The sequence below is a fragment of the Pipistrellus kuhlii genome, unplaced genomic scaffold (assembly GCF_014108245.1).
Source record: "Pipistrellus kuhlii isolate mPipKuh1 unplaced genomic scaffold, mPipKuh1.p scaffold_m20_p_13, whole genome shotgun sequence".
In the NCBI taxonomy this organism is placed as follows: Eukaryota; Metazoa; Chordata; class Mammalia; order Chiroptera; family Vespertilionidae; genus Pipistrellus; species Pipistrellus kuhlii.
This window is the reverse complement of record NW_023425438.1, coordinates 37385750-37913252: the sequence shown is the minus strand read 5'-3', so window position 1 is coordinate 37913252 and position 527503 is coordinate 37385750. Positions and strand designations below refer to the sequence as shown.

At 38.4% G+C, this 527503-nt stretch overlaps 2 protein-coding genes, 1 long non-coding RNA gene, 2 other non-coding genes and 1 pseudogene across 12 annotated transcripts; 4 read left to right on the top strand and 2 right to left on the bottom strand.

The window, feature by feature from the left end:
• Nucleotides 1-24335: 24335 nt before the first annotated feature.
• SPR (sepiapterin reductase) lies at nucleotides 24336-28568 on the bottom strand. Its single transcript, XM_036435709.2, has 3 exons — nucleotides 28176-28568; nucleotides 27324-27614; nucleotides 24336-25111 (listed from the first exon to the last, which is right to left on the bottom strand). Exons 1-3 carry the CDS (start codon nucleotides 28495-28497, stop codon nucleotides 24921-24923), a joined length of 804 nt encoding a protein of 267 aa, XP_036291602.1. The 5' UTR covers nucleotides 28498-28568; the 3' UTR covers nucleotides 24336-24920.
• A 1795-nt stretch (nucleotides 28569-30363) lies between these two features.
• On the top strand, nucleotides 30364-30467 carry LOC118717872. Its single transcript, XR_004987632.1, has one exon. It is a non-coding gene; the product is annotated as a small nucleolar RNA U13 (small nucleolar RNA).
• Nucleotides 30468-51700: 21233 nt separating this feature from the next.
• On the top strand, nucleotides 51701-52659 carry LOC118717522 (annotated as a pseudogene).
• Nucleotides 52660-54158: 1499 nt separating this feature from the next.
• Nucleotides 54159-516210, top strand: EXOC6B (exocyst complex component 6B). 8 transcript variants are annotated; one of them, XM_045580891.1, is made up of 25 exons: nucleotides 54159-54410; nucleotides 95276-95441; nucleotides 101878-101925; nucleotides 103901-103991; nucleotides 104100-104145; nucleotides 114397-114601; nucleotides 117464-117493; nucleotides 222779-222955; nucleotides 241565-241633; nucleotides 283176-283259; nucleotides 283595-283641; nucleotides 284891-285011; nucleotides 290318-290389; nucleotides 291084-291181; nucleotides 292570-292675; nucleotides 293762-293871; nucleotides 306669-306780; nucleotides 312654-312788; nucleotides 320278-320457; nucleotides 366965-367106; nucleotides 399032-399105; nucleotides 508980-509092; nucleotides 510164-510175; nucleotides 513060-513190; nucleotides 513224-516210. In XM_045580891.1, exons 1-24 carry the CDS (start codon nucleotides 54298-54300, stop codon nucleotides 513184-513186), a joined length of 2478 nt encoding a protein of 825 aa, XP_045436847.1. In that variant the 5' UTR covers nucleotides 54159-54297; the 3' UTR covers nucleotides 513187-513190; nucleotides 513224-516210. The 8 variants fall into 8 exon arrangements, with proteins under 8 accessions (XP_045436847.1, XP_045436846.1, XP_036291590.1 ...); XM_045580890.1 differs by having other exon boundaries at nucleotides 513060-516210; XM_036435697.2 differs by lacking the exon at nucleotides 117464-117493 and having other exon boundaries at nucleotides 513060-516210.
• LOC118717899 lies at nucleotides 152291-152398 on the bottom strand. The gene has a single exon (XR_004987646.1). It is a non-coding gene; the product is annotated as a U6 spliceosomal RNA (small nuclear RNA).
• LOC118717524 lies at nucleotides 489650-501590 on the top strand. Its single transcript, XR_004987518.2, has 3 exons — nucleotides 489650-490611; nucleotides 500257-500259; nucleotides 501578-501590. It is a non-coding gene; the product is annotated as an uncharacterized LOC118717524 (long non-coding RNA).
• Nucleotides 516211-527503: the final 11293 nt, after the last annotated feature.

Here is a 527503-nt window from a genome sequence, read left to right as displayed (position 1 = left end):
GCCTGCTCTGGCCAGTTTCCATCCCGTGCAACCATTTCACCGGCGGCGGAAGAGCTGTTGGCAAGGAGAACCAGTGCTCCGCAAACTTTGTCACCCGGGCCGGCCTTCCGGGCCGAGGGAAATCCCGTGCCGAGCGAGGCCTGGGAGGACGCTGGGCGGTGGCAGGGGGCTGAGACCCGGCCGGCCGGCACCGTGCGAGATGGGGACCCCAGCGCCCTCCGCCTCCTCGCCGACGTTGGGGTCCATCAGAGCCGCCCGGCCGCCGTCCTCCGGGTGCGCAGATCCGGGCTGGGCCTCGGGGCGCCCCGGGGCCAGGGGGTCGGCGCGCCCCGGGAATCTGCAGGGACTCCAGGCCGGGTCTTGGGAGTGGCCCTCAGGAGCGCCGGGAGCCCTGGACCCGGAGAGCGAGCGCTCCGGGCGCTTCGGCCGCCACAAAGCGGGTTAAAGTCTATTTTCCACTCGACTGCTCCGAAAAGCCCCCGTTCCTGCCCCGTCGGGCGAGATGGAGGGGTGGGGAGAGCAGGGAGAGAGGGGGAGGTGAGCCACAGCACCCGGCAGCCTTTCGCGTCCCGGGAAGCCGGGACAGAGCCCGGCGGAGGCGCCCAGAAGCGACTGCGCAAGGAATCCTTGCAGAACCCTCCGTGGCGAGCGCTCGTGTCTCTTTTGCTGGCCTCTCCGGATCTCTCTGGCCCTCTGGGCAGGTCTTTCCTCTCTCGCATTTGTCTCGGGCTTTCTATGTCCCCTACCTCCTGCATCCCTGCTCCTCCACCCCGACTTTTCCTCTCTTTCTTGCCCCCTCTCCTCCGCCGCATCCTGGATCCTGGAAAAGGGGAAGCTCCAGTCTCATGGGGACGAAGACCCAAGCGGACACATCACCGAGAAGATGGCAGTGCGGGTCTGGGCAGAGGCCCTGACGAGAAGAGTTTCGTTCTATCTGGAAGGAAATGCAGGAGAGCCAGTTCCCGGCAGGGACTGGACGCGGGTTCAGCTGGATCAGCATTGCCGGGCCCACGCTCCGAGAACACACACCGAGCGCTGGGGGCTGCGAGGGAGAAGGTACAAGTTGAGTCCGCCCCTAGGACCTTGTGCCCCGAGCCAGAGATGAGCCCACCTGTCCAGCCGCAGGCCCTCGGCGCCTACCTCACCGTGAGGCTGAGCACTGGCCTCAACTCGCTCAATGGGGCAGGTAGAGGAGCTGGGAGCCTACCAGGCCGTTCCTAGACTCGCATCTACACACCGGCCACATCTCCTTCACATGGCTCTGGATAGACTTGATTGTCTTTCATTCCATAGGCCTTCAAAAACAACCCTGTACCCGTGGTGGTGCTTCCCAAATACTCTGACATCCAGCCCCCTGTCATGAACTCCGTTTTACAGGTGAAGAAACAGATTGCATGAGACCGGTGACTCCAGTGTGGTCACGGTGCGGTCACGGGGAGGACTCAGAGGTCTGGACTTAGCTCAGGTTCTACCCCCATCCCACCCCCACCTCTGAAGCTGCAGCCAACTCTCCCAAGTTGAGGCGTTCACAGGATTATGATGAAGTGTTGGGGTGTGCTGGATGTTGGGGGCTCTCTACCTTCATCCTCCCTCTCCTTTTCTGTACCTCTCACCTCTTCCTCGTGTCTTCCTGTAGTTCCCTGATTTCCTTCCTTTGCAGATATTTATCCCTAATCCGGTTTCCTCTGTTTTTGCTTTTCTTAGCCTCTTCATCTGTTGTTGCTTCCCCTGACTTTGGTTAGGAGAACTTGTCTTCCTCAGTGGGGGTCTCTAACCTGCCACTGGGTTCTGATCCACCATCAGTGCCCTAAAGGCCCCAGTGTCTGCCTGTGCCACCTCCCCTTCTCAGGGTCTCTGCATAGATCACACCTCTCCTTCTGCCCACCTCTTCCCTGCCTCCCCATGATTATGTACACACAATGCCTCCTCTCCTCATAAGACAGCCCCCCTCCCCTTCGCCTTAACCAAAGCCTGATGCTCCCTCACCCACCCCTGTTCTCCATCCCTTCCTCTCTACCTTTCCAGACCTCCCTCCCAGGTTGCCCAGGTCTGTTCCTGGCCAGAGGCTGGGCATGCCTTCCTCCTGCTGGAGTGCCTTACCCTCCCACCCACATGTGGGCGGCTTGCCTTTCCCTGGCACCTGCTCACCCCTCTGGACCACCCATCCTGACTCTGGCCCCTCATCAGCTTTTCTCCCTTCCTTCATCTCTGCAATTGTGACTCTTCCATTTCCTAATGGTGACACCTGGGGCCAATAAGCTTACACGTGTATGCAATGGCAAGCATTATATGGGAGCTCTGTAAGAATGAAATGAGATGAATATGTGGTGCACAGGACAAAGCCTGACTCCAGAGAGGCAGTAGGTAAATGTTAGTCTCTGCCTTTTGTCCATGCGGGGAAACAGAATGGTCCTCAAATCCTCACGCTTGTTCATCCTCCAAATCCAGTCCGTCACCAGGCCTTGCAGTTAAGTACTTCTCAAGTCTAATCCCCTCCCTTTTTGCTTCTTTGCTTGCTAACTTAGTTCTTTACAATTCAGTTCCACAACTTGCCAGGAAATCCCTTCCATCACCGCCAATCTCCACTCTGTAGCATTCACCTGCAGGACGGAGTTGTCTGTGTCTGCTATCTGTCTCCCTCACTAGGCTGTGATGTGCCCCTCACCCACCACTCCCCACGCTGGGAAGCTGTGGCGTATATCAGGGCACCCCCCCCCCCCCGCGCCCCCCTTATAGCCCAGGCAATGGTTGTGCAACAGCACCCCAACCATCTCCCTCTTACTTCCCATCCCCCTTTTCTCTTCAGCCTCCATTCAGCTCCATGTGTCCCTGCCCTACAGAAAGTCTTCTGTCATGTTTCCCTCCCTCTGTTAACTTTTTTTCTTCATACCCCACCTTTCTGAATACGTTTTAGTCTCTCTCCAACTCCCTCATTTCCCCTTGAGTCAATCAGCCTTTGCAACCGGCTTCCACACCGTCACATTGGGAAAATGGCTTGGAAAAACTCCCAGGCTTTTAATGTAGTGTTATTATTGTACAACAGCAACTTGTGCTTGTAGGGACAATAATAAGCACAATTTTATGAAGCTATTGTGGGATTGAATGAGTTATAATCCCCACCCAATGGGCTTAGAACATTGCCTGGCGCATAGTAAGTCCTTGATACATGTTAGCTATTATTTTACAGAATTGTGCTGTCTGATAGGGAAGCCATGTGGCCATTGTGTGCTTGAAACGTGGATGGCCCAAACTGAGATATTCTGTAAATGTTAATGTGGAAGGCTAAGTGTTAAAAACATGTAAAATGTCATTAATATTTTCTGTATTGATTACATGCTATAATGATAAATATGGGAGTGAGCCAAAGAAGATTAATAATAATAAATAATGCAATAATTAATAAGTAATATAAGAGTAAACTGTTTCATGTACTCACAACTGTAATCCTACTTTTGCCCACCTCTGTATTTGGGCTATATTGGTGTTAAGTAAAATATTTTATTAACATTATTTTTACCTCTTTTCACTTTTTAAATGTAGCTACTGGAATATTTAAAATTACATATGTGTCACACATTATATTTCTATTGGACAAAGTTATAGAAAATACAGGTAATCCAAAAGAATGAGGGAGGGTAAATGCATATGGGGAAGGGAAAACAGATATTTTATAGTTATCAAATCCTACCACCCAGAAACAGCCATCAGAAAATTCTTGTAGTATATCCTTCCATTTTTTCCCTTTATATATATACCTCCCTTAAAAGGGGGGAAGGGAATCATGCTGTATACAGTTTGTAACCTGCTTCTTTATCTTTATAACCAATCACAAGTATCTTTATGTCTCATTAAATATTCTCTATTGGATATTTATGCTGTTTAGAATTTTCAACAAAATTTTGATCAACAGACTCATAGCTATATTACTTTTTCTGTAAATGTCTATCAGTAAAATTTATAGAATAATAATTTCCAGATCTGTAATATTTTAATTAGTATGATGCATATAACCAATTTGGCTTCTGGAAATGTTGTACCCATTATTCCCTCACAAGTAGAGTCTAAGGGTTTCTCTTTATCCTCATTAAATCATGACTCCTTATTTCCAAATTCCAGATATTTTTTTTAAGTAATAATTATCTGTGGGCTCTTTAGCATTTGACCACTTTCAACTCCCTTTTCTTTTGGGAATTCTCTCTTCCCTTTATTTTCCTCACAAGGTACTTGTCTGCATGCATCTGCCACCTCTGGGAATTGCTCCTTCATGGGCTTCCCTTTCTGTTTACTTTGGGCATCCACTAGCTGTCCTTGTCTATTTTGTATCATTGTTTATTCCCATAGTTTCAACCAATACCTTAAAAAAATATTTTTTTTTTTATTGATTTCAGAGAGGAAGGAAAAGGGAGAAAGATAGAAACATCCACGATGAGAAAGAATGCTTGATCAGCTGCCTCTTGCAGGCCCCCTGCTGAGGATTGAGCCCCTATCCAGGCCTGTGCCCTGATGGGAATCGATCAATGACCTCCTGGTTCATAGGTCAATTCTCAACCACTGAGCCATGTGGGCCCGCCCAAGACCAACCAATACCTTGATGCAGACCTGTAAGGTTTGTAATGCTAACTATATTTTCCCCAGATCAAGTCACCAATTTTCAAATGTTTGTAAGATGCCTTCATGGGGGTCCCATAGGCTCCTTAGACACTCATTAATACCCCATAACCAAGCTCAACATCTCCCCCAGCAAATCTGTGCCTCTCCTTGCCTCAGTCTCTTCTGATAACCAGCTTACCTTCTGCTCCAGGACACTCAGTTTCAGCAGCTAAGAGGCATCTGTGATATCTTCCTCCCAGTCACTGCCCTGCATATTCAGACTGTCTTTTCATTCATTTCCTTCTGTTTCCCTTACCACTGGCCTACTTCGGGCTCTTCTTACCTTTCCCTGCATGCCAGAAAGCTGTGATCACCATTCTCTTGTGATCACCATTTGTGGACTCTCCTGGTTACCATTCATCTTACACATGACTGCCAGCTTTCTACAACACGACTCTACCCTGTTAAAATATTTTGACACAACTGTGGGACCCGGGGCAGTTCCTTTCTCTCTCTATGACTTGATTTTTCTGGAGATAATAACAGTACCAGAGAGTTGTAGAGAGAATTAAAAATGAGGTAATTTGTGTATAGCTCTTAGTACATAGTAAGCATTCAATAAGCATGGACCATTAGTGTTACTGTTTTCGTTAAAGTTCCAATACCTGAGCTTGGTATTAGAAGCCTTTCATGAGCAAGTCCCTACCTTTCTAGCCTCGTGTTCTCTGCCCACCAATGGGTAGCCTGCCCTGTGGCGTCCATCCACGGTGTCCTTGCTCTCTCTGCCTCTCTGTGCATGCCTTACACTTCTCCCTCCAGCCCTGCTTGAAAACTTCGCTCCCGATCATGTGTCAGTCCAACTTCTGAGAAGAAGAAAATTGTCAAAAGTACATGAAATCAACTATATATCAAGAGAATAACAACTTCATGAGAACTTCATTTATTTTGTTCGTTGCTGTGTTCTTAATACTCAGCACAGTTTTCTGGCATATAACAGGCACTTATTAAATATTTGTTGACTGAGCATATGAATTTGAGAAACATAATTTAAGACAGTGTTTAAACGTAAATTTTTATCACAATAGAACATGAAGAAGAGACTGTCTATGCCCTAGGAGATTTGCCAGGGTGAAATGTTTCTTTTCAACATATGGATCCAGGCTGCTCTATCTCTAAAGATTAAGACTCTTTCTTGGGAGTTGCAGATGTTTCTTACTCAAATGGAGAATATAGAACTAGCAAATAAAGGGCAGGGAGACCTCTATCTTACCTCCCAAGGGGTTTTGACCAGAATTGCCAGATTCCATCATGATCTGTTTTTACTGCTGAATGCTCATTCAGACTTTCATCCAGAAGGAATCCCAGGCTCTGGGAAATGTATTCATGTTAGACAATTATGTAGTGACTAGAGGCCTGGTGCATGAAATTTGTGCACTCGGGAGCAGTCCCTCAACCCAGCCTGCCCCCTCTTACATACTGGGAGCCCTCAAGGGATGTCATACTGATGGCTTAGGCCCGCTCCCCATTGGGAGCAGACCTAAGCCACGGTCTGGCCTCCCTTTGCAGGAGGCGACTGGGCTGATCAGGGGAAGGTGCCAGCCCCATCATCCCACCGCTGCAGCCACAGCCACTTACTGCAACTGCCAAGGTATTTTCATCAACACGGACTCCAATCCCTTCATCATGAAAAAATGACAACTTTCTTTAAGCATTTTCAAGATGTGTCTTTCATAGGATATGGCATTTCTTTCTTTATTTTTCTTTTATCCTCACCTGAGGATATGTTTTAATTTATTTTATCCCCTTCCCTCCAATCCCAGGCTCAGCCCCTGCCCAAGCCTAAAGCCTCCACCTGATGGCTGGCTGGGAGTGACCTGGGTGCAGAGGAGGTTCCTGGGACCCAGGTATGTATGTAAATTAACCACCATCTTTGTTGGGTTAATTTGCATGCTCACTCTGATTGGCTGTGGGTGTAGCAGAGGTACAGTCAATTTACACGTATCTCTATTATTAGATAAGATAGATTGGCCCAGTGGGACTCTAGGCAAGACCAGCCTCTGGGAGATCTTTAATGGACAGGATAACTTGCAAGCATTCTGTGAGGCAATAGAAAGGGCTAGAATGGGTATACTCACAGAGCAGGCAAGATTTAGGCTGGAGGTTGAAGACAATCTCTGCTCCCTAAAACTAGAGAGGCTGGACCCGTGAAAGAGAGAAGCTAGATCCTGTAGTCACATGGATCATGAATCATGCAATGAAAAACAAAGTTCAATGTCAAGACACTTCAGCAGCCCCATCCTTAACCTGATTTGGTGTTCCACCAACCTGCTCACCTGCCCGCCTCCCCAATTGCCCACTCACACAAATTTGTTTGTTCATATCTGGTTCTGAATAGCTTTGTATCAGTAAATACACACATTTCTCACTCTCATTTGGCCAGGCTAATTTGTGGATGTTTTTCTTAGTGCGATAGTTGAATATGATGTCACATTTGTTTATAATAATACAGTAGATTATATGTCCAGAGAGCCCTCCCAGTATAGCATCTAAGAATCCTTTTTTATTACATTTTGACTTTTTAATCATAAAAATTTCCAAACATACATAAATGTAGACAAAATACTATAACGAACAGCCATATATCCTGTTACCTAGATGTTACAATTAACTTCTAAAAAAATTTGCTTCATCCCTTATTCTCTGAAGTATTTTAAAGTAAATTACAGCCATCATGATGTTTCAACCCTAAATATTACACTAGAAATCTCCATGGGGAATTATTTTCTTAAAAAACGAAGTCTTTTTATTGTGTGAAATTTCAAACATACTTTGTAGAGAGAGTGGTATAATAAATCTCCACATGTTTATCACTTAACTTCAATTATCAATCTTGTGTCAGTCTTAAAAACATCTTTTTGAATGATGGCTGAGCTGGCAGAAGAATAGGAAAAATTCTTAATGCCCAGAAATGATAGAAAGCTTGGATTGAGACAAACAAGTGAGTTCTGAGTCTAGAGTTTGTGTTGGAACAAATCCAAATTCACTGGTGGCCCATGATTTGAACTTTATTTTTTTTCTTAAATATATTTTATTGATTTTTTCACAGAGAGGAAGGAAGAGGGATAGAGAGCTAGAAACATCAATGAGAGAGAATCATCGATCAGCTGTCTCTTGCACACCCCCTCCTGGGGATATGCCCGCAACCAGTGTACATGCCCTTGACTGGAATCGAACCTGGGACCTTTCAGTCTGCAGACCGACGCTCTACCACTGAGCCAAACCGGCTTCGGCCCATGGTTTGGACTTTAAAGGGCCACAGTGAGAGGGATGGGGAAAAGCGTGGGACAGGAAGTCAAATCAGAGGCCCCTGAAAGGTGACATCTTTACTGAGTGAATGAGAAAAAAAATCCCTATAAAAAGAGGTGATGGATGTATGTGTCTGGCTTAGCTTTGGCTAAGTAATTCCATACCCAAAATAATTGAAAGCAGAGTTTTGAAGAGATATTTCTTACACCCATACTTATTGTGCCATTAGTCATACTAGCTGAAACATGGAAGCAATCCAAGTATCCATGGTTGGGTGGATGGATAAGTAAAATGTGGCATATACACAAATGGAATATTATACAGCCTTAAAAAAAAAGAAGATTCTGTCCTGTCTGGCATGGCTCAGTGGATAGAGCATCAGCAAAAGGTTGTGGGTTCAATTCCCAGTCAACGGCACATGCCGGAGTTGTGGGCTCAATCATGCAGGAAGCAGCTGATTGAAGTTTCTCTCTCATGGATGTTTCTCTCTCCCTCTCCCTTCCTCTCTCTTCCTAAAAAAAAATCAATAAAAACAAGAGCTAAATAGTACTGATATGAGAGTTGGTGTAGTGACACTTTCCAAGCCAACGTTCTGCACATGGTTTGAAATTTATGAAAGAAAGTAATAGACCTGATCAGTCCAAACCTGCCTTCAAAGTACATAAGCTTCAAGGTGAATTTTTAAAATTATTAATATATATATATATATATATATATATATATATATATATTCTTTGTTAATCCTCACCAGAGGATATTTTTTCCCATTGACTTTTTAAAAGAGAGAGTGGAAAGGAGTGGGAGAGAAACATTGATGTGAGAGAGACACATTGACTGGTTGCCTCCTGCACACACCCAGACCTGGACTAGGGAACAAGCCTGTAACCGAAGTATAAGGTAACAGGCCTTGACTGGAATTGAACCTCTGACCCTTCAGCTCATGGGCCAATGCTCTAACTACTGAGCCAAATTGGCTAGGGCAATAAAATATATTTTTGGCAAAATTAAAACTTATCAACTCCTCGCAAATATAAATATTGATTGTGTAAAACGTTAATATTTCTGTGTAATTTGTAGGACTAAAAAATAGTAAACATTTATCAATAATAGTACATAATTTGGGGCAGAGTGGTGCCCAAAATTAAAGTATATTTGAATCATACATTTTTCTGAAGGAAGGTAAAGATAAAGTTTAGATTTTTTTTTTTAGGAGTTAAACATGCCCAATAAAACGTCTGGGGTAACCACCGAAGGAATAGAAACAGGGTATTACTTACAAATTAGTAAAAGAGAATAAAGTAGAACCTTAAAAATCTAGGCTGAATGATAATTAAATAACAATACAATAGTTTCTTTTTTGTTAATGCTCACCTGAGGACATTTTTATTTTCCATTGGTGTCTAGAGAGAGTGGGAGGGAGAGAGAAACATCCATGTGAGAAAGACACACTGATTGGTTGCTTCCAGCATGCTCCCAGGACTGGGCTGGGGACTGACCTCTCCTTGACCGGAAATCAAACCCTAACCACTGGCCCACAACAACCAGAGCTAAAATAGTTTCTTAACAAAAACTGTAGTCAGTGGGAAAATCTTAAAATCCATGGTTTCTAGGCTATAGCAGTAGTGTGCCACTAGACTGAAAGAGCCCTGCTTTGGGACATTAATCTGGTTAGAAAATAACTGAGAAAACATGGAAAGTGTCATAACAAGAAGTGTTAGAGAATCTGTCATTGGCATTCTCTTCCTGGAGAGGGAACACAATCACGGAGCAATTCTAAATAAATACTTAAGTCACAAGAATTTAAAAAGTGATGTCAAAACAAAAATTTGAGTTCTATTTTTCACTGAAATGTCCAAGAGTTTGCCATCAAATTATGATGCCAATAGTATTGTGAGGAGTAATTAAGTATTTCACCATCAAGAGTTAAACAGAACTGACATGAGGGTTGGTGTGTAACACTTTCCAAGCCAAGATTCTGCACATGGTTTGAAATTGATGAGAGAAAGTAATGGGTCTGATCAGTCCAAACCTACCTTCAAAGTACAGAAACTTCAAGGTCAATTAAAATATTCTTTTAAAACCTCTGAAAACAGATTGTTGAGGGATGAAATAGCTTTGTTAAAGATACGCTATTCTGTTACCCTACTAGTTGTTCTGCTAACAAAAATTCAGGAATGAAAAAGCAACTTACTGGAAAATTTCAGCAAAACAGAAAAAAAGTATTTATATAGTAAACATCTGCTTTTTGGTGACATTACCTTTTGTAAACCACACTGATTAATTGAAACCTATTGAGGAAAGTAAAAGTATCTAAAGTTGAAAATGTTTTATTTCTGAGAAAATTGTACCTATCAAGGGCTTAGGGGGATCTAATTTGGGAACAAAGGTAACTATTTTTTTCTAAAACGTGTAAATACTTTATTAACTAATAAACCAGCTTATCTATAAGCGTCCCAACTATAAAACAAGTTGTTGTTGTTTTTACCCATCTCCAGTTTGCTATCCTAAAAAAAGGAAGTGATATGTACAATGTATTCATGATTTTTTTCCAACTTGGTGATTAATTAGAAATTGAAGTTTTCCTCATACTCTTATACTCCTTTTTCTTCCCAAACACATTCACTGACTTTTCGTTGGTGACTTTAAGTGAAAGAAATGCAAAGGCAAATATTTTGAGTTGGAAATAAAAGAGAAATTGGAGAGAACTTACAACTAATTTAACTTGATTTCTACAAACTGTGCACATTTACCATGAGACTTGGGAACATTACTTAACCTGTTAGTGCCAGTTTCCTTTTCTGAAAAAAATGGAACTAGATCACAGAACCTGCCTTAGAGTCAGTTGGGAAGATTTAATGAGCATATGTATGTAAAGCACTAAGAATATTGTCTGGCACATAGCAAGCATTTATACGTATTGATGAAATCATTAAAATAGACATTCTTTTCATAAATTACTCATAAGTTAACAATAAGACAACTAATAGTGTAATGATGCCAAACTCAAACCTGTGCAGCGTTCCTACAGAAAATGCCCAAGACTGTCTTAACGAAGCAGACATTCATGAATGCGATGGGTGTTCTTACGCCGGAATATTATGGAAGGTGAATTTAATAAAATGCACAGCTATTTCTACATGGGAGCTGCCGACACGAGTGAAAGATTGAATGTTGTTGCTACAACGTTTAAGGAAGATGAGCCAAGAGCTTCATACACACATTGTCATGCACATCTTGGGGGTTTAATGGTGTTGAGGTTTATCGGGGTATGAAAGAACTCTGCGGTGATCTCAGCACTGTCAATTCTTCCTATGACACTAATCATGCATTTCTGAAGAGCTGGCAAATTTTCAAAACGTTTGTAAGTAGAGTGAAAGCTTAACCTACAGGGAGCTCCAAGGTTGTTGAAAAGATGTTGGATGGATGGTTGTGATGGAGGAACTTCTGCAGATGACTCAAACATGGGAAGATGTATCAAGCTATTCTTTAAAAAAAAATTTTTTTTATTCATTTCAGAGAGGAAGGGAGAGGAAGAGAGAGACAGAAACATCAATGATAAGAAAGAGTCATGACCGAAACCAGTTGGCTCAGTGGATAGAGCATCAGCCTTCGGACTGAAGGGTCCCGGGTTTGGTTCCGGTCAGGGGCATGTACATTGGCTGTGGGCATACCCCCATTGGGGGGTGTGCAGGAGGCAGCTGATCGTTGACTCTCATCTATGTTTCTGGCTCTCTGTTCTCTCTCTTCCTCTCTGTAAAAAGTCAATAAAATATTTTTTTTTAAGAAGAAAAAAAAAAGAAAGAATCATGGATCAGCTGGCTCCTGCACGCTTCTCACTGGAAATAGAGCTTGCAACCTGGGCATGTGCCCTGACTGAATTAGGAATCAATTGTGACCTCCTGGTTCATAGCTCAACCACTGAGCAACGTAGGCTGGGCTCAAACTATCCTTGAAATGCACAGGAGGCTGGTGTAGTAAGGTCTTGGCTGACTTTGCTTTCCAAATTTGAATTTACCTTTTCTTTACAAATTTTAAACAATGGGCTAAGTTTGTCAAAAAAGTTATACTCAAAGGTTTCAAAGTTTTAAAAAAAAATGTATTTTAAGGGGAAAAAATGTTCATGGTAATTCAGGTAATACATTTCCCCTATGATATCAGAAAAACCATTTGTAATATACTCTTATGTCCAATACATGATAGCCATATTATTTATTTGTCTTTTCAAAAAGCAATGACAACAAAATGAAAGAAATGTCAAATGTACTATTTTGTGCAAACCTATTTGAAATGAAGAAACAAATATATGCAATAATTTTCAGTGCGCCTGCCTGCTGTGCCTACACCTGCACACCCCCCATCCTGTCCGGGGTGAACCGCACTGCCCTCCTACGGGCCACAACTGATTGGATTGAGGTGGTCACTCTGAGTCTCCCGGGGACCTTGGTTTGGGGCTGGGCTCCAACAATGAGATTCTCTCTCAGGCACTTGCGGTAAGTGACTCGGAGGGAAATGAAATTTGGCAGTGGGCAGAAGCAGAGAGTGCAGCAAACCAGGGAGGCAGGGAGAGAGCGTGGAGACCCTGAGCTTCCGGGAGCCCAGGGCAGCAGCTCCCGCAGAAAGGCCATCCTGGCTTCCGTCCAAAGGCCTACTCTACGTAAGGTCAAAAGCACATCCTTTATCAGGGCACTGCTCTACCTATGTCTGTCTCCCCTGAGGAGCTGGTATGTCCTTGAGACTCTTAAGATTCTTATGTCTTGCTATTTCACATCCCCCTATAGATGTTCACCAGGTTCCTTGGGAAATGGATTAATTAGTGTAAGAGGACAGTTAGGAAATCCGATCAGGTAAAGGTGATGTTGAGTGTGGAAGGCACTGCAGGAGAGGACTCCTATTGGATCCCCAGAGCATGGGTGACATCAGTGTCTGGGGAGAGGCCTGAGGAAGCCATAAGACAGCCCTTGGAAGTCTCCGGAGCCTGGTGTTGAGGACAGGGGTCTGATAATGTAGACTCTCATCCCCAAGCACATAGCTCATAAGCTGCAGTGCCTCAGAGACATCTGTCATCTGGCCTCGTCCACTCCTCTCCAGTAGACCATGAGCCACCTGGCTACCTGGTGTCCTGTTCCCACACATCGTGCTATTATTTTAAGAAAAAAATAAAGTTCATGGTAATTAGCCTTAGTGCTTTTGCTCAGGAGGTTTCTGCCACCTGGCATGCTTTCCTCCTCCCCACAGATGGCAATCCTCAACCTTCAGCCTGTTCTAGTCTCACTTACTCTGGGCAACCTTCATCCATGTCCGAGTTCCTAGTACTCCTGGTCCCTGCCCAGAGAGCTCTGCTTTCAGCTGTTCTCTCTCCTTCTGCCTCTACAAAGCCATGGGCTACTTTTCCCAGGCTGCAGCCCACCACTCACCTCACCCAGCCTGGGGGACTCCTGTCTCTGCCCCAGGCTGCAGCATCAGCCCAGGCCCTCAGCCCCAGCACCTGGCAGCCAACCATCCTTCAATGGGCACATTCACGTTCAGGTGTGGCAAGCCCAGGATTCTTCATAAGCTGCGGCGAGCTTCTCCTTATCCTAATGAGCTGGCTGGCAGCTCTTCTGGAGACTCTCCTCTGCCAGGGGACCACAGACTTTGTTTCCTTTGCTGCACCTCTGAGTCTGCCTGCCCTTCCCAATCCACTTCTATTTGCAGCTCAGGCCTCAGGCTTACTGCCTCCAACCCCCATCTTCAACACCGATGCCGGAGTTGGTGGCATTTTCCGTTGCTCAGACATGAACCACAAAAAAGGCAGGGACATGCCAAGCCACGCTCTCCGTTGCTGCGGTGGAACCCAACTTGCTTCCTTCAGCTCATCCGCTCTTCCTCCAGGAGGCAACCACGCTTACTCACTTGGATCTTCTTTTCTCCAGAGATAGCTGAAGCTCACAACTGATTCTACTGGAGGTAGGGATGTTTGTCACGGTGTAAGATCTTCGGGGGACATAGGCCATACAACTGCACTCCCCACAGCATGAGTGAAACAGTGGATATGTAGTAGAAATTTAGAGCAGCAGAACTTCATTTTCTTTGAACATCTGCCAACTTTTCTTCCTTCCTTCCTTCTTCCTTCCTTCCTTCCTTCCTTCCTTCCTTCCTTCCTTCCTTCCTTCCTTCCTTCTTTCCTTCCTTCCTTCCTCCCTTCCTTCCTTCTTTCTTCTATTACATAGTCTTCTTATTTCCAAGGAAATGCATGTTCACTATGGGAATTTTTCAAAATACAGGAAAAAAGAGCCTTATAAAAATTCTCCAAAATCCTGCCACCCAGATATCATTATTTTAAAATCTTAGTTATTAATATTAACAACAGCTAATATTTATTGAGCTTTTTCTAGATATAAGGCACTATTATAAGACTTTCCATGCATTATTGTACTTAATCTTCTCGACCCTATGAGACAGATACTCTTTGTAACCCCATCTGACTGATGAGGAAACTGAGCCACAGTGTAAGCAGGTGGCAGAGCTTCAACTTGAATCCAGGCAGGCGATAACCAACTCAAACACTAGGTAGTGTTAAATTTTTGATGTACATATTTATGGTCTTTTTAAAAGTTCACAAACTAACGCAGACTCCTTTTCTGTTTCTTTGTACAAATATATTTTGAAAAATGTCAAGTAACATAGTCATGCTTTAAATTATTCAAGTAGTATATTTGTGCTAGCGAAAGTAAAACGTACAGATAATTTTATTTATTTTATTTTATAATTTTTAAAAATATGTTTTATTTATTTATTTATTTATTTATTTATTTACAGAGAGGAAGGGAGAGGAATAGAGAGTTAGAAACATCAATCAACTGCCTCTTGCACACTCCCCACTGGGGGATATGTGCCTGCAACCAAGATACATGCCCTTGACCAGAATCAAACCTGGGACCCTTGAGTCTGCAGGCCAACGCTCTGTCCACCCAGCCAAACTGGTTAGGACAGTGCAGGTGATTTTAAAGAGGAAAACAAAAATCACTTGTAATCCTCCCACCCACAAGACCACTGTTCACATTTGGGAGTCTATCCCCATCCCTGGGATGAATCTAGGATTAGGAATGGAGAGTGCTACAGTTCCTAAACAGGGCAGCCTCACCAGGGGGTCTCTCCAGGGGCCAGGAAACCACATGAACACTCGGCAGCTGGGTGCACGCTAGAGGATGTGAATTCCGTGTGAAACCTGGAAGAACACTTCTGTCTGATGCGGGAGAGTATGTCCCAGACTGTAGTGCTAAATCCTGAACTGAGTCTTCATAAACACCTGGGTTGCAGTGGAAAGAGAACGGGGCCAGGGGTCAACAAAGTCGGACTCTCCACCGGAGATGCTTGAGCTGGGAAGTCACTTCTGGCCTCAGTTTCCTCATCTGTACAATGAGCTACTACAAGTCTGCGGAGCTTCATTTCTGGGTTATCTGCTGTGTTTTGGATGATTCCTGACAAGTTCCCACCCAGCTCTGGCAGAAAACACAGGAGGATTATTGGTATTATGAAAGAAGCTGGGGTCAGGGAACACCAAAGGCTTAAGGATGCCCAAAGAGGGTGTGAGCTTTATTTTCTTGAAGGGCTGGGCCAGCCAAGCCGATTAGGGGCTGGGAGCAGCTGTGGGCTGAGGGAGGCCACTGGGAGTAAGGGGATTCAAATGGTTCTTTCCCACCCTCTCCCCCGCCAGCCAGCTCTGTGTAAAAATTCCAAACTCCCAATCAAACCCCCTTCTCTTTTCTCCTTTCATTCACCTGCCCATCTTCCTCTCCTCTTCTCTCCTTTTTCTATCCAAACTCATAATTAATCGCTCAAGGCAAAAGTAATGAATGTTAATTGGCCATCTGTAGGAAGACTAATTAAAATCTACCACGCTGGGGTTTCAAACATACCTATAGCAACGGAGTGAATCGGGAATGAGGCAGGAGGGACTGAGGTAACAGCTGAAAGACTACAAAACACCATTGGGCTTAGGTGTGAGGGAACAATGCCAGAGAGGGGCCAAGATGAGAGAGAGAGAGAGAGAGAGAGAGAGAGAGAGAGAGAGAGAGAGAGAGAGAGCGCACTTTCTTGATTTACTCTTATCTCTGTAGGACCTGGTACCTTGTCACTGTAATGTTTTATGTTTAACAAACACATTACACATTTCCTTCTCACTGGACATGGCTTACGGGGTGGCTGGAGTTTGTCAACACACAATTGTTGTCCCTCAGTCAAAGGTTTGAATACACCTATTTCCCAAAAACAGCATTTCAAAATCACACCAAGACAGACAGACACGACGAAACCGGTTTGGCTCAGTGGATAGAGCGTCGGCCTGCAGACTGAAAGGTCCCAGGTTCGATTCAAGTCAAGGGCATGTACCTTGGTTGCCGGACATCCCCAGCAGGGAGTGTGCAGGAGGCAGCTGATTGATGATTCTCTCTCATCAATGTTTCTAACTCTCTATCCCTGTCTCTTCTTCTCTGCAAAAAATCAATAAAAAATAAAAAATAAAAAAAAACAGACGCACACACACATGCTGGATAAATCTCATGCACAGCTCTGCATGGGTTCATCCTTGCAAGGCGATATCCTGTCGCATGTGTACACACACATACCCCGTTATAAACTGAGAGCAACCAAGGGACACAACATGTTATTCACAATCACACACAATCACATGTGTGCATACTGCTGCATGCTTTCATGCTTTAAACACACAAACCCAGTTATTCAAATGTAAATGTGGGTGTGCACTCGCATTCACACAATAGTCTCATGGGATGTATATGTAATTGTACACCCAAACCCACCCTTCTATACACACTGTTATCTGGCAGTTTTACATCAAAGTGCTTATATGCAGGTACACACACAATTACACAAGCTCCCTCTCCAGGCATAAGCAAAGTTAGAGCGCCTGCATGACTGCTGTTAATACTAAGGTGGCAAAGAGTTATAAACACACACACACACACACACACGTACACACACACACACGTGTACACTCTGCTGGGGCCTAGGGCAGGCCCATGTGGGGTTCATATACACCCATATGTGTGCACACAGAGACCCAGCCCCTGGAGGAAACACCCCAACAATGATGGCCCCCCGCCTTCCTGAAAGGCAGGGATCAAGTCACAGATCTAAGGGTCTAGGCCTCCTCTCCTCCCTCAGAACACCCTGCTTTGAGATCATGAGCACCCATGGCCTGCCTAGAATGTCCCGTCCAACCTCCTGGCAGAAAAGATGGTGGGTCTGAGGGGGGCAGGAAAGAAGGTGTGGGGGTTGGGATGGGCTCTGATGAGGTGAGGCCGGGCAGGGGTAAGGCTGCCAGTCTGTGGGATGGGTGGCAGGGAGGGCCTCTAAACCTTCTGTGTCTGGAAAGGGTCAGTTCTATGGGTCGGGGGAGGCTTGGCCTAGGCGGACATGGCATTGTGGGACGAGCCCTGACACAGGGTTGGGTCCCTTTGGCCAGGGTCCCTGTTTTCTCTTACTCAGAGCGACAAGCCAGGGGACTTTCTGACTAGTGCCTGGGGCCTTCCTTGTTGCTGCAAAAATCTCATCATGATTAGCTTAAATTAAAGCAAACACACGCAAGAACTTCCTGACACATGGGAGATGAAAACCTGGAAAGGGCCACCAGAGACAAAGGGCACAGCTCCCACCCAAGGTTCCTTACAAGGAAGGGTTAAGCATTCCCGTGTTCCCCAGCTTTGTGCCAAAGGTCTCTGCTCCTGGAGGCTGGGGGTCTGCGGTTCTCAGGCCTCTGCAGCGGAGTCAGTGCCCATGGCACACCCTCAGGTCCTTCAGGGAAAGCATGTGGGAGAAGAGCAGGCCGGAGGAGGGCAGGTACTCAGTGCCCTCAGGGGGACCTGGGTGCCGGGGGCATCAGGGGAGTCGGGCATCAGACACAGCAGGAATTCCCGCCTGTAATAAGCAGGTTGCTAAGAATCCCCCATGTCCCAGGAGTGGGCGACATGCATGAGGCCAGGTGCTGGTCGCCACCCCTCGGGGATGCAGGTGGCCTGGCTATACTTTCCATCCCCTCCTGCCAAGGAGGAGACTAGCTGCTCCGACTGCCCAGGGCCACCTGGCTGTACATGGCCACGCCAGGCCACAGAAGTCAAGTGCAGTGGGCTAGCCCTAGAGCTGGGCAGCCCCGGGCTTCTCCTTGTGCAGGATACGAAGGAGCAGCCCCGCCTCCCAGGCGTGGACTTCCCAGAGACCCTCCAGGCCCTTGGGGATCTCCCCCCACCCGGCCAAAGCCTCAGAATTCTCGGGGAGGAACAGGCACACACACACACACACACACACACACACACACACACTCTCTCACACACACGCTCTCACACTCACACACACAACCCTGTGACAGCTTCCACATTTGGAGCTGACAGATGTGCAAGGTAACAGCTCGGCACCGCCTGTGCAGCTGAGGCCCCGCGTCGAGAGCGGGATTGTTTCCAGCAAGGCTCGGGGAGGCTGCGTGAGCACACACCCGGGTGTGTGTGAGTGTGTGCGTGTGTGTGCGAGAAGGAGAGAGTGTATGAGTGCTTGAGAGAGTGTGTGTGGCTTCTCCCGCCATCTCTCTCCCTCCATCAAAAGATGTCTCACTAGATTTGCTAATCTTCCTGTCTGTTCTGTGTTTCTGCCCATGTTTTCTCTGTGTTTCTTCAATTTCCTCTCACTGTCCTGCTCACCCTGTCAGCCTCACTCTCCTGCTTGTTTGTGTCGTGGCCTGGATGCTCCAGAGAGGACAGGAGACTTGGCTGCTCTCAACTCCTTCACTTTGCCCCGAGGCCTCTTCCCAGTCCCACCCAGGCAAGGACAGACTCTCAGAGAAAGCCCATTTTGTCCCAAAGGTGCTGCTGGCCATTAGGGAATCTGGGGCTCTCTTAGGGCCCAGAGAGCAGCTCCCCGGCCTTGGTCACTGTCTTCAGGCCTGGCCTTTTTCTCTTAAGGGGATGCTCATCAATTAGCAATTTAAAGGCCAATAGGGCAGGGCTCTCCTGGTGCCCTCTCCATATTCCTAACCCTCACCACAGACCGAGCCCAGCCATGGCCCTGTGCTGACCAAGTCTGGCCTCACAGTGGTCCTGGCCCTGGCCATATATGGATCTTTAATTCTGATCTCAGACTAAACTCAACCCCTAACCCTGCCTCTGTCCCCTGAACTTCGCTTACCTGCGGGACTGCTTCCTTTGATCACTGCCAATACTACATGCGTTCAAAAGGCTCATTTTAAAAATTAACTAATTATTTCCACAGCTCACTTCCTAATGCTCCAGTGCAAAGTGGGGACACACCTAGATCCACTGAATTGGCATCTGGGTGAAGAAAGAGCAATGGGATAGTAAAATTTTTGTTTGGAAACTCCCCAGGTGATTCTGACACCCGTCAGTCCCACCCACTTCCACATGTGGGGTTTCCTTTAGGGATTCCAAGAGGGGTTTGAACCCCAACATTGGGATGCCTAGGCTGGGTGGGCACCCATACAGCTGGAGCTGGCCTGCACAGGCCTAACTCCTAGGCTCTAGGGATCACATCCAAACTCTTCAAATGTTTCACTCTACACCTGGCAATGGGCATTCACTCCTTCACTCGCTCATTCATTCATTCATTCATTCATCAAACACTCAACAGTGCCTCAGCGGGGAAGGTCTGGGTAAGATCTGTGGGATATACACAGCCTCTTGAGCCTGAGCCTGGAATTGCTGGAGCTTAAAAGGGCAGGGCCAGGCAGGAAATACCTCCGCAGCAGCGGACAAAACCTGAACCAGAGTAGGGCCAGACAGACTCCTTCAGCTCCAAGAGAAGGCACCAGCTGTGAGGAGTGGGCCTCTCTCTTCCCTTGCTGTGGGGAGGGGCATGGGCCTGTGGACTAAGAAACCACCAGAGAGCTTCCAGGTTAGTCAGCTAAGGAAACTTTCTGAGACTCTGGGGTCAACTGGGTGTGTGTTTGGGCGGGGGGGGGGGGGGGGGGTACTCAGGGGAAAGAGGGTTAGGCCTGAGAGGTGGAGCCCCCAAATTTAAAAAGGAACTTCAGCTGGCCATTGTTGCTCAGTGGTTGGCATCAACCTATGAACCAGGAGGCCATGGTTTGATTCCCGGTCAGGGCACTCGTCCGGGTTGTAGGTTCGATTCCCAGTAGGGAGCATGCAGGAGGCAATTGATGCTTCTCTCTCAACATTGAGGTTTCTATCTCTCTCTCCCTCTCTGAAATCAATAAGAATATATTTAAAAAAAAGAAAGAAAGAAAGAAAGAAAGAAAGAAAAGAAAAAGAAAGAAAAGAAAATAGCCCTAGCCAGTTTGGCTCAGTGGATAGAGCATCAGCCTGGGGACAGAAGGATTCTGGGTTTAATTCTGGTCAAGGGCACATGCCTGGGTTGCAGATTCAATCCCCAGTAGGGGTAGGGGGAGTACAGGAGGAAGCTGATCAATGATTCTCTCTCAACATTGATCTCTCTCTCTCCCTTCCTCTCTGAAATAAATTAAAATAGTACTAAAAAATGAAAAATAAATAAAAAATGAACTTCCTTCTCCCTCCTTTCCTCCAACCCCTCCCTGAAAAGAGAAGCCCAGGGCTCTCCTTTTCACACTAACGGATGGCGGGGCTGAGGGGAGTATAGGAGGAGGATAGGTGAAATGGGAGACAAAGAGCAAAGTAGGGGAGTCTTTGTTGCTGGGAAGCAACAATAATTCTGGGGCAGGATGGGGAGGTGAGCTCTACTTCAAAAGTTAAAGACAGCATCCAGGCGTGGCCCTGCCTCCCAGCACTGCAGGTGGAAGACCTCAGGATTGGGGTGGGGAGCAAGGACAGCTCACTCCATCCTCTCCTCAGCCACCCTTTAACCCTTCCCCGGCTGGCCCAAGGCCCAGAGTGATTCCTGTTAACTTCCCTGCAAACTACCTAGTGGTCTGGTCCATTCCCTTCCGCCCCCACACCCCAGATCACTGAGAGAGGCCTCGGGGACGGGAGAGGTGTCCCCACTCTGGCAACCACCCTGTCACCACCTGGGACCCCAAAGGTGGGGGAGCACACTGGGCAGTCCTGGGCATGTTGCACAGGGGCGTGCCCATGTGCAGTGTGATGGAATCACTGCAGACACATGTCAGCCTAGGAGGCCACGCTCTGTAGAGAGAGGCTGTGGTTCATGTGAGGGAGACCAGAAGGCAATTTCCTGGAGCCTAGCTCCTCCAAGTGCGACATGGAGAGATGCTAGGATGGAGCAGGACATGGAACTGTGGTTCTGAGGTGGGAGTCGGGGAAGCAGCAGCTGGGTACCTCCAGGCTGGGCTAACAATGGGCTCAAGCACCAGCCTGCACTGTTTTTTAGGGACAAAGGACAGGAATTGGGAGGGGGTGGGGCGCATCTGACCAGCCTGGTCCCAGCTGTCCACCCCGTGGACAGAGGTGCTGGAGGTCCCTGGAATATTACCCCTCACAGGCCAGCTGCTAGCCCCTAGCTCAGGGGTATTAAAGCACAAAACCAAAAACCTGCCCCACTCATTCATGCCAAAGACAAAGAGGAAACCTTGTTTGTCTTTTGGCTAAGCTGAGGGCCCCGCTCAACCTAGCAGCTGGGCTCCGGGCATGTGCAGGCATGTATTGTGTGTGTGCTTGCATGTGCCCCTGTGTGTATTCTGGGAACACAGACAGTTAACCCTCTGATCGGTGGCTGCTTGTGGCCCGGGGGCCGGTAAGAAAATCTCCCTGCCCTGGGGATGGAGGCCCTGGGAGGCTGAGTCCAGGCCAAGGAGTGAGGCCTGGAAATCCCCGGGGCCAGAGCCAGTGGGTCTGCCAGGCGAAGCGATCCTGGCCTTTCTGCTTCTCCAGCTCCAGGAGGGACCCCGAGAGCCCAGAACCCCATAGGGCATGAAGACAGAGAGGCAGGTCTAGGGTCATTTCCAAGGCTCTTAAACGCCTGGGCTCCTAGAGGACAAGAGTGAAGCGTGAGAGGTTCTCGCCACCTTGTGGGCACATGTGGTACTGCTAAGCCCTGAACAACCAGGCTGGTGGGGAGAGGGGGGAAAAACTGCTAGAACATCCACTAGACCAGTGCTCGGCAAACTCATTAGTCAACAGAGCCAAGTATCAACAGTACACAATTGAAATTTCTTTTGAGAGCCAAATTTTTTAAACTTGAACTTCTTCTAACGCCACTTCTTCAAAACAGACTCGCCCAGGCCGTGGTATTTTGCGGAGGAGCCACACTATAGGGGCCAAAGAGCCACATGTGGCTCGCAAGCTGCAGTTGCCGACCATGGCACTAGGGGTTGGGCTAGCGCTGACTATCCTCACACTTCCATGGGCACAAGGGGTTTGGTCGGGAAATCCACCCAGTACCCACCCAGGCTGGCTCAGCCCCACCTGCAGAGGCAAAGCTAGAGTCCTCAGAGGCAGTTGGACCATGTTTGAAACAACTTGAAGGAAGGTTTGCAGGAAGAATGTTAGCAGCTGGGTTCCGGGCATGTGCAGGCATGTATTGTGTGTGTGCTTGCATGTGCCTGTGTGTATTCTGGGAACACAGACAGTTAACCCTCTGATCGGTGGCTGCTCGTGGCCTGGGGGCTGCTCATCTGTTCTAAGGAAAGCCCAGGAAGGGGAGGGGCCCTGTCTGAGACCCCACAGCATCTCCACCACAGAGGGAAGGTAGACAGAGGGTTGTTGACTTCAAGGTTCATGCATTTCCCACAGGTCCAGTGAGTCCAAGACAAGGTGTCCAGCCTGAACCCCGGACCTACTGAGGCCCAGAACAGGAGCGGCCCAGTGAGAGTTTTTGCCTCAGTTTAGCCGGTGGGAGGGCATCTGGGACACGAGGAAGAGATGAAGCTGCAAGTGGGGCTCTGGGCTGGTCTGGGTCTTGATGTTAAAGGGCAATGAATAACAGTAGCATCTATGGGACAAATACTATGCTTAACATTACAAGCACTGGGGTATTTAATACCATGGCCCTTTAAGAAAAGCACCTGACAATCAGAGAAAATACTTGCCCTGGGTTACAGCTGGTAAGTGGCAGAGCAGGAATGTTGTGTATAGCGATTTTGACTCCAGTGAGTAAAAAGGCTCTGCTGAGTGAAAAAAAGAGCATGATTTGCTTGTTCCCTCCTAGGAAACCCAACAGGGCACAGCCAGCTCCAGCCCTGGGCCTCCCTCCAGCCAGAGGAACTGCCTTTTCTCCTGGAGGCCTGGCCTCAGTGCGCCCTCTGCTGTGCACAGGAGGAACAGAGAGAGTTCCCTCCTGCTGGGTCAGACCCAGGGCAGAGTCCTGGAGATGGCTAGCAGGGACCATGCTCCCCTCCCAAATACAGGCCAGGAAGCGGCTGGCTGACCACTGCTGCAGGGCCTCCAGCTTGTCCACATCTCACCTGCAGAAGGGTTGGCTTGGTCCTATCCTTGGTTTCTCAAGGCTTACCTCTCTTGGAATCTTGCCCACCTTCCCCTAAGCCTTGCAGGCGTCTTCAAACTACGGCCCGAGGGCCACATGCGGCCCGCAGAGGAGTCTGATCCGGCCCTCTGGTTTTTTGGGCAGTGAGCGCAGCCGAGGTGTTACAGTAGAAATTAGTAGTTCATATAGTCCGGCCCTCCAGCTCTCTGAGGGACCGTGATCTGGCTCCCACTTTAAAAAGTTTGAGGACCCTGCCTTAGGGCATGTTGATCCTAGGCCCATTCCCAGACCAGGACCACGGACCAGGTGGGTATAACCAGGAGGGCCCACAACAGGCCCCTGAGGAGGTGGGATACATTCAGAGCATTGCCATGTGGGTAAGGGGAAGACTTGGAATCCAAGAGCCAGGGAAAGGCCCTTCCCTAAAGGCTGGATCCTCATGAATCACACAGGGGTGAGGAAAGGTTAGTCAAGACTGGGGTCCCTATGGGCAACAAAGCATGAAGGAACAAGTATTTGGGAGTGCCCATCTTGGCCAGCTTTGTTTGAACCTGGGCTTGCCACTGGGTGGGACTCAGTGAGAAGAGGCGCACAGCCCACAACTCCTGTGGAAATAAGGCAGCACCCCAGGATTGGGCTAACTGCCTCAGGAATACCGCTGGGCCCGGCGAACCAGGGGGTTTGTCACGGGCCCTGAATCAGAGGCTTGACTGTACTCCAGACACTAACAACGGACAATTCACACTTTGTGGGTTTTTTATTTATTTCACTTAAACAAGCAAAACTGCTTATATTTAATTATACAAAGATATTTCTAACATAATTAGCATGGAAAATAAAAAAAAACTTAGGATAGTATAAATTAAAACGTAACAAAAAGGTATGTAAATATTCAGTTCAAAGGTACAGCATTTCAAGAATGTCTTTCCCATAATTTTCTTTCAAAAGCCCCATGATTTGGAAAAATTTTGGCATTATAATGAAAGAGTATCAAATTACGCAACAAAAAGCCCTGCTTTTATGAAATGCACGCAAGTTATAGAAGCACACTTGACTGAACACTTTATTTGTATCTGCCTTTGACTTGTACAAAAACTCTCAGCCCGCCACCCCCGATCTGGGGAACAGACAGAGGTTCTAGAGGGAAGAAGGTAGAAGAATGAGGCGTTGAAGTTCAATAGAAGGTCTTGTTACCCTGAGTAAAGGGAATCCAGGTAGGCTGGCACTCCGCTGTCCTCCCTCCCCGCAGGCCATCTGTCAATCTAATCTACTGGGCCCTCCTTTCCCCATGGACGGGCCATGGAAGGAGACCCAATCCCTTCTCTTCAGTGTTTCAGCTTCTTGTCCTACCTTGCCATCCTTAGAATTCTATTCCCGGAGAGTTCTCACCAATGCCCATTCACTTCTCTCACCTAACTCCCATAAGCCCCCCCTCCCCCGAACTCAGGGCGCTCAACTGAGCGCCCCCCCACCCCCGTGACCTCACAGCGGGCTGGGTCTGAGAGCAGGACAGTAGGCCTGAGTGCTTATCAGTGTAAAGCAGAGCTGGTGGTGCCATTGTGGCAAGATGTGAGGAGGCGCAGGGCTTCTGGGTGTGCCTGAAAGAGGGGGGAAGGGAGCCCCAGGAAGCCAAGGGTATGGGCTTATTTATCATAGAAGTCAACGTGGGCTCCAGACGTGAATGTATCTTTTTGAATCACATCTAGCAGTTTCTGGGCGGACATCCTACAATCCACCAGCTCCCCCTTTGTCTTCAGATCCTGCAGCCTTTTCCGCAACTCTGGGTCCAGAGAGTTCTCCCGGGCCGACTGCTGCATGTCTGTGTCCAGGGGCCCTGGGGGACAAAGAGCAGAAGATGAGGGGGGCTCTGCTGTGGGTGTGAAGTGGGGTGGGGTCAAGCTGGCCAGAGACAACACTTTATGTTAGCTACCATGTGTGGTCAGAGTCACCAAAGGTTCCACTTTGTCACTATTGAGCTCAAATCCCAATGCCCGCTGAACACGGTCCTGCTAGACCAGTGGTCGGCAAACCGCAGCTCGCATATGGCTCGCGAGTCGCAGTTCGCCGCTCTGTTGACGGATGAGTTTGCCGACCACTGGGATAGGGGCTTAATCACAAGGAACTACAACAGCCTGTAATTATTGGAATCGAGAGTCTAGGTCAGTGGTCGGCAAACTCATCCGTCAACAGAGCGGCAAACCGAAGTTTTCGAGCCGCAGTTTGCCGACCACTGGTCTAGACCACCCTGTGCACAACCAAACGTATTACCTCCTGTCCAACCAGCACCTCTTCCGAAAGTGACGTCAGTGAACTCTTACAGGCACTTCCCGTTTCTCACATCAGAACCAGAGCACCCCCAGAATCTGGAGTTAATGGCCTCAGGGGTGGAGTGTAAAGCAATCTCGTGGCTGGAAAAGCCAGCCTCCTGATCCCTGAATGTCTTTCAACTACCGTGTTTCCCCGAAAATAAGACATCCTCCGAAAATAAGACCTAGCGTATGGAAAGATAAGACATCCCCTGAAAATAAGATCTAGCGCAACTTTTGGGAGAAAAAATTAATATAAGACACTGTCTTATTTTCGGGGAAACGGTACCTGTGCGTTCCCGGTATGTGGGGACTTGCTCTTTGCCCAACAGTGCCCGTCCCTCTCGCCCCCACTGTGGACACCTCTTACAACCTTCTTTCAGAGACTGAAATGATACCACGACCTTCATTCCGGCCCTGGCAGCCTTGCCAAAAAAAGTTCAACTTCCTCCTAATTCCCAGAGTCCACTGGGATCTAACCCAGTCACATGTCATTCTGAAGTCTGCTCCACTCCTGGCTGTGGTTTTTATGTGCTCACAGTTGACTGAGTAAGTCCTAGGCTGAGCTCAGAGTGGGGGCTGAGCTGAATGCTGGCTGGAAGAGTAACTGAGTATGTGTTAGGGAGGACTGGGTCCTGGAGGGCATGAGGAAGCAGAAATGGCACTGATCGTGAATTTGGAGGTGAAGTTTGATCCTGGCTCTGAACTTTGGCCAGATCATTCTACCTCTTTGCCTGAAGGGCGCCAAGAGGAATAGGCTATTGGATCTCTAAGTTGCTCAGACATTAAACAATAGCTGTCACCACCTTCTAATTGCAGCAACCTCAAGCCTCGCTTTTAAGAAAGGCATCATGGGAGAGTCGTGAGAAACCAAACATCACAAGGTCCCCTGCACTTTAACTTCTGTGAAGGCCCTATCTTATTTACCGCAGAATTTCCCCACCCCCAACCAGTGTTCCAGCGCAGTTCAGGCTGATAAGCCGAGCATTCAACAATGTCTGTGTGCTCTTCATTCAACTGACATTTCCTGCAGACTGACTCAGTGGGGTGCTTTGTTATTCCCTGCCTTCAAGGCTTTCCTATCAAGATAGAGAAGTAGACAAATGAGGTTGATATCTAACAATCAGAAGTGCTAACAATTGGATGGCACTTCACAATGAGGGATTTTCACAAAAATTACCTGATTCAGTCCTCCTAACTGCCCGGAGAGACAAGTAAAATCTTGAGTTTTACATGAGGAAATGGGGTACAGGCTAGAATTCAAGCCCTGACTCTCAAACTAATAGCTCCGACTTTCTGGTCCCACTCTCCAGCTCAGGCAGCTCCCTACTCTCTCTCCCAACCCTCTAACTACGGCTCCCTGCTCCTGCCAGGTCTAACCTCACTGGGTCCTTTATTTCCCTTAAGGCAGTGTTTCCCAAACTTTTGACATATGTGTACCCCTTCTATAATTTTCGTAACGCTGAGTACCCCTCGTACTCATGAGAACGTAGAATTAGGCGCAGCTAAGCTCGGTGCAGTGCATATCCCCACCAAACTCCAGTGCAATACCCCTACCAAACTCTTCCCGTACCCCTGGGGGTACCCATACCACACTTTGGGGAACACTGCCTTAAGGAATGATGGCTCATGATTCAGGGAATACTATATTTGGAGGGACCAGACTAGGCCCCTTGCGTAGCCCCCAGAGGCAAACCAGCTGGTTCTGGGGGACAGGGATGGCAGTAACTTCCCACCTACCTGGAGCATAGCTCAGCACCCTCACACCAGGCTCCTCCGCGGCCAGGACCTTGAACATCATCTCCCGGGCGGCCTTCCCGGCGCAGTACAGCGCCCAGCCCTTGAAGGGCTGCAGGGCGCAGAGAGAAGAGACGTTCACCACAGTCCTGCTGAGGCCAGGGCTGTCTGGGAAGGCCCTCAGGACGCTGGAAGTCAGGCAGAGCATCGACGTTAAGTTCAGAGCCCAGTAGCTGTTGATCTCGGCAGCATCAGCCAGGGAGGCGAAGCCTTGGGACACATCCCCGAGCGTGCCTGAAAAACCAGACCTTCACAATCACCCAGTGCGAGCGGACTCTCTCCCCTCCCAGCCCTCTCCAAACTCCTCCGGACACTCCTTTCCCCTCCAGACCTATCGGAGTCGCCGCCCTAGAGCTCCCGAAGGCGTCTCTCCCTTGGCAGCTCTGCAGACACACACACACCGGGGGCGCCCACTCACCCCAAGCTGCAGAGGGAGAAGGTCTGGGGCCTGGGGGAGAGCTCTGGGGCCAGTTGCAGGAGCGGGAAATTGCCTTCCACGGGGAGACCCCATGCCCGGCCTCCGGCTTCCGCCAGGGGGCGCTGAGCAGGACGATCGGGAAAGTTCCACTTGGGCTCCGGGGAAACCTGGCCTTTAGCCGGGAGGGCGGAGGGCGGAAGGCGAAAGGTGGGAGGGGGGCATGGAAGGAGCACAGCTAGGGCTTTGGGGCGCCTTTCCTGACTCCCGGCGCCGGGGTCGGGGAGAGGGAGAGGGAACGGGGCGCCGGGCATTCCCAGCGCCCGCACGGGGAGGGGGGGGAAAGGCGGGGGGTCGGTGCCCCGCCGTGGGCGTCCTACCCGCGTTGTTGATCAGCAGCACCCGCTGCAGGCCCTCGGGCCGGGGCAGCCCGCGCACCGCGTCCACCAGGCGCTGCAGGCCGGCCGCGGCGCCCAGGTCGGCGGCCACCCGCACCACGCGCGGCCCGGGCCGCCCGGCGCCCAGCTCGGCCTCCAGCCGCCGCAGCGCCTCGTCGTTGCGGGCGCTCAGCACGAGCACGGAGCCCGGGGAGAGCAGCGGCGCCAGGAGCAGGGCCAGCACCCGGCCGAAGCCGCGGGAGGCCCCGGTCACCACGCACACCGCGCGCCCCAGGCCGCCCTGGGAGCCGCAGGCGCCCTCCATGGTCCGACTCCGCCGCCGGCGCGCAGGAACCGGGGCCCGGGGCGGATCGGCCGAGCAGGGGGCGACGGAGACCCCGCCCGACGGGGCGGGACCGAGGCCCGCGGGCGCCTGAAAGGGAGGACCAGCTCCCGGGGAGTCCAAGTGGGCGGCTCCAGGAAAAGGCTGAAGTTCAGCCTCCCACGGGAAATCCCAGCCCGGTGCTGAGCTGGCCCTGCTGCCCCTTCAGCTCCCCGCCGGCACGCACTCTCCTCCCAAGTCCAGACCCAACTTCCTCGTGACCAGGCCAGCTTGCACCGCGGCTAGCACCCTCTTTTTGCAAAAGCGCCTGCACTGTGGCTAGCACCCTCTTTTAGCAAAAGCCCTAAATGGCCTAAACCGGTTTGGCTCAGTGGATAGAGCATCGGCCTGCGGACTGAAAGGTCCCGGGTTCAACTCCGGTCAGGGGCATGCATCTTGGTTGCAGGCACAGGCAGCTGGTCGATGATTCTCTCTCGTCCATGTTTCTAACTCTCTATCCCTCTCCCTTCTCTGTAAAAAAATTATATATATATATTTAAGGTCACTTAAAAAAAGCCCTAAATGCAGCCCATGCCACATGCCAAGTTAAGGTTTGGGGTGTCTCCTGGGCTTGGGGAACTCACTGCCCTGTGGGTTACAGGAGGTACCTTCGGAAGATCCACAGTCGCTCCTCCAAGGGATGTAAAAACCTCTCCTTCCTTATCAGGCCCTAAGCAAGTTGGTGCCAGTGTTAGATTTCTTACTCCTCCGTTTCCTAAAGGCCTGTGTTCCCGGGATATTCTGTACCCACGCATGCTGCACTCTTCCGAATGGGCAATTGAGTAGCAATTGGAGTTACTCCCGGCTTTAAGTTTATAGAGATGGTCACCCAAGTCCTATCCAGGCCTGTGGTTCAGGAAACTCATATTTTGATGTTGTACTTTTTGTCCATCTGTAATCCTTCTTTAAAAAAATATATATATATATATTTTGCAGAAACCGGTTTGGCTCAGTGATAGAGCGTCGGTCTGTAGACTGAAAGGTCCCGGGTTCGATTCTGGTCTAGGGCATGTACATTGGTTGCGGGCACATTCCAGGTAGGAGGTGTGCAAGAGGCAGCTGGTCGATGTTTCTCTCTCATCGATGTTTCTAACTATCTCTCTCTCTTCCTCTCTGTAAAAAATCAATAAAATATTTTTTAAAAAAGAACATCTTTCTGCAATTTTACTCATTTTAGTCTCTTCCAGTAGAATTCCCACAAATAGTTCATTTGATCTCCTGGATCTACTGCTAAGTCTTTTATATTTTTATGTGCTATCATATTAATCATTTATCCTTTTCAGATGAATTGAAAGTATTTCTGAGCAGTCTTTTTATATCACTGTAGCTTTTTTTTTTATTTTTTTAGTTTGATATCACTGTAGCTTCCATCTGCAGTCATTGCCTCCATAGATTCACCTTTTTGAATAAAGGGCTGCAGATGCCCACCACGTGTAGGGATGGAGAATATGCTCCAGTCAAGTTTTATAAGGAAGAAAACCCTACAATTATTTAAAACAGCAACCATGCTGACCCAGATATACAATAACAAGAAATGTAGACTATGAATAAAAGGAGAACATGTCAGAGAAAAATTAGATATCCTACACCTGTTCATTTCTTTCTAACCAAATTTCAAAACAACAGACTTCACTTAAAAAATATTTCTACTTCTACTTTCGAGTCCAGGAGAAAATTTAAACAGAACACCTAATAAAAAGTGTTGTTCTAAATTGCTAACTATTTTTTAGTGGTAGAAGATGAAGGATTTTTGGCATTTGTTGAAGAAACAAATATTGCTTTCATAAAATGTGTACAGTTTTTTTTACGATCCTTTTGGAGTTCATAAGCGTGATGATTGGGTGTTCACGCGGCTGTGTGAGGTGTGCCGCCCATTAACCTTGTTACGCCTTTGGCACATGACCCATCTGACGTGAAAAAAAAAAAATGTGTACAGTTTTTAGCATTAAGATCTGCTGTATATAAAAAGGTTAATGATATTACTTTTTAAAAAAATATATTTTTATTGATTTCATAGAGAAAGGGGAGAGGGAGACAGAAAGATAGAAACATCAATGATGAGAGAGAATCAATGAGGATTGAGCCTGTAACCAGGGCACCTACTCTGGGAATCAAACCTGTGACCTCTTGGTTTACAGGTCAACACTCAACCATTTAACCAATGCTGGCTGGGCTAATGATATCATTAAATGTGCTATTTCTGCATCCTGTACATCAGACCCTGCATATGCAGAAACAACCAGCGCCTTAAAAAATATTAATAAGATAGCTCCATGGATTGCTGACAATAAACAGAGTAGATCTTTTCCAGCCCAAAACTATGTGATACACAAGATACTTTGGAATTGCTTTATGTAATTACACAAGACATCTTAACAGGATAAAGTATCAGTTGTTACCCATTAAGAAGGCCATTTAACCAAAGAAAGCCTTGATATTTTATTTTTCAATAGCAATAGGGCAAGACTTTCTAACAACTCAGAATAGTTCGAAGATAAATTAGTTTATTTGTTGGAAACTTCTGAAGAAGTAATCAACTCAGTTGTCTTGTGAGGGCAGTATTTCTTTCACTATGTGAAACCTGCTCTTGGAATGGGAATTTTCAAATAAGAGCAGGGGGAAGGCTAGAATGAATCGTGTGGTAACCAACTGGCATTGGAGACATCAATATGAACTCATATTTATCTTAATACAGATATAGAAGGATAAATAGACAAATAATTGTAGATATATGTATACATATATTCCTGAGCTCTGCCCTCTGAGAGGATCAAGAAACAAAGGCACGCCCTAGCCTGTTTGGCTCAGTGGATAGTGTCAGCCTGTGGCCTGAAGGGTCCCGGGTTTGATTCTGGTAGGGACACATGCCCGGATTATGGGCTCAATCCCCAGTATGGGGCTTGCAGAAGGCAGCCGAACAGTGATTCTCTCTCATCATTGATGTTTCTCTCTCTCTCTCTCTCTCTCTCTCTCTCTCTCTCTCTCTCTCTCTCCCTCCCTCCCTCTCCCTCCCTCCCTCCCTCATTATTCCTCTCTGAAATCAATAAAATAAATAAATAGATAGATAAATAAATAAATAAATAAAATAGCTAGATAAATACACAAATAAATCAGTAGCCATAAGCACACCCAGTACCCAGATCTTGGTTTCTAATACCAAGAAAAAGAACCAGGGTTTCTTGGAGAAATGGCTAATTCTAGAACCAGTACAGGAAATACCCTGAAGCATCTTGTAGTGCCAGAAGGTTTTAAGAAAAGGCTTAAAAAAACAAAAGCACCCACAATGATAGGGGTATGTCAAAGAGAGACATGGGAGACAAGGGAAAGCACTCACCATGGAGGAAAGGAACGGGGAGGAAGGGAATAGAAGAGAGAGAGAGAGAGGAAGAAAGAATTTTTCTCTCCACAAACAGAGAATACCTATTCTTTTCCTATCCAAAGAACATCTATAAAAATCCATCATGTACAGAAAGATCTCTATAAATCCACTAAATTCTGTTAATACAAAGTAACAAAATGAAAAAAATAGCAATAAGATGATTTTTTTCCAAAAATTCACTTGAACTCTGACTGGTGTTGCTTAATGATTACAGTGTTGGCCTGTGCACTGAAGGGTTGCATTCTAAGATAGAGAGTTAGAAAATCGATGAGAGAGAGTCATCAATTAGCTGCCTCTTGCAGGTTTGATCCCCAGCCCTGGTTGGGGCACAATGTGGGAGGCAACCAGTCGATGTGTCTCTCACATCAATGTTTCTCTCTCTGTCTTTCCTCCTCCCTTTCCCTCTCTTTAAAAATTAATAGAAAAAAAGGATCCTTGAGTGATGACTAACAAAATAAAATACATTTTATTTTTACAATTGAGCTATCAGCTGTTAAAGTGTGGATACTTTTTTGGAGGTCAACGTTTATGTATAATAGAAAGCAAGAAAAGAAATAAGTGAATCGATGATTTGCCTTGTTGGCAAAAAAAATTAGAAATCAACTCAGACAAAACAAAACAACAAAAAATAAGCTTTTGGCTCAGCTCATAGCACTGAAAGAGAAAGATGAAAAATCAGGTCCAAAATGGTTAGGAACTCTAGGTAGCTCTGAGGTTGGTGATTCAGCTAACAGAAAGCAGAGATTCATATATTAGATGAATCTGCTACTAAATGAATCAGCTCCTGGATGAATCAGCTACAGCTGTGTTCAGTCTTATAATTTTGGTTAAAATGTAGTTGCCATGGAGTGAGCATAAAATTAGCTTAGGTCGGGTTTCATGTCTATTTTTTAATCTAGAAAAGTTCAGTTCATCTTCATTGATGGCTTCACCAAAGGGTATCCAATAAGGAAAGGTTAGTTCCCCAAGAATAGTTGTGTCATCAGCAGGAAGGGCCATTGATGTGGGGTAACAAAAACAATAAAATGTCCATTACATATTTTTAAATTCTTGCTAGAATGTTTACCGTAGCATTTATTATAATACCAAGCAGTTATGGGTGTGTGTGTGTGTGTGTGTGTGTGTGTGTGTTTTACATCTTGACACCTGGACAAATGAATATGACCTTATTTGGCAAAAGGATCTTTGTAGATATAAATGTAATTAAATGAGTGATCTCACTGAAACTGGTTTGGCTCAGTGGATAGAGCGTCAGCCTATGGACTGAAAGGTCCCGGGTTGGATTCCGATCAAGGGCATGTACCTTGGTTGTGGGCACATCCCCAGTTGGGGGTGTGTAAGAGGCAGCTGATTGATGATTCTCTCTTATCGATGTTTCTAACTCTCTATCCCTCTCTCTTCCTCTTTGTGAAAAATCAATAAAATATACTTAAAAAAAAAAAAAGAGTGATCTTGAGATCAGCCTGGATTATCCTCATGTGCCCTAAATCTGATAACCTTACAATGGACAGAAGAGAAGACACAGACAGAAAAAGCCCTGGCCGTATGAAGTCAGACATTAGAGTAATGCAGCCACAAGCCAAGGACTGCCTGGGGCCGCCAGCAGCTGGAAGAGGCAGGAAGGACGCTCTCCTGAAGCCTTTGAAGGGAGGGAAGCCCTGCTCACACCCTGACCTCAGATTCTTGCCCACCAGCACTGCGAGAGAATGAATGTCTGTTGTCTGAAGTCACCCAGGTTGTGGTAATTTGTTATAGCTGCCCTAGGAAACGAATATGTATACACAAATAACAGTAATCTCTGTGCAGAAGATAGATGGGTAGAGAAAATATGTTTTCCCCAAATTCCCATATTCTCTCACAATATGGTATATTGTTTTAAAATGTGTGTATAAAGAAGGCTAGCAAATTTAATGGCAGCAAAAAATGTTAAGCAATATATATATATGTGCCTATATTCTCAAGGGCAATTCGGCTCCACTGAAATATGGTAGCAACCATACTTGGGTAAAAACTGCTGTTTGAATTTTGACCCTGCTATTCTGGCTTCGGCACTTGCTTACTTGCTTAAATAATAGGATAGTTGCCTCAGTTTCCAGATTGAGACCTGGAGGCGAAGGTAATTTTCCTGTGCCTGTGGACCAGGACCACAGGAGTTGGAATGCACCAAGTGTTGTGGGCGTGTCTCTGATTCCCACGGACTCAATAGCTTCAGGAGTGGAAACTGTAGATAACCTTTAGAGATTAACTTCGGAGCTCTGCTTCTGTACTATCTGCTTTCGCAAGATAGGGCCACATTGCAATGTCCTGCAGGATGTGGCTGGGAACGACCCTGCAGGCTGTTCCCAGCCTTTAGAATTTAGAACAAAGGAAAATTCTTGTGATTTAGACCTTTAAAAGGACTGCCTACACCTGCAAAGGGCGGGCGCGGTCCTGTGGACTCCACCTGTATGTGGTGCTCTCGCAGCCGTCCTGGCCAGTTCAATAAATCCTTGCCTGCTTTTTTTTTTTTTTTTTTTTTTAAATCAATTAGCAGCCTCCGGTGGTCTTATTTTTGACTCCAGGGTTCCACCCCACAACATCCACGTCCAGGTTGGCTGAGTGGACTGGCTGGAGGGTTCCCAGCACTCAGCATCCTGGATCCCCACTCTATTACCATCTTTCAAGTGCTGGGAGCACAAGTGGAAAAATAATGAGTAAAACCCAACAGAGACACGCCCATAACACTTGGTGCATTCCAATGTGGTGACTGTTAAAGGCTGAGGTGGGGATCGGAGTTGTTATCTTTGTTGGTGGGTGGGGATGGGCGTGGGGGATGGTCTGGCTGTGAAAACGCCAGCCACCTTATTTTGGAACCCGGAAGTGGGAGGTGGTGCTCTTGGTGTTCTCCGTATTCTGGCTGCGCAGTATCTATCTCCAGGCCACCCCACAGAGCATCTAACCCAGCGGATCCTGGGGAGACGGTAGCTCTTTTGGGGAGTCCCAGTCAGGTGGAGGATCACTTGCACAGCACCATCATCCCAACCGGGTTTACCCCGGGCTGTCAAACCACCACCAGGTGGTGCCCAAGAGCAGCCAAGACCTGGTGGATCCAATTCCTGCAGCCTCAGCATAGACAAGTCTGGGAAGTTCCAGTGACAGAGGCTGTGTGGGTCTCTGGAGAAGGGGCTCTGCTCTCTGCTTTCCACCCCCCAGGGTGAAACTCCCCAGAAGCAGGTATGGACCTCCTACATTCCCATCCATCAGTCAAATCGCGAAGTGGAGAACAGGGAAGAAGCAAGGCTTGCAGAAAGTCAGCCCACTGCAGCCTGTAGACATCAAGATTGTCAAAGGACTAGAGCACCAGAGTATGCAAAGCGTTCACGAGGGTGGCTATAAAAATTAACATGTATGCCTGCCTCCTTCTTTTTGGCCCTAGTTTTGACCTGAAGCAGGAGCCCCAGCTTCACCAGTCTGGAACACTGTGTTGTGGTATGCCCGCCATAAGGTGGCAGCAGAATCTAAAGCTTTTATGCTGACATGAAGTCCACACCCCTCCATGCTCCACAAGGACCTGTCCAGGTAGAGTTGGGGTGATCTGCCTCAGCAGCTGGAGACCCCCACTGTGAAGGTTGGGAGCCACCACTGTGGCAGCCCCTCCTACCACTATCTTCTCCCCGTAGCCAGTGGTCCCAGCCCCTCACAAGCCTTGGGGGGTTTTCCCCTTCTGTATTTGGCAGTTGACGGAAATGACTCCAAAGTCTTACATTCATCTAACAGACCCCTTAGTAGGTCTGAGCAATGAAGGAGAACAAGAGTCAAGAAATGGGGTTGTGCCTTGCAGGCAGGGCTCAGTGGTTGAGCATCAACCTATGAACCAGGAGGTCACGGTTCGATTTCTGGTCAAGGCACATGCCCGGGTTTTGGGCTCGAACCTCAGTGTAGGGCATGCAGGAGGCAGCTGATCAATGATTCTCTCTCATCATTGGTGTTTCTAGCTCTCTCTTTTTCTCCCTTCCTCTCTGAAATCAATAAATACATATTTAAAAAGAAGTGGGGTTGCAATGGAGGGAGGAGTACCCCAGGGTAAGGAGCCTGCTTGAGGGGCAGCTGAGGTGGCTGGATCTTGGAAAGTGAGGAAGGAGTGGTGCAAAGTAAGGTGAGGGATCTGTAGGGTCAAAATTCTCGGTCTTTATCATGATAGCAATGGGGAGCAATTCAAGGGTTTGAAACAGATTAGTGGTATAATCTGATTTGTGTTTTAAAAGATAATCTGACTGTAAAATGATTTGAGTGTAAGGTTAAGCATGTTATGGCCTAAGTGAGAGATGTGGGTGGCATGAGGGTGGTGGCAGTGGAGATGGAGAGAAGACCTGAGTAGAATCTGGGGGAGAGGGATGAGAGATGGGTTTCTTTCTTTCTTTCTTTCTTTCTTTCTTTCTTTCTTTCTTTCTTTCTTTCTTTCTTTCTTTCTTTCTTTCTTCCTTCCTTCCTTCCTTCCTTCCTTCCTTCCTTCCTTCCTTCCTTCCTTCCTTCCTTTCTTTCTTTTTTTTAAAATATATTTTATTGATTTTTTTACAGAGAGGAAGAGAGAGGGGTAAAGTTAGAAACATTGATGAGAGAGAATCATCTATCAGCTGCCTCTTGCACACCCCCTACTGGGGATGTGCCTACAACCAAGGTACATGCCCTTGTTTGGGATCGAACCCGGGACCCTTCAGTTTGCAGACCGATGCTCTATCCATTGAGCCAAACCAGTTTCGGCGAGAGATGGGTTCCTAATACAAGGATAAGTTAATTCTCCTGTGAAACATGCTCACCCTTCTGTACACACTCACACCAACATTTACACCTTTCCTCCACCTTCGCCATCCACTTGGTGCTTTGCTAGATGAATAAATGCATGGATACCAAAAGCTACCACATTCCTGCTCTTCCTCTTCCACTCCTGGGGGGTGGGGCGGGGGGGGAGTTTTCTCTGCCAATCGTCTCAGAGGAGAACCCTGGAACTGGGTGGTTTTGGGTAAGAAGATAAACATATACATTCCCCCCTTATTTGTGGTTTCCCATGGTCAAACGTAGTAAAAAAATTTTCCATTAAGTGGAAAATTTCAGGAATAAACAATTCTTGAGTTTTAAATTGTGCATTGTTCTGAGCGGCGTGATGAAATCTCTCCCTGGCCTGCTCCATCCTTCCTGGGATGTGAATCATCCCTTTGTCCTGTGTATCCGCACTGTACGTATAGGACTGAAGGGGTTCCGAACAGGCCTCCCCAGATATGCCACTTGGCATGTGAATTAGTTTGAGCTGAATGCAATTGAGACTCCGAAGGCTCACGAGAAACTTGCCCAAAGTAAGAGTTATCACCAGAAATAACATTTTGTGAGCTATCCATAGGGCAGGGCAAACTTCTAAGTACTGATATCTGTTCTTTTTACCCTGTGACCGATCTTCCTCCCCTCTGAAGCCCCAGGTTCTATACCTTATCCTTGGCTCAGAATATCATATAGATACTGTAGAGGGCCTCCTGGGAAGGCACTTGGACAATTCTTTAAATTGTCAGCTGAGCAGAGTTCCTGTTCTAGGTTACACACACCCGCCAAAGAAAGCAGGGGAGAGGTGTTATTCAGTTTCTGACTTACCTTTGTCCAGGTGTCAGCAGGGGTGGGTCTAGATATGTAAATCCAGTAATACTAGGGCCTAATTAAGAATGCAAATAAGCTCCTTTGATCCTAGGTGTTTTTTTTAAAATATATTTTATTGATTTTGTACAGAGAGGAAGGGAGAGAGATAGAGAGTTAGAAACATCGATGAGAGAGAGTCATCAATCAGCTGCCTTTTGCATACCCCCTACTGGGGATATGCCCGCAACCAAGGTTCATGTCCTTGACCAGAATTGAACCCGGGACCTTTCAGTCCCCAAGCTGACGCTCTATCCATTGAGCCAAACCGGTTTCGGCTGATCCTAGGTTTTGGTGTTACTTCCTGGTATTTTGGGGTATAAAAATAAACCTGATGCGTGGCTCGGGTGCTCGCTGCCTCTCCATCAGAGAGAATGGTGCCCACCTAGCTCCCAGCTTGATGAATGTATTTCTGCCTCTTGGTCTCTTTCTTTAATTTCTTAATCCCCAGCTCCTCCACTCAGGAACCTATTTCCCTTTCTGTGATGGAGATGTATGTGGAAAAGAGAGAAACACCCCCCACAAGATACCATTTTATTTTTCTGACTCTGATTTTCTCATAATGTGGGTTTTCATATGTACATATGTAATTAAATGTGGTTATTCTCTTGTGTTAATCTGTCTCAGGTCTATTTGAGTATTAGACCAGCCAAGAGAACCTAGAAGGGCAGAGAAAGGTTTTCTTCCTCCCTCATAGTAAAATAAGATATTTTTAGAGAGAGAGACAGAGAGAGACAGAGAGAAAACATTCATATAACCTTTATTATAACATATTATTATAATTAATTCACTTTATTAGTTACTAATGTTAATATGCCTAATTTAGAAATTAAATTTTATCGTAAGTATGTATGCATAGGAAAAATCCTAGTACATATAGAGTTTGGTACTGTCCGCAGTTTCAGGCCTCCCCTGCTGGTCCTAGAGCGTGTTCTGCATGGATAAAGGAGAACTCCTGTACAATAGATGATGTGAAATCTCAAGGTGTAGGTCTAGCTCAACAAATCTATGACTTAATCTAGCCAGGCTCTCTGTGAGAACCCTGGAGAAAAGCTGGCCAGTGTTCCCCTACAGAGCAGCTCCCTGTGTCCTGGTCCCTGGAGAAGCTGCGCTGGAGTGCCATGGCGACAGTGGTCATGTGACAGATGTAGGCCCCACCTCCAAGTCCCAGGGTCCCAGTGCTCCGCAGTTGGAGGGAGGTTTGGGAGCAAGACCCCTGGGCTTTCCTGCAGAGCCTCTTAATTGTCTTGGGGGACAGACACAACTCACGTACAAAGTTTTTTAATTATACAAAGTGGGTTTGGAAACACTGCTTGCTTGCTTGCTTGCTTATTTATTTATCGTTATCCTCACCAGAATATATTTTTCCATTTATTTCTAGAAAGAGTGGAAGGGAGGAGGACAGAGAGAGAGAAACATCAATGGGAGAGAGACACATCTATTGTCTCCCACATGTGCCCTGACCAGGGCCGGGGATCGAGCCTGCAACCCAAGTACCCTGTTTCCCCGAAAATAAGACAGTGTCTTATATTAATTTTTGCTCTCAAAGATGTGCTAGGTCTTATTTTCAGGGGATGTCTTATTTTCTCATGCGCTAGGTCTTATTTTCGGAGGATGTCTTATTTTTGGGGAAACACGGTATGTGCCCTTGATGGGAATCAAACCTGGGTCCCGTCAGTCTGAGGCTAACGTTCTATCCACTGAGCCACACCAGCTAGGGACAGTGCAATGTTTTCTGACTTTAGTCCTCCACAAAGGGATGGTCCAGCCCAGCCCAAGGGAAGGGGCAGACAGGCTAAAGGGGAGAAAAGGCCAGATCCACTGAAGAAGGAGAGAAAGACTAGTGGTAGCCTCCAGGCAACAGAATAAAAAAGCAACAGGATGGGAATATATCAGAAAGACACCTGAAGGAGCTTCCAGTGGTCAAAGCTGAGACAATTTGACCCGAAACATAAAATAAATGTACGTACATGTGTCCATAGTGACCAAAATATTGTATATGTTTGAATAAATGAGTGGCAGAGTGGAGGATTGGGTGGGGGGAGGGGTGGTCTTCCTTTCCCAAGAGTTTCACTGAACATATGTAGATATTTCCTCTTCTAGAAGGAGGAGCTTAACCCCCTTACTACACATGAAGGTGGAGTTGACTTAGTGTCTGGATTCCAAAGAGCTTGGGAAGGAAAAAATAGTGCCATTTCTGTGCAGAAGCCTGGCAGACACTGCCTTAACCATGTGAGCTGGGTGAACATCGCCAGCGATGCTCAGTGGATTTATGTGCCCCCTGCTGTGATGCAATGAGGAGCCATTTCACCTCTGCAGTATTCTTTCCTAGACATTCATATCTCTAGTCTGGTCATGAGAAGAACATCTGCCAAAATCAGATGGAGTGAGATCAAATAAAATATCTGACCTCAAAACCACCAAGATCATGATAATGAGGGAAGCTTGAAAAACTGTCACAGATGGGAGGAGACAAAGAGATATGACGGCTAAATGCAGTGTGGTATTCTAGATTGAATTCTGAAGTAGATAAAGGACATGAATGGGAAAGCCCAGTGAAATCTGAATAAAGTCTGGAGCTTAGTTAGTAGAAATGTCCCAGTAGGATATGCTATTTACATATATGAGAACACCTGTAAATTCCTAAAAGTGCAATTGTTAGATTAAAACTATTGGCACTGCCCTGGCTGGTTTAGCTCAGTGGATAGAGTGTCAGCCTGTGGACTGAAGGGTCAGGTTTGATTGTGGTCAAGGGCACATGCCCGGGTTGCTGGTTCGTTTGATCCCCTTTAGGGGGCATGCAAGAGGCAGCCAATCAATCATTCTCTCTCATCATTGATGTTTCTATCTCTCATGCCCTCTCCCTTCCTCTCTGAAATCAATAAAAACATATTTAAAAGAAAGAAATATTTTTATCATCATTAAAAAAAAGATAGTAAAGGATACATATGAACAGCCAGATGAAGAGATATAAAGGGGTTGGTCAGAAGGGTTCTAACTCTGGAGCTTCCATCCCAGTGGAGTTTGGGGTACACCACCCCTTCAGCCATAGATACATTTTAGTGTAGCTCTCCAAACCCACAGTTCAGGGTTATGGAGGCTTCATTACTAGATATGATTGACCAAATCATTGGCCATTGATGATTGAACTCAACTTCTAGCACCTCTGAAAGCTCCAACCCCCTATACATGGTAGATCCCCTGATGACCAGCTCTCACCCTTAGCTTGCCTAGAGGCTTTCCAAAAGTCACCTTATTAATACAAACTCAGGTGTAGTTGAAAGAGCTTGTTATTATAACAAGACATCTGTTTCACCTTTATGGCTCAGAAACTGAGGACAAAGGTTCAATAGTATAACAAAAAAAATGACCCCATTGTTCTAATCCCATAAAAAATTCCAAGGGTTCTGTAAATTAGGAATCATAGACAAAGACCAAAATGTGTATTATTATAAAGTACAGTGTCACAGGTTTATAATAGGATGCAGTGGACAGAATAATGGTGCCCAACGAGGTCCATGTCCTAATTCCTCTATGACCATGTTACCTAACGTGACAAAATGGACTTTGCAGGTGCGATTAGGGATCTTGATAGGGGAGAATGTTCTAGGTGGGCCCAACGTAAGGTGGCTTGAAAACAGAAGGGGAATGCAGGAGCATCAGAGTCAGAGATGTAATGACAAAAGCAGAGGTCGGAATGGTTTAATTGGCGGCTTTGAATATGGAGGGGGCCCCAGGTGAGGAGTGCAGTCAGCCTGCAGAAGCTGGCAAGGAAGGAAATAGGTTCTTCCCTAGATCCTTCGGAAGGAAGGCAGCTCTGTCAGTGAGACCCCTTTCAGGCTTCTGATATACAGAATGGTGAGATGATACATTTGTGTTGTTTCAAAGCCACTAAGGTTGTGGCAATTTGTTACAGCGGTTATAGGAAACCAACATGTGGTAGTTGTGGTGTAATTTTTATGTATATACAGGAAGAAGGCTCTGTCACCTCTCCACAACCTAAACCTCAAAACGCTTGCATCTGTACCCCACTTCCTATTATAATGGATGCATATCTTGCCCCCATCAAAAGTCAGTTCATTCCCCAACAGACCATCTGGAAAAAACCTGTTTGTCAAGTTAAGCTTTGTTAGACTCACTGCAATAGAAGAGAGTACCATTTGGGAATCTTAGTAGGGAAACGAAGACAGGCTATTTACAGTTTTAGGGCCCAGGTTAGGTGATCTTAAAGTCAGTCTTGCAAGGAGGAGAACTGGTGAGGATTGAACAGAGTGTGTAACAGCTTTGGAGTGGTGGGCATGAAGGGGCCTTTAGTAAAGGGAAAGTCTTAAAGGAGACTTTAAAACATTTTTATATTATTGATTTAAGAGAGGAAGGGAGAGGGAGAGATAGATACATCAATGATGAAAGAGAATCACTGATCGTCTGCCTCTTGCATGCTCCACACTGGGGATTGAGCCTGCAACCTGGGCATGGGCCCTGACCAGGAATTGAACTATCGATATAACCTCATGGTTCATAGGTTGACACTCAACCCCTGAGCAACACCAGCTGTGCTGGCTTATTTCTTCTCTTTTCTCGAGGTCTTTAGTCTTATAACATTGCCTCTCTCTTTGGCGTTGTCAGTTTTCCTTCTCTATTATTGGTAGATCATTCCCATCCTGGGGGGGGTGGGGGCGGAAATTCCCCACAGACATTTTTGACATCTGCCCCTTTTCTGCTTCCTTTTATTAAAAAACTCTTTACAGAGTTGCCCATGGGTATGGTGTTGACCTCTTCACCTGCCATTCCAGATGCTCTCCCTCCTTTCTTCTCTATGCTCCCACCTTCTTTAGGGTTCTGGAACACTCCTGATGTGTTATGTGTTAGGGCTTTGCACTATATGTACCTTTGGCCTGTATTGCTTCTCCCTCACTCACCATCTTTACATGGCTGGCTTCTTATCTTTCAGAGCCCAGCTTCAATGTCACTTCCTCATTGAGACCTCTAACCATCAATCTGGAACTGACCTGTGCAGGTTTCATTGTGTCACTCCACTTAAGATATTTGTTTTAATTGTGGCAAAATATACATAATACAAACTTGACCATTTTAATCTGTAGCATTCAGTGGCATGAAGCACATTCACATTATTGAGCAAACATGGCCACCATTCAGCTCCAGAACGTTTTCATCTTCCCAAACCTAAACTTTGCATCTATTAAACCATAGCTCATGATGTCCCTTGTTCCCCCCACCCCAGCCCCTGCAACCACTGTTTAATTTCTGTCTCTATGAATTTGCCTAGTCTACATACCTCATATAAATAGGATCATGCAATTATTGTTTTCTTGTGTCTAGCTTGCTTTAGTTAGCATAATGTATTCAAGCTTCAACCATGTTGTAGCATGTGTCAGAATTCCATTTTTAAAAAAATATATTTTATTGATTTTTTTACAGAGAGGAAGGGAGAGAGGTAGAGAGCTAGAATCGTTGATGAGAGAGAAACATCAACCAGCTGCCTCTTGCACACCCCCTACCGGGGATGTGCCCGCAACTAACGTACATGCCCCTGACCAGAATCGAACCCGCAACCTTTCAGTCCGCAGACCGATGCTCTACCGCTGAGCCAAACCGGTTTCGGCCAGAATTCCATTTTTAAGGTTGAATAATATTCATATATCCATACACAATATATATAGAAAAACAGATAAACAGATTGAACAAAATATTCATCTGAGGCAGGAGAGTAAGAAGCTAGGAAAATTCCTTGGCAAATGGAATGGGGAAACTAAGACAGCTGAACGAACTGATTGAGCAATTTACAGCCAGATGAAGAAAGCCCCCAGGGCCTATCAGGGGGCAAAACGGGTGCCGGATCTGCCCCCAGGGTGGCCTTTCCTTCCTTAGCATATCCCTGGTCATGAGGTTTAGATCCGATGACCTTTCCATTTTAGAAATGGCATCTAGGCCTCAGTTATATTTCAGCTCCAGGCCCAGAAAAGCAGCAAAACCAGACAGGTGACACTAGGACCAGCTGCAATGACTAATGGTCCCCTGAAAGGACACACCTGGAAAAGCTGGTGAATATTCTATTGAGGTCCTCCCCTGGGACCTCCCCTGCAGTCCCTGTCTTGGAAAGCAGATAAAACCCCTCAAGTCAAAGAAGCCAGCATGAGCTCTCTCTGGAGCATGCTCATCCCTTATGTCAGGTGTGCATTTTTTTTAAAAATGTTTTTTCTCTTAAACTCAAAAGGTCCCCATGAGACTTGCAACCAGGGGAGCAATGGGTAGCAGCAGCTTGTCCTGGGCTAACCACCTGAACCTGTCTCCAAGGCCCTCTTTTCTCTGACTTTCCAGCGAGCTGACAGCAGCCCCGGGTGGCTCACTTCTTTCCTATAACATTTCTAGTGAGCCAAAGCAGCCCACTCAGGCTCTCTCCTATTGTTTCTTATACCCTAGGTCTTTCCTTGTTTCACTGTCCTCAGCTTTTTATTTTTAAAAGTTTTTTTTGCTTCATATTTGTACTAGAGACCCGTTACACAAAATTTGTGCTCTGGTAGGGTCCCTAGACCTGGCCTGCAATCAGGGCTGATCTTCCCCAGCTGCCAACAGCCATCCCTACCCCCCACCCCTTGCCACCGACACAAGTCACCCTCTGTGTGTAGAGTGACCAGTGGAGCGAGCAGGGTCTTGGCGCCTTGGCCTGGCGCCACCCGCATTTGCTGCCACCCACCCCTAGTTCCCTATTCCCCATCGAGCAATCGGAGCCTGCTGGGCAGGGGGAGGAACCAAGAGGTTGGCTAGCGAACCCAGATCAGGGCCCTGCGAGCTGGGGGCAGCTCCTGTGTGGTCATTGCTCATCACAGCAACTGGTCATTCTTCTGTCCAGCTGATTGGCATATTATGATTTTTAAAAAGATATATTTTATTGATTTTTTACAGAGAGGAGGAGAGAGGGATAGAGAGCTAGAAACGTCGATGAGAGAGAAACATCCACCAGCTGCCTCTTGCACACCCCCTCCTGGGGATGTGCCCGCAACCAATGTACATGCCCTTGACTGGAATTGAACCTGGGATCTTTCAGTCTTCAGACCAATGCTCTACCACTGAGCCAAACTGGCTTTGGCATGATTTTATATATAGAATGATTTCAGAGAAGAAGGGAGAGAGAGAGATAGAAACATCAGGGAGAGAGAGATAGAAACATCAGTAATGAGAGAGAATCATTGACTGGTTGCCTCCTACATGCCCTCTACTGGGAGATTGAGCCTGCAATCTGATCATATGGCCTGAATGGGAATCAAACCATGACCTCCTGGTTCATAGGTTGATTCTCAACTATTGATCCACACTGGCTGGGCCTAATTAATATTTTTATTTATTAAATTGGTTGGGGCGACATTGGTCAACATGAATATATAGGTTTCAAGTGTGGGTTTCTATGTTACAGGATCTGTATATTGCACTGTGTGTCCACCACGCAGAGTCAAATCTCCTGTCACCTTGAGATGGCTTTCTTACAACTAGCAGAGTCTGGGAAGTTTAAAACCCAAAACTTCAAGATTGAAGCCATTTCAAGTTTTCAGCCATTTTGAAGTGAAACAGACCTGTGACAGTCAGATCCTGGAAAGGCTGACAAGTTGTCCTAATTTCCTATTGCTCATCTTCTCCCTTTTCCAGTCTGACAAGATCACTGGGGAGATTTTTTTTTTTTAAATTCTCTGTGTTTCCTGATTTATATGGGTGTGTCAGAGGTTCTAGGCAGTGTTTAGAGCAAAACACTGAATATAGCTTACAATCTTGGGGGATAAATAAGTTACTATGAGAGACCTGGAGAGAGATTTTTGGGCAAAGAAAAGGACCCCTAAAATCATGATGACAGAATTTGTCTCAGGCAGGGACATGTGCAAAGACTGAGTTTCTTACTAAGCTCCATGGAAACAAGGGTGATGTCAGTGTGATTGTGGTCTCAGGGGCCTGGCAGGGCAGGAGGCTGACTTCACCGCCCAAGGGACAGTGAGCTCAGACTCTTGGGAGGGTTCCTCACAGCCCCCAGAGATGCTGGAGCAGAAAACATGACCAAGAGAGTCCTAGGGGCTCAGCTGCTTTAATTTCTGTTCAATCATTGTTCTCTCACTCTCCTGCCAGCACAGAATCCTACCTCAGCACTGTGGGGAGAGACAGAAGAGAGCACTGATGCTCTGCACCCAGGAGACTTCAGGACTTCTGGGAGGCATATTCCTTCCCCTAAGAGAGCCAGCTGCTGGCACAGCCCCCAAGAAGATCATGGTGTAAGTGGAGAGACAGACTTGAAAATGAATAAAAGCAATAAAAGAAAGTGTGTGAACTCTGAGGTTAGGCCTGGTTACGAACCTCAGTCTGTCACTTAGCTCTTATCCATCTGATCATGGACACATTATTTAACCACACAGGGCCTCAGTTTTTTTCATCAATGAAATGGAGACAGCAATTTCTGTCTCACAGTAGGATGACTGTGAAGATTAAATGAGAGAAATCATATTAGGTTCCTGGAACCCAGGCATTTAATAAGTGGTAATTGTTATTATTGCTACTACTCAAGGTCACACAGTGTGATAGGGACAATGCAGAATCACGTATTAATAATACAAGATAGAGAGCTTGACAAAGGATCAATTGATTGCCTGTGTTAGGAAAGGAAGGCTTGCCTTCACAAAGGAAGGTCACACAAGCTGGATCTTGAAGAATGATTTCGCCAAGAAAGCAAGGAGTAGGAAAGAGGAAGGGTATTTATATGAAAGGAAGAGAATAGCATAACTAAAGACTGAAAAAAGGGGCAAGCAGTTAAGTTCAGATTATTTCAGCTCATGCTTTCTATTCTGAGTCCTTTGCTCAAGTGCTGGGGACCACAGGTAATACTAGAATACTAGAATAATAGTATTAACATTAACATTAAGTACTTTGAATCTATTAATTTAATTTAACCCTATGAAATAGTAGTATTATTATATTCATAATATGGATAAAGAAACTGAGACATAGAGAAATAAAACAATTTGCCAATCACCCAGCTAGGAATTGGTAGAGTCAAGATTTTAACCTATATTGTCTAACTCTAGAGCGTTCTAATTACTCTGCTGTAAGAGACAGCTATCCTGAGGGGAAGGCAGTGGTAAAATTGTGTGGTAAATCTTGGGACAGATGTGTACACAGGAGGCTGAGAGCTCAAGTGGAAGAATGAGATCATATAGCAAAGACTCCCCATGGGAGAGGGTGACTCTGGACTTAAGTTCTAAAGAACGAGTATATTGAGGCAAAGGCTGCCAGGATGGGAAAGGTCTGCAAGAGAAAGATGTCCTCTGCAGCATAAGGGAATGTCTCAGCAAGGAAACCGGGGTTTCTGCCTTCTGGCTCTAACCCCAGAGCCCCCAACCCCGATTTCTTCTCACACAGCTCCAGTCTCTCTGCTCTCCCTCTGCCAGAGCCCAAGGTCGATAACTATGGATCATTGGTTCAGAAATTTCCCCAAGGGTATGTTGTTAAAGAGTTCCAGAGCCAGGATCTGAACCAAGCAGGAGGCAGAACATTCAAACACACACGAGGGAAAACAGTGTAAAGAACAGGGTAGACATGAGTGGATAATCCATTCCTTGAAATTGGAATGATGCAGTCACAGTTAGGAAATGCTAGAAGCCACAAAAAGAATTTGGAAGAGTCAAAGCTCCCCATAGAGCTGCTGACACATTGATTTCAGCCCAGTAAAATGGATTTTGGACATCCAGAACTGTGAGTAAATGAATTTGTTGGTTTAAGCCATCATTTTTGCGGTAATTTGTTGCAACAGCCCAAGGAGGTTAATAAAACCACCATACTTAAAAAAAAAAAAGTGTGTTGTTCTAGGTGGAATGAACAACATTAGCAAGAATGGAGACAAGTAGATTGGTTATAATAGTCCTGGTATTAGGTATAAGGACCCAAATTAAGTAGGGCAGGGATAGATGGGTTAAAGAGAAATGGCCTGTTGGAATTAGGGGAAAACAAGGAATCTAGAATAATTTTTGAGTTTCTGTGAGCATCTAGTGCCATTAACTGAGATGGATCTGAGAAAGGAGAGAGTATAAAATCAATTTTTAATATAGCGAGTTTAAGGCATCTGGGAGATATTTAAGAGCAGATAGCCATTCAATAATAATAGTTGGAAAGTTCATTATCTTACTTCAGTAATGGATAGAACAACAAGGAACAAGGGAATAGAAGACTTGAACAAGAGCAAAATACACATCCCTATCAAATTCACAAGGAACACTTGAAATAGATAAGATAGACCATATCAATACATTTAAAAGGATTAAAATAAAATAAAATATGTTTTCTGTACCACAATGGAATTAAATTAGAAATCAATAGAGAAAGTTGGGAATTCACAAGTATGTGTAAATTAAACAACACAATCTTAATAATGTGTAGGTCAAAAATCAAGAAAAATTAGAAAATATTTCAAGATGAATAGAAATGAAAGCACAACTTGCTAAAACTTATGGGATGCACTAAAAGAGGGAAACTTCTAGCTACAAATGCCTGTATTAGAAGTGAAGAAAGTTTTCAAATAAATAACCAAAACTTCCATCTTAAGAAACTAGAAAAAAGCAAAAAAGCAAACTAAACCTAAAATAGATGTAAGGGGGAAATAATAAAGATTAGGGAAGAAATAAAGAAAAAAGATAATAGAGCCCAGCTAGTATGGCTCAGTGGTTGAGTGTTGACCCATGATACAGGAAGTCTAGGTTTGATACCCCTTCTGGGCATGTGCCCAGGCTGAAGGCTCCATACCCAGTGTGGAGAAGCAGGGGAGGACAATTAGGGGCGATCGGGCAGGCAGGCAGAGGGGTTAGGGGCAATCAGGCAGGCAGACAGGTGAGCAGTTAGGCAGACAGGTGAGCAGTTAGAGGCAATCAGGCAGGCAGACAGGTTGCAAGAGAAATGTCCAACTATTTAGGCCCGATTCCAGGCCTAACCCAACAGTTGGACATCCTCCAAGGGTCCTTGATTGGAAAGGGTGCAGGCTGGGCTGAGAGAACTCCCCCTCCATGAGTGAATTTTGTGCACTGGGACACTAGTTTTATATATAAAAAACCTGCAGCTTAAGGAAGCCACATAACACCCAGATTCCCTGCTGATTAATGAAAAAGCCAGAAATCAAAGTCAATCTCTCTGAATTATAAGCTTTGCTAGAAAAAAAAAATCCAACATAAAAGGGAAAAGGTGCTAATATATTACATAAAATAGGGTGTGGGCCCCAGAGAAATTAGGCGGATAAACAGGTGTATAGAAAAGGGCAGAGAGAGGAATGTCAGAGTTTGTGGTCTTCGGGGTAAGGCAGAATGGCAGGGAAAAAGTGTGGCCATGAATGAATGATTATCTGTGTGGAATGCGGAACATGGCTGGGGTAGTTGGGATACATGAGGTCAGGTGTTGGGTGGGGCATCCAGGCTGGTGTTGAAGTGCTTCAGGATGATGGTAGAGATGAAGTGGAGAGGAAATAACTGTGAGCCAACTGGCAAGTTTCTGAGGAATGTGAGCATTAGCAGGGGACCATAGCACAACCTGATGACCTAGATTTCAAAGGGGCGTTGAGAAATTAGGGTTTTGGAATAACAGTTTAGAAGTTGCAATGGTGGGAATATTGAGAATGTTGACAATGTAAATTAGGGGTGGGGAACATCCAGCCCCTGAGGGTCATATAAGGCCCACAAAGTCATTTGGTCTGGCCCTGCTAAGGCATTAGGGGTGAGTTAATTAAATGTTTGATCAAATATAGCAGGCTAATTTAAAAAAATATATTTAATTAATTTATTTATTTATTTTTACAGAGAGGAAGAGAGAGGGATAGAGAGTTAGAAACATCAATAAGAGAGAAACATTGATCAGCTGCCTCCTGCACACCCCCCACTGGGGATGTGCCCGCAACAAAGGTATATGCCCTTGATGGGAATCAAACCTGGGATCTTTCAGTCTGCAGGCCAATGCTCTATCCACTGAGCCAAACCAGTTTCCACTAGCAGGCTAATTTTTAAGTAGATAATTTTTTTTTGTGGCCCGAGAATGATGTTACAATAACTATCCAAATGGCCCTTGACAGAGAAAAGCTTCCCAACTCTGCTGTGAATCTACGGATGCAGGAAAAGAGAAAAGAACTTCAAAGTGGAAAGAGGTAGTTTTGAGAAGAGGTCTTCAGATCAATTTGGAAGGGGTCTGAGAAGTGATATAATAAATTATACTAATGTAGAAGCAGATGCTTAGAGGCAGAGTGATTAGCTGAAGCTCACACAATAAATTGGCAATGGAGGGCATGGGCGGGACAGTGTGGCCTAATGATCAGGGAATGGGCCTTGGGATCAGATGGACCTGGGTTTAAATACCAGCTTCATCATTTACTAGCTGTGAAACTTGAGGTATTACCCATTCTCTTAACATTCTCATCTGTAAAATGAGATACTTAGTATCAGTTGCCAATGATTGCTGTAAGGATTCAATGCTGCATGGAAGTGCTTACTTTGTGTACTGTGCCTGGCTCCCAGAAAGTGCTCAACATTTTATTTATTTATTTATTTATTTATTTTTAAAATATAATTTTTATTGATTTTGTACAGAGAGGAAGGGAGAGGGACAGAGAGCTAGAAACATCGATGAGAGTCATTGATCAGCTGCCTCTTGCACGCCCCCTACTGGGGATATGCCTGCAACCAAGGTAAATGCCCTTGACCGGATTCGAACCCCAGTCCCCAAGCCAACGCTCTATCCATTGAGCCATACCGGTTTCCGCAGTGCTCAACGTTTTAACTACTCATGCTGGACCAGCATCAAAGGCAGCAGGACTCCAAGTCTAGCGCTTTCTTGGTCATTCCACACTGAACTTATTTACAGCTTCTGTATTTAGAGCGCAGGCCATCTTCACCGGGGCTTTCCTATTGGAGTCACTCCAGACTCACACGCGCTTGTTGGAAACATGTGAGATCTCTGGCCTCTGTGGGGCTCAGAAGAACTGCTGAAAGTGGCAGAAGCTAGTTTAACAACTTCTATATATATCTGATCTACACAGCCGTCTGCTTCTTGCCTTGGACTAAACACTTTTTGCTGATTGAGATGCTAAAATGCATAACTGAAGGGGCCCTCTGCCGCGTATTTCAAGAGATCTTTATAAAAATGAAAGGCTCCACACTCTCTGTACCCTTCCTACATCCATCTGGAATGGTTCAAACATAAGTAATGGAATAAAATGAGGACAACCAGAGATGATCTAGACACAGACAGGTTTAGCAACTTGCTCACCACCTGGCAAACCAGGACTTGTAACCCATTCTCTTCACTATTGGTTTGTTTCTTTTTAAAATTTATTTTTAGTTAAAGCTGACTCAATACTTTTATTGAAAAAGTAATGCATGCACAAGAGAAAAAAATTCCAAAATACAGACATAATTTAAAACTACTTTTTTCCTACTTCAGGCCCCTTGCTTCTAATCCCTCTCCTTGCTGCTGCCACTACTGTTAACAGCCTCCTGGGTATCCTTTCAGAAATATTTGATGTATTTATAATATTTTATACATATGTTAGCATACAATATCTATCCTTTTAATAAAACAAATGAAGACATACTGTTTCATGCCTTGCTTTTTCACTTAATACTACACTTTGAAGATAGTTTTGTCTCTGAATATAGAGTCTTTTCTCTTTCTCTTCAATGATTACATAATAACCCATAATATGGCTATGGTACATATTATTTAGCCTTGACTTCTAGTTTAATTCTCACATGCCTTTTGTTGTTGTTGTTCTTGCTGTTGTTGATGGCAACACAATTCTCCTAGTGACTCTGCTTCAAACCTCAGAGTAATATCCAAGGTCTTCCTTTCTCATATTTAGCAACTGATGCTAATTCTGCTTTTAAATGTATTTCCTACTTGTCCATTCTTTTTCATTTTCATTGCCACTTCCCTGGTTTAGGCTTTAAATTTTTCTATAACATTTCCCTGCCTGCAGATTTTCTGTTTCTGCTCACACTGCACACTTGCTTTTGATTAAATTTCTTTTTTTAAAAAAATATATATTTGATTGATTTTTTACAGACAGGAAGGGAGAGGGATAGAAAGTTAGAAATATCCTCTTTCCCATCTTGCAAGATGGCGGGTGAAAAGAAAACCGAGAAGCCGGATACTAAGGAGAAGAAGCCAGACACTAAGGAGAAGAAACCTGAAGCCAAGAAGAAGGCTGATGCCGGCGGCAAGGTTAAGGCCCCTAAGAAGGGGAAGCCGCACTGCAGCCGAAACCCCGTCCTCGTCAGAGGAATCGGCAGATACTCCCGGTCGGCTATGTATTCTCGAAAGGCCATGTACAAGAGGAAGTATTCCGCCCCTAAATCCAGGAGTGAAAAGAAAAAGAAGGAGAAAGTCCTTGCTACTGTCACAAAACCAGTTGGTGGCGACAAGAATGGTGGTACCCGAGTGGTTAAACTCCGCAAAATGCCTAGATATTATCCTACTGAAGATGTGCCTCGAAAGCTGCTGAGCCATGGCAAGGAGCCCTTCAGCCAACATGTGAGGAGATTGCGGGCCAGCATCACTCCTGGGACCGTCCTGATCATCCTTGCTGGGCGCCACAGAGGCAAGAGGGTGGTTTTCCTGAAGCAGCTGACAGTGGCTTGCTACTTGTGACTGGCCCTCTGGCCCTCAATCCAGTTCCTCTTCGTAGAACACACCAGAAATCTGTCATCGTCACCTCCACCAAAGTTGATATCAGTGGTGTGAAAATCCCCAAACATCTCACCGATGCTTACTTCAAGAAGAAGCTGCGCAAGCCCAAACACCAGGAGGGTGAGATCTTCGACACAGAAAAGGAGAAATATGAAATTACAGAACAGCGCAAGGTTGACCAGAAAGCTGTGGACTCTCAAATTCTGCCAAAAATCAAAGCTGTCCCTCAGCTCCAGGGTTACCTCCGCTCTACGTTCGCTCTCACCAATGGGCTTTATCCTCACAAACTGGTGTTCTGAATTTCTCATAAGAACCCGATTAAATAACTGATACGTTTAAAAAAAAAAAAAAAAAAGAAAGTTAGAAATATCGACCAGCTGCCTCCTGCATAGCCCCCACCAGGGATGTGCCCACAACCAATGTACATGCCCTTGACCGGAATCTAACTTGGGACCCTTCAGTCCACAGACTGATGCTCTATCCACTGAGCTGAACCGGTTTTGGCTTGATCAAATTTCTTAATGCCAAGCTGGTGGTGGTTGTTGTTGTTGTTGTTGTTATTGTTGTTGCTCTTCTTCTTCTTCTTCTTCTTCTTCTTCTTCTTCTTCTTCTTTTGTGTGTGAGCATTTCAGTGATTTTTATTTGGAATTGAACTATGTAAGTATCCTCAATTTTCAACATCTATTTTATAAACCCAGAAATCACTGAAAATTATAGGAATAGAAAAACATTATTTTAGTATTTTTTTTAACCTCACAAGGATATCAGCTTTATTTTTTATTGGTCATTTAAATTTTCTTCTCTTTTTTTTTATTGTTTTAAGTTTTATATATGTCTCCTTTTTTCCCATTGACTTTCCCCCCCCCACCCTCCCCCCAAGCCATACCCATCCCTGAGGGCAAGCCCCCACCACCCCAGTGTCTGTGTCCATTGGTTATGCTAATATGCATGCATGCAAGTCCTTTGGTTGATCTCTAACTGCCCCCCCTCCCACCTCCCCAGCCATTTATCTCAGGATTTATTTTTGTTCAGTCACTATTCTTAAAAACCTTCAATGGATTCCCATTTGTGTTAGGTAAAAATTCAAGCATTGACCAATACATATGATTTTAAAATTCTAATCTGGGGAGTTTATGAAATGCAGATGTGTTTATGCAGAATGTCCTAATGTAGGACCTTTAATCAGCATTAAAAACAAGTTTCTAGGCACTTCTGATACAATTGATCATTGGATCAGTGGAGTCATTAGAATAACGTACACATTTCTCAGCCCAGTATTTCTCTCTAAAGTACTTTTCCAGTCCCACCTCTTACAATGACTTATCTACATAGAGCAAATAAAGTTCTTGCTGGCTTTCTGAGATCTCCTCATACCTTCCGGACACACCTTTAAACCTCTGGGCCCAGTCTATGAATCCTTCACACCTGCAACGGATCTCTGGGCTTGATTCCCTGGATTGGCTTGGTTTTTTTTTTTAGCTTTCTCTCCCTCTATCCCCAACCTTCCAGCTTGTAAGATAGCTGTCCACAGAAACCTAGTTAGTCCTTTCTTATTTTTGTTTCTTTTTATATATTAATTATTTTTAATTTAATTTAATTTTTTCTTATTTTTCGAATCTCTAGAGCCTTTTGAACTTTTGGTAAGGATCTTAAACAAGAATTTGTAGGGTTAAGGCCAGTGCCTGATTAGATCACCGTTGCATATACAGTCCTTACTTGTTGCTGCTTTAAAGCGCGGCTTTCACGCGTATTTGTGGATTTAATGTGTACAGGAGCGGAATCCTGCCCGACATCGCCCAGAGAACTACCAATCCCAGAGGGCATTGCGCGGAATGTCGGCAGACGCGGTGACGCAAGGGGGCGTGTCTCGCCTGCGGGAGGGGTCGTCCTGCGGGCAGCCGGAGACGGAGGGGGCTCGGGAACCTGGGGTGGGAGTGGGAGCGTCAGGTGAGCGGAGCTGACGCGGGGTGGGGGCACGCTGCGGGGCGCTCCGGCCTATGGAGAGGGGAAAGATGGCGGAGGCGGAGAGCCTGGAGACAGCGGCGGAACACGAGCGGATCCTGCGAGAGATCGAGAGCACCGACACGGCCTGCATCGGGCCCACGCTCAGGTATCCCGGGGCCGGGACCACCCACGGGGGCACGAGCGGGACGGGTGGGCTGGGCTCCTTCCGGGCCATGGCTCTGCCCAGCCGTCGCAGGGTCAGCGCCGGCCCCTCCCTTCGGGGAGCCGGGCGAGCCACCTCCACCCTTGGCGGGGCGGGTCTCCCTCGGGAGCCCCGACGTGGGGTCCCTTCGCGATCGCCGTCGTCCACAGCCCAGGCACCCTTTCTTCGGGCCGGGGCAACTTTCCTCCTCCCTCCGAGGCTTGCCGGGCGCCGGACAGATAGTGGCTTTGATCACCTCTCCCCCCAGGACGTCTCCCCCTCTCCCTCCGACCCGAACCCATTCCGCTTTGCAGACAAAGTAGAATTTCTCCCCACGGTCTGTTGCTGGGAAATGAAACTCCTGCCTCCTGAAAATCACAGCCACTTCTCAGAAACGAGTTCCTGAAAATCCTAGGCCAGGAAGGAAGTTTCTTCCCTAGACGACTCGTGCCCCTCTCCTGGGAGCGGGTGCCCCCTGAGCCCTGTCAGCAGGCCCACCTCTCCCCGAGGGGCAGCCTGGGGTCGTGTCATCGCCGAGAGAAACTTACCTCCCCCTCTCGCTCCGAGACCATTACTTTGCGCCCACACCTCCATTTTATTTGGAGGTGTCAAAAGAAACCCCCACTTTCCCCAGTTTATTTAACAAAAGTTAGGAATCACTTACTGTATAGAGAGCAAGGCATTGTATTAAGCAGTTTACAAATACAACTTCTTAAAACCGAAACACAGTCCCGTTAGGTACTATTAGTACCTTCATTTTACGGGTGAGGCTTTGAATGACTTCCTTGCCCAACAAGGTTATTGAGAAAATCAAGTGGGGGAGTTGAGATGCCTCGTCTCCAGCCTGGATCTGGAGTCTGCATTCTTCACCTCCGGTGTCCGGCCTCACTGGGGGATCACCCTTCGCCTGAACTTGTTAATTACTGACCCAGCCCAGTGTGGAGTTACCTTCCCTTTCCCCTCAGGATCCTGGTGCCCTAGAACAGTGGTCGGCAAACTCATTAGTCAGCAGAGCCAAATATCAACAGTACAGCAATTGAAATTTCTTTGGAGAGCCACATTTTTTAAACTTACACTTCTTCTAACGCCACTTCTTCAAAATAGACTCGCCCAGGCCGGGGTATTTTGTGGAAGAGCCACACTCAAGGGGCCAGAGAGCCACATGTGGCTCGCGAGCCGCAGTTTACTGACCACTGCCCTAGAACTAACTCATCTTCATCCTTCCTCTGGACTTTTCAGATCTCCATGTAGCTAGTATTGAGGTAATTGTCTTATCCACCTCCTACCGTCTTGGGTCACTGCTTCAACCTTCAAAAATGAGTTATGCACTGCTTTTTTTTTTTTTTTTTTTTTTTTTTTTTTTTCATGGGAATATTGCCTTTCTAAAGACTGTCTGAAGGAGGGGCAGACTGGAGACTTTAGTCATCTCCATCTGCACAGCCTCCTTCTCCAGGGCACATTGTTGGCACCGTTCTCCAAGTGCTCTTCTTGATCGTGACCATCCATCGTGATCATAATGCTTTTCTCTTTATTCATTTTCTGGAAGTCTTTGAGTAACTGATCCTCATTCATTATCGTTTATAAAAAACAAAGGTTAACTTAATAGTAGTATAAGTGCATTATTAATGGTTATTAATATTTGGTTTTCACAAAACTAGATGTTATTAGAGTTCTGAGGATGCAGATTCAGTATGCTACTAAGAAATCTGGCTGCTGAGCTGTGGTAGGCAGCCAAGCAAAGCTCCCTCTGGAGCAGTTGGGATTACCAGAGTTTTTAGGAAGAATTCTTTCTCAGACATCATCAGTGTTGTCTTGTGTTGGTTGTGGTTTTCCGCTGCTGTCGTACTTGGCTTATATGATAAATGACTTCAACTGATCAATTTAGTTTGTTGTGATTTATAATGTTAACCCTCCACTGAATAATAATGCATACTTGTATCAACTGAATATTGGCCTGTAATTTTCTAGTATCTTTTAAAATATATATTTATTGATTTCAGAGAGGAATGGAGAGGGAGAGATAGAAACATCAACAGTGATAGAGAACCATTGATCAGCTGCCTCCTACACACCTCCTGTTAGGGATCCAGCCCCCTACCTGGGCATGTGCTCTTGACCGGAACTGAACCCAGGACTCTTCAGTCCCCAGACCGACTCTATCCACTGAGTCAAATTGGTTAGAGCTTCTTGTATCTTGACATAGAATATATGCATTATGATTCGAATACAAGTTACCCATTCTTCCTAAAATTTGCTTCCTTGTGCTCAGCCAGCATGGTTCAGTGGTTGAGCCTATGAACCAGGAGGTCATGGTTTGATCCCCTTGGGGTGTGCAGGAGACAGCCAATCAGTGATTTTCTCATTGTTGATGTTTCTTTCTCTCTCTCCCTCTCCCTTCCTCTCTGAAATCAATTTAAAAAAAAAAATAACTTCATTGTTATCATTGAGTTCTTTTCTCACTGAAAGTGGGGTTTTAGGGGTTAGATGAATTAAGGGATCTTTTGCCCTAAGTGGACATGGTAAACAAAAAGGATTTGAGAACCTCGGCACTATCCTATCAGTTCTAATTGCTTTTCCTAACTCCCTGTATCATTATTAGGGGCTTTTCATTTTTGGCCTTATCTTGTCTTTGGCAGATAACCCTAAATTTTACTGTCAGACCCAAGATTCAATCACTGGACATCTAAAAATACAAGTGATATGCACTGTCTTTGTCTTTAGTCTAGCTTGCCTCTTGCCCATATTCACAGGGGCTGATCTCACCTCTTTTCGTTATCCCATTCGGAGACAGTAGCATGCACAGACTTGATGCGTGCTTTTCCTTGGATGCACCCCCGTCATCATTATATCCTGCTTTCTCATCACAATCATTACCCAGGTTTGATTAAGGCAGTAGGCTCTCTTCCCTACCTTTACCCTTAACTGTCTATCTCAAACTCCTCTACCCTTCTTCATGGTCTTTTCTCTTTCTTCTATCTTTTGACATAGCTCTTTTTAGGCACCAGATTCTTAGCTGTTCCTGAGTTAGGTATTGTAACTGAAGAGGAATGAAAGAATATATATATATATATATATATATATATATATATATATATATATTTAAAAAATATTTTATTGATTTTTTACAGAGAGGAAGAGAGAGGGATAGAGAGCTAGAAACATCGATGAGAGAGAAACATCGACCAGCTGCCTCCTGCACACCCCCCACTGGAGATGTGCCCGCAACGAAGGTACATGCCCTTGACCGGAATCAAACCTGGGACCCTTCAGTCCACAGGCTGACGCTCTATCCACTGAGCCAAACCGGTTTTGGCAAGAAACATATTTGATAGCAGACATAAGATTAGTATGTCCATCCCTAAAATTCCTGCTCCTCACAAAAATCCACCTAGCTATAATACATTTGCCTAACCAGACAGACTCTTTCTTTTGCCAACTATTACTTGTGAATCATTACTTGCTTTTTCTCCCTAGTATACCAAATTGCTCTTCCAGTCATTCCTTTTTTGTTTGAGGACTCACAGTAGCTTGACTTTTTCATTATATAACTCCTTATTTTAATATTGAACAGTCATGCAGTATTAGTCAATTTCCACATATCATAAGGGACTGCCTCTCCCTTTTTATTGTAATTCTGAAAGGCCCAAGCATATCATGCATATAGAGGCTTTTGCCTCGTTAATCCTTTTGGGAAAACAGCCATATCTTTCTTCATCTAAAATATTATTTTGTTAGTTGCAAGTTTTGATTTTGCAGATGAGGAAAGAGGCTTATAAGATATTGGGTTCTGTCTTGTTTTTAAAATAATATTGATTCCAGCTTTGTAGCACTAATGCTAAAATATTGATTACAAATCACTCATGTACAATAGCTCCATATTCCCATCTTTGTATTTCTAGTTTTCTCTCATATTTTACTTATTCAGTAGGTTATTTCCTTAGTTTGCTCTGTGGATACTAGCAGTTAACATTCATTCTTAATTTGCTATTTCAGATTTTGCTTTTAAATTAAAAAAATAAATTTATTGAGGGAACATTGGTTAATAACATATAAATTTCAGATATACAACATTATAATTTGATATCTGTATACTGTATTGTGTGCTTACCACCCAAAGCCTAGTTTCCTTCCAATACCATATAACTTTTAAGTTTAACAGTAAAATATAATACCTTTAAAAATAGCTTTGTTGCCCGCCCGCTTGCCCTCCCTCTCTCCCTCCAGGGAGGAAAAAAAAAAATTTATAATAAAAATAGCTTTGTTGATACGCAATTCATATACCATATAGTTCACCCACTTAAAGTGTACAATTCAGTGGTTTTATAGTATACTCACAGTTGTGCAAAAGTCACCATAATCTAATTTGGAACATTTCTATCACTCCAAAAAAAAAAAAATCCTTTACCTGTTAGCAGTCATTTTACATTCTGTCTCCTCGCCCTCCCCAGTCTACTCTCTGTATTTATGTGTTTGCATATTCTGGACATTGAGGATAATAAAGATAGATATTTTGTTTTTTTATATCATTACAGTTGATAGTTTGCAGAATCTGTTAACCATGTAATAATTGATTTAATCACATATCAAAATCAAGCTTTCAGCTGAATGCAACTTAGAAAGATAGAATTAGTGAGTGGCTTATCTATGAAATGTGTGAATCTGGGTTGAGAAGCTGAGCAATGAGGACATTTCAGATTTGCTTGTGGTGGCGGGGGAGTGAGGGAGCAAAAATACTGTAGGGGAGGAGTTAGTAGAAGTTGAGTTACACACACATACCTGACCTGAGTTTAAACATTTTGACCTAAGATGTCTAATAGGTCATTTTTTAAAGTGTCTGCTCTTGCTGTGGGAAAGAAGAGTAAAGCCATTTTTGCAATGTGGTAGTATCTGTTGTAGTATTTCAAAAACAAGGAAGACAGTTACTTAAAGACCAACTGATGATGCAGGGACTGTGTTCCAGTATATGAATTAAGGAACGTTCAGCTAAGAAATAAGGAACAATAATGGAATATTTAAATATTTTGGCCATTTTATTTATTGATTTTCAGAGAGAAAGAGAGAGAGAGATTTGTTCCATTTATTTATGCATTCATTGGTTGGTTCTTGTATGTGCCCTGACCTTGGTGTATGGGGATGATGCTCTAACCAACTGAGCTTTCAGGCCAAGCTATTTTGGCTCTTTATTTATTTAATATATTTTTATTGATTTCAGAGAGGAAGGGGGAGGGAGAAAGAGATAGAAACATCAATAATGAGACAGAATCATTGATTGGCTGCGTCCTGCACACTCCACAGGGTATTGATCCCATAACCCGGGCATATGCCCTGACCAAATTGAGAGTCATAGGTTGATAGTAAACCTCTAATCCATGCCGACTAGGCAAGGATACATTTTTGATGTATCAAGAGGTATTGAGTCAAAGTATAGCTTCTTTTTTTTAAAATTTAAAATAATTATTTATTGATTTGAGAGAATGAGAGATATTTGTTGTTCCACTTATTTATGCATTCATTCATTGATTGTTGCATGTGCCCTGACCAGATATTGAACCCACAACCCAGGCACATCCAGATGATGCTCCAGCCAACTGAGCTACTATGCAGCCGGGGCTCAAAGTGTAATTTCTTAGTGGAGAAGTCAGTGGATAACTTACTGACTTCCAAAAAGAAAAAGATATGAGGGAAATTAGATGCACAAAAAATTGTATTTGAAGGCCTGTACGTTTTTTAAAGGTAGGCCATCACTTTGTCTCTAGGCTTTCAACAACTAGTACAAAAAGGAGACATGCTCAGTTATTTGAGATATGGTGTTGTAAAATAAAACAGTACTTACTTAGGAGAAGTACAACTATTCTTGGTTCTGCGTAAGACCAGAGAGCTGTTTCTTCCATATGTCCTCACAAAGAAGGACCTATATAATGTAACTTTAATACCCAATATGTGACAGGCTGTTTGCTGTATTGTCCTTTAGCGAAAGCATATGGCATAACCAAAGCTCAGTTCAGTAAAAGCAAGGGAGCCAAAGGAATAAATACAGTTCTCTGCTGGTTTTGGCTTAATTAAGGCATAGATTTGATAATATTTATATTGGGAGTTGGAAAGTGCATTATTCCTCTCTTCCTTTTTTGGAACATTGATCACTTTGAGAGACTTATAAATGCTACAGACATTTTCCTAAGTAAAATGCATGTGTTCAGTCTCTATGATTTCTGGTCTGAAAGACTATGCATTGCTTATACCTTAGTTATTTCTTCATAAGTACTACTTTTAATCCTCACCCAAAGATTTAAAAAACTTTTTTTTTTTATTTGAGAGAGAGAGAGAGAGAGAGAGAGAGAGAGAGAGAGAGAGAGAGAAACGGATGTGAGAGAACCGTCGGTTGCCTTCTTGAAGCACACTACTGGGGATTGAGCCTGCGACCTTGGCATGAGCCTGACCAGGAATAGGACCGAGAATAGAAACGGCAACTTTTCTGTCCATGGGATGATGTCCAACCAATTGAGCCACACTGGCCAGGGCGAATAATCTTAATTTTTTTTAAAAATATATTTTATTGATTTTTTACAGAGAGGAAGGGAGAGAGATAGAGAGCCAGAAACGTCGATGAGAGAGAAACATCGACCAGCTGCCTCTTGCACACCCCCCACCGGAGATGCGCCCGCAACCAATGTACATGCCCTTGACCGGAATCGAACCTGGGACCCCCCAGTCTGCAGACCGACGCTCTACCACTGAGCCAAACCGGTTTCAGCTAATCTTAATTTTGATGTTAGAAAACAACACCCACTTGTCTGGTATGGCTCAGTGATTGAGTGTTGGTCAACCAATGAATTAGAAGGTCATAGTGTGATTCCTGGGCAGGGCACATACATGCCCCGGGTTGTGGGCTTGATCTCCTGCGGGGGCATGCTGGAGGCAGCTGATCAGTGATTCTGTCTCATCATTGACGTTTCTATCTCTCTCTCTCCCCCTTTCTCTCTGAAATCAATAAAAATATATAAAAAAAAGCCCAAAACAACATCAACACCCAACCCATGTTAGCCAAATAAAAATTTGCCAACAAGTAAAATAACTATAGGTGTTTTGCCTTAAGCTATATAATCTAGAATTTACTGGCTAGAAAATATGTGTCTCATTAAGAAGGTTATTTACTTGGAATGTCTAGAAATTTCTTGTTCTAGATTTAGAATTTTAAAAAGTTGAGATATCTAACTCTCAAGGGCACAATGATTGTTAAAAGAAGTTTAAGCATATAATATATGTTTGCATAATTATAATTTAGAACTTTAAAATACATTACCTAATGAAACATCTGTGAGCAAGAACTGTTACAGTGCAACCAATTAGATTACCTTAGTGTGATTTGTGGTGATACATATGGATTATGACTGTTGAAATAACCAACAACTATTCATTCTTGAAGGTATCACATTGCATTGTAGTGAATTTACCTTCAGTCACTACCATGGTTTGATAATCAGCTTGATCTTTAGATAATGGCAAAACAATGACGATAACAAAAAATTTTGTTTTTTTAAGAGCACTTCTATCATTTTTTTTTTTTGAGTTTAGATACTTCCAGTGTTTGGAATACTAGAAAAATGTTCTATTGTTAGATAAATGATGAAGGCCAGCAAAGTCACAATGATCCAAGATAAACACACAGAAGTTAATTATATTTCTACATACTAACAATACATTGACACCAAAATTAAAAGCACAATACCATTTGTAATCACTTTTTTAAAAAAAATATATTTTATTGACTTTTTACAGAGAGGAAGGGAGAGAGATAGAGAGCTAGAAATGTCAATGAGAGAGAAACATCGACCAGCTGCCTCTTGCACACCCCCTACCGGGGATGTGCCCGTAACCAAGGTACATGCCCTTGACCGGAATCGAACCCGGGACCTTTCAGTCCGCAGACCGACGCTCTACCACTGAGCCAAACCGGTCTCGGCCATTTGTAATCACTTTTAAAAAAGAAATACCTAGGTATAAATCTAACAAAATATGTACTGACTTTGTAAGTTAAAAACTACATAGCCCTTGCTGGTTAGTTTCAATGCAGAGTGTCGGCCTGAGGACTAAAGGGTCCCGGGTTCAATTCTAGTCCAGGGCACATGCCCGGGTTGTGGGCTCGGTAAGAGTCACTGCTCCGCTATACAATATTATAGAGCTAAAAGATATGTTTTTTTATCACAGAGTTTGTCATGTTTCAAGTGTAGACAAACAAGATCAAAACTGGACGACTTTTTTACCCTACAGCTTTTTAATAAAAAACCAACACAGCAAAAGAGCCTGCCTCCCTGAAATAGTCACTGTTAGTTTAGTCACTGTGTATGCATATTTCTTTTTATATATTTCTGAATTCTATTTGCCAATAGTTTCTTAGGGATATTTATGTTTATATTTGTGAGGGGTATAATATTGAATGTAATTATTGATATGCTAAGGCTCAACTCTGCCTTTTATTTGTTCTATGTATATTCTCTCCTTTTTTTGTTTTGTTTTATTTCTCTTTTTTTGCTTTGCTTTGAGTGACTTGAACATTTTGTAAAATTCCAATTTGATTTATCTATACTGGTTTTGAATGTACCTTTTTGTATAGTTTTTTTTTTTTGTGTGTGTTTTCTCTAGTTGTTAAAATTATTTAATATATAACTTATCACAGTTTACCTGTGTCATCATTTTATCAGTTTGAGTGAAGTATAGAAACTTCACTTCTTGTTAGGTTCCTTTATCCTCTCCTATTTATAACCATCTTAAATATTTTCTCTATAGACATTTAGGATTATGTCAAACTGTTTTAACTTTTGCTTCATGCAGCAAATCTAATTTAGAAAATTCAAGAGAAGTAAAACCTGTTATATTCACCCATATTTTTGCTTACTGTGTTCTTTTTTTCCTCTATGTTCCAAGATTCCTGTTAAAAAAATCATTTCCTTTCTGTTTAAAGAAGTTCCTGTATCCAGTTTTTTAAAGAGTAGGTAGCAAATTCTCTTTACATGAGATTGGCTTAATTTACGTCATCTGAAAAGGAATGAACCATTATTTCTGCTACATGTAGAATTCCGGAGTTCTTTTCCTTCAGCACTTGAAACATTTTGTGCCTCTTCTTTCTGGGCTCCATGGTTTCAGATAAGAAATTTGCTGTCATTCAAGTTACTTTTTCCCTGTAGAAAAGGTGTCATTTTTCTCTGGCTACTTTTAAGATCTTTTTTTCTCTGTCTTTAGTTTTCAGGAGTTTAATTACAATGTGTCCTGGCATGGATTTCTTTGGGTTTATCCTCTCTGGGTTTGCTGAACTTCAAGAGCCTGTAGGTTCATATGTCCCTTGCCAAATTTGGGAAATTTTAATTTATTATTTCTTCAAGTAGTTTCCCACTCCATTATTTTTCCACTCTCATTTTGGGATTCTGGTGACATAAATGTTATATCTGTTATAATTGTCCAATAGTTCCTGGGTGCTATTTATTTCTTTCATTTTATTTTCTCATATTCAGATAATGTAATTTCTATTGTTATATCTTAGAATTCACTGATTCTTGCCTTTATTCCTTAGTTACTTATCCTTGCCTCTGTTCTTTCTGAGGCTATTACTGAGGTTTTCTTTTCAGTTATTGTATTTTTCAGTTCTAAACTCTCCATTTGGTAATTCTTTGCTCTGTTTTTTCCCAAGTGTGTTCATAATTGCTTGTTGACCCATTTTTGTTATGACGACTTTAACATCATCAGAGAATTCTGACATCTCTGTCATTTTTGGCATCTACTGATTATCTTTTTTCATTACTTTGACAACTTCCTTGTTCTTGGTATGAAGAATGATTTTTAATTGAAATATGTATAAACATATTATGTTTTGAGACTCTGTTTCTCATTTATACCTACCCTTTTAGCTAGCTTTCTTCCACACGGCTCTGGCAGGAGGTGTGGATTAATGCTTTGTTATTGCTGGTGGAGGTAGATGTCCATGTTTCCCTCTTGGACTCTGTTGACCTGAGATGAGAGTCCTGGCTCTATACATGGTCTCTGCTAATGACATTGTGTGAGAGAGAATTGTAACCATCCATTGGGGGTGAGAGTCCCAGCTCTCTTCTTGGCCTTTTCTGACACCCTGGCTAGGGTATTGGGTGCTTCTAGAGGGCAGAAATCTTGGCTCCTTCTCTGCCCGTGCTTGTGTGAGTGTGGGTGGGGCCACAGTTTTTTCTGTAGTGTTTGTCTAGAATACAACAGTGATTGTGTAAATGTTTTCTATTCTGGTAGGCTACGTCTTTGTCATCCTTGGAGAGAGAGAACAGGCTTTTGTTAGGGCTTTTTTTTTGTTGCTTATTTGTTTGTACTTGTTCATGTCTCTTTAGTTCCAAGCTGGGATATGTAGCAAAAGATAATCCGGGAACACCAGTGTTGTTTCTTTGGTCCTGAGGTCCCAAGCCTATCTGCCTTCTTCTTCCACCTTTCAGTAAAAAGTCAGTTTCTATATTCATAATTAATAAAAACTCATATTCTATTTTAATTGATTTTCCACTATGGAAAAAAGAAAAGAAAAATTGATGCTTTTTCTTTTTTAAAAATAGCTTTATTGAGATATAATTTACACACTATGCAATTCATTTATTGAAAGTGAACAGTTTGATGGTTTTTAGTATATTCTCAGGCTTTATTACTTCTCCAGAGAAAGATCCCCTGATGCCTTGCTTAGGATTGGCTTTGGCTCCTTGAATATCCATGTGTGGAGTAGTATGTAGGGGTTTGCCTATTCTGTAGTCACTCTTTCAGTTAATCTGTTTGTTTTCAGTGCTTCCATTATTCTCGGCATTCTGGGTCCAGATCTCCATCGCTATGGTTGGTTCTCATACTCCCTTTCGGATTTCATTTCTTTGGGAATGACTTTTTTTTTTTTTTTTGTACTACTGTGTTTCATCCTTACTGCTGTTTATCAGCTTTTGTCTTCCAGAAATTTGTTGCTATTTCTTGTTGGCTGTAGGCTCTTTTCTTGTTTTTTGTTTGAGTAATGGGTTTATACCTTTTTCTGTAAGGGGTTTCAGGAGAAAGGAAAGTAAATGCATATGGTTGTCTCATCATATTGAAATGGAGGTCTGGAAACCAGAGTTACTCCTGCTGGCTCAAGTTGTTACCTCTAGGGTGAAGCCAGTATACATTAAATAGAAGATAGTTATGCCGGGGCCAGGTAGCTCAGTTGGTTTGAGCGTTTTCCTGTTATACCACTGGTGTGGGTTTGATCCCTGGTCAGGGCACATATAAGAATCAATCAGTGAATACATCAATTAGTGGAACAACAAATTAATATTTCTCTCTCTTTTTCTCTCCTTTCTCTTCTCTAAAATGAATCAATAAAACACACACATACAACACACACACACACACAAATGGGAATGGTGGCATGCATAAATAAATTTTACTGTGAACCCCTTCTAGAAAAAATGAGACATTCGCTAGATTTAAAAAAAATAAAGGACAACTCTAAAAATTTTCCATAGCCACTAAACTGCCCTGTCCCACCTCCACCCCTGTTCTAAAAAATAAATAAATAAATAAATAAATAAATAAAAAAATTATATATATATATATATATATATATATATATATATATATATTATTGATTTCAGAGAGGAAGGGACAGAAACATCAATGATGAGAGAGAACCGCCTCCTGCATGCCCCCCAACCAGGGTTTGAGCCTCAAACTTGGGCATGTGCCCTGACTGGGAATTGAACTGTGACCTACCATTTCATAGGTCAGCCCTCAGCTACTGAGCCACACTGGCTGGGCCTTTACCCTTAATTTTAATACTGTTTTCATAAAATGTGATGACCCTTTCCCATTTATGAAACTGTATTTTCTGTCAGTCTTTTTCTTCCTTTTTTTGTTTTGTACTTCCTTCTTTTGTCATCCAGTCTGCCTCAGTTCTCTCTATCCAAAACTATCCTGTAGAAGTTTTGCAAACTTATTTGTGTGTCCCAATATTTTCAGTACTTCTTTTCTGTTCATATTTTATAGAAAGTGTAGTAATTTACATGATTTTCCTTCAAGCTTTATTGCCATATCCATTTGTAGCAAGGGTTCAGGATCTGAAGAAGGGGCTGTGCACAAATGAAAACACTAGACAAGAAATATTAATTTAGAAGGCTTGGGGGCCAAGCGGAAACTCCCTCTAGTGGAGAAGCTCTCCAACTTCTGGATCATCTCTGCTTTTATTCATTTGAATACACATTTTCCCTTTAGGAATGCATACAGGCATATCAGTGGTAAAGTTTGGTAGACAGTAAAAGGATTATCAGGTTAGGGAATTGCCTTCAGCCATTGAGCCCACAACTGGGCAGTATTATGCTGATTTTCAGCCCTGCTGAATATCAAAGTCCATTGGCCTTCCAATGGGCCTTTTTGCATAATATGCTAATTACTGTTGGTTTTAGCCTCTGCCACTTTATTATTTTCTATGAAATAATGTCATAGCATTCCTAGATGACTCAATTAAAATTTCCTTTTGTTTATTGAGTAACTTTTATGTACCACATACTTTAAATTGTAATGGATTTTAAAATATTTTTAGGTTTTATAAATTTATTATCGAGGCCCAATGCATGAAATTTGTGCATGGGCAGGGTTCCTAGCAGCTGCTAGTTACCGACTGGGGCCTTCCTTCATTCCACACCACCCAATGGCCACATCATAGTGATCAAACTGCTAGTCAGTCGAACTTCCGAGGCAACACTTTGCATATTAGACTTTTATACACACACACACACACACACACACACACACACACACACACACACTAGAGGCCCAGGGCACGAATTTGTGCAAGGATGGAGTCTGGCCAGGCTGACCAGATTGGGGCCAGGTTGGGGAGAGGCCACAGCCGTTTGGTGGTTTGGCCCCACCCCCTGGTTGAACTCCTAGTTAAGGGGACAATTTTCATATTAGTGTTTTATTGCATAGAATTGTAAAAACAATAAACAATTTAGAAGTACATGAGTAAAATTCACTCTCTTCCCTAAACTTCCCAGTTTAAAGCATTATGATTAGTTTGATGTGTAGTTTTCTAGACTTTTTTCTTTGCTTATACAAGCATGTATACACACAGTTGTATAACTATATAGTCTTATAATTTTTCTTTTTAAGTTAGAATCACCATATACACATCTATTTTTTCTACTTAATAGTATATATGCCAGATATCTTTACAAGTCAAAACTTCTATCTCTTTCAAATAATTGCAGAATATTTTGTTGAATGGAATTACATACTCTTCTGTGGATGGACATTTAGAGACTGTCTCCTTTTCCTTCCCTACATTGTTCTAACAAACAATAATGTAGTCTTATAAATATCTCTTTACATATTGATAGTGATATTTCTATAAGATAGATTCTTAAATGTGGGATTACTAAGTTTAAGCTTTGTAAATTTAAATTTTGATAGATACAACCAATTTCTGCCCCATTCTTTTTTGTTTCCAAATTAAGTTTACTGTGGAAAATCTAAAATCCACAAAACTCAATAAAATAATATACTAAATCTTTATGTATCTTTGTTACAGTCTTAACAGTTAAAAACACAACAAATCTTGTTGCATCTGATTCTTTCACTACTTACCCTTTCCTCCACTGCCTACCTTGTCTACTAGTAATTTTGAAGTATATCCTACATATCATCTCATCTTTAAACACTTAATTATCAGTGAATTATCATGTAATTGTAATGGATCATAAATTTTTTACTGAGGACGAGCAAAATAGTGTCCTTTAAAATAATGACTCAGATGGTATTCCAGTCAGAAAAGACCATTCATGTGGAGTAGGTAAATTGGCAAAATGGTTCTTGAATAATTCTGGAGGAAGAAAATATTTTGTTTCTTTTAAAAAATATACATATTTTATTGATTTTTTTTTTTTTTTTTTTTTTTTTTTTTTTTTTTTTTTTACAGAGAGGAAAGGAGAGGGATAGAGAGAAACATTGATTCAGCTGCCTCTTGCACACTCCCTACTGGGGATGTGCCTGCAACCAAGGCACATGCCCTTGACCCTTCAGTCCGCAGACTGATGCTCTATCCACTGAGCCAAACCAGTTAGGGCTAGGAAGGAAATATTTTTAAGGGCTTTATTTAGCTTGAATTTTTAAGACATTTTGTATAGTCTGGGGGTCTTTGACCAGTATTAGATAGTGGTCTCTTTTTAATATACAACATTCTGTTAGTTTCTTAAGCTGGGAAAACAGCCTCCCCAAAGTATGCCAAATTTAAATTGTCATTGGTCTCAATTATCAAATTTGTGCAGCATAACCCAGAATTTGCCCTTGTTAACCAGACTTACTCAGAAGTTTATAATAAATTCTAAAAAAAAATTCAGGTGTCCTTTTTGCAGTGTTATTTCCCATGTTATTACACAAACTTGGTCAGGAGTTTTATTTTTGCTGCTTGGCAGTCTTTGACAAACTAGGACAAGTCCCATGTTATGTAGTATCAGTTTTAAATTGCAAGTTTGTTGATAGAAGAAGCAGATAGAAATTTCTCAATGTACTTGAGGTGGAGATGAAGAGGCTTCATTTCAGTACAGCATGCTACTAGAAAGACCTTAAGATTCCTTTGATCCTCCTTATTTTAGTCAGTTTGCTTGTCCTCTAAGGTAGTCATTCATGGGGATGGCCTCTGCAGTAGCTCTTTTGCAAGTTAAATGAAGGAGAAATGATCACCTGTGTGGTCCAGAAGTGAAGAGGGGCTGCACAATCTAGATTGCTGTATACATGAGCAGATTTATTTCTGGTGCTAACATTTTGCACTGTAGGGTTCTTTTCATCAAATAAAACATTTAAAGACTCATTCAAGTCAGTATGTTGTCGCTAAATTTTCTAGTAACTAGACCACTCATTTCTCCATGACTGTAGGATGGGCAGCATCAGACCATGGTCTCTTGTAGTATTCTTGTTCTCAGAGGTATAACAGACAAAATAGACAACGAGACCTATTAAAAACAAGGGAGTAAAATTAAATAAACTCTGAAGTAAATGAGGAGAATGAGTCTGTAGCAAAATTCTCTAACTTGTTTGCTTTCCTGTGTATTGGAATCCACAGTCAAAGCAGCAGCATCCTGTTTGATGGGAAGCAAGGGTCACAGACAGCTTACTGTTCTTTGTCTCTTTGAAGCTAGAACCCCAGAGCTGTACTGTATGGTCTAATCTAGGGGTGTCGAACTCAATCAGAGAAGGGGCCAAAATCTAAAATCCAGCCTAAATCGCGGGCCGAATGGTTTACTGAACAGTCATAAACTGTCATTGTGATGGAAACGCAGCGGAGTGCAGTGATGACAGCGCGGTACGGGCCACATTGCAAGGCCTGGCAGGACGGATTTGGCCCTCGGGCCTTGTGTTTGACACATGTGGTCTAATCATTAGTTACTTGGAAAGGTGAGGGTATAGGTTTTGTACATAGCTGGGAGGCTCCTATCAGCCTAACCTCTGTGAACTTTATAGTTAGATATCTAATTCACTGTGGAGTTCAGATATGGTCTTTTTTAGGTTAATTCTTAAGTGTGGTTGCTTTGTATAGTTGTGCAGGTTATATAGTGGATAGCTGGGCTATTTATACTAGCAGTATAGGTAATATCTACACTAATAAAAAAGAAATATGCAAGTTGACCATACCCCTGAGATGTCCATCATCCAGTCAAGAGTGAGAATGCAAATAAACCCAACAAAGATGGCAGGTTAATTTGCATATGCAGGCGTAGAGTGACTAGGTGGGGCAGGATGCCTGCTATGGGGGCAGAGGGAGCTACAGGAGCAGTGCTCTGCCGGGAGCAAGGACTTACAGGCTTCCAGGTGTCTGGGAGTGAAGCCAGGGGAAGAAAGGCCTATTCTTGAATGAATCTTCATGCAACGGCCTCAAGTCTATTATATATAATAAAAGCCTAAGAGACCATTACAGCAAAACAACCAGTCGCTATGATGTGCACTGACCACCAGGAGCCAAACGCTCAATGCAGGAGCTGCCCTCTGGTGGTCAGTGTGCTCCTGCAGGGGGAGCACCACTCAGCCAGAAGTTGGCTCACTGATGGCAAGCGCAGCAGTGGTGGTGCAAAGGAGTGCAAAGGAGCAGTGAGCTGAGCCATAAGGAGTGAGGGATTCCGAACTGTGGGGAGGGCACAGGCCAGGCGGAGGGACACCCACCTCTTCTCCCCCAGTGCACAAATTTTGTGCACCGGGTCTCTAGTTGATTTTTAAATTCATTAGGATAGGTTTCCAGCAGCTATCGGGCAAGTATCCTGAAAAGGAGAAAGATACCAAATGGGTAAGCATAGACCATATTTTTAAGTATTAACGATTTTTTACAAAACTCTGAGATCTCTCTTTAAAGTTGTATTTGTAGATGCAATAGTTTTAAATGCACTCTTCATATATTTATCTTCTCTTTCCTGTATGTATAATTTATCCCACACATTCTTTGTTTTACTACTGGCAGCATTATTTTTTCTTTTCCTGGAGAAAAGAGCTCTCAAGTGAATTTGCTATGAGGTTATTTGGCCTTTTTTTTTTTTTTTTTTTTTTTTTTTTTTTTTTTTTTTTTTTTTTTTTTTTTTTTTTTTTTTTTTAATGTGCTTAGTTTGTTCACAGTTTAGCAATTCTTAGGCTTTAATGTGCATGGTCATGCCATGTTGAATGACTTAATGTTTGTATTCTGTTAATAGATTCATAGTATATTGAATAAAGCTCACATCTTTGCAAGAGATTTGGGTATTACTCAGTTGTGATTCTATCAGTATGTGGTCAGCTGGGATTCCAAGTTCATTTGTCATTGCTCAGAGTTTCCAGAAAGTTGCCCTGGGTAGCAGCAGGCTTTTTGGTAGTATTCACCATAACGAACTGTTGTTTCTAAAGTTGGGTTTGCAAGTTTTGTTATTTTCTTTTTGAATCAAGATTAGTCACAGTTCTGGTGGAGCTGTTGCTTGATTTCTGCTATTTTGAATATTTTTGAGGTTTTTATTCCTCAAAATAAATTTCAACAAAAATTTTGATACATATTGCCAAATTGTCCTCCAGCAAGGTAAATGGTATGAATTAACACTTCCACTAAGTTCCTATGCTTTGTAAGCTGAAATGATTTAAAGATAGTAACTTTCTTTACTCCAGTCTTAGGGTAGAATTTTTTTTCTTCTAGTTGAGAACAATGACTCTCTCTGGAGCAAATAAAAATTTTAATAATTCTGGGATCAATAGAGAACCAAAGCTAAATTTATCTATCTACCTAAAGAAAAAGCATATGCTCAAATTTCATCATAGTTCTGTTAAGATTATTTAAACTTGGTGAGCTTCAAAATACTGTCCTGCACATATCCTTAAATTCATTATACAGATAAGAACTTCTCAGATGACGAATGCATTATTTATCCTTCATTCAAGTTTAGTGGAACATTTCTGAAAATGGTCTTTATTGCAGGGTACAGACAGTCAACATAGTGCTGTAGGAATTGCCTGGTAATCTGTTAACATAACTAAGAATATCCTAAAACTTTAGGGTATAAAAGTCAAGTCATTTTTTTAGTGATGTTATTGTTATTTTTGCCTATTGTCTATTTTTTGACCATGTATTACTATCAGTAAACAATGAGTATACTTAAGTTCCTTAGGTGTATTTATTTATAAATTATATGCAAGTACTAAAACTATATATTATAAAACATATGCAGAAAAATAGAAATTTAAAAGGAGGAGATTAAAATATTGATAATAGAGATACTGATGTTCTCTGTGCTTCAACAGAAACTGTTATCCTATGTAGGATTTGTTTCTGTAGCATTATCTTCTACTAACAACAAGGGGCTTTCTGATTTGAGGCATATATTACATTATTTCTAATGGGAAAAAATGATTCAGATTTTGAATGAATTACTTGGGCAGCCTTCTGGAATGAATGAAGTTCCAGAATTGAGGTCCCGATGTATCTGGACTGAACTTTTACGCCTATCACAGTCCTACCAAAGCCAAATTCCTACTTTTATGTTTGTTCCTGTAGTCTTCATTACAGAAACTGTGTTTCTTTTGCAACTTTGATAAACTGGTTACTAGAAATCACCACAGTGAGAAAGAGAAGGAAGAGGGTATGCTTTTTCTTTAGGTAGATAAATTTTATTTAACATCATTTGATTTTAGGTCTTTTCAGAACCATTGAGTTTATAAAAGGTATTATAGAGAAATTATCTTGTCTCATTCTCTTCATAACCTAAATTTTAGTATAGTGTAGTGATTAAGAGCCTTGTTTCCAGCACCCACCTATAGAAAATGAGTCATGATAGATACTCAGAGTTTATTTTTCATCATTTATCAAACAACAATCACTTAACTCTTGCAAATGCATATATTTAAGTTATAATCTATTATCACTTACTTTAGAAATTGGACAAAGGAAATAGAAGTTTATAAAGTTGACTGATTAAAGTGGTTTTTAAAATTTCTTTATTGATTTCAGAGAGGAAGAGAGAGGGAGAGAGAATTATTGTGAGAGAGAATCATTGATTAGCTGCCTCCTGCATCCCCCACACTGGGGATTGAGACTGCAATCCAGGCATGTGCCCTGACTGGGAATCAAACTGATCTCCTGGTCCATAGGTTGGTGCTTAACCACTGAACCACACTGGCTAGGCCTATTTAAAGTGTTTTTGATTATTATTGGACTTTACATGAATAACTTTTTTTTCTTTGTTGCTCCACATTTCACCAAAATATCTGGGTGGTATTTGCCAAATTTCAAGATTGCATTTAGGGTTCCTTGACATTTGTTAAAGTTCTGGAGGGACGGTAACCTCAAAGCTAGGCAGTTATCATTCCAGAGCAGCTGACACTGAGCTAGGTTAAGAGGCCCAAATGCCAGTTTGGAGAATCATGCCTTACATACTTAAGATGCCATAGATATAGAAACTGGTTTCAATTTGAGCTCTGAATCAAAAATCAAATGGCAGCTTATCTGTTTGATCAAATTTGAGGCAGATCTATCGATATAAGGAATGTTATTGGATGTTTCTATTTATATGGTGATTAATGAGTTTACTGAGCAACGTGGCAGTGGGCGGTGGGAGGACAGTTAATTGTTCATAAATTTGTATTCATCTCTTATCCCTATACTGAGGAGCAGTCTTTATCAGTGGACCCCTCCCTTTTGGGATAAGATGTAGAGCAGCTCCTACTGGCACATGTGGCTCCAGTGGAGAGATTGAGGCTGAGCTTTAGTGCCCTGAGCATTCCCTTCTCTTCCATTTTATTAATATATCTTACACAATATCTGGTAACTTTTTACCCACATCCTATTTGTTACTATAAGTACAAATTATCCTGGCATCTTCTTTTTATTTTTTTTATTTTATTACCCTATTCTTTCTAGTGCAAATCTTTACCTTTCCAGTGACAAAAGGGCTCATCTCCCACCTCAGTTATGCCCCTTTAATTGTTTTTCCTGAATCTGTATCTAGTTACATCCACTTATAGCTCTCTGACTGTTTACAAGGATTGTCCATTTATCATTTCTCATCTGACACCCATACCCACTCTTCAAGGCCCACTTTAAATATCTGCCATCTCTTTTTCCCTAACTCTTCCATGTACTTAAGTTTTTCTTTGCTTCTAAAGAACATTGTTCGTAACTCTGTTATATAATTTATCATAGTATTATAGAATTGACTTGATAATTTTTTTTAAATAGCCACATTTTATATATATTTTATTGATTTTTCACAGAGAGGAAGAGAGAGAGATAGAGAATTAGAAACATCGATGAGAGAGAATCATTGATCAGCTGCCTCTTGCACCCCCCCCACTGGGGATGTGCCCACAACCAAGGTACATGCCCTTGCCTGGAATCGAACCTGGGACCTTTCAGTCCACAGGCCGATGCTCTATCCACTGAGCCAAACCAGTCCCGGCTGACTTGATAATTTTTCCTTCCACTCAAGATGTGAGTTTTATATTTGGAACCAATGTATCATAGTAATATTTTGTTGGGGTTGAACTTCAGTGGTATGTGTCGGATGAACTCAGATCCCAGATGACCAGAGAAAGTTGCACTTAGGCCTTCTCCAAGTCGAAAACTGAAAAAAGTCACATTGGTCTTTTCTTACATAGTTGGCAGAAAATTAAGTTTGGCGCCATCAGTCACTAATTCTGATGTTTACATTATGCCTGAAAGGTAGAACATTTTGACTTCTGAGTCATGAATGAAGCAGTTTTCTTTCCGATAATGTTAATCATAATACAAACATTAACCAAGTAATCAGACCCACTTTTAGGAACTTGGTTGAGAGCTAAAATTAAATAGTAGGAGATTGATATCATTATTCACATTCACCTCCGAAGATGTTGAGGTCTTTAAGAACCCTGATGTTTGTAAGCTGTGCCCCAAAAAGCTAACCACACACATATGTCTTAGTCTCTCTCCCAAATGTTTTCATTATATATTCCTTAGAGGTGGAGATAAAGTAGGGAGAGAAAGAGTAGAAAGAAAGTAGCACTTATTTATTTATTTAAAAATATTTTTATTGATTTCAGAGAGGAAGAGAGAGGGAGAGATAGAAACATCAATGATGAGAGAGAATCATTGATTGGCTGCCTCCTGCATGCCCCACACTGGGGATCATGCCCACAACCTGGGCATATGCCCTGACTGGGAATCGAACCAGGACCTCCTGGTTCATATGGCGAGTCTAAACCACTTAGCTACACCAGCCAGGCAAGAAAGTAGCATTTATTGATTGGAGCTTCATGTGCATGTTAGCTCATTTAAGAATAATAACAATGTTATTATAGATATTAGTATACTCATTTCATAGCTGAGTTGACTGTGGTTTAGATAAGTTAAAAAATATGCCCAGCCCTTGTTGGTTTGGCTCAGTGGATAGAGCATCATCCTGCAGACCAAAGGGTCCTGGTTCGACTTCTGTCAAGGGCATATGCCTGGATTGTGGGCTTGATCCCCTTTCAGAAGGCAGCTGATCAATGATTCTTTCTCATTATTTATGCTTCTATTTTTCTGTCCCTCTCCCTTTCTCTCTGAAATTAATAACAATACATATACATAAAAATTTGCCCAGCATTACAAACGGGTAGAGGAGGAGTATTTAAAAAGTATCTGTTATCACCCAACTGGTGTGGCTCCATGGTTGAGCATTGATCCAGGAACCAAGAGGTCACTGGTTTGCTTCCTGGTCACGGTACATGTCTGGGTTGTGGGCTTGATCCCCAGAGGGGGTTGTGCAGGAGGAAGCCAATCGATGTTTTTTTCTCATTGATATCTCTCTTTATATCCCTCCCTTCCTCTCTTTCTAAAAGTCAATAAAGACATTAAAAAAAACCCTGTGTTGTCATTTTACTCTGATGACAGTATGTCAGGTACATTTGAATTAGGGATCTCAGGTGAAAAACGGTGCTTTTAACATTTTTATAATTGGATAACTTATTTAAGTCTCACATGATTGCCAGTCTGGTTGGGACTTGTCAATAATGCTTCTTAGAAGGTAGATGTCAAAGGTCTGTCTTAATTCCTTTAGGATTATAGAGAGCTTTATAGTGCTAAATACAAAATTTAAAAGCAGTTGAGTCATGTTTTGTGCTTATATCTATCTTTAAAGAAACAGTGGAAATTTACAAGGTAAATGAGCCTAAACACAGCTGAATTCCACCACATCAGCATTCTCAGAAGAGATAGTGCCAGACACGGCACTGCACCCAGAATCAGCCAGGCACAGCCCATACAAGAGGCTAAATCAGGAATTCAATGGAGAGGTGTGACTCATCCTAGGATCCTGTAGAAAAAGCTGAAGTGAAGATCTAAGAAGTAAACTCAAGTTAAGAGTGGGATCATAACTTGCTCAGCTAGTACTAGGAGTATGGGAGATTCTTGATATTCCTGGATGACATATGTTGTTAAGAATGTCCAATTTCACCCCAGTGGTCCTGGACAACAGGGGGTGGAGCATGTGTGGGGAGGGGTTTGGGATGGGAATGGGAAGATGAGGACAAATATATGATACCCTTAATCAATAAAGAAATCATTGATCTGCTGCACTGAGAGAATCATTGATCTGTTGTACTGAGCCTGGAATCCGGGCATGTACCCTTGACCAGAATCAAACCTGGGACCCTTCAATCCTCAGGCTGATGCTCTATCCACTGAGCCAAACCAGCTAGGGTTCTTTTAGTCATGTCTTGCTTATCTAGCTCAGATGGCCTGATGGGTCTTCCTTTTAGTCTTTAAATTTAATAGTTCTTTCTCAGAAATCTGTTTTTGATCTTAACTAGAATCTTTTTGAAGTTTGTGTTATAATTAAGTCTAAATTATGTCGGATCTCAGAGGGAAGGTGGCGGGGAGGGTGGAGATAAGGGGGAGAGATCAACCAAAGGACTTGTATGCATGCATATGAGCCTAACCAGTGGTCACGGAAAACAGGGGTGGGGGATGTGTGGGGAAGGGTTTGGGATGGGGATGGGGGCTTGAGGACAAATATGTGATACTTTGAACAATAAAGAATTAAAAAAAAGACTAAATTATAATCTTAAATTTTCTTAAAACTACCTCTTATGGAAAAAAACACCAACCCTGGAGATTGAGGCATACAGGCTTTTTAAAGATCTGAGAATTACTTTCTAATAATATGTAACACATTAAAGGTTGTCAGATAGTTGTTTTTAGAGATCTTTGTGTTTCTTTGTGTTTCTCTGCTCTAGTCTCTGTAGCTAAGTTCCTGTAGTTCATAAATCATAAAACTTAACATTTAAGTAAACACTTCACTCAGTGTTGATGTCATCCCCACTTCCCCCTGATAAAGGCCTAATTCAGACTGTTATGCTTAACTTGGATAACAGTTTCCTTGGTGGTGTCTCTACTTCATTCTTTTCAATTTTTGAATAAATATATAATTAAGGTTTATGTGTTCAGCACGGAGTGTATCAGCAATAAATACTACAGATACAATTTTGCTCTAGCTGAGTGTAAAGTCTACTGAACAGTTTATTTCTCACACCATTGCCATAAACTTTTCCTAAAATCCAGATCACAACTTTACTGGTTCTCTTTTGCCTACGATGGGTTCTTCATAGTCAAGTTGTAGCATACCTTACCTTTATTTCCTTGAATAAATATTTTCCGGTTGTTATTATTCTTTCAGCATCTTCTGCATGCTAGCCCTATTGTTTAGAAAAGTAATTATTGATCCCTTGTTTTAAAGAATGTATTCCTTATTTTAAAAATATCCAAATATTTTATTTAATTTTATGCCTGTGCTGAACAGCTATTTATCTTATTGATACTGTGATTGATAAAATGGCTTTCTTTCTTTCTCCTGCTGGGCTATTAAAATATTTACTGCTAAATTTGTGCCTCACCTTCAAAAAAGATACCTGCTTTCTTAATATGTACCTTGTGTATATCTTCTTCATTTCTGGTCTTAACCATTTGGGAATTTGTTAATTCCTACTTTTAATTTTATTTAATGTTATATAGTTTTATCTTTATATGCCACTTTAAATCTTTATATAAAGGAAAAGAAAAGAAAAGAAAAAAAACAGAGACACTAGCCATACTTTCATTTATTATATAAGCATTGATTGAATTCATCTTAAGGCATCGTACTGCCTTATGGAATATATAAAGTATCAATAAGACATAATATATGGTCCTTAGATTATTTACTTTATTAATGTAGGAAATACTTGATATAAGAAAGGTTACACAAAGGGCTTTGGGCGATGATGAGAGCATACATAGTCTTTGGAGACAGGGAGTTTCTGGAGAAGGTAACATTGGAACTAAATTTTGAGAGATGGCTATGGTTTGAATTTGTAGAGAAAGGAGAGATGGGCATTCCAGTAAGTGGAAACAAGTGAGCAAGAAAATACATGTTGTGGGTATTAGGATTATCCACTTAAAATTTCTCTTTGTCCTCCCAGGCACATGTTATGTCCTTACCTTTAGAAGTTAGGTGTGACCATGTGAATTGCTTTGAGCTGAAGTGATGAGTCACTTCTAAATGGAAGGTTTAAGAGTCCATGCTTTCTTTTACTCTACCAAAATGATCTGCAGTGCTCTGATTGGTATGTGGGCCAAATATGTTCTGCTGCTTATACTTATAAATAAAGTTTTACTGAAACATAGCCATATTAATTTTTTTATGTATTGTCTGCAGCTGCTTTTGTATTACATCAGCACAGTTGAATAGTTGCAACAAAGTCCATATATTTCACAAAACTGAAAATATTTACTCTTTGGCCATTTATAGAAAAATCTTTCTGACAACTGCTCTAATTGTTTGCTCTTTCTTAGAGTGAGGACATTGTAGAGGAGAGCCTCCTGCTGACCCACGATGGTCATATATCACTAGCAAGAAATAAATCTTTGTTGTTTTAGGTGGTATTTTGGGGTTGTTTTTTACAGTAGCATAATATAGTCCATCCCAATAGTCAGGCTGTTTATAGGATAAAAAACCATTTAATTTGCTTGGAGAGAAGGCAATCTTAGGTAGAGCAATACTGTGAAGGAAAAAATGAACAAGAATGTTAGGATAATATTGTGGAAGTACGAGTCTGTTAAGCTCAGGCTACAAGAAGTGTTAGACTCTTTAAAAGGAAAAAGAAAAGAAAAAACAACAGAGGAACATAGTTAAAAGGATAAAATGGCAATAAATACTTATATATTCAATATATCAATAGTCATTTTAAATGTAAACGTCTTAAATGATCCAATCAAAAGACATTTTAGTAGTGTAGCTAAATGGATAAGAAAATAAGACCCTTTTACATGTGCTGTCTACATGAGACCAACCTCAGAATGAAAGATACACACAGACTAAAAGTAACAGGATGAAAAACAATATTCATGCTAATGGAAATGAAAAAAAAAATAGCTGAGGTAGCAATACTTATATCTGACGAAATATACTTTAACATAAAGGTTATAATAAGAGACAAAGAAGGACATTACATAATGATAAAGGGAGCAATCCAACAAGAGGATATAACCCTTGTAAACATTTATGCACCCAATGCAGGTACACTTAAATATATGAAGCAAATCTTGATGACATAAGGGAGGATCCACAGTAATAGAGTCAATAGTAGGGCATTTTATCACCCCATTGATATCAATGGATAGATCTTCCAGACAGAAAATCAAGGAGATAACAGCCATAAATGACACGTTAGATTAAATGGGTTTAATTGATATATTCAGAGCATTCCACCCCAAAGTAGCAGAATATACGTTCTTTTCAAATGCACATGGAACATTTTCTAGGGTAGACCACATGTTAGGACACAAAACAAGTTTCAATATATTTAAAAACATTGAAATCATATCAAGCATCTTCTCTAACCATGATAGTATTAAACTAGAAATCAATCATAAGAACAAAAATGGAAAACGCACAAAGACATGGAGGCTAAGTAACATGCTTCTAAACAATGAATAGGTTAGCAGACCAAGGAAGAAATCAAAGATACCTTGAAACAAATGAAAATGAGAACATTATTGGTATGACAAAATTGGATTATGGACTGTGGATTATGATTATATCATTGTAAGTTTCTTGATTTTGATAAGTGTGCCTTATTGAGGTAAGAGAGGAAATACATTGCAGTTTTAAGATATAAATAATATATGCCGAAACCAGTTTGGCTCAGTGGTAGAGCGTCGGTCTGCGGACTGAAAGGTCCCAGGTTCGATTCCAGTTAGGGGCATGTACACTGGTTGCAGGCACATCCCCGGTGTGGGGTATGCAGGAGGCAGCAGGTTGATGTTTCTCTCTCATCGACGTTTCTAGCTCTCTATCTCTCTCCCTTCCTCTCTGTAAAAAATCAATAAAATATATTAAAAAAAAAGATATAATGTATACAACAAATTCCCAAATGGTTTAGAAAAATTTACATGTACGTAAATAGAAAGAGAATGATAAGGCAAACGTGGCTAAAATGTTTTAAATTGGCGAATTCTGCATGAAGGCTATACAGGAAATTTCTGTGTTTGTGCAATGTGACATTATTTCAAAATAAAAATTCTGAAGTAATATAGTGAATCTCTTAGAAGCATAGTTTGCATAGTGTTCCACTCGTTGTGTTCTGCTGCCCCCTAGTGACTTTTATGCTTATTAACAATTCATTCTGCAAGTATAATCTGGGAATTTAGAGCAGCATAATTTAAAAATAATTTAGTATCAAGTAAAATAATTTGTTTTGAAGGTGAAGAATGATACTACTATGATGCCATACCTCATGTTCTTTTTAATTTTTTTGGATGGAAAAATATGTATTTTTGTGGTACTCTTGTATTGTATCTTCAGTTCCCTTTTATTCCCATCCTTTTTTATAAAAAGATAGTATTTATTGGTTTCTCACCTGACAGCAACAGTAAAACTTATTTATACTCTTCTCCTGTCACTTTTCCTTTACCACTAAATATTAGTAAATAATATTATCTTAGTGTTTTACTTTATAATCTTTAAAAAAAAATGTTTTATTGATTTTTTACAGAGAGAAAGGGAGAGAGATAGTTAGAAACATCGATCAGCTGCCTCCTGCATACCCCCCACTGGAGATGTGCCCGTAACCAAGGTTCATACCCTTGACTGGAATCGAACCTGGGACCTTTCAGTCCTCGGGCTGACACTCCATCCACTGAGCCAAACCGGTTTCGGCTTACTTTATAGTCTTAATATGCTCAGAACCCTGCTAATCCATTATCTCTGATTTGTGATTTGAAAATCCCAAAGTCTATGAAAACTTCTTGTCAAAACCTTCCTAAATTCATTTGGCAATAAAACCCAATATGAGATGAGATGAGATATGATACTCTGCATATTTACCACTTTTGGGAATATTCCTACATTTTGCTACAGAAACACTAATGTGATTGATTGTGGTAACCCTGTATAATAAAAGCCTAAAAGGCTAAGTGTTGGACGGTTCGACCAATCACTATGACAAGCACTATGACAAGATGCTCTGACCGGCAGGTTAGCTTGCTGCTGGGGTCTGGCTGATCAGGACTGGGTGAGATGGGCCGGACATGCCCTGGAGCCAACCTCCCTGGCCTCTAAAGTATTTCTTCTAATTAATTTCCTTTCAATGTTCAGGAATCCATGCATCGGGTATATATGCATATATTTGTTTTTTTCAAATCTGAAAATTTCTGAATTATGTAACATTTCTGCTCCAGGATTTTAGAGTAGGAATTGTAAACTTGTACTTGATTTGCTTAGCTTTGACTCAAAGATATAAGGTAGGAGACATTCTACTAGCTTTTTCTACCTGCTATCTTTATTTCTCTTTTTATTAGTTGTATAATTTTATATGCTACTTTCATATTCCATATTGTGTTACTCTTAATCTGATCTTGCATCTATCTTAGAATTGCAGTTGATTATGTTCACTTGTTATTGCTGATCTTTATTGTAGAAGTTTCTCTTGTTATCTATATTAGATGGAGTTCTTTAGCATTTATTTTAAGAAGGACTTATATGAACAACAATTTTTGAGTTTTTGTACATGCAAAATGGCTGCTTTGTAAACTTTATATTCAAAGACAGCTTGGTTGAACTTCAAATTCTTGGCTTGTATTACTTTGAGTATCTTGCCTTCTAGTGTTAAGTGATATTGTGGGTAAGTGAAGCTTGCTGTTTTTTGTTTAATTAAAAAAATAGATATTTATTGATTTCAGAGAGGAAGGAAGAGGAAGAGATAGACACATCAATGACGAGAATAATTGATTGGCTGCCTCTTACATGCCCCCTGCTGGGGATTGAGCCCTCAACCAGATATATCCCCTCACTGGCAATTGAACCAATGACATCTTGGTTCATAGGTTGAGGTTCAACCACTGAGCCTTGCCAGCTGGGCTGGATTTTCTTTTTTTTTAAATTTAGTATAAGTGACTAAATAATATCATATTAGTTTCAGGTGTACAACATAATGTTTGTATATATTATGAAATGATTGCCACAATATGTCAAATCTGCTGAAGGAGTTAACATCATAGATGTTTTTACGCTTAAAAATGTCAAATTTCGTTCACTTGTGGGAAGTTTTAATTCAATACTTTATTTTGAAGAAAAGTGCTGCTGAAAGTTATTGTATACTTCGGAAAGCTTATGGTGAACATGCTCCATCTCAAGATACCTGTGAATGCTGGTTTAAATGCTTTAAAAATGATGATTTTGATGTGAAAGACAAAGAATGTCAGGTCAACCTGAAAAGTTTGAAGACCAACAATTACAAGCATTATTGGATGAAGATGCATGTCAAACTCAAAAACAACTTGCAGAAAGATTAAACGTTGCTCAGCAAACAATTTCCGATAGTTTAGAAGCAATGGGAAAGATTTCAAAGGAAGGAAAATGGTGCCACATCAACTGAATGAAAGACAAATGGAAAACCGCAAAGTCATCAGTTAAATGTTGCTTCAATGACATGAAAAAAAGTCTTTTTTTGCATCAAATTGTGACTGGTGATGAAAAGTGGATTTATTTTGAGACACCCCCCCCCCCCCCCCAAAAAAAAAGCACAAAATCATGGGTTGATCCAGGTCAATCATTAACATGGAGGTTTATCCAGCCTCCCCACCCCTTACTTTTTTGTGAGGCAGATAGCATGACAATGACTGATTTTCTTAATCCAACTAGCACAGAACTGGCTAAATTAGGGATTGGGGTTTGGTTTTGCCAGGGATGTGGTTGCCTGTGGTTTAGTACTGCTTTATGGTACAGTCCTTCACATTTTCTTTTCTTTTAAAAAAATATATATATTTTATTGATTTTTACAGAGAGGAAGGGAGAGAGATAGAGAGCTAGAAACGTCCATGAGAGAGAAACACTGACCAGCTGCCTCCTGCACACCCCCTACCGGGGATGTGCCTGCAACCAACGTACATGCCCCTGACCGGAATCGAACCTGGGACCTTTCAGTCCGCAGACCGATGCTCTACCACTGAGTCAAACCGGTTTTGGCTAGTCCTCCACATTTTCTAAAGATCCTGGAGTGATTGTTGGGGCCCCTACTCTGAGGTGGATACTGAATTCAAATGTTTATTTCCTTCATACCTCAGGACTACCTGAAAATATGCACTAGATATCTAACAAATTTTAAGTTTTAATCATAGATCCATTTCTGAAAGGAAGGCAATTAGCTTTCCTTGCAGTTACCCATTGTAATTCCTTAATTCTGTATATGGCAACAATCATGTAGTTTTAGTAATCTCTCTTTCAGAAAGATGTCTCTTAACATGTTAAGCTAGTCCCTTCCAAATTCTAATTTTATGGTTTGAGTTTTAGTATCACTTATTTTGTTAATTTTTATTTTGATTGTTTTAGGACCATTTTTTCCAAATAAATCCATATAGGTAAAGGCTGTGTCAGATTTTGTTTTTATCTTCCAGAGTATTAAAAACGAAATCACTTTGGTATCAGTTACGTAGTTGAATGAATATTTGATTTCTTGGTCTACATGTAAAGTAAAATTATTGACTAGAGAGGACGCTAAGATGACTCCATGACAGCTAATGACAGAAGTGAAGTCTTAATTTAACCAAAGACTATGACCATCAGTAAAATAATCCTGTTGTAGGAATCTCTTTCACGACCCGCGTGGAAAGAGTTCCAATTCAGGGTTCGGGTTCTGGAGAAGGGCCACACACAAACGAAGAAGAGTCTTGAAACTTGAAGAAATTCAATTTGGCGATATGGGGGGCCAGATGATAGTTTAACTCTACTGGGAGAACTACTACTGCTCTGGCCCTGCCATTCCCTTTTATTGAGGCTTTGGGGAAAACATCTAAGGCAACATAAACAAAAATTTACATGTAGCCCTTAGGCAGGAAATAACAGAAACTTACACGGGACAAACAAGGTGGAGGCTGCTTCAGCTAACAATATCTCAACTAAAGGTTAGAGCAATTAAGGTTGTTGACCAGCCTTCCTGGCTTCCTGTCAACATTTATTTTTTAGTGAAACTGATTTGTTTTCCAGCACCTGTCTTGGAACACAGAGGACTGTATAGCAGGGCTCATTGTGAAATGCCAGGTCATTGCTTTGGGATTATGATCCAGGTCATTGGTTCTAGATGCTAACATTTGAAAATGATTTCTTGATGGAGTATATGTGAGCTTGGAATTATGAATTGTCTTAGAATTTCTTTTCAAGGGAAGGAGCACTTGAGAGGAAGGGTAAACATAATATTTTTATAATTTGCTGTAAAGATGACTTATTACAGCTTAATATTAAACAGTGAGGAGGCCTAAAATTTATCTCACTTGGTCCTAACTGATGTTTCTCTCTGACACATGGTGTGAATCAACTGTCCTTCCAACTTGAAAGAGCAGAGAGCTTGCTGACGCAACTTCTTTGTTCTTGGGAATTGTTTCCACTGTGCCTTCAAAAAGGAGGGACCTTAAAAGCTTTGGCTCATGGCAAGTTCTCTCCAAGTTGGACACAGTTGGAGGGCTGAATGTTGGCTGAAGGAAGTGGGGTAGTGACTTCTATATTCTTGACTTTTTTTTTTTTTTTTAAAGACCCAACATTAACTTTTTCAAGCTCTCTACTTGATTTTATGTGATTAACAGTCCCTCTTTCCCACTTAAAATGGAACCAGGGAATCTCACAGTTTTATATGTTGGTGTTTTTCAGAAATCTTTTTCCTCAGATCCTATAGAGTTGTTTGAGTTTCTGCCCTTCCCCATAGTGAGTTTTCTTTTGTGAACATATGTATCTAATAAAGGGAAAAATGAAAATGGATGGTTGAATGACAAAGTCTTTCTCTCAAAAGATCTCAAAAGTCTGGAAAAAATGGACTATACTTGTAATAGGTAATGAGTTGTAGATTCATAATATAAACTGAATGAGTATAGCAATAAATAAATCAAAAGATTTTATGTGATTTTAAGCTCAATATACAACACAATATGACTATCAAAACTGCTAAGCCATTATTGTTAGGCTTTTTTAGTAGAAGCTGGGTAACAAAGTTAAAGGAGATGTGTATTTTCCTAGTTAGACCATCCTTGATTTTAAAATTGCTAATACTTATAGCATGCTTTTTGTGTGCTAGGCATTATTTGAATGCTAACTTATATTGTGCCATTTAATCTTTGTATAACTGTCTGAAGTGGTTGTTGTTGTTGTTATCTGCATCTTACAGATATGGAAACTGAAGTATACAGAAGTTTAATAACTCTAGGTCACACAATTAATAAGTAGCAGAACCTAGACTTGAATCTAGGAAGTCTGGCATTGAAGGCTGTGCTCTTGACCATTGTACTACACTGCCTGTCTTGTTATACTTTAGGAAGAATGTTGACTACTGGAATGTGTCCAGAGGGTAAAAACCTGGATTGAAAGGCTGTTTATATATGGAATGGTTGAATAATTTGGGATTGTTTAGTCTGGAGAAGGGAAGGAAAGGATCAAGGCCTTGTTCTCCCTGAATCTCTGAGGGCAGAAATAAGATAAATGGTGAAAATTATAGGAAGGCAAATTTCATTTTTGTATAAGAACTTTGTAACAGCTGTTGAAATGGGATTACTTGCCTTGTAATGAATTTCCTTTTACTAGAGATGTTTCAGCAGAAGCCGGCTAAATATGTGATAGTGATATCTAGAAAAAATTAAATGTATGCCTGTGATTTCTTTTTTTTGTACATTTTTATATTGAAGAGAGATCTTTAAAATGGTCTCGTTTATACTATCTATCTGTAAACAAATGTTTCTATGAAAAATAAGACATGATTTTGATTCTTAATGTAAACTTGGTATCATAATGTGAGAGGAAGGGTGTGTCCTGATTTATTTTTGCCTTAAACATGAACTTTTTTTTTTTTTTGAAAACAGCTTTATGCTATTGGTAAGGAATTCTTTGGAGTATCATGTTAATGGACTAGGAAACAACAGAAAATGAGCACCTTGTCCAGTTAACAAGTTAAGTTAATTAGTAATAGAATTGAGGTTTCATCATAATAACCATCGAGGCATCCTTTTCCCCCTCATGTTTGAAGGATAATGAAAGAATATTAATTGGCGGGTTTCAGAGTTGCAATGGAATAGCTCTAGGAAACTGCTACATCAGTTTTCAAGTTAAGAGTTTCAAATGAACACGGCAATATACAGATCATGTATCATAAAAATGTACACTTGAAACCCATATGATCTTATTAATCAATGTCGCCCCAATAAATTTAATAAACAAAAAAAGTATTTCAGGGTATCAAATATATGTATGTTTTAAATTCATTTTGAGATTATGATTAATAATAAGAGAAGGTTAGACTATTGAACAGTTAGTGAATTTTAAAAATTCAACCAGTGGTGATTATTTCTTGAGTTTGTAGGTGATAGATTGTGAGAACTTCTCATCTACTTTTTTACATTTATTTAATTTTTAAATAATTATTAAAATATTAGAGGCCTGGTGCATGAAATTTGTGCATGGGTGGGGTCTCTAGGCCTGGCCAGTGATTAGGGCCTATCAGGGCCAGGCCAGTTAGGGTCCGGGCTGGAGAGGAGGCAATGGTCACCCGGCTGGGCATAGAAAAAACAGACACCAGATGCCAATGCTGCCATTGTCAGTGCCCTGCCTCTGCATGGTTTCCCGTCTCCCTCCTCTTCCTTCCCTTGCTGCCATGCTGCCACCATGGCTGGTGGGCGAGGGGCTGATTGGGGCCTGCTGGCCAGGGGGAGGGACGGGCATGGGATATTGGCCGCTGGCCCTGAGGAGGGAGCGGGCCCTCAGCCCCCCTGGGAAAGGGGCTGCATCCACTGCCACCCACCCCTGGTTCCCTGCCCCAGCCTCTGGGCTGGGAGGAGGAACTGCGGGAGGTTGGCCAACCCGGGGGGTGGGGGGTGGGGGGGGTGGGGGTGGGGAGGTTGGCTGTCGGAGTGCCTTGATCACCAGGGGGCAGCTCCTGTGTTGAGCATCTTCTCCCTGGTAGTCAGTGCACATCATAGTGACTGGTCATTCTGGTTACTTATACCCCAAGATATCCGGAAATGTTTGTTTTTGTTTGGTTCTTTGTGCTGTGCCAGCACAGACATGGGTGAACCTGAGGCTGGGGGTGGTAAAGGATTAGAAAAGACAGGCAAGAGAATACAGCTAAGGCTAGGTAGATCCCCAGTGTCTGGATAAGGACACAGAGAGACTCAGCCTGCAAGCTGAAGCTTTATTTTATAGTTAGAGCACACAAAGCAAAACATGGTGTATGTTGTAAATTGCTGATCTAGTTTCATTTTTTTTATGTACCTGTCCAATTTTCCAACACCCTTTATTAAAGAGACTGTTTCTACTCCATTGTATGCTCTTGCCTCCTCTTTTGAATATTAATTGGCCATAAAGGTGTGGGTTGATATCTGGCCTCTCTGTTCTATTCATTGATCTATATCAGTGTTTTTCAACCTTTTTTGGGCAAAGGCACACTTGTTTCATGAAAAAAATCACGAGGCACACCACCATTAGAAAATGTTAAAAAATTTAACTCTGTGCCTATATTGACTATATATAAAGTAATTCTCTTGAATAGGAATCAAATAAACACAAAGAAAGTATTTTATAATTACTTTATTATGAAATATTAAGTAAACAAAATAGTGAAAAATTATAAAATTCTTGTCTTGTCTGCACCTACGGCACACCAGGCAACATCTCCGCGGAACAGCGGTTGAAAAACGCTGATCTATATGACTGTTCTTGTGCCAATACCAGGCTGTTTTGGTTACAACGTCTTTGTAATGTAGTTTGATATTCAGTATTGTGATCCTTCCACCTTTGTTTTATTATTATTATTATTATTATTATTATTATTATTATTATTTTGTTGTTACTTTTAATCCTCACCCCAGGATATTTTTTCCATTGACATTTTTGAGAGAGTAGAAGGTAGGGAGGGAGAGGAAGAGAGACACACATACAGAGAAACATTGGTGAGAGACAGATACATCAATTGATTGCTTCCCACCTGTGTCCCATCAACTTCTGAGTATTAATTTTGTGTCCTATTACTCTACCAAATTCATTTGTTAGATCTAATAATTTTTGGTGGAGTCTTAAGGGTTTGCTATGTACAACATCATGTCATCTGCGAATAATGACAGTTTTATATCTTCCTTTCCAGTTTGGATGCCTTTTATTTCTTCCTCTTGTCGTTCAGTGTCTAGTACTATGTTGATTAAGAGTGATGAAGTAGACCTTGATTTAAACTTGATTTCAGAAAGGAAGGGAAAAAGTGGAGAGGAAGGGAGAAAGTCGTGTTCCTGATCTTAAGGAAAACACTTTTAGTTTTTACTTCTGTTTTTCTTAGGAGTCATTACTATAAGCAGGGGTCCTCAAACTTTTTAAAGTGGGGGCCAGATCACGGTCCCTCAGAGAGCTGGAGGGCCGGACTATATGAACTACTAATTCCTACTGTAACACCTCGGCTGCGCTCACTGCCCAAAAAACCTGGCGGGCCGGATCAGACTCCTCTGTGGGCCGCATGTGGCCCGTGGGCCGTAGTTTGAAGACGCCTGCAAGTAACCCCTTCTCCCATAATTGAACCATGATTGAAAACTCTGACATACACCTCCAACTTTTTCTCAGAACAATGATCAGGGTAAATCGACTTAGCTGTCTCACATGGTGTGTGGTAGAATTTCACAGTATACTCTTATGATAACCATTTAATAGAACACTTAATCCAGGTCAAACTAATGAAAATTTGGTAAGCAATAGGACATTTAGCATTGATTGGCTCTCCATGACTGTGTATTACAGTGTCTAGTCTTAGTATATGTTTATCATTATGATACAGAGTTCTTGACTACTTTTGTGTTATACCATATACAAATCTTTAACAGACTACCCCACCTTTCCCCTTAAAAAAGAAATAAAAAACTTTGTCAATAAAATTTTTCTCTTTGAGAGTTAGGTTGGTAAGGAGCATGTAACCACGATGTTTGGGAGTTATGTTTCCTTGTTGCAGCTTGATTGTCTGTGGTTTAATCGTCAGTAGTTGAGAAGGAAAGCAAAAAATGGCTCCAGGCTTACACAGTACCATAAAAAATTTCCACCTGGAATCAATTTTTTCTAAAAGCCCTAGGGACTACTGTCACCTTCCTCCTCCTGTTGGCAGCAAAGCCCAGAGAAACCCATTCCTTCAGAGCTAGTTCTTGTTGCCGTTTAATCGTCTTCTTGTTTCTAGCTTCCAGAGGAGGTTAGATGAGAGCTAGGGAAGTAAATTATTCCCAGACACTTCTCTTCTTTTACAGTAGGTTTTCTTGAACCTTTTAAGTTCTACCTTTTATTTCTCTTATTCTCTACTTAGCATTTAGCTCAAGTACCAACTTTTTTTGCACTGCTAGAACTTAAAATTTTCTTTTGTATCTTGAAGTTTTTGGTTCTGAAAACATCTTAACAGATAAACTTGGACGTGATCCTCTTTTGCATCTGTCTCTGAGAATGGAATCAGAAGCGCACGTTAGTTAAGTCTCCTTCCCTTCCTTCTTTTTCTCCACCTTCACAACCATGGACGATCTCCTTTGTGCCAGGCTCTGTGCTAGATGCTGGAGATAAAATAGGCAAGACACAGTGTCTCCCCATAAGGAGATTACCAGAGCAAATTGGGACTCTTCCAAGAGGAAGAATAATGGAATAGCTGTTGTATAAACAGATGTAACTAAAAGGCAATTGACTCATCTTGAAGTACAAGTTCGTCTCTCTCTCTCAAACACTTAGCCTTGGGTCAGGCTTTATATTGCATTAGCTTTTCCTAGTTGTATTTTCTTTGGGAGTCATGTTCAGATGTATCAGTAACAAGCAATGTAATTTTGATTAAGAGATTTAACTTTTCTTGGCCTCAGTTTTCTGCATTGCACAATAAGAGCTTTGTATTCCATCTTCAAGACTTCTTTCAATTCTGGGGGTCCACCTGACTTTTTTGCTTTTCTTGTTCTGAAAGGAGACAGACTGATGTACTCCAGAGGACACTTTCTCGATGTGTGAATTTGGCAGTATGCTTAATCTTCTTGAGTTTCAGGTTCCTTATTTATAAAATGGGAGTAATGTCTAATTTATAAGATGCATGAGATTTAAATGAGATTCCATATGCTCATAATATTATTTATTTTTCTCTTATGACAAACATATTTGATCTGATGTAGGCTCTAGCAAGTGACATAATCTTCTAATGGGCAATGATAGATATTTGTTGAATACAATGCCTGAAATGCTATTTTATAAGTTAAAAACTCTCAATATATACATGAAGTTTTGGTGGGTTCAGAGGTATGCGTCAGATGTAGACCCTAGGATCAAACATTCACTTTACAAGGCAGCATTTATATAGCTGAGTCAAAATATAGCCCGTAATATGTCAATTTCCAAGCATTTCTTCTTGTTTATCTTTTATTAGGTACTCATATATTCTTTGGCTTATCACAAATTATTTAACCAGTGATGCCATTTATTTCATAGTCTTATTTAACTCTGGCACACCTGAACATGTCAAAAGCACATGAGCTTATTCCCAAAATTCTGTTTTCTATTGGAAATGTAAATATTAAAGTACTTTACATAAAATATAATCTAATAACTAGTTATAGTTCTTTAGCCAGACGATGTATAGAATGTAATTTTTTGATTTTTTTAGCATTCTCTTGGACTTGGCCACATCAAGTGTTTCACAGAATGTTAGAAACAGGCCATCACTAGATGGCAGTCTTTCTCCAAGTTACTGTTGGGGTGGGGGCAGGGGTTCAAGTACAGTGTTGACTACAAATATTAGGTTAAATTTTGTAGCTCTATGACCTTCCCAGAATTTAAGACTTGTTTATTTTTGTTTTTAGCATTTTATATCAGATAGTTATGCTGATTTTCACTGAGTAAAGCTATGCATATACTAGAAATGTTGATTCAAGGTGAACTATTAGGTTGATCAATAGTTGCTTTTTTCTATGGTAGGTAATTAGAAATAAGACATTTAAATCAGTGGCTTAAATAATCACCTTCAATCTTATTTAAAAAAATTTTTTAAAAAAGCTTTTATCTTTTTTTTTTTTTTAATTGATTTTAGAGGGAGAGGAAGGGAGAGGTAGAGAGAGAAATATTGATGAGAACCCAGTTGGCATGGCTCAGTTGTTGAGCATCAATCTATGAATCAGCTGGTCACAGTTAGATTCCTGGTTTTGGCACAATGCTTGGGTTGTAGGCCTGTTCCCCAGTGGGGGCGGGGAAGGGGCATACAGGAGGCAGTTGAGCATGATTCTCTCTCATCGTTGATGTTTCTATCTTTCTTTCCTCCCATCCTTTCTGAAATAAAGATATATTAAAAAAACAGATTGAGCTCTTAACTGGCTTGGCTCAGTGGATAGAGCATCGGCCTGTAGACTGAAAGGTCCCAGATTCGATTCCAGTCAAGGGCAGGTACCTTGGTTGCGGGCACATCCCCAGTAGGGGGTGTGCAGGAGGCAGCTGATTGATGTTTCTCTCTCATCGATGTTTCTAACTCTCTCCCTCGCCCTCTCTGTAAAAAAATCAATAAAATATATTAAAAAGAAACACAGATTGAAAAAAAGAAACATCAACATCGATAGGCTGCCTCCTGCCTGCCCCCAATTGGGGATCAAGCTGACAGCTGGGCCTGCTCCCTGACCAGGAATCCAACCAATGACCTCATGTATGTGCCTCTGCTTGCACACACAAAATTAACATAAAAATCTGGAAATCGTAGATTTCCTGATGTATACCCATGGCATACAAGTTTACTACACATAGTCCCAAACCCCTGTTTTAAACATGTGGGTATTACATTTTATTCTAACTTTTAAAAATTCTCATGATATTCTGTATCAAGATACACTGTAAACCTTTGTGTTATTCAACATTACTCTTAATTAAAGAGAGTATTAGAATCATAAGGCCCTAAAATAGGAGAAACAGGCAGTATATAGAAAATTTATTAAATTGCTTTGAACTACCTGTTTGGACTATTCTGAAAATGTATGATTGTTTTTTTTATTAATAATGTCTGATATACGTTATTGTTGACTGAACTTGAAAGTGGAAGTGAATTCTAGATATTTAGAGTTGTGCTGATACTTCAGAGTATATTTAATTGATTACTTCCTATTTTCTAAAAGAGTGATTAACAGAGTTGGTCGAAGACTCATGGCTAATTACATTGGTAAAACCAAGGCCTCACAGCCAGGTAGCTAAAACCCATCTTTTCTTTCTTTAATATCTTTGATATATATATTTATAGGAAGTTAAAGGAGGTAAGGAGTAATAATGCACATGTTATAAATTTCTTACCTTTGGGATTTTCTTCTTGAGATTATCTTTTGTAATACTAATATAGATTGTTGGGAGGGAAAAATGAACAGAAGTTTTACATAATAAAAGGAAATAGACGTGCTACTTAAAGGCGTTACTAGTTCAAGATGTAACTGAATTTGAAACCAGGTTATCTAATATTGAATAATGTCTGCTTATGCCATTTAGATTGATAAGTTTTTAGTGGTTTATCCTTTTCTTCAAATGCAAGGAATTTTGATATCTTTACATGGAAACCTTTCTTTACTTTTTTTTTTCCCCCCTAAAGTAGAAAGGTTATGCTTGAGGTTAGTTGGAATGTCAATGGTAGGGAGTTAGAGAGGCGAGAAATGAGGTTAGAAAGATAAAGGCTAGATAGATTCTGTGGACCATGGTAAGGGTTTAAGATTTTATTTTTATTTTTAAAAGAGAGGCCCTGGGAGAAATTTAAGCAGGGGGATAACATCTGAATTATTGTTTTAACTGCTGTGTGTAAACTGTATGCATGCAGGGAGAGAGAGGGGGGCATGAAGAATGGAGAATGGAGACTTTTAGGAGGCTATTGCATTGTTTGAGTGTGGCAATGATGCAGACATGGTCTGGGGTTTTAGTGGACATAATAGGATGTGGTCAATTTTAAGATATGTTTTGGATATTGAGTTGTTAGGACTTTAATGGATTGGGATGAGGAGTATGATGGAAAGAGATGGATTAGGTGTGATTCCTAGATTTGTATTTTTGACTTGAGTAACTGGATAGTGCCAGTAGCTGTGATGGATTGGCTGAGTGTGGGTGGGGAGACATTTGGGGAAGGAACAGCTTTGGGAATGGAGATAGTTTGGTAATAGATGCTTTTAAAAATATATATATATATTTTTATTGACTTCAGAGATGAAGGAAGAGGGAGATAGAAACATCAATGATTAGAGAGAACCATTGATTGGCTGACTCCTACACACCCTTTACTGGGAATTGTGCCTACAACCTGGGCATAAACCTGACCGGAAATCAAACCATGACCTCTTGGTTCATAGGTTGACACTCAACCACTGAGCCACACCGGCTGGGCTAATTTTTTTCCTGTGTTAAATTTGAGATTGCTTTTAAAATCCAATTGGAGTTGTTAAGTTGTGGCCAAATACTGTGTCTAATATTCAGGAAAATGCACTGAATTGTAGGTATAAAGTAGGAGTAGGAAGGAAGTCATCACTAGTATATGAATGGTATTTTAAAGCCGTGGGATTAGATGGCACTAATTGGTGATAGAGAATAGAGAGAAGAGATTTTAGGAATATTTAGAAAATAACAGAGAAGAAGGAGCCCATAAAGGAAATTGAGAAGGTATGTCAGTGAAAGGATAAAAACTGCATTAGTGTGTGTCATTGAAGTCTAGAGAAAATAGTATTTCAACAAGAAAAATGTGCTAAACCATAGCAAATGCTGCTATTAGATGGAGTAGGATGAATGCTAAATATTGAGAGTGAGGAAGTGGAAAGGAGTTTTGCTGGGAAGAGGAGCAAAGATATAAGATGGTACCTGGAGGGAAATGTGAATATAAAGACAGTTTTCGTGAAGTTATGGATATATATATCCATAAGAATGATTTACTAGAGTGGAATAAAAATATAATGCAGGGGAGGGGTAAAAGGGAATAATTGCGGGAGTCAAGGTCTTGAGGAGACAACAAGGATTGTTGAGACATCTGTAGCTAAGAGCTTGAAGAACTTTTCCATTACAGAAGGGTGGACAGAGCAGGAGTTACAGATGCAGGTAAGTTAGGTGATTTTAGTGGGAGAAGAGGAAATACTTCTCTTTTCTTTGGTTAGCAGCTGAGAGTGAGTGGTGCCTAACTTATATTTGTAGTGATATAGCCCACGTGAGTCTAGCTGGCACAGCTATGTGATTGTTCTCCAGCAGTGTCAGCTTCTTGGGTGTAGTCATGGAGTATTTCAAGTTGTTTTTATCCAAAATTTAAGTTTTTCTAGATTAATTTTTTTTAAAATATATTTTTATTGATTTTGTACAGAGAGGAAGGGAGAGAGATAGAGAGCTAGAAACATCGATGAGAGAGAGTCATCGATCAGCTGCCTCTTGCACACCCCCTACTGGGGATATGCCCGCAACCAAGGTACATGCCCTTGACCGGAATCGAACCCGGGTCCCTTCAGTCCCCAAGCCAACGCTCTATCCATTGAGCCAAACCGGTCTCGGCTCTAGATTAATTTAATTGAGGAAAAAAAGTGCAAAGGACATGTAATTCAGTTCTTTATTTTATGATGAGAATTCTATGATGAATATTTTGAAACTTTTAAATATTTTTGAATGAATAGGAAGCAAAATTTTGGATTTTCCTAAAAAATGCTCATCTAGCATTGAGACAGTATTATTATAGTTGGATTACTCTATGGTTTATGTACTTTCATATCTAATTTCCAAATAAGTTTGCCTCTATGGTTGCAATTCTTTTTCTGTTTCTTAGAGTGAGTCTGGTGTAATCTTCATGCCATTTTTTTTAAGGTCTGTCTATGATGGTGAGGAACATGGACGATTCATGGAGAAGCTTGAAACTCGCATCCGCAATCATGACCGAGAAATTGAGAAAATGTGCAACTTTCACTACCAGGGTTTTGTGGACTCTATTACTGAACTGCTGAAAGTGAGGGGAGAAGCCCAAAAACTCAAAGTAAGAACACTCTAGGAGGGACTTTTTTTCTCTGTCTTGTGCTGGGGTTTTGACTAGCATTAAAGGAATATGTTATAGGTTACATATTTACTATAAATAAGATTTTGTATAGTAAGAAAGGAATTCGTACTGACATATAGATAATTGGGATTATGCCTTTTAGTAAAAAAGAAAACTTCTTAAAGTTAAATTTATTTGGGATAATTACATGTGATGAGAACCAGTAACAGAATAAGTAATAGTTTCTTTAAAATAGAAATTCATGATACCTATCTACTTCCTTGTCAGATGAAAGTCATCCCTGAAGGATGATGGTATTGCAGAGCCTGACTATAGAAGTTGGCAGTATGGGAACCTAATCCAAAGGGAAAAAAATCAGTGATAGTTGTGGAGTGTCTTCTACCAAAGCATGAATTCTTTCTTGATATGACAAATTTAAATTCAGGAAGGAGGCTAGCCATGTTAGTCTGATACCTGGTCTAGTAATTTCACTTCTCTTGGGTAACTGACTTTGCTTATTGATTTTAAATCTAACCATTTCACCAAACTCTTCTATTATCCTCCTATATAATAAAAGCCTAATATGCTAAGTGTCTGGTCATCTGGTCATCCATTCAACCAATTAAACCATAATATGCTAATGCTGCTCAACTGCTCGCTATGACATTCATTGACCACCAGGTGGCAGATAGTCAACTGGTTGCTATGATGTGAACTGACCACCAGGGGGCAGACGCTCCAACAGGTAGGTTAGATTGCTGCTGGATTTGGCTGATTGGGACTGAGCAAGATGGGCCAGACATGTCCTGGAGGCCTCCCGCAGTCCCTCCATGGCTGGCCAAGCTCCCATGTCCATCCTCAGCCTCAATAGTGCACTGGTGGGTTCCATTGGCCTGGCCTGTGCCCTCTTGCAATCTGGGACCCATTGGGGGATGTTGGAGAGCCAGTTTTGGCCTGATTCCACAGGCCAGGCCAAGGGATCCCACTGGGGCACGAATTCATGCACTGGGCCTCTAGTTTTTAATAATTTATATGTATATTTTTTGAGTTTTCTATTAAACTAATTCATATGATCTATCGATACTAGTAATAAGAGCTTTATTTCCTTCTTTCCAGTCTTTATACTTCTAATTTCTTTATTTGGTTTTTGTTTTTATTTTGGTCTTATTAGAATTTTAATTAAAGTTCCCAAAGGATATTCCTGGATTATAGGTAACTTGACAGTGAGTGTAAAATCATCTATAATAATAAAATACTAATATTAATATTTTAATATTATAACATAATATACTAATTAGACTGGACGTCTTTCCAGATGTTCTTCTGGACAATGACACAGTGGTGGGGGCCAAGGCAGAGGCCCCTGGCTGCCGCACCGAGGCAGAGGCAGCCACGGCAGTAGTAGGGGCTGAGGCAGAGGCTCTTGCTGCCACGGCAGTGCTAAGGATGTCTGATTGTGGTGAGTGGGCCTAAGCCATTAGTCAGACATTCCCCAAGAGCCCCTGGATTGTGAGAGCGTGCAGGCTGGGCTGAGGGACACCCCCGCAGGTTCACAAATTTCATGCACTGGGCCTCTAGTCTTATATAATAATAGACAAACATGTAAATTGACCATACCTCTGCTACCCCACCAGCCAATCATGAGTGATATGCATATTAACCCAACAAAGATGGCGGCTAACTTGCATACATAGGCACCGAATAACAGGGGGTGGGACTCCCCACCCCCTGTCTCTCAGGGTCTCTGGGCAGTGTGAGAAGGTGGGGCCAGAGCAGAAAGAGGCGGCTCCTGGAGCGGGAAGAGGCGGCTCCAGGGCCTGAGTGGAAAGGGGCTGGGCCGGAGTGGATAGGCGGTGTGGGCAGCCAGGAAAGGGAAAGCCCATTCTAGCACGAATCTTCATGCATTAGGCTTCTAGTATAAAATAATACATTGGTAAGAAAAGCAAATAAACAATTTTATTGAGGAGAAAGTGGACTATTGGCTGTTTAAAATTGTATTTTAAAAGGTGCAGTGATTTAAAAGCCAATTTGACAGCAAAATCTGATGTACATGGATATGAAGCTATCAAACTCCTTACTCAGCCATCCCAGCTTCCCACCCTCACTTTGGCCTGTTCTTTTTATGCTCCTTCAACACTTGTATTCCAAACATTTCCCTCCACTCTCTGTGACCCTCATTCATGGTGGGTGCCAGGATATTTTGTCTTCAGTTACTGAAATAGTCAAGTGTAGGCAGGTAGCAACAGAATATTGCCTATAATTCTCACCAATTGCTGATAACACTTGCTGGTTGATACTCATCTTTTCCTTCAAGTTGCAAATTCCTTTAAATCACTCAGGATGTCCTTGAGGGGAGACAAGAATTGGGGACTACCAGTTCAGGTATTTTGCTGCTCAGGCTCCACTCACTCATTCTAAGAATTGGCAGTATACTTTGGAGGCTCTGCTCTAGGGGATCCATTCAACTAGGATTAAGAACCTATGAAATCTAGAGGTTCTTAAACTCTAGAAAAGAGTTTAGAAAATGAAAAAGGTTAAGCATTAACTGTTCAATATTATTTTAACATAACAATGAAAAGAAACTGTTCTCTAGAGAGCCTACTATTTCTTTTGATTCACAGCATGTGTGTCTGATTGTGTGTATTTGTGTATTATGAATCTTGAGAAGTTGCATCCTAGAGTGGCAGTAGAGTTACTTTTCATTGTTATGTTAAAACTAGAGGCCTAGTGCACCAATTTGTGCAAGGGTGGGATCTGGCCTGTTGATCATGCTGGACCGACTTAGGGGAGGGGCTGTGGGCGGTTGGTTGCCTGGCCCTGCCCCTTGGTCAAACTCCCAGTTGAGGGGACAATGTGCATATTAGCCTTTTATTATATAGGATAGTATTGAAATAGTAATTTCTTATCAGAAGCATTGTTAGGCTATTATGGATACATTTTAGTATCTGGTTTGCATGAAATCAATTAGTGATCAATATTCTTAACAAGAATTGATATGAAATAGACTACACAAGACTAGAAAATAAAGTGTATTACATGCAGTAAAGGTAGGTAAACAAAGCTTGAAAAATTTGCTTCAGTTGTATATATGTGTGTGTGTGTATTCCCTATACTGTATACTGGGCTGCAGTATAAAATGTATTTCTTATAATGAGTATAAGAAAAAAAAATCAGAAATGTTGTTTTTATATGGTAAACAAGGTATTCTAGCAGAATCAATGATGCTGTTTAGTAGTATTTATGGAAGGCTGAATTTTATGAGATGTCCAATTTAGGGTAAAAATAATCGAATTATTCTTGAATGACTGCTCTGAAGGGATAACACTGCCATTCAGAGCACCCTACCCCATTTTTATTCACATTGCGTAAAAGCTTTTTCTTGCACTGACTTAATATTTATCCTATTTTCTAGTAATATCCATTTATTGGTCTGAGTACTAAGCACTATTTTTAGGCTAACACCTTTTATCTGATGGCTCTTGAGATGTTTGAAGGACAGGTATGGAGTATACAGTATGGAGTATGGAGTATACAGTATACTACATACCTGCTGTGCTGTTCAGGTATGTACATAGTGCCCAGGTTTAGCATATAGTATCTCCAAAAGAATATTTTCCCCTCTTTGTGAGACCGGCTGAAAAGTTTGGAATTTCAATCAGTTGCTCCTCAAAATCTGTACCTAATTAGTGCTAGGTATGGCTTCCTCCAGCAGAGATTTTCTTAACCCTAATGGATATACTACAATAGTACAGTTAAGCCCCTGAACGATCCATTGCGAGACCTTACGCTCATTATAATAGTAAAAACACACACCGCTGTATGGAGATTTAATGAAACATGCATGTATGCATGAAGAAGCATGTAGTTATACTGTAAAAGTGCCAAAGAATCTTCGCCCTTATATACCGGTACTTAGATGTCATATTTAGACATTATCTTTTCTGTCTCCATTTCTTTAAAACTGTTCTCTGGCTTTTGTTTAGGGAGCAGCATTTCCTTTTCTCCCTTTATATGTTTCTTCTCTGGGTGCTTGAACTATATATGACGAGCCCTACTGATGTGGTGAACTCTCTAGATTTCTGGGTTGAAAGTTTCCAAGAACCCAGGTTGGTTAAATGGTGGAAATCTCCTCTGTCATGTAGGACACCTGGGTTTGATTCCGGCCAATGCCCTGGTCTCTGGTGATCTTTTTTTATTTCTATTCTGGGAGAACGAAAGAATCTTGGACATAGGTAACATTTCAGCTAAAAATTCCTTTCTCTATTTTTCATGTGGGTAGCTTTGACTCCCTCTTCAAACATAATCATGTCTAATCCTGCTTCAGTTTGCCAATGACTTTCCTAAAGATGGCATCTGAATCTAATTCTCATAGTGTGATTTTTAAAGACTTACGGTCTCATTATTGTATAGACCAAAGATCAGCAAACTGTATCTTGCAGGCCAAATCCAGCTTGCCTTCTATTTTTGTAATTAAAATTATTGGAACATAGCAATGCCCATTCACTTACATTTTTGACTGCACTCTTGCTACAATGGCAGAGCTGAGTTTTTGCAACAGAGACTATCTACCTGGCCCTTTACAAAAACAATTTGCTGGGGGAGTGATGGGGGATTGGAACTGGGGTTGAGGACAATATGTGATACCTTAATCAATAAAGAAATTAAAAAAAACAATTTGCTGACCCCTGTTTTAGACAACATGTTTATTAATGTAGTCTTAGAGCATTTGGATGGTTACATCCCACTCTCTTTTTAAAAAAAAATTAAATTCTTCATTGTTTAAAGTATATCTCCTTTTCCCCCATTGACCTCTCCCTAGCCATTCCCACTTCCTAACACATAACCTCACCCCATTATTGTCTGTGTCCCTGGGTTATGCTTACATGCATGCATACAAGTCCTTTAGTTGATCTCTTACCTCCCCACTCCCAACCCTCAACATCACATTCTTAATTCATGTTGAACTCACAGGCCAATAAAACTAAGTGTTTCTCATGTGGTGCTATTAAATAAATAATCAAGAGGGAACTTTAGGATTTTTTGCTTCTGTTTGATACTTTATAAAGACTTTCTGTAGGAAGTCAGAGTTCATTTTGTCTTTGAAAGGGGGTGCATATGGTAATCTGCTCTGAAAATGATAGTCCAGGTATAGCTTAGGGCAATGTTTTCCAAAGTATGTTACTGAAAAACTAGTTTCTTGATATGATCCCCAATAAATGGGTGTTATGCTAAATAACTTTGGAAAAGACTCTGTATGATATCCCCCCTTCTTGGGCATTCACAGTGCATGTACTAAATTAAAGGCTTCAAGAAATCCTTAATAAACTCATCTGTTCAGTAGTATTTCCCATACATATTGTGTATGTATGTGTATTTGTGTGTGTGTATGTGTATTTGTGCATGTGTGCACCTCTGTGTGCACATACAGAGTACCTGATAACTAACATTTCTTGGTGTTTCAAAGGAACATAATAGGAAATGCTGGATTAAGGGAATGCCTTAAAAGTATAAGTAGTGGCAGTTACTGGTAGAAGGGGAGAGAGCCTTTGTCAAAGAAAGCTTTAGAAGTTAATATTGCTCATGTTTTAATAATGTCTGAGATGGTGAGGAATTACTATTTTATGTACTTACATGTTTTTATATCACTTGAGTCTTCAAAAGTAGATATCCCCAAAAGTGGTTCCAATTCTTTTAAATTATAAACTCTAGATAATTTTAAGGCTTGTTCACATTGGGTTGACTACCTGAGGGAGAGATTAATTTAGAAAAATGGGAATATGGAAGCATTAGGGGCTGTCAACAATTAATGATACAAAAAGAATTAAGTAAAAATATTTTTTAAAGTTAGGATAATAAATAGGGTAAATTTGGCCTGAGTTAAAAAGGTCAATTTAACATCCAGGAACACATTAGTAAAGAGAAGGATATCTATGATAAAATTTGTTCTTTTTGCACAAAGTAGAGATGGTAAGATTTTGTGTGGGTTATTTTTTCTACTTTTTTTTCTTTTCTTTTTTTTTTTCTCTTCTTTTCTTTTCTTTTCTTTTCTTTTCTTTTCTTCTTTCTTTTCTTTCTTTTCTTTCTTTCTTTCTTCTCTTCTTCTTCTTCTTCTTCTTCTTCTTCTTCTTCTTCTTTTTTTTTTAAAAAATTCAAGTACAATGTTTAGTTGTTACAGTATTGTTTGGAATATTCAAAATGGAACATACCTCTTAGTAAATTTTTCTTTTCTGTTCTTTTCTTTTTTAAATTTTCTTTTCATTGTTGAAGAGGCTATGCAACATTTAGTAGAAAAGTTTATATAATTTCAATCAAGAGGATGCCATTAAACCCAAATGTGGTGGAATACTGAAGGTGGTTTTGCATTGTAAAATTTGATCTCATCCAATTGTTGCCTAAATGTTTGTTTTTATGAGTTTAAATTGTCTTCTCTCCACAGAATCAAGTGACGGACACTAATAGAAAACTACAACATGAGGGAAAGGAAGTAAGACCAGTTTACCTTTTGCAAAAAACCTTTTCTGTTCTATCATTCTCTTTTAATGATTATATTCTTGGCTTAGTCGCTTGTAAGACTGAAAGCATTATATTGGCGGAATTTGGATATTATTGTTGCTGCTCCTAATGTTTACCTAAATTAAATGAAGCAACCCCTAGAAAGCTTAATGAGAGAGGATGTAGCCTTTCTTAGCTGAGTTTTTATTATTTTTATTTTATTTTATTTTATTTTTTAAAATATATTTTATTGATTTTTTACAGAGAGGAAGAGAGAGGGATAGAGTTAAAAACATCGATGAAAGAGAATCATCGATCAGCTGCTCTTGCACACCCCCTACTGGGGATGTGCCCGCAGCCAAGGTACATGCCCTTGACCTGAATCGAACCCGGGACCTTTCAGTCCGCAGGCTGACGCTCTATCCACTGAGCCAAACCGGTCTCGGCCTTAGCTGAGTTTTTAAACCGCTTAGGTAGTCATCATAAGAACAGTGCTGTTCCCTCTGCCTGGAATGCTCTTTTCCCAATATTTACTCACTTCACACCTTTCTGTTTTGTAATGAGGCATTTTCTAGCCACCTTATTTGAAATTGCAGTTTCACTCTCAACCTCCAGTATTCCTTTTACTTTTCTTGCTTTATTTTTCTCCATTACATCTATTGTGCTCTGATGTTATATATTCTTAATTACACACACACACACACACACACACACACACACACACACACACATATATATATATATATATATATATATATATATATATATATATATATATATATATATTTTTTTTTTTTTTTTCCCCTCCAACTTTTGGGCTATCTTCTTCCATTAGAAATTAAACTCCATGAGGTCAGGAATTTTTGTTTGTTTTATATATAGCTATATCCCCTCTACCTGTCTAAATAGTGACTGGAACAAAGTGGGTGCTCCATAAACACTTGTTAAAAAGATTTAATTAATATACTCATCAATTAAATCATCACAGTTTACAAGATTATTTTATATCCATTTTCTCACTTGATCTTCATGGCAGACTTAGGACAAAGTCAGGACAGTTGTTATCACTATTTTATTGATGAGGAATAAAAGAGATGATTTGCTAAAGTTTATATAGTAAATGGGAAGGCTGGGACTAAAACTCTCAGATTTGTATGTAGTCCATTTCTTTTCTTTGTATTATGTACCTTTCTTATTGTCTAATATTTATTGTTAACTCCCAATAATGTTGAAGATTAGCTCTTGATCTTAACTTAATCAGGGCCATTTCCTCTTGCTCTTTTTTGCATGGTATCTAAGCAGATAACATTTTCAGTTATGGATATGGGTATACTACAAGGTGCTATGTAGATAGATTAGTACTTTTTGAAAGTTTGACTCATATTTTAAATTTCGCAGAGAGTAATTTCTTCTACTTTTATTGGGGTCTGACCGACATTAGACCAAAGCCTTTAAAAGAGCTTTGGATAAAAAAGTGAGTTACTCTTCACTAAACTGGAATTTTTGGAAAAGCACAACTTCTAAGTGTGTGGCTTATTTATTGAAATAGAGAATTAGTTGAGATTATTTTCAAGACTCATTTGAAGTTGTATAGGAAGGGTTACTTTTCTCTAGTACTCTAGCAATGATGGAAGAAATATAGGTCTTCTCAGAAGATGAAACCATAAACCATGAAGAATCTGAATAGGGTTTGAGAAAATCTGAACATTTTTATGTTTTTCCCTGGATAGACTCTGAATTTTAGGATTTCATTTTACCTAGCCTTTCCTTGTATCTTGAGAAGAAACTAGGAAACCACACAGGAATGTTTTACTGGTTGAGAAAGGTAGTTCCTTAGTTACTTGGCAAGTCTTACTATCAAACTGCCTGGGATTTTCTGATGAATTGAACAAAGGGTGGAAAAATGTGACTGAAAGCTTTTTATTTACAGCTATTGGCATAATTCAGTTTTTTCCCCTCTTGCCAAGCTGGTAATAGCAATGGAAGAGCTGAAGCAGTGTCGACTACAACAGAGAAATATTTCTGCCACTGTTGATAAATTAATGCTGTGTCTTCCAGGTGAGAACTAGAAATGGAGTAGGATTCTTGATGCAATTCCTTTAGCTTTAATTAGTGTTTCACTTTCTCTAAATAATGATTGTGTGCTTTCCCCCCTTCTCTTTCAAGTTCTGGAGATGTATAGCAAACTGAGGGACCAGATGAAAACTAAAAGGTAAGATTTTTTAAAATTGAATATTTTTTACCACCCAAAATTTCTGTTAATTAGAATACTTCCAAAGTATATATTTCGCATAACCTTTTAAAAATAAAGTTCATATAACATCTTTTCTAGAGCTTTGAATATCTATTGATTTATCCTAATATTTATTTACATATACTAGTGTTATGCTGATTTATTTTGTCATATATTGTGACAAAGTCTTTTATGTTTAATACATGTGTTAATACATAATAAATGTATTATGTTTAATAAGAAACACTACTCAGTTTGAGTTTAGAAGACCCAATCTTTCAGGGGAACAACCTATAACTGTTTTAGTGATAGAAACATCAATGATCCTGCATGTCCCCTACTGGGAATCGAACCCGCAACACTGGGCATGTGCCCTTGACCAGAATCGAACCTGGGACCCTTTAGTCCACAGGTCAATATCTGTCTACTGAGGCAAACCACCTAGGGCTAGTGGAGCATTTTTTAACTGTCATTTTGATATACTTGGTTGATAGTGTTGTTCAAATTTTCTATATCCTAATAATTTTGTATTTGTCAATTGTTGACAGAGGAGTATTAAAATTGCCTATTATGATTGTAGATTTGCATATATCTTCTTTTCTGATCTATGTGTACTTTGACTCTCTCTTATTGGGTGCATACACATTTAGCATTTGTTTTATCTTCCTGGTGAACTAACCTAGTTATTATTATGGAGGGTTCCTTTGTATCCGGGTAATATTTCTTTTTCTTAAATATATGTGTTAATGTAATCATTGCTGCTTTCTTTTTGTTTAATTTTTATATTGTCTCTTTAAAGTTTTTTTTTTTGTGTGTCTAAAATATCCTATCAGGTTTTTTGAGATATAATTCACATACTATTTGATTCATTCGTTTAAAATGTACAATTCAGTGGTTTTTAGTATATTCACAACGTTGTGCAAAAATCACCACTGTCAATTTTAGAATGTTCTTATTCTTTCCAAAAGAAACTTTTGAGTTTCTTAGCCGTCACTACCCAATCCTCTTCTGGTCTCTATCTTTCCTTGCAAGCTATGGGAAAACACCAATTTACTTTCTTTCTCTATAGATTTACCTATTTTGGAATTTAATATCTATATAATAAAAGCCTAAGTACCATTATGGTGGAATGATCAGAACAATTGGTCGCTATGATGCACACTGACCACCAGAGGGCAGATGCTCAATGCAGGAGGTGCCTCCTGCTGGTCAGTGCGCTCCCAATGGGGAGCGTTGCTCAGCCTGAAGTGCACTGGGCTTTTAGAAAATGGAATAATACAATATGTAGTTCTTTGTGATTAGCTTCTTTTCATTTAACATAATGTTTTCAAGATTCATTCATGTTGTACTGTATGCCAGTTCTTAATTTCTTTTTATTGCTGAATAATATTTTATTATAGGAATATATCACATTTAGTTATCATCAGTTGATGAACATTTGTGTTATTTCCATTTTTGGCTTTTCTGAGTAATGCTGCTATGAATTTTTGTTTAGAGGTTTATTTTGTGGAGAGATGCTTTCATTTCTCTTGGTTATATACCTGGGAATAGAATTGCTAAATTATGTTTTAACTCTATGTTTAACAATTTTAGGAAATTCCAGATTATTTGCCAAAGTAGCTGTGCTTTTACCTTTATACCATATACCAACAGCATGTGAAAATTTCTATTTCTGCACATCCTAGTCAATACTTATTATTGTTTGTCTTTTGATTATGGCTATCTTGATTGGTATGAAATTGTATCTTCTCTTCACTTTTGAAAACTATTTTTGCTGGGTATAGAAGTCTAAGTTTATAGATTAATTAGTTATTAAAACGTCATTTCTTTGTTTTTTGGCTTATGTAGTTTTCTAAGGGGAGGTATGTGATCCAGTCTTACATTTGTCTGTCTGTATTTAATGTGTCATTTCTCCATCTTTTGTAAAACTTTGGTCTTTATCATTTGTTTTCAGCAATTTGATTTTGATTCACATGTGTATTTATTCTACTTGTGTTTTGTTTAGCTTCTTGGATTTGTGGGTTTAATTTCCAGAAAAACTGGAAAAGGTTCAGATACTATTTTTCTCTCTCCTTTTTCCATTCTTATCCTGGGACTTAAATTACATGTATGTTAGAACAGAGGATCTATTCTGTTTTTTACTTCCCATCTTTTTTTCTCTCTGTGTTTTACATGGTATAGTTTTATTGTTGTTTTACACTGATTTCTCATTTTTCTTTTTTTGCATTATATAATCTTCTTTTATTCCTATTCTGGGGAAGTTTTTATTTCAGAAAATATATTCCTTACAATTAGGAGTTTAATTTTTTAAAATGTTTAATTTCTCTTATTTTTGTGTGTTTTCAAATACAAGTATATAGCTCTACTCTCTGTTTTCACGTACTTCTTTGCTAGTTCTGTCACTTTTGGCATTTTGGATCTCTTTCTGCAGACTGCTTTTGTTTTTCCTAATTATAGGTCTTTTTTTGTTTTTTTTTTGTTCTTATGTCTAGTAATTTTTGATTGAATAATGGACATTATATTATCTTAAAGGGTGTCTGAATTTGGGGGGCATTTTTTTTTTTTTTTTCTTAGAGAGTGTTGGTCTTTGTTTCAGCAAATGGTTTAGTTGTTTGCAGGTTTGTTTAAACTCCATTTTTAAGTTTTACTTCATTCAGGGATATTTCAGAATAGTATTCATCTTCATTGAATGACCCAGGGATCCTCAAGGACTCTTCAGCTTGGCTGTTTGAATATTTCTTGATGCCTGGAAGTGTTTACCTTATATCTCCATGGTATTTCTCTCTCTCTCTCTCTCTCTCTCTCTCTCTCTCTCTCTCTCTCTCTCTCCCTCTCTCTCTCCCTCCCTCCCTCCCTCCCTCCCTCCCTCCCTCCTCCCTCCTCCTCTCTCTCTCTCTCTCTCTCTCTCTCTCTCTCTCTCTCTCTCTCCCCTCCCATCTTCTCTTCCTTCCCCACTGTTTCTTCATTCTTTTTGCCTGTCCATGTGGAATTTCATTTTTCTTATGCCTGGCCTAGTACTTAGCAAAGACTCAAGGGAACCCCTGTGTAGATTTCTGCATTTATTTTCTGCATTCCTCCCTTTTCTTTTTGAATTCTGCTGCACAACCTCAAGGTATGTCAGCTTTCCTGAACTCTTCTGACTCCAGTGCTGCTAAGCTGCTGGATTCTGTTTGGGTTTTCTCTGACCTTGTCCATGATCTAGAAATCACCTTCAGATAGATAACTCATATAATTATTAAGTTCATCTTATTTGTTTCCATTTTTCAGAGATTATAGTTGTTACCTGAAGTCTACTATCTGAAAACAATTGTTTTATATATTTTAGCCAGTATTCTACTTTTTGGACATTCATGTTGTTTCTTATTAGTCCTTCATGGTTGGAAGCATAGTTTTTATTTTTTTTATTTTTTAAGCTGTAATTACTGATTAAACTACTAGGTTTTATGTTCCCTAAGGAAAGATATCTGACTATCTTTCTATCTTTAGCTCATAGAAGGGATTAAATAGTTGTTAATGATATTCTTTCATTAGGAAAGACACTAATTTTCTGTGGTGAACGTTTTATTTTCATACTATGAATTTAAAAAAATTGTGATCTGCTTTAAAAAATCACTGTTAGCCTGGCAAGTATGACTTGGGGGTTGAGCTTCAACCTATGGACCAAAGGTCATGGTTTGATTGCTGGTCAGGGCTCATACTCAAGTTGGGGTTGCAGGCTGGGTTCCCAGGAGGCAGAGCTGATCAATGATTCTCTCTCATCATTGATGTTTCTATTTTTCTCTCCCTTTTCCTTCCTCTCTGAAATCAATAAAATATATTTTTAAAAAGATCAGATTAGAATTTTAAAAACCATTTTTGTGAAACAGTTCTTTACCTGGCAAGGAAGTACAAAATTTATCCTAAAATCAACATTTCTCATGATAGCATTCGACCATGTCTAAATTATTCTGACTTTAGTTATTCAGTTTATAGGATTTTTTAGACCACTTTTCCTGTTACCTTTCTTTGTATCCCTCTCCCGCCTTTTAAAAAATATATATATATTTTATTGATTTTTCACAAAGAGGAAGAGAGAGGGATAGAGAGCCAGAAACATCGAAGAGTGAGAATCATCAATCAGCTGCCTCTTGTACACCCCTTACTGGGGATGTGCCCGAAACCAAGGTACATCCCCTTGACCGGAATCGAACCCGGTACTTTTCAGTCCACAGGCCGATGCTCTATCCACTGAGCCAAACCGGTTTTGGCTTTGTATTCCCTTTTTAATTTTATTTATTTTCTTTTTGCTCACATTACTATAAGGTAGCCTGCATGAGGGGGAGAGGCGGATAGCTAATACACATGCAAATAAAGCTTAGAATTTGTTCTTTTGATTCCGTTTTAATAATGTTTAGAGGTTGCCAAAGTAATGTCTAAATCTTGTTTTAGATTTCCATGGCCGTTGGGAATAGAATTTTTTTCTTTTGGTGTCTGCTATACAGGTGTTTAATTGGCTATCGTTCTTTAATCTGTCACTGATATTTGAAATACACCAGAAATTTGAATAATCTTTTTGAAGTGTTATAGTGAGAACATGAATATGATAGAGGAAAGACAATGGGGAAATAAGGTAACATTCTTTGTTGCCCGGAATCACTGGGTTTTATACTAATTAGCTTTGGTAGAGTTGACAGACCAGATGTTTTCGGCATGGAGCCATGTGTCTCATCAGTGAATGTGTCTCGCAGGCAACATTGTTAGATTTTTCTCATTCTATAAACAATGTTCCAAAATATAACTAAACCCCAGTGTGTTTATCTTTTTGGCTTAATTTCTGGCTTTCTGTCCATTCTAAAGTTTCTCTCTAGAGAAATTGCATTTTATTGCACATCGCTCTTTGTACCTAATTGTACTATAAACACCGTTCTGTTTACACAAATCATGTGAATTGCACTGTTTTTGAGTCTGTAAATTTTAATAAAACCAACCATTTCAGTTTAAACTATATTTATATTTTTATTTCTAAATTTAGAAGAAATAAACCTTTCTTTCCTCTATGTATTTGAGGAATGAACTAACTTTTTTATTTTTGGAACACACAAAGGAGAAATAATAACAAAAAATTAAAACAAAACCAATCTCTAATCTTTAGCTTGTGGTATTAAGTGCATTTGGGCAAGAAGAGAATTTTACCACTGTGAAATTCACTCTTAAAATCTAAAATAGGGCTGTAAGTCCTTTATTTATAGATTTGGAACTGAATTTTTTCTATATAAATATATTATTGGAAATTAGGAAATTAAAAACATGAAGAAAATTATCAACCATAATGTGCTATCCAAAGGGAAAAAATTATAGTTAACATTTTTGTATATTTTTATAGTCATTTTTCTATGTTCTTATGTTTGGGCATATTTAGTGATTATGTAGTTTATGCATGCATATATATTCATAATCTATTCATGTAAACATATTTCTAATGTTGAAAAATGTTATGATTATACTTGTAAGTTCTGATTTTATTAATACATCTTTATTGTTCAGATTACTACAGTTCCTCTTTTTTCTCCCCATAGCTCCCTTCCACCCAATTCCCACTCCACCCCAATCCCTTACCCCTCATGTCACTGTCCTTGTTTATAGGTGTATGATTTTTTTCCAGTCTCTTCCCTCACCCCCTATATACCTTCCCTCTGAGAACTGTCAGTCCTCTCACTTTTTATGCCCCTGATTCTATTATATTTACCAATTTATTCTGTTCATCAGATTTTTTATTTACTTGATTTTTAGATTCACTTATTGATAGATATATATTTGTTGTCACTTCATTGTTCATAAATTTTATCTTTTACTTTTTTCTTCTTGTTCCCCTTCCTAAAGAATACCCTTCAGCTTTTTATATAATACTGGTTTGGTGGTGATAAACTCCTTTAGCTTTTCCTTATCTGTGAAGCTCTTTATCTGACCTTCAATTCTAAATGATAGCTTTGCTGGGAAGAGTAATCTTGGTTGTAGGTTCTTGCTGTTCATCACTTTGAATATTTCTTGCCACTCCCTTCTGGCCTGCATGGTTTCTGTTGAGAAATCAGCTGACAGTCGGATGGGTACTCCTTGTAGGTAACTAACTGTTTTTCTCTTGCTGCTTTCAAGATTCTCTCTTTGTCTCTTGCCCTTGGCATTTTAATTATGATGTGTCTTGTTGTGGTTCTCTTTGGATTTCTCTTGTTTGGGGTTCTCTGAGCTTCCAGGACTTGTAAGTCTATTTCTTTCACCAGGTGGGGGAAATTTTCTGTCATTATTTCTTCAAATAGGATTTCAATATCTTGCTCTCTCTCTTCTTCTGGCACCCCCATAATTCTGATGTTGGTATGCTTGAAGTTGTCCCAAAGCCTCTTACACTATCTTCATATTTTTGGATTTTTTCTTCTTTTTGTTTTTCTGATTGGTTTTTTTTTTCTTTCTTTCTTTTCATATTTCAAATCTTTGACTTAACTCTTGGGGTCTAGTCTGCAGTTAGATCTCTGTATATTATTCTTTATTTCAGCCAGTGTATGCTTAATTTCTAATTGGCCCTTTTTTATATCCTTGAGGGTCTCACTAAATTTCTTGGAGGTTTCTAGAAGATTCTGGAGTAACCTTATAATGGTGGTTTTAAACTCTATATTCAATCATTTGCTTTCCTCCACTTCTTTCATTTGTGACCTGTTTCTTTGTCTCAGCATTTTGGATGCTTCCCTGTGTTGACAGAGTGGCTTTGTGTGCTAGGTGTCCTATAGGGCCTAGTGGCTCAGCTTCCCTAATTACCTGAGGTGGACACTCTTGATGTACCCCTTTGTGGGCTGTGTGCACAGCCTTTTTGTAATTAAGTCTTGATTGCTGTTGGTCTCACTGGGAGGAATTGACCACCAGGACAATTGGCTGTGAAGACTAGCTGCAACTACAGTGGGAGAGCTGCGGTGCAGGAGACACTCCCTATGGAGGAGGACTTGCTTCAGTGGGGCTTTGGTGTTCACTGAGTCTGCATCTTGAGTGTGTTGCTTATGGATGTGAAGAATTATAATTTGATATGGTCTCACTCTGACCACAGGGTACACTGGCTCTTGGATCTCCAAGGAGGTGCTAATTTAGCCTCTGTCTGAGGCCACTCAGGAGGAGCTACAGAGAGATCTGCAGATTCCTCCTCTTTGTTTGGGTTTAGGAAGTGCCCAGATGAGGCCCAGCTGTGAAGCAGTGCAGGCTGCTGTCTAGGCCTTCTTTTGGAAGCTTTGGTGCTCTTTGACCCAGCTGCAGTTTGTTAGGTTTTATATTACAAAAGAACAGGCCATTCATATGCAAAAGCCTCTGCTCACAGATTGGGTGGGGCTGTAAATTGGGTGGGGTGGGGTCTCTGGGAATTATCAGGGTGGAGCAAACCGCAATGGCTACCAATCTTCTCTGCTTTGAAGAGGTCCCAGGGTCTTTGTGTCCTGTGGCCCCACGCAGGAACAATGATCGCTGCAAGCACCTCTATGAGAAAGCTGCCCTCGCATTCCGGCTCAATGCCAGACAGTCCGGTTTCTCCTTTTATGAGTCTGGGTCCCCAGAGTCTTGCCTGGAACTGGAGTTCAGAGCAGTCAGGAGCTTGTATCTCCCTCCCGATTGAAAAAGACAACAGCATACCCAGTTGCCAGCCCATTTCCATGTGCACCTCTGTACCTCTGCACTTTCGCACCTCTGCACCTCCTACCAGTTTCAATGTGCTTTTCTCTTTCCTTCTCGTTGTAGAATTTCCACTCAGCCAGCCTTCCTGTTTTTCTGGATGATATCTGTTTTGCCTTTTAGTTGTAGTTTTGATGTGGTTGTGTGAGACAGCAAGTACAAGTATGTACCCATGCTACCATCTTGGTTCTTCTCTGTAAGTTCTGATTTTTAAAAATAATTCTCAGCTGAGGATTTTTTTTTTCATTGATTTTTGGAGAGAAAGTTGAAGGTAAAGGGGAGGGGAAGAGAGAGAGAGAAAACAACAACACATCAATGTGAGAGAGACACATTAATTGGTTGCCTCTCGCCTGCACCGTGACCAGGGCCAGGGATGGAGCCTGCAACCCAGGTGCCCTTGACCGGGAATTGAACCCAAGACCCTTTGGTGCATGGGATGATGCTCTAACCACTTAGCGTACTGGCCAAAGGTGTAAGTTCTGATTTTGAAATAATTTTCATACAAAAGTATTGTAAAAATTTTTGCTATTTTATTAGTCTTTTACTACACGGATCCTATATAATAAAAGGCTAATATGCAAATCAACTGAACAGCAGAATGACCGGTCACTATGACACTCACTGACCAATAGGGGGCAGATGCTCAATGCAGGAGCTATCCCCTGGTGGTCAGTGTGCTCCCCCTGTGGGAGCACCGCTCAGCCAGAAGCCACGCTCATGGCTGGCTAGCTCAGCAGCAGTGGTGGGAGCCTTTCTAGCCTCCACAGCAGTACTAAGCCATCAGTCAGACATTCCCTGAGGGCTCCTGGACTATGAAAGTGTGCAGTCTGTGCTGAGGGAGCCCCCTTTCCGAGCGCATGAATTTTGTGCACTGGGCCTCTAGTCTATAATAATGTGTCTAATTCCTTGTTATTTGACATCTAGAATAATATTTTTATTTGTTAATAAATATAACTAATTCAAGAAACTTATGCATCTAACTTGTGTGTGTTTGTTTATTTTTGGTAACATTCTTCATTGAAAACTTGTATCATTAGTATAAATTTGTTTACCAGCAGGCTGTGAATTATCATTTATTGAAACACTTGAAAATGTTACCTGTGATCTTTTAAGAATATTTATCAGTTTGAATGACAAATTATGTTTTTGATTTGAATTTATTATCAGTTCAATTTTTTCACATATTGGCTTTTTAAAAAATTCTTTTAAGACTTTTCTTGTTTACTGCTTTTAAAAAAAGCTCGTATATATAATATGTTACAAATAATCTTTACCAGGTTGTTGTTTTCTCTTTATTTTTATAAATTATATTATTTTTATGCATAGCTTATTTTTTTTTTACCTTGTCACCTTTATCATTTTCTTATGCATATGGAAACTTTTCTTCCTGTCAGATAAATATTGTCCCTTTATTGTTATGAAATATTTCTCTATTATAGCAATCTTTTTTGTCTTAAACTATTTTCTCTTATACTAACATAGCTATTTAAGCATTTTTTATAATGACTTTTTGCATGGTATATCTTATTTCATTTTCTACTTTATAACTTATTTGTTTCTTTGAATTTAAAGTATGTTTCTTATAGACAACATATATTCATATTATGCTTTTTAAGTCCTTTCCAACAATTCTGCCTTTTAGTTGGAGTGTATGTAATTGTTGATATGGTTGGATTTTGCTCTTTTGCTTTCTATGTTTTTCATGTCTTTTTTGTTCTGCTTTCTTCCTTTTTTGGTGTTAAATAATTTTTAGTATGCTATTTAAAGATACATTGTTAAATTTTTTAATGATTATTTTTGAGAGGCTGTTCTATGAACTATAATCTGTATCTTAATTTATCACAGTCTACTTTAGGTCATTGATGGTACAATTTTATTTTTTTAAAATAGATTTTATTCATTTTTTTACAGAGAGGAAGAGAGAGAGATAGAGTTAGAAACATCAATGAGAGAGAATCATCGATCAGCTGCCTCTTGCACTTGCACATCCCCTACGGGGGATGTGCCTGCAACCAAGGTACATACCCTTGCCCAGAATCGAACCTGGGACCTTTCAGTCCTCAGGCTGATGCTCTATCCACTGAGCCAAACCGGTTTCGGCGATGGTACAATTTTTTTTTTTTAATAATGTAGTGACTTTGCATTAACTTAGCTCCATTACTTCCTTCCTCTTTTGTACTTTTTTGACATAAGTGACATATTTTGTACTGTTTTGACATATTTTGACATACGATCATAGGAGGGATTTATTATATCTGTATATTTTATAGAGTCTATAATGCAGTGTTATAATCATTGCTTTAAAAAATCTTTTAATGAAATTGAAAGAAAAGAGAATATTTTTTATTATAATTTACTTGTCTTTTAATGCATATGTTTATTAATTATTAATAATTTGAGATTTTCCATGGATTCTTTTATTAAAAAATTAATACTGTATTTGTCTTAATGTACAATGAAAACTAATTCAGGCTAGAAATTTTGCCTGAGGAGTGAATCTGTGACCCTAAAACAGACTGAGTTGAACTAAAGATGATATAATTCCTTTTATAGGCATTACCCTGCACTGAAAACTCTGGAACATCTAGAGCATACCTATCTGCCTCAAGTGAGCCACTATCGATTCTGCAAGGTGATGGTGGATAATATCCCTAAGCTTCGCGAAGAAATTAAGGACGTCTCTATGTCTGATCTCAAAGACTTTCTGGAGAGTATCCGCAAACATTCAGACAAAATTGGAGAGACTGCCATGAAACAAGTAAGTCTGGGGTTTATGATAGATTGGCCAATGACTTTGGAAGTATTTTGTTAAATTGTTTTGCTTTGTGTCTTAATTATTTCTTGTTATTTTAGGAAAGTCCTTCATCTTTATGGGAGCACACAATTAAAAAAATGTGTTATATTTTCTTAACAGAGAAAGGAATTATTTACTAATATATACATATGTGTGTGTGTGTGTGTATATATATATATATATATATATACACACTCACACACACACATACACATATACATACATATATATTTTTGTTGTGTGCATATTCAGTAACTGCTGATTGATGGTAGATGGTAATGGTTTATATTGGGGCTTTGATGAGGTTTTTGTTTGTTTGATTGTTTGTTTTTAAATACTACCTTTGGCTATGATTTGAAGCCCAATATTTTTAAAAGTTCTCGTTCTAGTTAATGAGAAAAATTGTGTTGCACATATTTTTGGTTGATTATTTACTATATTTACTAAGCAAACTGTCATGTTATAGATTTGAATATTTCTGTAATTTTTATTTCTGACTAGAGGCCCAGTGCACAAAATTCGTGCACTGCGGGGGAGGGGGTGTCCTCTTGCAGTCTGGGACGCCTCACTCCTTAGGGCCTGCATGCCAGCTGCTCCTTACTGTTCGGCTTGCTGCTTCTTAACGCTGACCCATAAGCAGGAGAGGCTCCTGCCACTGCTGCTGCACTCGCCAGCTGTGAGCCTAGCTTCTGGATGAGGGGCATTCCTTTGTGGGAGCGCACTGACCACCAGGGGGTAGTTCCTCCATTGAGCATCTGTCCCCTGGTGGTCCGTGTGCATCATAGCGACTTGCCATTCTGGTCATTCCACCGTAATGGCCACTTAGCCTTTTATTATATAGATATCATTGGGTGTCAACGAAAAAGGCCTATGGTAAATACTGTGAATTATAATCATAGAAGGGATTTATTTACAGCTTATAAATTAATAAATCTGTTAGAAATATTTAGATTTTCCCCCCTTTAATTTCTTCATCTTTAAGTCACCAACACCACAAGCAGTGTCTGGATTTCCTTTGTCATTATGAATAAAAGAGCAGAAATGATTTGCAGTGCTACTTCCTTTTTTGAAATATAAGTCACATTGATTTTATTAAAATTTCTCAATATACCTTATGATGTAGCCTGCAACAATAAATAGAGGATTCATTTGTTTATGGGAAGTGTTTTTTATTTTTATTTTTTATTCTGCATATAACTGTGTACTTGAAAAAGTCATTTGTGGATCATATTCTGTGAGAAAGAAGGGGGCAGACCATGTTTGGGTCATGTGGTAATCTTTCAGATGTCTGTTTGAGAACCCCTTTCCTAAAGGAATGCAGATAATCATTTCCATTTCTTCTTTTTAATTTTGTCAGTATTAAATTTTATAGAATGGAAAGTTTAAAACTACAATAATTGATGGTAAACCTGGTAGAAATAATGATATCTGTTTTCAGTGATGAAGAAACAAAACTAATCATTGAAAATATACCTTTGCACTGCTGGTTGATTTTTTTTTTTTTTAATGTTTCTATTGATTTAGAGAAGGGAAGAGAGAGAGAGCTAGCAGGCTGGGCTAAGGGAACCCCCGCTCCCTGAGTGCACGAATTTTGTACATAGGGCCTCTAGTCTTTTATAATACTCAAATGCTAAGGAAAGTAGGTGGGGGAGAAACTGCCATGTACTTTGTAGATAATGCTCAATAAATTTTTGCTTGAATTCATGGAAGTTGGAAAGGAGAGTAAATGGTTTATTTATAATTTTATGTCAAGCCCAGAATGGTTTTTCTGATGGTTTTCTTTACAATGGTGACTTAATTACTCTTTTCACTAAGTTTCCTGTGCCATTTTTAATATGGCTTTGAAAATTACTGCCGAAGGGGAAAGACCAAGGAGTATTACATTTGAGAGAGATTTAAGGGCTAGGCATGGATGCAGCACATTATCACTTCTACTCACATTTCATTGGCCAGAACTTAATTCTATGGCTATACTGACCTGCAAGGGAGGCTGGAAAAGGATATCTGATTGTTTCTAAGAGGAGAAGGACACAGGTTTGGTAGATAATTGCTAGTCTCTGACAGAGTCTACCCTTCTGGTTATCAAATATCTCTTTGCTCTTCCTTGAGCTTTTTTCTAAGAGTGGCAGCCGAATATCCTACCCAGTCACTACATCCATCTCAAAGTCTAGTATCTTCCAGAAATACTCAACATTCTTCATGAGCATCATATATGTCTCTTTAAGGGCTGGTCACCAGAAACTAGGATGACGAGTTATCTGGACCTGACCTGCGTCCCCTACTATCCCCAATTTATAAGAAAAAAGCAAAAAACAGAATAACTACAACAAAAACTCATGTAGAAAAGGGAATAATGGGAGACACACAATATTACCTGCTTCATAGCAAATCATGTAATCCTTTTGGGTCAGCATTGGGAAATCATTCTACCATGTTAGTGAGGGAACTTCTTGTGTAGATGTTGACACCTTGCCCATTGCTCTCCTGGGCTCCTAGCTGCACCCTGCGTTTTCTTTTCTTCTTCTTTTTCCTATGTGCTCTTCTGAAGTCCATGCTGGGGAATGTAGCTGCCTTATAAGAAGATTTTTTTTTTCCTCTCTCTCTCTCCTTCTATATTTATATCTACAACTTAGTTCCTCCTTCTCTCCTTTTTCCGCTTCCTAATTTCTTCCTTCCTCTGCCTGCTTTCTGCTCCTCTAAGTGTAGGGGTCTGAAAGTTGTTTTAAGGCTATGAACAGTCAAAGATTTATTGTCCAGATTTATGGGATTTTGACACTATAGTTATCTCAAAACTTAGTAGGCCTTTGATCTGTTTCTGTCTAACAGGTGCTATGTGGACATCAGACCCAGTGTCAGGTACTATGTGGACATCATTTCTAAATATAATTTTCAGGAACTTTTTTCCTTATTTTTTATTTGGGGAGGTAGTAGAGGTGGGGTAGCATAGCCCTTGCCTCATGCCACCTTCTCACATTAATGGTTTAGTTTTGAGGCTCTATGAAAAAATGTGTGCAGAGACTGTACCTGAATCTGATCGTTGCCTCAGGATTAAGTCACTTTGTTCAACTAGTAGTCTTGAGGGATTTTCTTTCTCAAACATTTACCTTTTCTCTCTCTCTCTCTTACTTTTTAGGATCTTTATGTGTTTAGCTTTATAACCCTTTGAGGCCTGAGTTTCTGGACTTCTATCCCCTATAAGTTCATTTTGCAAATCAGTAAATTCTTTTCTATGCTCATCTTTTTTTTCTTTTTAAAAAATTCTTGCTCAAGGATATATATATATTTTAAAATATATTTTATTGATTTTTTTACATAGAGAGGAAGAGAGAGGGATAGAGAGTTAGAAACATCGATGAGAGACAATCACTGATCAGCTGCCTCTAGTACACCCCCTTTTGGGGAGGTGCCCGCAACAAAGGTATGTGCCCTTGACCAGAATCGAACCTGGGACCCTTCAGTCCGCAGGCTGACGCTCTATCCACTGAGCCAAACCGGTTTCGGCTCAAGGATATTTTTTCCCATTGATTTCTCGAGAGAGTGGAAGGGAGGGAGGAAAGGGAGAAAGAGAAAGAAAGAGAAACATCGCCATGAGACACATAGATCAGTTACCTCCTGCACTCATCCCTACTGGGGTTGGGGAACCTGCAACCAAAGTACTTGCCCTTGATTGGGAATTGAAACTTCAACCCTTGTGTCAGCGAGCCAGTTCTATAACCACTGAACAAAACTGGCCAGGGCTATGCTCATCTTTTTACGTAATACCTTGTTAAAAGCAGAAAGTAAATGCCAATATACATTGCATTCTGTGACTATGACTGCCCATTCACTTATAGAGCTACCGTAGGCACATGGTGTGCTTTTCATTTATCGGTATTATAGGTTTGTTTTCCCAATTGTTTTGTCACATTATTATAGGACTCTCTAGGCTTTTGACTTGTGAAATATATATTCTTGCTGCTTACTGTCTGATCTCTAAATTAATGCCTTTTATTTTATTTTATTTTATTTTATTTTAGTTTAGTTTAGTTTAGTTTAGTTTAGTTTAGTTTGTTATGGCCACATTGTTCTTCCAACACCAGTTTCTGTTTTCCTTAAATAATGTTGCCTGCTATTATAGCTAAGCTCCAAAATATCACCATAGAAGTTTTATTTTTAGCTCATGTAAAGTCTAAAGTGGACGTTCTGGTAGGGTAGCACTGTTCCAAGTGATCTTCAAGGATCTAGGATTCTTCCAACTTGTGGCTTTACCACTTCAACCTGTGGCTTTCAAGATTACAGCAGTAAGGAAAAGAGTAATAAATAATCCTTGGAGGTTTATTATGGACTAAGCTTGTAAGTGATCCATATCACTTCTGCCAACATCACATTGGCCATAGCTTGCACACTGCAAATGAGGCTTGGAAATACAGTCTATCTGTGTGACCAGGAGGTTTGGGAATAGCTAGCGAGTCTCTGTTACAACCTGCTGTTATATAGCCTAGAAAACACTTGTTTTCCATGTCTCTTGACTATTTTCTTCACAGTTTTATCTGACATATCCCCCTGTGGATAGAGCATTGGCCTGTGGACTGAAGGGTCCCAGGTTCAATTCTGGTCAAGAGCATATGCCTGGGTTGCGGGCTTGATCCCAATATGGGGCATGCAGGAGATAGCCGATCAATGATTCTCTCTTATCATTGATTTTTTTTCTCTTTCTCTCTCTCTCTCTCTCTCTCTCTCTCTCTACAAAATCAATAAAAATATATTTAAAAATTTTTAAATTTTTATTTTTTAGTTCAGCAACCAAAGTTTTGGCTTTAAAGAGGTTTTTTTTTTTTTTTTTTTTTTTTTTTTTTTTTTTTTTTTTTTTTTTTTTTGCCTTCTTTAGAATCATATGAGAAAATGTATGAAAATCTTATTTATGTTGATAGTTGGCTGGGTGCTTCTAAAAATTATGTAGGTGAATATGAGTTGCTATAGTAACTCATGGGGTGAGCTTTGTCCTTGGTTCATTGGAATGAGAGAGGCAGTTAGTAAATTGACTTGTCTCAGTGATACACCAGGCCAAAATAAACTGCTAGGAGGTTTCCACAATAATTGAGCTTTAATGAGTAAATTAGTTTTTATACTTATATCTGAGATTATAATTTATTTTTTTTATTGATTTCAGAGAGGAAGGGAGAGGGAAAGAGAGATAGAAACATCAATGATGAGAATTATTGATTGGTTATCTTCTTCATGTCCCATACTGGGGATTGAGCCTGCAACACAGGCATGTGCCTTGACTGGGAATTGAACCAATGATCTCCTGGTTCATGGTTCGATGCTCAACCCCTGGGCTACATGGCCAGGCCTAAACTGTATGGTTTTATTTTGCCTTTGGATGTAGGAAACAATGGTATAGTCCACTTTAAAACAGTATTTAGGTGAAAGTCTCTGTCTTTCAATATGCCTGGAAAGCTGCATAAAGGTAAGAACATGTTCAGTTATGATAACTAAGTTAGAAGCTCAGTCGTTTAGCAAAATCTGAGGGAAAATTTTAATATTGTTCATTCTGCTTTTTTAAAATTTTACTCACTTTTTAAAAAAATATATTTTATTGATTTTTAACAGAGAAAAAGGGAGAGATAGAGAGCTAGAAACGTCGATGAGAGTGAAACATCGACCAGCTGCCTCTTGCACACCCCCTACGAGGGATGTGCCCGCAACCAACGTACATGCCCTTGACCGGAATCGAACCTGGGACCTTTCAGTCCGCAGATCGACGCTCTACCACTGAGCCAAACCGGCTTCGGCTAAAATTTTACTCTCTTATTACCAATTGAATTTTAGGTTAAGCAGTTAGGTTTTTATTTTCAAAAAATCTTTCATGTTCTGAGATATATAAATGGTATTGGATTGAAAGCATTTAATGGACCCACCTGTGGGTTCTGCCATGGAAACAGAGCCATTTTTAAAGCAGGCAGAAAAAACCTTTTCAATGCTGACTGTCCTCCAGTGTGTTTCCAAAATAACGTGCATATCTGGTTTGGAATTATCATTTCAGCTTGAAGTGATTTTATAAAAAAAAAATGTCTAAAGAAGTTCTTTCTTAATTGTCTATTGTTTTCTAGTTCCTTTTGAAATTGATTTCCATAATTCACTTATGGAATTGATTTGTACAGGAGGGAAGTTCTATATTTCTTATTCTGATTAGTTTGCATTAAGCTTTGTGGGGCTAAATAACATTTATAATGTAAACATTCTTGCTAGGTTGATTTCTGTGTGAGGCCCTTTAATGACGGGAAGAATTTATTTACTTTAAAAATTCTAACGTGGGTTTGCCAAATTACATGAGTTATATAACTGATGGTTAGGCAAGGAACTGGTTCCATAAAAGAAATTGAAGGCTTCCAGCCATTCTTTCTTTAGTAACTGGTTTTAAAGAAACTGACCCTTGGGTGAGATTAGTTGTCACCATGGTCCTTTACACCTTATACTTTATTTGGTTAAGTGTTGATTAGAGCAAAATGTACTCTCTTATTTATTGTGTAGACTATCTTTTGACTTAGGTCTGGCACAGAATTACCAACTGAGTTCACACAGGACATGTAATGACTGCCAAGGAAAAGCAGTAATGTTGAAACCTCTTTTGTGCTGGATGTTATACAAAACTTCCACAGAATATGGCCTTCGGAGTCAAAGAAGTTTGTATTTAGTTGGTCTGGTATTCTTGGATTAACTTTATATTCACTTTTCTTTTTTATTTTGGTATTTATTTCTTCTTGCTTTTTGCTGATATGGTAGGTGTAAGGTGGAGGACTATAAGACTGTTTTATAATAAGGATTCTTGAAGTAGGCAGCAATTAGAATAGCTATGGTAGATACTACATTTTAAAAAAACTGTTAAGTAATGACAGTTAACAGAAGAAAACTCAGTCATAAACTACTAGAAAGAGTGGATAACAATTCAATTTTTAATGTTTTCCAGAACCCCCAGGTCTTAGAAATTAGCAGCATCAGGTTCTTCTGGGAAAAGAGGGTAAAATCAATGCCCAAACAGAAGGATTGATTGAATGTCTTTTTCAAAAGAAGTTAAGACAACTGATTCCTTTCCTAGCTATTCCCTAGCAGTCAACTGCCTTATCTCAGCTCTAGCAGAAGTCCAGAGGAGAACAGATGCAAGTTGAGGGTAGGGTAACCAAACTGAAAACAGTGAGAGTTTATGTGCTAAGTATTGAGGTTTATCCTCAATCTCACAGCTTTCTTCTGATTTGGTTTCCAGAACTCTGATATCCAGGCTTAAATCCTTCATGTGTGAGATTGTAAGATACTCTGAATAAAATGATTAGTCCAAGAGAAATGTCTTAAAGATGTGTTCAATGGGTAGTCCCCAACAAAATGGACAAGTCAGATCTCTCTGGAGCCCGAAGTTGACAAGACAGAAGTACATGCACAGAATTTTCAATCAGCTTTTCAGTTTCCCAATTTAAAATATAAACAGATAGTAAAGGTTACCAGACATTTAAGAAGAGCTCTAATGTGAAAGAGGTCATAACAAACACGTAGATATTTTACAAGAAGAGGAAAGCTGAAAAGGCAAACCAAAACAGTCATCAAGAGTAGCATTAAAGAAACAAGAAAGTAACTTATATGCAAAACAGAGCAGAATGCTGCATAAAAGGAAGAATATATAGAACAAAAGAATGCTTAGAAATTAAAATTATAAAGCAGAAACCACTAAATGGGGGGATTTGGAAAATAAAGTTGAAAAATATCTTCCAGAGAGAAAAGTAGAAAGAAAAAAAGATGGAATATTGGAAAAATAAAATCTATAAGAATATTAAGGAGTAATCCAGGAGATCCAGTATTTGACCCTAGGGATTCTAGGAAAAGAAAGCAAAGAAAATGAATAAAAGGAATTCAATCATAGAAATAATATGGGAAAAATTCCCAGAATTCTAAGACATGAACTAACAGGTTAAAAGACCCACGAAGTGACCGACAAAAGGGATAAAAACAGACTTACATTAAGGCATGTTCTGAAATCTCAGAAGCCAGAGGACAAAGAGAAAAGGCAGATAGTTTTCCTAAGATGATGGGCAAGGGAGGCAGTTGATTGACAGTGGAGTAGCAGGGTAAAAAGTACAACTAGCACAGCCTGGGGCATTTTAGAAATTTTAAAACATATTCCTATGAAGATGAATATATATATATATATATATATATATATATATTGCATATTAAGAGGAAATTCAGATAGTTGGGGAGAATTTGGGAACAAAGTAATGATAAGTACATAGAAAACTTAGCAAACATATACATAAGAAAATTATTAACTCCAGAGAACAAAACTGTATAAGAAAGGAAAAGTGATTGTAGTATCTTGCATGGCTTGACTGTGAATTGCATTTATATAGTTACTATTGTAGAAGCCCGGTGCATGAAATTCGTGCATGGGGGTGTGTGTCCTTCAGCCTAGCCTGCAACTCTCCAATCTGGGACCCCTCAAGGGATGTCCAACTGCCCATTTAGGCCCAATCCAGGTAGGCCGATCCCTCTCACAATCCAGGACTGCTGACTCCCAACTGCTCACCTTCCTGCCTTCCTGATTACCTCTAACCACTTCTACCTGCTAGCCTGATCACCCCTAACCACTCCCCTGCCAGCCTGATTGATGCCCAACTGCTCCCCTGCCAGCCGGTTTACCCCTAACTGCCCTCCTCTGCAGGCCTGGTCACCCCTAACTGCCCTCCCCTGCAGGCCTGGTCACCTCTAACTGCCCTCCCCTGTAGGCCTGGGTCCCTCCCAACTGCCCTTCCCTGCAGGCCCAGTTGCCCCCAACTTCCCTCCTCTGCCGGCCTGGTCCCTCCCAACAGCCCTCCCCTGCTGGCCTGATCACCCACAACTGCCCTTCCTTGCAGACCTGGTCCCTCGCAACTGCTGCCCTCCCCTGCTGACCATCTTGTGGTGACCATCTTGTGTCCACATAGGGGCAATCATCTTTGACCAAATGGGAGCAGCCATCTTGTGTGTTGGAGTGATGGTCAATTTGCATTTTATTCTTTTATTAGATAGGATTAGATAGGATAGAGGCCTGGTGTACAGGTGGGGGCCGGTTGGTTTGTCCTGAAGGATGTCCTGGATCAGGGTGGGGGTTCCCTTGGAGTGTGGGGTGGCCTGGGTGAGGGGCCTATGGTGGTTTGCAGGCCAGCCACACCCCCCTGGTGACCCAAGTGAAGGCCTTGGTATCTGGGATTTATTTATCATCTATAATTGAAACTTTGTAGCCTTGTGAGGATGCCTGGACCAGCCAGGGCAGGCGGAAAGCTTGGCATCCTCCATTGCCGTGGAAACCCAAGCCTTCTGTTTTCTCCGTGGCCCCAGCCATCTTGGTTGGGTTAATTTGCATACTTGCTCTTAATTGGCTGATGGGCGTGGCTTGTGGGTATAGCAGAGGCATGGTCAATTTACATATTACTCTATTAGATAGGACTAGAGGCCTTGATGCACAAAATTCATGCAAGATTAGGCCTTTCTTCCTCCGGCTGTCGGCACCAGCTTCCCCCTAGCACCCAGGAACCAGGCTTCCCTCTTGCTGCTATCAGGCACCTGGGACCCAGCCTTTCCTTTGGCCATTGGCAGACACCTGGGACCCAGGCTTTCCTCAGGCCGCTGGCAGACACCCAAGACCCGAGCTTCCCTCGCAGCCCTAGCTTTGTCTGGAATGTCTGGAATGATGTCCGGTCTACTTAACATATATGCTTTTATTATTATAGATAATATTTAAATACTAAAAGTTAATTATCAGAGTAATCTATTGCTTTACCTTTGTTTTTGAGAGATAGGTTAATGTACACTCTGCAGATGTGTGGTACTGGTGTGTTATGTCTGTGAATGAGACCTAAATCCTCATCTTCCCTGTTGGAAAATCAATGATTAAAGGTAATGTTTAAAAGTAAAAACAAGAAAACAAGACACAAAAACACAATAGCCACAAGGCAGAAGCAACCTGAGTGTTCACTAACAGATGAATGGATAAACAAAATGTGTTATACAAATTCAATGGAACAATTATTCAGCCTTAAAATAGAAGGGAATTTGGACACATGCTACAACATGGATGACCCTTGCAGACATTGTGCAAAGTGAAATAAACCAGGCACAAAAGGATGAATATTGTATGATTCCACTTATGTGAGGTTTCTGAAGTAGTCAGTTCATAAAGACAGAAAGTGGAATGATAGTTTCCAGGAGCTGGGGAGAGACGGGATGATAAGCTAGTGTTTAATGGGTGCAGAGTTTCAGTTGGGGAAGATAAAGTTCTGAAGATGGATGGTGATGATGGTTGTACAACAATACGAATGTGCCTAAAGCCACAGAACTGTACACTTACAAAGAATTAAAAAGGGAAAATTTATGTTATGTATACTTATTACAATCATAAAACTAAAAAAAAACCCCATCAGACAGTAGCACATATGACCATGCTGTATAGAGATAAAGAGGTAAGCATCAAAAGAGTAGCTACCTTTGGGAGTAAATAGGAGAAGAGGGAACTGTTGTTTCTCATAATAAACTCAGCAGAACTATTTGACTCTGTATGACTTAGCTATGCATGAATTTTCATGAATAATTTGGGTAAAATCTATTGATAAAAAAAAAAAAGGAGAGGAAACATAAGTCATCTGATTTGGAATATATATATCTATATCTATATCTATCTATCTATCTATCTATCTATATATTCCAAATCAGATGACTTATGTTTGTATATATATATATATATATATATATATATATATATATATTCCAAATCAGATGACTTATATATATAGTGGGAAAATTCTCTTAGTGTACAAAGGAAGAGTTGCTCTTATTTAAGAGATTATTTATATTTATCTTTGGCACTATTGATTTTCTTTTCTGTTTTATGGGGGGTAATTGAGCAGTCTTCAGTCCTCAGTTTCATAGACGTAACAAGATAGAATTAGAATTATGTATTAGATGTAAATTAAATTAAGGCCCATTCAATTCTCTGTTGTATTGTGTGCCTTTTTAAGGAAGAGAACAGATAAATTTGGTAGAATGGGCAACAAAGCAAATGTTTTCTTATAATGTAAACATTTTGAAGGTGTTGAAAATTTGTGATAATCAGAGTAATCTCTTTCCTTTGCCTTATATTCTTTTTTATTTTTAAAATACATTTTATTGATTTTGTACAGAGAGGAAAGGAGAGAGAGAGAGAGCTAGAAACATCGATGAGAGAGAGTCATCGATCAGCTGCCTCTTGCACACCCCCGTACTGGATATGCCCGCAGCCAAGGTACATGCCCTTGACCAGAATCGAACCTGGGTCCCTTCAGTCCCCAAGCCGATGCTCTATCCATTGAGCCAAACCGGTCTCGGCCCTTTGCCTTATATTCATAAGATAAATATTTACCTGTGTTCAGAAGAGAATATGAGTTCTCCAGCACCCTCTTTCAGTTGCAAAATAAATGTCACACTCTGGCACACCTGCTACTACTACAGGTCCACACCCTGATTTCATACTTGGACATGTGCTCTGAGGAGTGAGTTGTCCGTGCTGCTGCAGGAGAAGATTGGGAAAGAAGGAATTAGAAGAACAATGAAGGAAAATAGTGCTGATAGGCTAGCCTTCATAAAATTGGCTAGGCCTCAGAATTTTGTGGTAGAGAGCCTGATATTATTTCATTGGGAAACAACTTTTTGTTAAATTTAAAGTAAAGGAACATGATCCACAATGTGAAGTTTTTCTTGGGTGGTTTGTAAAATAACTGAACTTCATTCCAATACAATACTCCTAAAATTTCCTACTGCCCCCAAGTGTCATAAATAAATGCACCACACTAATGTGGAAATGAGGTTCAGTTCACCGAACACATTTTTTACTTGGATTTGAGAACAATGCTTTAGATCTAAGTTATGAGGTGGAAATGATTGATTTTATTAACATAAGTAAGATGCTATCTGGTTATGTTTTTATTATATAATTTAACCTCTGGAATATGCAAGGATATATAAGAGGTCATTTAAAATGATGCCTTAAGTATGCTAGCAAATATGTAACCTAAGTGCTATTAGACATTATTACACAGGGGGCCAAGAACACCACTTTATTATTTTTATTATCAGATAAACTTTAGATTGGTCAGACACAGCCTCTCTGCCTTTCTAAAAGATGAATGGAAGCAAGATGCATTTTTCATCTCATCAATGTAAATGGTCTATTAATGCTTTTGTTTAATAGGTAGTGATCTCTCACTGCAGGTCTATATGAGCTAGTATTCTTGTGTTGTATTTATTTATAAAGTTACTATCACACTTTGCTTATATTTCAAATCAAATATAACAACTGCATGATTAAAGTATAGAATAAATATTTTAAAACAAAGATTTGCTTCTCTTTTACTTCTCTTTACATGCTAGGTTTCTCCTCCTTTCTCCCCTTGCCCCCACACACACACCTTTTATCTCTCTTTTCCCCCTCTCTTGGTGTAGAAATCTTGCTTACAAGACCTGAGGATTCTGCTTTCTGAGCAGACCAACCCTAGTGAGAATCTTTATTTTTAAAAATATCAACCATGATGTAAGATCTAAAACCATAATAAAGTTTAGCTCAAGTTTGAAAGCTATGGTATTTGCTCTCTATTATGCATGTATTTAGTTGTGTGGATAATGGTTCTTTGGCTAAAGAACAATTCCAACTATGGCATTTTTAGAAGGTTTAAGTTCAAGGGTTAAGACTATTCAGTTCTGGTTTGTCCCAGATCCCAGATTTTCTTGATATTCTGATATAATTTTATTATTAACTAGAGACCTGGTGTACAAAATTCATGCACTCGCAGTCCAGGAGCCTTGGGGGATATCTGACTGATGGCTTAAGCCTACTCCCCATGAGGAGAGCGGGCCTAAGCCATTAGTCAGACATCCTTAGTGCTGCTGCAGAGGCAGGAATTGCTGCCACCACTGCTGCTGTGCTTGCCAGCCATGAGCCCAGCTTCTGGCTGAGTGAAGCTCCCCCTGTGGAAGCACAGTGACTATCAGGGGGCAGCTTCTGCATTGAGTGTCTGCCCCCTGGTGGTCAGTGCACATCATAGTGACCATTCAGGCAATTTCCATATTAGCCTTTTATTATATAGGATTATTATATAGGATTCTAATTAGGTTAAATAGGTTCCAATACCTCATTTGATATTAACACAGTGAAAAGTGTACAAAGCAGCCGAAACCGGTTTGGCTCAGTGGATAGAGCATTGCCCTGCAGACTGAAAGGTCCCAGGCTCGATTCTGGTCAAGGGCATGCACCTTGGTTATAGGCTCATCCCCAGTATGGGTTGTGCAAGGGGCAGCTGATAGATGATTCTCTCTCATCGATGTTTCTAACTCTCTATCCCTCTTTCTTCTTCTCTATAAAAAATCAATCAAACATATTAAAAGAAAAGTGTACAAAGCAAACAAAGACACCAAAGACATGTTTTAAAATGGTTTTAAATTTTGCCCATTTTAAAATTAAATGTGATTAATCTTTGGATCCTGCCTGCAGATAGTAATTTATTCTACTGTTTTAATTTCATCTTAAATTTAGTAAGTGCTTTCTCACATTTAGTTCTTTTCTATCCTAAGTTTAGGCCTATTTAATGTAATTCTACAAAGTAGATCTTATAGAGCATGATTAATATGTTTTGTCATTTCGATTGTTTAAAAAATGCTTTTATTGGAGTAGCAGGGATCATTAATAATCAAGAAAAATAGGTGTCTTATGTAATTGACTATAGACAGTATTGTAACATTTTATAAATAGAAGAATTATGAGTTATAAAGCAGAATAGTCAAAGAGGAATTAGCACCAAATTTACTTAAAAAAATTGAGTTTGATTATATTGATTATAAGACTTTGAGATAGTGGTCTAAGATGGTAGATAGTGGTTTAATATACTTAGGGAGAAAGGAGACTGGTTCCATTGTTGACATTCTTGAGGACTATAGCCATTTACTTATTATGAATTTGACTTGCACTAATTACAAAAGAGGAGAGCTAATGCCTTATCTTTGTCATTCCGTTATAGTGATACTAAAAAAATACCAACCATCAGCCAAACCTCTTTCTAATAATTTTAGAGAGTGTAAGCTCATATCCATTCCTAGTCTTTTTTTTTTTTTGTAGAGAAACTTTTATAATCCTATATAATAAAAGCCTACTTTGCAAATTGACCAAATGGTGGAATAACTAGTAGAACGACTAGTCACTATGATGCACACTGACCACTAGGGGGCAGACACTCATCACAGGAGTTGCCCTCAGCCAGCAAGCCCAGGCCAGCAAAGGCAGGTGCCAGCAGGGGGGGGGGAGGGGAGGGGGCAATTGCCCCACCGGTTGCCCCACAGATTGGCCCTGATTGCCGGCCAGGCCTACAGACCCTACCTATCCATGCATGAATTTCATGCATTGGACCTCTAGTATCTTAATAATCAAATAACATAGGTTTGAAATAAAAGAAGCTAGGTTAAAGCATGGCTATCTCATTTATAATGTGAGGGGATAAACATTTAATGCAAGCGTTCCTTTCCTGTTTTATTTTGTTTGTTAATCCTCAGCTGAAGATATTTTTTTCATTGCTTTTTAAAGAGAGTGCAGAAAGGAGGGAGGGAGGCATGAAGGGAAGAAGGGGGAGAGACAGAGAGGGAGACACATTGGTTGGTTGGTTGTCTCTTGCATGCTCCCTGACCAGTCTGAAGATCAAACCTGCAACCCAGGCAGGTGCCCTTGATGGAATAGAAACTGGGATGCTTTGGTGTTTAGGAGGCACTTCTCTAACCACTGAACCAAGGCCTTCCTTTCCTCTTTATTAATAAGAATCAAATAAGATTATGTAAGTAAAGTACTTAGCACTGTGTGTTGGACACAGTGCTAAGTACTTTACTTACATAATCTTATTTGGCGTAATCAAATATGGCGTTTTTGGATGATTTTTCTTTTGAGGTCAATGTGATTTTTTTCAGGCAATTAAAATCTTCACTTGGGGGTATCTTGGGTATTAATAGCCTGATACCAACTTCCCCCCTCTCCATCTCCTTATTAAATAAATGCAACTCTTTTTTTTTTCTGAGAATTAAACAAAATGATTTAGAAAAGCATGAGTCATAACTTTTGGAGGGGAACATTTTTTTAACCTTAAAAGGGATTTTCATGCTTTGGTGTTAAGAAATGCAGGATTGTTTGTTGTTGTCTATAATTGTTTTTTTTTTTTTTACTATATCTGTTATGATGGCTTTAATGTCAATGATAAACTAATCTCTAGACCTGTTTAAATTAGCAATTCAGACCATAGAAATTAATGAGACTGAAATAGATTTTGCAGAGTAGTGAAACCAAGTGTGAGGCTTGGATCTAGAGCCCTCTCCAATCCCCAAATGTTCCCTTTGACCTGGGGGACACCTCTTACTGGTCCTGGAGAAATCAGTGGATAATTCCTTGGATTGTTGTTCTCTCAGTAAGTGGTTTATTTTTTTCCTCTGTCAGATGTTTTCTTTACTGAGCACAAAAGCTCCATTAAAATAATGCTAAGGGAATTGATATGTGAGGAAATAAAAAGAAAGGGAAAAGAAAATTTAAACATATTCAGGAGAGCCAGAGATATAGACTTAAGGATGGTCTAAAAGAGTGAACTCTAGTTTAGTTGTATTTTCTCACATTCTTCTAGATCTTCTTGACAAGTATATTAGCAGGTAACCCTTAAAGTAGTTAAATTTTTTTTTTTAAATTACATACAATAAAATTCATTATTTTTTTTTGGTATACGTGGGTTTTTTAAACATACATAGTAGTTTCATGTAAGCAGCACTACAAATATGATACAGAACAATTTCATCACTTACCCATAGTGCTGCCCCTTTGTAGTCAAACCTTCTCCCTACCCAAAACCCATGGCTATTGATCATTAAATGAATAAAAAAATATAGGATGGGGGCCTTAGCCAGTGTCGCTCAGATTGTTGGGTGCACTGGAAGGTTGATAGTTTTATTCCCAGTCTGGGCACATGCCTGGGTTGCAAGCTCAATCCCTGGTAGGGGGTGTGCAGGAGGCAACTGATGTTATGTTTCTTTCTCTCCCTCTCCTTCCCCCTCTCTTTGAAAATCAATTAAAAAATGTTTTAAAAAGGATGGGAAACACATCCAACAAATAATTAGGACTACTAACTAGAACTTTAATTATTGCTACACTACTCACTGATGGGGAATGTGGCATTTTTCTTATTCTCTCTTGTTTAGGATCTTAACAGAAATGAACCCCAAGCCAAAAGCACAAACTTAAATTTTTGCAATTGAATAATGATAGATGAACATCTAAATTGTTACTTTTTCTAGGTCTATGGGATTCTAAGGTTTAGAGGTTTTATCACCTTTGAACTTGACTCTTGGGATGGATTCTTTCTATTTTCATCAGAAGGTAAATGGATAAATGACTGCTCTGAGATGACGAGGGATCAGTAAATATGGGAAATGGTCAGGTCATTAGAGTTGAATTTTTCAGTTGTGGACTTCTTTGTTCTTTGTGAGAGGCTAAGGGGCAGTGTAATGGCAAGATATTCTGTGAGCTGAAAAGTTTTCAACCGATTATGTTTTTTTTTTAATTTTTTAAATATGTATTTTATTGATTTTTTACTGAGAGGAAGAGAGAGGGACAGAGAGTTAGAAACATCGATGAGAGAGAATCATCCCCACTGGGGATGTGCCCACAACTAGGGTACATGCCCTTTGACCGGAATCGAAGCCGGGACCTTTCAGTCCGCAGGCTCACGCTCTATCCACTGAGCCAAACCGGTTTCGGCAACCGATTATGTTTTATTTGTTTTGAAAACTTGCTAAAAAAGCTGTTTTGTTGACAAGTTCAGGCTACTTTACCTTCCTGACATACTTTTCTAGTTGCACATCTATAGCAAATTTAGAACAGCTTTCAGTTTATTACTTGTGTGTGTGCATGCGGAGGAGAAAATTCTCGGCAGATTAGGGTATTTGTTTTTGGGGAAAGAAAGGCTTGGTCAGGTTGTGGTGTGTACTTGCATGTGTGTGTGTTTGCTTAAGTCTGAAGTCAGCCAACCGTGAAGGCCTCTGAATGTGGTTAGACATCAGTGCAGAACAGTAATAATGGATCTTTAGGTAAATTTTTAAGTATTTGGAAATTTTCAAAAATTGAGAAAATATCTGTTTTAGAAATGAGTGACCGGTTAGGGGAGATGATTATATCAGTGAGATGTTAATGAGATTGGGAGGGAAGTAGTGAATTGAAGAGCCCTTATTTTTAAAAAGTCTTACAGTGCCAATGATTAAGATGTATTTTGTCCCGTGGCACACCACCATGAAGAAAGTGGATTTTAAATGACACGGGATCCACTTGGAGAACACTAGGCAATAAAAGGGATCTGGGGCAGGTGTTTGGAAAAGGGGAACTTACAGGTAGGATAGAGTCCAGGAAGGGATAAGTATGTAAGATGATAATCATTTACTGGCATTTTCTTGAGGGCACGTGTCTGAATTGGTTTCATCTTTTTGTTCTCACAGAACCTAGCACACAGATTTGTGTTAACTTAGGCATTCATCAAATTTTGTTATGTTATTCATATATGTACTTTCCCCCCCCCCCCTTGGGCAGATCACTTATGCATTTAAAAATAGAGAATCTCCATGGATATCGTAAAAGTTTTAATATTTTCCTGCTCTTCTTAGGCTACTAAATTGCTAATCAAATCTATGACTGGTACATCCAACTTTATATCTCAAGATGCAATTTAGCTTTGAAAGCCCCGATGAAATTTTTTCACTTAGGTATAACTTTGTCTTGACTCTCTCCAGTGAACCTTTCTCACTGCTATATATCAGTGAAGTTTTTTGTTTTTTTTATTGTGGTAAGATGTACATAATATAAAATTTACCTTTTAAAAAATATATATCTTTATTGATTTCAGAGAGGAAGGGAGAGGGAGAGAGCGATAGAAACATCAATGGTGACAGAGAAACATTGATTGGCTGCCTCCTGCACATCGGCCACTGGGGATCGAGCCCACAATCCAGGCATGAGCCCTTGACCGGAATTGAACCTGGGACCCTTCAGTCCGCAGGCTGATACTCTATCCACTGAGCCAAACCAGCAAGGGCTAAACTTTACCTTTTTAATAGTATTTAAAGGTGCAGTTTTATGGCATTCAGTACGTGCATTGTAGATTGTAGTGATACTCATCACCACCAACCATCTCTAAAACTTTTTAATCTTCCCAGACTGAAACTTTGAAACCAGTGAGTTTTAAGCTTGTAATGTGTGTTCCAGTACTGATGAACAAATAATCTTTTACACATCTATTGAGGAACTCGTGCTCTCTTTGCAGGGAAAAAAAAGTGGCAAAGGACAAAACTGTAATTCTTTTAATTTAATAAGAAGCAGATTGTAATTATTGAATTTTATAGATTTTTTCCTGTCTTTCTCCCTTTGTAAATTGCAAGATATGTATACAGAAAGCAGATTTTTCTTTTAGATATAATCTTATTTGTTGACTTAGGCTAAAGTCTGTTGTTAATTTGTATCTTTCTCTTATTTATAAGTAAACCATATGAGAAAACAAATGCCAAAAAAGAGTACAGATTACTTCTCAACAGAACGGCTTGAGGTCTTCTCAGTCTTCCCAACACGGATCTGCTAGCTGTCCCGATGAAGAGGTTGTGGCCTAACTGGGCATGTGTTTTGTTTGTCTTTGCTGGTAGATCTTCAGTCAGAGTTGGTCTTTTAACATTGGAGGATAGAAATATGTATAGCAGTGGTTTATAAACATTGTAGAGATATAAACCTTTTGAGTGTCTAATGAAAGCCATGAACTCTCTAGAAAAATTACTAAGTGAATAGAAATTTTTCATAAAATGCCAAGGGGTTTAGGCACTCTTTGAAATACATCCAATTATGCATCCCTGGTGGGAACCTTCTGGGTGTTAAGGTCCACAGTATGTATCAGATTCAGTAGTCTACCTTGGGATTCTCCTATTCCAGTTTCATCATGATTGGTGAAGAGTACTAGAAAAGATTGAATGAAGTTGTCTCTCTCTGTTTCATTTTATACCATGAGCGAAAATGGATGCTATCTTCGTAAACATATTGACAGGTTCAAGTTGTTGGTAAGCTTTTCTGAGTAGCTGAGTTTAAATAGTATGTAGATGTCAGAGAATAAATTGACCTGTTTTGCATTTTGTTATGAAAGTTGGATAAGGTTTTATGTCCAAACTTTGGTTTGGTTTCAACTTCTCATATGTGTGTGTGTGTGTATATATATATATATATATATATATATATATATACCCCATACATGTATATTTCATTTATTTATAAATTATGGATATGTATTACTCTCATTAGCTACTATGTTAGAGCAGGATATACTGTATATTTAGGAGAGGGATCCATTGTTAATAATATAGTTAAATCTCTTTTTCAATTAGTCTTGATAATTTCAAATTTTGGGGTTTATTTTCTATCAGATTGGCTTTGATCATTTTTATATTTACTACATGATATGTTTGGCAAGGGGTTCTTACCAGGTGTATCAATTTTCCATTTCTGTTTCACAAACCACCCCATAACTTAATGGCTTAAAATAATACCAACTTATTATTTCTTATGAGTCCATGGATCATCACTTCAGGCTGTGCATAGCTAGAGAGTTTGTCTACTGACCTCACCTGTAATCACCCATGAGGCTGGCTGGCAGTTGGTGCCCACTGTAGTTTTGTTCTTTACCTGGCTTCATTCCCGAGTAGGGTTATCTTAGAGAGAAAGAAAGCTGAAGCTCTAGGCCTTTTAGGATCTAGACTCTAGAACTTGAAAATGTCCCTTACATTCTGTTATCCAAAGCAAGTCACAAAGGCAATCCAAATTTAAGGTGGTGGAGAAATGATTTAAAAAATATATATATACTTTATTGATTTTTTACAGAGAGGAAGAGAGAGGGATAGAAAGTTAGAAACATCTATGAGAGAGAAACATCGAACAACTGTCTCCTGCACACCCCCTTCTGGGGATGTGCCTACAACCAAGGTACACGCCCTTGACCATATTGAACCTGGGACCCTTCAGTCCGCAGGCTGACACTCTATTCACTGAATCAAACTGATTTCTGCAGAAATGATCTTAACCTCTTGGTAGGAGATGCAGCAGTGAGGCATAATTCATTAGGGACTAGTATTATAATGGTTTTGCAACACTAGGAGAAAGGCAAGTATTCACTCTGCTATTTTCTTATCAGTTGCATGTGCTAAAATGTTAGTATTATTTGCAGTTTCTTTCTAGGAATATGTTAAAGCCATTTGTTCATTTTCTACAAGTTTAACTAAAACTAAATAATATTATATAATCTAAATTTAATTAACCGAGCACAAGTAATCTGTAATATATTGCAATAAGATGAAAGAAGATAAACTGTAATATATTTCAATAAGATGAAAGAAGATAAACAAATGAGGTTATTATATCAACAATCAGTCTTCAATATAGTATATCTTGAGTGCCATTTGTGGTACTTACTTGACTCTCTGACATAGAGTGAGGGTGTCAGTGTTATTAAATCAAATGTTAGTAAAGCTTAGTGTTTTTATTTTTATTTTTATTTTTGAAGTGCTAATGGATTGCTTTTACTTAATTGTGGGGGTAGACACATCCACTTTGGAAACCATAAGGTCAAACTAATATGGAATAGTTATGTGACACAAGTCTGTACCACTGGTATGCCCATTAGTGTCAACTCGGCAAAAGTCAGTGATTCAGATGGCACTCTTTCTACTGCACTAGCCGAAGCCTGAGAGGCCTTCTGAATGTTGTGATCTGGGCAGGCCTTTACAAATAGATCATAGATAGTATATGAGATAAAATATGTTTGCTATTCTGGTTATAAGAGATTAATTTTAGTTGTGTAAAAGGTAGAGTGTTTATATATTTTTTAGTGGGCATTTTAGGAAAGAGCTTGTGTATGTGTGTGTGTATGTGTGTGTATGTGCGAGTGTACGCTCTTATTGGGTTTTGTATGAGGGAGTTGGGGAGATTATGGCCTTCCATTTCTCCTTTAGCAATATGTTTTTTATTTATTTTTTCATCAATGGTAACTCCGTTGGTTTCCATATGCAAAGAAAAATGTTAAGATTATTTTCATATATTTTTAACTTGTGTTTGGATGGGAGATGAAACAAGTGTTTATTTCAGATGAATGAGGTTGGTTTTAATCCTGTTCTCCACAAAAATCAGTTCACAGTTGCAGTTTCCTGGTGTATATAAGTTGCTGTTATCAGTTCTTAGCTTTCCATACATGATTTGTCTATTGTACTGCTGGAGCTTTACTAAATTGAGAAGCCGTGTTAAAATTCTAGTGTAGTCATAGCTACTTCTCTATAGCTGTGTTTTTCTCTGTCCTGGTGACTTCAAAAATGCTTCTTCCATGCAGCCAGCAGGATTAACAAATAGGCAAGCTGAACCCCAAAGTGTTCAGCCTTCTTTCTTGCCTTGACCCTATAACCTCTCCTCTGGTTGGCAGTGTGCGGGTGTTGACAGTTCTCCTGGTTCAGCCAAAGGTGAAAGATAATTGCTTGTGGAGTAGCGGCTGGGATGGTATGTGTTTTAGCAGCAAGCACCCACTCTCATCCCCAGGCTAAGTTTTGGATCTGGTACACATTTCAAAGCATGTGTTAAACTTTATGTGATACTGATTAAAATGGAGGGCTCCAGGGTGAATTGGCAGAGCCCCACAACTGCATCTGCCAGATGACATGCAGAGAAATGTCTTGCTACAAATGCAAGGGCTGAATTCTGTCTCTCCTAGCATATGCAAGGCTGCAGAAGGAAAGGTGACCCTGGGAATGTGCACATACAGATCCTTCTCTTTTAAACAACAATAAGACACATGTGGAAATAATAATTTGCCTCACCATACCTTCAGTTTGCCATTCCTCTTGAACATTTATGAAAAGCCTAACTTGGACCAAAGATATGGAGGAGGAAGAAGTGTCTGTCTTCCAAAGCTAGACTTATGTGTCACTGAGATGAGATCTATGAAGTTCATTCTTGAAGGAAGCAAGCCGTTATAAAGCAGATGAGTTTGTATCCAAGCTTTTTAGGTTCTAGGTCTCCTTAGGGCTTCTTTCTAAACAGAAATATGTATTTGTATCATATGAATAGATCATTACTTCCTCAAAGACAACAAACACATTAGTATCTCAGGCCACATTTCCATATATATCTTGCCCTGCTTTTATGACAGGGTTAGGATAGAGAGAACATCAGTTCTTTAAAGGGATTTAGGCATTTTGTTAGGAAAAGGTAAAGAATTTTGAGGAGTAACAAGGGTGAATGGCACACACGCAGGGGGGTTAAAAAAAAGAGAGAAACAGGTTGAAGACATTGCTGGAAAGAGGAGGGTGAATTTGCAACCATAATAATAATTTATATGAATATGAATAAGACTTCAATGGATGCTAAAATTATGGATGAAAGTTTGAGGAGGAATAGAATAGTCACAGTCTCAAAGTGTCTCCAGCCAAAAACCTTATTAATTATAAAAGAAAAAAATGATAACTATAGGAGAGAAATCTGACAGATCCCACCTTAGCCAAGTGGTTAAAGTTAACATCACATTGACAGGACAAACCCACCTGTGTGGATGTACCAAAGTGGCTATAGCCTGAATTTAATCATGAGAAACCAATTAGACCAAAATGTGGGACATTCTACAGAGTAACTGGCCTGACCCTCTAAATATGTCCATGTCAAGAAAGAAAAAGAAAGGAACTTAAATTAGACTACAGAGAATAACAGCTAAATGCAATATGTGATTCTGAATAGAATTCTGACTTGGGAAAACTTTGCTATAAAGGACATTATTGGGAAAGTTGGCAAAACTTGAATGTGAACCATGAACTAGATCATTGTAGATTGTTCAATGTTAATTTTTTTTATTTTAATAGTTGTACTATAATTATGTAAGAAAGTATCCTTGTTCTTGGGAAATATTTAGGGGAAAAGAAGTATTATGTCTTCAACTTACTTTCAAATGATTCAGATATGTGTGTGTATGTATATGTATATATATATATATGTGTGTGTGTGCCATATATATATATATATATATATATATATACACACACATATATATATACATATACATACACACACACATATTTGAAAGTTAGGAGGGAGGGAGAGAAAGATAATTTTATTTATTTATTCATTTATTTATTTATTTTCTTGAGTTGGCTGGTGGCATTGTGTAGTTTTCAGGTGTATAATTCTATAATCACCTGTGTATTGTATTGTTTATTCACCATCCCAAATGAGAAAAATGATTTTAAAATAACTGTGGCAAAATGTTAACAATATGTAATTCTATTGATTCTGGGTCAGGAGCATGTGGGAGTTCTTTGTTCTATTTTTGTGACTTTTTCTGTAAATTTGAAACTATTTTAGAACAAAAGTTAAAAATGTAAAAAAAAAAAAAAAAAAAAAAAAAGAGGGGGAATAATCAGCCAGACTTCTAATTCATGGATGAACCAGATGGGAACAGATACAAGAATAGGGATTACAAAATGTGGAGTAGGTATAAAATATAACTAAAAAGCCACCCCAATTATATTGATGTATGGCCTGACCAAACATTTATATATTTCATCCCATTTCTTTTCTGCTCCAGAGACTGAAGAATTGTTTGGCTCTTTGTAGTAGCCTTTGTTTTTCAGGATGGCTAAAAAGATGGCTTTGGGGACTCACTATGGGATTCGGTTATCATCTCAGTTAGAGTTGAGGTGGTGCAGATCCTGGATTACATTTTTTTCTTAAGAACTTGCTTTTATTTATTTTTTATTTTTTAATATTTTATTTATTTTTTACAGAGAGGAAGAGAGAGGGATAGAGAGTTAGAAACATCGATGAGAGAGAATCATCGATCAGCTGCCTCTTGCACACCCCCTACCGGTGATGTGCCCGCAACCAAGGTACATGCCCTTGACTGGAATCTAACCTGGGACCTTTCAGTCCGCAGGCCGACACTCCTGAGCCAAACCGGTTTCAGCAAGAACTTGCTTTTATACATTCTATGTAATAAAGAAATAAGCTTTGTATTATACGTATAGATATTCCAGTTTTTCAGGTGAGAGCATCAGATCTGTTTTGCTTTTAAGTGTTTTCTATGACATATCATATTTCTTTGTTAAATCATATTTCTCCCTTTTCTCCCTCTCCTACTCCTTCATCTTTACTTTTTTGAAACAACGTTGGAGAATTTGCAAGGAATGGAAAGAAAAAAATGATGGCTGTTTGCCTACCATTTTGGAACTTTTATTGAATTTCATGCAATTTCTTCATTTTCCTCTGGTTGTTAAAGCTCAGTTTTCAGTCGTGACGATACTTATTTCTAAAGAGTATTTTTGACCTAACTTTTGTGAAGAGTGTTTTGAGGGTAGGAGGTTGATATCTGTGGGTTTTTTCTTTTCTTTTTTCTTGGTTAGGTCAAATAGAATTTGCCCCAAGGACATTAGTATTGAATTCATGTAAAAGAATTTTGAAACACAAGATTCCACTTAATTTCCTCTTTTGGGCTTTTGTAGACTATGATAGAAAAATGCAGATAGAAAAACGCAACTGGAATGTACTGAACCACTAAATCTTAGTGACTGCCCCTTCTTTCCAAGGATAATCCTAGAGTTTCAAATGGGTCAGTTACTCAATGGAAGCTTCCCCTTAGGCAAAGCAGTCTTATCTGATAAAAAGTACTATGAAAAAAGAAGAAGATTCTACACACTTTGTGTGTGTGTGTGTGTGTGTGTGTGTGTGTGTGTGTGTGTGTATAGTGAAAGTTGTAGAAGAGAAGGAGGAATGTAGAAAAGGAATTTGCAACTTGTTAGTAATCACAGTATTTTCCTTATATTATAATATCATTTTCACCATGAATTTATTTTATGTTTGAAATATTATCTTTTAGTAATAACTCATAATTTTAATACAGTTTTTAAAAATGTCAAGATTACTATCTTGATATTTTACACTTTGTTTATTATTTCAAGCAACAAATACCTATTGAGTGTGTATTAAAATCAGTTCGTATACAACATGCCAGATGGTCATATTTGCTGTGGAGAGAAGTTAAGCAGGGCAGAGGGTAGGTTTAGCTGTTTATTTGAAGTTGGATAAAGTGTTCAGTTCTTTAGTGTTCTATAGTTAGACACTTAAAATTAATCTTGGTTATTTCAAGATTTATTGTCTCTTCACATCAGCTGAAACTCATCATTTTGTTAGAGTTTAGGCTGCCTTTGGTTGGCAGCACTTACTACTTCTGCTTCTTCACTAGGCCTGGCTCTGACTATAAACAACTATAATATTTATTAAGTAAATGGGCATAAATATTTGTTTTTTTCCTTGTTTTTCATAGTATCTTTGGCTAGTGCAAAGCCAAATATAACAGGAGGTCACCAAATCATTGTATTTGACTTTTAAAAAGTACTTGAAACTTCAAGATTAAATATGTTTTTATCTATTATAAAAATATATATACTAGAGGCCCGGTGCATGAAATTCATGCACATGGGGGGGGGGGCGGGGTCCTCTCAGCCCAGCAGGGTAAATATCTGTGTTTTCTAATGCCTCGACCCTTTAATACAGTTCCTCATGTTGTGGTGATCCTCAACCATAAATTTATTTTCGTTGCTATTTCATAACTGTAATTTTGCTACTTTTATGAATTGTAATGTAAATATCTGTGTTTTCTGATGGTCTTAGGCTCTACAGCAGCAGTTCTCAACCTGTGGGTTGAGAACAGTTAGCAGGGTCACCTAAGACCTTCGGAATACACAAATATTTACATTATGATTCATAACAGTAGCAAAAATTGCAGTTATGAAGTAGCAACAAAAATAATTTTATGGTTGAGGATCACTACAACATGAGGAACTGTATGAAAGGGTTGTGGCATTAGAAAGGTTGAGAACCACTGCTCTAGATCATCATATTTATCCCTAGGAAGCCTTGCTAGTTTATATTTTCTTTTTGCAAATGTTCCTGTTAAAATTTTGTTTTTCTTTACCCATATACAATATTTTCAAGTTTTCTGAAATATCCAGAAAGATAATTAAAAGTTATTTATAAAATAATATTATTTGAACTTTTTGGAGCCCTATAAATATAACTGCATATTCATCCTGGTTTTTCCCATAAATTCTAAACTAAGCTGTATTGTATGTTAATTTTTTTCTTTTTATTCCTGAGTTTATTGTTATATTTCTTAAAGTAGACGTATTAGTTTTATAGGGCTGCTGTAACAAAGTACTAAAAATAAGATGGCCTAAAACAACAAAAACTCATTCTCTTACAATTCTTAGAGGCTAGAAGTCTGAACTCAAGCTGTAACAGGGTTGCTTCCTTCTTAGAGTCTCAGAGAGAGGATCTGTTTTGTTTCCTTCTGGTAGTTTTCAGCAATCCTTAGTGTTCCTTGGTTTATGGCAGTAAAACTCCAATTTCTGCCCTGTGTCTGTGTCCATTTTCCTTTTCTTATGAGGATGCCAGCCAGTAATATTGAATTAAGGGTCCACCCGATGATCTCACCTTTTTTTTTAATATAGAGAGGGAGGGAAAAGGAGAGATAGAAACATCAGTGATGAGAGAGAATCATTGAGTGGCTGCCTCTTACACGCCCCCTTCCTACCTATGGAGACCGCAACCCAGGCATGTGCCATTGGCTGGAATTGAACCAGGGACCCTTCAGTCCACAGGCTGATGCTCTATCCACTGAGCCAAGCCAGCGAGGGCCTGAGGATCTCATCTTAACATGATTACACCTGCAAAGAATTTCTGAATAAGGTCACAATTTGAGGTGTTGGAAGTTAGAACCTCAGTGTATCTTTTTGGGGGACACAACTGAACCTGCAACAGTAGAATTTAAATGTTCCTGACAAGCCCTCCTTAGCAGCTTTCTCTATATTGTCATGCCAAAAGGAAAATGTTGAAACAAGCTCTAAACACCTCAGAAATCTTTAGCATAAGAAAATCTATACTTTATGAAAAATGAATTAAAACTAAATAGGTATAACAGGCGCTGTATTATACCTATTGCATAGGTATATTATATATTATATACCTATTACATATATATTATATAGGTATATACTCTGTATTGTACCTATAAAGACTAATACTATATACACAGAGTTGTTGAATTGATTCAAAAGACTGATTCATGATTATTACTAGTATTTGTCAACAATTTGTGACTAACTTCAGTTAACAAATCAATAGTGGTTAGTCAGTGATTAGTCACTTTTTATGTGATCGTTAAATACAAGAACTTATATTATCAAAGGATTCAGAAGAAAGAATCCTTGAGAATCTTTTCAGGAAAGGTTAGTTGGCATATGATAAACTGATATTATAACTATAGTGGCAGCTTGGGAATTAAAGGGATGATTAGGCTAATTTTACTAGAAAAATAAGATATTCTTTTTTGTGAGGAAATAAGATAGTCATTTTTAAAATTACTTGCCCCATGATAATGAAATGACTGGACTATGCATAGGGCCATGATGATATGAAAAAGGCTAATAGTCATTTGTTAATTATAATGTTGCTGTCCTTGGTTATCATGTACCCAGATAATGCTCAAATGATGGAAACATCATTGATGATATGAAATATCTTTCTAGAGGTTTGTAGTTATTGACATTTTTGTGAAGTAGGTGTTTTGTTCTCACTGCCTGGTATGCCCCAAGAAAAAGCAACTTCTTTGTTTATAGAAACATAATGATAAAACCTGTTTGAACTGAAGGTTTAGTTCTGGGCTGCAATAAACCATCTCTGCTCTCTTGTGAAGACTTCAAACTTGTATAACAGCTTGTCTTGGCAGAGTCAGAGCTGGAATGAGAAGTTAATTAATATTGCACTGGATATCTTACATCTGTTTTGGGCAGACAGTCACTTTAACTGTCTCAGAAATCTCAGAGACATTTAAGAACGTATGTCTTCTATTTGTCTGGTACATTATGGGCTACATGTGAAGGTAGGTAAACTGTATGCACAATTGTGCATAGATTACAAGGAGAGACAGTGGAATCCCAAGTATCAAGTAAGTAAGGATCCTGGCCCGGTGAGCTGGCCTTGCCACAGGACTCAAATGTTGGAAGGGTACATTGACCTGACCATGCTGGCCTAGTCTTCTCCCCTAACTTCACTCTGGAGTTAAGCAGTTATATACCTTAAAATACCAAGTTTTAAGAATCCCAATTCTTCTACTGCGGGGTACCCATCTTTAAACAAATTAAATATTAAAAAGGAAGGCATTTCTATAAAAACGAGAGGGACTCCAACAAAGTGCACTGTGAGTGAGAATGAGTGCGAATGAGTTCTAGCCATTTTGATAAAGGAAGTTTTTGAGCCAATGGCTTAGAGATGTAGCATTGTCAGAGTGGCCTAATAGGATATTAGGTTGATAGATTCAGGGGAATTCAGGTTGCATTTAATTTTCAGAAATTTAATGTTGTAGCCAGGTATAACTTTTTGATTACTGCTTTGGGCTAAAATTCTTACAGCTGGGAATTGGCATTATTAATATGAAAATGAAACTTAGCAAGAAGCACATTTTAAAAATTTAAAATGGGAGCCATGAGTTTAGCTTTTAATATTACTCAATTTAACTTTTGGACTTAATGCATCACATTGCTTTGGACTCATTTTCTCACTGGTAAAATAGGAGCGGTTAATGTTGATCTGCAATACAGAGTGATGAGGTTAATACCATTAGCCAAAATGATGTACAGCTTTGGATACATAACTTTTTGTTGTTTTTAATCCTCACCTTGGGGTATTGTTTTTATTGATTTTTAGAGAGAGTGGAAGGGAGTGGGGAGAGACAGATAGAGAAACATTGATGTGAAATAGACACATCGATTGATTGCCTCCCCCATGCATCCTGACCGGGGCCAAGGATCAAGCCTGCAACTGAGGTACGTGCCACCTTGACTAGAATTGAACCTGCGGCCCTTAATCTGCAGGCTGATGCTCTAACTACTGAGCAAATTAGTAGGGCAGCTAGATAACTTTTTAAACGTGCTTGATAATGTTGCGACCCCTATCATTTAGTACTATAGGATATTAGCTTTTTCAAAGAACTGGAAAGAAAAGAATTCAAGAGTGAACGTAGACGAGACAATTTTTTAATTTTTTAATTTTTTTACATTGGATGTGATAGTGACACAAATTAGCTCAGTAATCATGATGAATGTAGTAGATGCTGTTGGTGCCCTGTTTATGTCCCTTTAGCTCTAACCCTTCGGTATGTGCTGACTGAGCCTCCGATTGCTAGCACCTGTATTACTTTGCCTAAAGGCTTTCTTTGGATGCCAGAAATGGGGAATTTATGCCACTGCTCTCTCATCCCTGACCTAGTCGTTCTCAATCAATAACTGATGGAAGCTGGTATGTAAATACTTCGCCTCCTTGTCCATCAGGTGGGACGATGATATACCTAGAGGCAGGTCTTCTATGCATTACTTCTGAATTCCCATGGAATAAGTTTCAGTTGACCTAACTTGCTTGATAAGATATCCTTTATTGAGTTCTTTCTTTTTATTGTCCCTACTTGTTCTTCCTGGGGTCCTCTCCCAAGTAAATTCCTTGGACTCAAGTTCTTGTTTCAGTTTCTCCTTCAGGAACTTTAGATAACAGGCAATAGCAATGAAAAGTCTGAGCCCTATATTTATATATCCTCAGCAACAAATGTGGGTTTCTAGTAGGTTTAAGACAAAAATACTTAGCCACTTAACTTGAACTCCCATTGAAATCCCTCACCCATCCTCTCCTCCTACCTGTAGGGTAATCTGGATGGAAGATTTTCTCTGGGAGAAGCTTCCTTCACCAGGAGTGATTTTTTTGTTTATTTTGTGTATCGGTAGGTGATTTGTTGTTGTTGTTGTTATTCATTTTGTTAGTTTTGGGCTGGTCAGATGACTCCAAATAGGAGATTATAGAAATCCTTCTTTCCTGCCAACATTTAAGGAGTCCAAGTGGGAGTAAAAGATTGGGGATCTCAACATTCAGTAAGTAAACTCTCATGCTTAATCCTCATGTTTTTAGAAGGATAACGTGTCTCCCCAATTGTGACAGTCCACAGACCTTCTCAAGAGAATAAATCCCTAGCCTTTAACTATAGCCTTTACTTGATCAGGTGAAGTTAGAAAGGGGAATCTGAGGGTCTAATTGTGCACACTTTTACCTAAACCCATTCAAGCTTCATTTCCTACGTTCCCTTCCAGAGATACCTGGTGCTACCAGTGTGCTGCAAGCCATGCTGCCACTTGTTCACTTTGTCTGGTTACCATTTTCCAGCTTTCAACATTTTCTTGCTGTTGGTTCTTAGGAACTATTTGATTTTTGTGGGTTTATGCCTCTTTTTATTTTACTATTTTTTTTTAAAGGCTGTTTAGTTTTGTTTCAGTGGAGTTTTGAAGGAGTTCAGCTCAGCACACATCATGCTCAATTGCCATAGTTGATTTAAGTTCATAGAAGTTAGGTTTCACCAAACAAAACATAATAAAAGAGGCTGTACAGCCAGCAGTATTGAATAAAGGGATAGGTTATATATAGTGCCTAGTAGTTAACAATTTATGTATTTCTAAGCATCTGAGGAAAAAAATGTTCAAATTATTTTTTTCTAGACTAATCATAAAATACTATCTGGTAGTGCCCACACTAGGAGGAGGAGAAATCAAGATGGTGGCATAGGTAACCGCCTAACTGCAGCCTCACACAACAATTTCAAAAAATACAACTAAAATATAAAGTGGACATTATCCAGAACTACAGGAAAGTTGACTGTCTAGAAATTTTACAATGAGAAGGAAAGAGAAAACCAGAAGGAAAATCAGAGGAGCTGTAAAAGCCTAAGGTACGGAGACATGTTGCGTGTGTGGAGAGGACGGAGCCGGAGAGGAGGGGCAGCTGAGTGCCTGGCTGTTGTTCCCTAGTGGGAAGGAGATAAAAGCTCTGGACTGTGCTGAGCCCCAGTTCTGACAGCACTGAACCCCAGTTCTGGGCGAGACCCTCGGGCCCCAGGCTCATACAGAGGGAATCTGGGCTGTAAGGCGGAAGCTCAGGGGAGCGGTGAAAGACAGAGTCCCCGAGTTGCGCACATTTCGCGCAGAGGACAGACTGTTGATTGAGCCACTGGATTGCCCTAGCGGGAAGGAGACATAAGCTCCTGACTGCTCTTTACCCCACTTCCAACTGCACTGAACCCCAGTTGCAGGCTCATTGGAGGAGAGACTAGACTGCTTGGTAGCGGGTGAAACTCTAGGGCACTTTTCTCTCAGAGATGCTTGTAGCGAGTACCAAAGGACACTGAAGAACACTGAGACTCAGGAACCTCATAGGGCAGGGCTAACCGGAAGCCAAGGCTGTAGGCTCCACTCTGAAACTCCACCCCATCCAAGCTGAGCACAGAGGCTCTTGCAGTTTTCCTAGTCTAGTCGAATAAGGTTGTCTCCTGGCATAGATACAGCTGATCCTCCCACCCTACCAACTCAGGGAAGCAGTGAAAATGCCGAGACAAGGAGACAGATAACAAACGAAAGAAATGGAGGACAAAAAGCAACTGGATTGAGTTCAAAATCACGCTTATAAGGTTTTTCAAGAATCTCCTAGAAAAGGCCGATAAAATAAACAAGACTTATGAAGATATGAAAAGGCATCAACTAGAAATAATAAAGGATCAACTAGAAATAATAAGGGATCAACAAGAAATAATAAGGGATCAACAAGAAATAAAGAATACATTCTCTGAAATAAAAAATATTATACAGAGTCCTAAAAACAGAATGGAAGATTGCAAGAATCAAGTCAAAGACTTGAAACACAAAGAGCCAGAGGACACTCCTCTGCAGAAGCAGGAAGACAAGAGAATCCAGAAAGTTGAAGATAGTATAAGAAACCTCTGGGACAACTTCAAGCGAACCAACATCAGAATTATGGGCATCCCAGAAGATGACAGAGAGCAAGATACCAAAAACATATTGAAAGAAATAGTGACAGAAAACTTTCCCCACCTGGTGAAAGAAATAGACTTACAAGTCCAGGAAGTACACAGAACCCCAAACAAAAGGAATCCAAAGAGGACCACACCAAGACAAATCATAATTAAAATTCCAAGAACAAAAGACAAAGAGAGAATATTAAAAGCAGCAAGAGGAAAGCAGGTAGTTACCTATAAAGGAGCACCCATATGATTGTCAGCTGTTTTCTCAACAGAAACCATGCAGGCCAGACGTGAATGGCAAGAAATATTCAAGGTGATGAATAACAAGAACCTACAGCCAAAAATAATCTACCCAGCAAAGCTATCACTCAGATTCGAAGGCCAGATAAAGAGCTTCACTAATAAAAAAAAAGCTAAAGGAGTTCATCACTGCCAAACCAGAATTATATGAATTGCTAAAGGGGGTTCTTTAGGAAGAGGAAGAAAATAAAGATAAAAATTATGAACAACAAATATGTAACTATCAACAAGTGAATCCTCTAAAAACCAAGGGGATTAAAAAACCTTATGAACAATATTAACTGTTGAATATAATAGAATCAGAGGTACAGAAATGGAGCTGACTGACAATTCTCGGGGAAAAGAGGAGAGGGGGGCGCGGGAAGAGACTGAACAAAAACTGTGCACCTATGGATGAGGACAATGGGGGGTGGGGAAAGGGCAGAAGGTGGGGTGGGAACCTGTTGGAGGGGAAAAAAATGAGGAACATTTGTAATAATATGAACAATAAAGATTTATTAAAAAAAATACTATCTGGTAAGGAAAATATAGAAGAGCAAGTTGGGGAAGAAACTAAGATCTCATGATTTTAGTATGTATGGGCTGTGTTTCTCTGTGAAGTATATTTGTGTTGAATGCCATAATTTAGAGTATATTATTTATATGTATTGTGCTGGGCCTCTTTCATTATAGTGGGAAGAAGAAAGACTCTAGTAACAGTGCTGATTTACTACTGTTTACATGAGAACTTCAAAGTCTTTGAACATAAATAATTTAGAAATGGTTACTTTTATTGATGGGGTAAATGACAAATTCAGAATCTTTGCTTCAGTTTATAGAGAAGTGTTAAAGCACTAGGCCTTCATTTCTGAAACCTGGACTTTTTCAGATACTACTCTGACAAAAAATTTGTGCCTCATTTGTCAATTATTTTGCTTCAGTAGGATTATCATATCAAAATTGTATATTCTAAGATACTTATTGAAAATAGTATTTTCAGAGGTACTGTCCTCTTTTAGTCTATCTTAAAGTTTATTAACTCAGTGAATTTTGTATATGGCCTATTCGTTAAATTTCAGTATTCTGTTGGTAATTTCTCTATCATGACTTTTTTGCCTTTTGACTTAAAAGACTTGAGCCTTCCTAAAGAAACCCACTTTCAAAACTTCAGACTTCATGTGTGATGGAACTTAAAAGGAAAACTCTTGGCTGAGCTTGAATGCTGAGACCCAGCTAAGTGGTTTTCTCTGTCTGGAGAAAATTGGAAAAAAGGGAATTATTAAGCCCAGCAAATGTTGTTGTTGATGGAAATGCTGACAAGACTTGTCCTGCTTGGTGCCACTGTTGTGAGAAGTCAATCACTATTAGATGTATTGTAAGAGCTGCTGCTCATGTACAAGTTGTGTCTTATAGATCATGTCACATATAAATAAACCTGTTCAAAAAATGTTAAGTGATTTTCATAAAAAAACACTTATTCTGTTCTCTTTCTCAAGCCAAATTCTTGTTGTTTATGGCTTCCTGTACCCAACAGTTCCTTGATTGTCTCAAAAAGCAAAGCATGTTCTGCGTGGATTAAGCTGCTGAAATGCCTTTCAGGCGTTGTTTATGGGTCTGCACACTTTATTTTTAGAGAGAAAACGAATACTTTAATGTCTTCCATATTCCATAAATCTGTCCCATGCCACAATTCAAAGCTGTGTGTGTTTTTGTTAGAAGGTACTTCTGGTTGTACTTAGGGAAGAAAAGCTGCCTAAGAATGTTAGCGAATATTTGGGTGGTGGCGGCAGACTCCTCGATGGTGGATTTGTACTAGTTGAAAGTGCTGTTGGTGTTTAGCTCAAGAAAGTAGTCACCAAAGGTGCTGTTACAGTTAGTAGCAGTCTAATTGCTCTTTGATTGCTTTGCACCAGTAAGTTTCCTGTTTGGTTCATCCTTTGGGACCAGTCTTTCCTCCCGGCAAGCTTGCTGATTTACTACTTCTAGCTCCACTGCTAAGTAGCATATCGAGTGTGTCTGCTTAGTGGTCTTAATATATGTAGGGAAGTTAGACATTATGAGGCTGTCTACATCTGCCAGCTAAGCAAAAATAATTTGAGTTTCAGATTAGATGAGAATGGGCATGTTCAGGGTGGTATGGTCATAGACTTGAGTTGCAGATTAGAGTTTACTTTTTCTTCTTAACATTTTATTTTGAAAACTTTAAAACATACAAAAAAAGTTGGAAGACTTATATAATGAACAATCATATTTACCCACCACCTAGATTTTATAATTAATATTTTACAACATTTGCTTTATCATATATTTTTCCATCTATTATCTGTCAACCGATCACGTCTTTTTAATGCATTTCAAAGTAAGTGTGAGACATCAGTACACTTTAACTCTAAATACTTCAGCATAACTTTAGCTAGAGTTCAATATTTATTTTATTACTTTATTCTTTTGAGGAAATTTTAAAATACCATGATTGCACAAATCTGAAGTGAGTTTTTGATGAATGTATATACCTGTTTTACCTAAACCCCTTTCAAGAAGTAGACATTACCATACCCTAGAAAATTCTTTCATGCTCCTTGCTACCCAGTCCTCTACTCTTACCTCCATAAAAGCGACCATTCCAACATAGATTAATTGTGTTTATTGTAGAACTTCATATAAATCGAATCATACATTATGTACTCTTAAATACAGGATGGGGAAAACGTAGGTTTGCAGTTGTGAGTATGTGCATATGAACAAGGCTTCTTTCACTCAGCATAATGATTTTGAGATACATCCATATTGTTACATGTTTCAGTAGTTCATTCCTTTTCATTGCTAAATTTTGTATGAATTTAACATGCTTATTAATTCTCCTATTGATGGACACTTGAGATGTTTCAGTTTTTGGCTTTAAAGAATTAATCTACTCTGGCCTGGCCGGTGTGGTTTAATGATTGAACATGGACCTATGAACTAGGAGGTCATAGTTTGATTCCCAGTCAGGGCACATGCCTGGATTGTAGGCTCAATCCCCAGTGCAGGGCATGCAGGAGGCAGCCAATCAATGATTCTTTTCATCATTGATGTTTTTATCTCTCCCTTCCTCTCTGAAATCAATAAAAATATATTTTAATAAAGGAATTAAGCTACTTTGAACACCATTGTATAATACATGTATTATGTCTCTGGAGTAAATGTACCTGAGAGTGGAATTCTGTGTCAGAATTTTATGACAACTCACAAACTTTTTTGCAAACTGGCTGTATCATTTTATGTTCTACTATTAATATAGGAAAGTTTCAATTGCTCTCTTTGCCAACTTTTGTTATCAGTCTTTTTAATTTTAGTCATTCTATTCCGTATGTACTTTTATCTCATGCTTTTATCAGCATACATTTTTTGGTTTAGTGTGGGAAATTAGGAATAAGAGATGGAAGGGACATAAAAACAAGTTGTAATACAAAAGACTTGTATGCATGCATATGAGCATAACCAATGGACACAGACAGGGCTGAGGGAGAGATCAATGGTGGAAAAAGGAGACTTATATAATACTTTAAACAATAAAGAACTAAAAAAGAAAAAGAAAAAAGAAAAGAAAACAAAAAACAAGTTGTAATAGCCCAAATAGTGAGTTTTCTGCCCTAATGTTGCCTGTGGATGGAGCGAAGAGTGAAGAAAACCCAAAGAAAAAAGTAAGACAGATATAGTGATAAGGCAAGTGACAAAAGGAGCCAGAACCGGAGGGATATCAGGATTGAAATTACATCAGGGATTTGGGAAGAAGAATAGTAGTTGGCTTAAAGAGTTAAATTTATTTGATTTTTTTCCAACATAAATACTTTTTTATTGTTTTGATATCTATAGAAGGAAGGGATTAGTATTCATTATTTAAACATTTCACACACTAAATAAAGGTATTAATATATGTAAATAGGAATGTGAGAATCATCCCAGAATCCCATTGCCCACACATATCAATTTATGGTGAAAAGATTTTTTTTTTTTTAATGAATATATGACAGTCATTTATGTATATATGCATGTCATTATATACATATTTGCAGAAATGGGTTTGAGGTATACATATAAATTATAGCCCTTTCATTTGCAACTTAGACACAGTTAATGTCCATATGTATATATAATGTATAATAGCTTATTATATAAATATTATAATTTAACTATTCCTGTGTTTCTGGACATTGGGTTGTTTCTAATATTTTTAAAGCAGCGTGACTGGTGTGGCTCAGTGGTTGAGCATCGACCTATGAACCAGGAGGTCATGGTTCCTGGTTAGGCACATGCCCTGGTTGCAGGCTCCATCTCCAGTGGGGGAAGTACAGGAGGCAGCTGATCAATGATTTTTCTCTCATCATTGATGTTTCTGATCTTTCTCTCCCTCTCCCTTCCTCTCTGAAATCAATACTAGTGGAAGTATATTTTAAAAAAGATAATATTTTAAAAGCTCCCTATTTTTTATGTGTAAAGAAAGCTTTACGCTAGGCAATGGGTGGGCAAGGCTGAAGAAGGTAGAGAATAAAAAATGAGAAGAGTCCTGGCTCTTGTGCTCAGTGGTTAGAGTGTTGGCCTGCACACTGAAGGGTCATAGGTTTGATCCCAGGCTCAGGTGAGGCCTTTTCAGGAGATAACCAATCTATCTGTCTCTCTCATATCAATGTTTCTCTCTCTAGCTCTCCCTTTCACTCTTTTCTAAAAATCATTGGGGAAAAAATCTTTAGGTGAAGATTAATAAAAATAAAAAAAATTAAGAGATATAGTTGTCTTTTAGGAACTCATAATCCAATGAAACTGAGTCAGATGGTAAAGGCTTTCAAATATATATATTTTTCGCAGTGTTCAGTGGTTTGTACAAAAAACTTTTTTAAGTTAGAGTTAATATGACACTTGCTGTTCAGTTCTTTGTTGGTATACCTGGACAGCAAGATTGCCAAATTTAGACAGAGTTTGGTACTCTAAGAAGTATAATACATGAATTACATTTGGGAATATGGATTTCAAAGGTTGTTTGAGAAAACTCTAGAATTGCATGAGGACTTTATGGGGGTTCATTGAAAGAAAAACAATAATTATAGAGGGCATGTCTGTCTAATGTTTACATGTAATTCCCTAATAAGATTTGAAGATCCAGGTTATGAAACAGTACCATAGAATAGCTTCCTGACCTTTTACTTGTATATATATGTAAACAAGATGGGTTTCTGATTAGTTATGTTTATAAAGTCAGAACCAAATCAGTTCAAATATTAATACTTGGTAACTTTGTCACCAGAAGACTTAAATCTTTTAACTTTATTAAATGAGTGAATAGTTGGTTTTCTCCTGTCCTCTCTCCTTATCTCTCTCTCTCTTTAAAAAAAAATATGGAACATTCATGAGCCTGCATGTCATCCTTCTGCAGGGGCCATGCTAATCTTCTCTGCATCATTCCAGTATTTAGTATATGTGCTGCTAAAGTGAGCACTCTACTTATCTCTTATGGTCACCCTTGTTTTTATGAGAGCCCATCATCTCTGCTTTCAAAATTATTCTAAAATATGCTTTCTTGTAGGAAAACTCTTACTAATTTTTCTTACAGAAGGGATAGCAATTAAAGAGGTAAAGGAAGAGGTGGTATAGAATGTAATATAAAAAACAGTGAGATATGTCTAGAAGTTTGTGCACTTTTTGTCTTACTACTGTCTGATTTTATCTGGTTTAAATTGTGATCTTCAACTCTGGGGATCTTGTTTCTTGACCAGAATAAAAAATAAGTCAGTCTACCCATTTGTGAAAGAGGAATCTTAGGAAGAAAGAGCAGATGGTTGGAGCCCTTATGCTTCTTCCCCAGCTGTGAAGGATACAGTTTTCAAATGTTATTTCCATTGTGTTTAATACTGCTCAAGGGCCTGTTTCCAGCACCTTTTTTATTTGGCCATGTGTTTTTCCCAACTCACGGTGTGAAAGGGGACTCTGGTCAAAACTTTGATTATAGAAATTAACCAGGCATTGTGACTAGCAAGATTAAAAACCTTCTCAGACAGATTTTATTAGGTTTTTTAAAAAATTCAGATACTCTCATTTGAAATAACTTTATGAATTAAAATTAGGCTGTTCTATTTCATGGCTGATGGAAAGACAGGACTTAGAAGTGTTGTCATTTTATATGATATACTAGAGGCCTGGTGCACAAATTTGTGCACAGTGGGATCCCTTGGCTTGGCCGGTGATCATGTCTGATCAGGGCCGATCAGGGCCGGCTGGGGGAGGGCCTGCGGGAGGTTGGCTGGCTGCGGGAGGTTGGCTGTGGGAGCGCATTGACTACCAGGGGGCAGCTCCTGCATTGAGCATCTGCCCCTTGGTGGTCAGTGCGCATTATAGTGACTAGTCAAACAGTTGTTCGGTTGCTTAGGCTTTTACATAAAGAGGGAATATGCAAATTGACTATCACTCCACCACAAAATGGTGGTGCCCATAGCCACAAGATGGTGGTGCCCAGCCCTCTCAGCCCCGCCAGAGTCCCCCAGTCCTGGGGGGTCAGCCGCTGAGAGCTGGCAGCAGAAAGACCTGGCAGAATGCTTGCTTTGTTGCTGCGGTGACGAGGCAAGTATTCCACCCTGGCCGCAGAGGGCCTCTGGGCAGAGGGCATGGAACAGCAGGGGGATGATGGGGAGGCCGGGCATGGAATGCTTGCATCGGCACCCTGGCAATGAGGCAAGTGTTCTGTGCCTGGCCACAGATGGGCCTCTGGCTGGGGAGGGTAATTGGGGGCCATGAGGCTGGCACGGGAGGGCATTTGGAAGTGATCAGGCCAGCGGGGAGGACAATTGGGGGTGAGCAGGTTGGCAGGCAGAGTGGTTAGGGGTGATCGGGCAGGCAGACAGGAGTGGTTAGGAGCCAGTGGGTCCTGGATTGCAAGAGGGATGTCTGACTTCCAGCTTAGGCCCAATCTCACAGGGACATCCCCTGGCATTCAGACATCGACCGAGTGGTCCCAGATTGGAGAGGGTGCAGGCCAGGCTGACGGACACCCCTCCCTTCCATGCATGAATATTGTACAATGGGCTACTGATACCTATCTATCTATCTATCTATCTATCTATCTATCTATCTATCGCCTGTTGACAGCAAAAGCATTTCAGTTATTAATTTGCTTTAAACAAATTAAGGCCACAGTATTGTTGTGAGTGCTGTCTTCTAAGAAATCCATGAACAGGTGTTCAGAGAAACCCCTATCTAACCAAACTACATTGCCATCTCCTTTTTCTGAGCACTGATGCACAGAGCTATGTTTTTGTTTTTTTTTTAATCCTCACCTGAGGATACTTTTTTCATTGGTTTTCAGAGAAAGAATGGAAGGGAGGGAAGGGAAAAGTATATGTGTGTGCGTGCGTGCGTGCGTGTGTGCGTGCGTGCGTGTGTGAGAGAGAGAGAGAGAGAGAGAGAGAGAGAGAGAGAGAGAGAGACATCGATGTGAGAGAATCACATTGACTGGTTGCTACTGGCTATCTCTCACATGTGCCTTGGTCAGGGTTGGGGAGCAAATCCACAACTCAGGTACATGCCCTGGACCAGGAATTGAACCTGTGACCTTTTTGTGCCTAGGCTGATGCTCTAACTACAGAGCAACGCAGCCAGAGCATAGAGCTAATTTTTAATTATCCAAACTTATGTGGCTAACTTTTTATATATTTGGTTAAAAGTATAGATTTGCCTTAAGCACCAGCCTTCTGTGTTTGACAGATACTTTCATTTGCCACTCAATAGATTATTCTATGTGTATACACATATTGGAATTTCTTGTCAAGAGATTCATTCACTAAACCCCACTTGAAAGCCTATATTATCAGTTTTTATGCTTGTAAGTCACAGACTTATAAGACAAGCTCTTGCCTTTAGGAGCCTTAGAACCTGAAGAGCACGACAGACTAATCGGTGATTATAGTGTGACACTGTGGTGGAGGTGTGCACGTAGGGCTTTGTGTGTGCAAAGAGGCATCTGCGTCACACCGACATAAATTTTGAGGTGAATATGGGTTTGGTAAATGAGTGAAGATGAAATCATCTTCTAGGCAAAGAGGCTACTGTTTCAGGGATTGAAGATTTGTATTGAAAGAAGTACAACTAGTTCATTGAAGCCTCAGTGAAGGATATATTTGTGGAAATTCATTGAGAGATAAGAGCTAAGAGGTATGCTGTACCTAATTCATGATGGGTTTTATATAAGAAACGAAAGGAATTAGCATGTTACTCTTAAAGCTAATGTTGAAGGTTTTAAGAAAGGCTCAACTGCTCAGTGTTGTGTGTATCAAGAGTCATGGGTGCAGCCTTTCCCTGATAGCAATCAGGCAATCAGTTAAGGGACAGCCTGCCTGGAGGCAGGGAGCCCTCACTGAAGATAACAAACTTGAGGTTAAAAGCCATGACTTTTCCTTTCTTTCTCCCCACTTCCCCCCCATAATTGGCATGGTCTAAGAGAGTGGTAGGATAAAAGGGGAAGGGAATAAGGATGAAATTTGGAAAGGAATATTAATAACAATAATTTGAGTGATTCTTATTTATCAGATACTGTTCTAATAAATGCTTTACATGAATTATCTTATCATTGTTTATATCAAATTGAGGTAGTAGTATATTATTCCTATTTTACAAATAAGGAAATAAGTTTAAAAAATGTAATGTGCCCAAGGTCACATAGGCAGTGATGGGCAGGGCTAGGATTTGAACCTAGGAAGACATACTCCAGAACACATGATTTTTATTTATCTTTTTGAAAGAATTTCAGACCTAAAGAAAACTTGCAAAAATAGTACAAACAAGTCCATATATACTTTATCCAGATTGCTCAGCTATTAACATTTTACCATATTTGCTTTATTCTCTGTGCATATAATTATACATATTTTCCCCCCAAATGGTTTTAGAGTTATTTAGACATAATACCCCCTTTAAAAAAATGCACTCTCTTATATAATCACACTAGAGGCCCAGGGCACAACATTCATGCACTGGACGGGCGGGGGTGGGAGGGTGGGAGGAGAATGGGGAGTCCCTCAGCCTGGCCTGTGCCCTCTCGCAGTTCAAAACCTCTCGGGGGATCAGTTCATTTACAACTTTAGTACCATCAGTGAAGTCCTATGAATTTACTAGTTCTTTAATGTCAGAAATGTCCTTCTCTCATTGAAAATAAACTTTCCCAAACAAACAATCTTGACAGATTACATCTAAATTATTTGTTTACATAAAAAAATAATTTTGGTACTATTTAAGTACTACTTAATCTGGGTTCCATAAACTATAGGTCTTGGAGGTTCAGTAGCTGTCTAAAATTATGTGCAATATTATATGTATTTGCATGTAATTCTGGGTAGAGAGTTCATACCTTTTATTAAGGTTTATAATAGTATATAGCCCAGAATAAGTTTGAGAATTACCCTGTTAGTTTGTTAACTTCTAGAGGCAAGAGATTATATCTTGAGGTATTTCTTTGTGTCTTATGAAATCCTAGTAGCCAGTTAATCAAGTGCAGTTATTTATTATTCACATTGCACACCAATTTGATGTATGCACTTGTACATGTTAGTTCCTAATTTAAGTAGACTACTTTTATGTATGTTTCAGCTATTAGTTTGCTCCAGTTTCTTAATAAGCAACATTGTCTCCTTCTCATTGCCAGCTCTTGCAGGGAGCTAGTGCCTATCCAGCCACCCTGTTTCACTACTGGGCAGTGAAGTCAAATTGTTCACTAGTGGCAGCAGTATTTAATAGGCATTGAAACAGAAATTGGTAATTGTGTTACAAATGTTCAACAAGCCACATTTCATGACTAGCTTTGTAAAAAAAATTGAAAGTGTGAACAGCTGTTGGTGCATTGCATTTGCATTTTTGAAATTTCAAGTGAAAATAAAACATTAGCAGCTGGAGATAGATTCCTGCAGTTGACCTAGTGCCTCAGGGTATGCAATACATTGATGTCTATGGGCTGTCAGGGTCCTGGTGAGAACTGTAGGGAGAGGGAGACTCTAAGAGAGGAAAATAGAATTGTTATTCTTTTAAATTTTTGTTCTTTTTAAAATCTAGATAGTTTTACCAGAATCTAGCAATTCCTGTAGTCACTGAAGGAGCTTTTGACATAGGAATCCTAGTGGTTGGTTGTCCTTAGACTAGGGGTGTCGAACTCAATCAGAGAAGGGGCCAAAATCTAAAATCCAGCCTAAATCGCGGGCCGAATGGTTTACTGAACAGTCATAAACTGTCATTGTGATGGAAACGCAGCAGAGTGCAGTGATGACAGCGCGGTGCGGGCCACATTGCAAGGCCTGGCGGGACGGATTTGGCCCTCGGGCCTTGTGTTTGACACATGTGCCTTAGACCATGCATGCCTTGAAAAATATTAAAGTATTTCTAACATGGATTGCCCATCTTTTTTATTTTGTCTATTCTGAATTGTATGTCTTAATGAGATTTTAATTCAGCCTTTGAATGTGTTTGGGTCTCTTCCTCTGTCTTCACTTAAAGCACTATTGAGGAACTCTTTTATGAAATCCACATGCTTGGGGGCAGAATTAAACTTTATTGATAAAATTATTTTAAGCCCAGTTTTCAGAACATGTATTAGTAAAATATGTTTTTCTCTCCTGTAGTAGTTTTAAAGTAAACTGTCAAGGAAATACTAATAGTTAACTTACTGGCCCACTGAAACTCAATTTCTAATTGGGGTCTCTTAATTTCTAAGAGGGTCTAAATAAAGTATTAAACAGGATTAAAAGTGTGAAGAATAGACTTGAAGGTGTTGAGTGCATGAAGCTACAGAGTTGAGGAGGAGCTGAATATGATCAGTCTTTATGGTTTTGAGCAACTATCCTATATAATAAAAACCTAATATGCTAAGTGTCCAGTCGTCTGGTCAACCAATCAAAGCATAATATGCTAAGACCGCTCAACTGCTCGCTATGACATGCACTAACCACCAGAGGACAGATGCTCCGATTGGAATGTTTGCTTGCTGCTGGAGTCTGAGTGAGATGGGTGGGACACATCCTGGAGCCCTCTTGCAGTCTCTCCCCAGTTAGTCAACCTCCTGCATCCCTCCTCAGCCCCAATCGTGCCCTGAGGGGTCCCTCGGCCTGGCCTGCTGCCTCTCACAAACCAGGAACCCTCCATGGGTGTCAGAAAGCTGGTTTCGGCCTGACCCAAAGGCCAGGCTGAGGGACCCCACTGGTGCATGAATTTGTGCACTGGGCCTCTAGTTTTTTATAAGTTTGAAGGTACTAAATTATCTGCATTTGTTCCCACACCTGTTGTACTATAGGAAGGAAGGGTTAGGATTTATGTTTTGCCAGCTGAGAATCAAGTTAGAGATTAGGGCTGAATGGATTCTGAAACACAAATATATCCCAAGAGTTAATAGATTTTTGATCTACTCATTTAAAATAAGATAAATCTTTATTGCTGAAAGTATTACATATGTCCTCCCCCCATTGCCCTCTTTCCCCTTTCTCCCTCAAACCTTCCCTATTCACTGTCTGTGTCCTTGTGGTATACTCATCTTAATAAGAAAGGTAAATTAATGTTTGTCTGGAATGGCTTTATTTAGGAAGACCTTGAAGACCTTTTAGTTCAAGGTTCTAAGTATTTAGACATTCTGGTACTAAGACTTAGTGGAAAATACTATAAGAATGATGTCATTTCATTTTTATTTTCATTTTTTATTTTTGTATCTGGTACATTTGGTTTTCAGAGAATCAGATGTGTCATAAGGTGGGCTAACCCAGAACCACACTTAAAAAAAAAAAAATCAATTCCTTCCTGTTCTGGAACCAAGATAGTTATACAGTCAGTGGTAGTATCTTCTTTAGCTGCCTGGGAGGTAGGAAAATCTTGTGATCTGAGCCATTTCTCAAGAATACAATTGATATCTAAATAGATAGGGATGATTTTTTTTCTTGCCTTCTCTTAGAGGTATTGCCGCTGTTTTGGAAACAGTATTTGGTGACTCCCCCTCCACTTTCAACCACTAGACCTGTTAATCTTATTGAAGACTTCAGATTTTATATGCAGTCTGTGCAGGTAGCCAGATGCCATATGCTGTTAATTTCTGATTCTATGAAGGCCAGATCATACAGCTGGAAATGATTGAAAGGAAAAAGCACGTTCTTTTGTTTAACAAGACAAAGCCTATTGTGTACTCTGCTTCTGATGCTTAAAAGATGTATTTTTTTTTTAATACTTCATAGTATGTAGGGCTAAAAGTTCTGAACTCTTCACTTCAGAAATTACTTTTCCAGACAAAAGAGCAAAACAATGTTTATTTAAATTGTTCTCTGGAACATGACTGATAGTGTTTACAACATTTCTATGACATTTTGATCCAGTGGGGAGTACTTGGAGAGGTATTTAAAGTGCTTTTCACTAAATCAGTTGCTTTGTAGTGTTTGAACCTTTTTAAAAAATCATTTGAGAAGTCGAGTTGAGAGGAAGAAAATGGCCAGGGCATTTAAAGACTCGGAATGACTTGTCATAAGCAAAACAGATTTTTTCCCCCCCTCAAACAGTGAAAACCTACTTAAAAAACACACACAACTAGAATGAGTTTTATACATATTGGTTCAGAGCTTTGTCTATTCATGTCCGCTTATTTATAAGGACCGTTTTCCAGATTCTACCTTCTATTGAGTGAGAATTTCTTTGGAAAAAGCCACTGAGGGGTGTGTGTGTTTGTGTGTGTGTGTGTGTGTGTGTGTGTGTTTGTGTGTGTGTGTGTTTAAATTCTACTACATAGGAAGTTATAGCTTTATTCGGGTACTAGGGACATATTAGTAGAATAGAGGAAAACACCACATAAGTGTTTGTATTGACCCAAAGATAGAGTATTTATAGAGAAATTTGTATTTTGTGCATTGTTTTTTCTAATCCTAATGTTTGACATTTATTACAAGGCATTTAACTGCTTGAACAACCTCAGGGGATCTGATGAACCATAGGCATTTAACTCAGTTTGCAGTCAGTTAATTAAAAAAAAAAATCCTAGTTTTAATGTTGGATTTTAAAAAATCCTTTGGATACATTGCTCTCACTGCTATGTGGAATATAGACAAAGAGAGTATAAGTGTGAATAAAAAGACCAGGTAGTAGGGAATTTTAACAATATAGGCACAAGAAGATTGTGAATTAGACTAGGCATTGTGGTGGAGATGTTGAGAAGGATTATACTCTGGACTTAGTATATTTTGAGTATAGAGCCAATAGGTAGATTAATTGGATTGTAGGATAAAGAGAGATCAAGAATTACCTCTAAGGCTTTGGTTTAGAACTATTTAAATACCAAATAGTTGAAAGAATGGACTTACTCTTTACCAAGGTGAAGAATGTGGGAGGAGTGGGTTTTGGTAGAGGAGGAGAGGCTGGGAGAAGCAGTTAGGACTTTGATTTTGAGATGCCTATAGGACATCCAAGTAGAGATGTTTACTGGAATGATTGCATTTAGAATTGGGAATTCAGGGAAGAGGCCTAAACTGGTCATATAATTTTGAGACTCATCATAGAATCAGTCACCCCAGGAATAGTGTAGATAAACAAGAGGTCCAAGGAACCTTTCCAACATTTAGAGGATGAAAAAAGGAGGCGTACTCAGCAAAAACAGATTAAGAATATTCAGTCAAGAAATAGAAGCCCTCCAGTGTGGCTGAGTGGTTGAGCGTGACCTATGAACCAGGAGGTCATGGTGCGATTCCAGATTGTGGGCTCAATCTCCAGTGGTGGGCATGCAGGAGGCAGCCAATCAATGACTCTCTCTCATCATTGATGTTTCTATCTCCCTCTCTTCCTCTCTGAAATAAATAAATAAATAAATAAATAAGTAAATACATTAAAAATTACAAAAACAAAAGAAACAGGAAAGCTAAAAGAAGTGTTCCAGATTCTTCTATAACGCAGGTTTTCAGTGTGAGGGGGAGAGCAAGTTTCTGAAAAGAAAGATTGTTGGGCAAATAGTGTCATATTACAAAGGGTCTTAAATGCCATTTTGAAGAATTTGGTTTTTTCCCCCTGTCAGCTCTATGAAATATTTAGGAACAGAAGAGGGGCATGACTAGTTTGTGTTTTATGCAGACTTACTGGTAAGTAGAGTGATGATAGCCAGGTTAAACAAAAAGGGATCTCATTGAGAGACTATTGTAGAATTTCATGGGAGATTGGTATGGTTTAATATACTGGTTCTACCCTGTTGGACCTAATGCTGTTGTTTTGTAAGGAATATTTTGTAATGCCCCCTTTACAATCCTGAAATAAAATTCGTAGGTAATAAAATCTACCTACATACATAACTCAAAAACAAATATAATACCCTTAACTGTAATATATAGGAGAAATAAATTGAAAGTTATTTATAAGAAAATATTATAATGTAAAAGCTGTTTTATGAAAAAACTTATTGACTTGGAAAATATTGTGATTACAACCCGTTCTGATGCTCGTGAATAAATCGGAAACAGGCTGCAGTTTGTTTTTAAAATTATTTTTAATAGTGTCTTTTACACAGCCACAGTTTTTAATATCAATAAAATTCAGTTTTATTAGAATAAAAAAACAGGATTATGATTTTAATGTCATGTCTAAGAACTCTTTGCCTAATCCTAAGCAGGAAGAGTTTCTTCTACACATCTTTTATAGTTTTAAGTTTTGCAATTAGGACTGTGATCTATTTTCAGTTAATTTTTATATAAGGTATAAGGTTAAGTTCAAAGTCTATTGTTGTTTGTGTATGGATGTCCAGTTGTTCCAGCACTATTCGATGAAAAGTCTATCTTTTTGCCATTGAATTGTTTTTGCAACTTTAAAGTCAAATGGCCCTAATTGTGTGAGCATATTTCTGTCATTTCTGTTTAACTGATGTGTGTGTCTGTCCCTTCATAGCTCGCACTGTCTTGATTACTGTCACTTTAAAGTAAGTCTTAAAATCTGGTATTATAATTCCTTTCACCTAATTTTTCTTTTTCCAAAATTAAACAAATTTGAGTTCCTTTGCCTTTCCCTATAAATTTTAGGACCAGCTTGTCTATATCTATAAAAAATCCTGCTGAGATTTTATTTTTTCTCCCTGCTGAGACTTTAATTGTAATTCATGGAATTTGGTTCATTTTGGGGAGAATTGAATCTTTACTGTTTTGGGTTTTCTAATCCATGAATATGGTATGTCTCCATTTATTTGATTTTTTTCCATTAGCATTTTGTAGTTTTTCAGTATATGGATCTTGTATTACCAGATTTATAGCAATTATTTCAAATTTCTTTTAAACTTTATAAATGATATAGTTTTTTGTTTTACAATTGTTAATGATAAGAAATGCAGTTGATATTTGTGTGTTGACCTTATATTCTGCATGCTTGCCAAACTCACTTATTTGTTGTAGAGGTTTTTTAAAAAAATATATTTTTTATTGATTTTTTACAGAGAGGAAAGGAGAGGGATAGAGCATTAGAAACATTGATGAGAGAGAAATATTGATCAGCTGCCTCCTGCACACTTCCTAGTGGGTATGTGCCTGAAACCAAGGTACATGCCCTTGACTGGAATCGAACATGGGGCCCTTGAGTTCACAAGTCTATGCTCTTTCTACTGAGCCAAACAGGTTAGGGCTTGTTGTAGAGGTTTTTTATTGTTGTTGTTGTGCTTTTATATTCTTGGTGTGTTCTAGGTAGATAATCATGTCCATAGTGAATAGTGACAGTTTTAACTTTTTATTTCTGATCTGTATGCTTTTAATATCTCATTTTTGGCTTATTGTATTGACTAGTTACTTTTCAGCTCCCTAGGGCTTAAAAAAAAAATCCTTTGGCTAGAAAGCTGGGGCTTTTGTTACTCTACTTCGCTGTGGATTTATCCAACTGCTCCTTATCTTGAGCTGAACATGGAGGACAGAGAGAAAGAAACAAGCACTGGGGTTTGGCCCTACCCTTTTAGAACCACAGCTTCACTGTATGGAAGGAGAGGGTCCTCTCAGAGTTTCAGCTCTTATGGGCTTTCATGAATGAACAGTGCCAGTATTGCTTGGGGATTGTTTTATAGGATGTGGTGGGATGGAGAAGAGAGAGAAAAATGTGGTGGATGTTTTCATAGTCTTTGAGTATTAGATTTTCCCTTTCCTGCTCCTTAAGCCAAAACCAGAGATAGAGCTGGTATGTTGTGTTCAGGGTAGGAGATACTAAAAGAAGAAAAGAAGGTAATTTTACTATCAGTTTGGTGGTACTTCAAATTCTGGTCTTCTTTCCCAGTCAGCCTGCTGTTATTTACTTTCCAAAGTCTTCAAATAAGATAATCCATGACTTCTGTTCTGGATGTATAGATATATTCAGTGGAAGAAAGAGGTTTTAGTATACTAACTTCTTTTACCTGGAACCGGGCTTCATGAATGGAACCTTATAGAGACTGAGCTAAATCATCTCTCTTCTGTGAATTGGACAGATAAATGCAAAAATATGAAAATAGACCACCAACTTACACCATACACAAAAATAAACTCAAAATGGATAAAAAGACTAAACATAAAATGGGAAACCATAAACATTTTAGAAGAATTATATGCAGCAAAATATCAGACATATCTCGTAGCAATATCTTTACCAATACACCTCCTAGGACAATGGAAACTAAGGACAAAATAAACAAATGGGACTACATCACAGTAAAAAGCTTCTGCACTGCAAAAGAAACCATCAACAAAACAACAAGAGAACCCTCTGCATGGGAGGACATATTTGTCAATGTTACATCTGGTAAGGGTTTAATCTCCAACATTTATAGGGAACTCATACAACTTAACAGAAGTAAAATTAACAATCCAAACAAAAAATGGAACCCTTGTATACTGCTGGTGAGACTACAGTCTGGTGTAGCCACTGTGGAAAAAACAGTATGGAGTTTCCTCAAAAAATTAAAATGGAACTCACATTTGACCCATTAATCCCACTTCTAGGAATATATCCCAAGAAATAAGAAACACCAATCAGAAAGCATATATGTACACCTATATTCATAGCAGCACAATTTACAAATAGCTAAGATTTGGAAACTGTTCAAATGCCCATCAGCAGATGAGTGGATTAAAAAACTGTGGCACATCTACACAATAGAATACTACACTGCTGTAAAAAGAAAGAACTCTTACCATTTGCAACATCATGGATGGAACTGGAGAGTATTATGCTAGCGGAATTAGCCAATTGGAGGAAGATAAATATCATATGATCTCACTCATTTGTGGAATATAATGAACTACATAAACTGATGAACAAAAATAGATAAAGAGACATAGAAGCATTGAACAGACCAACAAGCCTCCGAGGGAAGGCAGGGAGAATAGAATGATGTAAGAGACCAACCGAAGAACTTGTATGCATGCGTATAAGCTTAACTAATAGACACAGATAATGGGTGGGTGAGGACAGGAGTGGGAGAGGTCAGGGGGAAAACGGAGACATATGTAACACTTTCTGAACAATAAAGAATTTAAATAAAAAAAGAATGAGTTTGTAAAGTTGCCACAGTTATAACTGAAAAATTCTGTGACAGTACAATGAATAGGCAAATGCATTGATGGAGACACAGTTGTTAGGTGGCATTGAATCATGATAACATTTGTACACTGTTCCTGAAGGGAATTCCAAGGATACTGTGTTATCAGAAAGCTTCATTTCTATAATTTTTAAATTAAAGATAATTAAAAAAATCTAGTTTTCCTAAGGCTGAGGAAGGAAAGTGTTTTCTGAATACTAGTATACAAATGTCACAGGAAATATATGCAATAACTATTTATTGTTAATTGTACTCAAGGTAATTAAATAATTACAGGCTTTATTTCTTTCAGCTTTTTTTTTTTAATTGATTATGGTCTCATTTAATTGTCCTTATTCCCCCATTCCCATCCCGAACCCCTCCCTAGATATGCCTCCCCTCCCCCATTGTCCATGGCCACTGGCTAGGCCCATATGTATGCACACAGTCCTTTGGTTGATCTCTTCCCCTTACCCCCATTCCCCTTTTATTAGGTAAATCAGAGTTTTTAAGAATTAGGATGGGCCCTCGACTAGTTAAGCAGGTTAGGGTGTTGTCCCTGTAGACCAAGGTTTGGTTTTAAACCCTGGTCAGGCCATATACAAGAAGCAACCAATGAATGCAAGAATAAGTGGAACAACAAATCAAATTACTCTCTCTCTCTCTCATCAACCAATAAAAAGAATTAGGATGGTATGTACTGCTTATCTGCAGACTGAATTTTAATAATCAATTTCATTCTTATTTTAAAAAAAGTTTACGAAAAGGAGAGAGTAAGATACACTAGTAAAAGAAACTTGTATCAATTTATGCTGTGATTCCTTATTTTGAATTTTATCCAAACTGATCAACATGGGATAGGTCTTTTGCAAAAAAAAAAAGTCTTTTTGTAAGCTAAGACTTTTTAGAATTTAACATTACAAATACCTTAGGTTCATTGGCATATGCAGAACAAATGTGAATCAAACACAAAATGATTCTGTTAAGAATTTTATTTATTGATGTGGTAGCAATATCTACACTGTTTACAATAGCAAGCTAAATGGGATTTTGGTAATGCTGAGAAGCTGTCAGCTTGTGGTCCTAAACAAAATAATGTCTTTTGTGGGATAAAAGAAGAGATGTGTTCTTGAAATGATTATTTATAAATTATTTGAAATCTTGTTCTGCTTCCAACTTAAGAAGCATTTGCCAGCACTGTGGTCACTGCAATAGTGAAATTTTGGATTCAAGAAAAACCTCACAGAAGTCTGTTTGCCTTTGAATAATAAGATAAAGAACCCAATGTAGGCTTGGGAAAAGAATATATGGTTTTGCACAATTCTTTCACTTTCCTATGGTAAAGTAATTAGTAATTGGAATAAAAAACTGTGGAAATTCAGTGAAAAGTGTGGAAAGGATTTTGCTTGTTGGTATGCAACATGTAGCAGTTCATTTGACTGAAGGACAGAGATCCCCATGTAGAGATATTTGATTTTGTGTGATTTTGTTTTCTTCAGAGGGAGGATACTATCTCATTTTAGGCTGTTTTTTGGAATTTGGGATATAGTCAAAAGACTGCATTATTTTTATACTGTATATTTTCTAGTTTGTTTATTTAATTAATTTGTTTGTTAATTAAAAGTATTTTTATTTCTTTCAAAGGGGAAGGGAGAGGGAGGGAGGGGGAGAGAGAGAGAAAAAAACATCAGTGATAAGAGAGAACCATTGATCAGCTGCTTCCTGCATGCTTCCTACTGGGGACCAAGCCTGCAACCAGGGCATGTTTCTTGACCAGGAATCAAACCTCCAACCATGACCTCCTGGATCATAGATAGATGCTTAATCACTGTGTCACACTGGCTGGGCAGTTTATTAATTTATTGTATGTTTCTGCCTACTTCCAAAAATAATTTAAAATACTTCTGGGAAGAGACATAGAACTACAAATACTAAGGATAAACCAACAGTAACATAGTAATGGTAATGATGGTGAATTGCAGACAAAACTAAAAGGAAGAGTAAATATAAATAATTGTACCAGGAAATTGATCTACAAAAAGTTATTCTATTTCTATATATAACCTTACTCTGAATTTTCTATCAGCCAAGCTTTATTTATTTATTTATTACCATTTTTAAAATTAAATTAATATCTGTGTACATATCTTACCATTGCCCCCCCATATATGCCCACCCTCCCCAGAGTTTTGTGTCCATTGGTTGTACTTATATGCATGCATACAAGTCCTTCAGTTGATCTCTTATCTCCCTCAGATCTCCCTACAATCCCTGCTGTAATTTGACAGTCTGCTTGTTGCTTTACTGTCTCTATATCTATCTTTTGGTTCATCAGTTTATAATGTTCTTTATTATCCATAAATGAGTGAGGTCATGTGGTGTTTTTCTTTCCTTGACTGGCTTATTTTATTCAGCATGATGTTCTCCAATTCCATCCAGGTTGTATCAGCCAAGCTTTAAAAAGACAAACATTGATTATATAATTTTATCATTATCTGATAAAAAGAATATTACTTTCCCCCTTGCAGTTTCTAAGAGAATGCAGAGTATAGAACTTAAAAAATAATAAAACCAATAAAACTTTCAATTATTGGAGAGAAGGTGGTTGCACAATAACTATTTTCACTAAAGGTTATCAATTTATGTCTATTAAGTTTTATAAGCCAAGATATAAAAAATAGATAAATTTCAAGTTGGGAGCCTTTGCAAAATATCTTAGACATGGTTAACTAAATTCAATATTATTAAATTAGAATAGCACTTTCTACATAATGAAATTTTCAATTTTGGACATCATGCTTTCAACAATTACTTTAATTTGTTATATATTTTAGGTTTTGGATATTGAAATTTCTCCATTTTGGGTTTTTATTTTGATTAGTTTTGTGTTTGACTGACTGGAATACATCTTTGATACCTTTTCAGTAAGTTTGCATGGGGTAGAATTTACATGGATGAAAATCTTTTGGAACTATTGTGTATCTGAAGACTTTTTTCCCTCCTGTAATAAGTAACTTTGTTGACTAGTGAATTCTTCTGTTAGATGTTTGTTCCCTCCCCACCCCCCGAATATATTTATTTTCCTCCATTATCTTCTTACATTTATGGTAAAAGGCTTTTAAATCTGCTTAATTTTTCTATTTAGATTATCTTTTAAAAATCTATAAAGAATTAAAAAACATTGATAGTTTTGAATAAGTTAGCATATAGTTATTCATAATATGTACTTGTAATTTTTGTTGACTTTGATATTTTCAAACTAATGAGCTAAGTGATCATAGTTATAATTATTTCTGCATAAATGTCTGATCCTAGCAGTGCTTTGTGTAGCATGGTTACTAAAATCTGTTTGTTTAATTGAGTCATTAATCTAATAATTCTAGACCCTTGTGTGTTGCATGTCAATAAAAAAACTAGATATGTTTTCCTGAGGAAAATTATTAGCTGAAGTATGGGTAATTTGTGAAACCTGTAGCAGTAGGATTTATTCTTAAACTTGGTTCTACATGTGCTACCAATATTCAAAAGATAAATTATTTGTAAGAAGAGCGGATTAATTTATTATTCTATTTATAGTGTTTGTTTTCAATCAACATCCCTGTCTTTTTCTTGGAAAGTGTTTATGATAGTTCATATAGAGTTAAACCTAAGAAAACAAGTTCAGCCTGTTTCTGCTTAATTAAACTATAAAAATCATACAGCCGTTAACTTGTTGAGAGAATTTTGTGGCTGGAGCATTTGTGGCAATCTTGATGTGTGGGTGATAACAGCTGTTGGGCATTATATTCAGGGGCTTTGAGTTTAAAATAATCCTGGCGTAAAGTTGTGCGGTCAAGAAAGGGAAAAAATGAGAAAGAGAAAACAAATTACCTCCCCTCTGTGTTCAGCATGTAAACATTTAATGCATTCAGAAAGGGTAAAAAGACACTTGGCTGTTTAATTTACATCTCTGGAGAAGCCTAAAAAACAAGACAAAACCAGACTTAGACTTTCTCTGTCAGTTTTATTTATTTTTTAAAATATATTTTATTGATTTTTTACAGAGAGGAAGAGAGAGGGATAGAGAGTTAGAAACATCGATGTGAGAGAAACATCAATCAGCTGCCTCTTGCACACCCCCTACTGGGGATGTGCCCGCAACCAAGGTACATGCCCTTGATCTGGATTGAACCTGGGACCTTTCAGTCCACAGGCTGATGCTCTATCCACTGAGCCAAACCTGTTTTGGTTCTCTGTCAGTTTTAAAATATAGTTTCACCCTTTTCCCAAGCTATGTGAATTTTCCATGTGTTTTTCTTGGTTAACCTAGTTAAACAGAAACGTGAGAGAAATGAGGAAACTTACCTTAGGATTCGATATATACACCTTTTGTGAATAAGGTAAAACTTGCTGGAAGACAGTTGTTAAAGACTTCTTCGTATATTGAAAGCTGTAAGAAAATCTAATGTCTAAAAGTGTCTTTTAAAATTAAATGCAGGATGTTGTGCAATGGTATGCTATCAAAGAACTATTAAGACCTTCACCCCAACCGCCTAAATTTTAAACCACTTTCTCTAGCCCCATAGCCCTTTTGATGTTATTAATACTTAAGTTTAATTTAGATCCATTTCTAGCAATGCTTTAATCATTGCTTATGGAAGCTTGGTGTATCCCATTGAAGCATATTTATGGGAGGACGTATGTTTGATAAAATCTGTGTTAAATTTTTGTTTCAAATGTTAGATACCAAATCAGTATCTTTGCTCAACCAATATTACTTCCTTCTTTGTGTATTCAGGATAAAGGAATGAAAATAGGTGATTTTTTAAAAATCTCTTTCAACTCAATGTCTGTTCAAACACATTGTACTAGCACACTGGTTCCCAGTAAAATGCAGAGTGATTATAAAAGTAATTTTTCCTTTTCTGCATAGAATTATATATATGGAATGCTTTATAACTATATATGATATATACATATGTGTCTATATATACACATGTATATATGTATTTAAGCTTTATGTATGCATGAATATATCTATATCTATCTATCTATCTATCTATCTATCTATAGATATATTAGCTTATTTTAATGGATTTTTTTTCTCAGACAGCTAAGCAATAGCGACTGTAATTACAATAGATTGTTTAGTAGCAACAAAAAGAAAATTTCCAACATTAGATCATTGTTGATAGTTGCAATGTTTTACTTGATTAATCAGGAAAAATGATAGGAAGAGTACTTTAAAAAACATTTTATTGATTTTTTACATAGAGGAAGGGAGAGAGATAGAAAGCTAGAAACATCGATGAGAGAGAAAGATCACATGGACCAGCTGCCTCTTGCACACCCCCTACTGGGGATGTGCCCACAACCAACGTACATGCCCTTGACCGGAATTGAACCTGGGACCTTTCAGTCCGCAGACCGACGCTCTATTGCTGAGCCAAACTGGTTTCAGCAAGAGTACTTTTTTTTTCTTTTAAAGAAATGGTTGGTCTGTGTTATTGGCTAGAAAAGGCAGAATTATTTTAGTGAATCATTTGAATTTTTATTGAAGCCACGATGAGACTTTTTTATGTGGTTTGCACTGTGGTAATAAAATCTGTTGAAAAGTTAAGATTTGTGAGTCTTCATTAGCTTTTCCTATCCATAAAGTGGTTGACATTTCCCTCAGTTTTCTAACTTTAATATTTTGCAGAATAAGGGTACCAAGGAGTTGGTAATGGTTTTGCAGTTGTTGGGTAGTTTTATGACTGACCTGAGTAAATGTCAGTAAGAAATTACAGTTAAGAGGCTGGGAGCTCTATCACTGATAATAGAATCTGGATTTAATATAAAGTCTAGCAAACTAGAAAGATGTAGATGAAAACTTGGTATTTATTAAAGATAACAATGTGTATAGGCCATAAGGAAGATACAAATTCATTGGTTTATTAAAAGATGATTTCATTATAACTAAGTAGGGTTTATTATGGAATACAAATCCTTAATATCATAAAACTAGAGGCCTAGTGCACAAAATTTGTGCACAGGGCCTAGGGGAGGGGGTGAGTCCCTTGGCCTACCCTGCACCCTCTCTAATCTGGGACCCCTCGAGGGATGTCCAACCACCTTGTTTAGAGGGATCAGGCCTAAACCAACAGTAAGACATACCTCTCACAATCCAGGACTACTGGCTCCCAACTGCTCGCTTTCCTGCCTTCCTGATTGCCCCTAACTGCTTTTGTCTGCCAGCCTGATCACCCCTTAACCACTTCCATACCAACCTGACTGATATGTAACTGCTCCCCTGCCAGCCTGTCTGCCCCCAACTTCCCTCATCTGCCGGCCTAGTCACCCCTAACTGCCCTCCCCTGCAGGGTTGATTGCCTCCAACTGCCCTTCCTTGCAGGCCTGGTCCCTCTCAACTGCCCTCCCTTGCAAGCCTGGTGCCTAGCAATTGCTCTTCCCTGCTGGCCATCTGTGTCCACATGGTGGCAGCCATCTTTGTGTATTAGTCTTTTATTAGATAGATTAGAGGCCTGCTGCAAGGGTGGGGGCTGGCTGTTTTGCCCTGAAGGGTGTTCTGAATCAGGGTGGGGGTTCCCTTGGAGTAGGGTGGCCTGAGCTAGGGCCTGAGGTGGTTTTCAGGCCAGCCATGACCCCTGGTGACCCAAGTGAAGGCCCTAGTATCTGGAATTTATTTACTTTCTACAATTGAAACTTTGTAGCTTGGAGCGGAGCCAAGCCTCCTGCTCAGTCTGTGGCTGCCGTAGTTTCTGTTTGGATTTGTTTACCTTCTATAATTGAAACTTTGTAGCCTTGAATGGAGGTCTAGGCCAGCAAGGGCAGGCAGAAAGCTTGGCTTCCTCAGTTGCCTGGGAAACCCAAGCCTCTCTCCTGCTCTCTGTGGCTGTAGCCATCTTGGTTGGGTTTATTTGCATACTCACTCTGATTGGATGATGGGTGTGGCTTGTGGGTATAGCAGAGTGATGATTAATTTGCATATTACTCTTTTATTAGGTAGGATAACACAATATATTCTTTATTATTATCACCATTTAACATTGAATAGAAATTCAATCAGTGGAATAAAGGAATAATGTGAAATGAATTACAGAAAAAATAAAGAGAAGCAGACTTACTTTAAGTTGCAATGTAAGCTATTTATTTGGGTAAGCCTAAGAAAATTAATTGGAAACTGACTTTAACTAATAAGAGAGATTCAGTGACTAGCTATAGATGTATAAAACAATTATTTACCATGTGGAAGAAATAACGAGTAGAAATATAAAATGGCAGAAAAGCTCCTATATACAAGAGCACTGACAACAACTTACACATACAGTAACACATGTATATTTCCTAGGAATAAATAAAATACAATTAAACAATTAAGTTAACAAACTCACAAAGAAGATGCAGCATCTATGTGAAGAAGAAAAGTAGAAAAGTAATATTAAGGGACATCAAATACAACTTTAATAAATGAAGAGACCATGTTGATAGGTAGAAAATCATAAATTTAACATAGTTTTATTGAATATCACAGTGAAATGGGATTCTTTTGGGTAAAATTGAAAAAATGATCCCAGAATTTACTTGATGTAGTAACTACAACCATATTACCATGAATAATGACGTGTGGTATGCATTTGTGATTTGTTGTGAAAATATGAAAATATATAAAGCTATAATATACAGTAATGACAGACAAGCAACAGATTAGAATAGAAAATACTTAAACCAAACATGATATAGGTATCATTTTAAATCACTTTGAAGACCAAAGAGTTTAGTGTGGCACACAAAGACTACAGGTGGGTTAAAGAGGTAAATGTAAAAAACCACCAAACTACTAGACAATATAATTAACTCTATTAATCTTTGAATTCTAAACATGATACCAGAAAAAGAATAACAATACCTGGGAAAAGTTTGATTCTTAGAAAATATTCTCCACCATTTCATGAGGAAATACAATAGAATTTGGTTGATTCTGCAGCAAAATTTAAAGTTAATATATGGGGGGAAAATATCTAATGACAGCCAATACTTACTGAGGCAATGGAAAGTGCTAATTTTTGTTCTGTTTTAATTTGTAAAAAACCTTGCAGATGGAGAAGTATTATAAAGAAAATAGGTAAAGGTGATTTCTGATGTTTATTTTGTCATTCAATAAAATACAGATAATTATAGGGCCTCAGACACTATGGGGACTTAAAACTAAAATTTCTTACCCAGCAATCCCACTTTGGGCATTTATCTGAAGAAACCCAAAGCACTAATTCAAAATATATATGGCAGCACTTTATTTACAATAAGATATAGAAACAACCTGTGTCCATTGATAGATGATTGGATAAAGATGTGGTATATTATTACAATGGAATATTACTTGGCCATAAAAGAGAATGAAAACTTGCCATTTGCAGCAATGTAGATAGACTTAGAGGGTATTTGGCTAAGTGAAATAAGTCAGAGAAAAACAATATGTGATTTCACTTATATGTGGAATCCAAAAAACAAAACAAATAACCAAAATAGAAACAAACTCATAGGTATAGAGAACAAGCTGATGGTTGCCAGATGGGAAGGGAGTTGGGTGGCTGGTAAAAAAGGATAAAGAAGTTCAAATTGGTAATTACAAAATAGTCATGGGGATGTACAGTACAGCATTTATAATATAGTCATTAATGATGTAATAACTATGCATGGTGTCAGGTAGGTACTAGACTTATCAGGGGATCATTTCATAAACTATATAAATGTCTAACCACTATGCTGTACACCTGAAATGAATATAGCATTGAATATCTATAATTAAAAGAAAATTAAAAAAATAAAATTTGTCCTCCAAAAGAGCTTTTTAGATTTGAATATTGTTGATGGTAATAATTTTCTGACTAATTTCTAGGTAACCTCACCAATTTCCTCTTAAGATTTAAGAAATGTTAGCCCTAATCAATGGAGAAAATACTAATGTCAAAATCTGAGATGTTAATAATCAATATACAAAGAACTATTTTGGGGTACCATGAACCTAGCAAGCAATGTTGACTTAAATGAGTGATGTGTATCCTGTATAATCAGTAGAATGTAAGGTTTAACTTTCTCTGCAGCTGCAGGAGACATATTTAATTAATGCTGAAGCAATTATCTTGACAAGTAAATCAAACTCAATTAAATCTCAATTAGAACACTAACATTTTCTCAAATATTGTATGGTTGCCAGATGGTTACACTTTTTTTCTTTTTTCTTTTTTTTTTTTTTTTTTTAACCCCCTTCCTTCTTTCTTTTAAAGATTGACTTTTCCCACTACTGTGTTCATTAGATGTAATCACTGGGTTTTGCTTTCTTATTGGGGGAGGAGAATTGAAATTTAACATATACCAACATTCTCATACCTGGCAATGTATGGTTTTGTTTTATAGAACTTTGGAAAAATAGTAAATGTTCTCATTTATAAAATTAATAAATTTCAAACTAGAGAGATTATGGATATTTAGGAAGAGATTTTTCAGAGGCATTTAATTCGTACCCTGCCAGAGGCAGCTCAGATCAGAACTTGATCTTTATATCATAATTATATTTTGTCTTCAAGTAGAAAGGAAACATATATCTTTCAGGATTAATAAGTTCAGACATTCCAATTAGAAACTGTTATGTAATGCCCACTAAATAAGACATTATTGTGTCATCTTCTACTGATCAGTTTGTTATACTTAGAACAATTTTATCTTTAGAGGTTTTCCTTTCAAGTGACTTTTCAAAGATCAACTAAATTTATATTATTTCAGGTGCAGCTACTTCACTTTAGTCTTAATTTCCTGCATCTTATTTGGTTGTTCACTCATAGATTAAGGTGGAGGATAATACACTGGAGGCAGTGTTGAATTGTGGATTAGAACTACAGGCTTTGTGGTCAGACTCCCTGAATTTTAAATCTTGGCTCGATTAGCTTCTATGATACACAGTTTCAGGTAACAGATCTAACTTAAAGCGTAGTTGAATATTTAAAGCAGATAATGCTTAGCTAGTGCTTAGTATATAATTCATGATACATAGTAACATTCACTAAAAATTGGCTGTTGTTTTTGTTATTTATTTACTTTATCATTGGTTTTATTCAGTGAGTACTTGGGTAATACTAGTCTTTTGAGCCAAACTTAATTCTGAAACTTAATGATTTTGGATTTTATTGTTTAGTATATGTATAAGATTTTCAGGAGAGATGAAAGAGACTTCTAAATTATTTTGATTCCATTTTTAAAGGTAATATATTTTTATTGATTTCAGAGAGGAAGGGAGAGGGAGAGAGAGAAACATCAATGATGAGAGAGAATCATTGATCTGTAGTCTCCTGCACACCCCCTACTGGGGATCAAACCTGCAACCCAGGCATGTGCCCTGACCGGCAATTGAACCATGACCTCCTGGTTCATAGGTCAATGCTCAACCAGGGAGCCATACCAGCTGGGCTTGTTTTCAATTTTTAAACTCTTTTATCCATTCTCCAAATATTCTACGTCAGGTGTAGAGGGCCAGAGAGTTAATGCAGTGTCTGATACATTTTCCCCCCTTAAGTATTTATTTTGAAATAATTATAGATTAACAGAAAGTTGCAAAGATAGTACAGAGAGGTTTCACATACCCTTCACACAGTTTCCTCAATGATTACATTTTTAGTAATTATAGTGCAATATTAAAATCAGGAAATTTACAATGATTAAATGTGTGTGCATAGTTTTATTATCGCATGTGTATATTCCTGTAACTACCACTTCAATCTACAATCAAGATATAGAACTTTCCATCAACCACAAAGAATTCCCTCATGCTGCCCCTTTATAGTCACACCCACCTTCTCATCTCAACATCCCAATTCCTGACCCATTTCTATTCTTGTCATCTTGAGAATGTTATATTAATACAGTAGGATCATGCAATATGTGACTTTTTGTGATTGGCTTTTTCACTTGTTCTTGAGATATTTTGTTCCATGTTATGAATATACACAGTTATTGCATGTACATTTTTGAGGACTTGGTCCATTTTATCTAAATTGTCAAATTTATGTTTGTAGTTTTCCCTTATTATTCTTTTCATGCCTGTATAATATGAGGTGCTATTTTCTGGTTTATTCCTAGTTTATGGTTTCTCTCTCTCTCTTTTGTTGTCAGCTTGTTTTTAAAAGAATCACTGTTTTGTTTCATTGATTTCTCTGTATAACTTTTCCTGTTTTCCATTTAATTGAATTGTGCTTTTATCCTTTCTTATTTCTGCTTGTTTTGGGTTTATTTTATCTTTCTTTTTCTAGTTTCTTGAGGTGGAAGCTTAGAATATTGATTTGAGATTTCCCCCTTCTTTTCTAGTATATACAACCAGTGCTATAAATTTCCACACTGCTTTTTTTAAAAATATATTTTATTGATCCCCCCCCTCCCTTCTATACATACCCTCCCTCCCCAGAGTTTTATGTCCATTGGTTGTACTTACATGCATGTATACAAGTCCTTCGGTTGATCCATTATCTCCCCCAGATCTCCCTCTCCTCCCTGCTGTAATTTTGACAGTCTGCTTGTTGCTTTACTGTCTCTATATCTATCTTTTGGTTCATCAGTTTATAATGTTCTTTATTATCCATAAATGAGTGAGGTCATGTGGTGTTTCTCTTTCATTGATTGGCTTTTTTCATTCAGCATAATGTTCTCCAATTCCATCCAGGTTGCTGCAAATGATGAGAATTCCTTCTTTTTTATGGCAGCATAGTATTCCATTGTGTAGATGTACCATAGTTTTTTGATCCAATCATCTGCTGATGGGCACCTAGGCTGTTTCCAAATTCTGGCTATTGTAGATTGTGCTGCTATGAACACAGGGGTGCATATATCTTTTCTGATTGGTGTTTCTAGTTTCTTGGGATATATTCCTAGGAGTGGGATTACTGGGTCAAATGGGAGTTCCATTTTCAGTTTTTTGAGGAAACTCCACACTATTCTCCACAGTGGTTGCACCAGTCTGCATTCCCACCAGCAGTGCACGAGGGTTCCTTTTTCTCCACAACCTCGCCAACACTTGTCATTTGTTGATTTGTTGATGTTGGCCGTTCTGACAGGTGTGAGATGGTACCGCATTGTTGTTTTAATTTGCATCTCTCTCCACACTGCTTTTGCACATTTTGCACATTTCCACACTGCTTTTGCACACATTTTTATGTGATTTATTAACATTTTCATTCAATTCAATCTATTTTTAAATTTCCTTTGAGAATGTCTATTGAGCCATGTATTGTTTAGAAGTGTTTTGCTTAGAATCCAAGTGTGTGGGAGATTCATTATTTTCTAAGATTGCACCCTATGGTTTCAATTTTTTTAAATTTGTTGACCTTTTTTTTTTTTTGTTTTTTAAAAAAAATATATTTTATTGATTTTTAACAGAGAGAAAGGGAGAGATAGAGAGCTAGAAACGTCGATGAGAGATAAACATCGACCAGCTGCCTCTTGCACACCCCCTACCGGGGATGTGCCCGCAACCAACGCACATGCCCTTGACCGGAATCGAACCTGGGACCTTTCAGTCCGCAGACCGATGCTCTACCACTGAGCCAAACCGGCTTCGGCTGTTGACCTGTGTTTTATGGCCCAGATTATGGTCTATCTTGGTATATGTTTGTGGATACTTAAAAAAAAAAAAAAAAAAAAAAGGGTATTCTGCTGTTATTGTGAGTAGTAGTCTATACATGTCAATTAGGTCTTGTTGGTTAATAGTATTGTTGAATTCTTCTATATCTTTTTTGATTTTCTGTGTACTTTTCCCATCAGTTGTTTAATCTCCAGATATAACTGAATTTAGCTATTTCTCTTTTCCATTCTATCACATGGTTTACATTGACACTTTGCAGGGGTTCCTTGTTACTCCTGGCCAGGATTAAAGTCCTGGCTCCTAATTCTGCATTTTCTGACAGCATCCTTAAGGTTGGGGTGGGAGTTAGAGCACTTCATTATAGCCTACAGTGGGTGTAAGTCTCAGCTCCTCACTAGGCCTTTGATGAGGTGGTGGTGAGCGGGACTTGAGTTTTTTCCTGTGGTGTTTGGCTAGAGTAGAGTAGTTACTTTGTAAAATATTTCTGTCTTGGTAGAAATATTTTACAAAGTAACTACTCTACTTTCCTGGTCCTTTGGCTAGAGACAGGGAATTTTTATATATATTTTGTCTGCTTTCATTGCCTTTTCCAGGTTTCTGCTGCCTTACTAGATAGTGTGGTATATGTGAGTCAAAATACATCCCAAGTAACTCACTATCATGTCATTTGTTGGATCCTGAGGTTCCTATATGATATATCACCTTCTCACCTCTTCTCAGATTCTTTGTGTAATATTTAGAGCTTTTAGCTATAGTTAGCAGAAAGACTAGGAAAAAAGTACATCTATTCTTTCTGGAAGTAGAGATCTGTGGGGTTTTTTTTTGTGTGTGTGTGTGTTTCATAAGTTTTATTTATTTATTTATTTATTTATTTATTTATTTATTACTAAGGCTTTATTTTTTTAGGGTAGTTTTAGGTTCACAGCAAAATTGAGAGGAAGGTAATGAGATTTCTCTATATAATCTCCTACCACACATGTATAGCTACTGCCATTGTCAGTATTCCCCAACCAAATGGTACATTTGTTGCAATTAATGAATATACACTGACATGTCATAGTCACCGCGAGTCCATAGTTTACCATTATAGTTCACTCATTTGATCTCATAGTTTACATTATGGTTTACTCTTGATATTTTACATTTAATGGATTTGGACAAATATATAATGACTTGTATCTGTCATTATAGTATTACACAGAGTGTTTTCACTCTCCTGGAACTCCTCTGTGTTTGCTTATTTACTGCCCATGCTCAGCCCTTGGCAACCACTAGTCTTTTTACTTACTCCATTGTTTTGCTTTTTTGCAGAATGTCATATTTTTGTAATCATAAAACAAGTAGGCTTTTCACATTTCTTGTAATAACAGTTTAGTGGCAGCAAACTCATTTAGCTTGTTCTTGTCTGAGAAGCTCTATATTTCTCCTTCATTTTAAATGATAGCCTTGCTGGGTAAAGTAGTCTTGGTGGTAAGATCTTTCTTTTCATTACTTTGAATATTTCATGCAGTCCCTTTTGGCTTGAAATGTTTCTATTAAGAAATCAGCTGATAGTCTTCTGGGAGCTCTTTTGTAGGTAACTCTTTCTCGCAGCTTTTGAGATTCCCTCTTTATTTTTAACTTTTGCCATTTTAATTATGATGTGTCTTGGTGTAGGCCTCTTTGGGTTCACCTGGTTTGGGAATCTGTGCTTTCTGGACTTGTATGTCTTTTCCCCCGTCAGGTTAAAGAAAATTAAAAAAAAATTTTTATTATTGATTTCACAGAGAAAGGGGGAGGGGTAGAGAGATAGAAATATCAATGATAAGAATCATTGATCAGTTGCCTCCTGCACATCCCACACTGGGTGGGGATTGAGCCTGCAACCCGGGCATGTGCCTTGACTGGGAATCGAACCATGACATCCTGGTTCATAGGTTGATGCTCAACCACTGAGTCATACTGGCGTGCAGATTAGGAAAATTTTTTGTCATTATTTTTTCAAATAGGTTCTTGAACACTTGTTCACTTTCTTATCTTTCTGGTACCTCTGTGATGTGAATGTTGCTATGATTCATGTTGTCCCAAAGGTCCCTTTATCCTTATTTTGAAAACGTCTATTTTTCCCTACCAGTTTGGCCCAGTGGATAGAGCCTTGGTTGTAGACTGAAGGATCCCAGGTTTGATTCCAGGCTGTGGGCTCGATCCTCAGAGAGAGGATCGAGGCAGTTGATCAATGATTCTTTCTCATCGTGGATGTTTCTATCTCTCTCTTCTTCACCTTTCCTCTCTGAAACAAACAAACAAACAAAACAGAATTATTTTTCTTTTTGTTGCTCTGATTGGGTGTGTTCAGCTACCTGGTCTTCTAAATCCTTGATTCAGTCCTCTGCTTTATTCAACTTATTGCTTACTCCTTCTAGTATATTCTTCATTTCAGGTATTGTTTTCTTCATTGCTAATTGGTTCTTTTTCTTTCATTTTTATTTATTTATGTATTTAAAATATTTTTTTTATTGTTGATAGCATTACAGATTAATAGGTTCTTTTTTTTTTTTTATGGGTTCTGTGTTTTTTATCATTCAGTGAGCATCCTTATAATCATTACTTTGAACTTTATAACTGATAAATTGCTTACCTCCATTTTATTGAGCCCTTTTTTCTGGAGATTTCTCCTGTTCTTTCATTTGGGTTCTCTTTATTTGTCTCTTCATTTTGGTTGCCTCTTTGTGTTTATCTTTATGTTTTAAGTAGTTCTTCTAGTTTTTGTGGGGTGGCCTTATGTAGTAGGTTTCCTGTGGGGTCCAATGGTGAAGTCTCCTAAATCACTTGAGCTTGGGTGCTCTAGGAGTGTCCCTTGTGTAGGTTATGTGTATGTTACTGACTCATCCTGAGTCTTTCTCTTGGTTGCTGAGTATTCTGTAGACAGTGGCCTTTTTTTTTTTTTTTTTTTTTAAACCTGCCAACTCTTTTTCTGTCTGTAGACTTGTATTGTATATCTTCTTTCTTTCTCCTGGACCATATTACCTATATTATCTCCTTATATATCTCCTATTTGTCCTTTAGATTTTATCTAAAATATCATCATAATAAAATGGACCTTTCTTGACCCTTAGCAATCTAAGTTAGATCCCATACACTACTTCATAAAGCAGTCAGCATTTCTTTTATAGTACTTATGACAGTATCTTATTAGAAATTTATAAGCATGACTATTTGTTTAACATTTGTTCTTATTCTTACAAAATTGTAATTCTCTAATGGAGCAGATCCCATGTTTTACTAAACAGCTACACTGGCCTAGAATAATATTTCAATATTTAACGTAATAGTTGGTATTTTAGTTTTAGTAAGGGGAAGTTGAAACTTTCATTGGAATTATCCCCAAGATATTATTCTAAGTGTTTTACCTATGTTTGTTAATATAATATTCATAGAAATCTGTAAGGCAAATATTGGTATTTCTTTTTATAGGTGAGGATGCTGAAGTTGTAAGAGCTAAAGTAATTTGTTTAAGGTTCGAGAGTTAGAAAGGACCAGAGTCAGCAGGAAGCCTGAATCCAAACTAATTTCATTTTGATTTCACTGCTGGTTCTCACTGAAGCTTCAGAATTTTGATGGTAATAAGGGGTGGGGAAGTGATATTAAAATAATAACAACAATAAAAACAAACACTTAGGATCCCACTAGTTCCTTTCCTAGTTCAGGGGCAAGAAAACAGGCTGCTAGGAATGTGCTTTTACGTTTAGAATTCCTGCACCTCCACCTGCTGGCAGGGAGCGTATTTTTTGTTAAGGGGTGTAATATTTGGTCAGAGGGACAAATTTTGTGTTTTATATTGAGTAATTTGCTATTGACTTAATATAAATATACTGAAGAGGGTACAGTTTATTCCAGCTGGTCAGTTTAAAGAAGTTTGTTCACATTTCATTTCCTTCATTGGGATTGCAGGGTGGAAATTAAGAAACTGGTGTTTAAGATTTACTTCTTGGGGGACAATTAGTTTGGTCTCTTATCAGGTGTAACATTAGGTACAAAGAAGTAGAAGGCAAACTAAATAGAAAATAAAAGACTACCACTGTTAAATTTTTGCTTATTTTTTTCTAGAAAATTTTTCTCTTTGGCTATGTTTTTTAAGATACATTTTTAATATAATTAAAATATGCTGATAGCTTTTTTCATATTAAGATATCTCTTTAAGATTGATTATGAGAAATGGAATTATTGCATTAAAGAATATAAATATCTTTAAGGCTCTTGCTACACATTAAAAAATTTTTTTTAACCAAATTTAATTTTTACATTTTATTGATACTTTCAGAGAGTTTCTGTTCATTGTACTTTTGCCAGTGCATGTATTTTTATTTTCTTCTTCAGTTTTTTTTAAAATTTAATAGGCCTTGCTTTACTCTGTCTCTGTCTAATCACTAGAAAGACTAAACATTTTAATATGTGATAATCCACTATGAATTGTGTTTATTTCCCTAGTTCATTCTTCTATTTTTTAAAATATATTTTTATTGATTTTTAGAGAGAGAGAGAAATATGGCTGAGAGAGAGACACATCTATGGGTTGCCTTTTGCATGTGCCCCAATGGAGGTTCGAACCCACAATCTGGGCATGTGCCCTGACCTGGAATTGAAACAGTGACTTTTCAGCGCATGATGGCCAGGGCAGTCTTCTCTTTTAAAGCATCGATATGTATCTACTCCCATATATTATCTTCTTTTCTTTTTTTATTTGTTATTTTTAGTTTTGGAAATTTATGTTTGATTGTATTTTAAAATACAGTTTGAGTATTTTATTCCTTTTTAATTTAACTCTTTGGCTATTTGGAATTTTGGAGTGAACGTGTATATATTGTGATGTAAAAATCTAAATTGCTTTTCCAGTTGGAGTCCATATTTATTGGCTAATCCTTGTTTTCTGTTATTAATTTGACTCCTGCATATGCCCATTTGTGCTTTATCTTTTACAGGGTTGATGTGAGAGTCAAACATTACTAGGAGTCTTATTTATAATAACAGTAAAATGGGATTATTTAAATTACAGTGCTTTTACACTTAGATACACAAATAAGTACATCTGTGTATATACACACATGCATTAGACGTATCAGGGCATCGTAGCTATGCCACATTGCCTGTTCATGTTGTGATATATTTTTCTTTATAAATAAAGAGTAATTTTTTAGGATGTTCTGATTGGTGGTGGTAATGCAAAGTCATGATGAATGTGCTGTTATGTAGTATGCTATGTTAGGACATCACTTTGGGATTATTTAGTTTAGTTTGGTGATTTGATATGATGCCAGTGTTTCTCCTTTAGGATTAACTACTGTAGCATTATTACTGAGATTGCTGCTTCCTCCTGAGATTTGTACATGAGCATTAGAATTTTTTTTCCAGTGCAAAAAGACAATTAATATGCTTTAGGATTGCCATTTCTCCTACTGTAATTGTTTAATTAGCTAGCTTGGGAGTACTTTTCTCTCTTCTTTAGCTTGAGAAGTAATCCTATATTTCAGGCAATTCGATTGCTTTCAAAAATGTAAACAGTTTTATTTTGTTTTCTGTTAGAAAAATATATACACATTTATTGTACAATACAGAAGAGTATATGTAGGAGTTTGATAATCCCAGAAAGAGATTCCAGAAGTCACAAGGGGAGAGAAGGGGGAAGAGATCATGAACATGCATAGGACTAGGGTATATTGGGATAGATGTTGCATATTTAGTAAACTCATGAGCTAAGCAGATATGTAAGTTAGCATAGTGAGAATCTAAGAGGATTAGCTGCTATTCAGTTCTAGCTGATTATTTCCATGGGGCTCAGCATTTCTAGACATTAATTCCCCTCTCCACAAAAGATATTGGAAACCTAGATTTTTGTGTGAATTCTCCTAATTTCAAAATATTGTCAGGTGACACAGTTGTGATTTCTCACTTAGGAGGCTAAAGAACATGTGGGGATGACAATCTGAAGGATAGTGGTGATTAAAGAGAATTATACTTGCCTGGCTGGTTTGGCTCCGTAGTTGAGCATAGATCCATGAACCAGGAGGTCATGGTTAAATACCTGGTCAGGGCACAAGCCCTGGTTTTGCGCACGATCCCCAGTTGGGGGCATGTAGGTGGCAGTCGATAAATGATTCTCTCTCATCATTGATGTTTCCATTTCTCTCTCCTCTCTGAAATCAATAAACACATATAAAAAAAAAAGAGAGAGAGTTATACTTCAATCACTAAGTTAAGTGGATATGAGGCATGACAGAATTAGTACCTAGGAAATGATGGTGGGTAACCAGATATCTTGCTCTGTTCCTGAATATTTCTTTCTGCATTTGTTGTCTCTTTGAGGCCTGGCCTGATGTAATGCTACCCATAGCTAATGTTGCTTCCAAAGGCTTGCAATCTGGTGAGTATTAAAGACAAGTAAAGAAGAAACTATAATAAAGTGCAGTGAGTGACATAACAGAGGAAGCATAGCACATTTCTGAATTTCAGAAGAGGGATATCTAATCCAGATTTGGATGATCACGGAAGGCCTCCCATCATAAGTGGTGTGTTAGCTGGGACAAGGAGTTTGATGAAGGTGGGATGGTGGGTGGGCAGAGAACAAAGTTTACAAAGGACTGAAGGCTGGAGAAGGTGGGGCATTTAGGAATTGTAAAGTAATTCACTTCTTGTAACATTTTATCATTTTTAACATTGTTTTATATCATTGATATCTTTGTTACTGCTTATCCGAGGGAAAGAAATGAGTAAAAAGACCAATAAATAGATAACTGGTTGAAAATAAAGTGCAGTGATAAAGAAATCTTTGAGAATAGAGGATTGTTGCTATTGCTGCTATTGTAGAGGGTCCTTTGTGTTGAGTATTGGCTCTTTTATCAGAATAACGGTATTAAGGATATGCTTGTCATATTATTGATTAGCAGCTAATGAATAGGATGACTGGCAGAATCAAGGTTTTGAAAGCTCTTTATAGGGTGATGAATCCAGCTTCATCTACTTAAAATTTTATCTTGAATACATTGCATTGCTCTTAAATCTAAAACAACTGATGTAAGTACAGGACGGGAAAAGTTTATAAGCAGTGTGTGTGTGTGTGTGTGTGTGTGTGTGTGTGTATGTGTGTAGAGGCGATGCAGTGTGGTCATTTACAAAAGCAAAGGCTACATGAATAGTGTAACACGGGATGAGGGTAATGGCAGTCCCATCCTGTTCTGTTTGGAATTCACCTGGAATGTTATATATTGCTTTTGGAGACACACTTTAATAGGCTATAGTGAAGCAGAACATCTTTAGGAGAAAGGAAATAGAATAGCTATCCAGCAAAAACACCATTGCATATGAGTGGTTAAAGGGCTAAAATATATTTTAAACCTAGAAAACAGAATTTTGGGGGGCTCTTGCTATAGCTTTATATTTTTAAATGACTAAATATGGGAACTTGATATGAACTGTAATTTTTTGGCACCAAGAGAGTAGCATTATAGCAGATGGATAGAAGTTTTGGGGTTGGGGAAAGATTAGGGTGACAGAAGAAAGCAAAGTGATAGGTCATTCCAAGCAAAGAGGTCATTCCATTATATATATATATATATATATATATATACACACACATATATATATATATGTGTAACTTTATATGCATTACCTCATATAATTCTTAATACCGAATGCATCATATATTAATTTAAAAATAATTTTCTATAAAAACATTAATTTTTTATAATATAAAATATTTTTTAAAATTTGCTAATTCCATGCTTGCTTGAAACTGCTTTTGAAAGTCAATTCTCCACTATAGATAGCTTCTACATCTTGTTTTACAAAAAAACCCACAACCTAAGAAAAACAAATGCATCTACAAGAATTCACATATAACAAACATACAACAAAAATGAGAAACAGAGGAACCTCAACCTACATTTTTGTGTTTCTTGTGAATGGATTTCCCAACGTTGGAATTTTCTGAATACTAGCAACTAAAATACCACATACATACTATATCAAATTTTCTCTAAAAAACAAAGGATTTTAAGGACTTTGCAAGTGCACGTGCTTCCAAGGTGGCCAAAATATGCAAGGCAATTGATTACTAATAACAACCAGCACTTTTCATTAATTATTCATATAAGTGTTTTGGTTAGTAATTTTACAGATTTTAAAAATAATAATATAATATTTCCTTCTTGAAGCTAACTATATCCAATAGCCTTTTCACCTCAGGATTGATTTCTGTGGAGGGAACACTGGTTGTATGAGAATGTACAGCATAGTTTGTTAAATTACAAAGGTTCTGCTCCATGAGTGGCAAGTTATTATACAATTGTGCAGGGTTCTCTGATGTGGGACCAGTAAAGGGAGCACTGTTGAAATGGAGAGTGTTTTTAATATGTACATTTGTAGGGTCTTAGACTCAATTAGAGAAAGAATTTGATTTGTAGTTTGTCCTGACTTTCAGTAACCTGAGAAGCAGAGATGAAGAAAGGAACAATTTTGGATACAGAACAGCATTCAGAATAGCTAAAGAAAAAACAATAAGACGGCATTTTCTTTTTCTTTTAAATATATATTTTATTGATTTTGTACAGAGAGGAAGGGAGAGAGATAGAGAGTTAGAAACATCGATGACAGAGAGTCATCGATCAGCTGCCTCTTGCACACCCCCTACTGGGGATATGCCCACAACCAAGGTACATGCCCTTGACCGGAATCGAACCCGGGTCCCTTCAGTCCCCAAGCTGACGCTCTGAGCCAAACCGGTTTTGGCAAGACGGCATTTTCCATTGTGTTTAATAAAAGCCTGTGCATGAATTCTGTCCCCACCGCCTATCTCCATAACAGCTCAGATACAGTCTCTCCTTACTCAACTACAAAACATGATATTCCTCTGATACTGCTTTCTTCCTTAAATCTTCAACCTTCTGCACTCAATCATCCCCATTACAAAGCAATTAACATTATTCTGAATACTATCTATCTAATAAGGCACAGATCAGTATCATCTTAAGATCATTGTCCAGCAGAGGTCAAATTTTAGCCCACTGCATAAGTTACTACACCTTAGAAAGCTAACACATATTTAAAATTAATATAAAAGCAAAAAGGGGGTTTTCTCCCATTTAAGTAGATAATGGGGTACTGGAGAGGGGAAAAGCTCCTCCTTCTCATACTTAGCAATGGTTAATAGTAGGTGTAAAGTATGGTACCAGTTAGATGCCAAAAATTATTAAAAGGTTATGATATTGTCTTTAATATCATAACAGTCTACATGAGAAAACAAAACTATAAATATATTAAGAAACCAAAATAGTAGTATATAAGTAGCAAACATTATAGGAATGTATAGTAAAGATTGTCAGAATAGGAAACAATCACTGTTGATGAACTGGCCAAGGAAAGCTAAGAAAGAATCCACAGAATCTCACAATTTGAAGGAACTCTCAAATCATCTTTTAAAAAATTAACCCATTTAAATACTGACTATTCTACAGTCAGATCCCTCTAAAAACTTGGGAATTTATATCTTTGGAAAAGGCCAAGTCATAAATTATTCCTCAATTTAGATTTGGGAGCTATTATGGTAGCTATTTATTATTTTTAGGTGAACTCTAAATATCTTTAGGAGTACTTGGTATCCTGTGTTTGATAACCATTTAGTGTTTATTCTCTTTTTTTCATATTTATTACATTTATTAGGATGACACTGGTTAACAAAATTATACAGGTTTCCCAGGTGCTCAGTTCTACAAGATACCATCTGTACACTGTATTGTGTGTTCATCAACACTCCCAAGTCAAGTGTCTGTCCATCACCATTTATCCCCACTATACCCTCTTCCATCTCCCTCTACTCCTCCACCACACTGTTGTCCATGTCTGAGTTTTTTTCTCTCTCTTCTTTCTTTTTTCTCCTCAATCCCTCCATCTTTGCTGCAGCTACCTCCCCCTATTCTCTTCTTGGTGAATACAATCAGATGAATGCTGCAAGAGCCATTATTTTTGAATGTGAATTCATCTACAAGAATGATAGATGGTTTTATATTTTGTCATTTATTATTTTTTAAGTATAAAAAACACATGTGTTTTGAAATTTTAATTATTTTTTTCTAGATTTGAGGTGTTCTGGGAAATGGAGAAAAGCATAGCTTTAAATTACTTAATTTATACAGCTATCCTGATATCGAAAAGGAAGGGCTACTATTAAATTCTGAGGATGAATTCAGAAGACAGGGGTGAATTAGTAGTAACTTAGAAGGATGGTCAGAACATACAAGTTTAGCTTCTTTGAAACCATGAAACAGTTGTAATTTTATAAAAACCACAGTAAATTCAGTTGAAAACCATTTTCAGTGTAAATAATGACCAAGTGTGAATTGGAGGTGAGGTTATTCCTGAAGTTAGGTTAGTAATGGATCAGCTGTGATGGTCTTGTAGCAATGGAAAGAGAATAGGAATACCTCTGATGTTTCTACAATTCAGTAAAAGACCAACAATCCCAGGAGAATGCGTGACATTTGGGGCTTTGAATAAGAGGGTAGGAATTTGGAGATAATTGGTATGGCCTGGAGCTTTTCTTGGCATATGCTAGCAAAATTTGGGGGGTGGTGGTGTCTCTTTCCAGATGTGCTACTTGGGAGAGTTTCTCATGAATTGCTGGAAGGAGGACAACAGGGGAAACTAGAAACCGATGTTTTCTTGCCCTTCTTGTGGACAGGAGAGGGGTCATCCCCTCAGAAGTGTCTGACAGTAAATCTTGTGTGAGAGATAACAAAGCATTGAGCCTAACAGAGCTGTGGTTAGGGTGCTGCAATGTATCTGACTATGGAGTCACAGACATATATGAAGAGAGGAGTGCTTCACTAATACTTTATGGGAGTTGAAGTCTAGGATCCCCATTTAACCTCCACTGACCATGAAGAGCGGCCTGTTACTGCCTGATGAGACAGATATCTAAGCTCTCCATTTGGCCTTTTCTGATGGACTGGGAGTCGGGGTTTACATTTACTTCCCAATGGTATTTGGTTGGGGTGGGATAGTTACTGTCTAACAGTTTGCCATCTTGCTAGTCTTGTATTAGAAAGGTTTTTATTTGATCATGTCTACTTTTGTTGGCTTTTCCTGGTTAGTTTCTATTCTGGGATACATGAGGCCAACCTCTTCGTCCCCTTATAAACAACTCAAACCAAAACATCAACGCTGAAATCCTAGGAAAATCACTATCATGATCCTCAGTTTTTGGGGTCCCTCAGCAGTCTTTCTCCTTCTCTATCTTTCAGAATTTTCTTATGTTTGTTTTATACATAATGGCCAGGATTTTTAGCTCTACTTAGTTGGAGGAATAGGAAGTGTGGTCTACTTTATCTTTCGTTAGTTTATTTTTATACATTGCTCAGAGTTGGCAAAATATTTTTATGTGCATCATCTCACTTGATTCTCACAAGAAGTTTATGTGGTATATCTAGTCATATTATTACCTACATTGAATAGATTTAGATTTGGGCTCAGAGAATTAAAAAAAAGAAAATTTAAGAGCAAAGTCAGGATCAGAAACTCAGCAATTCTGATTCTACATTTCTTTTTATCCTTCCTCTGCTAGTTTGCTTTCCAGTCACTTCAGACTATAGCAATCCTCCTTCATTTGAATTAGTATAGCAGTTACTCTCTGATCATTAATTTGGTAATCTTGATGTGATTTTTTTTATTGAACCATATTTCTTTATATATTTCTCTTGAGTCTGTAATTAGATTTATTTATTTATTTATTTATTTATTTATTTATTATTTTTAGTTTGAAGTGAAAGAGAGTTTATTAGTGAACAGAGTGGCTACTCCACAGACAGAGCAGCCCCTCCTTAGTGGGATTTACTTCTTTTGCCTGAGACTCATTTAATTAAGGGTTAGGGCATTCAATAAAGGGGAGGAATATTCATGATTTTTCTGGGAAAGAGGTGGAGGCTTCTTGGAAGACTCCTGGCAGTTTTAAATTCTTTAAATCATTTGTTTCCTCTACATCATTTTACCTTTTTTTTTTTTTTTTTTTTTTTTTTTGTACAATGCCTTGATCATAATTAGTATTTAAAAACTTTGCAATTGGTGCCCCCTTATTATTATTGCTTCAGATTGCCTATGTCTGTCTCAATGTGTTTGGAACATTTTGATTCTTATATGGGAAGAATTAGTAGCAAGATAGAAGAACTGAAAAGATGTTTTTGGTTAGGGCTTGGGCAGTTGAGTGGAAACAAGAATTATGGACAGAAGTAGCTTTTCTTCTTTTTAATGCTCCATCTTCTCCATCTCTGTCTTATTCTGGCCCTCTATCCCTCTCCCTTCTGGCTGCTATGCTTTCTCTTCCCTCTAGTTAGTGCCTTTTCCACTTTTTCATAATCATCTCCATCTCCAATCGATCACACGTATCCTTTCTCCCCCTAAGGACTCTACAACCTGCTGTGATCCACTTGTAACAATGTCCAAGTATTGTCCATGGCCATTCTTTATTTCTACTGTAAGTTTTCTAAGAAAACATGAAAATTCTCAGGACTTCAACTGTCATTGACTTTCAAATATCTGTCTACTCTGAACTCTCACCTGAATTCTACTCCTGTTTTCTGACTATTTGTAGGATAGCTTCACTGGGATAAACTCATAATGATGCCTGACACTCAAAATGTCTAAAATGAAACTCATATTCATTCACCCTGGAAGTCTGCACAAATCTTTCTTTTCCCTTTCCTTTCTCAGTGGTAGCTTGAGTAACTAGTCCTTCAAATTTGGGACCTAGACACTCATCTCTTTCCCTCCCTCTTTTCACATCCATCTCATATTGCAGCCTGCACCACATAACTGCTGCCACAGCTGCTAAACCACTTTGCAGTGTCCATGCTTTGGCAGGCACTGTTCTGAGCTCTTTACATGTGTTAACTCATTTAATTCTTACAGCACAGCTTTGAGGTGGGTACTGCTAACATCCCTAATTTACAAATGAAGACTTTGAGACATCAAGAAATTACAGTACTCAATATCATACAGCTGGAAAGTAGAGGAGCTCACCAGGTTTTGGCAGTCTGGCTGTAGAACAGCTGCTCTTGTCAAGTCTTGGTAATTTTATTTTAAAGACAGGTTTTGAATTTTTCAACCTCATATCCATCTCCACTAATGACTCAGTTCATACTCTCATCATCTTGGGTATGGGTTAACCAACCTTCCAGCCTTCCATTGTTTTCTCCCTCAGATCCATTCTCTGCATAGTCATAGGGCTGACAGCACTAAAGGGCATCTCTCCCTTTTCAAATATCAGTAGTTCATTAACACCCACAAGTAATGTTTAGGCTTCTTATTCCTGCATCCAAGGCTGTACATTATCTGGTTCCTGCCTATTTCCTGTTCTTCTTGTGCCACCTGTGTCTCTTCATTCTAGCAACTATACATTTGATGGTTTCTGAAATCATTAAAATCAGAAACCTGTTTGTGTGAGCATTTCCCCCCCAATTTCATCATGGGTTCCTTCCTCTCTGTCTTCCACTTTTGGTGTCTTTCCTTAGCCAAGAACTTTCTCATTCCATTTTCTTTCCCCTATATCTATTATCATATTTTCTCTTATGCTTTATATATATTTCCTCTTTTTTGTTGAACAACCTTATATGATTCAATTTTTGGTCACCTTGGAAGCCTTCCCCGAATTCTTTCTTTCCCCATCTGCCTTTGGCGGGCAGAGATCCATTCTTTTTGTTTCCCCCTGAACTCTGTTTTTTCTTCTTATGACTGGCTCATATCATTGTATTTCTTTAAGGAATCATTTAGCTTATATATTCTGGTGATTCTCTTTCTAAATAGGCTAATTCTTGCCCTTACCCTCATGTGTGAGTCAGTTTTCTTCCCATCATCAATGACACCAGGACTTGTCATTCCTGTAGTCTAACAACATTCCCACTCTATCCTATGAAATTGTGCTTTTCAACTCTATGAATCCAGTCAAAGAATATGTACTTTGTTGTTGTGCCCCTGTATTTTTGGACACTTGGCAAATAAAACTATGGAAAAAAAAATCCTAAACATTTGTTACGCAGCTGTAGTCTACTAGTGTTCAAAGTGCTTTGCATTGACTATTTAATCCCTGTCATATTTATGCCTTATTTTGGAGGAGATGAAAAAAATGAGAGGATTAGCCTTGTGCTCACCAAATTTGTCAGTAAGAAGAAGAAATAAAGTGCCGAGCTTTCCATTTTGTGCTTGCTCTGCCTTCTTTGAGAGTGACATTATTATATTACCATATTAATTTTTACTTGTTTTATTTAATGTTCATACTAGGATACATGTGAGTCAATATATAATAAAGATTATAGGTAAATCCTAATCAGCTTGTTCTAGCATTAGCATGTGGGGAAGAATCTGGTGGATATATTATATTCTAGTTTTGGCCTAGACTTGTCTTGTGACTTTAGCAAAGTAATGTAAACTTCTTTTTTTTTTTTTTATATTTTTTATTGATTTTTATACAGAGAGGAAGGGAGAGAGACAGAGAGTTAGAAACATCGATGAGAGAGAGTCATTGATCAGTTGCCTCTTGCACACCCCCCACTGGGGATATGCCTGCAACCAAGGTACATGCCCTTGACCGGAATCGAACCTGGGACCCTTCAGTCCCCAAGCCGACGCTCTATTCATTGAGCCAAACCGGTCCCGGCTAATGTAAACTTCTTGAATATATTTTCTCAACCATTACTAAGGTGGTATCTCCTAGAATAGATTGAAATGATATGAATTGCCAGCAGAATCAGCAATTCTGGAAACATATGCTAAATACTTTGAGAGTATGAGAAAACATTTTAGATTTAAAAACAAACAAACATATTTTATTGATTTTTTTTACAGAGAGGAAGGGAGAGGGATAGAGAGTTAGAAACATCCATGAGAGAGAATCATCCATCAGCTGCCTCTTGCACACTCCCTACTGGGGACCCGGAACTCTTCGGTCCGCAAACCCACGCTCTATCTACTGAGCCAAACCGGTTCCGGCTCATTTTAGATTTTTTTCCCCTCCAATCTTTTTTTATTAATTAATTAATTAATTAATTAATTAATTAATTAATTTCTACATATTTTATTGATCATTTTAGATTTTTAAACAATAGATTCTATTATTTATCTTTTGACTTGGTCTTCACTCACTGTTGACTTTGTATTCTGTTTGCATTTTTGCCTTCTTTTTTTTTTTTTTTTACATTTACCTGCTTTTTCTTTTTCTTTCTTTCTTTTTAAAAAAAATATATTTTATTGATTTTTTTACAGAGAGGAAAGGAGAGGGATAGAGAGTTAGAAACATCGATGAGAGAGAATCATTGATCAGCTGCCTCTTGCTTACCCCCTACTGGGGATGTGCCCGCAACCAGAATCGAACCCGGGACCTTTCAGTCCACAGGCTGACTCTCTATCCACTGAGCCAAACCGGTTTTGGCTACCTGCTTTTTCTTTCCCTGCATTTTTCTCATCCCCCTTATTGTTCATCTTACAATAACAGATACCAAAATTATGACTTTATGATTTCATTGCCTTCCATAATTGTGAATGAATAAAATACTTTAGTGAAGGAAGATGGTATGTCAACCTCTGTTTTACCTTGTATCTCTTGAGTACACTTTAGCTGAATAAGTTGCCTGTTTGTTGACTCTTGTTCATCTTGCATGGAAATGATCAGTTCTATGTAACATCTGTAGACAGTTAATTATCAATTCACACAGTATGCTTTTTGGGGTCATATGTTTTCGGTTTTATCATAAACAGAAGTCAGAGTTGAGAACATATTTTACATCCAATTTCAGTTGTGGGGATTTGGAATAGTTTGTACCCACATCTTTCAGTTTTTGATGAGGCTTTTGGCCTGAGAACACTGACCATTTCAGTATTCTACTATTTTTCTAAAGTGCCCCAAAGGCTACAACTTTGTGACTTTCCTTATGGAAAACATAAAAGCATTGTTGTTATTGTTTTAAAAATTGCATCCATATATTTTTATTAAAATCAGTTGTAATTCTAATGAACAATAAGGCAAAAATTTTCCCAAACATTTCCTTCAAGTTGTTTCTATTTTTAATTTTATTGTATCTAACTTTATTTTTCTAATTTGAAAAGAAATAAATATTTATTCTAGAGAACTTGGAAAATGTTAAGAGGTACAATGAAGGAATACATATCATTAAGGATGTATCATCCAAAAAAAAATTGCAAACATTTTAATAACTTTTAAAAGAAATATATTTATTAAAAGCATTGACATGTTTAAAAATGCATTATTGTACTTCAGTATTTATAGTTTTCATTTGTTAAAGTGACACAATTAATGCACTCAAACATATAATATCTGTAGATTATAAAACATAAAAATAAGATAAACATCTTCCTTGATAAGACTTCCCATTTTAAGACAGATGCATCAACAACTTGGAAGCGTCTGAGTTGCTTAACTTCATTGTATCCCTATTTCCTTCACCAGAGAAAGCTAGTATGCTACATTTTACATACATCATTAACTTCTGTTTTTCTAGTCATGTGGGTAACTATATGTTATATATTATTTAATTTCCTTGTTTTTGATCTTTGTAAAAAGGGTAACAAAGCTCAGACTTGCATTTTATACTCAACATAACGTTGCTACAAATCATCCATATCTTTATATAGGTCATTAATTTAAAAAATATTTTTATTGATTTCAGGTAGGAAGGGAGAGGGAGAGATAGAAAATCAATGATGAGAGAGAATTATTGATTGGCTTCCTCCTGCATGACTCACACTGGGGATTGAGTCCGAAACCTGGGCATGTGTCCTGATTAGAAATTGAACCCGTGACCTCCTGGTCCATAGGTCAACATTAAACCACTAAGCCATGCTGGTATAGCTCATTTATTTTCATTGCTCTAGAAAAATATAATGATGTACTTCACCATTCAACTAACGATGGCATTTGAAGATGACAAGTTTGATGACATGAAAATAGTTTAGTATGATCCCATCTAATAAGGGTAATATGCAAATTGACCATAACTCTGCCACACCCATAAGTCATGCCCATCAGCCAATCAGTAGCAAGTATGCAAATTAACCCAACAAAGTTGGCTGTGGCCACAGAGTGAGCAGGAGGCTTGGGTTACCCCGGCAATGGAGGAAGCCAAGCTTTCTGCCCATCCTGGCCTCTGCTCAAGGCTACAAAGTTTCAATTCTAGAAGATAAATAAATCCCAGATACCAGGCCCTCCACTTGGGTCACCAGGGGGCATGGCTGGCCTGCAAACCACCACAGGCCCCTCACCCAGGTCACCCCATGCCCCAAGGGAACCCCCACCCTGATCCAGGACACCCTTTAGGGCTAACCAACTGGCCCTCACCCATGTACCAGGCCTCTATCTTATCTAATAAAAGAGTAATATGCAAATTGACCATTACTCCAACACACAAGATGGCTATCTCCATGTGGACATGGCTTCCACAAGATGGCCAGCAGGGCAGGGCAGTTGGGGGGACCAGGCCTGCAAGGGAGGGCAATTAGGGGCAATCAGGCTGGCAGGGGTGCAGTTAAGCATCAATCAGGCTGGCAGGGGAGTGGTTAGGGATTGATCAGGCTGGCAGGCAGATGCGGTTAGGGGCAATCAGGAAGGCAGGCAGGCGAGTAGTTGGGAGCCAGCAGTTTTGGATTGTGAGAGGGATCCCAGATTATAGAAGGTGCAGGCTGGGCTGAGGGACACATCCCCCCGTGCACAAATTCATGCATGGGGCCTCTAGTTTGGTATATTAAATTATATATATAATGGATATGTATGTGGATATTATATTGTGCTTACTGTCACTTTTTTATTTATATGAGAGTTATATTATTAGGCGTTTGAGTCTTAAAAGATTATTTTTATTGCTAGTAATACTTTTGCCTGACATTGTGTAATATTAAAAGAATTATTCTACCTAGCTTTTGTTTACTTATTTGGTTAGTATTTTTATGGTCCTATATTTCCTTTCAGATTCTTTGAAAATAAAAATTTTAATGTACAATATTTCTTGTGAGTAATATATGGCTGTACTTTTAAAATAATCCAGTGTGATTTATTATCAGGGTTTATTAAGAGGGGCATTCTGTCTAATTACATTTAATCTACTACAGTAGTTAGTTTTCTTCTTCATTTCTAGAATTTTTATTATTTCCCCAAATTTGGAATGAACTGTGTGCGCTCGCTTTCTCTCTCTCTCCTCTCTCTCTCTCTCTCTCTCTCTCTCTCTCTCTATCTCTATCTCTATCTCTATCTCTATCTCTATCTCTATCTATCTATCTTTTATTTTTAGAAGATATTTTCAACAATTTTATTTCTTCAGAGTAAGAATAGCTGTTTATAATATCTGTGCCAATTATTTCCAAAAGTTGGAATCTTCATGCATGTTCATATTCATGGATCTTGATTTTCTTTTCTGCTTGGTTTTCTTTGATTGTGTCCTGCCTATTATCCTTGAAAAAAGTGTGTGTTTGTGTATTCCTTGAGGTCTATGATGAAAGTACCTTCCCCCCGAGATGATTTTTCCCCCTTTTTTTTAAATTTAATTTTTAAAATTTTATCTGTCAGGTATCTAGTAGCACTGCCAATAAGGGACTCCCTGAAACCAAACTCATGTGATACATCTAGGCCTGGGCTCTAGATTCCTCTTGGCTGTGACAACAGCTTCTTCAGCTTCTTGTTTTTGTTACCACCTCCTCCCCTGCCCCTCTCCCACGCTCCCTCTTAATTAAAAATACCGTGTTCTGCTCTTTACCTAGGCAGCTTTCCTTGGACTTCCAGCTGGATATACAATGTATCCTCATGTCTAGGGTGTAGTCCTTTGAAGCTTTGTATGGAGAGAATCATCTACAACATGTCATATTGGATGGACTCTAGCCTTAACTTCTTTCCTCCTTTTAAATTCCAAGTTTTGGGGTTCTAATTGGCATATGCCCACCGTTCAAAATTAGCTTTGGTACTCTAGTATTCTCCTTACTTCTCCAGCTATAAGCTTTATTCTAGAATTTGTCCTGGTGAGTTAACAGTAGTTTATTTGTATCCCAGTGCTTTTCACTTGATGTTTTTAGTATTTTAAATAACATTTTAGTTGTTTTAAGTAGAAATATTGGTTTGAGTAGCCAAGCTCTCCATTAGTAGAAATAGAATTGCTGTTGTGATTTGTTGTTAGTGCAAACTCTTTGGAACTTTATTTATGGATGCTATAGTCCTTGTGAAAAAATTTGTATTGGCTTCAGTCCAGTGTTTGTAAGGTGGGGGACACTGATTACTTGAGTCCAATTTAAATTAAAATTCTTAATTGGGTTTTTAAAAAAGTATAGTTGACATGCAATATTATGTTAGTTTCAGGCTTACAATGTTGTGATTACACATTTATATACTTTCCAAAGTGATCCACACCAAGTCTAGTAACATCTGTCACTGTACAAAGTTTTGATATTATTGACTACATTTCCTATGCTGTACATTTTATTCTCTTGACTTATTTTATAACTGAAGTTTGTACTTAATCCCCCTTTTCTTTTCTGTTCATCCACCCCAATCCTTTCCCTTCTGACAGCCATCTGTGTACAACTGGGCATTTTTTGAGCCTCAGACCCATCTGCAGGCTGTTTAGAGGCCACAGGTGCCCAGGGGAATTCTTCTTCTTATCCCCAGGTTCCCTACCCTCCTTTCTGTTCTATGAAGGGTTATTGTGAAGCAGGCATGTGTCTGCAATATGATTTTGTGGGATATATATTTTTTAAGTCCACTTTTGATTAAGCTTCTAGCTGTTCGGTGTTACTGCCTTTTTACCGAATCTCCAATTTGATTCCTTACCCTGCATGAGCCCGAGGCTTTATTTCCTGTCCCCCTTGTGTATTCATTAAAAATGAAGCTCTGGGCCAAGGATTGGCAAACTTTTGCTGTAAAGGGCCAGATAAAAAATATTTCAGACTTTGCAGGTCATACAGTTTCTGTTGCAACTACCCAACTCTGCCATTGTGATATGAAAGCAGCTGTAGATAATACTTAAATGAATGAGCATGGCTGTGTTGTAAAAAACTTTATTTATAGACCCTGAAATTTGAGTTTCATACTATTTTCATTTGGTTAGATTTTTTTCTTTTTCTTTTTCAACCTTTAAAAATTTAAGAACTATTCTTAGTTTATGACTATAGGCTGGACTTGGCTTGTGGACCATAGTTTTCCAACTCCTGCTTTCGGCCATTAAGGTATTCTTCCTCCCTGCTGCTCTCATTCCTGGACCTTTTAGAATTTTTCTCACTTCAGTGCAAATTTAGGAAAGCTTAATATTAATTTTAATACAAAATTAAAAGTATTTTAAAAAATTTATCCAGCATTTTAGATGTTTTGCAGTGGGAAGATTTCAGGATATATTTAAATTTCCAGAATCATATTTATTTAATCATTTCATGCTAAGTAATATATAGTGAAATATGAAAAAAATGACAAAACATTTTCTATATTAGATTTTATGACCCTGTTGGATTCTTATTTTATTTTTAAATATGTTTTTTAATGATTTCAGAGAAGAAGGGGGAGGGTGAGAGATAGAAACTTCAACAATGAGAGGGAATCATTGATTGGTTGCCTCCTGCAAGCTCCTTAGTGGGGATTGAGCTGAAAACCAGGCATGTGGCCTGACTGGGAATAGTGACCTCCTGGTTCATAGGTTGACACTTAACCATTGAGCAATACTGGCCAGGCCTTAAGGCTTTTGAAGTTTCTTAAAGCTTTGGCCTTTGTGTTGTAAATATTAACGCTCCATTCTGAGTTCAAGAAGATAATTGTTATAATCTTATATATTGTGTTCTATTTCCATTTATTTAACAGTGTGCATTCAGGTCTAAATAACATTGTTAAGTTAATTTAAATTTATTTTTTTATGATGGTTTTCTTTCATATTTACTGAATTTATATAAAACTATCCTTCCTTCAAATAACATCCCATTTATTTTGATTTATTTCTGATATTAATGCCTTCTTTTCACTTTGATTTGGAATATTTTTTTTCCCCAAGATAGCAACACTTTTATATTTACTCTTCTCATTCCATCATCTAAAGAGTTATGACAATTTCAGTTCTAGGCTTCTGACCACCCACTAGAAAATCTTACTGAAGTTCTATCAGATGTTTTTGAAACTTGGGTGTCGGGTGTGACCTGCCAGCTAGTAGGCAAATTGTCTAACAAACAGAATGATACCCATATTTTCTTAGATTGGCACTTTGAGTACAATCAAATATTTGGGTTATCATGTGTTGGTTCCTCTTTCTTGTTTAAGACATATACCTTTGTCTTCTTCACACATGGACTCTTCTCCCCCCCAGCTTTATTGAGGTATAATTGACAAATAAAATTGTGAAATCTTTTATATGCATATATTTTTAAAGAGTTCCCATGGAGTTAATGAAAACATCCACATCACATACATTTACCTATTCTTGTGGACAGGGGTGGTTGGAATATAGGTTTTATTCCCTCAGCAAATTTCAGTTACACAATATGGTATTACCAATTATAGTCACCATATTATATGTTAGAGTCTCAGACTTTACTCATCTTATAACCAAAAGTTTGTATCCTTTTAACAATCTCTATATTCCCCCTGTTCCCCACCTCTCAGCACCTGATAACCACTTCTGTTTGTTTCTATGAGTTTGACTTTCTTAGATGTTCAACACATGGGCATTTAACTGACTCAGCATGTTTCACAGAATCTTAGACAAGATATTTACATTAAATATTTCTTAATTTAGAATAATTTATCATGTTACTAATTGTCCATTTGCCATATAAACCTTAGTAAAAAGGAGGTCTGATTTTCTTGTCTATGGACTAAGGCAGTGGTCAGCAAACTCATTAGTCAACAGAGCCAAATATCAACAGTACAACGATTGAAATTTCTTTTGAGAGCCAAATTTTTTAAACTTAAACTATATAGGTAGGCACATTGTTATTAACTTAATTAGGGTACTCTTAAGCTGGCCTTTGCTAAAAACCTCAAGGGCCAAAGAGCCGCAGTTTGCCAACTACTTGACTAGGCTATGACCAGATGTCTAAACTCTAGGGTATAACATTTTTTTTACATATGAGACACAAGACTATTCTAATTATTTGGGGTAATAACTTGAGATTTAGAGTTAGATTAAGTTCAAACCTAACTCTATTTGGGAGATAGGTTTTTATATTGTAATCTATGTTCATTGTCTTTCCTTAATGCTATTTTGAGAAGAGCAACATATTTAAAATGCTATGAGAAAATGATTTCACTGAAATAAATTTCTTTTTTTGTTGTGTTATATGCACTAATGATAAAGGTGATTTTGTTAAGTTTAACATTTGGAATATTCATAAGATTAAATATTGAAAACATTAGGTTAAACCAATGTGAATATACTATGTTTATGTTTCTGGGAAGTGATTATCTTCTAAACTTTATAGAATCATCACTAATATCTTTTTTGTGTGTGTGTGTAAAGGGAATGGGTGGAAGGTTTTACTAATATGGAATAGATTTTTAAATTGAATTATTGGGGTGACATTGGTTAGTAAAATTATATAAGTTTCAGATGTACAATTCAATAATACATCATCTGTATATTGTAGTGTGTGCTCACTACCCCAAGTCCAGTCTCCTTCCATCACCATTTATTTCACTCTATACCCTGTACTCCCCCAACTTCCTCTACCTCCCTTTTCCTATGGTAATCTCCATGCTGTTGTCTGTCTGATTTTTGTTCCTTAATGAAGTAGATTTTTAATGTTTATTCCATTGGCCTTTCCAATAGTGTGTGTGTGTGTGTGTGTGTGTGTATGTGTGTGTGTGTGTGTGTGTGTGTTTATAAATTTTTTCATTATAACTAAAATAAGCTTGGTAAATGCTAATTGAACCCTTGCAAGAGTGAAATATTTTGTTTGAAATTTAAATAGCTTTAAAATGAGAGCAATTACTAATGGTCCATCTAGAAAATGAAATTGTTTTAATGAATAGTAATCGAATTTGAGGAATCTTTATGTAGCTTTCTTTTGATTCATTCCACTAGTGGCCTGTAGAGGGCATTACATGTACAGCAAATATAGCTTTGTAGTACCAATTTCATCTATACTATTAGTTGAATAGTTTGAGTTATATTCATATATTCTATCCTATGTCATAAGTGTCAGGCTTATTATCTTTAGTGATATTATTTATATAAAAGATAGTTATGAAATTATAAAGTTAATTCAATTACAATTAATGTTTGTTACTGTAAGTTTTAAAAGGTTTTTATATTTTCTGAGGGCTAAATGGAGAAAGTAGCTTGAAAGGGATTTTGAGAACATGTAAATAAAGCTCCCAAAGATTTATTTTTCTAGATTGGATTAGTTAATGAATCAGGCTTTAACATATGTGTGCTAATCTAATCTTTCCTGAAATTCCACATGAGTGATCCTTTCCCCTGAACAACAAGAGTGAAGGTTTCTTCTTATTACAGGCATTTGCTGAATTTAAAATGCAAAGAAAACAGTATAATTATTTTTATCTTTGAGATAAGTTAATATGATATAGTGAGAACTAGTAAAAACTTATAAAATGTTTTTCTTTTGGGTTAAGAAGACAATTATATAATCAAGATAAGAATGGGAAGCCTGGTCTGTGTGGCTCCATGGTTGAGTGTGGACCTGTGAACCAAGAGGTCACAGTTCTATTACTGGTCAGGGCACACGCTGAGGTTTTGGGCTCGATCCCCAGTGTGGGGCGTGCAGGATGCAGCTGATCAATGACTCTCTGTCATCACTGATGTTTGTATCTCTCTCTCCCTTTCCCGAAATCAATAAAAATATATTTTAAAAATAGATAAGAACCGGAAGAGACTATTAGATGACACTGGAAGTTGTAAAGCCCTCTGATTGAGATGCCTCCTCCCTATAATTGGAGATTCTTAATTGTCACCTTTATAGGTAGTGTTTTGCTTTCAGGTTTTATGAGATTCTAATTGCATAAGATATACTTGTATTTTTGTACACACATAATTCAATAATTAAATATGTAATGATCTCACCGTTTTTAAAATGGTGTTTAGTTGTGAGCAATGGGGAGAATGAGTGATTCTGAAGAAATAATTTCAGTAAAAGCTGATCTTTGGTACAGAAAATTTTTTTGTCTAGAAAGATTTTTTTTTTTTTTTTTTTTTTTGCCAAGAATGTTTAATTGATGTTGCTCACTCTTTGGTTTGGTATAGTCCAAACTCAGGATTAAAAATTTTAATATGAAATAGCCTGATGAGATCAGTAAGAGAAATGCAGTTATTATGCACATGAGAATATAATTGTAATGATTAGAGATACAGTCATTGTTGATAGTTTTACCTTCAAATCTTGGTTCTGCAGTGTCTGGGATTTATAATATGTGGTCACTCAAAGCATGTCTCTAAACTTTAGATTACTCTTCTCTAAAATGAGAATGACAAAACAATCTAAACTCACAAACATTATTACTATTGTAGGATTTCTTTTTGTAATAATTTTTTAAGATTCAAAAAATTACCATTTATGGATAAAGTGAAAATTTAAAAGTATTTTTGAAGGACGGCATGTTTTTTTTCCCACAGGTTTTTTTCTAGTGTGTTAAGACTAAGAATAATAATAACCCTCAGGGGGAAATCCCCAGGCATCTATGAAATTTATTTCAATAACACTGCCTTTGGGTTTTGTGTTATATTTCTTAAGGTCATTGGAGTCACTAAGTCATTTGGGGACTCTTGGAAGATCAGTGTGACAGAAACTACCTACCATCAAGTGACCAGGGACTCATAAATCTGAGCTGATTGTTTTTTCTGGTACAGTTAATAATTGTTCAGAAACTACCTTGATGGAACAAAAATCCTGACAGGTCAAAATTCCAGTCTTGATATTAACAAACAAAAATAGTTCAGGACCGTAAGAGAAAAAATGTGGTGAACAGGGAAAGTCCTTGAAAAGTTGTTAACTCGGGTAAAGGAAATAGCAGTATCTCTGTGGTCTTTCAGGAACAAAAAACATCTTTTGCAGAGGGCCCAGGGTTTGAGCCAAGATATAAAGTGACCTTCATGGCTGGCTGGCTCAGTCTCAAGTTTTCCTAGGGAGAATTAGCATTGCTTCAGTGCTTGACAGTGGGCAGCAGATCACTTCCCAGTGGGAAGCAAGGAAATGATGGCTGAAGCAAGGAATGACTGTTATTTCTCACCAGCAGGTAGGTATGCATCACTTGTTGAAATGACTCAGCAGTTTAAAGCTGCGAGCTGTGCGACTGTGAGCTCCACGTGGGGAGCACGGGACCCAGGAGGGCCGCTCTGTTTGGAACACCGCTGGGATTGCTCTGTTCCCTTCTGCTTTGAATCACAGCTGAGGTGCGGCTGTAGTCTTTTTCTCTTTTTCTCCTCACTCTTAACCCTGCCCCCAAGGTTCCTCGAATATTTGTAATAGAGTATTCTGGGCAGCCGCAGGTAAAATTTTTTAGGTGCTGGGGGGGGGGGGGGCAGGGGATGAGAGGGCTGGGAAGGAAGGTGTTTCATCTATCCCATCGCTGTTTAAGGTACTTCCATCTTTTAAAGCTGACATTATTCTGTTCCACCCTCTCCCCTGGAAAAAAACAGGCCTCTTGTCTGGATCTTTTCGTTTTAATGATTTCCATGAAAAGGCTTTTACCCAGGCTCTGACATGACTGTCAGAACACACATTTAAATGCGAGACTGCTTAAAAGGCTATAGATATTCCCAGGTGGAAAAGAAAGTGCTTTAAAAAATCCATCTGTCCATACACAGTTAACCCTGACTATTTTCTTTCTTTCTCTTCCTTCTCTTCTCCTTTTCCTCTCTCTCCTCCTCCTGTTCACCCCCTCCCCTTTTTTTAACCAAAGACTCAAGTTAAAGCCAGATCTTTATATGCCACTATCTTCTAGAAGCTGTAATTTTTATACATTAATGATTCTAATTAATTTAACCCAGATCCAAAGACATTGAGTGTGGAGGAAGAATGCTTAGTTAGGTTTGATCTGAGGCTGCTGTTTTAGTCTCAGCAGACTGTTCCTTCTGAATCTGGGGCTCATTCTGTTTGTAAGTCCTGGATATGTTAACACAGGTCAATAAATGATAAAATGGTGCTATCTGTAATAGGAATTGTGTGCAGAATTTATAATCAAAAACACAGTTGGCATGAATTGAGTGTTAGTGGGAATTAAATTTGATACCAGATAGTAATACTTCACTAGAGACCTGGTGCACGAAATTCATGCACAGGAGGGTGTGTGTCCCTTAGCCCAGCCTGCACCCTCTCCAATCTGCCGCCCCCCCCCCCCCCCCCCGCCACTGCCCTGAGGAATGTCCCACTGCCCATTTAGGCTCGATCCCAGTAGGATTGGGCCCAAACGGGCAGTCGACATCCCTCTCACAATCCAGGACTGCTGGCTCCCAACTACTGGCATGCCTGCCTTCCTGATTGCCCCTAACTGCTTCTGCCTGTCAACCTGATCACCCCCTAACCACTGCTCTGCCAGCCTGCTTGATGCCTAACTACTCCCCTGCCAGCCTATTTGCCCCTAACTGACCTCCCCTGCAAGCCTGGTCCCCCACAACTGCTCTCCCTGAAGGCCTGGGTCCCTCCCAAAAAACTGCCCTTCCCTTCAGGCCCAGTTGCCCCTAACTTTCTTCCTCTGCTGGCCTGGTCACCCCTAACTGCCCTTCCCTACAGGCTTGATCTCCCCCAAATGCCTTCCCTTGCAGGCCTGATCCCTCTCAACTGCCTTCCCCTGCTGGCCTGATCACCCACAACTGCCCTCCCTTGCAGACCTGGTCCCTCCCAATTGCCCTCTCCGCTGGCCATCTTGTGTCCACATGGGAGCAGTCATCTTGTGTGTTGGAGTGATGGTCAATTTGCATATTACTCTTTTATTAGATAGGATAGAGGCCTGATGTCCATGTGGGGGTCGGCTGGTTTGCCCTGAAGGGTGTACCGGATCAGGGTGGGGGTTCCCTTGGGTTATGGGGTAGCCTGGGCAAGGGGCCTATGGTGGTTTATAGGCAGGCCATGCCCCCAGGTGACCCAAGCGAAGGCCTTGGTATCTGGGATTTATTTATCTTATATAATTGAAGCTTTGTAGTCTTGAGTGCCAATCCTCCTGCTTGCTCCATGGCCCAGTCATTTTTGTTGAGATTTATTTATCTTCTATAATTGAAACTTTGTGGCAGAGGCCAAAGCAAGCCAGGGCTATTGGAGCTTGGCTTCCTCCATCACTGGGACAACCCAATCCTCCTGCTCTCTCCAGCTCTGTGGCTGCTGCCATTTTTGCTGGGATTTATTTATCTTCTATAATTGAAACTTTGTAGCCTTAAGTGGAGACCTGGGCCCGCCAAGATGTGTGGAAAGCTTGGCTTCCTCCCTTGCCAGGGAAACCCAAGTCTCCTGCTTGCTCTGTGGCCATAGCCATCTTTATTGGGGGCAATTTGCATACTTGCTCCTGATTGGCTGGTGGGCGTGACTTGTGGGTGTTAGCTGAGTAATGGTTAATTTGCATATTACTATTTCATTAGGATAAGCCGTCTGTTATCGTAAATGAGTTCTGAAGTAATAATCAGGTATTTGATAAGATTTTAACTAATTGATAAGCTTGTGAATATGGAGATGCCAACATGGTTGGTTTGTACTCTTGCTGTTGGATGTTTGGTTTATTAGCTCTTAATGACTATGTTCATTAATATTGTCTATTTCTAACATGAAGTAAGATGGTTCTACTGAACGAGCTAGAGGCATAGGCAGTAAAGTATAACAAAAAAAAGTTGAGAATCCACTCATGGAAAAATTAATATAATTATCCATATTTTATCCACTATAGTCATGCTACCTACACTCACCTAGACATTCATGGCTACTTACAAAAACTTATAATTAAATTATCTTAAGTCCCCATTACTTTCTCATTGGGGTCACTTTTCTAAATTTTCAGTTCCACAACTATTTCTACCCTACATTTTAGCAGATAATCTTTTACCTAGAAAAGGGAATTCGTTAGGTAGAGGTTTAAAAGACATCTAGGTTATTTAGAATAACTTTCTCAAATTTCTTTTTTTGTAGTTCATATTTCTTCTGGGCCATCACCCTTTTTCCTATTTCAAAGAAAGAAACACTTGGTTTCCTTAATGAGGCTAATAGGCAATAGCTTTTTTTGACCTTGTTTCTTCCTAATTTTTCTAAAATGTTGTTGGAATAGTAATCCCCTCTCTTCCTTACCTTTTTAGTTTCTCAGTTGGCATTTTTCCTTATGCTCACTAACTTGATATTATACTTTATATCGATAATTAAAGAATAAAACAAAAAATATTCTCCCACCCATTCTTCCCTCTGGAATGAACTTTAGCTTTACTGTTGTTTTTAATGCTAGAGGGACGCCTTTGATGTTTTTCAGCTCAATTCAGTGTTTACTGAGGCCTACTGTGTGCTCAGCACACGGATAGACAAATGGTCTCTGTCTTCTAAGAATTTATCTATATTTCAGTCTGAAAAAGAAAATCAGGTTTAGTTATTATATTAAGTGGTAGATGCTTTAACAGAGACATGTACTCAGTGCTATTGGAGTTTACCCTAGCGTCACAGTGTGCCCTCAACCTGCCTTTCAGCTTTTATTGTTGATTGGTTGATGAGTCTCCCAATGAAGGAAAAAGAAAGTGATGCTCTTCTATCTTTTTTCTTTTCATCTTTTATTCCTATCTTTTTCTTTGAAGCTGTTTATAATTAAATGTTCATTTTATATAATACCAAGTTTTTAAGTATTATAATTTTTACATAATATAAAACATCTAATTATATCAGTTTTGTGTTATCTTATCAATGTGTAATAAGTTATTTAGAGTAATTCGCCTTCCCCAGTGACAAGTACTTTATTTTGCATCAAGATTAGTTGCATTTTTACCTTCAAGTAGGATTCATGAAATGTGGTTTTTTCCCAGGGATTGTTAAAAATACATGTGAATATTTCTCCCTGACATATGTTATTTTAAAATACCTTCTTGGCTTTTAAAAAATACACTTTTAAAAAATAGACTGTGTCTTTAGAGAAAGTTTTAGGTTTACAGAAAAATTGAGCAGAAAGATAGTTTATAGAAAAATTGAGCAGATAGCAAGAGAGTTCCCATGTACCCATTCTCCTCCTATCAGTTTTCACTGTTATTAATATCTTGCATTAGTGCCATATGATTTGTTAGAATTGATGAACCAATATATATTTTAAAATCTTGATATAGTTGACATGTCTAAGTTTAAGGGGTACAAGGAGTTGATTTTATACATATATGTATTGTAATATGATTCCCTGTCTACCTCTATAATATCACCTAATTTGTGTGGTGTGTGTGTGTGTGTGTGTGTGTGTGTGTGTGTATTTAAGATCCAGTCTCTTAATAACTCTTAAATGAACTTTAGCTTTACTGTTGTTTTTAATACAGTATTGTTTATTATAAACCATTTGCTTTCTCCAGGACTTATTTACCTACTAATTGCAAGTTTGTACTCATAAACAACATCTCCCTAATTCCCCTTCTCCTGCAGTCCCTGGTAACCACCATCCTGCTCTTTGTTTTTATGAATTTGGCTTTTATGGATTCTACATTTGAGTGATATCATATAGTATTTGTCTTTCTCTGCCTGACTTATCTCATTGAACATAAGCCTTCAAAAATCTATCCATGTTGTTGCAAATGGCAGGACTTATTTGAAGACAATGGAAATGGAACATAAAAAAGATATCTGTACTCCCCTGTTTATTGTTGCATTATTAACAATAGCCAAATATGTGAACAACCTAAATGTCTATCGATGGATGAGTGGATAAAAAAGATTAGAATATTATTCAGCCATGTGAAAGAAGGAAATTCTGCCATTCCAGACAACATGATATGTTATTACTACCCAAAGTTTATAATTTACATTAAGATTTATTCTTTGTGTTGTTAAGTTCTTTTAAGTTTCAGTAATGCATGTTATGTACCCATCTTTGTAATATCATACGAAATAATTTCACAGTACTAACAATCCCCTATGCTTTACAACACGGCTAAATCCAGGCAAGCAATGATTATTTTTTATTGCCTCTAGAATCTTGCATTTTTTTCAGAATGTCTTATAGTTGGAATTTTATAGCATGTAGCCATTCAGAGTTGAATTTTTCACTTAGCATATGCATTTGAACTTCCTTTGTGCCTCTTTATGGCAGGAGAGCTCCTTTCTTTTAATTTCAGAATACTCCATTGTATGAATGTATTACAGTTTATGTTTCCTTTCATCCATTGAGGAACATCTTGGTTGCATCTGAATTTTGGCAATCATGGATATAACTGCTACAAATATTTGTGTTCACATAAATTTTAAACTCACTTGGGTAAATGCCTAGGAGTGCATTTGATGGCTCACATGGCAAGACTATAGTTAGCTTTGTAAGAAACTACCAACCTGTCTTCCAAAGTGTCTATACCATTTTGCATTACCACCAGTAAAAGATGAGAGTTCCTGTTTCTCCACAAGCTCATCAGCATTTGGTATTGTCAGTTCTTATTTTATTTTAGTCATAACAGAGCTATAGTGGTATCTTGTTGCTTTTTTAATTAGCAGTTCTCTAAAAACAGATAATGTTGAGCATCTTTTTATATGCTTATTTGCCATCTCTGATGGAGTGTGAATTCAGAACTTCTGCTCTTTTTTCTTTTTGATGTTAAGAATATTTAATTAAAAAAATTTTTTTTTGTTAGAAATATTACCTATATCCCTTTTTCCCCCTTTGATCGCTTCTAGCCTGACCCCGCCCACCACCCCAGGCCTTCATCACCCTATTGTCTGTGCCCATGGATTATGCATATCAATAAACATGGAATATTTATTTAGATCTTTGATTCCTTTCATCAGAATTTCATAGGTTTCTTCCTATAAGTTTTGTATATATTTTGTTATATACCCAAGTATTTATTTTGTTTGCTAATGAGTTTTAAATTTATAATTCCAACTGTTTATTGGAGAAATTTAGGAAAGGAATTAATTATGTATATTCACATCTATCCTGCAGTTGTGCTGTAATCACTTACTAATTCTGGGAGTTTCTTGTTCTTTTTTTTGTATAGACAAATCATGTCATCTTCAAACTAACACAGTTTTATTTATTCTTTCTCAATTTGTATATGTTTTATTTCATTTCTTGCCATTTGCATTAACTCGGATTTCCAATATGATGTTGAATAGAAATAGTGGGAGAGAACATTCTTGCCTTGTTCCTGATCTAAGGAGGAAAGCATCTAGTTTTTCACTATTAACTATGATGTGCTATAGGTTTTTTTTAATAGACCTCCTTCATCAAGTTTAGGAAGTATGCAATTATGTAATGCTCTCCTTATCCCTGATAATTTTCCTTATTCTGAAGTCTGCTTTTTCTGAAAAAAAAATAATATAGTTACTCCATCTTTCTTTGGTTCAGTGCTAGCATGGTATATCTTTCTCCATTCCTTTACTATTTTAATCTATCTGTGACTTTATATTTAAAGTGTGTTTTTTATAGGCAACATATAGTTGGACCCTGTTTTTTACCCACTCTCTGAGTCTCTTAATTTACATTTAAAGTGATTATTGGAATAGTTGAGTTCTTATTGATCGTGTTTATAATTTTACTATTTCTTGAATTTTTTAAATCTCTTTTTTGCCTTCTCTGATTTTAATTGAGTATTTTACAGTTTCACTAGAGGCCCAGTGCACGAAATTTGTGCATGAGTTGGGTCCCTAGGCCTGGCTGGTGATCAAGGCTGATCAGGTTCCATGCCTCCCTGCTGCCCCGCCTCCTCCTTCCCTTGCTCCTTCAGTGCCCTGCCACCACTGCTGGTCGCCCACCATATTCTACACCACCTCCTGGTGGTCAGTGTATGTCATAGTGAGCAATCGTACTCCTGGTCTACTATTAATATTATAGTTGAACTCCTGAGAAGACATTTTATATCAGTGTTTTTCAACCTTTTTTGGGCAAAGGCACACTTGTTTCATGAAAAAAATCATGAGGCACACCACCATTAGAAAATGTTAAAAAATTTAACTCTGTGCCTATATTGACTATATATAAAGTAATTCTCTTGAATAGGAATCAAATAAACACAAAGAAAGTATTTTATAATTACTTTATTATGAAATATTAAGTAAACAAAATAGTGAAAAATTATAAAATTCTTGTCTTGTCTACACCTACGGCACACCAGGCAACATTTCTGCCGCGGAACAGCGGTTGAAAAACGCTGCTTTATATATTAGCCTTTTATATATATAGATTTTCCCTCTGCCTCAGTAAATAATTGTACTTTCTTTAAAAAAAATTTTCTACTTACTTTAGGAATTTGGAACATATATTTATAATTAATCTACATGTACTTTCAAATAACTATAATATTTCACTGTTACAGTTATTTGGGCAGATAGACTATTTCAGTTCTTCTTTCTGGTCCCTTATATCATTGCTGTTTTACATTTCCCTTATCTATAAACTGTAATAACCTAGTATACTTAGCTCTTATTATTCGTTTTTTTCAACCTTATTTTTATTGAGGTGAAATTCATATAACTGAATTAACCATTTTAAAGTGAATAATTTTAACAACATTTAATATATTCACAATGTTGTGCAACCACCACCTCTATGTATTTCCAAAACATTTCCATTATCCAAAAAGGAAACTTTAAAAAATATATATATTTTATTGATTTTTTTACAGAGATGAAGAGAGAGGGATAGAGAGTTAGAAAAATCGATGAGAGAGAATCATTGATCAGCTGCCTCTTGCACAACCCCTACTGGGGATGTGCCAGCAAACAAGGTACATGCCTTTGACTGGAATCAAACCCAGGGACCTTTCAGTCTGCAGGCTGACGCTCTATCCACTGAGCCAAACCGGTTTCGGCTCCCAAAAGGAAACTTTATACTTATTTATGCCATCATCTCTCTAGTATATATAATGTACCAGATAATAAGAACAGAGCTAAATAGGATTTTAGTATGAGTGCTTATGTGTATCTGGGTAGGAGTTAGGCTGTATTTAATGTTTGCTGTAACCATAGTTTGTTCAGGCTTCAATTTGCTCAGGTGTCTGTTTTTGTTTGTCCCATTGTCTTTGGGTTGTCTTCCTAGTGTTGCCTAGTTACTCTAGGGCTCCCTAATCTTTTGACTGTTTTTTGTATCTGCTCCGATGTCCTGCTTTTGAATCTTTAAAGTCTGTATCTAATAATTACACATTTTGGAGCTTGTATGCAAATGTATTTCATCTGCCTTTCCCCCTCTGTTGTTTACTATTGTCTCATCTCCTTTTGTGTATGGTTACTTTTTATTGTGTGCTGGTCATTATACTTTCAAAATTGTTTGTAGAAAAAATTTAAAGTCTAGGATGATAGTATTCTTCCTTGGAGAAGAGTTAAGTTTGCTTTTACCAGACACAGTATTGTTCTCAGATGTTTAATGACAATAGTATTTTGGAATCACTTTAATCAGTTTAATGCTTAGTATGAGTTTCTACAAGGGTTCTGTGTAATCCTGGTTTAAGCTTGTCATAGGGTGTAACTGTTCAAGGTTCTAACCCATATGAAGGATATCCCAAGTTCATTCCTCCTGGATGGCACTTAACTTTTGTTTCTGAAAATGAAAAAGGTGCCATTTAACCCAGTCTGTTTTCTTTTCAGTATTGGTAACTGCCCCAAAGGAAGAATGGCTGCAAATGTTGGTATCTTTTCTCCATGCCACTTCCCTTTCCTGGGTACTGGCTTACTATACTTTCTCCATTTTATTAGCTCTCTGAATCTTAAAGTAGATAGCTTTAATATTTTGTTCATTGTTTCTTATCTAAATTCAACATTTCCTGAAGTGGATATTCATTTATAGTTATCTATATCCACATCTATTTTATAAAATTTTGATCATATAAAAATATATCTGGATTTTTAAAGCTTGACATATTAAGAGCACTTCTTCATGTAAGTATGTGTCCTTTAAAGACATGTTTAAAAAATTATTGAATAATATTTTTCACAATTTTTATAATTTCTCAATCTTTTTTTAATCTCATTTTCTATTAGTAGACATTCACTTTTCATTTCATTTGCTATATAATGATATTTCTAGATTCAAAATTATTTACAGATTGTCACATTATACATTTTACGAATCTAAACTTGGTCATCCTTACTACACCAGATACCTACTGTGATAATGAAATTGAATTTTACTAGCAGGATGCATGAGAACTTTTAATATTTTGAGAAACACCTGGCTTTTAAGTTAAAACTGGAAACAGAAGCTTGTGCGAGTGTATAGTTTTACACCTAGCAATAAGAGAACACATGTCCATCTGATCTTAGGAAGATTTTATAAGTTTCAAATGGGTCTTTGGCCCTGAGCCATTCTTGCTGTCATTTTTTATTAACATGGTTCTCTTTTTCTTCATATGAAAAGCTTACTTTTTGTAATATTGTTTCTAAAAAATATGATTCCATTCAAAAGGATATTGTAAAATGGTGTCTTAAAATTCTGTCTCAGTCCATTAAAATAACTCATAAAACATCATAACACAAAATATGTAGTAACTAGTCAGAACTGCAGAGTTAACCGTAGTTCTCTTTTAACTCTGTTTCATAGTAAATTAACTTGCAGTGATCATCCAAAACAGCAACTTTTTGGGGACAAACATCACTAGTTTCATTTAAAATCACATTTTGTAGGTAGCCTAAATTGGAAATTTTAATAACAACATTGTGATTAAATCTTACAGTTTACTACTCAGTTTTTGTGTAACTTAGTAGTAAACTGATGGTCAGTGTGTGTCATAGCGACCAGTCATTCCAATTCCTCAGTTTGGTCGATTTGCATATTAGGCTTTTATTATATAGGATGTTTGGTCTTTCATAGATTGGCTGAATTGTGATAATTGCTATTCTCTTTTCTATGGCATATTTTTTTAGGTAGTAGAAATTTGTTCTATCTCATAACACTCTTCCTGTTTCCTGTGATTTATCAAAACTTAATTTTGTGAGAAATTGGGGTCAGCTTTTTAATTTATTCTTATGAACTAGATCATGGTTGTTATGTTTAATTATTCATAGGCTGACTAAATTGCAACTGTGCTGTTCCTTTTTCTGTGATAGTTCTTAAGGAAGTGAATAGTAGACAGGCTCTTCTTATTTTGATACTGTTTTTTACCTGACTAATGTGGTTCAGGAAAAAAGTATCTTCTATGTTGATAGAAAACTATTAATAAAAATAACAGATTACGGAAGGAACAAAGAAACCGTCATTTTTCATGTGTTTACTCTGTCAGTTACAGTGCTTGTCGCGCTCACAATAAAATTAATAGAATGGTTTGTTTAGAACTTTAGACATTTTAATGAAACCTTCTCAAGGTGGTTGAAACTAAGCTTTGGTAACTGTAATTTTTGCACTTTTTGTCCTTTGTTATTTTTGCTATTTCCAGAGAGTGTGAATCAAGCACAGTACAGGAACTTAGGTAATTTTCCAATAAATACTCCTGTTCTGTATAAATTGCATCTCTTGGTAGGTTTTTTGTTGATATTTTTTGTGTTAGAATGTGGACATAGTATTTTGTAACTTTTCTATGCATGGATTAGTGTTTTTGTAACTTTCCTATGCATATTTATAAACTACAATGTTATCCATGTTATTTTTCCAAATTTGCTTTGTTACAAGTGGTTTATTTGATATATGAATTTTAGTAGGACTGTAACCAGGTTTCTCTTTGTATGGAGTTTTCCTCTGTGAGAAGTTGTCTTATACATATTTGGATTCCCCATCCTTGGTCTATAGCATTCTTCATAGCCACTGACATATCCAGTAACTTGAGAGCAGTCCTAAGATCATGCCCTGAAGTCCAGGTACGTAATTTACTGGATAGAAGAAGCATACCCTGGTTTTCCTAGTAAACCACACGAAAGGTATGGGTTTCCTTCGCAAAAAATTGGCTTCCTTCATCATTCTCCCCTCTGTAGAGGGCAGTTTGGAGTAGTGCCCTTCACTTTGATGTGGTTTTTAAATTTCTTCTCTTCATTGGACTTCCTATAGAAGCCTTTATTTGAAACAGAATGTTTAAATCCATGTGGCTTTCTAACACTTCATATTTTTCTTCCATTCAGTATATTTTCAGTCAGGTAAATTATATTGGATCTGTTATATCATTTCCATGGTGCAAAAACATGAGAGAGGAGTAAGTAGGTAGACACAGGGAAGTAGTTCAGTGACTCAGTGCACATACTTGCAGCAACTGGTTTTCAGACTTCTCTTAATTTTGCTAGTGGAAGACTAATTTTTAGGCATCTCAATGATCACTTGGGCAGAAAGAAATTGCAGGATATACCTTAATATCCTGCTCCTTCCAAAATTTAAAACTTAATTTTATTAATAAAATAATAGTGTTCTTCTCTGGGCCATATGCTTAAGTGTTTTGAATATTTAATATATGCTACTGAATATTTTCCATTTTGATAACATTTAAAACTAAAGGTTCTTTGTAGCACTTGGTTGAAATAGATGGAAGGGAGAAAATAAATTTGCTGTTTACTTAAAACTATAGTTACTATTTTAATTCAGTTTGTGCGAATGTTATTATAGGAGTTAGTTAATTTTATATCATGTATCTTGTCAGAAAAATTATGGTACTTAAAAAAATAATCCATTTATTATTTTCATTTTTAAAGTCGAATAATGATTTATTTTCTGTGTATTTTTTTTCTTTACTGAGTTAATGTGTTTCAGGTGTTGAAATAATAAATCTTTATAATTTTAAAGCTAGAACTTTACTTAACAAACTAAAATCATACGACGACATATGTACAACCAGTTGACAGAAATTGGAACTACAAGTTACACCTTAAGATTCTTTGTCCAGTACTTTCCCCCCCATCACATTGTTTAATTGTTTTGTCATAGCAATATTTTAAATTTTAACTTCCTTGTGAAGAAATCTGTCAGAAAAAAATTTTCTTTTCCAAACTGCGGGCTAACTGGATTTCTTTTCTTATGATATTTTACTGCACCTAGAAAACCTGGTACATTTGAAAGGAGGTATCATACGAGATTGGAATTGTCAATATAATGTTAGAATAGGAAACATTTGCCACCCTTTGGAGTCTATTATTAGTGATATTTGATTTAAAAAATTTACCTACCATTATTTTTTTCCTCCTACTTCCTATCTCTCTTGACTCCCCTCCTGCACTGATGTACATTTAAACAAATATAATAGAGTTTGAAGAAATATAATAACAATATTTGCTTTATAAGACTTACTTGTACCTAAGACATTTTGGAAAGATGGGTATTTCCTCTGCTTCTGAAAGCTCTCGAGACTTTAGCTTTTACTAGGATTGCATTCCCAAATTTAAAGGTGTGGGTAAAGGCAAGACATCTAGTTTCTTAGAAGGAAGACAGTGGATAAAGATTGATTTATTAGAATTTAAATTTTGCCAAAAGAGTGAATCAATATAATTATTATTGAATAATTCTTGCTGTTCTGGAATAGATCTAAAGATGCTATTAATTTTATTTTCTACTACTATAGTTCTTCATTGTATTCTTTCTTAGGTGTTTGTTTTTCTCACTTGGGTTTTGATTTTAAGTTTTATAAATGGATATTATAGGAAGACTAGAGGCCGAATGCACGAAATTTGTGCAAGAGTAGGCTTTCCTTCCCCTGGGTGCTGGCACCGGCTTCCCTCTGGCACCCTGGACCGGGGCTTCCCTCTCAGCCCTGTCTCCATCCTGAAGGTCGTCTGGTCTAATAAACATATTACACTTTATTATTATAGATATTTTTCCTTAAGCTTGTTTTACATAGCAGAAATGGAAGGGACATGGAGATATACAATGACTATGCTACCTAGTAATACATTTATTAGGTATTTGTATTTTAGGCTTCATTTAGGTTGAGTTGACTGAGATGATTAATTTTAAAGTTATGTGAATTGTTAAGCCTGACCACAGATTATATGTAGTTGATGGGTGGATATATGCCTGGTTTCTCTTCCTTTCAATTTTAGCAGTTGTCTTCTGAAAAAACAAACAAACAACAAAACACAAACAAACCCCAAAATTCCCCCCAAAAAACCCAAACAAAAACTGGGGGGAGGGAGGTATACATAAAAGTCTTTTTTTTTTTTTTTTTTTTTTTGTATAATTTTATTCTTTGCAACAATGAAAGCAGAGAAGCAGGATGGTAATTTAGCATTTTGTTATAGTTGAAACTATTGGTTTGGTTGAAATATTGACATAGTTAAAATTACAACTTTTTCTGGTCCTTTTCAGGTGGGATGGATAATACTTAGAGAAAGCCTTGCTTATATAGGCCTGATCTTTCATGGGTGACTATGTTAAAACATGAAATATTAAACACTCAGGAGAGTCCTACCCTGAGGTTAATAGCTATCTTCCCAACTTTACCTACATTTTGGGGTCATTTTTATCACCACACAAAGATTGACAAGAACAATGAATATAAAACTCAACATGATATGTGGTAAAAATTTTTGGAGAAGTGTTAATGCTAGTCTCAGATACAGTGTTAAGGATTATCTTGACATTGAGTTTATTCATAAATCATCCTGTTTTAGAATCATACACAAATGATTTTAAGTGACATGTTAATGTTCTAGCCATTCAGCAAAACTTACCACAATCCTTCTATCTTCAGGTAGCTAGTATTCAAAAATATGTATTTGAAAATGACTAAGAAACCCCTGAAATATGACTACTGTGGTGGACATTGTTTTTACAGTTATTAGAGTATCTTATAATGTTTATAATCTGTGTGCCAACTCAGGATTAAAGGATTGACTGCATGTATTTGTCTCTCTTTTCTTATGCACCTACCAATGAAATAAATAGGCACTAAGGTCTGAAGCACAAATGCCACTATGAAAGAGACTCTTCTTTATCACATTGTATTAAAAATAGCAACCTTTCTTTCCTTTTTTTATATTTGACTAGAGCCTCGGTACACAAAGATAATCAGAAAGAACTATAGAATTCAGTACCAATTAAGAATTCTAGACAAAGGAAGAAAATTATCTAAGCAGTAATATAAAAATATTCTCCTTATCTGAAAGATGCAAATTTTCAGATTCATGGATAGATTACCCAGTATCTATCATGAACATAGGTAAATTAAATATGTTATATTATTGTTTCTTCTTTTGCTGTCATGTTTAGAAACCTTTATATTCAATGGAAAAGAGAAGTAATGCCTACTGGTGCTTAGGGGCTAGGAAATAAGCATTCATACACTTTTAAGTGCTTCTGTGAAGTGGCATAATTTTTCTGGAGGGAAGTTTATTGATTTTGCAACATTTACTATTTGATCTAGGTTTTCTCTTTGTAGGATTTTCTCTAATAAGACAATTAAGGACTTGCACACAATTTTATCTCTAGAGATAGTCTTTGCATTATTATTAAGTAGCAAAATATTGAATATAAATGTCCTATGGTAGACTATGTTTAAATAAACATTTGTTCTTTGATTTGCAATGCAATGTTATAAATGTTTTTATTTGTTGGGAAATATATTTATAGAGTATTTTTTGTAAAAAGATTACAAATTTTCATTTAGTGTAATTCTTTTCTGCCATACCGTTATAAATGCAGATTGCAGATATATAGAAAATACAGAGAAGCAAAAGGAGAAATCTTTATATATGCACCAAAATAACTGATTATTACTAAGGGGAGATTTTGATAGAAACCCTGTTTTGAAATTGCAGCTCTTGCCAAAACCAGTTTGGCTCAGTGGATAGAGCGTTGGCCTGCGGACTGAAAGGTTCCAGGTTCGATTCCGGTCAAGGGCGTGTACCTTGGTTGTGGGCATATCCCCAGTAGGGGGTGTGCAAGAGGCAGCTGATCGATGATTCTCTCTCATCGATGTTTCTAACTCTCAATCCCTCTCTCTTCCTCTCTGTAAAAAATCAATAAAATATATTTAGAAAAAAAGAAAAAAAGAAAAAAAAAGAAATTGCAGCTATTTTGCAATTCTTATGATTGAAGAGTAAATGTAGAGTCATCATTTCTTGATTGTGCCAGTTACTTTCAGAGCTATTCTTTGGGCTTCAGACACAAAACAAAGGCCATAATCCTGCTTCACCGCTTTGTTATTAATATATGGGGTGTTCTTTTAGCCTCCGTTTCTCTGAGGGAAGCTGAGGGGTTGGGATGTGAGTGATCTGTGGAACAGGAGTTCAAGGGTCAGGAGGAGTGAAAAGAGAAGTTTGTGGGGTAAGTACAATGCTGGGCAGTTTGGTTCCTTGGTTCTCGGGACCTTCTAAGAAGCCACGTGGAATGGATGAGGGGAGGGACACAATACATTTATCTTGGTCCATGGTTGCCTCACTTCTGGGCTGACAATCTTGAGTGCTAAGAGTTCTTGTGGGATTCTATACGGTGGTATTAATAGCAAAGCCCCAGGGAAGGAAGCTGGAGGTGTGGAGTGTTAGAGCTGGTTTCAGGTTACATTATGGGACACTTCCAAGCTTCCCAGAACTACTTACTGATGCTCTAGTGGAGTAAGAGCCGAGTCTGCGAGGATCAGAAGTGGAGCACGAGAGGTGTCTAATGCCTGAAATGTTGTACTAATGCAAAATTGAACGGTAGTGTGCAGTAATATTAGATGTCAGCAGTGATTAATACCTAAACTTTTTTTTATATCTCACAGGCTTCCACAGTAGAAAGTAAAACATATTTCTCTCTCATTTTCAGAAGGAAGACAAGTAGAGCTTAACATTTTTAGTGTTTTTTTTTGTCTTATCTATTAATTTAAGATTTTTTATATTACTTATCTTACTAATCTTACTAATTTAAGATTCTTATATTATCTCATTTAATTCTTGTGATTCTTATATTATCTCATTTAATTCTTGTGATTCTTGTGGCAGTTCTAAGATACATTTTGTTAACCTGTTGTGTGTGTGTGTGTGTGTGTGTGTGTGTGTGTGTGTGTTTTAAATAGATGGTAATGTTGGCTAGAGAAGTGAAGACATTGCCCAACATTATATGATTAATAAGTTTCAGAGCTTAGATTTAAAGACCTGTCTTACTCCAAGAAGTTTTTTTTTTGTCTGTTGGTTTTTTTGTTATAGCACCCTGTTATTAAAGTCCATGTAATTATGTAATTATGTAAAGTCTATTCTCAGATTGATTCTAAAGTCACTTGCATATGTTCTTTAAGCCCACTAGAGGTCAGTATTGGGTTGATAAAGACAGGACCCTTCAGTTTTTGAGTCACATAATTTTAACTGAGTCTTATTGCTAAGCACCCTTGGAAGTTATAATTCACACTAAAACCTTATTTAATTACACACACACACACACACACACACACACGCACACACACAGTATTATAAATATTATATATATATATATATGTATATATATAATGTCTCATAGACACTCTTTGAGAGTTGTAAACTATTAATAGCAATGTTTTTTAGGATAATAGTTCAGATTAGGTAATTCTTATGGGTTTTGGGGTTTTCTCCCTCTTTTAATAGGTAGGAGAACATACAAACCCTGTCTTTTGCAGATAGTTCTCTTTTTTTGTTGGGCTATATTTTATTCGCTCATAGATTTCCTTTGTTATCTATTGCCTTTATATAGTAATCATTTATCCAAATTTAGTGTATATGTGTCGCTGAATCTGGGCTTTGTGGAACTAAGAATGATAAATTGTGTTTCCTAGACTCAAAGAAAGAAGAATCACGAGCTGAAGTGTGGTACTACCATTTGTTTGCCTGGCTATCTGGCAGGTTTACTGAACTCTTCTCCATCCTGCTCTCAACTTACTATTCCCATAGTTCCCACTGTTTGGAATGATCCCACCATCTAGTCATCAAGGCCAGAACACTTAGAGTTATTCTTATTTCCTATCTATTTTTTTTATGTGCTACAATCAAATTAGTAAATTCTGGTGCTTCTATAATACTTCATATATCTGCTGATGCCTTAATTTAAGCCCTCATCATTGTTATTGGACTATTATAGTGATCTATATTGATTTTCTTGTTTCTAGTTTCTATCTTCTCCCAGTTGAGCACTCCTATGATTCTAGAGGACTTGTCTGAATTGTAAAGCTGATCCTTGTTTTAAAGTAATTCCCTTACCCTGGCCGGTTTGGCTCAGTGGATAGAGCGTCCCAGATTCGATTCTGGTCCAGGTCATGTACCTTGGTTGCTGGCACATCTCCAGTGAAATTACTTATCCCTTGGGTGGATAATGTTATTATTTCACACATGGTCCTATCTCATGCTGTTTCCTTTTTCTGAAATGGTTACCCTTTCTACTTAACTATCTTTGGAAAAATTATACTTATCTTTTAAGATCATGCTACCTGTTCCTCTGTGAAGTCTTTCCTGATACCCCTCTAAGCAGCTAATTATGTTCTTTATTCACCCACTTCCTCTGTGTTATTTCTATTATGCTTATTGCATAATCTGCTTTCTATAATAGTTTGATGTGAGGTTCATGAGTCAGAGACTCTTTTTCTTTCTATACTCAGTGTGTAGTATGATGCCTGGTACCAAATAGACCTTCAATATATGTTTGACTGAAAACAGGAATACAGAGAGAAAGCACCCTGAATTAGGGCAGTGCAAGGAGGCTTTCTAACGTCAATATAATTTAGTTGGGTTTTGAAGGAAAGGTTAGAGTCAGGCAGAAAGAGGTCATTTAGTAGAGATACAGAAGTGGAAATATACCTAGTATATTATGAGGTAGAGTCTGATTCAAGTGGAAGATTCATGTTGGAGAAATACATTGGAAAATTAGGTTCAACTTCCATTATGCAGAGTCTAAGTGACGAATGTGGAGTTTGGATTTGTAGTACAGTGGTGCCTCACACAACGAACTTAATTCGTTCCAGGAGCAAGTTTGTTATGCGAAAAGTGTACTTGTTTAACATCCTCCCTCCCGCCCCCCCCCCCCCCCCCCCCCGAATTTCTACCATGTTTACGTGATGTGATGAATGATGTGATTTAGGAAGAGCCTGGCTGTAGTAGGCAGGGGAATTATAACGAGAAGGTGATGATTTCTATTTTAGATATGTGGTATGGAGGTGATGGTAGAGCACCCGGTAATAACAGGAAGCAGGAGATGTGCTATTTGATCTTGGAAGAGATAAGAGAAGAGGGATTGAGGAACAAACCTTGCTTAATTTCTATATATTAAGAAACCAGAGAAGAGTATATATGAGGGAACCTTAAGGAAGAGGTGTTTAAATGTGTAAAAATAATAAAAAAAAAAAAGAACAACTAAGAAAAAGAAAACGCCTAAATGCTTTCTAAGGTCTAACTCTTACTTGTATGCTTCGTATCCTCCTGCCTCCATTTCAACCCACGTGGCAGAAGGCAGCTGCTTCTTTGGCTCATGATTATAAAGAGTGTCTCTGGAGGGACAGAATAAATGGTCCTGGTGATATAGCTTATAGCATTAGAAGAGATCTCTGAAGGGTATTTACCATCTCCTCCCCACCCCAAGGGCTTTTTATTTTAATATATATGTATGTATTTATATGTTGATATCTATATTTACTCTTCTCCAATCTTGCCAGTCACATACATACATTCTGAATAGCTGGTAATTTTCATTTTCAGCCATAATGGGCAACATCTGAGAATTTATTTCATTGTTCTATCTGTGATGCAGTATTTCTAATCTGGCTCGTTCCTGCTCAGCAGCTCTGCCCTGACTACTTTTTTTACACACCAGAGAAGCCTTGATAATACTAACAGAGACCTCAAGTTCGATGGAGCTTTGGAATAGTACTTGAAATGCTTTCATTTCCACCATAGGGTTTGCTATCTTAATTTGTGTTCTTCCAAATTGATGTGAAAACCAGATACATAGCATTTAAAAAGAACAGGTCATAGGAGATTTAAAATTAAGTGTGGCTTCTCTTAATTACTTTTGATACACTGGTACTATTTTATTGGTTGTGATAGAAAAATAATTAACTTAGGATTCAATAAAATAAGATCAACTTATGAAAAAGTTTTTGGTATTGCTTACTGAAGGAGACAATAGAGTTAGGGGACAAGTGGCCACTCCAGTTGAGGGTTTGCTTTTCAAAGAGTAAAAGCTTTAGGAAGTTCTCCTTCCTTTGTGCCTCCCCAGAGGCCTTGATCCCTTTTTGTGTGGTTTGCAGGAAAAGTTAAGGGGGAAGAATTTACTTTTGAGAGGAAAAGAAAGAATATTGTATCTAATTTTAATGCTTGAAAGATATGTATGTTTTATGTACAAACCTAAATTAAGTGTTTTTGAATGCCTTTGTTACCATTTTTATGTAAGTCAAAGCAAAATATCAATGAGTACTATGTAGAGAAACAAGTTTGTCCATTGATTCAAATCTCTGGAATGTAGATTCTTTTCATTTTCTTGGCAGAAACAAGCTCTCATAGTTCAAGTTTTTCTCTGTCCTATTTACCATGCCTGGACTAACTTATACTTAATATTCCTCTTGAATTCCTTTATCTCATTTAGAATATTTGGAAATTGATTTTCTCTTGAACTAATATCTGTTTGTCATTGAGGAGAAATATCATATATTGATTAAAATATATATATTTTAATTGTCAAAATTCTTAGGCTTTATATTTTAGGATGATGTTAAGTATTACAAGAAAAAGGAAACTTCCATTATGAAATACTTTTGGAATATGCTGGATTAAATCAAAGAAGTTTTTTAGAATGAAGTTCTCCCTATTTTTACTCTGTTAATAAACATTATATGTCTAGAAGAAGGCTTCACGATATGCAGTGTTTCCTATTTATTTGATCACAGAACCCCCTTTTTAGGGAAGCATGTTGCCATGCTTTGAGGGACTGTTGGAATAGTGGGAAGATCACTAATACAGAATTTAGAAGATCACACTTAGAGATTCTGATTTATTGTTAACTAGACCCCATCAAATCCTTTGTCTTCTGGCCTCAGTCTCCTGAGTGGGGACTGAGGTCACGTCCAGCTCTAATGCCGTCCGGTTTAATACTTACATTGTTGACCCTGGAAAGTGATGCTGCCCACCTCTTTGTATCTGTTGACACCACATCATCATTTGAGTCTATTTTATTAAGTTGAGGGGATTACACTTCCTTTTCTCGAAGAGTTCAGAAGAAATATTTTAAAACTTTATTTTCCACGGATTAACTCATGAAATCCTGTTGGATTAGTTAGTTCGAATTACTCTATTAAGATATTTTATTTTTAATCAGGAGAATTGTGTTGATCTCTTACATCCACACAACTGCTTTTAAGAGTCCTCTGAGCTATTCCCCACTGCATGGTTCCAGCATGCCATTTCTCTTGCACTCGTCTCTTGGCTACTTAGAGGAGAATGGGTAGATTTCATTTTTGTGATGAGTTAGTGGGTATATTTAAAAAGTATGATGGTAATACTGAATTGACTGATTATTCCCCACCCCCCAATGGAAACTGGGAAAACGAATCAAGAAGGGTAAATTCAGGGTTAAAAATGTATACCTAAATATGTTTGGGTTTATTTCTGGGACTAAAACTTTGTGTTTTCTTTATGATACCAATTTGTTGAAAGTAAGCCTTTTGAATGCTTAATTGCTTTCCCCCCCTTTTTTCTTAATGTGCGTGTGCATTTCTCTGTCATAGGCCCAGCAACAAAGAAACCTGGATAACATCGTCTTGCAACAACCCAGAATAGGTAGCAAGAGAAAAGCTAAGAAAGATGCATATACAATTTTTGATACGGAGATAGAAAGCACCAGCCCCAAGTCTGAACAGGATTCAGGAATTCTGGATGTTGAAGATGAAGAAGATGAAGAAGAGGTAACTAACGTTTGAACTGGGGCTGTGAGACTGTTGTTAGGTTTAAATACAGTATGTTTGAGATGTGATGGAGAATCTACTCATTTAATACAGCTTCTGTGATATTCTGGAATTTAATATTATTTTAAATACAAATAAGTTCCAATTTAAGCAAATGAAGATGCACTAAGATATCTTAGATTTTAATTCTTTAGATTTTAAATGCACGTGTCCATTTCTTATGTTTCAGGGTCTTTTGATTGTACACTGTCTGGGTAGGTTCTACTCTAAGGGAAGAGGAGAGTTTATCTGATCTGGAGAAAGATCTAGGTGGCCTGCACTGAAACTGGAAAAAGGTCTCTGGAGACCAATAAAAGATGGTATTTTAATAGTGGGGAATGAACAACAGAATTTCTCTGCCTTGAGTTATGGTTCCGATTGAAATTATAAAGTTTAGAATACATTTCTGAAGGAAATAAATTTATGAGCTATTATAGAGAATCTGGGAATTTTGTGACATATCCATAACCTCTTAGATTAGATCTGTATCACTTTCAGGTAAAGAATAAGATTAAGTGGCTTAGCTAGTACATATTTTTATATCATTCTTTGTTGTTGGAAACGTATTTAATGGGTTTTTAAAAATAAAACTCCCTTGACGTGAGATTTCCTGTTAAAATGTTTTTGTAAATACTTATTTGTATAATGGGATTAGTTTCTCAGTGAGTCTGGTGGTTGTAGCATGATCGTTGGAGTCAGACAAATCCTGGCTCTATCATTTTATTTTTTCAACATTAGCAAAAACCCCCATTCATTTACTTTTAAAATGTCCAGTGACATGTGCGAGGAACCATTTACTCCTATACTCAGTTAACCTGTTTGCCTTTAAGTACTTGTCTCCTTTTAATTGTTTTATTTCTCCACACAAAACGGGGCTCACTGCCTTGTCCCCTTTTTTGTCCTTTATACCTTACTACTCTCCTTACACTCCTCTTCTCCCAAAACTTGTTACTATCTAACTTCATAATCTTAGGTAATTGTTTAATCTGTTGGAACTTTAGTGTATTCATCTATCAAGTCAAGATATCAATAGTATTCTCTGCCCCCATAGGTTTGCACAAGTGCCTGTCATAAAGCTGGTTTATGTAAATGTTAGTTACTTCCCTATTTTTCAGTACTCTTCTTTCCTCGTGACTATTAAGTATCACTAATGCCAATATCTCTGTCCTTATTATTATTCCTCTTTCATGTCAAAAATTGAATAGCCACCATTTAAACCGTTAGGGCTAAACCCTAACTGGTTTGGCTCAGTGGATAGAGCATCGTCCTGCGGACTCAAGGGTCCCAGGTTTGATTCTGGTCAAGGGCATGTACCTTGGATGCAGGCACATGCCCAATGGGGAGTGTGCAGGAGGCAGCTGATCGATGTTCTCTCTCATCGATGTTTCTAACTCTCTATCCCTCTACCTTCCTCTCTCTCTCTTAAAAAAAAAAAAAAAAAAAAAAAATCAATAAAATATATTTTTAAAAAAACCTGTTAGGGCTGAAAAGCAAATAACTAAGTTAATTATGTGTCCAAAGCATTAGCATTTACATTTGATTGAATGTCTGAGAGACTATGATATGTGTAAAGTACTATATTTTTATATAGTTATCATTATTGAGAGGATACAATATAAGTGATTGATTGCATTTAAAATTTATACTTTATCAGGATATGTTTAGTGTACAAATGAGGTACATTAATAGTTAACAATGTGTGAAAATTTTATCATAATCCATATTGTACTTGGGTAACAAGGACTTTTAATAGCTCTAAGAAATAGAGCTAAAAAAAGAATCAGGTGCTTGCCTAATACCCATGGAAATAGAAAGGGGCAGGGAAGACTTGATACCCTGAATTATCTTCCAGCATTTTCCTTGCCTGGAATGATTGGTATTGTAGGATATAGATCTACCCTGGAGACCATACTGTCAATTATTAGGCTCATCACTGATGACAAGTTACAATAGTAATACAATAAAGAATCAGTCTCAAGAAAGACCAGTTAATGCCTTTTATTTACATTTTGGGTGCCTGTCAAGGAAATTAAATTCTTTCAGGCACTATGCCTTAAGGAAACAGAAGTTAGACATAGTCTATGTTCCAGGGTAATATATACCCTGAAAGATGCTTAAATGATAAGTTAAAAGACTGAAATATTTTTTATTTCATGAAATATATACACAGTTCTCATATATCACTGAGAACCTTCTGGAAAGGAGCCATTCTTTATCATTAACTCAAGAATATCCTGAGCACGTCCCTTTTAAATTTTGTGCCATATTTCTTCTTCATTTTATCTTCTAAGGACAGAGAAGATGAAGATGGTGGGACTAGTAAAGTGTGTTTGGGTTCCTCATAAAGGAAGTATTAGAAGAATGTGCTTGGAAGTTAAGTTCTTGAAATGCTCCCATATCCCAAATCAAACAGAATTCACATTAGACATTTGCTGATTGAGCTCTTACAACAAGAATTCAGCCCTACACTGTCATCTAATGGCATCCTATCTTTATAAAAATGTCTACTTTATATTTATTTACTTCTCAGTTTGAATCCTCTTGAAGAGCACATTCTTAATCTCAAACCTCATGTAGAGAATTATTTATTTAGATGTCTCCAAACTGGTTTCTTGGCATAGTTCTTGCATGGTGTGAATAAATTCTTCAGATAAGGTCTTTCGTGACCCACTGTGACGTGCTGACCTTCATTCTTGTCATTCTTCAACAGACCTCATTGAGAGCAGCGTAAATAGTTTTCGAAATATTTTGACTTTTAAACCGTGGCATAGAATCCTGCGGGGCAGTGGTTCTTAACCTACTTGGGGCAATATATTACTTTGAGAGTCTGATAAAAATATATGGAGTCTTTCCCCAGTAAGACGTACGTATATTCATTTACAAAAATTTCTGCGTGAAAATTTAGGGGATTCATGAAACTCATATTGACCCTAAGGCCAGAGGTACGAACCTGTGTTGTAGGGGAGTACTTCTTGAACTTTGATGTGCATAGGATCACCTGGCAATATTATTAAAATGCAGATTCTGATTCTTCAGGTTGTGGGTGAGTTTCAGAATCTGCATTTTTAACAAGATCCCAGCTGAGGAGGTGCTTCTGGTCTCAGAGTGCACTTTGAGTGGCAGGTGTATAGAGGGCCACAAAGAAGCATTTTTAATGCATAAAGAAAACAAACTCATGGTTTGGGTTCCTACTGATTCTTCTATAATATGGCTTAAAGTTTTTCCAATAATGAATGTAGTACTTGAAGAGAAAATTACTATATTTCAATTTCTAAATCAGTTGCTTATAATAGATTACCATTATTGTTTATGAAATTTTGAGTTAGATTGAACCAACTTTAGGTATTTTTTATTCTCTGAAGGACCTTTTAGCATTTCTTATGCTTTGAATGGACGTATACTTAAATCATTTTTTGAGTCAAATGACATTTTTAGGTTATTTACGATGCCTTTAGCTTGATGATACTTAATAGTGTTACCAATGTTGTTAGTAGGAGTGGGTTTCTTGTGATATCCCAAGAAAAAAATTTTCTGAGACTCACATGGAAGGATGTGATATTGTAGAAAGCTTTATTTCGGTGGAGTCAAACCCCTGAGTTTCCAAGCCTTCATTTTGCCGAGTCCCAAGAAAGAAGTTTCCATTTTGCCTTTAGCAGGGCTAACATCAGAGCCGGTATCCTGAATTTCCATTCCATATTTGCACACTCCAGTCAGCATCAGGCTGACTTAGCTTGTGTTCCCAACTGCAGTCCATTAGTCCATTGCTTGTAGGGTCCACATGGCTGTGGACCGTATAGACAAATGCAAAGAAGCAGGAATAAGAGAACCACAAGAACAACAGGAGAACCAGGAGCAACGAGAGTGCCAACAAAGCGTGAACTCCTTTGTTTAGGAGATTCTGTATTCCCAATTTTTCGCCCACTGGCAGAGGCCATATCCATTCTGGCCAATGATCTCTGTTCCCAGGTGACTGGCGGGTATTTTCCCTATACCATCCCAATCTCACAGTGAGTGCATCTATCTCCTCTTTGGTAAGTCCCTCCCCCCAGTGTTTTGCAGGGAGTAGGCCAGTGGTTCCCTGGGGTGTGGGAAATTGCAGCTTCCTGGTGAAGCTGCCCAATGACATGCCTATAATGTCTGGCCTTCCCTTTGCTTCTTTCCTATTATTAATACCTAGCTAATCACTATGGTATCATGAAATGGCGGGAAATCCCAAATATCTAGAATATAACTTTGCACATGGTTAGCATGTAGTTAATATATTGTTAATCTGAAATCCAGTTTGTCAGAGATGGGAAAATTAGGAACTGTGGATGAAGTTACAGTAGTAAATTGTTATTTTGGATGAAAAACCATCTTACATGTTGAACCAATTGAAAGAGTCAGCCTCTTGATCGCTGATAAGTGTTGCAGAAAAAGTATTCCCCCATAAAACTGTGTTTCATTTTTGTCTAAGCTAATGAAAGGGTCACCTTTATTAAGGTAAGGGTTTTTTTAATTTTTATTTTTGCATCTCATATAAAGTTGAACTATGTAAACTGCTGCTATTTGACCATTTTTGATTCATGACTTAACTCAATTGATTTTTAATGGAAATATATATGATTTTTAGGAGTTTGGTTTGAATCTATATGTCATCCTGTGCTATGTACAGATGTAATTGCTCTTTTGTAAATGTCTAGTGTAGGACTTAAAATATTTTAGAAGTAGCAAATATTTTAGATCGAGAGTGTATTTATGGATCTAGATTCATCAAGAATGTAATTTTTGAGATATTTGAAGGTAAAATACAAAGAACCCCATAAGGTGATTTGTAAGAAGGACATAATACCTACTGAGGGTGGGTTATTGTGAGGATTGACTGTAATAATGTGTATAAAGCTCTTTTCACAGTTATTTGGACACACAATAAGTACCATCTATAATAATAAAAGCATAAAATGCTAATTAGACTGGACGACCTTCCAGATGAAGCCAGGGCTGTGAGGGAAGCCAAGGTCCCAGGTGCCAGAGGGGAGCCGGTGCTGGCAGCCGGGGAAGGAAGGCCTACTCTTGCATGAATTTCATACATTGGGCCTCTAGTTATATAATAGTTTCTAGTTAGGCATTATGGCTGTGTGCTGTTTATGGAGAATAAACTAAAAACGTTGATATAGTTTTGATAATGGATATTTGTATGGACTGATAAATACCATCTTCTGTAAACAAACAAAAAACAACAACAAACAAATACTAGTAAAGCAATATTGCATAAGAAATAGTTTAAAAAAGCAGGGCCTATGATTTCTTCTTTGTTTTTAGGTTCCTTCAGAGCTTCGCGTTATTAGAACATGGCATTGTAACACACCTAAGGCACATATTTATTTAGTTTGTAGCTCTTTATTTGTTTATGCACTTGTGGAGGGCAGTGGTCAGCACATTATTCACATGACTCTTTATATAGTAAGGGTCAAAAGCTCAATGTGATCAAATGATCCACCTCAGGTTTAGCTCTCAATATTTTTGTGCCTCTTTTGAAATATGGAATTAACAGATGGAATTGCTAATTTAAATACAAATGGCATGTAATATAAAGCTTTTTGAGGTATCTTAATGATTAATATAGGTATTTATTTTGAGGTAACAGTATGCATTTGTTTGCTACGGTTGCCATAACAAAATAGGCACAGATTGTATGACTTAAATAACAGAAATTTGTTTTCTCACAGTTCTGGAGGCCGGAAGTCCCAGATCAAACTAACAGCAGCATTAGTTTACCCTTGGTGTGTCCTTACATGGCTATTCTCTGTGCCTCCTCCTGATATGACTTCCTCTTTTTATAAGGACACCAGTCCTATTGTATTAGGACCCCATCTTAGGATTTCATTTAACCTTCAAAGGCCCTATCTTCAAATGTAGTCACATTGGATGTTAGGGCTGTAACATACGAATTTTGGGGTTGACACAATTCAGTCTATATCACAGGGTGATTGGAAAGAACGAGAGCTTTGCACTCAGAAGGTTTAAATTCTGTCAGCTTTGTACTACTGGAGCACATTATGCCATCTCTTTAAGCATCTCTTTTCTCACCTATAAAAGTACTAAAATTAATTTATGTCAACTTGCTTGAGAAGAATTCTTGTTATTAGGATATTTGATCCAAAATTCAAATATTCATTTTTTACAAAAACCTTCTATTGACAGGAAGGTAACAGAAAACAAGGATCATTTCTCAGTAAGCTAAAGTGAATAAGGATGCCACTAGAACTTTAGAGTTTAAATCAGAGGCTGCTGATTGGCAGCCATGGACCAGAAACAATTTATAAAATGATTGTTGGCTTACGTGCTTAACTTTTAAAAAAATTAGTTGCCAACTTTTAAAAGTCAATTGAATTCACATAAAAATCTGTTTTTCCAGCCTAGGCTCTTTCTAAGCATGGTAGTAATAGATTTGCCCTGAGGAGCAATGTTGTACAAGGAATAGGGTTTTTTTCCACTAAGCCACAACCCATGTCATATCTACATATTGGCAATTGCCATTGATTGTCATATTTATGCTGATGTTGAAGGAAACATATTATTATTTATACTGACTCTATTTAAAAATGTTGAAATGTAAGATAGCCTGGGCCACATGTTTAAGAAACAACGATGATAACATAGTCTTTTGTAAAAATAAATGATAGTACATTTATTCAGAGAATGCAGTTTAAAATGCTGGCCTACTTCACTTATTCCCAACACCCATCGACTCCTGTGGGGTTTGAGTTTTTCACTTCTATTCTCAATGAAAATTCATCTGCTAAAGCTGATATACAGTGAAATGTAAAGTAGATACCCATGCATTAAATGTCAATAAAGACAGTTAAGAAAGTTGAATGAAATCATTATTGCATGCTTGAGATATATTTTGAGTTTCTTAATCCCTTTTGTTGATCTTTTAGGTCTGTCCATTGGCAAAATTATATTATGGCTCATATTGACTTAAGATCTTTACATTTTCATGTTTTATAAACATTGACCTGCCTTTTCAGATCTTCTAGAATTTCTCCTTTATATATTCACTAGAGGCCCAGTGCATGAACTTTGTGCACAGCACAGGCGGAGGTGAGGGGTGTCCCTTAGCCCAGCCTGCTCCCTCTCCAATCTGGGATCCCTCTCACAATCCAGGACTGCTGGCTCCCAGCTGCTCACCTGCCTGTCTTCCTGATTGCCCGCTTCTGCCTGCCAGCCTGATCATCCTCTAACCACTCCCCTGCCAGCCTGATTGATGCCTAACTGCCAGCATGTTTACCCCTAACTTCCCTCCCCTGTAGGCCTGGTCATCATTAACTGCCCTTCCCTGCAGGCCTGTTTTCCCCCACCCCCAACTGCTCTCCCCGGTAAGTCTGGGTCCCCTCCCCCCCAAACAACCCTTCCCTGCAGGCCTGGTCACCCTCAACTTCCCTCCTCTGCCAGCCTGGTCACCCCTAACTACCTCCCCTGCAGGCCTGATCCCCTCCAACTGCCCTCCCCTGAAGGCCTGGTCACCCCTAACTGCCCTCTCCTGCAGACCTGATCACCCCAAACTGCCCTTTCCTGCTGGCATGGTCCTTCCCAACTGCCCTCCCCTGCTGGCTTGATTGCCACAACTGCCCTTCCTTGCAGGCCTGGTCTCTCCCAACTGCCCTCCCCTGCTGGCCATCTTGTGGTGTCCATTTTGTGTCCACATGGGGCAGCCATCTTGTATGTTGGAATGATGTTCACTTTGCATATTACTCTTTTATTAGATAGGATTGCTTATTTAAACACCCCCTTCACTTAGTGGTAAGTTGGTAATAATATCAAGTAGGCAATGTATACCTTTTTTCTCCCTCCTTTTCTAAAACATCTAATTCTGCTTTTCCCTGACTAGTTTATTCTCATCTATCCTGTATTACCTTCTTTAAAAAATTAATTTTCTTTTAAAGAGTCTTAAATCTTCAGAAAAGTTACAAGAGTGGTAAGATGAATATCATATTCCTTTTACTTAAATGTTCCACTTACTAAAATTTGACATTTTCTCTCTTTCTCAAACATTTAATTTTGAATGAGTAAAAAAATAAAATACATATATCCACTTATCCCACGCAAAACTAAGCCATTGCAAGTGTCACACTTCATCATATTTGATTCTCAATACAGCCATCTGTAGTTTCCTGAGAATGACCATTTTCTTTCATAACCACAATACAATGACCACATGCATAAAATTTACCACTTAATATACAGCCCATATACTAATTTCTCCAGTTATTCCAATAATGTCTTTTTTCTTTCATTTTCCCTGCTGCCATATCCAGACAAGTATCACACATTTTGTTTAATTTTTATGTCTGTTTATTCTCTTAAGGTACATTTGGTACATCCTTATGATTAGGTTGTTTAATTATTTTTGAAAGGAATATTACAGAATCAATGTTTTGTTTTTTTCAATGCTTCACATCAAGAGGCACACAGTGGTTAAAGGGTATCTGTGAGAAAGGTACCTATTACTCTTTGTAATTAATAAGTTATCTGTGGAGTGATACTTTTAGAGTATATGACTAATCTGTTTCCTAACCGTTTTTCACTCATTGGTCTTAGAACTCATTGGTGATTATTTTCTGAATCATGTTACTATGGTGATTATGAAGTTGTGATTTTTCTATTTTTATAATATCTTTGACAATTAGTTTCATTTTTCTGTAAAGAATAACATTTTCTTATCTCCCTCCTATATTGTAGTGTTAGTATTGGCACATGGGTTCTTATTTTATATACAGTGTGTTATATTCCATTCTTGACTTTCATTTTGGTTCTCATTTGGCCAGTATGTGTTTCATCCATTATCCTTTGACATGTCTTCACCAGTTTTTAAATTAAAAATTTTTTGTGATGTTAGTTAATAAAAGTATATAGGTTTCAAGTGTACAATTCTATAATACATCATCTGTGTATTGCATTGTGTGTTTACCACTCAAAGTCAAATCTCCTTTTGTCACCATATATTTGATATCCTTTTTCATTTTCTGCTGCTCTATCCCTTTCCCCCCTTGATAACCACCATTCTGTTGTTTGTGTCTATGAGTTTTTGCTTTTCTTGTTTGTTCATTTGTTGCTTTCATTTTTCATGTTCTGCACATGAGTAAACTTATATGGTTCTTGACTTTTTGTGTCTGACATTTCACTTAGCATGATATTTTCAAGATTCATCCATGTTGTTACAAATGACAGTATTTTATCTTATGGTTGATTAATATTCTATTGTATTTATGTACCATATCTTCTTTATCTAATCATATCTGAAGGATACTTTGGTTGTTTTCATGTTTTGATTATCATGAGTAATGCTACAATGAACATAAGGGTGTATATATCTTTGCAAATAAATGTTTTCAAATTTTTTGAGCAGATATGCAAGAAGGGAGGTTGCTGGGTCATATGGTGACTTTATTTTTAAATTTTTTAGGAATCTCCGTATTGTTTTCCATAGTAGCTGTACCAGTTTACATTCCTACCAACAGTGAATGAGGGTTCCTTTTTCTCCACAACCTCTCCAACACTTGTTATTATTTGTCTTGTTGGTAATAACCATTCTAACAGGTGTAAGGTGGTATCTCATTGTAATTTTGATTTGCATTTCCCTAATCGCTTCCATCAATTTTGAACAATTCCTTTTTTGCTCAAGATGCTCTTGGTTCACTCCAGGTTTGGCCTCAGCCCCAGAATTAGCTATTTCTTCAAAGAGTTCTTTTCCTTTTACTGGAGAATGATATTTAGAAACTGAGATGTGGTCATTAGGAATGTTCCTTTGTGGACAGAGCTAAGAAATATGTATGCCACACTAACACATGGGCAGATTTATAAATCATGAGTTAAAACTGATGTTTCTAATTTCAACCTGATATCACAGGTAGTATTTTTTCCTATTCTAGATTTATATCTCTAAGAATTCTGGTTTTGAGAGGATCTATATATTTATTTATTTGTCTAATCACCTAGCACAAAATAGTTTGATCCACAATTGCTTTGCAGATGTTACTAAAAGCAGTAAATTTATTTATTTTGAGATTTTTTTCAGTTTATATATTTGTCCTACAGTATGGCCCAGTGATGTTATATAGTTCAGAGTATTTTGTTCAGATGTTTCTTGGCTATTTTTTTCTTCTGTGTGATTGTTGCTAAATTGATATATAATTAAAGTTCCCTTATCTTTATTATTTTTGACTATGTAAAATATGAACATGGTTCAAAAGGCAAAAGTGCATAAGAAGATGTATTCAGTGAAATCCCTTTCTCCTCTTTGTCCCTTCCGCCTGTTCCTACCCATCCTTTGTAAGTATTGAGTATCCTTTGCATGTATGTATCACCTTACAGAACATGACTATTAATAGCATAATACATATATGTTTTTTGTATTTTCTTTTTAAAAAATTTTTTATTGGGGTGACATTAGTCAACATAAACATAAAGGTTTCATGTGTGGATTATTAATTTACAAAATCTGTAATAGGACCAGGTGCCCACCTCCCAAAGTCAAATCTTCTCCTGTCACCTCATATTAGGATCCTTTTCTCCCCCTACTATTCCTTCTACTCCCAGCAACCACCACACTGCTATTTGTGTTCGTAAGTCTCAGTGTTATATTCCACACTAGAGGCCTGATGCATGAAGATTCATGTAAGAATGGGCCTTCCTTCTCCTGGCTGATGGCACCACTTTCGCACTGCCAAAGCCACCTTTCTGCCTTTGCTCCAGCCTGGAGCCACCTTTCCACCTTCCTACGCTGCCCAGAGGCCCAGAGTGGCTGGGGCGGTGTGAAACACCTGTGTTGTCACCATGGCGACAACACAAGCATCCCACCCTGGCCACTCGGTGCCTGTGTATGCAAATTAACCCACCATCTTTGTTGGGTTAATTTGCATTCTCACTCCTGATTGGGTAGTGGGCATTGCAAAAGTATGGTCAATTTGCATCTTTATCTTTTATTAGTGTGTATATGAGTTAAATCATATAGTTTTTAGCTTTTTCTGTTTGACTTATTTCACTTGGCATTATGTTTTCAAGGCTCATCCATATTGTTGTAAATGATGCTATTTCTTCTTTCCTTATGGCCTTGTAGTACTCCATTGTGTATATGTACCATGTCTTATTTATCCAGTCCTCTATCACAGTGCACTTTGGCTGTTTCCAACTCTTGGCCACCGTGAATAATGCTGTAATGAACATAGAGATGCATATATCTCTGCCTGTAAATGATTTTGAGTTTTTCAGGTATTTTCTTTTATCCTGAAAATATATCCACATCAGTTCATGGAAATCTCTCTCATTTTACTTTTACTGCTCCATAGAACTTTATTAATTCAGTGTACTTATGGTTCATTCAGCCAATCTCCTATTAGTGGATGTTTAATGATTTTCAATATTTCCTTATTAAAATATAGTGTTTCAACTACATAACTTCTAGAATTAGCTAAAAATAATACTGATAATACCAGGTATTGGCAGATTGCAAAGCATCAGGAATTCTTATATATTGCATTGACAATGCAAAATAGTATGGACACTTTGGAAAACAGTTAGTATATAATAAAGTAATAAGATATTTTAGCAGTAAATATGATATAAGGTATAAAAGTTCTGAGAGAAGGAAAAATTAAGGTAATCCAAATAATAAAACATACATTTATCATTAATATATATATACATACATATATGTGTGCGTGTATATATATACTATATATGTGTATGTGTGTGTGTATATATGATCCAGCAGTCTCACTCCTAGGTATTTACCCATTATGTTCACACAAAAACCCATACCTGAATGTTTATAGGAACTTTATTTATTCATACATTGCTAGAAAGTAGAAACAACCAAAGTCCTTCAGTAGGCAAGGGAATAAATGAATTGTGGTATATCCATAACTAGAGTATCGCTCTGAAATAAAAAGAAAAGAGCTATAGATACATGAAACAACACAGGCTCATCTGTGTTGGACCTCAAATGCAGTAGATAAATGAAAGAAACCAGATTCAAAGGCTGCATACCATCTGATTCTATTTATATGACACTCCTGAAAGGGGAGAACTCCAGGGGTATAAAATGGGTCAGTGTTTGCCAAGGGCTGGGTGTCAGGGAACAATTTAAGTACAAAAGGGCATGAGGGAGTTTTTGCAGATGTTGGAATTTTAAAAATCTAGATTGTGATGATGATTATAGGAATATACAGATTTGTCAAAACTAACTGAATTGTTCACTAGAAAGGGTGCATTGTACTATATGTAAAACATCTAACACTTAAAATTTTTTTCCAAAACACGCCCTATAACCTGAGAATTACCTTTAGTCAGAGGTGTATGTTCAGGGTAGGTTCCTAAAATCAGGATTGTTAATTCAAAGGGTAAATGCACGTGTAGTTTTGTTAAATAATGCCAAATTTTGTTCTATAGAGCTTGTACCCTTTCCTAAGTCTCCACCCTGCAGCAATGGAAGAGGTGCCTATTTACTGACAGCTCCTTTAAAGAGAGTATTTTGTTAAGTTTTGAATTTTTGCCAGTTGCATATATGAAAAATGGTATCTTTGTATATTTTTATTTTTTAAAAATTTTTATTATTTTTTCTATTACTCTGGGTGAAATTTAGTATCTTATAAGTTTGAAGGCTATTTTGTATTATTTTTTCCCCTGTAAACTTTCTGCTTGTGTATTTTGCCTAATTTTCTACTGATTTTATTTTATTCCTTCAATTTTAATGAGTTCTTTATATATTAGGGATATTAGTTCTTTATCTATAACTTTTTTATTATTTGGATTACCTTAATTTTTCCTTCTCTCAGAACTTTTATACCTTATATCATATTTACTGCTAAAATATCTTTTTTACCTAACAGTTTACAATATCTTAAACTGTTGTTAACTAAAAGCCAGTTGAATTCTCTGCACCTCCCCCCCCCCCCCCCACAAGTGTTTAGCTTCAAGAAAATAATTCTTGAGGATTATCTTTTGATTTTGGTTACAAAATGCTTTGCAGTGTCTCAGTAAAGAGAAATGGTGATTTTTTTCCCCTTCTTATTCTCTTCTGCTTAGTGCAAACACTTGAGTAAATGAAGTGGTAATCATCGGTGTAGGGATTTCTCAGAAAGAATCCTAATAATTTATGAGAATCTCTATAGCAAAATCTGGTACTTTTGGGCTAGGGCTCTGGTCAGGGTATTAAAAAATTCTTTATAATTTTGTTACCTGTAGTCACTTAGGATCTCGGGCCTTTGGTTTGTGGGTGTGTTGTTGGTGTTCAGTCCAGCTCTGTGAAAGCTTATGTCCAAATGAATCCTATCCTTCTTTTCTCTGAAGTTTTGGAAGCAAAGTAGGACAGAAAAGTGCACTGGTGAAAAATGTTTGCCAGGTATTTCCTGGCTTCCAGACATAATATGGGCAGTCAAAATTGATCCTCTGAATGCAAAGGCAATGCCCCTTCAGCTAATCATTTGTTGTTGTCTCCCTTCAGAAAGATGCCTGGTACATTTTAATGACTTGAGATCCAACTAATGTTCAGAAATGTGCACCCAACTGTTTTGTGTAAAGTGGTAATCAGAAGTATTTTCAAGAAGGAGAATGACTCAAGTAATTAGTGAGAAGCCGTCTAAATTCCTTGCAAACTCCTGTCATACTCTTTTTGGATGATCCACCTACTTTGAACGATTTTATAAGAGAAAAATAAATGGCCTGTGTGTGTCTCTTGGGACAGCTGTACGAACAACAGGGCTAGAGTGCACTAATGCATTTCTGTTTTCATGCACTATCTTTCTCAGCAGCGGAGATAAATTTCTCAGTACATTGGCTTCTACTCTTGAGTGAAGGGTGGCATGCAATCTTTTCTTGTAGTCTATTCTTTCCTAATGGTATTCTTGCTCAGTAATAACGCAGGTAGATTTAATCAGGTTGTTACCTGTGGAGAATTTTCCCCCTATTTCATTCGCTAATGAGTCTTTTAACATAGTAGAAATAGCTCCATTTTGATGGCAGGGGGGTGTTAAAATATTAAATGGATTTATCTGTTAACACTTAAATGCCATTATTTAATTTAAAATCAAAATATCCTTTTTTTTTCTTTAAAAAGTTAAATCATTTTCTTTATTCTGTAAGAGAGGAACTTACTCATCAACCTTTACATTTCAGAGGCTTGGACCTGAACTAAGATATATTAAAAAAGAAAAACACAATAGAAGTCAGATCTTGATATTTTGCAAGAATTTTCATAATTAAACGTTCATGTTTCTTTTCCAATATTCCTATTTCTTCTTGAAATGTTTTTTTCAATCCTTACCCAAGGATATGTTTTATTGATTTTAGATGGAGAGGAAGGGGTGGGGGAGAGAGACAGAGACAGAGACAGAGAGAGAGAGAGAGAGAGAGAGAGAGTGAGTGAGAGAAATATGGGTTGGTTGCCTCCTGTACACCCCCTTGACCGGTATTGAACCCACAACCTAGGAATGTGCTCTGACTGGGAATCAAACCCACAACCTTCTTGGTGTATGGGATGACACTCCAAACAACTGAACCATCAGGCCAGGGCTCTAACTTGTAATTTTTATATCTTCCTCAAAATATATTGTCTGGAGAGGTTTATAAGACTTTTTTTTTTGTCAGTGTGCCTTTCATTAATCCTTTTTATAAATTTACTTTCTTACTTTAGAGCTTCTTTTGTCTACAGACTCTTTTTAGTCATCTGTACTGGTATAGTGGCATCATTTGTTTGCTAGCTGATGTATTGATAGGATACAAAGCTATTTAACAATGAATATTTTACAGTCAGTAATTAAGAATTATTGTTTTGATGGAAACTATTCATATTTATCATACAAATGTAAAAGTCATTTGTATGATAAATATTAGTCATATGCATTGGTACTTAGTGATACATGATCTCTAAAAGCTATGTGATTGTATAATTGTAGACTGTAGTAGTTTCCTTCCTTATATCTAGCCCTGAATGTTTTAATTCAGTCACCCTTAAAGTCTTTCAGAAGGATGTTACTTTAATATCTTAGTTTACATAATATTATTATGTGTTCTGAGGCATCAATTTCTTAGTTACAGAATTTAAAATCTTATTTTTTTGCTTCTCTGAAAATAAAGAGGTTGAGCTGATAGAAGCCACTAATGCTCTCCATTCAGAAACTATTGTATATAGGGAATTAGCTGCTGTCCTTGGTGTTGAAATTATTTTGTGTGAATTCATAAGGAAAAGAATTAGTTAAAAAAGCAGAATAATCTTGAATATACTATTTGTGGCTGCAGTTGATATCTTCCTAGATCTATTTGAACTAGGAAAATGCAGACTCCAGTATCTTAATGCCTTGAGTTCCTGACTGCCAGGCAGAGGAAATGTTTAACTATTTTAATCATGTTTCTGTATCTCAGAAAGAAAGCCCTTATGAGAGGAAATGACAACGTCCTACCACAAAGTCATCTCTTATCAGTTATAGTCTCAGTCAATAATGATTTGTCAAACTTGGACGTGTGTAAAAGGCAAGGGCTGTGCTATTTACTTTGGAAAGGAAAAATTAGATGAAGCTGATAACAACAGAGTCATGGCTTTTGTTAGGAGACAGAAACCATTAGAGACGGTCATTGTTCGCTTAGGAAAGTGTCCTTGGACCCCTCCCTCCGCCCCAGCTGAAACCTAACCCACTTGAGTCATTCCTGCAACTGGAGGGAAGGGAGGGGCGCAGGAGGGGAAGAAGAATGAAGACAGCTTTGACAGGGATTTAGCATTTTAAATGGGGAGCAAAAGGTGGCCCTTAAAACAGACCTATTTATGTGAGTCAGAAAAATTGCCTTTTGTTCTCTTCTCTACCCTCATTTATTTAGATTTTTTGAAAGTTCATTTCTTATCCTTCCAAACGTGTAGCATTCCTTCACGTACAGTGCAGGTTGCTCTCTTCCTTTCACCTTCCCCTGGATGTGATTCTTTTTCATCAGTGAAAGTGGAGAAAACACATCTCGCTCAGAGCAACAGGAATCAGTGCATGCTTTACATACCTTTCTCCCGCACTCTGCTTGGTTCCTCACATAAGGAAGCATGGAGGAAATAATTTCTAAATAATAGGCTATTTTGAAGATAGAGGTAAAGTTTGCGAACTGAAACCCCATTTTGTTGCTCCATCTTTTCTTGTCTAAATATTTGTCTAGATCTTTTCTTGTCTGGATTTCAAAGCAGGCAGTCATGTGCATAGGAGGTCTTAATTGGATTATGGTTTCAGAGCTAAGAAATAGCAAAGCCAATATTTCCAGGTCAGGACACTTAAGCAGTTTGAAGTTGAGTGTGATGATGTCAAGACGCCTCACAGAAAATGTTTTGTTGTAAAAATTTGCTAGAGATGACAGGAAAGGCCTTTGTCTTCTGTGTGTGTGTGTGTGTGTGTGTGTGTGTGTGTGTGTATGTGTGTGTGTGTGTCTCTCCCAGGTAAACCAGCCTTATTAGCTCATTAGTAAGGGGCCCCAATAGCTTATTCATCACAGATTTGTAGAGAAACTGTCTCCTAATGTGGATATTTATTCCATAAGGATAGGTCCCACATGTGAAAGGGCCAAGGAGGCTCTGTCTGAAGAATGCCTGAAGACATTTCCTTTTGAATAAAACTACAGGTCTGAGGCAAAGCAAAACAAAAGGAATAAATTGCACAAAGAACATAGTTGTGATTAAATTTTTTATTCAAAATTAGGTAAGGAAATATCCTTAACTTTTTGTAAATTTATAGAAATAAAGGCACATTATGCTAATTAGACCAGATGTTCTTCCAGACATCCTTCCAGGCAGCCTTCAGAGGAAGCCAGAGCTGCAGCCTCTGGAGTGAGGTAGCCGCCATGGCTGCAATGGAGGGATCAAGGCAGCTGCTGCAGCTGGGAAGGCCTACTCGTGCACTAATTTCGTGCATTGGGCCTCTAGTATATTTATAATAAATACTTTTGTAATCATTAATTCTAAATCATTTCCTATACAGATCGGTTTTTTTTAATGTTTCTTGTCTTTTTTTTTACATGCATGTTTAATTTTTATATAGTTTAAATACCATTATAAATCTGATTTAAAAAAATATAGTTTATTGATTTTCCACAAAGAGGAAGGAGAGGGATAGAGAGTTGGAAACGTCGATGAGAGAGAAACATCGACCAGCTGCCTCCTGCACACCCCCTACTAGGGATGTGCCCGCAACCAATGTACATGCCCTTGACCGGAATCGAACCTGGTACCCTTTAGTCCGCAGACCGACACTCTATCCACTGAGCCAAACCGGTTTCGGCTATAAATCTGATTTTTATCAAGTTAATCTAGTTTTCTTTTTTTTTTTTTCTTTTCTTTTTTTGAGATTGTGTTTTGCTTAGCTGTAGTTTTCACTTGTAGGGTCTGGTTTTCTGGAAAGACAAATTACCTTCAGATCTCTACTTTTCAGTCAAAGATGCTTTAATGTTTTGGTCATTTCTAATAAAAGTGCCCTAGTGGTCACTTGTTGCTTTATTTTGTGTTCATGTGCTTCTTTTTTTTTTTTTTTTTTTTTTTTTTTTTTTTTTTAAATATATTTTATTGATTTTGTACAGAGAGGAAGGGAGAGAGATAGAGAGTTAGAAACATCGATGAGAGAGAGTCATCGATCAGCTGCCTCTTGCACACCCCCTACTGGGGATATGCCCGCAACCAAGGTACATGCCCTTGACCGGAATCAAACCCGGGTCCCTTCAGTCCCCAAGCCGACGCTCTATCCATTGAGCTAAACCGGTCCCGGCTATTTTGTGTTCATGTGCTTCTGAATCTAACTTTTTCTTTAACTACAAGTGCCCATGTGTCTGTAAACTTTTTTTTCTCAGTAATGTTGCTTGGGCCATGGTGTAGGATCTGGAGCACCTTACTAGCAATCTTTGAATTCATATAGAAGTTTGTTTGAGTGCTTACGAGTACACAGCACTATGAGATTCTTAAACATGGAGATGTAATCTCTGCCTTCATGGATTCAAGCAAATGAACAAAATTGTCAATAAATTTTGAACCGATACTAGAAGTGCTTATATTCTGATGAATCATACAATTAACAGTGTTATTGTAAAATCTTCAGCTAGGTCTTTTAAAAAATATTTCTTATGTTATTTTGTCTTTTATGTTTTACTTTGTTTTAATATTTACTTTCATACTCTCCTTTTATTCTTATTAAATTCCTATGGGTCAACTGATAGTTTCTTTTTTTCAGTTGAGGAAATTAAGGCCAAAGTAAATTGTGATTTACTTTTGTCAGGTCAGATAACAAATGAGTTGTAGCACTGTGACTATACTCTAGTTCTTACTGATGTTTTCTGATTTGCTCTCTCTTTTGATGTACTAGGTAGTACAGGGTTAGTCTCTAGGTGCTGCTCATTTGCTGGTATTACTTGTAGGTTTGGCTTTTCCATTTTTCATCGTTTTTTTTATATTATCTTCCCTCTCTTCTTCCTAGCATAGTTCTGTATTTTTTTTTTCACAGTGAGTAGTAAAAATAAATGCAGTTGTTATTAATAGCTTTGTTTGAATATTTTGTGACAATCTTGTTTGTTTTACAGGTACCTGGGACCCAAGATTTGGTGGATTTCTCTCCTGTTTATCGATGTCTACACATATATTCTGTCCTGGTGAGTCTTTATCTGGCTTTGCCTAATAAAAATATATATTGAATTCAAACTCTGCTTTCTAATCATGTTCAGATTTCAGATCTTAATTTAATAATGTAATTATTTAAATAACAATGGCCTATATTTACATATTATATTCATATATGTAAAAACTATTTTATTCCTGATGACAGTTTTTTTCTTTTGCCATACAAAGCATATGGAAAGGGGGAAATTTTATGAATGTGAATGGTATTCTAATAAATGAATTGGAATTTATCTCCATTTGTACACCTATGTGCAGACACACAGATATATACAAAGCCAGTAAAAAAAATTAAAGTATCATGAAAGACAAATTGGTGACAGAAGCTCATTATTGATAATTTTTATAGCAAAGTTCATTGAAGCTTCTATCAGTTTGTTTTTAATATCATTCTAAGCAAAATAAGTTTGAGTGTATCTTATTGCCCTGTTCAGTCTGTTTTCATTTTCTTTCTTCATGTATTCAACATATTGTCACTAGGACATTACTCCAGATAGTTTGGGACTGGTCTGTGGATTTAAAAATATATATATTTATTTTTATTGATTTCAGAGAGAAAGGGAGAGGGAGAGAGAGTTAGAAACATCAATGATGACAGAGAATCATTGACCAACTGCCTCCTGCATGCCCCCATCTTGGGATCAAGCCCGCAACCTGGGCATGTGCCCCTGAGCAGAATTGAACCTGGGACCCTTAAGTCTGCAGTCCAACGCTCTATCCACTGAGTAAACCAGCTAGGGCTGGTCTGTGGATTTTATGGCCTGCAGTATATTGTGGTGATTTCCATTAGTTTGAAAATGTCCTCTCTTCTATTCTTTCTTTTAGTTCTTGCTGTCCAGCTTTCCCTTCCCCTCTCTATCTATTCTCCTTTTCCACTTTTTTTCTTTATCATTCCTTGTTATATAAAGGTGAAGCTATATATATATGTATATGTGTGTGTGTGTGTGTGTGTGTGTGTGTGTATCAAGGCTTTTAAAATAAGTTGACAACTTTTTTCAGTCTCATGTACAGAGAATTATAGAAATCATATATCTTAGTAAGCAACACAATATTATCATCATTTCATACAAAGCTGCCTTTTGTATTTTATTTTATCATTTTCCCCCATTCTCTTATCCACAAGCCCACTTGTCTCCCATCCCTAACTAACTCTAATATGTTTAATAGATGGTCATGACTGTGTTTGTGTCCTTGAAAAATTGTGATTTTTTTTTTTAATGTATAGGTGTTTTTAACTTACTCAAATGGTGGTGTCTTATGGATCAAGTTTTACTTCTTGTATTTTTTTTAACTCAGCAATATTCCTATTATCTATTCTTGTTATTGTCTGTATATCTAACTCATTGCCTCCCACTTCTGCTTGATAGTTAACTGATGGTTTGTATTTGCTGTTGTAATTATCTATTATGTTAATGATCAACACTTAAATTTGCTTCTAATGATTTTCAGTAACAATTAGTATACCCTTATGGACTAGTGTGCAGGTTTCCAAGGAATGAAATTTCTGGGTCATAAGAAATATGTAGAATACTTAATTTAACTAATTTTTAACTTTTGGTAACCTGATGGATATTGAATTACAGTTGTTTGTTTTAATTTGCATTTCTCTGATTACTACAATAGTAACATTATGATTATCATTTAAGACTTACTGATTAATTAAGGTTTGTCTTCTCTAAACTATCTTTAACCAATTTTGTATTGCATTTTTTTTTCTGGCAAAACACCTAGAAAATAAATGTAAATATAAAAATTTAATTTTTCCCTCTGAAATGACTAGCCTGTTATATATAAAGTAGGTTAAAAGGTTTGTTTTTTTTGTTTGTTTGTTTTGTTTCTGTATCATAGGGATTTTTCAAAAATTATATCTGAGATGACATTGATTAATAAGATTATGTAGGTTCCAAGTGTACAATTCTATGACACATCATCTGTATGTTGCATTGTGTGCCCACCACTCAAAGGCAAATCTTTGGTCAGCATATATTTGATACCCTTTATCATTTACTATCCCCCTAACCCTCTTCCCTCTGGTAACCACCGTACTGTTATCTGTGTTTATGAGTTTTTGTTTTTCTTGTTTATTCATCTTTGCTTTCAGTTTTCTGTCTCAGACGAGTCAGATCATATGGTTCTTAACTTTTTCTGTCTGACTTATTTTGCTTAGAATGATATTCTGAAAATTTCTTATTTTAGTTTTCTCTTTTTGCTGGGAAGCTAAACTTGAGAAATTTCTTATATATGGTAGATATTGACAGTTTAGGGTACTGTGAATGTTTTTTTTTCCAATTTGCCACCATACACTAAACTATGTCTATGTTATTTTTCATGAAAAAGAAATTATTGATTTTGATATAATCAGTCCATGAATTGTAACCTTTCATGTAGTTTGTGTTGTATTTACTTATTTATTTTTAAATCCCTTTATATTCTGAGGTCATAGAGCATTCCCTTACATTATCTTTAACATTTTACCATTCACATTTCGATTTTGATCTAGCTTGGGTTCATCATTTTGTATAGTATGAAGTATAGATTGAACTTAATTTTTTTCTATATGATGAATTCAGTTTTTCCAATCTCATCTACTACATAATTTGTATATCTCTAGTGATTCCTGGTAGTACCTCTGCAGTACCCTAAATATGCATATTTACATAAATCTTTTTTTTATCTCTATAGTTTTGTTACATTTGGTTTTTTATATCTATATAAAAGGTTAAAGAAGTTCTTTCTTATTTCTTCTCTTTTAAATTGCTTTCACTATTATTGACCTCTACTTTTAAATATATATTTTAGAATCACTTTGAGTTAATAAAAAAGTGCTTCTAGAATTTTGATTTGAATAATTTATAGATAAATTTGGGGAAGAATTGATACTTTTATAATGCTGAGTCATCTCATTCATGAAAGAATAAGATCTTTTAAATTATTTAATTGAGCTTTCTTTCTATGTTAATAGGCTTGGGTATTCTTTGTTAGGGCAATAGTAAAATATTTAGAATTTTTGTTACTGTTTTCTACTTTGTTTTCTAATTAGTTATTGCTAATATTGAGGAATGCTTGAGTTTTGTATGGTAATCTTGCACCTGGTAACTTGACTCAACTTTTTAATTATAGTTTGTTTTTTAGTTTATGATAGCTTTCTATATAGTTGGTCATGTCTGTAGATAGTGATTTTGTTTCTTTTATTTCTGTTTGTATATCTCATTGTTCTTTTTATTGTCTTATTGTATTCACCAGGATCATTATTACCTTGTTGTTTAGGAAGGTGATAGTGTGCATCCTCCTCTGATTTCTAATCTCAAAGAGAATGTATCTGTAGTTTCTCTCTTTACTGATGTTTACAGTAGTAAAGATTCATCTAGTTATTCCTAGACTCCTGGATTTTTTAAGATAAAAACACAAATGAATGTCACATTTTATTGAATTTATATTCTAGATATATTGATATAATTCTGTGGTTTTTATCCTTTAGTTTATAAATGTGATGAATTTCATTGATAGATTTTTCTGATATTAAACTATCCTTGTATTATTTAGATAAATCCTCCTCGGTGAGGATGTTTTATTGCTTTTTTAATATCTGTGGAATTTGTCTTATTTATTAATTTATTTTTACTATTTTATTGGTATATATATATATGTATTGTTATAAGTAACACAGGCCTATACTTTCTTTCTTTTTTTGGTATTGTCCTTATTTGGTCTGTAAGTCAGTGTTATACTAGTCTCATTAAAATGGTTGAACATTCTTCCCTTTTCTCTATTTTATGAAATTATATAAGATAGGAGTTATCTATTCCTTGAAAGTTGAGTAGAAAACTTCATGTACAGTCATATGCATTTTTTTCTTTGCCACACAACTTTCTTCTTCTTCCCTATCATCCTGGTTCCATTTTCCATGATTTTGTTTAGTCTCTTCATTAGCATGTATGGTTATAGGAGTTCACAGTTGTTGTATTTAACCCAAATGTCATTAGAATAAGAACCATATTCACTCATATCAAGTTTCAAGATTTATTTTAGGCCTCATAATAGCAAAATTAATTGTTTTTTTCCTCTCAAATAGTGTGAAGTCATGAAAATGGATAGTTTGTTTAGTTTAGTTTAATGTTATATTCTAATACAAACAACAGTCCTTAACATATGGTAGGTACTTAATGAATGAATAAATAGAAAAGTGGTAGTTGAATAATGCAGTACATTTGTTTGAACATATGCAAACTATGACCTTATTATTTATTTACTTATTTACTCAATAAACACAGATTTTCTCTTCTGTATGAAATGGGTTTGGAGAAGCAAGGATAAATGAATAAGTCAAGAACTTCTGCTTTAAAAGGAAATTACAATCTATGATGGCAGAAATAACACTTTTTGAAAGACTATAATATGACAGCACTACATTCCATCACATAAAATTTTGTCAGATTTTATGATATGGAAATTTTAACAAATTTTCCTCAAAAAAGAGCTCTAATAGTGATTCATAAGAGTATTGAAGTAATTTATTTGCACACTTATTAGCTGTCTGGTGTTAGGCAAGTCACTTAAACCTTAGCTTTTCACACGGGGAATGTGATAATAATTACCTACTTAGTGCAGTTATAGGAATAGTGTGAACAGTGCCTGGTCCAATCTGTGGCACATAGTTAGCATTTAATAGAGGACAGTTGAGCTAGCAAAAGTTATGTATTTCTGACGCTGATTATTAGACACACAATTAGTATTTTAAAAGGCATTTGGCAAAGTATAGACATGTAGATAGTGGTTCTAATCTCTACCATCAATATAAAAATTGATCAATTATTAAAAATCTATACATTCTTAAGTATACAAAGACTATATAGTCCTAAACTGTGAAGGCTAAATAGGTAAGACCTTAGCTCTATATTTTTCTGGAACACATGGTTATCTTTTAAACATTGCTGTTCCAGATTTATAGGGACTTGTAAGAACTCAAATATCTCCTTTGCTAAAGCAAGGGCCAGGCCATATTTAACATCTAGGGATGCCTCTTTTCAGAGCTTTTTGGGGCCTGTAATTTGTCACTTTTCTGTATTTGTTTCCTCATTCTTAAAGGAGTAATTTGTATTTTGTATGGTGAAGGATAGGTCCTCATAATATTGGCAAAGCCATTTAAAAGTGGATTATTTGATATAAATATTTGTAACAAATACCTTCGTATATTATAATCTAATTAAGATTGATATTAGATTTGGGAATAAAGGAATTAGGACTGAGCAGAAAATAAACCTTATTCCTCTCATTCCTTCCCATCCCAATACTTCTCTTTACTTCTTCATTCTTTGTTTTCTCATCAACTCAGTATCTGTTCATATCATCACTCTCAGTCTATATCTTACTGGACCTTTTAGCTGCTTTTGACTTTGTTGATAATGTCCTTCTTAAAATTCTTAATCCCTTTGTCTTTCGTCTCAATATGTTCCCTTCTCTTCTACCTGCCTTTTAGAGAATTGTTAACCTGTTTTGGTTCTTGTGGGCTTTCCTTCTTTGTGTCCTTCAGTGTTTCCACTTCTCTCTCTCCTTCCTTTCTTTAATGATAGTACCTGTTTTCATGGTTTAATGTGCTAAAGACTTTCAAACCTGTATCTGTATTTCTCAGCTTTTCTTTGAGCTTTGCTCTTTTTAGTACACAGTGTACAGAATCATACCTTTTGGATAGTTCATAGGCAGCACAAACTCTTTCAAAATGAACTCACTGTCCCCACCACCACCACCTTAAAATTCTTCTGAATTTACAGTGAACCCAGATAATAACAGCATCATCTACCTAGTTACGATGCAGAAACCTAGACTCTTCCTCTCATACCATATTCAGGTCTCCAAATCTTACAAAGGTTACCTTGATCTCAAAATTTTCACTTCATTTCATCCTCCCATCTTAAAATGGTTGCTCTAGTTCAGATTCTTATAGGAGTTATTGAAACTATTTTCTCTGCCTTGCAGCATAAACCACTAACTCACTTCTCCCTGTTGTGATAGTAATCTGTCATGCAAATTTGACATATATATTACTGATTTAAATTTTCTAAGTGGTTGTCTGTGGAATAAAATATAGAACTATGGAAGATAATACAGCATGTTGTAGTTTAGAAGGTTTTCCATGTCCTGTTTGTCATATTTCTACCACCTACCTTTAATGATACATTCTAATCCATTCCTCATGTTAATCCTGCTGCCTGAATTACTACTCTCATTTTTTTAATTTACCGATTCATATTTATTTCATACTTGTGCACTCCAGCAAATTTTCCTGGTTGACCACGGTGGGTCCTCATCCCTTTTGCACGATTATAGGACCCAGTCCATGTTTATATATTATATTATATTATATTATATTATATTATATTATATTATATTATATTCTGAATATGTACTCTTTTCCCTCAATAGAGTATAAGCTCTTTTAGGGCAGGTACCATGTTTTATACATCTTTTTTAGCCCTTACACTTAGCACTCAGTACTCAATAAATGCTTGTTTTTGATTTTGAAAGATACCTGACCTCCTTTGACCCGCAAATGAAGCCAGCATTTTAGTCTCAGGCAGTGTTATACAATATCAGGGCTGGGACTCAGGCGAAGGAAAACAGTTCTATTGGTGTCCAACGGAAGGATCATAACAGAAGTAACAAAAAGTTCTAATATTTTGTCATTTACAATAGTGTTTATCTGAACTTTTGGCCTGGAGGATAACAAGGCACACTTTGAATAAACATGGCAATATTTATTATTTTTAGTGAAACCGACCTTCCATTCACCCCCCTTTTATGGCTGTGCTGCTTATAAATTCCCAAAGGATTATTTGAAAAATCCTACTTATATCTGCCAGCCTTATCAGTAGGGCAGGAGTTCACGTATTGTAACAGGAGGTCAGACTTCGGTCATGGTCTTATAGATGGGGCCAAGCACCTGTAAATTCTTCCTTTGGTGACTAAAGTGAAGTACAATATCAAACAGGCAGTGAGACTTTTCTAGGAAGTGCTGAACTTTGGCAGGAAGGGCAAACTTTGGCAGGAGGAGGGGAGGGAAGAAAGTGAACAAGGGTCAGATAGTGGTTAATTGAGACTTGGTCCTTGATGTAGTAATGCAATGGCAGTGTGCAGGGCAAAGGTAGATATATTTTATAGAATTATTTTAAACAGCTTTTACTGTTTAACTCTTCATATACAGTTTAGAGATGAGCAGGTAAGGGGCAGGATAAAAAAACATTTTATAGTTATTAAAGAAAATATTTTTAAGAAGGGATAAAATAAGCTAACATTTTTTTTCTGGAATGGAAGTGATAAATAATAATAATAATCTAAGATTCTTGTACATGGTGGAGTAGTGGTTTAAAATATGGGTGGACTGTCTATCTAATGAAGATAAGAAACCAGTCTGTCTGGCAGATTTTTTTGAAAATTCTATCAACTTAGTGATGTCTGTCGTGTTGATGGGCTCCAAGCCTTGAAACCAGCTCATTTTAGGAATGATTTGTATGTAATTTTAAGCTCCTCTATATACTGCAACTTCTTTCTGACTCTTTTCCAAATTTGCTGCTCACTCATCCTTCTATCACTGAAAGGGTATGTGTGTATGTGTGTGTTTGTGTGTGTGTGTGTGTGTGTGTGTGTGTGTGGTATGAGGCCTGGTGCATGAATTCGTACATGGGTGGGGTCCAGCCAGCCTGGCCAAGGGGTAAGGACATGAGCTGTTGGCCGTCTTGCCTGCTGGTCGAACTCCTGGTCAAGTGGACAATTTGCATATTAACCTTTTATTATATAGGATATACAACGAGTGGCCAGATTATTATGCGTTCAGAGATCATAATAATCTGGCCACTCAACCACTCAATGTATATAATATATACATATATACATATATACACACATATACATATATATCCCATAAGAAGAATTTGGGTGTCATTAAGAGACTGGGGATCAAAGCTATAAATACAACCCTACCCCCAGTCTGTGGATCTTGTTTATGATCTTATTCTAGTCTTGGTTATCTACATCATCTGTGTATTAACAATTTAAAAAAATTCATATTAAAAATGTCAATACATGTACACCTTTGATCTCTGAATTTTTCTGCATCTGTGTTATACTATAATAAAAAGTTTACTTTAAAGATTTCTGACATCTTGGGTTTAGGGATAGAAATTATAGCAACACATGAATTTTTTTAGTAAGCAGCAGCCTCTCAGTATTACATGAATTATAAGAATCTCAGTTGTATCTAATTCCCTTCAATCACTAAAGAAGACTGTAAACCAGCCAAAGATATGAGGAAATGCAGAATGGTGCATTGAATTCATTATTACAAAGGTTCTAGCAAGTTCAGTATAATTTTAACTTTCTTGGGCAAAAGGCCTCTGAGAGTTTGATGAAATCTGTGAACCTTTTCCCCAGACAAAATGCACATAGGGACATGCATGTAGAATTTTGCTTAGAATTTCAGAGACTTCCCCAATTTCTGAGTCTTATCCATCTTAGACCTAGAAAGAATCCATTATCTAAAGGGCACTACAAGGTGAGCTATGTTTTGGGTATTTGCTGATTGTAGACCTGTGCCTCAGTTTAGGCTACCCAGTTCCATTTGAGTATCCCTTTTTATGTCTCCTAAGGACTCCCACCTCGTTGCCTTTTTCTTAGGTTTTGAAGCCTTGCCAAAAATCTAAATTTAAAAGCATATTTCAAAGTGACCTTATTTCTGTATCATAAATCCTTATTCCCCGAGCAGCCATTATCCATGGCAAGCTGGTCACCTGCTTTTCTGTTAAGAGTAAATTAGCCTTAGCACCTAAATTAATAGTTTTGTCCCGTGAATTCTTCTACTTGGAAAGAATCAGAGCAGAGATTTAGGAATAATTATGAGAACTCTAGTCAATAATTTATCTTCTTGAACATAAGTAATTGTTCTGTTTTAGAATATTTTACTTTTAATAATACCTCTTACTTTTCATAATATCTCTTACTTTTAATAATATCTCTTTCTACTTGGCTATAATTAGGAGAGGTGAATCAGCAGCAGAGCTAGAACTTACCCACAAGCTCTTTACAATCCCTCATGATCGTTGCTGGAGCAGGGGACGGGGTGATGTGGCGTGGGCAGGAGCTTCCTGGAACATATTTCTCCCTTTCTAATCTGAAGGTTTCTGCTCACATGGTCTGCACTGACAGCTGCAGGAGACTACAAATTCATGGTCATGTAGCTATAGATAATAGCAAGGAAAGGATGTGGTGAGTGGAAAAAGGGACAGATATAAGCAGTTCTTAGTGATATGTTTTCTGAGGTGTTCAGGGAATTAGTGAAACTACTTAGAGAACTTTGGTAGCAATTGACTATTTTAGTAAAACACTTGGGAAATATATACTTGAAGAATCTAAGACTACTGGAGTTTTCAACTAAAGGAAAGTGAATAGTTTTGGCATTCTCAAGGCTAGACTAAAAGATCCCATTGTATAATGGTAGTTGAAGGGTTGTTGTTTACATACGTATTTATAATAATATCTTGAATTATATATAATACTTTGTTCAGCAGTCTCATATATAATACTTTGTTCACAAATTTGATTACATTAAGTAAGTGACTTATAGGTTAAATATGAAGAAAACACCTTACTTGGTAGAGACTGGCCTCACACTGAATCATGCTATGAAATCATTTTGTTGGCACTAGAGGTAAGATTTTTAGAGTTCTTATTCCTGAACTTTTATCAAAAGGCATTGTTGTTGTTAAACAGTCTAGTAAATTTAGCAGCAAAAATTGGAGCACAGACTTAAAGTAAATCTGAAGGATTAAATGTAGTTTTAATGGTCAGATTAATATTATTGATCTAAAAAAATGAGCAAAACATTTTTGCTACATGTAGGTTGTTGGCAAATGAAAAAAAAAATCACACATTAACTTTACATAGTTTTTCGTCAGTGCTTTTCACCAACCATTGATCTGATAGTGAATTCTAATAGGTAAATAGAGCTTTGATTGTTTTTTTTTTTCCATTAAAAGTGACTGTACTTTACCATAACCTAGTTTTTTTTTTTAGAGTTACTTTGATTATATTATAAATGTTGAGACTGTTGAATTATATATACTTTATATAATTATAGTAAAAATCCTTTATTTAAACTCTTTCAATATTTCACAAAGACAGTTGAGCGAACATTTAAATATTTCATCAGGGTGTTAAATATAAGAGGGTCATTTACTATTCCTATGGTAGAAATTAAGACAAATGAGACCTATGTGCAAGATTTTGTATGCAGTTTGTGAGCAAGGTGTTTTTCTGTGTGTGTGTGTGTATGTGTATGTTTCTTCTTTGGTGCATTTTTAAAGATGGTGTTACAGAGAAAGAGAGAGGGAAAACATCACCTTATTTTGCCGGTCACACGAAATTGGAAACTATAGATATAGAACTCTAGCATTATCAGAGGCATAGAGCTCAATGATCCAGATTTGCTTAAAGTTGTCTCTAAAGAGATGTTTCTGGAGAATACCAGTCTCATCAATTAATCTGTTAAGAAAAAAGAGGCTCCTGTTTCAAATGTCATTGAAACTCTGTACTTTGTTGCGGTTTTGGGGTTTTTATAGTTCATATTGATATATTCAAGTATATTCTGAGAAGATGTGCAAAAAAAAATCATTTTAAATAGTAACCATGATAAATTTCATTTATTTACGGTGAGAGATGTGAAGATGGTCAGGAGACTTCCTGCTTTCAAAAAGTTTATAATTGCCCTGCCATTGTGGCTCAGTGGTTGAGTGTCTACCCAGGCACCAAGGGGTGGTTGGTTCAATTGCCCTTCAAGGCACAGGCCCGGTAATCAGGCTCCATCCCCAGTAAGGGGCATTCAGGAGGCAGCCTATCAATGTTTTCCGTATTCTTCTCTCTCTCCCCCTTCCTTTCTTCCTAAAAATCAATAAAAATATATTTAAAGAAAGTTTATAATTTAATGGATCTAAAGAAAAGCAGCTTTGTAAGGGACTCTGAAAAGACCTTGTTTCTTTAAAATAAACACACACAAATCCATCATTCTTATTTGAAATATATACATTTTATTTGGGAAATAAGAAAAGAACATTGAACTTTTAATGGAAAAGCCTTTCTGAGAACAGTAATTTGAAATGAGTATATAGCATTTTCAAATCCTTTGGAATGGCATGTTAGGAAGGAATTCTGGTATTTATGTACTTAAAATTTATTTTTTAAGATCTTTATATGATTAATATTTCAGTGCTGATATTTAGATACTATTCCTCTTGATCATCTTTATAACTGTGTTGGTTTTTTTTTTTTAATGGACTTTCCCCCCATTTCATAATATTCATCTTTTTGGCCCCACTCTCTCAGACAAATGCAAGTTGCACTGTAGAGAAGCCAGCTTATACTGTAAGGACAGAGCTGGAAGCTTTCTGGTTTGTTTCCATAGTGATCTTGAGTACTTCTGAGCCATAGAATGTATGTTAAGTATTTTCTTGAGAGGGTTTTTATTTTTTATTTTTTAATGTGGAAAGTTTTGCCCTGACATTTTTGGTGACTCCTAGTCCATCTCTGACACGTAACAGATTGTTCCATCACTCTCCTGCCATATCTCACGGCCTCTAGTTTCACTGACCCACCAGTGCCTGGTGAGGTTAGATAGGCGTAAACACTACATAGATCATAGAGAAAAGCTGAGGGTGAGATACTTTGTGCACTGCATTGATAAGGACACAGGAAAAGCCATTTATAGTGATAACTTTCCTGTAGTATGGGCTAATGGGTCCTGGTTTGTAGCAGCTGTAATCTAACTTTTTATGATTGTCATATTGCTCTTTTAACCTGGTGACCTTATTACCCATGGGCATACATATCAATTGGCTTTGAACAAAACAAGGGGAAAATGATTACATTTTTTTTTTTCCTAGACATGTTTGCATTTGTTTTTCAAAATGCTTACTTTGGAAACATTGAACTTCTCAAGTGGGTTTGCTTGTTTTTCCTTTTAAAACAATAATATCTCACTTAAACAGCTTTAGATACCACAAAAATATAACTATTTATTAAGCTGTGGTAAAATGAATAAGAAATAATTCATTTTCCATATAACACCCAGTAATCCTTCTAAACACAATTTAAATCATGTCAAAATTGTGCTGTAACTATTTTAATTTCTCATTGTTCTCAGAATAAAGTAAATTTCTTAACTTGGCTTATCCAGTCTTCCATATTCTACCCTTGGCTTCACTCTTGCCTCACCTCTTGCTCATATGATTTGTACTCCAGATGGACAGACCCCATTCTCTCATAATGATGTCCTGGACAGGCAGTTTTCTTTCCAGAAACATACTTTATATTTTCTTTCTCCCTTTTAATGTTTCTTTGTGTTAATTATGCCAAATTTCTCTCATTACTGAGATCTCTGGATTTGGCATTTATAATCTTCTCTCCCTCATCTCATATAGTCCATCAGATCACTTACATCTTTTTCTTCCTTTTCCTTTCTATTTTGGTTGTGACTGCCAGGTTTTTGTTTGTTTTCAGTTTTTAAATGTAAAATTAAAAAAAAATTTTTTACTTCCTTAAAATGCCTTCTATACTGAAAACTTAGTTTAATACATTGTCCCAATAGTTTTGGACACTGAGGAGGAGTATAAATAACTGTAACCAGAGCCTCATAATCTAAACTAGAGGACAAGTAGGGGAGGAATTTCCTTTTGTTTTATAGGGGAAATTTGGTCATTCACACAGTTACGTAAGTTGCATCTACCAAAATAATCTAACCAGAAGCAAATGCTATAACTGGAGCTCATGTTTGTCCATGGTTGTAGCAGGTGTAATGAAGAGTTTGTTTTTAACCTATGACTAGAACTGATTTATTTTCAATTGTTGGGGATGGAAAAGCTGAGCTTGTGACTGTAGTGGATTCTGTATTTTCTCAGAGTCCTATAACAAAGACCACAGTGTGGAGGTGAGGTAATTTAGAACCCTAACACTGGAGTATAAACTTAGACTTTTAGTCTGTCCACTTCTCAGATTTTCTTGAAGCATACGTAGAATCCGTCTTATTGTCTTATTTCAATGTTTTTCTTAAAAAATATATATATTTTATTGATTTCAGAGAGGAAGGGAGAGGGAGAGAGATAGTTAGAAACATCAATGATGAAGTAAAATTATTGATCAGCCACCTCCTGCACCCTCTAACCCCTGGGGATTGAACCTAAAACCCAAACATGTGTGCCCATCAGTGACCAAGAATCAAACCCACAACCTTTTGGTGTAGGGGATGATGCTACAACCAAATGAGCCACACTGGCCAGGGCTCTATTTCCATACTTTAAAAACATTTAAATAATTAAAAAAATTTATTTAATTAAAAAAAAAGTGTTTCTTTGAGAATGAAATTAAAGAGTATAGATAAAACACCTGGCATAGTATCTGAAGCAAACTAAATCTTAAAGAAAGATTTCTCCTTTCAACTTGTACATATTCTGTCCCCTGCTCCAGCCTCCAAAGTTTTCTCTTATGAAAAGAACTTTTTAAGAATGGAAGAAGGAAGGAATAAAGGACTAAAAACTAGACTAATGTATGTGCATACATGATTATACGGATATAATAAATAATACAAAGAAAATCTGTGCCTTTCCTTTCACAACTGATCCCAATTTAATGTTACCATTATAAAAATCTTAATCTAGAGATTAAGAATCATAAAATATTTATATATTCTTTCTTTTCGCAATCTCTGCACAGAAAACTATTCTTGTTTAGGACAGTTAAATTACTCATTTAAGTAACATAAATAGTAAATATTGGAATATAATTAAAAACCAGTTACACATTCTGTCTTGTGTTCTTTCCTCTATCCATTGTCATCATGATTAAAGTGGCTATATTTATTGTGCTAGGTGTGAAGTCCTGTTGTAAGCACTTATAAGTATGGTTACTCAGTATATTATATTTCATCCTAATCTATTGATATATAATAAAAGCCTAAATGACCATTATGATGGAATGACCTGAACAACCGGTTGCTATGATGCACACTAATTACCAGGGGGCAGACGTTCAATGTAGGAGCTGCTTCCTGGTGGTCAGTGTGCTCCCACAGGGGGAGTGCTACTCAGCCAGAAGCCGGGCTCATGGCTGGCCAGCACAGCTGCCACTGCAGGAGACAGTCCTGACTCCACAGCAGCATCACTGAGCGGCGGCAGCAGGCGTAGCTGGCCATGATGAGCACGAGTGGCACGGTGCCTGGCCCTGATTCAGGCTCCTCCCTGGCCACCTGCCACTTGGCACACTGCTACATCATCTGAGGGATCCCAGACTGTGAGAGGGATGTCCGACTGCTGACTTAGGCCCAATCCTGGTGCTGTTCTCTGTAGAAGGCAGTCAGTCTGAACAACTCAATGACTCAGGGAAGTGCAGGGAACTCAGGGGAAGTCTACCTCTGCACTTCACTCACCCACTCGATGGTGTTTGCAGGACAGACTGTGTTGGCCCAGCCCATGCACATGCAGCAGCTCCTGAAGCTTGGTCAGCAGGCCATGTAGCAGCAGAAGGTCATCCAGCCATAAGCTGGCAGCTGCACATTCTCTGATGGGTCCTGGTCTGCAAGAGGGTGCAGGCTGGGCTCAGGGCCTCTCCCCCCACCCTAGTACATGAACTTTGTGCACTGGGTCTCTACTGTGGTATATAATAGATATATAAACTTTATAAACATAATTCATGACTTTTCTTCTTCTGTTACTAACAAGGGACTAGACCTAGGGTTTTCTGTTAATAATGATTGGAAATAAGAATGGAAGTGGGAAGGCCTACTATATTTTTTAGTCTACCTTTTCAAAAAGTCTTTCTCCTTTGCTACATATTATAACAATTCTGTACTCTTCAGGTTTTATGTGACTGTGTTTATCAAAATGATTGTCCAGAACCATCTTATGGGAAGGCCTGCTGACCATAGGTATAGGGAGAAGTATAGTACTATCAGTTACTTTTATTATATGAAATGATCTGTCTGCCTACTAGTATTTTTTTTTTTATAACATAAAAAGATGTTATTGAAACCAGTATCTATAAGGAAGTGTAAAGCCCGTCTGTAACACACCACACTTGCTGCAACTGGTTTTGGGCTTAAGCAATCAACAGGGCTACATATAACTTCTTAAAAAAGCTATTATTCAGGTTTTTTAGGAGGGGCTTGAGGATACTTCCCCTAGGTTTTAGTTGCATTTGGCATATTGTCTTTCCAGATTTTCCTACATTATTCAGAAATTCAGAAGTATAATCTCTTCCATCAACTAACACAGTAAAAAAGTAGCTGGGTTTTAAAACTCTTAATGGGAAAAACAAAAGGTTATAGGGTATGGTTGTTTTCATTGGGAAAGATAAACTATGAGTCCATACTAATAATAAATATATAAATGAATGAATGAATATATTTACACATAAATACAGGCATACATAAATAGAGGAGAAGACTGTGGTCTTACTTGTAGCAATATACTTGCAGTAGTGGACATTTGGGAGACAGGTATGTGTCTTTTGCATCTCTGTACATCTTGTGTACAGAAGCACTGACTGTTGTAGACCATTTTTTTTAAAAGATGTTTGTGTGCCATCAGCTTTGTAAGGCAGGAATAATGTCTCCCATCTGAGAAAAAAAGCAGATGTGCTTTCAGCTTTGGAAGATCAAGATAATGTTTGTTTCTGAAACAAATAATACCTTAATCAATGTAATAATTAAAAAAATATTTTTGGATTCCTTGTGCTCAAGTTTCTTCTCTGGTAAAGTAAACTGCTGTGTGCAGGTGTCACCTGGGCCTCTTCACATTGCCCTGTGGAAACTGGGACTCCGGGGCTTGGTGCAAGTGTAAATGCTGATTCTCTGGCTACCACGATTGAAACTAGCCATAAAGTCCTTTATCTCTGACCCAGGAATTTGTGCCTTCTGCTAGCATCCATGGGGCTGTGGTGTGCTAGTTTATTGACTTGCAAATGGTTAACATCTCAGACTCTTCATGGTTCTTCATTTTGCAGTCAGAACAACGAAGATTTATTCAGGCAGGAACCATCATTAGATACTAAATCTAGGTGGGAAATTGTGGTAGAGAATAGTATATTTGAGTGGTATTAAAGTTTCTTTCCAAGATTGCTTATTAATGACAAGGCAAAAATTGTAATTGGACACCATCTTTGTCAGTGATCAAAATTAACATCACCATTGAGGATCAGGTAGATTTGTGTGCCTCTGCTTGAGATGCCCTGAAAGGGATGCAGCATTACTTATGTAGTATTCTGACCTCCCAGTACATAACTTGAATCTGACTCATAAGAAACATCACAGAAACCCAAAATGAAGAGCATTCTGTTAGGAAAGAAGGAAAGAAGGAGAGAAGGAGAGAAAAAATATTTTTCAAAAATGTCCCTCATAAAAGGTAAAGAAAAGATGAACTATTTTAGATTAAAGGCAAGTAAAGAGGTATGACAGCTAAACGTAATGTATTGTCCTATACCAGGGATTGGCAGACATGTTCTTTAAAGGGCCTGATAGTAAATATTTTAGGCTTTGTGGGCCATAGGGTTTCTGTCATAACCACTGAAGTTTATTGTTATTGCTTAAAAGCAGCCAGACACAATATGTAAATGAATGAGTGTGGTTGTATTCCAGTACCTTTATTTATATAACAAGTAATGGGATGGATATGACCCCTGGGCCATGGTTTGCTAACCCTTGTCCTAGACTAAATTTGTAGTTGAGGGAAAATATACTATAAAAGACATTGGTTCTATTAACAAAATTGGAACATATTTTCTAAAATTGATACCTATTCTGTTGTTATAAGAAATTGTTCTTATTCTTAGGAAATGTACAATTAATTATTTAGGACTATAAGGATCATATATATCATAATTTCAAATGGCTAAGGAAAAACATCTATGTAGAAGAGAGAGCAATTGATAAAGGATATAGGGCAAAATATTAAGGCTATGTGAATCTGGGTAAAGAGTACATGGGTGTTTTTTCATACTATTCTTACAGTTTTTCTGTAAATTGAAATTATTTCCAAATAAGAAGTTAAGCCCAGCCAGTGTGGTCTCAGTGGTGGAGCATTGACCCATGAGTGGGGAGGTCATGGTTCGATTCCCTGTCAGGGCTCATGCCTGAGTTGCAGGCTCAATCCCTAGTGGGGACATTTAGGAGGCAGCTGATCAATGATTCTCTCTTATTATTGATGTTTCTATTGCTCCCTCTACTTTCCTCTCTCTATAGTTAATTAAAAAACCCATTAAAAACAAGCAAACAAATTTATTTTTAAAAGTTAAAAAAGTATGTGTCTTTATATGTATGCACATAGGCCATAGGGAGAGAAAAATATTAAAAATTTGGTAGTGCCTTTACACTCTCTTGAGAAATACCTATAAAAAAAAAGAGAGAAATTAACCAAAACATGAATTAAAAAAGAATATCTGTGACAAGGGAAGCCAGCAGACATCATCCTTGGCCTAATCTGAATGCACTTAGTTACCAAACGGCTGTAGTCTGGGGGCCAGAGGTTTTAGTGCGGTCTAAAAACGACGGTGGGAGCCACATTTTCCAGACTGCGAAACACAGGGTGCCTTGTTTAGTCAGCACAGTTTAGGTCAAATGTGGTTATGAAAAACAGATGAATGCTGGTGATCAAGTTGTACTTTGACAAATATTCCATTGTTTGAACATGCAGTAATTTCTGAAAAATGTGAAGCAGCCTGGACTACAGAGATTGAGTTTTCTCTTCTCAACTCCCTAGCCTGCTCACAAAGGTCTTGTCATCGTGGGGAGTAGAAATAACAGGGCAGAAGAAGTATGTTAGATAGCCCCCCTAACCCCCTTCTTCTTCTTCTTCTTCTTCATCTTTTCCCCCTTTTCTTTGCTTTACTGGCAAATCGAGCGGCCTGGGCAGGCTGCTTTGTCAGCTGGAGGTCTTGGGCTTTGGGAACTGCTTCTGTACTTCAGTTTTGTGTTGTGAATTAGGTGCTTTGAGTTTGTCCCATTAGAAGAAAAATGGTACTTGAGGTTTAGTGAGACATTGTTATAGTTCACTGGCTCTTCTGTGTATAATCTGAGAGTTATTATTTCATCCAGTGTCTACTCCTGGCTCAAGAGGCTCATCTATAGAGCTGTTCCTGTAACTTAGGAACCACAGTGCTAACATAGCAGGCCACAGGTGTTTGATGCAGAGAATTCCATCTAAAGCCAAGTCCTCTTTGATAGCTTAATTCTCCGTTTATATGCTTATGTTGTACTTTTTTGTTTGCTTCAGTATTTTGTCTTACTCACTTTGTTCATTCATCCATTCAATAACTATTTAGTGCATACTTATTGCAGGCAGAGCACGTGGTCTGTTCTTTTCTGTTTGGGTAAAATTTCTGCTCAGGATGATTGAGACTTGTGTTTTTCAATGTGGTAGCCACTAGCCACATGTGGCTGAGTGCTTGAAACACAGGTAGTTTGGATCAAGATGTACTGTAAAGCATAAACTACATACCAGGCTTGATAGAAAAAAGGAATGTAAAATATTTCATTAATATTTTTTATATTGATTAGATATTAAAATGACAATAACTTGGATTCATTGAGTTGAATAAAATACATTATTAAATTTTATATCATCTGTATTTTACTTTTTAATTGTGGCTTTTCAAAAATTTAAAATTGTATATGTTCCTAAGGCTTATATCATATTTCTGTCAAATATTTGCTCATTAAATGTGAATACATATATGTGAACCTGAGTATTTACTCTTTTCTCGTATCATGAAGAGATCCTGGTCATTTCAGGTATTAGTATATTTAGTATCTATACATTTAAAAGACTAAGTGACTGTTTGACCTATTGACCTTTTGACCATTCAACTGGTAGCTATGATGTGCACTGACCACGAGGGGGCAGATGCTCAACGCACAGGCTTGAAAATATGGAACAGAATGATGAATCTCAGAGGGAATGGGGGAGGGTAGGAAGAGATTAACCAAAGATCTTACATGTATACTAGAGGCCTAGTGCACAGATTTGTGCAATGGTGGGGCCCCTCGGCCTGGCCTATGGGGATCAGGCCAAAACCAGCAGTCCAACATCCCTCATGAAGTCCTGACTGAGAGAGCAATTATTCTCTCTCTCTCCCCCCTCGCTGCCCCTCTTTCATATGTATGTGTGTGTGTGTGTGTGTGTGTGTGTGTATATATATATAAAACATGTCCTAGGGGTCAGGATTTAAATAAATACAATTGATCAATTGATGCTTGAACAACATGGGGGTTAAGGACACCAAACCCTCTTGTAGTTGAAATTTTGCATATAATGGTATGTAGCCAAGAATAGTCATGCACATCTAGACAAGACTGGCTCCATATTGGAAAGCCAGAATGGGAAATATCCTTTTTTATTTTTTAATTCTTTTTAACTAGTGTTGAGACATTTTTGCAATGGAATTGTTGCAGAAAAGATCAGTCAGTCTAAGAATATTGTATTTACTGTGCCATATACAGTGAGCAGAGACAAAGAAGTATGAGACATATTCTTACATTTAAAAAATTGATATAGGTAAGACATGAGATGACTATTAAGATATATAGAAATTTCTTAATTTGGGTAAGGGCTTCTATGAAATATCGTGTCAAAAATCATACTTAATAACTAAACTTTAGAAGGATTCTGAATAAAGTCAGGAAAAAGACAAAGAAATACTATGCAAAGATGCCATTTACTACCCATCATGTTCATTATTCCCAAGGTTCTAAGGCCCAGAAAAAGAAATTAAAAAGGAAAGAAGATAGTATTAAAACTCATACAGCATACACAATATCATTTTTCTAAATCAGTTATTTGCATTAAGAAAGTACAATTGAAAATAAATAATCTTTTAATAGGTTATATAGAAATTAACCTTAAAAAAGTACAAGGCCTTTACAGTGAAAATGTCAAAATTCTATTAAAGGACATATAGGAAACACTAAATAAATAAAGAGAAGGCTATTTTTAAAAATAAATAGGATGTCTGGACATTGTAAAACATTCAGTTTCTCCCCGATTTAATTTATAAAATCAGTGAAATTCAAATTATAATCTCATAGGAAGTTTGTGGTAACTTGGCAGCCCTTTTATCATTCATTCAAGGTTACTGTGCTTTATAGGCTAGTGGCTTGCTGTCCAGACCTGCAGCTATATTGTGATGGCTCAGACTCCACAAGAAGCTCTCCTTTATTTCCATAAGGCTACATGGTAGAGAGTGTTTATTCTGGCATTGTTCCTGATAGCAAATAGTGGAGGCAATCTAGGTGTTCATCTGGGGGACTGGATGAGTAAATTGGTATTTACTTATGATTGAATGTAATATGCAACATATAGAAGCAATTGTAAGTTACAAAAAATAGTTATATATAACAATATAAATATTTCAGAAATATGGTGCTGGGCAATTTAAGTAAGAAATGATTCCATTGATAGTTTAAAATAATTTAAGTAAACGAAAACAAACCCATGATATAACACAAAGACACATTTTTTTATATAAATAAATATAAAAGGTTAATTTGAATAATGTTTTTGTGCCTTTTTCGATAAGGGGAATGGGATTAGGAATATGGTATACAAGAGAAAAACCCTAAAATGTACTAATATATACTTAACAGTATGTCTTGAACTGGGGTAGTATTATAAAATCAATCAGTTCTTTGCAATGATAATAAAATGCTCTAAACGGTTTCTAGTTGAATGTCACATTATCAGACCAATGCCATTAGTATTTGTGAAAAGTCTGAGAATTTCTTGTATCACTACCTCTTCCTTAAAAATCTTAAAAAATATATTTTAATTAATTTTTGAGAGGAAGAGAAGGAGAGAGAGATAGAAACATCAATGATGAGAGAGAATCATTGATCAACTGCCTCCTGCACACTCTCTATTGGGGACTGAGCCTACAACCTGGGCATGTGCCCTGACCAGGAATTGAATCGTGACTTCCTGGTTCATAGGTTGATGCTCTACCACTGAACCATACTGGCTGGGCTTCCTTAAAAATCTTAACAAAATTTCCACAAACATGGGTGCAATATTTTACATATTTCTTCTTTCCTGAGCAACTTAAAAATCAATAGTTGTTTTTAAGGTCATTGATGTACACACCAGGCCACATAAAGTTGTTTCCTTATCTATTTTGGAGATCTATTTTGATGCTTATAGCCACAAGTATGTACACATCCAGTATGCCTAAGTGAATTTTAGTCATCATACATTCTTTAAAGGTCACTCTTTCACAGGAAAAACAGCTACACTAAAAAAACAAAGTAGCCAAATCTTTAATACAACTATACTTTATTCATTCAATACATTTATTTTGCAGATATATTTTATTTTATATGGGTGGATTTCAGACCAGTTAGCACTCTAGGCTTTGAAGAGGAGCATCAGAGGTTCCTTACTTGAAAAAAAAAGAAAAAAAAAGAAAAAAAAGAAAAAGTTCTTTGCTGTAAGTTTCAGCACCTTTGTGAACATGAATGACATTGAGACGGTCCTTGTTCTTAAACAGGGAAAGAGATGCAAATTATATGATTAGCAAGTTTTCCCTTTTCGTTTCAAGCTTTTCATCTGCAATCAATATGAAACACATTTCTTCATTAAAACAAACAATTTTGATGGAAGTTTCCTGAAACCACAGTAGGCCTGTCTAGCTCCTCTGAAATTTAGTGTGATTTAGTCTTAAAAATTTGATTTGAGGGAGTGGAGAATTCCAGAAGAAAACCTTTATCCATTATTAGTGGGAAAAAAGTTACGCATGTCAGGTTGCTGGAAGTGGAGTCTATGGAAATATACGGAAAAAGCTGCATGGGGAAGGGTGATAGAGTAGAAACAAGAGCTGATATCAGACACATTTGTCTTGCTGTCAGTGAAGTTTGTAACCGTGGCTTTCAGTTTTCTTACAGGGAGAGAAAAATGTACTTTAAAGAGTGGTTGAGAAGAATAATTGAGATAATAAGGTTGTTTTTAAAGAGCACATAGTAGGTATAGTGGCTGCTCAACATATATTAGTTCTTTATAATATTTCATAAGGCATATATGTAAGCTTGTTCTTCTACTTTCATCAAATCTGAAATCAAACACACCTCATCAAGACTCTTAGGTAAAGTTTATTTTTATGAATTACATACAGGTGACCTTTGGGCAGCATGATTTTGAATTGTGTAAGTCTGCTAAAACTGATATTTTTCAATAAAAGGGTATTGTTTGTAAATGTGTTTCTCTATTTTATGTTTTTCTTAGTAACATTTTTCTATAGCTTACTTTATTATAAAGGTACAGCATATAATATAATATAATACAATACAAAAAATGTGTTAATCAACTGTTTATATTATTGGCAAGGCTCTGGTCAACAGTAGACTATTAGTAATTAAATTTTGGGGGAGTCAAACGTTTTTTAGCCCGAATTTCAACTCCAAGGGGGATTCGTGTCATTAACCCCCGTGTTGTTCAAACAACTGTGTTTATTTAAATCCTGACCCCTAGGATATGTTTTTTATTGAAAATTTTTTTTTTTTTTTTAACAAAGAGGGGTAAGAGGGAGGGGAGGGAGAAAGAGAGAGAGGGAGGGAAGGAGGGAAGGAGGGAGGGAGGGAGGGAGAAAGAGAGGAAAAGGGAAAGGGAAAGAAGAGACATCGAACATCTATTGGTTGCCTCCTCTATACACCCTGCCAGGATCAAACCGGCAACCTAGGTATGTGCCCTGACTGGGAATCAAACTTGGTGTGTTGGTATGATGTCTTGACATTTTTACCAACTGAGCTACCTGGCCAGGGCCTCAAACAATTTTTGAACATATGAAAATAGAAAGGTATTGAACTGATTTTCATTCAAGGAAAAAGAATTTTTGTCTTTTTTCTCCATTTGACAGATTAGCTATAGCCCTGAAGTATTCTACACTAACATCCCAAACTGCTGAGTTTTTTTTAAAGTAAGCTAAGGAGCTTTGTGTTTTTTCTATTGCACTTTCACATACACTTTATTTCATTTGTGTCTCACAATACAAGTCTGACGTAAAGCAAGTTTTATAGAGAGGATCTTATTGAGGGAATTGAGGTTCAGTGAGATTGATTAATCGATCTGCCCAATGGATCACAGAGTTAGTGACTGGCAAAAGTAGGAGCCAAGCCAAGCCTGATTTTTATGAGTTGTATGTGAAGTTTCTTTTTACTTTACTGTATCAGTGTTTCTGTTTCAGGGGCAAATGCTGTACACTAAGTAAAAAGACTTTTTTTTGTAACGATACATTCTGAAGGTATTACTACAAAATAAGTCCATTGTCACTATTTGCATCACTATCTGGTCTTTCAAGTTTGAGGAGAAAGACTTATTTATAAATTTTTAGTTAAGAACGCAATGCTCTTGGTAGTTTCTGGGAAAAGCTATGTTGGAAAAAAAAAAAAAATAACAGTCATGCCTTACCTTCTAGTATTGGCAAAGACCTGGAAACCAGATATATGAACCTGGAGAAAGACAGTCACATATAAACCACATTGGTTTTGGCCTAGAAAAATGCCTGGAGTAGAGAGAGGGGATGGACAAAATATGTTTAATAGTTTGTTGCTTAGATTGGGAGTGTTGCCTTATGAGGAACTCAATATTGTGTTAGTGTCGTCATGCAAGGTCTCTTTGGGCCTGTCAGGGTTCTGCAAAGCTATGTGAAATGTCAGCCTTGCTGGGATAATTCTCTATAGTTCATCCTAAGGGTTTATTTTTAATTAGAAATGACCCTGTGCTCTCTGACTGCTCTTCACTCTTGGCCTGGCTTGCTTATATTGCTGTTTCAAAAGGATCTCTGCCAGCCCTAACCTAGGCAGAGCCACACTTATTCTGGATTAGTCGTAGGGTAGATCATCCTTCCCTGAGTTGTCAAATAGCCTTTCATAATGTCTGGCTAGTCGTGCAGTTTGTTCCAGGACCAGGTTTCATCTGGGCCTTCCAATCAGAAAAACGACAATTTCTCCTCTTCCCAGGCCTACCTTTATTACTCTGTTAAGGGAGACTTTCAGATATTTAACTATTAAAAAAACAACAACTTTGGTTAAAAGTTTCTCCTGTGTAGGGTTTCTTCTCTTGTCTGAAATAATCTCATATTTTCGAGTTGTATATTTGGTATTTACAGGGAGGAGTCACCTTATCTGTAACCAGAAATGGTAGATGACAGTGTCAACAAAGTATTGGGTTTATGGGCATCTCATTGCTCCTAGGATGGTGAGCTCCTTTCCAGGGCCAGCACTGCTAACTCCAACCCTGGCTAACTCTAATATAGCACAGGAACCACTTTTATTCTCACCTATCAGCTTTGCGGAAAGCACTTTTTTCTTTTCCTTTCTCTTCTTGTGTTCTTTATCTTGGCATCTGGCGGATTCTGTACTAATCTTTCCGCCATTGTGTGCTCTAGGCTCTTTCTGGCCTGAGCTGGTGAGATCAGCCAGTGGACTGGAGACATCAGTTAATGATGCCTTTGACAAAAGGGAACTACGGAAATAGCTTTATTTTTTCCTAAATGTAATTGTTCATTGTTTAACAAATAAATTTGAAGAAACCAAATTACTCACAATTCTTCCCCAATTTTGATCTGTTTTCTTCCAGACATTATTCTCTGGAATCATATGACATATTATTTATAAAAGTTTAATTAGACTATATGCTTTCTTTATAATTTTCTTTTCTCCCCTAAAATATATCATGTCACAAATATCTGTTCATTTTAGTAAATATAAGCCCACAATTATTGCTTGTTTCCACAATATAGACTTATTTGATATAATGTTGTTTAATTGATGATGATGATGATGGCTACCATTTATTGAGTACTTATTATATACTAGGCATCATATTATATGACTTGGCTGCTAGGAATCATAAATAATTTGCATGCTAAGCATTATATTACATGACTTGCATACATTAATCCTCATAGCAACCCTGACAAGTGTACATATTATTATACTTATTTTACATGTGGGACAATTGATACTTAGAGAAATTAATTTGCTTAAGATCACAAAGTTAGGAATAAACCAGGGTTCTAGCCCATTCTATTAGAATCTGTACCCAAGTTTTTTCAGCTGTGGACATTTAAAAAATTTTTTGTCACTAATCTTGGTATCACTTTAAGTAAAATAACAAGTGAATTAAAGGGCATACATATATTAAACTTTCTCATATCTAGCCTTTCAGAAGAGTCTTAACAATTTGCATTCCTTAGCAAAAGAATGTAAGTGTGCATTTTCCATATTTTCAACAATATTGGGTGTTGAATTTTTTCTTTTGCTAATTTGGGAGGCAAAAAAGAAAGTATATTGTGAATTTCATTGACTTTAAAGTCAGTATTGATTGTAGCTTTTTAATAATGTGTAGTGGCCACTCATTTCTTTCTTTTTTTTAAAAAATTGTATTTTTATTGATTTTTTACAGAGAGGAAGAGAGAGAGATAGAGAGTTAGAAACATAGATGTGAGAGAAACATCAATCAGTTGCCTCCTGTACACCTCCCACTGGGGATGTGCCCGCTACCAAGGTATATGCCCTTGACCAGTATCGAACCTGGGACCCTTCAGTCCGCAGGCCGACGCTCTATCCACTGAGCCAAACCAGTTTCGGCGCCACTCATTTCTTATCTGCGTGCATGAAATGTTTATAATTTATTTATTTAAATAAATAACTTTTTTTGTTTGATATACATTTATATTTTCTCAGTTTTTATTTGCTTTTTAATTTAATTTTTAAAATTTTGATTTGTAAAAATTTAAAAATCTTTGTGATCCTATCTATCATCTTTCCCTACTGTGTGTTTTTAAAAGTATAATTTGTAACCATTAAAATGTGCAGATTTAAAATGTGTAGCTTTCTGGGTTTTAACATATGTGTACACTTGTATCAGTACCACCCAAATCAGGATATAAAACATTTCCAGCTCCCACGGAAGTTCCTTCTTGCCCCTTTCTAGTTATTATTAGCCTTCTTCTCCCCCAACAATAGGAACTCTTTAAAAAAAAAAAAAATATATATATATATATATATATATATATATATATATATATATATATATATATATAATTGATTTTTTTACAGAGAGGAAGGGAGAGAGATAGAGAGTTAGAAACGTCGATGAGAGAGAGTCATCGATCAGCTGCCTCTTGCACACCCCTTATTGGGGATGTGCCCACAACCAAGGTACATGCCCTTGACCGGAATTGTACCTGGGACCTTTCAGTCCACAGGCCGACACTCTATCCACTGAGCCAAACCGGTTTTGGCAATAGAAACTCTTCTGATTTCTATCCCCATAGATTAGTTTTGCCTGTTCTTGAACTTTATATGCTTATAGTCATATAATATGTGTTCTTTTGTATCTAGTTTCTTTTCCATAACATAATCTTTGAGATCTGCTGTAGCATGTATGGGTAGTTTGATCTTTTTTATGGTGGGATGGTTTTTCATTTTAGGAATATTGATAGACATTTGGGTTTTTCTAGTTTGGGGCTAATGATGAATCAAACTTCTATGACATTCTTATACAAGTATTTTAATTGGACCTAGATGCTCTTTTCTCTTGAAAAAAATATCTGAGACCAGAATATTATAGTTATCTTTTTTGTTAGTGATTTCTAGGTTTTGAAAGGAGTCATTTAATATACCCTATAGATTTTTATACTTTGAAACTAATGGAGATTTTTATTTATGGTCCAGCATATATATAGTATAATTTTATAAATGTTAAACCCCTACTTGAAAAGAATACATATTCTTGTTTGATAGAGTGACTACATATGATAGTTTGATTTGCCAATATTTTCTGATTTGGTTCTAACAATATATCATATATAGGAAATATGTAATATAATTATATTATAAATGGAGAAGAATTAAGATGTAAAGGGAAATAAGGTTTCTCTACTTCCCTGGAACTGGGAAAATGGCGGTATTAATAGCCAATGCGAAGTTAAATCATGTATATGATATGTAATATATATATATATATATATATATATATATATATATATATATATATATAATGTAATGCCTAAGTCATTTGTATACGTGTGTGTGTGTGTGTGTGTGTGTATACCAACAAGAATGTTGTATAAAGAGATAAACTTCAAAACACTATCTATAATAATAAAAGCATAATATGCTAATTAGACCAGGCAGCCGAATGTCCTTCCGGATGACTTCCTGACAAAGCCAGGGCTGCGAGGACTGAGGCAAGGTGCTGTGGCTGCGAGGGCTGAGCCCCTCACATTAATTTCATGAATCGAGCCTCTCGTCTATAATAACAAAGTGTAATATGCAAATCAACTAAATGACTGAACAGCAGAACATCTGTCCAGATGACCTTCCGGAGGATCATGCTATGACACATACTGGCACCAGGCCAGCCAGAGTGGGTGCGATGTATTGGTTGGGGGGTCCCACCATTGCCCCACAGAGGGAGGCCCAGGCCACCTGCTGGCAGGGTGATCTGTCAGAGGGTGGGGGGAAGGGAGAGGTCAGCTGCTCCATCCGCTTGCTGCCCCCACCACCCACCCCAGTTTCCCATTCATTGGGTGATCAGAGCCTGCCAGGCGAAAGGGACTGAGAGGTGGTTGGTGCAATTCATAGTGACTGATCTAGTGGTTGTTCTGGTCGTTCTGCCATTAGGGTCAATTTGCATATTACCCTTTTATTATATAGGATAGTGCTGGAAGTTCTAGCCAGTGTAATAAGATAAGGAAAGGAGATAAAAGGCATACAGATTGGAAAGGAAGACATGTAACTGTCCTATTTGCAAATAACATTATTGTTTATGTTGAAGATTCCAAAGAATCAAAATAAAACCACCTGAATATAGCAAGGTGGCAGGATACAAGCTATACCATGAATTGTATTCCTATATACTAGCAATGAACATATAGATACCAAAATTAAAAATACAATACCATTTATGATCACTAAAAATATATACTTATGTATAAATCTAAAAACATGTATAGGGTTTTTGTATGCTGAAGACTACAGAATGCTGATGGATGAAACTAACAAAGATGCAAATAGTACTTGGGAAGACAAGCTGTTCATGATTAGAAGACTCAGCACTCTAGAGATATCAATTTTTCCCAAGTTGACACACAAATTTAATGAAATTCCTATCAAAATCCCCCAAATTTTTATAGATATGGACAAGATTATTCTAAAATTTTATATGGAAAGGTAAAGAAATTAGAATAATGAAAACAATTTTGAAAAAGAAGAATAAAGTGGAGACATCAATGTATACAATTTCAAGATTTATTACATAGCTACAGTAATCAAGACTGTGTGGAGGGATAGTTGGGACAGAGTAGGGAACCCAGAAACAGACTCACAAAAGTATTTGACAGAATTGCAAAAGCTGTTCAACAAATGGTCCTGGAACAACTGGATATTCATAGGCTAAAATTCACTTAAAATGGATCATGACTGAAATGTCAGGTGCAAAACTACAGAACTTTTAGGAAAGCATAGGAAACCTCACAATCGAGGGATAGACAAAGAGTTTTTAGACTTTATTCCAAAAGCACTCACCATAAAAGAGAAAAATTGGTAAATTGTAACTTATCAAAATTAAACAATTTTGCTCTATAAAAGACCCTGTTAAGAGGATGAAGAGATAAGTGGGAGAAAATATTTGCAAACTTCATATCTAAAAGGCTTTTCTTTCAGAACCCCCAAATCAAACAATCCAGTTAGGATATAGGCAAAAGATAGAAGGAAACAATTCACCAAGGCAGATCCATAGGTGGCAAATAAGCACATGAAAACACATTTTGTTCAGCATCATTAGCCATTAGAGGAATTAAAATTAAAGCCACAATGAGCTACCCTCCTATCAGAAGAGTGATGACATCGAAGGCCAGGCAGGGTGCCTGTGGGAATGGAAAATGCTGGAATCACTCTGGAAAAGAGGGAATTTCTTATAAAACTAAGGTTGCAACTGCCATATGACCAAGCAGTAGTATTCCTGGGCTTTTATCTCAGAGAAACGAAAACTTAGTGCAGATACCCTGTTTCCCTGAAAATAAGACAGTGTCTTATATTAATTTTTTCTCCCAAAGTTGCGCTAGGTCTTATTTTCAGGGGATGTCTTATCTTTCCATGCGCTAGGTCTTATTTTCGGAGGATGTCTTATTTTCAGGGAAACACGGTATTTTCTATACACGAATGTTGATAGCAGCTTTATTCATAATAGCCCCAAACTGGAAACAACCCTGAAGCCCTTCAGTAGGTGAACGGTTAAGCAAACTGTAGTACATTTATACCATACCATGGACTGATACTAATTATAAAGGAGATATATACAACAACCTGTATGACTCTTCAGAGATTTATGCTGAGTAAATGAGCCAACTTCAAAAGGTTACATACTATAGAATTCCATTTATGTAACATTCTTATAATGACAAAATTATAGTAATGGCGAACAGAGTAATGCTTGCCAAAGATTAAGTAGGGGGTTGGAAATGAGGGAAATGGATATGGTTATGAAAAGGAAACGAGGGATTCTTATAGTTTTGGAAATGCGCATCTTCACTGTTGATAACCTGGCTGACTATACTTTTTGAAAATGTTTACTATTGCAAGAGCTGCATAAGGCACATGGCAGCTGTCTATTATTTCTATTAACTGATGTGAATCCACAATTCTGTCATAGCGAAATGTTTAATTTTAAAAATTGGTATTTTATTCAACTTTTAATTTTCTTTTTTCCTCTTAACTTGTTTTACATATTTTTTAAAAAATACCAAATGTTGGTCTAATGTTTATTATTCATTTGTCTGTTTTTAGAAAATCTGCCCATTTTTCTATCTAAAGCTCAGTAAGACAGATTTTTATTGTTAGATTCTAAATTTTCTGTTTCTGTAAAGCATTTGTAACTGAGGGTAGGGAGGAGGGACACCATAGATTTATTTATACAAAATTTCTCCAATCCTCATTTAACTGTATAAAGGGCTGATTTTGGGGGGTATGTGTGGCAAATTTGATTTTGAAATGCAGGGAGCAGCCATGTGTCTTTAATAAAACAGCTGTTACATATATTTATGTATCATAAAAATAATGTATGTAATTCTTTCAGTTTATGAAAGTACTACTTCTATTGAACCTCAGATTTTGTGCTTTTCTTATGTTGGTTTCCTTTATATGCTTAGGAAGTCACTTAAAAGCTATATCCCGGATTCTTTTGGTAAAAAATCCTGTACTGTACCTTCTGGGAAGCCAGTGCTTTTTATTGTGAGGACTATTAATAACATCATTGCCTTCATCTCCATGAAGTGATCGTGTGGAGCAACTGTGAGATGCTAGTTTTATATGTATTTACATTTTTAGACGCCACATTTTCCTACTAGCTCTTTGATAATTGTCCAGAGACCATATTCCTTTTGGCCATGTGAAACAAATGAATAGATTTTTGGGAAAATTTTAAACTTTCAAATTGTGAAGTGCTTTAACAGTTTAAAAGATGGACAGGTGTGAGTTAGAAGAGACTTCCCTTAAAAACTGGCAAGTATGAAATTGGGCAGTTGAATAATAATTTTGAAAAACTATCAACATTGGTAATAGTTCTTTGGAGAAAATTAAAAAAGCCTCATTATTTCACTAGGTAAAGGAATGATTTTCCTTCTTGTCATGTGTAGACACCCAACTCACTAAGAATTTTTGGTGTCTCATTGTTGGGCAATTAATTTGGTGTACTTTTTTGCTTACATATTCTTGGATTTTCTGGTATTATAAAGGACAACCCTATAAAATGATGGACAGGAGTGTTTATTATCATTCAAATCATAATGCCTTTTTCCTTAATAGAAAAATAACATGCATTTTAATTATTTTGTATTAAAAACTGTTATATATTAAAATTCTCTTGTGAAGATGGAAATTAGCTGGACCTATTTGGGGTAATCATGCATAATATATGTAAATAAAACCATCATGTTATACTCCTTAAGCTTATGCAAATATCTATCTATCTATCTATCTATATATGTATATCAATTAATTTTCAATAAATCTGGAAAATATGAAAAAATAAAATTCTCTTGCTAAATATCCACAAATTGATTAAATCATATAATTGTATTACAATATAATAATGGCACATTAAGGTACATGATTACTTGCAGATTATTCAAGTTAGGGTTTCTCTAACAAAAGGGACATTTATCTTAAAAGTGAAATCCAAATTTTTCTCTGATCAATTACCTTAGTCATAGAGGAAGTCTGGGTGTTTGTTCTAACCAGGTATCTAGGTTGTAATTTTAAGCACTTTGGTTTGCGAAGCATGATTAAGACACTGTTCCCTTTGAGGTTTACCCTTTTGCTTCTATAGTACAACTGTTTATCATCTTGGGTCAAAGGTTATAAAAAGTAGTCATCAATTAAAGCTTTATTGGTTGTAATTGGAAATGCTATGAAAGGAGCCAGCCAAACTGAATTTGATAATAAAAGACTCTTTGTTAAAATATTTAATAAATTAACACTCTCTCTTGGAAGGGGGAAGCTAATTACAAAGCCCAAGATTGTTAATCATAATGTTTACTCTTTTCAAAAGCACAGACTCAACTACTCCATAATCATTAGACATCAGATTTCTTTCTTTTTTCTTTTCTTTTAATTCCTACAGACTCTGTCATTCCCGGAGGGGATGTTCTTTTCTGTGGCTCAGGCTGGGGATATGGCAGAAGGAGGAAATGCCAAGACAAACATAAGTTATAAGGGCCATCTTAAAAACAAACAGCACTCTGTTAGAAGGTCAGATTGCCTTTGGTGTTTTCAAAAAGGACCAGATATTTATGTAGATTTATTTTGTAGGCTAATTGAATGATATCAAGAATTGAGCATACCTATTTTTGTGTGTGTGTGTTTTTAAGGTGTTTTAACAGTGTTGTTGTTCTTGATTTTTAGACACTTTTTGAAGCCCTATTATAGGGAAGGGGAGCTGAGACACATACTGCCATCACAGCTCTTGAATGACCTTGCATGCGGACTCTTAAGAATCGGCTTTTACATCTGAGAATGGCATGTTTCTAGGTTTAAGCAGTAGGGGGCATCTTGAGTTTGTTCTTTACACATGTTTCTGTAGTCTAATCTTTAGGGTAGTTCTAATGAAAGAAAATCCTGCTTTGGACCTGCTGTGCAAATTAGCCATATGGTGAAGTGTAATATCCCGCTGCATGTCATTATGGGGCCCTATGAAAAGTGTTCCCCTTTTCACATGGAAGCAAATTAAATTGGCCCTTTCAGGTTTTTTCCCCTTTAAATAAACCCCCCCAAAACTCTGAATAAACCTGTCTTCACTTGGAAGCCGGGACAGTTAAAAGGGAGGTCTCCAGCTGCAGTAAGAGTGGTGAAATTACAGGCTTTGCCCAAGACCAAATGGAAATATTGCTTCCTGTAGGCAGAGCTGAAAGAACAATGGTATGTGCTTCCTTTCTTTCATTTTTCCCTCCCTTGTTTTTTTGTGTATTTGTTTTTAACTGCTTCTCAATCCAAGGGTTACTTTTCTGTTATTGTGATTGATTAGATGGAATTGGCCCACTCTCCAGTAGACTCCATATCAATCTTTACCTGGAGAGACCCACTAGATGAAGGACTGTTTAGCCAAATAATTGCACAGTAAATATTTAAGGAAGAGGGTAGGTTTGCCCCTTTGCCTATTGTATAGACACATTACTCATATGAAGTAGCATTGTCCCAGCGTAAGTTTTTCTTCCTTCTTCAAAACTAGCATGTAGATACCACTAAAGTTTAGTGGCATATAGGGCTTAGGAATCGTATGAAAGGTTTAGGGTGTCTGTGCATGGTACACATTATTACCTTTTATGAAGACAGATCAATGGAAAGGTCTTTCATTTGGCCTCCTACACCCTCCCCCAAGAGCAAGGTCCTGATTTATTTGATTACTAGTGCACATTTGTAATTTGTAGTAGCTAAAATTTGACTTTTGAGCTTTTACAAACAAACAAAACAAGCTTCTTTCATTTGCCCACACTGAGTGGCAATACTGTGTTTTCTATGTTTCTATCCAGAAAGTGTCTAGACACACAAGGAATTAAAGTTGTCACTTATGTTTTTATTTTTAAACATTTATTCTAAACCTTGTTCCTTCTGGCATTTGCCTCAGAACTTATAGCATGTGTTTGAAGAAAGGGAGGTGGAACAGTGTTGTGCAATAGAAGTGGACCATATGAAATTATGTTGTTTGAGGAAAGATTTTTGCATGCAAAGGTCAGTGAGAAGAATATGTACAATATGATCTGATTTATATGTGTGTTAAGATACTGTACATATGTATGTGAAATATCTCTTTAGAATAGGAAAAGGTCTATGAGGGAGTATATCAAAAACAGTAGTTTTCTCCAGGTGATGTGGTTATGAATGACTTATTTTTTTCTTTTTGCCTGATCTTTATTGTCTGTTTTTTTCTAAGGCACACATTTTAATTTTGTAATTAATAATAATTTAAAAAGAGACATACAACAAAGAAAACACAGCTAAAAGCAAAATATTTTAAAAATCCTAAACAATTTCTGGCATAGCCTGAGAAGTGGGTCATTTCCTGGTAAAAATCTAGTGCTGGATTTAATGACTAGACTTAGGGAACTGTCAATGGCTTTTGGAGCACTTGACTATTAGCACCCTTCTCCAAGTTTATCACTTAAAAATCATATAATATTTAAATCAGATATGAATTTAGAGGATAAAGTACTCAGTAAATTGAAAAAGAGATTAACACTCCCTGGAGAATATTTCTTTCTCTTGTTTTAGCATTAAGTAAAAATAGGATATATTCTGTGATCATTTAGTTTTTCTTAGTTGTTCTATAAGTGAATGGCAAACATTTGTTGTAGAGATTTCTTTATAATGCAAACTCTAGTATTTAGGTTAAATTTCAGATGGGATGTACACATTTAACATAGAAAATATTAAATAAAGTCTTGTTTGGCTTCTAAGTTTTTCTTAGCATTTACTAAAATACTTTAGATGCATAAAAGCCTGGAAACTTATAAAAACATTAATAAATGAGGAAGATAATTAACATTGCATTGTCTGAATTTGAATAAGATTTGCTCTAACTTTAGGGCTGCTTGAATGGATTGAAAAGTCCAAGTAGTACAGTGATGCGTGTTTTGCTGCCCTAAACAGAGCAAACTTTAAAAAGTCAGAAGACACTTTATCTCTTTCCCATACATATCTGTATGCCTTTTTGCTTGAACATGCAATCCTGAACTGTTGTCCACCCCTGTATGCATGGATTCTCCTTTTGAAGGCTTCTAGACTGTGGGGTCGGGGGGAGGGAAGAGGAACTTTGGTGGCAGCCCAGTTCCTTCTGTGCTGCAGAATACTTAATAGTGCTTATACAAGATCACAGATCAGAATTCCTTATATACTTGTGATTTTCATTCACTTTAAGAAGCTCAGAGAGTTTAACATGAGAGCAGTGTGGTAGGAGAATGTTTATCCATATTTTATAAACCTAGTAGGCCAATTGCTTTCTAGACACGAGAATCAGTTTGTGGATATTCTTTGAAACAGCTTTGGACCTGTGCACATCATATTGCTATAAATTGCCACTCCCATAAGGATATTTGAGCTACAGCCAGATGAGTGGTGAGTAGGCCAAAGGCAAACCACAAACCAAATCTGTGGTCCAGAAAGTGTTCCTGTTGTTCAAAATAGAGCAATTGGGAAAATGAAACAATACAAAGCAAAATTTGAGATCTGAAAAATCATACAGAATAAAAAGGGACAAGGAACATTATTCTAAAAAGTTCAGAAGAAACATGATTCTAAAAATCATTTTCTATAAGAACCAAAAGAAAATTTTAGAAAACTGTTCGGTATGAAGTATTAATAATCTCTATGAAACAGGAACAAAGTTCTTTAAAAGACTAAAATGGCCCTATTGAGATAGAAAACCAAGATAAGTAGGAATAATTACAAAGAAATGATTTTTGTAATAGCAGATAAAGTATAAATATGAAAATGAAGTTTTAAAAGAAAATATTGATTAATATTTTATTCACGGTTTTAATTATTTATTCAAAGACATGTATATTGAATGCCATTTACGTGCCAGGCATGGCATATGGGCTGGGAACACAACAATAAATAAGATAAACAAGCTCCTTGTTTTCATGGAGCTTGCATCCAAATGAAATGGCACAAACTAGAAAATAGCATTATCAGATGGAGATATGTGCTACGCAATGAATTAAAAGAGGGTAATTATGTGTTAGGCATCACTTTCCATTTTAAATTGAGTAGTAGAAAAATCTTCAAATAGTTGGCATTTAAAGTAATATTTTAATTATAAGAGAGAGGCAGACTTTTTGTGTGTGTATGTGTGATACTTGAGATTCTTGTATTAGGTTCTTTTGTACTTTCATTCTACAGATATTCCTTAGATTATCTCATTTTCTGCTAGGCTTCAGTTACCATCTCTCTGCTAATGATTCTGCAATCCATAACAGTAGCCTAGCTCTTTCCCCTGAGCTGTAGACACAATTACGCCTCCTTCCACACACTTAGCACTTGAAACTCACAAACTAAACATGTTCAGTATCCCCAGATATAGTCAGTTCTTGTTATTCATGGTAGTTCTGTCCTATAAAGTCACTGTAAACATTGAGTTAATGAATACTGAGCCAGTGTACCTAGGGAAATAGAGGGTTATGTTTCTGTGAGCTTCTGATCACATTTTCATCAGCCAATCAATTCATAACCATGTTTTATATGTATTTCTCTTTAAAGACACACTATTCAATATATATTGCTGATTCATTAATATTGAATTCATAGCCAACAACATTATAACTGATGCCTGAATGAAGCTTATCTAAAATATGTGTTTTCTCCATAAGGCACATCTTGCCTTATTATTATTATTTAAAATATATTTTATTGATTTTTTACAGAGAGGAAGGAAGAAGGAGAGTTAGAAACATCGATGAGAGAGAAAAACATCAATGAGCTGCCCACCAAGGTCTGTGCCCTTGACCAGTATTGAACCTGGGACCCTTGAGTCCGCAGGCCAGCACTCTATCCACTGAGCCAAACTGGTTAGGGCGCCTTATTATTTTTTTATTTTTTATTTTATTTTATTATTTTAAAAACTTTTTCTTTAAAAAAGAGTATTTTATTGATTCTTTACAGAGAGGAAGGGAAAGAGATAGAGAGCTAGAAACGTCGATGAGAGAGAAACATCGACCAGCTGCCTCTTGCACACCCCCTACCGGGGATGTGCCCGCAACCAATGTACATGCCTTTAACCGGAATCGAACCTGGGACCTTTCAGTCCACAGGCAGACGCTCTACCACTGAGCCAAACCGGTTTCGCCCTTATTATTTTTTTAATTTACCTTTATTGTTGATAATACTACAGATGTCCTCTGTATTTCTATTATTCCCCCTGCCCCCACTGGCCCCCTATATCCCACACAGGCCCCTCCCAGGCCTTCATCGGACTATTGTTTGTGTCTATGGGATATGCATATTAAGTTCCCAGGCTAATCTCTGCCCTCCCACATCCCAATCCTGCCTTCCCTCTGAAATTCATCAGTCTGTTTTATGCTTCTAAACCTTTGGATCTATTTTGTTCATTAGATTCCACATATGAGTGAGATCATGTGATCCTTACCTTTCTCTGATTGGCTTATTTTGCTTAGCATAATATAATCTCCAGGGCCATCTAAGCTGTAAATGGTAAGAGTCCCTTCCTCCTCTCCTCCTCCTCCTCCTCCTCCTCCTCCTCCTCCTCCTCCTCCTCCTCCTTCTCCTCCTCCTCCTCCTCCTCCTCCTCCTCCTCCCCCTCCTCCTCCCCCTCCCTCCTCCTCCCCCTCCTCCCCCTCCTCCTCCTCCTCCTCCTCCTCCTCCTCCTCCTCCTCCTCTTCCTTCTCCTCCTCCTCCTCCTCCTCTTCTTCATAGCCACATAGTATTCCATTGTGTAAATGTACCACAGCTTTTCATCCACTCATCTGCTGATGGGCACTTAGGCTGCTTCCCAATCTGAGCTATTGTAAATTGTGCTGATATGAACATAGGGTTGCATCTAATTTTTTTAAATGGTGTTTTGGGTTTCCTAGGATATATTACTAGAAGTGGGGTCACTTGGTCAAATGGGAGCCCCATTTTTAATTTTTTGAGGAAACTTCATACTGTTTTCCACGTGGCTGCACCAGTCTGCATTCCCACCAGCAGTGTACTAGGGTTCCTTTTTCTCCATATCCTGACCAACACTTGTGTTTATTGATGGTAGCCATTCTGACAGGTGTGAGGTGGTACCTCATTGTTGTTTTAATTTGTATCTCTCTGATGATTAGTGATGTTGAGAATTTTTTCATTTGTTTCTTGGCCATTTGTATGTCCTCTTTGGATAAGTGTGTGTTTAGTTCCTCTGCCCATATTTTGATTGGATTGTTTGTCTTCCTTTTGTTGAGTTGTATGAGTTCGTTATATATTTTGAAAATTTACCCTTTATCAGCTATATCATTGGCAAATATGTTCTACTCCTGAAACTAATATAATGTTATACGGCAATTATATCTCAATTTTAAAAAAAGAAGCACAAAATATGTGGCACTAGATAGACTCTGAAAAGGATAGTTGTTTATAGTGTGTAAAGAAAAATAAGAAGGCAGAGCATTGGTTTGTTCAGCCTCAGACAGGAACGTGTGCATCAGGCAACTCAAATTTTTTACTACTTTGCACACATCCCTAAATGATCATGAACGAGCCACAAGAATGGATTTTGAGGTTACAAATAAATTTTAACAACTAGGCAAATTTACAAATATGGAATCCACTAACAGTATTTGACTGTATATTTCTTCTCTTATGTTTCCTTTCTTATTAAATGACACCACTGTCAAACTGGTTCCCTGTTAGAAACCTCACATCAGCCTTCTTTCCTTCCTGTCCTTTACCACCCATATCCAATCAATCACTGTCTTGTACCTCCTAAATATATATATGTCAGATTCTGACTGATCTTTTTGTATCTAATTTCCCCTTTCTTTATTCTATGCATTATATTAAACTTCTCGGTGTCGAAAACTCTTATGTCTTTAGAGTTCAAGTCCAAGTCTCTCAATGGGTTGAGAACTGCTGCTGTAGAGCCTAAGACTATCGGGAAACAGATACTTCACATTATGATTCATTAACAGTAGCAACATTACAGTTATGAAGTAGCAACAAAAATAATTTTATGGTTGGGGGTCACCACAACATGAGGAACTATATTAAAGAGTCCTGGCATTAGAAAGGTTGAGAACCATTGCTATAAATTCTGTGAAGGCAGAAGCTATTTCTCAGCGACTATCACATGGTAATATGGCACTTTATAGATAAATGACTTGTTTTTCTGTGATATTGTATGTATTAATTATTTCAAAGCCTTTGGAGTACTGTAATACTAATGACAAAATGATATAAAATGAAAAAAAATACATCTTTTTACTTGCCTGCCTATTGTTTTGTTTCTATTTTGCTTATGCCTTCAATAGCTTTTGAGTTTTTTTTTAAAAAAAGACTAGTGATTGAAGGAGTTTGCAGCTGAAGTGGAAATCTCTACAGTTCACATCTGACATGTTTGTGAGTAGGCAGGCACTTCATCAGTTACTCAGCTGGACTGCTCAGGCATCTGCTTCTCAAATTTCACCTGTAAGCACCAACTTGACACAATTGGCAGAGGAAATAGAATAATCAGAGGTGAATGTTTTTTAGCAGCCATTAGGGAAAATCTAACTCATTTTTGTAAATTAGATAAGTTGGTCTTTTCTTATGTTTTTATACTATTGAGTGATTATTTGAAAGGCAAAACTGTATCTAGTGTAGAATTAAGTAGAGGACCATGATTTGTTTTTGTATAGAATTTCATCTTGTGTATTTTCTATCATTTATAAAAAATAGTTAAATTAGTATACTATGGTCTAATTAAAGGCTTTCCCTAAATTCTCAGCTGAGTGTATCTTGGCTCCAAAGCATGTTGAATATGTAACATCACACCAGAATAATAAAGGGCCGTTAGGACTGTTAACCTTAAAATGAAAAGCCCTTCAGTGTGTATAGAATATAATTGACATTTAATAATACCACTATGCCGTGAAATGGTGACAAGTGGGGAATAACTTTAACAAACCAACAGGCAGTTTCCACTTCTTAGTTTTTAAATAGAATAATTTGCTACCTCATTAACTTATGGACTAAGAAAGCCTTAAAATAGCTATCTTCGTGTTTGATTTGATTTTATAGGCAGAAAAACTCAGGTGTGTACAGTTATTATCACTTCAGCATTGTAAAACCTGATTTTAAGTTACACCAGGGTTCAACAAATCATGACCCATGGGCCAATTCCTGTCTCCTGCCTGTTTCTATATGACCTGTGAACTAAAATGTTTATATTTTTAAATGTTAAAAAATAATTAAAAGAAGAATGATATTTCATGACTGGTGAAAATTATGTGAAATTCCAATTTCAGTTTCCACAAATACGGTTTATTGGAACCCAACCACCCTGATTTATGTGTTGACTATGGTTGTGTTTGCTCTGCAAAGGGAGAGTTAAATAGTTGCAACAAAGACTGTATGATCACCAAGCCTAAACATACTTACTGTCCTGCCCTTTACAGAAAACATTTGTAGCCCCTAAGCTACACTATTGTGCTTGCATGCTTAGGCACCTTACGTCAAATTCAAAGAAATCATGTTTGGTAAAATTCTTCAGACTTTTGGGGAAGCAAAGGAAACTGAGCTTGGTATTCCAGGATGTTTATACTTTCTCACATGGGCAGGCCTTTTACTTCCTTCACTGATTTATTTAATTTTTAACAGACACTTGCATAGTGGTTATTATTTATCAGACACTGTTCTAAAAGCTTTGTAACTCTTCTAAATCTTCATAACAACTCTGTGTGGTGGGCATCTCTACAAATGAGAGAACCATGGTACATCTGACTGTTAAAACTAAGTAGTCAAATAGTAGAAGTTACATTACTGAAAGGGAAGTTGCATAGCTAGTCCTATGAGCTGTAGAGTAACTAAGGAGCAGAGTCACTGTTTGAATGAAGTTGTCTGGTTCCAAAATCATCACTTTTAACCAGTGTGCAATGCTGTCTCTCCCTTTCCACTCTTGTTTATTTAGAGAAGTCTTGGATTAAAAGTACTAGTAGAGACGAAACTGGCTTGGCTCAGTGATAGAGCTTCGGTCTGCGGACTGAAAGGTCCCAGGTTCAATTCCGGTCAGGGGCATGTACGTTGGTTGCGGGGACATCCCCGGTAGGGGGTGTGCAAGAGGCAGCTGGTCCATGTTTCTCTCTCATCAACATTTCTAGCTCTCTATCTCTCTCCCTTCCTCTCTGTAAAAAAATCAATAAAATATATATTTTTTAAAAAAGTACTAGTAGAGTTCAGTAATAAGGGGAGCATCATGTTTTAAAAACTTTGAAATTATATCAGTTTTCTTGGGCTGCTATAGCAAACTACTACAAACGAAGTAGCTTAGAACAACAGACCTTTCTTCTGTCATACTTTGGGAGGCTAGAAACCCAAAATCAAGGTGTCAGAAAATCACCCCCCTCCTAGACTCTGGATAGAATCCTTCCTTGATCTTCCTAGCTTCTGGCTGTGGCTGCCACTGCTTGGTGTTCCTTGGCTTGTAGCCGCACTATTCCATTCTTTGTCTGTGTCACCACATGATGCTCTATTGGTCTCTCTCTGTCTTTTCTCCTTTCTTTCGAGGACACCAGTTACACTGGATCGAGGGCCACCCTACTCTAGTATGTCCAGGGAAGGACGTGCATTTTGAGAGGACACTAATCAATATAATCCAGTTCCAGAGTTCTTGAGGCAGCTTTTGTTGCTCTAGCACCTACACTTAAGCCTAGAATTATAAATGAAAAGGGGAAACTATGCACCAAGAATTTCCAGGACTTTTCCTTTCCCTTTTATGTTAATTCTGTGTTAGAATATATTTTACCTGGGAAAACTGATTTACTGTCCTCAGTTCTTACCTTTTTCCTGCCTCTCTTTGGCCCTTTGCTCATGATTCAGTTTTATTCTAGACATTTTTTCTTGAGGAATGTTCTTTAAGGTTTTTTAAGGAACATTTTCTCAACTCATTGTAACCTATGAGAATGTTGGTTTGTCTTTATTCTTGTGAATCTGTGATAGTTGATTCAGAAATCAGCTTTATTGTTTTTGACGGTGATCTCTGGTAGTTTTCTCTTAAAAATCTTTTGTATCCATCCCTATAGGATTTGTAAGCAAGGTTCAACAAATGGTAAAAGTTATTTTTTTTTTTTTATGATTACTCTAATTGTTAAAACAGCATATTTTGAGAAATAAAGGGATGCCTCAGTTCCAGACCTGGGAGTTTTTCTTTTCTCATAAAATACTAGAATAATTGGTCCAATTGTGTCAATTTATTTCCTTCCATTTATTTATAGGGTGCCCGGGAAACATTTGAGAACTATTACCGAAAACAGAGGCGAAAACAGGCCCGTTTGGTGCTCCAGCCTCCATCTAACATGGTAGGCTCCCCACCTTTATTCTCCTCACCTTTTTACTTTTCTGGTATCTTTTAATTACTTTGCATATGTGCTTAGAAAATTTCTTTACATTGTTAGTTTGAGACCACTTTTGATGAATGTAAGAAAATAGCAACTCTAACATCTGTTGATTATTATGTGTCAGGCATTGTCCTAAGTCTCATTTTGTTTTTACTATAACCCTCTAAAGTAGGTCCTGTTATTATATTTACCCTATAGTCTTGGGAACTGAGTCTATAAAAAATTAAAAAGCTGATATTGACTCTGTCTTAATGTATCAAAGCATAAATAACTTTTTCTTTTTTACTTCGTTGCAGCATGAAACTTTAGATGGCTACAGGAAGTATTTTAATCAAATTGTAGGGTAGGTATATGCATCTGTGTGTGCATATGTGTGCTTGTGTGGGAGAATGTGTATTATTTGTGAGACTTGAAAAAATAAATCAAATTTTCATTATTTTTTTTAAATTCTTAAGACAAGATTTATTTAGTCTTGACTTTCTGATTATTTTAAAGAAATGTCCTACTGGTTTTAAGTTTATATTGTTGCAAAGGACTTTTATGGATAAAGGGAGAAAAACATTATTATATTTGATGTTTTGTTTCTCCATGCTTGGTAAGAGGGAACCAGATAATCAGCAAAAGTTGGCAAACGTTTTCTAAAGTGGCCAGATAGTAAAATATTTTATGCTTACCATGCTGTAAGTTTTTTGTCACAAATGTTTAGTTCTATTGCAATGCAAGAGCAACTATAGGCACTACTCAAATGAGTGAGCATGGCTGTGTTCTAATAAAACAATATTTATGAAAAAACTCAGTGGGTTATACCCTCTTCTAGAGTATCTGTATTAGTATGGCATTTTAGTCCCCAGATGAACATCCCAAATGTAGGCATTTTATTCTAATTGCAGAATATGACTTTGCAGTTAAAAGAAAAGGAAAAAAATTGAGTTGTTCCATGAAATTTTTTAAAGATTAAGATTGTTTCATTATAATTGATATTTTTATTAAAATATTTTATAACTATTCAGTATTTAAAGGATTATTATTTTAATTAGTATGAATATTTAGGCAAGATAGTTGAAAAAAATTTTAAATGCATAAAATATAAAAGACTCAGCAGAATGTTAAAAATATGTATGTATTTTTTAAAGTGCTGTAAGATGCCCTTTTAATACTTTATTGAGAAAGTCTACTTAAGGACAAGGGTAATTATTTTGATATTTTTTGTTGGGTTCTTAAAATATATATATTTTACCTTTTATTGTCTTTTTAAAATATGGGCTTTTTAAAATGTACTTATCAGGCTGGTGTTTTTAACATATCCTCTTTTACCTATAAACATTTCCTTCCCTTTTAAATAGCTAGATAATATGGTTAACATTTAACAAAAATGTAACCACAAGTTTTGTAAAAGTGGTTAAGAGGATATCAAGATCAGGAGCATAATACTAGTCTAAGAAATCTGACTTCATTTACCAGAGAGCTTTCTTTTAGATAAAAAGACTATTTACTTAGAATTTAGTGACAGTTCTTAATATTTGTCAAACCCTGGAAATAGTATGCAAACTGTAATTTCTGACAACTGTGCTTTCTCTTTTCCCCAACATTAGCTTTTTTGTGGTTGAAGATCATATTTTACATACGACCCAGGGCTTAGTAAACAGAGCCTACATTGACGAACTATGGGAAATGGCGCTTTCCAAAACCATTGCCGCACTCCGTACCCACTCGGTATGTAAGAAGCCCGAGAGAGGTGCTTACTTCAAGCTTATTATCTATATGCTATTTAGTGTTTCACTGTTTTAAAGTAATTATATGTGTATCATTTGAAATCTGAGGTTAGGGTGCCAGCATGGTGGTTTCTGGTAAGAACTTTCTTCCTGGTTTGCAAATGGCAGCATTTTTATTGTGTCCTCACCTGGTCTTTCCTCAGATACTGATATAGCTAATATTTCCTTATCCTTTTGTAAGGACACCAATCCCATTAGATTAGGGCCTTACCTTATCTCATTTGATCGTAATTATCTAAGGCCCCATCTGTAAAAATAGACATACTGGGGGACACAACATTCAGTCCATAACATCTACTCTTTCCCAACATACTTTGAAGCCCACCTTTGTTATATAATAATATGTATTCTAAGGTCTGTTTTTAGACTCTATGATTCTCCCTTTCCCTTTCCTTCTCTCAGACTGTCTTGAATCAATACACTGTATTGATTATTTGACATCTGATATATAGTATGGTTTAATTTTTATAGGACATGTGTATTCTCTAAAAATCCTATTTTAAAAATATGCTATCTTATTATTTTTCAAGATTAATTTGAGAATTACTTTGTCACATTTCTTCCACTTCTTCCCTCCCCTCTATCCCCCAACTTGAACTATAGTCTTATTATAAATTTAATTGGAAATAATTGTTATACTTCACATTCTGATATTTTCCACTAAGAATATATATATTTTTCTTTTACCTGATTTCATGTTGTTTGGTAAAATATTTTATATGCTTTCATCTAAGTCCTATTTTTGGTGCTTTATGTTTTTTTTTCATATTTTTATCCTCACCTGCGGATTATCTTTATTGATTTATTTTTTTTTAAGAGAGAGAGACAGAGAGAGAGAAACATTGACCCATTGATTTGTTGCCTCCTGCATGCTCCCCAACCAGGGATTGACCAGCAACCTAGGTATGTGCCCTAACCAGTAATCGAATACACAACCAGGGTTCAGGTAATACTTTGGGGAAGATTCTCCCCCCCCCCCCCAATCATTTTTATGAAACAGTATTACTGTCCTTCTATGGAAATCCTTAATTTTGTTTTTTTATATCTGTTCATTTCAGTGATTTATCCACTTTATTTTTTTCCTGGGAAAAGCTGTTTTTCTTTTAGGAAACTTAGATTTCTTCCAAGCAATTTCTTTTATGTAAAGCAGTGGTCCTTAACTTTTTATATGTGACTGATACATTTGATGAATCCATGTGACAAATTTTATAGGACTCTCTCAGCAGGACAATGTACTCTCTTCGTCATGCAGTTGTATTTGATGTCTGTAAGAACAGGATACTTTCTAAGTGTGCTTATTAAAGTGTATATGTGTATAGAAAATAATCATAATGGAGTTTCTCATTGTAGATTGACTGTATCATTCGTTTGAATTGAAGAATAAATGACAAAATGCCCCTCTTCCCCAATAGCTCAGCATAAATCTACAGAGGGAGAAAGTGGATTAGTAGTAGTTTAGGGCTAGGCCTGGATAGGAGAAGTAAGGACATGATGGCTTAAAGGGCACGGAGTTTTTTGTTCTTTTTTTTGAGGTGAAGAAAATATTCTAAAATTGACTTTAAGTTTATGCATATCTATCAACATACAAAAAACTAATAACCAATGAATTATGTACTTTAAATGGGAGACCTGTGTGGTATGGGAATTGTATCTCAGGAGAGCTATTAAAAAATAAGTTAGGCCCTAACTGGTTTGGCTCAGTGCATAGAATGTCAGCCTAGGGTTCCAGGTTCAATTCTGGTCAAGGGCATGCACATTGGTTGTAGGCACATCCCCAGTAGGGAGTGTGCAGGAGGCAGCTGAATTGGTGTTTCTCTCTCATGTATGTTCCTAAGTCTCTATCCCTCTTCCTTCCTCTTTGTTTAAAAAAAAAAAAAAATCAGTAAAATATATTAAAAAAAAAAAGTTAGCATTATCCTCATTTACTCACTGAAACATTTTATCCTTTATGAGACAAAGTAGTTGATGCCACACATGCTAATTCTATTTCATGATATTATTTATAGTTTATATTATTCAGCAAGCCAAGCAAAATAAAAATGACTCAAATATTAAAACAAATTTCAGCCGAGACCGGTTTGGCTCAATGGATAGAGCATTGGCTTGGGGACTGAAGGGTCCCGGGTTCGATTCCGGTCAAGGGCACAGTACCTTGGTTGCGGGCATTTCCCCAGTAGGGGGTGTGCAGGAGGCAGCTGGTCGATGACTCTCTCTCATCGATGTTTCTAACTCCCTATCTCTCTCCCTTCCTCTCTGTACAAAATCAATAAAAAACAAACAAACAAACAAAAAAACAAATTTCAAAACAAACTATATCTGAGTTACTATGTTTTTTGTTTATCAGAAATTATATATATATGTAACTTTCTGTGTTACTGTTTAAAACTGCTCTTTTGCTTTTTCATTTGAATTTTTAGTCATTGTATAATTTGAAAATGTTTCAAAAATATATTTCAGGTACTAATGTGTGTAATAGTCTCATGCTAATTTCAAAATAATAAAGGTCTTATACAATCGTCTCACTTAAAATTCAAATTTAGTAATATATTAAAAGAATAATATGCTTACACAAAGAAGTTCATATCAGGAATGACTTAATATTAGATATGCTAATATAATTGCTAATATAATTGCTAATATGACTGTTAGTATGTATGATAAACAGATAATCTGATAATACTGAAAAGGTATTTTTAAGATTCAACATTATGCAATAGTAATTCTTTATAGTTCAAATGCTTATTTTTATAGATATAAAATATTGCTCATTTTTTCTTCTTAGTAGTCAAGATTGTGTACTGTGAATGTCATTTTATACACATCCACACCCACATCCAAATCTATTCCCTGTCATACACATTTTTTAGGTTTTTTTTTTTTTTTTAAGTCAAAGGGTTTACTAAGCATGTGTGTCTTCCAGATCTTCAACCAAGTTCTCATGGAAATAAATGGTGGGGGTTGGGGGGACAAACCAAAAGGAGAAACTCTGCAAAGTATCATTTATATGCTAGAAATTTCAAAAAATTTCTTTGACTGTAGAAAATAGATGGAATCAGAATAATGACTGAACCCTTTCTTCTAAGTGGAATATAGGAACACTTAAAATTCAGGGTCAAATCAATAAAATGAGCAAGAATGGGCCCAGGATAAATCCTTAGGGAAATTATTTAGAGATTTGCTTTCTAAAACCTTTGGTCAGCCAGCTGCTTATCCAATTCCTTTGGCTAACCTTACCATCTAAATAAAGAGAAAATAGCATGATGGAAGTTCTCTGGTACTGCTTTTTGAACACAGTGATTCATGTGCCCCATTCACTTATAAAGAGCCTTTACTCACTTGTTAGTCCAGACAATTTGAACTTAGAATTTGGACATCCTGTTGGGCCTGCCCAAGATGGACATGGAAAATATGAACGTTAAAAAACATAGATAATTGAAGTAGAGTTTGGTTGTATCTATTAGAGATTTTTAAAAAAAGCACAGTCACAATGGAGGGGACTTTAGTACTATATTATTAATGTTGAAAGAATGCATCTTGTATCAAGCAGAGTAAATGACAGCAGGCTTTTTTTTTTTTACATCTGAAAATTAAAAAAAAAAAATATATATATTTTATTGATTTTCTTCCAGAGAGGAAGGGAGAGAGATAGAGAGCTAGAAACACCGATGAGAGAGAATCATCCATCAGCTGCCTCTTGCACACCCCCTACTGGGGATGTGCACGCAACCAATTTAGATGCCCTTGTCCGGAATCGAACCTGGGACCTTTCAGTCCGCAGACCGACGCTCTATTGCTGAGCCAAACCAGTTTTGGCTACATCTGAAATTTTATATTTTAATTTGAAGGAAAGAGATAGGCATTTTTAAACATATCAGGATTCAAAGTATACATGGAACCTACCCTATCTTATTGGTGTTCTACAATAAGGAATGTAAAATGAAAAAGAAATAAAAAATATATAAGATGAGATAGGATTAAATAGAATATCTTAAAAAGAGTAAAACTCTTGGAAAAATCTAAATAACTGATTATTTGTTTGCAAAGTTTAATGCTGTTAAGAATCCATACAAAAGGAGAGGATTAATGTTTAAAAAGTTCAAGTTTATTTCAATTAAACTAGCGGGCAGAAAGTATATAACTTATTAATAACCACTATCTATATATATATAAAAGCCACGTGACTGGAACAACCAGAATGACCAGTTGCTATGATGTACATTGCAGCTGGCCAACCTCCCTCATCCCCTCCCCACAACCTCCCAGCCCTGATCAGATCCCGTCAGCTGGACCTCACCAGTGCATGAATTCGTGCACTGGACTGCTGGTAAGATAATATAAAAATAATTGATCCAATGAAAAGCATGAAAGGAAACAAACAGAAGAAGTAATTATAAATAGGTTAAAATGTCTGGAATAGGTCCAAATATATCAGTAATAATGGGAAATGGCAAGGTTAGAAAGTTTTATAGTTTGGTTAATAAGAGATATTCATACCTAATTAAGATTACTTACAAAGTTTGAAAATAAAGTGCAGAAATAGCAATATTCTACAAGGCAAATAAAAATGAATTTGAAGACTATAAAGTGGTGGAGGAGAGGCATGTTTTGCATTAATATCAATTTTAACCCACCAAAAAGACAGTAGCTTATTTGCAGTAGACAAGCAAGCATAAATAGGTATAAAAACAAAAATTGTTAGTAATAAGAATAAAAATTGATGAACTTGCCCCATTGTGGGAGAATTTAGCACACATCTTTCAGGAACCAAGATATCAAGTACAGAGAAAGTACCCAAAGTAGAATTCCCAAAATTTGAATACCCAAATCACTAAACTTTTATTTAGTTTAAATATGTTTTTATTGATTTTTAGAGAAAGAGAAAAAGAGAGGGAGAGAAAGATAGAATGATGAGAAACATCAACATCAATTAGCTGCTTACTGCATGCCCCCTACTGGGGATAGAGCCAGCAACTAGGGCGTGTGCTTTGACTGGGAATCAAACCATGACCTCTTGGTTCCTGGCTCAGTGCTCAAGCATTGAGCAACACCAACCAGGCTGAATTTTTAAAATAGTGATTTATACACCTTTGTACCCTGCTTAGCTCTCAAATCTCGTGTTACCATAAATCTGGTTTTGGATCCTTTCTTGCCATCCTTCACCAGGTGAAGCAGTAAACAATTAAATAACAGGTCAGTTTTATTTTTAATGATTACGATGTTTTCCTAATTGTCTTTTATTTCCTTTAGTCTTACTGCTCTGATCCAAACCTCGTATTAGATTTGAAGAACCTCATTGTGCTTTTTGCTGATACACTTCAGGTTTGTGACTTCTGTTTATCTTGATTAGTAATTTCCATCAGGTGTAAATCTTTTCACTGGCTACCTAAATTTGTAAAAGTACCTTTCAGTTTTTAGTTGTGTTTCTTCTTTTCCTAGAAATAGATGTTTTTATCTTCTATAGCATTTTCTGTCCATCACCTTGACCATTTATGTTTTCATAAATAGTTCCCATCCCTCTCTTTTTCCCTTTGGAGCAAATCAATTAATTGAACCAGCTAATACCTTAATTTTCCAAAATTTTCTTAATTCAGATATAGTACCTGAGTGACTTTAGAGGTTTTTTAACTACCATCTTGAATAATAATTTTTGATTTTAACTACATATCATATTAATAAAATAGCATTAGAAGTGGGTGAGATTTGTAGCATTTTCAGTTTCTCTATTTCTTGTTACAGGCAGAGTTGTAGGGGAGTTTAGCTGATGCTATAATCTGTATACATTGATTTTAATATTCATCTTTTTATTTTTTCTGACAAATATTTTGGTATGTACCTTTTAATTTGTGAGAGATAAATACTAAATATTAGGTGAGAATGAAAGACTTTATCATGGTTACATGTAAATTGTTGGCTAAGGGAACAAAGATACTTTTAAATTCCATAATCTCTCTCATGTTACTAAAAAAAAAAAAATCACCTTATAAGATGAAATTATTTTCTTATTTTGTTTCAGGTTTATGGTTTTCCTGTAAATCAGCTTTTTGACATGCTATTAGAAGTTAGAGATCAATATAGTGAAACTTTGCTAAAGAAGTGGGCAGGTATTTTCAGGTGAGAAATGATCTATAGTCATATAGTGTGTGTGAGTGCATATATATGTGTGTACAGTGTGTTTATGGATAAGGTTTTTCAGATATAACTAGAGGCCTTATCACGAATTTGTGCACCAGTGGGGTCCCTTGGCCTGCCTAAGGGATTAGGCTGAAACTGGCTCTCCGATATCCCCTGAGGGGGTCTCAGATTGCAAGTGGGCACAGGCCAGGCCAAGGGATCCCACTGGTGCATGATCGGGGCTAGGGAGGGATGAGGGAGGTGGGCCAGCCGAGGAGGGACTGCAGGAGGTCTCCAGGGTATGTCTGGCCTGTCTCGGTCAGTCCCAATTAATCAGCTGGACCCAGCAGCAAGCTAACCTACCAGTCAGAGTGTCTGCCCCCTGGTGGTCAGTGTACATTATAGTGAATGGTTGACTGGCCTTAGCATATCATAAGCATACTATACTTTGATTGGTTGAACAGAAGACTGGATGACCGGACACTTAGCATATTAGGCTTTTATTATATAGGATGGGTAACAAGTAGACCTAGATTTTCTGTCTATGCTCCAAGTTATGATTGTTAATAAAAGTAAATTGCAATGATGTCCCAAATAAAGTTCCCAAGTTATCAAAAAATCAGTGATAGGTCTAACATGTGGGGAGCCCCTAATCTCATTGTGGCTTTTTTTGTGTCTTTGAATAAATGTCAAATATTTTGGTTCATACCATCTATATCATCTTTTGTCTTCTTATTCAATTTTTTGTTTTTCTCTTTGGAGAACATGTCTTGCCTATTGCTTATTCATAAGGTAGTGGCTTTTGAGCCCTTTTGAACTAGCTGCTTTGGAACCTTTCTTGAAGACTTACTCATGAGATCCCTCATCTTTTTCCTTCTTCACACTTAGAAAAGATGCCTATTACAATCCAATATTTGAAGCATATTATTTAAATAGTTGTTATAACACTTTTTATTAGGAAATAGTTTGAATAGAAGATCTAAGGTAGGATTAAATACATTAGTAATCAAATATATCTTATTTAAAAACAAATGAAACCCCTTTGCTTTTTTCCAGAGCACACATTCTTTTATAGTTAACTTACTTGACTTAAGTCTTCAATATGTTGCCTTAACTTTTCTGTATCATCTGTAAATCTTAAATACTGTGAGTTCATATTTCTTCTATTTGTGTTCTATTTGTTTCTTCCTTTGAAGGATGTCCTTACCCGAAACCAAATAGTTATGTTGTAGAAGGAATAGAATAGGGACTGGGAAAGGTTTATTTTGGGTTGTGGTATATATACATACAACCATTAGAATTTACCTGAAAGTTACTTGTGATCCCTACAGTGATTAACCCTTCCTCTTTCCTTCCTTCCATCCATCCACCCTTTATTTTCTTTATAGAAACATACTAGATTCTGACAACTATAGTCCTATACCGGTAACAAGTGAAGAGATGTATAAAAAGGTGGTAGGACAATTCCCATTCCAAGATATAGAGCTGGAAAAGGTAAGTAATGCTTTAAAATAAACTTCCCTATTTGAGTGGCATCCTTTACAAGATTTCATTGTATCAGTCTTATTAAAGGCATTATCTCTAACTCAGTGGGTTAGAATGAGAACGCCTTTAAGGGATACCTTAGGCTTAGAAGAGCAGAAGTTTGCCGAAACCAGTTTGGTTCAGTGTATAGAGTGTCGGTCTGCGGACTGAAAAGTCCCAGGTTCGATTCTGGTCAGGGGCATGTACATTGGTTGTGGGCACATCCCTGGTAGGGGGTGTGCAGGAGGTAGCTGGTTGATGTTTCTCACTCATCGACATTTCTAGTTCTCTATCCCTCTTTCTTCCTTTCTGTGGAAAATAAATAAAATATATATATATAAAGAGCAGAAGTTTCTGTTTTGGGAGTCAGTAGATGGCTTTGGTGGGATCTTCTGAAGAATTTGGGGGATTGAAGTATTTGGTTTACATTTTTGAAGTACTTGGTTTTATTATACCCTTAGGACATTTTCTCCCCAAAACATATAGTGAAATTTACCTTGTGTGCTATATAATTCTATTGATTTGACAATGCATTAAGTCATGTATGTATTGTACTACCACAATGATGACACAGACCGGTTCCATCATACCCGAATCCCTTATGCTTTTCAATCAGTCCCTCCTCTCACCCCAGCCTTTGGCAACAACCAATACGGTTGATGTCCATCTACTGTTGTTTTTTCTAGAATGCCACCATAATTGGAGCCATACAATATGTAATATTTTGAGACTGTTTTTTTCCACTCTGTATAATGCTTTTGAGATTCATCCAAGATGTTGCATGTTATATATACTTCATTCCTTTTTACTGCTGATTAGTTATCACAGTTTATTTATCCCTACATGTTTTGGAGGACATTTAAATTATTTTTATTTATATCTTATTATCATTTTTTTTAATATTAGAAAACTTACAAAAATACTTTCTTAAATTGAGGTTGTTAGGCAGATAGCTCACAATGTAGTAGAAAATTCCTTTTGCATTTTAAATAATTTACAGGTATCTTCAATGTTTGTTCATTTGTGACTCACATTCATGAATTCTTACATTTACAGCAACCATTTCCAAAAAAGTTTCCTTTCTCTGAATTTGTGCCAAAAGTTTACAGCCAAATTAAAGAATTTATTTACGCCTGTCTGAAGTTTTCAGAAGATCTTCATCTAAGGTAGAGTATGATACAGTGGAGATGTAAGATATACTGAAATTGAGACTATATTCCTAAGTATTCTGAAACACTTCTGATATTGCTTTCAGCTTTGATTTAGAAAGTCTTAGTATTAGTCCTTCATAACATAGCACTGCTATATTTATATTGTCATGGTAAAAGGGAAGATTGGAAACTTTTGATTAACTTGTTTTTGCTTATATTACTTAGTTATTCTCTACTATTTACAGATTTGCACTTTAACACTGTTTTAAGTGGGAATTCAGAAAAGAGTAGTAAAATGTATTAGTTTTGACTTTTCATTTGATGAAATTGTAATGCCAATAGTAGTGTAGCAGGTAATACCCTCCCCCCCCCCTTTTTGTTTTTTTTTTCTAATATTCTCTGGACTTTTTATAGGTATCTATAATTCCTTTAATTTATGTTTAATTATTTAACTAACATTTTTAAAGACTATTTATATATCAGATCTATCCTGCTTTTGGGGAATGCAGAAATAAAAGATGTAGTTTTTTTGTCCTTAGATATTTTCAGTATCTCCTGAGGATAACAGACATGAAAATAGACATGTAAAATATACCAGGATGAGTGCTGTAATAAGTGTAATGTACTTTTAAAACACCTGGAAGGACACTTAATTCATCTTAAGGAATTTGAGTGAGAATAGCTATGATTATTGGCTTTCTAAGGAAACCTTTTCTCAGGAATGATAGCACCATTCATTCAAATCAGGAGCCTGAGAATTATTTTCAACTCCTATTGTCAAATAATAACTCCTTTTTAAAAATAATTTTTTATTTTTTAATTACAGTTTACATACAATATTATATTAGTTTCAGGTGTACAGCTCAGTAATTAGACATTGATATAATTTATGAAGTGGTCCATCTGACAATATACATATTTATTACAATATTATTGACTATATTCCCTATGGTGTACTTTATATCCCCATAACTATTCTGTAACTACCAATTTGTACTACTTAATTTCTTCACCATTTTTATCTCCCTAACCCCATCTCCATGTGGCAACTGTAAAAATGTTCCCTGTATCTATGAGTCTGTTTCTAATAACTCTTATTCTTAAAAACAAAATTTCAAGCATTGGTATAAATTCCTGTAAATAATTCACAAATATGTTATTACATCTGTAAAACTCAAAATAGTACTCATCCATGGGGTACTAGGAAGCATATTTCAGTTTTACAGAGGAGGGCTAAGTACAATAACTTTATCCAGATCACACAGGGAGTAAGTGTTCAAGCCAGATTCAAATCTGATTGTATCAGCATCAATAAAACAGTAACTGCCATGTTTAGAATTCTTACTTTTTTGTATTCTTTGAATTAGTATTTTACATGCATTACTCAGGTACTTGTTGTAATATTTCTCTGAGATAGCCAATTATTTATATTTAACAAATTGTAAATGAGTTTCTTTAAATCTAATTGGTGATAAATTATATGGATTATTTTTTTGCCAGCTCATTTTTTACCTTTTAAGTTTACAGTGTGGCTGCTTTAATTCACATGGTAGTCCTATTTGACCTGGATCATTTAAATAGTCTCCTAATTGTTTTCTATCTCTAATTTTGCTTTCTTAACCATCTATCTTTTCTTTTTCCTGATTGTATTCTCTATGTCTCCTAGAGTCATTTTTCTAAAATCAAATCTCATTTAACTTTTCTTCCTCTCACCTTTTCAGGGATTCCTCATGGCCTATAGGATAAAGTTTACTCTAGTCTGACATATTTATCTGTCTGTCTCCCCCCACACTCTTTTACCTAGTTCACCAGATTTATATTCAAAGGTAATTTCCCTGTCACCCCATGCTTCAGTCATACTGACCTATGTGCTGTTTTCTGATCATAACATACTATTTCATAACTCTCTGACTTTGCTCATGATGCTTTCTCTATTTCAAATCATTGTTCCCTATTAGTGCTCTTGACTAGCTTCTAACTATCTGTCAAGATGCAATTTAAACACTATGTACTGAATGAAGCTTTCGGACCATTTTTATTCCTAATGGAGCTGATCTAATGACTTCTTTGTGCTACTTCTGTACCCTATGAATATTCATCTTACATTGTATTGCTTTACTTGTAGCTATGTGTGTGTGTGTGTGTGTGTGTGTGTGTGTGTGTGTGTGTGTTAGACTGTAGGTTCCTTTGCTTATTTACTTTATTAGAGTCCTGGTGCATGAAATTCATGCACTGGGGTGGTGGGGTACCATGAGCCTGGCCTTCACCCTCTTGCAGTCCAGGATCCCTCGGGGGATGTGCGACTGACTGCTTTGGCCCGCTACCTGGGGCCTAAACAGCCAGTTTGACATCCCTAGCACTGCTGCAGAGATGGGAAAGACATCTGCCACCGCTGCTATGCTCACCAGCCATGAGCCCAGCTTCCCGGTGAGCAGCACTTCCCCTGTGGGAGCGCATTGACCACCAGGGGGCAGCTCCTGCATTGAGCATCTGCCCCCTGGTGGTCAATGCATGTCATAGAGACTGGTCATTCTGCTGTTTGATTGATTTGCATATTAGCCTTTTATTATATAGGATCGGTTTATTCACTACACATTCTAAGTAATTATTTGTCAGATGGTGCACAGTAGGAAGGACATTAAGAAGATGAAATTTTGGTCCCTCTTCTCAAGAAGCACTAATCTAATTGAGGAACTGAATAATTAGTGATAAGTGCTATTTGGAGATATATAAGAACAACATAGTAACCAATTCTTAGACAAATCGGGGATGTTAGTAAAGGCCTCTTGAAGAATAGAAATATTTCATGTTTTGTTCACCACAATATTTCCTGCACTCAGTTTAATAAGTTAAAAAATGATTAAATAGAATACATAGTATGATTAAATAGAATGTATAATATTTTCAGGCACTCTGAAAATAAGCATAATTGGAAAATAATTTGAGTGGCATGTTTGATAGCCATTCTTACTAAGTAAAATATGAAACATGGGGTTTGTACTATTGATCTGTTTTCTCTGAAAATGAGATTGATTTTATAGAAATGTTCTCTTAGAATGAGATTATCTTTGGAAGTTTTAGATATGTTACTGAATATAAATTATTACAAAGACATTGCATAGTGACTTAATCCTCTTTTAGAGAAACAGTAATATGGTAAAGGGATAATGTGAGTAAATTGTTCAGAAGTCTTTTTCTTACTTGAATATATTAAGTGTTTTCCTGAAAATTCCCTTTGATATATTTAACATTGACAATTTAAAATATACATTTAAATTGGGAAGAGTTTCTGCCTTTTACTATTTTGTTACCATTTACCTTATTTTCTAGACTACATTTACCTTATAACGTGTGGTGACAGAGATTACTTTGACAAGTATAGCTGTCATGGGGGGAGGAGATAATAGGGGATGTGAGACAAAGTATATATAAAACTATTCTCTTAAATACAAGGCTTTCCAAACAAGGAAAACTGCTGTATTGAGATTTTTATGAAGCTTTAAGGATAATTATTCTCAATTCAAGTTTTCATTTTTTTGCTACAAGAATTTTCACTTTCACATTAGCTGAAAAATACTGAAAGAATTATAAAAATTGAAAAAAATAAACAATTATGAATTCTGAGGATATATAGAAAGTTCTTTTTAAAACAGCAAATCAATGGCATTTCTATAGTTAAATAATGTTCTATAATTTTTACTTAACTTAAAAAAGTAGAATACACACAAATATATGTACATATACACTTTTCTTTTTTAAGTTATTAAAATTTCATCTCTATAAAGAATTTGTGAGCTAGAGAACGGAACAAAGAAGAAAAATTGACAAGATCCCAAAGTACCACATAGTGATAACCACTCTTTATATATGGGAATTTTTTTCTCTTAGTCTTTTTTTTTCCATTTGAACACACACACACACACACACACACACACACACACACACAGCCCTTTTCTTTTTTTAGAGCAAGTTATTCTGAGATACTTCCACTTCTGTCTGTAATATTGAAAACTGGAAAAAGTATTGCTTTCTAACAGTGAAAAAAACACACAAACAAAAACAAAACCAACTACAAAATGAAAACTTTCTGGAACCCATCAGGAACCTAAAGTGGCAGGATGACCGAATACCCTGAAATCCAAAACGAGGCTGGCCCCCCAGGACAGGGTGATAGGATGCACAGACTCCATGGCAGAGCCCAGAAGAAAGGCATAGTATCACATGGGTGAGAAAGTAGAAATTAATTTAATCTTAATGACTCGAGCTAGCATGTTAGTTAGAATAGAACTCCTAGCTGTGTGTCCCAGATCCAGGAGGAGTTTACACTCACATGTTATTTGCAGTGGACTTTCCCTGCACGCTCACAAGAAAGATTGGAACTGGCTATGAGAGCAGAGAGAATCATCTGTGATCTTACAGGCACAGAGAAGGGGACCAGCCACTGCTGTGAAAAAGGCATGGAGCCCCACTCCCCTGGTTTGGGAACCTCACTCATACTGATCAAAAATGTTACAGCACTGGTCAGTCCGGGCAGGGAAGCGTCTGTCTCTCTGCCAGGCACATTACTACAGGGAGGTTTGAAGTAAAAAGAAAGCTATTTCACCCCTGGAGAATGGCGGAAGACAAGATCTTATATCAAATGCTGTTAGTCGTCTACCAGTGGGAGAGAGCACAAAACTGCACTATATAAACCACGGAGACAAAGCCAAGTTGGCTGCCACTGCAAGGAAGGGCAGGGATGTTGAGCGAGCTCCACATCCACAGAGGACCTACCTAAGACTGAGCCTGGCCAGGACAGCAGAAAAAGTCCTTTGATCTTTACTAATAGCATGTAATGGTAGTAATCTGAATGGTCAAGAATGGAGAGGGAGAGAGGAGAGAGAGAGAGAGAGAGAGAGAGAGAGAGAGAGAGAGAGAGAGAGAGAGAGAGAGATTGATTTTGTATGATAGGCGTACAGGTATAGTCAAAAGCTGTGGATAATGCAGAAAATTTATGAAAAACCAGGGATCCGCCGAAACCGGTTTGGCTCAGTGGTAGAGGTCCCAGGTTTGATTCTGGTCAAGGGCATGTACGTTGGAGGCAGCTGGTCGATGATTCTCTCTCATTGACGTTTCTAGCTCTCTATCTCTCTCCCTTCCTCTCTGTAAAAAATCAATAAAATATTCTAAAAACAAAACAAAAAAAAAAAAAAACCAAACAGAAAAAAAACCTGGGATCCCAGAACCCACACTAGGCACATGCTAGTATTAGAAAAATTTGAACTTGGTGAGGCACTGAGGGTAACCATAGTAACAACCAAACCCAAACCGAATTCAACTCCTGCATATACTAATGGCTCAATGGAAGGAGAGAGGAGGTCATTTTCAAGTATAAATACTGTTACCTTAGACTCTACTGTTTTATTTATGATATTCAGTCTTCAATAAAAAATGTGAGACATGCAAAAAAGCAATGAACAAATTATTGTCAAGGGACAATGAAATCAACAGAACCAGATTCAGAGGTGACCCAAATTATAGAAGTATCAGTTAGGGACTTTTAAATTCCACATGTATGAACAGACAGGGACTTTTAGCAGACAGATGGAAATTATTGGAAAAAGTTAAATTGAAATGCTTGACATAAGAAACCGTTTTAGAGATGAAAAATTCCTTTGAGGGGCTCATCAGTAGATTTGACATAGCTGAGAAAAGAATTCAGTGAATTTGAAAATAGGTAAATAGAAGTTACCCAAACTGACACACACCAGAGAAAAAAATAATGAAAGAAATAAGAGATCCAATTTCTGTAGGCCAATTCCAGACAGTGCAATTGGGAGTCTCAGAAGGAGAGAATGAAACTGGGAAGAAGAAATGTCATAATTTAATGGCTGAGATTATTCTAAAAGTAATGAAAGACATCAAGCTAGAGATAGTCTCCTATCTATTTAAACAAGAAAATAATAATTAGAAAACAAAGAAAAAGTCTTAAACACATCATATGCAAATTCATGAAAATGAAAGGTAAAGGACACTCAGGGGAAAAAAGTGATTACATGCAGGTTTAATGATAGGAATTGTATCAGACTATAGATGAGAGGTCATAGATTTCAGAACCACTTCAAGATCCACAGTCAGATCAAGGTCCATGGTCCCGCCTCCACATATTATATTGTACATGAGGGGTGTATGGTCTGGCAGGTCTTTGGGCAGGTAGGAGTACTCCTGGCCTGAGGTTGAGTGGACCTGGGGCCGAGTTACAGGGCTGTTTTAGTTTTTTCAACCAGAACAGGATTGGACGGCTTGCTTCTGGGTCATGAATGGGCATGTCTTCTATGCAGTTATGGACAGGCTGTTTGGTAGCTAGTGGATGCTGGAGTTGGGTCATGGACCACAGCTGGGACTGAGGTTGGCAGGCAAATGGCCCTGTTGGAAAGGTCAAACAGGCTCTAGGCTGAGTTCACAGTGAATTGTAGTTTGTTCTTGTGTGTGTACTTGAGATTGTTATGGGTGACAACTGTGCCACCTGAGCATGGGCTTGCTTTCTCAAAGTAACACTCTTTGGTTTTGGGTTCCACCAGGTTACAATCTTTTATCTAGATCCCAGAATTCCACAAAGCACCTTTGTCTGTGTGTGACTGCCAAATTATTTTTGCTAATGGGATATAAGCGTGGGATCTCCCGTTCTGCTATCTTGCTGATGTCACTCATCTATTTTTTTATTGCCCTTGAAGAAAACTACTTATCTAGTAACAATGTCTAGAAAAGAAAATATGTGCCAGGTATAGGACAGAGGACATGGGAGAAAAATTGGATATGTTATAAGATGTTCAAAATAGGTGAAACTAATCCTATATAACAAAAGGCTAATATGCAAATTGACTAAATGGCTGAATGACCAGTCACTATGACATGCACTGACCATCAGGGGATAGACGCTCAATGTAGGAGCTGCCCCCTGGTGGTCAGTGTGCTCCCACAGGGGGAGGGCCACTCAGCCGGAAGCCGGGCTCATAGCTGGTGAGTGCAGCAGCAGTGGTGGGAGCCTCTCCTGCCCTGCAGCAGTGCTAAGGAGTATGACTGCAGCTTAGGCCTGCTTTCAGTGAGTTAGGTCTGCTCCTGGTGGCAGGGAGTGGGCCTAAACCATCAGTTGGACATCCCCTGTGAGCTCCTGGATTGAGAGAGGGCTCAGGCCGAGCTAAGGGACTCCCCCATCAAGTGCATGAATTTTGTGCACCAGGGTGTCTAGTAACTAATAAGCCAGTGATGCAGATAAAATTGAATCATTGAAAAAGCAAATAAAAGCAGTCAACAAAAAAACTAAGTAGGAATATAAAACAGATGAAACACACAACTAGTACAATGATAAATTTAAATCGAACTGTAAGTGTTCCATATGCATGTGATCAGAGCGTGTATTTACAGTTATTGAGTATAGTCTCTAAATGACAGATTAAATTTGTTAATAGTATTGTAAATATTTTTTGTTTTTCCTATTTTCGGTCTACTTTTTCTGTCAATCATTGAGGAGTTAAAAGTATCCTATTATTTTAGATGTATATCTTTCTCCATTTTATTTTATTTTATTCATTATTTTATTTTCCATCACCACTTATTCCCTCTATACTCTCTTCCACCTCTATCCTCCACCCTTTTACTTCAGATATATTGAATATGATTTTAAGTCCAGTCACAGTTAATACTGTTATATCTTGTATTCATCATTTTAAGTTTATGAAATGTCCCTCAATATCTTTGTTAAAAATGAGAATAGTTTTAATGTCTGTTTTGCCCACTATTAATTTAGCTGTAACTTCTTTTCTATGGTATGCATTTTTCTCTCCTATTACATAGCAATCTTTACTTTTAACATATTTTCAAATTCTTTCAACATTAAGGAAAAGTGTTTGTTTTTTAAAATATATTTTTATTGATTTCAGAGAGGAAGAGAGCAAGAGAGATAGAAACATCAATGATGAGAGAGAGTCATTGATTGGCTGCCTCCTGCATGCCCCCGATGGGATTGACCCACAACCTGGGCATGTGCCCTGACTGGGAATTGAACTGTGGCCTCCTGGTCCATAGGTCGACACTCAATCACTGAGCCATGCTGGCTGGGCAAGGAAAAGTTTTGAGTGTTATGATGAACTGAATACTTCTTACCTAAATTTACTAATATTTGACACTTTTCCATATTCGGTTTATTAATCTTTTCCTGCTCTTTCCCCTCCCCCCCCTTCACTGTGCATATACATGAGTGTGAATATCCTATCTAATAAAGAGGAATATGCTAATTGACCATCATGCCCTCACAAGATGGTGGTGCCCAGTCTCCTCAGCCCTGTCTTATCCAGCAGAGTCCCCCAGTTTCCTCATGCCTACCTCATCCAGCCTCAGTCCCCTGTCCCCTCAGCCCTGCCTCATTCAGCCAGAGTCACCCATTCCCCTCAGCCCCACCTCACCCAGTCCCCACAGCATTCAGCCTCAGTTTCCCAGTTCCCTTAGCCCTGCCTCATCCAGCTGGAGTCCCCCAGTCCCCTTAGCTCCACAGAGGAAGGTAGTTGGAAGCAATCAGGCCAGCACAAGAAGGCAGTTAGGGACAATCATGCCAGCAGGGGAGCAGTTAGGGGGCTATCAGGTTGGCAGGCATAGAGGCTAGGGACAGTCAGGCAGGCAGGTAGGTGAGTAGTTAGGAGCCAGTAGTCCTAGATTGTGAGAGGGATGTCTCCTGAGGGGTGTCAGATTGGAGAGGGTGCAGGCTGGGCTGAGGGACATTCCCCTCCCTGTGTATGAATTTCCTGCACCGGGCCTCTAGTATTATAGTATTATAAACCCTTATGGTTTCTGTTAATTTTGATTAATTGTTTAAGATTTCTGTCTTCTCTGTATAGTCATCATTTTCCTTTTGTTATAAATAATGTTTGTGTTGAAATACTTTGAGACTGTATATTTGTTCTGTTATCATATGTCCCCCACCTCTCTCCTCCTTATGATATCATTAATGATTCTTGCCTAAATCATTTTTTTCTTTAATAATTACTAATTTTGATTTTTAAATATTTTGTATATGAATTTATTTAGGAGTCCTTCTCCCTTTGCTTTCTGTCAATCTAGCTATCTATATCTGCCATCTACTAGTCATCTCTATCATTAGATCAGACTCATGGTTTCTTACTTCATTTAGATGGTTCATTTTTATACTCAAATTGGTGTGTGTGTGTGTGTGTGTGTGTGTGTGTGTGTGTATCTAGTGTGAGCTACTTCTTGCTCTGTGTCTTGTTGATGCATTCCCATTATGTTTAGGACATTTCCCCTCTTATCAACGATGTCAATAATTTCTCAAAAGAGTCCAGTTCTTTCAATGCTGATTATATCTTGAAAATAAGATCTGGGCATGTGTCTGTATGTTTAAAACATGCCATTTTCAAGCAACAATAGTGGGTATTGGTTTTTAATTCAATTTGCCTAATTGGAATGTTTATGCTATTACCTTAATGCATTTAGTGATATGCTAGGATTTAAGCCTGCTGTCTTACTTTTGTTTTCTATTTGTCCCATTAATTAAATTAAAAAAAATTATTTCAGAGAGGAAAGGTGAGGGGGAGAGAGAGAGATAGAAACATCAATGATGAGAGAGAATCATTGATTAGCTGCCTCCTGTATGCCCTCCACTAGGGATGGATTCGGCAATCTGGGCATGTGCCTTGACCTGGAATCAAACAGTGACCTCCTGATTCATAGGTTGATGCTCAACCATGGAGCCACATCAGCCACCAGCCAGGGCCCATTAATTTTTGACCACCTTTTCCTAATTTACTTCCATCTTCTTGGATAAGTGTTTTTGGTATTATGATTTATTCTCCCCACTGGCTTATTTGAGTATAACATTATTTTATTTACTTATTGTTTATTAGTGTGGTTTCTCAGGATTACAGTGTGCATCCTTAACGTACTACAATTTATCTCAAATAATATATCGTTTCACATATAAAAATCTTACAACAGTATAATGCAATGTATTTTCTTCCTCTTTTGTTATTGTTGGTATATACTTCACTTATATACCTGTTTTTAAACTCTAAAATGTGCTTTGAACATTTAATATCATTTTAAAATTCAAGGAAAAAGATAGTTCTTTATATTTACCCACATATTTCCCATTGTTAGGCCTTCTAATTATTTCCTGCAGATTTAGGTTACTTTTGATATTACTTTTCTTCAGTGTGAGGAATTTATTTTAGCATTTCCTTTAGTGTATACCTTCTGTTGTTACATATTTCATAGCTTTTGTTTGTCTAAAGTTTTTTTTACCTTTGTTTTTAAAAACATTTTTTCAAGCTCTAGAATACTAGGATGACGGTACCCTTTCCACTTTAAAGATGCCATCCCACTGTCTACTTTCATTGCATCTGAAGAGAAACAAGTTGTCACTCTTATTGTTGTTTCTTTCTCTGAATTATTGTCTTTTTTCTCTGGTTGCCTTTAAGATTTTCTCTTTATCTTTGCATTTTACAGTTTGTGATGTTCCTATGTGTTTTATTTGCATTCATTCTGTTTGGAGTATGCTGAATTTCTTATATCTGCAGGTTGAAATCTTTTAACAGGTTTGGAGATGATTTGCTAATATGTCCTTAAGTATGTCTCTTTCCCATTTTCTTCTGTGATTCCTAGCTGCTTGACAAACCATTCAAATTTCATCATAACTTGAGTGAATTGAATGTGTCTCAGTTTTAATTAGTTTCAATTCTGTTTCTAAATGGCATTGGAGAAATCTTTTTCTTCCTTTTTCCAACTCTAAAATCCCAAAGCTTCTATCCGGAGCCTTATCTGTGATCTTAACAGGATTTGAGCTGGGCTGGGTTTCAACTTTAGTTAGTTTTTGCTCTCCTTTGGATTGGTTTCAGTATAGGCCTGGATCCTAAATCTCTTGCAAAATTTGAAAGATTTCTCTTTGATTTCTAGCACTGCCTCCACCATATCTTATGTAACTGAGTTTTTATAGGAAAGAATTGTTGGGTCAGTTTGTTTATTTTTGTTTGGGGGCTTTTCCAAGATTCCAATTTGTATTATTATTCCACACTCTTAAAGGTTGGACTGATTTTTCTCCATCCCACTAAAGCCTGTCAGCCTATGACTCTTACTCCCTCCTCTATCTGTACCCAGATTAGGTTTTGGATAAGATATGAAAGTGGCGGGTAGTCTTTGCTCACTTTTCAAGGACTTATTCCAGTCTGCAGTTTAGTTCATTTACACTTTGTTAACATTTAAGGAAAATATAGCTTTTTGCTTGGATCTAAGTTTCTTGATAGTCTTGATCTTCTACATCATCTAAAAGTCGAACTTCTGCTAGTTCTTGTTAAAGCATAATAGAGATGTAATAAGCACAGATGCCATGACAGTGATTAATATTATGGTCGCCAGATTATTTTGGGCACCTGTGTTAATCATGATTATAGCAGCCTGTATTTATTCATAGCTCATATTACAATCAATGTGATGTAATTATGACTTTAATATGTGAAGACGGAACCACAAAACCATTTTGTTCATCATTGTGACCTGAATATTCTAACACAATGCCTAATATCTTATATTTGTGGGATGAAGTATTTCAATTAAATAATCATTTTTGGGAAGGGTGGCAATGGGCCAGAAATTATTGGTCAATTAAATATATCTTTATATGGACCCTGTAAAAATATTTTTGTGTATCTCTTTTCCTAACTGGTTATGGCTTTTTATTTTCTAGTCTTATTTGTTTCTAATATTTTTCTCTTTGCAACATAGCATAACAATGTAGCTTGCCTATTATGTATTTAGAATTTTAAGATTTTTATTTCATCTGTAATAAGCATCTGATTTCCTTCTGCAGAAAGAGAAATCAATGAGAAACAATTTGTGACCATTGCCTATAAGCAATAAATTATTGACAAAGAAATGTTCACACATCTTTACTTACAGTTAGTTTCTGAATTGTATAAACAAGTATTATTACAGTAGTGACCTTGTTATTGAAGAACTGTTTGTCTCAAAAGGATATCTTTTCCAGAAAGCATTCCTGGGAAATGTTTTCAGGAGTTCATGAAGGATTGTATAGGTTTCAGATTTAGTCTGTTGGTTGCAAGACTGTTTTCTTTTAAAACTTGCACATAAAAATAGCTTTGGAATAATTTTCTTTGTTTAGTTTTTTTTTTAATGAATACAAAATGTCTTTATTTGTTGCCCTTGAATGGGATTTAAAACATATATGTAGAATTAAACTACTGACTTGAAACACTTATTTTGGAACCAGAGCAAAATATAAATGATAATACAGGAGGAGAGCTATCTTCTTTATCAGCTAATTGTGTAAGAGGTCTACTGAGAGATCAGGTTGGAAAATTATAAATATTAATCTGTGAAGGAACTTGCAACTATAGGAGAAATAATGGTTTTAGGCTGAGGAATCATCCTGGGGAACTATTTATTCTGAGAGAGAGTATAGCATAGTGTTTAAAGGCTGTGGCCTTTTGAGCAAGATTGCCTATGTGAATCTACCCTCCCCCTTTTTTGTTTGCTCTGTACTCACTGTGTGACCTTGAGCAAGTTAATTAATTCCTCTGTGCCTTCATTTTCTCATCTGTAGAGATACTAATAAAACTTCTTCATGTTTATTGTGAAGATTAAGTAAATTTTAAATCATTAAAGTACTTAGAATAATTTCTGGCACATAATAAATGTTATTTGCTGCTGCCTTTATTTAGTTATTATTACTGTTATTATAAGCACCAATTTATTTGTTTGCAATATAATTCTGCTACCAATATGACTAACTACTGACACTTCTTTTTCAGCACAACTGAAATTGATGACATGATTAGAAAATCTACAAACTTGTTGCTGACCAGGACTCTGAGTAACTCTCTGCAGAATGTCATTAAAAGGAAAAATATTGGGCTAACTGAGGTAAAGCTGCTCTTAGTGGAGATAGCCAAAGCAATATGTCAACAGACGTTATAAGCTGTGGGTTTTTTTTTGTTTTTTTTTTTAATTTATCACAACTTTCCATATGGTTCATCATGCTCTTCCAGGTGGACCCCTAAAGGTGAAAGTGCAAAATCACTGTCTTGTGTTTTTCTTTGGTCATCCTGGAGAAGTCCATTATTAGTTTTTGAAAGTCACTTTTTCTCTCTCATTGTTATCACTACCTTAATTGATTTTCCCTTCTGAGGATGTTGAGTTAAATTTGTATTATTTGCTATTAATTATATAAACAAAATTGTTGGTTGGAGAATGTATTAATATCATCATCCTATCCAAATAAGTGGCCGTCCAAATACAAACATACAAGATGAGATCATATTTTTGCTGCAGAAATCATTGATGCCACAGATATTGGTACTCATAGTCCTTGGTTAGTATTAGACTTAGCTTTAATTTGTGAAATACCTCATGTATGTGAATGGTATTTTACTCTTTATCAGCATGTAAGTGTGGATTTGGGTGGGGAAATGTGAGAGAAAGGCATTCATCACACTTCTGTGGAAGCTTATACAGTCTCAGAAAGAGATGAGGGATATTGTACATATGTTGGGGACAGGATCTTGGCAAAATGAAGATTTGGAGTATTGGCATGAAGTCCTGAAATTTAGAAAGATGTGTAGTTTACTTTCTCTTGGACCTAGGATTGCATGGGAACCTCAACCTGCCATTTTATGGAATTTATGGTGCCAAAGTGAGTGCTTGGAGGAATTTTTGTTTTCACAGGGAAAGAAAAGGCTGTTGGCTATCTGTTTTACCTGTAGCGGTAGAATAGTTAGAAAGGCAGTTGCTCTAGAAAAAATTGACATTTTCATATAGGTACTGTCAGGGATTATAGTGAAAGTTAGTAAATGGTTGATATTGATCCACAGGAAGCCAGCTGAACAAATACTTCTGTGGATGTGCTAAGATACAAAAATATTGTAATGTGGGATATAGGCAATGATGGAATTCTCCTTTAACAAACTTTTCCACCCCCACAATTGAATGCCGCATATGACATTATTTAGGATAGTGTTTTCATTTTGCAGAACTTCCTTTTTATTGTTCCTAGAGTAAAATTAGAGAAATTCAGAGTTTCTGTTAGTAATTATTTCATATTATTTATGTTTTCATGATTAAAATGTGCCCCAGGAGACATGAATAAATGGCTAGTGCTTTGCATTTACCCTTTGTTTTTAATATAATTTAGAATGCTCACTGGCTCTAGCCTTTGTTATTTACCTCCCACACACCATTTGTCTCTAACCCCTGTGGTTAAATAGCAATGATATTGCTAATATTATGTTAAAATATTTTATACTGAAATTTTGTCAAATATAAGCTTTGTACTAGACCACTGAATTTGGAACCAGTAGTTCAAGTATTTTAGGTATTTTCCTTGGAGATGTTATAAAATCAGCAGTTAACATTCCTTTTTGTACTCTTGCAGGGGTGAAATGGAGATAAAAATTCCTTGAAGTCTTAGGGATCATATTTTTGTGAGTGAGAATCAAGGCTGCTATTTAGTTCTTTATCTTCTTGCAAATATAATAGAGAAGCACTGGTGGTGTGGGGAGCAGTGTGACTTCTATTTACTGGCTTTGAGTTCATCCTTTTGGAGAGAATTTCCCAATTCTCTGCTTTGGGAAATAAGATAATATCAATTCTAATATAGGTAGATATAAACACCCCAGAAGTAGTTTATAATTGGGGATAGAAAGTTGTTCTTGGAATGTGGTGCTTAGTTTTGAACTATTGAAGATGATGAAGTCATTTTCTTTTCTGGAGTTTGTCAAGAATATGACCATCTATTTGTCATCGTGTTTCAGGGTACCCTGGGGTGTTTCATCAGAGCTGGAGAAGTGACTCCCACAGTCTGCTCTGTGCCCTAGCTCACTTGATTCTCTGTGATACTGGAAGAGACAGAAAATTGTTCTGCTGCTTAATGATTTTTAACCAAAGCAACTTTGGCCATTTAATTGTAAGAGGTGGTTGTTTGCAATATAGTGTTTTATTTATTTTTTGATAATTCTCATAGAACTTTTACTTTATGTAAGACATAACTAATATCTAATCTGTTAGATCCATATCCTTGGAACAATGTAAAGGACAGTGATATATTTTTATAATAGAGTGGGAGGTAGAGGTTAAATATACCAAAGAAGTTCAAACTCTGATGGAAGATGATATCTGAAATTGCTTCGTTTAATCCTTACGTTAAAAATTACCTAAAGTATCTGGCTTCTCATTTGTAATAAATGCCCTTGTAAGGATTTTGGTTAGCTGTCATTCAGGAGAAGAGACACTTAGACCTCATTAACAGACAATATTCCCTTTGAAAATGACATGGTATCTACTGTAATCCTAGAGTGTTTTAATAGTCTATTCTATGCTTAGCAACGAAACATTTCAGAAGTGACTGACAGCCAATTGACATAATTCATGGTGATCTTTTGTGTTGACAGATCTTTAAAAAGTCATGGGAAATTACTACTGTACCCAGTGAAGCCGCCTCCTTTTTTTTTTTTTTTTAACTGACAATATCCTGTAAAACAAGACAATTTTCTCTTTGACTGCCACTGTTTTTTATTTCAATAACATGACACAATTTCTCATTATTAGGATTATTTTTGATAAGTAGAATGTGTTCTTGATAGGTAATGCTGACTTTCAAATAGAAATTCTTCAGTTCTCCAAATTAACTCGTACTTTTCTGACTTCCACATCAAGACAACCTTGCCAATAGTCACTTTCCCACTTAGGAAAAAGGATGATTAATTAAGACTACTAAAATCTTTAAAAATTGTTTTACTCCTCCTCAGAGGGACAAACATGATGAAAAGAAAAGGATGACAAATTGCTTATTTGGATGTATGTTTTTTCTAGAGCCCTCCAAAGCTAAAAAGGCTGATGTTTGGGGTAATTTTATAGGAGATCATATCTGAGTCTAAAACTCGAAGTCTCCAAATTCAAGCCATGGAATGAGTGGAATGAGTCCAATGATGAATATGAACTTGTCTGATGAGTTGTGGGGAATAATACAGAGATCTAGTTCCAGTGTTGCCCTAACTTTTCATCTTTGTTGGAGCTGCATCTCTGAGTCTTTGCTCTTTATCATTATGTTAAAAAGTATCTGTTTTGCCGAAACCGGTTTGGCTCAATGGATAGGGCGTCGGCTTGGGGACTGAAAGGTCCCGGGTTCGATTCTGGTCAAGGGCATGTACCTTGGTTGCGTGCACATCCTCAGTGGGGGGTGTGCAGGAGGCAGCTGATTGATGACTCTCTCTCATTGTTGTTTCTAAAACTCTCTTATCTCTCTCCCTTCCTCTCTGTACAAAATCAATAAAATATATTTTAAAAAAAAAGTATCTGTTTTTCTCGAATCTTCCAGCTTATTCTTAGGAGAGTGGAAGGTATCTTTTTCCTCAGTTCAGTCTATTATAATACTAAAGCATTGTCATTATGAGTTGACATAGATTTTTTTTTTTTTTTGAGAAAAACTGTGTGCTGTTGAGGAGGTAAGGATGTACTATAATACTTGATTATAGTCCTATTCATATTTTTGTTTGCTATTTCATAGAAATATTATTTGACTGTAAAATAATTTAATACCTCTCTTCATCTTTAGTTCTAATTCCCCTTTGTGTCATCTACCCACTCTCGCCCCAGCTCACTATCTTCCTAGACAAAAAGAAGGACCAAGTTCATGTATTGTCTGGTACACCAATACTCCCCCTACTTTCCACAACCCTGCCACCAGAAAATAGTCTTATGACAATGAAAATTTAAAGATGTAGCCTTGGCTGGTTTGGCTTAGTGGTTGAAGTATTGGCTTATAGACTGAAGGGTCCCGGGTTCTGTTATGGTTAATGGCACATACCTTGGTTGCAGGCTCCATCCCTGGCCCATGTCAAGGCACTTACAAGGGGCAACCAATCTATGTATCTCTTTCACATCAATATTTCTCTCTCTCTTGTCTCACCCCCTTCTTTCCATTCTGTCTAAAGATCATTAGAAAAAATATCTTTTGGTGAGGATTACAAAAGAAGAAGAAGAAGAAGAAGTTAAAGATGTAGAAGAGAGAGATACACAAAAAGATTCCATTCTAATTTCTTTTTGTATTTTTTAAAATTTCTTTTAGACTCTGGGGAGTATGAATAGTTTTCATAATTGAAATAAGTAGTAGGTACTTATCCTATTTTATTTTATTTTATTTTATTTTTTATTTTTGCATAGAGTAGAATCAAACCATGGAGAGTTCTAGTTGGTGGAAGACCCAGAGTTTACTTCAGCCTACTCTACTGACCCTGTAGCATGCCAGGGCTAGGGCTGCCAGCTCTGCTCTGCTCAAAAGCACTGTCATAAGTCATGTAGATGAGCTCATTTGAGACATAGTTCCATTTAGTTATATGATCTAGAGAAAATAATTTGATTTTTGTTATAATAAAATTAGAGGTCCATTGCACAAAGATTCATACAAGAAGAGGCCTTCCTTTGCCTGGCTTCACTCCTGGCCACCCCAGAGCCTGCAAGTCATTGCTTCTGGCTAGAGTGCCACTCCTGTAGCTCCCCACCCCCCCACCCCTCATTATGTCCTACCTGCCATTATGTCCTACCTGCCGCTCAATGCCTGTATATGCAAATTAACCCACCATCTTTGTTGGGTCAGTTTGCATACGCACTCCCGATTGGCTGATGGGCACCATGAAGGCACAGTCAATTTGCACATTTCTCTTTTATTAGTATAGATGGAACAAATAATTATTCCCGCTTAATTTATTTCTGCAGGTTGCTGGGAAGTTGATGTAAGAACATGAATTGCGAAGTGCTTTACAAACTGTGTAGATAATAATAGTTATTCTTCCTATTCTCCCCTCTAAGTAATTAATAGATTACTTTAATCTTACTAGCACTGTCTCCTTAAAGGTTCTTTTAAAAATATATATATATTTTATTGATTTTTTTTTTTTACGGAAAATAAGGGAGAGGGATAGAGAGTTAGAAATATCAATGAGAGAGAAACATTGACCAGCTGCCTCCTTCACCCTCCCTACTGGGTATGTGCTCACAATGAAGGTACATGCCCTTGACTGGAATTGAACTTGGGACCCTTGACTCTGCAGGCTGACGCTCTATCTACTGAGCCAAATCGGTTAGGGCTAAGGTTCTTTTCTATAAGAAAAGAGAAATAGTATTAACTAAAAAATATGAAATTTTCACAATAACTCTGTGAATTAGAAGTTATTAACATTTTACAGGTAAAAACACAGGCTTAGAGAAGTTAAGAAGTGTTCTTAAGATCAAGAATTTGTACATTATTAATCCTGTGGTTTCTCTGACTTTAGTGCCCATGTTTTTTCTTCCATAGACTAATATAATTTAATGTGCTGCAATCTAGTCCAACATCTCTCTGTTTATCATGCCTAATTTGGAAACTTTTTCTTGCCATTTCAATTATTCTTATTCTTTTAGTGGAGTTTGTTTAATTTATTTGGCTGTTACTTAAGGCTAGGCATTATGCTAAACACTGTTAGTTTGTTTCTCTTAGTCTAGTCTTTTTTAAACAGAAGAAAACATGTGTTTAAAATAGAGTGACAAGAGCTCCTACAGAGAATAGGAGGAATTCAATATGTTCTGGGTAATCAGAGAAGACTTTATAGATGAAGTAGTACCCCTGCTTTAAAATGCCTTTTGTAGAAGGCAGATGGCCTTGACCATCATGCCTTTTGTTTTTCTTGTACCAGCAGATTCATATTGAGCCATTCATTCTGGGGTGAATAGTCAAATGATTCATACATGTGCTTGCTATTTTCCAGCTTGTCCAGATTATTATCAATACAACACACTTGGAGAAATCCTGTAAGTTCTTGGAAGAATTCATCACCAATATCACTAATGTGCTTCCAGAAACAGTCCATACCAGCAAGCTGTATGGCACCACGACTTTTAAGGTGAGAGGCCCTGCAACAGGCAGGCATAGTCAGAGGAACTGAATAAACATTTTTCTAAAGACCATAGAAATGGCCAACAGGTAATTGTAAAAGCTGTTCAACATCACCAGTCATCAAAGAAATGCAAATGAAAACCACAATGAGATAACACCTTATACCTTTTAGAATGGCTGTCATCAAAAAGAAGAGAGAACAAATGCTGACAGGCATGTGGAGAAAACCCTTGCATACTGTTGGTGGGACTGTTAACTGGTATAACTACTATGGAAAACAGTATGGAAATTTCTCAAGAAATTAAAAATATAACTATCATATCCCACAATCTCACTTCTGGGTGTATATTCAAATAAATAAAAACATCTTCAAGAGATATCTATACTTCCATTTTCACTGCAGAATTATTTCCGATAATCAAGACATAGAAACAATCTAAGTGTCCATCAACATATGAGTGGGTAAAGAAAATGTTGTATATGTATACAAATAAATATTATTTAGCCATGAAAAATAAGGAAAACTTGCTACTGTGACAACATAAGTGAACCTTGAGGCATTATGCTAAGTAAAATAAGCCAGACAGAGACTGAAAAATACTGCATGGTATCACTTATAAGTGGAATCTTTTTTAAAAAAAGTCTAATCTCAGACACAGAGAATAGAAAAGTTGTTGCCAGGGACTGAGAGAAGTAGAAGTTGTTAAAAGGATACAAACTTTCAGCTATAAGATGAATAAGGTTTGAGAATCTATTATAAAATGTGGTGAATAGAGTTGATAATACTGTATTGTATAAATAAAATTTGATAAGAGAATAAAATATAAACATTTTCATTAAAAAAAAAAACTATGTGAGAAGATGAGTATATTGACTAACTAGATGTGGGTATTCCTTCACAATATACAGTATATGTAAAGAGGCCCAATGCACAAAATTTGTTGTAGAGGCTCAGCCCTTACAGCCCCATGGCCTCGCCCATTGGTCATTCCAGAAGGTGGTTGCAGAAGGTCATTCTGCTGTCCAGTCTTGTTAGCATATTACCTCTTTATTATATAGGATTAGGGGCCCAGTGCACAAATTCATACACTTTGAAAGGAACTGTGGGCTTCAAGGGCTTTTCAGACTACGGTCAGATGTACTCTCAGAGAATGGCTTGTATATTTTGTTGTTGCTTTAGCATTAAAATCACTGAGGGAAAATTAAAGGCAGACGGGAAGCCATAGGGGTTGAGCAGCCAGTTAAATGCTTAGTAAAGGAGAGGTTCTGGAGACCATGAAAGGTCATGTCCACAGTGCTTATTGGAAACACGGGTTGCATAAAACACATTGAAAGTTTATTTTTACCAGGATCGTTTCAGACCAGCTAACTCAGAACTCAGTGTAAACATGGCAATTATAACAGCTACATGTTGTGTATTTTCCTAAGCTACTGTTTCCAGAAAACTTTCCCTTGCAGATGGAAATCTTTATGCTGAAAAGGGGCAAAAAGAATTAGAAGGTCTTCAAGGTATTTTCTTGCAGTGTTCCCTTTTATTGCCATGTGTCATAACTAAGCTGGCATTCATTGTTTTCCTTATTCATAAGAATGTCTTCATTCCTTTATAAAACAGAATGAAGATATTTATTTACTTACTTCACCACAAATATTATTTGTATCCTTACTATGTAATAATGAAAAAAAGAATTCTTAGTCTTTAGAGTTTATAATCTACATGGACTACAGAGCCTGTAAGTTCTATACTGAACAACGTGAGAAGTACTAGGATAATACAATAGATACATTAAATCCCTCATTGATTCTACAAGATTCTATAAAGCATCCACTACATACCAGGCAATTTATAGGTATGAACTAAATAAACAAGTATTATATGCCAGGTGATAAATGGCGATACTAGTTCATAAACATACACACAAAAAATCTAATGTCAGGGAATGGTAAGAAGTAGGAAGAAAAATAAGTGACCTGAATGAAATGAGAATGGAATAATTTGAATTTCTATAGCATTTTGGTCAGAAGGAGCAGTACAATAATAGGCATTGGTGTATTCAACGAGTATCAAGAAGGTCAGTCTGGCAGTGATGTGTCTATCATGGTAAGAGATAAGATAGGAGTCAGATAATTTTTAGCCTTGTAGGTCACAGAAAATATGTAAGATTTTATCCTGGAATGAAATTTGAGACCATTAGAAGATGGAAGTGATGGTGATAAACTGACATATATTGATGGGTAACATTGGTTACTGTGTGGAAAAACAAATACATTGTGGATCAGTATGGTTGAAGAAGAGAGCCCAGTTTGGAGATTATTGCAGAAGTCTAGGTAAGAGATAGTGTTCACTTGAATTACAGTGGTGGGGATGGAAATGGTTAGAAATATTTTTAAAGGAAGAGATGGCAAGTTTATTGTTGGATTGAATATGGGGTTATAAGAGAAAGAGTAGAGTCTAAGATTTTTGAATGAAGCAAGTTTAGTTCAATGATTTAAAAAAATGAAACAGTACCACAAAAAATTATCTGCACAATTAGAGGTAAAAGTAAAGAGAAGAAAGCAAGTATGATTAGTGTTAGAATATTGTCTAAAATTATTCACAAATAGTTCAAATGAGAAAAAAAAGCATAAGCATTTAAAAAGATACTAAAAAGGAAGTTATAAGTCAACATCTCTTCCTCTTAACATTTCTTAGAAGGCCCCTCTATCAGTAATTGACAAGTATGGGAGGCAGAATATTAGTAAGGAGATAGTTGAACTGAATGGTACAATCAGTCAACTGGGCCATGTTGAATACTTTATTTAAAAACAGTGTTTATTGTTTTTAGATAAAGTATTCATTTTTATGAATGCACATTTTTCTCAAGATATTAAGGACATTCACAAGACAGATCTAGGTCGCAAACCGCGGCTCGCGAGCCATATGCAGCTCTTTGCCCCTTGAGTGTGGCTCTTCCACAAAATACCACGTGCAGGTGTTCACATACAGTGCAACTGAAACCTCATGGCCCATGTGCAGAAATTAATTTTTGGCCTGGGCGCGTCTATTTTGAAGAAGTGGTTCTAACGACGAGCCACACTCAATGGGCCAAAGAGCCACTTGTGCCTTGTGAGCCGCAGTTCCAATCACTGTTCTAGGTATTAATACACAACATTTTAATGAATAAAAATTTTAATGAATAGAAATCATACAAAGCTTGCTCTGAGACCAATATAGAATTGGAAAAAATTAACAGAAAGATAGCTGAACATTCCCCAAATATTTGGAAATAACCAACAAACTTCAAAATAATACCTGGGTCAAAGAAAAAGTCTTAAGAGAAATTAAAAAGTATTTCCAATCGAATGAAAATAAAATTTTTCAAAATTTGTGGCATCAGTGAAAACAGTGCTTAGAGAGAAATGAATAGCATTATTTGTTTATATTTGAAAAGAGTAAATTTTTAATATCAATCATCTAAGCTCCTACCTTAGGAATCTAGAAAAATAGAGCAAATTAAATGCAAATGAATCTTTAAAAAAATGAAAAAAATTAGAGCAGAAATTAGAATGGAAAATCCAAAGAGAAAATTGGTGAAACCAAACACTGATTCTTAGAAAGATCCATAAAATTAAACCTTGAGTTAGGCTAAGAATAAAATGGAGAAGACACAAGTACTAATATAATAAATGAAAAAGGATTCATCACTACTGATTTCAAGTACATTAAAAGAATAATAAAGGAATATTGTGAATAACTCTATACCTATAGTTTGATAGTGATGAATAAATGTGCGGTGATGGATGTGCTAATTGATGTGGGAAATCCTGTTTCGATGTATACCTATATCTAATCCTTCCATTGTACAGTCTAAGATATCTTACAATTTTCTCAATAATACCCCACTAAAGCTGAAAAAATTATATCAGATATTTAAGGAAAAAATTACACCTTTTCTTTACAATGTTTTCTAGAAGTAGAGGCAATACTTCCTTACTCAACTGTTTGAGGCCAGGATTATGCTCATATCATCCAAACATTTCAAGAAAGGAAATCTACAAAACAATATCTCTTATGAATATAATGCAAAAGTACTCAGCAAAATATTAAGAAATCGAATTCAACATGTATCAGAAGCAGACACAGTTGACTCTTGGAACAGTTGTGGGGATTATGGTGGACCCCCTGCATAGTCGAAAATATGTGTTATAACTTTTGATTCACCAAAAATTTAACAACTTACAGCTTAATGTTGACCAGAAACTTTAAACATAAAGTCAATTAACACATATTTTGTATGTTATATGTATTATAACAATGAAGTAAGTTAGATAAAGGAAAATGTTATTAAAATCATAAGGAAAAGAAAACTTCCTTCTAGTATTTTTTTTGGGGAAAAATTGACATTTAACTGGACCCAGACAGTTCAAGGGTCAACTGCACAGTACAACCAATTGGGATTTATTTCAACTGCAAAGCTTATTTAACATTCAGAAATCAATTAATATAATCCATCACATCAGTGGGCTAAAGAAGAAAAAAATCAAACAATAATTTCAATAGATACAGAAAAAGCATTTGATAGTATCCAACATCTATTCATGCTAAAACCTTTCAGCAAACTAGAGTGGAAATTTCCTAAACTTGAAAAAAACATCTTTACAAGTTGTATAGCTAACAATATACTTGGTAGTGAGAAACTAGAAGCTTTCCTCTAAAATCAGGAAGAAGGAAGGGATCCCATCTATTCAGCATCCAATATGACAGGAAACACAAGATCTACAGATTGAGGAGGTAGAAATAAAACTGACGTTGTTTGCAGATGACATGGTTGTCTATGTTGAAAATATGAAAGAATTGACAACAACAACAACAACAACAACAAAGAAAAAACTTTTCACAAACTCTACCAGAACTGATAACTGTATATTAACCTTGTCTTGTATCCCCAACCTTGCTACGTCTACCAGAACTGATAAGTGAATATAGCAAGGTTGAGGATACAAGGTTAATATATAGAAGTCCTTTGCTTTCTTTCTTTTTTTTACTAGTAAACAACTAGAATTAGTCATTAAAACACAATATCATTTACATTACCATAAAAAGAGAGAAATATGTATAACTCTAAAAACTAAGGTTTTTGTGAGGAAACCTATAAAACTGGTGAAAAGAAATCAAAGAAGAATGATCTAAATAAATGGAAATATGTCCCTTATTTATGGATAGGGAACACTCAATACTTTATCAAGGTATCAGTTCTTCCCAACTTGATCTACAGATTTGATACAATTGCAGTCCAAATTCCAGCAAATGTATATTGGAGAAAGGAGTCTTTTTAATAGGTGGTGTTAGAACATCTGGACATGCATTTGGAAAAAAGGGAAAAAATGAATCTAGACAAAGATCTTAACACTTTTCACAAAAATTAATTCAAAATGGATCACAGACTTACATGCAAACACAAAACTATAAAATGCCTAGAAAATCTTGGTGACCTTTCATTTAGCTATGACTTTTTAGCTAAAACACCAAAAACATAATCCACCAAAGGTAATATTAAGTTGGACTTCATTAAATTGAAAACTTCTGCTCTAGAAAAGACTTTCTTAAGAGAATGAGAAGAAAAGCCACAGTAAATATTTATAAAATGCATATCTAATAAAGAACTTACATCCAAAATATACAGAGAACTGGTAAAACTCAACGAGTAAACAACCCAATTTGAAAATGGGCAAACGATCTGAATAGACACCTCATGAAAGAATGGAGAGAGAATTTTAAATTAAAACGAGATACCACTACACAACCATAGTAATCACCGACAGCACCAAATGCTGGAGCAACAGCAGCTCTCAGTCATGCCATTTTGGAAAATGGTTGGTCAGTTTCTTACAAGGTTAAACATAGTTAGTCTTGCTGTGAAATCTACCAGTCATGCTGCTTGGTATTAACCAAGTGAGTTGAAAACTTAAGACACACAACTACTTACACGTGAATGCTTAGAGAAGTTTTTTTCAGTTACCAAAACTTGAAACAACAATGATGTCCTTCCAGAAATGAATGGATAAACAAACTGTGACATATCCAGAGCATGGAATGTTGTTCAGTTATGAAAAACAAATGAACTATCAAGCCATGAAAAGACATGCAGGAAGCCTGAATGCACATTGCTAAATAAAAGAAGCCAATCTGAAAAGCTACTCTCGAACATCCTATTCAGTCATACAATATACCACATGATTCCAAGTATATGACACCCTGGAGAAGGCAAAGTTATATAGAAAGTTAAAAGATCAGTGGTTGCAGGATTCAGGGGATGAGCTAGGGATGGATGAGTAGGTAGAGTTGAGTGGATTTTTAGGGCAGGGAAACTTCTTTATGATACTGTATGGTGAATACATAACATTATGCATTTCTTAGAAGCCATAGAACTGTACAATATTGAGTAATCTCTAATTCAAAACTATGGACTTTAGTAATAAATTATCAATATTGGTTCTTCAATTGTAATAAATGTACCACACTAATGCAAAATGTTTTAATAGGGAAACAGTGGGAGGAAGATAAGGAGGCAGTCTATGTGAATGCTCTGTACTTTCTGCTCAGTTTTCTGTAAGCCTAAATTTCTAAAATATGTTTATTAATGAGAAGAAAATACTTCGTAAAATGGGAATTCCAGGACAGTTGATTATCAAACAAGTTAATTGTCATGTTTGTAGATTATTATATAAATACTAGAGCCCAGTGCATGAAATTCGTGCACTTGGGAGGTATCCCCCAGCCTGGTCTGTACCCTCTCACAGTGTGGGAGCCCTGCGATTGATTGCCCCAAAGAGAAGGTTCCACCCACCCATTGGGGCTCCTCGATAGATTGCCCTAAAGAGGTAGGCTGGAGCTGGGGGTCCCGCCTCCGTGGCGGGCACAGGGCCATGGGAACCCCAGCTAAAGCCACACGGAGCGGCCGCCGGGCCCGCCTCCGCTGTGCATGCAGCTATCTAATGACAGCATGAGGGCATCACAGTGTGATGGCAGCAGGACCACCGAGCCTTTTATTAGGAAGATGTAAAGAACTGAGCACAGAAAGGTCCATGGAAACATTGTTCATATAAGTCAACATAATAAATGCCTATATTATAATATGTAAATGCACTGCAAAATTTAGACCATTAAAAAGGTGAAACTGGAGAGAGTGATATTACAGGAAGGGAGTCCTAGAAGAGAAAGGGAATAGAATCTTGAGAGTGAGTGTAATTTTGAACAGAGATATGAAAGTGAAAATGTATGCATGTAGCTAAGGACAATGCCAGTTTTTCTTTTTGGTGAAGCAAAAAAATTGCTTGTCCTGCAGACACAAAATAGAACATATTTCACTGTGCTTTTGAAAAAATAAAAACTCATGGAATATTACTTAATATTCCCAATTCTATTATGTAGTGGATAGGTATGCGATGTTTCTAAGCAGAAATTTCTGCTATGCTTATATTAAAAGTCTGAGTGATTTTAAAAATTTCATATTTCACAGGATGCCAGACATGCAGCTGAAGAAGAGATTTATACCAACTTAAATCAGAAGATTGACCAGTTTCTCCAGCTGGCTGACTATGATTGGATGACAGGAGATTTGGGAAACAAAGCTAGTGACTACCTAGTAGACCTCATTGCCTTTCTACGTAGCACCTTTGCTGTATTCACACACCTGCCTGTAAGTGACAGTTGCTTTACTTTGTCCATTATATAGAAAAATGTTCTCTTCAAATTGAGTTTGATGAAGAATGTTTGTTTGTTTCTGGAAGTTCTTTATAAAAGCTCATCTATAATTATCATCCTTTAACAAGATTTAAAGATTTATTATTTTTTTATTTACTTTTACATTTTGTTTATTCTGAAAATAGTCCCTAACATTATGTCTACTTATATTCCTTCTAACTTAAGGGTAATTAGTGCAAACACATAGTGAATGCCTTGGTGGAAATAGAAGAGAAATTTAGGAGTTAGGATTTCAGATATGTATTTTTTAGTCCTAGAATGTCCATTTTTTTTTTATAATATCAAGTTTTCTGCTAAGACTTTACATCTTTTTATTTAATTTTTCTCTTTTCCTCAAGCTATGTAATCACAGTCATTTTAAAGTCATTGTTTATAAATACTAATGTATACTTTACCTACATATTGGTGGATTTCTTTCTGATCCCTCTTTTTTCCCCTTGGTTATTGGTAACATTGCCCAACTCTACTACTTTCTGGTTGACATAAAACTTGGTTTAAAATATGTAGAGGTTTTTGGAGTATCATCTCCCACCAGGTTTGGTTTACCTTTTTTTAAATTTTTTTATTAAGTAGGTAGAATGGGTGGGTGAGTTATGGTTTGAGCCTCATCACCTTCATCCAATCATAGGCTGGATCAAGCTGGATTGCAGTTGTGTGTATCTTTGGTTTGCTCCTGTTGATAGAATGTGGTTCTTCAGTGCTTTTAATGAGAGCTTGGCAGGTCATTGTCTCTTTAGCACAAAGAAGATCATGGAAATTTCCTCTTTTCAGAGGAATCTTAATTACTTTAGCCTCCTCTTTTCTTCTTTGATTTTAGAATTTGCCAAATGTCTTGAGTTTTACTCAGATCGCCAGTTGCCAACAGGAAAAAATGTGGTTGGAGACTGTCCATGTCAATTCACCACTCCCTCCAAAGCTTTCAGCTCTCACCTGAGAGTCCCATGAATCCTCCCACTAGTGAGTCTTTTCCCCCGAAACACTGTAAGACTGGGGAATCTTACTTTGCTTTTCAGAAATTGGCTTAGACCCTTATTTTTCTCAGCTGTGCAGCTTTAGATTTCAGAAAGTGTCTTGTGGCGAGAACTGACTCTCAGATGTCCAATTTTGGGACCTCAGCTTCATAATAAAAGCAACAAAAATTCAGTGATATTTTTTTCACCCCAGTAGCTATTCTCTACTGGACCTAACCAGATTTACAGTCTGTTTCAATGCCTAGGTTTGGCAGATGCCTCCAGGTGCAGCCACAGGTCCTCAGCTCACTTTGAAAAGGTTTGCCCTCTTTGTAGTTTTATTTTCTTTAGTCCTTATTACTTCACAGTATTCTAATGCCTTAAAATATGTGTTTTTTTCTAGTTTTTATTGCCTTTTCTAGTGCTCAGTGGGAGCATATGTCTGCAGAAAACTAGATGATTTCATTTAGCTTCATCTTGATACCAAAGCAAGATAAAAGTAGCACAAAAGAGCAAACTAATCTCACAGTTATGGATAAAAAAATAAAATAGAGATTTAGCAAGTTAATTCCAAAGTGTTTTAAGAAAGGAATTTAGTATTGCTTTGTAGGATTTATTCTAGAAATGCAAGAATAGTTTGATATTTTAAAATCGAAAAAATCAATTAATAAAATTTATAACATTAATAGGTAGAGATAAAGTATATAAATCTTTACATTTTTCTAAAAAAGATATTTACTAACATTCAGCTTACATTTCTGATTAAAAACACAACTTACTAAAATATAAGCAGTGACTCTAGCTGGTGTGGCTCAGTTGGTTGGAGCATTGTCTCATACACTGAAAGGTGGTGGATTTGATTCCTGATTAGGGCACATATTCAGATTGCGAGTTCAGCTCTGTTCCTGGTCATAGCATGGGAGGCAACTAATCAATGTATCTCTCTCTTTCTCTCTTCTTTCCTCTCTCTAAAATCAATAAACGTATCTTCAGGAGAGGACAAAAAGATACAAGCAATGTAATTTTTCAATAACATGATAAAGAACATCTATATGAATTTCATCAGTCATCATAGATTTACCAGTGTAACGCTGTAAACATTTATTTGCATTTATATCACAAGTATGGTGAAGATGCTTCTCACAACTTCTGTAGAACATATATTAAATAAGGTAAAAAAGAAGTAAATTATAATTATTTTAATGAATCATAATATTGTCATTAATTATAGATAGTCCAAGAAAATCAACTGAAAAATAATTAAGACCAATAAGATCTTCCTTGATTAGATGGTCCACTTGAAAACAAATCAACTTCACTTATATTAGTGATACCTCATAGAAAATTTATTTGCTATTGGGATATAAGATATAAGATTTCTATGAGTACACTTAACAAGTAATATGTGGGATTAATGTGAAGAACATGTCACAGAGTTGTTTAAAAAAGACTTCATTATGCACAGAGTTCTAAAATGGAATATTTTATTTTACAGAGAGTTTTTCCAAAATTATTCTAATTGCAGTGAATATCAAGTGAATTTGATGGTGATCAGTATCATAACAACATAATTCTAAAATTTGCCAAAACCGGTTTAGCTCAATGGATAGAGCGTCAGCTTGGGGACTGAAAGGACCCGGGTTCGATTCCGGTCAAGGGCATGTGTCTTGGTTGCTGGCATATCCCCAATAGGGGGTGTGCAAGAGGCAACTGATCGATGACTCTCTCTCATCGATGTTTCTAGCTCTCTATCTCTCTCCCTTCCTCTCTGTACAAAATCAATAAAATATATTAAAATAAAATTCACTGGAGACAAACATGGACAATATTTGCCAAAGAAAAATGAAAAAATTAATGGGTGTGGTCTTTTTCTATTAAATATAGAAATATTATTGTAAACAAAAAATAATTTAAGTAATATACTTCTCACGCTGAAATAGACTGATAGATTAAAAATCTATAAGTAGTTCAAAGTATACTAGTATGTAAGAATTTTGTATATGATAAAGATGCATTCAGCAATTGTTGTTGCCACTCCATCTTTTCATTTGGATGAAAAGAAGTTAAGTCACTATCTCATATATCAAAATGTATTCTAGTTAAATACATGTTTAAATTATTAAAAAGAAAGAAATTATTGGGAACCAATAAAAATATTAGCAAATATCTCTATAATCTGAAAGTGATTCATTATTATAATGATCACACCAAAAGGTGAAGTCATTAAGAAAAAGGTTAATAATTTGACTGCATAAAATGTTTTTTAAAGTATCTAGAAGGAATTAATAAAGAAAGTAGAATGTAAATTTATCCATAAAAATAATTACAATAAATATTTATAAAGGTTAATGTCTGTAGTACATAACAATATAGCACATTGTTTCAAATTTAATAAAAAGAATTTGATGAGGAAATTTGCAAAAGTTATATTTAGACAGTCAGAAAGAAGAAAAAATAAAAGACTAATGATAACATGAACAAAATGTATAATTCTAGTAATAAAATATACATATTAATGTAGGGTATTTTTGCCTATTAATTTGCCAGAAGTAAATAAGAAAATGATAACATTAAATATTTGTGAGAACTATTTCAGGAAATAGCTAGTTGTATACATTGCTGATAGATATGTTAATTGGTATTGTCTTCCTAGTGGTCAGTTTTTCAATATTCCGTAGAAATCTCTTAAATTTTTTTACTTGTTACCCTGCAATCCCACTTTTAGAAATCTGACTTAATGAAATAATCATGGGTGTATTACAAAATTCAGATATTAATATGTTCAACACAGTATTATCTTTTGTGTAGCGAAGCATTGGGAATAAAAAGTTTTGCAACAGATGTATTAGCTAAATCATTAGATTTTCACATAGTGTAATATTAATCATTTGTTAAATTAATGTAGAGGGATATTTATGTTAAAACATTTTAATTATTTTTTCATTGTAAAAGCAAATTGCAAATAGTATATACAATATTATCTCACTTCCATTAATATAGATATAGTCACATTAACCATCTATATTATATATAGTAAAAATCTAGAATTATATTCTTCCTGGTTTACTTGTATTTATCTCTGTGTAGCTTTTACTTTTTTTTTCTTCTGTATTTTAAAATATTTTCTCCATCTTGAAACAGTTGCTGCTTTTATAATCCTACTAGTGGCCTGGTGCATGAAATTCATGCACAGGGGTGATGGGGTTGTCCCTCAGCCCAGCCTGCACCCTCTCCAATCTAGGGATCAGGTCTAAACTGGCAGTCGCACATAACTCTCACAATCCTGGACCTCTAGCTCCTAACTGCTCACCTGCCTACCTGCCTGATTGCCCCTAACCACCCCCCCTGCCGCCTTCTCACCCCCAACTGCTCCCCCTTGCTTGCCTGTTCACCCCCAACTGCCCCCCTGCTGGCCTGATTGCACCTAACTGTCCCCCACTGCCAGCCTGCTCACCACCAACTACCGCCCTCCCTCTTGCTGGCCTGCTTGCCTTTAACTGCTTCTGCCTTGGCCCCACCACCATGACTTTGTCCAGAAGGACTTCCAGAAGGTCCCAGTCTAATTAGCATATTACCCTTTGATTAGTATAGACTAGAGGCCTGATGCACGAAGATTCGTGCAAGAACGGGCCTTCCTTCCCCTGGCTGATGGCACCTTCTTTGCTCCACCCTGGAGCACTCTTTCTGCCCTCCCACACTGCCCAGAGGCTCGGAGTGGCTGGGGAGGTGTGGAAATTAACCAGCTTTGTTGGGTTAATTTGCATATTCACTCCCGATTGGCTGGTGGGTGTTGTGAAGGCATGGTCAATTAGCATGCTACTCTTTTATATGATGGGTGAAAGAAGGTGCTATTAAGATTCATTAATTTCTCTCTCAAGATTATTGTCTTTGATAGTTAATTTATATTAAAAAAAAAAACGTTTACTGAAGAAAAATTGTTTTAAAATATGTTTAATTTTGTGTGTGGCTATTATGTCTTCTTGAGCATTGTACGGTTATTTGAGTAATATTTTTAAGTATAAGAAAAAAATGCAGTAATTCAAAATCAAAGTCCATCTGGGTAAGTTTTCCCTATAGTTATCTTTGTTTTGTTTTTTACTTTTTATTTTTCTGTTCTTACAAAATAAAAACACCACCCTAATAAGTGTCACTGTTAATACATTTCATACAATACAGTGTGGTGCCTTACTTTAATGTCCAGGCCACTTAGAAGTAGTAGTCTGAATCAAACTCAAGTTTGTCTAACTCAAAGTGCATGTTTTCTCTACTTGTAGAGTAGTGCCTTTGCTTATAGGGCTGTCCTATAAGTAATTAGTTGAGCATTTATCTTCTTGTAAACATTTATTTTGAGCTGTCTTTGCTACCTAAATACCATAAGTTCTCAGTGTGGATTGAGTTGATTCGACCATTCAAAATCATCTCATCACTTACTACTCAGAATCATAGTCAGAGGTAATTTACAGCCCTAAATTTTCAATTTTGTGTCTACAAATGCCACTTTTCTGCCTTAACTAATATAGAGATCTCTTTGTGAAGTAGTTATATTCACCAACCTATATTATATTCTTCCTCTAGAGTCAAATTTGTATGGCTTCTAAAACCTTCTTCTGGTTTTCCACAGACAGCAAATAGACTGCCCAGCACTGTGTGTGTGTTCCCCAGCATGCTAGGTAACTTCATGGAACATCATATTCACAAAATGCATTAGAAAACAAAGCTGTATCTAAAGTTTGCTATTATGCATTATTAGTGAAAGGTGAGAGAGGAATGAGCTATTTCTAAGAAAAAAATTCCAATCATTTGTCTCTGACTTTTTATTTTTATATTTGAAATTCCTTCGCAAGAATGGCTCTCTGTCAAAGAAGGATGTTGAATGATAGCAAATAAGTATATGGTATGGAAAGAACTGTAAAGGCAAAGGCAAAGACTCTTGGCTTACATTTTAAAATTCCTAGTTTTTCCTAGTGCTCAGGGATGTCTTGTCACCACAGTAGCAACATAGCCAAAGGAATAGGTCACTAGGGGTGTGTGTGTGTGTGTGTGTGTGTGTGTGTGTGTGTGTGTGTTTGGGGGGGAGAGGATGTCCCAGGTTATACTCCATTAGATAGTGAGTGAATGGTCAAGGGGAAAATTATTGAAAAATTCCAACTATTTTCACCTTGAGGTTTGGGGACTAAGTTGGCCTACCTACTTCCATGACACAACCAGATATGATTGTAATATTATGGTTTTGCACAGTTAAGAGTTATAAAATGCTGCTGTGTACTTTCCGTTAACAGATGAGGTAAGCTCACAAGCATTTTTTTTGAGCTCCAATTACATAATTTGCAGTTGTGTGCACAGTTTCCCATTTTGCATGCTCAGCATAAGTGCATAATTTTGAGAATTTATTCTGTTATCCTGATAATTATCTTCAGAAATACTTGAGAGAGAGGAAATGCTGTCTCAAGTAACAGACCCAAAGGAGGGAGCCCTGAATTCCTTTTCTCTGTCTGCTGCTAATGTTAATTTATATGACCTGGGGCAAGTTCTCTCTTAGCCCACCTTGGTTTGCCTCAAATTTCTTTGGTTAAAAATACAATGATACCTGCCTGTCATTGGCTTTCCTTTCTGGGCAGTTGGTTGGTCATCTTTAAGGGAAAGTTATTTTTTACATAGCAGTTCTTGAAATTCTTCCTGTCTAAAACCCTTCAAAAACTGACATTTCTCTTACCACTCCACTTAATCCTGTGAACTGGGGCATCTCAGCATTCAATAAATGATTCTGCTGTTTAGACTGTCAGTGCCTCCCATCAAATACAAAATCTTCCTTAGGCCATCAAGACTTTCCATGCTGTGACTCCCAAACTACCTTTTTGACTTTTTCTCTATCTCAATTTTCTATTTGCCCAAGACACTCCTCCCACAGCGGAAATAATGCTCTTTGTCACGTACACCCAACTCTTTCTATCCCTGTGTGTGTGTGTGTGTTTTTTTTTTTTTTTTCATCCCTCTCTGTCTACTTTAACTGCTTCTGCCCTTTAACTACATATATTGAAATCTTACCAATATTTCAAGGTTCATTTGAAATCCAACACTTTCCGTGAAACCTCTCCAATTTCTCCTAACCAGATATGGCAACTTTCTTCTTTATAGCAATTGGTGTTGCTATAAAGAAAATAAATAAATAGCATGGGTAGGTCATAGATATTTTTACTCTGAATCATGCTTTCTCCACAATAGAAAATCATATTTCATTTTTTAATAGTAGCTACTATCTTTTGAGTACAAACATGTACCAGGTACTATGCTAAGCACACACACATATAACAAGGGTGTATCTATCTATCTATCTATCTATCTATATGTATATGTATGTATATACATATATAAACATATATGAATTTGTGTATATATATACATCTATGCAAATGAGAATGTATGGAAATACATGTATGTATGTATATAGATATATACATATTCTCTTTATTCCTTGTAATAAATTTACAAACAAGTATTTTTATCCCATTTTACAGATGAGAAAAGTAAAGCATAGAGAATAATCTAACCTAGTTTTCTTAGCTGACATCTCATGTGAGAACTTTCTCGTATACTGGTAGTAATGGTTCTCTAAATCAGCCCAATCCCTATGGTTTTCTCTGAAACAAATTAAGGAAATTTCAGATGTCATCAAGGGACCAGCGGCATCATAGCTTTCAGGATATCAACCAAATTTTTTTTCCAAATTCATTATGTAGTTAGAATTAATGTCCATGGAATTTTATTTTGATTGTTCTCCTTTGATGGAGTAGAAATTTACAGATCTTCTAATGATTTTTATGCATACTAAAAAAATGATTCTTTCTGATATACATGCTATTAAGACTGTTTGTTTTTTTTGAGCCACATAGAGTATATTGAAAGCAGCATATTAACTCCTTATAAGTATGGTATTGGGGTTGTTAGTTGTTTCAGTGACTAAATTCTTTAGTTTTGTATTTTTTCGGAGACATCTTTGTATATTGAGCTGTTATTAATACTTAGCACTTTCCCCCATAAAGCTGATAATCCCAATAGCCACGACCATTCTTTCTGGTTGTATTCAATCAGTCCCTTACTTCTTTAATGATACTGATCTTTGGATTGTCTCCTGCTCTTTTATCCTGTATAATAAAAGGCTAACATGCAAATTGACCCTAACGAGGAATGACCAGAATGACCGCTCAACCAGTCACTATGAGGCACACTGACCACCTCTAGGACACTTCCCCTGGCTGACAGGCTCTGATTGCCCAATGGCAAACGGGGAAACGGGATGGGTGGCGGCAGGGGGCGGGGCTGGCAAGTGGATGGAATGGCCGACCTCTAGGTCCTTTGCCCTGACCAGAAGGTTCCAATCACCCGATGGTGAATGGAGAACCGAGGGCGGATAGTGGCGGGGGCGGGACCGGCTGTGCAGCCAGAGAAGATGGCCTTGATCGCAGCCCGGCCTAGGGACCGTACCCGTACACGAATTTCGTGCTCCGGGCCTATAGTTTATTAAATTAGATTTAGACTATTTATTAGATTTAGACTATTTGATTCCAAATACTGAGAGCCTTCTACTTCTAATCATGTTTTTGGTGATGAGAAATAACCACCTAGAGCTTAAAGAACTACAGATCCTTCAAATCAAACTCTCCAAATCTTATATGCTATTCATAAACCAGAAATGCCACTGAGAGAATCTTAGGTACTGCTACATATGGGTTACCTTAATATCTCATTTATATATGGCTAATATGCAAAGTGTCCCCTTGGGAGTTCGACCTGGGAGTTAAATCACTCTCTATGACATGTGCTGACCACCAGGGGGCAGTGCGGAATAAAGAAAGACTCTCATTGGCCCTAATCGCTGGCCAGGCCTAGGGACCCCACCCATGCATGAATTTCATGCATGAGGTCTCTAGTACCTTCCTTCATAAATGAGAGGAGACTGCTCTCCTGCTTTCTTATTGGTGCTGGGATCATGGGAAGCTAAAGTGTGTTCTGAGGAAAAACTAATTGTTTCAACATTGCTTATAAGAATAAATCATTAAAAATAATTTTAACTGTATAATAACAGGTAAATGGTTATATAAACTGTAAAACGGTTCAACGAACTATAATGCATTTATTAAAATGACTTTTATGAATATCAAATAACTTTGCAAAATATTTAAAGTGTTAAATGAAAGGAGAATGAAAATTTTATAAATAAAGCTTATACTTATGTAAAATCTCTAAAACATTAATAGCAGGGAAGGAAGTCAGCAGTAAATATGTTAAATAAGCAATTGTTTTAGTGATGTGATTTTGAATTCATTTCAAAATTGTATTTTATAATTTTTTGTTATTGGCATTTAAAAAATATAAGCATTTGCTTTATTAAAATAATTTAGATCTTTATAGCTGAAAGGCTATTTACCTAAGTTCCTGAGGAGAAAATACTATTGCTTGGCAGCACTGCATTTAGATCATTCTAACTGCATTCTTCCTGCTTTGACAAGATGGCAAGTTTGAGCCTGCTGCATGGTGCTGAGGTGCTCCTGCACATCCAGTGCTCGTTGTGGGCGAGGAGTTCACAGTTAAGTGCACAGAACCCTTGTGTATGCTACTGCTCTGAGATATGTTCATGGTGGTTTATAGCCAGTTTTCATATGGTTTAGGAAGTGCTTGAATTTCTCCAAACAAATAACACATATTATTGGGAATCAGACACAGTGTATACTTGCCCCTGGGGACTTCTATTTTGAATTAGCAACTGCAGGCTTTTTGCTCTTTAGCTCCTAGACTATGGATGAAGTCCAGGCTCTTCTTAAAGGAAAGACTAGCTTCTTAAAAACTTATTAGATCCCTAGCTGGATTGGCCAGTGGACAGTGTTGGCCTGTAGACTGAAGGGGCCTGGGTTCGATTCTGGTCAAGGCCGTTATCTCTGTGGCAGGGTTGCAGGCTTGATCCTAGGCCTTGTTCAGAACACGTGTGGGAGGCAACTGCTCTTGGGTGAGGATTAACAACAACAGCAAAATCATCAGAGTATCACACATAGCCCTCCCCCCCCCCAAAGGATTTTCTACCCTGAAATGCATTAGGTTATATTTTTAAAAGAGATTCTGTTAAAAAAAAATCTACTTGTTATTTTTATTTAATGAAGGATAATTTGATTGCCTTTACAGTATTCATGCAAAGGGATGGTTTACTCTCAACTGTTTCAACATGGAGACTTTTGTCAACACTTAAGAGTGACTGCCCGCTAACGAAGTGAAGTTCTGTGCTGTGTGTTGGCATGTGTGGTTTGTTCTGTTTGGGTGGATTGATATTTTTGTTGATAAATTTCCTTTGATTGTTGTGTAACTTGATAATTCCTTTGGAAGACAGTCTTAAGATCAAGAGGTTACAGGGACCTAAAAATGGGAAGCTGTCTTTCAACAGACAAACAAGAAGTCTAACATGAACCCTTAATATAGGCCGTTTACTTCTATGTCTGTTTTTCCTACACGTGAAAATAGATTCCCACTGGAACTGTATAAAACCTAAGGATTATTCTCTAGAATGATGGTTTGGGGATCATGTTGACCCTATCTACATTGCTGTTGTGAAACAGTGACCCCAGTATATCACTGTTTTAGTTAAAGAGGTCTGTAAAAAAAAAAGTGTTTTTTAAATAGTCCATTCTTTAGAGAAGGAAACAAACTTTATGGGCTTTTTTTTTTTTTTTTTTTAAAGAATAATAAACATGAAAAGTGAGCAAGTTATAAATACCAAATAGTTTGATGAATTTTCACAGAGTAGACATATCCATGAGACCAGGTCCAAGCTCAAGAAACAGAACATTACCAGTTTCCCAGAAGGCCCTTCTAGCCTTTCTCTCACCAAATCTTTACCTGTCTCTCTGAGGGTAATCGTTATCCGTATTTCTAATACTGTAGCTTGTTCTTGCCTGTTTGAGGAATGACACAATATATACTCCTTTTTTGGTGTCATGTGGTGCTTTGAGATTCAGGATTTCATATAGTAGTAATTTGTTCATTCTTATTTCTAGGTAATATTCCACTATATGAATATATCACAATTCATTATCTCTTCTAATATTGTTGGACATTTGAGTTGTTGCAGCTTTTGGTTATTGGAAATAGTGTTGCCTTTGAAACTTCTGTATGTATTTTGGTGAGCATGTATCTTTTGAGTACATACTTAGTGGTGGAGTTACTGTGTCATAGGGCACAAGTGTTCATAGCCTGCCAAACAATTTTCCAAAGGGTTATACAAATCCATATTTTTTACCAGTAGCATATAAGTGTTATAGGTAATTCACATCCTTGCCAAAGTTTGGGCTTATCTGTTTTTATCATTTTAATCCTCCCATTGGTCCTATATCTGTATCTATCTATACCTATTCATATCTATATATCTATATATCTATATCTATATCTCTATATATCTATACCTATTCATATCTATATATCTATATCTACATATAACATTGCTGCTTTCAATCATTTTTTTATACATATATTTTATTGATTTGTCACAGAGAGGAAGGGAGAGAGACAGAGAGCTAGAAACGTCGATGGAAGAGAAACATCGACCAGCTGCCTCTTGCACACCCCCTACTGGGGATGTGCCCACAACCAATGTACATGCCCCTGACCGGAATTGAACCTGGGACCTTCCAGTCCGCAGACCGACGCTCTAACACTGAGCCAAACCAGTTTCTTCAATCATTTTTTTTTTTTAATCACTGATGAAGTTGAGCAACCTTTTTTATGCTTATTGGCCATTTGCATATAGTCTTGTTGTGAAGTATCTGTTCAATTCTAGGATCTGTTTTTAAAATTGGGTTATCTGCTTTTTTATTAATGATTTTAAGGAGTTCAGTATATATTCATTTCAGCAATTGTGGTAGAAAAATGGTCTCTAGAGATGTCCACATCCTAGTCCCTAGAACCTCTGAGTATGTTAATATCAAAAGGAACTTTTGCAAATATGATTAAGTTAAAGGATCTTGAGGTAGGGAGGTTATCATATTATCTGGATGTACCCAATGTAAACTTAGAGTCCTTAGAAGCGGGAGGTAAGAGTGTCAGAGTCAGAAATGGAGACGTAATGGTGGAAGCAGAGGGCAGAGTGATACAGCTAGGAGCCAAGGAATATGGGTAGTTTCTAGAAAATGAAAAAAGCAAGAAACAGATTTCCTCCTAGAGCTTCTAGAAGGAATGTTGCCTTTAATTTTAGCATCAGACCAATTTTGGACTTCTGACTTCACAAAACTGCAAGATAATAAATTGTATTGTTTGAAGCAATTAAATTTGTGGCAGTTTGCTTTAGGAGCAATAGGAGGCTAATATAGCTATGCTCAGGCTTTTTGGCCTTCAGACTCCTTTACATTATTAAAAGTTACTGAGGACTCAAAAGAGCTTTGTTTATGCTATATATGTCTACCAATATTTGTCATATTTGAAATTAAATTAATACTGAGAGCTTTGTAAAATATGTATGCATGTATGTATGTATGTATGTGTTTTAAAATCTTTATTGTTGAAAGTATTTCATAGGTCCTCCCCCCCCCCCCATTAACCTCTTTTAGCCTGCTCCCGTCCTCCCCTCTGCATTCCCCAGCAGACCCTTACCACCCATTGTCTGTGCCCACAGGTTGTTATGTATTTATTTTAAAATAACAATATTTACCACTTATTTATTAATAAGAATAAGATATTTTTCAAGAAAAATAACTATTTTCCAAAGATGTTAGTAACATGAATGACATTGTTTTATTGTTTTTGTGTATAATTTTAATGTCTGGCTTAACAGAAGACATTTTGATATCTCAAATCTGCTTCTGCATCAGTATATTGTAATATGTTTTTCTGGTTGAAGTATATGAGGAAATCTGGCTTCATAAATATATATTTGATAAAGGAGGAGTACTTTAGCCTTTTCAGATAATTGTTGATATTCTCTGGTTCACTGGTATGTTTTGTACTTGGGGTAGATCTTTACCCCAAGTAGCATCATACATTGATTATTTAGGAAATATTGGTTTACCGAGTTAGGCAAATCTGCCAAATGTTGAAATATTTTATTACAGAATATACAAAATTCACCCTCTGTAATATTACCACCAGTCTAAAAACGTTTTAAGTATTGGGAAGCCATATCATGGTGGCTGATACTAATTTTCTAAAATTCAGAATTTTCTTGTAAGCTTTACTTGTGTCATTGGCAACTAATACTGTCAGTTGTTTTTTTAAAGATGCAGTCAGTCTCATTTCTGTCATTTTCAAGAAAATGCCCATCAAAACCCCATTTGAATAATATAATTTGTCTGTCAGCTGTTCTTTCAAGTGAAAAGGGTGTTCCATGAAAAAAAAGGAGCTAGTTCAGTTTGTAACTCAATCACACAAATGCTTTGCCTGCGACAGTTATTATACTTACAACATAAGTGCTTTATATATAGTATCCTTTATATATACTACAGAATATAAAAAAGACATACTCAAGATACATTAGTTATTTTGAGATTATTAAGGGAATAGCATTTATATGCTACCTTGTTAGTGATAAAGGAAATATATGGCATTAGTTCCCAAGGGAACATTTTAAAAAGGAATAATTTTTTTAAAAAGTGAAACTGGAATTGGTTTTATTGTGAGTGCCTGGCCTTGAGCTATACAAGGCTTACCAGTACTATTTGGTACCACAGCCTTAATTCAAGCTATGGCACTAGTGGTTTTGCCCATCATTGCTTTTGCAAATGCCAACACAAGTGAAACGTCTTTAGTGGAAATGCCAACACAATGGAAAAGGCAAATGCCATCTCAATGTTATTAAAATTGTCCTCATGGCCCCTGAGAGGGCCGGAAGGACCCACAGGCACCTGTAGACTACACTTCTGGGAACTACTCTTCTAGCTGTGAGTTCTTTATGGGATATTTGTATTGCAAATATTCTCGTTTGTGGCTTGCAATTTCACTCTCTTACTGGTGTCTTTTGATAATGTTTATTATGCTTTGAGAAATATAAATGTATTTTCTAATATAATTTTCAAAATTAAATCTTTTTTCCCCCTTAAGGGATTCACAGCAAGTTAATCACATTATTATTTCCCTATTCTACTTCTCTGTGCCACACGTTTACCTTCCTTTTCCTCTATTTTCCTCCCTAATGAATACAATGTCCATTCTACAGCATTAGCATGTGTGATCTCTGCTTCTTACAGGTTTGCTTTGCTTTGCTGTGGTTCAAACATTGCAAGTAACTTGTAACATTCATGATATGGACTGGTAGTAGAAGAGGATAAAGGGAAGGGTTATAAAATTAGATTTCAAATATTACATGAAATTAGATCCTTCTAGATAACAGGTGTGTTTTTTGTTTGTTTGTTTGTTTTTGTTTTGTTTTAAATTAACAGTTGTTGCCCTAGCTGGTTTGGCTTAGTGGATAGAGCATTGGCTTTGGACTGAAGGGTCCTGGGTTCAATTCTGGCTGAGGACACATGCCTGGTTGCAGGCTCCATCCCCAGTTGGGGGCATGCAGGAGGCAGCCTATCAATGATTCTCTTTCATCATTGATGTTTCAAATATCTCTCTCTCCCTTTCCCTTCCTCTCTGAAATAAACAAAAATATATTTTAAAAAATAAGCTAACAGTTGTAGGCCTAGAAGAGTTTTATTTCAGGAAACGAGTATTCAAAAACCATGAAATGAATTAACCTAAAACAATATATATCTATATAATAAAAACCTAATATGCGAATTGACCAAATGGCAGAACGACTAGTAGGACAATCGTTGCTGTGATGCTCACTGACCCCAGGCCAGCCAAGGCAGGTGGCAGCGAGGCCCCGCCCAATTGCCCCAGGGTCACCACTCAGAGGGGGTGGGGGTGGGGGTGGGGCTGGCAAGTGGGCAGTGCCGGGCCAGCCAAAGTGGGTGTCAACAGGGACCCTCCGATCGCCCCACCAGTTGCCCCACAGATCTGCCCTGGTCACTGGACAGGTCTAGGGACCTTACCCGTGCACGAATTTTGTGCACCAGGTCTCTAGTAGTAAATAACAACACTGCCTACTATGTATAGCAAGCATTTTAGAGATATTAACTGTACTAATGGCCCGATGCATGAAATTCGTGCACATTAGAAGGGAATTAATTAGAGGAAATGTTTTGATGTTGCTATTTGCCCTTTCTCTATAATAGAAATGTCAGAAATGAAAGAAAATTAGTAAAACTTATGTGAAAATCTCCCTCCCGTCAGAGTCTGGGGTGTGCTGCAGGACCCAAAGTCAAGTCCCCACCCTCCCACGTGCACCTCAAAATCATGGGAGACCTAGACTGGTCAGCCCTCCCCCCGTCAAGCCCTGCCGGGTGGTGGGTGCAGCCTCAGGACCCCAGGCTCCAGTGCCAGGGTAGAGGGTGTGGTCTCAGGCCCCCTAGCTCAGCCTCAGGTCCCCCAGTCCTGGCACCGGGGCAGGTGCATGGCCTCAGGTCCCCTAACCCCCATGTGAGGGCATGACGAACTTTTGCATATTACCTCTTTATTATATAGGATAGTTGTAATAGACAATATTAAACCTTATGTAATATATTATAGATATTATTAAAACATTATTAAATTATTATTAAAAACATCTCTCTATACTATATGTGAGGGATATTGGTTATTTTGAGATTATTAAGGGACTAGTGATGATATGTTGCCTTGTAGGTTAAAGGAAATATGTCAGTTCCCAGGAGAATATTTAATTGTGATCTTCCTTTAGTGTTTCCCTTTTCTTTAACAGTGGTCCCTGGGGATCCTTCCAGTGTTTTTTGTTTATCTTTTTGCCTTCTTGGTGAAACCTGGCTCCCAAGTGTAGGGCAGGGACTGAGTCTAATGAGCATAAGCTTATAGCATGTCAAGATTCAACAGTAATGCTTGAAACTCCAGTCCTAGTTCAGCTCTAATGTTAGTTCCTGGACCCAGTCTACTGCAACCAGTATGGCTGTGATTAGCATCAATCATCCCCATTCTGTACTATTGAGGGAAGATTGCTAGACCTGGCACAATTGTATTACTGATGCTAACTATCGAAAGTCACCACGAATGTTGAGTGACCTTCTGTCTGATGTAATGAATTTCATTAATTATGTTACATAGCATTTGAAACTTCATTATAACTCTATCTTCCAGTAACTGCAATGGAAAATGGCATTTGATCTGCTTTTGGTTAAAAACCACCACTACCCAAAACTACCAGACCACAATGTCTTTATGGGTAACACACAAATGTTAACTTGTCTTATGACTCACCTTGATTCTGTTTTGCCCTGAGTTAACAAGTCACCTCTCTCACCGTATTAATTCCTTTAGTTTTTGAGTTTTGGGAAAGTCATGATGACTTTTTAATGTGTCTGTACCCTCTACAGTCTATGAGCTCTGCCTTTCAGGCCCTCTGGTAAACTTGCCAGGCTGTTTCTGATCCCATAGAGGCTGAGCAGATATTTGGCTCAAGTGCTACTAGTTTAGGAGCCTAGGAAGCACTCTGAGAAAGTGATCTTGTCTACATACCAGTGTTCAGCTTCTTTTTCCTCTTTCCTTTAGCTCTCTATGCAGTGCATTTTACCCTCTCTGCATTAATAGGGTATGTGATTGCTGGAGAGCCTGCCACAATTTTCTGGTGTGCTGATTTTGTCTATTTATTATTTTTCCCAAAGGGTAGACTTTCAAATTGTTATGGAAAGAAAACAGTTTATGGCTGGCTGCTATGGATATTGTTCCTAACTCTTACCATTAATTTGCTGCCTTTTATTTAGAGTAAAATTTGAATACCAAATGGACCTCTGTTTCCTCTTCTAGAAATGAGAAAGCCAAATGCTGGAAAATGTGGTCGTATGGGAGATGGATTAGACTTGTTTTGAATGGATCTAACAAGTGGAAGTTAGAAGTAAATTAAATAGAGCATGAACTAGTTAATTCTCGGTCATTATTGGAACAGAGGATAGATGATTTTTTACAGGATGTTGTAAAGGCAACCCTTGCATATGACAGTGTTAGGACAGGACTCTGAATCTTCCAACCCTGAGGTTTCCGTGCTTCTTCTTTGACATGCTGGAACCACATATGAAGAATAACTTGGTGTATAATTTAACACCGTGTCTGTATAATATTTAAAGGTCACCCGACCCAGTAACTGTAAAGGCATATTAGAAATTAAATTAATAGTGAGGATAATTTTAGATCCAGACCTGAACTTGGAATAATTTTTACCTTATGTTTCTCATATTACTCTTATTCAGTTTTTAAATATGTATTTTTGATCCAATATACTTACAGAACCTCATTATGAGGAATCTCTTCTAAAACTTCATTATAACTCTATCCTTCAATAAGTGCAATGGAAAATAAAAAGATAATGCTGTAAGACAAATTAGAAAGTCTAATGGGGAACATAAACACCAAAGGTAAGGGATTTAGAACACAAATTATATTTATTGATAATAAATATCTTTATTATAAATAACAATATTTAACAAATTTTTTCTTCATGTGGCCTGTTTGTTTTTAACAGACTTGTTTAATCATCTAAAATAAATTTCAACTTTAAAAATGTTTCATTATCTTCTAGTATCTTCATTGTTTTATCTGCCTTTTCCAGTTTAGATAAGGCAGTTCATTGAAAACAATTTGGTGCTTATTTGGCACAGTGTCAGAATATTCCTTGGCATCAAATGCAAATATCAGGAAAGTTATTGAAATATGGATAGTGTCATTGCAACCAGGTAAAAGATAAATTTAACTTTTTTTGTTTCCTTGTTTTTTAAAGGGACTACATTAATGAAATGATCTTTGAATACTCTAAACTCAAAATAAAATTCAAATATAATTACTACTGATCACAAAGGCCCATTACTTAATGTCCTTAAATTTGATTTCATCAACTTTAATGTGAAATCATCTGAAATGTAAGTGAAAATTGAAATTTGAGAGTTCTGGGAAAGATGACTGATTGCCCTACAAGCACTCTGAAGTGGACACAAACAGCAAAAATAGAGAAGTAAGCATCACTCATAAATGAAACTGTGGGAGTGACCTTAGCTCCATTCCTTTTTATTGCAAAGGCCATTTTCTAGATAGTAATAAAATTTGAAACAAATCAAAATTGGATGTCATCAGCTGATACATACACCCCCAATTTTAAGCAGTCTTTAGGTTTTGCAAAGTGAGAAAGTTCAGAAAGACCTTGTCAGTAACTTGGAGATAGGAGCACTAGAGATATAAATGGCAAATAACAAATTGCGGCTAATTTTCATATTTTAGAATACAGAATGATAGGAGTTGGGGCTGATAGAGGGTCATTTTTATTTTTCTCAATGTGACTTTCTGTTGTGGAAAATCCTTCCATTTTTGCTGCTGGTCCTGAAGTGAATAATGTCTAAAACCTAAAAGAATTACCCTCATGGAACTTGACAAGACAACATAGTCATCCAGAGTGTTTACAGGCAATATATTTGAGTTTAGGACATCTCAGCCAGAGTCACTGTTTTCTACTAATCTCTCCTTCTATTTCACAGCATCCAAAAGAACAAACAGGTTATGTCCAATCAATTTCTAGATTTGCTGTTCAGATTATAAAGTACGTTTTAAAAAATGACTGAGAAGCAAAAGAATCCAACTCCACTAATCATAATAAATAGCAGATACAACCAAATTGCCCCTCTTCGTAGCTAAATGACAAGTACAACTTAGAACCTGTATAATGAGTGGTACCGAAATAAATAAACGGAAACATAAAAGCCAAATGAGGAATAGGTATTGAAAGGAAAATTACTCCAGGAAACTGAATACCACTTTAAGAAAAATAATTCTCAACACTCTCAAGGAGATAAAAGTGATCATGGACTTTATGATAAGAGATCAAAGAACAGATTCTAGAGATTAAGATATAGATAAAAGGACACCAAAGTAAGGTCTGGCAGAGGAGGGATGAGTAAAACTATCAAAATAATTAAAACCACATTAGATACAGGAGATGAAGAGAATGATGCTACAGATGGACTTAATGGCTTAAAGAAAATGCTTGAGAAAAATCACACAAAATGCAGCAAGAAAGATAAATTAAAAATTATTAGTAAAAATTTATTGATACAAAGGGGAAAAAAAATCATGCCTGAAATAAATAAGCTCAATTCATAGATTAAAAGAGTTTATGAAATACCTGGAAAAAGTAATAAAGACTTAGACTACTCCTGTCAATTTTTAAGATTTAAAAAAAAATTAAGTTAGCCTCATATTTTTTTTTTCAGACCTCAAATGACACTGTAATAATGTCTATAGAATATTGAAGACAAACCAAATAGGTGACTTAATTTAGAGTATAAAAAATTAGAGCTTTTATGAACTCTTCCTAAAAATTTACTTGGAAGATGAATCAAAAGAAGAAATCTGTAAATGTCAAAATTACCATATAGAAAGATTGGTGATGAGCATATTAAACAGAATCAAGCAGACAAGAAAATAAAAGAATGTAATGTTCAAATTTTTAAATAAAAGATATATAATTTAGAAATAATTATTTGATGATAGTTAACGAATAAAAAGTTCAGAAAGAGTCAGCAAAATGGAGTCTTTAGGGGTTGGGGTTGGGAGAGAAGGTCATATTAGTAATATGCTAATTATTTTAGGGGAGTTTATTTTTGAAGTATAGAAATGGAAAATGGTTTCAGTGTACTATTGCATTTCATCAATTGTAAAGAACATTTCTTCTCACATTTTAACATCTCTGGATTTGGAATATATTTTGTGATCAGTAGTAACCCATGGTTATAATTGGTACCATATTTTCTTTCATTGTCATTTTAACTGCAATGCATCTTGTAGTTAGACATTTTAGAGTGCATTGCATATACATTTTAAACAAAGTCATTACTAATGGAACTAAAACTGACAATTTTAGGTATTTTTAAAATTAATGAATGAAGGGAAGAAGGAAAATGAAAAAAATTAATAGAATACAGACCATAAAACAAAAGATTGAAAAGAAAAAAATGTTGTGAAAGGAGACAATAGAGGATGATAATAGATTCTGATGTGGGTTCAAATAGCAATGCTGGAAAATGTGGAGATAGTCAAAGCGTCTGTGTAACAATAATGCTAACAATTAGAAAATTCTCTGTTAAACTATGTTTTAAACATAGAAGAAGTCAAAATGGAACATCAGAATATTTAGAAATAATGATAATAAAAGCAAAAACATCTCACGTACTCCATGAGCTAGAATTAGAGTCATACTCAGGGGCATTCATAAACTGAATGATTCCAGTTTTAATCTAGCAAGAATGAAAAACAAGTAAGTTTTTAAAAAGCAACAGTAACAGATGAATGATAAAAATCAAATTAATTGATAAATTAAATATCAATTGAGTGAATAGACTTAAGTACTTTATCATTGATAGTGTAAATCACTAGTCTAAAGTTGGGAAAGTGAAAGTGAAAAATACAAAATTAAGGATGAGAATTGGGAGATGACAAGATACAGAGAAAATTCAGTGCTGAAAATCTGCACAAATATATACTGCATATTTAAAAATTTGAGTGAAATAGATGATTTTCTAAGAACTGGTGAGGGCATGTGCTAGAGGAAGGTCAATGGGGAGAAAAAGGAGTCATATGTACTACTATTTGTAATACTTTAAATAATAAAATAAATTTTTTTTTAAAGAAAGCAGATTGAAGAGGAGGTAGAACAATGGTTGGGCAGCTCCGTTGGTTAGAATGTTGTCCCTATGTGCCAAGGTTGCAGGTTCAATCATTAATAGTCAGGAATGTACAAGAACCAACCAATGAATGCATAAGTGCAGCAACAAATCCATGTTTCTCTCTCTCTTTTTCTCTCTCTCACAAATCAATTAAAATATTACATGTATAATAACAACTAAAAGATTGAGACATTTAGGAATAAACATAAAATATGTAAATACTATATTAGTGTATTTTTGAAAAAATAGTACATATCATAAAATAATGTTTTTATATATGATTAAAAAACCTGTAAAAATGTTAATTTCCATTAATCCAAAGAAGCTCACTAAAAATTTCAGTGGGATATGCATTGGAACTTAATGTAAGTTTTATCTGGCAGAAGAAAATGTGAGAAAAGGAATGATCAATAAAATTCTAAGGAAGAAAATTTGAGAGAGAACACTTTTCTTACTTAATTGCAAAGTTAGACTCATGCAGACATTTGGCACTTACAAGGATATGACCGTATAGTTCCATGGAGTAGAGTAGGTAATCCAGAGAATACAGCCAAGTCTATTTGGGAATTTAACATATGATATATTTCTGATCAATGGAAGCAAGGATGGGTTGTAGAATAAGTGTTATAACAATAGAATTGAGCTGGAGAAAAGTGGGTTCCTTCACTGCCCTCACACCAATGATTTAAATAAGTTTTTAAAAAGTTATAATACTAGAAGAAAATGGAGTGGAGATTTTCTCAGCATGGTATAAAACTCAGGAGCTAAATAGGAAAAGTTTGTTAAATTTGATTATGAAAACTCAATTCTTTCTGTCAAAATCACAACAGACAGAAGTCTAATGGGGACAGACAGGGCTAAATTCTTAATAAATAAGATGCTCTTATGTATTAAATTATTACCAATAAATGTATAAGATCAAAATAGGCTAGACACACATCTCTAAATATTTAACCTTCCAACCCCATAAAATAATAGAGCAGATATATTTTTAATGGAATTAAATTAGTAGCAGTGCAAGGAAACAAGAAAAAATGTCATTGACATAGTAGATATTAAAGGATTTCTTGAAATTAAAAAAAAAAAGAGGAAAATTTATGAGATTATTTGGAGAAAGAATCCTGGAGTAAACCATCTTCTAAAGGTCAAGTGGGAAATTGCTGTGGTTCCAGTGTACCAATTAAAGTGGGTACCCAGTGAGTCCTCTCATTTGGATGAAATGGCTCAAGAGGAAAACAAAAAGAGTAACAGTGTGGCTTTCCCAGAAAAACTTGCTCACCTCAAGGAACTTGTAGTTCAGTCTAGAATAAGAGGCGCATCTCAGAAAGATTTGTGGGTATGGCATAACAAAATGCAATTAAATAAAATGTCAAAGTTTTTGAGAGAGTTGTACTGCCAAATGTGCTAGTAGGTTTAACTAAAAGAGACTGTGATTATTTGCGCCTCCTCCGTTCCATAAACAGGAAGCAGCCTGATAAAGCTGCTCAGCCCCAAGGTGGTGGGACATTTTTTTCCCCCTCCAAAATCTCATTTATAGATCCAAGGAGGATCAAGGAAAATGAATGACCTGGAGGGTGGGGCCAGCCAACTCGGAGAACAGTGCATTGGGAAGCCACTCCAAGAGAGCAGACCCAGGACCCAATTGAGGAATGTTTTGCACTCCCAGGGCAAGCAGCCCTCACAACTTCTGCGCAGCCAAGTTTCAATGTTCACATGGATAAGCAACTGCCGTGTTCCTCCTTCTTCCCCTTTTCAAGTTGGAGATTTGTTTCAGTTGTATTATTCCCATTTTATAATTTGTTGGATGTTTGAAGGTCAGCTAACTTGTCTTTTTAGTTGATTGGTCTCCAGAGTAAAAGGTGCCACATCTGTATTTTAAATAGAGTCTATTACAAGATCCTGGACTTTGTAAGCCTATTGTTACAATTGGATAGGAGTAAGGCATGAGTACTTGTGTACAGAGGAAAAAACAAATGTTTGTTACCAGTTGGTAGATTGTCATATAATTATTTTCCCCAATTATTTCCTGCTTCTCCCTGTGAGTGGATTATAATTTTACTAGAGGCCCAGTGCATGTATTTGTGCATAGGTGGGTCCCTAGGCATGGCTAGCAATCAAGGCCTCTTGGGGGGCTGACTGGCCAGGGGGAGAGACCCCGGAAGATTGGCCAGCTGCAAGAGGTTGGCTGTAGGAGCCCACTGACCACTAGGGAGCAGCTCCTATATTGAGCGTCTTCCCCTGGTGGTGAGTGTGTGTCATAGCAACTGGTTGACTGGTCATTTCAGTTGTTCCCGTCACTTAGGCTTTTATATATAGAGAGATATACCCACTGACATCATACTTGTCCATGTGACTTCCTATGTCCAGCAAAATGTGAGCAGAAGGGATGAATATTACCTCCAAGCAGAATCCTTATAAAACATGCAGTTCTGCCATGGCCATCTTCCCTCTTCTATGAAAGTAACATGTCCCAGGAAAGGGTTGCTTCTTCAGCATGACCTCTTCCTGACATGTCTCATGAGTAAAAAATAAATCTTTGTACTTTTAAGCTGCAAAGATTTGGGAATTGTGTCATTGTAGCATAATCTAGTGTAAGTTGTTTGACAAGTCAATATTGATCAATGTGTTCACTTCTAGAATCCTGAAGATGATAATCAGCCTTCAAAAATCTCCTAGAAATCACTGTTCCTCTAAACTTTACTGATGAAAGATATAGAGTAAAAACTATTATTGCTATTTGGCACTATTCCAAATGTATCATATATACTCTTGTTATTTCTCAAGTTCTAAGATCTTTATTGCTTTCTCATAAAATAAGGAAGAGCTAATAGTTAAAAATTTTCACTTTTGTGCTACCTATTCTTTATTAGTGGAGTGAAGCAGTTTTATTCACTTGGCTTTTGCATTGGCATGGCAATTCTATAAGATACTGTCTAGACTTGTTTATCACACTTTGGACCCTTAGAGACAGAAACTTGTAGCATCTGTGGTTGATACAGGGAAAAAAAAAAAGTGCAAAGAAAGGCTTTCATACATTTCAAACTACAATGTTAGTACATTTGTAAGAGTTTTTTGTTATTTGTTTTAATGTGAGAAGATTTCCCCCCCATTGCTTTTCCCCATAACTACAGTGATTTGGTCTTTTTGGTCAGTGTATTCTTTGGAGGACTCCAGGCTCAGCATCTTTTCCTTTCTGTAAATTTGTTCTTTGATTTGTAAGGTTCCAGAATGCCATAGCTAAGTTTGGGAGACTGGGGCAAAAGCTTCAGTCTGCAGATTTCTGTTTCTTTTTAATTTAACCCATTATCTTTCCTAAGTTGAAAATTCGAATGAGCACCTGAGTCTTAAGTATACTTGGGCATTGCCATACTAATTTATTATATTTCCTAAAAAATATATTTAAAAACTCAGCATGTTCATATCCTTTCACCAATTCAGTGATAGGAGAGTATGTACTACCAGGCTAATTCAGCCAAGGCTGGAGAAAAGTGGGTTCCTTCACTGCCCTCACACCAATGATTTAAATAAGTTTTTAAAAAGTTATAATACTAGAAGAAAATGGAGTGGAGATTTTCTCAGCATGGTATAAAACTCAGGAGCTAAATAGGAAAAGTTTGTTAAATTTTATTATAGAGTCATAGAGTCTTAAATAGGCATGTACAATAAGAATTATCATAAAAGAAACCATCAACAAAACAACAAGAAAGTCCACTGCATGGGAGAACATATTTGCCAATGTTATCACCCATAAGGGTTTAATCTCCAACATTTACAGGGAATTCATACAACTTAACAAAAGGAAGATAACCCAATCAAAAATGGGCAACGGACCTAAATAGATACTCTTCAAAAGAAGACAGAACTAAGGCTAAGAGACATATGAAAACATGCTCAAAGTCACTAATTATATGAGAGATGCAAATCAAAACGACAATGCGGTACCATCTCACACCTGTCAGAATAGCTATCATAAACCAATCAACAAACAAGTGCTGGCGAGGCTGTGGAGAAAAAGGAACCCTTGTGCACTGCTGGTGGGAATGCAGACTGGTGCAGCCACCGTGAACAGTATGAAGTTTCCTCAAAAAACTAAAAGTGGAACTCCCTTTTGACCCAGTATTCCCACTTCTAGGAATATGCCCCAAGAAACTAGAAACACCAGTCAAAAAGAATATATGCACCCCTGTGTTCATAGCAGCACAATTCACCATAGCTAATATTTGGAAACAGCCTAGGTGCCCATCAGCAGATGTGTGGATTAAAAAACTGGTACATTTACACAATGGAATACTACACTGTGGTAAAAGAGAAGGAATTCTTACATTTGCAACAGCATGGATGGAACTGGAGAGCATTATGCTAAGTGAAATAAGCCAGTCAGTGAAAGATAAATATCACAAGATCCTCACTCATTTAAGGTGTAATATAGTGAACAATGTAAACTGATGAACAAGGACAGATCCAGAGATGGAGAAGCATTGTTTAGACCATCAAACCTCAGAGGGAAGGTAGGGGAGGGTATGGGTAATGGGGAGAGATCAACAAAATGACTAGTATGCATGCATATAAGCCTAACCAATGGACACAGACAAGACAGGGGCGGGGGGAGTGAGGACATGGATGACGGGGGCGGGGGGGGGGGCGCAAGGGAAGGGGGAAGGGATGGAGAGATAAGAACACATATGCACTACCTTAATCAATAAAGAAATTTAAAAAAAGTTATACTGTAATCCAGTAATTGTCTGTTGATCCTCTGCTAACTAAACCATCTTAAATTTAGGTAAATATGAGCAGAGCTGGACAGTCTCACTCAGCTGGTACATTTTATAAAACTTCAAGATTGTATTTTTGGGATTTAAGTCTTTCAGACTGACTTGAATTGAACTTTGGTACCTAAGAAGTTGGCACAAGAAATAACCTAGCAAGTCATTGATTTCTAAAGTTTAACCAATTGACACTGAGTGCATCTGTTCCTTGAAAGGCTGTTCTCCTGGCATAATAATATCCTTGCACAGAGGGCCTCTGTCCATGTAATGTGGCAATGGCAGGGTTCTTTGTCTTCTTGTCACATTAGCTAACTGGAGTCAAGGACTCAAACTTGAAAGTAACTTTTTTCTTCTTCAGTTTTGTATAAGTATTTATAAAACTTTTTTTTTTTTGACATTTGGTTATTGGACAGTTAGATAAACTATTCATATAGTTGAGAAGGAGCCAACAGTTATTTTTTCAAGGGTTTTTGGAAAGCATTATGTAGTTGACTCATTGTTTTTTGACGTTCTTAGCAATCGTTGTTATGGGATTTTCGAAAAATAATTTGTACAATCCTCAGTGCAGAGCCTTTGAATTCTCTTAATGTCAGGGAAAGGACACCAAGAGATCTCTGAAACTGGCCCACTTATAAATTAGAGATGACAGGGATCTGGAACTCCTTTTAGCTTGATGAACTAAAGCTAAAAGATAAAGAATAATATAAAGAGTACTCTGTCATATATAAATATATCATTAATCATCTACCATCTGTGACATGTTTTTTGTTAATTTATCTTAATTGAGATAACAAGGAATGGGATAATTAAGTAGGTTATTCAAATCAATTATGTCTGTGAAACAGATTTGAGAATTTGGGTTGACTACAAGTTAAGGTAAAATGCACAAGGTGATAGGTCTACCTAACAGTGTTCCAAGTGTAGCCCCTGTCAGGCCCTATACCAGTGTGCCGAATCAGAAGCTCAGCTCTTGGCTTAGCACAGTGTTTTAATTAATCTTCCAAGGAATTCTAATGAATGCTAAATTTTAAGAACTGATCTAGAACAAAGTTCTCTTCTATGTAAATGCTCATCAGAGCATGCCTGAATCAATTCTTTTGCTTTTATTTTGTAATCTAAAAAGGACGCTGGCCAGCTGGAGAACTTCTAACAGAAAATGCTGTGGTATAGAAAGGACTGGAAACTAAATGCTATAGAGATATTGGGGGGGGGGGAGAATTGGTTTATTCAGCCTAGGAAAAAGATATCTTAGAGGCTTAAAGCATATAATTGTTAACTTCATTACCTAAAGGGGTTATCTTAGCTCCAGATGATAGGACTAGGCAGACAGAATCTTCTGGAAAGGTGTTCCATGCTGCCTCTGTGATTTAGCTGGCTTCACTTCCCTGGAGGCATTTGTGTGAATTCCAGACATTATCTTAATGGAATGCTTCCGGAGTCAATCTTGTGGTGGGTTGAGTCAGATGGCCACTAACTAAAGTCTTTTCTAGACTTGGAGAGCATATCTCTGTGACTTGTACTATGTCATCATATTCTCAGTGAGCTTCTGGTTGTTACCTAGAGCAGTGTTCTCAAGTTTAAGTGATGTATCAATCTGTCTTACTTGAAAATATTATTATTTCACCCGTGTTCATGTGGAAATGGCAGGGTTCTTTATCTTCTTGGGTTAAAATTTGAATCAAACCTTATTTTTCTTTTGCCTATTAAAGCTATTATTTCATTGTCTTCTAGCTTCTTGTTGCTGTCAGTCTTATTTATTGCTCCTTGGTAGGCAATTTGTCTTTTCTTTCTTGTTACTTAGAAGATTTTAATATTTTTACATTTATGATTTATATTCTGGGTAATTCCTCAGATCTGTCTTCTAGTCCAATTTATTGTTTATATAATCTGTTGAATTTTAAATTTCAGTGGCAGTATTTTTCTAGAAATTCTATTTGATTCTTTTTCATATCTGTCTCACAGTATTCTGTTATTTTGTAATGATTTAAATTCCTTTTATGTTGTTTATAATCTTAAACATGTGTTTTATTCTAACTTTCTAAAAGTTCTTTTTTATCTCAGATCTGTTATACTTTTTGCTTTTTTGTTGCCCATTAGACTCTACCTTATGAAAAATCAATTTTTTCACTTGGTTTTAAATTTTTAAAAGATATTTTTATTGGTTTTAGAAAGGAATGGAGAGGGAGAGAGAGGTAGGAACATCAGTGATGAGAGAGAATCATTGATTGTCTTCCCCCTGCGTGCCCCAGACTGGGCATCAACCCGCAACCTGGGTAATATGCTCTGACTGGGAATGGAACTGTGATTTCCTGTTTCATAGGTCAACACTCAACTACTGAGCCACGCCAGGCCACTTTTAAATTTCTGATTGTGAGCTTACTTTCAAGAAGAGTTGTTTTTCCATGGGAAATGATGTTTCTTCGTTAACAAAAGTGTTTTTGTTGAGTTCTTTGACATGTGTTTTTCCTGGTTGTCTCAAGGGTTTCACTGATTCCTGACCTTTTTTTCTTTTTTTTTTCTAATCTTTTATCTTAGGGATTCCTATGCTACATGGAGTTATAATTCTGATAGCACACCAGCACGGGGATTTTGATTTCTCATGGGAGACCATTTTTTCCCCAACACTAAGTGCACAGCTAACCCAAAGATTTCATGTCTCTTGAATCTGATCCTTTTTCATTGATCCCTTTTCACTTTAATCCAGTTTCTTTTCTCTGGACCTTTTGAGGTTTCACAAGTATGCAGATATGAATGAATATTTGTTCCTCCCCCCCCTAAAATTCATACTTTGAAATCTAATCTCCAGTGTATTGGAGATGGTCTTGGGAGGTTGGGCCTTTGGGAAGTATACAGGTCATGAGGGTGGAGCCTTTATGAATGGGATCGGTGCTCTTACAAGAAGAGGCAGAGAGCTACCTTGCTTTCTTCCCACCATGTAAGGACTTAGTGAGAAGTTGGGGACCTGGGATCTGACAGAGAGCTATTGCCAAAAACCAATCATGCTGGCATACATTTCTGATGTTTATAAGCCACCCATTTTATGGTACTTTCAAGTAGGAGCCTGAGTGAACTAAGACAGCAGGAGACTAACTTATAGGCCCATTCCTTTTGCAAAACCTGAGACTTATCCCTGTGCAGATATTAATTCAATATGTAGCTGTTTGGTAATTCTGGCCTCATGTCCTTCTGACATCTGAGCAAAATAAGCTCAAGAGCCTACACTGTTGGCTTTCAGTTTCCTTTTCATTTCTAGCACCTAAAGATTTTTCTTGCCTTCAAGTTCAGTTTAGTAACTAAAAAAATACCATGGTATTTAGTCTATAATTTCTGTGACGATATCAGCATGGAGCTAAGATTCCTTGGTCTTCTAAATTTTCCCTATTTTTTTGTAGTGTTCCTTTATGTATGTAAACATAAGTATCTTATACATATATTTCTTATACCACTAAATGTAAAATTTTACATTGAATAATCCAAGATGAATGTTATTTTGCTAAATTGCTACACCAAATATAAATAGTACTAATTACCAATGCAGAATTTCCAAAGTTCACATGTATCATATGATCTTTCAAATTTTCTACCATTTTTATCTAGTTAATCTATTGTGAAACTGTATTTTTATTTTTTTTTTACTGTGTGGTAAATTATTTTGACTTTTACTTTGTACAAATGCATAGAGGTTCACATGTAGCCTTTTGCTCTTGGCAAAAATGTTCCCTTGATACCAGTCTAATCATGACCACAGGGGCAATTTCAAACACTGAAAGCACATAGTGGTTTTCAATGATAAAAAGTAAGCTTTCAGGTACAACAGACCACACTTAATTTTTGTTCTTAATCAATCACAAAAATGAAAGTCCAGTTGTTTAAAAGTTGCATAAAAAGCTATGGACCCTGTCTCTGAAGCTAGTTTGGGAAATCCTGATCTGTGACATTGTTTGTGGCATGGCTGCTTGAATCAGGAAGATAGTCTCTTGAGAGAGGTGTTAGCAAAATGGAGGAGCAGACAGCTCCAGGCCCATCCCTCCACAACAACACTGACCAAACCAAAGAAAATCTAAAAGTGGTACAGAATCTGTGTGGTTGCCCCTGCTCCACTCCACCGCCAGCGTGAGTCAGGTAGCTCGTGTTTCTTGTGTGTTTCTTCCTGTTCACTGACTCCAAAAGGATCAGGGCATATTTCATACAAAAAGTATTGTGTACGTCTTTGTTAACCCGTCTAAGGGCTACTTCGTGCCAGGGACTCATCTGTTTAGTCAGGCCTAGCACCCAGACTAGAAAAGTGGTGAGCAGTTTAAAAAATGATGTAAGGTGAACTAACAACTGTTAGGTGACTAGAGTAAAAAATAATAGTGATGTCATACAGTAGGCCATCAAAAGTCCTGGAGGAAAAGCTGAGTTAGACATTTTGGGAAATTAGGACACTCAAAAGCACCTGTTTAAGGGGTGTGTGTGTGTGGTGGTGGTGGTGGTGGTGTGCGTGTAGAAGGCCACATGTATAGCCCAGGAAAGATCCTTATAAAGGAAGACAGTAAAAAGTTTTCACTTTGGAGTGATGTCCAGGCTCACTGCAAGCCTGGAGGGAGGGAGAGAGAGAGAGAGAGAGAGAGAGAGAGAGAGAGAGAGAGAGAGAGAGAGAGAGAGAGAGAGAGAGAGAGAGAGAGAGAGAGAGAGAGAGAGAGAGATTTGTTGGCATGCACTCTGACCAGGACTGGAGTGAAAGGTGTAACCCAGATATGTGCCCTTGACCAGGAATCATACCCGGGACCCTTTGGTGCGCCCACCCCCGCTGTCGCTCTAATCTCTGAGCACACCAGCCAGGGTCTGTAATAGTGTCTTTAAATAGTTGACCCTTAGTATAATAGTTCCTGTGTTTTTGCTGCTTTTGATTGGTTGGTTTTGGTAGATATTCTTATCAAATTAAAAAATTGCCCCTGTATCTCCAGATTATGAATAATTTTTCTTCTGAGTTGTTATTCTTCACATTCTTTTCTTAAATTTATTGAAAAAAATATTTTTCCCTTTTGTTCTGTTAATATGTTGAATTACAATAAATGTCTCTGGCATTACTGGAATAAACCTGATTGTAAGGAGTTTTTATATAAAAACTGGACTTCATTTGCTAATATCTTATATAGTATCTTATCTCTATATTCATGTGAGAGATTTACCTATGTTTTTTTCCTGTCATGTCCTTATCAGATTTTGGTATTACAGTGATTCTGCCTCATAGAACAAATTGGGAAATGTTTTATTTTTTAAAGTGTTTGTGTAATATTGTTATTTATTTTCTAAATGTTGGAAGATCCATTGAAGCCATCTGGGCCTTTGCTTTCAGGAAAAGTTTGCTTTGTGGGGAAGTTTTTAATTATAGCATCAGTTTATTTTATACTTTCAGGGTGTAAAGTGATTTACATGTGCTATGAATAAGTAATTTCACTTGTTTCTTAATAGTGCAAAAAACAAACAAATAAAAAACTTGTACTACTGTAACTCTCTTATCTTCCTTCTGCCAATTTTTTGCGTTTCACTTTTCCTAAGTTGCATTATTTGTCCAATTCATCTACTTTTAATTTTATTGGTATATTTTTGTTAGTAATATACTTTTCTTTTTAATGCTAATAATATTTATAGTGTTGTAGTGTTTTTCAATCCTCCTGATATTATTTATACTTTCCTTTAAAATTTTTAAAAATTATTTTTTATTAGTTGTTTGTAACTTTATTTATGCTTTCAAAACCAACGTGTTATCTTGTCGGTTTGCTTGTATACTTTTTACATTATAAAATTTTAAATGCAATTTTCTTTTTTTTTTCTTAGCTTTTTTGAGATAATTGACTTTCAGCTTTTTCACTTTTTCAATATACTATGTTTATGGCTATAAATCCTATATCTTTAGCTATAGTCCAAAATTTTAATGCATTACATTTTTATCCTGGTTCAGCTCAAAGTACTTTTTAGTTTACATCGTGATTTGATTCTTGGTCAATAGTTTATTTAGAAGTACAGTGATTTTAAAAAGCTTTTTGATGAGGAGGTTTCTTGTGTGTTTTTAAAAAATTCATTTATAGCTTAATTCCACTATGGTTAGAGACCAAACTCTGTATTGAATTTTAATACTGTCAGTTCTGTAGGGACTTATTCCATGTCCATGACTTACATGAAAACTTTAAAAACACATATATTCTGAAGTTGTTAAGTGCTGCATTATTTTATATATGTCAGTTAGGTTAAGCTTATTCATTGTGACATTTATAACATATTTGATATTCTGATTTATTTGGGTTACTCTACTTTTACTTGTGTTATTTTTGAAGCTTATTAAGTATATACAAATTTAGATTTATTATATCTTTCCACTATATTAACCCTGTTAATATAACCCTAAGGATATTTTACACCTTAAAAATCTTTTTCTAATGTTTGCTAAGGCACACAAATTTTCTTTTGATTTTAAAATAATTTGTCTTTTCCCATTGCTGTGTCCTTATTTGAAGGCGCATCTCTTTAAAGTAGCATATAATTATGTATTTTAAAAACTAGCTTGAATTTTTTTCTTTAATTCTACTACTTATTCTACATACTCAAATACAATTACTGTAGTTTTTCTATTTAAATCTACTGTTTTACTTTTTAATCTTCTATTTTCTTGTCTTTTAAAAAATTCAGTTATTTGCCTTCTTTTGATTTAATTCTTTATTTCAGTTTTCATCCTATATTAGCTTGTCACATTAGTTTATTTATAGTTGTTTAAGAAATCAGAGCATGCATTTAAAATGACTTACATGTGCTATGAATAAGTAATTTCACTAGTTCCTTATAGTACTCTAACTCTATTATCTTTCTTCTGCCTTTTGTGCTACTGCGGTCATATATGTTAATTTTACATTTCTTTCAAATCTCTTAAACTTTATTATTACTATTTTTTACAATCTATGGAACATCCTCATTTTCCTTTTTTTTTTTTTTTTTTTTTTTTTTTTTTTTTTGTATTGTCCTGCTGCCATCTGGGCATTATTTTTGCTCTGCCTAAGGGATTCCCATTATTATTATTATTAAAATCTCTATAAGCCAGTCAGAGAAAGACAAATATCACATAATCTCACTTGTATGTGGAATCTAATGAACAGAATAAAACTGAGGAGTAAAGTAGACCCAGAGACATGTAAACATGGAACAGACTGATGACTCTCAGAAGGAAGTAGGGTGGGGTAGCGAGGGGGGGGTGGTTACCCAAAGAATTTATATGAATATATGCGTTGCCCATGGACACAGACAGAAGGGTGGTGAAGACCTGAGTCAGGGCAGGAACTTCATGGAGGGGGGCAATGTGGGTTAAAAAAGAGGAACATCTATAATACTTTTAACAATAACGATAAAGAAAAAAAAAGCAATAAAAAAATAAAGTTGTAACCTAATTATCTTCTTGTATCTGCATTACTATTGAAAAGCCAGTTGTCAGTATTGCTGTTGCTATAATTTTTTTTCTCTAGTTAATTTTTTCTTTTTCTTTTAAGTTTTCTGTATTTCTACTAAAATGTTCTTAGAAGTAGGATTCTTATTTACTTTAATTGGCATTCATAGAACTTCTTATATTTTGGACTTAATATCCTTTGATAGCTTTGGAAATTTTCCAGCCAGTATCTCATCGACCATTTCTTTACTTTCTCTGTTCTTTCATACTAGGACCTTAGTATATATTTTAAGTATTTTACTGTACTGCATATGTTTCTTATAATATTATTTGGTCTTTTACATTTGGTTTATTTTCTGTGCTTGAGTCCGGATATCTCCTTTGGACCTATTTTTCCAGAGTATTAATTCTCTCTTCTGTTATTAAAAACATCATTTGGGTTTTTAATTTTAGACATTGTGTTTTTTGGTTTTAGAAATTTTATTGATTTTCTGTCTTAGATCTCAGGTTTTTAGTAAAAGTCTCTATTTTTAAATCTATTTTTCTAAACACCTGAAATTATTTTTGTATGATAATTATAATAACTGAATCACCCAAAGGTTGTTTTTTTTTGTTTTGTTTTGTGGTTTTTTTGTTTTGTTTTGTGTGTGTGTGTGTGTGTGTGTGTGTGTGTGTGTGTGTGGCTTTGTTTTCTACGATTTATCTTGTGGTTTTTTTCTCTCACCCTACTCACGATATATTTCCATCTTTTGTCTCTTCTGATAATGTTTTCATTAAATGCAAACATTATCTGTAACATTATTATAAGTTCTGACTCATGCAATCTCCCTGCAAAGTAGTCTATCTCTTTATTCAATTTTTTTTTTTTGTGGGGGGAGGGTAGAGAAAGGGGAGTGCGGGGGAGAGAGAAACACTGGTTTGTTGTTCCACTTATTTATGCATTCATTGGTTGATTCTTGTATGTTCCTTATTGAGTTATTGAACCTGCATCCTTGGTATATCAGGACAATACTCTAACCAACTAAGCTACCCAGCCAGGACCAACGTAGGCTGTACTGAAGACTTTGTAAGAATTGACTAACCAAGGGTATAGTCCTACTGGTATCTCAACTTAAACTGGACAGACTGTTTACCAGGGCCCTTCCTCATTGGGGGATTTTGATATCTAACTTTCTGCTCACTTCCATGAGACTGCTTAGATTCTGTTTAGTTTTCTCACCTCTTAGCAGGTGCTTCCTGATTGCTGTTTCTGTTTCATCCCCTCTATACAGCTTAGGATTCAGTAAAGCAGATAATATAACAAATATTAATCTCGTTTCTCTGCAATATACTCTACCCCCGAATCATCTTACGTCCTAATTTGAATACTGTTTTGGGTGGAAGGGGGGCAGGACCTGGGTGTGAGTGCTGAACTTCATTATTCTTTGATGTCACATGATTGCCAAACTCCTATTTCTTCTCAGCCTCCATGCCCTATGTTGGGAATAGCAAACTCTTCAGTGGGAAGGAACATTGGAGATATTCCAGGTCTCCTCAATGTTTAGCTTCTCTCTCTTGTTTCTCTGTGTCCTTGATTGCTCTTTAACGCCTTCAAACAGCTGTTTTTGTTTTGTTTCTGTTATTTTATCAAGATTTATAGTGAGTCTTGGTGGGAAGATTTGTTTTACATAAGCTACATTGCCTTTGGCAGAAGTGGAAGGCTCTTTAAGTCTCTTTTGTTTATAGGTATTCTACCTTTTTTTTAAATGCTTTGCCAGCATTTGTTTAAAAAAAAAATCTCAGTTATTTGTTTTATAGGGTTTCCCATGGTACATCCCTGTGATGTTATTTAATATGCTCCTCTGTACTCGGTGTTTTCTTTAAACAGGTGGTTTGTTAGTAGATGTAATTTTGACAAAAATACTTTATAGATATTTGTGTGTGTCTAATTGCAATGAATTGGGAGGTTATAATGTCTGGTTTTCCTATTTTTATGATGTTAGATAAAATAAAACCATGGGTTCAATTTTATTTTAATTCGCATATGTTTCAAATGATAAATGTATATGTTTAACTTTTTAAGGAACTCACAAATGGTTTGTAAAAATAGCCATATCATTTTATATAGTAAAACCAATGCATTAGAGTTTCAGTTATTCAAAATCCTTGTCAACATTTGGTATTGTCATCTTCTTTGTTAATTTTAGTCACTCTAATGAGTATGTACAGGAGTTGGCTTGTGTTTTTTGTTCGTAATTTCTTTGACAACTAATGATGCTGAGCACTTTTCATGTGCTCTTTGGCTATTCATGTGTCTTCTTTTGTCAAGTGCCTGTTCAAATCTTTTCCCCATATTGTCACTTGGGTTATTTTATTTATCAAGTTTTATATTATTTCATATATTTGGATACCAGATTTATTTCAGCTATATAAAGTGAGTCCTTGCCTTTTTACTGTGTCCTAAGAAATTGTCTACTCCAAGTTCTAGAAAAATTTCTCCTTTTTTCCCTAAATTTATAAGATTTTAACTTTTTTGTTTTCTTTAGCTGTATACTTCATTTAGATATATTCTTTTGTATAACAGAGAGACAAAACAGTTGAGATTTATGTTTAACTATATGGATAGTCACTTGTTCACGCACTAATGTTGAGAAGTCCTTTTAGTACTTCACTGGATATTACCCCTTTTACAGATAAGAAGACATATTTCCTGCCAATAATGTACAAGGTTAAATATATATCTTTAAATTCATATTATTGCATTATTATTTAGACCTGAATAATCCTAATTTTTGCTGCTCAATTTGTCAAAGTCTCAATGTATTCTGTTAGGATCTCTTACTGTTATAATGTTGTTTGTGTTTTTTAGGTATTTTCCCTTTTCTGCAATTTTTTTTTTTTATGTATTTTGATACAAGGTTGTATGTTGCATTACAACTTATAGTAGTCAGATCTTTATTTTGATCATTAGGAAATTACTCTTATTTAATAACTTTTTCCTTGTATTTGAACTTATCTGTCAATTAATATCTTATTACCTCTTCCTTTACATTTTTCCTTTTATAGTTTTATTTATTATTTTATTTGTCAGCTTCCTCAGTTTTTAGTCTTCCCTTTGTCTTATAATAAGGTAATTTACAATTATTGTGTTGTTGACTTGGTTATGTTATTTTGTTTCATTATATCTTTTTCATTTCTTTTATTTTAATGCATCTTATATTTTTAGCTTTGCACATCCTTAGAATTTTGAACACAAGGCTTTTCATTTTTTTTCAAAATGTTTTCAATTTATAATTCTCTAAGCTTTGAAATTAAGCATAAAACATTTATTTGTAACATTTAATATGTGGTTTGTCACACATTTTTTATTTTACCTCTTCCTCTCCTATATTCTAAAAAAATTTCAGTATTTTAGATCAAGAATATTACTATTATTACAGCATTATTTTCCATGTTATATGTCTTTTTTCAACAGTAAATACTGATATTTCCATTTAGTTTAAGACAATTATTAACCTGATCTCATTTTTAATTAGTATTGTCCTGCACTTACTCCCTCTCATGTGGATTAATTTAGTTCATCTATGTTTGATTTTCTTATAACTTTTTATCTTATCCATATCTCTTTAATTTTATTGTTGAGTTATTGATTTATCATGCTATGATTTCACTTCACACTTGTCCTTCTTATTATGTCTCTCTTTTATTGAGAACCGTTTATTTTATACTTTAGATGGTGATACCAAAGAGTTAATTTAAAATTTTCTTTTGATCTATTAATAAAAAAATTTCTGAGGCTTGAAAATATTTTGAGTCTTTTGGATACTGATTAGTCAGGATTCCCAATAAGAGCCATATTTCACTTCAGGTCTAAAGGCTGGAAATGACTGGTATCTGCCTTCAGGCAGTTAGCCATAAAGAGTTCCTTCTTAAGGAGGGCCAGTCTTTTTGTACTAGTTAGGCCTTCAACCTACTGCATGGGGCCCACCTACCTTAGGGAAAGGAATCTGCTTTACTCAGTTTACTGATTTAAGTGTTAATCTCAGCCAAAAATACTCTCAGACACACCCAGTATAAAGTCTGAGTAAATATCTGGGCATCCACTGACCCAGTCAAGTTGACACATGAAATTAGTTATCACAGGTGCTGTAGTCTTCCCTTTGGTTTTTATTGTGTCATGTGCTAGCATTTTACTTCCCTCCGTACTTGACCTCAGTTATGGAGGACCTATGTAGGCTGTGTACTTGTGAAAAAAAACACACAAAAAAAACCAATATGGGTAAAAACAATATGAAAAGCCTTTCATCTTTTCTCTGCCCCATTTTACGGCAGACTTATTGTTTGTCCAAGCTGTTTAGGTGTATAAAGATGTATACATCTCTCATCTGATTCTGCTGGCTTTAATTCGGTTATCTGTTATCAATAATAGCTAACCAGCCTCAGTATCATGAATAACTGCAAAAATGATATTAGCTCAGAGGCTCAGGAACGATATTCTCTTGTCTTTTTCCTCAAGATTACATGTTAGCGGATAGAATTCTAGCCATCATGTAACTTTGACAGCTACAAGAAGGACCAGGAAAAAGGGCTTCTGTAGAAATTTCTACTTTCAAATCATTTGCCTTCCTTGTATGACAAAATATAAATATTCTAACTTTTTATCTGGTCAAAGATAATTTATTAAGGTAGAAGGGATCATGGATAGTGAATTAGGTAAGTAACATATTCTGTAAATATGTTTTTCAGTGGAGGTGGTAGCTTTTTCTATCACCAGTGTCTGAAAATGTTCTAAACTTGTGTAGTCAGTGTAAATGGTCAATTTCTAGCATGCCATATTACAGAGATCATTCACTCTTTTTCTGAATTTGCTCAAGGGACTATACCCTTATCTTTTATTATATTCCACCAGTTTCTTTCCAACCATAACTTTATCTCATATTTTTAAGATTTGCAGGTTCTGTTTAGATAGAAAAGGTAGAGAGCAGAAAGTAGGTGAAGGAATCACTAGGAAAAAGGGAGAATTTTATTCTAACTTAGAAGTTAGGAGTAGAAAGTATAGAGGAATAACTGCCTTTCTCTCTGGTACACAGGGTCTCTGAGAACAGGGCGTAAATGGTAGAGGACTTTCTTGTTTGATGTCCCATGTTCTGAATTCTAGGATGGTTTTTCTTTTTAAAAAATATATTTTATTGATTTTTTTACAGAGAGGAAGAGAGAGGGATAGAAAATTAGAAACATCGATGAGAGAGAATCATCGATCAGCTGCCTCTTGCACACCCCACAATGGGGATGTGCCCTCAACCAAGGTACATGCCCTTGACCGGAATTGAACCCGGGACCTTTCAGTCCACAGGCCAACACTCTATCCATTGAGCAAACCGGTTTCGGCTAGGCTGGTTTTTCTTAATTCAGCTTCTGTCTTCTACTTAGGATAATTTTATCTCTGGCTTCATCGATATTGGTTTTAGCATTTGTGAGGCTTTTCATCTTTTTGGGGGTCTTTACTATTGGGAATGTTTGTAAAAGGCTATATCGAGGGGCTGTTAGCCAGACAACCTTTATTCAGTGGGTATTTCTTTTAATAGCCATTTGGTTTCATTACCTTTTAATGAATTCTTTGATAACAAGTTCCTTAATTAACAAGGTGGTCTTCCAGGTTTCCTCTTCTCTAATTGTTAACATACTTTGGTGCTTTCACATAAATTCACTATGATGAAAAGTTTCCTCTTTCACGGCCCCTGTAGGACCTTCAGAAGGGGAAAGATGGGAATGGGGAGAATATGTCACGCTTTCTTGAAATCTAAATGGTTTAAGGTTATTTATCCTCACAAACTGAGACTGACTGAAATATTCATATTTTGTGCTCAATTTCCTGCAATATGATTCACTCAGAGTAGATTTCTAGGTGTATGGAAGTTGAGTTCAGCTCACATTAAAATTTGTATATTGAATGTTTCTATAAGCATTTTTTAAGAAATGTGGACTGTTCAATTCTGCCTGGAATGCAGATAAATTTTCATTAAAAAATTCACTTGAACTATAGGCAGTACTACTAAAAAAGACAGGAATATTTTATAATAAAGTGTCTAAAAACATTCATTGAGCCCCTATTATTGCCAGATACTGTATAGGGTTTTTTTTTTTTTTAATTATATTATCTCATAACTCTACAATATCTACAGTGTTGATGACATTATCTTCATTTCATTGATAAGAAAGCTGAGACTAACCAATATTAAACAACTTTCATAAAGGTCACATAAGTGATAGGGCCTGGACTTGAACCTAAGTTAATACAAACCAAATCCTTGCTCTTTCTCTATGTGTCTCTTCCACTCTGTCTCATCTTGTTTTCACTACTACTTTCCATAAAATGGATATTAGGGTTTATGAACCTTACCGTTCTTCCATAACTAGATTAATTAGAGGGCTAATCAGACACTTGTAATGAAGATCTTAAATTATTTCACTTAGAGAAACCTAAGGTTTTAAATATTCTGAAATGAAGCACTTGTTTTGGCAGCAAATAATGAACCAAAGCACCTACAGGATATGTTAGCTCAAAAACAGCAAAAAAGAAACTCAGGCTAACGAGGTGTTTGGGAGGAGAAATGCTCTTGTTTAGGGTATTGACCGGTTAGAAATGGAGTAATATGTTATATGTGGAAGTTAAAAGCGACTGGCTGACAGACAGGCAGGCGTCTGTACCATTGTGTTTTGTAAACTCTCTCCTATGGCTATGGTGTGTTTTCTCCAAGCCCATTTAATTTTTTATGAGGGTTGTAAAGGTCTTGAATAAACAATTGAGATTATAGAGGTTTTCCTGGAAGCTTTGGTTAATATTTTAATACTTTCTGCTTTGTCACATTATTAAATAACTTATTGGAAAGTTTGAAAGAGAGGGTAAGAGACGGTTTATTTTTATTTTTCCTATTTTCCCTTTTTAAATAGTAGTTAAATATCAAAATTGGGTGTAGATTTTAGCTGAATCCCTCCATTTTTATTTTAACTTTATACCTCTACAGATTACCCTTGGATTGGGATCCAGCATCTGGGAGGCCTCCACTTAAAATGCACTTCAACTGGAATTACAGTTTAGTGGGTATATCTTGAAACTAAGCCAGTGACTATAATTTATGTAGTAAGAGAGGGCTGGAGAAAGGGAGAGGGAATTGGATAAGGTAAAAACAAAAAACAAAAACCAGGAACTAGTAGAACTTTGGAAATTACCTCATAGTGACCTTTTGCTTATTAATTTTTGAATCTGATTATTTGGCATCTTGGTTGTAGTCTGGTGAAATGTCCAGCATGGCAAAAACTAGATACCTTCAAAGACATTTCTGTGTTAATGAGATAACATGATGAAGTTAATCTTTAACTTCAATAGAAACTGAGGAAAGAGAAAGGAATAGATTTTATTTCTCATTATGAGGTCTTATTCTATGGCGGTTTGTGTAGTAGTGATTGTTATTATTTGTAGAGGCTTTAATTACCTCAAATTATAAGCCACTTAAAATTATTTCCATAATGTTGTTGTCAATATATAATGAAGTTCTACCATTTTTTGTGAAGCCTTCCCTGACTATTTTGGCTTCATAACCTTTTCTTCTAAAATCATTTAGTGTTTAGAGTTTATTCTGCTCAATTTAGTACTTAATTGCATACTTTCCTTGATTTGTTTTAGAACAGGAAGTACACTTTCTACTTTTTTGCATGACCGAATTTTTTTGGTGTAAAAGAAGAAAATTGTAAGATAAGAAAAGGGATAAATGGTTGTCAAATATTATGCACTCATAAAGTACTTGCATTTTAAGCAAATATATGCAATGTTTTTTTAAATAGTTTTTCATATTCTGGACCTTAAGAATATACTAATAAGACATTTACTGAGTACTTAATGTAAACCAGGTAATAGTGGAATTATAAGGTAGGAAATGCTACATAGAAATTATTTCTAGTTAGTCATTATTACAATATATTTTACAGATGATGAAACCAAGACAAAGGTTAAAATGGTCTGGGTAATTATATTTACTATGTATGTTGGTTTTCATTAAAACACATACCTGAATTTTTCTGTATACCTTTATTTTTTTTTTTATGACACTGTTTTGGTCTATGGAACTAGAACATACAAGATATGGTATCTGCTGTGGTGGCATTGTCTTGTAATATACTAGTTCGTTGGCTGTATGCTTTATCCTTTATTCTGAATTTTAGTTAGAAAGATACATATATGTATGCATTTTTAAAAATAATGCACAGTGTTGGCCAAGCTGAAAATGGAAATTAAAACGAGAGCATATAAAATTATTGACTGGGGAGAATTTCCTTAAATGGTTATTATAGTTTTTTCTAGTTTAAACACATTCAAGGCAAAACAATAAGAATGATGGCTGATTTCTCATGAAAGAAAATGGAGGCCAGAGGACAATAGAATGGAACTTTTAAAATCCCAAAGTAAGAGAAAACTGTCAATATACAATTCAGTACCCAGGAAAAATTATCTTTCCAAAATAAAGGTGAGATGCTCTCTGATGACCATATTGCAATAATTGGTATGCCAGACAAAATAAATGGAATAACTTTTTCAGATACTGGATAGCAGGTAGTGCAGGACAGTGATCTCTGAAAGAAGGGAAACACATGAAACATTGCCCCAGCAACTTGCCTACAGGTACTTCGCAAACTGTGGTACAGGGAGGGTACCCAAAGTAACCCAAGGACAGTAGGAGACTATTGTTGAGTTAAGAAGACAAAGATTGGCCCTAGCTGGTTTGGCTCAGTAGATAGAGCATTGGCCTGTGGATTGAAGCGTCCCAGATCAATTCCAATCAAGGGCACATGCCCGGATTGTGGGCTCAATCCCCCATAGGGGGCATGCAATAAGCAGCCGATCAATGATTCTCTCTCATCATTGATATTTTTATCTCTGTCTTCCTCTCCCGTCCCCTCTGAAGTCTGTAAAAATATATTTTTAAAAAAGGAAGAAGACATTGATTGAAGTTTAGGGAATAAGTTGCTGATCTTTGTAAGGAAATAGTTTTGAGATGAGGAAGGTAATTTGAAGAATAGCACCAGATATCTGCATTGAAATCCCTTGAGGCTTTGCCTGAATACTAAGTTGTTCATGTGTAGGAAAAATTCATGATATCAGGCAAAAAATAAATGCTAGGGTACAGAAGCTGAGCACATTTGCCAGAAGTCTCTCAACGCAGGGAAATGTTAAAAATCTAACTTGTAAGAAGGGAAAGACCCTATTAAATTCCTAAAGCATTTAGTAGAACCACCAAAAGAATAGCTAGTATTTGGTCTAAAGTAGGGGTGTCGAACTCAATCAGAGAAGGGGCCAAAATCTAAAATCCAGCCTAAATCGAGGGCCTAATGGTTTACTGAACAGTCATAAACTGTCATTGTGATGGAAACGCAGCGGAGTGCAGTGATGACAGCGCTGTGCAGGCCACATTGCAAGGCCTGGCGGGACGGATTTGGCCCGAGGGCCTTGTGTTTGACACATGTGGTCTAAAGCTACATTTGTAGTAGGTCTAAAGTAACCATGGAGAATAGATTTTTCTAATCCCTCCATAAAAGAGTAGACCTGCATAACCAGTGGACACAGACAACAGGGAGGTGAGGGCATGAGCGGGGATTTGAGGGGTTAATGGAGGAATAAGGACACATATGTAATACCTTAATCAATAAAGAAATTAAAAAAAGAGTAGACTTACAAACTTTAAAATTGCAAAAGAAACTGAGCTGTTTGCCATAACAAAAATAAACTTTATTTAAAGAAATTCAACAAAATAGAGACATTCAGCAACAGTATTTAGTGTTAAAATTTGACTAGATGTGACAAGAAACAGGACAATGTGATCCATAACAAGGAATATAATCAGTCCATAAAAAAGTTACCCAAGTGACATAGGTGACAGAATTAGCAGGTAAATGCTTTAAAAATGCTCATATACCCACACATATACAATAGGCTAGAGAATTAAAGGTACATATAAATTTAAGGAAAGAAGTGGAAGTTATAAAAAATTAATCAGCTCCGGCTGATGCAGCCCAGTGGTTGGAGCACCGGCCCACCCACCGAAGGGTTGTTAGGTTTGATTCCAGTCAAGCACACATACCTGGATTGCAGGTTTGATCCAAGGCCCCAGTGGGGGCATGGGCAGGAGGCACCCAATCAATGTGTCTTTTGCATGTAAATGTTTCTTTCTCTCTCTCTCTCTCTCTCTCTCTCTTTCTCTCTCTCTCTCTCTCTCTCTCTCTCTCTCTCTCTCTCTCTCTCTCTCTCTCTCTCTCTCTCTCTCTCTCTCTCTCTCTCTCTCTCTCTCTCTCTCAAATATCCTCAGGTGAAGATTTAAAGAAATAAATAAAATGGAACTTCTAAAAACAAAAGTATCAGAAATGAAAAGCATGCTAAATTGAATTAGCAGCAAAAATTAGCCACTTTAGAAAATAAGACTATTCAGTTGAAACTATACAACCTAAATGCAGAAAGAGAAACCAAGGGAGAATTTGACAGAGCATCACTTATACGTGGGGAATAGCAAGCAGTGTCCTGCACTTGGTGCTCCTGGTTCTCAGGCCTTCAGACTCAGACCAAAGCCACACCAGCAGCTCTTTGGCTTTCATGCCTTCAAACTACATACACCTCTAGAGGAAGATAAAATCTGACAGCGAAATGTGAGCAGAGGAGTGTTACTTAGAAGCAAAAGCAAAAGAGAAAGTTGGTGTGAAAGGACAGCTCTCTTTCACAGAATAGTTCCTGGCCCTCCTTCTGAGTTTCTTGAAACCTGCTAGATTATCCAGAGAAGGAGAAATTGGGCCTTGGCTATTTGGAGTCAGTTAGATAAAATCCTTGTTCGTCTGGGACTTAGGATCTGATCCCTGTAGGTTGACAGAGAGCTGTAGTTTATCTTCTACAAAGATAAATCCCTTCTGTATCTTTGTAGAAGAAATAATGCATGATATCTCCCTTTTTGTAAAAGAGAATTGGGTACTCCGTGGCCCATTGAAACATATGGAAAAAACATGTAAAAAGACTCCATAGTGAGAATCTGAAATTTTTGTGGATCCTTACTAGATCTACATTACTCTATGACCTACCTAGTTTATAGTAAGTACAAACTATTATAAATCTCCAAAATCAGAAGAATGGACAAATTCATTGTGGTATACTGTAAAATAATTAAAGAAATAAACTACAACCACATGCATTACAGTGAAAAAAACTTTACATTATAATATTGAACCAAAAAAAATCACGTTGCAAAAGGACATGCCATATATGATTATGGAAAGTTTTAAAATATGTAAAATAATACAGTATATTATTTTTGTTATATGTATTAATAGTATTTTTAAATTACAAATGGTATGCCTAACACCAATAAGGTCCCCTGTGGGGAAAGGGAGGAAAATGATTAAGGAGGTCACATAGGGGCTAAAGTATATTTGTATGTTTAATGGACACATGAGTGTTCATCTTGTAATTTTATATATCTTTCCATATGGCTGAATTACTCCATAATTTCAGAAAAGAAGGATTCATTAATTTGAGAACTCAGATTTTAAAGATACATATAGATATTGATGGTAAATAACAGATAAATAACAGGAAAAAATGGATATATTTTCTATGAGATATGACCTAGACCTGAGACTGAGATGTCATTCACTAAATATAAAGTGTTTGAATACTTTAAAGAAGATAGTAAGATATATTCAATATAATATTTAAAAAATTAGCTTATGCCGGAACCGGTTTGGCTCAATGGATAGAGCGTCGGCTTGGGGACTGAAGGGTCCCGGGTTCGATTCCGGTCTGGTCAAGGGCATGTACCTTGGTTGCGGGCATATCCCCAGTAGCGGGTGTGCAAGAGGCAGCTGATGGATGACTCTCTCTCATCGATGTTTCTAACTTTCTATCTCTCCCTTCCTCTCTGTACAAAATCAATAAAATATATTAAAAAAAATAAAAATAAAAAAATAAAAATTTAGCTTATAGTTTATGTTCATAAGCCTCAGTGTTAATTTTTTAAGAAAACAAAATTCATCCTTTTAATTATTTCTTTCAATAAACCTTTTTTATCAATTGATTTTAGAGAGGGGGGGGGAGATATCAATTTGTTGTTCCATTTATTTATGCATTTTTTGGTTGTTTTTTGTATGTGCTCTGACTGGAGATTGAACCACAACCTTGTTGTATCAGGATGATGTTTTAACCAAGTGAGCTATCTGGCCAGGGCCTACATTTTTTTTAAATTTAAATTCTTTATTGTTTAAAGTATTACATAAGTCTCCTTTCCCCACTATTGACCTCTCCCTGTCCCCACTCCCCCAGCATATGACCTTAACACCCCATCTGTGTCCATTGGTTTTGCTCATATGCATGCATAAAAGTCCTTTGGTTGATCTCTTATTCCCTCATCCCTGCCTTCCCTCATAGGTTGGACAGTTTGTTTGATGCTTCTATGACTCTGGTTCTATCTTGGTTTCTCAGTTTATATTGTTCATTGTATTCCACAAATCAGTGAGATCATGTGATATTTATCTTTCTTTGACTGGCTTATTTCACTTAGCATAATACTCTCCAGTTCCATCCATGCTGTTGCAAATGGAAAGAATTCCTTATTATTATTATTTTTTTACAGCAGCATAGTATTCCATTGTGTAGATGTAGCATCGTTTTCTAATCAGTCATCTGCTGATAGGAACTTAGGCTGTTTCCAAATCTTAGCTTTTTAATTATGCTGCTATGATTATAGGGGTGCATATATCCTTTCTGATGGGTGTTTCTTATGTTATATTCCTAGAAGTATGATGGCTGAGTCAAATGGAAGTTCCATTTTTAATTTTTTGAGGAAACTCCATACTGTTTTCCACAGTAGCTGCACCAGTCTTCATTCTAATGACAGGTGTGAGATGGGACCTCATTGTTGTTTTGATTTGTATCTCTCGGATGATTAGTTGCTTTGAGCATGTTTTCATAATGTCTCTCAGCCTTCTGTATGTCTTCTTTTCAAAAATGCCTATTTAGGTCCTTTGCCTATTTTTTTTAATTGGATTGTTTATCTTCCTTTTGTTAAGTTGTATGAGTTCCTTATAAATTTTGGCATTAAACCCTTATTGGAGATAACATTGACAAACATGTTTTCCCATGCAAGTGGGCTTTCTTGTTTTGTTGATGGTTTCTTTCACCTTGTTTTTTATTTTGTTTTTTAAAAACAGTGATTGATACAGAAGGGACTGTTTGAAATTTTTTTCTGTGTTGAAAAATTTCTTCTTGGTTTAATTAGAATTTTGAATATTGTTTATCTGTTATTGATTTAGGGGTGGGGCGAGTGCTTCCTGAATAAATAGCTGGGCTTTCTGAATTTTAACATAGTGTCATGGCTACTTGACTGGTCATGATGATGCTAGTATTTAAGATGATTGCCATCAGGCGCTATTAATTCCAGTATTATTTGAATGTTAAGGGTATTGTGATGAAGAAAACAAAGACATTCCTAATGGAAAAATAAATGGTTTTAGTTTTGTTACAATTTTACTTTAATCTATTAAAATTATGATTTACATTCTTGTATTTCAGGGAAAGGTGGCTCAAACAGCGTGTATGTCAGCTTGCAAGCATTTAGCCACATCCTTGATGCAACTTTTGCTGGAAGCTGAAGTGAGGCAGCTCACCTTGGGAGCATTACAGCAGTTCAACTTGGATGTCAGAGAATGTGAACGTAAGACAGGAAACCATCCTTTTGCTTGCTTGTTTTGCCTGCATACTCACTTCTATAAAAAGAAATTTAAGTCTGTTATGTCTTTGTTCCTGATGATGTCAAAGAATACCTAGGTGACAGAAATCACTTATAGGATGTGTAGAAATAGAGTCTATCAGAAAGCTAATTCGAGCACCCAAAAGTGCTTAGTCCCATATGTGGAGCACAAGAGATCCCTGACTACAAGGGAGTTTGCAATCTAGAGAGGGATATAAGGCAGACATGCATTTAATGGACACTAAAGAAAATCTGATTAGTTCAGTCTTAAGAGAAGGCAGTTCCCAGCCATTTCCTTTTTATGTTTTATTTAAAAGCTATTTTTACATCATATTTGCAAACCCTTAGTTTAAAGGACAAATGCTGTATTTATTAGTCAGAAATGCTTTCTAGTACAGGTAGAAACAAAACCTTTGACAGAGTGGTTTAAACAAATATTTTTTCTTTTATCTCAGAGTAGGTGAGCTACTGAATTTATTTAGTTGCTCGGTGCTGTCACCAAGGACCCAGGCTCTTTTGTCCCTTCTCCTCTCCCATACTTAGAGTGTGGACTTTTCCACCTCTGTGTTATATTTAGAAGAGATAGGAAAAAGAGGCCTGTCTCACTTATTCCTTTTTCCTAGAAAATAAAAAGAGACACTTAACAAACCTACCTCTGTGTCTCACTGGTCAGAATACAGTTGTCTGGCCACCCTCACCACTAAGGGAGGCTGGGAGTTTGAGTATCTGTCAAGGAGAAAGGGGAGCGTCACCATTGGCACAGTTGACTCATCGTGAATCATTCACTTTGTGTTAAACACAAAGTAAAACTTTGGTTAGAAAGGAAGGAGGAAGGGTTAAAGAGTGTTGTGATGTTCGTTGCTGTGAAATGATATGAAAATGAACCGAAATGATATGATTCAAAATGATTTTTCTGATTCTAATAAAATTAAAATAGTGGAAAATTCTCTCAATATGCTCATACTTCTGCCACAAACTTTTATTTTTACTGCTTATTGTTTTTCCTTGGTTAACTTTGACAAATGAACATTAAGGTTTTATTTATTGACTATGTTATTTTAAATTAATTAATTAATTAATTAAGACTTCCAGTTCCAGCCATCACCGAGTAACAGGTGCCAAAGTCACCCTTCTTGGATAAACAACTGTAAAACTGGGTAAAATGTATGAGGCAACTCTTCATGCTTTGGGCAGCAGACAGCACAAGGCTGCGATCCTTTAGAGAGGGGAGGTGCACAAGGTAAACTTGTCATTCACTCTCATTTCCTGCCCTGAGCACTATCCAAACAGCAACACATGAAAGTAGGTCCCAAATATAAAGCATTTACACAGATAAATGGAAATTGGTGGATAGGGCTGGTGATGCAGCCGGGATTTGTGGGGCAATGGACTAGAGAACAGGGAATTGTTCAGAGAAGCAGCTCCAGAAATCTGCATTCGAGAGCCTTTGAGTCTTTGGTCAAAAACTAAGTTGCTATGTGCAGGATAAAACTTTCTGAGGTTTGGCAGAGAATAGCTACTGAGGAACTGCTAGCTCAATAGGAATGCCAGAGGTTAGAGAGTGCTAGGAGATGCTAGAATTCTGACCCACCAGGGTGAATAGACCAGCTGAACATAGAAGGTTAGATCATAAGAGTACTACTCAAGCTCTAGAAAAAGAGCTAATCTTGATCCACCATCACAAAGCCTAATTACAACACTCAACAAAATAGAGATAATCTGCCAATAAAATAACTGCCTGCCAAACCGAAACTCAACAGTCTTTGAACAGAAACAAACACACAAAAATTCAGACTGTCAACCACATAGTAGCCACAATTTCACAGCAATAAAAGGCTATAATTTGACATGCAAAGAAGCAGAAAAGTGTGATCCATAACAATAAAAAAAAACAGGCAATAAAAATAGACCCATTGAGAACACAAATGTTGAAAATAGCAGACAGGCCTTTTAGGAATCTGAATAGAAATATATTCAATAATTTAAAGAAAAAGATGGACATAATGCATGATTGTAGGTTTGGTAAAAAGTCTTAATCTACTGACTCAACAGATCTTTAGCATGAAAAACACAAAGTCATACCCAGGGTATATTATAGCAAGATTTCTAAAAATGAACAAAAAAAATAAGAAAAGGAAGAAAATAAATGATAAAAAATAAAATCTTAAAAGTAGACAAAAAGAAAAAGAAAAGATACATTATATAATGGAGACCAATAATAAGAATTACTGCTTACTTCTTATCAAAAACCGTGCAAATTACAAGGCGCTAGATCTTTAAAGTACTGAAAGAAAATAAAACTAAAAACTCTTTATCTTGAAAAAATATCATTCAGAAAAATTGTCACCAAAGGTCTGCACCTCAGCTCTACAGTGCACTTACATTGTTTAAAGATGTCAACAACAGTGTCTCCTTTCCCACATCTTTTTCTAGAATCTTGGCACTTCCCTATTAAGATATTGCTTTTGCTGGCTGGTGCCGCTCAGTGGTTGAGCATCAACCTATGAACCAGGATGTCATGGTCCTATTCTAGCACATGCCTAGATTGTGGGCTCGAATCCCAGTCAGGAGAGGATGCAGGAGGCAGCTGATCAATGATTCTCTCTCATCATTGATGTTTCTATTTCTCTCTCCCTCTCCTTTCCTTTCTGTGAAATCAATAAAAAATATATATATATTTAAATAACATCTAATTCCTCTTCCTTTGAATCTGAGCAAGCTTGTGATTTTATTTTATCCAACAGAATGTGGCAGAAATGGCCTTGTGACTTTTGTTGCTAGGTCATAAAAGACAATGCTGCCTCCATCTTCTTCATTAGCTGCTGGACAAGAAGTGTTAACTACCCTCAGGTCTCCATGCTGTGAGGAAACTCAACCAGCTCGTGTGAAGAGACCATATGTAGACGGCCTGATGCCAGAAATTTTACATTTTATGTTGCTGGTGCTGCATTTTGTTTTACTTCTTTAAATAGTATTAGACTTTGTTCTCACTTGCATTTACATTCCTTGAAATTGGTTGGATCCTTTTGAGGCTTGCTTTCAGGTTGATAGGGGGTCCAGAGCAGCCTTTTGACTGTCTTATTTAAACCCCAGCGGAAAGAAACGTCCTTTCCAGAATTCTAACCCAGGCCCAGGGACTAGAGGTTTTTCAGCTCTGGCTGCTGGGAACACCAAGTGTGCCCAGCTCTCTGAGAGCTCCACAACGTACTCTGCATATTCATTTATGGTGGTTCTTTCCCCGGCCTTGGGGAGTCTCTTCCCATGCAGGCACAAACTACTGCTCTGACAAACCTTCAGGGGCACACTTCTCCAGTTTTCCTGAGTGCCCTTTTTTGCGACCTCTTTCACTCTGGTGGTTGGCCCTGCAAATGCTAGTTGCCTTGGCATTCTGGACTACAATCTCTGACGTTTCAACTCAGACTACTTTGTTCCTTTAGGTTCCCTCCCTTTGCTGGCTTTGCACAATGGCTTGGAAACTCCCTCTAGTTGTGCTCCCCTCAAATGTTTTCCTTCTTTCAAGAATCACAGTCCTGCGTGGATTGTTGCCTGATATCTAAAACCATTCTTTCAGATACTTTATCCACTTTTACAGTTTTATGTTTGTTGTTGTTGTTTGTTTGTCTGTTTTACAGTGGGTGATAAGTCCTCTATTACCCCATTATGATCTGTAACAGAATAAATGAACATCTTTTCAAGTTCTTTTTAATTTTTATTTTTCATAGAAATAATACCTCATCTTTACAGAAAATTTTGAGGGAAAAAGAAAATAAAATCTACCTTTAATCTCATTATTCAGAAATAAGTACAATTCCAGGGATTGCATCCTAACATGATAATCTAGCAGCCACCAGATTCCATGCATCTGGTTAGCCAAGATGGTCTTACATGCTTCTATCTTAACCAATTACTTACTAGGAGAATAAAAACATGATTAGCTGAACTAACAAATATTGTTTCTTAAAAAAAAATATATATATATAGATAGATAGATAGATATATATATATATATATATATTTCAGAGACTAAGGGAGAGGGAGAGAGTGATAGAAACATCGTTGCTGGAGGGAATCATTGATCAGCTGCCTCCTGCACACCCCCTTCTAGGAATTGGGCTCAAAAACCTGGGCATGTGCCCTGACTGGGAATCAAGCTGCGATTTCCTGGTTCAGAGGTCAGTGCTCAACCAGTGAGCCACACCGGCTAGGCAAGATTGATTCTGGATGTTTAGTTTTAAGTCACTGTTGTCTGAATTTTGATGAAAGAATAGAACCTCATTCTGTAGTGAAGAAAAGGAAGAAAAGGACTTCGGAGTAGGCATCCAACAAATACTGTTAGTTAAACAGCAATGTCTGATGAATGATTGGGAATGATTATAATTACTACATTTAAAAATATTTTTATTGATTTCAGAGAGGAAGAAGAGGGAGAGAGAGATAGAAACATCAATGATGAGAGAGAATCATTGATCAACTGCCTCCTACACACTCCACACTGGGGATTGAGCCCGCAATCTGGACATGTGCCTCAATGGGGAATGGAACCATGACCTCTGGTTCATAGGTCAACCACTGAGCCATGCCGGCCGGGCCATGACTGCATTTTTGATAGAGCTAAAAGATAAAGAGAGATGGAAGATGATAAAGCTAAATTTATGGGCCTTAAGGAGGAGGAATGATGGTCTGGGAGAAGCATTAGTAAGTAAGGAAAATGCCCATTTTATGACCTGATTCTGAATTGCATTTTGTCTAGAAGAATGAGCAGCTTCTACTTGAGAAAATGATAGGCGAATTGGTATCATTAGCAGAGAGCCAGCTTTCATTTAAGACTAAGAGATGGAGAGATCATTTAATGAAAAGGTGGAACATAATAAATAGAGTTTGTTAACCTTGCAAGCGGGGTTCCAGAGAGCCAGTATCTTTTCTGAAAAGCAATTCAATATTTGTAATAGCCTTTCAGACTTAGGACCAGCTTAAAACTAACATTTGTAAGACATGGAATACCACCACTGAAACTTATTCTCAAATATTGTGGAACCACTAAGTTTCATTGCTTTAGAATTTAATGTTTCATTTCTGATTGGCAGTAATTTGCCTGTCAAGAAACTTTCCATGGACATTTATTTTACTTTAAAAGAAAGAATTCTATTTTATGTCTTTTTGCTATACCACCCCCCTCATTTTTTCCTTTAGATGCTCAGTGGTCTATAAAAAATCATAAAGAGATGATACATAGGATTCAAGTAACTATACAGAGGCGTATAAAAGCAGCCCCAAATGACAAGATAATTAACACTTCCATCTTTCTACCCAGTGGTGTGTGCGTGCGGTATTTTCCCTATTGTCTGTGAGTCCTTGGAAGAACTATAAGTCCTGAAAGAAATCAAACTCTGGACAAAGTAGAATGAAAAGTACCTTGAGTGTTTGACTCTGAAGCCTGTGCTGCCACTTTCTTAGATCCCATATACACAGAAGTGCATGCATTGCCATGAGCCTGAGGTATTCGGCTGGTATAGTGTGGTATTAAGAACATAAATTCTAGAGTCAGCTTGACAGGTCACATTGCTTTTAGTGTGACCTTTGTGTATACTATTTAACCTCTCACAGCTAGCCCCATTTATGATAGAAATAATAGTAGTACCTACTATTGCAGGGCTGAGGTCAGAATTAAATGAAATAATGCACAAAAGGGTTTTTTTTCATGGGTTACAAAACCCTGAATATGCAGTAAGTAGGAGCTTCTATTGTTAACACCATTATCAGCAACAGCAGTTAATAAATATTTAGCAACTCTCAGAAGGTCTTTTGCAGACCACGCAAACCTTTGTCAATAGTTTGTGAATAAGTTACGCTTGGGGTTGCCCTTTTAATAGGCATAAGGAAGTTTTTCTTTCTCGCAGTTGTCTGTGGCATGATCCAGAACTGATGATTTGCAAGCAATCGGTTACCTCTACTATTTCCTAGAGATGGTAACTACTGCTTAGGGCACCATTACCTAACAGGAGTGTTGTTATGAGGTAATTCCTATTGACAGGCTACCAAACATTTGCAGTGGACATTATTAGAATTTTAGACATGAAGAAAATACCTTTCCCTTAAAAATAGAGAGTGACCTCTGATAATTTCTGCCTTGCAAAGATTTCTGTCTTACATCTCCATTTGTTTGTGTCTTATATTAGGTTTTGAATATCGGAGCACAGGATTCTGACAGTGAAACTGGATTTTAAATGCTAGCAGGTCTTGATAGCCTAACTTACCTTCTTGATCAGCCTGGACTACTCTATCATTCATGCACTGGATTTTTCAGCCTGTATCTAGATTTGTCATTTCCTAAGCTTTCTGGTTGTATATTCTAAATAAGGAGGTCTAAGTTCATATTCCAGCTCAACTTCTTGTTAACAGCATTCATTCAGGAATCTATTTATTCTGCAACAATAACAAAAATATATGTAGAGGCCTTACTCTGTGCAGATTACCATGATTGAGGCTGGAGATAAAATAGGAAATCCTAGATTTGAAATAGGAGAATGATTTGAATAGATTTGTGTTTTTAGAAGGAATTCTGCAATTTTATTAGAAGCCTCAGAAAAGGCTGCAGCAGTAATCCATTATAGAAATGATTTGGAGCTTTAGCATATTTCTCCATGGTAAGCTAAGCCATGGGAGTAAATAGCTCAACTCATTTAACCTCCCTGAGTCCATCAATAAACTAGAAATACTAAACTCTGCTTTATTTGTCTCACAGCATTATTATAAAGCCAAATAAAATAATATATATAAATCATTTGTAAACAGCAATGTAAATTTTTGTTTTGTTTTGCTTTGTTAATCCTCACCTGAGGATATTTTTCCCATCGATTTTTAGGGAGTGTAGAAGGGAGGGAAGGAGAGAGAGAGAGAAAGAGAGAAATATCTATGTGAGAGAGATACACATTGATTGGTTGCCTCCTGCAAGAGTTTCAATCAGGGCTGCAACCCAGGAATATACTCTTGACCAGTAATCTAACTGGAGACTCTGTTCTGTGGGCTAATACTCAAAGCACTGAGCCAAACTGGCCAGGGCTGGAAATTCAAAGTGTTCTGTGGGCTAATATTCAAAGTGTCCTCTTGGGAGTTCGACCAGGAAATGGCAAGTTAGATCACTCATTATGATGTTCACTGACCACCAGGGGGCAGTGGAGAACATGGCGGGTGACCAGTGGTGGTGTCAGGGTGCTGAGGGAATGAGGGAAGGAGGAGGCGGGTAGGCGGGAAACCTGATCAGCCCTGATCACCAGTCAGGCCTAGGGACCTGTGCACAAATTTTGTGCTCTGGGTCTCTAGTTTTATTATAATTATCATTTCTTTATCCATATGTTTTATGTGTTTCCTTTTTATTTTTACCTACTTTCACTCTTACATGGTTTATAATGTTAAATGTTTTTAGTTATTAGTTATCTGCTCAGATCCCATAATTATTCAAAAGCCTGTTATATTAAAAATATAACATAATCAAGCCAAAACCAGAGCACATTTGCTTGCAATGAAATGAAGCAGCATTTGCATCTATTTAAATTTAGTAGTTCCCATAATTTTCAAGGACCCATTAGTCTTTGCAGAGAATAAACTAGGTCCTTCGACAGGAAGGCAATGGGATGCATCTTGCCAAATTCTCTCAGTTCTTTGGTGGCCGAGTTAATCTGGCCTACATTTACTACTTTGGAAAGGAATAAGAGCTCCAAAGCCTTGGTTTTACCATTATTACCATAACAGCCCTCACTTTACAGGTCAGGAAACCAATGTGGAGAATGTTCCTCAACTCAGGACTTAGTGAAACATCTTCAGAATAAATTCATGGCCTCACTGAGCCTACTGTGATAAAGATAGTAGCAGAACACTAACCTCCACAAGTTCCTACTCTAACTGAAAGGTCAGATAACTGTCATCATCCTTGAAGAATTTATTTTAGTTCAAATTCAGGACCCAGTAGTTTGAAAAGTTTGAGTATTTCCATCTGTTTGTATATGTTCCCTAAGATAAATGGCTGCAAGTCCCTTTCGTATAGCAGGCTCCCCTTGACTCAGGTGTGAAGTATTTTAGCCAGTGATAATCAGGCAAACCTTTATCGGCTTGCTTGTCATTTTGCCACTGGGGATTCTGGACTAAAGAATCTTTATAAAGCAATCTCTCTGAACCTTAAGTGCCAAGGCTCAAACAACTGCCAATTGGGATAACTGTACTCACTTATTTTGATTTTCTGCATTACTAGAGCTCAGCTATCCTGGACTCTCCAATTCCAGATAGTTAATAACGCACCTTTGGTCACTTCCCATGAGAGTCTGTTGTAGGGCTTCAGGCATTCCTTTACCAATCTCTTCCTGATGTGAGGGAAAGAAGAGAGTTCTCAGGACCCTGGTGAGAAACATACGGAAAGCATATGTGACAGACCCATACTATCATCTTCTCCTGCAGCCTTTGAAGTTTATATTATGCAAAAGAAGTTCTGATCTGGCCCTTAAATAACAACTAAGCCAGCGCTATATCCAAACCTGCATCACCCAACCAAGCAAATTATTAAAGGAACTACTAGCTAGTACATATATTAAATCAAGCTTCTCCAGCGAGGTGCTCTGTAGTAATTAATTTGTCAATCAAGATTATGTTTCGTTGTCCTTGAATAAGTAGTACAGCATGCATACCCACACAGTCTTCTCTCTTTTTGCTGAGATTCCCTAGAAAACTCTTACATTTTCTCCTAGATATATTTCTTTTCTTTCCTCTTCTTATTTTGCATGTCATCCTCGAGCCCATGTTGTTTGGATCCTCACCACAGTATAGGGTTCAATAAGAGAGAGGACATAGCAGAGCAGAGTGCTACCCTACCCTGGCAAGTGGGACACAATGGAAAGTATTTTGGGGGAATCTGAGGGGTCAAAGTTAGACAATTGCTCTTAGTACCCTGGCATTTGTCAAGGAAATCAGGTGACATTATGAAGGCAGCTGGTATATAGGTTCACAACTTGAAAGATCAGTTTGTGCACTGTATTTTCACTTCACTCAGCTATCTAGCTGTAGATAGAGGGGAATTACTGCAAGCGAGCCTCCCAGTGTTCTATGTTTTCCTAGATTCTTGAGCTCCACATTCTAGCAAGGACCACAGTTTGCCCCATTTTCATTGTAAGTTGCCCAGTGTTGTTAAAAGCTTCCACATGATTCATATTTTTCATTTTTTAAAAAGTTGAACGATGGCAGCACACCTTAGTTTTCCAAAGTTCCACCCTTGGTGGAAACGTGTTCCTGGGTGACTTAAGATAATACTTTAAGCCCAGCAGGTGTGGCTCAGTGGTTGAGTGTTGGTCAACCTATGAACCAGGAGGTTGTGATTTGATTCCCGGTCAGGGCACATGCCCAGGTTTCGGGCTCCATCCTCAGCTCCATCTCTCTCATCATTTACATTTCTATCTCTCCCTCTCCCTTCCTCTCTCTAAAAACAACCAATAAAAACATGTTTGTTTGTTTTTTTAAAGATAATGCCTTAATTATGAGGTTGGCTACTACATTCCACAGACTGTTGACTTCCCATCCTAGGAAGTGTCAATGCCTTTTTCCCTGCCATTACCTGCTAACTAATTCCAAACATTTTCCTTTTATACAAAAGTATTTTATTTACTAGCTTGATCCATAATCATCTATTTTAATTAGAGTATGTTTATTTGCAAGGAATAAAAATCTGTTCAAAACTGTTAAAAAATAAAGGAAGGCTCATTTTAAATATCTGGGTTTCATAGATTCCAAGTAAAAGGTAAATAGTAGGTCAGTTAGGTCAGGGATCATATTTGCCCTCATTCCTGTCTCCTAAGCACCTACCACAGTGCCTGAATATTAATAAACTATTGGGTCGGCAAGTAAGTAATTGCGGATTTTTTAAAGAAAATCAAAGACAATTTTTTCATGGAACTAAATAACTTTATTCTGTAATGTATTGCCCATTTTGATCAATGACCTTTTGCCATCTTTCAGGCAGCATCATAATCCCACGTTCAAAAAACTTCTGGTTTTTATTAGCAAAAAACTGAATCAGGTACGATTTGACATCATCATCATTATTGAAATTTTTACCATTCAAGGAGTTCTGTAAAGATCGAAACAAAAAGTAATCAGATGGTGCAAGGTCAGGACTATATGGTGGATGTGGCAAAACATCCCAACCAAGCTCCATTAATTTTTGCCGAGTGACCAAAGATGTGTGTGGCCTTGCATTGTCATGATGGAATACAACACCTTTTCGATTTGTCAATTTGGGCCGCTTTTCTTCAACTGCATTGTTTAATTTCATTAGTTGTTCAATGTAGACATCAGAATTGATCGTTCGGTTGGGTGGTAAGAGTTCAAAGTAGACAATTCCTTTGTAATCTCACCAAACTGATAACAAAACCTTCTTTTGATGAATATCAGCTTTTGATGTTGTTTGAGTTGGTTCACCTGGCCTGCTCCACGATCTTTTCCGCTTGATATTGTTGTAAACAACCCATTTTTCATCGCCAGTTATCAGTCGTTTTAAAAATGGATCATTTTCATTACGTTTCTTTAGCAAATCGCAGCTGCTAATGTGTTGCGTTAACTGTGATTCTTTCAGTTCGTGAGGAACCCATGTATCGAGTTTTTGAACATAGCCAAGTTGTTTTAAGTGATTTTCAATGCATGTATGTGATACATGAAGCTTCTCTGCAATCTCACGTGTTGTACTGTGACAGTCCGAATTGATTATTGCTTTGATTAGGGCGTCATCAACTTCAACTGGACAACCAGAGCGTTTTTCATCTTTGAGTGAAAAATCACCAGAACGAAATTTGGCAAACCAATTTTGACACTGCCGTTCTTTTAAGGCTTCGTCACCATAAACAGCACATAACTTTTTATGAGCTTGCGATGCGTTTTTCCCTTTGTGGAAATAAAAAATCAAAATATGACGAAAATGTTCCTTTTGATTTTCCATTTTTCAACGAACGCCAAACGAAAACTACAAAACAGATCAAAAAACTTTTTTTACTGATTAACAGCTGAATAGCCAACTATCAAATAACAAAATGTGTTTTACATTTTTACTACGTCTGCAAACCTAAAAATTCAACTGAAGCCATATGTGTGTGAAACCCGCAATTACTTACTTGCCGACCCAATAGTAGCCCTGCGCATGAATCCATGCACCAGTAGGTTGCTGCTGCCCTTCTGTAGCTTCCCCTCATCCCCCCTCATAGCTTGCTGCCCTGCCCCTCCTGTAGTTTTTCACCCACTGCCCCACCCTCTCGCAGACCCTTGATCTGGTCTATGCGGTTGGTCATTACCCCTTAGGGTGTAACAGATAATTAGCATATTCCTCTCTTATTATATAGGACTAGAGGCCCGATGCATGAAGGTTTGTGCAAGAATGATCCTTCCTTTCCCTGGCTTCTGGCACTGCCTTTGCTCCGACTCGGAGCCACCTTTCTGCCTTACCACACTGCCCAGAGGCCCAGAGTGGCTGGGGGCTGTGCCTGTGTATGCAAATTAACCCACCATATTTGTTGGTTAATTTGCATACACACTCCTGATTGGCTGGTGGGTATTGTAAAGGTCTGGTCAATTTGCATCTTACTCTTATTAGTGTAGATATTTATTGAGTGAATAAAAATAACAATTAGCAACTGCCTCAGTTCTGGATCTCTTTGGTTAGCTCTGTGAATGAGAGGGAATAGAAGTAGGAAGTAGCTTGGGATGATGTCATGTGATCTGGGATGATGTCATGTGATCTGGACAACCTGGGATGTATTTGGAATCCTAAGGATTAATCTTTTATGAGGATGTACAAGTGATAAGCAAATGATTGGCAGCTTTAGTATACATATCCTTATCACCAATTTCTATGGATTATAAAGCCATCTTTGCCACCAACACGCAATTCTCAATGTATCAGCTGTGAAATATATAATAATTAATATAGTAAGTGATAGAACCTGACAGATGGGCCCTTGAAACCTAAGTCTCCATTTTAGTAATTGGGGCATCCTTATCTCTTTTAAACCTCAGTTTCTTCATTTATAAATGAAGAGAGGTACATATGATAAACTTTTGTTGATTGAGTAATTACACATAGTATGATATGCAATAGCTGCTAGCTGCTTCCTCATCCCTGTCATTGTCATCAGCAGCAGCCAGGGTACTGGGCTGAATGTCAGAAAACTTCTGTTATAACCTCAGTTTTGTTTCCAGTTAACTGTATGGTCTTAGGAATACATTAAACTTTTGTGGGCTTTAGGCTCCTCATTATTAAATGAGAATGTCAGGCTAAATGATTTCTGAATTTCATTGAGAGACAAGTGCATGAGAGTTGTCTCTTCTAGTTTCCTGATTCCATTTTAAATGAGGTTATTGTTTATTAATTTTCACAAAGATCAGTATTTTCTTTTCTCAAAGTAACTTTCTATGTAATCCTTGAGGTAGGTTTATCTCACAGTCTGCATAATACTTTTTACTTTTGTATAATATTGATGTAGGAAGAAAGTCAAGCTGTCTAACCAAGACCTGAAACACTGCAGTATCCTGTAGAGATGTCAGTGTGGTTGTGGCTTTAAATCAGATTGCCACGACTAAACGTTAGTTAAGCAATCCCTAATTTTAAAGAACACTAAAGAGTATAAATCCAGCCGAGACTGGTTTAGCTCAATGGATAGAGCGTCGGCTTGGGGACTGAAGGGACCCGGGTTCGATTCCAGTCAGGGGCATGTACCTTGGTTGCGGGCATATCCCCAGTGGGGGGTGTGCAAGAGGCAACTGATTGATGACTCTCTCTCATCGATGTTTCTAACTCTCTATCTCTCTCCCTTCCTCTCTGTACAAAATCAATAAAATATATATATATATATATATATTTTTAAAAAAAGAGTATAAATACAGCCCAGCTGGTGAGACTCAGTGGTTGAGTACTGACCTGTGAACCAGGAGGTCTCAGTTTAATTCCCAATAAGGGCACATGCCCGGGTTGCAGGCTCGGTCCCCAGTGTGGGATGAGCAGGAGGCAGCTGATCTGTGATTCTCTCTCATCATTGATGCTTCTGTCTGTCTCTTTCCATTCCTCTCTGAAATCAATAAGACTATATATATTTTTAAAAAGAATATAAATTCATTTCTCTTGGAAACTTGGTTATCAGAACATGAGTACTGATGGAAATAGATTTAAAGAAGAAAAGTTGGCTCTCTATGAAATTAATCATGTAAATCTTAAATCATTGTAGCAAATAGCACTGTTTCCTACTAATGGGTTCTTGTGAAAAGTTAGGTATTTACTTCCTTTCCAATTAAAGTATATGTTTTATACTTTATCCAAAGGTCATTTTTCAAATTTTATCTTGAGCATTTTCTACCTCTTCAAAAAGAGAGCCATTTTAATAATGTAAGGTTTGCCCTGACTGATATGGCTCAGTTAGTTGGAGCGTTGTCCCATACACTAGAAGTTGATGGGTTTGATTCCTATTCAGTGCACATACCCAGGTTGTGTATTCAATAAGGCAGGCAGGCAGAGAGGTTAGGGGTGATCAGGCAGGTAGGCAGGCAGAAGGGTTAGGGGCAATCAGGCAGGCAGGCAGAGGCAGTTAGGGGTGATCAAGCAGGCAGGCAGAAGGGTTAGGGGCAATCATGCAGGCAGGCAGAAGTAGTTAGGGGTGATCAGGCAGGCAGGTGGGTGAGCAGTTAGGAGCCAGCGGTTCCAGATTGTGAGAGGGATGTCCAACTGCCATTTTAGGCCCAATCCCACAGGGCCTAAACTGGCAGTCAGACATCAACCAAGGAGTCCCCGAATGGAGAGAGTATAGACTGGGCCACTAGTCTATAATAATAAAGAGCTAATATGCTAATTAGACAGACAGAAAAACAACTTTAAGTAACAACCAGAGGGTGGGGATGCGGGGCCATGAGGTTGCTAGGGCTGTGAAGGCTGAGTCCCTTGCATGAATTTCATGCATTGGGCCTCCAGTATGAAAATAACAGAGGCCTTTTTTATTAGAGTATATAATTGCTTATAGAGGCAAACTTCCAATGGGTAGACTACTGAAAGACATTTAGTGTGTTCCATTGTCATTAATTTCAGATCCCTTAGCATCTATTCTCAGCCTCTTCTTTCTGAATTATAATTTTAAAACAAGCTTTCCTTTTCTGCCTTCTTCCATCTGAGAAACATTAAAGTAAAAAGATTGATGATCTACTTTAAGCTTTTATATGCAGAAAAATAAACTTATATCCTATAATTTGCAGTGCTCTGCACAGGTGAAAATGTAAGGATAATTAGTTGTTATTGCTTTAATATGATGAAGACAACTTCCATGAGACAAGCTCCATGGCTAATGCATTTTGTCTTTTGGTTGATTGGTTAATGGAATTGGAAAAATATTTTATGTCTCTTCTTTATAATGTTTTCATTCTCTACTAGGAATATATAGGAATTTAGATAGCTGGTCTTTATGAAAGCATATCCTTCTTTACTCATTCTGTCATTTGTTTTCCCCTTTTCTCACTGTTTTTTTTTTTCTTCTGTATTCTTGTTTCTAATTCTTATTTTGTTTCAGCATTTGCAGTGAAACTTACAGATTTTCAAGGGAGAATGTTAAGTTGGTAATTGCATATATTCCCACACAGTAATCGACAGTTCATTCATTCTCTGCATTCTTGTTTCTGCTGTAAGACCTGGAACACTGTAGATATATACCAGAAATGAGACTTAAAACTCATGTGCACTGGGGATTTGTAGGATGAAGATTACTTTGGTATTATATGCTCAGACACATAGTTCTGAATCAACCTATACTAAAGCTTCTCCGGAAATGTATGGATGATATGGCTTCTTTCTCCCCCACTTTCTAGGCCCTTACCAGTTCTTTTTAAAAGCATGATTGAGCCTGGATTCTCAGATCTAAAAGTATGTGGGAAGAGTACAAACTGCAGCTATCTTCCTCCCATCAAAAGTAGGCAGCACAAGAGCCCGGCTTTGTTTCCGGTTGTCTCCCAACACCTACAAGGTTTTTCATGCTAGGTGCTATGCTTTTATGATGCACCTTTCTTAGCTCTGGAGAACCCAAATAGAAGGCTTCCCTGCCATTAAAATAGCCATGTCACTTCTCTCTGACTATGGATGAAGGACCCTGTACCCTCTGGGAGGGCTTTACTCAGACATGGGTCATTGAGTAGTGCCCACTCAGCAGTTATTTCGTTTTTGGGCTGAAGTTCCTTGAATTCCGGAAGATAAGGCATCATTGTCTCTTGAGCCTGTTGTCAGACACCCAGTCACTTGATAGGAGATGCTGCCAACCTGAGCAGTGAGGGCAGGCAACCTGCTCTTCCTCACCATGGCCTAAGATGCCATCCTTGTCAAGCAAATGGAGATGGATCGTGCTGCTCTAACCTTGTTATACATCACTGTCAAGCTCTGCCATTGGCTTCCAGAGATTGGCCAACACAGACAAAGTACTTTTTCTGGTAGCAAATGTTACCTTGGGTTGTTTGTAGGGCATATTATTGACGAAGGACTGAATATAAAGGAGCATAATTCCCAACTAAGCGTCTTTTTCTGTGGCAAACTCTCTCAGTGCCCTAAATTCGATCGGGCTGTTTGGTAAATGTGGTACTCATTCCATGCCTAAACAAGGACAGTGACTGGTTTCTCTTTGAAATTTTTAGATTTTTTTCTTCCTGATTTTATTTCAAGGGATATTCGGGGGAGTAGGGGTGGCAGCAGGAGAGTTAACTTAAACAGCAGGTAGTTTCCAAATGCCATTTTCCTGCTGCAAGGTTTTAAAAAGGAGAGGGCCACTTTTTTAAAAGTTATATTCCAAACTTGATGCTCCTTTCCAATTTTTATTTTGGATGTTTCAGGTTTTATTCCTTTTTCCCCCCCTTAACTTTATATACTTTGGAAGTTTTGGGGACCAGAAAGATTAAGAAATGCCATTTCAAAGTAGAAAAAGTCAAGAATATATTATTATTATCTCTTTATGTCAATACCTCTCACTTGACCCTGGTTCCAGACTTGGTAAAACAGATTTCCTACAGTTAAAAGAGTGTATCAGAGTAATTTCTTAGTCTCCAAAGCCTTTTCTTACTGTTTCTTTATAAGTAACTATTAAATAATTATTTGAAATTTTTCTTTAATCCTCATGATTTGCAAAGAGACATTTTTCAAATGAGCCAGTGGAAACAATAGTTGCTAAAAGTTGGCAAGCTTCTACTCAGGTGGAACAGCATTTTATATATCTCAAAAAAAGTTGATGAAGTCCTACTTCTTATAAAACATTAAAAAAAAAAAAAACCACCCATGCCTTTCCATTATTACCTACTCCAGCATTTCAGCATTTAACAGATTCTGATTTGATTTTTGCTGTTTTAATTAAATTATCTATCTAGTCTAATATTACAAATTTTAAAAATATATTCTCTTTTATCTTCCTCTGTTTTCCCTGTTCATGTGTACATGTATGGGTATGCGTGAGAAAGAGAGAGATGCAAAAATCACCTTAGTATTCACAATTTCATATTTCTAAGATGAACTTTCGGAAATGTGAGGAAAATATCATTGCTGACACTTCCATTTAGAAAATCTGTTTCCAGACACTAGTGAATCAATATATAGAATTTTTAAAGTTTTGCAGAAAATCTGTTTCCAGACACTAGTGAATCAATATATAGAATTTTTAAAGTTTTGCCTGTAAGGTTCTGTAATGGTGGGTCGATCCCAAATTTACTTCTATTACCCACTCCTTTCTTGGGAGAAGATGGTATGGTATGTTCATGGGTGGGATAATGTGTACCTGGATAGGTGGATTGAGGCCTGAGGCTTTGTTTTTGTTTGACCACTAAGTAGCTGTGAATGTGGACAACACACTCAATCTCTTTAAATATCTTTTTAATGACTTATATGATGTGAGTGGGTTGTACTAGTATTTCCAATTGCACCACATAGCTGGGAGTTAGCCATTCAAGTGGGATGAGGAAGGTTGTGAAGTGTGTTCTGGCAAAGGTGGGTATTTGTATAAATTCAGGGAGGAAATAAGGAGCATGGCATGTTAGAGAATTGAAACTAGTTCATTATGACTGGATAATAGGGTGAAATGAAATGAGGGTAACCAAAAGGAAACAATGCAAGGCTTATTGCGGGACTTACTAAGAAGTATGTACAGTTGACTCTTGAACAACACAAGCTTGAACTGCGCTGGTTCACTTACATGTGGATTTTTTTCAGTAAGCACCTGTTTCGTCCATGTTGGGAGTTCATGGATGTGGAGGGCTTAATGTATGCACTGATCTATGCTATTTTATATATGGGACTCAAGCATCCTCAGATTTTGATGTCTGTGGGGTCCTAGAATCAGACTCCCACAGATACCCAGGAACAACTGAGTTTTGGGGGAGTTAAAATTTACGTGCAGGTTTTCGACTGTGTGGGGTCAATGCTTAGTTCAAGGGCCAACTGTACTTTATTCTAAGTACACAAGAAGCTGTTTATGTATTTTAAGCATGAAAGTGACATCATCATTTGCTCCCTTATAGAAGTCACTGTGGCAAAATTGTGAAAAATAATATAGAAGGGGCGACTAGATACAGAAACTAGTTAAGAGTAGGGATGCCAGATAAAAAAACAAGATACCCAGTTAAATCCGAATTTCAGAGGGGAAATTGGATTTCAGATAAATGAATATTTATTTATTTATTTATTTATTTATTTTTAGCATAACCATGCCTTAAATACTACATAGTACATGCAAATGTCAGGTAAGATATGGTCTGAAAAGGTGTTGCGTTCATAAAAAGGAAGCCAAGCTGATTTTGGAAGTACTTTTAGTGGAGATAGAGTGGTAGAAGCCAGATTGCAGAGTGATGAGGAATGAATGGAAGTTAATGTAGTTGAATCAGCACTTGTAAACAACTCAGAAATTGACTTTGAAAGAGACAAAAATTATCTTCTTTGTCTCTTCCTCTGCCCTTTCTTTCTGGATGAAGTGCCTTTCTGGAGAAATTCAAGTCTCCTCAGGTTTTCACCAAATCCCAGTAGTCATACTAGGGCCTGCCTTCCTCTCTGGCTCACTGGAATCTCTTTGTCAGCTGCCTGCTTGTCAATGGATGGAGACAAGGTGTAGCTTGAGCTCCTGCCTCAGCAATTAACCAGGGAAATTTTTTAGTGAGATTCTCTACTTTCCTTAGAAAATCATTTTTGAGGACTTTTCAACAAGGACTGTTTTAAAGACAGGAGTGCTTTTTATACTTGAGATGCTCTTTTACCTCCTGTATCTTCTAGCACTTAGGGTATTCCTTTTAAAAGCACCAGTTTGTCATGGAAAGAAGGTGCTTATGTACTTTAAGAAACAATTATTTTCATTTCCTTTTCCTCCAACAAACCTAACTTCTCTTTGAACACCATCTCTTCCTCTCTTAGCCCTGCTGAGGACTACAAGTGCCCTGACACTCCCCCTGGAGCTCTGTTCTGAAGGCAGTTCCTGGCCCCTTACCTATTACTACAGCTCAAGGTCTCAGGTTTCACTGACGGAGATTCTCTTCTCCTTCTTTTGTTCTTGCTTGTCTGTTTTAGGGAGAAAAAAAGAAAAGGAAAAACACACTCCAAACTGAGCTCTTAAGTGGCAAAGTTTGTATTTTCTATTGAGATGGATCCTAAGTTTAGATGTTGAACTCAGAAAATAAATTCATTAATCTGTGTAACCAGAATGGCAGGCCAGTATTTATGTTGATATTGATCAAATGCAGAGATTTTTTTCAACTCTTTTCATCTCATGGCAATATAAACTAGTTACTAAAATTCTGCTATGCACCAAAAATACGTTATATTTTTTTGCTGTTCTGGCCAACGAAGTAGGTATAGTTTTGATTCTTTCATACTGGATGGCTATTATGTTGGCTGTTGTCATTATTTTATTTGACAATCTAAGGGAAAAGAGGTTAGCACTCCTGACTAAATGATCAGGTATTACATGTTTTAAATTTCTTGCAGTACAGCAGTTGAAAATCACCGATCTAATGCAATCGTTTAACAAAACAGAAAGAATTTTGTTTTTGTAACAAAACAGAAAGAATTCCTCCACCCAGTGCTAGTAGAGCCAAACACTTGATACTGAGAATTGCAGTGGGGAAATATTAGTTATTTTATTATGAATGGAGCCATTCAGGAGAATAGGAAGCTATGCTCAAAAGCCTAACCCTTTCTCTCTCCTCCCCCCCTCCCCCCCCAATCTGGTAGGAAACAGATTATATAGGTCAAATCACAAGACACTGTGGGTTAGGGGTTCATGATCACGCTGTGAGCTGATTGGTCTGAGGTGAGGTAAAGACAATGAATCATTTCTTCAGGTCTTGAAGACAGTTCTGAGGTTTTCCCCCCCCCAGGATCCTTCTGTCTGATCTCATGGGAAAGTAGCCAAGGGGTGGTTCCACCTTAGGGCTCAGGTACTGAAACAGAATTTAGGTCGAGATGTTATCTTACCCTGCCAGAGGTCCAGGGAGTCTGACCATTATCAGGCCAGGGCTACTGTCTCCTACTGCCCTGGGGGTTGTAGATTATCTGTGGCAAGTCTAGGTCTCTGAGAGGCATAGACATACTATGTCTAACGCTAGGAGTTAAAACTAATTTTAATCAAAGTTATCAAGACCCTTGGTTTCAGTTGGATCATTGTTTTACTACTTTACATTAAAATTTCAGTAGGTGGGGGATTCTCAACTAACACTAAAATAATTCTATGAAGCAAAGAAACAAAGCTAAAAAATAGTAGCTTTTTCCAGGCAAGATATGCAGAACTTTGTACTTTGCCACATGGAAAATGATTTCTAATAAATGAAGACTTGTTTTAATTTAATATTTTTAAATTTTTTATTCTTTGAATAAGTGGTCAGATAGGGAAAATGATTGTCATTATTTTAATACATTATTCAATTCCAGTTTTTACATTAATGTGAAACATCTTTGGCTATAAACCTAAATATTAAAATGGACCCAATATCAAGTTATATTACATTTCATCTGAATTGGATCTTGTGTTCCTATAGCACATCTATGACACCACTTGGATGTCCTACAATTCAAATCTGATTCTAACACTAACTAACCAGTGATAGTGCTCACTGCACTCTCACAAATCTGCCCTTCAGCAGATATCAGCCACAAGTCTCAGATAACCTCAAGCCACTTGCACTTCTTCCTAGCTGACTACAGATTCAGGGTTCCCAGCATCCCCTTTGGGGTCAATAATTCACTAGAAAAAAAAACACACAAAACTCACTAAAAGTGCTGTATTCATGATTAATTTTCTTTTAAATTATATAACTCAGGAGCACCAAATGGGATGTGGATAGGGCAGGGTCCTGGGGAGGAGGAAGGCAGCACAGTCCCCATGTCCCCTTCTCATGGAATTGGGACATCTCACCCTTCTAGCATACCAGTGTGTTCCCCAGTTAGGAAGATCCATTGAACTTCAGTGTGCAGAGTTTTTACATGGGATGATTTTTACATAGGTATGATTTAGTAAATAATTGACTACATGACTGAAATCAGTCTCCAACTCCTCTCTCCTCCCTGGAGATTGGGGATGGGCCGAACATTTCAACCCTCTCCTCAAGGGCTTGGTCTTTCTATTGATAGCTTGCCCAGCCCCTCCTTTAAGCAACCTAAGGGCCTACCTCCAGTTACCTTGTTAGTGTAAATTTATGTATGGTTCACAGGAGCTCATTATGAATAACAAGATATATTCCTGTTACTCAGGAGCTTCCAAGAGAGTTTGAAATTCTATGCCAGGAGCTGGGGACAAAGATCAGGTATATAGTCTTTATTATATCTTCAAGGTTATATTTGATTCAGTTACATAGCTTTAAGCAAATGAATAATTACCTTCGTTTTACAGCTGAGACATCTGGCACTAAGAGCTTATATGATTAGCCCAAAATTACATAAGTAAATTCCAGAAAGTTCCATAATCCCAGTTGTCTTAGCTAATGAAATGTCCACTTCAGCTTAGACTGTGAGACTAGTTTTCCTAGCAAATTGTGAAAACTTTCATTAAATGTATACCAAAGAAACATTATCTACTATCAGTTTGAAAAGAGTTGTGTTGACTTAAAAAAAAAAAAATCTAGCTCATTTTACTTGGGAAACATCCCATGTGGAACCTGCCTTACTCATTTCTCTGACTTTGAGTTTTCTACATAGTGTAGTCAGACATACCTCCCCGCCTGTGAGTCTTGATATCTCTCCTTTTAATTGTTCAGCATTTATTTTATATTGTACACTTATAAAATATTTTGCAGTTAAAGATCAAGATTGTCATCGTTGGCTGGGTAATGGAAACAGAGAACTTTGTCCAGAAACTTAATATGTTAATCAACTGTCATCATTTAAAAATTTATATTCTACTGTTTCTCACAAATGGTCTAAGACTAGTTTCAACAGGATACATTGAAAAAATAATAAGCTAAATATAAGAAAGATAAAATGGGCCCTGGCCAGTATGGCTTGGTTGGTTGAGCATTGGTCCATGCACCAAACAATTGCCAGATTGATTCCCAGTAGGGCAGATGCTCAGGTTGTGGATTCAATCCCCTGTTGGGTGTGTTGCAGGAGACAATTGATCAATGTTTCTCTCTCGCATCAGTGTTTCTCTCTTTCCCTCTCCCTCTAAAATATCAATAAAAACATTTTTTTTTTTTAAAAAAAAGGAGGAAATAGGATGAAGAGAAGAAAGGTAAGAATACTAGCAGAAGGATTTATAGAGTTGATGTAAAAATTTACTGATAGGCATGCTGAAGAATTTGCAAAGCATACAGCCATCTCAGCAAGTGACATTTTAAACATATGAGCTGAATAAATCCATCACATAGATTGTGGACATGTGCTTTAATCCTTATTTCAGAGCAAATGTAAAAATAGATTTCAGATTTTTATGAATTTTGCGAGTGCTCTTTTTTTTTAATCACTTCAAAATCTGAAGTCATTCTCTGCACATTTCATTTTGGTTTACATTCACTACAATTAACATCATCCAAAGCTGCGCTGACCAACATTACAGCTACTGGCCATGAGTGGCACTGAGCATTTGAAATGCAGCTCATCGGAAATGAGATGTGTGGTCAGTGTAAAATACATATTGGATTTTGAAAAAATATTATTGAATAATATTTAAAATATTAATTCATGTTGATATTAAAATATTTTAGATATATTGGGCCAAATAAGTTATTATTAATTTTAAAATTATTTTTTCTTCTTTTAATGTGTTCACTGGAAAATTTTAAATTTCACATGTGGCTTGCATTTCTATTTGGACAGTGCTTTTCTAAGGGAATTGGAAATTTTACATGGAGAATTCTATATGGCATTTAACATATAGAATTCTCCATGTAAAATTTCAAATATCCATAGCTTTGTGTATATATTCATACAACAGAGTAATCAGTGCTGAACAAACACATGGATAAAATTAAGTCCTTAAAAGCATAGTAAAAATATCAAGGGTATAAAGTTACTTCTTCAGAACACCAGTCTTTCTCGTCTCTCAGGAATCCCACCCTCTTATGGCAGATCCTCAGTGGTCCTAGAGATTATGCACAGAAGCACTGCTGGTTCCCAACTGGGAGAGGCTACTTCTCACCATAGTTTTAAAGAACTATTATGAAATCGACCCTTATTTTGCAAAATCATAAAGGATTTGGAATATTGGAGAAGAGGTGTGACTTTACATAACTTCATGATTTTATTGTTTCCTAATTAGAAAAGAATGTGTAATCCTATATAATAAAAGGCTAATATGCAAATTGTCCCCTCAGGAGTTCAACCTCTCACTATATGTGTGCTGACCACTAGAGGGCAGCCTGGAATGAAGGAAGGCCCCGGCCAGCAGCTGGCAGCCTGGGGAAGGAAGTCTTAGGCCTGCGGCTGGCAGGCAGCAGCTGGGGGAAGGAAGGCCCTGATTGGCCCTGATCACCAGCCAGGACTATCTAGGGACCCAACCCGTGCATGAATTTTGTGCACAGGGCCTCTAGTATGTATATAAAGGAACATGTAAAGTGAATATTTGTTTTTAGACATTCCAGGTGAGAGATGCATATTGAAATAGACTGAGAGGGATTTGATTCTAACTGGTTCACTGACTTAACCAATTTGGCCTTAATTTTTTCATCTGTGAAAGTTATTGGTAATTACTAGGGCTCTTTTCAGTTATAGAATTTTGGAATGTAAGCTCAAGTCCTAGGACATCCTTTGCTAATTTTGTGAGGGGTTTTGTTTATTTGTTTGTTTGTTTTTTGGCTAATATTTTTCTGTGGAATATTAAGGGAAAGTCCAGTACGATATGGCAAGGCATTTTTCTGCCACTTCTTCCTCTACAAATAATCACACAATATAAAAGTCACTATGTTTAATTTAGTGAATGCAGTGAAAGTATTCTCATCTATCATGTAGAGTATTTTTTAAAAATACTTTTATTTTTAAATTTATTGTGGTGACATTTGTTAATAGAATCATATAGGTTTCAGGTATATAATTCTATAAAACATCATCTGCATTTTGTATTGTGTGTTCTCCACCTCAAGTCAAGTCTCCTTCTATCACCATTTATATCTCCTATACCCTCTCCTACTTAGCCCATATCCCCCTTCCATTCTGCTAATCACCATATTGTTATCTGTGTCTATGAGTTTTGTGGGTTTTTTGCTTAATCATTTCACCTTTTTCACCCAGCTCCTTATCCCGGTGCACAGATTCATGAACATCAAAAAGAAATTAATTAGAAGAAATATTCATGCAGTAATTACATTACTGCAAAAAATTATATGTCAAAATAGTATGTATATTAGAGTATGGCTTCCTTTGCAGTGAAAAAACTTTTTAGTTTAATATATAAATATATATTAGTGCCTGTTGCAGGAAGATTCCTGCAATAGGACTTCCTGCTGCAGTTGCTTTCCTCCCTTCTTCCTGCCTCGCCTGCTTCCCTGCCTTCTCCACCACCCCATTGCTTCTCCACAGTTTTGCTCTCTTCTGTAGCACTTGGCTTTTTTCTACTTTGTCTTCAGTCTTCTCTCTGGCCTGGATATACAAATTAACCACCGTCCTGATTGGGTTAATTTGCATGCTTGCTCTGATTGGCTGGTGGGCAGGGCTTGTTGGCATAGTGAAAGTGCAGTCAATTTAAGTGCGGTTTCTCTTTTATTAGGTAGGATGTGTGTGTGTGTGTGTGTGTGTGTGTGTGTGTGTGTGTGTGTGTACCAAGCCCACATGTGCCCTTACTGGGAATCTAACTGTGACCTACTGGTTCATAGGTTAACACTCAACCACTGAGCCATGCCAACCAAGCACAACTTCTTAGTTTTACTCAAGGATGTAAAAGACCTATATTTAGAAAGACACCAAGGAAAGAAATTGAAGAAGATACAAGTAAGTGGAAACATATACTATGTTCATGGATAGGAAGAATTATCATTAAAATATCCATACTACCAAAAGCAATCTATTCAACACAATTCCTATTAAGATACCAGTGGCATATTTCACAGTACTAGAATAAATGTTCCAAGAATTTATTTGGCACCACAAAAGACTCTTAATAGCCACAGTGATCTTGAGAAAGAAAACAAAATTGGAGGAATCACATTACTTAAGATCAAAATATATGGTACTGGCATAAAAACAAATATGTAGACCAATGTAACAGAATAGAAAGTCCAGAAACAAAACCCACACCTTTGTGGTCAATTAATATTTGACAAAGGAAGCAAAAGCATACAATAGGGTACTATTCAATAAATAATGGTGGGAAAATTAGACAGATACATGTAGAAAAACGAAACTAGAACATCTTCTTACACCATGTACAAGAATAAATTTAAAGTGGATTAAAGACTTAAATATTAGACTCAAAATCATAAAAATCCTTGAAGAAAAGAAAGGCAGTGATATCTTGGACATTTCTTGTAGCAATACTTTTTCCTGATATATTTCCTTGGACAAGGGAAACAAAAGAAAAAATAGAATATAATTTCTTTTGATAAAGAGTAGCACTGTGTTTTTACAAAGGTACTAAGTGTCCCTTAGACTTCATGACACTGTAGGAACTTACATCATCTTTCTTTAGACCTTGAACAGAATTGTTTTCTAGTTTGTTTTACTAGATGAAACCAATTAATTTTATTAAATTGTTTTAATAATTATTATTACAATAGTGGCCCGGTGCACAGATTTGTGCACATCAAAAGGAAATTAATTAGAAGAAATATTTGTGCAGTAATTATATTACTGCAAAAAATTATATGTCAAAATAGTATGTATAATATATTAGAGTATTATAAAATTAAAACACAAGTGCCATTGGTGCCAGCAAGAAATTTATATGTATTGCACACAGGCCAGTCAACATTTATTTTTAAATTGCCTGTGCGTGTCATATGTACCAGCTGGTCGATCAGTCAGACAGTCGGATGGACAGATGATCACTTAGCCTTTTATATATATATAGATGTTAAGCAAGGCATAGAAATCAGCTTCTCCCATTTTCTGTTTATTTCTCATAAGAGAGCTTCCAAGTGAATGTGTGCTGTCATTGACACCAGTCACTGCAAGTGCCTGAACTCTCCTTTCCTCTTGGTGGTATGTTCAAGGGATAGCCAGATGGCGATTGATGGACCTGTTTACTTCGCAGCAGCATGAAAGTTCATTTCTATGGCCATTTCATAGCTTCTAGGGGATTTATTCCCTAATAATTAAAAAGCAATGTCTATCTGTCCTACTTTTCAATTGTCTTTCAAAGCAAAAGGATCTTGGAGAATTGAACTTGGAGAATTAAACTTTAAAAATTATTTATAAATCTGGAGTACTGGTTTGGCATTTGCTATCAGACTTTATTATTATCAGTTTTCTCTCATAGAAACTTTAGAATTAAGTTCAAGTTGGCCTGTACTGTCCTCTGCTCTTCTCAAGGTAGAAGATCTAGTGACTTACATATTTAAAATACATAGAAGCAAAGAATAATTTACATCACAGAGGCATTCCCTGGATAAATAAAGGTAGCTGTTTTTATGATAACATGTCCATACAAGCACACTTTTACAAATATAGGGTGATCCCCAAAAATGTATACATACACTTGAATAATTATAAAGGAAGTGTTTATTAAAGTACATTGCGTTTTCAAAATTGAGCTACATTTTTGAGGGACATCTTGTACAGTTAGTTGAATCTCCAAGTAGCTTTTCCCTCTAGTACCCCCACCCCTCTGTCTTATTGATATCTCTCACCTTAATTCTTATTTCCTTATGTTCTGGCCCACTTTCTCTGACCAGCAGGGCCTTGAGTGCATTCCCTGTGGGCACCATCATCTCCTCTCTGTAATTAGCTCAGTGGAACCAGCGTGAAGTGATGCAAGAAGGCTTTAGCTTCCCTAGAGCCACAGTTTGAGTCTAGCATGCTCCTTATCTATTGCTCCAGAGAACCAGATACCAGGAAACCATTATGTTAATATAGCAACAGCAGCTCTTATTTTTTTCAATCCCACAAAAACCACACGTGACCTGACATGATCTTAAGATATAAACAAGTACTCCACATATTTTGCACTCCCAGGTTCTGAGTTTTCTCTCTCCTGGCATTTTGGCCAAATCCCTCATCCTTTCAGTGAGGGATGGTGACACTATCAGATCCAGTGTCTGGTCTGGAAATTCATTGGGAGCCATAGTATATGATATTATTCGGGATCACTGGTCAAAATTTTGTTTACTATCTTTTCAACTTTCTTTTATTTGAACAAATGTTTCTTCTAACAATTTTATTTTTCCTATTTGTCAGGCATTATAGTAGTTTTATTTTTCTGAAATAAAATTTACCTTGTTGTTCATCTTCCTTTGAAAATTACTCTTGTTCTGTGGAAAATTTGCAAAGATTCAGAAGAATTGGTTTTATATTTTGTTTCTCACAGCTTGCTTTTGATAAACTCCAAAATGTCCTGTCTAATATATAGATTGCAGACATTTTGACTTCTCAGAGCCCCTTGTAACTGATTCATCCATTTTATTCTAATTAGAGTTCTATGCTCCTTAGAAATGTATATTTTGTTTTTCTTTGGCTAAATGTGAATGCGCCTGATAATTAAGAATTAAAAAATATTTTTCTCCCCCCCCCCCCCCCCATTTGTGACAAAGTTAGTAATTTTAAGACCAGCCTTTAGGAAATCTAGAAAGCATTTTGAAATTAGTTGAATCCCTATTTTTTTTTCCTTCTTTACTAATTCCATTTCATTATAATATGAATATTATTAGAAATGTAAGCCTACAGGATATTTTTGAGAAATTAATATTGTTTTAAAAATGATTATCATACTTCATAGGTTTAATTATATGTATGTGAGAATGGGAGGGAATGTTGGCTATTTGGTAAGTAAAATACTCTTTTCGTGTTAACTTCTTTCCCTGGTTGAAATCTTTACTTGATAGTATGCCTTCTTTTCTGTAACTTTTATACCTCCTTTTAATTTATGTTTAATGAAAATTAAATCCAATGAGTTGGCGATTTCCTCTTGAAAAGATTTTTCACATTTTCAAAGTGATACCAGTTTCAACTCTGGGAACCATCCCATGTTGGAGCAGGGCAGGGAAGAGCTGCTGAGGAGAGAGGGCTTTCTGTAGGATGGTTTGGTGCTGTTCAGGGGTTTTGCCAACCTCAACAAGTTTCCTAAGAGGAAGCTTTCTTGCCAGCCTCATTGGAACTTGTCAGTGCCCAAGTCATATGAGATGGTCAAAGGTGAGGTTTGATTCTGTGCTAAGTAGAACAAGCACCCTGTTATTTTTGCAATAGGAAGGCCATTCTGTAGAACTTCAGGTTATGGAAATTTCGGTGTTGCCTTAACCATTTAGAGTCTGAAAACCTACAGATATTGGAATCCAGAGGCAAGTCCAGAAAGGGTCTGGTGCATTGTGCCCTATTTATTTCAGCTCCTTTTGGCCAGAATTGCTTGCATGTTCCTTTTTCTGTGGTGTCAAAAGAAGAAGGTTTTCATTCGTGACTCTGAAGAGACTTGTGTGTCCATAGAATCAGTTTTTGCATGCATCAGTGTGTTTTTGGCTGGGAGCTTCTTACTCCCTCCTGTGTGTGGTTTTCCTCCTTTCTATCATTTTAATTCAAAATTATCAGGCACATTCTATCACCTGGGAATTTGGGTGTGTAAATCAATCTCAGGTGATAATGATAAATCTTGAACAACTTATATCTCTTTTCACTAGAAAAAGTACTACTAAATGAGCACCACTAAATAATTTGTGTGTGTGTGTGTGTGTGTGTGTGTGTGTCCTTCTACTTCATTTTCTTATTATAAAAGTGGCCTTTCCTCATTTTAAAATTTTATAAGATATAAAAAGAATAAAGCCCTCTTATAAACCGCCTCTCAGTAACAGCCTCAGTTAACATTATGAAATGAGTGCTTATTGTGTGTCTTTGATGCATATTACATTTTATATATTTGAAATCAGACTATACAAATTTTCATTTTATTTTTTTTAATATTCACACTTTTTTATGCAAACAACATTTTTGATATATCTAAAAAAATTGATTCTAGGACAGTAGTCATGTTTTCAAAGATACATTGAGTTACAAACTAAATATGTATTTTATGCACTTATTGAATTTTTAAAATAATTGCAATGAAAAATTGCTGTGGCTAATTATCATATTAACTTCCTTTCAGTGAAGCACTGAAGTACTTGCCTGTAAATAAATTTGCAATGCCAACTCTTCACTGAATGGTAGCTGAATTTCTTTTAATGTTTTGTCCTGGGTTTACAATTATTTCTTAACCTTTGGTCACCAAGCCTCTGAGAATTCAGGAAAAGCTATGAATCTTCTTCCCAGAGAAATGCATATTCACACCAAAAACTAATTGTAATGATAATCAATTATGATATGCCAGGCACTCTGCCAACTGCTTTACATGTGTTATTTCATGCAATCCGCAAAGCAGCACTATAAGGAATGCGCTGTTATTCTCATTTTGGTGATAAAGACATTGAAGTATAAGGAGATTAATTTTCCCATGGCCATAGAGCTAGGGAAACTTGGGCTCAAACTCTGATTTTTATGACCCCAGAGCCTATCCCCTAAATCATTGTGCACCTAATTTTAGGGAACTTATAAATTCCTAAAGCCTGTTCATTGATGTTCATGTTATAACACCTTACATGTTGTGATCAAAAGATTGTTATTGCGCAGTGAAGAGTTTGTGTGATTACTGAATCTTGCTATTTTTGTAACTTATTTATTTAATATATAAGTATTTGATACACATTTACTGTTTTGAATACTTGTTAGATTCTGTGATATGTTCTTTATCCTTAAGGAGTTTACTATTGACATGGGATGACAACAATCACACACATAAGACAGTGAGAAAAAAATACAAATATTAAGTTGACTATATTGTAATTAGACATTTCCATAAGCTCTACATGAAAATTAATATTTACTTTGTCATATCTTGATGCAGTTGTCATTCTTTGATTTTCTGATTTATAAAAGGAAAGTCAAATCTAAAAGGCCACCATGTCCTCTGGGAATCTGGAAGATTCAATATGTCATAAAGATGAGGTCTATAAAGTGAGACTCTGAGAACTAAGTATGTATCACATCCAGAATCTTGAGGGTTTCATCAGGTTAACCTGTGAGCTCCAGGGAGCAAGCCCAATAAGGAGATTCAAGACTGTTTAGCCAGCTCTCAAACCATGCATTGCAGGGTGACTCTCCGGAGCTGCTCATGTGTAGGCAGTAGAACATCTTGCTAGAACATGCATTTTTGACTCGAGTAGGGTTCCTACTTTAAATGATGCAGCACAGCCGTGAGTCATGCAGTCGCAGTAGTAGAAATCTACCAGCCTTGGGTGAAACCACGTTGCGTGGGAGGCCTATTGAAGCTGACCATCTGACAATCAAAGCTGTCAAAGAGAGGGGCTGTGGCCATAATTCAAAGAACCGCTTTCTACGGGAGCATATAATGGGAACGTTGTACGTGCGACTTCAACAGCTGCTTTGCTTTATACAAGGTTATCACAGATAATGGCTATTGTAAGATATGAAGGATGGATTATGTCAAGCTTTCTATTAACTAGGCCCTCATCAAGTATTGTACAGTTTTAGAATTTTACTCTTTTAAAGCTTTAATCACTTGGGTTATCATATGATAGAATTAATTTATAAATGACATTTTAACTTTTTTTTTCATAGCAAATAGAAACAGTTATGTGAATTGTGGTATATAGTTTGTCTTCTTAATTTATGAATAATTTTTATTTGAAATGTCTAAAGTAAGAATCTTTTATGTACATTTGTGCTATATTTTAATCACTTTAATAAGTTGTTTATAACTTCATGGCACACACTATTTTCATAATCCCTGCAACTTGACTGGGTAGCATTATTTTTTAAAGTTAGGCCAAGGTTTTGTGAAAATCTATTATGTCTTAGAAACCTGTAGTGGAAAATACTTTTAATGGAATATTTCTATCATTGTTCACACATTGCCATTTGAATCTATCCAGCTACTAGTTGTTTAAAGTGATTTTCCAGACAAATATGCAAATATCCTGATGGATTTTATTTAATTTCAAAAGGAAAGCATGATATCAACTCTCAATAATTTCTTAAATTCATTCCTGGAGGAAAATATAATTGAAAGCATTCCTTTTCATATCTGCTCTAAGCAGATTCTCGAGTTATTTTTGAGGTTATTTTTGAGTAGTAGATTGATGTTAAATGTTCATCACACTTTGGCTTCACGGACAGAATTCAAGATATAATAACTGTCCACCTTTTAAATTTTCTGTGTGCACACACACACATACACACACACATACACACACTCCTGTGTAGGGGGCTTATCCAAGACCTTTTGATTTCATAATAAGCAGCCCTAGGGACAATAAAATTTGACATTTTTTAACTGTTACTAGTATTTGTCCCTGTAGCCCTGTGCAGTTATCTTCTTGTTAATGATATAGAAGCCAGAGTCATAAACTGAGCATGTACCCAAGGCACTGCTATAAATTGCAAATTGCATTCACATGGTCTATTTTTTTTTTTTTTTTTTTTTTACCTAAGACTAAATTGGAGTAAAGAAAAGAAAAAGAAGGTTCGAAAGTGGAATAAGAAGTAGAAGTTAAGAAGAAAAACTATATTAGAAAGAAGGACATGTGCAAATGTTCCCCAAGTTTCTGTAGAAAGAAAGATTTTTGATGGGCTTTTCTATATCTGCAAATACGCTTTTGCTCAAGAGCCAAACACTGCATTGGGCGCCTCTGCTGCTGGTGTGTGCGTGTGTGCCTGGTGTGTTGGCAATAGTGCACTCATGAGATAATGCAAATAATCAGTAAGGGAATAATTAATGATGTGGCAGGGAATATTTTTTTGATAAATGCTTGGGGAATGAGGTGACAGGCGTGAAATTGGAAAATTCCTTTAGCGATCTAAAATATAAATAGCTTTCGGAACTGAAAAGAGTTTCACAGCTGAAGATTTTATTGTGTTGAGAGGAAAAACTTTTTTCTCTCCCCCACTCCCTCCTCCTTTGCAAGTTGTTTGTCCATTCACAAAACAAATACTCTGAAGCCCAGCGCAGCTCATGGGAATAAATTTCAGGTCGAATTAGTACAGTTTCCTTGCTGTCAGGATGCTGGAATTAATGGTGTTTTGATGACACGAATTTTGAAGGGCAAACAAAGAAGCTGAAGGGAGAGAGACATGACTCCTTAGAAGCTCGGTCCTCCTCTCCCCCAGCCTCTCTTGTCTTCCCTGTCATCCGTCTGCCAATCTCCCTGTCCATGGTTAGTTAAAGGCGCTTTTTATCCTCTTTTCTTTCCCACAGAGTTTGCCAGATCCGGCCCGGTGCCTGGGTTCCAGGAGGACACGCTGCAGTTGGCCTTCATCGACTTGAGACAAGTAAGTCTTTGTGTTTTTGTTTTTTGTTTTTCTTTTAAGATGTGTGACTGAAGACCATCAGGTCTTAAGGAAAAAGGGGAGGGACGGGGGGATTGGCATTGGCGATTCACACTGGAGACCTAAGGGTTTTTCTCTGTTTGAGGCCACCTCTTTTATTTAGCTATCTGGGATCCTTAGCTATGGTGGCGTTAAAGGTTTTGTGGGTAGAAGGGAAGGCAGGAGGTGGGAGGAGGGACCCAAAGAGTAGAGGGACTCAAGTGACCCTCAAGTGATGCGACCCATTGTGTTATAGTTGGCTTCTGCAGACACAGCAGAAAGATAACTCAGCAAACCAATGCTAAGCAGGTGCACTGATGCAGAGACTGCCTGCCTAGAGAACTTTTGTTTGCAGATAATGAGGCAGCAGCATTTAAGGAAAATGAAATATTTTACATTCTGGACTGTTGGTTAGGCTTGTTGACTTTTTTTCTGTTGCCTTAAGTCTTCCCGTCCTCTCCTTTGTGGAATGTGGTCAGCCATGAGTGACTAAACGGTCATTTTAGAAGATGATTAGCAAAGGCCCTGTCCACGCACGCTAACCTGACAGGCAGCCCCAATAAAGTAACATGATGAAAACGTGTCCCTATGCATACCAGAGCTTTGCAAGCCCATCAGAGAGAAAGACTTGCTCTGTAGAGCTGTGGCCTGCAGGTTGAAATGGTGGGTAGGCCTTGGTGGTTTGGGTACAGAGGAGCAGGATGGCGGGGGCCTAAAGAGGAGAAAGTGAACTGGGCTCTGTCATCTCTTCACTCCGAAGATGGATGGGGTTGGATAGAAAGTGTGAATGAAGTAAGAATCAATGACTGATGCTTCTCTCCTATTAAAACAATCTTTTTTTTGGTCTGTTTTAAGAAGGGGGCTGGCTTTGTTTCTCCTGCCATAATGATGCAGTGCCTCTTGTTTTCAGAGCTGACATAGTTTGCATTCTGAAAACTTTTAGATGCCCAGGGTATTTCTTAAAGCTGTACCGGTAGTCTCCTTACCACTGTGACTTGATTCATGCTGGAACAGCTTTTGCCCCATAATGGATGGCTGGAGCTACCCCCGAATCCTTGTGATGGGTGGTGTAATCTGTCATCTGATGACAATTCTGGAAAGCCCTGTTAAGCAGAAAACAGAAAATTGTGTCTCTATAGATCCGCCAAAGTTTGAGGATTCAGGCCGCGTCCCAGAAACGTGTGTCAACTTAATATTTGAGGGCCGAGGCGGGGGTTCGCTTACACATAAAGGCTCTCTCAGCATGGTCACAAGTGGAGCTCAGTATCTCTTTCTACGTTAAGACCTTCCACCTGTGGATTCAGCAACTCAGCTGAGACATTCAGGCTTTAACCCGTTGGCTGATCTGAGGCTGAAAGATTGGGATTTTGCTTTAGGTTCTGTGGAGTGGATCTGTTGGACTTTTCCTCTTGTTTCTTCTCAGAAACTTCAGAACCAATTGGCTTTTCTTGGAAAGCAGAAATTGAATTTCATTGGAGAATCGCATCCAAGGAAGAAATGTTTCCCTTCTCACTATTCATGAGAAGGAAGTGTGGTCATTCTCTCTAGTTTGTGGTTTTGGTCCCTATGGAAAGCAACCAGTGTTCATAGAAAATGCTAACGAAGGGAATGAGTTAGAGCACAGCCGAAACAAGGTGACTCTGGGGGCAGTGTGCAGGCACTTGTGAGCTCTCAGTGAGCACTGTGGATGCTGAAGTTCCTGTTTCCTGTTACATTTATGTTCTCCACACCCTTTTATGATGTTTTAGCAATAGAACCCTAAACCTCAAAATTTTACTAGTAAAGAGAGAGTATGTCTTCCTATTGTATTGATCACCTAATTTCTATTAATGTCTGTCCCCATTAGAGCAGCTTAGATTTTTTAACAGGTCATTTGGAAACCTTTCCTAGCTCTCAGGCTGCAGCTCATTATCAGGAGGTCGCAGGTAGGTTGAATTATTGTGAGAAAAATTATCCTTCCACGCCTGATGCTGAAAATATCGATCTTCTTTACAGTTATCTTAGTCATTTTCATAACTTACTGAAAGTGAGCATTTTTAAAAAGGAGACTTCTTATTTTGAACTGTGGAGATGTTCAAACTATAAATAAAAAGCTTGGGAGTACATTTCCAAAGGAGGTATTTAGACTTCAAATGAGGCATGATTAATGTCTGAATCTGTGTCCTTTGCATGTGCTCTTTGGAATCCTAAAATAGAGTTAAGGAATTTCTTTGGCTGGGAACTAATCTTAAAAATCATATAGTATAACCTTTGGCTGGACAGCACCCCAGCTGTGCTTGATTTCCTCCTTGAAGAGAACTCAACTGCCCCAAAGCAACAAGGCCCACCTTATGACAGTTTGATTATGAGAAAGATATTTCTTAAGTTGGCTAAAATCCGTCTCACTTAACTTAGACCCTTTGACTCTTTATGTTTTTATTAATAGCATCAATAACCCCAATTTGGGGGATGGGCTTTTTATTCTGATTTATTGGTCTTCTATCTTCTATGTTTTTCTTTTAAACATATTAACAACACAGATTTTGATTATTTTTATTTATGTAGCCTATCTAAACCTTCTGATTCCGTAGCCATCTTATTAACTGAAAAGCATGCCCTTTATAAGTCAAATATAACAATAAACAGGAATGGCAGATGCTAAAAGGAAGAAGTTAGAGTTAGGGTAAGTTATAGGGAGCATGCCCATGCAAGAGGAGGGCATGTTCCCAGTTCAGTGAAGCAGGATGTTCTTTTACTAGTTCTGTCCGTAAGTGCATTTATCTCTCTGTTCATGAGTGTGTTCATTCTGAGCATGTTTTCATGTTCTCTCAAGTGGGTGATAATTTTTAAAATATTCAAAACCTGGAATATGCGAAGAAATCATCTCGTTGTAGATTATAATAGCAGAGTGTCATTTAAAAGCTATAGAATTTCATTAGGAAGCACATTAGACATGGATAGCAAAACTATTCATCCTTTCTCACCTGTCCTGTCTTCTAATTTTTCTACTACTTAAGGAAAAGACTGAAATGACATTTTGAATATACAAGCTTTCATGATATTTTGCTTTTGTATAGCACTTTGAAGCTTTAGTACATTTCCATATATGTCTCATTTATCAGATCTCTGGGTTTAGAAAACCTGCTATTAATAATGTGAATTAGACAGTGAACATCAAAATCTCCTTTCCCACTTTATACTTTCTATATTTCCAAGCTCATAAATGTAGTATTGCAGTACAACTTCACATTCATATACTAAATACAAGTGCATATTTCTATCAAAATCTAAATTTGGATAAATACTGAATCTTGAGAAGGACAACTTTAGGACTCGTTTATGTATGAACTATCTGAAGGAAGGGCATGTACACTCCAAGTACTAATACTTATTGGCCTAAAATAATTGGAAATTAAAATAAAAACCAATAGTAGATTCTCAGTAGTTACTTGATTCTTTAACAGTACTATGATTATATTTTTCTTGTTAAACATTCCATAGGTAATGCTGATGAACATGAGAATTTGAACTTCAGTTGATTGTTGATTTCTATTTCAGTTTATCAAATTCTGAGTGACTACTTTGAACAAAACACAACATAGGTGCTATGGGAATACACAAATGAATATGATACAGTCCCTGCTCTCCAGGAGCAAAGAGGTGATCAGCAAATACTAGATTCTAATATAAGATTCATTCTGATATGTATTACATTGGAAGGATGAAGTCATTATGTATATTTCAATTATATTTGCAGCTTTTGCTATGTAACACTTCACTCCAAATGGATTGGTTTAAAACAAGAACCATTTATTTAGCTCGAGTTTCTACAGATTGGCAGTTCACAATAGGTTCAGCTGAGCTCACGCAGGCTTGGGGTCAGTTTGCTAGATTGGCCAGGGACTGCCCTGGTCTAGTATGCCTTGGCTAGTTCCACTCTTCTCTGCTCCGTGTGATCTCTCACCCAGACGCAGCCTGACCCAGGCTTATTCACATTCAGCTTGGCACGTATCCAAGAGACAAGAGGAAATGTGCCTTGAGGCCTATACTTGGAACTAGCAAACCATCTATTCTATTGGCTAGAGCTAGTTACAAGGCCAGCCCAAATGAAGGAATGGGGAAACAGATCCCAACTTAACACTTCAGTTGGGATATAAGACTTTCATATAAATGATGCAAAATAAGCAGTGCACGTCAAGAGCAAGATTATATCTAAAGGTACCAAAAGAGGCTATAAAATGAAGAGGTTTTATACATGGAAAAGGTAGAGAGTTAAACTGAAAGAAAGTTAGGCAGAAGGTATTTCAAGCATAGAAAATAGCTGGTTTTAAGTTTTGTTTAAAAGTGTGTGTGTACATTGTGTGTATTTGTGCACGTGTTAACACCAGTTTTAACTGAATATACAAATAAGATGTGCATATGTTGTTGAAATAAGTTACATAGTGCTTATCTAATTATAAAAATATGCTTCCTGAAAGTTTGGAAAGTACATAAAAGTTCAAACAAGAGAAAAAATATTTTCTTCAATTTCTCTACCTTTATATAAGTTTATACAAAATCAGGTTCCTACTGTGTGTATAATATTTTAAACCTGATTTTTACTTACATAGATTATTAGACTGTGAGATTTCCAATGACCTTAATTATTTTAGAACATATTTATAATGTAAATATTTTTATAGTATTGGGATAGAGCATTCACCTGGTTCATGATCAAAAAATATAACATTGGTGAAAGACTCATGCATGGTCAATAAATTTTTCTCCCAAGAGTAACTGCTGCTGTTAACTTTTTGTGTTGTTTTGAAATATTTATACATATAAAAGTAATTGCAAATACATACTCCTTTTTTTTTTTTTTTTTTTTTTTTTTTTCATTTAGCAGTGTAGGTTAGAAGGATTTCAGTATCAGAAAGCCAGGCTGCTTCATTCTTTTTCACCACTGCATAATAATCCACTGTGGTTTTCCCCCATGATTTTCTTAAGCGATCCCTACTGCCTGACCTGGCTGTTTCCAATGCTTTGCCATTTCAAAGAGAAACCTTGCATGCATACTTTTTTTATCTGTAAGTGTGCCAGTCTTATAAATTCTTGGAATAGAACTGCTGGGCCAGAACACGTTCATTTGTCGTTTTTATAACTATTGTTAGATTTTCCAGCCTAAGTCCCTGCTCCAAAAAATGTGCAAAAATGGGTAGCAGACATTTAAAATAACTGTTTATTATGTTACTGGTCATTTTATGCCTAATTCATGACTTGTACTTTTACTCTTTTGCACCTGGACTGCTGGCTGGGAGCAGAGAACCGTGGCATCCACAGCCCCAGCTTGCTGTTAAGTCTTCTATGCTTCTCTGGCCTCTTTCTCTCTCTCTTCACACCAGTCCCTTTTCCCTTTTGAGTTAGGACCATATGATAACATCCTCTGATTTTGTGTCAGTCACCCAGCCTGTGATTGTTTCCCAGCACATTTCACCGCTTTCAGTTATAATACCAGCAATATCACCATTTCTCTGCCTCAAGCCCAAGTTTACAGATCTTATCCTACACGCAGGGAGGAAGACTTGGTAATTGGATCCTCTGGAAATATCTGCCAGAGACCCACAAAGGGGCACTCAAGTGCACAGGGCACCCAGTGGCCTTTCCTCCGTGACTGTGTGTGTGTGTGTGTGTGTGTGTGTGTGTGTTGACTTAACCAGGATCTAGTCTATCTTTCCTCCTTTAAGAGCTAAGCTAATTTCTTTAAACCACCATTTCTGAATTTCTCTTCTTAAATCTTATTTTTACTGTTCAGCTTTGTTTTATGTCCTATACTTTTCCTGCTTTTTTGCAGGCCACCCTGAAACATTTCACATTTCTGTTACTCACCTTCATTGTGAGGGACTCTCAGCTCCCCCAGATAATTGTTTATATAATTTATATATTTATTTAATTTATGGCTGTTTACCTTACATGTCTGACCAACAAGAAAAGGTTATTTTCTTTAGTAATATCACATTTTCTGTTCCTTGGTCCCAACTGTTATTTAGTTCTGATATACGTGAGTTTTTATAAAACCGAATGAACTGGTAGTGACATTGCCTGAAATCTCCTGAATGGAAATTGTTGGCAAACCACGCTCATGCAGCAAAGCCATCCCAAGATATCTACAGCTTTTTTTAGACTGAGCTGGTTGCATTCCCTCTAGGCCAGTTATTCCCCACTTTCTATACCTTCCGTGTAAGTAAACACAGTGCATTTCCATTGCAGGCACTTAACCTGCCTTAGAAACAAGTATAGAACCTAAGAGAAATAATTGTGTATTTCTTTGGAGATCTTGAACAAAATTTAATGTGAAATCAGTACTTCGGTTAGTCAACATCAGGTAGGGAAATCTGAGAATAACTTAAGAGTCTAACTGCCCCTCCTGTTTCCCATCTTATTCAATAATTTTTTGGTTTATTAATCAAATTGCCTTACCTTCTCTTTTACTCTCCCCTAAGTCTTAATGAATAATATTTACTCTAAAAGGTACATTCCTTCTTTACTTGTCTGCTATTGGCTCCTTGGCAAAATCTTAACTTTATTTAATAATTACTTATATTTTAGCCTCAGTAGATCATCCATTTATATAATTAAAAAAACTTATTTTGTCTGATATACCACATATCACAATGATAGTCAGTAGAATTTATTTGTCAATATTTAACCCTGGCCAGTCTAAACAGCTCCTAACTAGAGGCTAGTATCAGGGTAGGGCAGGCCCACATCTCAAAAGGCCTCACGTATCAGTCTTCATCACAACCATGAAGCTGTATTTAACTGGAAGAAAGCCATCTCCCACCTGTACTTCTTAATACTGGCTCTTAATCTACTGGGCTGTAACGTGGATTTTATTTGTGGGGGTGGGAGTCTGTAGTTTTCCTAGGTATTTACTGAGTTGCTGTCATGGTGGTAAAGACAAGAGGTATGGGGAAGGAGAGAATTGGGGAAAGTTTTCATGAAAGTATATTCTTGGTGGAGGAAAGTAGAGTGGCATGTGAAGTGCATAGATCAGTGACGCCATCAGAAGTACTCTCCAAATGTTCAATTGAAATATTTTGTTGACTTTCAGATTGTACATGATCTTGAATAGCCTGTAAAACTGGTAGTCATGTGTACCGGAGTCAGAAATCAAACTATTTGATAGCTGGGAGTCATGTGTACTGGAGTCAGAAATCAAACTGTTTGATAACTCATGGAGTTGGAAGGTGCTATTTCTGTGACTTACATGGGTGGTGAGGGAGGAAGGAATGGTTTAAGTCATAAGACATGTTATCTTGGAAAAGATTATCTGTATCACCCATATGGTAGCATATGTGGATAGCAGGTATATGTGGGTAGATGTCATTTCATCATATCCCAAAGGCATTTGGTGATTAGAAGATGTAGTAAGTAATGTATTAGACCACCCACATAGGTATCTTTGCTACTGAAAGTTCCTGCAGACCATAGTCTATGTCTGTCTTCACATAGGCAGAGACGGCATTTGGATGTGATTATATTATAGATCTCCTTAATCAGAAAATATTCATTCATCCATTCAACACTATGCTTAGCATTGTTACTGTGGGTAGAGTGATACAGTGGGCATAGAGCAATGGATAAAACATGGAACCTGCCATCATGAAGCTTACATTCTTGTGTAGATTGCCCATGCTTATAAAACAGGCCTTTTTAACCTTCTGCTCTCCCCAAAATCTTCCTTCAGGTGGCCCTGGAGCTTCAAGGGGACTCAAGAGTTCCTGAGCCACTTTAAGGGTCTTCCCTATTAGACAGTGAGTGAGTGTCTAGATTTTGAACTTTTCTATTGATGCTGCAATGGCCAGTTTTAGGGACAGCTGTGGAGTTTTCTGGAAAGATCCCCAGGAGGATAAGCCTGCTGTATACTGATACCCAGGCTTTCAGAAAAGAACTTGTAGCTATGGTTTGGCAGCCTGACATAAATAATATGGTAAACTTGAAATACTTCAAAAGGTAGTTTTTTAGTTTTTGAAAGCAGGGTTTTTTAGTTGTATTGACAGAATTGTTTTGCCCAAGTTGTTTTGACAGACACCCATATCCTTCACAGTTGTCCTTCTAACCTCAAAGGAGGTTCTGACAGCAAATAATTCCAGTAAATAATTCCTCATCCCCGGTAGGGGAGAGTTAACACCTTTGGGTCTGGTTCTATTAAAAAAAAATAAATTAATTAAAAAAAGAAAGAAAGAAAAGAAAAGAAGAAAAAAAAAAAGGGACATTTTTGCCAATAGATTCCACCAAATGAGACCTTTGACCTCACAGAAGCCAAGGCTGGATCACAAGGATGGGCGCAGGTGCATGAAGTCTTTAGTTGCTGGGCTGCTGCTGCTTCTGCAAACCAGATATATCTCCTTACCTTGCTTGGGACATTAGTATCTAGAGCCATCATGGAAAATTTGCAGATGGAATAAGTAATAAGTAACACATTCTGGGATTACTGAATGTCCTTGGTTGGAGAGAGTCTGTTCTTGAACTGCTGAGACTCTGTCTCACCTCATACCAGCCTCTGAACCAGGAAGGAGGTAAGCTCAGAAATTCTGCCTCGGGGATTTTTTTCCAATTTAACACAGAATCTTTTTTTCCAGACCAACATCTCATGAAATAATATCCAAGCAGAATACAACTCTTTGGTATATAAATTATGTTAGGTGTCATTTAAGCGCTAGGAAAAGACCCAGGTATTTACTGGGCCAAATAGCATCATAGCATGTTGGGAAGGCTGTTTTCTACTCATTATCCTCTTACTATGGAAATCATTTCACCAACACATAGATCTAATTTCTTAAAGTCCCATGGAGCTGTTTCAGGATGTTGAGAACCAGAGGAAAGGGAATAAGTATTAGTAGTGGATGCTGACCACATGAGACTATGGTGATCTTATAAGGGGTAGATTTTTCATTGATTTTTTAAAAATTGTAAACAGTTAAGGTCTTCGAAGGGAGGGTGGATGGTCTGATCACCTGCAGTGTGTATTTTCGAGGGGCTTTGCTCTTCCTCAGAGGAAGCATAACCACTTATTAGGAATGTGGTCAACAGACACTTGGTTCTTGGCTCAGTTGTGCTTGATAGAGAGAGAGCTCCTGAGCCACTTTAAGGGTCTTCCCCATTAGACAGTGTGTGTGTCTAGAAATGCTGACTCATGGTGACAGGCACTTGGGCCCTATCAGAGTCCTTAAACTGTATTAATGATGGATATATGGAGACCGGCACTAATAAAGGAACTTCAATTAGGAACAGTTATAGACTCTTTTTTTTTTTTTTTTTTAATGTTTCTAATATTGGGTGAGGTTTTATTTTTATTTTGTTTTTTAAATATATTTTATTGATTTTATACAGAGAGGAAAGGAGAGAGATAGAGAATTAGAAACATCAATGAGAGAGAGTCATCGATCAGCTGCCTCTTGCACACCCCCTACTGGGGATGTGCCCGCAACCAAGGTACATGCCCTTGCCCGGAATCGAACCCGGGACCTTTCAGTCCCCAAGCCGACGCTCTATCCATTGAGCCAAACTGGTTTCTGCTGTAGACTCTTTTTGGTTATCAGGAGACAAAACATCAAGCTTTTGACATATTTTACCATGAATAATACATTGGATTTGGCCTTTGACTTGTGGGCCTCCTAGGCTAATATTACCCACTAGAGGCCTAGTGCATGAATTTGTACATGGCTGGGGTCCCTTGGCCTCACCACTGATCAAGCAAATCTGACCATCTTGATCAGGGTTGGGCCTGCTGGCCAAGGGGAGGGACTGCGGGAGGTTGGCCAGCCGCAGGAGGTGGGCTGTGGGAGCACACTGACCACCAGGGGGCAGCTCCTGCATTGAGCGTCTGCCCCCAGTGGTCAATGCATGTCATAGTGACCGGTCGATGGTCATTCGATCAACTGGTTGTAATGGTCACTTAGGCATATATATATATATATATATATATATATATATATATATAGTTACTATCAACCTATATTTCCATAGTGTTGGGTTAGATGGGAAATCTAATCCAATATAAAGCTTGGTCATCAGAGTTATTTAGCACTTCCTTTTATCCCAGAGGCAGAGCTCTGCCACTTAGAGATTCCCCCAGTGTAAGAACAGATTTTCCAGTAGATGCTAGAAGGGCCTTTTCCAGAAGTATGAGCGTAATCTGTGATAATCCTCCTACCCTTTGCTCAATACAACAACTATAGCTTTTATCGTAAGCATGGTGCCTCTCTCATTTTAGATAGCTTTATAGTGACATCTGTCAGTTCAAAAGCTAAAGTTTCATTCAATTTTATCTCTTATGTGAAAAACTAATAAGCATAGCATAGTAACCACCTGGCAGTTTCTACCTTAGCTCATTAGCATTGGTAATTCTCTCATGCTACATTCTAAGAGATCTAGGTAATCTATAAGATTAGCTGTTAAGCTTCCTGAAGCACTGGACTACCCTCTGCTTCTTCCAACAAGCCAAGTCTCAGAGACTCTGGAGGTTCCTCCCTTATCTCCAATACACAGCGCGAATATGCATACCACAAACCTGGAATCTGACAATCACATCTTCAGGAGAAAGGACAGGAGAGTCATCACCAGTGACTTTCCCTGAGAGTACCAGTGGTATCATTGGTGTGGCAATGTTGGCTTAATAAAAGCCGGATAGGTTATGATTAAACAAATCTCATCTCTATTAACTACACTTCTAGTGTCCTATTAGAGGACACTCATAGGCCAAGGAGAGGGCAGCGAAGCCATGCCTTGGAACTAATTTCTAACGAGTACATACTACTGATAGCCGCTGGAGGGCAGCAGAGAGTGCCAACAAGGGGCTAGATTTAGGGGAATAGGGGCATATATCAGTTTTCCAAGAAAGAAATCCCCTTACCTGTAAGAAAATTAGCCAGTTACAAGCATAGGCCCCTGGGGAACAAGGACCCAAAAGGGCATCCAGAACCCTGATCTGAAGGTTGGCAAGCTTAGGAACCAGGACTGGGCAAACAATTGAGAGGATGGACTGTGAAAGGGGAACCAGATAGCATCAATAAAGGTAGAGAACCAAAAGGACATTCTGAAGTGTCAAGTCCCAAGGGTTGCAGCAAAGATGGAACAGAAACCAAATAAAAGAAAGAACTACAGCCAGAGGTAAGCCAGGGTGAGTAAGTTGAGGAGGCAAAGGTACAGTCAGGAAAGATGCATTCTCTGAGACAGCCATAGCCAGGAAGGCAGTCTATTCCACAGGGAGTTGCAAAGGGCCCAATTTCAGACACATCACATAGGAAATCTCATCTTTTAAAGTACCTTCTCCTTGATTAGTCAGGACCATTTGTTTCTTAGTCTTTCTTTATTTCAGTGGCAAAATACTTGGTTGAGAATGTTGAGAGAGAGAGGTGGGGGGTGGGGGGAGGAGATGTTATGACATTCTAATCTAAGACGTGACTAAGGGAATCTTATACATGAAATGAAATTGAACTTGGACATGTAGCCCATCTGGAGATATTAGTGTGAAAGGACAGCTCACTTTCCTAGAATAGCTTCTGATATTCCCCTTTCAAAATTTATACTATAACATTTGCTAAGAAAATCCAGTAGAAAAGAAAAACTGGCCACTAGTTATATAGGCAAGATCCTCATCAATCCAAGGACTTAAGATCAATTCCCAATAGTTTAGCAGAGAGCTGTTTGGAGTCTCTTCTAAATGCTGAGCACTTTGCAATAGGGAAAGGAAACTCTTGGCCTATTATATCCCTCTTGATAGTCTCAACCACATAAACATCAGGAAAATGGAATTCCCGTACTGCAAATTCCAAGAGTCTTATACTGGGGGTTAGAACTGCATAGTGGTTAAGTTGGGAATTGGACAGATCTGGGTTATTAGCTGTGACATTTGGCAAGTTATTTGACCTCTCTAAGATTAGTTTCTTACTGTCTTTGATTATATGCTTACCAAATATTAAGTAATATAATTACCTTATTTTAGTTAATGCTTACTCCAGAATTATAAAAGCCTTATAAGTTATTATAAATCCATCCTTCCTTTCTTCCTTCCTTCCTTCCTTCCTTCCTTCCTTCCTTCCTTCCTTCCTTCCTTCCTTCCTTCCTTCCTTCCTTCCTTCCCTCCCTCCCTCCCTCCCTCCCTCTCTCCCTCCCTCTCTCCCTCCCTCCTTCTCTCCCTCTCACCCTCCCTCCATCCCTTCCTTCCTTCTTGACAGTATTACAGATATCCCCCACTTCTCTTGTTTTGCCTCTCTACATTCTTCATTTTTATACCCTAGGATTTGTTTTCAGTAGGTTACTTCATAGATACAAACAGGTAATGATTACATAAATTATGATATACCCATGTAAAGAAATGTCGTTCATCAATAAAAAAGAATAAACTCTTGATAGCATCCAGTTTTATAATTTATGTAAAATTCTAGAAAATGCAACTAATCTGGTTGCCTGTGGGCAAGGGAACATGACTGACTACAAAGAAGCACAAGGGAATTTTGGGGGGGATAGTAGAAATGTTCTTGGTAGTTACATAGATGTGTATATTTGTTAAACCTCATGAAACTCTACGTGTAAAATAGGTTCATTTTATTGTACATGAAATTATATCTGGATACAAAATATAAAATTTTATATGTAAAATTATATAGAATGCTATATGAAATTCTAGAATTATTTTTTATTTTACCCTTTATGCCTGGCTTCTTTCATTCATTATGAAAATTTGATATTCATCCCTGTTATTTGGATGTAATTCTTTTTTTAAAATTAATAAGCTATATTTCTTTATAAGCTACCAGAGGCCCAGTGCATGAAATTCATGCACAGGTGGGGTCCCTAGGTCTTGCTGGTGATCAGGGCCGATTGGGGCCAGGCTGATCAGGGCCATGCTAGAGAGGGGCGATGGTCCCCGGGCCAGGTGCAGAAGGAACTGATGCCTCAGAGCTCTGCTGTCACACGGTTCCCCAACCTCCCTTCCTTCCCTCTCCATCCTGCTGCCATGCTGCCACCGCAGCGGACGGGCCGATTGGGACCGCTGGCCAGGGGGAGGGACAGGGCATGGGAGGTTGGCTGCCAGCCTAAGGAGGGAGCTGGCCCATGGCCCCCTGGGAAAGGGGCCTAGTCCACAGCACCCACCCCCAGCTCCCCATCCCAGCCCAGGGGTCAGCTCTGATCAGGCAATCGGAACATGCCAGCAGTCGGAGGGATCACAGGAGGTTGGGTAGCCTGGGGATGTTGGTTATGGGAGTGAACTGACCACCAGGGGGCAGCTCCTGTGTTGAGTGTCTGCCCCTTGGTGGTCAATGCATATCATAGCGACCGGTCATTCCATTTGCTTAGGATTATATATAAATATATATATTTGTGAGCATTTTGTTGTTTCCAATTCTGCATTATTATGAAAAAAGCTGCTATGAAGATTCATGTACAATTTCTTGTGTGGATATTGGTTTTTATTTTTCTTGGATAATACTAGGTGTGGAATTGTGGAGCTATAGTAAGTGTCTAACTTTATTTATTTGTTTTCCAAAGTCATTTTTCATACTCACCAGCAGTGAATGAGAGTTTCAATTTGCTTTACCTCCTCTTAAACACTTATTGTGACAGTCTTTTGTTTGTTGGTTTATTAAGGCATAATTTACATATAGTAGAATTCATTTTTTTTAGATATGCAACTCTATAAATTTTTACAGACTTATGCAGTTATGTAACCACCACTAAAATCAAGATACAGACTATTTTTATTACTCAAAAAGTTTCTTTATTCCTCTTTGCTGTGAGTCTCCTCTTCCCACTCCCAGCCCCTGGCAGTGACTGCTCTGATCTCCGATGCTTACATTTTGTCATGTAAATAGAATCATACGTATAACTAGAATCATACTTTTAATTTTTGTCTCTTTAACTTAGCATGATACTTTTTTTGAAATAATTTTTTACTTTTTAAATTTCTTTATTGATTAAGCTATCACATAATTGTCCTCATCCCCCCATTCCCATCCCAAACCCCTTCCCAGTCATGCCCTCACCCTCTTGTTGTCTGTGTCCATTGGTTAGGCTTATATGCATGCATACAAGTCCTTTGGTTGATCTCTCCCCCTTACCTCCACCCTCCCCTACCTTCCCTCTGAGGTTTGACAGTCTGATTGAAGCTTCTCTAGCATACTTTTGAGATGCATCCATTGTGTTGCATATATTAGTATTCTGTTCATTTTTCTTTCAGGATAGTATATTATTACAATTTGTTTACTTATTGTAAACAGTTGATGAATACTTGGATTGTTCCCAGTTTGGGGATATCAAGAATAAAGCCACAATAAACGTTTGTGTAAAGGCTTTTATGTGGGCATATGTTTTCATTTCTCTAGAATGCATACTTAGGAATGGGATTACCGAGTCATATATTAAGTGTATGTTTAATTTATAAGAAACTATCAAACTGTTTTTCCAAAGTTGCTTTTCCATTTTGTATTTCCATCACCGATATATGAGTTACATTCATTCTGCATTCTTGCTAATATTTGATATTGTCAATTTTGTAAAATTTGTATCATTCTAATAGGTATGCAATAGGATCTTGCAGTGGTTTTAATTTACATTCTAATAGTGACTCTTGATGCTGACCATTGTTTTGTGTGCTCTGATTGGCCATCTGTATCTCTTCTTTTGTGAAGTGTTTGTTTAAGTCTTTTGTCCAGTTTTTACAGTAATTCTTATTATTGAGTTGTAATAGATTCTTATTTATTCTGATTAGCAATCCATTATGGGATATGTGTTTGGAAACTTTTCCTCTTAGTCTGTGACTTTTAATTTTCTTAATATCTTTCAAAAGTATGAATCTTATTATAATAACATAAATTTCATAATGACATCACCTTTTTTTCTTTTATGGCTCATGCTCTTTCTGTCCTGTTTTAAAAATTTCTTGCCTCATATGTTTTCTTCTAGGAGTTTTATAGTATTAAGTTGTTCATTTAGGTTTCTAATGATACATTTTGAGTAAATTTTTTAGTATGATATAAAATATGATCAAGGTTTGTATTTTTATATAGAATGTACAGTTGTTCTAGCACCATTTGTTAAAAAGGCTATGCTTTCTCCATTGAGCTGCTTTGTCACTCTAATCAAACATCAGTTGACCTATATGTACCATTATGCTTCTGTTTCTTGACTTTTTATATTCTGTTTCATTGATATTTGTGTCTATCTTTTTGCTATATGTAGATCTTTTATATGAAGAATTGAAATCAGATAGAATGGTATGAATTCTCTTATTTTTCTTTTTTAAACTTTCTAAACTCACTTATTAGATCTATAGTATTTTATACTTGATTTGGCATTTTCTCTGTATATAATTATGGCATCTGTGAATAAAGATAGTTTTACTTCTTTTACTGCAAGCTATTGTAGATGCCTTTTATTCCTTGCATCAGGATCTCCGGTAGATGTAAATGGAAGTGCTGGGAGAGATAGCCTTGCCTTCTTAATGGAGAAGTATTCAGTTTTTCAATATTAAAATTGTGATAAGTGTAAGTTTTTTATGCCCTTCATCAGTTGAAGAATTTTTCTTTAATTCTTAATTTGCTTATAACTTCTATGATGAATGATACAATAGTTTTATATATCATTACTTAATTACTTATTTTTAAACCTATAAGTAACTGCTAATGTTTTGTTTTATATTTAAATTATTATAATATATGTATTCATATTTAAAGCTTTTTCTAAACCCCAAATTTTTTCTTAAGGTAATTTCTTTATGCAATAATTATAAAAGCATTAGTATGGGTTTTTGATGTATTACTGGTTTCTATAACAAAAGGATAAGCCAAATTAAAATACACATAACAGTGTATTAATGTATTAGTTTTACAGCAGCCTCACAAACATTAAGTCTATAAATAAGAGTTTTGATTAATTTGATAGGTGTAAGAGTATAACCTTATTTTTCTTTATTCTACTTATTTTTTGCTATAAATAAAAATAATTGAGTGGCCCATTAACATCAGTGAGGACATGAATTTACCATGCCCTATAATGGGTTTTTTTTGCAATATGATTTGATGCATTTCTAATTTAACTTTAGCATATTAAAATCTAATAAAGAAGGCAAGACTGATACTTCTAAAAAGTTAACTAGTAACAAGCAGCATGTCATAAAATGCCAAAGTAAGAAACATGCAAAACATTATATTAGCTTGAAGGAGGGAGATACTGCTGTGCCATTAGAAGTGATAATTTTTGCCTTTTTGGTTAATGGGTTGGTAGGAGCTAATTTTGTTTCTTAGTTTTATTCTAGTTATTTAGTTTTATAAAATCATCCCATGACCCAAACATTTGAGAGTCACTATTCATGTGTCTCTGAAAATTGTGGTCATTTGGGGAAATTTAATTCCATGCTAGTAATAAGAAATGTTCAAACCATTGCTTGGCTCCAGTGTTACTACAGGAAAGAGAAAATTAACATGTTATTGGCTAGCAAAGTTATGAGACAGCTTTTCTATTTTCTAGACTGTGCTAAAAAATATCTTCCAAAGGCTTACCCAAAGATTGAAATGTTCATGTAAGATTCTAAGCAAAATATCAATCAGAGAGAGGCCTCCCAAATTCTTCCCAGAAACTTTGGACCTCATCAAAGCAAGCAGCAGATTCTCTATAGTGATGGTATGGCCTCCTTATAAGCTATTACTAGAGTAGTTTGTAATATTCAGTGTCTTGAGACCACAAGAGATTTGGAGAAATAAAAGGGTAAAAGAGGTTCTCAGAAGTGATTAGTACACACCAAGGCTGATTAAAAACTATCTTAGGTAACAGTAAACTGACAGAATCATTGAAAGTGGATGTATGTTATGAAGTAAGAGAACATGTAGTTATTTTTTTTTTTAGAGTATATACTGTTTACCATTTGTCAGTACGGTATTTGGGGGTGCACATGTGCATGCCCATGTTCATACATGCTTCCCTATTCTAGATCCAAGTGCAGTGAGAGTTCCATAAGGTGTTATAATATTTTCCTTCCCTTAAAAACTCTGATGGAAATCATGACAAGGGAAAAGGTGTTTTTCCATATGTTTTCTCTGGGATACCAACTTCCAACATCTATCCTTCTGTAGGGACAACTTTTCTTTCACTACTTGATGAAATGATAGTGAAAGGAAGCTTCCCTTTTCTTCCCTTCCCTCACAGCTTGGATCAGATGTCATCTCCTTTATAAATCCTTCCCAGCCTCAGGCATACTTAATTGTTCCTTCGTTGGGTCCCTGACATTTTGTGTATCCCTTCACTACTGATTCTCTTGTAATTACTTTTTTAATCATCCGCCTTCTCCATTAGATTCTGAGTTTACCAAGGGCAGGAACTCTGTTTTATTTATCTTTGAATTCCTTCTCCTCCCAGCGGGTAACATATCCTATTAGATGTTATGCTTCCATAGCTGTTTGCTGAATGTATTTTTAATATTGTTTTATAGTATTTCAGAAGTACATGGAATTAGATTGAATTTCTGAATAATATTTGTACTCACATTCCCTTAAATAAATAGTCATCATTTTCCTCCCACTCTATGCTCTTAATTTTTACTTAGCTTTAATCTTGTTAAATGAAGTACAGAGGTCACAGCCCTGGGGAAGGGAGGACCAAATATGGGGAAAGGGAACTTAGCTGGCAGCCCCTGGGACTCAGTATGTGAGGACTTTGTCTTCATGAGAGATGGCTGCATAGGAACAGCACCATCACCGTGCATCTAGACGGTTCATGCCGGAAAAGAAAATAGCTTCTCACCTGATAAATGATTCTTACTGCTTCAACAGGAGATGACTTCTTGAAAGAAAACTTGGTCATATTCTTCCAACCCTGGTGAGCATCTGGGTCCAGGTGTCAGATGTTGCCTTTCTCTTTCTGTTCCCAAATGGGGGCCATTTTTATCAATGTAAATGCACCCTTAGCGTTCATTCAGAATTCCGACCTGTTATATACTTCTGACATGTGTGGAGCCCACTAACTGAGCTCCAAAATTAGGCTAGTATGTCAATCCAAACTCTTGGAACCAATTCAAGATGTGGAAACCTCTCTAGGAATGACTTATAATGTAGTTTACAAATAATTCCTGCTGAGGCAATGAGGAATTTTTAATGAAAGTGATTAATATGTTGAAGATGTAATATGTCCTTATTCTCCATGCCAGAGATATACATATCTTTATCACATGCGATAATAAAATACTCTTAATATGTTATTTTGTAGCTTAAAATGCTCTAAAACTGCATTCCTGATTTTCCCACTTTTCCCTTAATAACTTCTGCAGTCCCCTTCATCTCAATTAATGGCAGTTTTGGTCTCCCTTCTAGGAATGGATACCTTACCGTCATCCTGGACTCTGCTCTTTTTCTTACATCCCACATCTACTCTGCCAGCATTTGTGTGTGTTTTTTCTCCTTTCAAAATTTAAACTATCTAACCTAAAATTAGAATCTATAAATTTAGTAGCCCATCCTGAGTAGTGGAAGAGAAATTGGAATAAGATATCCACAGCTAATTAGGCACCTTCTGTTGCTTCCTTCATGTCCTTTTCCTTTATATCCTTTCTTATATGGTTGTCAGTGTCCTGGTGGGCTTCAGGCCAACCGAAACCCAGAGAATGGAGGCCGACCTGTGAGGCTTTAGCCTGCTGAAATCTGCCACTGCTTTTACAGAGGGCACCTGGCACGAGCTCGCTATCCTTAAGTAGCAAATTGCCTGGACAGGGATCATAGGACTTAATTGCTACGTCTGCGACTGGCTAAGACTAATTGCATAAATGCTAGGGTTGGGTGGCCTAGATAGGCTAACTGACTCCTTGAGATGTGGATTTTTTTATTTTTTTTTAATTTCCCACTCTGGAACGGAATAAAATAGCTGTGGTTTTGTGTTAGTTGTGTCCTGTAATGTGCTTGGGATCATAGGTTTCAAAGATTTCTTTATTGTGGCTCCTGCTTTTTATGGGGTAATAGAACTATTATAAAAAAAATCTTGGCTAAAAGTCAGATGTGGTAGAGGTAAAACTATTAACCTTTTTTCCTACTTTCTCTTTCCCATTTTCTTTCCCCACAATCCAGTAATTTTACACACACACACACACACACACACACACTCCTCTAAAATACCTTATGTAGAGCTATTGAGTTTTCTAAGCATGCTACCCCCTGGGAGAGAACTATAGCTCATGGCTTTTCATAAGTCAGTCCCTATTATTTTTGAAAAGATATTCTTTAAGCTCAGAAATCATAGAACCGAGTTTCTAGTAGGCCGGAATTGCCTGCATTGGTAATGATTGGCATTGTTTCACCCACATTTTTTGTCCTCCTAATTGAGGCACCAGAGTAAAGTGGCTGAGAGATTAGAATCCATTAAACAACTAAGATTAGAGCTACCTCCTATGGACTAGCCCAGGATGTAGAACATTGAAGGGGAAGTCAGGATACCTCTAGTATTGCAAGCAGCTGGGTTACTTTGGAAAAGTCCCTTATATTTTAATTTCCCCAAAGTAAAATGAAAAGAACATATATACTCTTTATGTTCTCTTTGATCTCTTAGGTTCTATGTTTCTGGATCTTCCTTGGTAGCTTTAAACCTGTCCTCGTTCAGGATGGCTTCATCCTTATTTGTACTTGCTCAGAATTCTTACATTTCTGTTTTAGATGATACCATTTAATAGGATACTTTTCAGCTTTCCTGTCACTGATGATCCTCAGCTATAACACAGGATCCACCAAAATATTTTACCAATCTACATGTCTGTATCTCATAGAACATGCTTGATTCAGTTGGGAAAAAGAGTGTTGACACCAGGAGATTCCCTGCTTGGTTTTCTGCCTTTGAAAACCTGAGGTACTTGCCAGCAATGGAACCTGCCTCCTAGGTATTGCTGCTTTCCAAAGCTACCTTGCTTTAGGGACTTTTAGTGATGATCTGTTGTTTTATTGCCTGGAGCAAAATGTTCCTGGAAAAGAGGTCTCTGAATGTTCAGCCAATTGAGCAGTCCATTGGCTGAGTGCTCTAAGATATTTCAGGATATTATGTGTAAAATTGAAATTTGGGTAGTCACTGCCCAAGAATCAGCATCATTAAAGATGACTGGATTGAGAGGTAAATGACTGGGCAAAAGAGCCTTGAGAAAATTATTTCCAGGTTAAAGGAGGAAATTAGGAAGTTATAATCAGGCAAAATGTCACACAAAAATCTTTTAAGATCAGTGTCTCTTTGAATCTTCCTTTCTGATTGCTCTTTCTTATGCTCTCTTGGAGGGTTCTTTTTCTCTGCCCATCTCTTAATATTATACTTCAAGGGTTCTGCTATAAGCCCTCTGTTCTTTTTACTCTGTATATTCTACCTAGCTGAGAAAACGTGTGTGTGTTTGTGTGTGTGTGTGTGTGTGTGTAAGAGAGAGAGAGAGAGAGAGAGAGAGAGAGAGAGAGAGAGAGAGAGAGAGAGAGAGGATGTGTGAATAATACCCCATTCCCCCAAAGATGTCTATATGTTCAGTCCTGGGTCCTGGGACTGTGCTTCCTTTAGGACAAAAGGTACTTTAAAATGTGATGTTAAGGACTTTGAGATGGGGACATTATCTTGGATTATATAGGTGGGCCCAATTTAATTCCATGAATCCTTAAAAAAACAAAATAGAGAAGCAGAAGAATGGGTTGGAAAGACAAGGTGGAAGAAAAAAGAGAGATCCAAAGTGTAAAAGGGGTTTGACCCACCTTATTGGTTTTGAAAATGGAAAAAGAGACCATGAGCCAAAGAGGTCTTTAGAGGCTAAGAACGACCCTAAACTGACAGCCTGCGTGGGAATGGGAACCTTTGTCCTGTGACCACAAGGAACTGAATTCTGTCAACAATCTAAAGGACCAAGGAAAAAAAATCCTGCCCTGGAGCCCCCAGAAAGGAATGCAGCCCTGCCAACTCCTTGATTTGAGCTGGGGGAGACCCATGTTGTACTTCTAACCTATAGAAGATAAGACATTTGTGTTGCTTAAGTTTGTGGTAATCTGTTATGGAAGCAGTAGAAAACTAATACAACATACATTCTTTTGTTGCCAAAATAAATAAAAAAAACCCAATAACTTTACATTATGCTATTCAATAATGACTCTGAGGGGTTCAAGACTTCAGTAGAGGAAGTAACTGCAGATGTGAAAATAGCAAGAGAACTAGAATTACAAGTGAATCTGAAGATGCGATTGAATTGTTTCAATCTCATGATTAAAATTTAATGGATGAGAATTTGCTTCTTATGGATGAGCAAAGAAAATGGCTACAAAGGATTTAGAATAGTACATAAACTTAGTTGATAATTGACAAGGTTTTAGAGGATTGACTCCCATTTTGAAAGTCCTGTGGGCAGAATGTTATCAAATAGTGTCACATGCTATAGAGAAGTCGTTCATGAAAGGAAGAGTCAGTCAATGCAACAAGCTTTGTTGTTGTCTTATTTTAAGAAATTGCCACAGCCACCCCAATTTTCAACCACCACTACCCTGTTCAGTCATCAGCCATTAACATCCAGGCAAGACCCTCCATTAGCAAAGATATTACAACTCACTGAAGGCTCAGATGATAAATAACATTTTTTTGTATAACATATGTTTTAATTAAGATTAGACATAATGCCCTGACTAGGTGGCTCAGTTGGTTGGAGTATTATCCCATACACCAAAGGGTTATGTGTTCAATTTCTGATCAGATCACATCCCTAGGTTGTGGGTTTGATCCTCAATTGGGTTGCATACGTGAGGCAACCGAACAGTGTTTGTCTCTCTGTGTTGTGCTCTCTCTTCCCCCCCCCCCTCTCTCTCTCCCACTCTCCTTTTCTCTATAAATCAATAAGAACATATCTTAGATGAGGATTTAAGAAAAATTAGACATAATGCTATTGCACACTTAATAGGCTACAATATAGTATAAACATAACTTTTATATGCACTGGGTTACCAAAAAAATTCATGTGACTCGCTTTATTGCAGTATTGCTTTATTGTGGTGGTCTGGAACAGAACACAAACATCTCTAAGGTATTCATGTATTTCTGCTACTTTTACAAAGAGAAATTTATGCCTTGCTCTCAGGAAGAAAGGGGGAGAGCAGAGAGCTCTTCCTGTGTCTGCTGTTTCTCATTTGTCTTTAGCACAAAATGATCTTTATGCCAAAGTGGCATTTTTGGGGGTAGCATTTTCTTTATTGAGAATCATTGTCCTAAAATACCCTTGTAATGTTTTGAATACTGTGAATTCTTCCTGAATTCTGACACATAAGTTTTTTAGTTTCCTATAAGGTTGAAACTTATCATCACCTACTGTGTTTTCATGAGAATTTTAATAGGAAAGTGGGGAAGAGCAAATTGTTCACTTTCCCATCATTACTTGGAAAGTTCTAACTATTAAAATGCAGGAGGCAGGTGGCCATTTTTGAAAATGTTCCTTGAATGGAAGATTGCATGGATGACCTTGAGGTAACCTTCCACCCAAATATATTATGATTTAGTAGTCCTTTTGTGTGTTTCATCCAGTTTATATACTTTTTCATAACATGGAATCAAGTGAAGATTTATAAAAGCATACATCTTTCAGAGTGCTTAGCTTATAAAAACTTTTATACTCTAAGATTGTGACTTTCTCCGAAAAACTGTTCTCAGTCTTTTTAAAAATCATATAAAATGTTAAATCATTGTTGGTATTTAGTTCATAATTTACACACATTATTTTAGTTTATATCCCCATGAGGTTAGGCTTTTTTTTCACCTTTTATAATTGAATTAAAATATGACCAAAGAGAGTAAACATCTTCCTATATAAAGGAAGCCTAATATATTAAGTGTCTGATCATCCAGTCATCCATTCAACCAATCAAAACATAATATGCTAATGATATGCTAAGGCCATTCAACTGCTCTCTATGACATGCACTGACCACCAGGGGGCAAACAGTTGACTGTTTGACCAATTGCTATGACATGCACTGACCACTAGGGAGCAGATGCTCTGACTTGTAGGTTAACTTGCTGCTGGGGTCTGGCCAATTGGGACTAAGATGGGCTGGACATGCCCTGGAACCTCCCACAGTCCCTCTCTGGCTAGCCAACCTCCCATGTCCCTCCCAACCCTGATCATGCCTGGTGGGGTCCCTCAGCCTGGCCTGTGCCCTCTCGCAATCCAGGCTGAGGGACCTTTCCCCCACCCCTGCCAAGTGCACAATTTCTTGCACCGGGCCTCTAGTATTTGACATAATTTAGCTGATAATTTCAGAATCTCAGTTTCTTACTGGCAGTATAACCTTGTCAAATGACTAATTAATCTCTTTGTGTTTCAGTTTCCTCATTTATAAAAAAGACATTATTATACCTAACTGCAAAAGTTCTTGTGAGGATTGATCATGTCAACGTATGTCAAAGCATTTAGCATGGTGTCTGATAAATAGTAAAATCTCATTGACTGTTTATTTTCTCTCCTTTTCCCAGTTGTGGTTTCTCAGGCACACTTTGTGCTGTCCTGATTTTGCCATTATTTTCAGTCTATTAAGAAAGCAGTTATTTAATTTAGACAAAGGAAATAATCATACAATTGCATAAGTGTGTATATACTAAGAAGTTTGCCAAGCATTCTTTGTAATGACAAAAATTTGGAGTGATTTTATTGAAATTTTAATTTCATTAAAAATTGATTCATTTGATCAAACTTTGGATTAAGTTCTTTAATAGAAATTAATTTGTTTAATCTGATTAGGTAAATTATGGTGTATATATATATATACACACACACACACACACACACACCATATGGTATGGTATAATATAATATGGTATGATATGTTATGGTACCCGTGTTTTTCCAAAAATAAGACATCCTCTGAAAATAAGACCTAGCGCATGGAAAGAGACATCCCCTGAAAATAAGACCTAGCGCAACTTTGGGAGAAAAAATTAATATAAGACACTCTCTTATTTTCGGGGAAACAGGGTACATACCTCAGATATAATGAGGGTTATGTGAATTGATATTTATAAAGCACTTAGAATAGTGCCTACTACATAGTGATTACTGTTTTGTTTTGCTTTATCCTCACCTGAGGATATGTTTATTGATTTTTAGAGAGAGGAAAGCAGACAGAGAAACATTGATCAGTTGTCTCCCCCCCCCCCCCCCCCCATATGCGCCCGGATTGGGGATCAAAACCACATCCTAGGCATGTGACTTCACTGGGAATGTAAAACACCACCTTTTGGTATACAGGTCAGTGCTCCAACCAACTAACCCACATCCGCTGGCCCACCGTGCTTTGTATTAGTGGTACATTCAAACCACGGAGTGATGCACTGTTCAAAATTATAATACAACTCTTCATTTATTTACATTCAAATAGGTTACAGTATTAGACCAAAGATAGTTCTCAACACTTATCTGTGTTATCTCTAAAAGAGCTCTAGAGGATATATTAAAACTTTTTTTTTTTTATTATTTAAAGAATTTTAAGACTACAGAGCCAGAAATACAGACTGGTTTTTTAAACAGCTGACTTTCCTGGGAATAAGTTCAAATTGAGATATATATATATATATATATATATATATATATATATATATATATATATATATATATTTGAGATATTTATTTAATGAGGATTTTTAAGGATTTGCCCTCAGCTCCTCTTGGTCCATGTGGCTGTGAAGTCAAAGTAGATTCTTACAGGCCTTGTTTTCATTTTGATTGAGTGATAGTGAAATTCTAGAGCTCAAACTGATTAGGCCTGCTTACTGGACATGAAGAAGCTTTGGAATTAAAGGACAAGTAGCAACTTGTTTAATCTACCTTGGGTGGAGGTGCTTCCATATAACTAACAGAGTTCCTGTCAGAATCTCTTTTCTATGAAAATACTATTTAGGGAGATTTAAGTCTAGTTATTCCTCATAGGGTTGTTGAGAGGATTAAATGAGTTAATATATTTACAACACTTAGGAGAATATCTAGCATATAGTAAGCATTGTAAGTGTTCCTTATTGTTATTTTTGTGTTCATGTTTGAGTAGTGAAATGTTTAAATGGAGAAAAAGTTCTAGTGAAGTTCTGTCATCCTCTGACTGCTATTACTCAAACAAAAGACTGAGAAATGACATATTTTCTTAATGGTTTTTGACTAAATATCAAAAACTATTGGAAAGGAGAAAAAAAAGCTGTCCTCATTAACAGATTATATCACTGGCATTCCTAAAAATTTCAAGCGAATTGACTGAAAAACAATGTACTATTAAAAGATGATCAGCAAAATAGTCAAACATACAATAGAATTAATATTCTAAAACAAATAACTTTCCTATATAACAGTAAATACCAGTAGAGGGAGAAAACTCCCAATTATAATCAGAAAAGAATCAATAAAACTCCTGGGAAAGAACCTAATTAGAAATGTACAGCATAAATAGGGGAAAATAATTAAAACTTTGCTGAAGGCCATCAAAGAAGAATAAATATAGTGACATGCCATGTTCCTGGATTGGAAGATCTAGGAATTTTATCATTAATTTTATTAATATTTTCATCTTGAACTAATCAATGAATGCAGTGGAATAGTTATGAAAGATCTTGTGGAATTTTTAAAAATAAAACTTGATAGGCTGATTCTCAAATGTATCTTAAATATCTAACGTATGAGAACAATCAAGAAAATTTTGAACAGTAGTTAACTTATGTGCTGAGTACTGGCTTAAGTACTTTACATGCATTTATTTACTTAATCCTCCTAGTAAAACTAGGTGAATTGTTAGTATCACCATTTTTCAGATCATGTCTGCTAGAGAGAGGTTAACTAACCCAGCATCCTCCTAGGAGTAGAGGGCAGAGCTGGGATTCTGATACAGTCTTATTCCAGCCCCTGTTCTGAACAACTATACTACTGCCCATATATTGAAGGAATATTTTCACTTCCTGATATTAAAACACCATATAAAGCTATAAATTAGAAATTTTGATTTGGGGATAAGAATAAATTAGCACAGTAGAAAAAATAAACCCTTGGGAATTTAGTTTATCATGATAAAGTGGAAATTTCAAATCAGTCAGAAAAGTGTTAGTAAAAGGTGCTAAAAACAATTAATTCACTGTCTCTTCGGGAAGAAACTTCCTCGCTTCATACCATGCCCATAAATAAGTTCCAAGTGTACTAAAAACCTAAACAATTAAAAGTAGTAATAGAAAAATAGGAGATTATTTTTATACTCTCAGGATGGGAAAAGACTTTCTAATTAAAATACAAAGTCTAAAGCTATAAAATAAAAGACTGACAAGATTTAAGGCCTCAATATGATATAAGACAGCATAAACAAAGTTGAATCACAGTCTGAGAGAATATTGTCAGTATCTATAATGGAACAATGATTAATATCCAGAATATATATAAAAATTCTAAGGACTCAATAAGCAAAAGGTTAACAACCCAGTAGAAAAACTCACAGAGGATATTAACAGTTCATAAAATAAAAACTAAAAGTGTCCCCCCAAATGAAAAGATACTTACCTTCATTACTAATGGAAATTAAAATGATAATGAACTATCATTTTAAACTATTAGATTAGTAAAAAAAAAAAAAGTTTCATTTATAATGTCTAGCATTGGGAAAATGAGTGAAGAAATTGATACTATTGAAGCTATGAATTAGGGTATGAATTGGTGGAGGATGTTTGAAGACTGTTTGGCATTAACTTCAATATTTTATTTTATTTTATTTTATTTTTATTAATTTATTTTTTTTCAATATATTTTACTGAATTTTTGCAGAGAGGAAGGGTGAGGGATAGAGAGTTAGAAACATGGATGAGAGAGAAACATCCATCAGCTGCCTTCTGCACACCCCCTGCTGGGGATTGTGCCTGCAACCAATGTACATGCCCTTGACCAGAATCAAACCTGGGACCTTTCAGTCTGCAGGCCGATGCTCTATCCACTGAGCCAAACCAGTTTTGGCTAACTTCAATATTTTAAACTACATCTTCCATTTGATTTCTAGTAATTTAGTTCTCACATGTGTACAAGAATACAAGTATAGACTATTCATTGAAGTATAATGTGTGAAAGTGAGAACAAATCTAAATATCTAGTAGTAGAAGAATGGCTTCTTCTTTACATGGGACACTGTACATCTCTTTAAAAGGTTGAGGCAGCCATATATACTGGGTGCAAAGATCCTCAAAGACATACTAAGTTTAAAAAGTGAAGTCACCAAGCAATACTTAAGTAAAATCCTATCCTCACATAAGTATCTATTTTGTGCATATTTGTATTTGTTAACAGTTAAATTATCCTCTCATCTTGAGGAAGAAAGAGGGTTTAGAGTAGTAGGAAAGAAGCAGTCAACTTCTACTTGATTGCCTTCTTTAAACTTTTGAAAATGTGTTCATGTATTATACACTTTTTCAAAATACAGTTAATTATATATAATATATTAGAGGTAGAAAATCCCTGTTAGAAATTTTGTTCATCTCTTGTCTTTCTTCTTTCTGCAGGTTTATCCTCTGTAGAATAGTACAAAAAGAACATTCTTGCCCTAACTGGTTTGGCTTGGTGGATAGACTGCAGACTGAAGGGTCCTGGGTTTGATTCTGGTCCAGGGCACATGCCCAAGTTGTGGACTGGATCCCCAGTAAGGGATGTGCAGAAGGCAGTTAATCAATAATTCTTTCTCACCATTGAAGTTTCTATCTCTCTCTCCCTCTTCCTTCCTCTCTGAAAACAATAAAAACATATGTCTAAAAAAAAAAAAAAAAAAAAAAAGCAGTCTTCATATAACTACAGTCTTCATCAGAGACTTTAGTTCACAAGTAGAAACTTGGAAAAACATCAGAAAAACATTCTGTTCATCCTGCATTTTCTTTTGCCTAATTTCATCCCATTACACCTATTTAGTTAAATCTCTTGAGATGTTTCATTCTTCTCTCTTCTTTAATAGTCACGTTCTTTAAGTACCTGGAAAACCATGATGTGATTGTGTCTTTCCTATTTCCATTTTAAAAACATTATTGTACATATATCTTTCATCAGGAGACACCTAGAACACTTTTTGGGAGCAGGTAAAATAGGAAAATAAATAATAAATTGTATTGTCTTCATCTGTGTGCTCTACTATTATCTATCATTTAAATGTATGCTATACATAGAAGAGGCTACCAATAAATACTGAATGAATATCTTTATCTAAATATTTAGAGGGTTCTTTAACTCCTTTTTTTCCCTTCCCCTGTGGGCTGTGAAGAGAACAGTGGCATTGTCTTCAGAAAGGCCAGGGAATTTGACCCTCTGCTTGGAGCAGCTCAGAAAGCTTTACATAAGAATAGTAAAGCCAAAACCAGTTTGGCTCAGTGGATAGAGCGTTGGCCTTCGGACTGAAAGGTCCCAGGTTCAATTCCGGTCAAGGGCACATACGTTGGTTGCGGGTACATCCCCAGTAGGGAGTGTGCAAGAGGCAGCTGATCGATCTTTCTCTCTCGTCGATGTTTCTAACTCTCTATCCCTCTCACTTCCTCTCTGTAAAAAATCAATAAAATATATTTAAAAAAAAAAAAGTATAGGAAAGACCCATGTTTCTTCTCCCCAAGCCAATCAAGGAATCATTTCAGCCAGCACAGACTATATTACATGAAACTTCCAGTATTATGATAGAAACTGCCAGAATAAATATAATTTCATATTTACCACTTCAGTATGCTTATTTCTTCTTAATTTATTTTAAATAAGTATGTTTATTTCTTATTGATTTATTTTATGTACAATCATCTAATCTATTTGAAATTAGTAACAAAATGTTATCTGGTCTAATAATGAGCCTCAGGCAGACAGATGCTTCAAGAACTCAGGATAGAGTCATTTTTTCTTTGCTTGAAAAAGCTGGGAAGATGCAAACTTCTCATCTCCCTTTTCCAGTCATTCCGTCTGATATGATATTCAGGAAGTCTTTCCTTAATCCATGATCCAGTTGTAGCAGGAGTTATTATCTGCAATGATTAATCAGTCAGTGGTCAGATACTTACCATTGAACCACTATTACCATTGTAAAATGTACATATGAAGCAGGGCAGAAGGAATACAGAAAGATCTGTGGGTTTGGGTAATAAAGCAAGGGGATTGCTTTCTCCCAGGTGACAGTAAACTTGACCCATCTTGGGAAATTAGGGTGCAGTTTGTTAGGAGGAAATGGTCTTTACTCTTTTTGAGAGAAGAGGCTCTGCAATCTCCAAATGACTTCATTCCAGTGTTTTCAACCTTTCACTTGAAACCTGTTTGTTAATTCTCTGGCCTTCGCTGAACTCACCACCATTCAGGACAAGGACTCCATTCTTTTTGGATCATGATTGGAAATGGACACTCATGCCACTGTATATATAAACAGGTACATACTCTCCAGGAACTTTTTCTCATTCTTTCTCCTCAAGGTTCATCTCCCCAATTCTATTAGCCTCCTTGAGAACCTGTGTTCCATCTCTTAAATTTTGTGGCTAAAGGCATTCTTTGAATTTTTGGTGATTTTTTTTTTCTATCTCCATGGTTCTGATAGCCTTAATTTCAGCTATTATCATTTTATGGATATTTCATATAAAAGCGAGTTTGGGTAATTATGTGCAAGCTTTTTTATCCAGTCTCTTACCCTAATTTTACTTTGGTTTTTATTGTTTATGCTTTAGTTTTTTTCTTGTTGTTTGTTTTTCTGGGGGTTTTATTGACAATTGAATTAAGACCATATATATTCTAAATCGTTAACAAACACTAAATCAAAGAAAATTTCTGTGTAGGAAAGGAAACAGAAAAGAAGAAAACAGCAGAAAGTGTAAAAGCAGATAATTCAAGATACACTCCTGAGCATTAGCCTAGAAAAATTAAATCATGTTTACACAAAAACCTCTATATGAATGAATGTTCATATCAGCTTTATTTGTAATACCTAAAAATTGGAAATGTACTTCCAATGTCCAATCCAAATGTATTTCAAAGGATGGATGGATCAATAGTCGGTAATACATCTATACAATAGAATACTTCTTGACAATAAAAAGGATTGAACTAGTGATATATACAAAAAATAGGATAGCTCACAAAGGACACTGTGCTGAAAGAAAAATGGAAGCCAATCTCAAAGGGTTATATATTTAACACATGATTCCATTTATATAGCATTCTCTAAGTCACAAGATGGTAGTGATGGAGAACAAATTAGTGGTTATCAAGGGCTAAGGGTTGGGGTAGGGACCAGCGTTTCCAATTTTCATAAACAAAAACTTCAGTGACAGCAGCTTTCAGGTTTTGGATGTAATTTAACTAAGAAGTTAAACAAAAGAGTTCCTTTGGTGATGTAACATTTCTGCATTCTGGTTATAGTGATGGTTGCACATATCTACAGGAGATAAACTTTTATACAATTGTATACAACATACACACATACATAAGTGCATAAAAGCACATGTACATATGAATGTGTGTAAAAACTGGTGAATCCCAAATAAGCTCTACACCTGAATTCATAGTATTGTATCAATGTCAGATGCCTAGTTTGGCAATGTACTCTGATTATGTGTAAAGAAAATCAAAGAGGAATGGCCTGTCTATATCAATCAATTTTTTTGATTGGTATAGACAAGTAGTTTTCAAACCTGGGGGATCATCAGATTCCTTTAAAGAGCTTTAAAAAATTTGCAGAACATTGTCCAAGGTTGGAACACATGATTGTAGAGCTTGGTTTCTGAGCCAGGGGAAAGGGTGGAGAACCTGATGGCTCTGTTCTGTGTGAGCTGTGGATGGTGATTCTCATTTCTGCTCCAATCTTGTTACAGTGAAAATCCTTCTGTACTCTGGCAATAAGTTAGGCATTTGTTTTAGATTTTTACATTAAGAGTTTTTGTTTTTTACCTTTTCAGAGTTTTTATAGTAATTTCAGTGGAAGTTTCTTGAGGCTGCGTCATTAGCTACTAATCAGTTGCCAGTTTAAACCAGAAGTGGGGCAGTAGTGCTTCTATCGATGGACCTTGTCTTTGCCTTTTCCACATGTGAACAGTGACTTGCTTCCAGCTTTCCCCAGCCAACCTGCAGAGTTCCACTTACTCGATCAGATTTTCACATTGATGTGGCGGCAACATAAATCATGTTTCCCCAAGATTGGCTAGTGAGTGGAAGACAGCCAAGGGACACCACAGTGAAGACATCAGTTAGGAAAATTACATCCAAAACCTGAAAGCTGCTGTCACTGAAGTTTTTGTTTATGAAAATTGGAAACGCTCTCCCCTCTAAGTCACTGACATCTCTGATTTATTGTTTCTCTGCTGAAAATTATCCAAAGATGTTTTCAGACATTAGCTGGTGAAAGCCAAATTTATTGAAGGTGGAGGGGAATGTAAAGAGCCATTATACTTGTGAATTTCTCAGTCAGACATGGCAGCCGTTTAAAAGCTAGAGTTGACCAGATTCTTTCTGTGCGGATAAAAAACAAGCTGAGGAGCTAGTATGACCCATCGTGCTAGCAGGAGCAGCTATCTCTGCTGTGGTGCAAGAGCTTTGGACCAGTAATCAAGTTGCAACTTGAATGTTTACCCTGACTCTGCCACTAACTAAAAGTGTGTCCTTGGTCAAATTGCTTACCTATTGGGTATCTCAGTCTCCTAATCTGTTAAAGTTGGGGGTAGACAATAGACTAACATTTACGAGTTGTAAAATTTACAGTAAATAAAATCTCTTGATTATCCCCCTTTAAAACATTTACGAATTGTGGAATTTACAGTAAATAACATCTCATGATTATCCCCCTTCAGAATTTAAAAATAATGTTCCCTCCCTCGCAGTGGCATGTGCTAAAGAAGCAATTAAAATTCAGATTTTGCATGTTATTAAAGATTCTAAAGTTAATTTTAATGTAATATTTATAAATATTAAATACATGTCACTTGTTCGTACATAAAAGTATACACAATATTTCATTATTTCAGACTAATTATGTAAGAAGAAGCATAATATTTTAGTGGTTTGTAGATCAAATATAAGGAATCCCAGTTATTTAAAATATGGGTACAAGGAGCCAAATCCCACATATATGACTTAATGGATTTTTAAATTTTGAATATAAAAAAATTGTTTTAAATTTTCCAAGTTGTGTTTCTAAATAAAATAAGGAAAAGTACGTATTTTGTGGTAGTTAACTCAAATACTTCTTTAAAAATAAGAGTCAATATAACTAGTTTTACAAGACTAAGGACATTTTTTTGTACATTATAAGGAGTCTGACCAATGAAGTTAATTATAAGATTGTTAGCTTAAGATCACCTTTGAGACTTATTTGCAAAATTAGAATCATCTTTATGGTCTTTATTTTTTCAGTGTTCCTTATGTTTTCTGCCTTTAATAATCTATTATGGTAAAAAAAAAATTAACCAATACATGAGTGTATTAGTCAGAGCTCTCCACACACCCACATATATATTTATTTTTTCTTTTTTATTGAATTTGGTGGGGTGACACTGGTTAACAAAATTATACAGGTTTCAGGTACACAGTCTGGAACACATCATCTGTACGCTGTACTGTGAATTCACCACCCAAGTCAAGTCTCCTTCCATTACCATTTTACACACACCCACACACACACACACGCACACATATGTTTATTATAAGATATTATTAGAAAGAATTGGCTCTTTTGATTATGAAGGCTGACACCTTTCCCAAGATTTGCAGTCAGCAAGCCAAAGACACAGGATAACCATGGTGTAGGTTCAGTCTGAGTGCCAGCAGGCTGGAGGCAGGAAAAGAGCTGATGTTTTAGTTCCAGTCCAAAGGCTAGATAAGATTAATATCTGGCTGAGGGCACCCAGGAGGAGTTCCCTCTTACTAGTACTTTGAGGAGAGTCAGCCTTTCTGTTTTATTCAGTCCTTCAACTGATTGAATGGGGCCCACTCACATTAGGGAAAACAATTTGGTTTACTTAGTTTATCAATTCAAATGTTAATCTCATCAAGAAACACACCCAGAATGTTTGACCAAATGTCTGGGCACCCTTTGGCCCAGTCAAGGAGTAAGAATGAAAACATTTTCAAATTTTATAATGGTAAATACACACATACCAGCACCTATCTGTGTTCAGCTGAGTGGAAAACCAACCAAGTAACAGGCTCATGAACACATCTTGTGAATTTCTTTGGCTGCTACTCATGACGTACTGTACACCCACTTTGAGGTTCTCAAGCAGTATAGATTTAAACGGGCAAATGACATTTTGACATTTTAACATAAACATGTTATTGTAGGACTGAAAAATCTGTGTAATAATTTTACAGCTTGATAAGTTTTCACAAAGTGGATATACCCATAAAACCAGATTAAAAACAATTACCCACATCCCCCGAAATTCCCCTTATACCTACTCCCAGTCCCTAATGCTTCACACCCAAACAATAGTAATTGCTATGCTTATTTCTGTCAACATTGATTAGTTTGGCCTATTTTGAACTTTATATGAATGGGATCATATAGTTTGTACTCTTTTTATGTCTAGCTTTTTTCATTAAACACTAGAGGCCCAGTGCACAGGATTGGTGCCCTGGTGGGGGGCGTGGCCTGCGGGGATCCTGTGGTTATAGGAGCGCTGCTCATCCTGATTAGCTGGATGGCTGGGGACCTGCCCTCTGAGCAGTTGGTCCTGCCCAATGGTGCTCCCACTGTGGGAGCACACAGACCACCAGGAGGCAGCTCCTGCATTGAGCTTCTGCCCCCTGGTAGTCAGTGCATGTAACAGCAACTAGTTGACCAGTCATACAGGTCTTTCCACCATTCAGCCGCTGGGCTTTTATTATATAGGGTTATATTTATGGGATTCATTTACATTGTTTCATGAAGCAATTTATTTTTTCATTGCTGTTGTCAACATAAGAAATATCCAAACCTGTAAGATTTTTTAAAATGAATTTATTTGAACCAAACTGACAATTGCCAGGAAGCAAAATCACAGATTGAGAAAATGCTTTGGAAAATGTCAGTTTTACCACTTATTTTATACATTAAAATCAAAAGGGAAGATGTAAAGTGGTCACCAGAAATTTACTGGTGATAGATTAGGGAGGTGGGAGAGAGCAAAGCAGAGAAATCTCTGGCATAGGATAAAAGGTAAAACCAATAGCCCTAGCCGGTTTGGCTCAGTGGAAGGAGCATCAGCCTGTAGACAGAAGGTTCCAGTTTCAATTCCAGTCAAGGGCATATGACTGGGTTGCAGGCTCCATCCCCAGTATGGGGAATGCAGAAGGCAGCCAATTAGTGATTCTTTCTCATCATTGATTTTTCTCTCTCTCTCTCCCTCTCCCTTCCTCTCTACATACATATGCGTGTGTGTGTGTGTGTGTGTGTGTGTGTGTGTGTGTAAAAAGGTAAAACCAATATACAACCTTTATGTAAGTGGGTATAAGATAGTTAAAAACATAATAATAGCAATGAGGGGATTTGTGGTGTGGTGGTTATGCTTTGAGGGAGTGAGGGAGGGAAAGAAATTACTTTCATACTCCAAAGGTATGTTATCAGGTATGTTATCATAGATGCTAAAAAAAGATGACAGGCTTATTTAAGGCAAAGAATGACCTTTGTTAGGGAAAAAAATTACTTTGATATTCTAAAGGTATGTTATCAAGTATGTTATCACAGATGCAAAAAAGACAACAGACAGGCCAAAGATAAGCAAAGATTGTCCTAAAAATTCCAGCCTAGGACATGACTACTTGCCATACACTGCTTTTAGTTAGAAAATTTTAATTTTAGGCCATCCTGATTCTCTGAGTTTATAAGGCCGCCTTGTAGGCCTCTTCTGAGCTTGTCAGGTTTAGTATGTGGCTCCTTTCTTTGTCCTCACTGTAAAATATTCTATTATATAAATATGCCACAATTTATTAATTCTGTTTGCTTGTTGATTGACATTTGGGTTATTTTTTTGTTTGGGTTTTTACAAATAGTGCTCCCTTGCACAGTCTTGTTTATGTCTTTTGATGTACCCATTCTGTTAGGTGGAATATGTGCATGTCAACTTTAATAGATACTACCACTTTTTTAAAGTGATTGGAATCAGTGTATACCGAGATATGATAATTCAACTTGCTCCACATCCTCAACAACACATCGGTTCATATTCATTTTAATTTTAGCCATTCTGGTGGGTGGGTATTGGTATTTCAGTGTGAGTTTATGTTGAATAATATAATAATATATTGTACAATATAATAATACTAGAGGCCCGATGCACAAAATTTGTGCAAGAGTAGGCCTTCCTTCCCCCAGCTGCCGGCACTGGCTTCCCTCTGCTACCCAGGACCTGTGCTTCCCTTGAAGCCCGGCTTCATCCAGAAGGATATCCAGTCTAATTAGCATATTACGCTTTTATTATTATAGACAATACAGGCATCTCTCAGAGATATTATGGGTTTAGTTCCAGCCCACCTCAATCAAGCAAGTATTGCCTTAAAGGGGGTTGTAATATTTTTGCTGGTGGAAGATCTTGCCTTCAATTTGTAAAAAATGCATCATTTATGAAGTGCAATAAAACAAGGTATGTCTAGTATTGTAGCTCTAATATTAATGATATTGAACAACCTCTTTATATGTTAATTAGTCATTACCATATCTTCCTTGGTAGGTAGTTCAAGTATTTTGCCCAATCTTCTATTGGATTTCGTTTTTTATAATGGCCTTTTCCAGTTTGGGTATCAAGGAAGAATTTGTCTATGAATCAGTGATATTTCTTTCTTTAATCTGAGGAAGATTTCACCAATTAAATAATTTCTAGGAAACTTATTGTGGATTCATTTTCTTTAAATATAGTGACTAGTCAGATCTTCTGTTTATTCTTGTGTTGGCTTTGGTAAATTGTGATGGGTTTTTTTGTTTTTTGTTTAAGGAATTTATCTGTTTCATCTAAATTTCCTAATCTGTTGACATAAAATTGTTCATAATATTTTTAAGTTTATTTTTAATTATCTGTAGGATCTTTACTTATGTATTTTTTTTTCATTCCTAATATTGGTAATATATGTCTTCTTTTTTCTTGATTATTTATAGAGATGTATCATTTGTACTAGTCTTTTCAAAGAACCATTTTTAACTTTGTTGATTTCAATTTATAGTTGCATATTACTTCTCTGATTCTGCTATGAGCAGTAGCAGTCACCACCACCAGCAGCAGCAGTCTGCTATTCTTTAACTTCTTGAGATGAATACCTAGATCCAACTTTTTTTTTTTTTTTCTTTAGTGTTTCTTCTTTACTAATGTAGGCATTTAGGGCACTAACGTTTCCTTGAGGTACTATACCTCCATCCCAAAGATCTTTACATGTCACATTTTCATTAACATTCACCTTAAAATATTTTTATTTTTTATTTTTATTCCTTCTTTGATATATGAGTTATTTAGTAGGGCATTATTTTCAATTTTTTTATTTATTTCCTGGCTATCTTTTGTTATTGATTTCTAGCTTGATTTTACAATAGTCAGAGAATGTAATAGAGGGATTTCTAGTCCTTTGAAATTTGTTGAGACTTGTCATATGGGTTAGCATATGGTCAATTTTGGTAAATATTCTATTTTCCCTTTAAAAATATGTGTTTTCTGCAGTTTCTGGTTGCAGTGTTCTATAGACATCAGTTAGACCACGTGTTTGTTTGTTTTTTTTTGTCACAATGGGTAAATATTCTATATTTCTTCTGAGGTTTTAGTTGTTCTAATTATTCTTGTCAGTTATTGAGACAGGTAGGGAACCCTCCAGTTATGATTGTGAATTTGCTTACTTTTCCTTTTAGTCCTATTCATTTTTTTGTTTACATATATTATAGCATACATTTCTAGGTGCATTTAAATTTAGGATTGTTGCATCTTCTTAATACATTGATTTTTTTTTTTTAACATCCTGGCATGTACCTCTGTATCTCTACAACACTTTTTGCCTTAAAGTCTATTTTGTCTGATATTAGTATGGCTGCATTAGCTTTCTTTTTAGCTAATAACTGCATAGTATATGAAAGATTAACATGGTGGTCCTTGGGCAGGCTAAATAGCCATCTCAAATGGGTGGATAAAGAAAAGTTGAATTTATTTAAGGAAAGGGGATAGGTGGGTAGGATATCCAAAGGGAAGGGCTGCACTGCACGGAGCCAAGGGGACATTGAGTCCGTGATGGCAGCATCCAGAAGCTGGAGTTTCATCCTTATAAGCAGTCATTGTAGGGGAGCTCTTGTCTTCCTTGGTTTGGGGGCTGATTGGTGCCTTGGGATGCGGATGGAATGCAGGAGTGCCATCAGGTGCCTTTAGTACAGTTTCAATTCCTTATATGATGTGACTCCTGGTGACTAGCAAGTTTTTCCTGGTCTTTGTTCTCCTGTGGTGGGAAGCTTACAAATGGCTATTAAAGATTATATTGGCCTATAGTCCTAACAGTTTATATTTTCACCAAATTTTTTTCAACTTTATTTTTTATTTTTTATTTTTATTGATTTCAGAGAAGAAGGGAGGAGAGAAAGACAGAAACATCAATGATGAGAGAGAATTATTTATAGGCTGCCTCCTGCACACCCCTTACTGGGAACCAGCCACAATCTGGGCATGTGCTCTTGACCTGAATTGAACCCGGGACCTTTTAGTCTACAGACTGATGTTCACTGCACCAAACCAGGTGGGGCTTTTTCAACTTTATAATTGGCATGTAAAATGTTCCTTTGTTCTAACAAATTCTGATTTTTAATTGTAGTTTTTACTTTGAATTTAAATTGATTACTGGTATATTGGGATTTATATACATCATTATACTTGTTTTTTTTATTTTTACTCTCTTTTGTTTCTTTTGCTTTTTCCTTTTTTCTTGCCTTTTAAAAATTAATTGTATTTTGTTATTCTACTTTTATTCTCTATTAGCTTGTTTACTATACAGTCTTTTAGTGGTTTTCCTAAACACTGCAAAAAGCATCCTTAACTTATTAGAGTCTAAAATAACTTAACAAATCCCACAAAAGCTAAAACTTTAGACTACTTTGTCAGTTTATTCCATTCCTACCTTTTTATTATTGGAAGCATACATTTCAACTTCACAAATATTTTAAATCCAAAGTAATATTAGTATTATTACCAATAATATATATTTATATGTATCTACATATTTGTCCCTTTTTTTCTTTCCACATTTAAAATTAATTTTTTTAGTGTAGGCCTGCTGATTATATAATAAATTATCTCTGTTTTTGTTTGTCTTGAAACAGCTTTTTTTTTTTTCTTCATTACTGATCTTTTTACTTGGTATTGAATTCCAAGTTGACAGTAATTTTCTTTTAGCATATCAATGTGTAGTTTTATTGTTTTCTTATTTCCATTCTTTTTCTTGAAGTCAGGTGATTTGCAGCTGCTTTGTCTTTAATTTTTTTTTTCTTTCACCCTTCTAGTTCCTCCTTCTGGGGGCTCCAAATATATGTATTTTTTGCTTTCTTTGCTGTGTCATATGTTCTATCTTCTTGTTTCCTAGATATTTTGTATTCAATATCTAGGCAAATACCTAGATATAGGTATTTGCCTAGATATTGAATACAAAATTGGAATATTGGAATTGGAAATACTGGTGTATTCACAATTGGAAATACTTTGTATTCACCAGTATTCCAATTTTCCAAATATTGGAAAATTGGAATACTGGTGAATACAAAATATCTAGGCAAATACCGCTATTTGCCTAAATATTTTGTATTCACCAGTATTCCAATTTAATAACCCTCCCTTCAGCAGTGTACAATCTGTTCTTAAACCCATCTCCCATATTCTTAATTTCAGATATTATATCAATATTTTTCCAATGCTAGAATTTCCTCTTTCTTTAAATATCAATTATGTGGTGAAATTCTGCATTTTTCCACTATCTTATTATACATGTTAATCACAGTTATTATTTTAAAGTCCAATTCTGATTTTGTTCACCTGTAGAACTATTTTTGTTGTCTGTTTCTCTCTTATTCTTGTTCTTGGCAAGTCTGTGTTTTTATTGACTCTCAGCCATTGTGCATGACACTTTTGAGTGGCCCTCGATGACATTCTCCACCAGAGATTTATGTTGTCTTTTGGTAAGTACCTAGAGCACATGTGTCAAACACAAGGCCCGCGGGCCAAATCCGTCCCGCCAGGCCTTGCAATGTGGCCCGCACCGCGCTGTCATCACTGCACTTCGCTGCGTTTCCATCACAATGACAGTTTATGACTGTTCAGTAAACCATTCGGCCCGCGATTTAGGCTGGATTTTAGATTTTGGCCCCTTCTCTGATTGAGTTCGATACCCCTAACCTAGAGTAAGGAGGGCATCACCACAATACATTCAGGAACTTTGCAGACTTGTGGCTGGGATACAGTTTTTATAAGGTTCAGGTTACACTTTGTTTATACCCATTACTATATGTAGCCCATCAAGTCCCAACAGAGAGCCTAGGGCTTTTCAGCAAAGTGCATCCTAGATGTGATCTGTACTCTAATATTTGTTTTCTCAGCTTCAAGAGTTCCGCAGAAAACTCTTCTGTACTTTTCAGCCATTTTCTGCTTGCACCCTAACCTGCCTTCTACAGCTTAGCATGCCACCAAACTCACCTTTCTGTCCCTCTCTTCTCTCTACGACCTTGATTACTTAAATTCTTTCTTTCTTGGTAGGACCAAACTCCAATTTGTGTCTCTCTAGCCCTGTGAGTTTGCCAAAAGTTCTCCTCCAGTCTCTGCCTCTCTTCCTACACCAAGAATCTGGTATGTGGAACTTCGGGTTCATCTCAGAAAACTTTTCTTTTATATCTTGCCTTCTTACATCCTGGAGTCCTCCCAGCTCTCTGATATTTTCAAGCAGCTTTTTTTTTTTTTGCTTTTTTTCTTTTTCTGTTCTTTCTAATTGTTCTTGGCAAACGTGTTGGTCTGCTACAGGCTACCCCATCATACCCTAAACCCGTTTTTTGATTAAAATAGGAATTCTTACCCTAGCCAGTTTGGATCAGTGGATAGAGTGTCTGCCCATGGACTGAAGGGTCCCGGGTTCAATTCCAGTCAGGGTTACATAGCTCAGTTGCAGGCTGGATCCCCAGCCCCAGTTGGGGCATGTGTGGGAGGCCACCAATCAATGTGACTCTCTCACATCAATGTGTCTCTCCACCTCCCTTCCACTCTCTTTAAAAATCAATAGAAAAATATCCTCAGGTGAGAATTAAGAAAAATAAATAAGTAAATAAAATAGGGAATTCTTCCTGATGCCATTACTGCCATTAACACTTTGAAGCCTCAGGGATTCCCAACCATGTCCCCAGAATAAATGATCTCTGATGGTTTGTTTAATTTAAACTTCCAATGATTTGTTCAGGTTAATATCAAGGACTTTTGTACCCTGGATCAAACATGCACCAGGAACAGTGCTAGATATTTTCATAAATATATATTTTTTACCTTAAAAATAATCTAGTGAGGTAGTGATTATTATTTCACTTTTAGAGATGAGGAAATAGATACTCAAGGTATTCTTGAGCACTGACATACTGCTCTTCAGTAGTGATAGTAAATTTGGGCTCCAGTGTTGTGCCTTCAAGTTCAATGCTTTGTTTTAGAACCCCCCAACGATGCCAATAAATACGTAATCGATTGTTGACTGAAAGGAACAATTCCCCTAATATGAAACGCAGACTTCAAATGACTTCCTGTCTTGGTTTAACACTCACCATTTTCTTGTGGATGAAAATGGGCAACTAAACCTGACAAGCTCAGGGAAGGCCTGTGTGGTAGACCCTACAAACCCAGAGACCAAAGTAGTCACAGGGTTGTCTGAATGTGAAAATTCCTAACTCAAGTCCTATGCATCTTAGATAACAGAGTCATCTTCTGTTGTCATCATTGCTGCTGCTGATGTTGTTCCTTAGTCATCTGACTGCTTCTAAATGACTCACTACAGAGTGAAGAATCTGCTTTTTCAAATCCCCTTGTTGGCACAGCCACCAGGACCAGCATGTGTACACATTGCTATCTTGCTTCCCACATTCATTCTATGTTTCTGTAAATGTTAACTACCCTGACCCACCAATTAAAATACTAGAAGTATGTGTCTCTCAGTGTTATTTTTAATCCATTCTCAGAGGTTCCTCCCTTTCACTGTTTTGCTTTCTTTCACCAATCTACTACCAATGAGTTTCATGTAACCCTCCCTATGTCTCCTTCGTTAATTCTAATGTATGAAATGAGGGCTGCAAAACTGCTATTCTCTGGAGCACTTTCTTAATTCACTGAGATTTTGCTTCCCTGCAGTTGTCATCAGTTTGACTCAAACTCTTACAAGACTTTTTCCTAGGCTGCACTTGCGGTTGTTCTTTTGAATGCCAGAAAATAGAAATTATTAGTTTGTTTCTATTTATAAGTGGGATGGTCCAGAGCAAATAAGCTTTATTGAAGGCCTCAACTTTCAGTTGTCATTCTGCATTTCTCCGTAAGGAAAGTTGAGCTGCATGGAGGTTGCACAGTGTTTGAAGGTCAGATGGAGTGTTTCTATGAGGAAGAGTCTCATGTGATGACCAGTCTCTCATGATCCCTGTGATGACTAGGGGTTTCTGGGTGAATGTGGAGTGAGGGAGGAGGGAGATTTCATTTCTGCCCCCTGAAAAGGACATGCTCTGCACAGAAAGAATTTTTCCCGAATGAGGCAAGGTAGCATAATGTAACATTTATTGACCATTTAGGATGAACGAGGTATTGTGGGGAGTATAATATAAATCAGGCAAAGCTCTTACCTTCAGGAGATGACAATGTAATGGAAAATGTGTTTTAACATGATCATTCCTATACCTGGCATTAACTAAGGTTGGGGAAAGGATTTGCCACTTACAAATACCTACTTTCTAATTATGACCCATGTCCATAGCTCGGTGGTTTTTAAGCTGCACCGCATGGTGGCTCGTGGTTTGACTGTGCTCCCGCAGGTGATTCGAGGCTGAGGCAGTAAAAGCTGGGGGTGGAGTGGGTGTGAGGACTGAGCTGACAGCCCTGGGTGGCTTATCCTACATTTGCCTAAACAGCTTTGATATTCTATGTTTTATACTTTGGGCTTCTTATTAGATTCATTTGGGGGAAGAGAACAGGCTAAATCACTGGGTTACGCAACAATTACAAAACATTCAGGCTTTCTGGTGGGGCACAGTAAATGCTTTGTGGTCCTGCAGCAGCCAGAAATTACCTCCCTCATTTGCAAAGAAGTACTGAGATAATCTGCGGTTAAGGTCTGAGAGTGAAAAAGCTTGTTACACCACCCACTTGTTTGCCAAAAAGGATCCTCTGAAGAGGGAATGAGCGAACATTATAGAAATTGTCTTTTTGTCAGAGGACTGACAAGGCACATCAGGCTGTAAGCTGCCCAAACCAGGCCATGATCTAAGTGCCAGGGAAGACTTCTCTTAGACAGCTGGAGGCAAGTCCCAGACAACTAATCGTGGCTTCAAGGGGAATAAATGGCCAAGAGTGAAATACGCTGATTGGGTCTCTCCTTATTTTTGGCCTCTTAAATTCAGCGTGCAACATGAACAATACTATGAGCAGCTGAATCGTTTAGGTAGTTTGGAAAAAAGAAGAAAAGAATTAAAACAAAACAAACAACTAAGCTCTGTGAAATGGAAAATGAGCTTTCTGTACAGGATGAGTGATGAGTTATGCAGAAAGCATTCCTGAGCAGAAGCTTTGGGGCCAGTTGTTCTGGTTTGGTTGTTAAGTGGAAAAATGGGTCAGTTGGTCCCACAAAACGTGTCCTTCTGACATGTGATACGATATAGGCAGCAGGGGATGAGAAAAATCCCATCTGAAATGACTCCTCTCATTGATGTTACCTGGGCTCTTTCAGCCTAATTGATAAGAGAAAGGGCCCTTGTCTGCAGAAAGCATTTGCCCCCTGAGAACTTCCTTTTCTATTCCCATTCCCCGAGGAAGCAGGAGGATGTAACACAAGGCTGCTTCGGAGCCCGTCTTGCTCTGGCAGGGATGCAGGGATGCGGTGGCCAAGTGAGTACTTGGAAACACCTGCACGGCTCCGCCCTGGCATTGCCAGGCCTCTCCCCAAGAGCCAGGACCCGCGCGCCAAGATGGCCATGGGCACCGAACTTCTCAGATCTCCCCAAGTCTGGAGCCATAGCTCTCCTTCCCTTCCCCATCCCCCGCTCCCTACTTCCTTCATAGCTACTAAGTGCTCTCTCTGGAATGTTTGAAGGTGAGGATTTAGGTCTGGGCAACCTGTTAAAAATATGAATTGTTACCATGAACTCTGAGTGGCCTTTCAGCTTTGCTGACAGAAATTTACTCCATGTAGACCACTCCTCCCCCCCCCCCCCCCAAACAAAAAAATTAAGCAGGTAAGGTCATTTGGAGTTGAAACAAGCATGCAGTCGGTATGTTTGAAAATGAAATTATAATTAACCTGCTGATGGCTGTGAGGTGTTACCTTGAACTCTGTGTGGCCTCTTGGCACAGCGGCTGAACTTGCTTTATTGAATACCCAGAGACCTGAACAGGTGAAATCAGGATATGTCCGGGCCAAATGTACTTTTAGAAAGAAGATTATGTCTCCTTTAGTGCCAATTGTAAGAGAGTCGAGGATTAACTGAGCAGCACTAATCAGAAAATAAGAATGGGTTTTGGCCATCCATGTCCATACGAAGCATAAAATTTGTTAAAACTGCTGAGGAAAATGACTTATTTTCCCACTTTGTGAATTGATTCCTGAAGTGATGAGAGGTTGCTAGGCCCAAAAGTGGCCTAGGAAGATTATTGCAATTTGGCAATCATATATCATCTATATGTTTAGGAAAACATTGTAATCACCCATCTGAGAGCTATGAAGTGTTGCTTGAACTCTAAGTGGTCTGTTGACACATGGGTTGGACAACTTTATTGAACTATTCAAAATGAGGTAGGTAAAATCATACAGCAATAACTTAGCATTGTTAATGACAAGGAGGGGTGGTGAGGTCATTCATGATGTAGAATGAATGGGTCTAAGATAAACTTTAACTCTCTCTTCTCCGTGAAATATTATTTTAAAGTAAATGTGTGGCTTACTTCCTGAATAATGGTGCTGCAGTTATCCTGTGTGTGCTAGGTTAAGGGAATACTGGAAATAATTGATTTGTTGTCCAAGTCAGTCATGATCTGCACCTTGTCACGCCTAGTGCTTTAAACTTGTCATCCTGAATAAAAAAGAACCACATTATTCTGCTGCTTCCATCTTCACATCCCTTCCCATGGTGAAGCCACACTGTATAAAAGCAGAAATTGGGGGATCCCCTTTATTTTGGTTGAGAGCATCAATTGTTAGAGTAAACAAACTGTTTAGTTCACGTTGTGTTTTCGACAAGCTGACTAGAATGAATGCTCGTGTTGGTTTAATAATTAACAAAGAACAATACTCCAAAATAGGGTTTATTACTGGGTGGAATTACTCCATTCAGAGGATTGCAGCAATCTAATTATTCACATCTCTGTCTCATTGAAGCAGTAAATGTGTAACACTCAGGTTTTCCTGTTTCGAACGTGGTTTCAGTTAGGGCACAGGCACAAACACTCTTGGCCTTCCCAGCTCCCCGCTGGCAGCCCGTGCTATATGATCTTGTATTTCTTTTTTCTTTTTTTCTTTTTAAAAAAAAAAAGTTTTATTGATTTTTTACAGAGAAGAAGAGAGAGGGACAGAGAGTTAGAAACATCGATGAGAGAGAAACATTGATTAGCTGCCTCCTGCACACCCCCCACTGGGGATGTGCCCGCAACCGAGGCACATGCCCTTGACTAGAATCGAACCTGGAACCCTTGAGTCCACAGGCCAACGCGCTATCCACTGAGCCAAACCGGTTTTGGCAAATCTTGTGTTTCTTGAAGAACACTTATTACCGTATTTTTCGGACCATAAGACGCACTTTTTTCCCCCCAGAAGTGGGGGGAAAAAGTCCCTGCGTCTTATGATCCAAATATAGCCTACACATATACTTTAAAAAAAAAGTTTTTTTACTTGCCCGGCTCTGTGTGGTCTCTGTGTGCTTGCCCGGCTCTAAAATGGTTCTAAATGCTGCTGTTTACTTTACAGGGTTGATTACATGTGTTTATGACTGTGATGTTGGGTTTTAATGCACATAAAATATTTTAGGACACTATTTGTTTCAGAATCTTTTTTTCTTCATTTCCCTTCTCTAAAAACTGGTGCATCTTATGGTCCAGAGCGTCTTATGGTCCGAAAAATACGGAAGATGAAGAGGATTGCTTCACAAGGAACTAGCTTGTAAGCCAGGCTCATCTCATGTCGCATCACTTGGTTGGTGGTTTAGGAAAGAAAATGCTTTGTGTTTGCCCAGCATGCTTTATCTCAGTCAAATGCACAAACTCAGAAATGGACTAAAGCCTCTACAGCAGTTACAGGCATGCTCGTGTCAGCTCAGTGTCCACAGAGATTAACGGCCTAGTTCCTCTTTGGGGTGCTGTTTAGGTTGCGGTGGACTGTATATCTTGGAAGTCTGGCTTAAATGTGTAGAGCCTCTGATAATTTTATTTCTGTTTCCCCATCAATCTGATAGGTGTTCTCCAAATCATAAACATATCCTGTTTCTTTCCTGCAGTTAGAAGCACCACACTTCATTCGTGCTATTCTTGCCATCCAGGATGCTCCCCCTTGCCCAGCCTCAGTTGTTTCTCTCTTTCTACCTTCCTACTCCAGGAAGCCTTCCCTCATCTGCCATTCCAATCTCTGAATTCGGATGAGATTGTCTATAGCACTCATCAGAGTGTAAGATGCATGGAAAAACTTACACAAGTATCCACTTTAATGTTAGCATTTGTCATGAACTTTATCATAGTTATTTTGCATGTTGTCTCAATATGTCCCCTCTGCTTTTGCATGGTAGAGTGTCCCCAACCCCCTCCAATTGCTGTCAAAGTGACCTTTCTAAAAATACAAATTTGATTGAGGATTCTTCTGCTTAAAACTCTGCAGGATCTGCTCATCACCTCCAGGGAAAAAGGGGGAGAGGGGAGGAACCCCTTGTATATAAGTACCTTCTCTAGCCAGCACCTCCCTCTCTTTCCAGCTGCAAATTTGACCATTCCCTTGGTATACCCACACAAAATTTGTTGCTGTTCATTGAACATGCCATAGCAAAGTTTCTTCCTTTGGGCTAGGCATTTATTCCCCTGGAAAACTTTTACTCAACTTTTAAGATTCAGATCAGATGTTTCTGTCTCTGGGAAACTCTCCCTGACTCTCTCAGGCAGGGACTGGCCCTCCTTCTGCACCTCTTCACACCTTACACAAAGCTCTGTCACAGTCTATCATACTAGACTGTGTTTATTTCCCCATGTGTATGTCTCCTCTACTGGCTGTGAAATACTTAAGATAAAGACTATTTGTTGTCTTACTCATTTTTATATCCTTATCTCAGTTTCCTGGCACATAGCAGTTGTTCAATAAACCTTTGCTGAATAAATGAATGAGTGAACTAATGAGCAAATGAACACATGAACATCTTTTTAATGGAATTAAAAGAAAGCAAAATAATTTCTAATGAGATAAATGGTCAGAAATTAAAGTATTCTGTGTCTATAATTGTCCTGCTTATATGTTATTGAGACCCAGTGCATGAAATTCATGCACAGGGCGGAAGGCTTCCTCAGCCTAGCCTGCACTCTCTTTATTCCGGGACCCCTCAGGGGATGTCTGACTGCCTCTCACAATCTGGGACTCCTAACCACTCATCTGCCTTCCTGCCTGATTGCCCCTAACTGCTCCCCTGCTGGCCTGATTGCCCCTAATAGCCTCTGCCTCCATGCGCACCCGGGACCCAGGCTTCCCTCCCTTTGGCTGGCTGCAGGCTCCCAGGACCCAGGCCAGCTTCGCCTGGTCCGTCTGCAGCAGCAGGGGACTGTGGGTGGGTGGCTTCACCCAGTCTTCAGCTACAGGTATTCGGGTCCACAGGGCAGGCAGCTTGTCCTCTCCCAGGCTGCAGCCTGGCTGGTTCCCATTCCTCTTTCAAGAGCTCATTTTTGCCTGACTGGTCCCTATTCCTATCTCCCCAGTGTTGAGTGTCTGTGCGTTAAAGTATGAGGATGTGACAACCATTTGCATATTAGCTCTTGATTATATAGAATATGAGCTGCTTGCTGAGAGGCCTGGGTGCACCCCCACTGAATATTTAACCAGAGAATACAGCCCCTTGAAATGTGTCTTGACTATGGATATTTTGATTTTTAAAACTCCTCTAGTTTGAGTAGAAGTGATGATTGCCATTGTAGGTCAGATACTATAACTAGAAAGGTAGAGTATTCCATCTCATCTCTTACCTTCTCTTTAATGTGATGTGTGTTTCAGAAAATGAGCACTTCCCTTAGTGTTTTGCAGTATTTTCAGCCAAAACTTAATAGGAGAGAATTAGTCAGTATTCTCACCTGATTTTTAATTATTTTCTAGTAGGACCCAAGCAATGGCCAATTTTATCCAAAATTAACACAGAAGGCCATTAAAATTCTGTTCAGGACAAGCTAAAGGGCTTCCCTGTCAGCCAATCCTCAACTCCAAATTCCAAAAGCACAAGCTCTTGACATTTTATTTTTATTTTATTTATTTTTTAATTTTTAATTTTATTATTATTATTATTTTTTTTTTTTTTTTCCTGTTCAGAGGTTTAGTGTTTCTACTCACCAGAGCTCCCTGGGCAGGTGATAGAAGCAGCTTAGGAATAAGCATTGAGGACTGCCATCTTATAGGACAGGAACACAGGCGCCAGAGTGATGCAGTCGGTGAGCTGAAGTAGGATAGGTTCAGGTACAGGTCAGTGCAGTGGTGAGGAGAGCACTCAGGAAGTCCCTGGCTAACCACCCAATCATCCATCCTGGGCAATTTCACTTATGCCAGTGACCCCAAGGATTTTCTTAATGAATTACCATAATTGGATTTAATTCAGGAAAGGGTGTTTTCTGTACACACCAAACAGGCTACATACTGATTCTTTTGCCTAGATGACAGGGAGGTAGAAATCCAACAGGAAATACATCTTTGCAAATTAGAAAGGTTGATGAGCTAAGTCCCGTAAACATTGGGCACTTATCCAAAGTAACTCCTAGTAACCCCCTGGCACCTTGGCTCACCTCACTGCACTTCACAGCCAGAAGCATACCAGGTGGATTCACTTTCTTACCTCCCTGATAAGGCAACAGGACATGGCCACACCTAGACTCATGTCCAATCTCCTTTCCTGCTTCCCCTGACCCGAGGTCTGATAAAAACTCAGGGTGATAATGTTATTGAGGTACAGGCAATAAACCATATCAGTATGTACGTAAGTAGAGGGAGGGAAAGGGGGGGGGGGGGAGAGGAAAAAGCAAAAAAAAAAAAAAAAAAAAAAAATCCAAATGGAGAGTTCAGCATCACCTTTAGGTGACCTTGGCAACATGAGGAGTAGAAAGGAAATTGCCAGGAACTTGCAACCCGTTTTCTTTTCTTTTCTTTTTTTTTTTTTTTTTTTTTTTTTTAAAGCATTGTTTTGATTTGGCTTTGCTACAGAGCAACTTGAGGGGACTGGGGCAAAAAATAGGTCATTGTGAACGGCAGGTGGAGTTTTGATCTCGAACTATAATCTGTTGTATGTGTGCAAACCCAGAAGTATTTATCATGATGAAAAGGAAGCTTTTCCTCATAGGTTTATAAACCATTTTATGTTATATGAGCACCAATATTATAAGTCTCCCTTCCCCCGCTAAAATAAGGTAGTATCGACTGGAGTTATCTTCTCTCTTTTTCTTCCTGCTTCAATTTCTCCATCTCTCCTTTTCTCACTCCTGCCTTCCTTTACCCCCAGCTTCCATTGACCATGCTTCTCTGTTATGAAAAACCTCATCCAGACAAACTACCTCTGACTTTTGGGGTACCCTCCTGAGGAGATACTGCTGAGTGTAGGCAGACTCAAGAGGCTGGGCTTTTAACTGTTATTCCCAGGTAGTCGGGGCATTCACCATGATCTTTGCCTACTTGGTTTAAACTCTTGAGAGAATGCAGACCAGTAAGCAGAAATAATGTATTCCAACAAATGAAAAGGGGGAGAGTTTTAAAACTCTTACTCTTGGCCTCAATCATGTCACTTAATCCCTCCCACCATCTGTTTCCTCATTTTCTAAACGTAATAGGAAACATGTCACCACACCTGGCTGCTAAAATGATAGGCACTGTCTCTGGACTGAGGAAAATCTGGAGAGTATTGCTTAAGCAATTTTATACTTGAGAACTGCTAAAAACATTGCCTGGGTTGCTGATTCCTTCCTTCCAAATCATTCTGTACTCACAGAAAGGATTGAGAGCCCTGCTGGCATGGCTCGGTGCTTGAGTGTCAACCTATGAACCAGGAGGTCACGGTTTGATTCCCAGTCATGGCACATGCCCAGGTTGCAGAATCAATCCCCAGTGTGGGGCATACAGGAGGCAGCCAATCAATAATTCCTTCTCATCACTGATGTTTCTTTCCTCCTCCTCCCTTCCTCTCTAAAATCAATAACAATATGTTTAAAAGTAAAAAGACTAAGAAAACAGAGGTTTAAATTTCAGAAGAAATATTGAGGATAGCCTATAAATGCCCTGACACCTATGTGTCTAGGGAGGGAACCATTTAGGTGAGGCTTCATACAAAGGAAGGTCAGTTTTATTCATTTCCTGATCATTGTGATTCTTGAAGATTAATCATCAGAAAAAAACAAGAGGAGAAATAGGTGTCTGTTACTGAGACTTTTGGGGTAAAATTGGGATTGACAGTAAATGTTGAGAAATATAAACAGCTAAGAAAAGCGTTTTATTATGGCTTTTAACAGTGAAATATGATATGTTCTGGACAGTGTGGGTAGAAAGTTGGGGAAGGGAGGATGGTTTCCCTTTGAGGTTTCTTAAAAGTTTGTGATACCAAATTTTTTGGTCTTTTGTTCTGAACCCTTATTGATATTTGGAGGAAAGAGACAGATATAGGGTGTCCCAAAAAATGTATACACACTTTGGAAAATTATTAATTCCAGTGGGTTAAATCTGAAAAGAAAGAAACATCAATTGAGCTATCAGCTGTTAAAATGTATGTACATTTTTTTGAGGGGGCGGGCACACACACACTATCTATCTATCTATTGTATCTATCTATCTATCTATCTATCTATCTATCTATCTATCTATCTATCTATGTATTGCTATTTCTTTCCGGGAGGGAAGTGAGACTTGGAGGGGACAGATATCTTAGGATATCCTATTGGCTTTTATTTGGGATTCTGATATTGGGTGTGTCCCCTGAGACCACTCACACTGCTTCCTGGGGGCTTAGAATGAGTACCAGTCACCATCACCTTTCTATGCCTCAGAATTTTGTACACCCAGGGGTTTCAGATGCTCTCAACAGGAATTCTCACATTTCCATGATCTCTGGAACTTAGGTTCCCAAAGAAAGCAGTGCTCCAAAGTTCCCACCAGCTATACCCTTGCAGTTTTAGGAGGCTAAAATACCCAGAACTTGGTGCTGCTGGAGTGGGACAGTAATTCTCAGTAATCTTGGGAAGACATGGGGGTTGGGACACATCTAGAAGGCTTCCTGTCCTTGGTTCCACCTCACATCCTGTATTTGTTTATTTCTTTATTTCCCTCGCTGTTATGATGGGAATGTCCCATATTCACCATATGTAGAATTAATAAAAGAATGATTAATTCTGTAAAGCCTGTATATAATAATAAATTCTTCATCCCTTTCTTTTCCCCCAACCATTCTTTGAATATTTTCTATGTGCTAGGCAAAAACTAAGCAGTGTATTCATGCATTATCTCAGGTAATTTTCCCAAAACTGTGTGAGGTAAGAATTATTCCCATTTATAGATGAGAAAGTCACACTAAGTGGCTGAACCAGGAATTGAGCCCAGATCTATCTGATGCTGATGCCACCTAATTATTATGCTGTTCTGCATCTTCTCTCCAATGACTTTGTCTAGGCCCAGTCCAGCTGAATGGCTGGTCCATGTCTGGAGTAGCAACTTCTTAGTTGCTATGAATGCTCTGCCAATTGATACATCTTCTATACTGCAATTAAATGATTGGTACTTTGCGATTTTTTAAAAAATTAAAATGCAACAAATAATATATTCCCACTTGAAAATTAACACTTTTTGTTTTTTCATCTTTGTTTTTATCTTAAAATCTATATAATAGGTAAGAGGAAGCATAAAAAGAAAGGAAAATAGATGAATGAAAATATAAAGGAAGCAAAACATTGTGGTATAGACAGCCTATTCGATCCCCAGGCCTAGACAGGCCTGTTCCTGCAATAAATTTGGTAGTTTTCCTTTCAGGTTTTTTTAAATACTTTTAAGCCATATATAGGTACCTATGAACAATATGTTGCTTTGTGTGTTTTCTAAATTTATGTACATAGTTCACATTATCTATCGTTCTGCAACCTTTTTTCATTCAGTTGTATTTTCAAGATTTCTCCAGGCCAATAATGAGATATAATTTGTCCCTTTTATCTGTGGTATCACATTCCATTATATTAATGTGCTATATTTTATTATCCCTTCTCCTCTTGATAAACATTGAAGTTGTTTTCATTTTTGCTGCTGTTGTTCCAAATAGCATTTCATGGAACATTCTTATGCCTGTTTTCTTGTGCATACACATGTGTGTTTCCTGAGAGTTTTTACCCAGAAGTGCCTTGATGCACCTGAGATTTTTATTTGATGAGATGACCTCCAGGGAAACCATAGGTGGATGTTTGCAGTAAGAGAAGAGTCAAGATAGAGTATAGAAATGAGAGACCCTGGGTCCCATGACCATCTGTAACTTGTTCCCATTCAACAGACTATTGTCAGTCTTCAGCTCTAAAGGCAGGAGAGATCAACATGACTTAGTTGATTTTGTATGGTATCTGCTCTTTCTTGGTTCATTATCTTTTTTTTATTCACCCAGAGATAGACCCATTCTTAATTCAGAAAAAGGAAATAAAACATCTTGTGCCCAGAATTCAAACATCAGCCAGTTCTGGGGTGTTCCAAACAAACTGCTTTCAGGATCTTCATGACATTTTGACTGCCAGATGCTCTACTGTGGTGTCTGTAAGAAAGAGAGAATGCCCCTTTGCAGGAATAGCTGAGAGCAATAAGACTGCATTGTCTGGGTGTTCTGCTGGACCTATGAAGTATTTATTTACTTTATTTAGTGGCTGTGACTTTATCTTCTTGTAGCTCATTTTCCAGCGTAACTGGATGAGACCACTCCTGCCATTATGATTTACCATGCAGTAAACTCTGAGGGCTTTGGGATTGCATTTTATAGAACTGCTTTATTCAGCCTCTCCTTCCAGCCCCTTTGGGAAAGAATTGACAATTGATATTTTTCTTTTGGGTTTCTCAGTGATTCCAGCATTCCTAGATTTGGTTTCTATTTGTTATTTGGCTTCTAAAACCCATTGCTTTGGGAATAAGAAAGGCTTGTTTCCAACATAATAGTTTTTTCCTTACTAGTCTACCCAGTGACAGGAGGGGAAGGACCAGAAGGGCTTTCCCCAGCCCTGTCTCAGTTGTTCTTTTCAATACTCTTGTCTACACATCACAGTGCCCACACCACAAAAACAAGGACCAAACCACGGAGCATAGTCTCTTCCTAGCAGCCTATCTGCAGTCATGCCAAGTTCAGGTATGTCTGAGTCTAATAACTGCACAGCTGACCTAATTGGGATATGTAACCCAGTTTGACACTGGCTGCTGTCCTCCTGTTAACCTGCTTGGGCAGCCTCTTCTGCAGATCAGCTCATCCTAGCCAGTTCATTTCCCAGGACAAGTGCATCCCCCTGACAGAAGAGGGGGAGTTCCTGGGTCTTTTGTGTTATGAGACTTCCATGGAATTTCAATCTGATGTCAAATGCAAATTAATTCCAATTCTAAATTATCTCCCATGCTTACAGATGAAAAGCTTTAGTCTTTGTATGTTTATATTTTGTGCATCCATTTTTTTTATCATGCTAGCATAGCTTTTTTATTGCATGCATGTTTGTCTTTTTAACATTAGTTGCTGAGTTCAATGAGGCAAGTGAGATCCCACTCAATAGACAGAATATTCTCTCTCTCTCTCTCTCTCTCTCTCTCTCTCTCTCTCACACACACACACACACACACACACACAGAGAGAGAGAGAGAGAGAGAGAGAGAGAGAGAGAGAGAGAGAGAGAGAGAGAATTTCAGTCCTCAGTGCCTTTTGTCCTGTTGATTTGCAGTAAGTATATAGTGAATTAATTCCATATGTATTTCAAGGGATGAATGCAGAACTTAAGGGAGGTGGGAAAGATACAAAGAAAGCATGTAAGCCAAGTACCAACCTGTATGCACCAGAATGCTATTCTGCCCAATGCTCTCAAACTTAATTTTAACTACTGCTCCAGAGGTCATAAACATAACTTCACTCTGCACCTTTGCAATATATGTTTTATATTCAAAATCCTGATTAATAGGTGAAAATACTTTATATGCCAGGCCTCACAATAATCACCACCACCCAGGCCAGTATGCATTGTTTTGAAGTGTTTTGAACTCCTGTACTATTACAAAGCTGCTTTTTTAATAACAGGGATGCTATTAGCTGACCAAGTCCATGTTGGGATTTCAGTTGGGAGACACAGGGAACCTTTCTGGACTCACTGAACCTCCTAAACAAAGACTTCTGTTACTTGTATGTTTTGATTCTCTGCTACTAGATTTTCTAAGATTTTTACTCAGAGAGGTTACCTAAGAGTACATCTTGTTTCTTTTGTGGACAGGAGTGGAGACCCAAGTAAGGGAATTAAGTTGGCCTAGAAGAAGGGAGTTCTTTACCCTAAGACACCTTGTTTTTCATTCATTCCTTTTACCATCACAGAAACTCTATTATCCATATTAAAGAACCATTTTCCCCCCTATTCAACAGATTATTTTCTGTGTGATGTAGGAAAAGACCTGAGATTCAGGAGGTCTATTTCTGCTACTACCTGCCTGAACGAATGTGAGTCTTTCTATCAATTGTATCAGAGGCAGTTAGCAATGATAATAATGCATTTCATTTCATTTGGAGCATCACAGTTTAAGCAGGACACTGATAAAGAGCATTTAGAAGAAAAAAGTTAACCAGGTTAAGAAAATTTGAAAATTCTCTTTAAAGAATTATGGATTTTTTTCAGTCTTTCCTAGGCTGAAGATTCATGATGTTCGCTTTTACATATATGAAGACCTAACTTGTAGAGAACTGTGAGTGGACTTCTGTTTTGCTAACTAGGACCAGTGATTGGAAGTTAAAGGGAAGCAGATTGCCTCAATATTATAAGAAAAACTTGTCAACAGCTAGAGAGCTCAAAAATTGGAGCAGGCTACATTCCCTATAATTTGAGGCATTCAAGCAGAAAACAGATTCACATTTTATAAGGAACGTTTTATAGTGGGTAGCAAATTATACTAAATGATTCTCAAGGTCCCTTCCAAAACTAAAAGTCTATGATTTTGTGAGTAGACAAACTCAGGCTTTTTCCAGCCTTCTGTTCTATAACCCTAAATGATCTATATGTTTTAACAAACTTCTTAAAATCTTAAGTTTGAGTAGAATAGATAAATCATGTTGTTTTACTAACTTTCCAATCCAGCCAAACCTCTTAGCTTCTGATATAATCGCAAGTTTCCCCTGGAGGGGGTGCTCCAAGCATGTCCTTCCCCTCTCGTTCTCCCTCCCTCTAAGCACATCTGCCACTTTTTTCCCCTTCCTCTTCTTAGTGATTTTTGTATTTCTTTGAATCTTTACAGGTGGTAGCAATTTTGGTTCATCTGACTTGATGGTATGAAATTCTAAATAGTTGGGGGTCATTTGGAGTGATTACTTTTTTCTTTGTGTTCTGGGAGCCTGGGGGAGTGTGTTTGGAGCTGCTTAGTTTATAGTCCTTGTCAACATAAACTCTTTATTCATCTTCCCATCTCTCTGAAGCGCAGACGGAGGAGGTTCATGATATCACAGATGCCATGAAGCAGACACAGACAGAGTCATGCTGGATAAATTTAATAACTTACATTTCTAAGTCAGTGGTTTAGGGGGGAAATTCTATAGATTATCGCCAGGTAAAAAATAAGAGCTCAGATTTAGTGGACAGCGTCCTAGTAGGAAATCTGTTGGAATATGCTCTTGAATGTGGGAATGTCTTCACCTCACCATCCCCCCAAGGATAAAGTTACCCAGAATTGCAGCTATTACAAGGAAATTGCCAAGATCTTCTCTGTTCTCTTATCAAATTATCTGGATGGCTGGTTTTTTTGTTTTTTGTTTTTGGTGTTTTGTTTTGTTTTTTTCTTCCCCCACTCCCCTTTCTAAAATCTGCCGAGCCCACATTTTTTTTAATGAGACTCTGTTCTATTACACTTTCAGGGTGTTTGAAATTCTGTCTAGATTATTGGCCATGGGGCAAGGAAAGGGGATCTTTGAACCTCATCTGTGTTGCAACATTTTTTGAAACAATCTCTTCCAACTTCGCAGAGGTTATGCTAGTATTCTCAGCTCATAATTGTTGCCTCACATAATTAAAACTGGACATGACTTTTGTTATCCTGCAAACTAACACCAAAGCATGAATTTTCAAAAAGTAGATTGCCACTCTTTCTTAATGCCCCAATCAGTCTCACCACTCCCTGTGGTACTGATGAAAGCCCAACAGCCTTCATGGGCCGCATCATTCCCCTTAGATATAAACACAGTTCCATTTTCCTTCACATATCTACATTTCTATAATGTGTAATTAAAGATACAATTTTGTTACCATATACAAATTTTATTACCTATAAACTCTACCAGTGTTCATCTCCCAAGGCAAATGAATTCAGAATGGCATGCTGGGGAGCAGAATTGTTCAGTTAAAAAAAAAGGGGGGGGGGCTAATTAGAGCAACTGGAACTCTCACGTATTGCTGATGGGAGTGCAAAATGGTATATCCACTTTGGAAAATGGCAAGTTCTTATGAAAGTATGTACCTGCCTTACAACTCAGCAATTATGTCCACAAAAAGACTTTAAGAAGAATGTCCATAGCAACTGCCTTCATAGTTGTAAAAAACCGAAGTGCCCACCAATAGGAGAATAAATAAACTATCGTATGTTCATGCCATGAAATATTATTCTTCAATAAAAAGGAACAACTGCTGATACATATAACAACATGGATGCCTCTCCAAAACATATGCTGACTGAAAGAAACCTTATACAAAAGAGAACATATTGTATGCTGTCATTTATGTGACATTTTAGAATAGGTGACTATATTATTCATGGATCAAGCAAAACTAATCTAAGATGGAAGAAAATAAAAACTATAGTTGCCTCTAGGGGTAAGGATTGAGTGATGGAAATATTCCATCTTAATAGGGATTTTGGCCAAATAGGTGTATACATTGTCAAAACACTTAAGATTTGTGCATTTCATTATGCATAAATTTTTCCTCACAAGAAAAAGTAGAGCAGTAAACAAATATCAAACTTTGGTTAATGCTATGCATGATGAAGTTGTCTACAATTTACTTTGCAACACATCCAAGAGAGAATGATGGCCCAGCTGTTGAACCAAGAGGTCCCCGATTTGATTTCCAGTCTGGACACATGCCTAGGTTTCGGGCCCGATCCCTAGTAGGGGTGTATGCAAGAGGCAGCTGATGTCTTTCTCTCTCTCATCAATGTTTCTCTCTCTCTATCCCTCTCCCTTCCTTTCTCTCTAAAATAAAAAAAAACAATATTTTTTAAAAGAATGATTAATTTATGTATGATAAAACAAATATAATAACATGTAAATTATAGAATTTAGGGGGTGGGTAGGTATATGGATGTTCACTGTTTCAACTTTTCTGTATGTTTGAAATTTTTCATAAAATGTTGGTTAAGGTTTATTTGGGAAGCAGTTATAGTCACAATGACAAGAAAAGCCAGGCTTAAATTTTCAGTGGAGTAATAACTTCTCAGGCTGTATATGTTAGGGCCTTCTATTATTATTATTATTATTATTATTATTATTATTATTATTATATTATTCACTCATTCATTTATTCAGTAAGCATTCCTTGATTACTTACTCTGCATCAGTGCTGGTCTAACTACTGTGAACAGAAGGATAAAAGAAACACAAACCTGTCCTTAAGGAGCCCAGTCTAATGAGAGAGATAAGAGGTGCTTCTTTACTGTTCATACTTGACTCTTCATACAGAAAGACTACTGTGTTTCCTTGCTTGTGTTCGCTATCCTGGGAGTCTGAGAATTTAAAAAGAAATTATTAAAAAGGATGCTAGGCTATTTAGGTTTAAAGAATGAATAAGCATCTATTCACATGTAGGCATTTAGCTTGACTCTACTTAGAGACTATAACTGTGAGACCTAGTGCATTAGCCAGCCTTCCGAAAACCTCCCAGAGGGCATCCATTTTTCAGGGCTTAACACAGAACCGTGGGAAGAGTCCCCATGCCTGGTGGAGATATTTCTTTGCCCATTTAACTTCAACTCTTCAAAGAGTCTTCAGAGAGTCTGGAGCTGCATGAATCAGAATGCTGTCTGGGACCATGTGATCCCTTCCTAAAGTCCAGTGGTTGTGTCAGGTGTGGTGACCAGCCCAGCCCAGCCTGGGAAACGGGGTGCTTTGGAGTGAACAGAGTAAATAACTCCTGCTTTGATCTTCCTCAAGATAAGGAGGCATCAATGTTCCATTGATCTTTCTTGGTCTTCCTAATTCTACAGAATTCACAAATCCTGTCTCTGTAGATCTTCTGGTAGCTGACAGACACGTAACTCAGGCTCCATGTGTGAACAGGCCTTGTTAACACACTGTATTCAGCTAATGCTGAACAGAATGATATGTTTCCTTCAGTATTGATTTAACTACCAGAGATTGATAGTGACTTTTTATTCTGCTAAGATTGGGTTTACTCAGGATCAACTAATTGTAATGATTAAATGTAGGCTCTACTACAAATTCGATTTTTGCAACCCTAATATGGCAGTTAGAGATTAAAATTCAGGAGGAAAGAAAGTTAAACTGGAGAGCCAGAAAAATAATCCAAGTCTGGGTTTAAAAACAAACAAAAAAATCTTATTTAGTCAAACTGGTCTTTTTCTAAGAAAGGAGATGTGTTTTGTTTTATTTTATTTTTTTAAAGCTTTGTGACTTCTGAAAGATGGAAAAGATTTTGTGAATATTATTCTCAGATGTGACAAATCCATGCTGGCAGGACCAGTTTATATGCAGACACTTTGAACAATACCTGCTTCTCCGGCTGGTGCCGGGTCCAATATGTGCTTTCCTTTTGTGGAGAGGAAGCACTCTGCACAACATGATGAGATGGGACCGGAGGGAGTCAGCCTGGGGACAGTGACTGGTTTTGCAAACAAAGGATACTAATATTTACTTTAGGCCCAAATTCCATGCCCCTGGAACCTGGAATAAATGGGTTCCAGATCCTTGCTTTTACATCGGCTTCTTCATGTTCACAGACATACAGTCCCGGCTGTGCAAAAACTTAAGGGCTGAATACTAGAATTTAGCACTAAAAGAGTTTTGATAACCCTCGAACACTGTGTGATCCCCAAACTTGGGTAACTTTCAATTACCTGAGAGTTTAAAAAAAAAAGTAGATTTCAGGGTTACAGTGATTCTGAGTTGGCAAGCTGGCAGAGTGGTGTGGCGAGGGCTGGGACCCTATAGTTTTAAGTAAGCTTCTGCGTGATTTCAGTTGATGAGCCATTTCAAATTAGACTCACCAATACTCCTCATCCCCACACTCAGTTTTACAGATGAGGGAGCTAATGCCATGAGAGGTGTAGACTTACCAGCCGTGCAGCTAAAGCCAGAGCTAGAACTCCAGTCTCCTAATTCTCATTCCTGTGCCTTTCACTCTATCTTGAAGCAACAGCTGCAAAGGACATCTGTTTCATGCTTTTTCTCTGAACTGAAGTCACATAACTTCTTTAAATGTTAGTTACCTTATCTACAAGTGGTTTGATAATATCTTAGTTGCTGTATTAGATTCCTTTTGCTGCTGTAGCAAACTACCACAAGTTTGGTGGCTTAAAACAACAGAAATTTATTTTGTGACATTTCTGAAGACCAGACTTCCAAAACCAAAATGTCAGAAGGTCCATGCTTCCTCCTAAAGGAAAGAATCCTTTCTGGCTTTTTCCAGCTTCTGGTAACTCCAGGGTCCCCGGCTTGTGGCTTACATAACTCCAATGTTTGCCTCCATATTAACATGGCTTTCTCTTCTCCTCGTGTCTTCTCGTCTGTCTCTTGTAAGGATAATCACTATTGGATTTAAGGCCCACCTGTTTAATCCAGGAATGATATTAAGATCCTTAATTTAGTTACTTCTGCAAAGGTCCTTTCTCCATATAAGGTCAGATTCACAAATACCAAAGGTTAGGACCTGAACAAAACTTTTTGAGGATCATTAGTCAACCCACTGTATATCACCTCCTGGCCCTCAAAAATTCACATCGATCTCACAAGCCAAACACATTTACCCTATTCCAACATCTCCAAAAATTCAACCCATTTCAGCAGTGACTCTCAGTTTAAAGGCTTATCTAAATACCATCAGCTCAAAAAGCCTAAATACGTCATCTAAATCATTAAGATCAGATGTGGGTGAGACTAGTAGGTATGATTCATTCTGGAGCAAAATTCCTCTCTATTTATGGGTCTGTGGACCGAGGAAAGAAGTTATCTGTTTCCAAAATACGGGTATGGGATAGACATTTCCATTCCAAAAAAAGGACAAGTTGACAAAATAAAGGCATCAGCACCTTTGAAGTCCAGCAAGGCAAATGCCATTAGGTTGCAAGGCCTAGACTAATCCTGTCTGACTCTCAACTCTGGCCTTTCGGGCCTGCGGCTCTGCCTTCTGGATCTCTGGCATCTCTATCAGCCTCTGCTTCTGCACCCGAGTCTCTGTCACAGAAGTTATTATTTCCTTTTCTTGAGCAGTAGTGTACATGTTTGAAACTAAGTAGCTCTATCAGCACATTCTCTGCTTGTAGAATTGTTTAAGTCCAACGGGCTTTCTTTACTTCATCCTGTCTTTCCCCTCCAAGCTGGCAGTGTTGCTCCTGACACAGCATTCCTAACATCTTTGTAGTTCTCCTATATATGTCACAGGGATTCACACCATAAGATAGGAGGACCTTTGTAGATCTTTCCTAGATAATCCATGTCTATTTCTGGCTTCTGTTGAAATGGTTGAGTGGATCAATGAGTCATACATGACTCTTTTCAGCAAGAGGTTGTCCAGGCATACTCTTGGCTTTCTCCCCAAAGCATACTCTCCTAACAGTAAATTTCCTAATTTTGGCATCCTTCGCAATCTGAATATACCAAGAACCTCCCAGATTATGAAGTACTGATTCCTTTCTATTTAACAGTTTTGTTCTCCTTTTAATTTTTAGTGTCTATCTCTCTTCTCTTACATAAGCAGCAAAGAGAAACCAGGCTGCACCTTCAACATTGTAAATCTCCTCAGCTAAATATCCAAATTCGTCATGTGTTCTACTTTCTAGAACACAATTCAGTCAAGTTTTCTGCACTATATAAAACAAGGATCACCTTTCCTTCAGTGTCTGTATCATGTTCCTCATTTCCTCCTGAGAGCAATCCAGAATCACCTTTGATGTAGACATTTCCCCTTTGTTTATATAAATGAATAAATAAATAAATAAACAAACAAATAAATAAAATTGTATAAGTTCCAAAAATAGCTATAATCCTTTCTGTGTCTTCTATGTCCTTCTCCCCTTTCCTGTGCCCTAATATTGCTCAAGTTATCAGATTGGGAGGTAATACAACCATGGTCCTATGATGATGGATTAAGAAAGAGGGGAGAACTGCAGGAACAAAGTCCCTGAATAGAGAAAAAGGAGTGGGATTGGTGCACAAGTGAAAGAAAAAGAATAGTTACTTCATTATAACAGAAGATATGGGTGCAGATGCAAGGGTGCTAATGGATTTGGTGCTGATAAAATGGTGTCAGCAGAAATGTTACCTAATGTTGATATTGATCAGGTGTGAAATTATTTAAGCTCTACATTTGCTAAATGTTAAATGAAAAGTCTCTTAAATCTTATTTCAGTTATAGGTGTGCTACTCATGATTATGCTTAACGGATAAAGTTACAGAAGAGTGTAATTGAGAAAATGCTACATTTATGCATTTCTCTGTAGGAAGTATCACAGTATGGGTAAATGTATATTTACTAGTACCTGAGACCCAGTTGTCTCAAATGCTATTAAAGTTATGGTTTCAAACCTTATCCATGTCATTTGTCCTACTTAGATGCTCTCCTCAAACTCATACATGTATCCCATTAAGTAACCTCTTAACACTTCTAACCATCTTGCATATGCATGCCTTTAGTTTTAAATGAATAACAGTAAGAACGGACTTGGTTCCTTACTTTTACTATCCCTGGAGAAATAACCCAGTTGACATTTGACAGCAAGTGTGCCTAGTATAACCATTTCTTCCATATAAGGTATTTAAATTGACTACTTCTTTAGATTATTAGACTCTGGTGAGAAAGAGTTGTATTACCTAAACACAAATTCCCATGTATTCTTTGAACTATTCCATTTATATAGAAAACCTATTCTAAGAGGTTGGTTTAGGATGAAAAACTTGGAATCCAAGTAGGAAAAGTTCTTCAAATAATAAAATTAGGAACAAGCACACTAAGGAATAAAATAGATGGGATGGGGGTAGGGTGGCAACTACAGAGTGTGCCAATGTCAAACAGAAAGTAAGCTAGTGAAATAATGAAGACCTGTGTTTCTTTCATCTCCAGGAAACAAATTGAAATAGTTTTCAATAGTAGTGAGAGGAAAAGAACCATAAATTTTCAAAATATTATAATATTCCAAACCAAATAAATGCATTAGTTTAGAAAAATATGGCTTTTGCAAAGTATGTTTATATCTAGACAGTGTTGTCAGGATCAGAGAGGTACTGATCAGTTTGGCCCAACATATTAGAGACTGTATAGGGGCATCACATTATGACATTGATTGCCATTTTTATACAAGAATTTGGAAACTGTTTTTGCCTCCAAAATTATAAAAATTATTGAAACTTGGTCATGGATCCCTCTACTATGTCATTCAAGCTTTGTGTTACTTTCTGGATAAAAGGTTTCCTTGAAATAACTCCAGTAGAATGTCCATTTAATTTAAGGAAGCATTATTGACCAATTACTACATGCCAGACAAGATTTAGAAATGAACAAGGTAGGCCAAATCACTATTTTCAGGAAGTTTACATTTTAATGGACAGTTCTAAACAATATCAGTCGAGACTGAGCTCACTCACCCTTGGTATTTAACCTAAATATCTCAATAAAGCCATTCTACTAGCTGGACCATATAAAACTACCAATACTCAACAAAAACAGCAATTTAATGCAGTTCCATCAGCTATTTAGTGCTTACCTACAATACTAAAGAAGAACATATGCATTTTTTTCTGTGCTATTGACATAATTTTATTTAAACTTTATTTATTTTAATGTATTTAAGATTTATTTACTTATTTATTTATTGAAATAGCTTTATTTCTATAACCTAAAAATGACTGTAAGAAGCATGTAAATCCTCATTGGCTAGTAATTCATCTACATAAATTTATTTATTTATTTAGCAAGCTTTATTGAACACTTCTCTGTGCTCACATATTTTGTGAGTTGGAGTGTTGAACAAGGCAGGCAAGGTCCCCACTCTTTTACAAGCTGATGGAGACAGAAAATAAATAAATGACCATATAAATAAATAATAAATGATCATTTAGTAATAAGCTTTATGATGTATATAAACTATATACACTTGACTTTCGTACATGCTAATATAAGATATATCCACTTGGTAGAAATTTTATAAATATTTTACAAAATTAAATATAAAACCCTGTATACTTTTTTTAATCCACCATCAATTATATGTGTTCTTGCAAAAAAAAAATTTCTCTCCTCGAATTCAGTGCCAGAAAAATGTTTGCCTCTTCAGATGGACTGCATTGAAACTAGAAATCCAGTGTGTTTCTCTTTTTGTTTGGCAACCAGGAAGCCAATAAACTGTTCAGTGCTCTCTTATAGTGATAAATTTGTCCAGATTCCCAGTTAATCATTCTTTCTTTCCCTCTTATTTTTTCTTTTGGTCTTTTAATCTAATTTTTTCTCTTTATTTTATGTCTATTTTTAAAATATATTTTATTGATTTTTTTACAAAGAGGAAGAGATAGAGATAGAGAGCTAGAAACGTCAATGATAGAGAAACATCAACCAGCTGCCTCTTGCACACCCCCTACCGGGGATATGCCTGCTATCAAGGTACATGCCCTTGACCGGAATCGAACCCGGGACCCTTCAGTCCACAGACCAACACTCTACCACTGAGCCAAACCCGTTTTTGGCAATTTTATGTCTATTTTTTTTAAGTTTTATTATTTCTATTATTCTATTTTATTCATTATGTATTTGTAAATGTATTAGTATCATTTCTATATATTTCATTTCTATTTTTTTCTTATTTTCTATTGTTTCTTTTTTTAAATTTAACTATTTTTATCTTATTTGTATGTGTTTGAATATAGCAGGCAACCTTATGCCCTTTTAGGTAGTAGAAAGGGTCTTAATAATAACTTAATTAGATGTTAATACCCAACACTTTGTAATTTATTTTACAAATATTTATTGACCATGTATTGTGCAGGATATAAGAGAACTAGGCAATGAACAAGACAGACAATGTCTATTCCAGGAAATTATGGGTGAAAATGGACTTTTGGTGTTCCCAGAGAAATGAACATTTAGAGCTGGATGTTTTGGTGGGGAGTCTGGGCATTTGGGAACCTGAGTCACTTTAGGTAACAGTCTTTGAACGAACCTGTGCTGCATATGGCATGTGGTGAGACGGTGAAACTTGGGCTAAATTTAACCTAAAATACCTCTGCCTACAAAGAGCTTAAAGTTCAACAATTCTAGATCTAATTATTAATTCTTTAGTGTCTCTAATGCTGTTTACAATAAAATGATGTTTTATGAAATCTAGATCCTACTTTCAAAACAGAAATCTAAGATTAAAGGAACTGAAATATAGTACCTATACCTACCATGGGACGTGGAATTATAACACTGAAAGCATTCTAACACATTTTCAGTTGTTGTTGTAACTGTTCTTGTGTTATCTGTGTAGTTCAAGTTCTGGCAGGGGAGGTGGATAATGTAGAGTCACGCTTCCAAGAGGATTGAGAACAGGCCAATATCCCAGGGCCACTGGCAAACATTTCCAGCAACAGAATCATCAATATTTGGTTGTACTTTATAATAGAATCTTTAGTGACAGACTCTTCAGAGACAGCTAGTCTATCTCCCATTCACTAGACACCCTTCACCTACCAAAATTCTTAATTAAGAAAGATCCTGCCCTGGCCAGTTTAGCTCAGTGGGTAGTGCGTCACCCTGTGGACCTGAGAGTCCTGGGTTTAATTTTGGTCAAGGCCATGTACCTTGCTTGCAAGCTTCTCCCTGGCCCAGGGCCTGGTCAGGATGCATGCAGGAGGCAACCAATTGATGTTTCTCTCACATTGATATTTCTCTGTCTATCCCTCTCTCTTCTACTCTCTCAAAATCAATGGAAAAATATCCTCAAGTGAGGATTAAAAAGGAAGGAAGGAAGGAAAGAAAGGGAGGGAGGGAGGGAGGGAGGGAGAGAGAGAGAGAGAGAGAGAGAGAGAGAGAGAGAGAGAGAGAGAGAGAGAGAGAGAGAGAGAGAGGAAGGAAGGAAGGAAGGAAGGAAGGAAGGAAGGAAGGAAGGAAGGAAGGAAGGAAGGAAGGAAGGAAGGAAGGAAGGAAAGAAAAGTAAGATCCAAGTTCAGATTCAGAACACCACTTTTTATTTTTTACATTCAATATTATAGAACATCTTAATATGGCTTCCAAAGTTTCTCATAAGATGAATCAAAACAAATTATTAAAAGATTGAAAGTATCTCTTTTGAAAAAAAACAAAAAAAAACTACCAACCGCCCTTTCCCTTTCCCCCAAGAAAGAATCTCATCTATGAGCCAATCATCATGTTCTGATAAATTTGCAAATTTCCCATGTTTGCCTTCCAAGGCAGCTGTAGAAAGGAGCTGGGAGTTTACATGAGTAGTTACAGTCACAAACTTTTGCCTGCCAAAAAGTGTCTTAATTTCATAGCAGATCTAAGAGGGAGGACTCTTGACATCTGGATGGAGCTGGAAAGGTTTGAGGCACACCAGCAGGTCACACAGTATATTATCCTTGAGAAACCCTGGAAGCAGAGCTCGAGGAAGATGAGAAGCTTTTAAAAGGCACCAGGTTAACATCAGCATCTCTGTGATAATGAGAGCTTCCCCAGCATCCTTTTTCTCTCAGGCAGCAGTCTGTGCTGAAATGTTTCTCCTGCTACTTCAGACATCCTATTGCTGTACCTTCAAAGACTCCAGGCTCCGCACAGGAGGGGTTGGCTCCCTTATCTTGGATAGCAGATACATGGAGGTATCTGTGGAACAGCTCCTGGTGTTTCCCATGTCTTGCCTTTTACTTCTTCGTATTTGAGACAGGGATAAGGTTGACCAAATAACTATCCTATATAATAGAATCTGTGGTTTATTAAATTAAGATAGATATATCAGAACAATCCTCATCTTCTTAATGTTTGCCTTACCACACAGAGTCCTACCTTCTGTGTTTCTAAGGTCGCAGGTTGTGTTATCCCCTTTTTCATCTCAATCTGATCCCCATGGTCCAACCACACTGGTTCCCCAAGTGATCCCCACGAGGCATTTGTTCATCAGTGCTGGGCTGAGCCTTCCCATTCCGCAGGTTTGTTAGGCTCTGGCAAAACCCCATCTAGGTTTTTGTTAAGAACGAGCCTAATGAAGAACATAATGCTCTCGGTGTATTTCAAAATGATTACTGAAAATGGGTATGGGGTTTCTTTTTGGAATGATGAAAATGTTCTAAACATGATTATGGGGCTAATTACACAATTCTTTGAACATCCTAAAAACCATTGAGTTGCACACTTATTTAAATGAGTGAATTAGCCCATCCAGTGTTGCTCTGGTTTAGCATTGACCTATGAACCAGGAGGTCACGGTTTGATTCTTGGTTGGGACACATGTCTGGGTTGTGGGTTCGATCCCCAGTAAGGGGCATGCAGGAGGCAGTCTATCAATGATTCTCTCTCATCATTAATGTTTCTCTTTCTCCCTCTCCCTTCCTCTATGAAATCAATAAAAATATATATTAAAAATAAAATGGGCCAATTATTTGACATGTGCATTGTATCTTAGCTAAACCACTCTTTTACAAAAGCAAATGCTTCCCCAGGTCCAAAAGTGAGAGAAACTTTTGTTTCTTTCTTTGGCCTTGGCTCTCACCTGCCTCTTCTCCACCCACACTTCAAGTCAGTAGCCTCCAAGGAGCACTCAGTTTACAGCCCCTGCTGCCACAATGTCAGACTCCGTCGAAATATGTTATACAGAGCAGAAATCAAATGCCGTAGTATGTGAAGTCCGACAGAAACTGGCAATTACACAGAGATCCAGAGGTCAGGCAGGGGGCGAGGGTAAGGAGGAGGACAAAGTTGACTCTGGAACATGTTTAAATTCTCTTTGCCATTTAGCTTGTTTTAGATTGTCAGCCAGAGGCTTTATTTCATTTATAGTCCGTTTCCCAGTTTTCTGTGTGTTTTATTCATAATCTGTGTATTGGGTTCTTTCCATATCTTTTATTATACATGACTGTTGACTCTTCCACTGTGGTATTTTCCCTCTTTGCCTATTAAACATATTTTATTTGAAATTTGCATATGTATATTTTCAACTTCCTGATTATATCTTTGGAGAGGAAAGTGTATTTTTTTAGCCAACTGATAAAAATCATCGATCAGAAGATAAAGGAGGTGGTATCCTGATTGCCAGATACTTGCCACACAGCATACATGCTTTTGTAGGGTAGACCCATCTTACTGTTATATTAAGCTTTAGGAGTTTAACCTTTTGCATTCCCACTTGACCCCTCCTATGTGCTCCATAAACATCTATGAATAAATGAATCTGTGAAGGAACTATCTGTATGGTGTCCTTCTATCATAGGAGCTTCTCCTTTCTTTGTGGGTCATTGTGCCTTTTTCATTTCCAAGACTTTCTTTCTTCCTCAAAGTCTCAGGAGACTCTGACTCTACTTAGAGTTTATGACTGTGTCATCTGTCTACCCAGCAAGTAGAAGGTCTCTCTACTGCCATACTGTTAATGATGGGACTAGTAAGTAACCTGCTGTTGATGGTGAGGAGAGGCAGCATGGATTGGCTTTGCCACAGAGCGCTGGAAACAGTGGAAAGTGTAGGAGAAGCCAATGGTCTCTGCATTTTGTTATCCCTTTTTTGCCTGGAATCCCACTATTTATCTATTTGCACAAGATCTGGCTAAGTGATAGTCAGGTCAAAAGTTGTCAAGAAAATAACCGCATCTTTCAAGACTCTTCTGCTGAGTCACAGAAACCCCAGCCACTTTGCCTGTGGAATAGCATTGCTGATTGAGTCGTCATGGGCCAAACATGTCAAAACAGTTCAGAGACAGGGACATGCTGGGATGAAATTTCCAGGGCATTCTGCAGAACCTAAGCATACTTGAATCTGTTGGTAGCTATCTTACAGGAAACGGTGTTGAAAGTTATACTATATTTGAAAACCAAATATTTAGTGATTTTGAAAACCTGAACTCAAGACAGTATTGACAAGCCGGTGCCAGGATGTGATTTACTTCCCCTTGCCCTCAGAAGAGCATAGCCAGGTTATTTTCCAAGATCAGAGAAAACTAGGATTCGGACTATTTCCAATCATTTAATCTCCTCTTGTGTATGCAGTGGGCTACTATTACAGCCTGTTCTCTGACTGCCCTGAGCCTGCAGCATAAATCAACACCAGTTCTGCTGGTAAGCAACCAATATTGCTAAAGGGATTAGGTGCTTTGATTTGCCAAGAGGCTGCCTGATCTGGTGAGGACAGGAGCATTCTCAGTCCATTTTGGTTCAGCTCAGGAATCTAAAGGAAGTAAATTAACTCTTCTAGACATCAGTTTTCATTTCCATGAAATGTGAGTAGGAATCCTTTCTTCTCAGAAATGGTCGGAATGATTACAGATTTGTTAGATGCTTTAAGCTCCCTCATCAACTGACATCTAAGGACTTTGGTATGGCTGTGCTAGCCTCGAATGTTTTGTGGCCCTCTTGAAGGGGAGGCAAAATATACCATAAACCACAATACCAAACCGTACGGTATAATGCCAAATAAGTGGTCCAAGCAGTGGTAAGAAGAGGTGATAATTGAGGCTCCTGGAGGGACTAAGGGCCTTAGCCCTGCAGCAAGGGAAGGACGGGGACTGCGCCACAGACAGGAGCACAGCCGGTGCAGAGAGCTTGGCTGGGAAAGAGGGCTAGAGCAAGGGAAGTTACAAGCTGAAAGCCCCATGCACTGTGAAGTGGGATTGCTCTTACGTTTCATTCAGTTTCTAGACAGCACCATTTAGAAGCTATATTTATCAATTCTGCCTAAATCTTCTAGTCCCTTTTGTTTAATAAAGAAAATATGGTTCCAGCCTAGCAGAATGGCTCAGTTAGTTGAGCACCATCCTGTGCACCAAAAGATTGTCAGTTTGATTCCTGCTTAGGGTACATCCCTGGGTGGCGGGTTTGATTCCAGTGAGGGCACATGTTTCTCTCTCTCTCTCTCTCTCCTCTCTCTCTCTCTCTCTCTCTCTCTCTCTCTCTCTCCCTCCCTCCCTCCCTCCCTCCCTCCCACCCTCCCTCCCTCCCTTCCTCCCTCCCTCTCTCCCTCTCTCCCTCCTCCCTTTCCCTCTCTTCCTCCTTTTCACCCTCTCCTTCTCTTCCTCCCTCTTCCCTCTCCCTTCCCTGTCTTCCCTCTCCCTCTCCCTCTCCCTCAGCATTTTCCTTTGGGTGAGGATTTTAAAAAAAAGAAATGGTCATGTGAGCTTTTGAGATTATTTTAGTCCCAAGATAGCTTTCTAAAGAGTGTTACATTTAGTAGGGTTTCTTTACCTGGTTACAAAAGTAGAACCTGTTTACTATAGAAACTTTGGAAAATTATAAATTTAAAATAATATTGAAATATTATTTATATAAGTTTGTGCCTGGAATTTTTCACTTAATATTATCTTACAAGCATGTTCTTATATTATTAAAAATACATAAAATCATATTTTATATTCTACCTTAGGAAATATAAATTTTAACTATTTTCTTATGGTTAGACATTTATATTGTTTCTAGTTTTTGCCTAGTATAAACAACACTATGATGAACATCCTGTACATATATATTTGTCTAGATTTTCTGATTAGTTCCTTAGGACACATTTCTAGAAGTAGAATTACTAGGTTAATGTTGTGAACATTTATGGCTCTTTATATATATATTAACAAATTGCTTTCTAGAATAGTATTACCAATTTATTCCCATGTATATTATATGTAAAGGATCCTTATCATCTCACTATGACTAGTATTAAATATTCTCAGCTTAAAAAAAAATGTTTTTGCTTATTTTATAAACAAAAGGTATCTCAGTTTTTACTTATCATTTCTTCATAATATGCTAATAACATGCTAAGGCCGCTCAGCTCCTCACTATGACATGCACTGACTACCAGGGGGGGGGCAGACAATCAACCAGTCGACCAGTTGCTATGATGTACACTGACCACTAGGGGGTAGACGTTCCGACCGGTAGGGTAGCTTGATGCTGGGGTCCGGCTGACTGGGACTGAGCAAGATAGGCCAGACATGCCTGGAGCACTCCCGTGGTCCCTCCCCAGCTGGCCAAACATCCGCATCCATCCCCAGCCCTGATGGATGCTGTTTTTAGTTTTGTTATGTGTGTGTTTTTGCCTGAAATGCCATCTTTCTGGCTATCCCTAGCAATACTTCAATACCCAGATCAAATCCTAACTCTTCCAACTAGCTTTGTTTGATCCTCTGACTTCTAGTAGCACAGATAATCCTAACAATTGAGCCCTTAAGTTTATTTCACTCATCTGTAAATCTTATTTCACCAGATTTTGAAAGCTTCTGCAGAGACTATTTTATCTCTTTCTTAGTTTCTAGCACTAAGAAATTTTAAATCTCATTTAACTGTGGTTGGGGGAAGAGGTCAACAAAAGAACTTGCATGCATAACACAGACAATAGTGTGGTGAAGGCCTTGGGTGGGGGGCCGGGTGGTCTAAAAGGGTCAATGAGGAAAAGGAAGAGGGGAACATATGTAATACTTTCAACAATAAAAGTTAAAATATGAATATACTGTATATATTCAGATACATATATATGAATCAGGTCATTAATCAAAATGTTAGAATGCAGAGAATCCATTATTAAGTATATACCACTCTCTCTGCCAACACCCCATGCAGCTAGCTAGTATCAAGGACCCTGTAAGACATAGGTGAAATGAATAATTATCACCATTTGACACAAGAGGGAATTTTAATGCAGAAACAAAAAATGATATGCCTTCAGTTATCTAAAGACATTACTGAGAAGTCAGACTTCCCAAATTCAGTCTTTTTGTCTTTCTACTAGTTCGCTTTCCAAAGCTACTTGGTTCATATGACCCCTGCCCTAGTAAGACAAACTTGTTGCCTGTAGAACCCTCACTCTCCTCTCCTCCCCTCCCCTTCCATCCCTTCTCCTCCCTTTCCCTCCCTTTCCTTTCTCTCCCCTCTTTTCCCTTCCCATTCCCTCCCCTTCCCTCCCCTCCATTTTCCTTCCCTTCTTTTTATTTCCTCCCCCCCCCCCCAGAGAATCTTTGAAAATACTTTGGAAAATAGTGCTGTTCTATTCTTTTCCTTCTGCACTCACCCCTTTTCTTTCCTGCTGTGTATTTTGTTTGTTTTCTATCTTATGATACATTGTACAGTAAGGTGATCCTGCCTTTATAAAGGTGCTTTGAGATGGGAATTCCTAATAGAATCCCTTGTCTTGATGTACGTATGTCCAGTACTACAAAAATAGCCAAAGCCTTCCCAACAGTGTAGATTTTTTTTCTATTTTTTAAATTAAATTATTATCTGTGTACATATTTTAACATTGTCCCCCCCATACATACCCTCCCTCCCCAGAATTTTTTGTCCATTGGTTGTACTTATATGCATGTATGCAAGTCCTTCGGTTGGTCTCTTATCTCCCCCAGACCTCCCTACTCTCCCCACTTCAACAGTGTAGATTTTAAGGAATGCTATTAGATGACATGGAATATGTATATATATATATATTTGTACACAGGCAGCTTTTCTAAAAGAAATATTTTGAGTTAATGTGCCATAATTTGCCAGTTCCAATTTAGATGGTTTCACATTTTTGCTATTGCAAGTACTATAATACACATTTTCATGCAGTGTTAACTATAGGATGGAAATGGAATGGATATTTGAATTTGTGGATTGTCTATTTTCTCCTTTTTTCTTCCTTTCGTGGGGTGCTCAGCAGCCACCATTGGGGAACTCCCAGCCTTGTCTTCCTCTGCTAAATACCTGATTTCTTCCAGGTCTGAAGATGTCCTGCTTTCTGTTATAGACCATAAATCATTAGTCTAAAGTTGTCCCAAAGATCGTGTTATAGCAAATGGCAGACTGATTCTGGCTGCCCAGTTTCTGCCAACTTGAATTTTTCTAGCCTCTAATCTCCTTGCTTCCCCGTTGCTTCCTAATGCTTCCTCTAAACTCTCCCATCACTGTCTGTTAGATCTCCTTAAGGATGGCCCACCAATACTTCAAATGCAGTATGTCCTGAATTCAATGCTTTATTTTTTCCCCCCTCTCCTACCTGCTTTTCCTTTTTCCTCATTTCTTTCAATTAATGGCATCACCACCCAATCACTCACTCACACTAAGAAATCTTAGATTTCTCCCTGTTTCCTCTTTTTTCTCCCAGTTACTCATTCTCCTGGACATGGGTAAGTTACCAAGTGATGTCAGCCCCATGATTTACCACATCTTAAACCAGTTTGTTATTCTGTATCTACACTGCTTCTATCCCAAAGAAGCTCTTTCTGCTTATCACTCCCTCCATTTAGTGTAGTCCATCCTACACAGTGGAGCAGAATGATCAAACTTATCAACCCCACACTTAAGATACCTTTGATCAGTTCCCTCTGGCTAACTGATAAATTCAAACTTCCTTCTCCTGGACAAAGTCCAAACTTGCTGACTCCAATCTACCTTAACAGCCCCTTTACTTCTCTTTCCTTCTCATCTGATGCTTAAATCTTACTTTGCCCCCGAATTCCTTGCTCTTTTATACTTTTTTATCTTTGCCAATGCTACTCCTCCACCAGCAGGACCCTTCTTCTTGGCCTGGTGAGTGACATTGGTGAGCAGCACCGATTGTGGATTGTGTAGTGCTGAATGAAACTATCACTTCCTTAGCTTTTTTGCCCCACAAGTTATTCTTCTACTCATGTAAAATTATAAGCTTCCAGGTGAAAATACTTTCTTGTGGTTGTTTTATAAAGACATGCAGATTTAAGTTTTTATTTATAATGTTAGTAGAGGCCCGGTGCATGAAAATTCATGCACTGGAGTGGGAGGGGGGGTCCCTCAGCCCAGCCTGCCCCCTCTCACAGACCAGGAGCCCTCAGGTGCAGGAGGCGACCCAGCGATCAGGGGAAAGCAACGTCCCCATCACACCTCTGCTGCTGCCACTGCTGGCAGCACAAGCCTCAGCTGGCCCTAGTTATCTGAGCCTTGGGTGGCCCTGGGCAGCTGAGCAGCTGTCATCTGAGGCTTGCCTCTGCCTTGGGCCCGCCCTGGGCAGCTGGGGGACTGAGGGCAGGTCTAGCCACACTGTGCACCTGCCGCCATCTTTGTGACAGTGTAACGGTCAATTTGCATATTCCCTCTATAGATAGGATTACATTGACTCCAAGAATGTGGTAATTTTTTATGTTTGTTTTATAGAATCTTTGTGACCAATTTTTGTAAATGCCCTGAAGGTGCTTGAAAAAAAAAAAAAGGTGTTTTCTAGGAAATGAACGCAAGGGTACATATACAGTGGGTAAAACTTAATAATTGTGCTATTCAAATATTCTGTCTTCACTAATTTTTTAAAATCTGCCTTATCAAATACCAAAATAAAAAGCATTAAAATCTCCCTGCAACATTGTGGTGTATCAATCTATCCTTATAATATTATCAGTTCTTTCTTTATATTGCTGCATATCTTGATACTAAGCTATTGAGTATATAAAAATTTAGAAATTTTATGTCTTGGTGAAGTATTCCTTTATCACTGCATAATGACACTTTTTATTCCTAATATTGCTTTTGTGTGTGTGTGTGTGTGTGTGTGTGTGTGTGTGTGTGTGATACTACACTAGTCTCTCGCTCTTTAGTATTTCCTTAGTCTTTTTACATTGCTTAACTTGGAACTTTCTGTGTCCTCATAGTTATATTTTAGAACTATCTCATAAGCAGCATATATTTGGATTTCCTTATTAATACAATATGAGAACTTCTATCTTTTAACTGATTAATTTAGACCACTGCTATAATATTTTTATTTCTAACATTTTATTTGTGGTATTTACCATGTCTTTTCTTTGCTTCTTTTTGCTCTTGTCATCTCCTGCCTTCTATTTTTAATGTTTTGGTATTAAATGTTAGCATTTAGTATATGACTGTATAGAATGCAGGTACTTTCTAACACTATTTTACATGTGATAATTACTTTCAGTCTTTGACACACTTATCAAGGATTATGTCTTTTTTTGTTTGTTTTATATAATAGTTGTCAATTTCATACATTAATAGTTACCTAATAAATATATAGGCAATTTGCTTCTGATTAAGAGGAAAGAAAATACACTATCTCTAATTTCAAAGACCTTATTTAAATGTCTGATAGAGATGTTATATCCTACCTAATAAAAGAATAATATGCAAATTGACCACACCTTTGCCACACCTACCAGCCAGTCAAGGTGAGTATGCAAATTAACCCAACCAAGATGGTGATTAATTTGCATATCAAGGCAGCGTAGAAAGCAGCTAAGTGCTACAGAAGGGAGCAGGGAGCGAAGATGCAGAGAAGCAAGCAAGCAGGGCTGTGGAGAAGGAAGGAAAGCAGGTGGGGTCAGGGGAGAAGGGAGGAAAGCAGGTGGGGTGGGGAGAAAGAAGGGAAGCAGGCGGGACTGGGGAGAGCGCAGCAGGAAGCCCTATTGCAGGAATCTTCCTGTAACTGGCCTCTAGTTTAATATTTATAATCACCATCACTTGTACCAAATCTGTTCACTATGTACCAAATCTACTGATAATGAATGAAGTTAGACCCATCATAGTTACTACCAGAATGACAATGTTTTGATGATGGCATTATGGTCTAATCAAAGTGAACATAAAATACATTTATATTTTTTCTTTAAAACCTGACACCCCAAGTAAATCTAAGTCATGCTATTCTAAAGGGATGTTGAAGAAAACACAATAATTAAGCAACTCATACATTGAGATGCAACACCAACCTGCTTGTAGTTCCTTGCATGGGTGGTCCTGTTTCTACTCACCCTCCCCTCAATGTCTTGCTTATACTACCCTTCTTACCTGCTGGCAAGACCTTCCTTTTGTCCCCCTTTTTAAAAAATCAAATTTGGGGTGGGGGATAATTTTAGATGTACATGAAAGTTACCAAGGAGCTCCTGTATGCCCCAGTTTCTAATGTGGACATCTTTTATATCACCATGGCACATTTGTCACAACTAAGAAATTAAGATTGGTACATTTTACATTTACTACAGACTTTGTTCAGATTTTGCCATTTTTTTCCACTAACGTTTTTTTCTATTTCAGGATCCAATCTAATATACTGCCTTGCATTTAGGCATTACATCTCTTTTGTCTCTCTGCCTTCTATTTGATTGATTTTCTTTTCATCTCTTTTCCTCTTTGGTTTAGTGGTCTTACATTCTACTTCTGTTCTAGAAGTTATCCATGCACTGTGCTTCCAAGGGTATAGAGCACATGTGTCAAACACAAGGCCCGCGGGCCAAATCCGTCCCGCCAGGCCTTGCAATGTGGCCCGCACCGCGCTGTCATCACTGCACTCCGCTGCGTTTCCATCACAATGACAGTTTATGACTGTTCAGTAAACCATTCGGCCTGCGATTTAGGCTGGATTTTAGGTTTTGTCCCCTTCTCTGATTGAGTTCGACACCCCTAGTATAGAGAGATGGTCACTTACATTGATAGGCTAAATTAATACAACATCTAAGGAAAGAGTGTAATATCTTTTGATCTATCAGTTCTCCTCTAAAGACTCAGTCCTACAGATCTGTATACTTGTACATATGTACTGTTATTCACTACTCATTATTTATAATTGTTAAATGGGATATTAATGAAGAAGTTCTTACACTGATATGAAAGTATACCCAATATAATGTTAAAGGGGGCACAGGAAAGCAGAATTCAGAACATTGTATTTGAAATGCTACAGTGAGCAGGTTTTCTTTTCCTGCTATGCTAAAGGTGTATTTGTTTTGTTTTCAGATCTGCCTATCGTTAAGGTCTGACCCTTAGACAGTCTTGGCGATTTCAGGCCCCATAGGCAGTTCAAGTCATTGTCCCCAGTCTGCATTGGGCTTAAAACTCCAAACTCACACACCTTCCTGCCCCAAATGGGTTTGTCATTAACTACCTTTTCCCAATAATGATATTTTTACATAAGTCTAAACTGTCTCAACTACTCTATCTCCTAGGGTTATGGAAATTAAATGAAGAATAATCTATGGAAAGAACTTAGTCCAATACCTAGCACATAAAGTGCTCAATACACATTAATGTTCTTGAGTTGCTTTTTCTAATTTTGTTTGTTGTTAGGCTTACTATTGATATATAGATGGCTATTTATCGAACTTTCTTTACTCCTACCTCTTTTTAATGAACATAAAAATATCATATCCTTTTTAGTATTATTTAAAATTATAAAATAAAGCAAGTTTGTATCTAAAAGAAAATAAAAGGAATAATGATTCTCAATCTGCTTGTTAAGCTAAACAAATGTTTGTTTCTTTCTCCTTTTTCCCTGGGAAGATACGGATGTGCTCCTCTCTGCCATAAAAGGGTGCAGGGTGCTTGCATCCCAGTTGAGATCCATTCATTTAGCTTATTTTCAAGTTGGTGTAGTTTTTTCTAAGAATCCTGTAACACATATTTATACATATAGCATTTTTAGTCTAATAAATTATTTCCCTTCAGGTAAATTTCTAGGAGTGGAAACATTATGCCAGAGGATAGAAATATTTTTGTGATTCTCAAGGTCATTTTCCTCCCTAACTGATTTGCCATATTATAAGTGGTATTTGCAATGCATAAGTGCACTAATTTTTACCAAAACCTTGCAAACATTTAGTTAATATTTTTAATACATTTAATTTTTAGGTGTAAAATAGCTACTTTCTATTGCTTTCATGTTCATTTCCTTGATGACTAGTAAATGTAAGTTAGATGTGTATGCAACATAATATTTCTGGTATATTTTATTAGTTTATTGCATATTGTTAGGCATTAATTTAAAAAAAAATCCTTATTTGGCTTTTGTACTCTGAAAATATTTAGTGCTTAAACAAACTGAAAAAGGAGAGAAATTAAACTGGAAGTAGCTGTGTTTATAAACAAGCAGTCTGAAACACAAGACCATTGTGGTAGTTGGAATGGTCTGTATCCCAGAATGTCCTGCTTCATAGATGCCAAGTTCGCCAAATAGCTGGAAAGGGCAGAACAATGTGTTTACCCCCAAGGTGGTCAGATGAGGCAAATCTGAATTCCTAAGCTCCACAATTACTTCTACCCCAAAATTTATCATGACCCATGCCATCGGAGTGTTTATGTTAAGGATTCTATTTTCCTCAAGTGTTACAGGATTCTTGCTTTTAAAAAAAGAAAAACAGGCATCTACTAGGTCTGAGAACATTTTCTCTCTTTATAAATGTATTTAATAATAAAACAGAAACACATGTTCTCTTTCCAAATACCATGTTAATTCAAAAAAGGCCTTTTCATTAGATGATATATACACAAGGGCTAAAGATTACAAAGGCCCAAAAAATTAAATTGTAAACTGTACAAGGATGCTGAGGAGGAAACTTTAACAGGGGTCGTAATCAGAGATGCTCTCCCTTGGGCTTGCTCTGTTTGCAGTCTCACATTCATGGAGAATACTGTCTAGCAAGAGCCTGAAATAGTTTCATAATCTGTAACCACAAAGGGATGACTCAGATCTTTATCTTTTATAAACTGCACTCATAACTTGGTGCTTTACTCACCCTTCCAAAGTTTAAATGAGTTTGGTCCAATTATTTAAAACAAGTTGAAGGAATCTTTGTGGGCTTTTTTCCCCCAATGCATTTTCTGAATAGTGGTTTCACAATGGCTATTAACTATTGAAATCAGTTAACTCCGAACATTATCTGCCTTTGGGGCTCCTTTTACCTTCTGACCAAATTAGGATGTAGCCCTGTGACCAAGGAAAAGACAGCAGTGTTCTTTGGGTGGGATTGGGGTGGGGGGTGCGGGGATACCAAACGGAGGGGGTAGACCTCAGACCTACTAGACACAGGTGTTGTTGCTGCCACACACTTTCAGTGCCCGTGACTCACATCTAGAGCAGTGAGACCAGCTCGGAAGAGAGTGTGTGTGCTACAAGCCCTCACATGAAAGCGTCTCCTTCACTGAGGGCCTTCACCGTCAGCCTCACACTATTGGTTCGGTCACCGAGGAAGGGATGATTAGTGCATGAGGGGACCAGAAGTGTGAAGGTTCCCTCTGCCTAGTTAGGGTTCAGAGGAGCTTGTGATGAGTAATTTGAAGTGTTGGGGTTATGTTAAGTGATATTCACAGCTCACTGTGCAATAATAGCATTTTCCGGGAGAATTACTCCAAAAAGGAGGCAGTATCAGGTAGTTCCTGAGAAAGGTACCAGTGCCCCCCTAAGGACCCAGTTGGGAAACACTGTGTCTCCAGAAGAAAGGCTGTGTGCTCTCCCCAGCTGATAATCAGCTTAGCTTCTAGCCCAGGGTTGTTTGTATTGAGTTCCATAACTAGGTACAGTGACACCCAACTATACAATAGAGTTTTTATGTTAAAACAATGATTAAGAAGCTTCTTGAATGAATTGTCCTATGCCCTCAGCTCTGCCTATAAAAATAGAATGATTACATACTTGCTGTTATGTTTACACAAAAATGTTTCCATACTTTAAGGCCTGCCTTCCCTACAGAAAGGTTTCCATGGCAAGTTCTGGACACAAAGATGGCCTGTGAGCTCTCCTCCTGCAGTGAGTAGGTGCTGAGCAGCTGGGTGTAGCACTTTTTTTGAGATCTGATTCTGTTTTTCAGTGGCAATCATCATATTCCCTATATCTTAGAGGACTCATTTTGGAAGTGCCTGGGTGCACTAGGCAGTGGGGTCCAGCCAACAAAAGAACAGAAGTTGTGAACGTTTAAGGGAGTTTTCATTTCTATGTTCTGGCTATTCCATTAGTGTGAAGCTCTTAATGACTTTTCTTTGTGAGCACACTGGCTATTACTCAGTTTTTCTGGACCTTTGCTCGGACAATCCTTACCTTTTCCTTTATATTCCTCGTCTTTACCACATCTTCAGCTTGACCGTCTTACCTGGCTGGTTAATTCATAAGATGTCTTCCCCAAATCAAGGAAAAGGCAGATTAAAGAAGGTAGTTACTTATGGTTTTCAGTGCAAAAAGTCAATCAAATAGAATGTATTTTTATTTTTTTTAATATATTTTATTGATTTTTTATAGAGAGAAAGGGAGAGGGATAGAGAGTTAGAAGCAACAATGAGAGAGAAACATCAATCACCTGCCTCCTGCACACCCCCTCCTGGGGATGTGCCCACAACCAAGGTATGTGCGCTTGACTGGAATTGAACCTAGGACCCTTGAGTCTGCAGTTCAACAGTCTATCCACTGAGCCAAACCAGTTAGGGCTAGAATGCATTTTTAAATATTGTCTGGGCTCAAACCCTGAATTGAGTATAGTGGTAACTCAAAAGAAATTAACCTCTATCCTCAGTAATTTAAAAATAAAGTATTCTTTAGAGGCTCATTCATTCATTTATTCAGTAAATATCTGCTGTGGAAACAGTACTAATCAATATCTTAAAGTTTTCCCCCCATTTTAAAACTAATACATGTTTATTAAATAAATTGAGAAAATATAAAAGGCTAATTCCTAAGGAAAAAATTGCCCATTGTCAAACCATCCAGAGTTCATCACTGTAAATACTCTGGTGTATCCTTTCCTCATTAATATGTGTTTTTGCACAGTTGGGCTTATACTATATACTCAGTTTAAGAATATTTGCTCCTATATATTTGCAAACATTAACATTGTCATGGCTGCACTATAAATTACCCTATTGTTGGACATTGTCAATTTTAAGTTATAAATAAATCTGTTGTGATCATTTTGGTCTCTAGGACTTTTTTTTTTTTTTTTTTTTACAGGTCAGATGATTAGCAGGAATACAATGACTATGTTAAACAATATTAGTGACAGTATATGAGATGTCTATCTTATTTTAGTTTTCAGCATCCATTTGATTATCTTTTATGAAAACTGAGAAAGCATTTGGTCAATTCTAAGCTTCCACCATTCTGCTTATTTTTCCATAGTCTTCAAGCATTTATATATTCAAAAAATAAAATGAAGGGTGAAGAGGTGTCTCGGCAAAGGAATGGCCTGGCGTGAGTGTTGGAGTCTGAGCAGGATGCAGAGGTGCCTAGGAGTGGAGTGTGGCCTGGCGTGAGTGTTGGAGTCTGAGCAGGATGCAGAGGTGCCTAGGAGTGGAGTGTGGCCTGGTGTGAGGAACCAGAGCCCAGAAGGGCATGAAGGCATCTGCCCAGAGAGATGGGTTGGCATACGTGTCAGAGCCCACCGGGCAGGTAGGGTGGATGTATGGGGGCAGCTCAGGTGTCACAGCCCACCAGGGTAGGCAGGGAGGGTGCATGCATGGGGGTGTGTGGTTCAGGTGTCACAATCCCCCAGTGTAGGGAAGATAGGGTGCATGCATGGGGGCGGTGCGACTCAGGTGTTAGAGCCCATGCAACTCAAGAAGAGCACACTCAGAGGGTGGTCTGGCCTGGGGAACCAGAGCACAGAGGCTGCATGAGGAGGGTTTGCACGTGGAAAGCTGTTCAGAAAGGGGAGTCAGAGCCAAACAGAAAAAGGAGAGGGAGGCAACAGAGATAGGAGACCTGAAAGGTAGATTAAATATTAAGGATAATGAAAGCCAATTTCTAACTCTCAGAGAAGGGGCTACAGATATGGAAGGGGAAAGAACTCCATTGAACCCTATAGTGTGAACACATGGTTTTTATTATACATAAATATAGAAGTAAGTATAGAGGTAAATGTGTATGTTAATATGTTGCATATACTTATATAAGAACATATATTTCCTGATTTTTTTTTTTTCTGGAAGCAGTAACACCCTGTGGCAAAGAGCAAGCATCTCTAGTACTATGTCTCAGATTCTTAATATAATTCTCCACTAAAAGAAACCAGGGCATTTCAGAAAAATGATTGTTCCCAGGGAAAGTACAAGATTAGCCTAGAACATCTTTTTGTACTAGAAACTAAGTACTTAAAGAATAGTGGGGGGTTGTCAGAAGGATCCAGAAGCCAGCTCCAAGGAGCCTCCATTGGCTAAATTGGAGATAATTCAAGCACCAAAATAGTAAATTATTATAGTAGCAAATTATATTTAAAAAATAAGAAACCACAAGTCCATACAGATATTAAATAATTGTCTACTAGGTGTACTAGTTAATAATGCAGATTTTTTTTCAATAGATGGAGTTACACATATGTTGATATATACATGATTTTATATGTATGCTATTTTGCTGTATTGCTCCTTCAGATTAGCACCTGTTCCAATCGATGGCACACACATTTCTGAGCAGCACTTCAAAATGTACAAAGCAGTGGAAAATTGGGTCTTTGAATGGTCTGCCTCAAAACAAGAAAAGTTCTATTGGGATGGTATCCACCAATTACCTGAAAGATGGAGGAAATATGTAGGTAGCAAAGGACATTAATGTGAATAAATCACTTTTGATGTTTCTCTTGAAATGATTGTGTTTTCTTTGATTACAAAATCTGAATTATTTTGATTAATAATGCAGAATAATGCAGATTAACTATTAACCGGTCAATAGTTTGGATTAACTATTGACCAGTTAATAGTGTGGTTAACTATTGACCAGTTAATGGTGCAGATTAACTATTGACCAGTTGATGGTGTGAAATAACCATTGATCGGTTAATAGTGCAGATTAACTATTGACTGGTTAATAATTCGGATTTTGTACTTCAAAGAAAACATGATAATTTCTAGAGAAACCAAAAGTGCTTTATTAAAAGTAATGTCCATCGCTAGCTACAAATCCCCCCATCTTTCAGGTAATTTGTGTATACCGTCCCAATAGAACTTTTCTTGTTTTGAGGCAGACCATTCAGAGACCCAATTTTCCACTGCTTTGTACATTTTGAAGTGCTGATTGTGTGCCATCAATCAGAACAAGTGGTAATCTGAAGGAGCAAGGTCTGGTGAATACAGCGGATGGGTTAATACTTCCCAGGCAAGACCTTTTAATGTATCTATAACTGGTTTTAAAGTGCGTGATGGTGCATTATCATGAAGCAAAATTATTTTGTCGTGTCTTCTGGCCCATTCTGGTCGTTTCACGATCAAATATGATTATTTGTTGTTGGTAGCAATCAGTATTAACTGTTTCACCTGGTTTTAGAAGCTCATAATATACCACACCTTCCTGATCCCACCAAACGCAGAGCATTGTCTTCTTTCTGCAGCAATTTGGCCCTGCAGTCGTTGTTGATGGTTGACCTGGATCAACCCATGATTTTGTGCATTTGGGATTTTCAGAATAAATCTACTTTTCATCGCCAGTCACAATTCAATGCAAAAAAATATTTTCTTTTGTGTTCTTGAAGCAACATTTTACTGATGACTTTGCGGTTTTCCATTTGTCTTTCATTCAGTTGATGTGGCACCCATTTTCCTTCCTTTAAAATTTTTCCCATTGCTTGTAAATGATTGGAAATTGTTTGCTGAGCAACGCTTTAAATATTTCTGCAGGTTGTTTTTGAGTTTGACACGCATCTTTATCCAATAATGCTTATAATTGTTGGTCTTCAAACTTTTTCAGTTGACCTGGACATTCTTTGTCTTTCACATCTAAATCATCACTTTTAAAGCATTTAAACTAGCATGAACAAGTATCTTGAGATGGAGCATGTTCACCATAAACTTTCTGAAGTATATGATAACTTTCAGCAGCACTTTTTTTTCAAAATAATGAATTAAAACTTCCCGCAAATGCTTTTTTTTTTTACATGAAATTTGACTTTGTTAAGTGTAAAAATATCTATGCTGTTAACATCTTCAGCAAATTTGACATATGAAGTTTTAAAGGTGTCAATACAACAAAAAAGCATACATATCAAATCACATATATATTAACATATGTATAATTCCATCTGTTGAAAAAAAAATCTGCATTATTAACTGGTACATCTAATAATGCCCAGGTGGTGTGGCTTAGTGGTTGAATGTTGACCTATGAACCAGGAGGTCACAGTTTAATTCCTGGTCAGGAACCATGCCAGGTTGCAGCCTTAATTCCCAGTAGGGGCTGTGCAGGAGGCAGCCAATGGATGTTTCTCTCTCATCCATGTTTCTATCTCTCTATCCATCTCCCTTCCTCTCTGAAATCAATAAAAATTTATTTTAATAAATAAATTACTAAATACATTGAAAGTTAGATGAGAATGGGATATTAATGTTATTTCAAAGTACCTTCCCATAAAATACTTATTATGTGGGAGAAGGATACTTTTACGGTGGAGAAGCCTGGAAGCCATCTCCCTAATCAAGTGATCAAAGAGATCATCAGTCATAGGATAATTTCAAATCATGTGCCACTTGATAGGATGCATTGAGGGGAAGAAAACAGTATCAGTTGTATGATATTCTTGCCAAAAATGAGTCATTTGAATTTAATCATATAAGAAAATGTGAAGAGTGGACATCCTTGTTTATGTCTTCCCTCTGCTTCCTCTCAGAGTGCCTCACTTCTGGCAGTTTACTGGTGACCTTGGTGATTCGGTGCTTGCTAGCTTAGTGTTGAGGAGTGGAGAAGTTTTCATTTTCTTTCTGAGTGAACCTGTCCCTCTCCCAGCAGTAAGGGATCGTCATGATCTGGACCCGCTCCTTTTTCTGTCTCCCCCAAGGACACAGGGTGATGGCTGGCTTTTTGTTTGTTTTGTTTTGATTTCTGATTTTTCTCTAGCTGCCTGCACAAGATCTTCCCCTCTGCTGTGAATGCTGCCCTTCCTTTCATCAGCAGCTTAAGGCTATGGCTTCGTAGTGGAGACAGGACAGAAGCATCTGGGCAGGGCTTTGTGTCTTCCCTGAAGTGACTACTATACATCTCCCCCCAGACTTCCGCCATGAAGGAAGTCTTCTCAGGGCTCCTGTCCTGCTCCTAATTTCGCTTGAGCAGGGAGGTCTGTGGGGAGGAGTTTCCTGATGGGTACAGATTCCCGTTGGCCGTGTTATCCCCAGAGGGTTAATTAATCCCCAGAGGGTATTATCCCCTCACGCTAGTCCACACTCAGCCTTTAGGAATTTGTTAACAATTTTAGCTAACTTCTTCTTACCAGCTTGCTGGGCACCCAGCATCTGTCCCTGATCCAGTGGTCATATCTCCTGTCTGCAGGAGGGTTCCTGTCTTTCTTTAAGTTTCAGGCTAGCAGATCCTGCAACTTTTGCTGTTTGGTAGGTTTAAGAGCTGCTCTTATTTCCTTGGTCACTTTTGTGTAGTGCAATGGTATCTTTCTTGGAAGTTAAGTTTTGGCAATAAGCATTGTGTTAGTCGGAGAGTGAGATATGTTGGTGAGACAAAGATGTATCTGCTTTGGCCTTCTTGGTCACTGGGTGATGGTATGGTGGTAAGTCAAAGGGACATGATGGAAATTGTGTCAAGCCCAGGGCAACCCAAAAATGAAACAAGATTTCTCCCTTTCACATCTGACCTCAGAGGAGAGACACTAAACAATAAAACTTACCAATTTGAACATCCATCCTTCTTTCTATACTTTCTGTACACTCCAGAGAGGAGGTGTTTAGAAGGCAGGTGGGGAGAAGGTGAGAGTATATGGCCCTCTCACTATTCAGCAAGAGGAGAGATGTGGCTGCCTCGCAAGCAACTCCTGCTCCCCACTTGCATTGCAAGCTAGACTCTATGATGAATGAGATAGGGCATTCGCCAGTGCTCTTCAAAGATGCATCATTGGGAAAAGGCCCCACCCAGTTTGCTGCTTTACCTCCCTGAGAGCAGTAGGTCTTAACAGAAGCTGGACTAGTCATCCTGTCTCCCATTAACAGTGACCTCAATGGATTGTTTTAAAGAGTTCACAGCCCCAAACAAAATATTCACACATAAAACACAGTGCACACAGGCTTTGGGAAAGCCTCTCCTGAGCCCTCATCCTGTGCTTCTGTTCGTTAAATTGGATCAATCCCGTATGGCCAGTGGGAGCCTCCCGTCAATGGCACTGATGTGGTCGTGAAGGAAGAAGCCTGCAAGTGGCGCCCTCCACGTGCCAGGAGTCTTCTATTGATAACTACACGTCAGTGGATGAACTGGACGGTTGGCTAGTGTGAGGGAAAGAGAAGACGTGGTTATGGGCAAGCTGGGTTGACTGGCTAGGGAATCCCAGCCAGAAGCAGGCGTGAAGAAGAGGCGTGGCTACCACAGGGGTGTGGCAACACAGTCATCAGGGAGGATACTGCAGAGCACAGCCTGTGCCCCGGGCCCCAGCAGCAATTCTCAATATCCAGTAACAGCACAAATGAAAGTGACACATTCATGACTTCAGTTTTCCACAGCAGGAAGTGGGCAGTGGGCAAAAAGCATCATTGGAGCCCCTTCTGGGGCGATAATGCAGAGTTTCTGTTTCAAGAGCTACCAGCCTACAGAGAAAAACCGATTTCCCCCGAGTTCCCCCTGGAAGGCTTCCTATCGGGAACTCCCATACAGAAATCCTAGCAAGACTCACTATGGAGTCTCTAAGAGAATTCCTCCCTCTCTTTACTATTTTCAGGGATTGTTGAAACCAGGAAGGTGAGTTCCCATCACAAATTATTAACGTGTACCTAGAATCTATCTAGGAGGGAGGTTTTTACCTGTTTTGATTATATTCTGCCACATTAAAAAGATACCACAAAATTTAGCGACTTGAATCAACAAGCATTTGGCGTGGGATTTGTTCGTTCACAATTCTGTGGGTCAGGAATGTGGCCGGGCTCAGCTGGGCAGTTCCGCTTGACAGGGCGTCTTTCATGATGTTGCAATCAGAGGGCAGCTGGGGTGGAGAGCCAGGATGGTGTCACTCGCAAGTGGCACCTTGGCAGGGTTGTTAGGAGGCTGGTACCTCTGTCTACGTCTCTACCTGGGTAGCTTAGCCTTCATTACCTGACAACTGGATTTCAAGAATGACTGTTCCAAGTGGTGAAGCAGAATCTGACCTCTTAAGGGCCAGCCTCAGAAGGTATACAGCATCACTCCTCCTTATATTCTTCTGATGAAAACAAGTCCTGGGGCCACCTGGGATTCAAAGGGAGGGGAAATAGACTCCATCTCTTGATGGGTGAGCAGAAAGGTTATTTTGGCAAAAGAGTACATGGGATGGGAGGTATTGTTGCAATCATCTTTTGAAACCTAATCTGCTGTACAGCCTAAGGTCTCTCCTTCGAGTGCCTTAAGTTCTTCTCTGGTAAGAACTGTTTTATATTTAACGCACACATTATCTTCTGCAACTGGCATGCCTGCCTTTTTGTTCACTTTTAGTGCAAAGGCGACTTTGGGAGTCATCTCCCTCTATTCACCTCTGAAAGGCTAACTATGCAATAAGCTCGAACTCTGCTTCTCTTAAGATTATAGGTGAGGGGAAGCCTGGACGGAAACAAGATGCGAATTCTTGGTTCATTTCCCCCATTATTATCTAAGTCAAATGCATTTTTAGTATTATTAAGTCGAAGGTGTTTTATTATTCACACAGGGATTGTCAGTTCAGTTAATATGCTTGATACTGACATTTAATTTTTTTTATTACTCTGTTCTTTTATCCCTTCTCAGTACCAGCTACTCCAAGTCCTCTTTTTATAGGGCTATTATTTTCTAGGGTTGTTCTATTCCTGTGTGTGTTAGAAACTTGAGTTTATCTTTATGTTTTGTAATTAAAGCAAATCTCTATGAGAAGACATAAAACAGCCTGGCCTGCTCCAAGAAGCTGGGACTACAGGAAGGACTCAGAGCTGAATCAGACAAAGATAAAAGGCTATGTTGGTAGCTGGTGGCCACCATTACTCCCTTGAAACACTGTTTTTGGTCCCTACATCTAAATATGCTTCCGATCCCCCTGAGGTCAAAGATGCCATCTTTCTACAAAGAGCTACCAACCAAGGCCAGACCACCTTTGGATCAGCACTCATTCTGACACGGCTTTCTTGGGCCAAAGGGAGAAATGCCCTTAGCACATCCCAAAGCAATGGAGCCTGGAGCCTCCCCGCACCTCCCCACACTCCTGTCAGTGGCAGACACTCATTAGGGCGGCATAGGGCCCCGTGGTTTGCGGAAAATCCACCATTGAGAATGACTGGGATAAAACTTTAAGCAGCATAAGGTAACGCTGGTTGGCAGAGAAAGGTAAACCAAAAGAACAGGTAAACCAAACCGATATACATACAGTCTTCTAAATCCCTCACACAGCCTCTGAGGTTTACAAAATAAAACATACTTTTATTCATAATTACATTGGTTTCACAGTTAACTCCGGTTATGCTGCCTGGCCACATACTAAACTTGCAGTGAGAAGTGGGGAGTTGTGTGATTGAAAATCATTCCTAAGTCAGCACATCACCTGGGAACCTCGTGATGCATTCGGTGCCTCATTAAAATCTCCATAAAACCTGGCCTATAGTGCATGTGGTAGAATGTTCCACCTTAAGCAGGGACAGAGTTTTTGTTTCTGTCAGGGCTTTGCACTCTTTGGCACATGATAGGCATTCACGGTAGGTCTTCATTAAGAAGTCAGTAGTCAGTGAGGAAATGAATGCATCTGACCTTGTGTCTTGTTCCTAAAGACTTTTCTTCCCGGGACAGCACAGCTCTCCGGGGGGGGGGGGGGGGGGGGGGGGGGGGGGGCTCATTTTCCCACCTCAGCCTCAGCCATCATGGCAATTTAAAGATTATGTTTCTGAGCTAGAAAAGGGCCCTAAGAAGCCGCCCGGGGATGAGGGCTGCTCTCAGGGCCTGAGCGTGCCCACAGACACCGCCCTGCCCACCCAGTTCCTGTCCACCGCTGCTGCTTTGGGGCCATAGGCTAGTGGTGGAGGAGGGAGCAGGCTGGCTGTCCTCTGCGCGCTGCTCACCGCCCTGCTGGTGCCCTGCACTGGGGGTGGAGTGCGATGTGCTGACCGGCAGGCCTGGGGCCAGCATTACCCTGGCCTGTCCAGGCGGGGAACCGGGAGACAATGCCACAGTTCAGTTGGTGCTCAGGAATCAGGTGACAGGTTCAAACCACCGCAGACGGGCTGGTTGGGGAAGGAGGCTGCTTCTGAGATCCGTGCAGCTCAGCGATGCTGGAAACTGCTCAGGCCACCAGGGTGGCTGCCCCGTTGCAGCTGTGTGCCTGTTGGTGGATGTTCCCCCGGAGCAGCCTCAGCTCTCCTGCTTCCGGAAGAGCCCCATCAGCAACATCCACTGTGAGTGGTATCCTCCGAGCCCTCCTTCCCCAAGGGCCAAGGCGGTGCTATTGGTGAGGATGTTTCCGTTTTCGTATGGTCCCGTGGAGGACTCCTGGGAGCTGTGCCAGTGTTCTCAGGAGCCCCAGAAGCTCTCCTGCCAGTTGGCAGTCTCAGAGGGAGACAATTCTTTCTATGCTGTGTCCTTGTGCGTCACCACCAGTGCCAGCAGCAAGTCTAGCAGACCCCAAACATTTGAGGGGTAGGGAATCCTACAGCCTGACCCACCCGTCAACATCACCGTCACCGCTGTGGACAGAAAACACCGCTGGCTCATTGTCACCTGGCAAGACCTGCCTCCTGGAATTCCTGTTTCTATAGGCTACAGTTTGAGCTCCGATACCCGGCTGAACAGTCCAAGACATTCACAACATGTGTGCCACGGAGCTCCAGCATCACTGTACCACCCGTGATGCCTGGAGAGGCCTGAGGCATGTGGTGCAGCTATGAGCCCGGGAGGAGTTTGGGCATGGAGCAAGTGGAGCTAGTAGGTCATGGACATCCTCTGGACAGAGAGAGAGGAAGGGAGAGAAGAGGAAGAGGTAACATCCATCTGTGTGAGTGCAAAACATCACTTGGCTGCCTCCTGCACACACCCTACTAGGGATTGAGTCTGCAACCCAGGCATGTACCTTCACCAGGGCTTAAACAGGCAACCTTTTGGTGCACGGGATAACATCTAACTAGCTGAGCCACACCGGCCAGGGTATGAATCCAGGAGGTTTTCAACTGAGACCACGAGAAAGGTATCCCCCCGCCACGAAGGCGCCTACTGCCAATGAAGACGATAAAAGTATTCCCTCTAATTATTCTGCAGATACGACAAGCTTCTCAGGGCAAGACTCTCCAACAGCACTATGCACGCTCCTGGTGGCTGGAAGAAGCCTTGGCATTGTCCTGAGGTTCCAGCAGACTTGGAAACTTGCAGGCCCTTACAGAAGGCAAGACAAGCATGCACCCACCTTATTCTGTGGGACAGCTGGTCCCTGAGAGGCCCAGGCCCACCCCAGTGCTCTTCTCCCTCTTCCCACCAGTGTCCCCAGCGGCCTTGGCCAGATAACACCTTGACGCACAGCCGACCTGATGCCAATGGCCCACTGAGCCCTATGACATCAGCAACAGACTACTTCTTCCCGCAATGGCTGGCTGGCTGGCACCTGGCTGACTGGGGTGTCAGGTCTGCAGAACTGTGTGGATGACAAAGCACAGCTGGCTTCTCACTGTCCTTTCAGCTCATCTCAGATATGTGGGACCTCTGGCTTCGCTGTACAGAAGGTTCTACACTGGGTGAAAACAGGTTTGCTGCTGCCTCTGTTCAGAAGGGTGAAGTGGTTGACTTTTTGAAACACTCTTCCCCAAAGCTCTGCCTGCGCAGGAGTCACAGTGAACTCTGGCCCTGCGCAGGGAGTGGTGCCAAGAGTCCCCTGGAACTCAGGGCAGAGCCAGGCATCTGCAGAGGCCTCGGGCCCTGGGCTTCCTGTGGACAAGCTGCCGGCCACCTGCACACCTGACACAGCTCCACAGCCACACCCTCAGGAGGTGGGCGGACTTCCAGCTAAAGACGCCCCCACTCGCCTATCTCCTGGCCCACTGCAGTTTTGTCTTCTAGTTCAAACTCTTGGAACCCTTTGCAGTTCAGTTTTACTAGGTCCGAGGATGGCATTTCATCCGTCGCCCAGGCAGGGGAAGCTCCGGACTGCCTTTCCTCCCCACACTGGCAAACAGCTGAGGGGGATGAACAGTCTCTCGGACCAGGTGGTAAAGTGGAATTGCAATTAGTTCCTTATTAGGATTTTGGTAAATGTGTACGTTAACCCTAGGCACCTGCTGAATCCAGAAGCAACTGCACCGACTCAGTTTCCCTCTATGGATCGTAGGATTCAGGAGGAGGGAAGCAGAGAGGAAGGAGGGGCGTGGGGACAGGGTCTCCAATCATAATAATGGAGCGGGGTGAGTCGCAGCTTCTGAACATCAATGTTCTCCTTCCTCCTTGTCCCCCATCCCCAAAGGAGAGCTGGCACTGGGGAGGGCTCCTGCCATTGGTGAGATCAAACGTGTGACTCACATCACTCACCTGAGCCTGAGTATAATGAGGGAATAAAATATTTATGTGAAAAGACAGAAGAATCCGGCAAGAATGTATTTTAATGTGGCTTTTAAAGAAGTGCTGACTATTTTTTCTTGATAGGGTGTAAGATCCCCTATTAGCGGAGGGAGGATCCGTATGTAAATAACTTGGGGAGAAGCACAGTCGCTTTGTGTGGCACAAAACTGAGTCAAGTGAAAAAGAGGAGGAGAAAAAATTACTCTGCCCGATTAGAGAAGAGACTCTGGTTTCATTCTAAATTTTGTTTTTGTCTTAAAAAGTGAAAACAAAAAATTGTCTGCTTCTCTAAATTAGGGGAAAGCAGCTTATGACTGCTCCCCCCAGGTGTTGTGAAGGACATGATGTCCAGCTTCTGGGGGTGATGCTGAGAAGCGGGCCCCCCACCACCAAGTAGCCCCACCCCAACAGTCATAGGCCCTGATATGAGAAGGAGGAAGATTCATTAAAAATCCCCCTTGGTGCCTTCCTCTTATTTAGTTCTTTGAATTTGATTCAGTTCAGCTGGAATTGAAGCTCCGGCTAAATGTCTAGCCGTGGCTCTGAGACTAGCCCACTTCAGCTCACTTTTCTGTCCAGGCTTTGACAATTTAGTGATGAGAGTGGTTACCCAGACAAGAACCCTCAAGTATCACGGGGTGCCCCAGAATGAAGCTGTGATTAAAATCAGTTGTGTAACCACAGACCACAAATTTACCAGACCACAAACTTTACCGTTTTAGAAAAACAACCAGACAGGTGGCAAAGGATGAAAATGACCATGTTTTATTAACTGTTTGCTGGGTTCGAGCTGTTACTATCTTGGTCAGGCAGTGTTGCCATTGCTGTCTTTGTCTGTCAAGTTTCAGACCCTGCTTCAGGCGTGTGGGTTTTTTTCTATAAAGTTTCTTTGGGAACAGCAAAAATGCTGTCAAAGGCAAATATAAAAAAATGAGACTCTGCATGAGAAAGGGTGATTCTGCCTATGGTTCTTTAACTCTTTATAAAGGTTTCAACCACATGTAATTCTACCAAAGCCGGGAGGGAAACGCGCTAGTGGAAGATGTGAAATCCAGGTAGCTCATGAATGCCTAGAATGAGGCAGCTTTGATCTCCAACTTGCTATTGCTTTCCTTATTATTGTAACGGGCTGCCTATTATTATCATTATTATTATTATTATTATTATTATTATTATTATTATTGAAAAGGTTTTTATTTCCCCTTTGCATTTTTATAAGCTAGTGTAAATGAAGGAAAATATTTGTCTTCTCTGGGTTGTGCGCTTTGCTCGATGTGCACAGGTGTACACCCTAAGCTTTCTCTGTCCTGGAATCTGTGTTTGGTGCCCATGGTCAGTGGCCATTCTTACTTGTGTTCCTGCAGCTCATGTGCTGCCTTTATCCTCAACAATGATGTTACTCACCCAATGCGTGTAGCAGTCTGCCACACAGCCAGATGTGAAATGTTGGGAAGGTGACAACTTAGATTAAACATGACAGCTTATCCTGCTGGGTTGGAAAAATTAAAAACATGCTGGTTGGTTGAAGGTCTAAACTAAAGTGGTCATTAATTCTTGTAGCATTAACAAACTATTGTTTTTCAAATGTCAAGGGGTGGCATTAGCTGTGTCAACAAAGCCATTGGTGACTCAGCGAGCCCTTTGCTCTGATGGAGCCCACGTCCCCGTGGTTTCCCGCCAGGCTCTGGGCTCACTTTGTCTTGAGGTCCCTGCTCTCCTGGGGGGAGGAGGTGCTGGGGGGGGGGGGGGGGGGGGAGGTGGTCAGGGAACACCTTTACAAGGTGTGGAATCTGCTGCTGGGACTGGGGTGGGAGTCCACCTGGTGGAGAACAGGGCCCAATGGAGCAGGCAGGGAGTGGTGATGGTTTGTGGGTTTCCTACAGAATGTTCAGGAATGTCTGGCTTTCCTGCTGCTTGGTGCTGAGCTGTATTGCCTCCTCTAAGGTTGACTCAGCTGAGTAGGAGTCTGGCGTCCAACTCCAGGTTGAGTTGGTGAGAAATTTATCTTAATTTGGAGAAGCAGGGGCAAGTGTTGATCCTTCAGGCCATGAGCACAGAACCCAGCTTTCCTGTGTGGACAGCAAGGTTGAGGCTGGAAGGCCAGCTCTCTCAGGTTCTCCTGAGCATCCCCTAAAGGCTCTCCCAGCAGTATATCCGCTGTGAGGTCTGGTGCTAGCCCCCTGTGTTTCTATGGCAACCTTAATGATTTTTTTTAACTTGCTAATTTTTATTTTATTTTTTCAATTACAGTTGACATGCAATATTATTTTGCAACCTTAATGATTATTAAGGAACATTGTCAGTTTTATGAACATGTGCTCTAACAAAGATCTGCTTTAGAAGGAACGGATTGGGACCACATGGAGCAAGGCTGTTAATAGAGAAACCATTTTTGGATGGAGATCACACATCTGTTAAATAAGTACCTCAACTTTTTCTTTTGGAGAGAAATAATAGTTTTAAGTTTGTTTTTATTTTTTATCTAATTACCTAAAAGGAAATTCCAAAGGTTGATGTGTCTCTATGGGGCAAAGGGTCAGTATAATATGTTTCAATTTTTTTTCTTTTTATCAGCTATTTTGCATTTAAAGTGAAAATTGTAAGTGAAATAAACAATTTTCTAAAATTAAGAAAAATAACTCAATTAGCCCCAAAGTTTCATTTTATAGATGGAGGCCTTGAGTCCAGGACTAGAATGGCTTTTCACAGTATCACCTGTTGGCACATCTGTATTTCTCCTCAAGGTGGGCGTGAAGCTGGTCCACTGAGGGATGAGCCTTAGGAGTTGCAGGCGCCCAGGCAGTTGGTGCAGACAGGATGCGTTTCAGAGGCAGCCACTTTCCGGGTTTAGCTCTGACAAGTGGGAGCTGTGGCTGCCTGGAGAGGGCAGAGCGGTGGTGTCTTCCCGTCTAGATACCACGTGACCCAGCCTGTGGCTTTCCTAACCCTCACCCTCAAATGTGTACTCCGTGAAAAAGTGCTTGGAGGAAATGCCCTTGTCAACAAGGGCTCTCTGGTAAGCCAGACATAGTGTCTGAGAGTTCATGGAGGAATGCCCTCTCCTGAGCAGAGACTGATGATAAAGGGGAGAGCTGTGGGGTGTCTATTGGGGGGGGGGGGGGGGTACACTTGCTTTGCTGAGGAAACAAGTTCACCCCTGCAGACCTGCATCGCCGCCTCGCTGCTCCTCCCTCCCACCAGAAAACCCAGCCTCATTAGATGTGCACACCACGCTCCCGGGACACTGTCCCCAGAGAAGGGGCACACACTGACTTGTTAGCTGAGGCTTAGCCCCTCTGGGGAGACCGCCAGAAAACTGCACAACCTGATGGAAACTGTAATGACTCTGAGCCCTGTGGGAAGGCAGATGGCTTGGAAAACACCTGGTCCCTCAGAAGAGGGAGGGATGTCTGTTATGGGTCAGGCACTGTTCTAGGAAAAGGGTGTCCAGTATGACAAAGACATTGTCACTTCCACTGCTCTTCCTTCTAAACCTTCTGTGGTGATCCATGCCTTACCACACACCAATATCCTCATGTTATTTAGCACTAATGCAAAGTTAACAAAATTGCATCCCTAAAAGTAGTACTTTTATTGATTTAAAGATGTTGGTTTGGATCTGCAACTAAATTCTAGACTCCTTAGGGGCAGAACAGTATCTTCTCCTTCCTTCGTAGTCCTCCTAGCATTTCACCTACAGGGTAATTGATCAGATGCCTAAAAATATTGCCTGCTAACAAACCAGAGAGAGGAGGCTGAGGACAAGCAAAGGTTTAGGACCCTAAAGAACAACACACCTGAAGGTGACCACTACAGATGCCCATCAAAAGAAAGCCTTACTGTGTATAGTAGATTTTTTAAAAGTTGTGCCTGCATAATCTGCACATAGCAGCAGCATTGGGTGCATTGTATTTGAATGTAAAAAGCAAGAATATGAAAATTTCATCACTGAAGACCAAAATTAAGTACCATATATTTTAAGAAAAAGGAACTGCCTTGATTGTGATCATTGTTAAGTACTAGTAAGAGTGTATTCAAATTCTCATAATTGTATTATTACCAGTACACTACTTGTCTTGATTGTGACATCAGGACACAGATTATAGCACTCATTCTCCCATGTGACAGAAGCCTTTACTTCTGCAGATGCTGTAATGATCAGAAATGTAACTAGAGCCCATTTTTTAAGTAACTCACTTGTTCTTTTCTGCTCTGAGCATAGATCTGCATTGGGTCTTTGGCTGAAACATGTATAGCTTCCAATAGAGTGAAATATTCATACTTCCTACTAGCAGGGGACAGTGCTAAGATGAAGAATGCAGGGAAGTCCTGGAGACACCGGGCTGAGCTTTACTTCTTTAGAAACCTAAAAACAACCATTAAAGGAAGGAGGGTATTTTTCAGTGTTTTTTAGACCAGGGAGAAGTAAGATAGAAACAGCTAGGGAACTTTCACTATCAAATTCTAGTAAATGCTTACCTTTGATGAAGTGAGACAACTATTTCAAGCTACTTCAGGTAATAAGATTATATCCTTACTTCCTGCCTGTGTGTTGATTTGATACAAGAGTAGCTAGAGAGTGGAGATAGATAGTGGTTGTAAGTAAGATCCAAAGAGAGGAAACTTCTGAATGTTTGGTAGTGACAGTGGAGGATAAGAGAACCTTAGGGAGCTTTTGATTTGGCAGTGGTGAGGTGAATGGTGCAGGCAGCCTGGGTGTAAGGCTGTGTCTTAAGATCTGATCTAGAAACAGGTTAAGATGAAACCTGGCATCTCTTCAGTTATTGTGTAACCTAATCATTCCTTAATTGTCCCAGTTGGAAAGTATAAGTTCTCATAACCAATAAGTTAGATGGTGTTTGTGCCATAAAGTTGAAAACATTTTCCAAAATACAAAGCACTATATAAATGCAAGTTAGATAGAATATTAGAACATTTTATTCCAAAATTTTCCACATGTTCTCCTGATTTTCAGTCCATGTATATGATTTAGGAATAGGGCAAGGAAGCATGGGACTATGAAGTAGACAGGAATCATAAAGTTTCTGGCTTAACGAGATAGCCCCTCTAGCATTTCTGAAAGATGCTCATGTAGGCTCTGTTCAGGTATTTCCATTAAAACACTCTAATTCCTACCAATGGGAGAGTAAATTGAGACACCATTCTGGAGGGCAGTTCATCAATGGGTACCAAAAGCTTTAGCCAAGAGTCCTGCTTCCAGGAGTTTATCATTCATCATCATCATCATATTATCATCAACATCAACATCATCATGGCTAACATTTGCCACACATTTACTGTGTGAAAGGAATGATACTAAGTGCTTCACATGAATTAACTTATTCAATCCACACAGCAACCCTAAGATATATGTACTACTTATCCCTGTTATATAGATGATAAAACTGGATTGTAGAGAAGTTCAATAACTTACCCAAGATCACAAAGCAGTTAAGTGGAAGAGCGAGGAACCCAACTTGGGCTGTCTGGAGAGAGTCAACACTTTAAACCACTGTACTATAGTGCAACATGTGTCATTTCCTAAGGGAGCCATTGAAGAAATGCACCAAGATGTATATGCAGGTATTTCATCAAGACATTGAGTGGTAAACAGTTGGAGGGAAAAAACAACAACACAAAATATCTACCAGTAGGGTATTTGTTCAACTTTGTATGGTATACAGCCATTAAAAATAGAAACTATAGAATCTTTAAAAATGTAAAAGATTTTGTGTTTTATTACTGAGAGTCATCTTTTAAGAGCATACAAGAGACCATATCAGCCGAAACCGGTTTGGTTCAGTGGTAGAGCGTCGGTCTGTGGACTGAAAGGTCCCAGGTTTGATTCTGGTCAAGGGCATGTACATTGGTTGCGGGCACATCCCCGGTAGGGGGTGTGCAAGAGGCAGCTGGGCGATGTTTCTCTCTCATCGATGTTTCTAGCTCTCTATCTCTCTCCCTTCCTCTCTGTAAAATATCAATAAAATAAAAAAAAGATTTAAAACAAAAAAAGATACCATATCATCAGCAGTTATTATCCCTGGGAGATGAGATTTGGGTGACAGGTTCCTTGCTATCCTTTTTTGAATTAAAGAGGTTTTTAATTTTTTTTATTTTTGCAAAGAGCATATGTTGTTTTATAAAGAAATAATGCAGTAAAGCTACATATTTTGGGGAGGGGAGATTATACACAAAAGAAGTAGGGCTCAGTCTACTCTCATATCCATATTCCTATACCCTCCACTCTAGAACATTCCACTAATGAACAACTCTCTTCATTAGAAAATGCTTCCTTATTGTGAACATTGAGGTATTTTTTTGGTTTCTGGGAATTTGGTCACAAATATACTTAGGTCCCACTGCGTGTCCCTTGCTGTACTAGGCACTGCGGACCTCAGGCCTCAAAGAATTGACTTTCTATTTTGGGAGCTAACAAACAAAACACTTAGGTTTCTTTCTATATCCGCATCTAGTTTACTGACATAATCAGTTGTTCAGTTGTGAGGGACAAACAGTTGGAGGAATAGAAAAGTTGTGATACAGTGCTTCCTGTGTCCCATAAACAATAAGTACAAACAGAGTTCAGAGAAAGGATAAATCTCAGAAGCTGATAGCAGTGGTCAAGGTTTCCTATAGGAGATGAGCTCTTAAGCAGCATTGAAGGATGGTAGGAAAAGGAAGAGGACATTTCATTCAATCTGACCCGCATGAACTTTTGTAAATTTCTCTTTAGTTTCAAGATTGTACTCTCATATTTTAAAATGCAGTGAAGCATATGGACCTGGGTTCAGATTCTGACTTCTTTATTACAATGTGGTTTTGAGCAATTGCTTAATTGTTCTGTGCCTCAATTTTCTTACCTTTAACATTGGCATAGTAATAGTATCTTCCTCTTAGATGAACATTGAGACAGTGCCCTAGAGCACTTAATTTCATATAGTGCCTGGCCTACTTTCAGCTCTCAACAATTGCAACTTTTATTATGCTTTCCCCTCTCCCCAGGTTTCCACTCAACAATCTAATCTTGTGTTTTCTAGCTCTTGGTACATATTTGCCTTTCCTCCTCTTGTGTATGCCTTCCTGGTTCCTGGCTGCCCTACTGAGTCTGTCTCATTGCCCTTGGCTGGTACCTGTGTGTTGAGCGATTGTTGGCCTGATTTCAGGCTGTCCTATTCAGTACAGCCCCCTGCGTCTCTCACGGCTCTCCCATGATTCTCATGTCCCAGCCTCCATATGTTCACTCTCCTGGACTTACCACCAAACACAGAACTCATCTTGAGAGACAAAAACCCATTCTTTTTCTTCTCCAAGTCCAAACTAGGGCTTTGGAGACCGGTTGCCCCTTGGGACCAGAGGGTGACTTCAGAACTCCCATGGCAAACGTGAACATTCCCAAGACTGTCCTAGCTGCGTGGACATTTCACTTCCCAGCTCAACTCAGTGCATCAGAGGCAACGCCTGAGCATTTCCAAAGGGCAGCTTCTGACTCCTGGCGGGTTCCTACAAGAAATGAGAGGCTTGCCGAGAGTAGGCGCTGAGCTAAGCCATGGGCTGCTTCCCTTGTGTGATGGACTCTGGGCTTTGCTACGTTTATGGCCGAGGCCTTGCCAGCTGTAGAAACAATGAGCCTCTTTAGCACCCCTGTCACTGCCTTAGGGTAACCAGAGACGGAATGACTCGTTTCCAAAGGTGGCTTTGCTGGCCAGAGCCTGTCACCTCAGTCTGGCTTCCTGACCACTTCTTACAATTCGTCTGGATCACATAGAGCACTTCGTGGCCTTTTCTGGTTATAGAGGTCTCATTGTTTAATGACCAGCACAGGCGTCTGCAGGCGTATCTTGGCTTTGGAATCCTAGAGGATTTAGCAAACTTTACTTAAGTGGAATATCCATTTCTCTTCCTACTTTAAGTATAAAACCGTGAATCATAGAAATAAATGTTCTGAGGTCATCTGGTCAGTCTCCTGGGTATAGCTTCAGGGTGTTTCCTTTAGAATACGGTCTAGTCTTTGTCCAATCTCCTTTTAAATGTCCCAGATGTTAGGGCGTCCTCCTCGCTCACAGTGGCTCAAAGAACAAAACAAACTGTGTTTTGCAGCCTTCTCTCCCCGGCCTGCTTCCCTGTCCATTTGCCCCTTCCTGTAGGGCAAACCTGAGGATGAGCATCACTCTCTCGGGCAGAAGTCTTGCTGCAGGGCCGCCCTTCAGACAGGTCAGGGGCATGGCAGAGCCGGCCCGGCTTTCACCTGCGAACTTTCAGGTTGCCTGGAAATGGGAGCAGAGCACCGTGGCTATTTTGTTGAATTTGGGGCTTTTGAGGTCTTCTAGAACTTTCATTCTTCTCACGTGGCCAAATTTCTTTTCCCCTTCTTTCTGGGACACCTATCTGCAGTGTTTTCTCTTTTGTTCAGAACTGTGAGAAGGAACTGTTTGTTTGACTACGTTTCCCTTTTTTTAACTTCCCCCCACCCTAAACCCATTGCTCTCTTCCTCTCCCAAAGAAGAAAGAGGAAAGCAAGCCACAATAATACTTCTGTAAATTTATGGCCACTCTGTAATGTTTAATCACAGCTACGTGACTGGGGGCTTCAGAGCAGGCGTACAAGTTCAGCGCAAGGTGAATCTTGTCTGAGATAATCTGAAAGTTCATTCAGAGGTGAGGGCAGCAGCCTCTTGCAGACGGGCGAGGTTACCAGGAGGTCACCTGCTTTTTTTTTTTTTTTTTTTTTTTTTCCTTCTGGTCTTCTCCCCTTTAATGTGTAAACAAAGGGAAAATGTAACTTCCAATGAACTTGGCATATGTTGTGCTCATGCTAATCTTGGCCTGGCCAACTGTAAACAGTCCAATATCCTGTGGCTGAGCCTTCCCACCCATTCTCCGCCTTTTGGAGAGCGTGGAGAAACACCAACAGAAAGCAGAGACTAGCCTGGAGAGGCAGGTCCTGCTGCCCCAGAGATTAGCAAGGAGCGCGGTGGGGAGGCCCTAGAGAAGACCTTAGGCAGAGGGGTTTGCTGTGACACACTCAGGGCCTTCGGGGACACTGGCCTTCTGCGATGCTTCCTCACAACCATCAGTCAGCAGCCCCTTTCTGCCCACCACACCATGCTAATCACTAAGGAGACCACGCCACAGGCCTGAGGGTGCTCATCAGCTGAAGGGCCAGAGTGTCTATGCTCCGGCCTGACAGGAAGATGGAGGAGGAGGATGTGGCTGATACAAGAGAAAGCTGAAGACAGGTTTTGGATAGAACCTTGTCAGAAGTTTCCTTCCTTTGTTGGGTTGAACTGTGGTTCCCATCCCATTTTCAAAGGTGCTTGCAGGCCAGAGAATTCCAGAGCTAATAGAGGCAGCATGTATGAGCAGAATGGGGTCCATATCCTGAGCATCAGTGGCTTACAGAATAGCAGTGGACATGATAATTTTTTTACCAACTCTCATCTGCCCTAAACCCAATCCCATGGCCGTCCAGAGCGTCTGGGCCAGCACGGCCAAGCTTGAGGAACTCACCTCTGCTGTACCTCTGTGGACCTCTTGGGAGTGTGGAAATATAATTAGTGCCCTGATATCTAGAGCAGGAATAATTGCTTAGTGAATTATCCAGGCAAGTGGTAAATCTCAAACCAGTGTCTAGAACCCCTTACTCGTTTCCATCCCTTCTGCCAGCATAAGACCATTTTAGTAATATGGGGTGATAAAGTCCAGAGGATTTGATCAGCCAAGAAGGTGCAGCTGTCAGCTGAGGGATTCCCTTTGCACTGTGCTTGGTACCACTCTGTGACCAGGGAATAGAAATCTTCTGGACTGTGTTTGATGCCAGATATTTCTTAGCTAACATGAGCCCGGACCCAGGCTAGGTCAAAGCAGATTAAAAAGGTCCGGCCCTTACGTAGCCTACAATATCCTTGGGGAGGCCAGACGTAAGAAATAATCAGGATGAGATAGACTGTGATACTACCAAATGGGGTATTGTGCCTGGAGCTGATGGAAGAAGATTTCTTAAGGGTCTTTTTAGAATGGGAAGGACCTGGATAGGTCAAAACAATGAGGGTAGCATTCCAAATCAGAGTGAAGTTGCAAAGGTGGTAATGAGTTGGTCAACTTCATTGTCACTTTCTTCTTATTCATAATCATCATCATCACAAATATTTGCTGAGCATTTATGCTGTGCTAGGCACTACCAGAATAGGCATTATTATTTCCACTTAGTATCTTGCCCAGGGACACATAAGTAAGAAACTATGGAAATCCTGAACTGACCATATCTCCTATGCAGAATGAGGTCATTTGCCTCAATACCATTCCTCTTTGTAACTCTAAGGATCTCCTAAACCTCCACTCTCTGCCACCAGTCCTGTGTTGTAAAGTGTTTGAGATCCATAAAAGGGGACAGGGGAAGGTGTTGGGAAGATTTATCTGCTAAAGAGGACATCTTCGATTCAGGAATGTCACCAGTCAAGGGGACTGGTTAAAACAACATGATGGTGATTGGCCAATGTGCCATGGTATCTACTTTTGGGTGATTTTCTTGCAGACATGGGAAAGATCTTAGGTAAAAGAATAGGTTGGTTTTCCCACAGTTTGCTCATGTATTTCAACTGTGAATGGTCTCTTAAAAAAAACAAAAACAAAAAAAAACACTGCTTATGACCTGGCTCTTGAAGGAACTCATCTTCCAGGAACAAGTTACATGGACAAATCTAATCTGGAGAATATCCAGATGGCTAACACAGAATATGGACATGATGGCTCCAAGGTTGGGAGAAGAGAGTTGTAAGTTGGATGAGAGTCAAGGGCTCTGGTCTACAAGGAGCAAAAGTCAGACAATTTCTGTTGCTTAAAAGTTTATGAAGGGTAATGTTTAGTTGCTTTTTAAAAAAATATTTTTGTATAATAATGATACCCTTTGATAATAGTATTAACTATAAGTGCCTTCACTTTACTATATGTCTCTTCATACCATTATACAATAAATTGGAGTATGTTTTTAACCAATTCATATAACTGATTGAGAAACTGAGCCAGAAAACTATCATGAGTTATTTGAGCCCTCACTAGCCTTACTACAACCCAGAGATAATAATCACAAAGACCTAGCATTGGATAAAGGCTCCCATGCCATCCAAGACCAAAGTCCTTATTGCTCTGGCCATATAAGAAATTAGAAGATTGGGCTTATCTGTGCAGAATAAGATAAATCTTTCCATCCTAGGATCTCTAAGAATGGTATCAAACTCTCACACAAGATTTCTTTATTCTCATAAAGAATAAAGAAAGAAGATTTCTTATTCTTCCCACTCAACTCAAACACTATTATAATATATGAAGTTTACTTGGAAAATTTCAGAGATGGTCTATTCAGATTCAAAGAAATCAAGGAGAATAGTACGGAAGCAGAGCTTGCCCTTCTCTGGGCAACCTCAGATAGCTTTGAAACTTCCTGATCCATTCTCAAAGGCTCCATAGTAATGTCAGGATGTAATCTCCTGACATTACTATTCAGAGGAGAAATATTTTGTGTTTTATCTTAATTCTGGTCAGCATTACTGCACTTTTTCCTTTATTCCTATGGATGTTCTTTTCCAAGAATATTTGGATTTCCTTGCTGTTATCTCATTGAGTGTCTTCTACTGTCCTAGCCATCTAAGTTTTCTCTGTACCACTTGCTGTGGTATAATATGTCGGGGGTATTTAAGTTGGTCCACTGAATGTACCAGGTTCGATTCTAGTCAAGGACATGTACCTTGGTTGTGGACTCGATCCCCAATAAGGAGCGTGCAGGAGGCAGCTAATCGATGTTTGACAATTTATTAAGAAATTGTGATTAGATACTGAATAACTTCCAAAGGATACTCCCCCAACACCCTCTTCCTCACTGCATTTAAAGTGACAGAACTTGCTGTTACAGTTCAAAGTCTGCTTGTGAGTATGCCTATAAGAATGTACACACACATGTTACTATCATTAATATTTCATGGCACAATATGTACTTGGGCTATGTAAAGTTTACTATTCACAATAGTGGATACAAATCATATTTTAAATAGAGTGATAATTTCAAATTTGGAGCATGGCTTTATCATATCTGGTTAACTCCTTGTTTTACTTTATAACGTGGGCAACAAAGAGCTTGCACATCATACTCAAAGGTGTGAACACTCAAAACATCGTTTTTTGGCTTTTGCCTATATTTACATTGTTCAGTCCATGGTATCTTTGCAGGGTGCTTTCAAACCACTTACTCATTTCGGCCAGAAATGAGGGGGGGGGGGGGAGTTAAGTTAAAAATTCAACAATATAGTTTCTAACCCACTTACCTAGGAACCTTTAACAAATCACAACATGCTGAAAGAAAATGAACACTGCCCCACCGCTCTGACCTCCTTCGACCACATCTGTGGCCACACCTACCTGCCTTCCCTACCCACCAGGAGCAGCTCAATCAACCCTAGCAGAGGCCTCCCTGCACCTTCCCCTTGAACCTGTATGCACAGCAGGGCTGTTACCACCCAGGGTGATAATAGCTTTTCCTCTGGCCCCTGCAGCAGGGTAGATGCTGTCATCATTGTGCACATCCATGTGCAATGGCCTCACAGAAGCCTCTGACACAAAGGATTGCTTGGCGTTGGCATTTTTTTATTTGGGAATCTTCACACTCCTGTGTGTCACTCCCCCCCGCCAGCCCCCTTTCCCCATACCAGCTGATACAATGGGAGAGTCTTACGCCTCCTGTCCTTCTCTTTACCAAGGTAGTTTCAGAGGTGAAGAGTTTAGGTAGCAAACCTATAAACCCACATTTATGAGGCAAATAAATATTTCTCAGAGTGACGTTCAGGGGAAGCTGCTGATGTGCCGTTGGTCTCCCATCAAGAGCTTAGGGAAGCCTCCGCCCACCGGGCAGCTGGGCGGGAGGGAGAGCCGCTAACTAACTGCGCAGCCACCACTGTCCCTTCCTTGCCCCCCACGCAGCCGAGAGCAAAAGAAGAGGTCGGGCCTATCTGGGAGGCTCAAGAGCCAGCCTACTGAGCTCTTGCGGTTGCAGAACTTATTTTTCATTTTAACGTATAGAGATCCAAAGGAACTGGGAACCTGTCCCCAGCCCCGCTCCGGAGCCTGTGGAAAACCCAGAGGCCTGTCAGCGAGCTGTGAATCCCGAGATACCTCCGCGCTTCCTCTCTCCTGGCTCCCATTACCACGGTGTAGTTTGTAGCTGGCTAGTGTGGAACCCAGTGTCTGTGAGTTCACCAAAAAATAAAATAAATTCACCCAAGCAATTGAGAGCACAGTAGATTTGTCTAAAAATTGGGTCTAAGGGGATGGTTTTTAAGGGAGACTTATGTCACCTGCTACACAGTTCCTTACCAGACAGCCCAGGTCTCCAGAGCTATTTGGGGCTCTCACACCACTAGGACTTTCCTTCCTCACCCTCTCATGCCTGTCAGTGTCCTCTCCTCTCTTTAGAGTCACCCTCAAGAAAAAGACTAACAGACTCCTTCCCCTTCTGTCCTACCCTGGGGGTCTTACAAGCAAGGTATTCCCCAAACACATGTGATGCCTCATGTGAAAATAATGACTTTTTTGCCACTTCCTTCTAATTAGAAGGGTCTCCCTTTAAGCTATTTTTTTTCCTTTCTTAATTTATTTAGTAGATATTAGACATCTTACATCTAAGAGAGTTTCAAAGCACACCGCCCTCCCTGGCCTGGATGGAGAGGCAGACTTTTTCTGTAAAGAAGTGGATAGTGAACACTTCACGTTTTTCAGGCCATATGGTCTCTGTCTTTACTAAACTCAGATGTTAGAGCACATAAGCAGTCCTAAATCATGTTCACCAGCTAGCATGGCTGTGCTCCAATAAAACTTTATTTACAAAGACAAGTGGTGGCTGTAGTTTTTCATCCCATAGTCTCAAAGAAAGCAGATAGCAACCTTGATGTACATGAGTAGAGAAATGTCCAGGCTGAAATTCAGCCTCCTTAGCTTAGTATGTGAGGCCATTGACCACTTGCTCGTTGTCTTGCTTATTCCTAGAGTAACCGCCACCTCCGTGGCTCAGGTTTGGATGTCCTTCCTTTGAACTTTCTTCGCACTCTGTTAGAGAACTCACATCGTTCTGTACCGTTATTTACCATCCTGAGTGCCCCAAGATCAGAGAGTCTCATTCATCCTTTCACATGCCCGGAAGAGCTCAATGCATCGCTGGCACTCAGTTTAAGTTTGTGAAAATAATCCCAGCTTTCTACTTCCTCCTGCATTTGCCTGTGTCAGGAGCACTCCTGGGGAGATGTGGAAGGCAGGAATGAGTGGCCCCGACAAGGAGTTGGAGGAGATCTTGGTCAATAAGCCCATATGAGTCATCAGCCAATTCTGTGTTTCTAGTGAACTTTTCACAACCATGCTCTTATCTGCCCTCAGCTTTTGACAGCTATTGTGATGCCACATCTGAGCAAGAAAAGTGGATTTGGTTTCTCTGTGGTCACCCTGTCAGTCCCGGGTCCACCAGCCTCAGGCTCTTTTTTTTGTGGTGCCTATGCCTCAGTTTTCATGAAAAGTTGCTTTATAATGATGTGATCTGTTTCATCCTGTCAAAGGCGGGGCAGAAGAAACTCTCCTGGCTCAGTGTTCTGTGAATCGCTGTCCTCTTTACCCGGCACTTTGCATAGTAGCCACGTTCTAAAGAGGCAGCACGTTTAGAACTTTGTCAGTTAGATGATACGCGAAGTGCACCAGAGGAGCGTGAGAGTCTAACCTGTTGATCATGGAATTATCCCGGGATGTATATAAAGTCCAAATTCATATGTTCATAGATCAAGTTTACTTCAAGGACACACCTACAGTGTGTCTGTTCAAGGAAAAAAACAAAAAAAACAAAAAAACATGCAAAGAAAATAACCTCTGGGGGAAAGAGAGGTAGTTGTCGGTGTGTCTTTGTCTCATCTTAGTTCCTACAGCTAAAGATCCCAGGGGCATGGAATCTTTGCAGGGATGCGGGGAGGGTGGGGTGTCTTTTAAAAAAAAATTTCTTTATTGTTGAAAGTATTATAAATGTCCCCAATTGACTGCCTCCTCCCACCCCCTTCTCAGGCCTTCACCACACTATTGTCTGTGTCCATGCATTGTACATATCTATAATAATAAAAGCATAAAATTCTAATTAGACCGGACATCCTTCCTTCCGGACAAAGCTGCAACAGGCCGTGGCTGCAGTGGGGGCCAGGGCCAAGGGCCCTGCACAAATTTCATGCACTGGGCCTCTAGTATGCATATAAGCTCTTTGGTTAATCTCTGGGGGGGAGGGTCTTTTTAACATGAGATAGGCCCCATGTGGCCCACCAAGAATCAGCCCAGATGTCACCTTGGAGCCAAATTCCTGCTGAGTTCCCAATCACCAGTCATGGGTATCTGCCCTGGACCCTTGGAATCAAATACCTGGGGCTGGGCTTCCAAACTGTCATAGGTATTATCTCTCCTGTTTGATGTCTTCTTCTTTCTCACACAACCTTCCTCCTAGTAGTGGTCAGGTAGACCCTAGGTTTGGTCCATTTGGACCAAACAAATTACAAGTCTGTTCCATCATTAGCCAATCATTTATATAAAAGTCAGTTCATCTACTTTAATTCCCTTTAACATGTCTTCGGGGACTGCCTGCTGGAAATGTAGCCTAGGAGAAGTCTTCAGAAAGAGGAGGCATGATCCCCATCCTTGGCGAGCTCCCCCTCTACATGGGAGATGAGCCACGTATCATGGGAATTCATGATAAAGGCAAGGACATATAAACAGTTCTCCTCACCAATTGGTTGGGTCACACCAGTCCGGTAGTGGGACCAAGCAGGGCATTCCTCACCAGGCTCTTCATTTTTACTTTCTGAGTTTTGTTGGGGGTCGGGGGAAGATGTGATCCTTCTGCCTGAGAAAACCAAGGGCAACATCAAGTTCATTTGACTGGCTATTACCCAGTACTTCTTACTGAAGAGTTCCTTCTACTCCTTTACCTGCGAACAACTCATCCCTTTGAATCCCTGCTACATTTCTGGGGAGAAGTGTGTCTGTTGGTATGTACTAGCAAGGATCAGGAGGCCTGCCTTATCTTAGCAATATCTCATTCCAAAGGTTTCTCCTGCATTTGTTCTGCTATTATGCTGCTCTCTGTCCTCTGTCCAGTTAACTCCCTCTCGAGCTTGTTTTTACTTGGACTCATTTGGATTTTTCTAGTCTTTCTCAGTTGTGATAGCAAAAAAGAAAGACTGTTCAGAAATTTACCTAGCCTCAGGCAAACACCTAGAGACCAAATCAATGATGATTTTTCAAAAATAAACAGCTATGGTGCATTGGGGAGTATAAGCCATTGAGCTAGCTCTACCACTTGTCTGCTTTGTGTTCCAGCAAGTTGCTTATGCTATCTGGATCTTGTCCTCCCCACCCCCCACCTTCATGAAACCAAAATTATAATTGAGTACTATTAAACCAAGGGAATGTTCTTCAGTAACAATGAAATATAGAAGAAGTAGAAACAGCTTTAGAACTGCCAAAGCCCTAGTTAAAATCTTATAGATGAAAGTTATAGAGGAGCCGAAACTGGTTTGGCTCAGTGGTAGAGCGTCGGCCTTCGGACTGAAAGGTCCCAGGTTTGATTCCGGTCAGGGGCATGTACATTCGTTGAGGGCACATCCCCAGTAGGGGGTGTGCAAGAGGCAGCTGATCGATGTTTCTCTCTCGTCGACGTTTCTAGCTCTCTATCTCTCTCCCTTCCTCTCTGTAAAAAAATCAATAAAATATATTTTTTAAAAAGTTATAGAGGAGGCAAAAAAAGAAAAAGATTCTATCATAGAAAGTTTGCTTAGTATAACCTGATTCAAAATGTCTTACCTTGTCCTATCCTTTCCCACTGCAACACGTTTTTGTATAATAGCCAATAATCATATCATTTACAATTTTTATTAACCTATATAGCTTATAAGGTATCACATTAACTACTGCATTCGGTTAGTTCTCCTGTTCTGATAAATACTGCAAACAGATGCTTCTGTGTTTGAGGACAACGCATCATTAGTGACTGGTGGAATCACTGAATAAAGTGACACATTTATTCTCGTGTCCTACTCTCTAAATAGCTAATACTCTACTGTTCCGCCAGCTTAATGATCAAATGCCCCAAAACATAATGTCTTGTCTGTGCCTTGAAAATGACTTGTCTGGTTTATAAAAAGAGCACTTGTACAAATAAATAAAAAATAGGATCACTAATGCGCAATTAGCATCTAGGGAGTGAGTTCTAAGATATACCAGGGAGTGAAAAAAGCAAAGTGCAAGAGAGTATGTAGAGTGTGCCCCACTTCAGGAGAGAAAGGAGAGGCGGGAAATGCACACAGATTTTTCCACTGGTACAAAGGAAACAAAAGAGGGTAAACCAGAAACTAGACTGGTTTCCTGCAGAGGTGGAGAGGAAAGGGGTAGAAAGGAGTGGGGAGGATAGAACAGGTTAGCTGGGATGAGGAGGGAATGGCACTTCTGAGTATATTTTTTATACAGCTCTGACTTATTCCCAAAAATAAATAAATAAATTAAAATCAGTTAGCATGTGGGAGGAATCCAAAATGGAACAGAAGTAATGAAAAAATGGTGAGGGAGAAAGAACTAGCCCAAGTAGTTTAAAAATCAGTTCTTTTTACTGGAAAGCTTAAAGACATAAAGAACATTCAAGTCCTAGTATTCCAGTTAGTCAGTTTGTTTCTCACAGGGGCAGAGATTAACAATTCTGAAACTATTTTATTGTAGAATTAAGCAAATACAGTTGACCCTCGAACAACGTGGAGATTAGTGATGCCAGCCACCCATACAGTTGAAAATCCACATATGATTCCCCCAAAACTTAGTTGTTCCTCAATATCCATGCTAGATTAGTTCCAAGGTCCCAGGTAGGTACCAAAAATCATGGATGCTCAACATGCCATAGGTCAGGGAACACAGTCAGCCCTCCACATATGTAGACTCCTAGCTGCAGATTGAAAACAGTACAGGTTTTTATTGAAAAACCTATGTGTAAGTGGACCCATCCATTTCAAACCTATGTTGTACACGGGTGAACTGTAAGTACAATATATTATAGGCCATGAGGGTCAGGTTTCTCACTGTCACAGAAAGAAGTGATAAATTAAGGAAGATGGAAGGCTAGAGTGAACCCCAGGGTGTTAGACTGAAAGCAGAGACATCAAGTATGAACTCATAATTTCTATTTACTCATGCAAATAGATATGGAAATAAACAAATAGATGCTAAAATCCATTCTCCAATTAAAGGAGCCTGAGCTCTTTAGAGAAGTGACAGATTCCAGAGCTGGGTCTGGGAAGGTACAAGATGAGCTTGGAACATCTTATAGTACCAGAATGTAAGCAAGTGTCAAAAATGAATAGGGACAGGTCGAAAATACATAGGCAAGCAATCTGAAGGAGTCCCTAATGGCCAAGGCTGGAACAAATTGAACAACAAAGTAAACAATTAGTGCATGAGGTTATAACCCATGAAATAAAATAAATATCCATGAGATCACACTGATATAAATAAATGGAGGGGAACGGGCAGCACTTTTTTCTACCAAAGAACTCCAATTAATAACTACAGAGAAACGAGAGAAGCCGTCAAACACTGCAGTAAATATTGTTGCATGCAGGATCCACCAAAGTTTGAGGAGAAACTGGATATATGCATAGTCTCAAAATATATCTTTCACAAGAAAAGTATTAATTACAAAGGTACAAATAGTAACGTTGCAGTGAAGAGACTCATCAGCCACCACCTTACCCAAGTGGTCAATGTCAATATCACTAATAATGAGATACAGGGACAGCACGTCCACCTGAAATGATGCAGTAAGAAGGGCCCAATATCACTTCTGTAGTAATTTTACAAAAAAAATGCATAACCTCAATGTTGACATTTTGTGTTGGGTAATTGCTCAGTGTAGGGCTGACCTTAGCATCAGAGGGTGTTTACCACCATCCCTGGCTTCTACCCACTAGATGCCAGGAGTGTCACCATCCCAACCTTGTTTAAACTTGCCAGATGTCCCCTGTGAGGCAAGATCTCCCCCGGTTCAGAACTGATGCCTCAGTCTAACCATGAGAAAATATTGGGCAGACCCAAGTTGAGGGATTTTCTACAATAATAAGTAACCAAAAGTAAACATATGTATGTGTCTCTAGCCACTGTGTAATGGGTAAAGTCAAGGCAGAAAGTTGTGACTCTGGTATTTGAATCTAGACCTTTCAACCTAAAGCTCATGCAACTGCATATGTGACAGCATATGTGACACTGGGCTCCATCCACCTTTGTTTATTCATTGCTGAATTCTGAGCTTCTAGAATCGTGCTTGGCATGTGGAAGACCTTTGATAAGTATTTGTTAAGTGAATGAGTTAGTGCTAATTGTTATAGTCCTGAGTTTTGATTCAGTGCAGTTGTTTCTGTACAGGCCTGCCTCTGAGCGCTGGCTGCCTGCACCCCTACAGGGCTCACAGCAGAGGGCTGACTTCTAATGATTACTAGTTAAAGTTCTGTTTCATTGTAGTTTGTAGCCATTCTTTCTCTTACTACCTTTTGGTTTTTCGAATATACTGGTAGCTGGTAGTGAAGGATGCTGAGGATTTCTGAGGGGTTTGTCTCGTCTGTCTGATTAATCCTCGGGGTGGGGATTTGGGTGTTTTACAGCTTTTGGATCTCTTCATCCAGTGGGATTGGTCAACCTACCTTGCCGACTACGGTCAGCCCAACTGCAAGTACCTCCGTGTAAACCCAGTGACAGCTCTGACCTTGCTCGAGAAGTGAGTACCTAGGCCAGTGGTCTGTGTGGGGCAGTGGGGAGAGAGGCATTGGGGTGGGGGTGGTCAGATCCAGAACAAGACAGCAGAGAGGCCATGTCCCTGAAGGTGCCATAGGTGCTGTCAGTAGTCTCCATCATTAGATTTGACAGGCCAGTCTTTTTGTAGCCTCTTAATTCATGAAACCCACAAACGAGGCCAAGTACAGTCAGTTGGACTCTGACTACTTGGAGTTTCATGAGGTGACATATCTTTAACTAGAGATGACAAGAGAGGAAAGGAAGACGCCTTAGCTTGGGACTCATGCCAGCCTGGTAAACAGAGTGTGATGCTGGATAGAACAGCCCCACAGAACACTGGTCTCTCCAACTCCAGCCAAGAAACTCGTGGGCCTACTGAAACCTTCACGAGAACCGACTCACTCCCCACTGCTCCCTAACAAATTGAGCTTTATTGTGCTGACTGTCCCAAGGAAGCTACGTGGGAAAAGGTATCTAATTCTTGCCTGACGTAGTCACTAGTTGACAAAGGTTGCTACCCCTGAGATTGAGTTAGCCAGTTCTAGAACATTGCATGGCTAACCATCATATCACCCACGTGCTGGGATCCCCTATGCATTGCAGCCTGGCTCTGACATTTGTTAACCTCGTTGAGAACTGGCAGGCCAGAAAGGAAGACCCATGTAGAAGGGAAGCTTTCTCTTGTCTTCAAGCTAGTGAACCCAGCTTTTTAGAAGCCTCTTAGAAGAGTATCCTGCACTTAGGCAATATGGCAGGTCTATAATATGGCCAGTCAAGCAAGTCTCAAATCCTAGGAAGGCAAGGGCCAGAGTCTAGGAGGTCAGAATGGTGCCTTAAGCCAGAGAGACTAGGTGTCTCCTTCCCACTATGCAGTGTGATTGGAATGTCGAAGGGGAGGAGCTGGGGGATGGGCAAGAGCAGGATGCAGAGGTATGTGTTTGGAGCCAAGGAACTAGAAGCCCAGAGTGCAGCTTTGTCCAGACCAAGACAGAGACTGATACTCCATTTTAACCTTTTTCCCATGGTTCTCTCCTTCAATGACCTTCCTCCCTAGGATATCTAGAGAGTAAGTATATTATTCACTTGGGCCTTTTGCATCACTTTGAGGCAAGTCCTTCTGGTTTCCTCATTGACACTAATGATTACATTAAAATCCCTGCCCTGTGAGTTGTCCCCACCCTGACATACTAATCTACTAAACCAGCCTGGTGCCTCTACTAAACTGGCTGGCTGCCTCCTCTACCCTTGGTCCTTAGAGTGACCCTTGGCTTACCAGTTCCTTTAGGGCAGTGGAGGCAGGAATTTTCCCCATTAGTGCCAGGTAAAGGGCTCTTCCCACTCAGCTTCCTGATACGCGCAATACTCCTGCTGGTGCAGGGCCTGAAATTCAGCCCCGCCGGAGGGAACTCCTCCGCAGCCTCCCTGCCTCCTGCTGATGAGGCCCATGGCTTTAAGACCTGGAACCACATCTCCCACAGAAAACTCATTATTAGAGGCAAGACCTAGTCCCAGAAATCTCAGTGCCCAGCTAAGATGGGGGATGTTTTGGCTCTCGAGTCGGTGCTTAGATGTCATATTTGTTATATGTCCACTCTTGACCTGGGACTCCCTTCCAGAAGTACTGGCCCCTCCACTTCCAGTAGACGAGCCATAGGTGTGAAATAACCTGCCTCTCTGAAGCATCCTGAAGGCCCAGCCAGTCACACAGCCATGTGCTTAGCCCAAGCCATCAGCGGGGTTTAAAAGCTTCCTTCCAAGCATAGTTGAGCCAAAGGCCACCCTAAAACCTGTATTTCCCAGCCTCATAGGAATCATCCCTTTTCCTGGCCTGTTCCTGCCTTCCCCACCACCAGCTCTCCCAGAGCTTGACTCTCGCCCTCGTCCTGGCCCTTCTTAATGGGGGTGGAGGGGCCTGGCAGGACCCCGAGACCTGGGAGGGCATGCAGGAAGGAGAAGATGCTTCTGGGTCACCGAGCGGTGGCTGTAGAAAGTGGATCGGAATCTGGTCTTGCGGAAGGGCAGGGAGAGGGTTCTCTCTGGTATCTGAGCATTCTGCAGACAAACCAGCAGCTGTCGCCAGCCCTAGGGGCCCCTGAGTTTATCTGTCCAGTCATCCCAGGCCTAATGATCAAGGAAACTAGCCTCTGAGTCTCAGAGACTCCCCTTTACTCTCCTCCCCATTAGGGGGCTTCCCGTGGGAGCCCACAGCCAGCTCCAGCTGCTGGTCTCTGGGCAGTGTGAGGAGTCCTAAAGCGAATGATGACATAGGATGTAGATGAAATGTTCTGTAAACCAGGAAGTGGTTTTCTTCCTTTCCTCTTTCTCTTTGTTTTGTGTTGTCCTGTTTAGATTTATAGCATAGTTTACGAATGAAAAGGGTTCCTTCTCTGGGACAAAGAATCTCAAACCAGGCCAGGTCCACAGACATACTAGTAACAGGCGTTATGTGGGAAGGACCAAGGACAGTGGTCCTCGCGGCCTTGAGGACTCTGTGCTTTCTTTTCAACCTAATCCTCTGAACCTGTTACCTCTCCTTCCCCCTCCACACACAGGCCTCCTCAGGCAGGTGGCTGTGCCGTACGTGCACTGTTCTCAGCGTGCTGCCGTGTGGTCCCAGCCTGGAGGCCCCCAGGCTTAGATAGGAGGGAGGAGTCTCACTGACAGCCAGAGCCGTGGTGCTCATCAGAACCTCTTACCCTCAGATATGTGTCCCGTGGCATCCCTGGCCTCTAATCTGCCCCTCAGCACAGGGCACCCTCACAGAGATCAGCGGGCAGCACTGGCCACAGGAGTGTGCCTGGGAGGGCTTACTCCCCCTGCTGGGTTTTTTCCCTCCCCTCCCCCTCCTCCATCCTGTCCCCTTGCAGCGAGGTCAGGGAGCGGATGACGGGGAAGCCCAGCCTCCCCTCCCCCAGGGAGAAAGTGGTCTGGGCAGTGTTCGCAAGTCTCTGGACTAGAACTCGCTGAGGGCCAGAAGTCTGGTGTGCAGAGGCCGGGGCCAAAGTTAACAGTTACCAACAGATGCCAGCGGGTATGCATGGGCCCTCTGCAGGGAACAGCAGATTCCTGGCCTCTGTTGCAATAGTGTAGTCAGACGTGGAGGATGCTGTGGCTGCCTCAGCCTGCCCTTGACTTTCTATATCCATGCTTCCCAATGGTGTCTCTCCGCTGATCAGAGCTGTCCATGGTCTGTGCTTGAGGAATGTGCTAGGAGTGTGCTCTGGATTGTTGGTAGAAAGCTCTCCATAGTCAGAGAGAGGCCTGAGGACCTAGACAGCCATTGAGAACTCGGGCTTCTCTTGCCAAAAGCCCTGGTTTATCGAGTGCGAGAACAGGGCTCATCTGTTTCCTTAGCACCAGGCTCTCTGCCACCTCCCGCCTCTGGGTCCTCACTCTGAGGCAGAGGAAAAGAGATAATAGGTCCGGCCCTCAATCTTGTTAGGCCTGGAGTAGAGCAGCCAGCTGCAGTGCGGGTTAGAGTTACAGGGTGTTATCCTCCTTTCTCCTGGAACTGCTGGCTGAGAGCATGCTTCTGCTTTCTTTGCCTTTCAAATGCCAACTCTGAGGTCCCGGCAGGCGTGAGACGGCTTCAGCGGTGATAAGCAGGTCCCAGATATTCCGCGAGAGCTCTTGGCCTCATTGCTGTGGCGTGTCCCAGGTTCCTCCCCACAACAGGTGTATGCCTGGGGATGGAAGGGGATGGAGCAGGGAGGGTGAGGAGGGGCCATGGGGGTTAGCCCTCCACAGGTGACTCCTGACTGACTCTGGAGGAGGGTGAATTGGAGAAACAGCTTCCTGAGTAACAGACCAGGATAAGCCTGGCCAAGGGGATGCTCTGGACTAAAAGGCTGGGTGGCAGTTAGGGATCGCTGCCCCATCCTACCTTGCCAGCTCCCCTTCCACTATGGTCCCCTCCAACACTTGCTCTCTTTCTCTCCTTCTCTGTTCAGGATGAAGGACACGAGCCGCAAGAACAACATGTTTGCACAGTTTCGTAAAAACGAGCGAGACAAGCAGAAGTTGATTGACACCGTGGCCAAGCAGCTCCGCGGGCTCATCAGCAGCCACCACTCATGAAGGCGGCCTCGCGCTGTGGCCCCGCAGTCCGGGCCGGGGCCTGGCTGGCCCTGCACTTGTGCATTCTTCTTCAGAGAGAGAAATGTATTTTTTTAATTAATAACCTATGTACAGTATTCGCATAACCTTTCCCTATAGTAATGGAGGCACAAGAGGGAGCCATCCTGTGAGAGGTTGTGGGGCTGGGACTTGGGGAGTCTGTGCTGCACGCTCTGTGTCATCACTGAGATGTGGTGCCTTCAGTCCCGGACAATGAACACCTTTCGCCGTGGCTCTGGCGCTTAGGTCTGGGCCTTTCACTCCACAGACACAGTGGGTACCTGGCAGTGGAGGTGCGGTGAGCAGGCGGAAGGATGATTCAGTACATCCTGTTCACCCGGGTACCCCGTTCACTCCAGGTGGGGCTGATGCAAGGCAAGGGCCTGTTGCTGTTTAGTGTGAAGAAGGCCACGGGGTCCTGGGGCGCCTCTCCTCCGTCCGCTGACTCTCACTTGCCGGTGACAAGCATGGCAGGTGGCAAGGTGACAGCTTCCCTCCGGTCCCCCACAGAGAACAGATCCTTTAGCCTGGACCTGGCCCGATGCTTCTGCTGCTAGTTCTCCTGTGACAGGATAGAGCAGGGGTTGTCCCTGGACCCCGTGGCTCACTGTAGGGGCCCCAGCCCCTTCCCCATTCATCTCATGTCCTTTCAGGGCGCAGGGCACCAGTTGCCCTCCCAGACTCCCAGACTGGCCTCCCCGCAGTGCCATCAGGGGAGGTCAGATTCCAGAAGTCTGAAAATAGCCCTTACTTGACCCTTAGGTAAAACCTGAAGATGACTTGAGATGGTTCCTTTGTGCTTTAATATCAGCTTTCTGGCCGCCATCTTTAAAGGAAACGCCACCAGCTCTGCCCCGTGGGGGCAGCCACTAGCGATGGAGCCACTGTCACCATGAAGGAGTGTCTCCTGGCTAGTGGTTTGCTGCCTCTGGCCCCGCCATCCCTCCCTCAGTCATATCCTGGGTACGAAGCTCTTGCTGTCACCCAAGGCTCCCGTCCCCTTCCGAGATCCCCACAGCCATCTGTTGGCCTTGTCTGAGAAACACTGTCTATGGCCCTACCCCCCAAACTCGGGAGTGAGCTCAGAGAGCCGCCCCCACCGGCTCTGAGACTGTCCGCTGTCCCCGATGCTCCCGAGGCTTATGCAGGGGCTGTGCTGTGAGGTCACTCAGAGGAACCTGCACTTTCAGACACCTCAGGAAGTTGCCACTGGGGCTCCTGGCAAGCGTATAATTGTGCATCACAAACAGTTACAAGTGAGCCACACAGGAATTTCCAGCCCGGGTTAAGGGAGGAGACACTCCCCTATTCCATCAAACCGGATCCTTCACCTCTGTCAGCCGCTGAGCTGCTTCTGAGAGGGCAGTGCTGCCTTTGTCATTCCCCACCCCCGACCCCTCCCTCCCTCGTCACAACTGGAAAAACACGCAGGGAAGAGAATGTGCAGGGACATGCAGCCTCCTCCACCGGAGGGACGGGCTGCTCTGTGCTGGCTCTGCAGGTGCCTCCGGAGGCTCCTCCTGGGCTGGGTGGGTGGGCCAGGGTCTCTGGATGAGGGATGAGGAGGAGCACTGCCCCTAGAACTTCAAGAACTTCAAAGGCCAAGGAAAGGCAGGGGCCCGACAGAATGACACCCAAGCTGCCATCTCCCAGGCCATGGATTTTATTGAAAAGGCCAGAAATGGTGACACTCATCTCAGTCCTGTTGGTTAAAAGGGGCCCAAACGCCCTCCTTCCCTATCCTCGGCTTTCAGCACGATCCCTGAGCTTGGAGCACTGAGACTGAGGTGAGAATGGGGCGGACCTTAAGCGCACCAATGTTTGACTTTTTGTCAGCATTGCTGGTCTGGTGTCAGGCCTGCCCCCTGGAAGGACTGTGCTGGAGAGGAAAGCTGGGCGGAGAGAGGGTTGTCCTATCCTTTGCTCACAGTCGTTCCTCCAAGGAAAAGCTTGTTCAAGCTCAAGGTGTCCCTGCTGGAGCTCTCCTCTCTCCCGGTCCGCTCAGTCTGGGCGGTCTGTAGATACACTGCACCTGGGCACAGGAAGGTGAAATCAGGGGCCAGCGATGCCCACGTTGTCTGCGTTGGTGAAGCAGGATTTTCTACTTCTGTCTGGAGGCCTCTCACTGGGCCAGCCCGTGGGAGGAGGACCGGTGCCCAAGCCCTCAGACTCCTGAGCTCTGGCCTCAGGTGCCCAGAGGTGCACAAGCGCCTGGAGCCTCAACAAGAGGCGAGAACATGGGTAGCTGGAGCCTACCCACCCAGTTGGCACAAACCCTTGGCCAAGCTCTTGCAGGAACCAGGTTCATGTTTCTGGAAGGACCATCTGGTTCGGGACCCTGCGCGGTTTCAGTAGGAACGGGGACCTTGCGCAGTTTTCACGTTCGGAGGAAAGTCTCTGAGTGGATTGTGGGGAAAGCAGGACCTGGAAGCTGGAACCGGCAGAATCCTGTTGGCAAAGGGAATGCAAGCTTCCGGAGAGGCTCCTGGCCTCAGCCTGCCTCCCTGCCCTGCACACCTGGCTCGTGCTTGCTCAGCAAGTCCAGACCCAGGGCCCTCTGTCCCCGAGATTGGCATCGGCCGTGACCTTCCTCTACGGCCCCTGAGCACAGGCCTGGGCCCGATGCAGACCCCCGCAGCCCCCTCCTCCCAGGCTCTGCTCCTGGCCGCTTAGTTGCCTCTTTTCCTTTTTTCTTTCCTTTTTTTTTTTTTTGCCTAAATTCACAATTCCTTTTCACTCATATGTTGGAAATGGCCTTTTTATTTTGCACACATAGTTGCACATTTACTGTGGAAATTTAGGAGAGTCCATTTTTTAACTCTAAAGGGAACTTTTTAAAAACTCACTAGGAAAGCTACTGATGCAGATGGGCCTCCCGGTCACTGGAGAACCTCCTGTGTGTAAAAGAGCATGTCATTCCTCCTGTACATTCTCCTCTTTTACCCGCTATTAAAGGGGAAAGCCTTGTGCCAGTTTCAGAAGCCACATGCTGTCTCCTGGTGTTTGTTCCCCCCGCCGTCTTTGCACAGGCGCCCTAGGTTGGAGGCAGACCAAAGAGCCCTGGGACACACCGTGCTGCTGGTCAGGGTTTCCTGTCTGCACGTTCACACTGGCGGTGGCATCAGGAGGAACAGCCTTTGAAAGGCCTGATAAATGGGGAGCACCTGGCGGGGCAGTGTGGTCCGAAGTGTTTTGGATACCAGGCCCCGTCGTGGGAAGGTTCCCGATCAAAGCAGTGATGGTGAACAAAGCCTGGTGGGGAGGGGGTGGGGGAGAAGGGGGATGGAGGGAGTCTGTTCTAGAGTTCAGGAGGGGAGAGGAGCAGGCCAGGGAAGACTGCTCAGAGGAAGCAGATGCTAGTTAGCTGGGCCTCGAAGGAATGGAATTCAAACATTAGCTAAGCCAAGGGAGCATTTTAGGTGCAGACACATTAGAGTGAAAAGTCTGCGTGAGCCAGGTCTGTGCTCAGAGGCCGGTGAGGAACCTGGTGGGCACACCTGATGCCGCGGTGAGTGCGGATGGAAGGGGCACAGCAGCGCCCAGCCTGCCTGTGCCCTCGGTGGGCGTGAAGCCGTGGGAATAGGAGGGAAGAGTCTGGATATTACAACCGGGCTTTGATGCCTGAGACGAGCTTCAGTCCCGCTGCACCACTCAGGGCTGGACGGCCTTCAGCACCTCCCCAACCCACTGATCCTTGTCGGTGAGAGCAGAATGGTCGTCCCTAATGTCGGGGCTGTTGTGAATGTGAATGAGCTTGGATGGCCAAAGCACCTAGACATACTAGCCCCTGTATTTAAGGCCTTTCCCTCGCTCCCCTCCAATTCCGTAACTTACCCTATGGCTGAGCATCGGATAGAAGCATCCAGAGCTCTGCCTTCCTGCTTTTTTTCCCCCCACCCCCGTCCCCCCACCAAACACAGGGCTAATAGGAGTGAGGCCCCTCGAGCGCCCGTAGGTGAAACAGGTACAAGCCCTTCACAGTAGCCACCTGCTGCCTGGCTCAGACTCCAGCCCCACCTTCCGGAGGAATCTGCTCCTCAACGCCACCTGGAACCTCATTTGCTCCCGTGTTGGTGCCAGAACTTATCCCTCCTAGAAACCGAGAGTTCTTAGCCAACATGAACCCTTAGAATGTGTGTGCGTGCGTGTCTGTGTGTGTGTGTGTGTGTGTGTGCGTGTGTGTGTACACACACAGGTTTACATCCATCCATTTTTCTGGCTAGAAGGTGCATCAATGTCTAAGAAAGATTCAAGTTAAAATACTGAGTGTTAACCAAATCTCTGGAAATGTGTGTCTCCGGTGAGGGGCCACCAGGGCTCTGAGCAGCTGCCTCCTCCCTCTGCCCTGGTGACTGATGCAGGAGCATCTTCAGGACCTGGAGCTCCGGCACCGGCCGCCTCCAGGAGCCCCCATGCGAACCCCAGGTCCTACCAGAAGCCAGTGCAGCCATCATTCCCAGCTTTCTCTCCCGAGAGAGAGAGAGAGGTACCGAGGGGGGCGGGGGGCATGAGGCCCTGCACTTCTGAGGATACGGACACTCCCAGCTGGTGGGGGAGACTGCAAACAAGAGGGTCCAGCACAGGGGCTTGGGGTTGTCACAGCGAACCCGACTGGCGCCAAAGCTTCTGAGCACTGCCTGTCGCAAAGTCCTGCCCAAGGCCTTGTCCACAGAGGGCCCTACCGCCTGGGGGTGCTCTGCGAGGTGGGGGGTGGGGGTGGTGGTGGAGGAGGGAACCCAACCAGGGACTGAGGGATGTGCCGCAGCCACCACTCGCCCCTTTCTCACGGCCAGGCTTATCTGCTCACCAAGCAGATGGGTGGGGAATGGAGGCAGATAAGAGGAGGCAGGAGACAAAGTGCCAGACCCTTTCCCCAAAGGCCCCAGTTTTGAGTTTAATGGGGTGGTGGTTGCCGGAATGAGAGAGGCTCGGAGACCCCAGGGACCGGCGGACAAAGCCTGGAGGAAGTGGAAGGAGGAGGAGGAGGGAAGTGGGCCTGGGCATTGTGTGGGAGAGCTCCCCCTCTATCTGTTTCAATCGCCGGTGGGGTTAGGGTTACCCTGCTCTGGGGGCCCAGCTGCTCGGTGGGGTCGGTGGCGTCAGTCGTTGTGATGGTAATGGGGGCCTCCCCCGGGGGCGCCTTCAATGCCCAGCCCACGTGGACCCCACAGTGGACCACAGCGCTGTCCCCTTGGGCGGGGCAGGAGGTGGCCCGGAATGGACGCAGGACAGCAGCCCCCTCCAGTCTGAACCCCTGCTCAGTGTACCTCCCAAGCCCAGGCTCTGACCTTCCTCTCTCCGAAGCTCAGAAAGGGAATGGAATCTGCACATTGAGACGCCTTTCTGGCCCTAAACAATCCTTCCATTCTCTAGGCTCAATGATGGGTCTATTTCCTCCCGTAAATAGGTCTCGTAATCTTCAACTCTTACCTCTGCTTCTAAGGTAATTAACTGGGTCTCCCTCTTGTTCTCCTCACACACTCCGCTCTCGGTTACAGGCTCAGGTTCGGCGGGATGGATGGCTTTTCTTTCTATTCCATGAAGTGCTTATTTTTAAAGCGGATGGAGTAAGGCCCTCCCCGGTGAACCCCTTCTCCAGAGAAGCCTGCTGGGGAAACCCCACTTCCCAGGGCACAGCAAGGGGCCCCTGGCTGCCCAGCGAGAGGCCTCCAGTGCCCATCTGAGCAGCCATGTCCCAGGTTGTAAGGAAGGTTCCAGGAACGGAATGCTCAGTGACACCCTTAGGAGCCACGTGGAGAGTAACGTGGGGATCTGGACGCTGGAGACAGAGGGAGGCACAGATGGGCATCGGAGGAAGGTCAAAGGTTCAAAGGTCCCACCACCACAACCCCAGGGGGCGGAGGAACAGCAGGGCCTTGGGTGCAAGGCAGCAGAAGGGCCTCTAGGTCGGAGGGTGGAGATGAAGACAGGGCGGCTGGTGAGGAGGCAGCTTTGGGGCGGGTCTGCATCCGGCAGCTGCACCCAGAGAGACTGGTGATTTCTGGATCTGTGCACACACTTGCCGGATGCTTCCTCTGCGTATCTTACCAAGAGCTTCAGAGGCAGACTGACATCAGACGCCCGGCTCCCCTGCAGCCCCCTGCCCTGCAAGCGGTGCCCCGGAATTAGACCAGCTGAGTCACACTTGCAGGGGGGCAGTCCCTGTGAGAGCAGTCCTCCCTGCCCGGGCAGCATTTTGTCACTGACATGTTTAGAAAGCATATGACGATCATATAAAACAAACCAACTCTAAGTCTGTGTATTGCCGTGTTGAAGTTCTCTGCACACCTGGACCACCCACTGCCGTGCGCCCAGAGCAGGGAACAGGCGGAGGCAGGTGAGGCCAGCGGCAGCTCACTTCCCCAGGGTAGGATGTGGTCGGCGGTGAGTGTGGCTCCACGTCTCCCTGCAGGTAACCGGGGGTCCCCCCTGAGCCCCAATCCCATTCCCGACATAAATCTCTGCCGACAGGATAGCCATGTTTTTTCAGATCACTTCAACATGGAGACACTGACTTTTTCACACACAAAGTGACAGCACAAGGGTTTCTCTCTCGCTGCATCTTAAACGTCTTTCATGGCAACGTAAGGCTTTCTTCATCCTTGACGAAGCCCATAAGCATTTCCTTTAATGCACAGGTGTACACTGACTTTATTTAACTAACTCTGAATTGATTAATATTTGAGACATGACAGCATCTCACAATTAAAAACAGTATCTTTGCCTTCTTGCTTAGGGTTTTCTATTGCATGACATTTCAGGAGTAGAATTGATTGGTTGAAGGTTATAAATATAATAAATGTTGATAGAAATACTGTGTAGTACTCTTTCGAAAATCTGATTGACACCCTCTCCAACGGGACATGAGTTTGCTTCTCTGCTCCCCAGCTCTGAGTAATACCAATATTTTTCATTCTTCCCAACTTTATATGTAAAAAGTGATGCCATTTTGTTTTATTTACATTTTTAAAGTGAGCACAAGCAGCTATTTGTGTTGTCTATCAGCCATTTGTATTTCTTCTTATTGGAAGTGGCTACCCATATATTCTGCCTCTTTTTAAAAAAAAAATCAGGTTGTTTTCCTTTTCATATTTATTTGTAGCTCTTTGCTTATTAGGGTTTAATTATTTTGCAAATATTTTTCTAGTTTGCCTTTTAACTTTGTTCAGGATCCATTTAGAATTCTGCTTTGTGTTATTGTTGTTGTTGTTTACAGAGTACACAAAAACCAACTCAGAAAAGTTGTATTTTTGACAGAAGCAAGGCCGTCCTGAATCTCACCTCCCTCAGGGTGGCTGATAGTTCTAGTGTCTCCGGTCTCACATCTCCACACCTCACTGTGAGGAAGCGGCCCCAGAGGCCCTAGAGGAGTGTGGAACCTAGTCGCAGGAGCCTCCCTTGGTTAGAGCCCTGAATTGGATTCAGGTCCTTCCTTTCCACCAGGACCTCAGTGTGACTGCTTAGACCAGGGTTACCTGAACCAAAGGCTGTGGCAAGGGCCGCAGGATTACCTGGCAATCAGTTCTCACCCCTGCAATTTGGAGTAAAGAGGTGTTAATACTCAGCCCCCAAACTCACTGCAGGGCAGCTACGCAATGGGGAAAAGGAATATTGAGGAGACTGACCACCTGGTGTTTTTTTGCCACATACACAACACATTTTTTCTGTTTTGCAATGTCAGCTTAGCAGACCTTTCCTTTATAGTGTTTAGATTTTATGTCATACTTAGATTTCCCCCTTCAAAGTTATAAAAAAGCTGACCCACATTTCCTTCTGATAGTTCATGTTTAATATATTATTTATCAATTTGAAATGTGCTTTGAGGTGAAGGATATGGAAGGTCCCCTTCCCGCCCCCCCCCCCCCCCAAATGGCTAACCAGTTGCCCACAACATCCTCGACTCATTTTTAAGCATCATCTTTATCATACACTAAATCCTCATTTATCCTTGGGTCGTTTCTGGATTTCCTTTCCTGTCCGAGATCATTCTGTTTCTGAGTCATTACCACATTGATCAGTGACCATATCTTTGTAATCTGGTTTAATATCTAGTCGTCCCTTCCTACCCACATCGTGCTTCTTTTCAGAATGTTCCTGAATGGGGGTGAGGATGTAGAGACATTGTGGGAGGAAGATAAAGTGACACAACTGCTTTAGAAGGCAGCTGGGCGTGGAGGTCCCAACCCCTACCTGCAATGGGTCAGCCAAAAGCTCGGGAAACGGAACGTTCTTAATTCATTCCCTGGCAGGATCTGACCTGACGTGAAGCTGCTTATTGTCTGTATCTCCCATCACGTGGATATTGATATTTGTCACCAGAGAAAAAGTAATATATTTGATTATAGAATACTCTCCCAATCCCTGCTGAGAGTGTTATATTTGGTGCATACACTGTATTGCCTTTCTAAAATCCAAACATTCTTATTCTGAAACACACCTGGCCACAGGGGTTTTGAATAATGAATTGTGAGCCGGGATCTAGTAAAGTTAAAGATATGTATATCCTAACAACCAGCAATTCCACATCTAGGAATATTTCCTAGAGACATCTAACCACAGGTACATGGGAGGCACATGTAAGATTTTTTTATTCTAACATTGTTGATAATTGTGAAGCATGAGAAATAATCTAAATGTCCATCAACAGGATATAACTTGTGACAGCTAATAGAGTACTATCAATATATAGCATTTAAAATGAACTATATCTACCTGTGTCAATATGAATAAATTTTTTAAAAAATTCTTGAATTAGAACAGTTGAAGAATGATAACAGTACAATACAATTTAAAGTTAGAAAATATGCATGAAAATAAACACCAGTTTCAGTATAGTGATCTATCTTTCAGAGGAAGGACAAAAATGAGGTCTCCACCAGCTACCAGCCATTTACTTATTTATTCAATCGTGGTATACGATTTCAGAATTGCTAACCCATACCCTCACGTTCACCGTTTTTTTTTTAATGTTCAAATACATCTATTTTTAATTTTATATGAGTTCAAATAATTACATTTTACATTCACAATATCTTATTGTTCCTCCAGCAAGATACACACATGCCAAGCCCAGGAGACACACACTAAATAACTAAACTAAATTGAGAATTTATGAGTTTCACCTATTTTTAATCATATTCATATTAGCCCTTATCACACAAAGTTTTGAAATTTAATGTAGCTTATTTGTCAATTTTTTTCTTTAAGCTTCTGAATTTTGTATCTTGATTCAAAAAGCTTCCCAATGCATCACCCACACCCAGATTATGAAAATATATCAGTGTTGTGTTGTGCAGATAATCGTCCTACCTGGATTTTATTTTGGGGTCACATAAGAGGAAGCTCTAGCCATTTATTTTTTTCTCAGAGTCCTCAACAGCTATTGCTGTTAGCCAGACCTTTCCTCGCTGTGTTGCAATGCCCGAGTCTATTTCTAAGCTTGGTATTCAACTGCTCCATTTGTCTATGTCTTTGCCAACATGAGACTATCTTAATTTTTGTTACCTTAAAATATGTTTTGACATCTAGTAATGAAAGTCTCCCATCGTTGACCTTTTCCAAAAATGTCTTGACTCTTCTTGCAGGTTTATTCTCTCAGATGAGCTTTAGAATTAATTTGCAAAGTTTCCTTTTTAAAGTCCTATGGGGATTTTGATTGGGATTACACCTAATTTATTTCATTTTCGAGATAGTCAGATCCCAGCACAGTAAGTCTGTCTTTGGGTCTTCTTTTATGTCTTTCATAAAGTTTTATGCTTTCTTCCCATAACTTTTGCATTATTCATGAATCTACGCTATTCACATTCTTCACATAAATTCACATGAATATTCACATTCATTATATGTTTTAAATTACATTTTTTTAGATTTATTAATGCTAATATATGAGAAAGCTATTGATTATATGTTTGTCATACGTCTGAACAAGTTATGACGTGGTTTTATTGATCTGATAGTTTTTCAGCTGATTCCCGGGGTATTCTATTGCAGGCAGTGCCAATGTCTGTCAATAATGACAACTTCATTATTCCTTTCTAAATCACAGAGCTGTTGATTGGGGGGGGAAGGAATGAGTAGATAAATCAGTAAGCCAATCTAATCAATGGAAAATGATTTTTAAAATTACAATACTTTCCTGATTCCTAAGCAAAATTAGGAATCAGAAAATAGAAATAACCACACACTTGAGAAAATGTAAGTAATAATTTAAAATAATTAAAATACAAGTAATGTTGACAATACTTTGTATAATTTTGTGGAAATAAGTTCATAAACTTAAAGAAATATAGCATATGCTTCTAGAAAATACATATATTACTAGAATTAACACAGGAAGGAAAGGAGAAGCCCCAAAAGATAAATAATCATAAGAGAAATTAAAAAGTTGTCCAAGAGCTATCTGTAATATTTACATTGTTATGCTTTTTATTTTTCTTGCCTTTCTGTTTTTTCTTTTTCTTTTCTTTTCTTATTTAATTTGCTCAGACTACCAGACAGTGCTGAATAACAGAGGTGATGGTAAGAATGTGTGTCTTTCCTGGCTGTGTGGCTCTGCTGGTTGAAGCATCATCTGGTTCACGGATTCCCAGTCAGGGCACATTCCTAGGTTGGGGCAAATACAGGCGGCAACTGATAGTTGTTTCTCCCTCTCTCTCTCTCTCTCTCTCTCTCTCTCTCTCTCTCTTTCTCTCTCAAATCAATAAAATCATCTCCTCTGATGAGGATCTAAATCTATGATATTATAATAAAAGTATAATATGCTAATTAGACTGGACTTCCTTCCCTACAACCTTCCTTCCAGTCGAACCCAAGACTGTGAGGGAAGCCCGGGTCTCAGCTGCCAGAGGGAAGCCGGGGAAAGGAAGGCCTACTCTTGCACAAATTTCATGCACCAGGCATCTAGTAAATAAATAAAAGCATCTGTCTCTTTCTTTGCTTTAATAGAAGTGCTTCCAATGTTTAGTTGTTAATTATAAAGTTAAGAAGATTTACTTCTATTCCTAGCTTATTGTAAGCTTTTATAAGAAATTTATCAGCCCTAACCAGTTTGGCTCAGTGGATAGAGCACTGGCCTGCGGACTGAAGGATCCCAGGTTCCATTCCAGTCAAGGGCATGTACCTTGGTTTTGGGCACATCCCCAATAGGGGGTGTGCAGGAGGCAGCTGATCGATGTTTCTAACTCTCTATCCCTCTCCCTCTCTGAAAAAGTCAATAAAAAATATTTTTTAAAAATTAATTTATCAAATGCTTTTCCTTAGCATAGACTGGGAATGATCAGTCTTTTTCCTTTACCTGTTAATACAGTAAAGTTTGAATGTTGAAACATCTCCCAGCTCATTTATGGGATCAACACCACTTGGCTATAATGTCTTCTTAATGTGTTTTATTTAGAAGCATTTGATTTAGGATTTTTTGCATAAATACTCATAAGTTAGATTTGTCTGTACTAGATGCCTTCGAACGGGTTTGTTTCGGCTCTCCTTTTGCTTTTGTGGATCAAAGGTTCTATGCTCCTTGAAATGACTTGTCAAAGTGGGGAGAAAGCTAGAGTATTGATCATCCATGGCTTGTGATCTAGAAGCCATCAGATGAATGTGGGTGAGCGGGTGAGACAGAGGGGAGGGACATAACCTGAGAAAATAAGTTACAACAGCAGCCTTCGTCATATCTACTGTCTCTGAACAGACTCTTACCCACGCTGACATTTCCTTTACTCTGAGGGCTGGAAATGGGGATGTAAGTGAGGGACAGATTTGAGAGTCCACATGGAAGGGGTGTCCATGATTTTGGGGTAACTTGACATCCAGGGCAGTGGGAGAGGTCAAGCCAAAGTCCCCTTGGTTTACCGGGAAAATGGCAGGGTGACCAGAAGGAGGCTGCTGGCCAGAGGAGGGTAGGTTTGAGAGCAGATAAGGAATTCTGTTTGGATGTGTGTAAGGACATCTCTGAGAAGCTTGAGGAAGGAAAGGGACTGGGCCCAGAGTGCCGTCCAATGTGAATGTAACGCTCACAATGAACCTGCCTGCAAGGTCGGGATCAGTAAAGCAGGAAAGTTGAGTTCTCCATCGTTTAACTGTAATAGCCGTGCACCCTTCGTGAGGAGTCAGCACAGAGCGCACTGGCATTAAGGGGAAGTCCTTGGGCTAAGGGAGGAATCGGCTTGGTTGTAGGCAGAAGGCAAGACACAGAAACGGCTGGAATAAAGCTGCTTGAGAGAGAAGTGAGCGTGTGAGGTCCTGGAGCACATAAGAGAGGATTTATTCAGGGGGAAAGCACCCTCGGCCCTTGGGCTGTGAGAGAAGCATGCAGTGTGGGCACTTGCTCTCATTTAATCCCCAAGAGAGGCGCACAGGATGGATTGCCCGATTCCCCAGTTCCCACCAATCGGTCCCTCACTGCATTCTTCTCCCGTCTTCCTCCCCAGTGGTTCCAAAGGCAGGAACCGTTTCTGCCTTCATCGCCACGGGAGGGTGGGTGGGTGAACAGGAAATATTACAGTGACGGGATAATGCTAAACTGGAAGGTACAGAAGGTTCTGGAATACCAAGGAGTGGGTGACAAGCTAGAGAACTCCATAAAGAATAGGATACTTGATTTGGGTTTTGAAAAATAAGAGGGAGTGTACCAGCCAATAAAACCAGGATCTTTAAAGCTGAAGAATACTGGAGGGATTATGACAAGGGAGGATGCTCAGAGCAGCGATAACGATGTAAAGGCTGGTCGCTTTTCACCCACCAGCCTGGCAGGGTCAGAGAGTGGAGCGATGTCATTGCTGGTGACGAGGGAGGGGCTGGGGGGGGGGGGCTGCCGGCCAGCGGGTAGCACAGCCTCTTCTGTCACACGGGACTGGCCTGGGGGGGCACAGCCGGGAGCCCGGGGGCCCCTCCACGGAGACACCCAGAGGGAGTGCCACCCGCCGCGCAGGGCGTGGAGAGATGGAGAGCTGGAGGAAATCGAGGAGTCTGCTACTAGAATGAACCGTTCCCATTTTGGAAGAGTTTGCAGCAGTTGGAGTAACAAACTGAAGGTACATAAAGCAGCATGACTAGATCGCAAACACAGTGCCTTTTCTAAATATCTGATGCAAGATCCATAGCACAAGGTCATTGATGTCCCTTAAAAGTACATAGGATAGCGCTATTGTCCAAGATAGACACATGTCCTAGGGACGACACAGGGGAGTGTGAGTCGGCATGAAGGTGGGGGTGGGGAGGGGGATGGGGGCGAAAGGGAAAAAGGAGATAAGAGCGAACGACGCCCGCACTGATGCAACAACGTCCAGGAACCGGAGGCCCCGTGACCAGGTCCCTGGCCCGCGGGCCACCGGGAGGATCTAGCGGTGTGCTCGTGTGTGGGTGTGCGCGTGTGTGGGTGTGCGCGTGTGTGGGTGGGTGTGCGCGTGTGTGGGTGTGCGAGTGTGTGGGTGTGCGCATGTGTGGGTGTGCGCGTGTGTGGCTGCCATCACGGTGGAGGCTGGGTGAGGTGGAGGGAGGCCAGCTCGGAGGCTGGGAGAGAGGCTGATCAGTGTCCGCCTGGCCCCCCATACCAAGGGCCCAGGAGCTGCCAGCCCCTTAAAGTGGTTTTAAAATCCGGTGGCCTGGGGGATAAGGAAAGCTAGACAACGTGTTGTGTGTAGGAAACGCCTTTAAAATTACACGAGGAAGTGGCTGCAGGGGGTCTGGGGTGGGGCCGGGGGGACCCGGAGCCAGCCCCCGGTGAGAGGCCCGCCGGGCAGGGCCGGCTTCAGTTGGCTGCGGAGCCCACAGTGGCAGCGTCTCCTGGATCTCACCTCTCCCCCATCCCGGTCTCCCCCGATCACACCTCTCCCCCATCCCGATCTCCCCCGGTCACACCTCTCCCCCATCCCTGTCTCCCCCGATCTCACCTCTCCTCCATCCGGTCTCCCCCGATCTCACCTCTCCTCCATCCCGGTCTCCCCTGATCTCATCTCTCCTCCATCCGGTCTCCCCGATCTCACCTCTCCTCCATCCCGGTCTCCCCTGATCTCATCTCTCCTCCATCCGGTCTCCCCGATCTCACCTCTCACCTCTCCCATCCCGGTCTCCCCTGATCTCACCTCTCCCATCCCGGTCTCCCCTGATCTCACCTCTCCTCCATCCCGGTCTCCCCCCATCTCACCTCTCCCCCATCCCGGTCTCCCCTGATCTCACCTCTCCCATCCCGGTCTCCCCTGATCTCACCTCTCCTCCATCCTGGTCTCCCCCAATCTCATCTCTCCTCCATCCTGGTCTCCCAGGCAGGCACGGGGAGCAGGAG

Excerpts from the sequence above, each read along its gene's own strand:
- SPR (XM_036435709.2), bottom strand. The coding sequence starts at position 28,497 with ATGGAGGGCGCCTGCGGCTCCCAGGGCGGCCTGGGGCGCGCGGTGTGC. Across the intron at positions 27,615-28,175 it reads GCTGCTGATCAACAACGCGG|GCACGCTCGGGGATGTGTCC; the intron begins GTAGGACGCCCA and ends CTGGTTTTTCAG. Across the intron at positions 25,112-27,323 it reads GGTGCTGAGCTATGCTCCAG|GGCCCCTGGACACAGACATG; the intron begins GTAGGTGGGAAG and ends TTTGTCCCCCAG.
- EXOC6B (XM_045580891.1), top strand. The coding sequence starts at position 54,298 with ATGGAGAGGGGAAAGATGGCGGAGGCGGAGAGCCTGGAGACAGCGGCG. Across the intron at positions 54,411-95,275 it reads TGCATCGGGCCCACGCTCAG|GTCTGTCTATGATGGTGAGG; the intron begins GTATCCCGGGGC and ends ATTTTTTTTAAG. Across the intron at positions 101,926-103,900 it reads TACAACATGAGGGAAAGGAA|CTGGTAATAGCAATGGAAGA; the intron begins GTAAGACCAGTT and ends CCTCTTGCCAAG.